The sequence below is a fragment of the Pelobates fuscus genome, chromosome 7 (assembly GCF_036172605.1).
Source record: "Pelobates fuscus isolate aPelFus1 chromosome 7, aPelFus1.pri, whole genome shotgun sequence".
Taxonomy (NCBI): domain Eukaryota; kingdom Metazoa; phylum Chordata; class Amphibia; order Anura; family Pelobatidae; genus Pelobates; species Pelobates fuscus.
This window is the reverse complement of record NC_086323.1, coordinates 101,833,122-102,409,837: the sequence shown is the minus strand read 5'-3', so window position 1 is coordinate 102,409,837 and position 576,716 is coordinate 101,833,122. Positions and strand designations below refer to the sequence as shown.

At 41.7% G+C, this 576,716-nt stretch overlaps 4 protein-coding genes across 11 annotated transcripts; 2 read left to right on the top strand and 2 right to left on the bottom strand.

The window, feature by feature from the left end:
- Positions 1-77,022: 77,022 nt before the first annotated feature.
- On the bottom strand, positions 77,023-96,968 carry CCDC174 (coiled-coil domain containing 174). The gene is made up of 11 exons (XM_063427389.1): positions 96,816-96,968; positions 95,675-95,779; positions 94,878-94,978; positions 94,576-94,634; positions 91,559-91,718; positions 87,503-87,598; positions 81,979-82,115; positions 79,432-79,526; positions 78,542-78,677; positions 78,180-78,323; positions 77,023-77,606 (listed from the first exon to the last, which is right to left on the bottom strand). Exons 1-11 carry the CDS (start codon positions 96,852-96,854, stop codon positions 77,329-77,331), a joined length of 1,350 nt encoding a protein of 449 aa, XP_063283459.1. The 5' UTR covers positions 96,855-96,968; the 3' UTR covers positions 77,023-77,328.
- Positions 96,969-112,375: 15,407 nt separating this feature from the next.
- GRIP2 (glutamate receptor interacting protein 2) lies at positions 112,376-496,192 on the top strand. 8 transcript variants are annotated; one of them, XM_063426278.1, is made up of 25 exons: positions 161,979-162,462; positions 288,506-288,562; positions 438,222-438,302; positions 443,965-444,100; positions 444,209-444,354; positions 447,366-447,452; positions 449,262-449,337; positions 454,142-454,287; positions 457,747-457,894; positions 459,765-459,934; positions 460,509-460,634; positions 461,600-461,755; positions 462,040-462,226; positions 473,976-474,121; positions 475,330-475,410; positions 478,452-478,518; positions 480,240-480,385; positions 481,993-482,137; positions 485,310-485,449; positions 485,925-486,104; positions 488,581-488,734; positions 490,619-490,739; positions 492,258-492,455; positions 494,651-494,797; positions 495,412-496,192. In XM_063426278.1, the coding sequence occupies exons 1-25, from the start codon at positions 162,408-162,410 to the stop codon at positions 495,580-495,582; spliced, it is 3,267 nt and encodes a 1,088-aa protein (XP_063282348.1). In that variant the 5' UTR covers positions 161,979-162,407; the 3' UTR covers positions 495,583-496,192. The 8 variants fall into 8 exon arrangements, with proteins under 8 accessions (XP_063282349.1, XP_063282348.1, XP_063282354.1 ...); XM_063426279.1 differs by lacking the exons at positions 161,979-162,462; positions 288,506-288,562 and adding an exon at positions 112,376-112,635; XM_063426277.1 differs by lacking the exons at positions 161,979-162,462; positions 288,506-288,562 and adding an exon at positions 337,856-338,349 and having other exon boundaries at positions 478,455-478,518.
- Positions 206,867-213,725, top strand: LOC134568604 (uncharacterized). The gene is made up of 5 exons (XM_063427251.1): positions 206,867-207,216; positions 211,337-211,521; positions 212,323-212,421; positions 213,095-213,315; positions 213,714-213,725. Exons 1-5 carry the CDS (start codon positions 206,867-206,869, stop codon positions 213,723-213,725), a joined length of 867 nt encoding a protein of 288 aa, XP_063283321.1.
- Positions 496,193-499,339: 3,147 nt separating the features above from the next.
- On the bottom strand, positions 499,340-563,674 carry SLC6A6 (solute carrier family 6 member 6). The gene is made up of 14 exons (XM_063426288.1): positions 563,383-563,674; positions 530,860-531,096; positions 524,897-525,031; positions 522,872-523,106; positions 514,973-515,105; positions 510,972-511,106; positions 509,074-509,177; positions 508,865-508,989; positions 506,152-506,264; positions 504,697-504,834; positions 503,973-504,075; positions 502,020-502,120; positions 501,083-501,253; positions 499,340-500,644 (listed from the first exon to the last, which is right to left on the bottom strand). The coding sequence occupies exons 2-14, from the start codon at positions 531,086-531,088 to the stop codon at positions 500,516-500,518; spliced, it is 1,851 nt and encodes a 616-aa protein (XP_063282358.1). The 5' UTR covers positions 531,089-531,096; positions 563,383-563,674; the 3' UTR covers positions 499,340-500,515.
- Between the last annotated feature and the right edge of the window lie 13,042 nt (positions 563,675-576,716).

Genomic DNA, 576,716 nt, shown 5'->3' with positions numbered 1-576,716 from the left:
CAAAAGAATTGAGACATATCAGTCAATCTGGTCTTTAAAGGCCCTTCATTAGCATTAAATATTGAAACAGAATTAATAAGGACAGCAAGTTTGTTCTAGGTTAAATTGTAATTTTCTTAAATGTAAATCAGGGCCAATAAGTGCAGTAATATTACAGAAAGGTACCCACTACTGATGTACAGTGCAGAATAACAATGTACTCTGCCACTTGGAATTCATAGTAAGACGCTTCACGACCATCTTTGTGGAACGTTCTATTAAGCTTGCCTGGCTTGGAAAATGTCACTGTACGGATCTGTTTAAATGGCAGATAAAGGTCTTAGTGATCTGTGATAAGACTCTAACAAAGGCTCTGAATTCACCATAAGGTACATTAACTCCTTTGTCTCTCACATCTGGCGCAGGGCTCTTGCCCAGATTTTCCAGCAGTTTATCCATTGTGTATCAAGAGAGCTGCTTAATAAATCTTGGAGAACATTGTGCTGATAAACAGAACACGGAATTAATCTTCATTCTCGGAACAGTAGCCTTTCATTACCAAACTGGCGATACAAGCGTTACAGTGTAAAGTGGCCCTTAATGTACCAAAGAATGATGGCAGATACCTTTCTAATGGGCGATAATCCCACAACACCTTCTTATCTCGTTGGTCCTTTCCTTTAAGGAGTCACGTCAAAGATAAAAGAAATGCTGCTGGGTGCATTCTTCTTTGATTGACGGACCTGACGGTCGTTGATAGCCCAAATCACATGCGTTCTCGGCTAAATATATACATCGGGCATAGAAGTATGTAACACAGTGTGAAAGTATTGACATACATTTTGTTTTTTTCTTGCAAGAGTTAATGTCAGCAGAGGAGGATATTACCTTTTAACCCATTTCTTTGTGATGGGAAAAAAAAGCAGACATAAGGATTTTTGCGACATGGCCAGCAAACTAACCCCACTCGTTATAATAACTTACATTTGGCAGATACAGTCATGCAAATGCACCCATGTGGCTTAGTAGTCATTAGTTGATGCATCATTTCTCCTCCACTAAGGAGGGCGACTTGTACAAAGTTTTTGGTACTTAGAGAAGGAGTGACTGAGTAGCCCCCTAGCATTTCATTGGCATTTTTATCTATGCCAGGACCTAATCAAATGTACGGCAAGCCCCCTGGGTACTAAAATGTTAATGTCACCAGAAAGAAATCAGCCATTCTCACGGCTAATTAGGGATTGTAAGTGCTATAAATGCTCTAAAAACAGAATCTTTGTTTTGGTGCTGTTGGACCATTTGAAATTCTTACTGTGTGACCTCGTAACATTGAAAGGTTCGTTCTGATGTGTTAAGCCAGTAAATTGGTATCTAACTGATATCACATTCTAGGGAGGTATAGAGAGGAATTATAAAGGCAGGGAGAGAAATATTGAAGAATTTAGTTAATGCAGAGCCATTAGCAGGGAATTATAGTTTAATACTGAATTATAGTGAATTGCAAAATTTAGGCAAAAATAGCTAAGCTGTGACTAAAGCAAATTTGGAAAGAAAATTGTTATTTGGCGTTTAGTTCACTACTGTTTAGCAAATATTCTCCACTGTCTTTCTGGCAGCGGCTGATTTTCGCGTTAAAGGGACATTCTAAATGCAAAAAAATTATATTTGCAAATGAAAATAATAATATTTTTTGGGACAATAGTTTTCTTTCTAGCAGTGTGATCACTGCCTGCCCCCCTTTGCTCTGTAAAATCTCCAACACCGAGACTTCTACGCTGCAGCCGCCTTCTCCTCCTTCCGCAATATCCAAACCAGTGGATTGGACTGGAGAATAACGTGCAGCTAAATGCAGTGCTTTTCCAACAGCTTTTGATTAAAGAACCAAGTTTTATTAATTCTGTGGGCTGAGCTATTAAAGCTTCACAAAGAGAATCATTAGAATCATTGTTTCTCTAGGAGAGTCATCCAATAGGTGGAGGGTGGAAACGGCTGTACATTTGACAGAGGTCTTCAATGCTTCTCTATGAGAAGCATTGGATTAGACTGAGATTATCAGCATTGAGGATCTCAGAAGAGGAGGAGCAGCTGCTGCGTGGAGACTGTTCGTGGAGACTGTTCTTGCAGGTGAGTTTAATTTTTTTACTTTTTTTAAACGTGATTTAAAATGGGGGGTGGGGAGGATCTAAAAGTGACAGAAATACGTGTAAGTTAAAAAAGTTAGAGTGTTCCTTTCAAGGACCCATAACAAATAAATTCAGGGACCTCAAAGGATTCCGGTATTCTCTAACTATGGATAATAGGGAATATGGTCTTTATATTTACAGGGTTATTCACGAAAATGAGAATTAAAAGTGAATTTCAAATTTAAAATCAAAATAGCCGAACTGGAAGAAGAGCTGTGCATTCAGTTTGGCTACTGCGACCTTATTGTTGAAATTCACTTTAAATTCTCTCCTTAGTAAATAACCCTGCCATATATTTGTATTTTAATAAGAACAAAACAAAACTACATTATTATGGTGTAACGTGATTATATGTGATTTAAAATATTATAAAATATTAAAACATCATTTAAATGTTCAATTGATTTTTTAAATTTTTTTTATTTACATGTGTTCTGTAAATTATCACATGATATTTTACAACTAAATGAAATTCTTATAAATAAAATGGTATATATATATATATATATATTCACACACACACGCATACCCCCCTCCCACACACACACACACACATAAACACAAAGGTTTGATGCTATATAGGCCGTTGGAATAAGAATAATATGCGGGGCGCAATGTTTTTTTTATCAAGCAGCCGGCCCATATGACAAGGGGTTATTGATGATTTTGCCGCACTCACTCCAATGATAATGAGATCAGGGCATGCCCTAGATAAAATGAGGGAGGCTATTTAACATTCGGTAAGGCACTCCAATCTGTATCGGACTGAGCAGGCCACTATGAAGTTTATTCACTAAACAGTAAATTGTGATTAATAGAGGGGTGGGTGGAATATCAGTAATTGCAATTGTAGTATGTGACTGCTGAAACTTCCCAAAAACCAGAGTCTCTTCTTTTCTGGTGGTACGATGGATGTAGATAGTAGGATCAGGGAACAGCGAAATTGTAAACTGTGATTATCTGCAAAATTAGACAAAAATATTCAAGTTGGAAAAACAGCTGAATAGGAGAATTATTTTCAACACAACTAGGTTTTCAATTCCCCGGAGTTCACTGTTTAGTGAATAGACCACCGTGCCTTTGTTTTATAGCGGTGTCCAAAGCAGCTCTCACAAATAACCCTCAGAAAATACGTGCCATTTACATCTCATTTCCTCATTTAGTTTGGCCACAGCGGAGGCCGTCCATGGCTCTCTAGGGCCACGATGAAACCATTGCTGCACTCATCATTAGCTGTTACTTTGTTTCAGCAGTTTTCATTCCAGGGATCTTGTGGGACGCAGTGCTGATTGCAGACAGATAGAAAAACTCGCTGACACCTCACTTGTTACTGTACCTAGAAAGCATGGATTGCACTGAGCTCCTCTTAATAACATCCAGAACTGCAAGGAAGGGGCTGTCTGGCCTGCTATAATGGAGAGGGATGGAGGCAGATAAAACAAACAGGATCGGAAAGCCAAATGATTTAACACATTAGGGATTATTCACTAAACAGTACATTTTTGGTACAGTGGCAGTTGTCTATAAAATACAGGATAAAAATCTGCAAATTATTGATTTTTTTCCAAGTCTGGTAATTTTGGACACAAATTTGCGAGTCGATAGTCTAACAATAAACCTTTTGATTGTGACACTATTAGGGTTAAATTAATGTGCAGCTGATAAATCTCTTACTGTGGGTTATAATTTCAATCATAGTTGGAGTAGTAATGCCAGAACAAGCACGGTCTGTTGCTGCTCAGATTTGACATTTTCTGAATAACACAATACTAAAAAACTACCCCCACCCCCAAAAAAACTAATAGAGATTAATTGTTAATTGACCAGAACAGTGTGGAGTGGGCAAATATACCCAATGGATCACAAATTTGACACCTTAACAAGGTGTCAAATTTGACACCTTAACAATATGACTTCAGGGCAGGATTAGCAGAGAGGCTAATGGAGCTGCAATTCCAGGCCTATGTCTATACATTTGGCCCATGACATGTCTGACATGTCATGATTCCCTTTTATTCCAGAAGTTTGGTCCTTAAGGGGTTAAAAAGAAAAAAAAACTTTTTTTTTTTTGTTTTTACTACTTTTCACATGCTCTTGCTCTGTGCAGAGGGAATTACGTATGGGAACTGAGGAGGGATGTATAGGAACAAAACCTGTGTGGACTGGCTGACCATAAATTAGCTAAGGTAAAGCTGACTTTGAACACTGTGCAAATGCTTTGCTGCTTCAGTCTCTCTAAGAGTTCTACACTCACTACATCTAGACTTTTCCATGTCTCTGCATACTGGGTACTTCTGCCTGCTAGTAAGAAGGGAAGACGAGAATAAGTGAGTGCTGACGGATAGCAGGGAACTGTCCACAGAAAGCGTAGAGTGAGCTCATCATTAGACTCGTTTGCGCCAAGTTCAGGGTGCTGAAACACTGTTATCTTCCCAGTCTGCCTTTGGGTGGTCTATGTGACTGGTAGGCATTCATGCCAGTTCTTTGGGCACAGCTGCCCCTTTCGGGTCCACCTCCTTTTACTCCACCCACTGACATCCCACGTCACAGAATGCCAATGTTGGGGGTATGGATTTGGTTGAGAGATGAAAGCAAGAGATTAGCATAAGGTATGTGTTCCCCTCCAACACCACCTCCACCAGATAGAATTGGAAGATATGAATGTCTTAGTGTTTTTGGTTAATACAATTCTGTTATTGGGCCCATCATAATTGTCAGCATCAGGCCCAATGGGCCCTTAACCCAGCCCTGCAAAGAATTTTCATGGTTCCCTTCAATCCAAACTTTCTGTTCTCTTGCTTACGCCATGATCTAATACAAGAGAAGCAGACATTCCATCTCTTACTTACTCTCTCTACAAAACAAAATTGCAAATAACATAGCAAAATGTGAGTGATTTGTAATTTCAGAAATTCCCCAATTCAATATACTGACACCAACTATCATAGAAACATAGAATGTGATGTCAGAAAAGAACCATTCGGCCCATCTAGTCTGCCCAATTTTCTAAATACTTTCATTAGTCCCTGGCCTTAGCTTAAATCTAGGATAGCCTTATGTCTATCCCATGCCTGCTTAAACTCCTTCAGTGTACTAACTTTTACCGCTTCAAGGCTATTCCATGCATCCACTACCCTCTCAGTAAAGTAATAGTTCCTGATGTTATTTTGAAACCTTTTCCCTGCTAATTTAAAGGGATCCTATAGTGCCAGGAAAACAAAGTCGTTTTCTTGGCACTATATGTTTCATAGATCCCCCCCTCCCTGGCACAGGGCTAAAGGGGTTAAAACCCTTTCAGCCACTTACCTGAATCCAGCACCGTCCCTAAGCGCTGGGTCAGGTTCCAACCACGCTCCTCCCGGGCCGACGTCATCTGGTAGGGAGACCTAATGCGAATGCATGGCAATGGCAAATTAGACCTCCCCATAGGAAATCATTATTCAATGCTTTCCTTTGTGGAAAACCTGACGCTGGAGGTCCTCATGCAGACCAAAGGTCCGTTTAAATTTTGGAAGCACCCCCCGTGGCTGTCTGTTAGACAGCCAGTGGGGGCAGAATTAGTGCTGCAATGTAAACATTGCAGTACTAGGTGCAAAAGGGACATTCCACCCAGACTACTTCAAAGAACTGAAGTGGTCTGGGTGCCTACAGTGTCCCTTTTAAGACAGTTTTTTCTTGTTGTGGTAGTTTTTATTCTTTTAAATATAGTCTCCTCCTTTACTGTGTTGATTCCCTTTATATATTTAAATGTTTCTATCATATCCCCTTTGTCTCGTCTTTCCTCCAAGCTATACATGTTAAGATCCTTTAACCTTTCCTTGTAAGTTTTATCCTGCAATCCATGAACCAGTTTAGTAGCCCTTCTCTGAACTCTCTCTAAAGTACCAATATCCTTCTGGAGATACGGTCTCCAGTACTGTGTACAATACCACACCAGCGTTCTGTATAACGGCATGAACACTTCCCTCTTTCTACTGCTATTACCTCTCCCTATCCAACCAAGCATTCTGCTAGCATTTCCTGCTGCTCTATTACATTGTCTGCCTACCTTTAGGTCATCAGAAATAATCACCCCTAAATCCCTTTCCTCAGATGTTGAGGTTAGGACTCTATCAAATATTCTGTACTCTGCCCTTGGGTTTTTTTACGTCCAAGATGCATTATTGCACTTATCCACATTAAATGTCAGTTGCCACAACCATTTTTCTAGTTTACCTAAATCATTTGGATTATCCCTTCTGGAACATCAACCCTGTTGCAAATTTTTGTATCATCACCTTACCCCTATCCCCTAACTCCCTTGCCACCCCATTCCTGTTAGCCAGTGTGTGTTTTGCCAGTGAAGAGAATAGGAGCCATTAGCGTTCCTTTGTCTAAGGTATATAATGTATACAATGTGATTTAAATCTGTCCCTGGAGAGGAGCCAAACACTCCCTAGTGAGCTCCTCAAACAATTATCACATGGCACACAGCAAAGCAAAACGCAAAGTAGGGGGGGAAAGTGAGAAAAATAAGAGATTAAACACCAGGAGGTGTTTTGGATGGTTGATGAAGTTGGGGAAAAATCCATGTGTTACAAGACAATAAATGTTTTGCGAATAATACTAATTATTAAAATCCCACCCAGTGCGGGATGCAGAATTATAGATGGCATCTGGTGGCATGCTATGCATTGTGTCGCAGAATTAGATAAATACACACATTCTCTTTAATAACAGCTCTGTAGAATACTTGTTATGCCGTCTGCAGAGATGGGTTTTTCCATTCTGTTTTCCAGTAAGCACAGGATGTTTTGTTTTATAACACATTAATGTTGGAGGCATTATTATAGAACTTCAAAACAAAAGCAAATTAAAATTATCCATCATCTATCTATTATGATTATCGTCATCATCATCTTCATCATCACTTATATAACGCCAACTTATGTGCCACAGTTTAAAATTTCACAAAGTAGATAAAACAGCAAATAAGAGACAAAGTATTACAGATACTAGCAGGGACACAAGGTCTATCTATCTATCTATCTATCTATCTATCTATCTATCTATCTATCTATCTGCCTGTCTGTCTGTCTGTCTATCTACTATCTATCTATGTATCTATCTATCTGTCTGTCTGTCTGTCTATCTACTATCTATCTATGTATCTATCTATCTGCCTGTCTGTCTGTCTATCTATCATCTATCTATCTGCCTGTCTGTCTGTCTGTCTGTCTGCCTGTCTGTCTGTCTGCCTGTTTAACTAACCATATGAAACATATGTTTTAATAGAACATATGACATAATACAAAGTTCAATAATATAGAAAACAATGAATTGCTGTTTTTATGTTATGAACCCATCTTATATTTATGTTTTTATCAACCCCTTAAGGACAGAGGTAATTGTCCAACCTCTGAACCAAAACAAAACACTAGAATTTGTTTTATGTGTTAGCGCCACTGCAATTTAAGGGTCTCTCTTTAATTGTACAGAAAGGGCTTTCTTTTAAAACCCTATCAGTATACCTAACTCTACATTAAGTATTAATAAAATGTCAAAAATCGGGGGGAAAACCCCCAAAAAGAAACACTTTTTTTCACATTTAAAGAAAAGAACCCAAAATAACATATCAGTCCTGCTTGTTAAATGCCTTGTGTGCATTGTCTAGGACAGGGGTAGGCAACCTTTTAGCAGCACTGTGCCGATATAGGATTGTGATGTCCCGTAGGGTGCCGATCCTCAGGCCCGTTGCTACCAGGCAAGCTAACCAAGCAATTGCTTGGGGCCCCGAGCTGGCCTGGGCCCCCAAGCAGGGCCGGCCATTTCTATAAGGCTGCAGCCGCCTGAGCGCTCTATAGAGAGCCTCAGGCGGCTGCAGCACTGCCTCTCTCGTCATCTCCCCTACCCTGTAGCGTGGCCGAGCTCCTCTTCCTCCTGTCAGTCCGGCTGGGTACCACGCAGTACAGGAGATTTAGTTTCCTGTTCCCGGCCAGACTGACAGGAAGTGCACCCTGAGCTCGGCCACGCTACAGGGAAGGGGAGGTGAGAAGAACATAGGGAGGGAGGGAGGGAGGGGGGGAGTAAAAAGAACATAGGCGGGGGAGTAAGAAGGACACCTGGGAGGGGAGTAAGAAGAACATGGGGAGGGGGGAGAGTAGTAAGAAGAACATATGGAGGGGGGAGGAGTAAGAAGAACACGGAGGGGGGAAGTGTAAGAAGAACACGGGGGGTGAGGAGATGAGGAGAACACAGGGAGGGGGGGAGGTGAGAAGAAGGGGAGATTAGGAGAACACAGGGAGGGGGAGGTGAGGAGAAGGGGAGATTAGGAGAACACAGGGAGGGGGATGGTGAGGAGAAGGGGAGATTAAGAGAACACATGGAGGGGGGTGAGGAGAAGGGGAGATTAGGAGAACACAGGGAGGGGGTGAGGAGAAGGGGTGATGAGGAGAACACAGGGAGGGGGTGAGGAGAAGGGGAGATGAGGAGAATACAGGGAGGGGGTGAGGAGAAGGGGAGATGAGGAGAACACAAGGAGGGGGGTGAGGAGAAGGGGAGATGAGTTGAATACAGGGAGGGGGGTGAGGAGAAGGGGAGATGAGGAGAACACAGGGAGGGAGGTGAGGAGAAGGGGAAATGAGGAGAACACAGAGAGGGGGTGGAGAAGGGGAGATGAGGAGAACACAGGGAGAGGGGGGTGAGGAGAAGGGGAGATGAGAACACAGGGAGGGGGTGAGGAGAAGGGGAGATGAGGAGAACACAGGGAGGGGGGGTGAGGAGAAGGGGAGATGAGGAGAACACAGGGAGGGGGGGTGAGGAGAAGGGGAGATGAAGAGAACACAGGGAGGGGGTGAGGAGAAGGGGAGATGAGGAGAACACAGGGAGGGGGTGAGGAGAAGGGGAGATGAGGAGAACACAGGGAGGGGGTGAGGAGAACACAGGGAGGGGGGGTGAGAAGAAGGGAAGATGAGGAGAACACAGGGAATTTTCAATTGTTGAAAATGTTCAAGTTTTATGCACATTATATGCAACAGCAGTATTTGCACTGTAAACCTTTATTTATATAAAGTGTGGGTGAACTTAAACTGTATGGCTATGCTGTGGTTCCTGTAGGCTTTGCGTGCGGGAGGGGCACCATGTCCATTTTGCTTGGGGCCCCCAAATTCCTTCAAACGGCCCTGCCGATCCTATTTTTTTAAATTGAGGTGTGTGTGCTGACGTATTCTGCTTGAGTTATTTATACTGTAATTGCTTTGTATCGTTGTATTTGTACGTATATGAGCTATTATATTGTATATGTGCATTAGTAGTTTATGGTATCGTGTATGATACATATGAATGTGGGCTGTGTATGAGGGCTGCTTGTGGAATTGTGTGTAGATGGATATGTCACATTGTGTGTTTGGTAGTGTGTGGGGGCTGTTTGGGGTTTTGCACGTGAGAGGCTGCATGTGGGATTGTGTGCATGTATGTAGATTGTTAGTGGTGTTGCGTTTGTGGGGATTGTGTGTATGTTTGTGTGTGGGCTGTTCGTATTATTTGTATGAGGGGAGGCTTATTCTGCAGGTCTGTGTATATCTAGCAGTGTGGGTGGCTTCCCTGGGTTCCAGTGGGGACCAGCCTGGGCAGGTACAGGTCAAGGACAGGAGCTGCAACATCAGCTGTGGGCTGCTCTACTACAGTGTGGATTCCCATTCACAAGTGCTGGGAGGAAGTGATCTGAGATCACTTCCTCTAAGTGCTGCAATGCATAAATTGAGGATTGTCCTTCACTACCTCTTTGTATTAGCAGATATCTGAAGTTTCACTGAGACTCCTGATAGGCCAGACCCTGTTTGGCTCTAGCAGCCTTGAGTGCCGTGGAAAGACACCTCGAGTGCCGTGCATGGCACTAGTGCCGTAGGTTGCCTACCCCTGGTCTAGGATCTAGTTTCAGTTTGGGTAATTAACAGTACTCTATATTAACCACCCCAACTCTATACCAACCCTAAGGCTATGCTTATACTAATGCTAACCGTATATCTACCTTAACATTAACCATACAATAAGACTAACCACAAAATAGCATTGACTATATCCCTTACCTTAACAATAACCCTACATTTGTCACGACAATACTACCCCTACACACATAAGTTAGGTTTGAGTGCAAGAAAATAGCATAGAACACATTAACAGACCTTGGGAGACACATTGTATGAGATATAACAAGCCGTGGTCAGTATCACAGAGATACACAAAGTCAAAGAACAAGTCAAGGTCAAATGTCAAGGAACAGAAAGAACAAGAACCAGGCCATGTCATTGGTTGTAGGGCAGAAAAGACTACATATACCCTTAAGGGCTCGCTTATTGGCCCACGTCACCCCTGCGACCCCAAAATGTGTGGGAATGAGGTTGCAAAAGGACGCAGATGATCGTAGACAGGATACAATGTAAAGTGTCTTTACATGAAATAATAAAAAAAGATGTCAGGAGTGCGCAGAGGCTACCATGCTGCTCAGAGGAACTTTAAGGGACTCATCTACACAATCGACGGGTGCATGACGCACTAGAATGGCAGAGTGGGTAGGAAACATGACAACACTACCCTAACATTACCCCTTATCCTACCTGAAACCCTAACAGATTCTCTTGCCTGATATATTTCTGAAGTAAACTGTAATAAAGTTAAAAGGGCAGTCGGTGGCAACCATTTAGTGGTCTCCCTCAGACTGGCTGCTGAAAGGGATTCACCGCCGGCTAAGGCTGAATGCTCTGATACAGTAATTTAAATGGATTTAAAAGGCTATATGCAGGGCTCACTTTGAGCACTGCATACAGCTGATATGTCAGTATGGGACCACTAAATTTGGCCCCAACTGACAGAGGGGAGACCCATGTATTGATTGATGCTTGGATCTCTTAAGCAGGGATTTAACCCTGTCCACACCAAAATGGTAGACAGCCACTAGAGGCAGTCTTAGTCTCAAACTGCCATGTTTTACATTGCAGGACTAAGGGGGACAGGGACACTGCACCCAGACATCTTTAATGAGATGAAGTGGCCTGGGTTCTGATAGTGTATCTTTAACCCCTTAAGGACCAAACTTCTGGAATTAAAGGGAATCATGACATGTCACACATGTCATGTGTCCTTAACCCCTTAAGGACCAAACTTCTGGAATAAAAGGGAGTCATGACATGTCACACATGTCATGTGTCCTTAAGGGGTTAAGGGGTTAAAGGGTTAAAGGAACACTTTAAGCACCATAACCAATACAGATAGCTGTAGTGTGGAGTACCCTGGAAGTCAAACCATATTAGAACTATTTCACTTCTAATTTGGGGTTTGCTGGGTACCACTCCCCACCTCCACTACTTTCTATGGAGAGATGGAATCTCCTCAGCAGGAGCTCCTGTTAGTTATTCTGAGGTAAGCCCTGCAATGAAAAGCGAGTTCACTGACTGAAAGCATCAGCTAATCGCTCTCAACCTGCACAATTGGCTAAACTTCCTGTTTTACACAGGAAGTAGAAGGGCGACACCCAGTGGACCACAGATAAAACATTCTAAAAGGCTTTGAAATGGTTTACAAGACGATGGAGCACCTCGGCACTCCAGAAACTGTAACCACTACACTGTGCTGCAGTTATTATCGTGCTTAGAATCTTCCTTCAAATCTTATGCATATGGAAACATTTTATATTCTATAGTACTTGAGAGGATGTTTTACAAAACATAATTCCCAGATTTTACTAGTAACATTACATGACGTAAAGTCGTGATTTTATTATAGACACGGAGGCGAGTATTATGCATAACTCTTTCTTTATTTCCTCAGCAGCAAAGATAGAGGAATATAAATATTATCAAATTGAAAGGAAAAAAACTGTATGGGTACACAGGCAACCAATAACATAACAGAGTGACTATATAAGGCCTGTGTCTCCCACAATCCCCCTCTTTCTTGCGAAAACCGAAGACCAGCTAAGACGAACGATATCCCACTTGGTCAGAACAGGAAACGGAAGCACTCCAATAACTTCAAGCTAAAAGAGAGAGAAAAATATGGTAATAACTAAACTCAAAACTGTGTGCTTACCAGTTAAAACTGTTGATCAATCACAGAACAGAACTGAAATCTGAAAAATACAAAATATGATTAGTATCAAGGTATCATAAGTGGCACACGCAATTAACCACAAAATGGACCAATATGTAACATACCTGAATAGTCCCAAAACGCATCTCATTCGCAGACCCCACACCGGGAGGGTGGGCGGGAATAATACTCGCCTCCATGTCTTTAATAAAATCATGACTTTACGTCATGTTACTAGTAAAATCTGGGAATTTTATTAAAGACATGGAGGCTCATATTATGCAAGTTCAAAGCTGTGCCACCACTTGAGATGCGATGTGTTCAATTGGTCTGAAATAGAAGTCCCTGAAGGTCGACTCCCGAGACCAGTCTGCAGCGCGCATGATGTCCTCCAGGCGGCAACCTACTGTAGATGCCTTCGAGGCCATAGCACCCTGTACAGAATGAGGCGTAAAGATAGACGTGTCTATACCTGCTAGTGATAAAAGCCCACGAATCCAACGCGCTAGCGTCGGTGTCGAAACCGGCTGATGAGGCGCCTTAAAGGATATGAAGAGCGGATGCCGATCAGGCGAACGAAACACCCGAGTAGCATCCAGGTAAGCCTTCAGACAATCCACCGGACAGAGCGCCGGGCATCCCGAGAATCTGGGATACATGAAGGATTTAGATGCCGACTTAGTCCTCCTAGATATGTTGAAAGTAACACCCTCAGGAGTAAACACAATGGCACCCCAGTCAAGGGCCCTGACATCGGAGACCCTCTTACAAGAGATCAAACAAAGCAGCATAACAAGCTTGGAGGATAACTGCTTGAGAGTCAATTCTTGGTTAGGGTACCAATCCGCCAGGAACTGTAACATAACGTTAACGTCCCAAAAGGCCGAAAAACGTGACTGAGGTGGACGGGCGAGGCGAATACCCTTGAGAAGGCGGCATACAAAAGGATGCCTGCCGATGGGCGAACCTTCCAAACCGCCGTGTCCGGCAGAGATAGCCGAGCGGAAAAGATTGCTAGTTCTGTACGCCTTGCCCGAATCGAACAGGAACATGAGGAACTCCAGGATCAAATGGAGAGGGGCAGATACGGGATACATTGCCCGTTCCATGCACCAACCAGACCAAGATTTCCATGCAGCACGGTCTGCTGATCGTTTACCCGGAGCCCAGGCGTTATCGAGGAGCAAGAGAGTTGACTGTGGAACGTCAGGGACAATCCCGCGTCCCCTGAAAGGAACCACGCTACCAGGGGCAACTGATGCCGTAATACCAATTCGTGCGAGTTCCCATCCGGATCCAGAAGGTCCTGGAAGGTCGGTAACAGACGTGGGAAGTCTATCGACAACTCCATCAGTCGAGGGAACCACGGACGGGATCTCCACAGAGGGGTGATCAGAACCAGACAACAGTCGTGACGAACCAGTTTCGAGATTGTGCGAGCAATCATGTTGAATGGAGGAAAAGCATACAGGCGGCCCGGCGGCCATTCCTGAAGAAAGGCATCCGTCGCCACTGCCGGGTCCGGCCTCCAACTGTAGAACTTCGGCAACTGAATGTTCAGGCGAGAGGCGAAGAGGTCCATCTCGAATCGCCCCCACAAACTGGCTAGGCTTCGGAAGACCGAGGCGTGCAAGCGCCAGTCTCCTGAGTCTCTTAAATGTCTGGAATTCCAATCCGCACCCGAATTGTCCAGACCCGGAATATGTTCCGCCGTCACCGAAACGTTGTTGAAAAGGCAAAACTGCCAAAAATCTTTTGCCAAGAGAGCCAACATCCTGGATTTGGTGCCACCCAGGTGATTTATGTAACGAACCGCCGATACGTTGTCCAACTTGAGGAGAACGCAACAGTTCGCCCGACCCGGGGTAAGGCTGCGAATCGCAAAAGCCCCTGCAAGGAGTTCTAGGCAGTTGATGTGCAACGACTTCTCTGTGTCGGACCATCTGCCTCCTGTGGAAACGTTGCCACAACGAGCCCCCCAGCCGTGCAAGCTGGCATCTGATTCTATGACCACGTCCGGAATGGAACCGAAAATCGCCCGACCGTTCCAGGCTTCCATGTGCGCCAACCACCATACCAGCTTGTCTCTGGATTCCTCGTCCAGACATATCCGTGATTCGTATGAGTGGCCCGAATGTAGGTGCGACCCCTTGAGCCGTTGGAGGGCCCGATAGTGCAAAGGGCCTGGGAATATTGCCTGAATGGAGGACGCCAGTAGGCCGATGATCCTCGCTAACTGCCGTACCGATAAGTCTGAAGCTCAAAGAGCTCGTCGAAGCTCCTTCTGGATGGCCTTCATCTTGGTTTCCGGCAAGTACAGGAATTGCCGTATGGAATCCACCAGGAACCCCAAGAACTCCATCGACTGGGCGGGGGCCAAGACCGACTTGTCCCAGTTGATCAGAAAACCTAGGTTCTGCAAAAGGTTGATTGTCCAATCCAAATGCAGCCTCAGACATTCCATCGATTGGGACATGATCAGGATGTCTTCCAGGTAAATGATCAGGCGGACCCCCCGGGTACGGAGGTACGCCACCACCGGCTTCATTATCTTGGTGAAACACCAAGGGGCCGAGGAGAGACCGAACGGCAGGCAGGTAAAACGCCAACGCCGTCCGTGCCAGGTGAAGTGTAAGAAGTCCCTGGACTCCACCGCTATTGGAACCGTGAAGTACACGTCCTTCAGGTCCAATTTGGCCATCCAATCTGACTGATGCAGAAGATCCCTGAGACAATGAATGCCTTCCATCTGAAAATGTTGATAGCGTAGGAACGCGTTGAGAGGGCGGAGATTTATCACCGGGCATACTCCGCCCCCTTTCTTGGGCACTAGGAAGAGATTGCTTGTAAAGCCTGGAGCGGCGAACGGCAACTCTTCGATAGCGCCTTTCGAGAACATCTCCTCGACTTCCGCGGATATCATCGCGTCCTGCTCCGGTGGGAGAGACAATTCCCTGGGGGCAGAAATTTGAACAGGCAGGGAAACAAATTCTAGTTGATAACCCTTTACACATTGCAGGACCCAAGCATCTGAGGTTATATCTGCCCACCTTAGGTAGAATAAAGCCAGCCTCCCCGCCACCCGAACATGATCGAGAGGGGAAGAAAGGGTACTCACCGTAAGGGCGTCTGCCCGAGGACCCACCACGGGGGTATCTGGAGCCCCACGATTTCCCTCTTGCCGGGAAGAAGGGATGCGTTTTTGGATCCTGGAAACCTCTGGAGGGAAAAAAGGAACCTCTGGTGGCACGGAACGAGCCTCGGAAACCACGGCCGGGTGGACGGTTCCTGTTACGCCCGGCCCAACCGAAAACCTTGGGTGCGCTTCATATTTGCCTGCGCCTTGTCAATTGCCGTAAAGGTCTTGACATAAGATCCCATGTCCTTCACGAAGGATGTGCCGAACAACATCCCCTCATCGGCTGAATCAGGCTCCGCCACGGTCATAGCGGCCAGCTTAGGGTCTATTTTCAAGAGAATAGCCTTGCGTCTCTCGGAAGACATAGCCGTGTTTGCGTTCCCTAGAAGGCAGATAGCCCGCTGGACCCACCCGATGGCTACATCGACATCTAACACAGAGTCCCCAGTTCTAGCGTTGTCAAGAAGCTCGTACAGCTTCGACAGGGGGCCCAGGGTATCAAGGATTTTGTCTTGGCACCCTTTTAGGGAGTGGTCGAGACCCTTCTTAGGCTTCCAGACAGATTTATTTAAAAATTGGGCAATTTGGGGGTCAATGTCTGGGGTCTTACAGGCAGCGCCACGGAGGGAAGGCCGTGGGCACTCGGCGCGCAACTTATTGCGGCCTTCTTTAGACAGAGGTGTGCGCATCCGTTTAGCCACATACTGGGCGATATGGTCCGGAGGGACCCATTCAGCGGACCGTGGCTGACGGAGGTCGTCCGGGTCAAACAGGGGGTTACCCTGTGGGTCTAAAAGCGCCTTACTATCATCCCTAGCGGGGCCTGGCACCTTCCCTCGGGGGTTGGCAGAGGACCCAGAAGGGGTTAGACCCGAAGGGGGTAGGTCCTCGCCCGACTCACCCTCAACATAGGAGTCGTACTCCATAATATCGGATTCATCTTCCACACTCCAGTCGGTATCCGACCCATTATCCAGGGCTCTAGCCCGTTTCCACAATCTAGCCTTTTTAGCCCGGCCAGGGGCTCTTGTGCACGTGGGAGGCGCGCTATCTGCGACCGCCAGAGGCGTGTCAGTCATGGCAGGCAAAACCTGCGTCGAGGAGTGGGAGCCGATATGTCTAGACTTTGCCTTCGCCTTACGGGCACCCGGCACAGTCTGGGCAGGGGAAGGGGACCCCACACCCAGGGGGGCAGGGGTAGCCATGGAAGGCAAAAACACAGAGTGCAGTGACTGGGTAAAGGAGGATGAAACAGCCCCCATTGCTGAGGCAATAGCCTTTTGAAGTGAGGAGGCCATAGTGGCCTCTAATAAGGTTTGGAACTCCTGAGAGGCCATAGCACCCTCAGGGTTATCAATTGGGAAGTCCCCAGAGGGATCAGTAGGCCCATCCTCCCTATCCTGCATAATGGCAGTAGTAAATAACAAAGAAGCACTAACTAAATGGGTTGATTAACCCAGTAGGGAAAATACAAATATGACCTGATCGTTGGTGTAGCAGGGGAACCCGGAGGCAAAGCAGTGACCGACCGCACGGCAGAGCGGAGAGTGATGCGAGTGATCGCACAAAATGGCCGCGGCACGTGTCAGAGTGCGCTCGCGGACAGGCACCCGGCGGGGGAAGGGGCGCGTGCACCTACCCACGCGGGCCGCCCGCGAGAAGGAAAGCGAGCACACCCAGCCGCGGTCGCAAGGGAAATGACCGGCGCGGCAGAGGTAGCGCTGGGAAGGAGACAGGGTCGGGAGGGAGGGGAAAAAAGCCCGCGGTCGCGGGCAGAGTCCCAGGCAGTGGCGTACACACAACCCATGGGGCCCCGGTGCGAAAACTGATCCGTGGGCCCACCGCGCGCGCGCTTACTCTGCGCGGGCTGGGGCCGCAACACATGACGGCGGGCACCTGGTCGCAGGGCTGCGACCCCTGCGACCACGTTATGTACGCCAGTGCATGCATAAACACATACACTTAAAGGACCACTACAGACACCCAGATCACATCAGCTCAATGAAGTGGTCTGGGTGCCAGGTCTCTCTAGTTTTAACCCTGCAGCTGAAAACATAGCAGTTTCAGAGAAACTGCTATGTTTCACTGAGGGTTAATCCAGCCTCTAGCGGCTGTCTCACTGACAGCCGCTATAGGATTTTTCTGCGATTCTCACTGTGAAAATCACAGTGAGAAGACGCTGAACGTCCATAGGAAAGCATTGAGTAATGCTTTCCTATGGGCGGTTTGAATGCGCGTGTGGCTCTTGCCACGCATGCGCATTCGGAGCTGAGAGGCGGATCGGGGCGGAGAGATCCCCAGCGCCAAGGGAGTCCGGCGCTGGAGAAAGGTAAACGCTTAAGACACACACGCACACATTAACTGACAGACACACACTCAGTGACAAACATACATACACACTCACTAACAGATGCACACAGACACACTCTAACACTAACACACACACACTCTAACACACGCTCACACACACACTAACACTAAAACACACACACACACACACTCACTAACATACACTCACTAACATACACTCACACACTAACATACACTCACACTAACACACACTCACTAACATACACTAACACACACACACACTCACTAACATACACTCACTAACATGCACTTACACTAACACACACTCACACTAACACACACTCACACTAACTCACACTCACACTAACTCACACTCACACTAACTCACACTCACACTAACTCACACTAACACACACTCACTAACATACACACTCACTAACATACACACTCACTAACATACACTCACACACTAACATACACTCACACTAACACACACTCACTAACATACACACACATACACACACACACACACTCACTAACATACACTCACACACACACACACACACTAACTAACATACACTAACACACTCACACACACACTCACTAACATACACTAACACACACACACTCACTAACACACACTCACACTAACACACACTCACTAACATACACTCACACACACACACACACACACACACACACACACACACTAACTAACATACACTAACACACTCACACACACACTCACTCTAACATACACTCACACTAACATACACTCACACACACACACACTAACACACACTCACTAACATACACTCACTAACATACACTTACACTAACACACACTCACACTAATTCACACTCACACTAACTCACACTAACACACACTCACACTAACACACACTCAAACTAACACACACTCACTAACATACACTAACACACTCACTAACACACACTCACTAACATACACTCACACACTAACACACACTCACTAACATACACTAACACACTCACACACACACTCACACACACTCACTAACACACACTCACACTAACACACACTCACTAACATACACTCACTAACATACACTAACACACACACTAACTAACATACACTAACTAACATACACTAACTAACATACACTAACTAACATACACTCACACACACTCACTAACATACACTCACACTAACATACACTCACACTAACACACACACACTCACTAACATACACTCACTAACATACACTCACTAACATACACTCACTAACATACACTCACTAACATACACTCACTAACATACACTTACACTAACACACACTTACACTAACTCCCTCACACTAACTCACACTCACACTCACTAACATACACACTCACTAACATACACACTCACTAACATACACACTCACTAACATACACTCACACACACACATGTTTTTTTTAATTTTTTTATTTAATCCCCCAACCTCCTTACCTGTGGGAGAGCTGAGGGGATTCCCTGGGGTCCAGTGGTGTCACCCGGCGGGCAGTCAGGCAGGCGGGCGCGTGAGGGAGCACTGTCCCCTGTGTGCTCCCTCTTCAGCTCCCTCGCGCGCCGCGTACTGATGCATGAGCCGGAAGATGATGTCATCTTCCGGCTCCGGTATCAGTGCGGTGCGCGAGGGAGCTGAAGAGGGAGCACACAGGGGACAGTGCTCCCTCGCGCCCCCGCCTGCCTGACTGCCCGCCGGGTGACAGTAGGGCCAGCCTCTTCTCCTGGGGGGCCCTGAGGTGGCCGGCTCCTGGGCCCCCCAGGAGAAGAGGCTGGCCCTGTGGGTACATACCTGGGTCGCAGGGCGGCCGGGCCCCCTGGTGGTCCGGGCCCGGTCGCAGCCGCGACCCCTGCGACCCCGGTATGTACGCCACTCGTCCCAGGGGAACCCCAAGTATACCAACGATGTAGTTAGCAGAAAAAAACAAGTACAGGTAAAATAGAATAATAATAACAGCAATAAGCAATAAGCAAAATAAAACCACAAGTAAATATCACATTAAAATGCAATGAGTAGGAGAGCTCAAGTAAGATACTTAGCTGTCTGAGGAAGCAGCACAGAAAGAGGGGGATTGTGGGAGACACAGGCCTTATATAGTCATTTCCTCTGTTATGTTATTGGTTGCCTGTGTACCCATACAGTTTTTTCCTTTCAATTTGATAATATTTATATTCCTCTATCTTTTCTGCTGAGGAAATAAAGAAAGAGTTATGCATAATATGAGCCTCCGTGTCTTTAATAAAATTGTATTCTTATGTGCATATTATACTCTTACTTCATATTTACTTCCCTGTTAATCACGTGGAATGAATATTGAAGGTTTCTGTTTGTGGTGAAATGTCAACAGAGCTCAGATATAGCTTTCTGTCCAACTTTGGGTGACATTATTAGACTGGGGGCAAGTTAGTCTAATGCACTTTCAGCCTATCATTGCCACCCGAAGCTTGACAGCTTAGGAGCTCTAAGTGAATTACTGCATAATCCATCCAATACTGGGAAATGATGAGAGAAAAAGCGTTCCGAAAAGTACTCTAGAGAACAAAACAGATCTCAGACAGATGGAAAAAAGTTAACATTTCACATATTCTACTAGAGTGACCATCCAAAAAAATGTTATGCATTCATGTTTTACTAAAAGGATAAACAAATATGCCACCGGGGGAGGACTTGCAGTTGTGGAGGTGTTCAGCATAGTTCAAGGTATAATAAATAGGTAAGTGCAAAAAGTACTAGGGATCCATGAACCAGGGTCCGAATGCAAGGAATCATGGGACTCAAGTGCAATAATGAGGCAGATGGGGTAAAGAGATCAAGACAAATGACAAAGTCTTAGAAGCAAGTTGAACGATGAAGTGCTTTAACCTCATTATTCACCCAGGGTTGTGATGATCCGTATTATTCCTCCTTATATAAGTCTTCAATGAATGGAATGCCTGCAGTCCCTTTGTCAGTATCTTTGTTGTATCATTCTGTTATTGATGTAATTCTATTTTTTTCATGAATAATATTCATAAAACAGACCGTACTTTCTAAGCAGAGCTCACGGCCAGCGTTTAGAAATTGCAAGCACACTCTCTCCTCCCACTTCTCTTCCTCCTATTTTATCAAGATAAATACAAGTTCTAAAGAGGCAGCGATTAATTGGGCCGCCTCCAAATGAAACAAGCCAACTTAAAATTAATCTTGTTTTCATTATGTTTTTAATGGTGATACAATTATTGGAGTGGCTTTTAAATTTATGCTCTGACATTAAAGTAATTGGCTCTCGTTCTTAATTTTCATAATGGAAATAAGCCCCTATCCGAAGTACCATTTATCTAGGAGGTGGGAGGGGAGGTAGGGTTGTACAGGGGTGCATAACATTTAAAGACAACATTCCAATATATCTCAGTGAAGCGTTCATTGGGGTGTTGAGTGCGGTGGCTTACGTATTGACCTACTCTTAAAACTCAGCATTTTTACCACAATACCCTGAACAAGCAAGTGTGCATTCTAACATTTTATTCACATAATCCGAAGTGTGAATATATGTAAGGTACATTCTTCAATTAAACCTTTGCCTGCATATACATTTTTACGGACTGCACACGTGTCTAAAGTATCTAAAAATGAGGCAAATACCATAGAAACTAGTGGAACTAGCAGGTAGATTTCATGGGTGAGGTGACTCCTCTCCTTATACATTGTCCACCACTTTTTAGAACACTTTGATTCATTTTCCCCATGGTGGCATGGGATAAGAGAAAATTTACAGGGCATGCCAGAATGCACCTTTACTTCCTCAGATGGTATACATGGTACATATAACTCTTATCTAGGGGGGGCGTGGTCTGGACGCTGCCCAAGATGGCCGCGTGAAAGAAGAGCTCCGCTCCAGCAGCCCTCTAAACAGCTAATTACAGCGCTTGCCTGAGCCAAATGGGTCGTACAAAACGCCCGGAACATCCCCAGACCCCGAGGACTACGCAACAAAGGCATCTGGACGATTACCTGCAGCCGCAATCCGGTACGAGCGGGGAACCGGGAAGCCCCAAAATGTCGCCGGTGCCGCCGGCGGAGTCCAGCAACCCGACCCTCGAACGCATAGAGGGTGAGCTACGAAACCTAGCAGCCTCAGTGGTCACAAAAGCCGACCTGCACACGCTCATAGCCTCCATCCAGGATACGATGAAAGCTGAGTTGGCGGGAATCCGTTCTGAGGTCGCCTCGCACGCAGGCCGCATCACCGCCCTGGAGGAGGCAAATACGGCCCTCACCGCGCGCCTTACATCAGCGGACACCGCGATGGCACGCCAGGGCGGAATCATACTGGCCATGAGACGGCACCTTGAAGATGTCGACAATAGGGGCAGGAGGTGCAATATTCGCATCCGCGGACTACCGGAGGCGGAGAATGCGGAAAACGTGGAGGAGACTCTGACAGAGCTCTTCCAATCCATACTTCAGTCACCTACCCCAAGGCCCATTGAATTTGAGAGGGCCCACCGAACGCTGCGACCCCGAGCTCTGGAAGACGGACCTAGGGACCTTGTCTGTTGTCTACATTCTTTTCCTGTGAAGGATGCCATAATGAGAAAAGCACGCGACAGGCCGACCTGGCCCTTCAGGGGAGCACAGGTCGCCTTATATAATGACCTATCCCCTATAACGTTGGAAGCTCGTCGAGCACTCCGCCCAGTGACTGCCGCCTTGAGAGACCGAAATGTCGCCTACAAATGGGGGTTCCCATTCGCCCTCATGGCACGACATAACAATAGCTGGCTGCCACTCAGATGGCCCGAAGAAATACCGGGTTTCTTGGCCGCTCTGGACCTTCCGCCACTGACGGTGACCAACTGGGTTTTGGGACCACCAAACATACCTCCGAGATCGCAGAGAGGGGCCAGTCGCAGGGGAGCAGGACCCCCGCCGGCCCAGACGGCCGGGAGGCGTAGAGACCCGACCTTACCAGAGGAATAGAGGCCCCTGCACACCCACGACGACGACCAATACCACACAACTACCAGAGACGCCTGATCCGCCTGAGAGACCCCACTGCTCCAACTACTACACTGGCACTTTTGGTGACTATCCGCCCCTGGTTCCCACCGGGGCACCCTGACCACCCCTGTCCGGGACAGTGTATAGCAGAAGCACACGGAACTCCGCCAGGTACGATGTTTAAACCCGATAGGGGGATTTGGGTGGGGGGCCCACGGGTCTGGGGGCGCACACCTGGGTTCCTTACACATGATTATTTCTCCAAATAACACGAAGCTCTTCTTTCCCCCCTGCGGTGCACAATCCGTCTTTCCCCGGGTGGGGCCATACCCGTTTTTGTTGGGCGGGGGATGATGGGGGACTGTGGGGACGGATGCCTGGGTTCTCGCTGCCTGACTCCTCCTTGACTCCTTGAACGCTGCACTGTGAACCTGTGAAGGCGGCCTCTAACAAATGGCTATTAATATTTAAATGCTTTCCGTTTAAGTATAGATACAAGTCCACAGTGGATTTCTCCGCAGTAAAATGAGCCCATGGGAAATAGAGGAGTGGTACCGGGCATAGGGGTAGAGGGGGACCTGACGATGCAGAGTAGCGCAAGTGTCGGCCGACTCCTATACTCTTCTCCATAGTACCTAACGTGGCCGGACAACCGGCAATCAGCTCCAACCGTTCTTGGACATTGTGTTACTTACCCGTAATTCCTATATGACTTAAAAGCTAATAGACATTAAAGTGTGGGGGGGACGGGGTGGGAGGTAATGATAAGGGGAGGGGGGGAACGGGGACCTATACTATAATTGATTAATTAATAACAGAGAGAGGAGGGGAATGAGGGGTAAATAATAATAATAATAATATAATAAAGGAAAGAAGAAGGGAAAAAAAAAAAAAACAGAGAAAAGAAAGAAAAACAGCTGGGTATATCCACCGCTGTATAAATATTAGTCATGGAACACTAAGCTCGGGAACACATTTTGTCTGGTCGACAAACAACGGGGGCGTAGTTCATACACTACTACATCCGGGGGGTGCTGTGCACCATAGATACGAATGGCCCACATACACTCACCTAGGAGCCTTTGCCCAATAGAGTACACTGACTTAGACAGGTGACCCACTGTAGGGACTGGCGGAGGGGCCGGAGGGATGGGGGTGGGGGTTGTGCACTATTGTAAGGAGAATCTAACTTCCAAGGCCTACTGGGTAGTGGGTATGAGGTGGATCGGGGTGGGGAATATATCTTGATATAAGCAAAAGATGGTCTGTCGTCTAGGGACTAGGCAGGGACAATAGGGATGATACCGGAGTTAGCAATGTTAAACGGTTTATTTACTAACAATGTTGTAATATTCAAAGTTCAAATATATATGTAAATGCTATAGGAACATGTGTTATGCACACGACCAACCGCACACGAAGCTGCTGCAAGCTTGGTAACTAGAACAGAGGGCCTGGGAAGAGCGGACAATTCTACTCTTCTTATTATACTTCTCATTAACTATCTCTCTTGGGCGGCGCCTGTACCGTGCTACCCACATTTTACACTCGTGCTCGGATTGCACGACCAGGCTGTGGGTCCCCTCGACCTCTGGGCAGGTCCCGGGTTGAATACCTACTGGTGCTGGTTGTGGCACGAGAATCCCCCCCCCCCTCTCAGGACGGGGGGTTTAGATTCGGGACATACCCGATATCTACGAGGATCTCCACCTCCCTGAGGGACTCCTCTTTTTACACAACATAGCCCTCTATTGACTCCTTCTGTTAGGGCCTCCAACCCTGGTGAAACCCCGCTCCGGCACTCCACTCACAACTCCTCCCTCCCTCCCCCTCTCTTTTTTCTTTTTCTTTTCTCTACCCCTTGTTCCCCACCCCCACTCTCCCTGTACTGATCTGTGCTGGGGATCTGAGAACCACACGACACAGGGTTAACAGATTTCCGCGACTTAGGACGTCTTGAGGTGCCCATAGGCGCTATGGCCTATCGCGATACGCCCCTGCGAGTGCTCACCCAAAATTGCAGAGGCCTGAACACTCCTGAACGCAGGACACATCTCCTTAGAGAATTGAAGAAAAAGCACATCACGGTGGCCATGCTCCAGGAAACCCACTTTAGAGAGGGTTCGGCACCGAGGCTGCGAAATAAACACTACCCGGACGCATACTTCTCCAACCACCCTTTAGCCCACAAAGCTGGAGTGGCCATTGTCCTGGCTGCCGAGCTATCATTCAGGGAACTAGAACGCAAACAGGACTCACTGGGGCGGTACCTCTTCCTAAAAGGCATCATAGCAGATAAAGTCTATACGTTAGCGACAGTGTATGCCCCCAACAGAAATCAAGCTTCCTTTCTAAGGAACACACTACGTGCCCTAGACGAATTTACAGATGGGATACTTCTGGTAGGGGGTGATTTTAATGCCCCATTGGACCCAACGCTAGACTCATCCACGGGACATAGTTGTCTCTCACAACGCACCATCGGAGCTATACGTCGAGCGCTGGAATCTTTGAGGTTAGTCGACTGCTGGAGAACACTTAATCCCTCCACTAAAGACTACACATATTACTCAGCACTCCACGACCGCTATTCTCGCATTGACTTTGTTACACAAGAAGGACTCTCTCACCTTCAAAAAGCAGACATTGACCCAGCCACATGGTCAGATCATAACTCGGTGAAGGTCGAATTGGCGTCCCCCCTATTCCGGCCTTCAATGTGGACCTGGCGTCTCAACGAGACACTCCTGATGGACCTGGATAACAAGACGCAAATAAACAACGAGCTGGAGCAGTACTTCCGGGAAAATGACACTCCAGATATATCCCCAATATCCATTTGGGAAGCCCACAAGAGTGTCATTCGCGGCACAATTATACGCATCGCCACGCAAAAGAGGAAAGCAGCAATACAGGAAATGACTGACCTATATCGCTCTATAGCACTCTTAGAACGCCAACACAAGAGATCCCAACTAAACACAATCTATGGCGAATTAATGGAACAAAGGCGTGCCCTCAAAGATCTTATTACCAAACGACACCTCAGGACGATGCAACGCTCGAAGGATTTTTACTACGTCCACGCGAACAAGGGAGGTAAGTACCTGGCGAGACTTCTGAAGGGATCTACGCCCCACAGACAAATACACAAAATACGTCTCGCTTCAGGGGAAACGACACCACTACCACAGAAAATCGCTGACGAATTCCGGTCTTTTTACCAGGCTTTATACAACCTACACCCACCAGGAGAAGATGGGGAACAGAACACGCTCCGACGCTCACAAATGCAAAAGTACTTAACCGATACGATCACGAGCACGATACCTCAGGATGCGGCCCTGACCCTTGACTTGCCGATCACTGTGGAAGAACTAGCGGCAGCACTTAAATCGTCTAAGACGGGTAGGGCGCCTGGCCCGGATGGCTTCTCGGTCGGGTACTATAAAAATTCTCGAGTACACTACTACCATGGCTGACTAAGGCAATTGCTGCGGTGGGAGACGGGGGAACCCTGGGTACGGAATCCATGACGGCGACTATAACGGTCTTACTGAAACCGGGAAAAGACCCGCTGTCATGCGGCAGCTACCGACCAATATCCTTACTTAATGTGGACACTAAACTGTTTACCAAAGTGTTGGCGACCAGGTTGAAACATCTTCTCCCGGACCTAATCCACGCAGACCAAACGGCCTTCATCCCCGGAAGAGAAGCTAGAGACAGCACCCTCCGACTCTTCTCAATCCAGCACCATGCAAGACGGACGAACACATGCCTGATGTTACTTTCCACGGACGCAGAAAAGGCGTTCGACCGTGTCAACTGGACATTTATGATGGCAACACTGAGACAAATGGGCTGCGGACAGAAACTCCTCACGTGGATCTCCGCACTATACGACAAACCACGCGCCACACTTAGGGTCAACGGGGCCACGACTACTGACTTCATGATCAATAACGGCACCCGACAGGGATGCCCGCTCTCACCTTTGCTGTTCGCAATATCCCTCGAACCACTCCTGCAGGCGATCCGACTGAACCCGGATATTCAGGGATACAACTGGCGAGGTACGGACCACAAAGTAGCCGCGTACGCGGATGATTTACTCTTCTTTATACGCAACCCCAGAATCACTATACCTTGTCTCCTATCAGAATTAGATCAATATGGGAAGATTTCCGGATTTAAACTAAACCTTTCGAAATGCGAAGCCTTGAACATCACACTAACCGCATCAGAATACTCTTCCCTGAGCTCGCAATTCGCATTTCATTGGTGTCATGACAAGATGAAGTACCTTGGCATCTGGATGCCCACGGATCCGGCCAATATATATAAATACAACCACCAGCCATTACTTAAGAAGGTTCTGGACGACCTGACTAAATGGTCATACCCACACGTCACCTGGCACGGGAGGATAGCAGTTCTAAAAATTAATATCCTCCCGAGACTCTTATACCTCATGCAGACCATACCCATCACTCTACCAGCAAGCTTCTTCTCACCTTTAAAGTCGGCAGTTATCAAATATGTCTGGCGTGGCGAACGTTCGAGACTTCGCTTTGACATCTTATGCCGGCCCGAGACGCCATGGGGGCTTGGCGCTGCCGGATTTCAAAAAGTACTACCAAGCTACGGTACTACAGCGCATCTTGGACTGGCACTCGGAGCCTCCACGGAAACAATGGGTGGAGCTCGCTAGAGGCCTTATTGGCCCTACACTGGAAGCGAAGATATGGGGCGGTGATGGAACTTGCGTCTCACAATCCCAAAAGGAGGGGACGATCTTACAGACGATACACAGTTGGACTTCAATGAGGGATCAGAACCATATATCACCCACGCCGAGTCCAATGATCCCCCTTTCACATAACAAAGCTATGGGTGGCGGAATTCCCGCTAACACATGGCCCACAACTGGTCCCGGGACTTTTGCCCCCATGCACAAGGTATTGAGTGATGGTAGGTTGCGTACTCTGGATTCGCTCCTGGAAGGTGAGCCCAGAACTCCCCTCGCCGTCTTGCGTTACCTGCAATTGAAACACTACTACGACTCAATACCCCACAAAGACCGCATGCACAGAAACCTTACGTGGTTCGAAGACCTCTGCGACCGAAGCAACCCCCTTGAACATGCAATCTCAATACTCTATCAACACCTCATAACAGCTGGCGCAAACACTGCCACTACGTTTAAACGACAATGGGAGGAGCAACTGGGGACGACTTTCACAACCTCACAATGGGATAAAGCCCTGATCTGGCAACAAAAGAGCTCTATGAGCTCGTACTACCAAGAGATGAATTATAAAGTGCTCTCTTTTTGGTACAGAACGCCGACACTGTTACACAGGATATTCCCATCAGTGCCACCCACATGCTGGAGATGCCAAGCAGACAGAGGTACCCTGGTACATATATGGTGGTCGTGCAACGCCATAACCACATTTTGGAACATGATCAAGGATGTGTTGACGATCATCCTAGGGGACATCCCGGACTGGAGCGCTGAACTGGCCCTACTCCACGTTTCATCGCAACCAATCTCACTATACAAGAAATCGATACTTCGTCATCTCTTAAATGCAGCCAAAGCTACCATACCGGTACACTGGAAGACAACGACAACTCCAACAAAGACGGAATGGATCTGCAGGGTAGAGGATATACAAGAGGCCGAAGCGACATACGCTTCCCTGACAGACCGGAGTAACAAACATGCGGAGATGTGGCTACCGTGGTTCTTATACATATCCCAATATCGGCGAGATGGAGATGCCGCTGGGAGTGCCGGGGGAGTGCCGGTGGGGACAGGATCCACATTGCACTGATCGCTATACAAATTTCAACCCTACCCTCCCATACTATCCTGTCCATTCTTGTTGCACATTGTTGGCTGAGACCCGGAGTGCAGGAGCGGGGGGAACCGGGGAGAGCTCGGGGAGACCACATTCAACACACATAGTACATCGTGACCGTACTGAATTTAACGCAAACACCAACGCCATAACCTGACGCCCGCACTCTACCTCCTGTGAGTAGTGATACCCACCGTAGATCACCCGGATCACCGGGAATACACACATAGAACTGACACGCGATACCCATAAAGTTTCATGATCCCCCACACACTGCCCTTCAACACACGAATCACCCTCCATATGGATTCCACGACGCCCGCAGTTAGGCATAGAGGAGATACGAGTCCAACTCATCCCTGACCCTCAGAACCAGGAAACAGATAACATGTAAATTAGTCATTAGGAAGACACCTCAGTCACTACAATCCCATACACACAACAGCCCACAGATACGCGAAAGAGGACGAGCGGAACCCCAGACACAATACCTTACTGTGACTCTCGGATCCGACAAGTTTAATTGAAAACGTACCCTCTGACTTACCAAGCTTGCATCCTTATTGGATCACTCCAGTAGCACAAACGACACATACGGACACTTTGCACACCACTACTCTGGGCCCGCGAGCCTAGAGGCTCACACTTAAAATCTGACACTGCTACTCGAATACACTAGATGAGGACTTGTATAATTTGACCTTGTTATTCTTCGCTCACTCACAGTGTTAAATGCGTACTGCTCCTGACTTCCTTAACTTGTTAACTTGATCGAAAACTACACAGAGGACTGGAAGATGTCCCCTGCACCAGGTGTTAGATGGGAACTAAGATATATATCCTTGTGAAGTTTAAAGTTTAAAAGCAATGCCATCGATTCTAAGGCATACTCACCCGCTGAGTAATTTTCTACATTACACATTTTACATTATGTCTGAGTATCTGAGCGATGTTATGCTTCATATTGTTACATACTGCTCTAAACTATCATTACAATGTTTGACATGTTAAGTGTAACATACTTTTGCAAAAGCTATGCATGGAGGCCTGCGCGCCTACCGTTATCGTTCTTTTTACTTCCACCCTTAATAAAAAGAGATTTATTAAAAAAAAAACTCTTATCTAGAAACTGGGTTGTGCAGAAATCCCATAGATAATTATTCCTTTAATAATACCAAATAACGTAGCGGGCTAGAGACTGCAGTAGATCCAATATCTTCAACTATAAAATCTGAAATTAGCGACAAGAGCACTTACCACATTAGAGATACTATTGTCAGGATTCGAACCTGGGACCTTGGCAGCTCTGGTGCTTTGGCTTACCTCTGAGCCATCTCTCCGCTTCTGTTTCCTGTATCTAGCCCTGTCTAGTATTTAGTATTGAAGCTGGACATTTGTTGGAACTTCTCCTGTCACTCAAGTTACACCTGAGCCTGATGTCTCGTTAGCCAGGTATATAACACTGCCTCTCCCAGAAGGCAGTGTCAGTTCCTTGACTCTGGTGATCATTCTGCTATTTCCTGTTCTCCAGTTTGTTATTGACCTCTGGCTTGGTACACCGATTATCCTGTCTTCTGGCTTCCCACGACTATTCTCCTGGTTTATTGTTCCTGTACCGCGTTTTGGATTTACCCTGCACAGCCCCCGTGCACCGACTCACAGGTCAGGTGAATTCTTGCCTGATCACCTTGGCCTGTGTTTTCTTGCAAGGGTGAGCATACTTCTCTGCCTGCCGGACTCCCACACCCAGGTAAGCCCTGACAACTATGCACCCAATCCACACCCCCGCCACATGCCATCTCACTACTATATTACATGCTGAATTCACCGCAAGGAGATCAAAACCTCCTTACTTCGTCAGGCTCTGGGAAAGGGACCTCGGCCACCCTTTGATCCCAGAAAAGTGGATCAATACCTTCACGCTGATGCATAAGTCCTCCATCAGTACAAAGTATCAAGAGTCCGGATACAAAATTACATCTCACTGGTACAAAACACCAGAGAAACTTGCCTCCATGCACAACTTGTGCGCACCAGAGTGCTGGAGATGCGGCACGGAATTGGGCACGTTGTTCCATATCTGGTGAGCTTCCAACCCTTCTGTCTCTATGCTCACGGATAACTCAGTTGAACTCTCCCCGGAGGATTGGATCAGTACAGTGGAAGACATAAGGACCATAGAGGAACTTATCATGACGGCAGGTGGGAGAAATCAGATATATCAGAAGATCTGATTTCATTGGATACGATGGCTGACGACCAGATGAGTAAAACTGGAGTCTAGACCAATAACCCCTTTTGCACGCCTCCCTGGGCTTCTTTCAACGACGTTCTGATATCCAGCCTATCCTTTTAAGTCCCTAGCGTCTCCCCATTTTATGTAAATTCTACTGTGTGTCACATTGTTCCACCTTGGGGGTATTGCATACATTTTTCACATTTTTTTCTTAAGCACTTTTACTATTTTGTTTTTCTCTTGATAATTATTCCTTTGCAAATAAACTCTTGGCAGTCTGTCACCATAGATACACATAGATAGGTTCCATATGCCTGATAGTCATCATAGTTATAGATTTTACTCTCTACAGGTGCCAGCCAGCTTTTATCATTAACTTGTGGAAATGCAACATTTTTACTATAGGGGTGCTGCTGCTGTTTGGTTGCAACATTAAAGGGACACTATAGATACCCAGACCACTTTAGCTCATTGAAGTGGTGGGTGCAGTGACACTGCCCCCTTCACCCTGCAATGTTAATTATTGCAGTTTCAGGAACTACAATATTACATTGCAGGGTTAAGTACGCCTATAGTGGCATAATCAGACAGCAACTACAGGCACTTCCTGCTTATTAGGCAACTTTTGGTTGCTTTACACACTGCCTGAGGACATCCAACATCTGTAAAATCTCCATAAGAATGCACTGCTGCAATGCTTTCCCCTTCGGGTAATATAGTAAGGGGCAGAGAACCGACCAAGGGTGATGGGTGCTGGAATCAGATAAATACAATAAGGGTTACACTGTGTGGGGGCAAAGGGCGCGAGGGGTACATATTTGTATTCCTAGCGCTATAGTATCCCTTTAAAAAAAGTTCAGACACATCTTAATGTAGGAGTCTCCATACTGTCAGCCATTTAGATCCTTCCATTAAGTTCTGAATACGTTTTAGTACCTTATATTCTGACAGGAAAAAAAGCTTTTTTTTTTAAAAAAAATGAATGAATCACAGTATATATAGTTATCACAATAAAATGTTGTATTTTCTAAAGCCCGTACACAGGGCTTACTATTTAATTTATACCAGTATGTCAAATGATATATTATCATTATTATGTTTGTAACTCTACATATATTTAATTGCTACACTTGGAAAAGCCCTCTGGACAAAATCATACATACATATGTATACATAATTCTATACATTTACTGCTCTACTGCCCAGGAGAATAATGCTCAGTGCTTATATCACAAAACGTTTAATAAAACTTTTATTGAGAGAAATTGGAGTACAAGTGTCAAAATAAACATTGGAAATATAATGAATTCATTCACTTAATACGTTAGATGTCAATACAGATTAATTGTAAGTGATCCACTTCAAACATCTGATGATATGACTTTCTCTGCCTTTAATTCACTTGAGCCCTATATTGGACTAGGGTTATGCTAAAACATGATATCAATATTTCTTAGGGAACTTCTGAAAGATTTAGGTTAATAGAGTATGTCTTTTAAATCAGTGAACAGCAGAACGAATAGGATGTAGGAACTATATAAGGTGAGGGGAGAGTAGATATACTATTGGGGCCTATGCCCCACTGGGGGATGACTGCTGTAGACAATTTAATAAAGCTTTGTTTTTTTCAAATTCAGAAAAAAAAATCACCCTTTGTTATAGAATATAATAGATTAATATAGCCCCCCAAAATTTACAGTGTCTCCCGATATGAACATTGGCAGGGCCCAGACAGAGCATGTGTCAGTTGGTAGCAGGATTCTCAGCGCTGACTGTTTGAGTGTCTGTGCCATGTTAGTACATAGGCTCTGCCTAGTGACCAGCCACCAGAGATAAGGTGTTCATGTTGGTTTGACAGGAAAAACCGACAGAAACATCATTATCTGATGCTGGAGCTTTCTATCGGACGTCCCTGTGATTGCATTGTGCGTCCTGTGTCGCATTGATCGGCTAATGCTAGTTTTTCATTTCTCAGGGGCCCTCACTCACATTTATCTGAGGAGAACAAGAGTCCTTCTCTAAACAGGTCTCATTCCTTATCTGTAAAAGAGAACAGTAGGGAGACACTGAGTGAAAGGAAAGATTTTAGCCCAGACACAAACTTCAATAGGAATCTGCAATAAATGAGGAATTAGAAGTGTCTCTGTCTGTGTCATTGTGAGGATGAGGTTATCGTAAAGGACATCCAGGGACAAAGTTATTGACAGATGTAAGGCCAGTGGCTTTCTCCTGCTGTTGGAGAAAAATAACTCTTAACATTCTGAGCCAGCTCTGTTACATCATTTGGTTTATGAACAGTAACTCAAACAATCCTGAGTCAAAATGGCTTGACGTTAAATGGGAGTAACAATTCACCAGCATCTGGAGCGACAAACGGGTTCCCAGTAAGCAATATTTGCTAGTGTTCCTTTAAATGTTTCTGTGCTGGACCCCCTCATAAGAATGTGTTAAGAGGAGACTTGACTCATTTGGATTACCGAAGCTGACATATCCAGAGCAAATGCAGCCCTATAAGAGTATTTTTGCTTCCATATACATTGTTAGATAAACATTAGAATTGATTAACACATTGATACATTACAATAAAAGTATCACTCTAGGGATTTAAAGCTGATGTCAATCAGGCTCCAATGATAGGAAAGGGGTTAAACCTATAAGGGCTCATTCCCCAGCTCACAATGTGTTACCCTTTAAAAGAAAAAAATTATAATGAAAAAATTCCAAGCACCATTTGGCGAAGAGGTCTTTTATTACCTTTACTATGAAATATGTTCCTTCCCCGTTGTGGCGAAAGCCACTTCACCACTGGGGTTTGGAGGGGACTACTTGCCAGCCTTTTACCCTGTGACTATGGCCCCTTTAATTTATTGTGGTTGGGAGACCCTATTTGTGCCTATTGGGACTTTGAACAATGGTTCTTCGAACTTTCAAAGTGGTTCTAAGTGCAACCACCGAACCACACGCAAGTGGAGTGTGCAGCCTATTTACCTCCCAGGCTGGTAGTTAACCACAGCCAAATTGACGAACGGCTGGGTGGCCGCTGTTCGTATAGTCGAATACGTGGCGGCGGCCATCTTGTTTAGTAGAACGTGTTCAGCTGTGTTTTGTCGTCGAGTTCATGGAACTCAAATCGGACACGTGATGGCACGAACACCGCTGAACAGTTACCTTCCATGGAACTTCGGCTATTCGAACAGGAGTCAAACGGCGTTCTGTGAGTCGAAGCCCACGAACAAGGGACACACACTTTATGTTCAGCAACCATTACATTCGGTAATTCGAACGGTATTTCGACGGTTTGAAATAGACCTGCCGCACAGCCTAATTCTCTGGAACTGTTTTGGGCATTAAACCATGCGTGCGGTTGGTCAAAAAGAGACTTCCAGGGATTTCTTGAACACCTGCTCTGATCTGGGTGATTTTTGGATATGTTGTTCACCCAGATCAGGGTTACCAGGGGATGTGTTGTGTTTTGGGGCACTTGCAATACTTTATAAAAATGTGTGTTTTTCTGCCTGGAGATAATTGAGTTACATACAGGACTTGACTCAATTATCTCCTAGGCTGAGGGGAGGGATTGTGTGTAATGTGTGGGAGTGTCACCTACTGTACTGGATTATCATTGGCTTGTAACAATTGTCATCCTGTTCCCCACAAGGTCCAGATGGGTGCTCCCTTGCATGGGTACTTGCATATAAGGCAAGCTGTGGCACCATTAAAAGTGAGTCCTGCTTAACCCTCAACATGTAGCTTGGTCTCGTGATTGGAGGGGAACTGCTATACTGCTATAGTCACACTGGGGATTGCTGTACTCCTTATACTTCCCTGGGTTCTAATCACTAGCTCTTATAAGAGCTGTTCCTGCTACGCTCTATGGAGTAGGAGAGGTCTTTTCCACACGGTCCTGGATTTCAGAGGTTGGTGCAGGGTGGGAGGTATTTCCCATACGGTCCTGGATATCAGAGGTTGGTGCAGGGTAGGAGGAAGACGGTGAGATACCAGCTAAGCTACGGCGGTTGTGGAGTCTGCGGTGCTTGTGGTGTCTGGTGTGGTGCTTATGGTCCTCAGCCCCAGCTAGGAAGCATCTGTTGGCGGAGGTGCCCAGTCGGGGTGCAAGGTGATCCATCACAACCGTGACGACCCCGCAAAATAAAAGCACAATCGAAATCTAAACATGTCTAAATGGGAATCTGTATTATAAATATGAAGTCATGTGTCCTTCCAATTCCCTCTTTTAGTGTAAGTCACAATACATTGTTATTAACTGTGGCACTAAAAAGGGTTAATAGGGACAATGGCTGATAAACATTTTCCTGACATATCTAATGCTAGATTTCTGAATCCATAAAATAATCTTAATCTAATTTAACACGTGAAACACATCTGACAGCAGATTCCTGTGGGACTGGTTAAGATACTCAACAATTCAGCAGGAAGATTTTTTTATTTGTTCTTTTTTTTTCTAATATTTCCAATAAATCCCAAGAGATGTGCTGGTCTTATTTGTATTTTTTAATAATGCGTGCTGCTGGTCCGAGTAAGATTGCTATCATACTTTATTTTTTCACAAGCCAACAAGGAATGTTTTATAATGGAGTATGAGGACAAAGAATATTATTTATATCCCATATTCAACTTTTTTACTCAGACATTATTTCCTCTAGACTTGTGCATTTTGTTTCAAAAGAATTGTAATTCTTTCGAATTTGGCCAATTGGCGGGTTATCTGTAAGTCTAAAATGGCATATGGATGAATCGCAAAGCAAACAGAAACGGACAATGAATGGATCATTTTGTTTGCTGCATGATTGGAATGTCTGTATATGGCTCCAAAAATACTAATGATTGATGGGAAAAAAAAGATAATTGATGGTTAGGTCCAACAGAGGGATAAACACATAATATTTTAATATTTATTTTTATTTATTTATTATTGCCATTTATATAGCGCCAACAGATTCCGTAGCGCTTTACAATATTATGAGAGGGGATTTAACTATAAATAGGACAATTACAAATAAACTTACAGGAACAATAGGTTGAAGAGGACCCTGCTCAAACGAGCTTACATTCTATAGGAGGTGGGGTGTAAAACACATTAGGACAGGAATTTACAATCAAATAAGGTGGGCTGCCCTTTAGGAGAGGGCAAGAGACAGGTATGTGAGGTAAGGGTTAGTCTTGGAGGCCATAAGCTTTCCTAAAGAGATGGGTTTTAAGGCACTTCTTAAAAGATGCAAGACTAGGGGAGAGTCTGATGGCGGTAGGCAGGCTATTCCACAGGAAGGGAGCCGCCCGTGAGAAGTCCTGCAAGCGCGAGTTGGCCGTACGAGTGCGGACAACGGACAGCAGGTGGTCATGGGCAGAACGGAGAGACCGAGAAGGGACATACCTATGGATCTGTGAGGAGATATAAGAGGGGCTAGAGTTGTTCAGTGCTTTATAGGTGTGAGTTAGTACCTTGAATTGACTCCTATAGCATACAGGAAGCCAATGTAAGGACTGGCAGAGGGGTGAGGTGTGAGAGAAACGACTAGAGAGGAAAATCAATCTAGCAGCAGCATTCATTACGGACTGTAAGGGTGCAGTACGGCTATTGGGAAGACCAATCAGGAGAGGGTTACAATAATCCATGCAGGAAATTACTAGAGCATGGACAAGCTCCTTGGTAGTATCTGGTGCAAGAAAGGGGCGGATGCGGGCTATGTTTTGAAGATGGAATCTACAGGATTTGGCAACATGCTGGATGTGAGGCTCAAAGGTGAGACCAGAGTCAAGTATGACGCCAAGACAGCGCGCTTGCAATAAATCCCAAGAGATGTGCTGGTCTTATTTGTATTTTTTAATAATGCGTGCTGCTGGTCCGAGTAAGATTGCTATCATACTTTATTTTTTCACAAGCCAACAAGGAATGTTTTATAATGGAGTATGAGGACAAAGAATATTATTTATATCCCATATTCAACTTTTTTACTCAGACATTATTTCCTCTAGACTTGTGCATTTTGTTTCAAAAGAATTGTAATTCTTTCGAATTACGTAAATAGAGATTTTTTTTTACTGCTCCTTTTTTTTGTCCCTCTATTGGTTACTTCTCAATTGATCTGAGAACCAGGTGGCAGGAAATTGTGCCTGTGACAAACTCCCCTTTTCAAGTGAGTTTGCCACGAGTTTTTGGAGGGGCCTGCTTGCCAGCCTCCTGTCCACAGACTATGGGCTCTGCAGGGAAACCTGTAAAAGACTACCGAACTTGACTGACTGTTAGCACAGATTTCCCTGGAACTGTTTTGGGCATGGGGTCATGCTTGCGGTCGGTCAAAACTATGACTTCCAGGAAATTCCTGAACCCTTGAACCGATCTGGGTGATTTTTGGATATGTTGTTAATGCAGATCGGGGCTATCAGGGGATGTGACTTTTTTATGGGGTTTTGTGTGTTTTTAAGGTACTTTTGGGGGTTTACTCCTGTGTCTGCTCTTCCAGCTTGCAGGGGATTCCATGGGGAAAGTCCTTGTAAGGACTAGAGCTAAAGAGCTAATTCCCCATTCGCCTCCAGGAGGGAGCAGTTCCAGGGCCTGAGTCAAGCCACGGCGACTGTGGGCATAAGTGCTGCTGTTTTCCCCCTGTTCCAGCTAGGAAGCGGTCCTTGATGGAGGTACCCAGAGATCTGCAGATTTTGGAGTTGTTTTTAGATAAACCCAAAATAAAAGAATGCATAACTGAATCCATTCATCATCTCATTGGGAAAATATGTATTAAATAGTGGGCAGTAAAGCGTTCCTTTAACAATTTTATTTACAAATCTTGAATTATTAACAATTATTATTAGAATTATTAGAATTATTACAAAGAACTACAATTCATACAACAGTCATAGATACTGTAGTTTACTAATAGCCGACTATGTGATTTATTTTAAAAAATGCTATTAATTATTTAAAGGTGCACTATAAGCACCATAACTGCTTTAGGAGTCATATAATTGTGGGTTTTTAAAAAAAAAAATTTTTAATCAAATCATTTTTTTGTTAGCAGTTTGACAAATACTGGAGCTCCTCCTTACACCCAAAGTTTGACCCATTTACGGCCATTTGGACAATCCATATCATCTGTATGAAGCCATCCAATATTGTATTGTAGCAACAGTCTGTGAGCACTAGGGGCATCTGCAGACACGTACTTGTCAAACCACTAAAAATGATTTGCTCCATAACCTCTAAATGAGGAAGTCATGAGGAACGCTCACAAGCTCCTAACAACAAGGGGGCACAAAATGACACCATATTTCCATGTTTGTGGAACATTGCCAGTGTTATGACTGTAAGAACATTATGGGCGATGTAATCAACAACATATAGAGTGCCAAAGGTTGTCTACCCCAGAGTTAGCCTATTCTTCATTCTCATATTTCCAAATGAATGTGGGCATGGAGAGGGCCTTTACAAACTTTTACCTACAAACATAGGCAATATATTTAGCAAATTAAATTCACAGTGGGAGTTTGGTGGCATACAAGAAGAAATAAATATGTTTTAAAGAAGGAAGAGACAGGCAAACAGAATGCAAAATTCTGGAAGTTAGCGAATGTTGTGCCCATTCACAAGAAAGGTAATAGGGAGGAGTCGGGCAACTATAGGCCAGTAAGCCTAACTTCAGTAGTGGGGAAAGTGATGGAAACCATGTTAAAGGATAGGATTGTTGAACATCTAAAAACACATGGATTTCAAGATCAGAGACAACATGGGTTTACTTCAGGGAGATCATGCCAAACTAATCTTATTGATTTTTTTGATTGGGTAACTAAAATTATAGATCAGGGTGGTGCAGTAGACATTGCTTACCTAGATTTCAGTAAGGCTTTTGACACTGTTGCACATAGAAGGCTTATCAACAAACTACAATCTTTGAGTTTGGATTCCAATATTGTTGAATGGGTAAGGCAGTGGCTGAGTGACAGGCAACAGAGGGTTGTAGTCAATGGAGTATATTCGAAGCTTGGGCTTGTCACCAGTGGGGTACCTCAGGGATCTGTACTTGGACCCATTCTCTTTAATATTTTTATTAGTGATATTGCAGAAGGTCTTGATGGTAAGGTGTGTCTTTTTGCGGATGATACTAAGATATGTAACAGGGTTGATGTTCCAGGAGGGATAAGCCAAATGGCAAATGATTTAGGTAAACTAGAAAAATGGTCAGAGTTGTGGCAACTGACATTTAATGTGGATAAGTGCAAGATAATGCATCTTGGACGTAAAAACCCAAGGGCAGAGTACAGAATATTTGATAGAGTCCTAACCTCAACATCTGAGGAAAGGGATTTAGGGGTGATTATTTCTGAGGACTTAAAGGTAGACAGACAATGTAATAGAGCAGCAGGAAATGCTAGCAGAATGCTTGGTTGTATAGGGAGAGGTATTAGTAGTAGAAAGAGGGAAGTGCTCATGCCATTGTACAGAACACTGGTGAGACCTCACTTGGAGTACTGTACACAGTACTGGAGACCATATCTTCAGAAGGATATTGATACCTTAGAGAGAGTTCAAAGAAGGGCTACTAAACTGGTTCATGGATTGCAGGATAAAACTTACCAGGAAAGGTTAAAGGATCTTAACATGTATAGCTTGGAGGAAAGACGAGACAGGGGGGATATGATAGAAACATTTAAATACATAAAGGGAATTAACACAGTAAAGGAGGAGACTATATTTAAAAGAAGAAAAACTACCACAACCAGAGGACATAGTCTAAAATTAGAAGGACAAAGGTTTAAAAATAATATCAGGAAGTATTACTTTACTGAGAGGGTAGTGGATGCATGGAATAGCCTTCCAGCTGAAGTGGTAGAGGTTAACACAGTAAAGGAGTTTAAGCATGCGTGGGATAGGCATAAGGCTATCCTAACTATAAGATAATGCCAGGGACTAATGAAAGTATTTAGAAAACTGGGCAGACTAAATGGGCCGAATGGTTCTTATCTGCCGTCACATTCTATGTTTCTATGTTTCTATGTTTCTAAAATAAAGTGCAATGGATAGAGGGGAAAAAAAGAGTTTTAGGGAAAACTGGATAATATAAATGGGACAGAAGATTAAAACCAAAAGGCCTCTATTTGGTATTAGTAGATCCATTTTCCAACTGATTTAATATTTGTGGATAAACTTTCAAAAGGATTTAATATTATGAAAAATATTCTAATTGTGTAATATATTTATATTTTTGGGGTATATTGATCTATCTTTTTATGTATGACATATATTTAATATTTTAAAATGTTGAAAAAAATAATTTTAACAGTTTATTTAAAAAAATATTAAATCGTTTGAAAAGCTTATTCAACCATATTAAATTATCAAATTCAGGCCAAAGATGGGGGGATAGGGGTTGGTCTGAAGATTAAAAAAAAAAAATTGCCAACCTGAAGTGGGGACAAAGCTTACATTTACATAAGGATTCAGAAATGTTCCTGTACAGACCCCTGTCCCACTTATTAAAGAAGGGTCTTGCTTTTCTGCTGTAACCCCTATTACTCTGCCAGTAGTGGCCGTTTCTGTGCGTCTCCCCACTTGGAGTGAGTAATGAAGACCCTGTGGCTTTTACAATGTAACAAAGTTAAAACTGTCTCCCAGCTGTCTCAGTGTTAATGTCCCCCCACCTCCAGGGGAATGGAAGCAAGTGAAGTCCAGAATAAAACATTGGATTTATTTGCTATTTTCTCGGTCCCCAGGCTCAGTCAGACGATTATTGAAGCTGCCGTGTGAGATGCACGGGAGAGCCACGCACAGTCGTAAAACTTCCATTAGATGAAGCGGTAGGAGGGGAGACAATATTTCTCCTTTGTGTGCCTGTTATTGTTGAGACGGATAGCAATAAAATGTGAAAAAAGGATATTGGTTTCATTAACTCCTTCAGTTTTGACTACACGGACAGTATTAAATGCCAATGCACCAGCACCGATAAAATAATATGAGCAAATCACATCTGCAAACGTTTCAGGCAACTGAATGAGCAACAATATGGGTTATTAGAACCGATTAAGGTGTGCGACTTTGATGAGATACGCTCTTAACATCCATAAAACAAAGTGAATGCCACAGTGGTGGGGGTACAAATAGTGAGTGTGTAGGGTTGAGTTATCCCAAGGAAATAAACCATGTGAAGCAATATATTGATAACAAGATAATAAAACATAATAGTAATAATAAAGGTAATTTAAACTGTTTTAATATTTCAACCCACATTTTAATCCCTGCATTGCAAAAAACAACAACATATTTTTGTATTTATTAGACAGTAAATTGTGATGAAGAAAACACAACAAAATAGCCACAAATCTAGTTGAATTTTAGAATGTTTCAAATTCAATTATTTGGGGCAAAACTTAAAAAAAAAAAAAAGTCACCACAACTAAATCCATGTCTGTGTTTTAATCTATAGAACTAGCTCTATATATGATAAATTACTTATATGAAACACACATGTCATATGGAATGGAATGCAATTACATGTGTCCATTTACTTAAGGCATTGAAAGAGGTTTTTCTTTAAATATTTAATATTTTCCATTATAGCCATTTCCTGATCACTGTATTAATAAAAAACGAATAACTAGAGTCTCCCTCCTTCCTATGGCAATACCGCTAGTTTGTTTGAGCCTGTGGGATTTGTAAAATATAAACATGAAAAAAAAAGAATTTAGTAAATGTTTTAGTGTGAACAAATGATAGACTTAACATCCATCATTAGTTGCAGTCAACATTTTCGAGACCTGTACAGTCCTGTGGAAATTAAAATTTTTCAATAAATATTCCTACTGGAGGTTAACCAACCTAACAAGTTAAATGGATTCAATAGTGTTAGGAATACAAAGTTGTATTTCTAACACTATAGTTCCCTCTCGCTTCCCCCTCCATTGCGCCCAGGGCCAGATTAAGAGCCCAGTGGGCCTAGTGATGATAATTATGACAGGCCTAATTACAGAATCATATCGACCAAAAACAGTAAAACACTCCCAAGCTGTAACGTCCTGCTCTGTTCTGTGGAGATGTCTGGCCTTGGCTTCTAGTATCCAGTACTCTTGTTACAATTCTTGTTTAGTTTTTCTTGGGTTTTTGGTTTTCTATTCTATGTCTGGTTTTCTTTTTGCTGGGATTTCTGGGTTCATTCCTGTAATCCATCCCTGGGATTCCCAGTCTCCAGTTTTCATTTAAATGTTTGTTTTATGTTGCCACACCCGTTTGTTTTCCATCATTCACTCTGTTTCAGTGTTCCTGCAGGCAGCTCCTCAAGGCTTCTGCCCTTTCTTGCAGGTAAGTGCTATATATGTCTTTTGGTTGTTTTAGCATACATTAGGCAGTGTAGGACCTGCCAGATATGGGGTACATTGGCGTTGTTGGCAGGCTTATGCAATGTATGATCATATAGTGTGACTAAACCCCCATGATTTCCATATGTAGTACTTAGTTATTTCTCCTCTTGTTTTGCCTTATCTTGTCTTGTTTTAGTTTGTATACCCAGCCCATGTACAGTCCTGTCTAGTCATGCCCATGTTATGTTTGTTTTCCTCATATCTTGTGTATAGGTTCTGGGTTTAGCTTACTATCCTTCTCTGGTTCTGGGTTCTATTAGTTCTGTCTTGTTTTCATGTTTGGTGCCTATCTCTAGTCTTGCCTTGTTTCTAGTACTGGATACAATCTTGCTGCAGAGCCTCCCTATTCAGCTCCTGGGAGGTCTGCTAATTTCCATGCTCCTAGTTCCTGGTATCCGCTGAAGCTGATTCAGGGTCTTGGTATGTGGCTGTACAAACGCTGGTGCTCAACACCAGGGGGCGTGCAGTTACCCTACACCAGACCCTGCTAATCCACCTCCACACTGTGACTCCTACTCTGAACATCAGGCATACTGGGTCCCGGTCCTGCTCCGCCGCCTGGACACTGTCTGGGTTCCGGACATCGGACCGCCACCCTGACACAAGCGTCATGTATCTGATGGAGAGCCAGCATGATTCAAACACAGCCCTGGCCAATCAGCATCTCCTCATAGAGATGAATTGAATCAATGAATCTCTATGAGGAAAGTTCAGTGTCTGCATGCAGAGGGAGGAGACACTGAATGTTTGGATGTATTTTAGGCAGCCATGACCCAGGAAGGGTCTCTAACAGCCATCTGAGGAGTGGCCAGTGAAGTTATCACTAGGCTGTAATGTAAACACTGCATTTTCTCTGAAAAGACAGTGATTACAGCAAAAAGCCTGACGGTAATGATTCTACTCACCAGAACAAATTCAATAAGCTGTAGTTGTTCTGGTGACTATAGTGTCCCTTTAACTATATTCATTGTCAGCCGGTCCACACAAGTTTTTTTCCCATACATCCCTCTTAAGTTTCCATACTGAAGTAAGAGTATGTGAAAAGTAGTTAGGGTTTCCACCTTTCTTGGAAAAACATACGGCCTTACTAATGTGCATAATTAAATATGTATGGGTGGAGGCGTGGCCTGGACCTGAACGCGAGCAGTCGCATGGTTTGTTAGCTCCGCGGCTTTTAGGCCCTCATATACCTTTGAAAGACCCAAATTGACGGAAAATTACAAAAATCCGGGAAATCTTATACCATGTCTCATCACAGAAGCAAAAGGGGATCAGAAAAGCAAGACAAACTGAACTTTTTCGGCAACAAACAGGGGCAACCAAAAGGGGCCCTGATACCGGAAGACTCGCAAGATGGCGCTGAGTCAGACGACGAGCAAGGAACACATGCGGAGACTGCAGGCCTCGTGCTGACAGCAGAAAGCCTGCAGGCTATGTTCGACAACATGGAGGCTAAGCTGCAAGGTACACTGCAGAGATCATTGACGGACATCCGCACAGACATCCAAAAACTGGGGTCCCGTACCTCGGAACTGGAAAACATCGTGGAAGCACAAACTGAGGCACATAATCGCCTAACTGACAGGATGGAGGAGGCATGGGACCGCCTAAACCAATACGAGGCGAAACTCGCCGATATAGAAGACCGCGCAAGAAGAAGCAATTTGAGGCTGAGGAATATTCCGGAACAAGTAGGCCCGCAAGATCTACAGGCCTTTGCAACTGGGCTGTTCCGCCTCTTAGTACCGGACATCCCGCAAGACGTCCTGCTGCTGGACCGTATACACAGAGTCGCAAAACCACAATACTTGCCTGCAGACATCCCAAGGGATGTAGTGCTCAAAATGCATTACTTTCACGCCAAGGAAGCAGTCCTCAAGGCTAGCCGCACACGCATGGACTTGCCTACAGAATACCAGAAAATCAAGATTTTCGCAGACATCTCCGCCATGACACTCAAAGCGAGAAAATCCTTCAGCATGATCACGGAAGCTCTCAGATCGAATAACATCGCATACAGGTGGGGATACCCGACCAAGCTGCTAGTTCACCGCAACGGGACTCTCACAGCTCTCACAAGCCCGGACAATGGCCTACAACTCTTAAAAGACTGGGGTATTGACATGCCTGCCTCTCAAGCAAATCAGACTCAGGACAACCGCTTGCCTTCAACATGGAAGAAGGCGAGGAAATAAATGCCACCACAATGCCAAGAACTTTCCCGAGTCCGCAAGTATCAGATGACACCGCTTAGTACATAGTTATAAGTATTGATTGTGTTTAGTGTTAACTACTTTAACAGAGGCTTTGGTTTAGCCTAACAAACCGAGTGACAAACAAATTTGGTAACATGGGGTGAGGGTGGCGGGAGAGGGGAATCACTCGACCCCAATAGCAGTAGTAGAAGTGCCAGCTCTACCAGGAGCGGGGTAGGTCGGCCCCCAGGCACACCGCCCGCGTGGCCTCACGAGACATTCCCCATGTTACGGAGACTAGTTAACTAGCGGATAAAGGTATTGAATAGATAAGTATGTATAGGGTCTATAAAATTGTTATTGAGTCAGCGAGGGCCAGCCTCGCGGTAGCACCATCAACCAGGATCGAAGCTTTTAGCTCCGACCCCCAAGGTTCCCCCTATGGGTACCTAGCCAATAAATTGGCAATACTGTTCTCTCTAGTAATTGTATGGCAAAGTTGTGTTGTTAATTGTTATGTCATTTGTTTTTTCACTGTTATGTCACCTTACCTATCCCGCACCAACCCCCGCCCGGGCCTAGTGGGTGGCCCAACCATTTTAATTGTCCTTTATGATAACAGATACGCTGCACTCCCAAACCTGGAGCTGGACTCCGGAATGGGCTACAAGACAGGTGCCCAAAGGAGAATGCAGGAGGGGATCTGCCTGGCTCGACATGGCTGGGGAAGGCAGAGCCCTCGTTTCGAACTACTTTCACTTGCAATATACAGATACTTCCCTTATATGACACCCTAAAGTTGTATAGTCATAACGTGAGGGGACTCAACCTCCCAGTGCAAAGGCATCTCCTGGAGAGGGACGTTAGGGTACAGGACGCAGACATAGTGTGTTTACAAGAGACGCACTTTAGGGGAACGACGCACCCACGCCCTCTGACCTCTTTATATCCTCACCAGTTCCACTCCACGGCAGCTACCAAATCTAGAGGGGTATCCACCTACATAAGCAGAAAAGTAGCCTTTGATTTGATTTTGGAAGACATAGACAAAGAAGGCAGATATGCCATTATAGTAGGCCGTATAAACCATGTTTTGTACACGATAGCCAATATTTATGCCCCCAACACCAACCAGAGGAATTTTCTCCATAAAATAATAGGAAGGGTAGCGAATATACAGCAAGGAATGACGATTATCTGTGGGGACCTAAACCATGTCCTGAACCCAACTCTAGACACTACACTCTCCCAGCATAGCCCTAGATATAGGCCACTAAAAAGGCAATGTGCAGCCCTGATGAAATTACTGACCTTGCACCACTATTATGATGCCTGGCGAGTAACACACGCCGAAGACAGAGAATACACCTATCATTCGTCAGTCCACAATACCTACTCCAGAATAGATGGGTTTCTGGTGGGGGGGGCGGACTTGGAGCAGATAATAGACAGCAAGGTGGGACAAATAGTATGGTCGGACCATGCCCCCGTGGAATTAACTCTGAAAGACAAATACGATTTTAAGCATAAAAGCCCCTGGCGCCTAAACGAGACCCTTCTTACCGATACCACCTTCTCAACCTCACTGAACGACTCTCTTAAAACCTATTTTAGGGAAAACGCGAGCCCCTCGCTGTCACACCACACATTATGGCAAGCTCATAAAGCGGTTGCAAGGGGAATACTCATAAAACAAGCATCACATATAAAACGCAAAACACATGCTAAAGTGCTAGGGTGGCAAAAAGAGCTCTACTCCCTGACGGCCCAAAATCAGATTAACCCGACAACACAGAGGAAAAATCAAATTTCCCAAATACGGCACGACTTGCGCCAAAATGCGCTCGACAAAGTGGGATATAATTTGAAAAGAATGAAGGCAACACAATACTCTCAGGGGAATAGAGCAGGGAAACTACTGGCATCGAGGTTAAAAAAACAACAACAGGCACAAAAAATAGCGTACTTAAACACCGGTGCAGGAGGGAAGGCTATAACCCCCTTAGACATCAGCAATGAGTTTGCAAAATATTACTCAGGCCTTTATAATCTCAAACACGATCCGACAACACACAAACCACTGGAGACAGAGATTGCTGACTACTTAGATAGCGTAGAGCTCCCTACCCTGACGGTTGTACAACAGGAAGCATTGGCGAGTCCAATCACCGCAGAGGAGGTTAGAGACACAATTAAAACCCTACCGAAAGCTAAAGCCCCGGGCCCAGACGGCTTCGCGAATTCCTACTATCACAAATTTGGGGAGGTTCTAGCACCACATTTAGCGGCAGTATTCAATGAAGCGATACACACGGGGACACTACCGGGAGAGATGCAGGTTGCCCATATCATTACTCTCCCCAAACCAGGTAAACAACCGACATGCCCACAGAACTTCAGACCAATTTCGCTCCTCAATACGGACGTCAAACTCCTAGCTAAACTATTTGCACTAAGACTGGGACCCATGCTCCCCCATATTATACATGATGACCAAGTGGGGTTTGTGAGGGGCCGACAGGGAGCAGACAACACAAGGAAAGTCCTTAGCCTCATGCACAGCCTTAAAGCGGCTGGGTCCGGGGGGGGTGTGTTGCTGTCCTTGGATGCGGAGAAGGCCTTTGACCGGCTGGGATGGGGATTCCTGGAGGCGACCCTGAGAAGGTTCGGGCTCCCGGGGGGCTTCATCTCGGCGGTCAGGGCCTTATATTCAGCACCAGCGGCCCGAGTCCTAAACTCCGGGTTTGTATCTGATAAAATCAGGATCACTAATGGGACAAGGCAGGGGTGCCCCCTTTCGCCACTGCTGTATGTGATGGCGCTGGAGCCCTTGGCAGCGGTCATAAGGGCACACCCATCCATTAATGGAGTACAAGTGGGCGACAGGGAATATACCCTAAACCTCTTTGCGGACGACATACTCCTAACATTGACGCAACCACAAATTTCTTTACCTAACTTGTTACAGTGTATACAGGACTATAATAAAGTATCCTACTATAAACTTAACCTAACGAAAACGCAGGCGTTGGGCATTGATCTACCGGGCCAACTCTTGCGTAACCTGAAGAACTCCTTTAACTTTGACTGGAGGGATGATTACCTAACCTTTCTAGGTATTAAGGTAGCTAGGTCAACACACTTAATGTTTAAGTATAATTACGTAAGGCTGTCCAGTGAACTCACACAAATACTTCACCAGTGGGAAAGTGACTTCCACTCCTGGCACGGGCGAATAGCGGCATTCAAAATGTCACTACTCCCCAAACTGCAATATCTGTTCCGTACACTACAGATTCCCATCCCCAAACAATACACACTAGCCCTACAGAAACAAGTTACTCGTTTCGTCTGGGCAAACAAAAAACCCAGGGTAGCACTCCAAGTACTCAAGAAACCAATACAACAAGGAGGAATGAACCTCCCTGACATACATTTATACTACAAGGCCGCACTCCTCTCCACAGTAGCAACCACACACAGGACAGATTCCGTACCCCAATGGGTGGCTATAGAATCCTATTGGGCGGGCAAAGTGGGGCTACACCACCTATTCTGGGTCCCGAAACGGCTACGGCCGGATACACCGTACATCTTAGAACAGACCAAGTTGTTATTAAATACATGGGATACACACCAAGTCCAACTAAGCGGCCCTCTGGCCACTTCGCTAGCCACAACGATGTATAGCATCCATTTGAGGAACCAGACATTTGATCACAACATATGGGAGAAAGCGGGATGTACACACGTATACCACCTATATAACGGAACGTCCTTAAAACAATTCCCAGACCTACAGGAGCAGTTCAATTTACCTACTAGGGCAATCTTCCCGTATTTACAGCTTAAATCTCTTTTGCAAAAGACATCAGCCAGCCTCCAGGCGCCAACAATGACCAGATTTGACGCCTGGTGCTTCAAGGGGGCACCACACAAAAAGATTTTTAGCTTAGTATACGCTACACTGTTGGAGAGTAAAAAACTCACGGTAGACAATTTTAAACACGCATGGCACGCAGATTTGGGATGCACCTTCACCGAGGACCAATGGGCTCAAGCTTTCACGGCCCACAAGGGTAACACCTCCTGTATCACACACTTCGAACAGGTACGGAAACTACAGTACCGCTGGTACTTAGTACCAACGAGACTGGCACATGTATACCCGGGCACATCCTCCAGTTGTTGGAGATGCGAGGCAGACAGGGGCTCCCTACTTCACATATGGTGGTCCTGCCCACGTATCCAACCATATTGGGCCATGGTAAGCGAAATCATTACGAACCTATTGCCTGCACCTATGAGACTCACACCAGAAATCTGCCTCCTGTACATTTGGCCAGAAGGTCTTACCAGGGTACATACAAAACTCTTATTTCATACGATAGTGGCCGCATGCCTCCTCATAGCTAGAACATGGAAAACACAAACGACCCCAAAGAAATCTGCACTACTTAGGCAAATCCAGACAAACTGGGATTATGAATCAATGGCATATCGCCAAATAGGGATAACGGGGGCAACAGCGGAGGCACGCTGCATATGGGATAGCTACTGGACACAAACGGGATGTACAATAGATGGGGAAGAGTGAACAACAGAGTGGATGGGAACACCGAGGGATAGGTGATATAAAGTGATATAAAGTGTTATAAAGTGTTATAAAGTGTTGTAAAGTGTTGTAAAGTGTTGTAAAAAGACGCAACGATACCAATTGTCGAATCATGCTAAGCGGGACTAAGGACCTATGGGCTGAGGTCGCAATTGTTCCTTCTCCTTTCACCCACAGTCATCGTGTCACACGGGGACTGGAAATGTAGCAGGTACCTGTAACACCCGTCAAATCGGGCTGATAATAACGTAGTGCAGTTTTGATTTATACCCACTTGTATATAAGTTACCCCCGACCCCTCCCCTACACATCCCCATAAGCCTCCCCCCCATACCATTCACCACGGAGGCATGAAACACATTAGTAAGTGGCACCTCCGGGTAGGCGCGGGCACCCTCCCAAGGGACGTCCTAGAGGGTAGAGAACATTCTGTGACCGACAATCATCTCCCCGGCCTCCCAGGTTGTGGATATTGTTGATGCATAAAGCACTGACTAATGCAATGTATGACTTGTTTACGTGTTCATGGAATTATGCCAAGAATGTAAAAACTTAAAAAGTTATGTCCCTCCCCTTCTTTTCTTCTGTACCCCGGAAATAATTACGCATTATGCTAAGAAAGAAAGATAAAAATTGTCAAATTGGAAACAACAAAAATGTATAACTAGGTAATGTAAATTGATAATGAACAACTGGCGAAACTGGTATTACTTTCCCCTCCTAACCTTACCCTTTCTTTTCTGTACCCCCTATGTTCTGCAAAAAAAAAAAAAAAATTGTCAAATTGGAAAAAAAAAAAAAAAAATATGTATGGGTGATGTAAATCACAAGGAGACATAAGAGAAAATGCTGTAAAATCACCAAAAAAAACGACTTAGTTTGATTCTGCTGTATAGATGGATTCCTCCCAGTGCCCCCATGTCTCCCAGTGCACTCATGACTCAGTGCCCCCATGTGTCGATTACTCCAGGTCTCAGTGTTCCTATGTATCAGTGTCTCAGTGCCTCATGTCTCCCAGTGTCCCCTAGTGTCGTGTCCCCATGTCTCCCAGTGATCCTATGTATCACAGTGTCTCAATGCCCCATGTCTCCCTGTGTCCCCATGTATCCCAGGGTCCCCATGTCACTAGGACACTAGGAAGACGGGGAGACCTGGGGACACGGGGAGACCTAGGGACACGGAGACACCAGTGACACTGGGAGACTAGGGGACTCTGGCTGGGGCACATGGGGACACTGGGAAAATAGGCACAGACACTAGAGACACTGGCTGGGAGACATGGGGGCACTGGGAGACATGGGGGCACTGGGAGACATGGGGGCACTGGGAGACATGGGGACACTGAGACACCAGGGACACAGACACTAGGGACACTAGCTTGGAGACATGGGGACATTGAGACACTTGAGGCACTGGGAGACATGGAGGCACTAGGAGACATGGGGACACTGAGACACTGGCAGACTGGGGGCACTGGGAGACTAGGGGGCACTGAGACACCAGGGAAACTGGCTGGGAGACATGGGGACACAGAGATATGGGGACACTGTGTCCCCATGTTTCTGTGTCATAATGTCTCCCAATGTCCCTTAGTGTCTCAGTGTCCCCATGTCTCCTTGCAGCCTTTCCCCCCATCCCTCACTTCCCTGAGCTGTAGGCTGTCTCTGCAGGGTGGGCTTTGCTGTCTGGACTCTCTGTAGCTGCACCCCTGCAGATCAGTGAGTATAGATAGGCAGGGAGGGATATGCTTGAACTTCCTATCCCTGCCTGTCTCCACAAACAGCGACCCCTAGTGGCCAGTGCTGTTATTGCATAGTAATCTCTTGTTTATACTGAGAAAAATACCAGCATTTGTATTGCCAGTATCACTGCAATATTGGCACCAGCCAGGCAGCCTCAAATACTGGCTGTGCCAATAAAATAAAAGCCAGGTGGAATCCCTAAGAGTCGTGTGTTTTTTTTTTGTTTCTTTTTTTAAATCAATGGGCCTATTCCATGGGCCTGGGCCTGGAGCTGCAGGTCCATCAGCCCCTATGTTAATCCAGCCCTGATTGCGCCCCACCCCTTTGTAGTACATAAAGGGGTAAAAATAATTTATTTACTCACCTGATTCCAGCACTGATCTCTTTTGGTGCTGGGTTGGTGCTCCGCCTCCTCCGACAGGGGGTGGGGAGGATGGGAGGGAGGACTAATGCAGATGACCATTAAGCTCCACAAGCGCTTTAGGCTCTCCCCATAGGAAAGCATTACCTCAATGCTGAGTGTGAGGACGTCCAGCCTCAGTTAGGTGACCTAAGGTCCTGGAAGTAAACTCCTGGAAGTGCCTCTGGTGGCTGTCTTAGTCCTGTAGTGTAAACATTGCAGGACTAAGGGGGACAGGGACACTGCACCTAGACCACTTCAATAAGTGGCAGTGGTCTGGGTGACTGTAGTGTGCCTTAAAGGACCACTCTAGTGCCAGGAAAACATACTCGTTTTCCTGGCACTAGAGTGCCCTGAGGGTGCCACCCTCAGGGTCCCCCTCCCGCCCGGCTTTGGAAAGGGGAAAAGGGGTAAAACTTACCTTTTTCCAGCGCTGGGCGGGGAGCTCTCCTCCTCCTCTCCTCCTCCTCTCCGCCTCCTCTCTGCCCCGTCGGCTGAATGCGCACGCGCGGCAAGAGCTGCGCGCGCATTCAGCCGGTCGAATAGGAAAGCATTTACAATGCTTTCCTATGGACGCTTGCGTGCTCTCACTGTGATTTTCAATGAGATTTTCTCACTGTGATTTTCAATGAGACAGCCACTAGAGAATTAGGGGGAAGGCTTAACCCATTAATAAACATAGCAGTTTCTCTGAAACTGCTATGTTTATAAAAAAAAAATGGGTTAACCCTAGCTGGACCTGGCACCCAGACCACTTCATTAAGCTGAAGTGGTCTGGGTGCCTAGAGTGGTCCTTTAAAGATTTTAGTGTGACTGAATAGAATATCTAGGGTAGGCAACCTTTGGCTCTCCGGATGTTGTAGACTACATGTCCCATAATACCCTTTCAGCCCTAAAGCTAGCAAAGCATACGTCCACCGCATCTGGAGTGCCGAAAGTAACCTACCGCTGGATCATGAAAAGTAGGGCAATATGCTAAACTTCTATATAGAACAGAAAATTATTGTTACAAAGCACAAATTTAAAGAGATATGCAGATCTGAAAAAAAACGTGTTTCATTCCATCCGTTATACTGCGTCCAAAATTCAGAAGTTATAGATTCAGAACGAAATTCTGAAAATATTGTGTTCAATTTCTGACATTTGGACACCATTACTCCTAAGAATACTAAATGAGGGCGCTTTTTAGCAGATATCTCCCCAATTTGGTATCCTTAAATATAGTAATTCCACATAAAGCTATCAAATTAGGGAGCTATCTACTAAAGACGACTGAAAGATCAAAATTAACTAAAAGGCATTTCTTAATTGTAATATTTCAGCTCTCTAGATATCATCCTACTTAGGTATCTTTAGGTATCTTTATGTGGGATTCCCATAATTAGGGTCTGTGATGGACCGCTGGCACTCCGACCGAGTACCTCCGCCAATCGATGCTCCTAGCGCTTGCCGAGGATTTCAAGCACTCCAATTGACACCATCAGCACTGCAGACCCCACTTCCAGCGATGCAGCTGTCGTCTCGCCGTCTTTCACCCACCCTGGATCCACGACCAGGATCCAGCTCCTAGTGGGTGAACCTCTCCTAAATCCAGAGAGCGTAGCAGAAACAAATCAAGCTCTTACAAGAGCTTACTCTGGGGAGTAAGTGATTATAGCAATCCCCAGAGTGTAGGTATCCCTTCCCCCAAGCATGAGCCAGGGCTTCAAGAAAGGTGCAAGTAGGTCTGGTTTATTGAGGGCTACCTGCCCAGTATTTATGCAAGTGTCCACCAGGTGGACACTCCCCTAGGGGACCTGATGGAACAATGGGACACATATTGGATATTAGCCAATCACAGACAATACAAACAAAACACTCCCACGGTGACATCACAATCCCTCCTCTCTATCCTGGAGATAATTGGGAAGTAATCAAATTATCTAACAGGACAGAGGCAAGACTCCATTAACCACATGGTTGGAAAAAGACCTAAAATTACACAATGTTACAATTACTACATAAAACATATACATGCAACATATCCCCAGATCTGAGTGCACATTATTACGGAATGGCGCTCAGATCACATACATACAGTTCAATTGCCATGGAGCCAAAGTCTTTTCCATAGTCTTTTGTTACACGAATAGGCTCCATGGCATAGCTATGTGGGGTAGCACTACTCACATACTGAAAGTCAGAAATATGCAGAAATACACAAATGAACCTTTCTGCAGGGGAAAATACAGCTATCAGCACAGGGGCCATAGTCGGAAGGCAGGAGGCTAGCCAGTAGTCCCCTCCAGGCACAAGTGGCGAAGGGTACTTTGTCACAGGGTCTTATCTACTAAGCAACTGAAAAAGCTAATTTAAGAAAACAATTTTTTCCTTTTTTTGTCCATTCAGGTTTTTAGTAGATAGCTCTCTAACTTGGTATCTTATCGTTACGTGGGATTGGCATATTTAAGGATTCCAAATAATGTAGCTATATGCCAAGTAGTACTCTAATTCCCATATCCTTAAATATGTCAATCCTACATAAGGGGACCAATTTAGAAAATTATCTGCAAAACTGCTAATAAGAGCAAACAGTCATGTCTCTCAAATATGCTCTTTCAGTTGCTTAATAGATAATTCCCTAATTTGGTATCCTTAAAATGTCATTCCCAAATAAGGGTACAAAATTATAGAGTTTGGCTATTTTGTCTAAAACTGTTTTTTTTTTGTTTGTTTTTTATGAATTCCTGGTTGCAGAGAATAAATCTAACCTTGTAACAGTAACTCACAATCCCTAATGCTAAACATTAACACTGCCAATGTTAGAGGTGCTGAAGTGACATCGAACTAAAATAATGCTGTACCTAGGAAAATGGCCATCTCCACAGTGCCATTTTGATGCTCGCTGGGCTACAATCCCCACTCAATATATATAATACATCAACAGGCAATTTTATAACATTGCACTCTAAATACTTAGTTGGTTTTCACTCTTCTGAGAAGGCTTTCCACATGATTTTGGAGTGTTTCTGTGGGAATTTTTGCCCATTCATCCATTAAAGCATTTGTGAGGCCAAGCACTAATATTTTTACTCACCTTTTGGGGCTTGGCTTGACAGGGCAGGTGAGCTTATATTCAAATGGCCATTGGAATAAAATTAAAGAGCCTCCATTTTGTTTAAATGTACATAAGGATTTAGGCCAGAGCGCAGGTAACGTTCTCTTTGTTTTGACAAGAAGGCCTGGCTCGCAATCTTCATTTCAGTTCATCCCAAAGGGGTTCGATAGGGATAAGGTCAGGGTAAGGACAGGTGTAAGCCAGTCAAGTTCTTCCACACCAAACTCAACCATCCATGTCTTTATGAACCTTACTTTGTGTACTGGGGCACAGTCATGCGCTGGAATAGAAAATGACCACCCCCAAACTGTTACACAAAGTTGGAAGCATAGAATTGTCCAAAATGTCGTGATATGCTGAAGCAGTAAAATTTCTCTTTACTTGAAGTGAGCCAGAGAAAAAACGCTCCATACCATTATTCCTCCTCCACCAAACTTTACAGTTGGCAAACTGCAGTCAAGCAGGTCTGACTCTCTGGCATCTGCCAAACCCAGACTCGCCATCAGATTTCCAAACAGAGAAGCGTAAATTGTCATTCCACATAACACATTTCCACTGCTCCAGTGGTGTCTAGTGGTGGCATGCTTTAAACCACTCGATCTGAGCATTGTACTCATTCCATGAAGCTCCGCATCGTCTTTGGGTCTGATTGAAACATCTGAATTATATAATTAAGAGCTATGTCCTAGTGTCCTAATTCTTTGGTCGATATAATGTGTGCATGTATAACACATTGCAGGAGAGATTTAGAAGTGTATACAGATGCTCAGTACTAATATGTGGTGTGGCTGCAATGTCCAGTTTCCTCGTCTGGCATACCCCGTTAGACAGTCAGCATTCTCGTCTTGTCAGTGGAGTCCAATTTCTTTATTAATTAACTCTAAGTCAATTAACGCCACAACTCCCACTGTTTCTGTGGATTTCCTGAGGGAAGGGGGGAAGGGGAGGATATCCTTCGCAGATTAATTGGTTTGTTAAACTGATTCATTATCTCAATGTTAGAAGAGCTTAATTGGAAAGAATATTTGTAGTCTCCTTAACTTGGGCTTTTGGCATGGTACAAATGTAGCATCGATACTTACAGCAGGCATAGAATTTAGCATCCATCACACCTCAGCTCTGGGTCATTGACCCTATCCCTATGCAATCTCTGTAACCCACTTTAATGCTGCAACATTAGGACCATTAACCAGTCGCATGAGCAAATTATTCATTGCAATATGCTGAAACAATGACAGAACAGAGGAAGCTTTTAATGCATTCTGGGGCTGTGAAATTCACAAGGAGGGGATGTTAATTTATTGGGAATGAATTTTCAATTCTTCAGAATTTCCAGGACCCCCCAGATACATTGAACCAGCAACGAGTGCATCATCAATATCCAAACCACGAACCCCTCTAACAACTGGCAGACAGTAGTGAGATTCAGATGGCCAAAAATAAAAGCCAGTGCTAGGCTAAAAGCCATACAAGGAGCTACTGTGTAAGGTTGTGGGGCTTATTTACTAAACAGTGAATATTAATGAATTGAAAAACAAATTGCAAAAGTGCTATGGAAACATTCTGCATTATTTTATATAGTTAATAAACAATGCATTTCTTAGAAATGTAAGCAGAGTTATCCACTAAGCATCCATCTGGACAAACTCCAGTGAAAAGAGCTGGATTCCAAACGGAGGGGCAATTCTAATATTTACTAAAGCTAATTCCATTTGGAATCAGCACCAAATGACCAAATGCATTTGGTGTGTGGTTTAAAATCAGTGCTTTTTGCGTCCGAACCCTATAAAAAGTATAGGATTTGGAAATCTACAAAGCACCGATTTTAAACTAAAGAGGGACCGAATGCATCAGGGAGGATGTAAATTCGCAAATTATCATTCACTTTCTTTTTAGCAAGCGAACAATACGTTGAAGTGCTCTTTGTCCCCTGGCACCACTAGCAGCCATCTGGCAAATAGTTAAAAAAAAAAAACCTTGCCAGAGTGAGGGTTAATCATGTGGTGGCTGACCAGTGCTTGTTAACCATTCAACCAATTAAAAAGTGAAAGAGCCTATGGGAGTCAATAGGAAACCCATATTAGTATTAGGGAGGTGTAAAACCAGAGGTTGCTCACTTTAAGAAAACCTAGTGACTGAGCAGCTAGTGTTTCCCAGTCCCTAAGGTAGGCCTGTAAATTACCAGGTGGTGTTTCCTCTGTGCCCCCTCAAATGAGCATCAGTTGGGGCAGAAATTAAATAATTAGTGATTGACCTGCCACTGCCCACCTCCCTGCCCTAAACCATGGCCAGCAAGAAGCCTGAAAGTACTGACTGTACTCACCAGAACAACTACATGAAGCTGTTCTGGTGACTATAATCTCCCTTTAAGAAAAAAAGAATACTTCTGTGAGTAAGTATGTTTTGTTTTTGTTTTAAAAAAAAAGAAAAAAATAGCTATAGATGCCAGTTATATATAACTTACTCTGTTGCTAAAAAGGGGGCACGTAGGTAATACGGGCGTAACCCAGTGAAAACGTTATGAATCAAAGACATGAAGGTGGAACCTCCCATATAAAATGGGGGGAACCCCCCTTCACTAGAATTACCACAACTTAAAGGATCATTCTTAGATAGAATATTATGTGAAACAGCTTTATTAGAAAACGGAATAAAATCACAAACAAAAAAACAAAAAAACAAAAAGGTGCGAAAGAAAAAAGTGCTATAGCTGAAAAAAGTAAAAAAAAATAAATAAAACGAAAGGGGAACCAAATGGGATCCTAAATATACAGGTCCGAATCCATCAAATTTATAAGGCACATGAGGTATCCCACTTTCCTTATATTATTACACAATATTAGACTGGATTTATAATCTAACAGTATAGCAACATACTTTGTTTCTAGTTTAGAGAAAGATAAATGTAGCAGATTGGATGGAATACTTAGAGGTCATCAAACACATGTACTCCAACCAAGAATGTTCTCTCCCTCACTATTTATAGGGTAAGGGCATTTATTTGGAGTGGCTAAGGGGTCTGGGTTGTTCCTAACTTTGGTGCCCAAGCCCCCATTTATTATTATATAGCCCCAATCTGCTGCCCATGTGTGGGGGCTGGGTGGAACAATGGTAGGTCCCCCAAGATTATTGTTTTAAGAATCCTATTTTAACTCACTGGCTGTGAAAAGTAGTCCATTAGCATCTGCAATTCCAATTTGAGCCATCGATGGACTAGATCTTCTGTCTGAGGATACTGAGAGTAGGCATTCTCCATTGCTATGTTCACCATAACCCCCCCAGTGATAACACCATCAATAGTTCAGCTAAGACATAATCTCTGCAGTCTACTTTCACCGTCAATGCCAGCAGAAATCAATTTCACTCTTCTAAATGGTTAAAAAGAATAACAGCATCACAGCTTAATTAGTGAGTATTAATTAACATCTTGAACAGAATCCACTTTTAAGATTAGATGTCTGTGATTAACAATGTTACTATGAATGCCACAGAAATTAATATTCATTAAGCATCTATCACAGACTTGTGAATGGCGGTGAATATAATATTGTATTGTTAATCAGCTGCATAGTTTGACCTTAACCTTTGCACTGCCAATGGCTTGCAACATAATGCATAGTGAAGTCCCAGGTGGACACGGAAGGAGAATGCAGAATACACTTCTGCCTGACCTGCATTCCTTCTATTGTCATTAATGAGTTTTTATGAAATCTGACCTTAAGGTTTCCATGATAAACTGCCAGGAAAGTGCTAAAGAAAGGGGAATGCAAAGCAATCAAATTCTTTATTTCATTATATTGTCAAGAATTGAAAATGGTAAAACTTAGGCACAAATAACAACAGGAAAAATTCTCATCTCAGCTTTAGTCATAGCCCGTATTTTAGTTCAGCGGTTCCCAACCGGTGTATGCATACCCCCAGGTGTAGAATCCAATTTCCCCAGGGATACTCAAAAATATTTAAATAATAGTGGTTCTACAGCTGTTGCCGCAGCACCAAAACGGTTGGGAACAGCAAGGTGAGGGTCACCCGATACACGAGTCCTCAGGGGTTCAGTTGTGCACTGCGGCACTTTAACAGTGCGACCGGGATCCTTCTAATCTGCAGGGTGTACTGGGATGAAGTGAGAGACAGTCGCTTGTGTATCACTATGTGTGTAAGTGTGTGCATAAATATGTGTGTCAGTGTGTGTATCTACATGTGTGTCAGTGTGTATATGTGTTTTTTCATGTGTTTCAATGTTTGTGTTAATATCTGTATGTGCATTTGTAATGTTTTTGTCTGTCTATCTACATGTGTGTCAGTGTGTATCAGTGTGTCTGTGCATCTGTATTTGTGTTAGTGTTTGTATCTGTGTCTGTGCATCTGCATGTGTGTCAGGGTTTGTATCTGTCTGAATGTGTGTATATGCACACACTGTGTTTATATCTGTGTATCTGTGTGTCTCTGTATGTATATCAGTGTTTGTATCTGTGTGTCTGTATCTGTATGTGTGTCAGTGTTTGTATCTGTCTGAATGTGTGTATCTGCACACACTGTATATACATACAGTTAGATCAGGAAATATTTGAACACTGACACAATTTTCATAATATTGTCTCAGTACGCTACCACAATGGATTTGAAATGAAACAACCAAGATGCATTTGAAGTGCAGACTTTCAGCTTTACGTTAGGGGGCTGAACAAAAATATTGTATGAAATGTTTAGGAATACACACAGTCAGCGGCGTAGCTAGAGCTTTTGCCGCCTGGGGCTTCCCCTGAGTTTGCTGCTCCTATCTTGACCCACGCCATGTCCGGTGCAGTCGTGGACGTCTGTGGCAGACATACCTCTTAAGTACTCAATGCCTCTATCCCAGCAAAACAACCTTTTCAAACTTTTTAAAGATATACACCCAGTGAATACATGTATGTATTCATTCATTTAATTAATTGGGGGCATATCTACTAAACAGTGATTTTATTGGGGGGGGGGGAGGGGAGGGGGGAGGAGAAGGGTGCCCAATTGGGCAGAATGTTCCTTTAAATAATTGTTACTGAAGTGCTTCAGTAACTTTTTATTGGTGTGAAAGGAAACACTTATTTAATTTAATTTTATATACACATTTTTACAACATATATACTTTTGTTTTTTGGCAGGGAGGGAGTAGGTGTGTGGACTGTGCAGGGAGGGAGAGGGACAATGCAGGGGAGGCAGGGAAGAGAGGGGATCTGTACAGGGGAGGGAGGGTGACTGTTAGGGCTGGACTGGGAATTCAAAGCAGCCCTGGTAAAAAAAAATGTATACCAGCCCCATAAGTTCTTGTGCCACGTAATTTGTGTATGTATATATAGACACACACACACACACACACAAAATACCCAATCCAGCGCACTTGCTTATTCGCTAAACAATGATTTTAAATCTTAGAGATTGTAATAGTTTTCTTTAAAAACACCTCACCTAGGCAAAAAATAATGGGGGTTTACTTACATTATATGATCATACATTGCATTAGCCTGCCACAACGTCAATGTACCCCATTCTTGGCAGGTCCTACTCTCACAGTCTAATGCTTGCCTAGGTGAGGTGTTTTTAAATAAAGCAATCTCTAAGATATGAAATCATTGTTTAGAATAAGCGAGTGCACTGGACTATGTATTTTGAACGTTGTATACATTGGCCCCAGCAACACCCTATAATGTATGCCTGTTTAGGTGAGTGCAGCCCTCTTGGTTCCATTTATATATACACACACACATATATATATATACATACAGTTTAATCTTGCCTTGCACTCCTGCTTTAATATAGTCACTGTTTTAATACCGGGTGCTAGACTGTGGTCACAAGCCCATACAAACAATGCCAAAATGCAGTCTGCACTCACGAATTTCTTTTAAAACTGAGCATCTATTTCTACATATAAGAAGAATAACACTTGCATAAAGTGCTACAAGTGCATTGATGGTCAACATTTCAGTCCCAGTTTGGGACTTTTCTCAGGACAACAGAAGCCCCAAATTGGGACTGAAATGTTGACCATTTATACACTTCTAGCACTTTATGTAATTGTTAGCATTTATTTCTACATTAAAAAAAAAAAAAACTTTTAAAATAAATCTGTGAGTTCAGACTGCATTTTGCATTTGTTTGTGTATATATATAAGGACCACTATAGGCACCCAGACCACTTCAGCTCAATGAAGTGGTTTGGGTGCCAGGTTCCTCTAGTTTTAACCCTGCAGCTGAAAACAATGCAGTTTCAAAGAAACTACTATGTTTACGCTACAGGGTTAATCCAGCCTCCGCAATTTACACTGAGTAAATCGCACTTATTTGACACTGGATGTCCTCATGGACCTCCAGAGTGAAAAAGATCCCCATAGGAAAGCATTGAGTAATGCTTTCCTATGGGCAGGTTTGAATGTGTGCACTCCTCTGGCCGCGCATGCGCATTCGGCTCCACTCGTAAACTAACATTGATGGAGGAGGAGAGATCACCTGTGCCGAGGGAGCCCGGTGCTGGATTATGTAAGCAAATAAATGGTTAATTAACCATTTATTCACAGCTGAACGGGGCCCTAGTCACCATTTAGGTGACTAGGGCTCTATAGCGTTAGGAATACATATTTGTATTCCTAACGCTATAGTGTTCCTTTGATACAATGTTAAACAAAAATCTGCACACCAGTCAAGCCATAAGACTTGCTTTTCCCACAGGAATCACAAATCTGCAGTGATGTTACTACCGCAAAGAGTTCTGGGTGGGCATATGCAAATTAGTTCAACAAAGAATCACATTTTTGCCTCATTCCTTTTTAAACATGGATTCCTTTGAGTCTGTGTTTGCTGTATACAACAGCTTTGAAACACAACTTAGGAAAAGATGCAAAGCTAGTGAACCACTCATGGACAGCTGTTTCATTGTTAATGCAAATCATCAGCATGAGGTTGGTTATTGGCTGGCTAGTGAGGCTTGGCAGTGCTTGGGAAGCAAAAACCAAAAGAGGTATGATGGGGAAAAATTGTGATTGAAAACCCCTTCCACCCGAATTCTACACTCTACGTTTATAAAGTACTAAATTAAATTACTATACATGAATCAATCAGTAACATTATCACTGAATTAAAAAAGAAACAAACATAAAAATAAATTATATATAAATAGAATGTATTATTGGTATGTTTCTTTTTTAATTCAATAAATTGGTCCCTTCAAGGAAAAAAAAATAATTATACAGTAAGTATACTCAAAAGCAGGCACAGACAGTCTCGCTGACACGAGAACACTGATACACAGGCTCACAGACAGACAAGCTCACTGACACAAAACACAAATAGTCTCACTGACACACACACAAACTTAGAACAGACATACTTTTGACACACAGGCAAGCTTACTACAGATAAACTCACTTGTATACACACACAAGCTAACTACAGACAAACTCACAGACACACACAAGCTAACTACAGACAAACTCACAGACACACACAGGGTCACTACAAGCAAGCTCAGTGACACACACACATACTCACTACAGATAAGCTCACTGATATACAAAAGCGCACTACAGACAAGCTCACTGACACACGTGATCAATATAGACAAGTTCACTGATGCACACATATGCTCACTACAAACAATTTCAGTGACACACACACAAGCGCACTGACACACACATGCTCACTACAGACAATCTTAATGACACACACACACAAGCACTACACACACAGTATTTAAACCCTACCTGGCACTGGAGGGTGGGGAGAATACATTTTCTCTGGGAAGCCATTTTTGGGCCTCTTCCCGCAGCAAGGTCCGCTGCATGAGTGTGGGAGGCAGAGCTTACATGAGGAGAGGGGGCTTCCGAGTTGGGGCGACGCTTACATGCTGGGCCGGGGCATACGTGCTCAATAAGGTGCTGGAAATCAGGAAGGGAGACTCAGTGCTTCTCCGGCCATCAGCAGCCTTGATGCGGCCACACCAGTCCCCACCACCTGTCGCCTGAATTCCCTCGGATTGACAGAAGCTGTCACAGTCCAAGGTGAAAAATATTTAAATAAAACATTAGGGCTTCCTGCCGGCCCCAGGTGCCGCGGCCCACCGGGAAAATTCCCGGTATCCCGGTAGGCCAGTTCGGCCCTGGTTACTGTCAGGGTGCTGGGGAAGCAGGAGGGAGGGGATCTGTGCAGGGGAGGGAGCGGGAGACGGGATCTGTGCAGGGAAGGGAGGGGGAGAGGGGATCTGTGCAGGGAAGGCAGGGGGAGAGGGGTATGTACAGGGTAGTGAGGGGGACGGTCAGGTCGCAGGGGAGAGGGGATCTGTGCAGGGGAGGGAGGGCAAGAGGGGATCTGTGCAGGGGAGAGAGGGGATCTGTGCAGGGGAGAGAGGGGATCTATGCAAGGGAGGCAGGGGGAGTGGGGATCTGTGCAGGAAAGGCAGGGGGAGAGGGGAACTGTGCACGGTAGGAAGGGGGAGAGGGGATGTATGCAGGTGGGTGGGGGGTCTGTGCAGGGGAGGCAGGGGGAGAGGGGATGTATGCAGGGAGAGAGGATCTGTGCAGGGGAGGAAGGGGGGCTGTCATGGAGGGAGGGGAAGAAGGGATGTATGCAGGATGGGGGACTGTCAGGTAGGCAGGAGGAGAGGGGGTCTGTGCAGGGGAGAGAGAGGGGCTGTCAGGAAGGCAGGGGGAGAGGGAATCTCTGCAGGGGCGGGGGACCTCAAGGAGGGAGGGGGATAGGGGATCTGTGCAGGAAAGGCAGGGGAGAGGGGAACTGTGCAGGGTAGGAAGTGGGACTGTTAGGGAGGGAGGATGTATGCAGGGTGAGGGACTGTCAGGGAGGCAGGGGAAGAGGGAATCTGTGCAGGTGGACTGTAAGGGAGGGGGGGGTGTCAGGGGGGAGAGTGGATCTATACAGGGAGAGGGACGGTCAGGGAGGCAGGGGGATCTGTGTGTGGGAGAGCGGATCTCTGCAGTTGCGGAAGGGAGGGGGGTGGATCTATGCAGGGAGGGGGACTGTCAGGGAGGCCTGGGGATCTGTGCAGGTGAGACAGGGGATCTGTGCAGGAGAGGCAGGGGGAGCGGGGATCTGTGCATGGAGACAGGGGGCGAGGCGGCTGTCAGGGAGACAGGAGGCGAGGGGGGCTGTGCAGTGAGGAGGGAGCTGGGAAGAGCTTACCTGATGTCTCTGCCAGGCTGCTCTTCCTCCTCGCTCGCAGGACAGGAGAACAAAGGAAATGACCTTACTTCCCTTGCCTTCTGCCTCGCCTCTTCCCCTCTTTCACTGCACCGCACGGAGGAGACCTGGCAAGCAGAGCAGGATCGCTGCCATGTCTCACTCAGAGGGTGGGAGGGAGTATGGGAGTCAGCGGGGACCTTGCCGCCCCCAAAAAGTGTTTTTTGGTGTCTACAGCTGTAGTGGTTTTGGTGTCTACAGCTTGTTCCCGCAGGCATTTTAATGTAAACACCGCCTTTTCAGAGAAAAGGCAGTGCTTACATGGCTGCCTAGGGATACATCCAATGACAGTCACTCAGACGGCCACTAGAGCTGCTTCCTGGGTTAAAACTTATGTTTAGTATCTCCACCTTCTGCATAGAGGTGCTGAACATTCCTCATAGATGCATTGATTCAACTTTAAAAAAATAGCTAAGCTGTGGCTATAACTGAGCTGGATCAGTATTCCAAATCTCTTATTTTAGCCTAACTAAGGGCCAGGCAACCTTTTAAAAGAACTGTGCCAAAAGTAAAACATTGAAGTCCTTAGAGAATCGGCTCAATCATTTTTTTTACGTAACATTTGAGGAATTCTGCTTTTATGTGTGGGTGCGGAAGCTGCTTTGTGAGATTATGTGTGTATATAAGTTGACTGTACGTTGTGTTGTGTATGTGTGGGATGCCTGTGGTGTTATGGGAGTATATATTTGGGCTGTGTGTAGTGTTGTGTATACTTTTCTATGTGTGATATTGTGTGCTGCATGTTGTGTTATATATGTGTACGGGCTGTCTGTGATTAATGTTTATATGTGGGTTGAGTGCAGTATTTGTGTGTATAGTGGGCACTGTGGTGTTCTGTTTATATGTGGGATGTTTCTGGTATTATTTGTATGGTAGGGTTTGTCTTTTGTATTGGGTGTGTGCGTTTGTGCATGTGAGCTGTTTGTATTATTGTGTTTATTTATGTAGGCTGCCTGTTGTGTTATGTATGTGTGTGAGTTTTGTGTGAGGAACGCAAGGGAGAGTTCCTTGTAGTGGTTGCACCTGCTGGATGTGCAGAGGAAAAGGCTCCTTTATGCTCTGAGTGCTGGGACCCTCTATGCTGCCTGAGGAGACCTTCTGATCTCGCCAACTGGCCCTTTTAGTTCTGGCAGCCTCATCTGCCGTGCATCGGTATAGGATTTCCGACCTCTGGCCTATATTGTAGATATCAAATTTCAATCCGTTACTGTTTGGGGTTTAGTGAATAAATAATTCCAGCTAAAGTAGCACCAATTTGGAGAATTTTTCAAATCATCTAAATTTTGCAATTCACTATTAAAGTCTTATGAATTTCGAGTCCCACATCCTTCGGCCATTTATGGTGTTAGACTTTGCAATGCACTGCACAACCCTCAGGCATTGGAAAAAAAAAGAAACGGGTAAATTGTGCTTCCATTATAATTTATCTTAATATGCCATGTGAACTAGCACTGGCTGGAGGGCATGTGAAAACCGTTTAGTCCAGGATATAAATCAATTGTGGAAATAATTGATTAAGAAATTTATAAAAGGAAAAAGAACTAAAAAAAAACCCACATTTATAACCGACTATTGTTTGAATCAACTATGCAGCCTCGACAGAGATTAGGAATGGGGATAATGAGCCCATCCAGTCCTCAGAATGTTTTCAAGAAGTTTACAAGTTCGTAGTTGTTATACTTGGTGTGTTCAGTTAATAAAACTTCAGTTTAGTCCTGCAGACTGCAGGACATGTATACGTTTATGGGATGTCCCTGGTCACAGTTCCACTTATCACATTTTACGAGTGAAACTGCTGAACAAGTCAGTAGCAGCAATACTGGTGTAGTCAAAGTAGAATGAGTGTCTTTGTCCAAATACTGACATTTTCTTGTGTATTCAGTGGTGACCAATCTCTCCTACCAACCATGGGCTAAAAGTACAGGTTTGAGGAGTGATAGTTTAGGACCAGTATAATCTGACTACCTAACAGTGGGGTCATTGCCAATTGCTCAGAATAAAAGGTCATAGCAACAGGCCATCAGAAACAAGAACAAGCAAGGTCTGAGTACAATGGATCAACTTGAAACAGGGACAGGGACTACTTATACATCATGGAAACAATAGAAAGACTAATGTCTACTCTTTTCCCATGCTAATCGTATGAAGCCTTCAGTCAGCTTGAAAACCTCCCACAATGTCACCATAGGATCAACATCGATCTACTGTGAGCAGAAAAGGTAAGGAAAAGATGACGTAGGCACAAAACCCTAGCCTTGCCCACTACCTGCAGCCATTATGGTGGAGTTGGTGGCTAATAAAGTGTTAACGGGACACTACACTGGACCTGTGACCTTACATTTTGAGCAGAATCATTAATATAACATTTCTCCCACTATCCCTAAAGGCCACCCAATTTTTCCCCTGAATGTTAGGTGATTGAAGGCGAAACGCAGTGAATAAAGTATAATATATCACATGGTCACAGTTTTCATACATGTACACAGATTAAGCTTTAAATCATTTTTATTGTATTTTAGATACAAACTATAAATGTTACACAAATAAACAGTAGGTAAATAAATACCAATAAACAGAGTCACAGTGATAATAATTATAAGAACATATCAATGAGATAAGGGTTTACAGAAGGGCAAGAGGGGTGGAAAAGAGAGGGAGAGGGAGTGTTTGACCTTTGATAGAACATAGGAGTATGGTACGATGCAAAGAATTTCTGGAGTGATGTAACATTGAATTATGATAGAACAACAATGCTTACATAAGGTCATAACAATATCAAGACTAATTAATACTTAGAGCAACACTATAGTGACAGGAATACAAACATGTATTTCTGACACTATAGTGTTAAACTAAATACAGCGGTACCTCGGTTTACAAACGTCTCGGTTAACGATTTTCAGTTTACAAATGAAAATCCATTAAAATGATGCCTTGGTTTTTTGAATGAAGTTTCCTCAGGATGCATTGCACTTGGGAGGTTTATAGCGCCACCCCTGTGCATGCTGGAATCTGTGGGTTGCACATGGCGTCGAGTGTGGAGGTGTTGGAGCGGTTTTTGCATCGAGTTTTGGAGCCATTCTGGAAATTTTTTGCAGTGGTTTTTGGACCTTTTAGAACTTTTTGGGTGCCTTTATCTAGAGCTTCGTCATTTGCATGCCTTTTACCGTGTGTTCTGCATTGTGGGTTGGTTTCCATGCCAGCTCATTTCGGTTTACACATTTTTCACAATACAAATCGTCCCGGAGAACGCATTCAATTCATAAACCGAGGTACCGTTGTCTTTAGGTGACAGGTTTTTACTCCCATTTTCTTCCACGCAGCGGCCTCTTCTCCATGGCTGAGATCATCAGTTTTGATAATCTCAACCAATCCAATGCTTTGCCGAAGGAAAGCATTGAGAGTGCATTGTGTGTGTGTGTGGCAAAACACCATGCTGCGCCAGTCAGCTTCTCCTCATAGAGATGTATTAAATCAATGCATCTCTATGGGGAGTGCTCCGCGTCTCCATGCAGAGCGTGGAGATGCTGAATGCCAATGCTGCACACAATGGAGCTCCGAAATAGTAAGCACCTCTAGTGGCAAACTGAGTGACTGTACACAGAGGTGTTATTAGGCAGCGATGTAAACACTGCCTTTTCTCTAAAAAGCTAAGACTGCAGAGGCAGGCTATACACACTGGAACCACTACATTAATCTGTAAAGGTTCTGGTGACTATAGTGTCTCTTTAAAACAGGTAAATCTTGCTCTGAGACAAAAAATTTATTAATGTGCCAAAAAACAAAAAATAGAACTGCACTTAATCCATAAATAAATCCTGGGTGATTTGTAGTCACTGAAGAAAGAAAGGGGTCCAGACACTCCAAGATCGGCATTTCATTGGACTACAGTGTCCAGCTGCAACGTTTCGACCCTTGGGTCTTTATCAAACTTAAAGTTGTAAAGTGCTGTAGAATGTGTTGGTGCAATGTAATTGCTAAGAATGATGGGTGATATATTTCAGCAACATCTTGGAGTATAAAGAGGCTACTACATAATACCTGTGGATCAGCGAAAAATTACATAAAAGAAATGAGAGTACCTTTTTTATTTTGCAATATATTTGTTTTGCTTTGCGTATTCTTCTAAATGCATTATCTATAATAATTCTTTGACATGTGCTGGTATGCTTAGCCTACACCAACCCTATAATTAAACTTCCATGATAATGTTGAGTATTGCATTGCAGTAATGAGATTGCAGCGCCATCTAGTGTTAGGATTACAGTTTGGCAGGCATTGTGAGATGTAGGTGAATGTTGGTGCCAATGGTGTTGTGCTTATAATTGGAAAGTACAACTTTTACATTTTATTATTAATAGTAGAATTCTGAATTTGTAATTTTTTTTTTTTTTTTAAGAAATAGCACAAATCCACAGCTATATAACCTCAGAATGTTTAATTCTAGTGCAGATTCACAAAACAAAAAATTGTATAGAATTAAAATCTAATTGGCAAAAATTGGGGGAAAAATAGGGAATTTCCAACAGTAAAGACAGGTTTTTAAAGTGTATACCAAGGAGAGAGGATCAGTATGACCGATCTATAACATACAAAAGAGAAAAACAGTATAGAAACATATTAAAGAAATATAAATAAGGGGAGTTCACACATGGTGTCTCACTATAACTCAAACCCAGAAAGGGAAATCACATTCCCCACTGTCACTGCTCTTTGTTTGTCTTCCGATTGGCACAAGAAAGACACGTTGCTGTAGTTTTATCACTGTGAAGCTTTGTTCTACACTATGAGCTCCCGGCAGAGACAGAAAAGAGGGACAGAGTGAATTAGAACAGAGAAGAGGAACATCTGGGAGACATGTTTCCTCTCGCTCATACAATAGACACATTCAGAAAATAAATGAATCCCCAGTGATTGATTCAACAATGAAAAGCAGAAGTTTTCAGATTCCGTATGAGCTTGGATATGGATTTGGAACGGAATGGGTTTGTCCAGGAGGATTATTTGCCTTCCCAGATATTTCAATGTAGGATCTCTCTTCTCAAATCCTGTTTGTCAGTGAACAGAAATGAGTGCCATTATGGGCACTGACCCTCTATGCTAGTGGTTCCCAATTCACTCCTTAAGGCACATTAAGGTTTTGTCAGTATAACTATTTAAGTAGTTTTAAGAAATGTCTAAGTCATGGGCTGTTGGTGAGCCTTGTTGACTGAGCAGGGACAACTCAAGGAAGTAACCCCAGGCAGCACAGCAAGAACATTACATAGTCTCGCACAAAGCTGCAGTCACATGACCATGCAGAGGGAGTTCCAGCAGTTCTCTCTGAATGATGTGCTGTGTTTGTGAGGCAAGCTTGAAGGCTGACATATCCCTTCAGTGGGCGAGCCCTTCCCCTTTCTGAGCAGGTCAGCCCATTAAAGACTTTGCCAGTAATGCAAGTTGCGAAACACCCACCCAGGGCCTGCCTACTTCGTTTGGATCCCATACCTCCCACTGTTGTTGGATATGCTCTCACATGTCACCCAACCGTCCCATGTTCCACAAATTGTACAATGTTTGAGCTCCTGTTCCGCCTTCCCAAGTTAATTCCATGATATCAGTGAGTTCGATGACATCCCACAGTCACCAATGTCCACAATCAGACACACTTGCACTATGTCATATAGATGCATTCATGCCAGGCTGACCCAACCTCTTTGCAGATGGGACCTCCCAGTTTGGCCATGCAAATGGAATCACTATATATAGTCATGTCTGCCCCATTTGTATACTCTTATTATATGTTTAATCAAAACGAACAATGGGATTTGAGGCTTCTCAGTGATAAAGAGGAGGGTGTGCAATGGCTGCAGACAGCAGTTCTGCAGCTTTTGCAAGCTGTTTTTCTTTTCCTTAAACCCTCAAAGAAACCATGCAGAACAATGGAGTATTCCTTTAATAGGGAAAAAGAGATCAAAGGAGAATATGATAAAGAGATAGTAGGACATTGAGCAGTGTTATAACAAGGTTGCATAAAATCCGATCGACAAAATTCAGGCTAAAATAGCAGAAAAAAAAGATCCAACTTAACCACAGTGTGTATATTTGACCTTTAATTATGACTTAAGGATTGTTTTTTCTGAAGTTGGGTGTTCAGTTAATAAAGCCCTGGGATAGTGGACAGGTATTTTTTTTTCGGTTTTGTTAGTAAAACCAACAGACTAAAATAAAATCTACAATCTCTTTATAATATGTTTAGCATTTTACTGTACATTTCAGCAGCAAAGGGGTAAATGTTTTTCCATTTACAAAGGCTCTAATAACAATGTGCTGACGGGATATTGTTATGACAAAAGGTATTGGTGGGATGAAGAACTATCCAATTATCATCCTGTGTTTGAGTAATTTGTAGCCCAGTCTGTTATCACAGAGGGTCTTTGGGGTAATAAAGAATTCCAATGGAGTGGCTTTCTTTTTGATAAACGTACATTGGAATATAAATATTTTGAAAAGGTATCGTTGAGTGTGGACTGGGTATTGTACGTTACAATGAAAAGGTCGATGCAACCCCAGGGACATCAGAAAGGTTTCCTCTGAAAGGAAAATTCAAGAGTAATCAGGTTTAAACATGCATGGGTGAATCTCTGGCATTTATATATCTTAAAGAAACACTCCAAACAGCATACTAACTACCATACCTACTACACAGCATACTGTTGTGATTATGGTGCCAAATCTCTCCAAATCCTTATCTTTTAAGTGAGAAAGCTGTTTGGACTGGGCTCCTGCTGCAGTATCTTCCAGAGTTATTCAATAAACTCCAAAATGAGCCAGATTCAACTACAAAATGTGCCATTCCGATTCCAGTGTGATTTAGTTTGGTGATAACCCTCTCAGAGTCATGTTCTTTTCATGGCAGGATTAAGTCAGTCTCTCCTCCTTCCAAGGTCATAAAAGTACCATTGAGATCGCTGATACTATAGAAAAGTATTGGATTGGCTGAGATCGTCAATTCTGATCATCTCAGCCAAGAAAGCAGGAGGGGGGAAGATTCCAAAGCTCCAGACTTTACACCCCTCCTTACCATAGGTGCTTTGAACTTCTGAGAGTCCCAGGTAAATGGTTCAAAATCTCCACTCACCACTAGTGAATGGCTAGTTAAAATATAGTCCTGCCAAGTAACAAAATTCAACCTTGCTTAGTAGCCCTACAGTCTAGCAGAGGTGAGTAACTTTTAAAGCCTGGTTGGTTGTGTAGGAGTTTACGTTTTAAGCCCTGAATGTGTTAAAAAAAAAAGGATTTATTTTTATATCAATTATAGTAGAGCATCACCTTTAAAAAAATCTTCTGTAGTTATTGCAAATGATTTGTTGCCCTCTACTGGACAAGTAATAGTATAACTTTCTATAATATGTTACCATGTTAAAAAGCTTTGAATCTTCGTGAACTATGTATTACAGCGCCATTTCCTCTCATTGTTTACTGGGTGACTATGGCTTCAATGTGAAGGTCAGAGATATAATTGTATCTAGTATGTTGGGGAGTAGTAGTGATAGAAGATGCAAATAATACTTCCCAATGCAACACGGTGTGTGAAACTTAGGGAATTGCTAATTGTAGGCTAAACGGTCACAGCTGGAGGTGGAGAATCTTTTCCAGTTTGTTTTGCTTGAAAATTATCAATTTCTTTTGTGAATTGTCCACAATGATCAGTTTAGTGACTAAATAAGAAGAGTGTTACGTTAAGAATAAAAGGGCGTTACTATAGTTGTGAATTCAAGACACTTCATTGTTTAGGCAACAGCAACACTATCAGGTTATTTTGTAAAATGAGAATTCAGAGCTAATTTTTAAACTTAAAAGTAGGCATTATAACGGATTAATTTTATATTATGATTATAGTTTCTGGAGATAAAGGAACAGTATAGGGTCAGGAATACAAACATGTACTTCTCACCCTATAGTGTTAAAACCACCATCTAGCCCTCCTACCTCCCCCTTACTGCCTCTGCCCCTGATCTGCCTGCTTGGCTGACATGATCAGAAGTGGCTTTCTGAGACAATCACAATGATTTACCATAGGATTGGCTGAGACTGTCAAGGAGGCAGATCAGGGCCAGAGCCAGCACAAGTCAAACACAGCCCTGGACACAGGGCCGGTGCAAGGATTTTTGACGCCCTAGGCAAAAGTAAAGTTTGCTGCCCCCCCCCCCATATGACATCACAATGCCCCACCCATATGATCTGACGTTAACTAACGCAAGTGCTGCAGTGCCGCCGTGTTTACATGAAAAGGCCTGCAGGGACAGGCTATAGACACCAGAACCACTACATTAAGCTGCAGTGGTTCTGGGGACTATAGTGTTTCTTTAATGTGAGGTAAATTAGAGATTAGTGCCACGAATAATATACTAGATTGCTTACTTACAACCAGATGAGGATGATGATGGGCTCTAGCTGTAGTCTGGCTCCACTGGTCTGGTGTAGAACAGGCTCTCTGGAGGCTGTTTGTAACTGTGGTCACAAAAATCAATGTTCTGGGAAGCAGCTCCATTTTTTTTTTTAACGCCCTTTACATAGCTCAAGGTCTGGGTCCCAGGGTCCACCTTCATGTTCCACCAATGAGTTTGTTCACAGGAGGTGGAGTAGGGCATGTCCTGATATGTGTGTAAGGAATGCATTGTGTGAATCTGTGTTTGTATGTGTAAGGGCTGCAAGGTGTGTTTCTGTGTATGTACGGGATGCAGTGTGTGCGTCTGTAAGGGGTGCATTGAGTGTGTGTAAGGAATGCATTGTGTGTAAGGGTTGCATTGCTTGTGTGTGTGTGTGTGTGTCTGTGTGTGTAATGCATTGTTTTTTTCTGTGTGCAAGGGGTGCATTGTCTTTGTGTGTAAGGGGTGCATTGTGTGTGTGTGTGATGGATGTCAATCTCTCCCCCCTCCCTTGTCACTCTCTTCTCCCCCTCTTGTCACTCTCTTCTCCCCTGCTTGTCCCTCTCTTCTCCCTCCTCCCTTGTCACCCTCTTCTCCCCTCCCCACTCTCATTCCCCCTTCCAACCCCGTCAATTCCCCTCCACCCTGTCAATTTCTTCCCCCCCTTTCAATTTATTCCCCCCACCCTCCCTGTCAATTTACCCCCCCCCCCGTCCATTTATTCCCCCTTCCTCCCTTTCAATTTATTCCCCCCACCCTCCCTGTCAATTTATTCCCCTCCCTGTCAATATATTCCCCCTCCCTCCCTGTCAATTTATTCCGCCCGTCAATTTATTACCTCCCCTCACTGTCAATTTATTCCCCTCCCCTCCATGTCAATTTATTAACCCCCCTCCCTGTCAATTTAGTGTGCACTTCCTGTTAGTCCGGCCGGGTACAGGAGACAGATGCTCCCTGTACCCGCGGACCATACAGGGCTCTGCCACGCTACAGTGAGGGAGTGACAGGAGGGAGCGCTGAGCGCTTCCCTCCTGTCAGCACCTCTCCTTATGCTGCGCCCGGGCAGTGCACCCTCATGGATGCACCAGCCCGGGCAAAGCTGCAGCCGCCTAAGGCTCTCTGCAGAGCGCTCGGGTGGCTGCATCATGAGGGGGGCCGGCGCTCCTAGCGGTGCCCCTTCCCAAGGGGCACCACCCTAGGCGGCTGCCTAGTCCGCCTTACAGGTAGCGCCGGCCCTGCCTGGACATGGCCAGTGCAAGGATTTTTGCCGCCCTAGGCAAACCAAAATTTGCAGTCCCCCATATGTCCTGCCCACCACGTGACATCACAATGCCTCACCCATATGCTCTGCCATATTGGCCAACGCCAGTTCTGCACAAAGTGTCTATCTTAAAAGGCAGTCTGTTTACATTAAAAAGCCTGCAGGCACAGGCTATAGACACTAGAACCACTACATTAAGCTGTAGTGCTTCTGGTGACTATTGTGGCCCTTTAATGTGAGGTAAATTAGAGATTAATGCCACTAATAATATATTGGATTTGCCTACTTACCACCAGATGAGGACAAGAAGGTGATGATGGGATCAGGCTGCAGTTGGGCTCCACAGGTCTGGTGTAGAAGAGGCTCTCTGGAGACTGAAACCGTCCTCACAACAATTAACGAACAGGAAGCAGCTCCATTTTTGGGGGCCCTTTACACAGCTCAAGGTCTGGGCCCCCAGGGCCTGACCATGAGTATGCCTACAAGGCCCAACCATGAGTTATCTCACAGGGAGTGGAGTGTATGTGTGTAGGGGATGTGTTATGTGTTATTGTAGAGGATGTAATGTGTGTGTGTTCTTATGGAATGTAGTGTATAAGGATACCAATTTGTATAAGGGATGTAGTGTGTGTATAGGGAATGTAGTGTGTGTTTGTGTGTAAGGAATGCATTGTATATTTCTGAGTGTGTGTGTAAGGGATGCAAGGTGTGTTTCTGTGTATGTCTGTAAGGGGTGCATGTAGTGTGTGTTAGAGATGCATTTTGTTTCTGTGTATGTAAGAGAACCAGTGTGTGTGTGTGTGTGTGTGTGTGTGTGTTGCGCGTAAGGGATGCATTGTGTATTTGGGTGTGTCTGTGTGTGAGTAGGGATGCATTGTATGTTTCTGTGTGTGTGTAGAGATGCATTGTGTATGTGTGTATTGTACAAGATAGGGTTTGTGGGGTAGAATAGGGATTGAGAGGGGAGCAGCTCTTTATTTTCTTTTCTTTATAGTGCTCTTCCCTCCTGTCAATTAGTGATCTCCCCTTCCCGCCTGTCCCTCGGTGTTCTCCCCTCCTGTCCCTTGGCCCCCTGTTCCTCTCCAGTCCCCCCCCTTGGTGATCCTCCCTCTCCCCCCTCTAGTGGTCCTCCCTTACCCCCTCTAGCAGCCATCTGAGGAGTGGCCAGTGGAGTTATCCCTAGACTATAATGTAAACACTGCATTTTCTCTGAAAAAAACTGTTTACTGAAAAGAGCCTGAAGGTAATGATTCTACTCACCAGAACAAAAACAATGAGCTGTAGTTGTACTGGAATTTATAGTGTCCCTTTAATGTTTTAACGCTATGTGAGAATACCCGGCAACCAATTACCTCTGTACTGCATGGGCTAATGAGGAAAATGTAGCCGGATCAGCAATAGCAGCTTTGATTGGCTGGGAGTCAGCTGACTGCTTTAAACCTATCATAGTGCCCAATGCTGGTATAAATTGGTATGGCTAGAAGGAGACAATATCTACCTTTGCCATACCTCCTGTGGGTCCAGTCTGTGGGTGGTGAGGCTGCCTGACAGGGAAGGTGGTTAACAGTGGGTAGGTAGGTTGGCTGGCAGGGAAGAGGTTAACAGTGGGCAGTGAGATTGGCTGACATCGAAGGGGTTAATGGAGGGTAGGAAGGTTGGCTGACAGTAGCTGGAGGAGAATTTATTACGTGCATTACAGGGAGGGAGGGAGAGGCACATATGGGGTCTAGGCTCTGCAGTGCAGTCTGTGCTGTGAACATTCCTTACACTAGATAATATATGCCTCTATTCTCATTGGCTGCAAAAGGTATGTTTCTTTCTGGGAATCAGGAACATGTTGAAATGTGACAGGGGGTGGCTAAGGAGGCTGGCTTACACTGGTGAAAACAGCAAAACATTTTACAGCACTGCAGGAAAACAACACAGAATTGAAAGAAAATCCAATAGCCACAGGTATTTTGAGCTTATTAGCTTTAGTTGAAGCTTAACTTGTTTAGCTGCCTGGAGTGTTACTTTAACCTTCTTAGTACAAAAGGATTTAAAAACTTGGGTGTCCTGTTTTTTCACTACAGTATTTTAAATAAAAAATAAAATTAAAATAAATAGTTACATATATAACTATTTTAACCCCTTAAGGACACATGACGTGTGTGACACGTCATGATTCCCTTTTATTCCAGAAGTTTGGTCCTTACGGGGTTAATGGACATCCCAGACTCCTGAGGCAGTTTAGCTGTGTGTGTGTGAAGAGTGTGATCCCTTTATCCCATCTTACAAACAGTGCAGATTTCTGTAGAAATTGGCACTTTTATAAATTAACCTTGTTACACCCCCCTGGGTGTCAGACAACAGGTCCTGTTACTTTCTGGTTTGGTTAGCTCAGTGGAGCTAAACTCTAGAGGCAGCAATTACACAGAGTACCTGCCTTGCAAAGGCTTCTCTTTGAGCTGCATTGGGAAGACTGTAATCGGACAGCCACAGAAATGCTGGGCAGGGTTAGAAGGGGAGTGATTACAAAGGCTGCAGACAAGATATCTGAAAACCAAAAAACATCTACACAAAAAGTATTGCAAAATATACAAAAATAATGATAGATCCTTTTATCAGTATGTGTAGTATTCCATTTTTGTTACTAATCGAGTTCATGGAACTATTTTCGGACACTGAAACTCCCGAACACCGCTGGACTATCATGATCGCTTGGGTTCGGTTCTACAAAACTTAGAAAGGCGCTGTTCAAAGGAAACGTTCCCAAAAACCAGGGGAACAAGCTCCAGGGTCAGAACATTGACTTTGTTCAGCTTTTAAACTACAGAACTAGACCGACCGCAAGCCCCGATTCTCTGGAACTGTTTTGGGCATGGGACCATTCGTGTGGCCGGTTAAATTGTGACTGTCAGGAAATTCCTGAACAAATCAGGGTGATATTTGGATATGTTGGAAACCCAGATCGGGGCAATCAAGGGATGTAACCTTTGTGGGGCTTTATGTACTTTTAACGTACTCTAGAGGTGTTTGTGAAATGTGTATTTTTTGTACCTGGAGATAATTGAGTTTAATACAATACTTGGCTCAATTATCTCCCGGGCACAGGGGAGGGATTATCTTATTGTGAATGGTAAGGTCCTTATAAGGACTAGAGCTCCAAGGACTGAGTGTTGTCCAGTGTCTGGAGGTGTCTAGAGCGAATGCCCCATTCGACTCCAGGAGAGCGCAGTTCCAGGGCCCCAGTCAATCCACTGCGACTGTGGGCAGAAGTGCTGCGGTTTGTCCCCTGTTCCAGCTAGGAGTGGTCCTTGGCGGAGCTACAGAGGCAGGGGTACAGGGAGCTCTGTTACATAGGGCTAGACCAGCTTGAAAGAATCGTAACTGCAGTGGCTCAAAGGCAGATAGCCGGCCCAGGACAGCAAAGTCCCAGGTTCAAATCCCCTGTTGGGCACTTATGGAGCAGCCACGTCTGACAGATAGCCCGTGAGCTTACATTCTAAGGGATACAGTGGGGATTTGAGACAAGAGGTAGCAGAGGAAATTAGGAAGTGAGGCCCAAAGAAGGCGGGGGCCTACTTTGTCTCATGTATATCTTTCGATTGAGCTGGAATGTCAATTCTAACAGTCACAAAGAACCTTCCATAAAAGGTTCTATCATTATCAAAAGCTCAAATGTTGTAGTTGATTTAAGTGGCAACATTTGCCTGACAACAAAATATCTTTTTGAGTTTGTTTTTTAGTTCTGGAGTTTCATCCATACTATAATTGTATCCATATAATGCATTAACCCCTTGTCTGACATGTCATGATTCCCCTTTATTCCAGAAGTTTGGTCCTTAAGGGGTTTAAATGCAGTGCAGACATCAGCCCAGACTGTCTAAACATTACACAAAAGTTAAAAAAAATTATAAATTACACTGTAGAAAGTGACAATATCTTTTATATTTTTTTTCTTTAATAATGTAACAAGGACTTTAGACAATGTGTTTCTTTTTAGTTTGTTCCACAGGTACATTGGAGATATTGCATTAACAGCAATCCAGGAATAAAATTCTAAAAGTGGTAAGTCAACAGGAACATTCAATTGGTTTCCATGTTTACTGTACCTGATTTATGTGAACCTTGCTCCTGAATGCATTAGATAAAATATCAATATTTTTAATACATTCATCTCCATTCCCCATTTTATAAAAATGTACTGCAAGTTCTTGGTTCACGTGTTTATACCCTGATGGATGATCAAGTCACCCGTCGATAGTAAGACAATAAGTCATCCAAACGCTTCCCGTCTGGACCCTCATTTTGGGTTCGGCTAGGCTGCTCTTCAGAAAATGTTGTCTGGCTGGATCCAGGATTGATATTATCAGTTGAAGGCCCGGGGTTTTTTTTATTCTTTTTTTTCCTAAAGCGTTGGGTTTTCCTCTTCTTTGAAGAGTAAGATGATGGTGGTGCAAACTCTGGGTCCCGCTCATCTTCAGAGTCAGGTCGAGGTTTTGACCATTGTCCAAATGTGAATTCTGAGGTTAAAAATCATGATGTCACAACACACCAACAGTGAAAAGTTACACAAAGAGAATATGCAAAGAAACCACAACAGGTCCATCCTAGCTGAACTGCCTGTGTTTTATTAAGGGGTGTTCTTTTTAATTGTGCATTTTATATATTATGGACTAATGACATTTTACATCGTGATCACAATCTGAGCCTTCAGATCTGGATGCCTAGATACAATGTCCAGCTTTTAGAGGGACAACCGGCATCACACTGATATTCAAGGCAAATAAACAGAATGCTTAGTGCTGGCATAAATGTATGGTAGTGGCTTACATATAATCTCCTTAACACATTTAACGGAATAGCAGCAATGTTTTTTTTTTTTTTTTTTTTTTGAAAATGTGTAGTTTTCAGGCTATGACTTTCAATTGATCTTATAATTATCCTGTTTGCCTCATCAAAAGCCTCAAGCAAAGATAGTATTGCATTGCGTTTCCCGATTAAACAGCTGAACTGATCTATTTCATTTGCATGCTCTGAGCTGTTCCCAAGGTCCCTGCTGTTTAGATCCTAAATATAGTAACAACAGCTCCTACCTTTGCCTCTGTCCCACTCTCTGACATGTGGTATGCCAGGCTGTGTGTCTTTCCTCTCCTGGACCACAACATCCACCTTTGGCTCAGATATTGTAGGTTCTGATTCAGGAGGTTCTGGCCCAATCAGATCACCTTCTTCCTCACCTGAAACCACAAAAAAACATTGATAAAGATATAACGACTAGATGCACCAATGACAAAAATTGAAAGGACACTCTAAAGCAACATACACAGTTTGATGTAGTGGATAGATTGTCTCAAGTCTTGGCCTCCATTCCCCAATGTTATACTAAACTGGTTAGAAGTGGGGAGCTGTGGTAATTCGGTTTTCTTATAATGCTCCTATAAATATGTGCACTCACCCTGCACTCTCTCCTCCTCTGCTCCTTCTCCTTTAATTTGCTTCATTTTTCGCTGACGTAATTTGGAGAGTCGAGCTTGTAGCATAGCGTTACGCTTTTCTTTAAGTCGCTCACGTTTCAGCCTCTGATCTTCAGTCTAAAATAGATAGAAAGCATTCTCATGAAGCAAATAAATAATAGCAAAGATAAGTCTCTGAACTAGACAAAACCAAGGAACTCCATATAAACTAGAGATATCATGCTTATTTGTATCTTTTATAAAATGGCTCAAAATTCCTACTTCTCATTAGTCAATGGCAAGTGAAATTCAGCCTCAGCAAGTGGATATACACCCCTGTTGAGTTGTGTCATGGACTCTCCAGGATTGCAGTGCCAAATATGTTTTAAGCCTGGCTATTAAAAAAGTTTGAACTAGTTTCATGACATATTTAAAAATCTTTTGAGCTTGTACATATTTAAACTTAACTATGTGTTATGAGATAAACCGTGAACATGAAAAGATATAGAATATAATGCAGGGATCCTATATTCACTATTAACGGATAACATTCCAGCGATGTAAAGATTCTATAACTATGCATTTTTGGTGAACTTAAGGTCAGATACACACAACTGTGCAATGCTTAAGAAGACGAGATTTACTAAATAAGTCTTAAAAAATGGATCCTCAGGGCTAGAGTAAAATGTAAATTTTCTGTCTTGAGCACGGACTGTCATTAACCCCTTAAGGACCAAACTTCTGGAATAAAAGGGAATCATGACATGTCACACATGTCATGTGTCCTTAAGGGGTTAAACAAACTTTGCATTGAATTATTGTAAACAAATTCTGCAGAGCCAAATACGATCATTTTAATTCTAAAAACTCCCTAATTCACATAACTCCATACCTGATCTCGCAACATATTCAAGGTGTCCATTTGCTTACGACGAGCCTCTTCATCACGATCAAAGGCAAAATAGCCAACACCAAGCTGCCTGGCCTCTGAAAGAAAAAGAGGGGATTAAAGATCCTAATGCACATTGAGTAAATTCAGCATTAAGTAACACCAAAAAAAAAAAAAATTTAGATCACAAAGGCTATGATATGCAGTATTTATAACAATCTTCTCATCTACAAAATTTGCACACTATTTACAGTGTAAGTATATTTATGAGGTGGTAGACTGACATTTGCAGTGAGAATAGAAACTTTAATAGGATGAGAAGCTTAAAATCAAAAGTATTTTTCTTTTTATTGAGGTGCTGATCACTTATGGTTGGTATTCCCATTATTGTACATACTATTACAGAGCATTAAACACAATAAAAAAAAACATAATAAGGGTAGGGCATCTCACTCAGTTGCCGCCGACCATGAGCTAAATCAGACCAAAATTCCTCACTACAGAGGCCATTCAGTTCAGACAGAACTTGCTCTCATTGCCGCAGAAGTCTCTGCATCCATTAATGCCTTTCTTCAAGGCACCGAAAGCTGTGGTGCAGGTGTGGTTCCTACAAGACACAGGCATTTCCTTACTGGGATACCCTTTTTGGCAGATCGCCCCGCTAAACCTCAGCCTCTGCTGCCAACCGTAGCCCCCATGCAGACTATGGGGTGGAAATTGCAGAAGCCCTCACCTGTGGTCATGCCTGGTTCCCAAGAGAGAGGTGCCATGGTACAGAAGAAGTCACAACCCAATATGGCGGCCGAGTAGAATGCGGCTGAGTCAGTCCTCTCTGACCCACCAGGTAACAGTGGGAAACTACCCTCTCGAGAACAAGAGATGGCAGTATCTGCTCAATGTGAAGCCCCAATGGGAACCTTGCCACAAAGCAGGACATCCAGACCTTTTTGCTCGATATATAAAAGCTATGGGCAACAGACCTAGCTGTGAAAAGAACGGAAATCTGACATGTCACGGACAGAGAGGGGGACACAGAGGAGGACTCTATGCAACTGCGTACTGATGTCTCTAATATGAAGGACTCCTTCCACAAATTCCAGTCTACCTAACAGATATACACCACCCAACTCTCTGCTCTTAGGTGCTATCATGTAAAGATAAGAGGTGGCCCAATCGCAATCACGGCGAAAGAACTGCCTCATTATCTTCATTGCCTGGTGGCAACCGTTCTACCTGCCCAAATAAGACAAGAAATTGATGCATTGATGGGGCTAATAGACTATCTAGAATAACCTAGAATTCCACAACAGCCGTGCAAGATGTCATCATGTGCTACGTGAATTCTCAATACAAGGGGCACCTTTCGATGATACTGAAGGGTCAAATGTCCTATACATTTCGAGCACTCACAACTGTACGTGTACCAAGACCTGACCAGAGCTACCCTGCAGTGGTGCAAGTCCCTCCACAAAACAACCCAGCTGCGCTCAGCAGGTATCAGCTACAAATGGGGAGCATCTAAAACCCTACTGGTGGACCATTCTGATACTATAAACAGACTTGGCATCCGAATCAGAGGCCACCGCATTCCTGGCTACAGTGGGCCTCTGTATACCATCCTCCAAGGTAAATCACTAAACCTCACCCCAAGCCTGGAATCCAGCCACCGTGGATCCCTCTGTACCTAGAGTTGGAGGGTCAACTCCTCAGACCACCTGACTACACCTGCCGATATTACTGCTACTTGCTATTGTGCAGTTTAATGTTCAGTGTTATGTTGATGTTTTTGCATTTTCTCTCACCCCAACAAGTGTCACTATGTTCTACACCAACCCTGTCTGCTTGACACATTTACACTGTCTATATAAGGATTTGACGTAGGTGATCCCTGACAGGCAAATGCCAACCAAACTATCACTATAGTACACTCGATACATTACCCCCCCTCGGTTAAGGGCAATTTAATAAGTGATACAGATTAATCCCCACTGTTAGGGTTCAAACCCTCCTGTTTTGTCTTGTCCAGGCTCAATATTGCACCCTATTTTCCCATTGAGTTGGCTTTACGTATCACCCTCTTGTACTGCCCCCCTTTCTTAGGGAGCCACCACATGATACTTACCGCCTGTACTATAACCGTCCCAAACACCACATGAACCCCTGGTAATACTAGAATATTAATTGTTCATGTGTGTTTTTTTTCATGTGTTGCTGTTTACCTATTTTATGTATGTGCTGTCCACATGACATGCTTTAGAATGCTGTGATGCTATTGTATTCAAACAACTGTGTCGTAGTGACATTATTGTTAAGATGTACCACCAGCAAAACAAACAAAAAAAATGATTAGAAAACAAACAAAACAAAATGGATAAATAAATGTTGCCTTCAATATTAGAGATTTTATCTCAGTATTGTGGCACAAAGGTATATAAAAGGTATATTTTAAAATGTGACAAAACCCATATTGTTGAGGTATACAAAGTGAAAAAATACAATTTCCAGATGCTGTTATGTATATTACTTCCAACAGATGAACATATAATGTACCATGTTGCCGAATATCTTCATAATGCATGGGACCCACAGGTCTTTTCATTGCTTCCTCCTCCTCCTGTTCCCACTGCTTTCTCTGCATCTCCCTCCTCATGTCATCTGACAGGAGAGTCTTCTCCTCTGAAGCTGGTCTACAAAAGGAGCAAAGATATCACAATGAACATCAGAAGGATGACTTTATATTCATATTGTAATGCATCCTTTCATAATAATGTAATTTACCTAAAATGTATTATGCAGGGACTTTCATTACATAAATTAGCACTTTTTGGATATTCTATACCTGTATAACAGATTTGAAAGAAATCTTTCCCTCTCCACAGTAAAAGTTTTTGAACTACTTACAGCAGTGAGAAGTGCAGTGGAGGCACTTACACAATGCCTTTCCCTCTATGATACTTCCTGGTACTGGCTCTATCACTTACCAAAACAAATTGCATGTGAACATGCAATATAAGTACCTGTGAACATGCAATATAATTACCTGTGAACATGCAATATAAGTACCTGTGAACATGCAATATAATTACCTGTGAACATGCAATATAAGTACCTGTGAACATGCAATATAACTACCTGTGAACATGCAATATAAGTACCTGTGAACATGCAATATAAGTACCTGTGAACATGCAATACAAGTACCTGTGAACAATGTCATTTTTTTAGTCATTCCAAAAATGACAAAGCTTGAATGATCAGGCACTCCGCCTACAATACTAAGTACACAAGCATCTGCATGGGCCTGTACACGTCAGTGCTCAAAATTCCTAGCCCTACCATATTAGCCAGATCTAAACGTTACTGCCACTGCCAGCCTCTTCTTGGAATACAACTGCTGGGAATGGACAAGGCAGCAGACGTTCCCAAAAATTACTTGTGTAGCATCTGATAATACATAGCATGTAGGTGCACTCTGGGAGTTACAGCATTAATGTGAAGTCTATAGTATAGGTACTTCCTGCACATTGCCTGTGTAGGATGAGAGCATTAAACTGCTGCTGGACCCTCTAATGATTAAAGACACTATGTAGTAACCAAAACCATTTCACCTCGAAGTGGTCTGGATGCCAAGCCCCTGTTTTAACTGTGCAACTGAATATATTGACATTTTACAGGAGTGCCAATGATTACATTGCAGGGTTAACATGCCTCTAGTGGATGACACTAGAGACGTTTTCACCCTAATGGAAAAGTATTGCCTTTGCATATAAAAGTATATATGGTAGTTTAAAATATATAGCCCTACAGCTATATTCTTATTTGTTCTGCATTTGTATTTGTTTTTTGTGTCTTTATTCAGGAAATCTTTTTTCAAATATTGACTTACCTTTCAGTACATGTACACATGTGTACACTTTAGTAGTATTATTTTCTTTACGTTTTGTGTATCCTTTACTTTGTGTACTCATATGCTGCCCAATAAAAACAAATCAGTTTTTAGCTATAATGTTGTTTTTATTTATTTTCTTACCCCAGACCTTATATTTCAGACAGGGCCCCTAATAACAGCATTGATTATCAACACCCAGTACTCACACGTAACCAAGCCCTGCAGAAAAGCCTAAGGAGAGGTATCATCTCCTTGACCCTTTTCAATCTGGCTTCCGCCCTCTCCACTCTACTGATACTGCTCTTATCAAAGTTACCAACGACCTAATTGCAGCTAAATCCAAAGGCCACTACTCCATACTTATTCTTCTTGACCTCTCTACTGCCTTTGACACCGCTGATCATGCTCTCCTCCTTCAAACTCTTCAATCACTCGGTCTCTGTGACTGTCCTCTCGTGGTTTTCCGCTTATCTCTCCCAACGCTCATTCAGTGTCTCCTTTTCTAATGACACCTCCTCCCCTCGTCCTGTCTCGGTTTGAACCCCCCAAGGCTCTGTCCTTGGTCCCCTTCTATTTTCTCTTCATACTGCCTCTCTTGGCAAACTGATTACCTCTTTTGGATTCCACTACCACCTGTACACTGATGATACCAAGATATATCTCTTCTCCCCGGACCTCTCCCCGGCCGTCCTGCAATGTGTCACTGATTGCCTTTCTTCCTTCTCTGACAGGATGTCCTCAAGCGTTCTGAAACTCAATCTCTCTAAAACTGAGCTCCTTTTCTTTCCTCCTCCTAATACTGATAATTCTCTTTCGCTCTCCCTTCAAGTTAATGGTATCCACACAGGTCCATCCTTGCAAGCGCGCTGTCTTGGCGTCACACTTTATTCTGGCCTTTGAGCCTCACATCCAGTATGTTGCCAAATCCTGTAGATTCCAACTTAAAAACATAGCCCGCATCCATCCCTTTTTTTTACAAAAGATGCTACCAAGGAGCTTGTCCATGCTATAGTAATTTCCTGCATGGATTATTGTAACCCTCTTCTGATTGGTTTTCCCAAAAGCCGTATTGCCCCGCTACAGTCTGTAATGAATGCCGTTGCCAGACTGATGTTCCTCTCTAGTCGGTCCTCTCACACCTCACCCCTCTGTCAGTCCTTACAGTGGCTTCCTGTATCCTATAGGAGTCAATTCAAAGTGCTAACCCATACCTATAAAGCACTGAACAATTCTAGCCCCTCTTATATCTCTTCACAGATCCATAGGTATGCTCCTTCTTGTTCCCTCTGCTCTGCCATGACCTTCTCCTTTCTGCTGCTCGCACCCGTACGGCCAACTTACACTTGCAGGACTTCTCTCGGGGGCGGCTCCCTTCCTATGGAATAGCCTGCCTACCCCAACCAGACTCTCCCCTAGTCTTCAATCATTTAAGAAATGCATTAAAACCCATCTCTTTAGGAAAACTTATGGCCTCCCAGAGTAACCTCTACCTCACATACCTGTCGCCTGCTGTCTCCTACACGGCAGCACTTTACTCTCTCTTCCAGCTCTGCTTCACTCCCAACTTATTTGATTGCTATTCCCTGTCCTAATGTGTTTATATTTATTGCTCCTGTATTTGGTCTGAGATTACTGTGGGTTATCCCCTATTCGGTGTTTAAGGCTTGAGTCACCTTTCAAGTGCACTTTTTTGCTCTGGCATACCTATTTACCCTCTCTCAATCATGCCATTTGATCATTTCAGCTTCTTAGAATAAAGTATCTCTACTCCTCATCCTTTCATTACTTGACTAGTAACTAAATAGTGCTTGGCCAGAACTCCTTATTCCTGCCACTATATACGCCCACTTCTTCTATTGAGGTTGTGGGGGAATCAAACTCCTCCCACTTTATATGTCACTATTGATCACTCATGGTGCACACTACTTTAGCATCCCCTTTAATATCCACTTTTAACATAAAATTCTTAAAAATATTGCTGGCCATAGTAATTTAATGCTATAGTTTGGAGCCGATGAGTGTTTTTCATGTATACTTAATATATTTGGTTTTGTTGTTCTCCATTGTCATTATATGATCACATGACTTACAATCCACGTATCAGCAACAGGGGCGGACTATTCAATTGCTCGATTGAGCCATTGTGTTTCTCCACCCCTGATGACCCCGGCATAGCGTGTGAAACACGCATCGAGTGTGCGGACTTTTTTGTTTATTTCTTATCATTTTTTTTGGATCAACTTTCTTTGCATGACACAAAACAAATGAAACAGCGCTAGAGAAACCAATACTATCATTTTACCTCCACTTGAGAAATCCTCTATAGGTGAAACACGTTGTGGAACTTTTAATATTGTGTTTAATAAAGGTACTTTGGCTACTTTTAACTACACAGATTTTTGCCATTTTACTTTTTTGTATCACTATTTGTTATTACTATTTTTTTTTATTTATTTTTTTTACTGTCGCTGCTTGGTATCAAGATTTTATTATTCCAGTTTAGTATTAGTCCAAAGAAATCCTAGGTGGGGATTGTACCACTCACTCCTGATTCATTGAGCAGTCCGTATGCTCAATCAAATGTGAGTACACACTGATATTTATACTCCTATTATATATTTTTATACAGTGAGCACTATTAGTTGTCTCCTCTTTTTACCCTTTAATGGTCTATGAACGTCTGCAAATTTACATCTCATCACATATCCTATAAGTGGGGATTGTACCGCCGTATGCCATTCATACTAGAGCTGGTTTATAGCTCTATTAAACGTGAGTAGGACTACATTAGATCCTGTTGCCTTAAGATTACTTTTGTATTGGACTTATTGCACCTCTCTGTGTTCCCCATACAGATCCCTCAAGTTGTTTCCATCTGACTTCTACAGATAACATTCCCCCCATAAGACTGCTGGCTAACCCCCTGGCAAGAACTGCTCTAGGACTCTTTTTGGTATTATTTGTGTTTTGAATTTGACATCAATATTGGACTCTTTTAAAGATATATTTCTAAGTACCTACTTTTGTCTTTTGCGCAACCTTTCTCTTTTGTTACTTTGTATTGTATGGCTGGCAAGAAGTAGGGACGTCCAGACATTATTTGCCTTTATCCAAGGGTTAATATAGGGAACAGCCATTACAGCACTTTGTTTACATGGTGTCTTGTTCTTTGGTATTGTCGATTTATACCAGTTTACAATTGAGGCTTAGATATTACTATAGGAACATTTAAAGGTAGCTCCTTTCTTTTAGGTTTCCATGCTTAGTTCAAATGTAATTTTACCAAAAGGAATACCTATGGAACAGAGACACCAACTAATTTAGGGTAACACAGGGTGTTAATAAGCTCAGGGATATAGTGACCCCTTTTGATTAGTACTTTAGGGAACTACAGGAAGTGATTTAGGTAATTATTATATTCAGCAGGTAACTCTCACCATTTAAGTTGATATTTATTTATAGGAATATGAGACATTCTTTCATCCAGTATGTTTATTAAGGGTGATTTGATTAATAACACATGTATTTAAGTAATAAACTTTTAAACACATTTTATTAAGGATGGAATAAAAGTTCTGTTTTATTTATAAATTTATCCAGAGTTTATTTTTGTTCAAATTTAAGGGTGTAAACCCCCGAGTTGTGTGGACAAGCAACTCTTTAAAACTCTAGGAGTTTTTCTCCTTTTATGTTTCTATTGCTAATGTTTGTAATCCTTTAAGCCTTGCAGTGGATGAAGCAGGAAGCTGGCTGCTGGGGGCGTAAAGATATAGGTCTGCTTACCTATTTTGAAAGCATGCAAATCCTGATGCCCTTTTGCACATCTGAAGGCTGCAATTTTCAGTCATTCGTCTACTTTCAAAACAAACTCCCGCTTTCAAACTGGATCCTCATAGTCTGTGATGGGTACATGACCTGCCAATGCTGCATTTCCATTATGTTTTGGTACATGTTTCATCCCTGAACATAGTATGGGATTAACACTGTATACCAGGCTCAGCTGTGCCATGTTTGCATACAATATAAGTGCACGTTTAAAATGATCTACCTTAATTAGCTATGGGACTGTACTATTTCCTTAACTTGGGAACATCCGCAAAAACAGATATGCTAAACAGATGTTTGATATGCGCTTCTACTTCTTACATATAGAGCAAAGAAAATGTGATATTGTGATATCCTCACCTCTTTCCTTTCAGATCATTATCCATTTTTAGAAGGTCTGGAAGGTCCTTCTTCATGCACCTTCTGGATCGGCCAAGTGAGTCTACATAATCCACCCTGACAAAAGAAACCTTTCATTTAATGTGTGCTACAGATAAAATACAAAGAAAGTGTTCTCAAATAACTCGAAAAGGTTGCTACAATGACAGTATACTGTGGTCTTTTTTTTTTTTTTTTTTTATAAATTCTTTATTTTTTGTGCATAGGTAGGTACAAACATATCTCATGTGCCACAACAGCACTAATCATGTAATCATCAGGGTTATCACAGTGGCTTTACTGAAAGAAGCACTTTTGTATTTAATAAGTTTGAGAGAAGCTGGTTGTAGTAGACATACTAAAATAACTGGGAACTGTCTGGTACATCGCCTTAGAAAATTTAAAGCGAGAAAGTCTCGTATTATGAAGCTATAGGGCAGCGGGTACCTCGCTGGCGTGGGGGGGTCTAGGCATTGTTGTGTCAAACTTTAGGTCTGGGGTTGGAAGGCCTACTGTGCCGGCTCTGGTGTGGTAGCTTCTATCCCCCTGGGGTTAAGCTGTTGCGGGTGGTTTAATGTGCCCGTCTGCACCCATCTATAGGACCCCAATTACCCCTGGGGGGGGGGGGGGTGATGCTCAGAAGGAGCTTCATGTAAAACGCCATAGAGTATCCATGGTTACGGTTGCTAGCGCTCTGAGTCAAAGATAAATACAAAATTTAAAGCAACATGGAAATTAGCAATTCAAAAGAAAGTGAGAAGGAGAACATAGGCAAGAACAAAAGCAAAAAACAAACTGTTAACGACATGTTATATGTCTGAGTCCATCAGATGCAGTAAGTAGTGCTGCAGAAGTATGATGGTCTGGCAACTTGGTGTTTCCGGAGACGCCTCAGGTTTTGGCTGCTGGCTTGTTTGCCGGCCCTGCTCCTCTGGGGACGAAGGGGACCACTGTCGCGGGGTTCCAGGTGGAGCCGTTGGCCGATGTAGTGCTGGACCCTGACGGGAGCTGAGGGGTCGAGGGTATACCCAGTGTTGGCAGCAGTTCATCTGCTCCTTGCAGGTCACGGATGGTGTGGGATTCAGTTCCGTGGATGATAAGCAGAGAGCGTGATCCTCTCCAGTGGTAAGTGATGTTATGCTGGCGCAGGAGAGCAGTGAGTGGTTGTAGTGTGCGTCGCCATGCCAGAGTGGACCCTGACAGATCTGCGTAGAAGGAAAGCTGCATGTTTTCGAACGGGTATGGTGAGTGGTTCCGTGTGGCTTGCATCACCGCCCGTTTGTCGCCTTGGTTCTGGAATTGGACTATGAGGTCCCGTGGGGCTTTGGTTGGGGCTTTAGCTGACCTCGGCAAGCGGAACATGTGTTCAATGGGCACCTGTCTGGCTTGTTTGGGGGGTAGGAGTGAGTGTATCAGTCTCCTCAGTGTATGAGGGAGCTCAGACTCTGGTATGTCCTCTCCTATACCTCGGATTTTGATGTTCCGATTGCGGCTCTTATCTTCCAGTGTAGCTAAACGTTGCTCATAGGTGAGGTGCTGTTGTGTGAGAGTTTGGACTGATTGCTGCAAGTGTTGGGCGTGTTGCTTAGCGCCTTGGGAGTCTGCCTCCAACGTGCTTAGTCTGCCTGTCAGGCCCTGCAGGTCTGCGCGCAGCTGGGCCATGTCGGCCTGAATCGTCGTTTGGAGCTCTGCCAGGAGGCCCCTCATGACCGGGACGGTCACCGGTGAGGAGTCGGGTCTCGGAGGTGACTGGCGGGGTGGCATCCCCGTATGTGGAGTCATCATTCCTGCTTCAGTGGTGAAGTCATCGGATATTTCCGAGCTGTAGCCGTCGTAAGCGGCCATATTTGGGCCTTGGGCGCCCAATGCGTTTTTCCACATGTCTCCGATATTTTGTTGTTGCCGTGGGTTGTCAGGCTTCGGTTTTTTAGATTTGCGACCCATGTCGTTAGTGGTATTCGGTGGGTCAGTTTAATGCTGGTTCTGCGCAGTTGGGTTCTCGGTATCAGGCCCAATGTGCTGTTTTATTGGAGAGCTCTTTCGGCGTGCGGCCATTCAGGTCCGTTGCTTGGCTCCGCCCCCATACTGTGGTCTTTAAAGAGACAATATGGGTACCAATATAACAAATGCATTTTTGCATCATAATATGCTGTGTTTGCTCAGGGGGGATTTTACAGAATGCCGCAACATAAACCTGCCTACCTAGCCATGCCCACTCACTCTATAAAAAGACTTCCTTATTAGTATACATACACAGCTGTGCCCCTTACAGCACCACTTGAGAAAAGTCTGGTTGGCCTGAAACGTTGATGTATGATTTGTGCTGAATAAAAGCATCTATACTTTCTACAGATCCCAGAGTGCATTCATCTTCATTCCTGTATTATGGCTGGAGTTAGCACCTGGGCATTCTAAAGACCAGGGAACTGGAGTGCTGGGATCATGGTTTGTGTGTGTGCGCATATATATATATATATATATATATATATATATATATATATATATATATATATATATATATATATATATGTATATATGTATATGATTTCATTATAGGTGTATTTTGAGATATATATATATATATATATATATATATATATATATATATATATATAAAATCTCAAAGTACACTTATAATGAAATCATATATTTATTTATAAAATATTTTACCAGGACGGATACATCCAGATTTCTCTAGTTTTCAAGTATGCATTATATATGTATAATATATTATAAAATGCTTTAATTATTTTATAATATATTATACATACATACACACACATATATATATATATATATTTGGGAGTCTAGCCAACTCCTTGGTTTTGCACCCCTCCCTGTCACAGGTGCCTCATCTCAGGTCCCTATTTAGCCTTGTACTGCAGAGAGCCTCAGATGGATTTTTTCCCCAAGTGGGTTAATCTCATAAGAGCAGACATTAGACTGTGAGAGTAGGACCTGCCAAAGATGGGGTACATTGACGTTGTGGCAGGCTTATGCAATGTATGATCATATAATGTAACTAAATCCCCATTATTTTTTGCCTAGATTAGGTGTTTTTAAAAAAACCTTTTAAAAACTAATACAATCTGTAAACATTGAAGTTGCTGTTTAGTAGATAGGAGAGTGCGCTGGATCTTTTGTATTGTTTATTAATTATATATATATATATATAAAAAAAAATAGAAAATGCCATGCACTCTTGCTTGAAGTTAATAAATTGTTAAATGATACTTGCCGGGTGCCAAGTCCCATGGGGTTGTAGATAGAACAAAAACAGCAGTAACTGGGCTGCACTCACGGTCTTGTGTAGAAAAAGTATAAATTTATTCCATAAGTGGTAGCAAAATTGATGTTTCGGTCCACACAGGGACCTTAATACTTTTTCTACACAAGACCGTGAGTGCAGCCCAGTTACTGCTGTTTTTGTTATATATATATATATATATATATATATATATACACACACATTTTTTTTAGCTGCCTGGGCGACTGACAGCTCAGACTGTCCCCCTGCTGGCAGCTCCATAGACTCCTATTGCGGCAAAGTGATCATGGTGATCACATGGCCCTGGAGGGCCGGGGTGGCCGGAGCTGCAGCAGGGGGACTGCAGGATTCTCCAGCAGTCCCGCCTGACTGTAATTGCCCATCCAGGTAAGTCAAGGGCTCCTATTTTCCGCGGACGTACCAACAACCATTTTTTGTCGGACGTACCTAGTATGTATAACACACACACATATATATATATATATATATATATATATATAAAATAAAATAAACGTTATTCTAAGTGTATTTGAATACCGGGTACGTCCGAGGTCAGGAAGGAGTTAAAAGTGTACATCATTGGTGGCCAAAAGGTTTTCCCCCCATCTTTAAGACTGGCAAAGCATCAAAGGTAGTGTGGTTCTACAACAGATGGGTATCTACCTTTTGACCAGCACTGGTGTACATGCTGCATAATGTGAGGAAATGTTTCTATTTTTTGTTCAAATTATGCATGCTATTTAGAGAGGAGAACACTAGTTTTAACAAACCATTCTTCTCCCGGATCTTGAGGAGCTGGAATTGGTAGACCAGGATTAATTTCATCCTCTTCTGTTGTCTTCTCCTTTTGACATAAAGCCTGCACCTCCTTCCGTTTCTCTATAATCTTCTGAGCAAAATCCACCAGGTACAGCTCTTCTGTCTCCTCATCTGTTAGGTGATGGTGTTTTCCCAACAGAGAACAGGAAATAAAAAAAACGTTTTGAGTTACATTTCCACTTCACTCAAAGAAAAAAATAATGGGCTTAAGAATCAGAGCTTTGATACTGCACTTCAAAAAAGGAGAGAGTAACTTAAAAGGAGAGTGTGTGTGAAGTGTGTGCCAAATGAGAGCTTCTCTTCGCATACATGAAAGGGACAGCTACAGTGGCAACCAAGCGTAGCAATCTCAAATCATCATGTTCAAGTAAATAAAGGAGACAGAGAATGGAAGGAACGGAACACTGACATTCAGTGACTAAGGATGGCACATAATAAATGAACTACTCTTTAACCCCTTAAGGACCAAACTTCTGTAATAAAAGGGAATCATGACATGTCACACATGTCATGTGTCCTTAAGGGGTTAAAGATCACATTAAATCAATGTGTCAGAAAATAGTAAGTGCATATCTACGTAACAGACTATACCATGACATTTAACTATCGCTTTGCCACTAAGCATTTTTCCTTCTTTTGCTTATTTAATTATGTGAATTTACATCACGTAAAACAAAAATACATTTATAAAACATAAAAAATACAGTGTCTACTATAGATTTTTCTAATAAAGTGCATTATATTCAACAATATCTGGTCTATTTTCTAAACATAATTAAGCTTAAAAGTCCATAATCAACCTATTACAACTATAGCAAAAAAATTTATATCAACAAGGACACTAAGCACATTAAATACCAACACTAAAATATCAAGATTGTAGCTCTCCTTGTACCTCTGGCAATTTGTAATCATTAAAAGAACACTCCGGACACCAATACAGCTTTAATGCATTTGACCTCATATATGCAGGTTTTTTTGACAATTTTAATTTGATTTTTTTTTTTTTTTTAGCAGTGAACACTACATCAGTACATTCAGAAACACACTGCACAACAGCTCCAATCGTTAACAGAGTGTACAGACAATTTTGTTTGTTTTTTCAAAAAGCCCGAGATCTGACTCATTTGAGTAAAGCACCAGTATCAGGTTGACAACTTGTACATCCGTTGGCTATTCATACGTTAACTCCAAATCCAAGTGCATCCACTGCTGGAGAGATGGTGCGATCAGTTTACAAGCGAGTCCCAGGAGTCGAGTATGTTGAAAACAGCGAGTTCTGTCAAAGTCTAACAATTGTGTATCTTATGCAGATCCTACCCAATCCCGTCCCCTGTCTTCGACCTTCCCCCTCGCCACCCCATGGGTTGGCATACTTGACAAATAAAAGAAAACACAATGGAGAAAAGTAAAGAAAATAAGAAAAAAAAAAAAAAAAAAAAAACATCCATATTCATTTATACATAAACTGCCCTCACTACACCCCCCCCTTCCCCACCCCCCCACAGTTAGACCCCACGGCCAGAACCAATGGTGTCCCACCTGAACTCCGACTGACCATCTAATTGGGAGTTGTTGCTTTCCTAGCCATAAAGTCCCTCCACAAGGCCCAAATCTGCTTGCAACGCTCAATTCCTGCACATTGAGCATCCACTGCTGGAGAGATGTTGCAATCGGTTTAAAAAAGATTAGAGAAATTAGGGATTTAGCTGCATTCAAAAAAATGTTTAGTTAACGATTTTTTTATACCTGGAGAAAAGCATCTTCGTGTGGTGTAGGAGCATTAGAAGAAGTTGTAGCGGGATATCTGTGTCAATCAAGTCTTGAATTGTGGCATGGATTTGCGTCCAATATGACACTATATGTGTAAGTTGGTACCGACCTCAACACCGCAACTTTTCATACATCTTGTGATGATTGCAACAAATCATCTGTCATGTACCAGCATGTTAGGAGTCTATAATTTAATTCTTGTATTTTGGAACTAGCAGAGCCCTGGTGCTTTTCCCACTGCGCTTACGTCAACACCACATTTTGCATTCCCATTTCGCGATGTAAATCTCTGGCTTTGCCAGGGTAGGAGTAAGAAGAATGGGGTAGGAGTAAGAAGCATGGAGTCAAGTATCAGGATTCCTCTCGTGTTCCCCTGCTGCACAGAACCTTCATATTGTGTAGTAGTTCTATGTACCATGGTCCTGCCAGGAAGGGATGCGTAAAAATTGTGCATTTTGTAGTACCGAAATATAGAGGGTGTTCGGTAATATGCTGCATTTGTTTGCATGCTCAACTCTTTATAGTTTTTGCACAGGAAAATAAATGTTTTGCAGAATTCTGAACCATAAGCCTGCCTCATTTGCTAAGCACTTTTTTGTGCCAGAAAAACTTCCTTATCAAAAGGTATGCACACTGTCTGTGCCCCAAGAGCACTGCTGCTTTTAATTCACAACCTGGCTGCAGACAAACAAACAAGTAGTGATATTCTTACTGTATGCCCCCTTGGGTGCTGGGTGTCCTGTCCTTCTAATGCAGGTTCTTTGTAGTTGAAACCATTCAGTACTGCCAATGGCTGAGTTGTGTGTATTCCTTTTGTAAGGAACTATTTTTCTGGAGTGAGGGAGGATGGCTAAAGTGGCAGGATTATGGTGCAGCATTCTGGAAAACATTTAGTATTTTTATGCAAAAACTTTGAAGATTTGAGCATGCAAAAAGTACAGAATGTTAATGCCAAAACATCATCAAATCAAAAGCATTAAATTTGTATTGGTGCCCGGAGTGTCCACTTAAGACTCCAAATTTGAGATGATGTTTCTGGTTGCAACCGACATCATAGCACAAAATTATTATTATAGTAAGCACTGGACACTCTATATCCTCCTAAAAAGATAAAGTCTATTAAAGTACATAAAAAAAAAAAAATTAAAAAAAAATAGAACAGCACTTCAAAATCCTAATTAATCTAATGACATACCAGGGAAATCTCCTTTGGTCATCTTTTCATAAAGAAGAGCCTTTTCCTCTAGCTTCTGCCTGGAACAGAGACATATTTCTAGTTAGAGCAAGAACCTCCAACAATATTAATTTGCACCAACCACTGACAGCCCTCCGATTTATTCTGAACCTCAACTGTGCCCTTGGAGTTAATTCACAACTCTTACCTGCAACCAACCTCATCCAAGATACATTTGGGACAGTCTTCTTCATAAATTCACTCACAACCAACCCACCCCTCCTGGTCAAGTACATAACATATTAGATGCAGAGGACATTCACCTGGATTTTTCCAAAGGATTATCCTGTTCCACCACTTCGTCAAAATCTTTTCCTGCTCGGCCTGCAACCCCTGCATTCTGCTTACTCCACACACTGGGTTTCTGGAAGAGGAAATTAATTCTTTAAGCAAAATATTAAAGTGGCTCTATAACCATCCCAAATCGTATCTGTCCCTTACATATATATTTATAAAATTAAAAATGTATTGGTATTTACCACAAAAAACAATTAGTGCTTAATAACTTAAGTGCTGAACTTATTTAGTTAACTTTAATAATATCTGAACACCTCTAAACCTGAATATGGGTTGCAATATCATGCCAGTTTGAATATGGATATATGCATTAGGGTCATATTGCATTCAATATAGGACATAGACAACCTACATATTAAATGCATATATATTGTATCCCTTCATAATATCTGCTGCACTATACTTAACTACCTTTACTGAAATGGAACAAAGAGCCAAGCACACCTGTAACCTATAAAAACTAATACAATTTATATCTACTACAAATACTGTATCCCCCTCTACAATAATGTAATCTGTGTAGTGCTAAGTATACTTGTGTTAAATATACATAGACTGTAATATGCAATACTGAACTTACTGTATCTTCCTTTAATATAACCTATAAAGAGTGTATACACACACTTTATTTATGCTGTACCATGCCTCCTCTTTAATAAAATAAATATGATATAAATGGGATCAGTACTGGATCATGCAGAAGAGATGTTAACATTAGAATAATATAAAAAAATCAACGCCAGGTTATATTTTTGTTACCCACTTTGGGGACTCCTTTTGGTTTTGAGGGTCCTCCAGCATCTTTGGAAAGCTTCTCTTGCTTGAATTCTTCTTGTTTCCTGAAAAGCTCAGCCTTGAGATCTACCAACTAAAAAACAAATATTTAAATTATTTTCTGATGAGCAAATGAAGGAGCAGTCCCTGCCGAGCAAGAGTGTGAATGGGCAGTCCCACACCGAGCGAGAGAGTGAATGGGCAGTCTCCCACCCGTGCGAGGGAACAGAGCACTATCCCACTGAGTGAACGAACAGTTTCCACAAGAGCAAGTGAGTGACTGAATGGGAAGGCCATCTCTAAGAGTAAACGAGCCGTCTCTCCCCCCTCGGTGGGTGAACAAGCAGCCTCTCCCCCCTCGGTGGGTGAACAAGCAGCCTCTCCCCCCTCGGTGGGTGAACAAGCAGCCTCTCCCCCCTCGGTGGGTGAACAAGCAGCCTCTCCCCCCTCGGTGGGTGAACAAGCAGCCTCTCCCCCCTCGGTGGGTGAACAAGCAGCCTCTCCCCCCTCGGTGGGTGAACAAGCAGCCTCTCCCCCCTCGGTGGGTGAACAAGCAGCCTCTCCCCCCTCGGTGGGTGAACAAGCAGCCTCTCCCCCCTCGGTGGGTGAACAAGCAGCCTCTCCCCCCTCGGTGGGTGAACAAGCAGCCTCTCCCCCCTCGGTGGGTGAACAAGCAGCCTCTCCCCCCTCGGTGGGTGAACAAGCAGCCTCTCCCCCCTCGGTGGGTGAACAAGCAGCCTCTCCCCCCTCGGTGGGTGAACAAGCAGCCTCTCCCCCCTCGGTGGGTGAACAAGCAGCCTCTCCCCCCTCGGTGGGTGAACAAGCAGCCTCTCCCCCCTCGGTGGGTGAACAAGCAGCCTCTCCCCCCTCGGTGGGTGAACAAGCAGCCTCTCCCCCCTCGGTGGGTGAACAAGCAGCCTCTCCCCCCTCGGTGGGTGAACAAGCAGCCTCTCCCCCCTCGGTGGGTGAACAGGCAGCCTCTCCCCCCTCGGTGGGTGAACAGGCAGCCTCTCCCCCCTCGGTGGGTGAACAAGCAGTCTCTCTCCCTCGTTGGGTGAACAGGCAGCCTCTCCCCCTCAGTAGTGAGTGCTGAGTGTATAAAGCGATATATGGGGTTTAGTTTCACTCACCGAGGTCGCTGTGACCTGTAGCGGTTTCTTCCTGTCCATCCCGCAGTCCGTCTAACACACTCAGTTGCAGTAAGTGATCCTCACCCAGAGCCGCCGACCTCCATGTTTACACCGAAACGAACAGTGCCGTAAAGCACTGTTCCTAACGTAAAACAAAAAAAGTCTTATTTTGCCGTTGTTCACCGTAACTCGCGGCCGCGTCCTGCTGCTGGCGCCATCTTAGGAAGGTCACATTTCGCAGTGCAGCATGACAGCCACTGACAGGGACTAAGTTACTAGACAGTGATTTGTTGGCATTATTGACAAGGACATTTCAACATAGTTTAGTTGTTAATATTATCAGTTTCAGTTCTTAAATTCCAGTTTGGCCCAAGTGCTGACATTAATATCCTTTTACAGTCCCTCTCATTTCCCTTTTATCAAATAACTTCCATTAGGGAATGTGGAATTAAGGACAAAATAGATTGCAGCACAAATAGCTGAGTTGGAGATCCAGTGACAGGAATGAATGATTAATGTATTATATTCCTTATAAACTTAGCAGTGTGGCTGCTTGTTTCTTTAAGGTGTTTAAATAGACTTTTTAGTGTGCATATGTGTATTTATTATGTTATACACATTTTGCATTATATTTTAGCTAGATTGTTTATTCGTCATTTTGTATAATTGTTTTATGAGGAATTGTTATATAACATTGCTTAAACTCATCATTAAGTCAGTTGAGGTGTTTGTGGTTTTAGTTTGACTTGTGGTTGCAAATTATCAGAATGGTGATGCTTTTATTGCATCTGCATCGCTACTATCTCATAAGCAGTCCTTTAACCCGTTAAGGACACAACTTTAGAAATGAAAGGCAATCATGATGGAAAGTTCCCGTCGTGTCCATAAAGGGACACTCCAGGTACCCAGACCACTTCTGCCCATTGGAGTGGTCTGGGTGCCAACTCCCATCACCCTTAACCCTGCAAGTGTAATTATTGCAGTTTTTATAAACTGCAATAATTACCTTGCAGGGTTAAAGGACCACTATAATGCCAGGAAAACATACTTGTTTTCCTGGCACTATAGTGCCCTGAGGGTGCCCCACCCTTATTGACCCCCTCCCGCCAGGCTCTGGAGAGAGGAAGGGGTTAAACACTTACCTTTCTCCAGCGCCGGACGGGGAGTTTTCCTCCTCCTCTCCTCCTTCCTTGCGACGTCATCGGCTGAATGCGCATGCGCGGCAGGAGCCGCGCACGCATTCAGCCGGTCGCATAGGAAAGCATTTACAATGCTTTCCTATGGACGCTGGCGTCTTCTTACTGTGATTTTCACAGTGAGAAGCATGCAAGCGCCTCTAGCGGCTGTCAATGAGACAGCCACTAGAGGCTCTGGAGGCTGGATTAACCCTCAGTATAAACTATGTTTATAAAAAAAAAGGGTTAATCCTAGAGGGACCAGGCACCCAGACCACTTCATTAAGCTGATGTGGTCTGGGTGCCTAGAGTGGTCCTTTAAGTCCTCCTCTAGTGGCTGTGTATCAGACAGCCACTAGAGGGACTTCTGGGTTCTTAAAACATGAAAAGTGTTTTAAACAAAGCTGGACGTCCTCACACTAAGCATGAGGACCTCCAGCGTCGCCGGAATCCCCATAGGAAAGCATTGAATAATGCTGTCTTATGGGAAGGTCTAACACGCCTGCGTGGCCATTGCCTCGCATGCGCGTTAGGTCTCCCCCGCCGGCTGACGTCGACAGGGGAGGAGCGTGGGCGTTGCCTAACCCAGCACCGAGGGACATCGGCGCTGGATTCAGGTAAGTCACTGGAGGGGTTTTAACCCCTTCAGCAACGTAGTGGTGGGGGGGCACTGCAGGATTCTGCAGTGGCAGGAAAAACTGATTTGTTTTCCTGGCACTGGAGAGTCCTTTTAAGGGGTTAAAATGTCAATACTTATTAGACACTAAGTATAAATTACAATTTGACTATCCATAGACCAGTGGTTCCCAAAACATTTATCATGCCCCACCAATAGTCCAGGATTTATGTATTTTCCCTTTTTTATTCCAATGGAGATACTGGCAAAACCTGGACTGTTGGTGGTTTGGGAACCACTGCCATGGACAATAACCGAATATAAATAGGAAAGTTACATTCTAAATTCTACTTAGTGTAGAGTGCAAGCTAGCTAATAAAAAGTCACGGATGGCATAGCTGGAGTCTTAATTAGCTTCTTATAAAGAATACGTTTAGTTATTCATTTGTAATATTCAATATAATATGAGTGATGGCAAATACTATACAAATTCCTAAAAAATAATGCAAATACACAGCCAAATGGCAATCAAAGTTGCCTGAAGTAGGAAGCGAATATGACCGCTTGAAAAACTGTATTTCTGCTGCTGCCTTCATGGTGAGTTGATACCTACTTAAATATATTATTATAACAATTGACTTTTTACACAAGTAAATTGTGTTTACAACTGAAAATGTGAAAATTCCCACAATGTGACAGGTCAACATGAAGCAGCTCTGTCACTTTCTGGGGCTTTTGCATATTTTGCAAAGATGTCTGATAGTGACATCCCACCTTGGGATGCAGTCTCCCGAGGGTGCAGTTATGGTGAGTTTTTTTTTTTTTGTCTGATGCCATACCTCGCAGGTGCCTACATCTTCTTTTTTCATAACCTGGTCCTTCCTCTGCCAGGAGCCTGTTCAGCGCTGAGGTGGGAGAGTGCAAAACTAATGTCTATGTAAGATCATTCAAATCTGTCGGAGGCTCCTGGGATATTATCTCGCAATGATCAATTTAATGCCTTATTCCCACAGTCATCTCTAGCGAAGGCTGGGAGATGTGACAAAACTTCATGGCTTTTGCTCCCTCCCTTCTCAAGTTTTGTCATGTGGAGGATTTACCATAATACTAAGTAGTTCTTGCATTAGGATTTCAATCTATTCTTTGTGAAATGACCAGCAATGCTAATAACTAACTTTATTTATACTTGTAAGAAAAATATGCTCCACTAATAGATGAATTGATGTGAATTGAAAACCATTTTGCAAAGTTTTGGTTAGAATGATGGCTAAACTGACTACTGTTGTGTTGGTGAATTTTTCAAGTGAGCTTTTTTTTTTCTCTCTAAAATTTGCCATTATTTTTTTAGTTAGGGTGAATACACCCTAAATAATTGAGCTATACTGTAATTTGTTTTTAAATGTCTTAAAGTATTGCTTATTTATTATACTCAGTACATTTGTGTTGCAATCATATTTGATTTGAGCAGATTAAGTAATTCTCTATGTTCTGCACATTTACCACATATTCAGCATTGTGTTATGGGTAATTCTCCATGCAGTGTACACACAGTTCAGCACCAGCCTTGATGGACAGCGCAGCCTCAAAGTGGAGCTATTACACCTGAGATTTTTGCACAGCCCAAGAACTTACTTATGCCTCGTTTCCACTGAGCGGATCGGTTCGGGTCGGTACAGTTTGGAAGGTTTTGAATGGTCCGGCCTATTCCGGCGAGCGTTTCCACTGCAAGTTAGAACGCCTGGAGGCTTGCGTGGGTTAACGCCAAACGCCTAGTGTGGCGTCACACTAGGGCGACAACATACGTGACGCTACAAATAACAATAATGGAGGTCATCCAGCAGCTCGTCTTTGCTCTATTTGGCTTTTGGTTCTCTGAAATCAAAGTACATGCCGCACTTTATGAGAGAAGGTTGCGAGCGGCGAAGAGAAACACAGCAGAAAAGAGAAGAAAACTTATGGCTTGGGTCTTGAGCCGGGAGGAGAAGTAAACCTTTGTGCAGCAAAGACAAAGACGGCAGCGCTATAGGGTAAGCAACTTTATGCCATTTGTCATGTAGTTCTACACGTTTTAAAAAATAAAAATAATACAGAATATGTAAAAAATCGAATATAAGATGGGAAGGATATACATTATGTATTTAACAACATACATGTTGCACACATATGTAAAAATCAAGAATTACACCTTATACATAAATACTCCTTATGTTATTTATGTTGGTCGCTTTTATACATGATGCTATCTGTCTGTGTAAAGTATTTTATGTTGTATTATTAGTGATATGGTAACATCTGTCCTTTTTTTTTTTTAGATGCTTCTTCTTTTGTCAAAACAGCGCCGCCGACCAGTCATTTGGGCTCTCCGCCGCACCAATGAGTGGTGGGATGTGACCGTCCCTGGATTCACACACACACAGTGGGTGCACAATATCAGAATGTCGGAGGAAACATTTTTATACCTTTGTGCAAAGCTACGTCCAGCGATGGAGAAGCAAACCACCAACTTCAGAGCCTGTTTGCCTGTGAGGAAAAGAGTTGCCATTGCACTGTGGAAGCTGGCTACCAACAGTGAATACAGAAGTATAGGTCATCTTTTTGGTGTCAGTAAATCATCAGTGTGCCGGTGTGTGCAGGACTTCTGTAAGGCTGTATGCACATTGCTAACTCCTGAAATTATTCATTTTCCAGACTGGCAAAAGCTTAAAGACATGGCTGACTACTTTGAGAACAGGTGGGGCCTTACACAGTGTGTTGGTGCTATTGATGGGTCACACATACCAATAATAGCACCACAAGAATACCACACTGACTACTTCAACAGAAAAGGCTGGCATTCCATCATCCTCCAAGGAGTAGTGCATGGAAAATGACTATTCTGGAGTGTGAACGTAGGAAAGCCTGGGAGCTTGCATGATGCTCGCGTTCTACGACTGTCCACATTTTGGGATTGGGTTGGCCAGGGAGGCCTGTATCCTGTTTGCACTAAGAACATTGGGGGGTGAATGTTGGCTATTATGTGCTCGGCGACTCTGCCTACCCTTTACAAAATTGGCTACTGAAACCATTTCCTGACAATGGCCGCCTGACACCAGAACAACAAACCTACAACAAGAAAACATCCAGGGCACGGGTCGTAGTTGAAAATGCATTCGGAAGCCTTAAGGGTAGGTGGCGTTGTCTTATGAAGAGGAATGACAGTGACATTGCACTTGTCAAATCCATGGTGCTTACTTGCTGTGCTCTTCACAATCTGTGAAAGACATGGAGAAGACTTCCACCAGGTTTGGAATACGTCTGCAGAAGAGCCAGGACGGGTAATTACACAGGATAGCGAAGAAGAGTGCAGTGGAATACGTCAGGCTCTCATGCGGCACCTCAACATTTAATTTCTTACCCTGGTTTTATTAACGTTTTATGACGGTTTTATTAAAGTTTTAAGAAAGTTTTAATAAAGTTTTACATTTAATCAGACACACAAAAAGTCTCTCCTGTTTTTTATTCAACTGAAAAAGTGATCTTTCCAAATATACTTACAAGTACAGAGTAAAAAAATATATTTACAAATAAACCTTTTTTACAAAAACCAAAAATAAATATATTTATCAAAAAATAAAACTAAACAAGTGTACAGGTCCTGTGCTAGCTGAAAGGCACTACTGCCTGGGCGGTGACCTGGGATCACGACTGCCTCCCAGCACTTGAACAAGCTGCCCAAGGACACCAAGGAAGGCCTGGTTGAAGGTAGCCAACTGCTCCATCTGCTGCCAGGCGATTTCTGCCTCCTGGCACCTCGCTTCCTGGGCATCCTGACGCAGTGCCTGAAAGCGCCGCTCAGAAAGGTTCTCCATCCTTTCCTGCTGCCTTTCCTCTGCTGCCCGCATATCCTCCATGACTGTGCGCAAATCCAACCGAAACCGTCTCCTATCACCTGTAATATACAAAAGACCATAATAATGGGGTTTTTTGTAGCAATTGGTACAAAAAACAGGTGGATATATATTATTTAACATAATGTAAATAAGGAAAATATGTAACACATAAGAACAGTATAAGCACAAAGTAAAATAAACACAATATACTTAAGATAAGCTCAAAATACATTGAAATTTAAATAGCAGTATATACAGACAATGTACAATTATGATTATGGATTTAATTATGCAAACAAACTACATATAGAAGCATTTTGAGTGAGTTCACAGTTTGCTGTGAATTAAAAGTTAGGAAAATGCACAATTACAATTTTCACTCTGAACATCATGTCTTACCAGTGTGCCGGGGTGCATTGGGCATACTCTGTGGTTGGGTCGGTGTTGACGTCATCGTACTGGTGCTGCTGAACGACGTTGATGGACCATAAGAAACATAAGAAAAGCTTGAGGTATCATTGGAGAGTCCTTCAACTGTATCTGAAAATGCACAGATCAATAGTTCAGTACACTGTACAAATAAAATATGTTTTTTGGTGCAAATAGTTAATGGTTTTGTGCAGTGAATTTATAAATGGTTAGCAGAGCGAAAGCCAATGCAAAGTAGGAAAACAAAAAATCTTACCAACGGGTTCTATCATGGATTCGAGAAGTACAGATGCAGAGTCCAGACCTCCCTCCCTGCCTTGGTTTGCCGGCCTATAACCGTAAATGGCATCCATGGCGTCGTACCACTTCCAAGTACTGTTTCCACTACGGCTGTTGGCATCCTTAATTTTTTTATATTGGCCTTTCAGCTTTTTAAGCTTTGCCCTACACTGACCCGATGTCCGTTCAAATCCCTCAGCTGCCATCCGCTGAGAAATATCTTTATACGCCTTTTCATTTCTCACTGATCCATCAAGTTCACTCTGAATAACGCTATCGCCAATTATAGTTAGGAAAGTGGATAGTTCCTGAGCCGACCAGACCTTGCTGTTGTTTGCAGGCATCCTTCTCCTATTATCTGGACTAAACGGCGATGTGGTGTTTGTTTCGCACTTGCCTTTGACGTGAGCATTGACATTTTTCTGTCCGCCAATCAGTGGAATGTATTGTGTGACGCCAGTAGCTCCACCCTAACCGTACCGTACCATTTCCTATGGCCCTACATCTGAAGGGGGACCATGAATGGTACGGTTTGGTTCGGTTGTATGGGCCACTTTCAGAATGGAAACACTCAAAATAGCGTACCGTACCGAACCGACCCGAATCGATCCGCTCAGTGGAAACGAGGCATTAGAGGGTCTTTCACTAAAGTGATAATTTAAAGTTAATTCAAAGTGAATAGCCAAACTGGAAACATTCTGCTATGTATGCTATATAATTCTGCAATGATTCCAGCCTTAACTTTGAAATTTACTTTGAATTCTCACTTTATTGAATAGCATTGTAAATGATCAAGAAACACTTCAAGCACTACTGCTCACTGTAGTGGTACTGTTGGTAGGAATGCACTGGCACCTTCCCGCACCTCATTGTAAAGAGTCAAACAGGTTTGTATAGTTTGACATTTTACCTGGGCCTACCTGGCACTGCACTGTGCCTCCACTACCATCACTCTCGAAAGAGAGGATCTTCTCAGCAGGAATCTCGATACACTCTCCTGAGCTAAGCCTAGGGCTTCGCTCATTGGCTGAAAGCATCCACTGGACACTTCTGCCAATGAGTTAGCCCTGCATGGCACAGCTTAGCTGAAGCGAGCTGATGTGAGATCCTGTTTAGGAACGTTCATCTCTCCAGCAACAATAATAAACATGAGAGTGGTGCCTTGCAGACTCAAGATAAGAGGTCAAACCATTCAGAAATGACTTGAATGTTTGCAATGGATAGGGGGATGCCAAGTTACATCAGGCACCATAACCACTATAGCAACATTTAAAGGTGTGTTCCTGCAAAGGGTTACTCCAGGCATCATAACTACTGTAGGTTATGTTCCAAGGAGTACCCTGATGTCATTCCCCAGTAAAGGAACACACATTTTTGCTACTGTCTGACTCATACCTGAGTCCCACTGGACGGTAATTTTTTATTGGGGCGGCATAACCGTTTGCTCATAAGACATGGAATCTATGATTGGGATTCTCATCTGCTGGTCTTTAGTGGGTGCCTTCTTCTGTCTAGTTTTGTTTTTTGTTATGCCTCATATCCTCTTGACGAGTGTACTTGTGTGGAGATAGCTGAGCAGTTAAAGAGGGATATATAGCTTAACCCCTTAAGGACCAAACTTCTGGAATAAAAGGGAATCATGACATGTCACACATGTCATGTGTCCTTAAGGGGTTAAAGAGACACTCTGCTGCCCAAATACATTATACATGAACATCAATGTTTAGTAGATATAATGCAAATTATAACTTGCATGCATTTAATTATGCATTTTTTCACTGAGGTACATCTAAAAACAGCTTTCTGTGTCTGTCCAATCACAGATTACCCTATGCAGCTCAATGAGAAATCTTTGCAAGGCAGATACTCTGAGTTATTGCTGCTTCTTGAGTTTAGTTCCACTGAGCTAACCAAACCAGGAAGTAACAGGACCTGTTATCTGCTTGAAAGCCAGGAGGGTGTAACCAGATTAATGTATAAAAGTTGAAACCTGCACTTTTTGCTAAATTAAAAAGAGGACACACTCTTCACACATAAAGCTTTTCAGCAGGCTAAAGTGCTTTAGGGGTCTGGACTGGAGTGTCCCTTTAAGTTGTCCCTCCTCAACACTGTCATCTTCATGTTGCCATACTTCTTTGACTGCAAGGGACTTCATCTGCCAGGATCTTTTCCCACGATTTTACTCTTGTCCAAGTTCGAGAATACAATGTGGGATCAATTGGGTGATCCTGCAAGTTTTCACTATCTTCCATTTGTAATTTTGCTTAAATGCAATAAGATGGTATTTTTTGCTCATCATAGCTGATAGGAAACTGCGGCAGAAACTCCACCTTTTGCCAAAGATCGGCAATTACATGAGACAAAGTCATCCCTACTTGACATGCAAAATATGCTCATAAATGTAGTCAACCTTAGGGTCTATTCACTGAATGCTGAATTTGATTTTGCAATTTTGGTTGCTTGAATTTGTCTCAATACTCCTTTATTCATTTGTTACAATTCTGCTGTATTCACTACCAACTGAATGGTAACGGAATTTAGCTGAATGGCTCCCTGCTATTTTAAAATACCGTAGTAAAGAACCAAATGGAAGCAAAATTCTTACTGAATTTCCCTGCTGCAAGAAAAAATAAATATAAATGGCTGCTAATGAAAGGTCAGGTTTGGGCGGATTTAGAGTTGGGGTATCCCTAAAGTGAATTAGTATTAGGGAGCAGGGATTTTAGTCCATATCAGGGACTTGGAACAGCCACATGAAGTCAATTCAATAGCAATTCAGCTGTTTATGATTAGACAAATAAGCCATGTCATATGCTGAGTCAACAGTTTTTTTAGCAGACAATAGAACTGCAGAATTGGTTGAAAGAACTGAATTTGCCATTTTTGTATAGCGAATGGGTTAAAACAGCTGAATTGAGAAAACCGAACAGCATTTGGCTGCTGTTCGGTGTTTCATGAACAGACCCTTTATGTTTATACTACAATAACTTTAAAATGGGATGCATTTTGAAAAATACAACAACATATAGCCACACTATGAGTGCGAAATCTACTGTGCTAAAAACAGAAACGATGACAGCTTTGCTTTAAAAATTAAGTCAAGAGCTGGCAGTCACAAAATTACATTATATTTTGCCCGTATGTGTTTTTTTTTTTTATTAAAGATATTAAGTGACCATTATATAAGCATAGAAAATGCTTTCATGGGTTAATAAAGCTCACTTGTTTGCCATTTGAACCGCACAAGTATAATTGCATCTGAAATGCCGAACTGATCTCTCTGCCCCTGCCTCTGCAACTGTATTCCCAACACAGCCCAGAATTCTTGTCCAATATCCAATGTCATTAAGTGAATCATGTTATTTGATGTCCCCAGGCGGAGCAGATCCTTGGCTATTGTTACAAACCTTCGAGTGTTATTGGGGCATTTATGATCTAAACATTCAACCAAGAATTATTATTATGATTTGCCTTTTTTTTTGCAGTATTTCCGACCAGAATATGAAGCGGGCGTGCTGCTTGACGTATCGGAAATTAAAAAGGAGCGTGCAGCAATCTAGGGAGATAGCGACCATTGTAAGAGTTCACTCTCCTCTTATTCTCTGCCAAAGAAATGTTAATATAACACAGCGCTCCTTGAATCCGGGGAATTTAAATGAAAATGTCATTGTCAGCTTGCTAAAACATTATTTTAATATTATGCTTCTTAGGCTTTTGTGGCTATAACTCATGTGTTTAACAATTCAAATGTATTGAAATGGACATTCAATATAACTGTGCTACACAACTGTACGTGGATTACAACACCTACTAAACCCACCAGCCGTAGGATGCCTGTGAGTGGTGGAAGTCGGGTCATTCACTAAAAAGTCAGCATTATTCACCAAACAGGGTTATTTTTTCTGGAATTCAAGTGGTATTTAAAGTTTTAGGCCAAAATAACTGGAAACTAAATTGTTTTGGAGAATATTTCCATTTTAGATATCGTGATATATATATATATATATATATTTTTTTTTTCATCTCTGAATTCACAACAATTCTTACTTTAATGAGCAGCCCTGCCTGAGTTATGGAGAGTAAGCAACGTAGCTGCAAAATGTTTAGAAAATATAACATTTTGAAAAAACAAATCACAGCTATTTAGGCCTACATTTTCGTCAACCACCACACATTGTTTGGTAAGTAAATTCCTTACTATAAAAACTCTTATCAATCCTGGGAGCAATTTACAAGTTCCCTCCTAAATATGAAGTCCTCTCCTACGTCAAATGCCCCCTCCTCGAACGATCCAGTGCTATATTACCAGCTCTTTAGCCATGCTAGTCTTTGAAGTCGATGTTCGTTTTAATGTGTGATAGTGAGAGTTAATTACGTTACATACACGCAGAGGGAGCCCTATGATGGCGTGCTACCATCTGCCACCGAGAAATTAGAAAAAGTCTAATTTCCATCACAAATGGATTGGATACAGAGCATCAGCCTCGAGATGCAAAGTCAGCTTAAAAAATGTGATGGAATTAGGAACGTTCTATAAAAGCTCTAAGATAAAAGACAAGATGCTAAACAATGCCAAAAAAAATAGAAATATCGAAACAACTTGAAAACATCAAACATGAAATCATTTATTTGTATCATGTTAACATTACCTGCATGCTTTTTGTTTTTTTTTAGTTTTTAGTCTTTTTATTGGACTCACTGAATTTTTGCAGGCATGTATGTATACCTGTTTACCCTGTTTAGTCTTGTCTGTGTCTATGCAGGACCCCTGTGTAGTCTATCTGTGTCTGTACAAGATCACCATGTAGTCTGTGTTTGCATAGGATATCCATGTAGTTTGTCTGTGTCTGTACAGGACCCCCCCATGTAGTCTGTATGTGTATTACAAGATCATCACGTAGTCTGTGTCTGCATAGGATGCCAATGTAGTCTGTCTGTGTCTGTACAGGACCCCTGTGTAGTCTGTCTTTGTCTGTACAAGATCACCACGTAGTCTGTGTCTGCATAGGATCCCAATGTAGTCTGTCTGTGCCTGTACAGGACCCCTGTGTAGTCTGTTTGTGTCTGTACAGGACCCCTGTGTAGTCTGTCTGTGCCTGTACAGGACCCCTCTGTAGTCTGTCTGTGCCTGTACAGGACCCCTGTGTAGTCTGTCTGTGTCTGTACAGGACCCCTGTGTAGTCTGTCTGTGTCTGTACAGGACCACTTTGTAGTCTGTCTATGTCTGTACAAGATCACCACATAGTCTGTGTCTGCATAGGATCCCAATGTAGTCTGTCTATGCATGTACAGGACCCCCGTGTAGTCTTTTTGTGTCAGTACAGGGCCCCTGTGTTGTCTGTCTGTACCTGTACAGGACCCCTGTGTAGTTTGTCTGTGTCTGTACAAGATCACCATGTAGTCTGTGTCTGTATAGGATTAATTGGTTAATCTGGTTAATTGGCTGTATCTGTATATGACCCCTGTGTAGTCTTAAAAAACAAAAACAAAAAAAAAAACCTTTCTCTGTCAGTATGTGATCTGACCTCTTTTTGCGCCAAACAGTTTTCGTGTAGTTTGAGTTTGATACGGAAAACAATATGTTAAGAAAGAAATTAGCAGAGGCTTAAATAAACAGACTTTTTATCATGGCTTGTATTGTTAGAAGTGAATCGAGTGGGAATAATTGATTCAGTTGTACAGGATTCATTAGTATGCTGCTCATTATAGCAGAAAAGATTAATTCGCATTTGCTTTTATTGAGCCGGAGAAACACAAGCCTTTCATTTTCTGCCATGTTTTTTTCTTTCTTTCTACATAAAGGGAGGTGCAGAAGATTTCAGAGTGATGGAGATGGAAAAAAAAATGTACAAAAAACCCCACCAAAAAATTTCATATACAGACTTTGCGTAACATGGTATTTAAAATGCCCAAGGATGTATTCACTGAGTTGTTATTATCCTGCAACTGACTTGCAAAATTAAATATAAAATTAGATGAAATTAGAAAAAAAACAAAAAACAGCTCTATTATTTATTTAAAAAAAACCTAAATACAGTTTGCAAAATAGAGATTTTTTTCCTGCACCTGATCATTTTGAAATACTAAGATATGTGAATATAAAATATAGGGACAGATGTTAGAAAATGTAACAACATTAGACTGCAGGAGGTAGTCTGTTTAGTTTCTAATGTTTCATTGAGTGATACACATTGGTGCACAGTACACACAAGGGCTCCATGCCTACACAACGGAGCTTCGGATCAACAGGTATGAGCATACTTGCCAGCAGTCCTGAAATTTGTGAGTGTGTCCCAATTTTGGGAGCTTGTCCTACCATCCTCTGTATAGCAATGTGAGTGAATGTTTATATGAGCTTGTATGTGGTTGAGAATTATTGGCAGCCCTAATTGGCTGATTTTCTTGATTGACTCTCATCCTCTGCTCTGTTGAATGTATTTTTCTGTAACTAACAAAAATATGTTTTGTTAAAGAAAATAATTATAATATTTACCTTCTCCATAACAAACATGGGTGCCCTTCTAATACATTTAAACACCTTGTTTTGTTATTACTTTGGGTTGTTTTATGGAGAACAGTTTATGCTGCTGATTTAATTATATCTTTTTAAGGCTGGCCTTTACACACTTATTGGTTTTTAATTTAAAGGGTTACTCCAACAACCATGAGCAATACTGCGTTTTGAAGTGGTCATAGTGGTAGAAGTTTATATGTGCAGCATTTCTACTTGAAACACATCTCTATTAGCAGATGCTGATTGGTGCAGCACAGCGTTTTGCTGCGCATGCACAATAGCCTCCCAATATTTTCCTATGTGAAATTTTGATGATCTTACCCAAGGAGGCAGAGGAGGGGCAAAGCAAGCCCCGATGGTCCCACACAGTGCTGGTAAAAAGGTAAGCTTTATACAATTTTAGCAATACATATTCTAGGTAATAGTTAAATTTTTAGTTTCTTTAGCTATCTTTTCAAAGTGACATTTAACTGGTTTAAACCTCTTTAAAGGATGCTTTAAGCACCGTAACACGGTGTGCTGTAATGTTTATACTGCAAGGCGTCCCCTGGTGCTATCTAATGGTACGCTGTCAATCCTTTTCAAGCTTACCTGGCCATTGTAAAATCATTTGATGGTTACCTGGCCATAGTAAAAAAATGTGATGTTTACCTGTCCATGGTAAAATGGTTTGGCACTTACCTAGTCATGGTAAAATGGTTTGGCACTTACCTAGCCATGGTAAAATGGTTTGGCACTTACCTAGCCATGGTAAAATGGTTTGGCACTTACCTAGCCATGGTAAAATGGTTTGGCACTTACCTAGCCATGGTAAAATGGTTTGGCACTTACCTAGCCATGGTAAAATGGTTTGGCACTTACCTAGCCATGGTAAAATGGTTTGGCACTTACCTAGCCATGGTAAAATGGTTTGGCACTTACCTAGCCATGGTAAAATGGTTTGGCACTTACCTGGCCATGGTAAAATGGTTTGGCACTTACCTGGCCATGGTAAAATGGTTTGGCACTTACCTGGCCATGGTAAAATGGTTTGGCACTTACCTGGCCATGGTAAAATGGTTTGGCACTTACCTGGCCATGGTAAAATGATTTGAAGCTTACCTGGCCATGGTAAAATGATTTGAAGCTTACCTAGCCATTGTAAAATGGTTTGAAGCTCACCTGGCCATGGTAAAATGGTTTGAAGCTTACCTGGCCAAGGTTAAATGGTTCAAAGCTTACCTGGCCATGGTGAAATGGTTCAAAGCTTACCTGTACTTGTTGATCACCTGCAGAACTTCTGGTCTACGGTTATATGATAAAGCAGAAGTTTCATACTTCTGCATTAGCATATCAATTTTGGACATTATTCATGACATAGGAGTGGCAACGTACCATGGGATGGTGCCAGGTGACTTCTTGTGTCCCTTTAACCCCTTAAGGACACATGATATGTGTGACATGTCATGATTCCCTTTTATTCCAGAAGTTTGGTCCTTATGGGGTTCATGGAAGAAGAATTAACATTTATAGTCAATGGAATGATGTAGAAGCAACTTGCAATTTAACGTATCAGCATTTTGCTGAAACATACTACTTCACAACCGATCAAATATTGACCTTTAGCAGCATTGGTCAATATTTGTCAGGGATTCAGCTTTTAGGCAGTTACTTTTTTTTTTTTAATTACACTGGTACAGAAACTATTATTAGGTGTTTTCTATTTGTTTCATATAAAAAAACAAAACCTATTTCTCTTAGGAGTAGTGAGTCAATATGTACAACTAAACCTTGGACTTACACGGAATAGTGGCATGGATTTAAAAATATTTAAATTTTATCCCCATACTAAGCACAATCATTTTGTACTTCTTCTGAATCTCTTGATCGAATGAATAGTTAAACCAAATACAAATTTGCCCAAGTTTTTGTTGAAGAGCCTTATCATGGGTTCTTACAGACTTAAAATAATTTAACTTAAAATGATTGCCAAAACCCAACAAATTCTATTTATGGCTCTTTGCACACTTATATGTAATGTGCAGTCAGCTATGTTCAATTAATAGTGGCTCAGATGGATGCAATAAAAAAATCTCAGATTGGATTTTAACACTGCAGTCATTTTGAAGACACCCTCCATCACGTCATAGTGATTACTTATAAATAATAGGACCATGGAGTACATATTAGTAAATATGGGGGAAAAAAAGGGGTAATTACAGATTATTGTTATTTTACTCTTCTCTTTTTCATATTATTAATATACCGGTAATTTACATTTTATTATTATTTTATACCTTTTAACCCTGGGTGAATTAGTACATACCTTCCATAATTCTGTAATAGACCAGATTTCAAGATTGCTCAGACAATCAGGTAAAACTTTCATAGACATCGTGGATGATACCCATATTATAAACAGTAATATAATATTACTATAATAGTAATAATGAATGGAAAATGAAAGCTGGTGACATGCCAGGGGAATAAAAACTTGTATTAATGTAAAAGGTCAGTGATTAGAAATAATAGATTTCCTTACAGGAACTCATTTTTATTTAATTCTTTTTTCCTTTGTAGGTAATCTAAATGGCGAGGCTGTCATGTAACATTAAGTCACCCTGCATGCAGGCCCTGAGCAGAGCCATCTGTCTGCTCCCCTCCATGCTCGCTTACTGCAGGGGAACATGTGGAGGGGCTGCATGCTGAGATTTGGCTTGAGATGTGAGCCTCCTGCGCTGTGCACTAGTGAGGCTGGGCTGCCTTCACATTGCAGGCACGAGATGGAGCGCTCTGTGAAATCCTAGCACCCTCCATCCACCTCTGCTGTGATTCTCTGCTCTCTTCCAGCTGCACATCAGCACGGCTTCTCAAACGCATCTTCCCCTTTCCCCTGCCGCTGCCATGCCGAGCTGGTGGAGGAGTCTGATGCTCTGTCTGCGCAGGATGGAGAATGCAGGTAAGCGATGGAATTAACTATCGAAGTGCCAGGCAATTCCAATCGGTACTGAGCAGACCATTGCAGGACAGTGGCTACTCAAAAGGCTTTTGTCGTTTTTTGCAGTTTATTATCAAAGCATAATCTCTGTTCAGATGTTAGCTACCTGTAACAGCCTGATGTTCTTGTACATGTCTGGGTGAGCTTTGGTACTCCAGCTGTTATGGACTACATTTCCCATGATGCCTTGTCATTATTATCTAGTAGGCATGTAGCTGTTTGGGGAAAAAATGGTAGACCCCCAGAACCATAGTTATATGGTTAACGCTATGGCCAAAGAATTACGTAACCTCTAAATTCTGGGTTGTTGGTAATTCTTTGGGCTGGTTTGGTAGACCCTAGTTTAAGGTATGAGATTTTTACCATTGTCCATTTAATGGAACGCAGTATTTTTTAAAATTATTTTGTTGATCTATATATTTCATTAGGAGTAATTGTTTGTTCGGTGGAGAATTTGGGAAGATCCATTTGAAATGTGGAAACGTGGCTATCTGGTGATAGTTGACTGTGACACTTTATAGGGTGTCGATGGATGTTTGTTCTCTGTTGGACATTGATGCTGTTAGATTTGGATATGTTTTTGGTCTTGGTCATTTTTTTGAAAAATAACTTTGGCTATTTGGGAAAAAAAAATTCAGGCTCATAAGCATTTTGTTAAAGTCAGGAATTAGAGGAGAACTGATATAATTGCTCAACAAGATCATTAACATGTTGAACACCCAGATTTGCAGCTGTGTAGCCAGCTACTGCTAACTCTGATTGGGTGCTTAACCTGCAATAGACCAGCATTTGAGATTGAAGTAACCCACTTAATGTCAGAATTTACATAGTAGAAAGGAGTTGTTTTTTTGGCCAGTCCTTTTTCTATGTGCCCTAAGCATTTTCTCCATCTCCTAGGGCCAAACAGTATCTGCCATATTCACTTGTTAAGAATAGCCCTCCAATAAAGAGTGATTTTCCTATCTCCCACATCTATCTCCAACCTCTGGAGAGGCTTGCAAAGACCAGACACAGCCAGTCAGAGAAACGGAGGGGTTCACTATATAGTGAACTGAACTGTGATCATATGAAAATCAAATTTAGACCAAAAATGGTCAATTTAAGGATACAGCTTTTTGGCCCGCTAGGGCTGTCTTAATTTTAAAAACCTAGCTTTCAGTTCACAGAATAGTGAATAAACTGTTTCATTAGTGATTCATTTCCTTGCACCCATGCGATTCATACTTGCAAACGCCATTATGAGCTGACAGTCTGACACCAATCATTGTTTATGATAAGTTTCTAATTTTATGATGACATTTTTTGGTAAATGAACCGAAATATGCACATTTCTTCCTGAAAGCGTTGGTGAAATGTCTCAAATGTCTGCCCCTTGAGGCTGCCAATAGAAGCCAGCTTCACTATAAGTCTGCAGTTTTGGCTATGAAAAACATCTGTATATGTTTGGACCTAACTGGCACTGAAATTCTCTGACTTGGTCTAATCTTTGCCTCTGGGTACACCCTGATGTTAGAACTTTGTTAATGTTTTGGTAAAGATTTGAGTCATATCACAGATGAACAGTATTTGGCTTATTTTAACAACCTGACATTAGCTCATCTACTATATAGATGCAAAGAGAGACTTAAATGTAGTAAAATGTATTGTAATGTAAGGGTTACCTTGTCTTACCTTAAATTTAAGCTGTTTTTGTAAAATGTGGTAACAATTATTTATCCTGGTTATTGAAAAAAATGTGTAATTATATACTGATGATTAGAACAGTATTTTCAATCAACGTTATTGATAAAATAGCAGCAAAAAACATTTGAAACGGAGTAGAGAGTTATACATAAAAGTGTTGCAAAGTTATAAAACCAGCATAATCACCATGGAAACCAAAGCAACAACCGGCAACAATCAGGATACCATCTTCCAACTTTTCAGGTACTTTTCTGATCTTAACATATTTATAACTTGTTTCTTTTGCGTAACATCAGAGACTTGAAGAAAAGTGCACTGTGTCCATTCTAACTGGCGAATATAGGTGGAACACAAAGTGAATAGGTGATTATATAGGTCCCCTACTTGAATGCCACAACACTACTCAAAATTATCTGCGTGGGATATTTGAGATATTTACATTCCAGTTGTGCATTAACGAAAGCACTTTTTTTTTAATTATAACAAAATTTGGTTGATTTAAAAAAATGTATTTCATACTGTAGCATGTTTAATTTTGTTGTCACTAGGTTATCTATAAAATACAGTTATACGTATTGTTTATTCTGTTTGTATATCCGTTTGTTCCATGTGTTCAGAAGAAAACTGTTTATTATTTGCAATCCCATTATTGTTAAACCTGTCTTATTTGGAGTTTCTTTATTCTAAAATCAGTAGCGTATTAACAACCTCAAACCTTTAAGTTACAGTTAGACGTGCTGGTGTTTGTTTTTAATTAATTTTCTTTCGTTTTCTAAAATAATACATTGTTTTTTTTTCCATCAGCCTAACTCTTCTATCTCTCCTTCCTAACATGCACTGTTTCCAAAAATTCATCTACTGATGATGTGAACAATTTCATATCAGCTTTTACAGTAGAAAGCTGATATTTTGGCTTTAATTCCTAGTAATTGTTTGCCCATGTACCATTACATATATAACCACCTCCACAGTGCAATAGAATGTTAAGTGAGCACCGGTCATTACCTGTTTTGGTTAAAGTTCACTTCAGGTGCTGCACAACATTTGTAGGAAATGCAAGAACTTCAAATGTGAGTATTTTTATGAAATTTTTTTTTGTTTTGTACATTTCATTTATTCTATGTAATGCATTAAGAAAATAATGTGGCAAATACAATCTGGAGTGTCACTATAGCAATGTAGTTCTTGACCTGCTTGTTGCCAATCACATACCACTTTTTACTTTTAGTTTTTGAGTGTTTTGTATATCAAAGGATTGGCAGAGGATTATACGTGTTTTCAGATAATAGCATTTGTTTGTGTGGTTCTACTTTGACATTCACAAAGCAAAGTTACATTCTATACCACAGTTGCTCCATGTCTATGATATAAATGTATCATATATAATACTGTCTATTTTATCTTCTAAAACCAGTCTGATGATCATTTGCCTATTCAAATGCATTTTTAGCTCTGAATCTTGAAGAAGACAGTGAATATATGCTGTCTGCTATTCAGTACATGTGACTGTGACAGACTCACAGAAAGCTTGTTAGTTTGCAATGTTCTGTGTAGAGTAGGGTAGGGCTTCCTAATAAGCAGATATTTACTGGTATTTGACTCCTGTTGTCTATATGTGAGACATGAGAGCTATGATACCCCTGACCCTAAGTCCTGCTAAACCACCCAACCCTAAACCCAAGTCACCTTAACTCTAACCCTTGTTTTCTATTTCAGAGACATTTTAGCATTGCTCAGACAATGCTCCATGTTTGCAAAATTGCAACCTTAGTTAATGCAAAGACTGCCATAACTTATTCAATCCTAAATCATGATCTTCAGATTTCGATAAATAATATGCACAAAATATCTTAATGAAGAATAAGGGAATTAAACATCCTAACATCATAACCAGGTCAGTGGCAATTAAGCCAGCAACTGGAAGTTCTCAAACATAGTCTTTCACATACCCGCTTCCTATAACCTTCAGCCAGCCACTGCCACAAATCTTGGCCAGCTTGCTAAGCACCATGGGAAATATTGTTCACAATATTATACTAAAGTTATCTATCCAATCATTAGTTATATGATTAGATCTTCAATAACATTGTCTTATTTTAAAGATAACAATTGATGTGCAAATCTATTTTTTTTTTTTTTTTGCATCATGGTCTTGATCCATATTTTCATCATTCAAGAATATATTCAAACCTCTGTTAGTAAGGTTCAAAGACTATATTTGCAAACTTTTTTATGGGTCTAATTAGCTTTGCTATCTGCATAAATAAATAAAAAATTGCCCCTAAAGGATGCATTTTCTTTTTTTCCTCGTTCTTTTTTTTCTCGTATTCTGGTTTGCTGGCCTTTCTCCAGAAAATGCTTTTTGACAGCAGATGAAATATCAGCATACACCATGCAGACTCGCAAACTCCTATACATATACATGAGTCTTTTTTATCCAGACCTGTCTTCATGCTATCTGAATGCACAGTACAATGATCAGATTAGTGAAGTTAAAAACAAAGGGAATTAGCTTTCTGTGTAACCCCAGCAAATAAGCTATGCGACAAAAAATAAATAAAATAAATATATAGGTATATATAAACAATAAACAATACGCAAGATCCAGCGCACTCTCCTATCTACTAAACAGCAACTTCAATGTTGACAGATTTTATTAGTTTTTAAAAGTTTTTTTAAAAACACCTAATCTAGGCAAAAAAATAATGGGGATTTAGTTACATTATATGATCATACATTGCATAAGCCTGCCACAACGTCAATGTACCCCATCTTTGGCAGGTCCTACTCTCACAGTCTAAGGTCTGCTCTTATGAGATTAACCCACTTACTTGGGAAAAAAATCCATCTGAGGCTCTCTGCAGTACAAGGCTAAATAGGGACCTGAGATGAGGCACCTGTAACAGGGAGGGGTGCAAAACCAAGGAGTTGGCTAGACTCCCAAATATATATATATATATATATATATATATATATATAGAAGGCGTATGCCTGAAATTGTGGGAGGGATTTTATGGCTATTTAAACCCAGCATATCCCCTTACTCACCTGTCTGCGACGATTTCGGAAATTCCCTCCCACCACACCCTCTTCATATATCATTATACCTGGGTGGGCCCTCTTTTGCAGGCCTAACCTCACGTCGGTTTCGGCACACCTCAACCGACTTTCATATATTAAAATTACACACAGTTTAATGTGCGCCCCTTCCATAATCCCGTACACAAATATATATATATATATATATGAAACATGGGGGGATAATAGCACTCACCTGAACATGCTTAAATGGGGTGCTGCTGGGGGCCATATTATACAATAAACAATACACAAGATCCAGCGCGCTCTCCTATCTACTAAACAGCAACTTCAACGTTGACAGATTTTATTAGTTTTTAAAAACAATATTTAATAATTTTTCACATGTCAATAAAAAATAACTACACCATATACAGAGTATATTATGAGTCTATTGAGGGACATTCTAAAAACTGGAAATCATGGAGAATAGGACAATTCATGTCTATTTACCTTAATTACTAGTTTCATGAATAAATGGAAATATGTCAATAGTACAGTGTTCTTTTCACGGGACAATGTCAGATCAGTTCAACTGCAATAGGAGAGACAGTCATCTCGTAGCAAATCAGTTACATTTTGCTTTGTGCTCTCTCTCAGGCGATTGCAGATGCAAGTAAGTAAGATCAGAGTGGTCGTAGTCTGGTATGAAGTACATTAAAGGAACACTCCAAGCATTATAACCACAATGGTGGAATGTAGTGCTTACGGTGCAGGAAGTGCCCTGGCAACATCTCACTGTAACCATTTGCAGACAGTTTGTAAGTTAAATATGGTTCTCTGGGTGCTTTTGCCACCTATTCTGCAGCTCAGAAGCCCCCCTGCATTGATCTAACCCTGTGGTACAGGGGCATGCTAATTGGTTTAGTGCACTCAGATTAAGCTCTAAGCCACTGAGATGGCCCAGAACAACAGTAGTGGGTTCCAGGCGACGAGACGACCCGCGTTGGCAGACTTGCGCCATAACCACTAAAGTATATTATAATGGTTATGGTGAAAGTGGTGTTCCTTTAAAATATAAATGTTGGTGGATATGCAGCTCAATATAGAAGAACAATTATTTTGTTAAAGTGTTAATCTCAAACATTTGTCCAGATCCACGTAAATAAAAAATAATAATCCTAATTTAATCAATAAGTGTCTAGATGGATATCACCTACACCTCAGTGAAATGATCAACCAGGATTACTGTATCTCTTGTGTAAAGGGAACTTGCCGGCATTTCAGATCTGCACTGCCCTTATGGGTGGGATCTGTCTGAAATGGAAATGCTATAGACCCACTCTGTAATGGCACAAGTTAACAAAAACTATTTTGCGACCCGAGCGGGGACTTAACAAAGGACAGGTTATTGAGTTTCTCTGAGCTTTGGTCCATTCTTAGAGTTCTCATATTCTCTGTTTTTTCTTTAAGCAATAATTTATCAAAATTACCAGTAGATATACAGCTTGAATATACACTGTCTTGATGCCCGCATGCTGAACTACATACTGCCATACTGGCACACAGTACTGTGGATTTGAGTCACATTATGTGTAACCACTCTGCACCAACACAACTGTCTGTTATATCTTACTGGCGATAGTGTGGATTCGTAAACGCAAATCTTCCATATTTACTGAAATTATATCTTGACCTTTGAGAGTAGTTTAGCTTAGACAAAGTATAAAAAAATATTATCTATAAACAGCCACTAACCTATTCTTGTATGATGGGGGCATTTTAGAACAATGATATTGCAGCTATTATCGGAAGATGTTGAAATAATTATCAAGTTTGTAAAAGGCTGTGATATTATAACCTATTTCAAGCTGGCTCACTTATCAAAGCCTTGGCACAGCGGCTTTCCATGTTAAAATGAACTAAGAAAACAGTGGTGTTTCATTTAGTGCGTCGGTCGTATATCTCGGTGAGAGCTGAGCTTTTAGCCAAGCAGAGGGAATTGATTTTATCAAAGAGCGAGAGGGAATGAGAAGAATTGCAGTGTTAAGAACGGATGACGGGAGGTATATTGTCAGTAAAAAAACAATATATTACAAGCAAGGCAGATATAAGAGATGGAAAAAAGATCAATAGTGAGGTATGTGAGATTAGGACGAGATATGCAGGACTCTATATCTATAGTAGTGTAAAGCGATTTATTGTTGACCCTTTCGGTGGCCTAGCCTAGGAGTCTCTCCATTAAATATTAAGTTTGTATCATTGGCAGTCAGGCTATGCCAATATAAATGGGATGAGGAAAAGTTAACTTCCCTAACTTGTAGCCTATTTTAACAGTTTGGTTATATAATGGCCTGAAGGTGGTTGTCACCTCGTCACACTGGATTGTTCAAATTGAACGGACATTACAATACAATTGTAATTATAAATATTTAAATACATACACCGTAAATGATTACACGTTGACAGTATGGTTTCATTGGACATAAAGAGTCTGGTCTCTTTAGATTTTGTTCTAGAAGAAGAGCTGATGTTTTCTTGAAGGTCATTCCACAATTGGGTGAACCGTGTGTGTGGAGCCAGTTTTATATAACTGCAGGGAGGGTACTGTTAGTGAGCCTGAGAGAGTTTATTGCTCAGGTAATGTGTGTTATTTCAGGTGTAGAGAGCTGGAGTGAGCTCACTGTCCAAGTAGTGTTTGTTATATTAGGTGTGAGGAGCTGGAGTGAGCTTATTGCTCAGGTAGTGTGGGGTATAGGAGGTTTGAGGAGGTGCAGTGAGCTCACTGCTCGGGTATCATGAATTACAGTCAGTGTGAAAAGCTTGAATGAGAAAATTGTTTGTTTTCACTATAGGGTCATTAGGTCCCCCCCACCCTCAGGACCCCCTCCCGGTTAAAACCCCTTCAGCCACTTACCTTTCTCCAATGCCGGGCTCCATTGGTGCTGGGGAACTGTCCTCTTCCTGCCGACGTCAGCGCCGAATGCGCATGCGTGGCAAGAGCCGAGCGCGCATTCAAACCGCCCATAGGAAAGCATTACTCAATGCTTTCCTATGGACGTCCAGTGTCTTCTCACTGTGAAGCGCGGAAGCGCCTCTAGGGGCTGACAGTGAGACAGCCACTAGAAGCTGGATTAACCCTCGGTGAAACATAGCAGTTTCAGCTGCAGTGTTAACACTAGAGGGAACTGGCACCCAGACCACATCATTGAGCTGAAGTGGTCTGGGTGCCTATAGTGGTCCTTTAAGTAGTGTAAATTAAAGAGTGCTGAGCTGGAGGGAGTTCACTGTCTTGTACAGTGGGTTATAGTGAGTGTAGGGAGCTGGAATTAGCTCACTTCTCAAGTAGTTTGGGTTATAAAGTGTGTTGGAAGGTGGTGTGTGCACATTGCTTAGGTAGTGTGGATAACAGGAGGGGAGGGCCACTCAAGTGAGCATAGTGAGTGCTCTATAGGAGGTATGTTTTTTGGAGAAAAAATGTTGGATGCCAAAACTGACAATGATATTCTTGGCAACAACACCAAATGGGGCTCTCGGAGATGGGGAGCCATGCTGGTAATGAGCTGTCCATCTAAATTTGGGTCTACCCAGGCTCTAGTAAATGCAGAGTCAAATTGTCCTCCCTGATCCAGCGCTGCTTCCCTCAGCCACCTCCCCTGCTCAGGTCACATGGCTCGAACGTTCCATGCGGCTGTGTGACCTGAATAAGAAATATTATATTTACCATTCAACCTGCAGAACAGCTCCCTCCACTTCCCTGTAGCATCTTAGATGCAGCCAGCTCGAATGACTCATCTATTAACTATTCAAAAAATGTAACGTCACCCATGCCCCTAAAGTTACCGCATCATCTAGGTGACCCCATATTCAATCATTTGTGAGTTGCAGAGATGGCATGGATAAAGTTAGTTTGGGTCCTTGTTCATTGCCCTCTCGTGGTTTCTGCCCTGATGCACATTAGTGCTTTTAGTCTTTAGTCTTTCTTGATATATTTTGATATTGACCTCAGCTTGTATTTGTCGTTGTGTAATACTGGTATCCTAACCTGGCTTGTTGTTTTTTTTTTTTGGTTTTTTTTTTAATTCTTTATTTTTTATGGGCATGCAGAATATAAAATTGCTTTACATCAAGTGCAATAAGTTTTTCACATTGTACAACAGATTGATAAAATTCTATGGCAACCATTACACTTTGCTAAGCTACCCATTTTTATTTATATGGTCTGATACACCTCTTGCCTAACGTTTAGCCTTGGTGCCGTTTGGTAGGAGGGTGCGTGGAGTCGGCTGGGGGGGCCCTGCTCAAAGATGTCGGGTCTGGATACCTACGAGGGCTCTCATATTTAAAGTTTAATACTCGCATGTATGTGGCCATAGGCCGCCTAAGCAACCAAGTAAAAGGTGGGGGGAGGGATTCATCTTAAACAGCATCCCTAGCTGTCTGCTTACGGAGCCAGTTAGCATGGATTAGAAATTAAAACTGACGATTAACTCTTAAATTGTAGCGCTACTTTTAAAGACATAGTGCATACTACAGCTAATCATGTGTTTAAAAATAAACAGAAATTAAAACAGAACATATGCAAAACAAAACAAAGCCGCATTTGTATCATTGGTGCATAAGCTTGTGTAGAGAGTCCAGGTCACCGTCCTGCATTGACGACCCGTTGGGGTCAAAGTGGGTAACAGGTCCGTAGGGCTTTGAGCTCAGGTCAGGGAGCTTGCTGCCTTCGGTGTCGGTTCTCTGGGTGCAAACGGGGTTATGTCCTCTACATTCCACAGCGGCCAGGCACTCGCTGACGCCGTGGGCAGTGCAAGTCCTAGTGGTCGGAGGAAGTTGGACGCCTCCGAGATATGGGAAAGTTATGCTCTGTTATGAGGCGGTTAAGCCCCCATTTATACGGAATGGAATTCTCTCGAAGCAGAGTAGTAACCTGTCGGAGGGATCTGCGCCATGTGAGGGTCTGCCTGGAGAGGTCCTTATAGAACGTTAGGGTATCTCCCTCAAAGGTCACTGTTGGGGAACCCTTAGCGGCACCCATCAGGGCCCCTCGATCTGAGTCTCGGATGAATTTGATCAGCACGTCCCTTGGTGCTTCTTCCGGAGCTTTGGCCGCTTTAGGTAGTCGGAAGCAAGAGTCCAGTCCCACTTGCTTGGCTTGCTTTGGGACTAACAGCGTAGCCACGAGCCTCCTGCAATAGTGCGGCAATTCCATGCTTGTGATCGATTCGGGCACCCCTCTGATGCGCAGGTTTCTGGCCTTCGCCTTGTCCTCCATGCCGGCCATCTGGGCCGTCAGCGTCGCACACTGTTTTTGGAGGGACCCCAGCGTTGCATCCGTGGCCGATTGTGCCACCCTGGTACTCTTGAGAGACTCCTCAGCCGTTGTCACACGGCCCGATATCACTGAGATCTCACTGCGTACTTGCGCCATGTCGGCGTCGAACATTGCTTTAATGTTGAGCATCAAGGTCTTAATGTCTGCTTTGGTGGCAGGAGCTGCGTCTCCGAGCTTGTGCGCTTGTGGGGCTTTGAGTAGTGCCCTGCCAGGAATGTAAGCAGAGTCGGACAGGCTCTCCTCATCCGAGGAGTGCATGGCGTAGGCCTCGCTCGGCGCCATCTTGGCGGGCTCTTTTTGTGGAGTCGGGCGTAGAAAATTGCCTATATCTTGGGATCCGGAGGTAGGATCAGCCCGGCTTTTCTTCGCCTTTTTCCCTATAACTTAAGGGATCTGGGGGTCCGATTATCTGGTCCCAAAATTTGTTTTTTGCGCTAAAACACGGGTTTTAACGGGTCCCGGAGTCAGAGCTGTTGTAAGCTGCGACTTTCCCGCTTAGGCGCTGGCTCCGCCCCCCTGGCTTGTTGTTTCGTTGATCGGTATTTCTATATTCCTGACCTTGGCTATTACTCACTTTATATTTCTTGTGTTAAGTCTGTCCACTCTAACGCTCGGTAATATGTCTATTTAGTACCTTTGTTTATGGGATTTGCCATTCCTGTATGTTGTAATACAGCCCTGTGACAATACGTTTGCAAGGTCACTAGCACAAAAATAATATGTTCCTTGTTTTTTTAATATAAGTGTGTACGTTTAGATGGAATTTTTCTGCATTCACATCCTATTGTAATGTGCTGCGCATGCCTACAGTAAGTTGCTATCTGAACACGATTCTCTCATTTCTTTTGCTGGTTTGGGTTTAATAGATTAAATTGGATCTGACAGACTGCTTCTGTGTCTTATCTCCAATAGTTTGAGACAGTCTCTCTTTTTAATTTACATGAATATGAGCAATCTTGCTTTTTTGATAAGCGGAATGAGTAAACTTATTGCCATTATTGTAAGGGAAATTAATTATCTCACTCTCACTGACAGAAATTAGATGGTTCACTGTCTTCTTTAATTTGCCTGTCTTTACAGGCTTTATTTGTAAAAAATCAAAAATAATTCTAAAAAAGAAAATAAAAATCCCAGCTATAGCAGCACTACATATAATAATGTGCTCTGGGTCCACAACATTGTATATGTACTGTAAGTTAATAAAATATACTGGTACTGTGTACCAATAGTGTTCTGTGATCAGGGCTAGGCATGGAATTTTTGAATCACTAGAGTGGCCCCGGTATAAAGGCAAAAGTAAAAAGCATACTATAGTTATAGAAATACTACTTAAATCAAACCAATGTAGATATATACTATAGGTCTCCATATTGACTCTGACGCCCCCGCGTCAAGATTGTACATTTCCCTCAAAATCTAGACACTTGCTTCGAAAACCAAGTACGCTCATCAAAAACATGCAGTCGTGAAAATTCAGCCACAGTCAGCTGGTGACTGCACCCATATTAACGCACCTACTGGAATTTCGTGGCCTTCCCCTAGTGCAGCTCCTGGTGATTTATTCTGTGGGCAGGGGATAATAGTTTTTGTCCGAGTTGCATCTTGAGGTCAAACATTATGGAAAGTTTTGTTTGCCTTGCGGAATTGAGACTCATTTATGGACAACAAAGAGGAATGTTAGAAGCTGTTTAAATCTATCCAAATCGGTTTTGGAAAAACTCACAGATTTACAACTGGGAAATTTCTTTAAAATAGATCAAGAGCGTTTAGAATGGCATGGTTTAGAACAATATTGTATCAACACAGCAGATTAATGAATTTAACAGTTGTCAGTTACAGTGTAAAATATTCGTGCAAATTCATTTGTTAGAAAGTGTAGGTGTTCTAAGGCTGTTAGATTGTAAGTTTGTTTTGGAAGGACCCTCTTAACCTATTGTTCTAGTATGTTAATAATGTTTTGTTTGTATTCAGTGTTTGTTTTGTTTACCTATTGTACAGTGCTATATGCATGCTGGTACATGTTGGTGCTATATACATAATTGTAATTATCACTCAGACATTGAAAGAAATGTAATTACAGCTACCACCAGAGGGCAGCAAAACATTGTGAAGCTAGTGAACCGTATCATTAACCCCTTCAGGACTAATGTCATGCCAGGACTCACAATAACAAGGGTTTGCTTAACCATGGCCCTGAAGCGGTTAACATTACCACTACAACTTCTATTCTGCAATCTATAATGGCAAACTGGCTTGGCTGCTCAGTTTGATCTATCATTCCAGCTGCATGGAATGGATTGAGTTTGGCAGCCGTTCATCACATCCACAAACAGCCACAACGGAAACATAAGTTGTCGCATTGAGTCAAGTTCAGCAGACAATTTCACTGTCGCATTACTTATTAATGTGTGCTGAACTCAGTGGGATAGGTGCCAAGTGTCTCAAAGTGGTCAGGGCAGTTATGAAATTCTAATCTAGATCTTACTGCCTTGATCAGACTGCAAATTTTGCCCATGTCCTCGGATAACAGTAGCCACATATGCGTATTTTTCATTTAGCACTGACATACAGCAAGTAGATCGAGCTTAACCCCTTAAGGACCAAACTTCTGGAATAAAAGGTCATGTGTCCTTAAGGGGTTAAAAGCACTTGCCAGGCTGACATTAAAACACATTTTTTAATTATAACATAAGCAGTGACCTAACAAAATACTCCAAGCACCATAATCACTGCATCGTTCTGCAGTGGTCATGGTCTCAAGAGAATATTTAAATTCAAAATCTGGGTTCTACTGTGCACCGCTCCCTGCCTCCACTATAGCCTCTTCCCTAGCTTCTAAGCATCTAAAACCCCTTCAGTGACTTATCTGAATCCAGCGTCGATGTCCCTCAGCGCTGGGTGAGGCTTTGCCCACAATGGCCGCACGCATTAGGATTTCCCCAAAGAAAATAATTATTCAATTCTTTCCTATGGGGAAAAATCTGTCAGAGCGTGAGGACTGGACATGTGCAATTCGTTTCGGTCTGAATATGTATTCGGACAAATTTTGGACAATTTGGACATCCGGGTACTTCCGAATTACTGAATTTCCGAAGTGTCGAAGTGTCGAAGTGTCGAAGTTCCGAAGTTCGGAAGTTCCAAAGTTGCCGAAGTTCCGAAGTGTCAAAGTGCCGAAGTTCCGAAGCACAGTATTGCCTAAGTACTAATATACATACCCAGTGAAAGAAGAAGAATGTTACATTGTAAATAATTTTAAATAAAAAGTATACAAACATAGCCAGGATTCAGTTGTAAGCATTTGAGCGGTGGGTGGGGGCCCTAATGTAAAATAATGGGGGGACCTATTGCCCCCCTGCGGGCTAAGGGGGGACCCAATTTTGGGCGTGCTCCCCAAACCCCTAGTCGCCCTCCTCCCAATAAAAAGTATTCCCCTACCCACCCCCTCACCCCTCACCAATCAGAGTGCTCTGTGTCATTTTACACAGCGTGGGAAAGTTCTTTGGAATTTTCCCACGCTGTGTAATTTGACTCATAACTCTCTGATTGGTGGATTAAGTAACCAATCAGAGAGTTATGAGTCAAATGACACAGCTGGGGAAAATTCCAAAGAACTTTCCCACGCTGTGTAAAATGACACAGAGCACTCTGATTGGTGGATTTCAAACCAACCAATCAGAGTGCTGTGACAGGTAAATGTAGAGACTTACCTGTCAGTCTCTTCATTTACCTGTCAGAGCACTCTGATTGGATGGCTTAAACCCACCAATCAGAGTGCTCTGAGCCTAATTGCAGGGCGGGGCAAGGCTTTATAAGATTCTGATTTAGGGCCCCCACCCGCTGCTCAGGGGTGGGGGCCAGGGGGTACTATTTTTTTATTTTATTTATTTTTTAAACAGTGAGCAGTCACAGGCTGCTCACTGTTTACTAGACATGCCCCTACTCGCGGTATAGGGAGTATTGGCAAAATTTACTAATACGAAGTAATTTTTTATTTTGGCTAAGTAATTACTAAATTTGGCTGAAAGACCAATTTAGGTCTTTCAGCCTTTTGGTAGATAACTCTGTAATAACGTGGGAATTAGGGAGTTATCTACCAAGCGGCTGCAAGAGAAGTCCCGAGGTGCCGAAGTCCCGAAATTCCGAAGTGTCGAAGTGCCGAGTTTCCGAAGTGTCGAAGTGCCGAAGTTGCCGAATTTCCGAAGTGTCGAAGTGCCAAAGTTCCGAAGTTGCCGAAGTTCCGAAGTCTTGAAGTGCGAAAATCCAGAATTTCGGAATGCCAAACCGAAAATTTTCTCCATGCACATGCCTAGTGAGGACGTCCACCATTAGATAATGGACCAATGGTCTGTTTTAATTCCGGAAGATTCTGGTAGACAGCCACTAGAGGAGGAGTTAACGCTCAGAGGTATTTATTGCAGTTTCTCAGAAACTGCAATAATTACCACTGTAGGGTTAATCGAAATGGGACATTGCACCCAGACCACTTCAATGAGCTGAAGTGGTCTGGGTGCCTACAGTGTCCCTTTAAAAAAAAAAAAATTGCTGCAAAGCACAGGATTTCTGAGCTCTGCTCAGATAAGGATGTAGCTTTCATTATTATTATTATGCTCTCATTATGGTAAAAGTTGAGCTTTTTTATACACTCTACCTCAGTATGGGTTTATATGATCTGTAGTTTACCACGGGTTGTAGTTTAAAGGAACACTGTGTTAAAGGACCACTATAGTGCCAGGAAAACATACTAGTTTTTCCTGGCACTATAGGGACTCTAGGTCCCCCCGACCCTTAGGGTCCCCCTCCTGCCGGGCTCTAAGGTGAGGAAGGGGTTAATCCCTTACCTTTTCTCCACTGCCAGGCTCCCTCGGCGGTGGGGACTCTCCACCTCCTTTCCCCATCATCGACTGAATGCGCATGCGCGGCACGAGCCGCGCGCGCATTCTCAATGCTTTCCTATGGACGCTGGCATCTTTTCACTGTGAAAATTACAGTGAGAAGCGCGGAAGCTCCTCTAGCGGCTGTCAATGAGACAGTCACTAGAGGCTGGATTAACCCATAGGTAAACATATGTTTACAGCAGAAAGAGTTAATCCTAGAGGGACCTGGCACCCAGACCACTTCATTGAGCTGAAGTGGTCTGGGTGCCTATAGTGGTCCTTTAAGAATGCAAACTAATAGTGTGTGTGTCCTGCTAAACTGGCAGAGAACGCCTGTCCCTGTCGGACAACAACTTTGTTAGCTATCTGTCTTTTAGCAAATCTCTTCTTTTTGTGTAGAATGGTTTTATGTTTAAATAATGCTTATTTGCATATTTTTTCCTGTAATCAGAAGAGGAAATAGCATTTGAGAAGTTAGAAATTATTGATCATTGATTTTTACAGCTTCCCATGAATCATGATTTTAATCATGGTTTTAATGTACAACGGAAATCTCACCCAATTCTGATCCTGGTGTAATTGGACTCTGTTTCCTCCTCATGGCAGGTTTTAAAGGGACTGTAGTGATTGTTTTCTCTGTACAATAACTCCGTATGGAGAGAATATATAAACAAAAAAACACTAGGTGCTATTACTCACAGGTACTCCCTCAAGTACCCAACAATCATTAAATATATCAAATATAGAATGCACACTAGAATCAATAGAAATAGTTATGCAAATACTTTAATAAATCAATAATTGGTACAATAAGCATTAAACAAAATTACAAAGTGACAATATAAAGGCATAACAAAACAAACAGTGATAATTAACACAATTCTCACAAGCATATTATGGCAGGAACACGAGCCCCCAATACTCCCAACGTTTCGGCACCTACTGGCTGTACACCCTTGAAAAAGGCAGCCAGTAGGTGCGAAATGTTGGGGGTATTGGTGAGTTTTATCTATAGTTGCTCCATATATATCATTGAGGATCTTAGTGGTATTGTTCCTTGCCTCATGGCCAGGAACAAAGCCTGCTTGATCAGGATGGATCAGTTCAGGCTTGAGCATATTTGCTATTAATTTGGCAAATATTTTTAAATCAAGATTAATAAGTGAGATTGGTCTATAACTACTACAGACCTGGAGTTAATCCATTGAGTGTCCTAAGTAAGTGAGGTCCAAGGATAGTCTGAAAGAGTTGATAATATTGTGCAGTTAGACCATCTGGGCCTGGGCTTTTGCCCTTTGGCCTTTGGCATGGTTTTAATTACTGAGGAAAGTTCCTCTGGGGTAAACTGGGCTTCTAATTGATCTGCTGTCGAACTGGGTACCTTAAGTTGGATGTTCGTGGAGAGGTAGTCCTCTAGGTCAAAAAAAGTGCGGTCAGGGAGGGGTAATTTATAAAGATTTTGATAGAAATCCCAAAAAGATGCGGCTATAGTGTTTGTGGTGTACATCTATTCCCATCTTTCAGTGCCATGGCCAACAGTTTCCCACTCTTATTTCCATATACAGGCATACCCCACTTTTAAGTACACAATGGGACCGGAGCATGTATGTTAAACGAAAATGTACTTAAAGTGAAGCAATACCTTTTTTCACTTCCCAATGCATGTACTGCATTGCAATAGTAATTTACAGGCATAACTGATACTGCAACTGCAGATTTTATTTCCAGTGATTTATTTAGTGATTTCAAGTGGGATTTTATTCAGTTAAAACAAACAGTAATAAAAATAAAAATAAAAAACCCTTTCCAGATTGTACTATTTATCTTTAATGTTTTACTCAGCTGACAACCTTAAACTGGGAAGAAAAATAAAATAAACCTGCCCACTGGGCCATTTTCTGTCAGTACAGTGCCAATTTGTATTTGTTAGCAGCTTAGCTGCACACTTTGTTTAGAAACACCTCTTCGTCACTTTAAGCATTTATGGTTTAACTTTGAATCATCAGAATTGTGGCTAATGCAGCTAAGCTAAGAAAATGGCTGGGTAAACCCTTTCACTGGATGGCAGCCGATTGCAGAATATGGACAATGTATTGACAGAAAAAATATATATGTTCAGCTAGGAGTAGGCAGTATAAATTTGAGATGATTAACCTGTGCCATGTCAGAAGGTGTGAAAAGACACCCCAAAAGACACTGAACTGAGCTGCTCCGGGCAAGAATAGAACCTTCTATTTCCTGTTCACTTGCAAACAGAAGAGGCGCGGCAATGTCTGTACTCGCGAGTGTACTTAAAGTGAGTGTATGTAAAGCGGGGTATGCCTGTATGTAAAAGGAGCTCTGTGTCATCTGGACCACTATCTGCCCCTTAAGTGCAAGAAGGGATCAGAGTTTTAATCTATTCGCCGTTAGGTATTGAAAAATTCTCTTGGGATGGGATCTGTTTATGGCTAATCTCTGCGTCATGTATTACTCTGATGGGGGAGTGTATTTTCTCTGTTCTTTCCCTTTTAATTCGAGATCCCCATTTAATTAGAATGCCCTGAATCACCCCTTTGTGAGCTTCCCATACCCAAAGGTCAATTGTGTCGGATGTAAAATTTTCTGTGAAATAGTGAGAGTGTCATGTTCAGGTCCTCATTTACCCGTGGGTCATCAAGGAAAGTCTCATTTAGATGGCAATTGGCATTCCGCCTGAGGTCTCCCTGGAGGTCTATGTTTAAAAAAAATAGGGGCATGGTCAGATCACGTGATGTTTCCAATTGAGGCTTCTTTAAGCAAATGGAGATGTCTATGACTTAGGAGAAACATATCTATCCTTGAATAGCTACCGGCTGCTGGTGAATAAAAGGTGTAGTCCCTATCCTGTGGGTGGGTGATACACCAGCAGTCAATCAATTGATGGGAATGTAATGTGTTTAAAAATAACGACCTCTGACAATTCTGTGTATCTGTGAAGAGCTATCAAATGAATGATCTAACACCATGTTCCAGTCCCCACCAATGATCAGAGTCCCCACTATAAAACCTTCTAGTTTTCTCAAACAGGAGCTTATAAAGGATAACTGGCCCGAATTAGGCGTGTTTATATTTGCTAAAGTGATGATGTGATCAAAAACCTTCCCCTTCATAAAAACAAATCTCCCTCCCGGGTCACATTTTCTATCTAACTTGATAAAATTCAAGTGGGAGGCTAAGAGGATTGCCACTCCTCTAGACTTCCCCTTTGTATAATTGCTATAATAGGTTTGGATAAAGTCTTGGTTGAAAATCACCTTTATAATGGGTTCTTGAATAAATCTAACATCCACCTTTTGCCTGTCCAACTCCTGTGCAAAGTGGGGAATTAATGCCTCAAACATTCATAGACATAAGGCTAATGTGGGCTATGTAAGGGGCAAATAATAGAACCCATAGGACACTATGTTCTAGAGGTAATATCGTTAAGAAAAGTTTTAGGCAGACTGGGGGGAGGTACTCGGTGTAATACAAAAGGAATACATATAGGGGATTCAAACTATTTACAGATGTATGAGGATAATAACTCATACTGAAGTTGGCCATATTGGCACATCTCGGAGGAGGGTAACCGGGTTGGTTGAGCCAAAGCTATCTGAGTGGCAGCCGTATATGGGTAGGGGGAGGTAAAAGTTAACTTCACATCCAAGTAATACAATAATTTTCTATACTGAACTAAAACCTGTGGCTCGAGCTATGGGAGCCTAATGCTCTCTATAAATAATGAAGAGTAGTGGAGTGTATAGACCCCAATAGCTCGACTAATCAATGCTCAATGACATAAACATAAGTATGAAGCAGTAGCAATAAAAAGAGAGAAAAAAATTATAAAAAGTACATTCACCGCCTCCTGGCAAATAATCACGTAAAAGATATATATTCACATTTATTTAAACCAGGTCAAATCTGAGTCCTCAAGGGACCTTGTCTCTCGGTGTAGTGGGTTTTTCGGTACCGGGTGGTGCGGTGGTGGCTGTTGTCTTTTATTCTTCGAGTTCCTTTGCCATCTGGGTCTTTGGAGTATCTGTGCCATGGAACAGCCAGACTGTCCAATCCTCCACCTCAATAGGCGGTAGCCCCAATGCCTGTAGAAAGTCTGGTACGTCCACCGGAATAGATATAGTAAATATCTTCCCTTGTTGCGTGACTGATAAAGCGAAAGGATATTTCCAGTGAAATTTAACTTGTTTCTCCATGAATAATTGCATAATGAGTCACAATGCCCTTCAGGCCATTAAGGTGGTGGGTGAAAGATCTTGAAATATAACAATTGGATGGCCCTCAAATTGGAGTTCACGAAGTTGTCTTGCTTTGCGGAATATTTCTTCTTTTAATTGGAAACTGTGAATACAGCACATGAAATCACGTGATTTCTCTTGTGGCAAATTTCTAGGCCTCACTGCTCTGTGAGCCCTATAAAAATCAATGCTAGTGTCTTACTAATGTTTGATTGAAGAGGGAGGTAAGTACCTTGATAGGATCTTCAGTTGCACCATCGGAAACTTCCGGCATTCCTCTTACCAGGAGGTTGTTGGGCCTCCCGCGGTTTTCGACATCATGTCATTTACGATGTAGGAAAAGGATTGCTTCGTTATGCAGGTGCTGCGTTGCATGACACTCAGACCACTGCTGCTCAGCAGCCTCCTCATCATCTTCTTCTAATGCCTGCACTCTAGCACCTAGGTGCTGCATTTCTGTAGTGACGGCTTGCAATTTTTCACCATAGTTGTCTTCCATCTTTTTAAACATGGCCACAAGGTCTGACTTTGAGGGTAGTTGGGCCAGGATAGCTATGAGATCCAATCCCTCCGTGGAGCACTCTGAGGCTGATGGGCTTGATGGCGGGCTACTTCGCTAGTTTATTAAAGGAGCCATTTTGCCACGTTGATCCTGTTCCATGAGAAACCTCCGTAATGGGGATTTTGACGGTGTTGGGTTGGAACAGAGGCAAGTACTGCAGCCTGGCGGTGCTTTTTCGGCGCCATTGCTTCCTTACTTGCCTAGTTTATTGACTCTTAGCCTGAAGCCGATGGAGCTCCGCGCTCATGCGTCTATTCACACTGAGTTCCAAATCCCCGCCCCTTAATTCGTCAAAATGTATTATTGTGAAAATTTGTCTTATATGCTTTTACTACCAATTACAATCAATCAGTTAATTTTGACTCTTTTAATTCCCCTTACCCTCCCCCTTTTTCACTTTCTCTCTTTCCTTTCCTTTCCTTTCCCCTTTTCCTCATTCCTTCTCCACTTCTCCCCTCTCTCTCACACAAAAATAACTAATATTTACAGACTTTTAAACTTTCATCCGTTTGAGACAGAGAGGAAAGGAACACAAAAGTAACACAAAACATCAGCAAGTTAATGAAGAAAGCAAACAAATATATATTACTTAGCTTGCCTTCAAACTGCACTTTTCTTAGAGTAATTTCGGCTTGCAGGCATGTTGGATGACATCTTGGTTCTTGAAAATTATTTAAGGCCTCTTTAGGAGCCACAGGAGCCAACAAATAATTCACCGCTCAAACTGTAGAAAGCGACTTTCCTTCTTTATTTGGTTGAGCCCTTAATCGGCTATATTAGTGCAGACCTCTAATATACACGCTATACCACCAGAACGCCGGGACTCCAAAGCACCAGAACGCCAAACACACACATAGCTCAATCAGCTGCAGTGCCGACCGGGTCCTTCGGAACAGTCTCGGAGCCTCAGAGAGTTCTTACTTGCTTACCTCAACCAAGCCCGCCCTCCTCCTCTCCTTCAACTCTTATCAGGGCTGTATTTATTTCTGCTCTTCTAAATAGTGACTGTGGATTAATTATTCTGAAATATACATTACCTCACTTTTATCTTTATGTATCTGCTCCTCCACTTATCCCATCCCTTCGTCTCATTTTGTAAATTAAAATGTAGACGGTTAATTATTAAACAGTAAGTTGGGACTTGTTATAAAATATAACAAAACATTGTAAAACTGGAATAAAACATCTCATATTTCACTAATAATAATAATAATAATAATAATAATAATTCTAATTTAGATATTTGCTACATTACTTTGGGTACACATTTGGTTTAGAGCACTATAGTGAGCATCTGCTCAAACACTAGTTTAGAATATAATATAGGGCATATACCAGCAAGGTTAGATGCTTGGGAATCATATGATATATGGATGGGGCAATGTGGCCAAGGCTTCAACACAATTAAATTATTCAACCACTAGCTACACAGAAAGTGGGGATACAAGAGTAGATAAATCTTCTGGTTAACCCACACCTTGCTTTATATAGGTTGTGGGAGTAAAGTGTTCATCTGAGTAGTCCAAATGACCTCAGTTCCATGTATTTGCTTATTTAGAGGGACACTATATGCACCAAAACAACTATAGCTTAATGAAGTAGTTTGATGTATAGCTTATGCCCCTGCAGTCTCACTGCTCATTTATCTGCCATTTGGGAGTTAAATCATTTTCTTTCTGTTTATGCAGACCTAGCCACACCTCCTTTAGTTGTGACTCACACAACCTGCATTAAAAAAAGGTTTTAATGTTCAATCAGATGTTGCTTTCTTTAGAAGTTTTTATCCCCTATTCTGAAAAAAATTTACTTTACTTACACACGGAAGAATCCTGCATGGTGCAGAAGACTATTAACAGAGCAGGAGATAAGACATTTTAAATTAAACAGATTGTGCAATAAAGGAAGTTTAAATATTAGATCTATCTTTACAGGATGTGTTTAGGAAGGCTGTGCAAATGACATGTGGGGTAATGTGAATAGGTCTATAAACAAAGTGATTTAAATCTTAAAAGGCAGAGCATTGAGTCGTGAGACTGCAGGGACCTGATCTACACACCAAAACTGATTCATAAAGCTAAAGTTGTTTTGGTACCTACAGTGTCCCTTTACGTGTGCCATTAGGCCTATCTCTTATTTTTTTAATTTTGATCTATTGAGCTATTCAGCCCAAACAAAAACGAATTTAGGTCAATTGTAATTTATTTGGCTTAATATTGCATGATAGTAAATTTTGTAAATTTTATCCAAGTTAAAAAATGTAAAGCGGCTCCATCACCTCAAACTTCTCCTATTGTTTCTCCTCTTCTTTTCCTCTTTTAGAATCTGTTCTATTTTTCTATTGTTCTTAATTTCTGATCTAGTTCTTGTTAAAACATAAGACAAAGCAGGCAGTACTTTGTCCTATGTATTAATCGTACACTTGATAATTGTGACAAAAGAGTGCTTCCATTGTCAAGCTAACAGTGAAGCTTGCCTTAAGTGCCACCCTTTGTCAAGATTGCCAAGTGTAAGAAAAATACATGAGACAAAATAGGGACTTTGCCTTGTGTTTTAAAGAGAACTCGATCAGAAATGAAGAACTAATCCTGAAAGAGGAAAAGAAGAGGAAACAATAGGAGGAAGGCAATTTTGAGGTGACAGAGCCTCCTTAAATCACCTTGAATTTTCAGAAAATGAATTTGGCAGAATTTGCTACAGACTCAGCCTTTGGTAAATAGCCCTCCAGGTGTGATATCATGAAGCGTCAGAAAGCTTCAGTCTGCAGGTGACAATGACCAACAGAGCTGGTTAGCAGATGGCTATCATTGCCCTGAAACATCTTAAAATGTACATATGGTCAAAATGATGACACTGAGTTTTGCAGTAAATCTGGTCCCTAGTAAATAACAGAGAGTCCGGTTTAGACTTCTATGAATGACACATTAACAGTGCCCCTGTCACTGGTAACTCAGTCTGGTGCCTGTTAGGGTTAGCATCGCTAGTGTGAATCCTGCTACAGGGGATAGAAATAGGATTCTCTGAAGTTGTATCTCCTCATTCACCACTGGATGTTGGAACATGAGGTGTACAAGCCATTGAGTAGTGTAAGTTGCCAGGCAAAGGCAAGCAAGCTGCCAAAATTACCCGAGGCAGTGACAGAATCAACGCTGTTTGGGTCAGAGCTCACTGCAGAACATTAATGTCAAAAGGGAAACTGAGGTCATAGCAACATAGACAAATATTAAGAGAGACTCGATATACAGAACATTACAGATTATGCGTGTATGTGTAAATGCACGCACACATATTAACACATACACGCACTGTGAGATGAACTGTCTGTGTCGTTAGCTTTCCTATTACTGGGACTTTTTAACTCTGCGTTTCCATGACTCAAATCCAAAGCCTCTGGTTGCTAATTATATGGTTTTTTTTTTATTATTCTTAAAGAGAATTTATCACTTAGTTGAAAATTATCTTATTTAATAAAACACTGAAAATCACATATAAAATGTTAAATGAATACTCCAAGCACCACATTCATAAATGAGTGCCCTGGTTTTCCACGGGATTTAAACACGGGATTTAAACAGATTGACTTCTTACCTGGGTTGTGCTGTGTGTCTGCATCTCGCCTCCACTACTAACACCAGAGAGCTGGAAATTCCTAATCAGTGACTTCCATTAGTTCTCCTGAGCTAAGCATTGGTTGAGAGTGATCAGCTGACATCACAGATCCAGTTCAGTCAAGGCATACAAAAATACAAGATAGTGAGTAGGCGCTTCCAAATATATAGCAAAGATAAATGTAAAACAGGGTATGATACAGCGGTGTTTCCCAGACACTAAATCAGAATACAAATAAGTAAAAGGTGTGTATCAGAGACCACATAGGGAGAAAAGATCCCCACAAACAGGTGTAATAGTAAACAATAATAATAACCATAAGATACGACCTGAGCACAAGCGAGTGGCAGAGTCTTATCTATAAAATAAGAATAAAAAACATAACATAGTGTATACTGTATACTGACAATATGGAAATAATATGAGGATGGACTACCACTCACATTCACCAGAGCCGTACCAGGCTCTGTATATCAGGCTCAAAGGTGCCAATTCAGGCTAACGAAACTCCAAAGCAGAAATATGATGAATTCCGTAGTAAAAAATAATTTATTGGATGAATAAAAATATAAAATATCAAACTCCCGGTTACAAGGGGGTGGAACCCAAACAGCAAATGGTGTAAAATAAAGGTATCCACTTACCCCAAACAAAGTAAACCGTAAGAGTAAATATAAAGAGCAAATAAAATACAATCAAATGATAAAATAACAGCAGACGCGTTTCGGCTCGGTGGCCTTCTTCCAGTGCTGATTTTCGGATCCTCGTGGCTTGTTTAAATGCGCCCGGCATTGCAGATCACCTGTGTGTGTTTTTCTTCCGTATACGTCACTTCCGGTAATTACGAGCGACGTCATTTCCGGTATCGTCAGTTGGAACGCACGGTGGAACGCATACAGCGTTCAATGGTTTCCGGTCTCGGAAAGATTTGTATTTCAAAGAGAATTGATTATATAGAGCAAGAAATATATAAATAAGACATAATATAGCAAATGGAGATCCACAAAGGTGGCTCTTAAACTGTCATCTTTATAAACTCTCAATATCAATTAACCACTTAAGTGAACAAAGCTTATAGTGGAGCAGACACATAAATGGGGTGTAGAAGCCGGCCAAAAATAGGCAAGAAGGAAATATAAAAAATAAGATAGTAGAAAAAGGGGGAATGAATAATGAAAAATAAATAAAGTAAAAATATTACAGAAAATGAGAACTCAAAATCTAAATTTAAACCCTTAGGGAATAGGCAATGAATATCAAAAATCCATTTGCTCTCTATCTTTGCCAGCTCCTTTACATTGTTTTCACCCCTCCAATTTTTTCCTTTCTTATAAATAGCCATAAATGACAGTACGGATGGATCACTTCTATGTTTTTTGGCAAAGTGTGCTGAAACACTATGTTTCATATACCCCCTCTGGATATTACCCACGTGTTCCGCAATCCTGGTTTTTAAGGTCCTGGTGGTCATCCCTATGTACTGCAGACCACATGGGCACCAGAGGAGGTATATGACATTAGTAGAGTGGCATGTCAAAACCTGACGGATAGGAAAAATATGATGATTAAAATGGGAAACAAAGGAGGTAATTTTTTGTTTTTTAAATAAAGTTTTCTTACAAGTAACACCTGTTTTGCAGGGATAGAAACCCGGCTCAATGTTAAAGAGGTTTTTATTATCTTTTTTCTCCTTAATAAAACTAGTCGTTAGATGTTGTTTTAGATTTTTTGCTCCTCTGTAAACAATAACTGGTTTTTCTCCTATGATTTTCCCAAGAGTTGGTTCTGATTTTAGAATGTGCCAATATTTATTAATAATGTGCTTAATCTGTTTAGCATTTTCATTATAATTTAAAACAATTGGGACATTTGAGAAACTTTCCTTCTTTTTTACATTATCTATTTTTTTATTTAGAATTTCCTTCCGTTCTTTTCCTTTAGTTTTATTTATAAAATTGTCTAAGGATTTTTCATCGTAATTTTTTTCAACCAGTCTAGTTTTTAAAAATTGTGCCTGTTCATCGAATAATTTTGGATCCCTACAATTTCTGTATAAACGTAGAAATTGACTGTTAGGCATATTGTGCAGCCATGGGCCATAGTGACAGCTTGAAGTATCTATATACCCATTGACGTCGACCTTCTTAAAGAAGGTCTTGGTCTGAATGGTTTGGTTTTCAATATAGATGTATAGGTCAAGAAAGCTGATACCTTCAGTGCTATGTTCACTGGTAATGTGTATATCTGAGTGATTACAGTTTAGAAAATCAATAAAAAGTCCAAGTGTGTCCACATTTCCTCGCCAAATAAAAAAAATGTCATCGATGTACCTGCGATAGAGAACCAGATTCTCCGCCCAGCGAGCCTCTGAGAGAAACGAATTCTCCCAATGGGCCATAAAAAGATTGGCGTAGCTGGGCGCGAATCTGGTTCCCATCGCGTTACCCTTAAGCTGCAAAAAAAAATTTTCATCGAACCAAAAATAATTGTTATGGAGAATAAGTTTAATACTATCCATAACAAATACAGTCTGATCCTCCTTCATATCACTTTGATGTTTTAAAAAATATTCTACCGCTTCACAACCTAGAGCATGCGATATGCAAGTATATAAACTTGTAACATCGCATGTTACTAGGAGATAGTCATTCTCCCACCGTATGTCCATCAGAAGCGTTAGTAAAGATGTAGAGTCTTTTAGGTATGATGGTTGTGATGTTACCAAGGGCTGGAGTTGTTTATCTACATACTCGGAAAGGTTGCTTAGGAGTGACCCAACTCCGGACACTATGGGTCTCCCTGGTGGATTTTTTTGATCTTTGTGTATTTTTGGGGAGTATGTACAGTACTGGAATCCTACATGTAGAGACATCAAGATATGAGAACTCAACTTATTTAGGATGTCAAGCACTTTACCCCTATCCAAAAGCTCTGAATATGCCTTTCTAATTTGACTGGTGGGATCACCCTTTAGTTCTTTGTAAGTGGTAACATCATTATGTTGCCTGTATATTTCTAGGTAATATTGGTCTTTATTGAGGATCACTATACCCCCGCCTTTGTCGGCGGGTTTAATGACTATACTTGTGTCCGATTGTAGTTCTTTCATAGCTTTCCTTTGTTGGTGATTAATATTATCATGTTTGGGTCTGTTAATTTTCTTTACCTCGCCCATGACTAGTTTTTCAAAGACTTTCATCTCACTATTGACACAATGTCGGGGGAAGAAAGTTGACTTCTTTTTTAAAGAGGTATGTGTGGACTCTTGGGGTATGGTTGCTTCTTCTGTATAGGGTGATTTTTCAAAAAAAATTTTATGCTTAAATTACGTATAAATTTAGTAATATCTATAAATGTATTAAACGGTTGATTATATTCTGAAGGCACAAACTTTAAACCTTTTTTCAAAATTTCCATTTGAGGTTTAGTGAGAGTTTTGTCGGATAAATTAAAAATTCCTAATGTTCCGCAATCTTGCCTCTTTTCTTCTCTCTCCAAAAGTCTTCCTGCTCTAATTCCTCTCTTCCTCCCTGCCAGTTTCTTTTTTGGGGAAAATTTCTCAAATCTCTCCTTAGTGGTTTCTGCCCTAAAAAAAAGTGGGGATTGTTGGGAGGGAGACTGTTTTGGGGAATTTTCTGATAGGGTTCTAAATTTAGATCTTTGGAATCTACCATAGTTATTTTCTACCTTATTATATGGCCTTCTTTGATAAGGGACTTTTTTTGGTGTATTTCTATTTTCTCTGTTTTGGGCATAAACAGATGTCTCGTTTTCTCGTGTTTGGAATTGTCTAAAGGGTTGTCTACGTTCATAGTTATTTCTGTTAATTGGAGCTTGGTAAGGATGATTACCTCTATGTAAATAGGTTTTATTCCGGGACTGTGATCTATCTCGTTGTTGAAATTTTTTTGAAAAAGAACGTACTTTATTAAAAGCATAATCGTTTTTATCTCTCAAAAACTTTTTCTTTTTAATAGCTACTGTTTCTTGTTCATTTTTTTCCACATAATCTTTAACTGTTTCTAAAGATTTTTCTACTTCTTCACAGCCTGCTAGAGGTCTTAATTTTTCTTGAATCTGGTTAATTTCAACATCTAATTTCAATAGATTTCTTTTTCTTTGTTGTATACAGATTTTCATCATTCGTATAGAGAAAGACTCAAGGGCGGCATCCCAGATCTCAATAAATTCTGAGTCATCTCTATCGAATGTCGGGGTTTTGAAAAACCGTAAGCCTCTCGGTGTAATATTATTTTCTAAATATTTGGTCATGGTGAAAATTTCCCACTTTATTTTAGTTTCCTTTGTCAAAAGTTTTTGCAAATTCTGACAGGTAAGGTCTAAATTATCATTGTCAAAATTAATGTTGTCTTTTTCACATTCAAAGCGATTGGCCAATTTATCTTGCCAATTATCTCTATTTGCAAATAGATCCATAACTTATTTTAGGGAGCAGCCCTCACTAACAAAAGGGAAAGAAACAATAATACAAAAATACAAGATAGTGAGTAGGCGCTTCCAAATATATAGCAAAGATAAATGTAAAACAGGGTATGATACAGCGGTGTTTCCCAGACACTAAATCAGAATACAAATAAGTAAAAGGTGTGTATCAGAGACCACATAGGGAGAAAAGATCCCCACAAACAGGTGTAATAGTAAACAATAATAATAACCATAAGATACGACCTGAGCACAAGCGAGTGGCAGAGTCTTATCTATAAAATAAGAATAAAAAACATAACATAGTGTATACTGTATACTGACAATATGGAAATAATATGAGGATGGACTACCACTCACATTCACCAGAGCCGTACCAGGCTCTGTATATCAGGCTCAAAGGTGCCAATTCAGGCTAACGAAACTCCAAAGCAGAAATATGATGAATTCCGTAGTAAAAAATAATTTATTGGATGAATAAAAATATAAAATATCAAACTCCCGGTTACAAGGGGGTGGAACCCAAACAGCAAATGGTGTAAAATAAAGGTATCCACTTACCCCAAACAAAGTAAACCGTAGGAGTAAATATAAAGAGCAAATAAAATACAATCAAATGATAAAATAACAGCAGACGCGTTTCGGCTCGGTGGCCTTCTTCCAGTGCTGATTTTCGGATCCTCGTGGCTTGTTTAAATGCGCCCGGCATTGCAGATCACCTGTGTGTGTTTTTCTTCCGTATACGTCACTTCCGGTAATTACGAGCGACGTCATTTCCGGTATCGTCAGTTGGAACGCACGGTGGAACGCATACAGCGTTCAATGGTTTCCGGTCTCGGAAAGATTTGTATTTCAAAGAGAATTGATTATATAGAGCAAGAAATGCCTTCAGTGCTATGTTCACTGGTAATGTGTATATCTGAGTGATTACAGTTTAGAAAATCAATAAAAAGTCCAAGTGTGTCCACATTTCCTCGCCAAATAAAAAAAATGTCATATTTAAAAAACAAAAAATTACCTCCTTTGTTTCCCATTTTAATCATCATATTTTTCCTATCCGTCAGGTTTTGACATGCCACTCTACTAATGTCATATACCTCCTCTGGTGCCCATGTGGTCTGCAGTACATAGGGATGACCACCAGGACCTTAAAAACCAGGATTGCGGAACACGTGGGTAATATCCAGAGGGGGTATATGAAACATAGTGTTTCAGTACACTTTGCCAAAAAACATAGAAGTGATCCATCCGTACTGTCATTTATGGCTATTTATAAGAAAGGAAAAAATTGGAGGGGTGAAAACAATGTAAAGGAGCTGGCAAAGATAGAGAGCAAATGGATTTTTGATATGGATTGCCTATTCCCTAAGGGTTTAAATTTAGATTTTGAGTTTTCTCATTTTCTGTAATATTTTTACTTTATTTATTTTTCATTATTCATTCCCCCTTTTTCTACTATCTTATTTTTTATATTTCCTTTTTGCCTATTTTTGGCCGGCTTCTACACCCCATTTATGTGTCTGCTCCACTATAAGCTTTGTTCACTTAAGTGGTTAATTGATATTGAGAGTTTATAAAGATGACAGTTTAAGAGCCACCTTTGTGGATCTCCATTTGCTATATTATGTCTTATTTATATATTTCTTGCTCTATATAATCAATTCTCTTTGAAATACAAATCTTTCCGAGACCGGAAACCATTGAACGCTGTATGCGTTCCACCGTGCGTTCCAACTGACGATACCGGAAATGACGTCGCTCGTAATTACCGGAAGTGACGTATACGGAAGAAAAACACACACAGGTGATCTGCAATGCCGGGCGCATTTAAACAAGCCACGAGGATCCGAAAATCAGCACTGGAAGAAGGCCACCGAGCCGAAACGCGTCTGCTGTTATTTTATCATTTGATTGTATTTTATTTGCTCTTTATATTTACTCCTACGGTTTACTTTGTTTGGGGTAAGTGGATACCTTTATTTTACACCATTTGCTGTTTGGGTTCCACCCCCTTGTAACCGGGAGTTTGATATTTTATATTTTTATTCATCCAATAAATTATTTTTTACTACGGAATTCATCATATTTCTGCTTTGGAGTTTCGTTAGCCTGAATTGGCACCTTTGAGCCTGATATACAGAGCCTGGTACGGCTCTGGTGAATGTGAGTGGTAGTCCATCCTCATATTATTTCCATATTGTCAGTATACAGTATACACTATGTTATGTTTTTTATTCTTATTTTATAGATAAGACTCTGCCACTCGCTTGTGCTCAGGTCGTATCTTATGGTTATTATTATTGTTTACTATTACACCTGTTTGTGGGGATCTTTTCTCCCTATGTGGTCTCTGATACACACCTTTTACTTATCAGTCAAGGCATAGCCAAGGCATACATTGCACTGGAGGCCATCTATGCCTCCTCTATGCTGATTGCTAGGTGCATAGGACACAGCTTATAATTATTTGGTATCAGATATTACTGTAGGTGAAAGTTTAGGATCCAGTGATCATCAGTCAGTGTGGTTTAATATAAGAACAGTGACTGAGTCACACCACACAAAAACAAAAGTTTTAGACTTTAGAAAAACAGACTTTTCTAAAATTAGAATATGTGTAAAGGAGTCATTATCAGACTGGAGCAATTTAAATGGAGTCCAAGAGAAATGGGATTGTTTAAAAGTTGCACTACTGAAGGCAACAGAAAATTGCATTAGGCTTGTCAGTAAAAGTAAAACATTCAAGAAACCACTGTGGTACTCCGCAGATGTGCCCAAAATAGTAAAAAAACAAAAAGTAATTATAAAAAAACCCAGAGTGAGGAAGACAGAATGATCTATAAGATTAGGCAGAAAGAGGCTAAGCAACTTATAAGAGCTTCCAAATCACACACAGAAGAGAAAATAGCACAGTCAGTAAAAAAGGGGGACAAAACTTTTTTTAGATACATAAATGAGAAAAGAAAAGTTAAACAATGATTAGTTAGATTCAAAACAAAAGAAGGAAGGTATGTAGAAGAGGATAAAGGTCTAGCTGACCTGATGGAATACACCCAAAGCTATTAAAAGAGCTTAGTGGTGTACTAGCAAAACCATTAACTGATTTATTTAACCAATAATTGATAACAGGAGTAGTCCCAGAAGATTGGAAGTTGGCGAATGTTGTGCCCATTCACGAGAAAGGTAATAGGGAGTAGTCGGGCAACTATAGGCCAGTAAGCCTTACTTCAGTACAGGGCCGGACTGGTGATACGAAGCAGCCCTGGAAAAAAATCTATGCCAGCCCCATAAGTCATTGTGCTATGTAGGGTGTATATATATATATATATATATATATATATATATATATATGTATATATGTATAGTCAATTGAAATAGTTGGCTGCACTCTTGGAAGATCCCCGTTTCATCCCCTCTTGTGGACTTTCATCAGGATCATGATGAAAGTCCACAAGAGGGACTGAAACATTGATCTTCTCTTAAATATTTCAATAAAAGTTACGTTTTAAGGAAATCTGAGAGCGCAGCCAACTGATTCAATTGCCTGGTTACTGGAGCCCTGGTGATGCACCCGGTCATACAACTTTGAAGCCTGAGTGCAAGGTACAACAGTTTTTATTTATTTATATATATATATATATATATATATATATATATATATAAAACATTTTTGTTGATACATTTCTTCTTCTAATTCAAAATATTAGTTCTTTCAGGGTAATTAATATACAGTAAAGCATACACACATGCAGACACAGACAATCTTACTGATGCACACAAATAGGCTCATTGACAGACAATCTCAATGACACACATAGACAAGGTTACTGGCACACACACAAATTTAGTACAGACAAACTCTGATACACACACAAGCTTACTACAGACAAGCTCACTGTCACACACACACGCTCACTACAGACAAGCTCACTGATGCGCACACACTCTCCCTACAGACAAGCCCATTGACACACACATGCTCCCTACAGAAGAGCTCACTAACACACAGATTCACTACAGACAAGCTCACTGACCCACACAAACTCACTAGCAGGCGCACACACACAGAGGCTCCCTCACTAGCAGATTCGCGCGCACACACACACACACACACACACAGATGCTCGCTCGCCGACTCACTAGCAGATGCACACACACAAAGGCAGTCCGGTGGGCCAGTCCGGCCCTGCTTCAGTAGTGGGGAAAGTGATGGAAACCATGTTAAAGGATAGGATTGTTGAACATCTAAAAACACATGGATTTCAAGATCAGAGACAACATGGGTTTACTTCAGGGAGATCATGCCAAACTAATCTTATTGATTTTTTTGATTGGGTAACTAAAATTATAGATCAGGGTGGTGCGGTAGACATTGCTTACCTAGATTTCAGTAAGGCTTTTGACACTGTTGCACATAGGCTTATCAATAAACTGCAATCTTTGAGTTTGGATTCCAATATTGTTGAATGGGTAAGGCAGTGGCTGAGTGACAGGCAACAGAGGGTTGTAGTCAATGGAGTATATTCGAAGCTTGGGCTTGTCACCTCAGGGATCTGTACTTGGACCCATTCTCTTTAATATTTATATTAGTGATATTGCAGAAGGTCTTGATGGTAAGGTATGTCTTTTTGCTGATGATACTAAGATATGTAACAGGGTTGATGTTCCAGGAGGGATAAGCCAAATGGCTAATGATTTAGGTAAACTAGATAAATGGTCAGAGTTGTGGCAACTGACATTTAATGTGGATAAGTGCAAGATAATGCATCTTGGACTTAAAACCCCAGAATATTTGATAGAGTCCTAACCTCAACATCTGAGGAAAGGGATTTAGGGGTGATTATTTCTGATGACTTAAAGGTAGGCAGACAATGTAATAGAGCAGCAGGAAATGCTAGCAGAATGCTTGGTTGTATAGGGAGAGGTATTAGCAGTAGAAAGAGGGAAGTGCTCATGACATTGTACAGAACACTGGTGAGACCTCACTTGGAGTATTGTACGCAGTACTGGAGACCGTATCTTCAGAAGGATATTGATACCTTAGAGAGAGTTCAGATAAGGGCTACTAAACTGGTTCATGGATTGCAGGATAAAACTTACCAGGAAAGGTTATAGGATCTTAACATGTATAGCTTGGAGGAAAGACTAGACAGGGGGGATATGATAGAAACATTTAAATACATAAAGGGAATTAACACAGTAAAGGAGGAGACTATATTTAAAAGAAGAAAAACTACCGCAACAAGAGGACATAGTCTTAAATTAGAGGGACAAAGTTTTAAAAATAATATCAGGAAGTATTACTTTACTGACAGGGTAGTGGATGCATGGAATAGCCTTCCAGCTGAAGTGGTAGAGGTTAACACAGTAAAGGAGTTTAAGCATGCGTGGGATAGGCATAAGGCTATCCTAACTATAAGATAAGGCCAGGGACTAATGAAAGTATTTCGAAAATTGGGCAGACTAGATGGGCCGAATGGTTCTTATCTGCCGTCACATTCTATGTTTCTATGTTATCACTGGCATGTTATCACTGGGGGTCTCCAGTTCCAGGATAGTGCTTAATAGAACCGTGCAGATTTGCAAGTTTACTTTTAATTTTAGGCCTCACAAACACACATTTGTTAAATATAGGTGATACGTTTAACTAATTTTCACGGTTGAACTTGATGGACTTTAGTCTTTCTTCATCGTAGACAACTATGTAAATACAAACATTTACTGACTCTTCCTCTTTAATCATAAGTGTATTTTCTCTCCATCTTTATCTACAGTAAATACACCAGAGCACATTTTATTACAATCATACGGGTTATATAAGAGTTGTATTTCTTCAACAGCTAGAGATCTAACTTTGGTCACCCTTGATTAAGATTTACAAGATTTATGCACTAAAGTCCGCTACTTAAAGGGAAACTGTAGGCACCCAGACCACATTAGCTCATTAAAGTGGTTTAGGTGCAGTGTCCCTATTGCACTTAGTGCTGCAATGTAAAACTTTGCAGTTCCAGAGAAATCACAATAATTACATTGCAGCACTAAGTTTGCCTCCAGTTGCTGTCTACCAAACAGCCACTGGAGGCACTTCCTGTCTGTTAACGGACTTTTGGTCCGGTAACTAAAGCTGGATGTCTTCACGCTCTGCGTGAAGACATCCAGCATCAGGTATTTCCCCGTAGGAGGCCTAATGCGCATTGGCGCCCCCTCGCTGAGAGATGTCGGGGGAGCCAGAGCAGTGACCCAGTGCCGAGGGACATCGACAATGGGATCAGGTAAGTAAATAAAGGGTTTTTAACTCTTTATTCAATGTGAAAGGAGGGGGAGGCAGAAGAAGCTATAGTGCCAGGAATACAGCTTTGTATTTTTGGCACCATAGTACCCCTTTAACAATATCTGGATTTTGAAAGTTTGCAATTCACACCCCAGCAGGCAAATAGTACTTAAAATGATCGTTTGCTTGATAAAAGCAAGTGAAGATAATTTGCACATGTGCGTCCTGCCAGGTACATTCAGTCCCTTTTCAGTTTCAAATCTGTGCTTTTTTAATCTTCCAAATCCTATACTTTCTATAGGATTTTGATGCAAAATCACTGATTTTAATCCGGACACCGAATGCATCCAGGTTATTACTGCAGATTCGCTCAGGCCGACCAAATTCTAACTGTATTTGGTTTTAGTAAATATGAGAATTCTGTTTAGTGAATAACCTCATTAATGTTAGCTTTTCGACTTGAACACTGGTTTATGTCAATTAAATCACACAGCATTTCTCAGGATTGCAGACAGGGATTTCAGGTTATTTTTTAATAAAAAAATGTGTGTATTTTTTTTCATTACACTATATTATTTTCATATATTTATATAAGCAGTACAAGGGTAAAGTTTAAATGTCTTACAAGGTTTTCACACTTACTAATTACCTTACCTTTGCTCAGAAAAAGTGTAGAGCAGTGGTTGCCAGCCTTTTTCACTTGAGCACCCTTTGGCAGCCTATTTCCATTAATTGTACCCCTCATATTAGCAAAATGTTTGTTATTAGCCCCTTAAAGGACCACTATAGTGGCAGGAAAACATACTCGTTTTCCTGGCACTATAGAGCTCTGAGGGAGCCCCCACCCTCAGGGACCCCCTCCCGCCAGGCTGGATGGAGAGGAAGGGGTTAAACTTACCTCTTTCTCCAGCGCCGGGCGGGGAGCTCTCCTCCTCCTCTCCGCCTCCTCTTCTCCTCTTCGGCAAGAGCCGCGCGCGCATTCAGCCAGTCTCATAGGAAAGCATTTACAATAGTGATGTCGCGAACATGAAATTTTCTGAACGCGAACTTCCGCAAATGTTCGCGAACTGGCGAACCCGGCGAACCGCCATAGACTTCAATAGGCAGGCGAATTTTAAAACCCACAGGGACTCTTTCTGGCCACAATAGTGATGGAAAAGTTGTTTCAAGGGGACTAACACCTGGACTGTGGCATGCCGGAGGGGGATCCATGGCAAAACTTCCATGGAAAATTACATAGTTGATGCAGAGTCTGGTTTTAATCCATAAAGGGCATAAATCACCTAACATTCCTAAATTGTTTGGAATAACGTGCTTTAAAACATAAGGTATGATGTTGTATCGATCAGGTAGTGTAAGGGTTACGCCCGCTTCACAGTGACAGACCAAACTCCCCGTTTAACGCAAACAACCGTAAATGTAAATCAAATATACATTAAGTGATTAACATGGTGCTAAAACCACCAGTGCCCAGTGCTCATATCCGTGATATGAGGAAAAAACAAATTGCGTACGTTTCGGTGCTAAAAAGGAGCACCTTCGTCAGCCCCTGACGAAGGTGCTCCTTTTTAGCACCGAAACGTACGTTGGGCAATTTGTTTTTTCCTCATATCACGGATATGAGCACTGGGCACTGGTGGTTTTAGCACCATGTTAATTACTTAATGTATATTTGATTTACTCTTTCTTTTCTATGCCTGTCTAGCTAGATTAACAGGGAGAGAGGCTTTATAAATTAAACCAGCAGTCCGAATTTGACTGTTATTATGACTGTTTACCGTCCTCAATCTCCCTTTACCTCTGTACTAGCTCCATTTGGAGCCTCTGTCTACCTTGTATCTATCATTAGTATTTTTTTGTAAGAGGTATTTATGGTTGGGATTTGGGGACCTATACTCCTTTTTGTATAGGATTTACAGGGAGAGAGGTTGTTTAAATTTAAAACTAGCAGTCCGAATTTGACTGCTATTTATACTGCATACCCTCCTCAATCTCCCTTCACCCCTGTACTAGCCTCATTTGGAGCCTCAGTTTACCCTGTATCTACTACTATCTCTATAGGAGGTATTTATGGTTGGGACTTGGGGATTTTTTCTCATCTCCTTATAGTGCACTATATTAAAGCTGATAATTAGGGGTGAGTTGCTGTTGCCATTTGGCTCATTATATCCCTACCTATACATATCCTTCTATTGACAGGCGTGGAATCCTAGTACCACTGTATATACTTTATTTATTTATTTTTTGCATTTAGCAGTATTTTTTGTATATACTTCATTTTGGTATTTAGTAGCATTTTTTCTGCTCATGGGTCTATAGTGATACCCTTAGTGGTTCACAGTTACACCTGTTACCTACAGCCAGCATTATAATCCTAGACACTGCCGCTATAGTTATTTCCAGAGATGCGGTTGGTTTCATTTGACTTCTTGAATCTGACCACATCTGTCCTTTTTGTTGTTTGATTTTGTATATATGGGGTTATGCCCCTTCTTGAGACATCTGGAGTCTCTAATTGGTACACCAGTCTCTGAGTAGACACTCGGCATTACTTCCTCGGGTTATCCGGGGTTGTCGGCACAGGTGTACACCCAGAGACACTGAACTTTTTGTTCTCTGTTTTCCTAGCTGGAGGTTATGCCTAGCTGGACTAGGCACCCAGACCACTTCATTAAGCTGAAGTGATCTGGGTGCCTATAGTGGTCCTTTAAGGACACAACTTCTCCAATAAAAGGGAGTCATGACGGAATATTTCCATCATGTGTCCTTAAGGGGTTAATTTAGTTGCTGTTATTTAAAATGTATATGTTTTTTTCTATCCCAGGTACCCCCTGCATCTCCTCTGCCTTAGGATCCCTCTGCTTCTTCTCTGCCTTTGGCTCCCACTTCTCCTCTGCTCCATGTTCTCCCTGCTTCTGCTTTGCCCCAGTCTTTCCCTGCACTTCCTCTGCCCCAGGCTCTCCCAGCTACTCCTCTTTCCGAGACTCCCCTGCTCCTCCTCTGCATTAGGCTCCCACCTCTGCTCCAGGTTCTCCCTGCTCTTCCTCTGCCCCAGGCTCTTCCTGCCACCCATCTTCCCCAGGCTCCCCTGCGTCTCCTAATTCTTGGGCTCCCACTGCTTCTCCTCTGCTCCAGGCTCCACCTGCTTCTCCTCTGGCCCAGGCTCTCTCTGCTTTTCTTCTGCCCCAGACTCTCCATGCTTTTCTTCTGCCCCTTGCTTTCTCTGCTTTTCTTTTGCCCCAGGCTCTCCATGCTTTTCTTCTGCCCCTGGCTCTCACTGCTTTTCTTCTGCCTCAGGCTCTCCCTGCTTTTCTTCTGCCTCAGGCTCTCCCTATTTTTCTTCCGCAAACACTGACATAGATACAGATGCAAACACGTAAAATCAGACAAAGACATAGACACAAAGATATAATCACTGACACAAATACAGACACACAGATACAAACACTAACACACATACAGACACGCAGATACAAACATTGACACACATGCAGATACACAGATGCACACTGACACAGATACACAGAACACACAGTGACACATACGGTTTTACAGACACACAGATACAAACATTGCCACACATGCCGACACACATACACACATGTATACAGATACAAATACTGCCACACAGGCAGATACACAGATACAAACTGACACACTCACAGATATACGTTTACACACACTAACAAACAGACACACATACACTGCCACACATGCAGATGCACAGACATACAAACATATGAACAGACACAAATGCATACAAACACTGACACACATACAGATACAGACACACAGATACAAACATGGACACATACAGATATAAACACACCGATGCAAACACTGACACACATACAGTTTCACATACACACACTGACACAAATGTAGAAACAAAGATACAAACACTGACATACATATAGATACAGACACAGATACACACATAGACACACATACAGATGTACAGACACAGAGATACAAACAGTGCCACACATACAGACATACATAAACACAATCATACAGATACACACACTGTCACACATACAGATACACACACTGACACATACAGATACAAACACTACATACGCCCACATATATACATCCAAAACAGACAATCAGATCAAACTTTTAGCCACCCTACAGTTTCTTACCTTGTAGGTGCAGAAGGATGGCTTCTGCTGACTGGGGCTGGTGGGAGTTGCGATCTTGCTCCTCTCCCAGTCCAGCACACCCCCTCAGGGCTCTCCCCTCCGACGTGGCTGTGGCTGTGTCTGTCTGAGCTGGGAGGAAGTTCCCGGCACTCTTTTACTTCCTCCCAGCAGGTTTGAAGGGGCCCAGTCGCGCTATGACCAGGCCCCTCATGGTACAAGTCCATCTGGGGCCCTAAGTGCATGGGTCACCTGATGGGCCCGCTCACAATGCGGTTCCCAACCTGTGCGACCATTACCGAATTTGTTGCACGGGTTGGGAACTGCTTGTGTAGAGAAACAGATGTCGCTAACAATGCCACATTCTGTCCATATAGATGTCTGCAAGGAGACTTAAAATGTTTGATCCTGCTTTCCATCTCCTACATAGTGGGCAAGTTTGAATTAGAAACTTTACCCATGTATTCTAACAAATTCTAAAAAAAATGATAGAGCTCATCCAGAGAGCATGCAAAAAAATACCTCCCAACTGTGCCTTTAAACTAGGGACAGTCCCTATTTTGAGACCAAATCCCTCTGTCTCTCTTTTCTACTGTTAATTTGTTTAGAAATCAGACTGTGTAAATAAGATACATCATTATTGTTCTAAATTACATTATAGTTCCACGAATAGTAAGTCATGTACAATTTATCAGAACAGCCACACACCTGACTACACCCCAATTTACAACCCTTAAATTAAAGTGTCCCTTTTTGTCCATCTGAAATATTGGTAGGTATGCAACTATCACAATATAACTAAGCATAGCAAACTCAAATCACTTTTACTATGCTAAACTATACATAAAGGAATTGTGTAAGCATATATGATACTTTTATGAATAGGATTTGAAATATGTGGTGCAGTATGCTTCATTTAAATGCTATAGGTAGAAAATCAAATCACAAATGAATGAGGATTCCTGCAGCATATGGATGCTGCATACTATAGGACAGGACGTTTCAAGTGCTGCCATTCAATAATAGGTTAGATATGTTCAGGAAAACATGGTGTATCTTGGGACCTTAATTGTATGTAACTGTGTTGACCACAACAAACTGGGTCAGCATAAAACAGCATTCTTTATTTTTTTGTAAAAATAGAAATTCTGGAATATATAAGTAAGATGGTGGAACACTGGTTCTTAAATCATTTTTTGTAGCTGAATTCGAGGCACTTGAGAGCTATGCCAACCCTTTAATAGAAGGGGCAGGGAGGTGAAATGCATTGTGGGAACTGATAAGTTCTGTATATTGTTTAAAGTAATATTAACCTCTCTATTGCCAGGTAACTATCAATTTATGTAAGAGAGAAGAATGGTTAATAAACACATTTATTTGCCTTTAGACCTTGCAGAGTTTATGACTGAGCAAGGGAGAGCTGTGGGGAAGCACTGCAACTCGTATCCCGCTGGGGCAAATGTGGTATCACTACCCACAGCTAATATGTCACAGTCGTCCTCAGCCCTCGGGGGAGATTTTAACGAGTTCAGGACATGTCTTTTCCATTCAACAGTCAGAAGGAGACAGCTTTAGCCATTAGGCTCTGTATTACCGCACACTGATTCAATCTCTGTTCAAATTAACCCAGCTTTGGCAAAACCAGAACTACAGGTTAAAGCTGCTCCGATACCTTGGACTTTAGAATAAAAGGGGCACAAAACACAAAGTATTATAAAGGAACATAAATACTGAAGGTTTCCATTGGTTTCTTACCGTAAAGCTGACTTTGTAACCTTAGGAGAAGCTGTGCTTAATAATTATAATTATAATAATTAAATTAATAATACTTACTTTGCCTAATTTTGGGGATGGGGAACAGATTGCGCATGTGTGGATGTGAGCTATAATTTTAATAGTGGGGGAGGGACCTAGTGTCTACCCCATCCCTTAACCATGGGTGGCAGGTGGGGGCTCGTAGGCATTCCACAGTTCAGCCTCCCAAAATTATGTTCACCCTCCCATTACCTGAGCCTTAGGGGCTTCCCAACTAGACATATGCATTCTATACTAAAGAAGGACAAAATGACCAGGTTTATGAAATGCCTAATAGCTAAAGTAACCTACTAATTTTAATTGTTTCTAATTCCTACACTTATTAAATATATATATATATAACGTTTTAAATCTTTTACAACACTGAAGTCAGTGTGCTGGAGGCACACTTGTTGAAAACCCATTGATCTCCATTGTGCCCAGAAGCATGAGAAAATGGCATGTACATTATTATTTATCACAAACCTCATTAATTCCACCATTATTTTATCAGCCTCACAGCATCCAAACATCCGCCAGTCAGTCAATGTCAATGAGCAGGGCTGCTTGCAAGGTTCATGTGGCAGCATAGAGGTGGCCTGTTCTTGTGAAAAAAAGGCTTCATTCTTAAAAAAACAAAAAAACAACACACAAATATCCTCATGATAAGCACAACTGATTTTTAATTTGTGGGTTTTACAAAAGAAACATAAATTAGCAACAATTGGTGCCACTTTAGACATGCTTATTGTTTTGTTTGTTTCTTTTTGATCAGTTGTAAATATTGGAGGTAAGGTGCCTGATTACAGTAGCTTTATATAGCAGTGCTGAAATCTGCAAACTCTGGCGGCCATTGCTGTAGCAAAGCGATAGTACTTTCTGGAGTCAGGTATCCCATATTTATAGTGTAACAGATACTGTAGGCCTGAGAGCCTGAGCAGGCCACTTTGCAGCTGGTTATGATTTAAACTATTTATACAGAATGGTTTCAGTGACACTAGGCAAAAGAGAGAGGAGAGCATGCTGGGTAGTCTTGTAGGTATTAAACTGTAGAGTACAGCAGGCCTATGAACAGATTGTCCTCACATTGCACTGATTCACATAGCAACCAGAAATACTGTATATACACATTCACTTATAATATACTTTACAAGGGCAATGCAGACATCTCAACATGCAAAAGCTCATTTCAGGGAGGTGGCTTCACCAGCAACTGCACACCCCACCCGCGCACTGCCACGCACGCACACGTACACACTCGCACATGCGCCTCCCAAAACGCACACAGACACCAAACATGTATGAACAAATCATGATATTTTATTATGACAGAACACAACTATTTATATATTACAACTATTTAAACACACTATTAACAGACTCACGCACACACATACACACACAGATACGGAGACAGATGCACAGATACACACTCTGACACACATACACACACACTGTCACATACATACACAGATATACACACACTGGCACATACACACACACACTCAAATACACACAGATACATAGACTGGTACACACACACACACACACACACACACACACACTTGGATACACTCACTGGCACATACACACACTTAGATATACACTGACACACACACTAGCAAGCACATACATACATACACAAGACATAACAATTTGATCTACAGCCACCCTTAGCTTACCTTGTGTCCTGGCTGAGGCTGATGGGAGTGAGCATCTAGCAACTCCAGCCTCTTCTCTGCCTCCATGCTGCCTGTGTGCTCCAGCCTCCTTCCTCCAGTGCGGCTTTCTTCTTAGCTGGGAGGACGTTACAGGCTGTGTATCACTTCCTCCCAGCTGGCAGGTACTGCAGGGGCGGTCAGGCTCTTAAAGGGCACCCGACCGGCCCCCTGCTCAGAAATAATATTTATAGGGGGGGAGGCGGGGGTTCTTAATAAATGCTTAATGCCCTTACTCTATTGAGGGCATTTAGCATATATAATAGCCTGAAAATCACTCACACACAACCTGATATATATAGTATGTCCGATTGTGTGTGATTTCCAGGGTATTGTTTAAAACTTGAGTGTGCCAGGGAGCCACACACTTATGGGAGTCTCCCGGACCTACAGGGAGACTTGGGATGTCCGGCAATGCTCCCATCATACAGTGTTGTATTTTCAGATTTCAAAAGAAAACGTGAAAGGAACAATTTTTTTTTTTTTTTTATATTCTTTATTTTTGAAGTGCAGCGAAACATACACAGCGTGACAGTGACATTTGGTTAAGATGCATTATAATTGAATACAGGCTTAGAGTTAAAACACAAAATGTCAGGAGGAACTGCACACAATATATATATATATATATATTTTTTAAACGTAAGACAAGATTTAGTTGCAGCACAAGCTTTTACATACATGCCTACCTTTCCACGTCGTATGGGCAAACGGTCAATATTACTTAGGTTGGGACAAAGACGTGGCATGGTAAAGGAAGTGCACTATTACACGCTAAAATAGTAGGTTAGTCGAACTGTAGTTAATTTCAAGCTGTGAATACCACAGGGAGACCATGCATTGAAAGGAACAATTTTAAATATCGCAGTCTGCAAATTAGTTTCACATGCTTCTCACCAAGACAGTCCAATTTACTTTTAACAGCAGCCTATGTATTCTGACAGGTCTCTGTCAGTCTAATCCGAGGCCCTCCAGTCTTGTTATGCAGAGCCCACACCAGGCTCTACCCCCAGTTGCCAACCCTTTAACCCCTTAAGGACACATGACATGTGTGACATGTCATGATTCCCTTTTATTCCAGAGGTTTGGTCCTTAAGGGGTTAAAGGAATCTTGACTTGCACTGTTGCACATAGCACAAAATGGGGGCCTATTACATCAACCAATCTTTCTGTTTAATCTTTCTGTTTAACCTCAGGTAACATTTATTTTCTTATATGGCCTCTGTGTGCACTCTGCTGTATGTATTGTGACTCTGAATACATACCATTTTCAACTACATGTTTACACACACACACACACACACTCTCTCTCTCTCTCTCTCTCTCTCCTAATTAGCCCCTTCTTCTCTCTCTCTCGCTCTCGGACTCACAGATTTATACACACAATCCCAAGTAGCATCTCTCTGCCTCACTCTCCTAACTAGCCAATCATCCCTCTATTTGTTTCTCCCTCTCTTACACATATATAGTTAATAACACTCTCTCAGTGTACCAGCACATGCATCTTTTCTGTTACATCTCATCACAGTATCTGCTGTCTGTAAAATTGTTGATGGCAAGAAGGAAGAGAAAAGAGATATTTGTTGCTACACAGCCAGCTGTCCCCTTCTAAACACAAAGAATAGAAGGAGTCAAAGGGTCTGCAGCACTCAGTTCAAATATTGATTTAACAAGTTACCTCAAGAAGTGAGAGTCTGCAGAAAGTTTTCTAGGGTGTTGGGGGCAAACTTCCAGCCAACATTGTTCTAATGAGTTAATGTAAATTCACCCCATAATCTGATATGTCATAATCAATTCAAATTTCACCCCACTGTCTGATATACTATACTTATTTGACACTACAGTACTTCAACCATGATCACCTATGCCATACCTGCAGCAGGTGATGTTTTTTCAAGTTTCATATTGTAGAGGCAATTATATCACTGACTAATGAAGAAGAAATGTTGGTGGCTTATCATACTGCCAATGTCTGCATTAAATTGGCCCAGGATCACCTCTTAATTACATGCACCCTTAATAAGGGCCAAGATGTTACAGTGAAAGTGAGGCCAATACATTACAGTGAGAAGGAGCCTGTGCCATAGTTAGTTCTAAGACAACGGGTGAGGGAACTGGTTGCCAATTACACACCCCCATGTAAATAGTGGCTCCTCAGGTAGCTTAATGGAACACTATACTGTTATGACTACAACTCTTACGCTATAGTCCCATAGTGGCAGTTTAGTATTAGCCCCCGCAACCCCTGTTTTCAGTAAAAAAGTTGAAAAAAAGCTTAGCTTTTTACTTACCTTTTCTCTTGTTGCTACACTCCCTAGCTACCGCTGCCCGCGCCTCCTCATGCTATGTCATCCGGAGGCGTAGCACGGAAACTGATGTAAATACGGGGTGTGTGCGGCGCTCGTATACAAATTCTTCTCACAGGAAAGAATTGAATTCAATCATTTACTGTGAACTCCATATTACGCTACTAGGGGTGATTTGGATTGGAACTCAACTGCAGCTTGTAAACTCCCTAATTACAATAGTGAAGAAATGGAGAATCCTTAAGTATCAATACTGTAGCTTTAAGAAAAGAGAGAATCTCTGGTAACTTGATTCAACCGAAGTTTTAATAAGTGTTAAACTTAAATTAATTGCATTTCGGCAATAATCCAATAAGAAGAAGTGCAAGTAATCAACAACACAAAGTTCATTATTAAGTATTTCTTCAGAGATCCATTAAGTAACATTCTTTAAGTTCATGAGAATAATCTTCAATAGGAACAATAATCAAGTAGCTAAGAATATTTGCAAAGCAAGAACAGTTCATAGTGAATAATCATGATGGGAGTTGTCCTTCATGTAATTAGTAGATTGAAGCACTGAATGTATTTGCAGAGCAAGAAACAGTTCATAGTGAATAAGCATGATGGGAGTTGTCCTTCATGAGATTAGTAACTTGTAGCAATGAAGGTTTGAGTAAGCAAGCATTAGTTCATTAATAAATGATTTTGTAGACAAATAGCTGAAAGATATACTTAAGGTTAATATGGGTAGTCCTCCAATAGTTCAGAGATATGGTCCACTTGTAAAGTAGCAAAGTATCCGTTCTCCAGTAACCCTTTATGGCATGCAGCAATCCTTGCATTTGCTCAAAGGCTGGAAGGGCTTGTCTGAGCTTGTGGAGAGGCAAGTCCGGTGGAAGCAGATCCCAGTAGCTGAGCCTGTGGAGCCTGTGGTCTTGCGGAGGCAGCTCACACGTTAGCTCACACAATCAATCACCAAGCACCCTACCTCTGGCCCAGTCTCCCTAAATACCGTCAGAGCTCCGTCAGAGGGGGGCGGAGTCCGGCTCCTCACAGCTGAGTGCCGAACCCGGAAGTGTTACTCCATGACACTCCAATGTCACATGATTGAGCTTTACTAAATACAACCCTCAGTAAAAACAAATAAATGTGAAGTTTGTTACGGTGATTAATAGTCCAAGCAATTTAGTTTAAAAAAAAAAAAGTTATCTTGTAAAATTATTTGCACTTTTTCACATGTGACGATAATTAGTCTAGCAACCGTCTTCAACAGAACTGTTTGCTTAGGTATTTCTTTATCAGTGCCTGCGAAAATAAATTATATTACTTAAAATTTAACATTTTTACAATATGGCCTTTGGGATTGGTATGGTACAAAACATAAACGCATTTTCTTTGGGTGACATTTTTACGAGGATTTGATTGCAAGGATATAATAAAGGTTCTTTTGAATTCAAAATGTAAAATAAAACATAAATGTACCCAAGCAAAAAAAATAAAAATAAATAAATAAATAAAAATGTGGGTATGTGTATTAATATAGTTTTTTATACTTTGATCTCTGTTGTGTAGCATTGGAGAAATTAGTTGAATTCAAAATGTCACGCCCGATTTGAACAACTCTAAAACCTAATGTAAAGAGCATGACTAATAATTATTCAGAACATAGCAATGTAAAGATCAGATACATCCGTTGTGGGATTTCATATATCTTGGACTCTATAGGATTACAGGGCAGTGGGTAGCACAGCCCCCACATCCATAGACTGGATGCACTATGACTTCCACGCATCATGGGAAACAGAGAAAAGAAAAATGAGCTATTAAAGAAGCACTAGTTAACATGACTGCTTTGTAATTATCCTCATTATTGCAGATGAGCAGTTGGCTTGTGCTGCCCTGCTTTCAATAAATTATATATAGAAATGTAAAGAGATTCACCAAACTTTCCCCATGCTCTCTCCATTAGATCTAACCTCTATCTGCCTGTCTGTCTCTTTATCTATCTATCTATCTATCTATCTATCTATCTATCTATCTATCTATCTATCTATCTATCTATCTGTCTTTAAGGGCAGAGTACAGAATATTTGAGTCCTAACCTTAAGATGTGAAGGAAGGGATTTAGGGGTAATTATTTCAGATGACTTAAAGGTAGGCAGACAATGTACCGTATATACTCGAGTGTAAGTCGACCCGAATATAAGTCGAGACCCCTAATTTTACCCCCAAAAACTGGGAAAAATGATTGACTCGAGTATAAGACTAGGGTGGGAAATGCAGCAGCTACTGGTAAATTTCTAAATAAAATTATATCCCCAAAAAATTATATTAATTGAATATTTATTTACAGTGTGTGTATATAATGAATGCAGTGTGTGTGTGTGTGTGTGTGTGTGTGTGTGTGTGTATGTGTGTATGAAGGAGGTGTGTGTGTATGAATGCAGTGGGTGTGTATGAGTGCAGTGTGTGTGTATCAATGCTGTGTGTGTATGAGTATGAATGCAGTGTGTGTATGAGTGCAGTGTGTGTGAATGCAGTGTGTGTGTGTGTGATGCAGAGTGTGTTTGTGTATGTGATGCAGAGCCTTGGTGAGGGGTGGGCATTTTTATTATTATTATTTTAATATGAATTTTTTTTTTGTTATATTATTAATATTTTTTATTTATTTATTTATTTTTTAATATTATTATTTTATTATTTATATTTATTTTCGTTCCCCCTCCCTGCTTGTTAGCTGGCCAGGGAGGGGGCCTCTCATTCCCTGGTGGTCCAGTGGATGGGCTGTGCAGGAGGGGGGCTGGCAGAGAGCTGTTACTTACCTTCACAGCAGCTCCTGTCAGCTCCCTTCTCTCTCCTCCAGTCCGATCAGCTCCCTCTTCAAGTCTCGCGGCCGCGCGGAGCATTGCCACGGTAACCCATGGCAACGCTCTGACCCCGCGGCTCTCGCGAGACTTACATTGGAGGAGAAGGGAGCTGACCGGACCGGAGGAGAGAGAAGGGAGCTGACAGGAGCTGCTGTGAAGGTAAGTAACAGCTCTCTGCCAGCCCCCAACAGGACCGCCGGGCTTGTAATGAGCCCGGCGGTCCTGGTCTGTATTATGGCAATGTAAGTTGCCATAATACAGACATTGACTCGAGTATAAGTCGAGTTGGGGTTTTTCAGCACAAAAAATGTGCTTAAAAACTCGACTATATACAGTAATAGAGTTGCAGGAAATGCTAGCAGAATGCTTGGTTGTATAGGGAGAGGTATTAGCAGTAGAAAGAGGGACATGCTCATGCCATTGTACAGAACTCTAGTGAGACCTTACATGGAGTATTGTATGCAGTACTGGAGAGAGTTTAAAGAAGGACTACAAAACTGGTTCATAGATTGCAGGATAAAACTTACCAGGAAAGGTTAAAGGATCTTAACATGTATAGCTTGGAGGAAAGACGAGTTGGGTGATGATATTGACATTTAAATACATAAAGGGAATCAACACAGTAAAGAAGGAGAGTATATTTAAAAGAAGAAAAACAACCACAACAAGAGAACATAGTCTTAAATTAGATGGGCAAAGGTTTAAAAATAATATCAGGACGTATTACTTTACTGAGAGGGTAGTGGATGCATGGAATAGCCCTTTAGCTGAAGTGGTAGAGGATAACACAGTAAGGGAGTTTAAGCATGCATGGATAGACATTATGCTATCCTAAATATAATGAAAATATTTAGAAAATTGGGCAGACTAGATATACTGATTGGCTCTTATCTGCCGTCACATTCTATGTTTCTATCTATTTGTCTGTCAAACTGTCTGTGTGTCTGTCTGTCGATCTAGCTACTCTATTTAGGAGCAGTATACATCAAATTTGAAATGTGAGAAGAAGCACACAGAAAAGAAAACTCGTTGTTAGAAAACAACACAAAGAAACGTTACAAACACATCAAAATACGATACAGTCAAACCTATGTCATCCAATTTATATTTGGCAGTCCCTGTCCTCTTTCAGATTAATAACCCACATCCACAATTCTCTTTTCAGTATATACTATTCCTGAAAATATTTGTGTGTAGTCAACAAATTTCTATATTTTACGACAACATTACAATGTTGAAAACAGTACTTCCTCTTCTCTATTTTCCAAACATTGTTATTTTGGTGTAAATACAACAAATTTACTTTTCAATTTAAATACAATGTACTATTTACTTATAAGAAACACTACTATTATAACAAACTTAATTTAAAATTCTATCAGAATCTAGGCACTATTAAACTGGGGACTACTGTTTTGGTAAAGACGTGGGTGGAAAATTGTTAGTTCAAAATTCCAGTTCATGGTCTAGGCTCAGCCCATATTGGTGCGGCTGTATATAATATCACAGAATCTGAACAAATTCTAAACATATAATCTCTGCACTACCTATAGGAGAGGAGGATTTGTTAAAGCAAAAAACAGCTTGCACACTGTTACCATATCCCTCATAGTGTGTTGTTCGCCATCTGCAAGGCAGCATTTTGAAGGGTTAATTGCCTGTATTCCTTGAAACCTATTGCACTGCTCTGCCTGTGCTCACTATGATCAGACCATTTTAGCGTACAGAACACTGGGAGCAACCTGGCTGGCTATGGAGGGGTTAATTGCCAAGCTCTGCTCCATATCTGTTTGGCGTTGGCATTCCATCTCATTAGCACAGCTGGGAATAATATGAGTTGCAGTTCACCTTACAGATGGAGTGGCCATGATTATGTGATGCGTTAAAACAAATGTAATTGGCCATGCTAGAGAATCCCATTCATCTTCCAAGCCTAAGCTAACTCCTCCTACGCCCCCTCCCTTAGGAGTACTATAGTATACATCTTATAGGTACCCTTTGATCCTAGGATTGCAGCTGAGCAGCACATCACTGGCCCCCTGCTTGATGTGCATGCAGGGGAAGCCTTATGCATACACAGCATAATTACCATAAAATAGTGAGACAGAGAGCCCCTGACACTGACTGCTCACATAATAGGCAGAAATGCTATCTGTTCCTGGGAGTCGGACTGTACTATTGCTCTGTGAAGGGCACTTAGCCCCCCTACTCATAGAAATGCCAATCCCCTCTCTCCCAAACCTTTTGTTTATAAAACAACAATCTACAGGGAACATTAATAGCTGCTGAATTAAATGTCATTCCTCAGCCCTGGGGCTATGCCAAGGGATATCTGTTAGCTGCTCTGGCTGATGGACTCCCCTCAGCTATCTGCCCATATAGTACAATCCTCAGTGTCTGGGATGTGCAGTTCAGGTACCTATTGAATAAGGGAAGGGGGAGGATGCACACAGAACCTAGGGTCCAGGGGGAACGAGGGTCTGCCAGCTTCTCATAGATCCAGTGCATGCATAGGAAGGGGCACTGCCATCTTTGCATGGTTCATTGGTGTGTGCATTGCCAATATCACTCTGTGCCACACTGAAGCTAAAGGGAAGGGGCACTACAATACCAGCCCTGCACAAAGACCCACTGATGAACTGGACTGGCATCACTTCACAGAGGCAGGATGCAGTGAGTTCCAGGGACCAGTAGAAAGAAGATGCCCCCAACCCATGGCAGCTGATACCCCATCCTGTGCGTTAATGGGGAACCGTCCATGTCAATGTTAGGGCAGCCTTTTAACCTTCTGCACAAACCTGTTCCTTCTTGCTCAGTAACAGTGACCAGGTCTTGGCTACTGACCCTCAGCACATGTGCCAAGCTGTGCAAAGATGCCAGGCTGGAGGAGAAACCTCTCTCTGTGTCTGCAGAGGATACAGGATGATGGTAAGGAAAGGGGGTGGTTTATTGGCCATTACTGCTCAGGTTAATTACTGTTTGTAAAACAAATAGGGGAAATGGTGAAGAATGTTGGGGGTTAATCACATAAGTGTTGGAGTAGCCTTGGCTTTTGCAACAACAAACCTTATTGTTGCTTCATTCATAGTACATTATTTGCTAGAAGAAAAGAAAAATACAGCTCGCTAATCCAATGATGGCTAGCCTTCATACGCCATAAATGTGGGGACTATATTTCCCATGATGTTTGGCCAACATACAAGGGCTACCCATACCTGCTCTGGTGTCTTCTCTTAAGATTTGATTTATCGGGTGTTATGGCCTATTATACCTGTGGCTTATATACCTTCTATCATACAACCATTTATTCATATTGCCCTGAAAAGATTGCTATGGGGTAATACTTTTTCTCCTGAGACCAAACTAAGGCAGACCTTACATGACCTTATTTAACTCCCAGGTTTGCTGTTCTTCCCTTCTAGAACCCAGCTTGGCTGGTCATTCTATGGCTGTATTTATCATCCATCTTCATTTGCAGCTTGCATTTTAGACTACTGCCTTAACCAAACTTCCCGGCTCACTGTAAATGAACTGGTTGTGATAAAGATAGCAAAAATACAGCTCAACTTGTTTCTCCATGAATATATATTGAACTCAGCTTGTCTTTTAATTGTTCCGCTTTCTGTACGCGCCCTCCCAGTACTGTTCCATTCTATTTAATCTTTCAAAAAACATCTTTACTAGTTTCACATCACCCAGTTTAACTTTGGCCCCCCCAAAAAAATGTTTTCCTCTTAAATCCATCTAACCTGCCTAATTTCTAGATTGCATAATATATAAACTATGTATATTTCCCACCCATTGGTCAATTGATTCCTTTAATTAGGAACTTCTCAATCGCTCTTCTTTCACCTCTTCCAATGCACATCTGTATGCAAATTATCCCATTAAACCTATCTGTTCACCTCTCACTTTGTTCATTGACATGTCGGAATGTCTGAACTCTGTGACTGCACTTTGGCCTCTGATGTGGTCTGTTTGCCAACTATCTAACTGTGCACTTCACACCCTGCTGAGCTATATTGGTTATTTCAGAAAATTTCAACCTTGCCCATTCAGTCCTGTTCACAACCCTGACCATTTCCCAAGTATTTAGCCACATGCCCCACAACTATCTCATCTACCCTGTCAACATCCCATCTCCATAACCATGCTTCTACTTTCCTGTTCACCAACCATATCCATACACAATTGTGTATCTTCCACAATGTTAATGTTTCATAACTCTAACCTGGCACTTGAAGCTCTCACCACCGACCATGTCCATTTCAAATTCAATCATTCTATCCTACCTTTCTCTTCACTTCTGCGATCTACTATCTTGGTACCCAACTCTGACTATTTCTAGACTTCTCTTTGTGAACTTCCTAACTTTCTTAGTTTTTCCCTAGTCAGTCTGTTAGAGATAGAAGGTCAATTTTACTTGTCAGGTTATTCATCAGGTCAGACAAGAAACTTATGCCGGGGTTAACTTTATGTTCTTTATTTTAAACTTTAGACATGAGTTGACAAGAAAATAATAAGAATAGCAGAGGGAAAAATGAAACAATTCAGACGAAAGGAGATTATATAGTAAAGTTATAGATAAATAAGGAATGGTAACAGAAATATTAGTTTAGGCAATATGCCCTAAACAGGTTATAAGAGATTAATAGAAACGGAACCTATAAACAAAATTATAGGTAAGTAAGAAGGCAAGCAGGTTATGAGGAGACAGGTTATAGGAGACTAATAGAAGCAGAATCTATAAATGAAATTATAGGGGAGATGGAAGGAGAACCTATAAATGAAAACATAGCTGAGTATGAAGAAGAACCTATAAATGAAATTATAGGTAAATATGAAAGAAAGGTTACAGGAAGGAGTTAGATAATATGCCCCAGACAGATAAGATAACGGAATAGCTTAGATTAGATATTATAGGAAAATAAAGAGAGGGAAAACCTATAAGAAAAATTATAGATTATTAAAAGGAGAATTATATACAACTAGTCTGAACTAAACAACAATAAAATGAATTAAGTAATATGGATAAGTTTGACGTTTGGTGGATCAGTCTCATCAGCTTGGAGGTTGTACAGTAGGGTTTTATATAGAAGAAAAAAGCTGGTAAAAAGATAACGTTTTTGTCAAGCGTATCGCAAAGGAAATAGTATTCAAGATGGTAAAAGTAGTTTTCGCTAAGTTAGGCAATTTGAAAGAACGAATTAGGATGGTTCAGAAGGTAGCAGGATCTCTGAGTAGGAGCCAGGATCAGAAGTCTTGTCCACTTCAGGGCACAAACTTCAATCAATGAAAAGGCCCACTTTGAAGTCAGGTGTGGCCTCTTATAGCATGTTTGGATAATCATGCTATTCAGGTGAGAGTGTTTTTGGTTAGACTAGTTGCTAGTGAGGCCATTAGTGTTGGAAAACAGGAATTGCTGCTGGAACTAATGGACTGAAAGGTAAAAGTTTTGAATTTAAGATTTTTGAATATGACATTACTCTTCACACTCCACCCTGTTGCGATCCAGTCCTATCTCAGACCATGTAGCCTTCCAGTTAACCTATCTATCAGTTCATACTTGTCTAGCTTTCCATTCTCTTATATTGCCCATTTAAGGTGTCAGCTTCCCAAATTTGTCAGTTTTACCACCTTGTGGTGGACTTAGCATTTTTGCCCAAACATGCTTAACTTAATCTACCCCACCTTAATTAGTTGTCACATTCCCACACTCTACACCAGTGATGGCTAACCTTGACACCATAAATTGATTCTGGACTACATTTCCCATGATGCTCAGCTAGCTTTTAGAGTCTAAAAGCTAGCTGAGCATCATGGGAAATGTAGAGTCTAAAAGCTAGCTGAGCATCATGTGAAATGTAGTCCAAAAGCAATTTATGGTGTCATGGTTAGCCATCACTGCTCTACACACTCAGCCTGTCTAGTCTCTCACCATATTAACCTAATCATTCAACCCTAGTGATGTGGTTTTAGGCCAGAGCTACGAATTATATGTTCTGCATTCTAATGTTCCAAAAATAAACCTTACGCATATTATGGAAACAATTAGATGATGCTCATCAGTCAAGATAGTGTACAGAAATAGCCCACGCATTACTCATTATATCCGGTCTACATGTGCCATATCAGAGTATTCATCCACTTCCTATACATCTATATAATGTACTCTGTAGTTCTGTATGTTGATATCTCCTCAGTGTTTCCGTATGTCCTGATATTATTCACTATAAACATGTACTGGAGTGCTGTACAGACTCCTCTCTGTCTAAAGATTCTAGTGATGCCTTGTTATATAGAGAAAGGGAAAGTAAATCTTTATAAAAATCAAGTACATTGCTCGCAAACTGTGGCTTTCCTGATTGTAGATTTCCATTATTGGAAATGGGTGGGCCAGCTCTACAGTATCAAAGACTCCAAGTTAAGGGCATGTTGTTATTTATGACGTGTGGAATATTTTTGTAAACATGAGAGATTGTCCTAAAGTCCAGAATCTCACTGATATGGATTAAAGCTCAAGGGATCACAAAGACTTTTGGCTGGTTAAGTAGTCGTAGTGGTAAGGTAAATCACATGAAAAGGTCTGCCCATGGCAACATGTAGCACCAAGTTCAGTGACCCTCACGTTCAATAAAAGTTTTTTTTTGTGTTGGTTTTAGACATGCAGAGTTTATTGTGAGTCTATGCCCACTGTAAGAATCTTTAAGTTTGCAAGGCAAGTTTTAGATGCAAAGAGCCTGGTGATACATGTTCGGACAGACCTTTACATGTGACTTACCACTACTGGAAGTATTGATTGAGCACTTCTGAATGAGTGCTCAATCAGTAGGGACTTTAAGGATGATTGTATCCATGGAAATGTTTCCTTGATGAGTTTTTATTTAAATTTCAATTGATATACTACCGATTTTATTGTGTATATTTGTCCAAGAATGATAATTTTTTTTATTTTGGTGAGAGCTTTTTCTGTGCTTCTCCATTTGCATTGAGCTGTTTGTCTCTGGGATAAGATGTGTTACAAGTGGTAACTTTGTATCTTGAAGAATAGATAGCTGATGGTGTGTACTTAGGTTGAAGTACATACTGTGTATGTGTAGATCATATTCTATATTAATATAAATAGTGGGTTGCATTGGTCAAAAAAAATAAATCATCGCTTCATCACTTGTTTTTTTTTTAATACTTGTTATTAGTTTAAAAAATAGTACTCACTTGTAAATGTACATTTATGTATTTGATATTTCTGGTATTTGTGATTCACCTGCCAGGATCTATGTATGCTTTGACTATTTCTTCTTGTGATTTTGGTATCACTTGCCCAAATAGATAATGAATTTTGGGCCTTGTTGGCCAACAGCAGTTTATTGCTGTTGTTTAATTAGTGCTGCCTTCATATGTTATAAAAGATCAGGGCTGTGCCTATAATTATTTTAGCTGTGTAGTTGATTATCTTTTGCACTAACCCGAGTTACTATGCTTCCATTCTAGAAAAACAATAAGGAGTCGCAACACCACAATAAATGTCAGAAAGCTTTATTCCACCATGTGTGGAACCAGCAACTTTCAACCCGACTTCAGGGTCTTAGTCAAGCTTTTGGAAGGAGACCGTGGAGATTTTTACCCAAATTTCTAGTGGAGTGCCGGCCCTGCCTATTTTTTTTGTACTCTTACTTCCATTCTATTCACACCCCTTTTCTGCTTGAGTTGATTGTTGTTTCTCCTACCTGAGTTATCTGTCTTGTATTGGCTTTCTGTCTTCTCTATTACTTCAAATGCACAATATTTACCCTTCTTACTTAAATTGTCCTCTCATTTTTCTCTCACACTCACTGACATTTTCTTAAATACACATCACCGAAAAATGAAGAGGTCCTCATAACTGCATTTCATTATAATGGTGAATATTTCATCTCAACTCATGAAGTCACCCAAATTATGTAAATATCATTCTAACTCTAGTTGTCTGGTATAAGAACATATAACATAAAACATGTTTGCCATCAGGGGTGACAAAAACTAGGCAGAATTCACAAATAATGTCTGATTTGTGTAGCTGATTTCATCTCTTCATTTGGCTAATAAAAAGGCTAGATCGCAAAATATTTAGAGATTTTTTTCGGGAAAAGTGTTGAAGTTTTGTGTTTTAAAAAGTTGTTTAAAGTTTTCAAAATGTGGCTATTGATACCATGGAAATAAATGGGACCATCAAATCTATTCTATTTGTGTTTTTAACGCCTTTATTTACAACTTTGTAGCACATTTTGGAACATGATACTTTGATAAATCCCTCTTTTTCTTGTTAACCTCTTTATGCTATTAAAATGCACTATACACTGTCGTCTGAACCATATTTCGTCCATTTGTTCATTTGTTTTTGGATGAAATTCAGCCATTATTTTGGTTGGGAATTTAATTCAGACAAATTAAATTCCTATCTGTGCTACGGGTCACGGCTGCATCTTGTGTGATTGCTGTATTTAAGGGTACCAAATTAGGGAGCTGCTTAATAGATAGCTCCTTTTTGGTATCCTTTTGGCAATCCCACAAGGATTAGGGACCTATCTACTAAGACCAAAATTATAGAAAGCTTTAATTAGTATTAGTAAACAAGGGAGGTTAAATCCTCCCTCCTGCCCCTACCTGCTGTGCTGCGAGTAGCCAGTGTAAGAAAAAAAGACAAGCGACAGGGCTGCTAATAACCAAGTATAGGGGTGGCACAGGTCCCCCATTCCCCCATTGTACCTTATAAAATAACTGGGGGGTGGGGGGACATAGTGTTCTGCCACTAACAGGGCACAGTGAGTGGGGGCAATTAAACTAACCAGCGTGACCTAGTGTCCCTCCAGCCCTCACATGTTGTCAATGGGTGAGGGTCCTAAATAATAAGGGATGGGTGGACCTTTTATCCCCTCCCAGCCTCCACCCATTGACTGCAAGTGGAGACTCTAAAAGTGGGGTGTGAAGTATTGGTGACGGGTTGGAGCTAATAATAAAATGAATTCCCCCTCTTTGACTAGTAGTCCAAAAGCACCTTGTCTCCCCCATAAAAATATCCTACCAACCCCCTTCACTCTCAAAATAATAGGGAGGGGGGGGGGGAGGGGTGTGGGGGAGGGGGGGGGGGTGTCAATAAACAAAATACCTGTAAAATAAATAAAATAATACCTGCCATTAGATACCTTCTTTTTTTCTCCTATCTTGTTTTTTTGGCCTGCAAAAAAGCCAAATAAAAACCCATAAGGTTGCGTTGAACTTTTAAAATACAAAATAAAGACCCAATCACAAAACAGGGTTAAGGATTGAGAGCATAGGTAAGTATTAATTCTTACCTACTAGCCTCCAAACGCCACCGTATAATTTATCATGTCACCTTGGAGGGTCCTTGCAAAAAACAAAAGTGACATTGCTGCTTTCAAAAAAAGGTATTGCTAATTTATCTGTGCTTATATCAGTAAAAATCTGCAAATGGTTGTACCATATAGTGTTATTTGTCAAAAATATAAAATGTTATGACAAAATAGCCAAGCAGTCATATTTTGGAAGAGGCCCCAATGATCGTAGTATCCCTAGAAATATCCCAGTGGGCCAGTGCAGGCCTGGAGAGCAGTAACTGAAGAACTGCTGGGCTAGCAGGGACCAGATAACATATAACCCTACTCCCTTTTCCAGCATTCGTCTTACGATTGCTGCCTCTTGAATTCTAAATTCCAGCCGTCAATCTTTCATTCTATTGCTGTCTTTCAGATCCTGTAATATGGTTGTGTTTCTTGACAATTTAAAAAAAAAATTGTTGAGGTGTGCTAACATTTCTAAAAGTGCTTTTCTGTTATCTCCGTTCTTTGTGTTTTTCAAGCATACCGTGGAAAATATTAAAAATAAATAAAAAAAATGATGCAAATAATGGTGCAGACTGTAGTCTAAATTTGTGCAAACTCTAACACAATTCACACATTCCTAATAGATATATGTACATAAACTGTTCTTTTAAACAGCTGATAAAAAGAGACCACTTGGTGCTTCTGCATATATAAAACCATATATACCAGTCTACAGCTCTAGAGTATACTTGCTATGTTACTGAGTAACAGTAGCTGAGTATAAAATCCCATATTCTCCCCTCCTTCCTGCATCATGCCGCCATTGTTTGTGAATTCTGACTCTAGATTCTGCAAACACATTTCAAAGACTAGCTAATGTGTTTACTGCATGATTCACCAATATAACAATACAGTTACATGTTCTGATAGCATTGTACTGACGCAGGTTGAAGCGATACATATTTAAAGGGACACTCCACTGCCCAAATACAAAATAAATAAAAATCACTGTTTAGTAGATATACCACAAATGAAAACTTGGATGCATTTAATTCAGGGCTCGACAAATCCCAGGCGCCAAGTTGCCATGGCGACTAAGAATTTTGCCCTAGCGCCTTGGATTTATCAGTCCATTCCCTCCTCCTGTTTCCACCCCCTTGCAGCCCTCTGTTCGCCCGTGCACCAGGAGGAAGTGAAGGGAACTCTAATTACTTCCTTACCTCGCTGAGGCTGCGCAGGGAAACCGCAAGCTGGCAGGACACTTGGTAAAATGGGCTCTGCTTGCAGCTCACCCCTATTCTGCAATCTTTATCTCAGCCAATCCAATGTTTTCCTATAGGAAAGCATTAGGAGCTATTGAGCATGTGCAGCAAAATGCTGCACCAATCAGCATCTCCTCGTAGAGATGCATTAAATCAATGCATCTCTATGAGGAACTTTCAGCGCCTCCATGCAGATAGGATACACTTTAGTGGCCGTTTGAGTGACTGCCACTAGAGGTGTTACTAGGCAGCAATGTAAACACTGCCTTTTCTATGAAAAGGCAGTGTTTACATCAAAAAGCCTACAGGGACAGGCAATAGACACCAGAGCCACTACATTAAGCTGTTGTGGTTCTGGTGACTATAGTGTTCCTTTAAGAATTGTATTTCTGTTGTTGGAGAGAAAACTGGCTCCTAACTTTCTTAGCTGGCTCCTAGATTCAAAGCAAATTTGACAAGCCTTGATTTAAGTATATATTTTTCCATTGGGGATATACCTAATAACAGCTTACAAAAACTTCAGTTCTCTTGTCTGCTGCTTTGCAAGCTCTCCCTTCTAACCCAGCCCAGACTTTCAGTGGCTGTCCAGTCACAGACATCCCAATGAGAAGTCTTTGTAAGTCAGGTGCTCTGGGTAATTGCTGCCTCTTGAGGTCAGCTGCATCGAGCTATCTGTCTGCATGAAAGCCGAGAGGTTGTATCCATGTTAATTTCTAAAGGTGTCAATTTCTATTGAAATCTGCACTTTTTGCAAAATGAAAAAAGAGGACACACTCTTTACACATTAAGCTTTTCAGCAAGCTAAAAGTATAATCTGATGACATTAGAATAAGTAGCATTAATATCCGGTGCTCTATTGCAGAAATGCACAACCCTTATAGTCCAATATGTATAATATACTACATAAGACACTTCTTCAGTAGTGATGTCCCGAACGGTTCGCTGGCGAATAGTTCCTGGCGAACATACGTGTTCGCGTTCGCCACGGACGGCGAACATATGCGATGTTCGGTCCGCCCCCTATTCGTCATCATTGAGTAAACTTTGACCCTGTACCTCACAATCAGCAGACACATTCCAGCCAATCCGCAGCAGACCCTCCCTCCCAGACCTCCTAGACAGCATACAATTTAGATTAATTCTGAAGCTGCATTCATTTTTTTTTTTTTGTGTTTATTATACATTATCCTCCATAGCCAGTAACCTGTGTTTATTATACATTATCCTCCATAGCCAGTAACCTGTGTTTATTATACATTATCTCCCCCATAGCCAGTAACCTGTGTTTATTATACATTATCCCCCCATAGCCAGTAACCTGTGTTTATTATACATTATCTCCCCCATAGCCAGTTACCTGTGTTTATTATACATTATCCTCCCATAGCCAGTAACCTGTGTTTATTATACATTATCTCCCCCATAGCCAGTTACCTGTGTTTATTATACATTATCCCCCCTCATGGAAAGGTTATCTTACACGTTTTTGCACCAAAGGAGGTGCGGATTCCTAGCAATTCATCTGAATATAGAAGACTTGTGCACACTAAGCTAGATCCAACAGGCAGAGTTTATTTCAGGAAGTGGTACTGCAACGTTAAAGACTCAGGCTCTCAGCCAAAACGTTGGTGCACCACTTCTTGAAATAAACTTTGGCTTTTGGATATTACTTCATGTGCCTAAGTCTTCTATGTACATCTGAGTGTGTGTCACTGTACTACTGAGAATGTGTGTAAATTGTTATGTGTGTCTGGCAGTGTGCATTTGTGTGATTCTATGGGTGTGTGATTCTATATGTATTTGGGGACAAGTTTATGTAGCTGAAGGTGTGTAACTGTGTACTGGGGTGAAAGGAGCCAGCGAGCTGCACCGGCCTGCTCTCCACTGGACGCCATGGATGCCTTCCTAGTGCACCCAAAAAATATGAAAACAGGATTGTTGCTGGATTATTAATGTATTCCTTTGTGTGTGTGTGTGTAATAATTTGTCAGCCTTTGTGTGTGTGTGTGTCTGTGTATTAGTATCCTTTTGTAATTGTGTATTTGAGTTGCACATGATCATGGAAAGGTTATCTTACACGTTTTTGCACCAAAGGAGGTGCGGATTCCTAGCAATTCATCTGAATATAGAAGACTTGTGCACACTAAGCTAGATCCAAAAGGCAGAGTTTATTTCAGGAAGTGGTACTGCAACGTTAAAGACTCAGGCTCTCAGCCAAAACGTTGGTGCACCACTTCTTGAAATAAACTTTGGCTTTTGGATATTACTTCATGTGCCTAAGTCTTCTATGTACATCTGAGTGTGTGTCACTGTACTACTGAGAATGTGTGTAAATTGTTATGTGTGTCTGGCAGTGTGCATTTGTGTGATTCTATGGGTGTGTGATTCTATATGTCTTTGGGGACAAGTTTATGTAGCTGAAGGTGTGTAACTGTGTTTGTGAAAGTACACCTGTTTGTGTTTATGTCTGGGAATGTGTGTCTGTATGTGAATTTCTGTCTGTGTGTATATGTCCCTGACAATGTTTTTGTAAGTGTCTCTGTAGTTTCTAATGGCAGCGCTAATGAAAATAAGGTTTTTAGTACCACTGTACCAACATTGAGGAAAAACCGTTTGTTGAGTTCTACACAAATATGTATTTAAAACCTTTTACACTTGAATTGCTTTGAAAGAAGGTCTTGTGTGGGTTTTTATTTGCTCTTGTATTACACACTATTGTTACAGCTGCATGTCTTTCATATTAGGTTTAATCATTGTGCAGGCTTTTATAAGAAACCTTTATATATCGATATATATTTGCTTATGGATTTAATATGAATCAAGATGGGTGTATAAAGGTTTAAATACACATTGAAAAAATACACAAATTATATGTTTGCCTTTATGTTGGCAGGTGAAAATTTTACAAGAAATCTCTTTTTTATTTTTTTTACATTTACAGTTTGAGAGAGCATGTAGGTAATTTTTGCTTGGCCTGTTTGTACAGCGTGCCTGAATACAATAGGCTCATACTGAAATCTAGGAACGATGAGAGTAGCTTGCAGGACTAATGTTTTTTTTGGTTTTTTTTATCTTCTCAAAGTATAAGATTATGTTAGTTATGGCTCTTTATAATAGCTACAGTCATTATGTTTTAACAATACCATAGGTAGTAATAAAACTGAGGAGTCCTTAGGGTAGATGCTGCTTCAGACATAAACATTTTAGTATGTGTAGAAATATTTATTCCGTGGCTGGTGTTTCATTGTTTGACAGTAGGTGTCATGGGCACCCTAACTGTGCCAGCCTCTCATCTCATCCAGTGCACACAGTGGAGCTATGCCCTTCTTGCAGGATGTGGGTCAGTGCCCCTGTCATTCATTCCTCCAGATACATAGATTCCATTGCTTTTTTGTTTTACATCTCATCAGGATTTTCTCCGCAGGATGCCGATGCAAAATATAAAAGTTATCCAACGTGGACCTTGGTTTAACAGAAGGAAGTTTGGCCATAAAACGTGTCTGCTGTGCAGCACAATATTTCTGTGTTTGATTTGCAAATTTGGTTAAGGGTTAGATTTACTACTTTGGTAATTCAATAAACCCAGGATTTAATAAATAATTGGAGAATTTACAACACAATTGCACTTTTTTGGCCAAAATTATCTGTCTGAGATTTACTCGACGGAAATAACATATAATTACATATAAGGAATATTATTCTACAAAGGTGTCTACGAAATTATAACAGAAAGATCTACTCATTCCTACAATAAAAAAAGGCATAATCACATTAGATTCATTTTAAGTTAAAGTTATCATCCATGGCAGTTTAAAATTTATATCCAAATAACATATGAATACATTTTGATTTAAAAATGAATCAAATTTGTATTCTGATTTATGTTTATTTTCAGAGAATGTCTACTTTTTATAACTGTTTACCTTGCTTTTTTAACAGACTTTTGTGTCCTGCTGTTAATAGGCGCTTAAGTTGGTTTAAAAACAATGGGACAGTTGTGATGTAACCCAAAAGGCTAATAGGGTTATTCACCAAAGTGAGAATTGTCAGGAAGTCAAAGAATTTAGGGTCAAAATAGCTAAATTTAAAAAATTATCCTTGTTAGCTATGCTTGCAGTTTGGCTATGTTACGAGACTATCCTAACTAAGCGGAATCGACTTATAATCACCTTGCTGTGGCTCTTACCTTCCCCTAGTAGACACTACCAGACCAAGCGTCCTGAAATCCAACCACCTGGTAACCTATTTAACCTACTCAGGCTAGCCGCATGCAGGGCCGGATTAAGAGCACACTGGGCCTGGTGCTGACAATTATGATGGGCCTAATTACGGAATCTTATCGACCAAAAACATTAAAACAATCATACCTCCCAAGCGTCATGTATCTGATGGAGTTGGTGCTGGAGGGAAACTCATAGGATGCAGCTATAAGAAAACACATACTCTATGCTAATCTCTCTCTAATTTATATCTTTCATCTTTCAATTAAATCCATAACCCTTAACTGCAGTGTCCAGTGAAGCAGGCAGTCAATGGGCGGGGTAAAAGGGTGGGCCACTAGTGCGAATCACGTGACCAGACCTGCCAAAAGGGGAGAACATGCCCAAAAAGGGGGCATGTCTGTCCAAAGAATTTGAAGGACAGCCTGGCATGAATGCATGTCAGGCTGCCCGCCAATCATGCAGGCTGTCCAACTAAGGGCATACTATGCAGGCAGCACCCTGAGCTTGACATAAATGCGTCTAATGATGCGCTCACTCAATGCTTTGTAAGGACTGTCTCCTAGCACTCGCTGGTCCACTTGTCTCCTTACCTTCTTACTAGCAGGCAGAAGTTCCTGGTATATAGACTGAGACAGATAAAAGGTGTATGTAGTGAGTGTAGATGAATGGGGACATGCCACAGTGTTAGAGAGACCAACGTCTGCATTACCTAAACTAATTTATATTGTCAGCCAGTCCACACAAGTTTTGTTCCCATACATCCCTCTTAAGCTTCCAAACTTAAAGGGACACTATAGTCACCAGAACAACTACAGCTTATTGTATTTGTTCTAGTTATTAGAATCATTCCATTCAGGCCTTTTGCAGTAAACACTGTCTTTTCAGAGAAAATAACTCCACTGGCCACTCCTTAGATGGCTGCTAGAGGTGCTTCCTAGGGCAGTACTGCCTAGTGTGCAGCACTGCCATTCAGTGTATCCACCCTCGGCATGCAGACACTGAACTTTCCTCACAGAGATGCATTGATTCAATGTATCTTTATGTGGAGATGCTGATTGGCCAGGGCTATGACTTGTGCTGGCTCTGCCCCTGATCTGCCTAGTTGACAGTCTCAGACAATCCTATAGGGAAGTATTGTAATTTGCTCAGACCACCACTTCTGATGATGTCAGCAGACAGTCAGTTCAGAGGCAGAGCCAGCAGTTGCAGACTTGAATACAAGTTATATTTTACTATACTTAGGGAGGCAAGAAGGGGGCAGGGTGGTGGTTTTAACATGACAGGGTCAGAAATACATGATTGTGTTCCTGACCCTATAGTGCTACTTTAAGCAAGAGTATGTGAAGAGTAGTTAAGGTTGCCACCTTTCTTGGAACAAAATACCAGCCTTAATCCTTTGTTTAATCACAAGGAGTGACATCAGAGAAAATTCTGTAAAATCACCAACAAACTACTCACAGTTTGATTCTGCTGTATAGATGGATTGCTCCTAGTGTCTCAGTCTCGCAAGTCACCCAGTGTCTCAGTGTCCCTATGTATCACAGTGTCAGTGTCCCCATGTCGCCCAGTCCCCTAGTCTCCCAGTGTCTCAATGTCCCCATTTCTCCCAGTGTCTCAGTGTGTCCCCATGTCACTAGGACACTATTCCATGGGCCTGGGCCTGGAGCTGCAGCTCCATCAGCCCCTATGTTAATCCGGCCCTGGCCGCATGGAATTAGTCATTGGATCGGAACTCAGCTGTAGGTGGTCAAACCTTTAACCGAGTGGTGATCATACATCATGCAGAAAATCCGGGTGCTATTTAAACTGTGTACAGCTGATGGGTTGAGCTATATGGGGATACCTGATATGTGGGGTTTACTGGTGGATAAATGTATGTTTTGGGGTATTATGTTAAGGTGCCCTGTTGCCAGCAGGTTGATTAGATTAGCAATTCTCAATCTAGTTATGTCCCAGACACAGAGGCACCTGGATGGGACCTGTACTATTTTAGTTAAAGACCCACTGACGGGGGCCTGTGTATAAATGTATGTAGTGTGACCAATCAAGGTCGTCCTATTTTCATGCTTTCATCCTTTAAACTACATAACAACCAAGGGTTCAAAGTGAATTCAGTGTATCAAAGTGTATTAAGAATTGAGGGCCATTTTATTCACTATTCAGTGAATTTTTGGAAATACACCAGGAATTTGCAAATTTGGAACAAATACAGTTGAGTTGCTCTGTTTTGAGATCAGGCACATGTACTGTGTTGTACATTGTCACACAACTTTTGGTTTCAATTAATGATAGATAGATAGATAGATAGATAGATGCCTGTAACTGTGTATGTGTGTGTGTGTGTGTGTGTGTGTAACTGTCTGCCTGTAACTGTGTGTGTGTGTGTGTAACTGTCTGCCTGTAACTGTGTGTGTGTGTAACTGTCTGCCTGTAACTGTGTGTGTGTGTGTGTGTGTTTGTAATGGTCTGCCTGTAAGTGTGTGTGTGTGTGTGTGTGTCTGTCTGCCTGTAACTGTGAATGTGTGTTTGTTTGTGTGTGTGTGTGTGTGACTGTCTGCCTGTAACTGTGTGTGTGTAACTGTCTGCCTGTAACTGTGTGTATGTGTGTGTAACTGTCTGCCTGTAACTGTGTGTGTTTGTAACTGTTTGCCTGTAATTGTGTGTGTGTGTGTGTGTGTAACTGTCTGCCTGTTACTGTGTGTATGTATGTATGTATGTGTGTGTGTGTGTGTAATGGTCTGTCTGTAAGTGTGTGTGTGTGTAACGGTCTGCCTGTAAGTGTGTGTGTGTAACTGTCTGCCTGTAACTGTGTGTGTAACTCTCTGCCTGTAACTGTGTGTGTGTGTGTCACTGTCTGCCTGTAACTGTGTGTGTGTGTAACTGTCTGCCTGTAACTGTATGTGTGTGTGTGTGTAACTGTCTGCCTGTAAGTGTGTGTGTGTGTAACTGTCTACCTGTAACGTTGTGTGTATGTGTGTGTAACTCTCTGCCTGTAACTGTGTGTGCATGTGTGTGTGTAATGGTCTGCCTGTAACTGTGTGTATGTGTGTAACTGTCTGCCTGTAACTGTGTGTATGTGTTTGTGTAACTGTCTTCCTGTAACTGTGTGTATGTGTGTAACTGTCTGCCTGTAACTGTGTGTATGTGTGTAACTGTCTGCCTGTGACTGTGTATGTGTGTGTGACTGCATGCCTGTAACTGTGTGTGTGTGTGTGTGTGTGTGTGACTGCCTGTGACTGTGTGTACCTGTCTGACTGTGACTGTGTGATGCTGCCTGTGACTGTGTGTGTGACTATCTGCATATAATTGTGTTTGTGACTGCCTGTAACTGACTGTGTCTGTGTAACTGTCTGCCTGTAACTGTGTGTATGTGTGTGTAACTGTCTACCTGTAACGTTGTGTGTATGTGTGTGTAACTCTCTGCCTGTAACTGTGTGTGCATGTGTGTGTGTAATGGTCTGCCTGTAACTGTGTGTATGTGTGTAACTGTCTGCCTGTAACTGTGTGTATGTGTTTGTGTAACTGTCTGCCTGTAACTGTGTGTATGTGTGTAACTGTCTGCCTGTGACTGTGTATGTGTGTGTGACTGCATGCCTGTAACTGTGTGTGTGTGTGTGTGTGTGTGTGACTGCCTGTGACTGTGTGTACCTGTCTGACTGTGACTGTGTGATGCTGCCTGTGACTGTGTGTGTGACTATCTGCATATACTTGTGTTTGTGACTGCCTGTAACTGACTGTGTCTGTGTAACTGTCTGCCTGTAACTGTGTGTATGTGTGTGTAACTGTCTGCCTGTAACTGTGTGTGTGTGTGTAACTGTTTGCCTGTAAGTATGTATGTGTGTGCAACTGTCTGCCTGTAATTGTGTGTGTGTGTGTGTGTGTGTGTGTAACTGCCTGCCTGTAACTGTGTGTATGTATGCATGTGTGTGTGTGTGTAACTCTCTGCCTGTAACTGTGTGTGTGTGTAACGGTCTGCCTGTGAGTGTGTGTGTGTAACTGTCTGCCTGTAACTGTGTGTGTGTGTGTGTAACTGTCTGCCTGTAACGGTGTGTGTGTGTGTGTGACTGTCTGCCTGTAACATTGTGTGTGTGTGTGTGTGTAACTGTCTACCTGTAACATTGTGTGTGTGTGTGTGTGTAACTCTCTGCCTTTAACTGTGTGTGTATGTGTGTGTGTGTAATGGTCTGCCTGTAACTGTGTGTGTGTGTGTGTGTGTGTGTGTAACTGTCTTCCTGTAACTGTGTGTATGTATGTAACTGTCTGCCTGTAACTGTGTGTATGTGTTTGTGTAAATGTCTTCCTGTAACTGTGTGTATGTGTGTAACTGTCTGCCTGTAACTGTGTGTATGTGTGTGACTGCATGCCTGTAACTGTGTGTGTGACTGCCTGTGACTGTGTGTTCCTGTCTGACTGTGACTGTGTGATGCTGCCTGTGACTGTGTATGTGACTATCTGCATGTAATTGTGTTTGTGACTGCCTGTAACTGACTGTGTCTGTGTAACTGTCTGCCTAAAACTGTGTGTATGACTGCCTGCATGTAGCTATGTGTGTGTGACTGTCTGCCTGTGACTGTGTGATGCTGCCTGTAACTGTGTGTGTGACTGTAACTATGTGTATGACTGTCTGCCTGTGACTGTGTGTGTGACTGTATATGTGACTGTCTGCCTGTAACTGTGTGCGTGACTGTCTGGCTATAACCGCGTGTTACTGCTTGTAACTGACTCTGTGTGTGTGTGTGTGTGTGTATGTGTGTAACTCTCTGCCTGTAACTGTGTGTATGACTGCCTGTGACTATATGTGTGACTGTCTGCATGTAACTGTGTGTGAATGTCTGCCTGTAACTGTGTGTGAGGGGGTGCAGGGATTTTGTAGAAGGGGGCAGGGGTTTTGCATTGGGAAAGGGGTCTCGTATAAGGGGGACTCAGCAGGGGTTTGGGGAAAGGGAGTGCAGGAGTTTTGTAGAAGGTGGGCAGGACAGGGGTTTTGTAGGAAAGGGGCAGGACAGTGGTTTTGTAGAAGGGGCTGACAGGGGTTTTAAAAAGTTTACACATTTGTGCAACACATTTATAAAAAAAGAAAAAAAAAGAACACATTTTAAAACTTGTGTAGGTTTTTTTTCAAATTTTTTTGGGAGTGGATGCCAAACACCAGACCCGGGTGCCATATGCTCTAGGTACTCCCCTGGATGGATGGATGGATAGATAGATAGATAGATAGATAGATAGATATTTTTAGTCTCCTACTCTCCCTGGGGATTTTCACATTTAGAGCCAATATATTTATGATTATTTGGATATTTTGACCTAAAATGTTAAATTCACATTGAGTTAATTTTGAATTCCCGATAATTCACAGTGAATGACCACAATCCGTTTTAACTCAATGTAAATAGAAAGAGCCTGTTCATTCTAAGTAAACCAACCAGCACATCTACCTTGAGCTGTTTATACCCCACCCCCTCAATATTTTACACGATTCTTCATTCTTTACTCCAGCTCTTTGCTGTGTCTTTGAAGTCACAATTGGTATTTGTTGCTTTTAAATGGTAGTATGTTTTGTCTTTGCAAAAAAAACTACTATGTATGAAGCTAGTATTGCACACAGGACAGAAAATAAATAGTTTCTAAATTAAATTAAAGACAGACTTTGTCTTTGATAAATAAAGAGCAAAAGCAATATAAACTTTACAAAATTATTTATGAGGATGGTGCAAACATATCATATTATAGTTTCTTTCTAAGGCATCAATTATTAAAAGTAAGCTGTAAATGCTCACTAATGCAGTTCTGCGATTTCCACAACCATAAATGGCTAATTTAGTTTAGTAATGTATTGTTACATTATGCAACAGTCTTGTCTCTGTGTATCTATATTTCCAGCGTGCTTATTTTGATACATCTTTGTTCTGCAACTTGTTAAATATGTTTCCTTTTCTGCAGTATTAGGTGTTTTGTTCATAATAAGCAGCCAGGATAATTCACTAAAGTCCAAATGGCTCTGTACCGAATGTGGCAAAAACTTCCATCTTTGTACGGGACCACGGGGAGTGCAAAACCTGGGCATTGCTCTCACTATTTAATAATGTTTGGATTTTGCAGAGCAGACTCTGAACAAGCTTGAATTTGGTCCAGATTTCAGCCGTACTGAATATCATGAACGCACCCTACTTCAAGAGTGTGCGTGACATAATTGTGGTGGTGAAAGGGTTAAAGTTCACTATTTGTCTGCACTAGATCAGAAATAATTATGAAATTCCCTCTTAACACCACCCACACTTAACCATAATAATAATAATAATATTACTGTTTTAACACTGCCACCACCAAGACAATTTATAAATGGGGTGCCTTGGTACCCCAGGTAACTTAATAATAAAAACCCACCAGATGCAACTTAGCACAAAACATATGCATTGCAAAACACTCATTAATTTGTCTCTTTAGGTAACGTGATTCTTTAACAGACAAAGGCAGAACTTAATAAAGGAATATTTATTATGAGCAAAAAATAGTCACAGTGCATACAAAAATATAGATGGCATTTAAATTAGTTACATCAACAACAGATAATAACAAAAGGCATAAAATAACAGATGTCCTAATCACTTACTCAGGTTTTCAAAGTAAAACTTCTGCCCAGGGGGTCTCTGGTAAGGTAGATGGTGACTCAGAATTGAATTCTTGCCCCCAAGCAAGTACAATACGCACTTCAGTATCATTAGATATATACCCTGTGGATTACCTCCACCAGAGGTGGTGATAAGGCGTACTTATAGTAACTATAAGTTACCACCCAATTGTGTTCCAGACCAACATCAATCCAAATGGAAACATTTGGATCTATCTCCTCTTATGTATTTGCCACAGAAATAATAATTGCATCTATGAATTTTGTTACCATTTTTCCATTCCATAAATATGTTACACTCCTTACTTGTGACCCAATATAGTGGACATCACAATCCCTTCCCCTATGTGGTTAAGTTATGCAAATCATGTTTGGGCTTGATTAGAAAATTGTGCTTGTTCCATTCTAAATACAATAAACAAGGCTTAATTATTATTCTGGAAAAAAGTGGAAGATAGGTAAGCGCTAATAATACAATAAGTAGGCAGCAACCTTACAGAGGGTCACCCTCTAACCCTCTGAAGTGAGAATGTACAAAAAAAGGAGACAAAGGCTGCGCCAAAATAAAACTAAATAAAATACAGTAAAATTAGTCCCAATGTAATAAAATATAATAAAAAGTAAATAAATAATAAAATGTCTGTATCACACGTTCCACTGGTAGGATGTTTTCTCTTTCTATGATACTTCGGATCCTCCCGTGATATGGAAAACACAAAGGGAAAAGGACCAATTGTGCAGAGTGTATGGGATACGTGGCAGAAAAAAATAAGATGTAATACACTCACATTTACATGAGCTATAACCAGCTCAAGGGTACCAGGTGTTCAGCAGTATAATCCCTGCTTGTAGGATATAACGTATTCTTGTCCACTTTGGGTCTGGTGCTGTCCAATTCTCAGGAGAAGGGAAAAATAGGGACAACAGATAGTGCTCTCTTGTGATAAAATGTGGTATAGATAAAAAGAAAAAGAAATATACTCACAAATTAAAGTGCAGATGACACTGCACTTGAGATATAGCGTGGGCGGTATAATCCCCACCTCAGGATATATAAAATGCCAGGGAAGGAGAGAAAAAATTATAATAATAAAAATAATAATAATGAATGGCACAGAAGTATAGCCAAACTTAATTTATTATTTAAAATACACAATAAAATCCATTAACGCGTTTCACCACTGGGGTTATTCCATTTTGATAAAACCCCAGTGGTGAAACGCTTTAATGGATTTTTTTTTCCGTCGAATCATTTAGTTTTTTTTATTTCCAATAGTAGCATCAGGATGTAATGGATTAGTTTTTTCTCTTTTTGGGGGGGATTTTGCAGAAAATAAGTTTTCTGTAGGTAAGTGAAATTGTTTTCTTTTACAGGTATTGGATTTATTGCCTTACTTCACTATTATCAGGGTGAAGGGGTTAGGGCAAATTCCTATTGTGGGGCTAAGAGCCTGAGGACCACTAGCCACTGGGTGGCAGGGAGTGTGTGTGTGGGGAGGGGGGGCAATTGGATCTAACTTGGGCAATGGACACTAGAATGTCCTCCCCGCCTTATCACATTTGGTACCCCATTTCACTCTGTATTTATATTAAAAAAAAGTTATTTGGATACTGTGTTATTTTACACACGTGATACTATTTTATACATATGATATTGGAACTACCTTAGCATACATGAGGACTGCTGTTACAGTGTGAAACCATGTGTATTTATTTCTATTGCTTTTGGCGCACCAATAAATGTGCTACTTTTTCATTATCTTTTTTTCATTTGTGGAGTGTTTGGATTTGCCCATGTGTCTTTTTCTGGTTATATTTTTGAATATTTGGGAAGAGTCCAGCATTGAGGCGTTAATTCTTAATCCTATTAGTCCTGATTCAGCCTCTCAGTCTTTTTCAACTCCCACTCCTGGTCTGCCCACCTTCCCTCCTACTTCTGTGCATTCCATTGTTGGGAGATAATGATTGCACCATTGCATACCCTACAGGTATAAATATAACTGAATCTGCTATACAATATCCAGTGTCTCTCTTGCGTGGGTCTTCTTTCACGTATATGAGAATGTTCTCTGTAATATCCCAAGTGACAATGGCCTGCATAACAATTGAAAGCCCCATATAGCATTGTCTGGAGTTAAACCACCTGTTTTTTTTTTACCAATATTTTAGTCTTTAAACAACATTTCACTAATCCTAAAGATATTCCTGTCGATAAAATGTTTAAGCTGTTGGTGAATGCATACTGATTAATGATGGCTGTTGATTGGGGCTGGAAATCGAGTGGGAGCAGATGGGCGCATTTGGCCTCCAATACAGGGTCTCTCTCTGCCTCCGAGAAATGCTCAATGACCCACATGTGCTCAGTATGTAAGAGCCATTTCTCATTCAGTGAGGAGAGAGGGAGAGCTCTGTCCAAAGTCTCCTCTTGAATATTCATGATGCTGATTTGCATATGATTAGTGGTGGCACAGGCTGACTTGTCTTGAAATCATCACTATAATTATTTGTCTTGCACTTGCTGCACGTGATATACGTCACAGGAAAAGAGCACAGCCAGACAGCAGCTTTATATGGCTATTTATAGCAATGATTGGGTCTCCTGAAATGTAAGGGTTTAGTGCATTACAATTCTAATATTGGAGGACTGACATATTTACAAGGTGTGAGCAGAAATCTATTTTTTAATATTTGATAGTAAAACAAAATAAATGCCCTTCTGCCCTTCTCTCTGCTGACAAAGAAAAAAGGATGGAACAGTGCTGACAAAGAAGGATGGAACAGTGCTTTCCAAACTGATCACAGCGGGGAGAGGGAGGCTGCACACCTGAGAGAAAGGGTAACCCTCAAAACCCTTCAGAGAACGGGAAAAACAGAAAACAACAAATACAGGGTGCGCCAAGAACAAAGTGAATAAAATAAATAAAAAGATACCAAGAAAACAAGCACATTTAAAGTCTCTAGTTCACAGGTATATTCTTCAGAAATTGTCAAGACGTCTTGGGTCAAATCCTCATCAGCATATATGAAAGAAAAAACACACAGAGGGGACCAATGGTGCAGTAACTTGAAGGAATATGGCCACAGACAACACTGAGGTTAAGAAATGCCAACTCACATTAGTGGGAGCTATAACCAGCTCAAGTTAAAACAGCATACAGTGGTATTTAAACTCCCCACATGTAGGATATCCCTCTGACGATATTTTCAGTGTAGGTCATATGACACAAAAACACAAGAGAAGGCCCATAGTGCTCTCTATAATTTAAAAGGTGCTGAATAAAATAGATGTACTTACAATTTACAGAGCAGACAAACCACTCTGTGTAATACGCCTGGGTGGAACAATCCCTACCAGGGATTCTTTAGATGGTGTGAAAGCTTCAGATGTTAGGATATGCCAGGTAAAAATGAAAAATAAATAAATAAATAAATATAAAAGTATTTAAAATTAGAGAGACTAACAAGATTATTAGGTAGTCAGAAACAATACTTTTATTTAGATTAAAACGCCAATAATCTGGTTAGTCTCTCTAATTTTAAATACTTTTATATTTATTTATTTTTCATTTTTACCTGGCATATGCTAACATCTGAATACCTGAGAACTAAAGACTTTAAATTTGCTTGTTTTTCTGGTATATTTTTTATTTTATTTTTTCACTTTACTCTCTGCTGAGTTTGCTTTTAACATGCATGCTGTTTCAAAAGGTTTACATAAATGTATCTCAGTTTCCAAAACCATTATATGAATTGTTACAATATTTGCACTCTGGTGTTACTGTACATTGTAGGAAGAAGGTTACTGCTGTGTTAGCATGGTTAGATTCTGGGCTTAGTGGGTCCACTGGGGACCGAAAAACTCAACAGCTTATGAAGTATGTGTCCTCAGATATATCTTCCAGTGGAGAGTCATATCTCACCCTATTGTTGTCCATCATTTTTTTCCCAAAAAAAGATTTTATTTAGAACTTTTCAGAACGAACACAAACATAAAGATAACAAAAAGTCACAATGTGGAGTGATGAGCTTGAGGTGAGATAGTGACAGACATACATTGTTTGATACATATTACAGATGTTGAGTATGAGTAAGGAACATAATTTTATAACATGACAGGAGGCTTCGTATTTGCTTAAGTCTCTCTTTACTAGAACTCCACAGCAGCACAGAAAAACAACCAATCAGAAAAAGTTAGGTACTATAAAACTCTGCTCCCCATGCATCATTTCCTCTTTCTTTGCTGCTCCGCAGACAGTACAGGTCAGAGTACCACTGCCTCCTGCTATTAGTTGGTGGCTTTGGGATTTATTATGATTTATTTAGGATATATATTTATTTAATTTGTCATGATGTTATACTTATATCTATATATTATATTTTTTATGTATATATTTTATGTTTATAGCATTTAGTTATATCTAAATTATTTATATTGTATTTAGTCATATTTATTTTTTTGATACCATATTATATTGCTTATATATATTGTTTGTATATTTTTTATGCTATGATTTTTAGTTATAGCCTTTATCTTCTTCTTATGTTTATTTGCAGATTATTTATATTATTTATTATTATTTCTGCTTCGGGATTTCTGCCCGTTTTTTGCTCGTTTCCCCTGTGTCTTTGGGGATGTTTTTCCTGACATGTGGTGGTTTTCGGGGGGTCCCTTGGGATTCCCTTCTGTTTGCTTACCCCCCCCCATACCACTTCCTGACGCCATTTTATTAGTCCCCCCCTGTGGGGCTGCGGGCGCTCCGCTCGGGGTGTCAGGAGACTAGCCGCTTAGCTGCCTCCTCTAACTCCCCGAGCTCTGGTGTGAGCCTGCCGGCGCCCGGGGTTTCTCGCGGTCAGACGCAAGCACCCTGCGACCGGGTCTACTCACGTACGTGGCCGCCTCGCCGCGGCCGGGTTTTTTCAGCCACGTGCATCCGACCGACTGGAGAAGGGGCGCCTGCTCGCGGCCCCTCCTCCTTCCACGGTCAGATCTCGGCGTTTGTTGCCCTGCTGGGATTCCCCGGCGGATCTCAGGAGGATTACCACAATTCTACAGATATGACTATAGTTTTCTGTCAGTGTATATCTCACAGCTTGCTGTGAGCTTTATGGGTGGTTGTTCTGGTGACTATAGTGTCCCTTTAAGGGAGATGTGGTCCACAACATGCAGAATGCCAAAAGTTGCCTATCCCTGTTCTATAGCTAAATTTGGAGTTAATTTTCAGCACATCTTTAACTCACTGGGCAGAACTTGGTTGAATTATTTTTGCTCTGCTCAGCAGAGTGCTGTGTTTCTGCCAAAATGAACTACCAAGTCAAGTGGCACATTCTCAAATTCACATTATAACTACCTGAGATAAAAGTAGATAGCTGTGCCTTTAGACAAACATAGGCCAACTCCGAATAGCTTAAAATGCAGACCTGGCTTTCACTGTCTGATTGATATTCTGGTATTGTGAGTCTGTTACAAAATGTCTTGTCTGGGACACAACGCTTGGATTAAACAAAACAAAGTAAAGAGGCAAGATAACCACAAGCTCATCTGTAAGGGAGGAGAACAAGTTCAAATCTCAGCCTATATCGAGATAAGCAAAACAGTGCAGGAGTTAATCCTTAGCAGCAGGAATACGATGGACACATTCTGTAAAAGGCAGCTTTAATTTTTTGTGACAAGTGGTTCCTGATTATCAGGGTATTCTGGCTTCCTACATGTCCTGCCTTTGAAGATAAATAGCCTAAGCAATCTCCTCTGTAAATCAGAATTCTGCAATAATTCAGTTACTTTCATTATGCCTGCACGATGCTGCCAGTATCGGGGGAACAGGAGGTATTAGATGACGCACAGTCCTGGCATTTTGATCACCTTTCTGCCTGGCAAATACAAAAGCTTTACAACTGCCTGCAGCCCAGCTACTTAACCTTCAAACCTTGTAACTTTTTCTGTGAGTGAGTGAAGTTAGGCTATGGCTAGTGCTTGTAGTATTTTATTACTGAGACCTTTTCTGTGTGAAGTTGCAGAAACGTAAAAGCCCCACTATTAAACATTAAGGCAGGGTTAAAAGCCCTGGGATAAAAAAAATAAAATAATTACATACATTTCATTTATCACCTTCTAATACAATGTTTCTTTAGAAATTGGATCTTTCCCTACAGTGGTTAGATCTACGTTTTGCACAATCGTGTATAAAGGGAAATAATGCACCAAGACCTAAGTGTAGGGATAAACTCTAGTTGCCTGTGACAAAATATATATTTTAGCCTGGAAAAAGTATAGAGGAAAACAAATAAAAGTACGTTCAGAGACAGATACACACAGATTACCTGCCACCAAACAAATGATGTATATGTAGAGTTAACTCCTTGGCATTTTGATAATCAGAGTGTGAAATGTGTTGGATAGTCGTTTATTGCAACAAGGTCTCTCTTACTTTCATCTAGTGAGCTCAGGGCTCCCAGTAACTTAAGTACACCTCCTTCGCTTACTAATTAAAACGTGCAGAACAACTCTGCATTAAAGGACCATTCTAGGCACCCAGACCACTTCAGCTTAATTAAGTGGTCTGGGTGCCAGGTCCAGCTAGGATTAACCCTTTTTTTTTTATAAACATAGCAGTTTCAGAGAAACTGCTATGTTTATAATAGGGTTAATCCAGCCTCCAAATCCTCTAGTGGCTGTCTCACTGACAGCCTGTCAGGGTACCTGTAGTCTCTACCTCAGAGGAGGTGAGAGACTTAGACGTTTATCCTCCCAGAGGGGTTGTTTCTTCCGTTCCTCGCGGTCCTCTCGGCCATTTACAAGCCGACCGCGAGGGATCCACTTCCTTATATGACGCGACGCTCAGTAGTCGACGTCATGACGCCAACCCGGGTCGACCTGTCAGTCAAGTCCCGAGCACTAATCAGGACTCGTCGGGGGCGTGATTACCCTCTAGAATCTAGGTATAAAGTAAGGCTTTCGGCATCTGCTCATTGCCCTGTCGTGGTTCTAGCCTGTCTAGTCACTCAGCGCTCTTGTATTCTAGTTGTCTCTTTGGTTCTGACCCGGCTTGTTTGTACTACCCTGTTTATCTCTGTTACCCTTTGACTCGGCTTGTCTCTCGCTTACCTGTCCTCTCGTTCCCTCAACCTCGGCTTGTTCCTAGACTATTCTCTACTCACTCCTTACGTTAAGTCCGGCCATTCTAAGGTCCGGTATACGTACCTACCACCTGTTTGTACTCTGCGTGTTGGATCCCTGTCCCGATCCTGACACAGCCGCTAGAGGCGCTTGCGTGATTCTCACAGTGAAAATCACAGTGAGAGCACGCAAGCGTCCATAGGAAAGCCTTGTAAATGCTTTCCTATGAGACCGGCTGAATGCGCGCGCAGCTCTTGCCGTGCATGCGCATTCAGCCGAAAGGGAGGATTGGAGGCGGAGAGCTCCCCGCCCGGCGCTGGAATAAAGGTAAGTTTTAACCCTTTACTCTCCCCAGAGCCCGGCGGGAGGGGGTCCCTGAGGGTGGGGGCACCCTCAGGGCACTATAGTGCCAGGAAAACGAGTATGTTTTCCAGGCACTATAGTGGTCCTTTAACCCCTTCCCGACCTCGGACGTACCAGGTACATCGACAAAAACTGGTGGTTAACGACCGCGGACCAACCTGGTATGTCCGATCGCAAATATGCACTTACCTGATCGCTGGCAACCCCCCTGCAAAAAAGTTAATAAAAGTTGTTAAAAGGTTTAATAAAGTAAATAAAAGTACTTAGATCATATATATATATTTTATATATGATCTAATTACTTTTATATGCACATACACAATCCATTATTCTAAGTGTATTTTAATATTAATATATATAATTATATATATATATATATATATATATATATATATATATATAAACACATGTAGAATGACATTAATTATTTATATATATATATATATATATATATAATTAGAATTTTATATATATATATATATATATATATATATATATAAAATAAATCAATTGAAAAAAATAATTCAATTAAATTAAATCTAAAAAACATTTTATATACCGGTTTAAATTTGTTCTAACTGTATTTTGATATTAATATACATATATATTTAAATCAAAATACATTTAGCATGACGTTAGAAAAACACATATATAGCTATATATAAATAAAAATAATGAAACTATATATAAAATATATATATATATATATATATACATATATATATATACATATTTAAATTCTACAAATATATTTATATAATATTTTTACATAATTAAGTCATTTTATTAATTACAATTTGAGTGACCTGCCTGACAACCCAGGCAGAAAGTCCAGAGAATTTGGTTAAAAAAGAGCGGGGGGGCTACTGTTTTACTCGGGAGACTTCGCTGGACACAAATATCAGTGTTTCAAAACAGTAAAACATATCACAACGATGATATCGTTATTGAAAGTGCCGTTTTTTGCATTTTTCATACACAAATGGCACTTTGACTGATGGTATAATTGCTGTGATACGTTTTACTGTTTTAAAACACTAATATTTGTGTTCCACAGAGTCTCGCAAGTAAAATTTAACCCCCTATGTACAGGTTCTATGGTGTTTTCAAAAGTTACAGAGTCAAATATAAGGCTTGAATTTCCTTTTTTTCCATATTGAAATTTGCCAGATTGGTAATGTTACCTTTGAGACCGTATGGTAGCCTAGGAATGAAAATTTCCCACATGATGGCATACCATTTGCAAAAGTAGACAACCCATGGTATTGCAAATGGGGTATGTCCAGTATTTTTTAGTAGCCACTTAGTCACAAACACTGGCCAAAATTAGCATTCAAATTAGTTTTTTGCATTTCTCACATTTAAACAAATGTGAACGCTAACTTTGGCCAGTGTTTGTGACTAGGTAGCTACTAAGAAAGACTGGACATACCCCTATTGAATACCCTGGGTAGTCTACTTAAAAAATATGTACATGTAAGGTGTGATTCAGAGATTTATGACAGATAACAGTGTTACAATGTCACTATTGATACATTTTAAATATATATATTTTGAAACAGCAATATCCTACTTGTACTTATAGCCCTATAACTTGCAAAAAAATAAAACCTAAGAACATGTTAACATTGTGCATTTCTAAACTCAGGACAAAATTTAGAAACCATTTAGCATGGGTGCTTTTTGGCAGTTGTAGATGAGTAACAGATTTTGGGGTCAAAGTTAGAAAAAGTGTATTTAAAATATTTTTCATCATATTTATTTTGTATAGTAAATTATATGATATGATGAAAATAATGGTATCTTTAGAAAGACCATTTAATGGCAAGAAAAACGGTATATAATATGCAGGGCCGGACTGGCCTACCGGGATACCGGGAAATTTCCCGGTAGGCCGCCGGCCCTGGGGCCGCTTTAAGATGTGGCTGCACAAGAAAAGAAAATATTTTTCTTCCTTTACTTCGCCCTTCCGCGGCCCGCCGATGCGTCTGCGGCTCATGGTTAGAAGAGCCGAGCGAGCGCAATGATTTCTCCTGCGCCAGCCGCCGGATGTGAGTGGCATATGACAACATGACGTCATATCCGGCGGCTGCGCGGCGGCGGATCTACAATGCACAGCATGGCGGCATCCCTTCCCTCCTGCACACAGACACCGGCATCACTGAGCTGAGCTGCCCTGTCTGCATCTTGTAGTTCAGGTAAGAGTAAAGGGGTTTGGGGGACCTACTGTGTATTGCATTTGAGGGGTGTATTAGATAGTGGGGAGGGGGCCAGTGTTGTATTAGAAAGTGGGGAGGGGGCCAATATTAGTGGGGAGGGGGGGCCAGTATTGTATTAGATAGTGGGGAGGGGGGCCAGTATTGTATTAGATAGTGGGGAGGGGGGCCAGTATTGTATTAGATAGTGGGGAGGGGGGGCAGTAGTGTATTAGATAGTGGGGAGGGGGGCAGTAGTGTATTAGATAGTGGGGAGGGGGGGCAGCAGTGTATTAGGTAGTGGGGGCAGCAGTGTATTAGGTAGTGGGGAGGGGGGCCAGCAGTGTTTTAGGTAGTGGGGAGGTGGGCCAGCAGTGTATTAGGTAGTGGGGAGGTGGGCCAGCAGTGTATTAGGTAGTGGGGAGGGGGGCCAGCAGTGTATTAGGTAGTGTGGAGGGGGGCCAGCAGTGTATTAGGTAGTGTGGAGGGGGGCCAGCAGTGTATTAGGTAGTGTGGAGGGGGGCCAGTAGTGTTTTAAGGCGCAGTGACTTATGGGGCTAGAAATTTGTTTTTTCCAGGGCTGCTTTGTATCCCCAGTCCGGCCCTGATAATATGTGTGGGTACAGTAAATGAGTAAGAGGAAAATTACAGCTAAACACAAACACCACAGAAATGAAAAATCTGCCCTGGTCCTTAACGGTGAGAACATTGAAAAACAGTCTGGTCACCAAGGGGTTAAATCAGTAGTTTTTATTTTTGCAAGGTAGCCAGATTATGTACATGAGATTACTTTGTCTACACATCAATTACAAAATTCCCTTAGTAATCCATTGTTAAAATGTAAAATAATATTAAACTTTTCTGGGTGTCAGTGGAGTCTACAATGTACTCAGATATGTCTACAGAAAAACTGTACTAGAATGAGGAGTGAGGGAGGGATGGGTGGGAGTGATAGTGAGAGAGAGGGGAATGGGGAGAGAGGGGAGTATTAGTGGACTGATAGTGGGAGAGGAAGAGCAGAGAGGGATTTGGTCACAAGGTGGGTTTGACATAAGAAGACGAAGAGGTTTTAGGTGGCAGCATTAAAACACAGAGCTCCACTTAAATGGAGCCTATAGGCACCCAGACCAATTCATCTCATTGATGCAGTCTGGGTGCTTAACCCTGCAGCAGAACACATTGCCGTTTTAGAGAAACAAAAATGTTACACTGCAGTATTAAGACATCCTCTAGTGACTAGAATAAGGTACGTGTTTAAAGGGCTATATAACCCTTTCATTGCCGAAGGTGCATAGGGACACTATAGTGTTATGAATACAGCTTTGTTTTCCTAACACTAAAAAATATAAGATTTAGCAACATGGAGCTCTGTGCTAGTCTTATAGTTATTTTAAAAAAAATTGCTACCTACCATTCATTGTTAGTATACCTGTCAGAGTAGATGCAATGTACACAGCACTCTCCCCACTCGAAATTCTTCGAGCAGGGCCTGATGAGGAGGGAATGTAATGTCCCATGATCTGCCCTCTACAAGCTATAAAATATTGCACAGAGAGAGCAGTGTCAGCTGGCACGCACTTCATCTGCCTTTTCTGGGCCACTTATACCACCAACTGTAGGCAGCAATGGATTTTGGACTGCTCTATGACTTTTCACATCCCGCAAAAAAAATATTACACTTGGTGCCAGTCATATGGATTGGCACCATGCTGGAAAAAATAAGTCAGCACAGGGCTGGTCAAGGAGATCTTTTGATCTCTCTGCCGGCTTGTGTAACAACCTGGCATGTAAGCTTCATTAGGATATTCCTTATTATGAGACCATGCTTTACAAATATACATGAACAGGGTATGTAACAAATTTTATAGATCAATTTGTCACAACATACAAAAATTATATTTCCAAACACCAAACCAATGCACAAATGATATTACTTCTTAAACATGAAGGGCTCCAGGACACTGCTAGCACCGTAAGCACTACACAAGTCTGTTGTAGTTATGGTGCTTGGAGTGTTCCTTTAAACACTACATAAAAAGTATTAAAATATACAATCTAAAAATAAAATAAAAATACAATAGTGTGGAACTGTGAACCAAGTGGAGTGCTAATTGTCACGATTCCGGGAACCAAACACGCTAACACACACAGAAAAGGTGCAGTACCGGACCTTAGAGTGGCCGGGCTAAGCACACAGAGAATAGTCAGGAGACAAGCCGAGTAAGGGGAACCAGAAGACAGAATAACGAGAAACAAGCCGAGGTCAAAGGGTAGGAGAAAGTCACAAAGTCAGATAAACAAGCCAGAGAGTACGTAACCAGAAACACAAGTTCAGTAGCAATACTAGCTGTAGCTTTAACGCCGGGTCACGTGAGTGACGCCGGCGTTCAGATATAAGTGCCGGCTCCCAGCGTGCAGCGTTATACATGCTGCCGCTGGGAGGAGGAGAGGAGGACGCGAGCGGCGTGTCAAGAGGAGAGAACGCCGCTCGCTGACAGGCAAGGGGAGAGGGGACGCTACTAGCAGACACACACACACAAACTCACTCACTCACTAGCAGGCGCACACAGAAGCTCCCTCACTAGCACACACACACGCTCACTCACTAGCAGGCACATACACACACAAGCCCACTCACTAGCAGGCACACACAAACATACACACACAAGCTCACTCACTAGCAGGCACACACACACAAACAAGATCACTAACTAGCAGGTACACACACACACACACACAAACACTCCCTCACTAGCAGGCATACACACACAAACTCCTTCACTAGTAGATGCACACACACACACACAAAATCTCACTCACTAGCAGATGCACACACAGAAGCTCACTCACTAGCAGATGCACACACACACACACACACACACACAGAAGATCACTCACTAGCAGATGCAAACACACACCCACACACACAGAAGCTCACTCACTAGCACACACACACACACACACACACACACACAGAAGCTCACTCACTAGCACACACACAAAACCTACCTGGCACTGGTAGGTAAAGATGTAAATGTCTGGCCTCTTCATTCCAGTGGGGTCAGCAACTTCCATCTGGGGGAGAGACTTGTGTTCGAGAAGAGTGGCTTAAGTGTGGGACGGGGCATGCGGCCGTAATTGCTGTACAATGTGCTGGGAGACTGACAGGTCTCCCTCCGGTCGCTGGCAGAGTAATTGTGGCGGCACCAGCACCCAGCTCCTCCCTCATTACTCCCCTCGGACTGACACAGGCTGGCACAGTCCAAGGGGAGAATTATTTAAATGACATGTCCCTGATGATTAGGGCTGCCAGCCCAGCCCCAGGTGCCATGACACACTGGGAAATTTTTACCCCGGTGGGCCTGTCTGGCCCTGTCTCCAAGCCCTACGCGTTTCATCCTGGATATGGACTTCCTCAGCGGCATCCGTTTAGTGTCACAATGAAAGTCTGTCTTCTTTCGGTTTAAATACCTGTTTCTCGCTGACCGCAGCCAATCGTGAGTCAAAATCAATTAAAATCCACTTGCTTTCACAATCCCTATATCTGTGTTTCAAATCGCAGCCTCGTGCGGTTCAAGCATCGTTCTCAGGTTGTTCATTTGATTTTGTTTTAACATCGTTTCTCCATCCTCTTTGGATTTATCTTTGTCCATTCTTCATATTTATCATTCCCCACTTTTTTCCATTTCTGAGTGTATTTATTGTTAAGATGTGTTTCTTCAATATTTTAATCCTCCTCTTAATTCTATCATTACTTTTGAGGAGTTTTTATCATATTTTGTATTCATATTTATAGTCTATTAAGAACGGTAATTTGCCTCTTTTGTTCTATTTTCGTTCTATGTTCTTAATATGGCTGTTCATGAACTCATTGGTGGACTTATGGTTATATCTGGATCGCCCGCTAGTACGCATTGCGCGACTATGGCGAAAATACCCGATATACGTCAAGAAGAACCTGAGAATGAGGCTTGAAACTCACAAGGCTGTGATTTGAAACACAGACGTCAGGATTGTGAACACAAGTAGATTTTAATTGTTTTCAACTTGCCGGCTGCGGTCGGCGGTAAAAAGGTATTTAAACAGAAAGAAGACTTTTATTGTGACACTAAACAGATTCTCCTTAGGAAGTCCTTATCCAGGACGAAACGCGTAGGGCTTGGAGATCGACTTAGTGACTTTTATCCAGTTTTATTTTCATTGTTTTTTTGTGTAGATTATTTATTGTAGTACTTGCTGCATTCTTCCGTGTTCCAGTTGAGAGGGATTGCTGATTGTTTTTCCCTATCCACGGAGGAGTGGAAGACTTGATGTGCTTGTTATTCTAACTTTTTCATAAGTGCAATATTAATAAAAGGAAATTTTTATTTATTTGCTGGTACACTGTTTTTGTATTTTCACCCTTTTTTCCATGCATTTATGCCTTTCAAGAGAACCCTTAGAGGCATCACCGTCTACAGATATCTTTATGAGTCTACAAGCAAGTTACATCTTGTGAGTGCAATCATATCATTAGCACTCCACTTGGTTCACAGTTCCACACTATTGTATTTTCTTTTTAGATTGTACATTTTTAATATTTATGCTGAAGATCTGAGGAGTCTTCATACAATCTTCTATCTAGGTTAATATTGTCTATATTCCCATAATTTTCCACTTTCCGTTGTGCATTTTGTTCTATATATATTCAGGGACGTATTTGCCGTGAGGCAAACAAGAAATTTGCCTTGGGTCAGCACTTTCCAGGCGGCATTTGGCTAACTAAAAATCCAGTTGGACGGATGGTGCTGGCGAGGGAGCACTGATTAGTGAGCTCTCTGCTCAGCTCCCTTTCGCGCCGCAGAGTGATGCCAGGAGCCGGACTATGACGTCATATTCCGGCTCCCGACATCACTCTGCAGCGCGCGAGGGAGTTGAGCAGAGACAGCTCACAAATCAGTGCTCCCTCGCTGGCGCCACGCGCCTGGATTAAATTAGCCGCACAAGTGCCTGCATGTCTGTCTCCCTCCCTGCAAGAAGACCCACTGGACCCCAGGTAAAAATAATCCACCCAGCACTCCCAAAGGGAAAAAGTAATCTTTATTAATTAATGGGGGCGGGGGAGAGGGGGCTGTCTGTCAGTGATTGTGTGTGTCTGGCTGGCAGTGTGTGTATGTCAGTGTGTGTCTGAGTTATTGTGTGTGTCTGGCTGTCAGTGTGTGTCTGAGTAATTGTGTGTGTCTGGCTGTCAGTGTTTGTGTGATTGTGTGTGTCTGGCTGTCAGTGTGTGTATGTCTGTCAGTTTGTAGCTGAGTGATTGTGTGTATGTCTGTCACTGTGTGGCTGTCTGTCAGTGAGTGAGTGTGTCTGTCAGTGAATGTGTTTGTTTCTGAGTGATTGTGTCAGTGAGGGCGCCTGTGTGTCTGAGTGATTGTGTGTGTGTATATGTCTGTCAGTGTGTGTCTATGAGTGAGTGTCTGTCAGTTAATGTGTGTCTGAGTCATTGTGTGTGTATGTCAGTGATTGTGTGTATGTCAGTGAGTCAGTGATTGTGTCAAATCCGTGTGTGTGTGTCAGTCAAAGTGTGTGTTAGTCGTTTAACAGGAAAATGTGTGACATTGACAGGAAGGGGTGGGGCAAATGTAATTTAGGGGTTGCCCAAGTTCCGTCATGTCTAGGGCAGCACAGATACTAAATACATCACTGTATATATTGTATTTGTAACATAAAAAGTATGCAACTTTTACTCCTGCACTGAATAATATTTTTTTTTTTGGGGTGGGGGTGATTCTGTTTAAGAAGAGAGTGATTATTTAGCTTCAAACCTGTATTTTTGAATTAACTAAACAGTACCAGATTTATTAAGGACCAACAACATTTGCTTCGATTGCTGAAGAAATTACTCCTTGTAGACGGTTTCTAGCAATATTCGGTGTTCATTGCGCCAGAGTCTAATCAGAACGCAGAAAGTACAATGTGTACATAGATTTGGCTCACAGAAAGACCAGAACCAATCACGGTCCAGTTGGTAAATACTGGTTTAATTAGCTGATCTTCATTAATTACCACGACATACTCTGCACGTTCTGCAATACTCGGCATATGTTATCAGCTCTGTTTCTCCATGACTTATCACAAAACACGCAGATTGGTTTTGTGTCTGAGTACAGCTGCCAGAAACATTGTCTCGTTTAATGTGGATAAACTGTTGGCGGTGGAGAAACAAACAATATTTAAGAAATGTTATTACAATAAAAGACGAGAGCAGAGTCAGAATGCAAAGAAAAGCTTCAGATTATGGGGAACCTATCTAGAACCTATATCAAGCCAAGTTTTTAATAAGTGTCTCAGAAAACTTGTTTTAAGTTTTTATTTTATTTTTTTAGCATTGGAATGCAAATTACAATAATTTTTTACTAAACTTTGACCTGGATGAAAAACAGATTAACCCAGAAGACCGGAAGGGGACCTGCTAAATAACTGATCTTGAGGCTGGCATCCCCAGATGCACTCCAGGCCAGCTAGGGTTACCAAATACACACTGTTTTCCTGGACACATTCTCATACTGATGAGCAGTACATGAAACATGCGGCCTCCTCAGTTTGCAGAATTCATATGCAGCATGAGAGGAATCCATTAACTAATCAAGGAAGTCCCATTGAGATTCCTCTGTGAATAATTCTATTAGTCTTTTTTTTTTTTTTTTTTTTTTAAAGCATATCAATGCTATATACTACTGGGCAGCATTTTTCAGCAGTGACTCCACCAGATGTTTTTATTTTTAATGGCTAAATTATGTCACAGAATGCACCATTTCATTCATTCGCTAAATCTAATTAAATGAATTAAGTTAGTAAGTTGTAGTTATGGTGCAGGAGGGTTTTATAACTTACCTGGTCCTGTCAGATGTTTCCTCCTGCAGCCCTTGAATCTTTATTCTCCTTGCAGGAGCACCTGGTTAGCGCCACTTAGCTAAGCAGGGCCATACTGCACTCAGGCAATGGATTCATTAGAGAGGTACTCTTTTAATCAGTTTTTCTCACTGGGAGGCTATTGATAGACCCAGAGAGACCTAAGATAGGGGTGCCAAATGGAGCACTTTGGGGTTAAGCTATTTGTAAGCAGTTTAATTTCTTAAGGTAAAATGGTGCTCAGGACCTCCCTAGGTAAAGTAGAATATGTGTGGATATTGAATTAGTAGAACCTGTGAATTGGATGGGGGCTATACAAGGGGATTTATTTTCTAAACTGGGAACTGTGGACACTTGACAAGGGAATGACAAAAATAGAGCTAAAATATCAGAAATATAAATCTTCTCTATATCAGCTATTTTTCCAACTTAGCCAGCCTAACCTGAAACTTGTAATTCCATCATTTCCACCATACCTGTCAAGTCACATGAGTGCTATATGTGACACACAATTTTCTCTCAGTCTTCCCAATTATTCTGCAGACTGACTCTATCATGCAGTGTTGCAAGGACTGAGAGAAAGTGTTATGATTATATGCAGTCATGCTGTATTTTTAATGCATTAAAAATTGCCCTACCTGCAGATTTGTTTGAGATCCCACCCCTCCCCCACTACAACTATTTCCAGTAAAACCTGTAAAAAAAAGTTTTTTACTTAAAATTGTTGAGCCTCCCTGGGTGCTTCCTTTCACTCCGCCTTCGCATACAGCAGAATTGCAAAGTGATGCAAAGTGAGGCAGATGCATGGCAGGAGCCACACACGCATCCAAATGCTGCTTTTTGGAAAACAGTAATATCAAAGCTTCCCTGTGAGTTGCAATGCCACAAAACTGAATTTTACTGGTTGTTGTAGAGGAAGTGCCTCCGGTGGCTCTCACAGCTGCTAGATGTGTGTTCTACAAAATTGGAATGTTTTATATTGCAGGGTTAATATTACAGGATTGCTGCACATAAACCACGTAATTGAATTGAAGAGGTCTGGGTGACTTTAGTGGTCCATTAAGCCTATATGTGAACTTGGCAAGTAGGCACACTGTCTTCCTGGCACACATGCATGCCTGGATGATATATACCTTACAGGCAGGTTGTCTGTAATGCTAATTATATAATGGATGTATGACTTAGCCTGCCACACATACACCTTCCTCTCCTGATAGCAGACCTAGCAAAGTTAGGATATTGGTTCCCAATATTTTCCTAGTAATTGCACCCCTACAGCTGATACTTTTGGGGGCGGGGGAAAAAATGTAATGGATTAATCAGTTCCTGCGCTCACTAAGCAGGATAAGTAGTAAAGTTCAGGTATGATGAGTCGAGTGTGGCAGTGAAACCCAGCAAAGCAGCGAACAGATTTTGTACAAAGATGAAATGGCTACAGGTTTGTCATTCTGAATAATTTACAGTGCACAGTGTGTCTCAGTTTCCCCTGTCTCTATGAGTATACCTTCTCTCCATCCTCCAAACCACAGACAAAATTCTTAACAGTAGGAGCTGAGAAGAATCGGAGCTCTGTAAGTAAAGATTCCTGCCGCGAGAGAGGATCAATAGCAAGTTCTCCCCTGTGACCACAGGCAGGCCTGCAATGAATTCACTGGCTTTTATTGGAACCAATTGCAATTCAACTACATTTGTCAATCAATAAAACAATAGACTTACATTTATTTGAACAGATTCTGCTTGCATTGAGATTTTTTTTTTTCGTTTCTCTTGACTGTTATTTAACGATGTGGTCTCTTATGACTTAGCAAATTTAACAGCTTTTGTTTTTGCACAAAGACCCTGTGATCCATATTTAGTTGAAACGTAAGTAACAGGATCAGTGGATGCAACAAGCTGCAGCATTGTGAACCTTGGGTATTCATAAACGTGTATATCAGTAAATGTGTACCCTTAATATGTATGTGCCTGTGCGTATGTATGTTGTTATAGACAAGTGCAGTTTAACAAAAACAATTTACACTTGCACAAGCTTTTTCAATACATTAGGTTTTAGAAAGTGTATGCTCAAATATTATGCATTAAATGTGTTCTATACATAACATATTCTCCTACATATAGGAGTATACGTCATTTACACCATATACGTTTTTTTTTTGTTTTTTTTAAATGCTAGATCTAATATTAACGTATGACACACATAAGCTAGTTTAATTTCATAGGATTTTACACAGTAACGTGCAGTGTGCATGTGTGCATTACTAACACTGCGTGTAACAGTAATAAAACACTCAGCATTAATACCCCAAATTCCCACCTACAAATGAAATTGTTCGTCCCTTGTGTCCAGTAAGAAAGTTTAACTCACAAAGCCTAATGTGCACAAAAGTGACATGATTAGGTTTGGAGGTGGGAATTTAGGATATTTATTTGTGAGTGATGTTTTACTGTAATTTATGCTTCACCGATCCCTCAGTGTAGATCCATCAGTTTAGAAGGACAAAAGGTATTTAAATAGCTCTTTACTTTACTTTCATTTCATGTATTATTTTGTTCACTATATTTGTTTATTTTTGCTTTGTTTGTGTTTGCATGTCGTTATGAAAATGCGTATGGATGTAAGACACTAGGATTCTCTGTGCTGTTCCTTTTGGGTGGTGACATATTTATCTCAATAGACTTGTTAGGTTATTCTCATTTAACTGGTATTACACTATTTATATATATATATATATATATATATATATATATATATATATATATATATATATATATATATGCACTGATCAGCCACAACATTGAAACCATGGAGAGGTGAAGTGAATAACGTTGATTTTATCATTACAATGACACCTGTCAAGGAGTGGGATATATTAGGCAGCATGTGAACAGTCAGTTCTTTAATTTCATGTGTTGGAAGCAAGAAAAATGGGGGGGGGGGGGGGGGGGGGGGGAGTTCTTAGTGACTTTGACAAGGACCAAATAGTGATGGCTATTGGGTCATAGTATCTCCAAATGGCTGTTCCCTGAATGCAGTGGTTAGTACCTACCAAAAGTGGTGCACAGAAGGACAACCAGCATCAGGGTCATTGGCACCCAAGGCTCTTTGATACATGTGGGAAGCGAAGGCCCGCCCATCTGGTCCGATCACACATAAGAGCTACTGTAGCTCAAATTGCTGAAAAACGTAATCCTGGCCATGATAGAAAGGTGTTAGAACACACAATACAATGCAGTTTGCTGCGTATGGTGCTGCATAGCTACAGACAGGTGACAGTGGCCATGATGACAAAGAAACACAGAATGTGACAGCAGATATGAACCATTCGGCCCATCTAGTCTACCCAATTTTCTAAATACTCTCATTAGTTCCCTGGCCTTAGCTTATAGCTAGGATAGCCTTATGTCTATCCCACGCATGCTTAAACTCCTTTATTGTGTTAAGCTCTACCACTTCAGCTGGAAGGCTATTCCATGCATCCACTACCCTCTCAGTAAAGTAATATTTCCTGCTATTATTTCTAAATCTTTTCCCCTCTCAATTAAGACTATGTCCTCTTGTTGTGGTAGTTTTTCTTCTTTTAAATATAGTCTCCTCCTTTACTGTGTAGATTCTCTTTATGTATTTAAATGTTTCTATCATATCCCCCCTGTCTCGTCTTTCCTCCAAGCTATACATGTTAAGATCCTTTAACCTTTCCTGGTAAGTTTTATCCTGCAATCCATGAACCAGTTTAGTAGCCCTTCTCTGAACTCTCTCTAAGGTATCAATATCCTTCTGAAGATACGGTCTCCAGTACTGTGTACAGTACTCCATGTGAGGTCTCACCAGTGTTCTGTACAATGGCATGAGCACTTCCCTCTTTCTACTGCTAATACCTCTCCCTATACAACCAAGCATTCTGCTAGCATTTCCTGCTGCTCTATTACCTTGTCTGCCTACCTTTAAGTCATCAGAAATAATCACCCCTCAATCCCTTTCCTCAGATGTTGAGGTTAGGACTCTATCAAATATTCTGTACTCTGCCCTTGGGTTTTTACGTACAAGATGCATTATCTTGCATTTATCCACATTAAATGTCAGTTGTCACAACTCTCACCATTTTTCTAGTTTACCTAAATCATTTGCCGTTAGGCTTATCTCTTCTGGAGCATCAACCCTGTTACATATCTTTGTATCATCAGTAAAAAGACATACCTTACCATCAAGACCTTGTCCTCCAAATTCCCCAGATTTCAATCCAATTGAGCATCTATGAGATATGCTGGAATAATAAATCCAATCCATGGAGGCCCACCTCGCAACTTGCAGGACTTAAACGATCTGCTGCCAGATACCACAGGGGGGGGGGGGGGGAAGTTCTTAGTGACTTTGACAAGGACCAAATAGTGATGGCTATTGGGTCATAGTATCTCCAAATGGCTGTTCCCTGAATGCAGTGGTTAGTACCTACCAAAAGTGGTGCACAGAAGGACAACCAGCATCAGGGTCATTGGCACCCAAGGCTCTTTGATACATGTGGGAAGCGAAGGCCCGCCCATCTGGTCCGATCACACATAAGAGCTACTGTAGCTCAAATTGCTGAAAAACGTAATCCTGGCCATGATAGAAAGGTGTTAGAACACACAATACAATGCAGTTTGCTGCGTATGGTGCTGCATAGCTACAGACAGGTGACAGTGGCCATGATGACAAAGAAACACAGAATGTGACAGCAGATATGAACCATTCGGCCCATCTAGTCTACCCAATTTTCTAAATACTCTCATTAGTTCCCTGGCCTTAGCTTATAGCTAGGATAGCCTTATGTCTATCCCACGCATGCTTAAACTCCTTTATTGTGTTAAGCTCTACCACTTCAGCTGGAAGGCTATTCCATGCATCCACTACCCTCTCAGTAAAGTAATATTTCCTGCTATTATTTCTAAATCTTTTCCCCTCTCAATTAAGACTATGTCCTCTTGTTGTGGTAGTTTTTCTTCTTTTAAATATAGTCTCCTCCTTTACTGTGTAGATTCTCTTTATGTATTTAAATGTTTCTATCATATCCCCCCTGTCTCGTCTTTCCTCCAAGCTATACATGTTAAGATCCTTTAACCTTTCCTGGTAAGTTTTATCCTGCAATCCATGAACCAGTTTAGTAGCCCTTCTCTGAACTCTCTCTAAGGTATCAATATCCTTCTGAAGATACGGTCTCCAGTACTGTGTACAGTACTCCATGTGAGGTCTCACCAGTGTTCTGTACAATGGCATGAGCACTTCCCTCTTTCTACTGCTAATACCTCTCCCTATACAACCAAGCATTCTGCTAGCATTTCCTGCTGCTCTATTACCTTGTCTGCCTACCTTTAAGTCATCAGAAATAATCACCCCTCAATCCCTTTCCTCAGATGTTGAGGTTAGGACTCTATCAAATATTCTGTACTCTGCCCTTGGGTTTTTACGTACAAGATGCATTATCTTGCATTTATCCACATTAAATGTCAGTTGTCACAACTCTCACCATTTTTCTAGTTTACCTAAATCATTTGCCGTTAGGCTTATCTCTTCTGGAGCATCAACCCTGTTACATATCTTTGTATCATCAGTAAAAAGACATACCTTACCATCAAGACCTTGTCCTCCAAATTCCCCAGATTTCAATCCAATTGAGCATCTATGAGATATGCTGGAATAATAAATCCAATCCATGGAGGCCCACCTCGCAACTTGCAGGACTTAAACGATCTGCTGCCAGATACCACAGGGCACGTTCAGAGATCTTGTGGAGTCCATGCCTCGATGCATCAAATATGTTTTAGCAGCATGAGGGGGACCCACACGATATTAGGCAGGTGGTTTTAATGTTTTAATGCTGATCAGTGTGTGTGTATATATATATATATATACAAAACTGTCCAGACTCTGGCACTCAACCTCCAATATTTACAATGCAACTTAACCCGGGTGCTTCCCAGCAATATATAGACGAGAAAGGAGACAGGAGCACTCACTTGGATTTTCAAAAAAATGTATTTCAATAAATCACCTCCACATCAACGTTTCGACCCTTTCTCGTCTATATATATATATATATATATATATATATATATATATATACAGTATCTCACAAAAGTGAGTACACCCTCACATTTCTGTAAATATTTTATTATATCTTTTCATGTGACAACACTGAAGAAATTACACTCTGCTACAATGTAAATTAGTAAGTGTACAGCCTGTATAACAGTGTAAATTTGCTTTCCCCTCAAAATAACACACAGCCATTAATGTCTAAACCGTTGGCAACAAAAGTGAGTACACCCTTAAGTGGAAATGTCCAAATTGGACCCAAGGTGTAAATCTTTTGCGTGGCCACCGTTATTTTCTAGCACTGCCTTAACCCTCATGGGCATGGAGTTCACTAGAGCTTCACAGGTTGCTACTTGAGTCCTCTTCCACGACATCACGGACCTGGTGGATATTAGAGACCTTGTTCTCCCCCAACTTCCGTTTGAGGATGCTCCACAGTTGCTCAATAGGGTTTAGGTCTAGAGATGTGCTTGGTCAGTTAATTACCTTCACCTTTAGCTTGTTTAGCAAGGCAGTGGTCGTCTTGGAGGTGTGTTTGGGGTCGTTATCATGTTGGAATACTCCCCGGCAGCCAAGTCTCCGAAGAGAGGGGATCCTGCTCTGATTCAGTATGTCACAGTACATGTTGGCATTCATGGTTCCCTCAATGAACTGTAGCTTCCCAGTGCCGGCAGCACTCATGCAGGGCCAGACCATGACACTCCAATCCACCATGCTTGACTGTAGGAGAGACACACTTGTCTTTGTACTCCTCACCTGGCTGCTGCCACACACGCTTAACACCATCGAAACTAAATAAGTTTATATTGGTCTCATCGGAACACAGGACATGGTCCAGTAATCCATGTCCTTAGTCTGCTTGTCTTCAGCAAACTGTTTGTGGGCTTTCTTGGGCATCATCTTTAGAAGAGATTTCCTTCTGGGAAGACAGCCATTCAGACCAATTTGATGCGATGTGTGGCGTATGGTCTGAGCTCTGACAGGCTGACCCCCCCACCCCTTCAACCTCTGCAGCAATGCTGGCAGCACTCATATGTCTATTTCCCAAAGACAACCACTGGATATGACAATGAGCATGTGCACTCAACTTCTTTGGTTGACCATGGCGAGGCCTGTTCTGAGTGGAACCTGTCCAGTGAAACCGCTGTATGGTCTTGCCAACCGTTCTGCAGCTCAGTTTCAGGGTCTTGGTAATCTTCTTATAGCCTAGGCCATCTTTATGTAGAGCAACAATTCCTTTTTTCAGATTCTCAGAGAATTTTTTGCCATGTGCCATGTTGAACTTCCAGTGACCAGTAGACTTGGGCATTTCAGAACTTTTCGTTTCGTACGAATGTATTCGTACGAAAAATAAAGTAGTTTAGTCAGAACCGAAATTCGTCAATTCTTTCATTCGTTTTCGTACGATATTCGTTAGTATTTTCGTTTCGGATAAACTCGTTCGTTCATTCGGCTTGTTCATTTAATTGAACCAAATGAATTCATTCATATTCATAACACTATGTTCCCTAATCCCTAAATACCGAATAGCTTCAACCGAACTCAGTAAAACCATTCGTTTCAAATGTTGAACATTTCTCTAACAACATGGCATTGAATGCTGTATTTCGTAATTTCGTTTAATTTACGCCTAAAACTCCCGAATGTTCAAATGTACGAACGCTGCCATTCGCATGAAAATGAATTGGCTCTATTAGTAAACTACCGAACACCACTTACTATAGTCATTCGCATGGCGAATGACATTGCAAATGCAATGCATTGCTTTGCTTTTGCTTAGTTTTTCTTTTCAACGTGTATTTTATTGAGATTTTCAGTAGGGGGGTACAGAAGGGAAGAAGGAGGAAAAAAGGGGAACATACATTTCTCTAACAACATGGCATTGAATGCTGTAGTGTATTTCGTAATTTCGTTTAATTTACGCCTAAAACTCCCGAATGTTCAAATGTACGAACGCTGCCATTCGCATGAAAATGAATTGGCTCTATTAGTAAACTACCGAACACCACTTACTATAGTCATTCGCATGGCGAATGACATTGCAAATGCAATGCATTGCTTTGCTTTTGCTTAGTTTTTCTTTTCAACGTGTATTTTATTGAGATTTTCAGTAGGGGGGTACAGAAGGGAAGAAGGAGGAAAAAAGGGGAACATACATTTCTCTAACAACATGGCATTGAATGCTGTAGTGTATTTCGTAATTTCGTTTAATTTACGCCTAAAACTCCCGAATGTTCAAATGTACGAACGCTGCCATTCGCATGAAAATGAATTGGCTCTATTAGTAAACTACCGAACACCACTTACTATAGTCATTCGCATGGCGAATGACATTGCAAATGCAATGCATTGCTTTGCTTTTGCTTAGTTTTTTTTTTCAACTTGTATTTTATCTAGATTTTCAGTAGGGGGGTACAGAAGGGAAGAAGGAGGAAAAAAGGGGAACATACATCAAATATATAATCCAGTACAGCATATACATCCAGTGTGATTGCGCAAGGAAACATATTCACAAAAACATAAGTTTACGGCTTTAGGTTCACAAGATCCTACCCTGTCAACTTTGTAATGGTTACAGATTATAGATTAGTTACACAACATGAGTGACTGACTACATATATATACCATGGAGGACACCATAGACATTTAGATGATCAGAGGATTATGTGGTTAGGTGGTGAGATGGGTGGACGAAGATTAGTAAAATTTTTGGAAGCGTTATGCGTTCAGGAAATAGAGACCGGTAACGGCCGGGGATGATATTCTGGTGTTTGCCGTCATCAACACTACGGCATATACTGAGTTAAGTTACTGAATTAAGCTCTACTAACTCTGTGTCGTTGGTTATATTATATTCTTTCAATATTGATTGTTAATGATTGTTAATAACCTGCATCAGTAATGCTTCATTGCTTAGCATAGGGATACCTACATCTTACTGTGTCAATAGGTCATCTAGTTCAACTATAGGGGTGTACTGTCTAGTGTCTAGGTTTTTTTTGGCTTCAGACATGAGTCATGCTTCCCTGACAGGTGGTACTGGCAACACAGTATCATTTTAGCAGAGAGTGGGAAAGTAGGAGCCAATTAAATGGGCTTTTACATACTGCCAGACAAAACTGTAAAAAATAAAAGTATCAACTTCAATGCAAAATCTATCCAGATTTTCTATAGGCCAGCCATTCAGCCATTTTGGAGCTCAGCCAGCCCACTACCCTGTGTCAGCCATTTTAGTCATTTTTATTGGGACCTTGCCAGAAGTGGTCATGTCCTCCTCCAGCTCCTCTAGTGATTCAGCTATGGATATAGTGGAGGGGGGCATTGGCCCTTCTGGCCAAGATCAAGGAGAAGCAAGTGGGAGAAGCAAGAAGAAGCAGAGAGAGCCAAGGATTTTAAAAGTAGCATGTCCTGGGAGGAAGAGTAAATATTCTGACAGCTTTGGTGCAGAGGAGAATAAAGTACTGGTAAACAAGCTTTGCCAGTACTACCAATGTATGTTTGGGGGAGCAGCCAAAAATACTTCTAGAGCAAGAAAAAACAAAATGTGGAGGAAGATTGCGGCATCGGTGAACACTGTTGGAGGGAACAACCGCACCCAGGAGGTGGTGAAGAAACGGTAAGTGCACTTATATTCCTAAAAATAATTTTCTTTATGCCATGTTTTTTAAAACTTTTTTTTCCTCCATGTGCTTTTGCTACACCCCCACCCCCACCAGTGGCAGCTATGCTTTTAAGTCTTTTAAAAGTGAGGGTTGGGTAACTTAAGCACATAGAGGGAAAAAAACATGAAAATGTTAGTACTCAGTCAGTGCAGGGATAATGGGAATGGTAGTACTTAGTCAGTGCAGGGATAATGGGAATGGTAGTACTTAAGTCAGTGCAGGGATAATGAGAATGACAGCACACAAAGTACTACCATTCTCATTATCCCTGCACTGACAGTCAGACTCAGCATACATCAAACATAAACACTTCCAAAAATCAGCCAAATCCCCCCAGTGGATCAAAAGTTAGCTGGAAGTCCTTTATGACCGACCGCAAGCACAATTTCCTGCCCAAAACAGTTCCATAGATTTGGGCTGTGCGGTCGGTCAATTTCATGCGAAAAAACGACTAAGTCCCATTTCGAACGGGACTTAGTCTCTGGAGCTGCAAGTTCCGTATGGGAGAAGGTAAGGGTCAGCGGTGTTCGGCAGAATGTGTAGCCGATTTTAGTTCCACAGAATCTTTAGCATACACCGCTGACCGCATTTGAGGAAACCAAGATGGCCGCCGCCACGTGCAATTAACCTGCAGTAACCTCACAGCCTGGGAGGTAAATTGCCTGCACACTTTAACTTCTGGGTGGTCTGCCTGTGTGGTACTTGGTTCAGTAAGCCCTATTTACTGAACCAAGTGGGGGAAAGCCAGGGGCAAGTTATTTTACAGGTCTGGGGACATAGTCTTAAAGGGACATTGTTCAGCAAAGTCACAATATGTCCCCCAGACGGTTCTTAAAGGGCCATACACACCCAATAAAAGTCCATAAGTTTTCAGGGGCACAATCTTCCAGGGGCCATAGTCATGAGGAAGGAGGCTGGCAAATAGGCTTCTACACAATCCAGGGAAGCAGGGCAATTTATCATTTAAAGGGCCAGTTACAAATAGCAATTTGTAACAGTATGACTTAGTGCAGGGATAATGAGAATGACAGCACACAAAGTACTAACATTCTCATTATCCCTGCACTGACTGAGTACTACCATCGTCAATATCCCTGCACTGACTGAGTACTACCATCCTCATTATCCCTGCACTGACAGTCAGTGCAGGAATAAATGAGAATGACAGAACGCAGTCAGTGCAGGGATAATGAGAATGACAGCACACAAAGTACTACCATTCTCATTATCTGACTGTCAGTGCAGGGATAATGAAAATGGTAGTACTCACTCAGTCAGTGCAGGGATAATGGGAATGGTAGTACTTAGTCAGTGCAGGGATAATGAGAATTACAGCACACAAAGTACTACCATTCTCATTATCCCTGCACTGACTGCGTTCTGTCATTCTCATTTATTCCTGCACTGACTGTCAGTGCAGGGATAATGAGGATGGTAGTACTCAGTCAGTGCAGGGATAATGAGGATGGTAGTACTCAGTCAGTGCAGGGATAATGAGAATGGTAGTACTCAGTCAGTGTAGGGATAATGAGAATGGTAGTACTCAGTCAGTGTAGGGATAATGAGAATGGTAGTACTTTGTGTGCTGCCATTCTCATTATCCCTGCACTGACTAAGTACTACCATTCCCATTATCCCTGCACTGACTGAGTACTACCATTTTCATTATCCATGCACTGACTGTCAGTGCAGGGATAATGAGAATGATAGTACTTTGTGTTCCTTCATTCTCATTATCCATGCACTGACTGTCAGTGCAGGGATAATGAGAATGGTAGTACTTTGTGTGCTGTCATTCTCATTATCCCTGCACTGACTTAAGTACTACCATTCTCATTATCCCTGCACTGACTGCGTTCTGTCATTCTCATTTATTCCTGCACTGACTGTCAGTGCAGGGATAATGAGGATGGTAGTACTTAGTCAGTGCAGGGATAATGAGGATGGTAGTACTTAGTCAGTGCAGGGATAATGAGAATGGTAGTACTGACAGTCAGTGCAGGGATAATGAAAATGGTAGTACTCACTCAGTCAGTGCAGGGATAATGGGAATGGTAGTACTTAGTCAGTGCAGGGATAATGGGAATGGTAGTACTTAAGTCAGTGCAGGGATAATGAGAATGACAGCACACAAAGTACTACCATTCTCATTATCCCTGCACTGACAGTCAGACTCAGCATACATCAAACATAAACACTTCCAAAAATCAGCCAAATCCCCCCAGTGGATCAAAAGTTAGCTGGAAGTCCTTTATGACCGACCGCAAGCACAATTTCCTGCCCAAAACAGTTCCATAGATTTGGGCTGTGCGGTCGGTCAATTTCATGCGAAAAAACGACTAAGTCCCATTTCGAACGGGACTTAGTCTCTGGAGCTGCAAGTTCAGTATGGGAGAAGGAAAGGGTCAGCGGTGTTCGGCAAAATGTGTAGCCGATTTCAGTTCCACAGAATCTTTAGCATACACCGCTGACTGCATTCGAGGAAACCAAGATGGCCGCCGCCACGTGCAATTAACCTGCAGTAACCTCACAGCCTGGGAGGTAAATTGCCTGCACACTTTAGCTTCTGGGTGGTCTGCCTGTGTAATACTTGGTTCAGTAAGCCATATTTACTGAACCAAGTGGGGGAAAGCCAGGGGCAAGTTATTTTACAGGTCTGGGGACATAGTCTTAAAGGGACATTGTTCAGCAAAGTCACAATATGTCCCCCAGACGGTTCTTAAAGGGCCATACACACCCAATAAAAGTCCATAAGTTTTCAGGGGCACAATCTTCCAGGGGCCATAGTCATGAGGAAGGAGGCTGGCAAATAGGCTTCTACACAATCCAGGGAAGCAGGGCAATTTATCATTTAAAGGGCCAGTTACAAATAGCAATTTGTAACAGTATGACTTAGTGCAGGGATAATGAGAATGACAGCACACAAAGTACTAACATTCTCATTATCCCTGCACTGACAGTCAGTGCAGGGATAATGAAAATGGTAGTACTCACTCAGTCAGTGCAGGGATAATGGGAATGGTAGTACTTAGTCAGTGCAGGGATAATGAGAATTACAGCACACAAAGTACTACCATTCTCATTATCCCTGCACTGACTGCGTTCTGTCATTCTCATTTATTCCTGCACTGACTGTCAGTGCAGGGATAATGAGGATGGTAGTACTCAGTCAGTGCAGGGATAATGAGGATGGTAGTACTCAGTCAGTGCAGGGATAATGAGAATGGTAGTACTCAGTCAGTGTAGGGATAATGAGAATGGTAGTACTCAGTCAGTGTAGGGATAATGAGAATGGTAGTACTTTGTGTGCTGCCATTCTCATTATCCCTGCACTGACTAAGTACTACCATTCCCATTATCCCTGCACTGACTGCGTTCTGTCATTCTCATTTATTCCTGCACTGACTGTCAGTGCAGGGATAATGAGGATGGTAGTACTTAGTCAGTGCAGGGATAATGAGGATGGTAGTACTGACAGTCAGTGCAGGGATAATGAAAATGGTAGTACTCACTCAGTCAGTGCAGGGATAATGGGAATGGTAGTACTTAGTCAGTGCAGGGATAATGGGAATGGTAGTACTTAGTCAGTGCAGGGATAATGGGAATGGTAGTACTTAGTCAGTGCAGGGATAATGAGAATTGCAGCACACAAAGTACTAACATTCTCATTATCCCTGCACTGACTAAGTACTACCATTATCATTATCCCTGCACTGACCAAGTACTACCATTCTCATTATCCCTGCACTGACAGTCAGTGCATGGATAATGAAAATGGTAGTACTCAGTCAGTGCAGGGATAATGAGAATGACAGCACACAAAGTACTACCATTCAGATATAGCAATCGGATGGGTGTACTGTGCATGCGCGCGACACATCCATCAGACATCCACAAGAGGTGGAGTTAACCCCTAAAGATAATTATTGCAGTTGCAATAATTGGGACACTGAACCCAGACCACTTCAATGTGCAGAATTGTTCTGGGTGCCTATAGTATCCCTTTAAACATGTCGGTATACATATATATAGAAACATATTAAAGTAATTAATCAATCACACATGTCATTGCAGTTACTACGACATCAGGCGGATGGTGAAGAGGAAGGTGAAGGCAGCAGCCGCCTCCAGGAAGACAGGAGGTGGTTCACAAGACAAAGAACCGAACCTGCTGCCCTATGAAGAGGAGCTCCTGCAGTTCCTGGGAAGAGACAACATCCTTGGGATTGAGGGGACAACTGGCACTGAAACATCTGAAGGTATGTTGTTAAAGGACCACTATAGTGCCAATAAAAGAAACTCGTTTTCCTGGCACTATAGGGTAATTAGGTCCCCCCCACTCTCGTGGTGCCCTTCCCACTTCAGCCACTTACCTTTCTCCAGCACCGGGCTCCCTCGGCGCTGGGGAACACTCCTCTCTCTGCCGACGTCAGCTCCGAATGCGCAGCAAGAGCCGTGCACGCATTCAAACCGCCCACAGGAAAGCATTACTCAATGCTATCCTATGGACTTCCAGCATCTTCTCACTGTAATTTTCACAGTGAGAATCGCAGAAACGCCTCTAGTGGCTGTCAGTGAGACAGGCACTAGAGGCTGGATTAACCCTCAGTGAAACAGCAGTTTCTCTAGAACTGCTATGTTTTCAGCTGCAGGCTTTAAACTAGAGGGACCTGGCATCCAGACCACTTCATTGAGCTGAAGTGGTCTGGGTGCCTATAGTGCTCCTTTAAATTCATATTTGTCAGTCAAAATGTACATATATCAGTTTTCTTGTGTTAACCCTCGAATTTGTGTTTTCTATGCCATCAGTGCAAGCCCCTCAATCCCCTGAAGAGGCACCAGGAACTGCAGGAGATGTGGTCTCCATGGAGAGCAGGGCAGCAGGTTCACCTCCTGTCTCCCTGGAAATGCGCCTGGCTTCACTTTCCTCTGGTAAGTATTTGCATAGCATTGTAAGATGAATGTTATATATGTGTGTGTGTGTGCGTGCATTTAAACATACACACACACGTATGATTTTACTGTATATGAAGTTAATTTATCACATACATGTATTTCAGACCATCCGCAACTTGTCGATGTTCCTTCACCACGTATGAGTGTGGTTTCCCTCCAACAGCCGGCCACTGGTGTCCAGGAACAGGGATCCACTGCTGAGCGTAAGTAAAAAATGCTTTAACTGTACACATTTTCTTTACATGCATACTAGTTTATGTAACAATCAGGGCCGGGTCGACCGCTAGGCAAACTAGCCGTCTACCTAGGGCGCACTGGCCAGGGGGCTCAATGTCTGGGTGACCAGCAGGGGTGGGGGGGCGCACATCGCTCCTCTCCTTCTGTTAACTTTATGTACTGTGGCTGAGTGTACCACGTGGATGATCTTCTGTACCATCTACTTGGCCTCTCAACGCATTTCTTTGTGCCCACCTCCCTTTCCTTCTAATCTCACTACATGTATCGTGTCCGAGTGTCCCCAGGTAGAGAATCTCCTGTTTCTTTTGCATGACAGGAAGCTGATTGTTGCACTCAACTTCCTGTCATGCAGAAGAAACAGGAGATTCTCTACCTGGGGACGCTCGGACACGATACATGTAGTGAGATTCGAAGGAAAGGGAGGTGGGCACAAAGAAATGCGTTGAGAGGCCACAAATAGACTGAAAAAGGGCTAGGGGGGACAAAGATGCATAACTATACATAGACATAATATTAAATTAATAGCATGACTGCATATATCTTATTTCCAAGTTTAAATAATATTGTTGTACAGATAATAGTAAGCATTGCAACATATGACACATGCTAACAATGTTCTTTCTCTGTTTTCCCTTATAGGTTCTGATGGTACTCTCCCCCTGCAAGAGGAGGGTACCATTACCCTAACAGCAGTGGATCCTGATTCAGAGACATCAGTGGGCGAAGAACAGTTGCCGCAACTTCCTCCAACGATGGCTGCGCTGTATGCGACGAGCCCGGCTCGTCAAGCTGAACCGGACACGTCCATACAGCAGGATAGGGAATATCTGCGAGAACTTTTGCAGAATGTGGTAACCGAGGTACGCTCCATGTCAAGCATTTTGAATGAGGGCGTTAGGCAATTTACATCAGCAATGGTTTGCTTGCAGCAAAATGGTCAGCGCTTCATGGAAATGAGGGAGGAAGAGTGCATTTTAATGCGCGCGCAAGCTGCCCATAATTTGGGCATAACCCTTGCTGATGTAGATAGCCTAGTTCGTGAACAACGTGCGCAGGGTCTTCCCAGAAGGGATGATGATGATGAATAGATATCTGCGGGAATAATGCACTCAGATGTTTATTTCTCATTATCATCCACAATGTGAACACAACTGACGCTGTTCATTATAGGTTGTTATATTCTCAATTTTCTCCTGGTTTTCCCTATCCTTCCCCTGAATATACATTGGTTATTCTCCTCTGCACTATATCCTCCCAGGACTGCTCCTAACAACCTGGGCTTTCTCTGCTTCGTTGCTTCTCCCACTTGCTTTTCTAATAAAAAAAAATATTAGATTACAACTTCTGACTCCTCTTTTCTTTAATGGTGTGTGTGTGTGGGTGTATATATATATATATATATATATATATATATATATATATACATATACATATACATATACATATACATATACATTACATATACACACACACAAACAAACTTGAACGAAAAATATACCGTATTTATCGGCATATAACACGCACTTTTTCTCCCTGAATATAGGTGGGAAATGATGTGTGCGTGTTATACGCCGATATACCATATTTACTTACCTGTCTTGAAGCGCGGGCCGGTGTTCAGCGCGCAACGCGGTACTGGAACTTCAATTTCAGGTTCCAGTTTCCGGCGGGACTTAAAGGAAGTGTGCACATTACAATACATACAATAAACAATACACAAGATCCAGCGCACTCTCCTATCCACTAAACAGGAACTTCAATGTTGACAGATTTTATTAGTTTGTAAAAGTTTTTTTTAAAAACACCTAATCTAGGCAAATAAAAATAATGGTGGTTTAGTTACATTATATGATCATACATTGCATAAGCCTGCCACAACGTCAATGTACCCCATCTTTGGCAGGTCCTACTCTAACAGTCTAATGTCTGCTCTAATGAGATTAACAAACTAACTTGGGAAAAAATTCCATCTGAGACTCCCTGCAGTACAAGGCTAAATAGGGACATGAGATGAGGCACCTGTAACAGGGAGGGGTGCAAAACCAAGGAGTTGGCTAGACTCCCAAATATATATATATATATATGAAACATGGGGGACGGTTGCACTCACCTGAACATGCTTAAATGGAGTGCTGCTGGGGGCCATATTATACAATAAACAATACACAAGATCCAGCGCACTCTCCTATCTACTAAACAGCAACTTCAATGTTGACAGATTTTATTAGTTTTTAAAAGTTTTTTTAAAAACACCTAATCTAGGCAAATAAAAATAATGGGGATTTAGTTACATTATATGATCATACATTGCATAAGCCTGCCACAACGTCAATGTACCCAATCTTTGGCAGGTCCTACTCTCACAGTCTAATGTCTGCTCTTATGAGATTAACCCATAGATATAAAATATTAATTGGGCCACAAATATCAATGTAAAAAATGTAATCATTGCCTCATCTCAAATTCCCAAGTCAGATCTTTCTCATCCCCCCTCCCCCTATCCAATACACTGCTGGCCCCCCTCCCCCTAATATACTGCTGTCACCCCCCTGCTCTAATATACTGCTGACCCCCCTCCCCTAATACATTGCTGACCCCCTTGTTCCCCTCCCCAATACATTACTGCCCCCCAATATATTACTGCCCTCCCTCCCCAATACATTACTGCCCCCTCCCCAATACATTACTGCACCCTCCCCAATACATTACTGCCCCTCCCCAAATACATAACTGCACCCTCCCCAATACATTACTGCCCCCTCCCCAATACATTACTGCCCCCCTCCCCAAATACATTACTCCCCTCCCCAATACATTACTGCCCCCTTCCCCAAATACATTACTGCCCCCCCTCCCCAATACATAACTGCACCCTCCCCAATACATTACTGCCCCCCTCCCCAAATACATTACTCCCCTCCCCAATACATTACTGCCCCCTTCCCCAAATACATTACTGCCCCCCCTCCCCAATACATAACTGCACCCTCCCCAATACATTACTGCCCCCCTCCCCAAATACATTACTGCCCCCCTCCCCAATACATTACTGCACCCTCCCCAATACATTACTGCCCCTCCCCAAATACATAACTGCACCCTCCCCAATACATTACTGCCCCCCTCCCCAAATACATTACTCCCCTCCCCAATACATTACTGCCCCCCTCCCCAAATACATTACTCCCCTCCCCAATACATTACTGCCCCCTTCCCCAAATACATTACTGCCCCCCCTCCCCAATACATTACTGCACCCTCCCCAATACATTACTGCACCCTCCCCAATACATTACTGCCCCTCCCCAAATACATAACTGCACCCTCCCCAATACATTACTGCCCCCCTCCCCAAATACATTACTCCCCTCCCCAATACATTACTGCCCCCTTCCCCAAATACATTACTGCCCCCCCTCCCCAATACATAACTGCACCCTCCCCAATACATTACTGCCCCCCTCCCCAAATACATTACTGCCCCCCTCCCCAATACATTACTGCACCCTCCCCAATACATTACTGCCCCTCCCCAAATACATAACTGCAACCTCCCCAATACATTACTGCCCCCCTCCCCAAATACATTACTCCCCTCCCCAATACATTACTGCACCCTCCCCAATACATTACTGCCCCTCCCCAAATACATAACTGCACCCTCCCCAATACATTACTGCCCCCCTCCCCAAATACATTACTCCCCTCCCCAATACATTACTGCACCCTCCCCAATACATTACTGCCCCTCCCCAAATACATAACTGCACCCTCCCCAATACATTGCCCCCCTCCCCAAATACATTACTCCCCTCCCCAATACATTACTGCCCCCTTCCCCAAATACATTACTGCCCCCCCTCCCCAATACATAACTGCACCCTCCCCAATACATTACTGCCCCCCTCCCCAAATACATTACTCCCCTCCCCAATACATTACTGCCCCCCTCCCCAAATACATTACTCCCCTCCCCAATACATTACTGCCCCCTTCCCCAAATACATTACTGCCCCCCCTCCCCAATACATTACTGCCCCCTCCCCAATACATTACTGCCCCCTCCCCAATACATTACTGCCCCCCTCCCCAAATACATTACTCCCCTCCCCAATACATTACTGCCCCCTTCCCCAAATACATTACTGCCCCCCCTCCCCAATACATAACTGCACCCTCCCCAATACATTACTGCCCCCCTCCCCAAATACATTACTCCCCTCCCCAATACATTACTGCCCCCTTCCCCAAATACATTACTGCCCCCCTCCCCAATACATTACTGTCCCCTCCACAATACATTACTGCCCCCCTCCCCAAAAACGTTGCTCCTAGCGCTCACCAAAGGACCATCAACACCGTAGACACCATGAGTACCGCTGACTTCATGAACCGCCGCTGCTGGGCTGGAATCACTCTGTCTGCTATCCACCCTGGACTTATGACCAGGTTCTAGTGGGTGAACCTCTTCCTTCTGTAGAGGGAAGCAGGATCAGGAACAAGAGCTCAGTAGCTAAGGGAGTACGCAGAGCATGCTGGGCTCGCATAGAGCAGTGGCTGGCAGGAGGGAGAACGTGGAGGGAGTCTGCTGGGCTCCTCTTTGCTGCCCCAACTACAGGCTACAGTTAAGAGGCAAGGAGGGGGAAATACTTTTTTTTTTTTAATTATACAAATTCTACATTAAAAAAAATAATCCCAGCAGCATTTGTCACACATCCAACACACACACACACACACACACACACACACACACATCAAACAGACAAACAGCATCCACTACACAACAACACACATCATCCACTACACAACCACACACATCATCCACTACACAACCATACACATCATCCACTAAACAACCATACACATCATCCACTACACAACCATACACATCATCCACTACACAACCACACACATCATCCACTACACAACCATACACATCATCCACTACACAACCACACACATCATCCACTACACAACCATACACATCATCCACTACACAACCACACACATCATCCACTACACAACCACACACATCATCCACTACACAACCACACACACATCATCCACTACACAACCATACACATCATCCACTACACAACCATACACATCATCCACTACACAACCATATAACTAGAAAGAAATTTGAGAAACCCTAAGCTCAATTACAGTCAAAGTGTAGAGCAGGGTACCCCAATTTAGGCAGATTAAATTTAAGAAAGGCAATCTGCTCCATGAGATGAGGTGACATTTGTGAGCGCTGTGGATTCAGTATATTACCGGTTACCGAAAACACACGCTCACTTGGGACAGTGGTTGGCGGACATGAAAGCAGCTCCTGCGCAACCAATGAGAGTGCAGGCCACACACTCTTCTTCTCATCCCAATAGCTAAGAGGGTCGACATTATGGGGCAAAGGAGGTTCAGAGAGGTACGCTCTGACCATTTCTGAGGCAGTGCTCTCCTGTCTGCTGCTAGCACTCTCAGTGGGTCCAACTATATCCTCAAGCAACTCTTCCCAAAATGCAGCTGCTCCACTCAGTTGTGTGGTGGTGGTGGTAGTGCCACTGCTTCTGCAAGAAGTGGCCGACATCTCAGCCTCCTGCTGAACTACTCCCTCATACAGCATTCCCCTCTTTTGCTGCCAGTCACACACCCTCTGGATCAGTTTCTCCCTCCAATTTGTTAAGTTATTGGATCTGAGTGCAAGCTTTCCCTTAATCCTTGGATCACACAGGCAAGCTAGCATCAGTTCAGGAGAATTATCCAATCGCTCACGTAGGCGAACTTTAAGCTGATCCTTCAGCCTCCTGACCAGAGTTACTACATCAGGATGTAAAGGATCACCTTGAACAACCTCTTGGCGTTCAAGGAAGACACCCATCTTGCTCCCTAGATGGGTGAAAACAGGGATTACCTGTCCCAGATTGGCAGTGTTCAAGCTTAAATTTTCAGTGGCATCCCTGAAGGGTTTCAGGACTGCCACTAGCTGAGCAATCACTGTCCAATCGTCTCTACCTAGTGGAGAACCAATACCAATGTACTGGTCTGATGACAGACTATGGATTGCCCTCTGCTGCTCTAAAATCCTCTCCAGCATCTCTACAGTAGAGTTCCACCGTGTACTGACATCTTGTCGTAGACAGTGTGTGGGAAGACCTGCCTTCTCTTGTTCCTGCCTCAACAGTTGGCTAGCCTTCACACTGCGGTGGAAGTGCCCAGCAATCCTCCTGCACCTTTCAATCACACTGGAAACTCTGTTATTACCTTCTGGGATTGCTGACTTTACTACTAGATGGATAATGTGCGCTGCACAGCGCACACCAACAAGGTTACCATCACGCAGAGCTTTCACCATATTTGTAGCTCCATCAGTAACCACAAAGCCCACTTCTACATTGGTGCCTGCCTCCGCTCCAACCCAAAGAGACACCATCCTCCTTACTGCCTGCAGAATGTTATCTGAAGTGTGTTTTTCATCCATCACTTCAGCATGGAGAAGGAAAGAGCGATAGCCCAGCTGATCAGATACACCTCCCTTTCTGCTAGACACTGCTGCTGAAGTTGCAGCAGCAGCTTCCTGAGACACACCAGGCTCCCACCAGTGTGCTGTCAGGGAAAGGAAGGCATGCTGGCCACTTGGTGCACTCCACAAATCTGTGGTAAAATGCACAGACTGACCAGCAGCCTTCGAAAGCTCCCTTTTAACTACTCCAACACAGGACCGGTAAAGTGAAGGGACTATCCTCCTGCTGAAAGTGGAGCGTGAGGGAAGATGATATTGTGGAGCCACAGCCTCCATCAACTGTTTGAAAGGCTGCCCTTCTATCATAGAAAATGAAGCACCCCCAACAGCAATTAACTGGCCAATAAGTCGCGTAATTTTATTGGCCTGCTGTTTAGACATAGCCCTGGAGTGGAATCCCCCAAATTGTTCCAGGGTGGGCTGGACGCATTGTGATGCTCCAACCAGTCTTGGTTGTTGGCTGGCAGCACCAGTAGCTCTTGGCTCTGCAACACCTCCCATGTCACTCCTAGCTGCCATGGTACTGGACACTGTAATAGTAGAAGCTATGCTGCCTGCCCTAGTACTTTCTGCCTCTTCCCTCAATAACACAGCCTTGTGATGGCTGCGAAGGTGATGGTTCATCCCTGCACTGGTGAGATGACCCAACACTCTCCCCCTGCTAACTTCCTTCCCACAAAGTTTGCACTTTGCAAAGCGCCCATCTCCAACACTTTCAAAGTGATCCCAAACTTTGCTGCGGCGCAAAACATTGGCACTTGCCCTTCGGGATTCTGCTGCTAATGGTGGTGTAATAATTGGTGGTGGGGGTGGTGGTGGTGGTGGTGGTGGTGGTGGTGGTGGTGGTGGTGGTGGTGGTGGTCTGCTAATGGTTGAAGTAGCAGGTGCTACTATTGGAGAAAGTGGAGAGGAAGGGGAAAAATGTGCACTTGTAGCAGGAGAAAAGGTTGGACTGCTCCCTGAAGAATTCTGACTTTCCTCTACTATCTCATCCTCATTCTCAGGCTCATAGTCAAGCTCTTCATCAGCCAGACTAAATGCAATTCCTGCAAGGTTGGGGGTAAGACTGATATCACCTCCAGGAATAATAGGACTAGGAGCACTGGGTAGCATTGGCAATGGCAACAACTCCTGTGCTGAGGTGCCGCTGTCAGTGGTAGAAGCAGGCGCAGCACTGGTGGTGGTGGAAGTGGTGGTCTTGAGAGGGGGATTAGGAAACAGCCTCCGTGTACAAGAAGGACGCTTCTTAGCAGCACGACTCACAGGCCTGCTTGTGGTATTGGAAGATGCTTGGGGAAAAACACGCTTCCTCTTACTTATTGGGCTACTCCTACTACCAGTTGTGTTTTTAGTATTAGTAGCCATAGTGCTCACCCTTAAAAGCCCTGCTGGTTTCCCTTTGCCATAGAAAAGACTTGCAATTCTGGGCCTTGCTGCACTGCTGCCTGCTATTGGTGCCACTGCCTTTCCTTGACCAGACTTTGGCCTCCTAGGTGGTGAGTCTGACATAGCAGCACTCCTTGACCGCTTAGGCTGACGCATAGGCTGCGTACTCAAACTACCACTACTTGTGGTGGTGGCGGTGGTATTGGTGGTGGTGGTGGCTGACTGACCCTCCCTCACTTTACTAGTGGATGAACGTTTAAGAGGATCCATTTAGAATTTTAAAATAGTAAGAAAAGAAAAGAAAAGAAGTTGAAGAAAAGAAAAGAAAGAGATAATGTAATGTATGTACTATGTGGTGTTTTTAAACTAACGTTTATATTTTTATTAAAAAGGATTATTTGAAGTTTGGTGCTATGCTAATATACAGATCAACACAGATAAAAAAAAAAAAAATAGAGACACTAGTACTGAGGCAGATTTCTTCACTCTAGTGCTTTCTGAGGAACTATACAAAACTGCACTGTCTGCCAACAACAAGTGCTCCCTGCTCGACTACTGCAAAAAACAGCGTATGAAAAAATTTACTAATATTAGAAAAATAAAATAATAAAAGGTTTACTACAGCTACCTTGAAGCTTAGGTTAGGACAGTCACACAGTCAATCAGAAACTAAAATGAACCAAATAAAAACAGCAACCAGTTAGCTTCACTGATTGCTGTTAAACAAACACACTAACTGAACTAATAAAAATCAGTTAATGAAAAAAGGAATTTCTTCACAACAGCAGTCAGAACAGTTAACTTCACTGCTGATGCTGATGTGAGCACAAAAAGAAAATGACACTAAAAGTGTGAAAAATGTAAAACAAAAAATAGACTGTTTGATTGACTAGTGTGTTTTCTGTTCTAACAAAGCACAAAGAGACTGTACTACAACAAATATATAGTCTAAACTGAAGATAATTCTATCAACTTAATAAAATGTTTTAATTAAAACTGAAGATAATTCTATTAACTGAATAAAAAAATATTACTTAACTTTTATACTGACTGCCTGCAAAATGACGCAGCACCTCTGTAAAATCAATTTAACAAAAATCCACTTTGCTGCTAAAAATAATTAACAGATAAACTAGATTTCTTTTCTTCTAGGCTAACAAGCTAGTCTACCCCTAGGGCAGAAGCCCTCAGGCCCACTACGCTAAAGTACTGGACTGATTCTACCTTTACTCTAAATCTAAATCAATTTAAGCTAATTAATTTTGATTAAATAAAAATAAACAGATTTAAAAAGATTTAAAAAGTAATACCTGGTTGCTGTAGGCAGTAAGCAAGCGGGGGGGAAGGCAGGCACTGGCAGTGCCAGCCAGGCACCGTGTGGCACACTGACAGCAGCACAGCTCTCAAAAAGCACTAAAATAAAATAAAAAATTCTCAGCAATAGACTCAAATTCAACAAGTGAGAACTGGTAGGCACACCAAGACTCACTCACAGAAAATCTCTAAGACAAGCAATGAGGCTAACACAGCACAGAAGCACAGTGTGTCAACAACAAAACTCAGTCAAAGAAGGGCATAGAAAGATCCACTGCCTGCTTTTATACTGCTGTTTAGTTATTTTTTAAATCCACGATAAAGCACTCACCATTGGATAAGCCCCTACAGCATCATGTCAAAGGAGTGAGCTGATTAGATAAATGAAAATCAGCTCACTCCCATACCCCTCCTCTTTGATTCATACAAGAAGGCATCCGAATGAACTAATACACGAATTGAGGCAAATCAGTTCATTCATTAGTTCATTAGTTCATTCGTTTTTCTACCATCCCCATGTAAAGCAATGAAAAAGCACGAATGGTTTGTGCGTTCGGTAGTTTGAATTCGGTAGTTTGAATTCGGTAGTTTGAATTCGGTAGTATGCTCTCGTTCGGTAGTTTGCATTGCAATACATTACACAGAGGTGCTAAAATGTAAATTCACCCAGAGTATAATTCAAAAAGCCGAATGAACGAACAAACGAAAGATTTTCGGCAAACGGCTATTCGTTTGTTCGTTCTTTAGTTTGTATAGCCTTTCGTAATTCGGTATTCGGAAGAATGACCGAAAATGCATATTTTCGTACGAAAATCCATTCGTACGAATACGAATGCCCAAGTCTAGTGACCAGTATGAGAGAGTGTGAGAGCGATAACAACAAATTTAACACACCTGTTTCCCATTCACACCTGAGACCTTGTAACATTGAGTCACATGACACCGGGGAGGGAAAATGGCTAATTGGGCCCAATTTGGACATTTCCACTTAGGGGTGTACTCCCTTTTGTTTCAAACGACTTAGACATTAATGGTTGTGTGTTGAGTTATTTTGAGGGGAAATCAAATTTACACTGTTATACAGGCTGTACACTTACTACTTTACATTGTAGCATAGTGTCATTTCTTCAGTGTTTGTCACATGAAAAGATATAAAATATTTACAAAAATGTGAGATATTGTGTATATATATATATATATATATTTTTTTTTTTTTGTGTGTGTGTGTTTTTAACAGACATGAATTGTTTTACTGTTAGCCTGTAGAATCTGGTATTTTGTCCCTACTTAGAGGTCTATTTTAGGGATAAGAGAGTATAGGACCACACTTTTCTTATATATTTTTATGTCTGTTGTTATTGAAGGCACATAGATCTTTTTATAGAGATACGGTGTATTCTGTCTTCCTTGATATACCTATAGCTTTGGAGTGCTTATACTTTATATATTCAGTTTTAATGTCTGTATATCTATCTATATATATATATATATATATATATATTTTTTTTTTATTTGTTTTATTATACTTATGGTAGTAGCCTTCTAGTCTTTCACTCTCGTGAAATTACAGAAAATGATCCCAATGTGTTGCATGGCATTTTTTTTATTATTTTTTAGAAACGTTGTGGTTTACACATTAACCCCATTGTTCAGGTATATGGTTGCATATCTTCTTTATTTTGTTTTTTTGCACACTATATAATTTTATTTACTATTGTTGACTCTGGTGTTACTATTTGGAACAGGCAATTTATATAAGTAGTTTTCATTTATGTTATTCTTTTAAGAAGCTCCACTAAACATTCAATAGTTTCTGTGAAAACAAACAAGACAAGGGTCTTGTAAGACAGAATAAGGTATGCACAGAATAGAATAAACTCAATCTCACTGAAACACAGTAGGTCACGCTATTAATTCTCACTAAAGCGAGAATTGGAAGTGAATTCAAAGTGAATTTGAATTCTCACTTTAGTGAATAGCCAAACTATGGCCTTACTTAAGCCACTTACTTACATTTGGCCATCGTACCAAGTCTGAATAAGGCAGGTGCTGAGAGTGTGGGCAGTGTTATAAGTGCTTCCAGAGGAATGTCATACAATTGGAAGCACGATGTGTGGGGGGACCTGTCATCAGTATACATGATGGAGCGTGATACCTTTCAAACTCCTCTACAGTGATCTATTGACAGTAGAATGTCAAATTTGGTTTCTACTTGTGGTTAAACATGTATTATCTAAAGACAATGGAAATCACTTGTCTATTTTCATGTTAAAATGTATTACACCTAAATAACAGATTAGTGTCTTGTTTCCAACATCCTTGACTGTTCCTTTAAGAGTGATGGGGGATAGTAAGATACATACAAGAACACACATTTAGTGATATTTTTATTCACACAGAGTTCTGTCTAAGGCTGCTTTGTTACATAGCGCACGCTGAGTCCTGAGCTACTATATATTCGATTTGGCCTGGAGAGCAAATGTCAGTTACTGATCACTCAATAGAATAATTGTTGCTCAACCCCAGTTCTGATTTATCTGCCTCTGGGTTTACACTGTCAGGACACAATTTGCAATTAGACGGTCAAATGGATTTATTTGTATGTGCATGTATATATGGGTATGTGTAATACAGCATTTCTAAAATGTATGCTAAAATATACCAATATGTTTCCTTTTGCCAAGTACTATATTTTGAAAATTATTTTTATCAATTCCAGATTACAATGATTATTAAATATGTGTCTAAAATGACAGTATTACACTGCTACCAAGCTCCCCCAGTGTTGTACGATTTTTAGATTCATTTTTATTGCCACGATAGGGTTGGGTATTTGGAAACGCACAGGGGTAACATACTTATGTGGCGAATGACTCTTGCCAAAATTGTAGACTCACTAAAGAACAGATTGTAGTCAGGGAAAAATTGGAACAAGAAGAGTACAAGACTTTCAATTTGGGTTAATTAGGGTTTTAGGGTAACAGGGTCTAGGTTGAAGAAAACCAAGATTAGAAATATTACTGATAGGGGCTTATGGCTACAAGAATTAGAGTTATGACTTTTAGAATTATGAAAATTCAAAGGGGTAGTGGTTGATGGTTAGGAGAAACAATATTAGTTTGGTTTGGAGAATTAGCACTAATGATGTTCTGAGATGCACGCTTGCCCCTATTGAATAACCATCTCTTGTGCTGACCATTTTGGCACTATCAAAACGTAAATAATAATAATTGGCAGGTTAGGGAGATGCTTTGAGGAATAAGCAATCTTCAGGAGAGTACTGTATTATTTAATTTGCTGTAGATATAAAACCCCTAAATAGATCACAGTGTATTGCCTTCATAGCACCTCAACATCCAAACTTTTCATGGGATCCAAATTCTATTTTACTATAAAAGGGTTTAAAATAACCCAAGATTATTCCTTTGTGTATAGGTCATATATCTGAATCGTAATAAAGTCAGTGAGTTTGCAAGGCTGAATTTATTATTATTTTTTTTAAATAAAAAAAATGGTATATATTATTTTTAAAAATCCAATATACCTTAACATTAAACATTGTTCATCTACGTCTGTGTTATAGAAGATACACCTGAAATCCATTCTGTCTGCTGTGTATGATACACAGAGTACTCAAGACAGGATCTTCTTCGTGGAGATAATTTAATTGCAGCCGCCGGGAGAGCTGCCTTTTTCTCTGAATTCACAGAGCAGCTGAGTGATTCAAGCCGTCGACTTTCACCTTTCGGGGGGACCCTGGGAGAATACTGTGTTACCGCGTCTGTGCGCAGCAGCAGAAGGTGCTCTGATACAGGCTGACAGGCCATGGCAGCTCAGTAAAGCTGCAAGGATGGGGGTTTTATTGCACAGAATCTGGATTCCTCTATGCTAACATCTGAGAGTGGAATCAGTTGATTTTGCAATTAAAATAGATTCATGATTTGCCAGTAGAGTTGAATGAACCATAGTCAAACTGCCTAAAATGTCCTGTTTTCTGAAATCCTACTAATGTATTTATATAAAATCTGCGCTCCGATTCTCTGTTTTTTTTTTTGCTGAGTTCCCCCATCCCCCATCATTAACATTTTTCTTTCTGTTTTTATTATAAAAACGCACATTATGCGAAAATTACTTGGTTGCGATATTAGCATTTCATATTTAGAATGTGTCTGTCAAATTGCTAGTACATGCGTAAATAATTTTGTTTGCCTGGTTAAAATATGCAGATTATTATTATTAAAGGGTTCTAATGTAGAACTCTTATCCAGAGCACTTCAGAAAGTTAGCAATAAATCGTAGGCAGGGTTCTATACAGAGAGAATATATAATTAGTGATACTGTTACAATAGTACTAAAGAACACTTCCTGTGCCCATTATTCTAACAATTGTAACACTTTATACCAAGATGGCTCATGAGTTTACAATCTAAAAAGATAATGTGTGTCAAGAATAAAGGAAGAGGGGATGAAAATGGGAGAAAATACAGGTTATGCTGATAAATAATTTAAATAAATTATAGAATTACCCAGGACATACTTGAAAACGAGAGAAATCTCAATGTATCTTTCCTGGTAAAATATTTTATCAATAAATAAATAAATTATTTGGAATTTACTTCTTAATGCATATTTTGCTCAGTGCTTTACCATGACTATATAAAATGATCAAGTATGTTATATAAAGCAAATAAGTGATATGTGTAGAGAGAACCCTGATCAAGAGAGCTTACCGTCAAAAGGCTTTAAGGTATATGTTTATAATCCATTGTATACTTTCACTTTCATGACCATGATGTTTGATTGGCGACACTATAAGAAGAGGCCAGTCACAACGAAGCATTATTGTTATTCTTTGTCTCCGTAACTATCATTAACTGCAAAACCCCCAGTATTATGTTTGTCAGTAAGGACCCTATATGCAGCTGCTAACGTAACGTTTCTACCCTTTGCAACTACAGTGGGAACATGCACGGTGCATTCCTGTTTTGCTGGCTACAGTTTGTTTCCTGTCCAACTGTATACTGGCTTTTATAACAGGAGTCTCTGACTGCACTATTAGCCCTTTTAATCATCAAGTTTTGTCAGTCCGTTCCATGTGATGCACCTCTAGTCTATTCCCCAGCCAGAATAGAATGCTGACGGGCAGCTCTGAATTGAAAGTCTTTCTATCCAGTCCCATGATGGAGGCAGTGGCGGATCCAGAGCCTGATCTCGGGAGGGGCACTTGTAGATTATTTAAATAAATAATCCAGACACAATAACCACTACAGCTCAGTTTAGTGGTTATAGTGCCAATAATGCCAAGACCCCCTCCCAGAGTAAGTAGTCAAACTGTTTAAGAACTGTTTGACAACTTACCTGAGGTCCTCTGGGGAATGGGGCTGTAGTAGGGCAGAGGAGCAGTGGTATGTGTGAGTGGTGCAATGTGTGAGGGGTGCAGTGTGTGTGTGTGTGTGTGAGGGGGACAGTGTATTAGCAGTGTGTGTGTGTGAAGGTTGCAGTGTGTACGTGAGGGCGGCAGTATATGTCAGGGGTGCAGTGTGTGTGTGTGTCAGTATGTGTGTGTGGGGCAATGTATGTGTGTGGGGGCAGTGTGTTTATGGGGGGCAGTGTGTGTATGTGGGGGCAATGTGTTTATGGGGGGCAGTGGCAATGTGTGTGTATGGGGGCAGGGGCAATGTGTGTATATGGGGGCAGGGGCAATGTGTGTGTATATGGGGGGCAGGGGCAATGTGTGTGTATATGGGGGGCAGGGGCAATGTGTGTGTGTGTGTGTGTATGGGGGGCAGAGGCAATGTGTGTGTGTGTGTGTATGGGGGCAGGGGCAATGTGTGTGTGTGTGTGTATGGGGGCAGGGGCAATGTGTGTGTGTGTGTATTGGGGGGCAGGGGCAATGTGTGTGTATGTGTGTGTATGGGGGGCAGGGGCAATGTGTGTGTGTATGGGGGGCAGGGGCAATGTGAGTGTGTATGGGGGCAGGGGCAATGTGTGTGTATATGGGGGGCAGGGGCAGTGTGTGTGTGTATGGGGGCAGGGGCAATGTGTGTGTGTGTATGGGGGCAGGGGCAATGTGTGTGTGTGTGTGTGTGTGTATGGGGGCAGAGGCAATGTGTGTGTGTGTGTGTATGGGGGGCAGGGGCAATGTGTGTATATGGGGGGCAGGGGCAATGTGTGTGTATATGGGGGCAGGGGCAATGTGTGTGTATATGGGGGGCAGGGGCAATGTGTGTGTGTGTGTATGGGGGGCAGGGGCAGTGTGTGTATGGGGGGCAGGGGCAATGTGTGTGTATGGGGTCAGGGGCAATGTGTGTGTATGGGGGGCAGGGGCAATGTGTGTGTATATCGGGGGCATGGGGCAATGTGTGTGTGTGTATGGGGGGCAGGGGCAATGTGTGTGTGTATGGGGGCAGGGGCAGTGTGTGTGTGTATGGGGGGTAGGGGTAATGTGTGTGTGTGGGGGGGGCAGGGGCAATGTGTGTGTGTATGGGGGCAGGGGCAATGTGTGTGTGTGTATGGGGGGCAGGGGCAATGTGTGTGTGTGTGTATGGGGGGCAGGGGCAATGTGTGTGTGTGTGTATGGGGGGCAGGGGCAATGTGTGTGTGTGTGTGTGTGTATGGGGGGCAGGGGCAATGTGTGTGTGTGTGTGTGTGTGTATGGGGGGCAGGGGCAATGTGTGTGTAGAAGAAGGATAGGGAGGGGGGCTTTTTTTTTATGTGTGTGTGTTTTTTTTTTTAACATTTAATTAAAATTAATATATAATTTATGTCCCCCCTCCCTTCTTACCTTTACTGGGAGGAGGGGGAACATCTTTCTTTCCCTGGTGGTCCCAGTGGGGATTCCCTGGTGGTCCCAGTGGTAGGAGTGAACTCTAGCCCGCGCTCCAGGGCTAGAGTTCACTCTCGCGAGATTTGGAGCGTTGCCGTGGTAACCGCGGCAACGCTCCAAATCTCGCGAGAGGAGGATCCGGAGGAGCTGCTGGTAACAGCTCCCGGGTCCTCTCTCCCTCCCCTGCCGGTCGGCTGTCAGTAATGTGCCTGCGGACCGGGGAGGGAGATCACTGATCACTGATCTCCCTCCCCGGTCCGCAGGCACATTGCAGGGCTGGCACTTGGGCAATGTCAGCCCTGCATTAGCCGGCTGTCTCATATAAAATGATGGAATGGCAGTTTGTCTCATATAAAATGATGGAATGGCAGTTTGCTAGAACAAGTAAGGATTATGAAGGAAAGGGACCTCAGTTAAGAAAAAGGATAAATGAGTCATTTATTACACGTGAGTTTACAGAGGAAGAGGTTCTATTTCAACTGTCAAAAGTAAAGACAAATAAGTCAATGGGACCTGATGGAATACACCCAAAGCTATTAAAAGAGCTTAGTGGTGTACTAGCAAAACCATTAACAGATTTATTTAACCAATCATTGATAACAGGAGTAGTCCAAGAAGATTGGAAGTTAGCGAATGTTGTGCCCATTCACAAGAAAGGTAATAGGGAGGAGTCGGGCAACTATAGGCCAGTAAGCCTTACTTCAGTAGTGGGGAAAGTGATGGAAACCATGTTAAAGGATAGGATTGTTGAACATCTAAAAACACATGGATTTCAAGATCAGAGACAACATGGGTTTACTTCAGGGAGATCATGCCAAACTAATCTTATTGATTTTTTTGATTGGGTAACTAAAATTATAGATCAGGGTGGTGCAGTAGACATTGCTTACCTAGATTTCAGTAAGGCTTTTGACACTGTTGCACATAGAAGGCTTATCAATAAACTGCAATCTTTGAGTTTGGATTCCAATATTGTTGAATGGGTAAGGCAGTGGCTGAGTGACAGGCAACAGAGGGTTGTAGTCAATGGAGTATATTCGAAGCTTGGGCTTGTCACCAGTGGGGTACCTCAGGGATCTGTACTTGGACCCATTCTCTTTAATATTTTTATTAGTGATATTGCAGAAGGTCTTGATGGTAAGGTGTGTCTTTTTGCGGATGATACTAAGATATGTAACAGGGTTGATGTTCCAGGAGGGATAAGCCAAATGGAAAATGATTTAGGTAAACTAGAAAAATGGTCAGAGTTGTGGCAACTGACATTTAATGTGGATAAATGCAAGATAATGCATCTTGGATGTAAAAACCCAAGGGCAGAGTACAGAATATTTGATAGAGTCCTAACCTCAACATCTGAGGAAAGGGATTTAGGGGTGATTATTTCTGATGACTTAAAGGTAGGCAGACAATGTAATAGAGCAGCAGGAAATGCTAGCAGAATGCTTGGTTGTATAGGGAGAGGTATTGGCAGTAGAAAGAGGGAAGTGCTCATGCCATTGTACAGAACACTGGTGAGACCTCACTTGGAGTACTGTACACAGTACTGGAGACCCTATCTTCAGAAGGATATTGATACCTTAGAGAGAGTTCAAAGAAGGGCTACTAAACTGGTTCATGGATTGCAGGATAAAACTTACCAGGAAAGGTTAAAGGATCTTAACATGTATAGCTTGGAGGAAAGACGAGACAGGGGGGATATGATAGAAACATTTAAATACATAAAGGGAATCAACACAGTAAAGGAGGAGACTATATTTAAAAGAAGAAAAACTACCACAACAAGAGGACATAGTCTTAAATTAGAGGGACAAAGGTTTAAAAATAATATCAGGAAGTATTACTTTACTGAGAGGGTAGTGGATGCATGGAATAGCCTTCCAGCTGAAGTGGTAGAGGTTAACACAATAAAGGAGTTTAAGCATGCGTGGGATAGGCATAAATCTATCCTAACTATAAGATAAGGCCAGGGACTAATGAAAGTATTTAGAAAACTGGGCAGACTAGATGGGCCGAATGGTTCTTATCTGCCGTCACATTCTATGTTTCTATGTTTAGGATTTGTGTTATGATTATTTTAGGTTTAGGGTTACAGTTTTGGTTTTGTGTTCTAATTGCGGAATACGTTTTGGGTTATTGTTACTGGTATGGTTTGGGTAAGTATTAGGGTTACAGATATGGTTTTGGAATATGGCAGTGGTATGAGGTAGAGTTACAATTATTGTTTTGAAATAAGACAATGGTTTGAGTTAGAGTTACAGTTATGGCTTGGGTTAGAAATATAGTTACAATTATTGTATGGGTTAGGTTATTGGCGCAGTTGTATTACAGGTATGGTTTGGGTAAGGGCTATAACTTTGTAGGATTGTGTTATGATAATGGTTTTATTAAGTTTAAGGTTACAGTGAGGGATATGATTTGGGTAAGGTTTAGGGTAAAAATCATGCTTTGGTTTATGATTATGATTTGTATTGTGGTTAAGGTTTGTATTAGGTTAGGACTACAGATTGATTTGTCTTATGACTAAATTGTAATTTTTAAAGTGAATTTGAATGTTATTAGTCCTCCATACTTGTGGGGATTTTACTCTAACCCTAGCAGCCAGTATGTGTGCACCCAAGTCTGGATGGGTCTAAGCTTTGCATATACTTTTCTTAAAGGACCACTATAGTGCCAGGAAAACAAACTCATTTCCCTGGCACTATAGTGCCCTGTGGCTGCCCCCACCCTCATGGCCCCCCTCCTGCCGGGCTGAAGTTGGAGGAAGGGGTTAAAATATTACCTTTCTCCAGCGCCGGCTCCCTCGGCGCTGAGGACTCTCCTCCTCATTCGGACATCATCGGCTGAATGCGCATGCGCGACATTCAGTCAGTGAGAAATGCTTTCCTATGGACGCTGGCGTTTTCTCACTGGGAAAATCACAGTGAGAAGCACGGAAGTGCCTCTAGCGGCTGTCAGTGAGGCAGCCACTAGAGGCTGGATTAACCCTAATCTCTGAAACTGCTATGTTTACAGCTGCAGGGTTAACCCTAGATGGACCTGGTACCCAGACCACTTAATTGAGCTGAAGTGGTCTGGATGCATATAGTGGTTCTTTAAAATAATGGGATTCTTGCAAATATTACAGGCAAAAAAAAAATCTAACTTTCTGCATATTATACAGACATATTTGAAGTAGTCTTTTCATAAGAAAGCTTCATTTTTATAAATGGTCAATTATATAACCCATTTAATACCGCAGCCAGATAATGGTATAACCTTTAATCTCCTGTCATTGCTTTTATTTGAGATGATTTTTCATGTTTTAGCAGTGACATTTAGCTTCCCTTGTACTGCTTAGGGTCACAGGGTGCATAAATAAAAATGTTCATGTAAGGATTTTGTAATATCTCTTTTAACCCCCATTCCACAGGCTTTCCAAATACTGTACTGACTATTGTGAGGAGACTGTAGGCTGTGGAGCTTTGTCTTTGACCATTAGGTGGTAGTGCTGAGCTATGTAGATTTTGCACTTATTTTACATTATTTTTTTTGGTTATGTACATATGAATTAGTATGCATTATCTATCTATCTATCTATCTATCTATCTATCTATCTATCTATCTATCTATCTATCTATCACTCTATCACTCTATCACTCTATCTATCTAATCTATCACTCCATCACTCTATCTATCTAATATATCACTCTATCTATCTATCACTCTACCTATCTATCTCTCTCTCTATCTCTCTATCTCTCTATCTATCTATATCTCTATCTCTCTATCTCTCTATCTATCACTCTATCTATCTAATATATCACTCTATCTATCTAGCGATCTCTTATCAGCAGTTGTACCCGTGCATACTGGGCAGGCATGTCTACTTTGTTACATCGATTTTGCCCTGTTTTGAAGACAGCTTGGTTAAGAAAAAAGAAAAGTTAGACAAAGATAAAGAGCATAAAAAGCATTAGAATGGAAAGGGGACATAAACATTTAGAATGTAAAATGTTCATTTTGTAAATGGTCTGGGCACCATCCTTTGTGCAACCTGTTGCCTATTCTCAGTAAGTAATCATTGAGTCTTGCCAAGTTTACCTACCCATGTGGCTCATACGAAACCTAAAGGGTAGTCCAGAAGTTGTCCTGTTTCTCACCAACTGTAACTTAGTATGATCCATTATTCAATACACAGCCTGTGATATGTCACTGTGATTGACTGGATTTGCTGTCTGTCTTATACCTAGGGGAACTTTCTGGCATTTATCTTATCCGTTACTACAATGTAATAAATGGAAATTTAAACATGTTCTCCACCAGCAGCCCATTCCTTTGGGATGTGTAAATATAACTGATCTGCAACGGTAACATTATCGTAATCCAGAACACTCACATTTGTGAACATGGGTATTCATGAAAAGTGTAATTTCCTCTGGAAGTTTGCACATAGCTGCATTCTACATTCTTCTTCTTATATTAAGGATTAATTTATAATAGCATAGGAATACATTTGGAAGGTTATGTAGGTATTTTACCAAGCTCCCATTCTCTGTTTTTGATTCAGGATATGAGATACTAAAATGCTGCAAATCTAGACTCTGTTGATTGATAAACAAGACACAGTCATTGAGAAATAGAATCCCTTCTTGGCTACCAACAGCTGCACATTAGTTTCCAGTTTAGAAGCTGATTAGCAGACACTGACTGTTCCAGTTGGCTCAGCAGAAATAACTTGCCTTACATGACGGTATGCACAATTCTGCAAGTTTAAATGAATCCTCCATCCTCAAAACATCTTCATCTCAATTAAGTTATTTTTAGAGCTGGAGTCCCTGGATGCCATCTGCAGTCATGGGCCATAAGGTGTTTTGAAAAGTTTAACACCTAAGGAGGTGCGTGGGATCCCGTACACCTTGGGCACTGGTGAGATGTTGAGAGCATAAACTGATACTCTCTGCCTGTTACCAGCGCCCCCCGATTCACTTCCTGTCCTTCGATGGTGGCTCCTCAGAGGAGGTGGTAGATAATGTGGATGAGTGCCCAGAGATGGCCAACTCTTGGAAAGTAAAGACAGTCCCTCAGATAAGACCGTGCCTAAGGGCTCCAAACTAACTTCATTGAGTTTAACTTGTTTTGGAATGAAGGGTTCCTTTAACTGATATTTAATCAATTCTTTTGATTGTTCAACATTTCTCAAACAAATTGCAGTTATACTTTAAATGCCATCCATCTTCTCAGTAAGTTCTGTGCTGGGTTCCAGTAGCTTAGGGAAGAGGGAAGGATTGCTGCCTCATTATAGAGAGGCAAATACATTTAGTGTAATACACATTATGCCTGTTTATTTCTCCATACCTCTTAAATGTCCTGGATCCAATGGAAAAGTCCAGACCCGTGTCCTGATTTTACAAGCTACTCTTTTTTGCATCCTGTTTCTCAGGTACAAAATAGAAGTTGAAATAAAATGTGCTACATATAATGAGATTGAAAATAATTGCCTACTGAATAAATCATCATAAGGCAAGATCTGTTTATACCGTGTATTCTCCGATGAGTGTGGGGACATAATTCTATCTGCTGTCTATTGATTCATCTCATCCCGGGCTCTCTCCTGGAATCCCTGTTAAATATTTAAGGATTACCTTGCTTTTTTTATTGCTGGAAAGAGAAATGGTTGCAAGAAGAGATGAGACGTCTGTCTACACAACCAAGGTCACCGCACAGTGTTAGTCTAACAATGCTGGCAGATAAAGAGTTTTAGGCGAGACATATCCCGCCATTAATCTTTTCACACCTGAATGTGTTTGGCTTCATTCGAATAGTAATCCAACTCTGCACTCTGATGGCCAGATGGGAGCCGTTAGCAGGCTCACAGGTATTCCTGGAAATTAAAAATGTGATATGTCAACGGGGTTATAAATATGATATAATTTTCCTCCAACACATGCTTGTTTTTTTTTACATTTTTTTTAAGTTTTTATTCTGTACATAATTATCTGTAGTATATTTTTTACAATGGTATGTTAATCTCTCAGTGCCTATGGGATCAGCACATTTAGTCACCATATCAAAACTCCTTCATTAAAATATCTTATATTGTGCATGTATTAAAAAGACCCCGTGCAGCAGATGCATAGTTTGTAATCATTGACAGTAAGTTTTACAATCATATTGGACAAAGGAGTGGGGCATATTGGGTGATAGTGAAAGAGATACTAACATTGCATGCCCAGTTCGGGTCAGAAAGGAAGATACCAGTGACATCAAGAGCAATTTATTTTTTATCCATAACTATTACAATTTATGTTAACTCTTCGGAGTTGATCCAGGGACTCTTTTTTCATAAATTCATTATTTTTTGTTATATTTCTTTTGCGTTTGGTGTTGGGGTTTACAGAATGAAGAGAGGGTGAAGGGGTACAACATTGATTTGTCAAGTTTACATTGCGAGACTGTTCTGTTTACAAGACTTAATGTTTGACAGTTTGTTGTTTGGGTAGGTAAGGGTAGGTTAGTCATCAGGGTGCGTTCATGGTATACAATGAGGACAGATATGTCTTGTTAGTCTAATGGATGGTTGAGCTTGTGTTGTCCCAGTCATTTGTTCCAGGGTTGTCTGTGAGTGTGGTGTCTGTTTCTTGTTAATGGTTTTTGCTGGCACAAGTCTATCTGTGGGCTCTGCGGTTTCTATAGTTTTGTCCTTTTGTCGGTGGTTTAGTTTTGTCCCTGAGCTTTGTTGGAATTTCCAGGGACTCTTACAATGTTACTTACAAAAGTGAGAATTCAAAGTGAATTTGTGTGAAGAGTGTGTCGTCTTTTTTCATTTACAACAAATGCAGATTTCAATGTAAACTGGCACTTTTATAAATTAACCTTGTTTCACTGCCTGGCTGTCAATCAAATAGCTTGTCCTGGTACTTCCTGGTTTCTTTAGCATAGTGGAGCTAAACTTGAGAGACATCCAATTCCCCAGAGCACCTGCTTTGCAAAGACTTATCATTTGAGCTGCATTTAGAAGGGCAGGGGCTTGCAGAGACTGCAAACAAGAGATCTGCATCTTTTTCAAGCTGTTTTTTCGATATAACCCCATTAAAAACTGCATATATAAACACATGCATGTTTAATTTGGGGGTATAAATATATAACAAATGCATGTATGTTTCCATTGGGTTTATAAATACTAAATAGTCAGTGTAGAGTGGCCCTGTATTGTCAAAGTAGCCAAGCTATGATTTCAGTTCAGCTAATCTGGATATAAATTTGAAATTTCGCTTTTAATTCTTACTTCAGTAAATATCTTTGTGAATATGACAGATGGTCAGGAAGGGACAGGTAACCATTTTTTGACCTGCAGGGGAAGAACCTCAGAGATTCTATATCTTTGGAATATATGCCAGTGGCCCAATACAGGCCTAGAATGGTTTGAGATTACAGTTCCCTAGCCAAAGAACAAACCCACACAGTGCTGGGCTAACAAATGCATGCACAATTCCTGTCTACTGCTTCAGTCTCAGTCAACAGACATCACAAAGAAAGAGAAGCTGGAGGTTCAAGACTGCAGCCCACATCCCCGGTATGCTTGTGGCAGACAAGCAATTGCTCTCCTGCATTCTTGCTAGCACTTCCGTCCAGATCTTGCTGTGCCTTAGGTCTCCTCTCGTGGTTTGTGGATCAACCTGCACACCACCAGGGCCGAAATGACCCCCTCTTGTCTTCCATTAATTGTAAGTGTCCCTCCTCTCCCACAACACACACATAACTCTTCCTTACTTGGAAATCACATACATGAGGACATATCTCTCCACATCCTTTTTATTCAAACAGGGTTATTTACTAAACTTAGAAATTCAAAGTAATTTTCAAATCTAAGTCCAGATCAGCAAAATCAAAGCATAGCTGACTTAGAGAATGTTTCCATTTGGCTATTTTGAATTTACGAATGCACCTTGAATTCTTACTTTAGTGAATAACCCTGAAACACATAAGGGCATCTTTAATTTATAGACATCAGGACACACTATTCATGCCATATATACTCTCATCATGCTTCATATACCGGTACTTAATATGGAAAAAGGGAAGTCTTGGCAGTACCCTAATTACATAATTAACGCAAATATAAGCACATATGACTAGTTTTTAAACAAATGTATATCAGTGCAGAAATCCCTTACTGTGAAGTATAAAGGGATTAACCCATCCAGCACCAGAATGTAGGACTAGGAAGGCTTCCATGAGAGGATAATTTGTTATCCTGCAGTATTGTTCTACGTCATTGCTCACTGGTTCGAAGCGAACGCCCGCACTGATTTATTTTATAATCTGAGGATCATCATCTCTGATAGATTGTCTTTGCTTTGTCACAATGGGTAGTTTTGCTCCCTTCAATGTGTCACAATGCATTGTTCAGCTCCCACTGCTGGTTACAAATTGCTGTGTCTTTCGCTGCTTGCCTTCACGGTTACACAATGGCTCCTCGCTGCTGCTCCGGCTAATCCCTGGCATTTCCCTGTAATGCCCTATCTCTTGTATTTATTGACATCCCTTACAAAATCAAGCTTCAGAGATTAACGCTGCAAAGCTATTTAACATGCTTTGAATTATTAAATTAAAGCTTTGACAAATGGCAGAATATGCGTTTCGACATATGAACAACTTACGACTGAAGGTGTTTTGCTAAAGTTGGGGTTTACATTTAACCATGTCACTGTAAGGTTGTCCATGACCGAAGCACGTTAGACTGCAATATCTTGGGGTTTACTAGATGCTTATTGGATGCTCTATTGAACAAGACATAAGATCAGTTAGTGCAGGGTTAATAAAATAAACACAAGATTTGGGTTTCTAGTTTCATCCATTAGTCAGGAGACCAGGCGTTGTGACGCTCTACCAGTCTGTCATTTTATAGCCAGCAATGTGTGGTTGAATGAAATGTTGCTGTTCCTGTCATTGAATTTTGCATATTTATGACACGTTCTGTGTTTGATAAATTTCTGAATATGCACGGAATTATGACATCACAAACCTAAACCTTGGAGCTATGGAGAACTGACATGATAATTGTAACTTTTAGAACACGGTGAACGAATTGGAAAAAAATGTGCAATCATTCTTCTTAGTTGACAATTTTGACATTAAAATTGCAAATTCCTTGTGAAATTTCAAACAGGTTCAGTTTTATTAAAAAAAAACAACAACAAGCATTCAAATTACTTTGTATTTGGTAGTAGAATTCCTCCAATGTGACAAATACATTTTGAGACTAATCTCTAACATGCCTACAAACTGAAAATCAATCTGTCTGTCTGTCTATATACCTTTCTGATGTCTATGATCTGCTTGTATCTCTCCTGTTCTTTCTATGTGTCCTACATATGGATGTGCAGTTTGCACTGTCTGTTTAGCAGATATGGAGATGATTAATTTAGCTGATAATTCTGCCCTGGGGACAAGCAGCAATATTTTCCTTTCATTTGGCTCCTGCAGAGTGCAGTGCAGACATGGCTGGAGCCTAGGAGATGAGGCAGGCAGTTTGTGGAGATCTCTGGCTGAGCTCCACAGGACTCTACATTGTGGGCTTCAGTATTAGATGATGAATTGCTGACTCCCAACCCCTGGCCACGGCATGATTGGAGCGAGCCTGGTTCTGCAGGTTGCACATATTGCTCTGATCCAAGACACAAAAAGCCTGTACATTCTACATGTTATCTGGCCACAGGCAGAAAGGCGAAACTGTTTTTATACTCAATAGGACAAGCTCCTTTGCATGCTTGGAAACTAGAGAGCTTTTTCTAATGCCAGTAAGCAGTACTTAAAAATAAATATATACCTAGACATAGAGATATACAGCTGTGTTTATTTATGGTTTCTGCTATTTTCAGCAAAGTCCAAGTACACTCTAGATCTGCAAATTAATGGGTACATTTGATAGGTACATTCAATTCAGAACAAAATAGGCAATTAGTTTGAAAATATATAAATTGAATCTATTTTTATTTATTTATTTTAACAAGGAGGGACACAGTGATATGGTCCCTCCTATTCTCTTGCACCATTAACAGGAGTGTTAGGGTCGATAATTTGTTTCAATGTATTGATTTATTTTTTTATCTATTCATTTTTTTTTTAAACTGTTTTCTTGGCTGCCAATTCATTTATTTAAAACTGTTTTCTTGGCTGCCAATAGCCAGTTGTTAATTTAGCAAGGTTAGGATTATTCGGGAAATAAATCCTGAGTGGTTTATATCTATATATATATATATATATATATATGAAACAAGGGGGGTGGCTGCACTCACCTGAACATGCGTAAATGGGGTGCTGCTGGGGGCCATATTATACAATACACAAGATCCAGTACACTCACCTATCCACTAAACAGCAACTTCAATGTTGGCAGATTTTATTTATATAATTTTTTTTTTAAAACACCTAATCTAGGCAAACATAATGGGGGTTTAGTTACATTATATGATCATACACTGCATAAGCCTGCCACAACGTCAATGTACCCCATCTTTGGCAGGTCCTAAACTGACAGCCTAATGTCTGCTCTTATGAGATTAACCCACTTACTTAGGGAAAAAATTCCATCTGGGGCTCTCTGCAGTACAAGGCTAAATAGGGTCCTGGGATGAGGCACCTGTGACAGGGGGAGGGGTGCAAAACCAAGGAGCTGGCTAGACCCCCAAATATGTATGTATGAAACAAAGGGGGGGGGGTGGCTGCACTCACCTGAACATGCATAAATGGGGGTGCTGCTGGGGGCCAAATGATACAATACACCAGATACAGCACACTCACCTATCCACTAAACAGCAACTTCAATGTTGACAGATTTTATTTGTTTTTAAAAAAAAACACCTAATCTAGGCAAACATAATGGGGGTTTAGTTACATTATATGATCATATATTGCATAAGCCTGCCACAACGTCAATGTACCCCATCTTTGGCAGGTCCTACTCTAACAGCCTAAAGTCTGCTCTTATGAGATTAACCCACTTACTTAGGGAAAAAAAATCATCTAGTGCTCTCTGCAGTACAAGGCTAAATATATATATTTATAACTATTTCAGACCGTTTTAGGGGCCAGTTGGCTGATTGAAACGAGTTCCGAATTGGAAGTCATCTGGATCATTTTGTAGTCACTACCACTTTGGTCAGTTACTGAGGATAGTAAATGGAGTGAGCTACCTCTCTCCCTATTATTCAGATCTGCCTTCAAATGATTTTCTCTGAATTTGGAGGTTAGTGTACTTAGCTTTATTGTCTGTTATTTTAAAGTAAAGAGGAGTAAGCTCCCCTTTACTGATAGAAACACAGGATGCATTTCAGTAGAGAGGAGAAACAGTAATAGTTGTATACAGTATCTCTATAGAGGGGAGGTACAATAAGTAGAGTTATTACACCTTTTGGTGGAGGGCAGATACAGTAACTGCAGTAGTTATATTTCATTAAAGGATATGTACAGTAAGTGCAGTAATAATATGACATCTTGTCTACCACTGTTACAGCTTAATGCTTTATGACAGAGAAAAGGCCTACCATTGGACCAAGGGGTTTGAGCCCTTAAATTAAAAAAAAATAGAACAAATATGTTGCAGATCATACTAATTAAAATGTAACTTTTATTTAAGATTCCCATTTTCTTCACCTTTTTTTGTGTGACCTAGGTGACTATACACTTTCTTTGTACACCATGTTATTTCTTTATTCAGTGGTTTATCTGCATTGATTTAAAGCAGATTACCATCATGTGATATCGGCATAAATTGTACTTTAAAAAAAATAAAATAATTTAAAATAAAAGTTATATTTTAATTAGTTGTCATCTATACCACATTTGTTCTATTCAGTAAGTGCAGTAGTTATATATCTCTAGAAGGAATATACAACAAGTACAGTAGTTATATATTTCTCAAGAAGGAATATACAGTATGCACATTACTTATATATTTCTATAGAAAGAATATACAGTAAGTACAGTAGTTATATATTTCTTGAGAAGGAATATACAGTAAGTACAGCAGTTATATTTTTTTGTAGAGGGGATGTACACTGAGTGCACTATATATATTAAAGAGGATAGTTACCATAATATATATTTTGGTAGAGGAGAAATACAGTAAGCAGTTGCTAAAAATACATATATAACTAGACATGCAGATATACAACTGTGTTTATGGTTTCAGCGATTTTTAGTAGATATATATTTTGGTAAATGGAATATACAATAAATACAGTAGTTATATATTTTGATAGAGAGGAGGTACAGTAGGTGCCATAGTTATATATTTTTTGTAGAGTGGATGTACATCAGTAATATATTTCTGTAGAGGGAATTTACAGTAAATGCAGTAGTTATATATTTTGTTAGAGGGAATATACAATAAGTACAGTAGTTATATATTTCGATAGAGGGGAGGTACAGTAGGTGCCGCTATAGTTATACAATTATGTAGAGTGGATGTACATGAAAATACTTCTGTAGAGGGGATTTACAGTATTTGCGGTATTACTATTACTATGTTTTGATAGCGGAGAGGTACAATAAGGGCAGGTTTTATTGCAGTGGAGGGAAGGTATAGTAAGTGTAAGTAGTAATATATTTCTGTAAAGTAGAGGTACAGTGCACTTTATATACAAACAGGATGTCCGTAAATTATATATACAGGTACATGTGATACATTTTGTCTTTTGAGATTGTTGTAAAGATTTGTTTATTTCTACGTGGACTATAATTTAGATTTATCAATGAAAAATGATTGCTGTTATATCTAATGAGCAGGTTATACTGGCTGATCTGGGTGTCTTTGTGTATATGTTTATGGTGCTCTGTAGTAATGATAAATAACTGACACTAATTGAATTGTTCAAGCAGTGAGGATTCTATGAGGCATTAATAGAATTGGTATATATTTTGCCTCATGCATATTTTGTCTTCCACATTCCTGCAGATCTAGATTATGTGACGGAACAGATGTGGCAATAAACAGTTTCCATACATTCGCCGTTTAACTTTATGTATAAATGCGAATCATCTCCTGAATAGTAAAGCGTTCATGAATTATTAAGCTGCTAGATGTATTTAGTAGAGATAAAAATGAATAAAGGCTGTCAGACTAATGGTATTGCAAAGCTGGGCACCAAGTGACCAGGGCCCGTGCATTGATCGCTCATGGAAATGGTTTATACGGAAGCCCATGATATAGGAAATGGGATTGCTGGAACTTAGTGCAGGAACGCTATTCTAATCCAGGACTTTAGTGCCTAGCATTGGGTAGTTACAGTTACAATAAGTGGTAGGGGGCTTATGGTAGAGTATAGTCAAGATTTAGTCTGAGTTGAAAACTTGGAGAGATTCCAGAGGTAGCTAGTAGGGGAGAAAATCAGTAACAGTTGGTGAATATGCACTACTAGGCTTGCATGGAACAGAAATGTACATCCAGGGTTAGAGCCATTAGGGACAGAAATAAGGAGATATCCTGAATGTGGATCTAGAGACAGGGAATATTGACATCTCAGAAAAGGACCAGAAGGTCTGAAAATCAAAAAAACTCTGCATACCCACCAGACCAGCTGGATCAGTTATCATAAGACTATGGCGTGGACAAGGGCATCCTAAGCAGGGATCAAGAATTATTGGGACATGATTTAAGGACAATGGGCAAGATTCACTACCAGAAGGGTCAGCACTAGAACTCCACCATGAAGCAGAGTGCAAGGAACAAGGAATTAAGTAATTTTATGATAAGGAAATGTAGAAATATTCAGTATACTTTTCTGGGAATCTAGATGTCACAGTGTATCTGTATGCTTGAACATGCGTAGTGTGATTTTTCAGATCAGCAATGTGCAGCAACACTAGAATGTCCTACCAAACGCTAAGTCCAGCTATTTGCATACACTTTAACTCAAGTAGGTGAACACTAGTTAACAAACTGCTCATTGTTTCCTATGTAGCTGTTTTTTTTATATATATTTTTTTATCTACATAGGTATGGTCTTATATGCACTTTTAATGCTTTTTCTAAGTCATTCCCCCACTGAATGTAAAAACCCAATGATTGAGGCTTGGAATAGTATATGAACAGTCTAGATATTTTATTAGAAGTAGCTCTGCATTGGCTTAAAGTAACAATGGGTTGTGATGAGTAATTATTAACCTTGTTCTGTTGACCTTTCTTCTGTTTTCACAATTTAAAAAAAAAAGTGGAAAAGAAAAAACATCAGATGTTCTTCATGCATGGTGCATGAGCTTACCCACCACTAGAATTCTTTTTGCTCCATATATCATCGAGCATGTCACTGCCACCACTATTGAATATTGAAGCTCACCCTCAAGCTATAGAAAATGGCAACCACCACTTCAGCTTGATTCATTCTGATGATATTTCTTTATTAATCTGTTTTCTTTATTGAAAAACAAACTATTTTAGAAGTTCTTCAGAGAAAATGTCTTCTTTTTTAGCTCAAGAATCACATGTAGCGTTAATATTCACATCATGTTTAGTCATCTGACAGATCTGCTCTGTGACTGATCTTCTTTAATTACTGAAAATTTGTTGCTGATCAAATTCCCTGCTTGCTTTTTATTATCCTCCCTTTGAAGCAATAAAAAAAAGAAGAAAAATTCTAAAATTTCCCTAGACTTTTAACAAACAAACTCTTGTTTTTGTAAATAAGAGAACTGATAAATAACATGGAAAAAATGCATTTAGAAATATATTAAATATATATTAAATTAAATATATTAAATAAAATGTAAGTCTGAAATATGTTTCTGAAATAAAAAAAAATAAAAAACCCACCTTGATTGGCCTTCCGGTGAAAACACTAAAGACCAACAGTAACATAGAGTTACAAGTGTAGTAGGTATCTGCAATAAACTAGTAGCGGAAGCAGCAACAGCTAACCGCAATATAAAGTAGTAGATACCTGGCAAAGCCTTTAACCCCTTAAGGACCAAATTTCTGGAATAAAAGGGAATCATGACATGTCACACATGTCATGTGTCCTTAAGGGGTTAAGTAAATACAGTGAAGTCAAACAATGATATAGAATATTTGATAGAGTCCAAACCTTAACATCCGAGGAAAGGGATAATTATTTCAGATGAGTTAAAGGTAGGCAGACAATGTAATAGAGCAGCAGGAAATGCTAGCAGAATGCTTGGTTGTATACAGTGGCGTCTCCAGGATTCATATTTGGGGGGGGGGGGAGGGAGGGGGCACATGAGGGGCCAGGGACAAAAGTAGGGTGGCAGTTATCAAAAACGTGTATATATGTGTGTGAATGTATGTGTATATATATATATATATATATATATATATATATACACACACATATATATATATATATATATATATATATATATATATATATATATATATATATATATATATATGTAAAAAAACAGATAAAATCTGTATCTTGTAATACTTTTTTTTGACTAATACAAACACACAGACTGACCCCCCACAGACTGACCCATACACACACAGACTGACCCCCCACATGGACTGACCCATACACACACAGACTGACCCCCCACATGGACTGACCCATACACACACAGACTGACCCCCCACAGACTGACCCATACACACACAGACTGACCCCCCACAGACTGACCCATACACACACAGACTGACCCCCCACATGGACTGACCCATACACACACAGACTGACCCCCCACATGGACTGACCCATACACACACAGACTGACCCCCCACATGGACTGACCCATACACACACAGACTGACCCCCCACAGACTGACCCATACACACACAGACTGACCCCCCACAGACTGACCCATACACACACAGACTGACCCCCCACATGGACTGACCCATACACACACAGACTGACCCCCCACATGGACTGACCCATACACACACATAGACTGACCTCCACAGACTGTCCCCCACAGACTGCCCCATACACACATACACACAGACTGACCAATACACACACAGACTGACTCCATACACACAGACTGCCCCCAGACACACAGACTGACCCATACACACACACACACACACACACACTGACTGACCAATACACACAGACGCCCCACCCCCACACAGACTGACCAATACACACACAGAGACTGACCAATACACACACATAGACTGACCAATACACACACAGAGACTGACCAATACACACACAGACTGACCCATACACACACAGACTGACCAATACACACACAGACTGACCCATACACACACACACACACACACACACAGACTGACCCATACACACACACACACACACACACAGACTGTCCCCCCACACACAGACTGCCCTATACACACACAGGCTGACCTCATACACACACAGACTGTCCCCACAAACAGACTGACCAACACACACACACACACACACACAAACACAGACTGCCCCCCCACACACAGACTGACCCACACACACAGACAGACAAACCCCATACACACACAGACTGCCCCCCCACAAACAGACTGACCAATACACACACAGACTGACCCCCTACACACACAGACTGACCCCCCCACAAACAGATTGATCCATACACACACAGACTGACCAATACACACACACAGACTAACCCACCCTACAGACAGACTGGCCCATACACACACAGACTGACCATTAGACACACACAGACTGACCCCCTACAGACAGACTGACCCATACACACACAGACTGAATCACCCCCCCCACACACACACAGACTGAACTACACACACACACACACACACACACACACTGACTCACACTTACCAGCAGCTGTCTGGATGCCTGATTCTCCCACACTCTTTGCAGAGCTGAGCTCCCTCTCCCTGTCTCTCCCCTGCGCTCCTCTCTGTGATTCAGCAGGAACTTCTACAGGGGTGGCATCTTCCGCGTCATATCTGCTCCTCTCGCAAAATGCTAGTGTTGCCGCAGGTTGCCATGGCATAAAGCTGCACGAGGGGACGATCAGACCTCTGACCCCCTCTCCACAGGACACAGCATACTGTGCCACTGGACCACCAGGGAAACTAATGTTCCCCTTCCTGACCCCAGGTAAGAGGCAGGGAGGGGGAATATACTTAATTATAAAAAAAAATGTAAATGCACAAAAAAATACTTTAGCACATAGATGACTTTTTCCCCAAGTTCATATGATGAACACATTTTGATATGTGATTGTTTTTCTTGTTTTTATTAAATTTGGGGAAAAACAATTAAAAATGACAAAGTTCCCAGCTAAAGAGTGGGTGTCAGTAGGGGAAGTTGGATCTGCATAAAAAGTGAGATTCTAAAATCAATGTATATTTTTTTCAGCAGAAAATGTTTACTGTAAAACAGATAATGTCATTGTTTTTTTTAAGTATGCTTCAAAATATTATTCTATGTAGTTTCCAGTATGTGTATATATTAAATTATAAATTAATTTAAAAAATGTTTACCCCTCACAGCCCCACTATACACACTGCACACACTACATGCACTACACACAGACACTGCATTTACTGCACACACTACATGCACTACACACACGCACTACATCCACTACACAAACACACATTGCATCCACTACACAAACACAGTCACTGCACCCACTACACTGCATCCACTGCATAGACACTGCACCTACTACAGTGCATCCACTTCACAAACACAGACACTGGACCCACTACACAGACACTGCACACACTATACTGCACACACTACACAGACACTGCACCCATCACACAGAGATTGCACCCACTTCAGATACTGCACCAACTACACTGCATCCACTACACAGACAGTGTGCCCACTACACAGAATCCACTACACAAACACAGACACTGCACCACTACACTGCATCTACTACATATACACTTCATCGACTACACAAATACAGACACTGCATCCACTACACACACACACACACACACACACACACTGCATCCACTTCACAAACATACACTCTGTATCCACTATACACATGCACACAATGCATTCATTATTCACAATGCATGCAATGCAGACATTGCATCTCCTACACAGACAGGGCCGGTGCCAGGATTTTGGGGTACATAGGCGAAGATGCATTTTTCCGCCCCCCTCTAAAATTAACATCTTCACCTATGTGCCTCCTAACCAGCCCCTCCCTCTTCCCCGTCCCTTAGTGTTCCTCTCCCCTCCCCCCTCCTTTCCCTGTCCCTTGGTTTTTCTCTCCCCTCCCCTCTCTGTCCCTTGGTGCACCCCCCACCCTCTTAGCGGTCACACTCCCCTTCCTGGTATGCCTCCTACCTGTCTTGTAGCGTTGCGGAGCAGACCTTCTACAGGAGCTTCAGTTTTCTGTAGCTGGCTGGACTGACAGGAAGTGCTCTCTCAGTGACCAGGTACAGGAAACAGAAGCTCCTGTACTGCGCTCCGCTCCGCCACGCTACACTCACTAACAGCCACACACACTCAATGACAAACACACAGACGTCACTGACAGACACAGACTCACTGATCTGACACACACTCATTCATTGACAGGCACACACTCAATCACAAACATAATCTCACTGATTTGACAGACACTCACAAACACACACTCATACACTGACAGACACACACATTCATACAATCATTCACAGACACACACATACACACACACTCACAGACAAACACATACACAGACACACACACAGAAACACTCACAGACAAACACACAGACACACACTCACAGACAAACACATACACACATACACACACTCACACATACACAGACACACACACTCACAGACAAACACATACAGACACACACTCACAAACAAACACATACACACACAGACACATACACACACAGACACATACACACACTCACACATACACAGACACACACTCACAGACACACATATACAGACACACATATACAGACACACACTCACAGACAAACACATACACACACAGACACATACACACACTCACACATACACAGACACACACACTCACAGACAAACACATACAGACACACACTCACAGACAAACACATACACACACAAACACATACACACACACACACTGACAAACACATACACACACACACACACACAAACACATACACACTCACAGACACATACACACACACACACTCACAGACAAACTCACACATACACTTTCAGACACACACTCACAGACACACACACTCACAGACACACACATACACAGCCACACACACACACACTCACAGACACACACATACGCAGCCACACACACTCACACATACACTTTCAGACACACACTCACAGACACACACACACAAACACAAACACATACACTCAGACAAACACACACTCACACATACACTTTCAGACACACACACATTAATAATAAATATCCACCCAGCCTCCCTACCTGGAGAGAGCTGGTGTGGATGTGTCCCTGGGGTCCAGTGGGGCTTCAGTGCAGCGAGCGGCAGCAGTTCTAATGAGAGGCGGCGAGGGAGCTCTAACCTGTCTGCTCTGCTCCCTCGCGGGCTGTCTGCTGATGCCGGGAGCCGGAATATGACGTCATATTCCGGCTCCCACAGAATCAGCAGACGGCGCGCGAGGGAGCAGAGCAGACAGGTTAGAGCTCCCTCGCCGCCTCTCATTAGAACTGCTGCCGCCCGCCGGGGGTCCAGAAGGTGACCTGGCAGGAGGGAGCACTTCCCTCCTGCCGGTCACCGAAATCTTGCGCCCCCAGAGCCGGTGCGCCCTAAGGCGGCCGCCTGTGCCGCCTTATGGACGCGCCGGCTCTGTACACAGACACTGCATTTACTAAACTGCATAACATAACGAGAGGTGGGAGGGGGCAGCATTTTAACATTCAATCCAGGCAGCACAAAGTCTTGGGCTGGCCCTGCCCCTTTGGCTGCACATGGGAATTCCATCCACCTCTGTGCACTGCTGCTGCAGCTTGTAAAGGGGGCCTCAGTGCTCCCGGCTTTAATTTAAATTGGGGAGAGGGGGTGTCACCACAGGGGCCCCGGGACCCCCCCCCATCCCCCTAGTGATACTCCTGGTTGTATAGAGATAGGTATTAGCAGTAGAAAGAGGGAAGTGCTCATTCCATTGTACAGAACACTGGTGAGACCTCACTTGGAGTATTGTACGCAGTACTGGAGACCGGATCTTCAGAAGGATATTGATACCTTAGAGAGAGTTCAGAGAAAGGCTACTAAACTGGTTCAAAGACGAGACAGGGGGGATATGATAGAAACATTTAAATAAATAAAGGGAATAAACACAGTAAAGGAGGAGACTATATTTAAAAGAAGAAAAACTACCACAACAAGAGAACACAGTATTAAATTAGAGGGGCAAAGGTTTCAAAATAATATCAGGAAGTATTACTTTACTGAGAGGGTAGTGGATACATGGAATAGCCTTCCAGCTGAAGTGGTAGAGGTAAACACAGTGAGGGAGTTTAAGCATGCGTGGGATAAGATAAGGCCAGGGACTAATGAAAGTATTTAGAAAATTGGTCAGACTAGATGTGCTGAATGGTTCTTATCTGTCGTGACATTCTATGTTTCTATGTTTCTATGCTATAGCAAGGAAAGTTCTATGCTACTATAACAGCGGTTATCATTATCTAGCAGAAATCAACCAAAAGCCAGGCATTCTGTAGCATCTGTAGGCTGTATTCCAGATGATGTGTTGAATGTTTTTCTTTGTCAGTGGTTAAAACAGAAATCACTTGTTTTCCATTGACAAATCACATTTTCAGCAGTGCAGGAGTGGAGTTAAATCATAATGATTTCAGTTCATTCATTATCTAGTTCTCTAATCCCGCTTTTCAAAACTAGTGTTCTTCTGAATTTTATAAGACTGTCTTTCAGCTTAATGGAAAGAACAAACAGTGTTTGATGGTGGTCGTGTGCCGCAGGCACTGTGAAAAAAAATAATAATGAGTAGAAGATTTATAGAGAACTATAAAAGATTGGATTCCATGTTAACAGAACCGTCTCAATTGAAAGCACATCAATAGCACTTCTGCCATTACCGTTCTCAACCTGAGGAGGAGATAAAAGTCTTTTGATTGAGAAGATAATTAGGATGTTTAGTGCAGTAATCATGAACAGATTTGGGAGCTGATTTTCGCATTGTAAACAGAACAATTCTATTCAAGCATAAAGGACTGGTTCAGCACTGCTGTGTTGGACAGCTCCCTCAACACAACATCAGCTCCAGTTAGGCCTAAAATGTGCATTTTTTTCAGCAGACATAAAAGGGTTAACTGCATTATTCACAATGTGTGAATTGCTGGGAAGTCAACATTAACTTTTTTAATTTAAGGCTAATATAGTCAAATTTCAATGTTTTAATTTCAGGGATTCTTCTTTTTTTCACATTTACTTGATATAAAATAGTTTTATGTTAGGCAGTTTAAACGCAACCCTCACACTAAGGAACACTGTTCAGAATTATGGAAAGTTTTGATTTTCGCATATTCTGTGCTTTAAAACATGAAATAAGCATGAGCATTAGCAATAATGCACAAAGGAAGCATTTTCAATGACAAAAATAATAAAATAAAAATAAAAAGATGTGGTTTGAAGGATAAAACATGAAGTTAATGTGTGAAAATACTGTGTGCAGTAAGCATAGACGTATTGCTCCAATAGAGGCAGTGAGCACCAGCATAATGAAAAGATTGAATAATGATTGAGATGTGTATAAAATAATCCTGAAAAAGAAGAAACAAATTAAGTCTGAGCTGACATAATTTTACCAAAACTGAACTGAAAAATGTAAAACGTAGAGCATGGAACAGAGAAATTGGGCCTTTGCGTATTCTGTTTAGGAATAGCCCCCAATACAGTAATTAGCCCCCCCCCCCCCCCAAAAAAAAAGCTGCTACGTGCTGCAACACCTCTAAACTATGAAGTAATTATGGGGGGGATGATATATAGTTTTCTGCGTATAAGATATCACTATATACCCATATAAAATTATAAAAACTATAAATTCAACTACAATTGTGCCATGAGTACTATCATTATCATTAGCACAGACCCGTACTCCGCCACAAAGTGGATCAGCAGGTAACAGGTTGTAAATTAAATTAAACATTTCAAATAAAATAAAGATAACAATACAGCCAAAAGAAAAGTATGTACAGTCATGTCCCTGAGATCTGTCCCTATCCAGGGATGAAAGGCACCATTCTAGTGACATCCAAGCATTGGGTAGAAGATGGTACAGAGGGACTTGGTGTGAGACCGGACAGGCCCAAGACCTTGAGAAAAGTGTCTTGTAGCCTTAAATTGCCTCCCATCTTTGTTCACTATAAGGGCTCAAGTGGCTACCAAGCGATATGTAAGGTCATCTTTTTGCAGTGACTTGGTGATAGGTTGCACGGATTGTCTTCACCCCAGTGTAGATATACTCAGATCATTGTAAAAAGTGAGAAAAATCTATTCAAACTCATAAGGAGCTTTTCCCTGCGGACATTAGGAAAATCTCATCAGTGAGTGTTTTACATTTCAGGATACCATCCCGAGGAACATTGTTGGGTGCTTGAGGGGGGATAAGAGAGTCTCTGATTTCAATGTTCCTCCGTCTACCCTTATCATCGAGGTAATCCACATGGAGTGATAGGTGATTTTAATATATTTTATATTTAAACAAAATATTAATCATAATGTATAATCATTCAAAAAATCTCAGATCTCAAAATACTGTATTGAAAGGAAATTACAAGTACATTGGCAAACTATATTGATGGAATCATGGGAATTGAAGAAACCATTTCTACATTCTATAAATAAACAAACCCGTTGATCAAGATTAACACAGGGTAATCAGACTGTCACTATTTGGGAAACCTGGACTCTACCTTACAAGGCATTTCTTTATTTTTGCAGATATTTCTCATTCCTTAAAGAGCAAGTATTAGTATTTGTGTGAAGGGAATTGTGGTTGTGAAGTGGAATTTCCACCCAACAAATGGCACTACAGGGAGATTGTAAGAATCCAGGCATATAAAATTGGCAAAAAAATTTAAATGTCATCGAATCCTCTATTACCTTAGCATTTAGAGAGTACTGCAGGTCCTTCCCACTGACTAAGGGCCCTGGCCTGGAATGGGATTCTGTTTTGGGGAGGAAGGTACACAAGGGCAGTCCGCTTTGCCTCCTGGTTTGGATATGCAAGGTTGTAATGCCCCTGTTTTAAAAGGGTATTTTCCCAAACTTGTAATTACTCTTCATTGCCCTCTTTTGTTTAAACTGGAAAATGCATTGATTTTTATTATCACAATATGCAAATTAGGAAAGTGCAAAAAAAACGACAAGTTTCATCTGTATATCTGTGTTTTTTAATAGTTGGTAAAGTTGTGATTGTATTATATATTTGATGCAGTATTATGTCGTTTAGTTATGTATGCTTGTTTATATTTTTATTGTTTTCACCACATGCTTAAGGACAAGTCGGCAAATGCTAGTCCTTGATCAAAAGAAAGCATTGTGTGATAGTTCCATCTGAAATTGCATGATCTGGTTAGTTTTTGGACCTGTTGGCTGGCTTCTTGGTTCCTGGATCACAGGACAAGTTAAAAAGAGCAAGTGCCTTTATAAAGGCAGAAGCTGGTCAAAGGCAGGGTAGGAAGCAGACCTGGTGGAGGTATTCGATCACAGTAAACACAGGCAGGCTCATTCTGAAGTATAAGGTACTAACAAAAACCAGAGAAAGATCATTGACCTGTGTTTCATGGAGACGTTCATGGACTATTTAAAAGTGTAGGCTGAGTGGACAGACATATATTACTAATGCATTAAAATAAAACCTATTTTGTTGTACTACATTTCTGCTTGAAATTGCAGGCTTAGACTCAGGCTCACAGATGAATATCATAATTGCAGATCAATGATGACAGAATGAACCTAGTTTATACTTTGCTGCAATAGAATATAATGTATGGATTTTCAGAAGAGAGGAATTACATGAACCCCCAAGGATTGTATTAAGCCAATGAACCACCAGTTGGACAGTAATCTTGTTGCAAATTAGGCACGCCTTACTCTTAATCAGTACCAGGGGGATTTTCAGGCTTAAAATTCTGCAAATTACAGATAAGAAAGCAGAAAAATGCACATGCTGTGCACATAATAACTTTTGTTAGAATAAAGGCTTAGGGATACAATGCATAAAAACTTCATTATTACACAATATGAAATCTTATTTTACCAGTCCCTGAGAAGTTATTGTCTGATCAGATCTGATGGCCAGTTCCACTACTAAGGTTTATTCACTCTGCCCTAAATGGCAAACTCCTCGTGGGTGGGTCTCTTAAAGGTTGATTGATAGCTGAATGACATTCACTTGCCTAAATGTGGTTGTTTCTATTTCTAATTCATACCATTTCAGCTATTCAGTTATTTTTTAATATGCCTTCCCAATCTTGACAGTCTGTCAGTTTTGCTTGGCAAGGCAAATATCTCTTTAATGTCAAATGTTGTTGGAATCTCATTTTTAATTAATTTTTAAAATGTTTTTTTTTGGGGGGGGCGGGGAGGGCGGCAAGAGTAAAGATGTTTTGCTGCTTGACAATGTAATATCCTACTTCCACCGTGTTTCTGCAAAACGTAATACTCATTACTTATGATGGAAGTGGAGCATTTGTTTCAGACGTCAGCCCATGAAGCATGCCAGGAACTTGTATGGTTTTTGTGACTTCTGAGTGTCATTTTTTGTTCTTTACTATACTGGTGTTTATGGACACCTGTAAATCAACCCCATTGTCACTGAGACATCTGAATGATGGAAAATGTGTTGCATCTGAGCTGTGATCAAGTGGAGCCCAAAGATATACAAGGGTCTCTATGAGGTTTAGACTTTGAAATAGTGTGTTAGGTATCAGTTGGCTGTTAGTAAATGCAAATATCTCAGCAACTATAAATGTATGCAAGTTATTTTATGTGAATTTGAAGATGATGGCATAATTTGGTAATTCAGATATTGTTAGTGAATTTGAGTAAATTGGTTGCTAATTTAAAAGTGATTGAATATGTCTCATTGTGTACCTACACTTTATTTAATGCTGTCTGGTGTGGTCTCAGTATCTCTTTCAATCTCAGTTTTCATGACATAGATTGTGTTTCAGATAGATTACTATCTAAAGTTTGTGAACATTTTTTTTTTATCACAACTCAGTCTCTTGTCTCTATTCCAGGAAATGCTGAGAAGTTCCGCTCACGGATACGCTTCATAAACTCAATAAACATCTTCTGGACTTGTATTTGTGGCTGTAGCTATAATTCAGTGGCTCAGACTTGTCGCTGATGGTCCCCTGGAGTACATGACGTGACTCACAAACAGGAGCAGAATCCCGTATTTAATCAGGGGCTATAAAGGAAACTGAGATTTGTTTGGCACAAAGCGCAGGAGGCTTTGATTCATTTAATCGAGCCGTGCTGGGCCTACATGGTTTAGCTGCAAATGTCAATTCATCACGGGAGGGAGTAAAGCATTTGTGAAGTGTGCGGGGAGTCTGGGACCTAAATTGATAGCCAAGCCTGTGATACAATGAGACAGTAAGGTTGTGCTGCTGCAGGGATGTGTAGGTGCGCCATGGCTAGGAAGGAATCATAGCACGGTGATTAAGGAACTCTGGCAGTGACATTGATAGCTTTATAGCAACAGGCGACAGAAGGACTGAAATAGTGGTACACACAGGGCCGGATTAACATAGGGGCAGATGGAGCTGCAGCTCCAGGCCCAGGCCCAAGGAATAGGCCCATTTAAAAAAAAAAAGTAAAAATGTTTTTTTACTTTTTTTTTTTAACACACTACGCTTAGGTTTGCCACGTGACTGGTATTTGAAGGCACAGCCAGTACTTGAGGCTGCCTGGCCGTGACGGTATTGCAGTAATACCGGCAATACAAATGCAAATATTTTTCTCAGTATTAACGGAGATTACTCTGCAATACCAGCACTGGCCAGTAGGGGTCACTGTGTATGGAGAGAGGCAGGGATAGGAAGTTACAGCATATCCCTTCCTCTATCTACTCACTGATCCGTGGGGGAGCAGCTACGCAGCACTGAGAGTCCAGACAGCAGCTCCCAGCTTGCAGAGACAGCCTACAGCTCAGGGAAGTGATGGATGGGGGAAAGGCAGCAGGGAGACATGGGGACACTGAGACACTAGGGGACACTGGGAGACGTGGGGGCCTGAGACACTTGGGGACACTGGGAAACATAGGGACACTGTGAGACATGGAGACACTGAGACACAAGGGGATGCTGTGAGACATAGGGAGCCATATTGGGACACGGAGACACTAGGGCCACAGTATTTTGATGTCTCCCAGTGTCTCAGTGTCTTCTAGTGTCTGTGTCCCCATGTCTTCCAGCCAGTGTCTCAGTCTCTTCCAGTGTCTGTCCCCATGTCTGTGTCCCTAGTGTCCCCATGTCTCCCAGTGTCCCCAAATGTCTGTGTCCCCATGTCTATGTCCATAAGTGCCTCATGTCTCCCAGTGTCCCCAAGTTTCTATGTCCCCATGCCTCCCAGCCAGTGTCCCTAGTGTCTGTGTCCCCATGTCTCCCAGTGTCCACGTGTCTCCCAGCCAGTGTCTCAGTGTCCCTATGTCTCCCAGCCAGTGTACCCATGTCTTCCAGTGTCTGTGTCCCCATGTCTATGTCCATAAGTGCCATGTCTCCCAGTTTCCCCAAGTGTCTGTGTCCCCATGCCTCCCAGCCAGTGTCCATAGTGTCTGTGTCCCCATGTCTCCCAGCCAGTGTCTAAGTGTCCCCATGCCTCCCAGTGTCCCTATGTCTCAGAGTGTCCCCAAATGTCTGTGTCCCCATGTCTCCCAGTGTCCACGTGTCTCCCAGCCAGTGTATCAGTGTCCCTATGTCTCCCAGCCAGTGTCCCCATGTCTTCCAGTGTCTGTGTCCCCATGTTTGTGTTCCCAGTGTCCCCAAATGTCTCAGTGTCCCCATGTCTATGTCCATAAGTGCCCCATGTCTCCCAGTGTCCCCAAGTGTATGTGTCCCCATGCCTCCCAGCCAGTGTCCCTAGTGTCTGTGTCCCCACTGGGAGCAGTGTCCACATGTCTCCCAGCCAGTGTCTCAGTGTCCCCATGTCTCTCAGTGTCCCTATGTCTCCCAGCCAGTGTCCCTAGTGTCTGTGTCCCCATGTCTCTGTGTCCCTATTGTCCCCATGTCTCCAAGTGTCCCCATGTCTATGTCCATAAGTGCCCCCATGTCTCCCAGTGACCATAAGTGTCTGTGTCCCCATGCCTCCCAGCCAGTGTCTCTAGTGTCTGTGTCCTCATGTCTCCCAGTGTCCCTTAGTCTCCCAGTGTCTCTGTTCCCATGTCTCTGTGTCCTTAGTGTCTTAGTTTTCCCAAATGTCTGTGTCCCCATGTCTCCCAGTGTCTGTGTCACATGTCTCTGTGTCTGTGTCTAGTGTCTAGGACCCCATTTCTCCCAGTGTCCCCATGTCTCTCAGTGTCTCCATGTCTGTATCCACAAGTGCCCCCATGTCTCCCAGTGTCCCCAAGTGTCTCAGGGCCCCCATGTCTCCCAGTGTCCCCAAGTGTCTCAGTGTCCCTGGGTCTCTCAGTGTCCCTGGGTCTCTCAGTGTCCCCATGTCTCTGAGTGTCTCCTAGTATCCTAGTGTCAGTGGACACACTGAGACATGGGGACATTGGGAGAAATGGGGACACAGACACTGGGAGACTAGGGGACTGAGCGACATGGGGGCACTGACACTGTGATACATAGGGACACTGATGCCAGGCTGGCCTTCCAATTCGTTGGACAGACATGCCCCTTTTTGGGCATGTTCGCCCTTTTTGCAGTTCTGGTCACGTGCTTTGCGTCAGTGGCCCACTCTTTTACCCTGCCCATTGACTTCCTGCTTCACTGGACACTGCTGTTAGGGCGTATGGATTTACTTGAAAGATTAATGCATAAATTAGATAAAGAGATTAGCATAGAGTATGTGTTTTCTTATAGCTGCATCCTTTGAGTTTCCCTCCAACACCAACTCCATCAGATACATGACGCTTGAGAGGTAGGACTGTTTTAGTGTTTTTGGTCGATAAGATTCTGTAATTAGGCCCCATCATAAGTGCCAGCACCAGGCCCAATGGGCTCTTAATCTGGCCCTGGGTACACATATGTACATATAAATATACCCATGATTTAAAAAAAAAGCTGTCACTTGGCAAATATTAAAACATCAACATTTCTGCCTAGAATATTTGTACTTATTGAGTACACACATTTAATATCTGCTACGGTTCTGAGACCTCCTCCAATATAATAACATAACTAAAATATCAGACAGTGGGACATTATTGCACCCCATGGCAAGCTTGATATAACAATGATAGAAACAATAATGTTGAAGTCTCTGAATCATTTGGTTGCCACTCATCTCAGGTTTAAATAATAATAATATTAATATATAAAATACTAGCAGGACTCTGTGCCCCCTATTCACTAGACATCCCGTTCCTTATTCTATATTTAGATTGACACTGCAGGGAACTCTATTACACAAACCTCCTATGTACTACACCTGCATCCTTGTATCAACTATGAAATGACCATGTGATGCTCAATCCAATGTTTTTCATAAACATTGAAAAATAATTTTATTACATACCCCTCCTTCACGTCTGTTTCTGATCATATTGATCATCAAATATAAATCCTGTAAAATAAAATGTATTCCCAATTATTCACAATGTGCAGTAAATTCACATAACGCATGTGAATCCAAATCTTCTGACACCTACTCTCAATGTAACTACAGAAATTCTACAAGCAAAATCTAAAACAAAATAATACAAATCTGTGGAGTCAAGCGACTGAAATGAAATAAGGCCTTTCTGTACATGAAGATGCATTTTAATACTTCCACACCATCCGTCTGGCCCTCCTATGTAGTGTGATTGGATACTCGAACAGTAGTCGCTAACCTTCGGCACTCCAGCTGTTGTAGACTCATCATACACTACTGAGCAGCATGCAAACCTCTTCATTAAGTGCATTTTCTGTTCTCCGGTTAAATTGCACAGGTTAATGATATTTATAATGAAATTTGTATTGCTTCTGAAACATGTCATGTAATGATTCTGTTTTCATTTAGTTTCAGATTGCAGAGAGATGAATGACGCAGTATTTAAAGTAATTTTGTACTAGTGACTGTCAGATCAGATCTGAGTTCCCTTGGTCCCGAGACATGCAGTTTTTTCAGTTTAATTTATAATTTTCAGGCCTTTATTATCCATTATATACAGACAGACGCATTCAACATTTTGTCAGACAACATGGTGTAGTTGGAACAAGAAGAGAAAAGGTGGGTGAGTGGGAAAGGAAATTCAATGTAAACCAAGTGCAGGCTAGCCTCTGTAGATTGGACACTCCAAATCCAATAACGAGAGATATATGTATACAGATTAACAGGGCGCCACAGTCACTAAATAGGTATATGTGGGGGAAAAGAACCATATAATAAATATACTGGTTAAAATAGTAATTTATTGATACAGAAGTAGATAAAAAAATATATATTAATAGCACAATAACAAGTGCTCAAATTATATAAGACAGGAACCCATAGGTATAGCAGCTCACTAATACATAATGCTGAACTGGGCAAATAAGGTGCAGATAGTAAAAGTGCAAAGTGCAGTGCAAGTATAAGGTACAAAATACTAGTACCAAAAATGCACCAAGTCCATAATATATAGCCCAAGAAAAAAAAAAAAGGAAAATAATCAGCATATTAGCCACGCAGGCGTCATGACGTATGACGTTGTGCGTGGTGACGTATGGACGCACGCCCAATCACGGAAGTGGACAGACGGACCGGCTGACTTAAAAGAAAGAAGATGGAGGAAGATGGAAGAAGCTCCTGAGGAAGTCTGACGACGAAACGCGTTGAGCATTGAAACATTGACGACCCTTTGGGACCCTGCATCGTGGTATCAGCGGTTTTATTGTTTTTATATGCTGATTATTTTCCTTTTTTTTTTTTTTCTTGGGCTATATATTATGGACTTGGTGCATTTTTGGTACTAGTATTTTGTACCTTATACTTGCACTGCACTTTGCACTTTTACTATCTGCACCTTATTTGCCCAGTTCTGCATTATGTATTAGTGAGCTGCTATACCTATGGGTTCCTGTCTTATATAATTTGAGCACTTGTTATTGTGCTATTAATATAGATTTTTTTATCTACTTCTGTATCAATAAATTACTATTTTAACCAGTATATTTATTATATGGTTCTTTTCCCCCACATATACCTATTTAGTGACTGTGGCGCCCTGTTAATCTGTAAACATGGTGTAGTTGGACAGCTCCAAGATGTCTATATTCCAGAGTTATCCCTTTGTTGTTTTCCAGAGTCTCTGTTATTGTGAGGTTGTATGTTAAACGTCCAAGGCTGCACAGGAATATGTGCAAAAATTTGTAAAATTAGAAAAATGCATTGTGCCGCGATCCAGAATAGTAGGAGCCACCAAATGTTTACAAAAGAATCATTTACTTTGTATCCATAGTGTGTAATTCGATTTCTGGTGCCCGTCCTATAGTTACATAACAAAGAATTGAAGAGCTATACAAAGGAAACCGCACTAGAAGCAAATCTGAAAAAACTCCAACAAAGCAAATCCTTATAAATACAGATTTAAAAATAAAGTGGAAATAATGGCAGCAAAATACAGACCCTGTACGTGTAAATAGACCAGGCAAAAAAATGAAAATAAATTGTTTAAAGCCAAGTCCATACACTTGTAAGAAGGCGGGTGAACTAAAAAAAAAAAAAAACAAAAAAAAAAAAACTAGAAGGACACTGGACAAGCATTGAATAAATGAGAATAGAAGCCCGGGGTGCAGATTGTGGTAAAAATAGGACCTGGTAGTGTTAACCTCTTTGTGACCAATTGCTGATTTGTAGAGACATAAGGTAACATATGAAATGTCTCCAGTATTTTAAGGGCACTCCACTGCCCAAATATAAAAAAAATAAATAAACGTATCTCGATTTAATAGATATACACCCAATGAATACATACATGCATTTAATTGTCATTTTTCATTGGGGGGGGATTTCTGGTCATTGTTTACAATACTTGCTTTTGCAAGTCAGAGAAGGAAGTAGGGGCTGAAGTTAACATCATGTCATATCAGTTATCTGTACACATACATGTGAACGAACGTGTGTGGGGTCAATTACCATTTAATCAACCACCCAATATTTTTGTTACTGATTGGGACACCAGAGGGAGCTAGCAACACTCAAACTCAAGTCTTGACTATCCTACTCAATGAGCGGTGGTATAGTAGCTTGCAATGGTGAAATTACATTGCAAAAAGACCCCAAAGTCCCCAATTTTTTTTGTATATAAAAAGAGATAAACACGATGCCAATACGGTTCATCCATCAGTTCACAGGTACCTACTTCTTATGAGGTCTAGTAATGAAACAAGATGGCTGCTGTTTGTAAGTTATTATTGGTTCCGGAAGACTGAGGAAGATTTCATATATGTTCATAATACAACTATGACAGGAAAGAGCCTTAAAGCTCGGTTTAATTTCTTTATTTAGGTACCATTTAGTTTCAGTATGAATTCCCTTACCTATTAGCATATTCTTGTCAAGCACTTTGCATGTAATCTAGGGGGCGGTTTGGTGTTGTCTCTAACAGTGAACAGACCTCATATCTATAGAAACGGACAACCTCGACCTAAACACATTTTCTTTTCTTATTATTAACAGTCTGCATGACATTACTCTCTCAGTTAACTGTTTGACTACCTAAAGGAATTGACACATAATTGCACAGTCTTCTATCGTATGAATAAAGACACAACGTACAAATGCATTTTTTTTCCTGAGATTGTCCTTGAACCTCAGCCATAATGTTTGGCTCATAGTAAGTATAGTTTGCTCCTACCATACGTCACTTAGTCTTTTATATCTTTTATCGTACTGTCACTCATCGGCCATGTCTTTGAATTGTGTCCCTGGGCTTTGCATACAGACGTGACCTGTACACATGGATAAAAGAAGACAGAAACAAAGCTGTTTTCGGTGGGGATATTTCACCACTTGCTGATCAGATAAAGTTTTTGGTCAATAAATACATTGAGAAGTGTCAATAGCTCTGGGATTGTAGGCGAGGGGTTGTGGGGCCTGTAGCTGTGTGAAAAAGAAAAGTATATTAATGGATGTGATGTGGAATCCAAAATGGATAATTTAAATGTAGGATTTGCAGGTGTAAAATCCTTACAATCCTTGCACCCCTGTTTCCCTTGGCAGCCATGTTGTGAAATTACACGCAGGTGTTAGATATAACCTTGTATCCGTGCCATCTGTCACTCTCACCAGGTGAAGCGACAACTGGTTTCTTCCTAAAATAGGGCTGCTGTGTCCTAAAGCCTGCCTTTTTGTCTGCAGAGATGTAGGCAAGAAGTGATAATATATCACTATTAATGCACATTTATAAAGTGCCAGTATATTCTGCAACTCTGGAGAGGGAGCAGACAAAATATAACAGTAAATGCTGACAAATTGCGGGCCTTTTGGGAATAAAAAAATACTTCTTTACCGGAAGCTGGAGAGATGCCAAGAGTAGGAAAGATTAGAGTTGTTCATAAAAGAGAGAACAATGAAAGATATGATCAAGGTATGAGGAGAAATGAATTAGGGGCCAGGATGGACAGCTACAGCTAGCAGACTGAAGAGAAGGGTCGTTTCTTCAGTACCCGGTAAGAATACGGCTTAGAAGAGTTGAGAGTAGGGTTAATGGTAAGAAATGGATATTCGATTTACTGTCCTTGTGTATCAGTCTTTTCACTCAAGTAGATTGCAAAGTAGTAAGCTGTGAATTTAGAAAGGGAAGTAGTACCGATTTAACAGAGTGAGTTGAACGTATTTGACGATCCCACCCTTTAATTCCCATCTTTTTTTATGTTTCATTTATTGTTTAACTACAGAGGAAAGCCCTCTTTTTCTGCCTGTCCATCAACCCACCTCAAATATCATTTAAAAAGCATAACATAATCTTATATTATCATCTGTCCTATTCCTTGTTCTAATATGTAATCATCATGTATTAAGGCATTTTATTCATCTAGTTTGCCGTAGTAAAAATAAGCAAAATTGCAATCAACAAAATTATATGGTACGAGGATTTAAAATATGACTACTGTAAGCGTAGAAATTACAAGAGAGAAAGCTCGATCAGCAACAAGCTGTGGAATCTCTGGGGTATCTGACCCTATAATGGAAATTTTCGTACATTGAATTGTACCTGTCTACAAAATGAGACCCACATTAATCATCGGAGTGTCTATGTGTCATGTTAACATTTCCATTTTAAAGGTCCAGCAGTTTTTAAGTAGTTTTAGTAAAAATAAAATCAAATTTACTTATAATATAACTTACTGTGTTAGGGTATATATTTAACCCTTTCTCTTATCATTTTAAAACAATAAATCTATTCCAAATTCTTTGTTACTTATTATTAGTATTTATATAGCTCCAACATATTCCAGAGCGCTTTACAATTATAGAAAGTAAATTCAGAGTGAATTACAAATCGAAGTGAATATAGTTGAACTAGAAACATTCTATTTTTTTTTTTAAATATATCTTTATTTGATTTTACATTTTTTGAATCAGTATCAAAACACATAGGTCATACAAAATACAAAAATATAGACAATTACTACAATAGTAATAAACATCAAACCATTCAAACTATATCATGTAACTTCTATCGAAGTTCATTCATAAATCATACATACATACATAGTGGGAGTAGGCCGCAACATGCAATAGGATCAGTTATACATACATAGTCAATTTTATCATTTAACATTTCAGTGTATACATCATAAAAAGTTATTGATATTGCTCATTGTTTTCTAAGAATTGTAGACATTTCTTCCCCATTTCATATTTCTGTACAATATCCTTCCTCTTAAAAAGCCCTATTTCATTTTTAATCTGAAGTATTAATTGTTTCTCCCAATGTTTAACCTCAATTGTCACAGAGTTCTTCCATCCTCTTGCTATCAAAATCTTCGCTGCCATAAAGGAATGACAGACCAAAAATTGTTGGTATATTAATAAATCAGGCCATTGAAGGTGTAAAAGGGCCATTGTTGGAGATTTTTCTATCAGAATTTTGTCCCAAACATACAGTTTTCTAAAAACCTCATCCCATAATTTCTTAATTAATCTACAACTCCACCAAATATGAATAAAACTTCCCAAGTTGCTTCCACATCTCCAACATATTTTAGATTCATTGTGATCAATTCTGTTTAATCTCATTGGCACTAAATACCAACGATAGCAAAGTTTATAATGTGTCTCAAACAATGTAACATTGTGAACATTCCTTTTTAACTGTATCAACATACTTCCCACTTCATTGGGTCTATTTTTATATTACATTCTTTTTCCCAACTTTTTATTTGTTTGGACCTTATATTTTTGGGGATCGCTCTTATCAGGGCATAGCAATTTGCCATATTTTTCCGAGAGCTATTGTTTCCAAAAATCTGTTTCATGAGCATACTACTAATTATATTATTCTTAGCAAGTGATTTATCTATAAAGGATTTTATTCTTAAATATCGAAAAGCCTCAGCCTGAGGGAGACCAAATTCATTGGACAGAGTTAAAAAATCTTTGATTTTATCTCTTCTTATTATATCATCCAAATTTTCAATTTTCATATCCTTCCAGGAATCTATTTTTAAATCTGGCATTAGGGCTTCTAGTATTTCTATCTTCATAAACCCAAAAATATTTCCCAAGATTTTTAGTTTTTTTCTAATCTTATTCCAGTCATTCAGTAGATATTTTAGAATTACACTACTGACTTCTTTCCCAATCTTCTTGGGTTGCCAGATGTACCTAATCAGTTCTTTTCCATTTAGGGCTTGAGTCTCTAAACCAAACCAGCCAGATTTTTCAGAATCTTTTTTAGTTAGTAACTGAGTATGGAATATGATAGAGGCTTCATAGTGGCCTACTATATTCGGAAAGTTCACCCCTCCATGCTCTATAGTATTTGTTAATTGGTCTAAACTAATCCGAGGTTTTTTCCCCCTCCAGATAAAGTTTTTAATAAGCCTCTGTGTTATCTCCAACCATGGCAATGGTATTTTTAGAGGAACCATTCTAAAAAAGTATGTCCATCTAGGTACCATATACGCATTTATTACGTTTATCCTTCCCAACCAACTAAGAAACAGGGGATTCCATTTTTTTAACGATACCCCAGTGGACTTCAGAAGCCTAGTGAAGTTAATCTCCACCATTTTGTCCAAATTATCCGATAATATTACCCCTAGATATTCAAAACTCCCCTTCGCATCCGTAAAGCAATATGTCTTCAAAAATTCATTTTTCCACTCTTTGCTACAGTTCTTAAATAACACAATTGTTTTATCTGAGTTTATTTTGTAGTTTGAGATAGTACTAAATATTTCTATTTCTTTTATCAAGTTGTCAATTGATTTGGTTGGGTCTATGAGGGTCAAAATGGTATCATCGGCATACATACTTATTTTTAATTCTCTATCAGAGGTTGGTACTCCCCGGATATCCAGGTTTTCCCTTATTCTAATTGCAAAGGGCTCCATTGAGAGAATATATAAAATAGGTGAGAGTGGACACCCTTGCCGTGTGCCATTTTTCAATGAAAACCAATCTGAGCATAAGTCTATGCCGACTACTCTCGCCATAGGATTTTGGTAAATAGAGCCTATTGCAGACAACATCCATCCATCTATACCCATTGCCCTTAACACCCCCATCATGTATCCCCACCCTGTCAAAAGGCCTGTCAAGGGCCTTTTCTGCATCCTGTGACAGGAGGGGAATTCGCGTTCTATCACTCCAATCCAAAACATTGATCATTCTTCTTATGTTAGTACTGGCCTGTCTAGTTGGGACAAACCCTATCTGGTCTCTATCTACCAGTTCCATAATTATCTTTTTCAACCTGTCTGCCAATATAGATGAAAATAGTTTTGAATCGACATTAATAAGTGATATCGGACGATAGTTCTTTAAATCTTGCGGATCCTTATCTTTTTTATGGATAGGGATTATATTTGCTTGTAATAATTCTTTAGGGCCTGTACCTTTCAGAGAGATTTCATTATATGTTCTAGTCAAATGCTCTGCCAAAATATCTCCATATATCTTATAGAATCTATTGGTCAGACCGTCTGGGCCAGGGGTCTTATAGTTCACAAGTTTTTTAATAGCACCTGTAAATTCCCTAATTTGTAAAGGGGCATTAAGCATTATTTTTTGATCTTCAGAAATCCTGGGGAAATTAATTTCCCTCAAGTAATCATTTATAGCCTCTTCTTTTGATTGATTTGGTAAATTATACAATTTTTCATAGTATATTTGAAACGCCTTTGCTATTGTTTCTGGTTTTCTACAGATTATTGATTCGTTTCTAATGCTACTAATCCTATTTTTACAATTTTTTGTATTCTTAAGTTTTTTTGTTAACCATTTATTAATCTTGTTGTTATCATAATAAAAATTGGATTTCATCCTCTCTAGATTTTTCTCTATTCGTTCTTTCTCCAATTTTTCTATTTTCATTTTAATCTCAGAGAGTTGTTTAGATGATTCGTTATTTAAAAATCTTTTATTTCTTCTAGCCAACAGATAGTATTCTATATATAGTTTTTCTCTAGTCGGACCTCTGTCTCTTTGGATCCTTTTTTTTAAGTTTAATCAGATACCCCCGTACCACCGCTTTAAATGCACACCATATAGTGGTTATTGGGAGTTCTTCTGAGATATTCTCTCTAAAGTACAGTTGAATCAATTCTCTAATTTGTAATTGGTCTTTACTATTCTTCAATTTACTGTCGTCTAGACGCCATGTCGTATTAGGTCTATATTTTTTGACATCATTTATGAAAAAAATAATATAACTATGGTTTGACCAGACATTCTCTTCTATATATATGGTTTTTATTTGTTCTACTAAATTAGCTTCCCCCAACACAAGGTCTATTCTGGAAAGTGAGGAATGTACCCTTGAAGTGTGTGTGTATTCTCTTTCCTCTGAGTTAAATACTCTCCATATATCCAATAAGTTATTTTCTAGAAGTATATTTCTCAAGATCCTAGCTTGATTTATCAAATGTTTAGTTATGGGTTTATTATTTTTTGTTTTTTTTTATCTAGAACTGTATCCACCACACAATTGAAGTCTCCTGAAATAAAGAACTAGAAACATTCTAGAAGTCAGCTATGCTTACAGCTCAGCTCCTTTGGTTCTAAATCTGAACTCCACTCTGAATTTACTTTGTGTTTCCCTCAATTCTCACTTTTTGTAGATAACTCTGTATACCTATCTACTTTTAAGAAAATTAGTTTCTCTTTAATATAAAAATGTGCAGTAACATCAAAATGCCATGCAACTGTTTTTGCAGTGTTTCCTGTCTGCCGGCAATAGCTGTTGTGGAATTGCAAGCGTGGCTGTAATACTATGCACAGCAAAAAAAAGAATACATTTTAAATTTTTTTTTAAAAATTATGAAAATTAGTTTTCCTCCTCATAGACCGAAGGATATACGTTGATCATCCACAACATTAAGCCACTGACAGGTGAAGTGAATAACGTTGCTTATATCATTCCGATGGCACCTGTCAAGGGGTGGGATATATCATGCAGCAATTGAACAGTCCGTGCTTGGAAAAACAAAAAGATTTAACTTTGACAAGGACCAAATAGTGATGGCTAGACAACAGGGTCAGAGCATCTCAAAATGGCAAGTCTTGTTGAGTGTTCCTGGCATGCAGTGGTTAGTACCCACCAAAAGTGGTGCAAGGAAGGACAAACAGTAAACCGCGTCAGGTTCATGGGCACTCAAGGCTCATTGATGCATGTGTAGAGTGAAGGCTAGCCTGCCTGGTCTAATCACACACAAGGGAACAAGATCCCAGTGAAGTGCAGGCATATTCATGTAAGTCTGAAAGCACTTTCTATGTGAGTTCAATGGTCTCTTAATTGTCTTAGTCTGTTGTTGGCATATTAGATAATATAAATTATGTTCAAATCAGCAACAGTTTTGGAGCGTTAGTGTTTGCATACTTGCAATATTTTCAATTCAATATTTAAAAGCTTTACCTCATAATTGAGCTCATACTTTTCAGCAAACATTTTGTATAACGTATTATTTTAATTAGGCTTGTGGAGGTTTATACATTTTAATATACTTTTTAATTTAAAATTATATATTTTTGCCAATATAGAAGAGGGCAATCACATGAATTGCTGTAGAATTAACCTTGTATTACCAACAGCATATTTCCCAATAGTGGGACAACCTGTTTTGCAAACGTTTGCCTTCTTACCTGGTTGTCAGTGGCCAGTGATGACACCAGGCTTCTGCAGAGCCGCAGAAGCTGTAAGTAGATCCATCTGGCCTTTTTTTTTGGCTGAACGTGTCAGGTATCCTGTCCCAGGCAATGAATGCAATTCTGTGCATAGGAATATGCACCAAATTGACATTAGCCATCCCAGAACTTTGGTTTGAGGCTGGCTAATGGCACCCACAATACTGCTGGAGGTGGAGTTACACCTCCAGCAGCAAATTGGTTAAACTCTGTCTGTACAGCGTTTCAAAGCGAAACTGCACATACAGACTCCAAACACAATGACCACTTTAAATCACTGAAGTAGCCATGGTGCTTTTACTAACCCTATAACGTCTACAGAAATGGTAAGAAAAGTGAACAGATCGTGATTATAATAAATTCTGTGATTGTTGTGTATTATGTACAAAAGTGGCACAGATGCAAAATTATGTGGAGGGTTTATAAACCTGTTGCCAAAAGAAAAGTAGCATAAATGGGCCCTCGCCACCCTAGTTCCGGTGCTGTAAGCAAAGGGAATAATTTGAACATGGCAGTGTAAGAGATGTACCTGGCTGAAATTGACTCACCAGACACAAGCAGGTTCGGCTTATTAAATGCCGATGGAGATAATTTGGAGTAAATTCATTTATGCTACAATAAGATTTAATATGAATTTATTTTTATGAATTTATATTTTATTATATTTACTTAGTGTAACTTTATTAACCCATTCCCGACCTCAGACATACCAGGGACGTCGACATAGAACTGTCGTTAACGACCGCGGACGTATCTAGTACATTCAATCCCAAAAATTTACTTACCTGATCGCCGGCGATCATGATGTGGGGACTTGCCTAGCATCCCGCTGTTCCGCCCCCCCAGGCCATGTGATCGTGGGGTCCTCGCGATCACATGGCCGTAATAGCAGGCTTGTGCAGTGCCTGCAGGGGGAGTGCCTGAGCTCAAATCTGCACAAAAGTTTTAAAAGTATATAAAAGTTATTAAAAAGTTTAATAAAAGTACTTAGATCATGTATATATTTATATATACGATCTAAGTACTTTTATATGCACATACACAATACAGTATTCTAAGTGTATTTTAATATTAATATATATAATTATATAAATATTAAAATACACTTAGAATGACATTAATTTTATATATATATATATATATATATATATATATATATATATATATATACGAATAAAGTCTGTATCTTGGCACTCACCCTTTCCAAATATACTGGTTTGAATGCCTGGGTGCTATCCCACGTTGTGAAGTATATATAAGGAGAGATAAGAGATGCACTCACAGGTCTTGATACGAAAAAATAAATCAATACTTTATTTTCCAGACAAGGTTTACATCATCCGATCGACGTTTCGACCCCTTAGGGTCTTCCTCAGGATCAATGTATCCCCACAAATATCACAAATATATAGAGAAAGTAAGTAATGTACTCACCAATCGTGATCCAGTTCCCTCACCTCCGTCGTGTGTACCCGGAAGTGCACTCGCGATCATGTGACCTAACGTGATTGGCCGTGATACGTGCGTGCTGACGTGTCAAGCTGTTGCTAAGTAACCAGTGAAACAATTATTTGAATAGCGAGAACATCTTTCCCCGGGCATAAGAGAGAAAAATATGAATATGTGTAGGCAGTATGTGTTGTGCACCAAATCTGTGATGGTACGAAGGGCTATACTAAGCTATATACAATGCTCTGTTGGTGATCACAGCGTGTTATACGCAACCGTGTGGAAAAGTGTGTGAAAAAAATATGAAGACAAAACCAGCACCCAGTGAGTGTGTATAAAAATGGTGTTGATCACCTATCAACAATATGTGCACAATCCCGTGTATAAAAGATACCTAATAAATTATATACTATGAAAACACATACAATATTTCTAAAAATACAATGAAAGGCAGGCATGGTTCTATCATTCTGTATGCAAAGATGATTATACATGGAGTTATTGTAAGGTAAACGGTTTTAAGGACTCTAAAAGTGATACAGTCATCCAAATCAATAAAGTTAGATCAAAATAAATCTCAATAGAAGGAGTCTAACAACCACCCTCAGCTATCAACAACTGGGTGTCCCTGTATATCTGTACCAGCTAAGTTTAAAACATAAGCTCTATGTAAATGTATTCATAGGCTATATCATCATATTCTTAAATGGATATGCTGTCCCATCCGTCAGCCGATAAGGACACATGAAAAACAGATCCAGGTCTCCATAATGAATGGACAAACCTAGGTAAAAAAATATATAGTAAACAGAAACAACCTAATGAGAAACAACCAATACCATCAGGGACACACATCCGTCCCGAACCAGAAGAGTCGAATATGAAAAATAGATCAAAAATGGAACCATGTATACTATATATATATAGGCTACGGGTTCTCAATCCCCACGGGTACTCCCTCATTAGACCACCTCAAATCTGGGTGTTGACTAAAGTAGCGTGCTATAGACCCTATACAACCTGGGGGCTAAATCTCTGTCGGTTTCAAGGTTATACACACAATTCAAAGAGCAAAAATAAACCGCTTATATACATTAAAGGCGAACCGGTGACTGTTCAAATTATAGGAACATAGAAAAGACTATGTTCTCGTTAAGTCCCTTCGGGGCCACAGTGTCCAATCGGTGTATCCATTGGGCTTCCCGTTGTAACAGCATCTTTGATCGGTCACCCTCTCTCGGCATCGGGGGTATGTGATCTATGGCCACAAATCTTAAAGTCGGGAGTCTATGTCCCATATTTAGAAAATGTTTAGCAACCGGTTTATCGCTGTGTTGATCCCTAAATGCAGTCATGATCGTGGATCTATGTCCTCGTATTCGATCCCGCAATGTCAAATCCGTTTTCCCCACGTATGACAGGCCACATGGACAAGTAATCATATATATGACATGATCAGTGGTACATGTAATGTAGTGGGGTATTTTGATCTTTATGCCACTATGGGGGTGGGCAAAGGTTGTACCACTGATCATGTGGCCACAGGTTACGCAACCAGTGCATTTGTAGCACCCTTTCTTACAGATCTGTTTGGTTTTGCGGTAGCTTGCTACTGGGTCATTCTTCACCAGTAGATCCTTCAAATTTTTATTTCTTTTGTAGCTTATGATCGGAATATCATGGAACAACTTGGGTAATGTTTTGTCCGACCGCAACATTCCCCAATGTTTATAAATGGATTCTCTGATTTTTGCGGTCCCTGTATGAAAAGTGATGGGAAGGTATATCTTCGTTTTTTTTCAATGTTTTGACAGTTCTGGCAGTAGATGTCTCCCGATTCCAGATGTCTAATGCTCTAGTGTATGCCACCTTCAATATATCCGGTTGGTATCTGAGAGATTCAGAGAGCGAGGATACCAACCGGATATATTGAAGGTGGCATACACTAGAGCATTAGACATCTGAAATCGGGAGACATCTACTGCCAGAACTGTCAAAACATTGAAAAAACCGAAGATATACCTTCCCATCACTTTTTTATACCAAAAAAAACGTGAGTGCAGCCATATATTTGAATTTTCTGGATACATTAGCCACATTTGGCTGGCACCCGGCTACTAAGGGATGATATAGCGTGAGTGCAGGAACCACCTTGCTTTTTTTATTTTATTTTTTTATATATATATACATATATATATATATATAATTATAATTATATATATATATATATAAAATAAAATAATAAATAAATTGAAAAAAAGAAAAAGAAAAAAAAATACATTTAAAGAAAATTATATATTGTTTACATTTGTTCTAACTGTATTTTGATATTAATATACATATATATATATATTTAAATCAAAATACATTTAGAATGACGTTATAAATATATATATATATATATATATATATATATGTATCTGTCTATCTATATATATAGCTATATGTAAATAAAAATAATAAAAAAAAAAACAAATACAGTGGTACCTCATTGGTTAACATCATTTTTGGTTTACAAATGAAAATCCATTGAAAATAATGCCTCGGTTTACGAATTCTTTTCGCAATACGAAGCAAGCGCTGGAAATGTAGGGAGCTGAGCTTCTTCGTTTGCATGCCTTTTGCTGTGTGTTCTGCATTGTGAGTTGGTTTCCATGCCAGCTAATTTTGACTTTTTTCTGACCTCTGGAATGGATGAATTGGTTTTCAATGCATTCCTATGGGAAACCACGTTTCGGCTTACAAATTTTTATAATTTTTAGGTGCATTATGACCAGCTGTGAAAATTCCAAGTTGGAAACCTGGAAGACGTTCCCTCCAAATAAGGTATTTTAGCCCCCAGAGAACCCGACACACCTGTACATGACTGGCATCATGTACTCAGGAGATGTTGCTGAACACCTATTGTGGTGTTCTTTGGCAGTAATACATAACAGGAGCTGGGAATCCATGCCTAAATTACAATGTGTGTGAAAATTAACACGAAGAAATGACTACTCAAAAGTTTGACAAGGACTGGTGGTAGAATTAGTGCATGGAAAGTGTTAAAATACCACCATAATAAATACCCTAGGGTGTCTAAGTTTTAAAAAATATATGGTTTGATGGGTGTAAATTACATTGGCTGGCTTCATAAATGTCCCAAATAGGACATGGGTGCATGATGACCATCTGTGAAAATTCCATGTTGGAAAACTGGAATGTGCACCCTCCAAATAAAGTATTTAAGCTCCCAGAGAACCCGATACACCTATAGATGGGGGTATCACTGTACTCAGGAGATGCTGCTAAACACATATCGGTGTGTTTTTTTGGGGGGTGTTTTTTGGCAGTAACCCTTAAAGTTCTCCATACATGTATTCTTAAATTGCTATGTGTGTAAAAAAAATCACCAATTATTTTTAGTTTTTTAATTTGGCATAGATTGGTGGTAAAATGGTTGCATGAAAATAGTCAAAATACCCCAAGTTTAATACCTTAGGTTGTGTTCTTTTAAAAAATATATTCATGTGAAGGGTTATTCAGGGATTGCTGACAGATATCAGTGTTACAATGTAACTTGCGTTATTTTGAAAAAAAAATGGTTTGGAAATAGCAAAGTGCTACTTGTACTTATAGCCCTATAACTTTCCAAAAAAAGCTAAGAACATGTTAACATTGGGCATTTCTAAACTCAGGACAAAAAATTTAGAAACTATTTAGCATGGGTGTTTTTTGACGGTTGTAGATGTATATTTTGAGGGTCAGGTTAGAAAAAGTGTTTATTTTTTCATTTTTTCATCATATTTTTTCATTTTTTTATAGTAAATTATATGATATGATGAAAATAATGGCATCTTTAGAAAGACTGGCGAGAAAAACGGTATATAATATGTATGGGTACAGTAAATGAGTAAGAGGAAAATTACAGCTAAACACAAACACCACAGAAATGTAAAAACTGCCCTGGACGTTAATGGTAAGAAAGTTGAAAATGGTCTGGTCACTAAGGGGTTCAACGGACACTACAAACACTAGACACTAGAGCACTTTAACTTGCCGAAATACTTTATGTGTGAAGTGTGCCATCTTTATTTTTATTTTACAAAACCTGCAGATTTTAGTAGAAATTGCCCCTTTTACAAATTATGCTTGTTACACCACCCCAGCTGTCAATCAGACAACCAGTCCTGTTACTTCCTGGTTGTTTAGCTCGGTGGAGCTTAACGCAAGAGGCAGCAATTGCTCAGAGCACCTGTTTGGCAAATATGTCTTTTTGAGCTGCATCGGAAATCTGTGATTGGGGAGCCACAGAAAGTCTGGGGGAAGAAGGGGAGGGATTTCAAAGACTGCAGACATTTTATCTGTAGCTTTTATAAGCCGTTTTAAATATACTCCCAATGAGAAAAATTCATAATTAAATGCATGCATGTTTTCATTGGGGCTATGTATACTAAACACTGGTGTGTTTCATATATATATATATATTTTGTATTATTATTATAATTTTTTTGGGACAAACATTCTCTTATTTTAATTGACATTATCAAGGCAAAAGACTAACCTAGATGCCCATAATTAGTTAATGTATTAGTTAATGTATACCTTCCTTACCTGAGGATGGATCCAGTGGCTACATTGGATAAACAAGGGCAGGGAGAAGGACACTAGTATTTTTGTTTTGTAAAATTACAACAGAGAATATTAAACCTTTTGACAAATGCTGCTGTCAATGTTAGACTGGTTTGTATATAACAACACATTTACTCCACTGATAGCTAATCTTGACAGTGCATATGTTTTTGAACTAGATTTCACAATGTAACATTTAGGACACAACAGTTATTATATTTCTTAAAGGCTGACAAAGCATCAAGGGAAATGTAGTCCATAAACATCTGTAATGCCATGTTTAGCCATCACTAACCTATTCAGATGTTAGGAACATTATAGGACATACATCGGGCAATGCCAGGGTGAGTCATCCCTGATCTCCTCAATCTGAACCATAATATCAATGACTGACAGAGCATTCTTCGCAGAGTCACTCACTGAGAATTGCTCCTGTCATTTGGACCCTCATTATCCTCTCAGAACCACAGCGTCTCTGGCACGGTAATGGTTGGCTGAGTCATTGATTATGTGCTAGTTGTCAGGGGCCATCAGTTCTTGCAATCTCTGCATGATGTCAATAAATGCACATTCCTATGGCATTGGTACAGAGCTTCATGAGTCCAGTAGTACACTATTTTTTTTAAGCTTGAAAGTGCTCATCTGATACATTTTGCTGCAAAGAGGTTTAGATTAGATTTAAACATAAAACTTTATTTTTAGTAATACCAGTATTATATTATACCAATATGATCAGCCACAACATTAAAATCACCTGCCTAATATTGTGTAGTTCCCCCTCATCCTGCCAAAACAGCTCTCATGCATAGAGGCATGGATTTTACAAGACATCTGAACATATCCTGTGATATCTGGCACCAAGACATTAGATTACATCATTTAAATTCTGCAAGTTGCAAGGTGGGGACTTCATGGATGGAAGTGTTGTTCCAGCACATCCCACAATCCCACAGAGGCTCATTCGAATTGAGATCTGGGGAATTTAGATGCGAAGGCTGCACCTTGAATTCTTTGTCGTATTTCTCAAACTATTCTTGAACAATTTTTGCAGTGTGGCAGGGCGCATTAGGAGAACCTAAGGTCTGCTTTGATATGTGTAAATGATGTACAACAATACATTTTGAGATTTGCCTAAATCCTTGGGGAGTTTTTAGAATGTTCACCACAACATTTTTTTTTGTCAATCTTTCTTTTATTAAAGGCATTTAATTTGGGGTACAGAAGAGAAACCGGGGGGAAACGTACGAATGAGTAACAGTATGGGTTTGATACATCAAACAACAAGAGTAGGTTACATTTCCAGAGTTGCGATGCCTCATTTTTTTGTTTTAAGAGCGAAATAAGATAATTTTTGGCAGTAAGCCTGAGTCGAAAATACAAACTATGGATCTGAAAAAGCAGATTAATCACATATTGAGTCATTAAGGCATAAAGTTAAGCGGGATACAGAGTGGGAATAGGAAGGCAACAAAGTTCCATATAAAGGAGGTAAGATACAATATACAGTACGGTATCTCTGAGTGACTGTGAGCCTCTTAGTATTTTGAGATGAGTAGTGCTATTGAGTATTTCGCAGCAATATTGTAAAGGGCAACACGTAAGAGAGATAGCTAGTAGTGTTATGCCATCTGTGGCACAAGGTAGGCTAGTCGGATAGTTATATTGTAAGCTTTGTTATCGGCAATAGGCAAGTATTAGGAGATTACAGAGGGTTAAGGTGAGAGAAAATGAGAAGCTAGGGGGCTCTCCCTCCTGCACCTTGCAAGCGAGTGATGAGGGTTAGACTTTACGCTTTGCCCAGGTTCCTTATATATAGGTGCGCTGCAGCTAAATCCTTACGTTAAGTGATAACTTAGTGTGGGATTTCCTTGCGGGTATTAGTAGGGTTGGTGAGTGCTATAGTGAATGGTTGAACCCCAATGGTGGAGCACCTATAATTCTGGGTTGTGAACATGTGTACGAACAGCATTTGTCCGAGTGCCCGGGTAATTTGCGAGCTTTCAGCCTATACCATGTGGATGCTTACATGGAGCTCACCTAGGTGGCGCCCACGAGAGGTCGCTAGTTACCAGAAGCCAACTGTCAGATGGGGACCACAGATCTAGGTGTCATGAATCATGAAGTATGTATGAGTATTCTAGGTTCCCCTAGTCACAGTCATCCTCGGGCTGTTGTGGGTGTGCCGTGTCCCCGTCATGCGTCGGTCATGGGCCTCTATAATGTTCGTGTCGCCATCATTAGGTTGTGTGGTGAGGATTAAGGGGCTTCCCTATCTTTATGCCCACCTTGCGGCACCCATCTCTCCTCAAACCCATGGTTGGGCCTTTCAGGGTTCACCGGTAATTTGATGGGAGAAGTGCAAGGTGGCACTAGTGCTGGGTACTCGGTCGGCCTGGTAGCAACCCTCGTCGTCTAAACCACACACGGCAAGTACCGGACGTGGTCGGTGCGAAAGGCATGGAGAGGTGAAGGCAGGTAGAGCAGAGCGAGCGGAGATTCAGGAAGAAAAGGAAATAGACGGGGGAGTGTGGGTGCTTGAGGACAGGAGGGAAGGGTAGATTAGGACAATATGGACCTCTCGGGACGTCCCCTTCCGGGGTGTAATCCCTCTCCGCGCCCCTCCACAGTGGCTCCTCAGGGGGCACCCAAGAACATCTGAAGCCCTCGAATGACCTAGTTAGCCTCTCTTTCCGCGATGATGGTGGCCTCGGGCATTGGTTGTGTCCTGGTATTGCGGCTGTCAGAGATAAACATGAGCCATGGAGTCGAGGTCTGTAGGTATCGTTCTGTGGTGTTCCGGAGGGAAGCCGTGAGTTGTTCCATGCCATGAATCTCCTCCACCTTGTCCATCCATTGGACAAGAGTGGGCACCTGGGGGGACCGCCATCTCACCGGAATAAGGAGTTTGGCCGCATTCAAGAGGTGTCGAGTCAGTGATTTTTTGTATCGGGAAAGGGGTAGGGGTGTGTGGTGAAGGAGCATCTGCAGCAGTTGGAAGGGGAGCTCTACATCCAAAATGTCCTTGATCTTCACGTGGACTTGCCGCCAGTACGTGGCTATCTTCCCGCACGACCACCAGATATGTAAGTCAGTACCTGCCTTCAAGCCACACCTCCAGCAGACTTCGGAGATTTCGGGCATCATCTTGTGTAGCTGTACCGGGGTCCTATACCAGCCAGTCAGTAGTTTATAGTTATGCTCTTGATGTTTGGAGCTCAAGGCACTCTGGTGGGCCAGGATGTGGATTTTCGTCCACTGGGGGGCCGAAAGTGTGATGCCCGCGGCCTCTTCCCAGCGTGTCATGTGTTTCATAGGTTCCCCAGTGGATGCAGCGAGAATCATTTTGTAGAGGGTAGAGACACTGCTAGTCATATGAGCCCGTCGCACGCACAAGTCTTCAAGTTCCGTGGTCGGTCTATGGAACAGGTGGCGTCCAGCGTGTGATTGATAGAAGGTCTTAACTTGGAAGTACCGGAACCTGTCGAGGCCCGATGGCACTGCCTCTCGAATCAGGTCCGGGAGTTGCTTTAGCGCGTCCCCTGTACACCATTGGTGCATGTACGTCCATGTAAACTGGGTGACGGCTGCCTCGACGGCTCGGAAGAAGGAGGTAGGCGGGTTTATAGGGATGGTTTGAAATAAATAAAGAAGGCGGGGCAAGAGGTTCATCTTTATGGCGTTTATTCTTACGAACCAGGAGACACAGAGGCTCGCCCAGCGTGTCAGGTCTGCTTTCAAGGTGTGGAGCATTGGTGCGAAGTTGTGGGTGTAAAGTTGGGTTAGATCCGCCGAGAGCCATATACCCAGGTATTTGATTTTGTGGCTACACCACAAAAAAAAGTTGCTTGTCGATGGTGATGGGTAGCGCTTCCGACTTATCCGTGTTTAGCTTCATGTTGGACACACTACCGTATTCCGTGAAAGCCTTCAGCGAGTTCGGCTGGGATACCAGCGGATTATCAACGAAGAACCGCATGTCATCGGCATAGGCCGCAACCTTGTGTGTCTGGCCGTAAATATTTAGTCCCCCAATTCCCCCGTCCTGCCTGACCGCCCCCAGAAATGGCTCTAGGGAGAGGGCAAACAGAAGAGGGGAAAGCGGGCAGCCTTGTCGCGTTCTGTTACGAATGTGGATAGGCTCGGATAGAGCGCCGTTGATCCGCATACGCGCTGTCGGGTCCACGTACAGGGAGGAGATCCACGCCATCATGTGCGGTCCAAAGCCCATGGCCCTCAACGTAGCCTTCATGTAGCGCCAGTCGACCCTGTCAAAAGCCTTCTCGGCATCTGTTGAGAGGAGTAGGATCTTTTGCGAGGACTGGCGTGCTGCCTGGATGACATTCAGGGCACGTATAGTGTTGTACCACAACATTTTTAATACATTTCAATACATACAAATATTTGTGTTTAACCCCTTAAGGACACATGACATGTGTGACATGTCATGATTCCCTTTTATTCCAGAAGTTTGGTCCTTAAGGGGTTAAAATAGAAAAGAAAATTAAAGTAAAAAACTAAAGGTTATTTTGTGAATATCTGGTTCAATGTGTGTTCTTTTTCTTTTAAATTTGGCTTAAATGTTTAAAATAGGGTGATGGATTGTGCTTGGTGGGGCATCAGCCACAAACTGAATTATTGTTTTGACATTTTAATGAAATAATCCTGCCCTTAATCATAATCATAATCGTGATATATGCATATTGTAGCCGTCTTTTTCCTTTGTGCAAATTTTAGGTTGCACCATTTATTTAGTTACACTAGGTGGTAATAATTAAGCAACTGATTAGGGTATCCAGCAATCCATTGGGTGCCATCCATACCTGGCAAGTTGACGAATATTGTGACCTGAATATTACTGTCCCAGGATATTTTCCTCTTAAACAGGAATATGCAGCATGTGGAAGCATGTGTGCACATTACAAAGCTAGCATACGCTTTAGGCTTTTATGACCCTTTTGTAATCCACATGACTTGCACTGCTACTACTACCATAGCTTTCCATTTCACTCCCCCACCTCGCTCAGACAGGCAAGCTAGGTGCCTGTAGGGTATGTGATGCTGTACCTATAGGTTTATTCATTTAGTTTCTACCCATTTCTTTATTTGGAATCTTCATCAGTTTTAATGAATCCAATAAACATTACAAGTCTAAGAAATGTACATTGATCATTCTGTATACATTTGGTAACGTTCGGGTTTCAGAGTGAGAGAGACAAGGAACAGATAGTCCCTCAGATGGAGATTCGTTTCATGACAGGGTAAGGGCACCCACCTAATCAGCTGTGCATTTTAAAGTTCATGCTAGCAGCATCAATTGATGCAAAGTGACTATGGAGTAACACAGCGCTTGGCTGGTGAGCCCATCCCAAATAGCAAAAAAACCCTTCAGGTAGAAGAAAATGTCAGGCGTTGAGAGGAGGGGGGGGGGAGGGGGGGTCTGGGTGTAGCTGAGATGTCACATCCATTATTCAAGAGGTCCCTGTAGGCCATGCAAAATGTCTGCTGTCCTGATACACTGGGAGTTTATGGATGGGAACCTCGCTAACACCCTCCTTGCTGGAACAATGCACACGGTAGAGCACATATCTGCCAGATGCTGTACAGCTAGAATTATGGTGACAGAGAATCATGGGAGTTGCAGTTCAGCAATAGTTGGAGAACTAAAGTTGTGTTATCCCTATCTTAGCTCCTTAAATAGCTCTTTGTTATTTTTGCTATCCCAGTCTAAACAAAAATCTAAATATGCTCAGCTTTATTTAAAAAAGAAAAAAAAAGAGCTGTAGCACTCTGAAAGTTGGACGATCACAAGGTCCATGAGTAATGACTAGCCATTGAAGAGAACTTTAATATAACTGGGTGTTACTGTTAATTACATGTGGCATAAAGTGCATTGAGGTGATTTTTTGTTGTTGTCATTAAATTGTTGCTTGTGTTGCCTATGTGTCCTAAACAGAGCTCATCTATTGAACTTTCATTTTTTTTTTTCGTGTTTCCTACCTTTAATTAGCGACTTTAGGTGAGGGGATTCCAGTACCACTCTCTGTATGAATCTAATGCTTTTCATTGGAGGCACCGTTCAATTCCTCTAAACGATATTTGCAGCTCATTCCAGGCTCAGACATTGTGTTCTGAACATTTAATTGAACGCTCTTTTCTTTCTGACGTCTTTTGTTGGATTGGCAGTGAGGAGGAAGATGGGGGAAGGAGGGGGGGAATTGTTTCCACCTCAGTCCTTTGGTTTAATGGCCTCCCATTTACTTAATGATCACAAATTGTGGAAAGTCGCAATCAGGAAACGTCAAAAGCAGAGTCGATTGTGTTTCTTTCTTTGAGCAGCTGGCGAGAAGCTTTACTAGGTTAATACGAGGTAGCAGGCAAAGAAATGATGGACATCAGCAGTAGGACATGTGCCTTCCACCCCAGTATTTTACCCTAGGTAACATCAGCTGCTATGGTGCAGCCAGAATGCAAATTGTAAACCCTGCTCCATACCATTTTTACAAGGATCCATTGCTTCATTTGAAAAATTGCCTGCTTTGCCTGGCCATGGGGGCATTTCCACACAACCTGAAACTTTACCACCCTCTACATTGTGAGCTCTTTTGTGATATCACTAAACATATTGCAGAAGGCTTTGAAAGAGCCTTGGAAAACACTTATTAGAGTAAAAGAGATGCCAAGGGCCTTCCCGGTTTGATATCAGCTCACCTGAATGCCTTAGCGTTATAATTTGGCCTAGCGGAGGCTAACATCGGTTTTCCAGTTGTTTGTAAGATGCTTTTCCCATGATGCTCAGTGACTCCATATCAATGGCATGCTAAGAGCTGGCTGAACAAAATGCCATGGTGTTGTTAATGAGCTGAAACAGGGAAGTAGCATAAAACTTATAGGGAAGGCTAGATGTGCACAACGAGGACATGTGTGGCACACTTTGCAGTAGCTTGGCACACACTGCTCTAGAGAGTATAAACTTATTTGAGCAGGGCCAAACACTAAAACCTCACCCACCACGAGTATATTTGCTCAGTTATATTTTCTATTAAACCCTTAACGCCGTTACAGCATTCTATGCCGTCCCCATTTAAATGGGCTTTAAAACCGTTGCGGCTCCACCGCGATCCTCTTTGGGAGGATTGTCTGACAGCCCAGGCAGCCCTCCTATGGAAAATCAGGCCCCCGGGGGCCATGTGATCGCTCTCAAAGAGTTGTTTGTGACTAAGTGTTTGTGACTAAGTGGCTACTACAAAAGACTGGACATACCCCACTTGCAATACCTTGGGTTGTCTACTTTTGCAAATGGTATGCCATCATGGGGGTAATTCTCATTCCTGGGCTACCACACAGTCTCAAAGGTAACATTACTAATCTGGCAAATTTCAATTTGAAAAAACTGAAAAATGGAATGTGCTATATTTGACCCTTTAACTTTCCAAAACACAGTGAAAACTGTTAATAGGGGCTACTGTTGTACTCGTGAGACTTTGCTGAATCCAAATATGTGCTTTTTTTGCAGTAAAAGCTAACAGTATTATGACATTTACAGCTAAAATGTGAGGCGGAACTACACATTTTTAATTTTCTTTTAAATTTCTCACAGTTTTTTTTTTTTTTATTCATAATAAATTATGTTTCATATATAAATATTTGATATGAAATGAAAGCCCTGTTTCTCCTGAACAAACTGAAATATAATAAGTGTGGGTGCATATAATATGAAAGAGGTGAATTACGGTTGAACAGACCTATAGCGCAAATTCCAGTTTTTGTTTACATTTTGTATTGATCAGAACGTGCACTATTGACTCCATCCTGAAGGGGTTAATGACTTACATACACTATACACATGAGCTTCTTTCTTTTCCTTATTGATTCTACTGTGTGAAAAATGATGTAAAACCGCTTTGTCCTTTGTATTTTTTGTTGCTGGATTTCTCTATTGCCAGAGGTTTATTTTATGCTTAATAGGGATTTTGCTGATATATTGCAAGCCTGGTTTTAATATCCTAATCCTATTGACTCCACTGTGTGATATTTTCCTGATTAACCTGAGCGTGGCATACATGCTATAGTATTAATTTTCATGCGTGCAACTGCCTTTTCTAATACAAAGGATGTATACTAGAGGTTCCCAGCTAGTAGCTCCCACGATCCCCTGGCTGAAAACCATGAGATGGGTAGTTATAAAACAGATTGAGAATTACCTGTTGACTAATTTAGGTTGTCTTTAAGGCACACATCTGCCATACAAGTAAAAGAGGGGGAATATAATAACTGTGACCGTTTTTACATTCGTAACACTACTGAGCATACTCCTTCCAATGAAGAAAGAAAAATCTATCCCGAAATTGATCGCTAGCACCCAGCTGATTTTTCCCTGTCGTTTTAAAGTACTTTTGATTCATCCTACATCAATAATACTTTCCGGAGAATTTTACTGCCTTTGCTTTGAATGGTAAAAGAAAATTATGCTCCATTAAATATCTCATCAATAGTTCTTTCTGGTGTGTTCTACGGAATTCACTTTGATTGTCAAATTAAACTTATACAAAGTTCACTTTTTAATCTCAAGGTTTTCAAAGAAAATGTATCTGTAGTTTCATGATGGGCTAAAGAGACATCTCTTGCAACATTTTGTATCTTTTTGACACTATCAAGTCATTCCTTAGGTTTCTCGACAAGTGCCAATGTTTTTACTTGACCACTGAGGTCTTCCTCAAAACTTTACATAGCCCTACGGGTAAAATGCGAAGTTACTTCACATACAGAGTGAACATGTGCTCTGTAACTGTCCTGTGCATAATAGTCACAGGTTCTAGACATCTACGGCACACTGTCCAGAAAGGGATTTGGATTTAAGAGCGTTTTGGTAAATTCGAAATAAATTTTAACTTTTTTATAATTTGACATGACTTTTTATAATAAATTAATATTTTTTCAGATACACGCTATGCCAGGCTGTGCTTGTTTGCAGCTGGATGGAACAGAGCACTTGAATAGCTCAGCTGTGATGAATATAAATATTATATCTTTGCGGTACAAGCGGATTCTGGCATACTTCACCAGTCACATTTCATATTCCTTCCTATTGTATCTCAATTGCTGGAAGAACCGCAACAAGGTCCATCAAGTATGCTCTGTGTGGAATTTTATATTAACTTAGTCGATTTGTTCCTTTCTACATCTTTGGTTGTTTATTTTATTATTTGATGGTAGGGTGTTGTTTCTATAATATATTCTTTAACCCATGCAAGTTCTTTGGAGTTTTAGGATGGCTCAATAATAGGGCAATTTCTCGTTCCTCCAAGGTGATTGCATTTGCACCAATTTTAGCATAGTCTATGAATAATGTTGAGTTCTTTCTTCCAGCCATAGTATTGTGCTGACCTACATCTTGCTTTAATTAGTCCTGATGTGTTATTATTGTGCTATGATTTTAATTCTTAGTATCATTTTTTAACCTTTAGCGATCACACAAGTGCAGATTTATCATGCAATATTTTTCAAGTATTATCACGTGGCTCTACATTAGACTTTGATATCACACAACTTATCTTCCAGTATGCTTCGTTGGAATACTTGTGTTAGTGTTTGGTTTCAGAATACAATGTGCCATTTTGTGTGTGTGTAAAGTTAGTGCATTTTGCGTGTGCATACCCCTTTACATGCAGCATAATTACTTTTTTTACATGCAAATAAATATTTTGTGTAGGAGCATTTGTGGGAGTTTGAACAATGGAGAAATCTATGCTGTCACTGTGATTCCTGCACACCTGTCAATCATTCCTTATAGTGACAATCTGAATAACCTGCATCAGAAGATATTACCTTAATAAATCCTAATCTACAGCAGGGAACAATCTGTCCTAATCATTCGGTATATTGATGAAAATCAATGGATTATATAGGCTTCACGGACTAAGGAGTTTAGAATTTGTTTACTGAGATCATCAAGGACAAAACACCAAACATGATTAAGGCCTGTTGGCTGAAACGTTGTATGCTATTTTGTCATTGGTATCTAAATACATCTCTTTTATACTGTTGATTTCTGAAGCCTATAGAATCCATTGATACAAAGTGATATATTGGGGTTTGGGGGTCTTTCGATATGGGACCCCAGTTTTGCTATGTTACTATGTGAGGTATCATACTATTGTTGTTATACTGATAAGAACTGATCTCTTCATCTTGCAGACGGACAATGAGTCCAGATACCCCCAACTAGGGAATTCAGAAGTCTGACTTGTGGAATATGCTGGTATATTAGAAGTAAACTAAACATTATAGATTGTATTAGATCCGTCGTCTCCACCCTCCACTTGTATACTTCATGTATACTTTTATGATGAATCTAGAAGTGTAAGAAATGGTGCCATAATATTAAACAATCCTGTGAGACCTCAGGAACCCAATGGATTATATAAAGGTAGTGGCTCCCACATTGGTCCTCATGCATCCTATAAGTCCTTGGTTTTACAAATGTCCAATGATGAAGGAACTATTCAGGAGCTTGGGAATATGCTAGTAATCCTCACTGTACTTGGCACTAGGATTATACTAGCCCTCATGTCTACCTAGTTTTCAAGCCATGTTTTTTCTCACGAGTTTTCTGCTTGGAACATATTTTAATGTCTATATCTGAACTGTCACCACCTGCAATTCCTGCCTTCCATTATACCACGATTCTTCCCTGCGACAGGCCTTGCATTCTAACATGAACAGAAAATGTGCCTGTGTGTCCCCCTAGGAAACATAATTATAATTTATCTTTAACTGAATTAGAATCCATTACATAAATAGCACTACAAAGGAGCCTACCTAAGCCAGTTCGCACTTGACACTAATAGAGATGTATATGCGCGCGGAATTTGCAACTTATAGTGCTCCTGTCCTCCGATAAGCCCTCGTACATTAATCAGCAGAGTGTAAAGCTGTCTATATTTATTTTAAAAGAGTTTATCAGGAAGAATACATAGAGATTTCTTTATAATTAACTTGTGTTAAGGACACCATTTTTCTTTTTTTGACAGTCATGGCGTGGTCTAATTTGAGTGACAGCATTTTTCAGATGCATCTCGTGTTATTTTTTTGTGGAATTTGCATTACACCGTAGGAGTGCTCACTAAGAAACACAATGTGATGTGTGACAGGAGAAAGGGCAATCGAAGCAGTTGGAGCTGTGAATAAGAGAGTAGAAGAATGGTTGCTCAGAAAGCAGTGCTTCCGCTAGCAATATCTACAGAAAATATGAAAAAAGTTATCTTTAAAACGTATCCTACTAATATGTGATAGGGATAAGCATAAAAAATATGTAAAAACACATTAGTGAATAATCCGCTTGTAAGTAATATAAATAGTCAGACAGTAGGAGAAAATAGCCTGGGTTCCTTCTTCTGGTAGGTCACTCGTAGGATTAATTTTTCCCTATTTTTCCCCAAGCGATCTCTCGTCTCCCATTTTATATATATATATATATATAAAATATGTCTTAGCTAACCATGTACTGGTAGTTTTAAGAGAACATTTGTTTAAATAAAGAGACATTTAAATACTTGTTCAGTTATACCTAATGGCTTAATTGAGTCATTTATTGAAAGCACAGAAGGAAGACATGGTGATTTCAGCAGCTTTAACTTCAAGCAGAAATTACATTTTACTGCCAGAAGTCACAGGTTACATCATTGCATATTGTACCAAAGCAGGATTTCTATTTCGGATGTGCATGGGGAAAATATTGGGTTAGGTTCGGCATTCCAAAATTCAGGATTTTGGCATTTCGGGACTTCGGATGTTCTATTGCAGCCGCTTAGTAGATAACTCCCTAATTCCCACGGTATAAATCTTGTGTTCTGCTAGTAAGATGAGATTCATGCTAAGCTGGATTCGATTTGAGTGGTTGCCCAGCTAGTAAAGCTAGTTCCACCTTATAGGACCTTGCAGACATTTAAAGGCAAGGCTGTTGTACTCAAGCTGTAACTGAACTACAAGTCCCATCATGTCGAGCAGTCCTTTTTGTCTTGCATGTTTTCAGCCTGCTTTGAGCTGCTCCAAATCCAGTCAGATCGAGTTGTGAATGAGTTAACCATGCGCTGCGTAGTCCCTTTGAAGGGCTGTGAGCAGGTGTTTTGCAGACTCTTGATGATGATGAAAAGCTAATCAGGCTGCTAATTTGTGCATTTACTTCTATTCTATCTGTTCTGCCACTTGCTAGTACCAGCAGCCTGCGCTATAACAAACTCTGCACCTGGTGCTGGGCTTTATAGAAATTCATGCATGATGCACAATACACAGGAATGCAAATCACGCAGATTTGTGCCTTGAATGGCCTTTACTTTACTGTCTTGTATGTGAAAACACTAACAGTCCACAAATTTCCGTAGGTGCTTTTTCATATGGTGGTCCGTGACCCATCCCTTTGGGGTCCATAGAGAGCCCTTGCATTATTTGTCAGCGTGCAAGCCAAGCTGTATTAAAAAGCTTAATAGCAACAATTCACATACAATATTTGTGATTACAATTGTCTAATACAGTGACACGTTGTATTTCCAAACAACCAGGTGGCATTTTGGGGAATATAGATTTCCAAAAATGCCTCTAGAAAAAAATAATAACAATACGTCTGTAGCTGGGCATAATGCCAATGGACAACAAAAATAGCTACACCAACTATCTGTACTGTAGAGAGCATTGCAGACTGGTATTGTGGTCCACAAAGAAATCCTGTAGTGGGCTCAGATCCTCAATCTGGCCGTGAGAACTGTACTGCTGACGTGGGGGCACTGTTTAAATTCAGAGCCATTTGTTTCTCTGCAGTACTATACCCAAAGCTGGAGCATACAGCAAGGTAAGTGTTTCTTTAGGAGTTAAATTTCATTTTGCACATGCAAAAGTTAGGCTGTGTATGCAAAATGATAGGAGGGAAGGGATTAATACTGTGCTCTTTCTACAATTTCATGTATTTCTTCCACCATTATGTACTTATGCTAACATTTCAATAAATGATTTAGAAAAATCAAAGTACACTCTGTTTTATCCTCAGACTAAATGCACATATACAAATGTAAAACAACGCAAATATAATAGAAAAGGTAAATTTCTGCTTTTATTGCATTAGGAATTCTGCCCTTTAAAGCAGATAGTACTGCGATTACTTTATTGTCACAGACACATTTTCTGGTCACTTATCATGATTTGAATGCAAGCTGTATTCTCATTAGGTACAATTACAAAAACACAAATAAGGTTATTCACTAATTCTAATTATTATATATAATATTAAATAGTTTTTAATAATGTCCGGAGTTTGCAGTTCAGGCACCGAACAGGCCTGAATTTGGTGCGGTTATCAGCCAGACTGAATGCCGTCAGACAGCTGCAATCTAGGCCTTAAAGGTACCCAGACCACTTCATCATCCACTTCAGATCATAAGATAAAGTGGTCTGCATGTAGTGTCCCTGTTCTCTTAATACTGCCAGATATAACGTTGCGGTTTTAGAAACAGCCAGCAGACAGCCATTAAAGGCGCTGCCTGCAGTTTCATGGAATTAGTCAATGCTTTCCTAATTGGGAGGCCTAATGTGCACTAGCAGCGCATGCACATTAGGTTCTCCCCATTGGCTGCCGGTGATGAAGGAGGCATCCAACCCAGCCAGTGCTGAGGGACATCGGTGCTGGAATCAGGTAACTGAAAGTTTTTTTTTTGTTTTTTTTAATCCTTTTATGGAAGAGGGGTACTAGGGTGTCTGGGAGGGCAGATGGACACTATGGTGTTAAGTATACATGTTTGCCTTCCTAACACTAAAGTGTTCTTTAAAGGCAATAAATCTGGGCCCAGATGCATCAAAACACGCAAACTTGCATGGAGGCTCTTATATTATATATATTATATAGGGGAGGGATAGTTGCTGTAATGGGTGCAAGGGATGGAAAGGGTCTTTAGTGGGTGCTGGAGATGTAGTGGGTGCAGGGCATAATAGGGATTGTAGTTGGTGCAGGGATACTAGGTGCTGTAGTTGGTGCAGAGGATAATAGAAGCAGTAGTGGGTGCAGGGGATATAGGAACTGTAGTGGGTGCAGGGGTTCAACGGTGCTGTGGTGGGTGCACAAGGATAGAGGCTGCTGAGGTTAGGGGTTAATAGTGGCTATGGTAAGTGCATGTGGAGAGGGCCTATAGTGGGTGCTGATAATAGGGGCTCTAGTGGATACAGAGAGTAAAGTGGCTGTAGTGGGTGCAGGGTATAATAGGGGCTGTAGTGGGTGGTGTAATAGTGGCTGTGTATCAGAGCATTACCGCAGTAATGTGCAGCAACGCTCTAATACAGTTCTCACTCCTCTGCTTGACATCTGGGCAACCTGGCTGGGGAGGGAGATCTTTGATCTCCCCATGGCCATGAAGATTGGCAGAGGGTCATTTGGGGGGTCATCTACCAGATGCATTTGGTCCCAGATTTTAGTAAAATTTAAACCAGTGCATTGTGAATCATCCAAACCCTACAGTTTGTATAGGATTTGGATTGGAAAGCACTGATTTTATATCAGATGCTAAAGTATCTGGGGAATTGCTGCAAATGTGCTCAGCCTGACCAGAACTGGCTTTCTTAAATATAAAAATTGCCATTCCAGTTAGAATGTCATCAGGACAAAATGTAGTGTTCAGTGGGTAACACTGATACAAGACAGTCAGATCACAGCTTTTATTTCACATGGGTTCATTTTTGCCCCTATTTCTCTTCACAGCTATTAACTTTTTTTTCTCCAAAGTTATACTACTAGTCACATAATTTTAGCATACATATTTCAACAGCTCACTGGGATAATTATTCTAAAAGCCAAGTACACTGAAATATTTTCTAACCCTATAAAGTCACATGGCATGTGGTACCTATTTAAATTAGTTTAATTTCTAATTTGGGAATTGAGGAAAATTGAAAAGAGAATTGCAAATTTTAGTTCAAAATGTACAAATCTTCTGTGTGGCCCTTGGAAGGTGGCTTTTGGGTAGAGCCTTCAAAATATGTTGGAAGCACATCTCTTGTCTGAATTTCTCAGTAGCAATGGGCACCAAGATAGAACATCTAGGGTCATCTTTTAAACCCCATCTTTCTACATTCCTATCTTACTTTACTGGGGAGTAGGTACAGGTCTCTTTTAGGTCTAATGGAAAGGAATGATTATAATAAACCCTTGTCCCTGTATACTCCTGTAGAAGAATTAGATATATTTCCTCTGCACCAGTCACAGTTGTTTTCCTGCTATCTAACTTCATAGTATAACAAAATAATAATTAAGTCTTCTAGACTTGCAACTGGATAACATAATGGGGAGTTTTTGAAACGCAGAGACTATATAGGCCTCTAAGGCACCAATAGGCTATCCACTTCTTTGTGATTGGAGGTGATTTGACCCAGCCAATCACAGCACATATGTTCATATGTTTGAAGAACACTGTTCTAGACCAGTTAAATATTTTTATAGGATGTAATTATTTTTTTGTTCGCACATTTTTTTGTAAAGTTGCATAAGGATTTGAATGTTTTTTTATTTTAAAGGATGCCTATATCCATGGGCAGAAGATGAAGATTCATGGGCATCGATTGACTTCGATGGTAAGTATATTTTATTTTTCAGGTTACCATCTATTCATGGGCAAAAGTTAGGTTATAGAAGACATATGTGGCCATATATATACACCATGGCAAGGGAGGGTGGAAGATACTTATATTTAGTGTGGCAATTAGGCAAGGGGCATATGGCATTTCCTCACGCTACTTACAGAGTTGGTGCCATTAGTGGCAATTAGTGGGCCTCCCTCAACCACATTGCTTGTTGGTAGGATTGCCAAACTTAGTGCCTGGGAACTGGGCATCCCTCTTGGTATCTAATTAACTTTATCAGGCCTATTGAGGTAATTGAGCAGCCTGTCTGTTTAAAATACTCCCTAAAAATGTAATATTTTTGAAAGCAGGCACTGCAAAGAGTATCATATGAACCATTTCTACCATCTTTAGGTCTAGCCTACCAAATGCATAATAACTCTGTTTCTCAGTAATTGATCACCTGCCACAACAACCCAATCTTACCAAATCCACTGTAAAGGTTCACAAAAATGTACCTTTAAAATGTTAAGCAAAGATTAGTAGTAATGTTCTAATCTAATTGAGCAGTGTTAAATACAGCGAAATCCAGTGATCGCACAAATCATGTGTCTTGAAACAATTAAAGTATTGTTCATGTTCTCTCGACTATCATGTCAAGAATTAAATATGCCATTCACCATGCCAATTTAATTTACAACGTATCGTTGCATCGTGTTTTCTCATTTGTTAAGACTTGAATGTGTTATTAATTAAGGCATCTGTATTCTGCCAGGGATTCCAGCTATACTATCTCTGAAAGAAAAAAACATGAAATGTAAGGCTCGGTTCATTGTGGGTTACAGTGGAGTCAGATCCTTGACAATCAAAGATCAGGAGAGTCGAAGTAAAACCTGGAGACTCCGTGTCAAACCCAGATGTCTCCTTAGCTATCAATGTCTCTCTAGCTCAAAGCTAGGCAACCTTCAGCACTCCAGACGTTGTGGACTAGATCTCTGATAATGCTCATAATTGAAGCATAATTGCATAATTGAAGATGTAGTCCACATCATCTGGAGTGCCGAAGGTTGCCTACCCCTGCTCTAGATCAAGGCTATTTTGGTCACACTGAGGTTAAGGGATCTGTCTGTGTGTAAAGCAGCTCTGGTTTATGTCTCTCAGTGCGAGAAGGTTGGAGAATTGAAAGTAGATTGTACAGAAGCATAAAAAAGGCTAGTGATTGGCAGAAGCTGGCTCCATACATTATGGAAATCATTAGATAGACATCTGGTCCTGGGTCTTGCTCACAGACCCTGTGTTCCGCAGTCCCACTGAGGTGTAATTATCACATAGTTATCAGCAAACGCAGCCTTTATTTCCTTAATATTTCTACCCTGTGCTCCCTCTGCCTTGGAGAACACAATGTATCACTGCTTGTATTTACAGGTTTTGCGGTGCAGTTATTGGAGCAGCTCCTTCAGAGGCTGCTAATATAGATTCTCAGGGAGCATGGTGTAGGGTGCAGGGCATGACTATAAGCCTATTGAGCCCACGGAATAGAAATGAGGAATGCTGCCTGCGATAAGAGCCTGCCGGCCGGCCGCTGCCTCACTCCTGAGCCAGCCACAGAGATAAGCTGGATTCTTGGAGCATTTGTCCCCAATGTGCTCTTATTAATCGGTACAAGAAAACTCAGCCACAGATTTATTAAATCTCTTTATCTGTGAGTCCCAGGAGGAAGAATACATGTACAATGTCTGCTTTAAATGGCTGGTATGCCAGCTAATTCCATTAACCTGGTCATTACTGGCAGAACTGAAGAATTGCTTTGCTTGGGGTAGCTATTCTTAACATAGGAGTGTGGCTTATTCACTAAACATGAAATTTTGGAGACTTGACAAGAAAATTTAACATTTTAGGCCAAAGGAAGTTAGCAGGCGACCTTTTATTCTAGTATGGCTAGCGTGGTTTAAAATTCACTTGTCAATACTCCGCAAGTCACAACTAAGTGGATCTACCTCACACTATCTTAAGGCGGATTTCACTTTATTGTCATTCTAGACCGTTCTGTAGGAGACGTGTTCAACTGATTACCCCATTACTATTTTTTTAATTTACCAAACGGTCTGTTCTCAGTAAGGGCTCAACATTTCATCAGTTAAGCAGTATGATGCTGATTTGGGACCCGCATCTCTCATTATTACTTTGCCCCTTGTGGTCTCATGGAAAATAAATTATGTTGGTAAGCAAGCCAGCAATGCAATGTCAGCTCAGCTGCAAATGTGCATCTAGACAGAATTCACCTTACAGCATTGCAAATTGCCAAAACAGGTCACTTTCATTCTACGGGGCACGATTTGATATAAAATTTAATATGAGCTATTATAAATAAGAAAGACGAGGGTTGTAATAAGGCACATGGCGTTTTCATTTATTATTTTTATTTATTTATTACTGACATTTATAAAGTGCCAAAATAATCCACTGCGCTGTAAAATTGGGGAAAATAGACAGTACAGTGTAGAAACACAAATACTTAAAGAATAAAGGACACTACCTGTGTGCTGACATCTAGCATTTACAGCATTTTCATACAAAGTACTGAGCTAAATGCATCAGAAATGGGCACTCTCACTCATCAGACTTGTCACTTGGGAGGTATGGCAATATATACTAAATGTGATCATGCCCCTTTCTCTTACAAATGACAACCCAAATGTTGGAAGGTAGGAAATAGGCTTTTGAATTCATCACAGTTTATTGAACTGCCTACACACTGTCCAAGTGTTTAAAGCTTTAGCAACATATGAGATTGTCACTTTATCGATAATTTGTCAACATAAAGGGGGAAAATACATTCAAGGAAAATATGTTTTCTAATGAAAATGGAATTTAAATTGCATTTTTAATAATATTTCACTACTCTTAAGATGCTAGGCAGGGGTGGCTGACCATTCAGGCACTCAGCAATGCCCGAGGACCCAGGCCAGTGAGGGGACCCGCAAGACCCCACACCAGGCTAGCCACCATGCAAATTTTTTTAATGATGGTCACTGCGCATCGCGGCGGAAATATTTAAACCTGGAAGGTGCCCACCGGTTTTCCAAGTGTGCCGCCGAGGCTTTCTGTAAAGCAGTGATCAGTGTGGCCTTTGCGATGGGAGGAAGTGATTCCTCCCTGCGCATTGTTAGGAAGCTGCACAGGGCAGAGAGAGTAGGCGGGTGAAGAAGAGTGTCCCAGGCTCTAATGGGCCATCAGGGACCGGAAAATAAACCACTGGGCCACCAGGGACTGGACACTGAACCACTGGGCCACCAGAAAATAGGGAAGTGTGCCCCTTACCTAAGGTAAGCTGGGAGGAGGCAAAAACCTAAATGTTTATTTCATTTATTGTAAATTGTGAGATGACACAGCCTCCCCACACCGTGCACACTCCTCTTTCTACTCACCCACTTTCCTCAATTCTACTCATATACAACCATACTCACTCACAGTTACACACACAGACAAACACTTATCAATGGTAGCCACACATATCACACACAGCTTCACACACATCACTCACAGCTATACAAACAACCTTACTCACAGCTACATACACACAGCAGCACACACCAGTCACAGCTACCCATAAAATGGTAGACATACTACTCACAGCTACACACATCGCCCACTGTAACCACGCTCAGCAACACGTCACTTACAGCTGCCACACTTACAGCCACCCTACACCTAAACACAGTTGCCCCGCACATAACATGCACACACAGACAACACACACTTTGTCACCTCACACTTAATCAGCCATACCGAGACACAACACACATCACATCACTTACTAATCACCTTTGCTACACTGCAATAGCAGTCACTCCACACACACAGCTGTACACAGCCACAACACACTCTCAGCCACCTGTACACACACATTTAAAGCCACTCTACAACTAAACTACATACACAGTCTCCCCTACACACACACAACGCACATGCAATTACCTCACACACACGCAGATTTGTATAGGAACACTCTAACACCCTAACCACTATAGCCTGCAGCTGCACTTCCAGAGTAAGTAGTTGAAGAACAGTTTGATAACTTACCTGGGTCCTGGTAAAAATACACACTCTAAAGCCCCAATACATACACACTCTACAGTCTATAAACACACACACAATCTCTACAATCCTTCAACATGCGTGCAAATAGACACTAAATAAAATAATAAATTTTACTTTAGTCAGTAGCAGGTAAGTTAGGTTGAACATTAGTTGGTCAAATATCAGTAAAATCTGATCCAATATGGCTGCTCAGCCAGATTTAAAAAAAAAAAAGTAACATATTCATCAAAATCAATAAACAAGATTTAAAAAACAATCATTAAGTGTTTTTAGATGTGATAAACCTTTAATTATTAGAAGTGAATACTAGATGATAACTGACCTTTGACTGTATTAATGCCCTAGGTTCCACAGTATTCCCTTTCTCTTTTTTACACTTCACTTACCCATACTCCCTATATGTTCAGTGGCTTTGGGTGGCATTGCTTATTGAAGTGTATTTGTCTTCCAAATAGATTATCATGCTGTACCAACACTATTTTGTGACATTTATTTTTAAATAAAGCCTGATTTTCCCAGAGCAATAAAGATGTACATTTATCATAAACTTGTGGATAAACCAAGAATTTGTTATGTACCACTCAAAGTAAATGTGTATACTGTATTCACACACACAAGAATAAATTTACAACACAAATTTAAAGTTTCAATTATTTTTATTTTGCTTTTAGATATGTTGTTTTAATTTACATTTGATCTTTATTATTTGTATGTGTCGAATACATTACTTTATGAAATTTTATATAAGTTCTGTAGATAATAAGTTTGCCAATTTTGCTTGGTTTACACATTAACAGTTTTTTTCTGTGAATGGGGCTGTCAATAAAGTGATAGCGGCCAAGAATCAACTGCTATCAGCTTAGGCAGCAGTTCTACTCATCTAACCTGATAGATGGTACTGCTGTCAAATGTTGAAGTGCAAGTGATATAAATTGTAATTATTTAAGTTTAAAAACAACAACAACAACAACAACCTAATTTGTTTATGTAACATGATAGAAACATGTAAAGACATACTAATATATACACACAGGGATAGACTGAGAATTAGTATCTGGGCACATTGAAGGCAAATATCCATTTATTAAGAATATGTTAAATATGTCCTTCATGTAATGTGTAGCTCTGGGCATGAATGCATGTTTGTGTGTAAATGCATGTTCTTGTTTGCATATGCGAGGATGAATGTATATGTGTATCTGTGCACAATGTCAGCGACCTTTAAGGATGCATTTGAGTGTAGTGAAAATGTGTGCAAATAGAAGCATGTATTTTGCGTTAGTGTAGGTTTATGAAAGTAGTGTTTGTATGTCATTTCATATCCCAGGAGGGATATATATATATGGAATGTCAATATGTGTCAATCCCAAATTGTATTTTGTGTAGTGCCAATGAGTATAAACTGTGCAGGGGTTTACACAGAGGGTGTTAGAGGGTAGAGTACATGCGTATATGCAAAGGTGTATATGTATGGAATGTTGGTATATGAGTGCAGGGATGTGTTTGTATAGATTATTCTTGTGTGAATACAGTTTGATGAATGAATGCAAGATTGATTCTGTATGTTGATTTTGAATGTATTCTTTTGGGGTCTCTTCTGTCTTCTTCTGTGTTTTCTATCTTCCCAGTGTCAGGGTGGCGGTCCAGTGCCCGGAACCCAGACACAGTGTCCAGGCGGCGCATGGACCGGGACCCAATATGCCTGATGTTAAGAGGGAGTCTTCAGCGTGGAGGTGGATTAGCAGGGTCTGGTGCAGGGTAACCGCACACCCCCTGGTGTTGAGCACCAGCGTTTGTGCAGCCACATACCAAGACCCTGAATCAGCTTCAGCGGATACCAGGAACTAGGAGCTTGGAAATTAAGCAGACCTCCCAGGAGCTTAATAGGGAGGCTCTGCAGCAAGATTGTATCCAGTACTAGAAACAAGGCAAGACTAGAGATAGACACCAATCATGAAAACAAGACAGAACTAATTGTCAGGGTACCTGAGGTCTCTACCTCCGAAAGAGGTAGAGACTTAGCCGTTCATCCATCCAGACGGTCTGATTTCCCCCTTCCTCGCGGTCTATCCGGTCATGCAAAGCCGGCCGCGAGGGAGTTACTCCCTTTTATAGCATGACGTCCATGACGTCCAACCCGGAACGACCTGTCACTCAATTGCTTCAGGACCAATCAGGACGCCTCGGAGGCGTGTTTACTTATCTGAACAGGGCATTTAACAGTGCTTCTTTCATTAGCTCATTGCCCTGTCGTGGTTCTAGCTTGTTCTAGTCACTCAGTGCTCGTGTATTCTAGTTATCCCTTTTGGTTTTGACCCGGCTTGTTTGCTCTACTCTGCTTATCTCTGTTACCCTTGATTCGGCTTGTCTCTCGCTTACCTGTCTTCTGTTACCCTCGACCTCGGCTTGTCTTTGACCATTCTCTACTGTACTACTTACGTTAGTCCGGCCATTCTAAGGTCCGGTATACGTATCTGGCTACTGTTTGTACTCTGCGTGTTGGATCCCTGTCCCGATCCTGACACTAATAGAACCCAGAACCAGAGAAGGATAGTAAGCTAAACCCAGAACATATACACAAGACATGAGGAAAACAAACATAACATAGGCATGACTAGACCGGACTGTACATGGACTGGGATACAAACTAAAACAAGACAAGATAACATAGGCAAAACAAGAGGAGAAATGACTAAGTACTACATATGGAAATCATGGGGGTTTAGTCACACTATATGATCATACACTGCATAAGCCTGCCAACAACGCCAATGTACCCCATATCTGGCAGGTCCTACACTGCCTAATGTATACTAAAACAAGCAAAAGACATATATAGCACTTACCTGCAAGAAAGGGCAGAAGCCTTGAGGAGCTGCCTGCAGGAACACTGAAACAGAGTGAATGATGGAAAACAAACGGGTGTGACAACATAAAACAAACATTTAAATGAAACCTGGAGACTAGGAATCCCAGGGATGGATTACAGGAATGAACCCAGAAATCCCAGCATAAAGAAAACCAGACATAGAATAGAAAACCAAAAACCAAGAAAAACTAAACAAGAATTGTAACAAAAGTACTGGATACCAGAAGCCATTGCCAGACATCTTCACAGAACAGAGCAGGACGTGACACCCAGCATGTATATTTCTCCCACTTCTCATCCCACTATCGCTATATGTCCCCATATGTCCACAATCACCTTACTTTTGTCTTTCCTGATCCCTTTGTGCTTCTGCTTCACATCCTCCTCTGTTCCAACTCCTACCTCTGCCCCATTCCACTCAAAATGTGCCTTTGCTCCATCCTGCCGAGTATGTGCATCTGTCCCAATCCACCACATACTGTTGTAATCACAATGATTATACCCCCATTGAAAACATTGAAAATCTGTTTTTTGGTCAACATTTACAGACTTTCAGCTGTTTACAATGAACAAATCAAACAAAAGCAATTGTGATAGCTCAACACAATTAATGTTTCAAGTGGATTCCCCAAACTCAACCTAAAATGCCACTAATAATGACTTATTCAGTCTGAAAACTATTCATTCACCTGAATAGAATATCTCACAGTAGCGCAAATATCCACATCAGGAGTTGTCTGGTTGCATCAGGTGTGCTGGAACATTTGAACTGGCTAGGGGTTTGTTGAGTGTTATGTTTGACTGCATGTTACATATATGGCTAAGTCAAAAGAATTGTCCACAAAGTTAAGAGAAGCAATTATCGCCCTTTACAAACAAGGAACGGGATACAAAAAGATAGCGAAGGCACTCAATGTTCCTAGAGACACTGTTGGCAGCATAGTTTGCAAGTTCAAAGTGAAGAAACATTAGTTACACTACATGGACAGGGCAGAAAAATGAATTTATCATTGTCTGCAACCAGATTTCTGAGAAGGCAGGTTGTGAAAAAACCTTGAGTGACTGCAAAAGACCAGCAGCAAGACTTGGTGGCAACAGACTCTGAGGTTTTGGTGAGCACAGTAATGTGCGTACTAAATGCAGGAGGTTTGCATGCCAGAACTCCAAGACATACATCACTTCTGACCCAAAAGCACAAGAAAAGTCGGCTCCAATATGCTCAAAATCATATAATTAAGCCACAGCCGTTTTGGGATTCAGTTCTGTGGAGCGATTAAACAAAACTGGAACTTTTTGCCCCAATGGATCAGTGGAAGCATACGCAGAAAAGAACACACTACCAACAGTTAAAAAGACACTGTAGTCACCAGAACAACTACAGCTTATTGTAGTATAATGTAGTATAGTTATTCCCTTCAGACATTTTGCAGTAAACACTGTTTTTTCAGAGAAAAGTCTGTGTTTTCATTACAGCGTAGGAATACCTTCACTTGCCACTACTAGAGATGCTTCGTGAAGCAGTGCTACCTACTGTGCAGCAGTGGCATTCAGTGTCTCCACCCTCTGCATGGAGACAGTGAGCTTTCCTCATAGAGATGCATTGATTCAATGCATCTCTATGATGAGATGCTGATTGGCCAGGGTTGTGCTGTCTCTGTCCCTGATCTGCCTCTTGACAGTCTCCTATGGGCAAGCATTGTGATTGGCTCTTATAACCACTTCTGATGGTGTCAGTCAAACAGGCAGATCAGGAGCAGAGCCAGCAGCAGCAGACTGGAATAAAAGTAGCATTTTACTATATTAAGGGGGTGGAGAGGGGCAGAGTGTTTTTAAAACTATAGGCCAGGAATACATGTTTGTGTTCCTGACCCTATAGTGTTCCTTTAAGCATGAGGGTGGCTCAGTGATGCTCTGGAGCTGTCTTGCATCCTATGGCACTGGAAATCTGCAGTGTGTGGAAGGCAAGGTGGATTTGTTGAAATATCATTAAATCCTAGGAGAAAACATTATACGTCTGTGAGGAAGCTGAAGCTTGGATGTCATTGGACCTTCCAACAAGACAATGATCCAAAGCATACCTCAAAATCCACCAAGGCTTGGCTGCAGAAGAAGTCCCAAAAAATTCTATGGTGGCCAGCATAGTCATCTGACTTGAAACCCATAGAAAATCTCTGGTGGGATTTGAAGACAGCTTTTGCAGCATGCAAATTCAAGAATACTACTGAACTGGAGGTCGTTGCTCATTAGCAATAGGCTAAGATTCCTCAGGAATGCTGCCATCTGCATCTCATTTGTCTTAACAGGATGTTCTACTAAGTACTAAAGATGCTTGCCATGAAGGGCTTAAATCATTTTGAGACTGGAGAAGTCATTATAAATTGCATTTTCAGTTGAATTTGGGAAAACCACTTGCAGCATTCATTGTGTTGAGCTATTTCAATAGATTTTCTTTGATTTGTTCATTGCAAACAGCTGAAAGTCTGTAAATGTTGATAATAAACCTCATTTTCAATGGGGGTTAAATAATTTAGATTACAACTGTAAGTGCCCATATTTCACCCCATAGGTGCCTCTGCCCATCTCAACCTATATGTGCTGGTTCCTTCACAGCACATAGGTATGTCCAAACTGGACAATAAGGTGGGACTGATTATTTTGTGCATGGTTGTAAATGGTGTGTATGTGTGTTAAATTGGTGTGTTTGTGTTTGTAAATAAAGTGTGACTATATGTAAACTGATGTAAACATGTGTGAGTGACATTGTGGGAATATGTCAGTAAGAGTATGTGTGTTAGTGAGAGAGTGTAAGTGACATTTTGTGTATAAGTCTGTATAATGGTGTGTGTGCATTAGTGACGTGTGTGATAAATAATGCATTCAATGTAAAATGTATGTATTTGGCAGTATGTGTGTACGAGTTGTATGTATTAGGCAGTATGTGTACGGATTGTATGTATTAGGCAGTGTGTGTACGGATTATATGCAGGCCCGGTGCAAGGATTTTTGCGTACACAGGCAAAGATGATTTGGGAGGCCCCCCGCCAAAGCACTTTCACCTGTGTGCCTCTTAATCTGCCTTTTGTTTCTTTTGTTTCTTTTTTAAATGTCTTACCCCCTCTAATGTCTTAACCCGTATTTTTTCCCTACTGTGTATCTTACTACCCCCCTTTGTGTTTTTTACTCTCCCCAACCTCTGTGTCTCCTTCTTTCCCAGACCCTTTGTGTATTTTACTCTTACCAGCTCCTTTGTGTGTTTCTCTTTCACCACCAGCCTGTCTATCTCCACCCAGCCCCTCTGTGTCTCTTTTTCCTCTTCTCCAGCCCCTCTGTGTCTCTTTCACCCCTAGCCCCTTTGTATTTCCACTCAATGGCCTTTCTGTGTGGCGATTTCATCCCCAGCCCCTCTGTGGACTTTCTCACCCCAAGGCCCATCTGTGTGTCTTTCTCCTCCCTCATGTCCCTCTGTGTGTCTTTCTCTCTACTCAGGCCCCCCTGTGTGCCATGCCACTCTCCCCTCCATGTCCCTTAGTGTTCCTCTCTCCTCCCCTCCATGTCCATTAGTGGTCCTCTCCCCTCCCTGTCCCTTAATGGTCCTCTCCCCTCCATGTCCCTTAGTGTTCCTCTCCCCTCCCTTCCCTGTTTCTTAGTGTTCCTCTCCCCTCCCTCCCCTCCCTCCCCTGTTCCTTAGTGTTCCTCTCCCCTCCCTCCCCTGTCCCTTAGTGTTCCTCTCCCCTCCCTCCCCTGTCCCTTAGTGTTCCTCTCCCCTACCTTTCTGACCCTTAGTGTTACTCACCCCTTCTTCCCCATCCCTTAGTGTTCCTCTTCCCTCTCCCTTACCTGTCTTAGTGCCCCCCATTCCCCTTAATGTTCCTCCCACCCCCCCATCTTAGTGTTCATCTCCCTTATCTTTTAGTGGCCCCTCCACTACCTCAGTGTTCATCTTCCCTCCCCCCCCCCGTACCTTAGTGCCCCCCCTTAATATTCCTCTCTCCATCTGTAGTGTTCCTCAACTCTCCCTCTTTTCTAGTGTTCTTACCTCCCTCCACCATCTCATAGCATTCTTTCCCCCCTCCCCTGTCCCATAGCATTCTTTCCCCCATCCCATAGTGTTCCTCCTCCACCTCCCATAGTGTTCCTTTCCCCCTCCCATAGTTTTCCTCCCCATAGTGTTCTTTCCCTCCTCCCATAGTTTTCCTTCCCCCCTCCCATAGATTTCCTCCCACAGATTTCCTCCCCCCTCCCATAGTTTCCCCCCCACAGTTTTCCTCCCCCCCATAGTTTTCCTAGCTTCCATAGATGTCCTCCCCCCTCCCATAGTTCCCCCCATAGTTTCCTTCCCCCTCCCATAGTTTTCCTCCCCACCTCCTATAGTTTTGTTACCCCCATAGTGTTCCTTCCTCCCTCCCTCCCATAGTTCCCCCCCACCCCTTAGTGCCTCTCTCTCTCTCTCTCTCTCTATCTCTCTCTCTCCCCTTTGTCCCTTTTCTTGTAGCGTGGCTTCAGTTTCCTGTACCCGGTCGGACTGACAGGAAGTGCTCTCTCAGTGAGCACTTCCTTTCAGTCCAGCCAGGTACAGGAAACATAAGTTCCTGTAGCGCGGTGCGCACTGCTCCACTCGGCCACGCTACACAGAGTGCCCGGCAGTAAAAGCGCTGTGCATCCACCTCCTGCCAATCACTCCAATCTAGTACCCCCCCTGGCTGGTGCGCCCTAAGGCGGCTGCCGGTGCACCCCAAGGCCCCGATTATATGTAATAGGCAGTATATGTACGGATTGTATGTATTAGGCAGTATGTGTGTACGGATTGTATGTATTGGGCAGTATGTGTGTATATAGTTGATTATATGCGTTAGGCAGTTTGTGTGTGTATGGATGCATGTACTGGATGTGCATCTATTTTCCCTAAATGTCTCTTCGGTCTGTCTTCTTTCTCAAATGTCTGTTCAGTCTGTCTTTTTTTCCCTAAATGTCTTCAATCTCACTGTTCCATCCGTGTTCCCTAGATTTCTCACAAGACTTCTCTAAATGATTTTCCAGTTTCCCAGACATTTTCCACTAAATGTCTTGGTGTTTAATGAATAGGAAGAGAAAAGAAGAGAAAATGACAAAATACATTGACAGGGTTATTCACTAATGTAAGGTCAGAGTAGCCAAATCTTGAGAATGTATCCAGTTTTTTTTTGTTTTTTTTTGCTGCAGACACTTTGAATTCCCAACAATTCACACTTTAGTGAATAAAGAGATACGGGCTGGAGAGAATCAGTGGCATAGAGTGAGCATGACCTGTGCATAGTCGCCATATGGGCAGGCGGAATCAGGACCAAAAGCCCCACATACCTAACCCAATAAAACACGGACACTAAGGTATATGGGTCAAAATTGTCCACAGCTTTTATTAAATAGTAATAATAAATTAACATAGAAAGAACAGGCCATTGCCCCACACCCCGCCATCACATCCATACCCTTCAGTTAGGTATAAAAGGCAATGACCCATATATCAATAATAAATAACAGTATTCCAACAGGAACATAGCTTAAAGTGCCAACATTTTTAATGAATTAACCATGGTAAGGGTATACCCGGATACCCCTACCCCACCAAGTTCTGAGCCACTGACAGGACTTACCAAGAACCATATTCACCATTTCCATAACCATCCTAACGGGGGAACCTATTTCCTATCCTTCAGCTCCCTATCCCACCACAAGCTCAGACCTTGAACCCTTAAGCCGTGGGAGCTCCACCACCCCAAAGAAACAGTGCTTTCTGCAGCCCTTCCTGCCAACTCAGGTTCAGGAGGTTCTACTCCACTGCGGAGAGGTGAACTCTATCCGAGTGATAGTAATTGGGCAAAACAACCTCCAACTTGCTATGCCTCACTACCACTACCCCCATTTGCCTGACACAACTGCACCTCTTTCACCAGCATTTCCCGCACCACCCCTGGAAACTCTTCCACCGACCACAGATTTCGCAACCCACGTGGTCCACCCCTGTCCTAAAAGGGAATAGAGAAACCCAACCGTAAACCCTCACGCAGCAACTCGGCATCCGCCCTATTACTGTAGCAGCTTAGCCACGGCACCATCGCATCTAACTTCACTGGGGCTAGGCCCTGCAGGCGCAGGTCCACCCCCAGCCGAGGCAGAACCCCTGGCTCCCCCCTGTCTTACCTCGCTTAAAACACCAATTTAGTCCGTGGGAGCCCCCACAACCTGAACACTTGTGCTCAAAGCGACAGGCAGCCCCTCGACTTGCAGTGGCCCTCATTGAAGAGCCAGCATAAGCCCTTTTGGAAGGCGACCGATGAAGCAGACTGCCCCCTTGCACCGGCCGTTTGCTAAAATGGCTTTGTCTCTTGCGCCATCATCAGTTTCATCCAGAGAGGCAGGTCCATCTGGTCCCACCTCATACCCGGATTAGCCGCAAGCCGTTGTCAGAACTGCTCGTCGTACATCCACCACGCTAGCGGGCCATACGTGTGGTATGCCTCCCATATTCCAAGTAGCAGAACAGCGACTTCTCGCCTAGGACACTGACCAGGACGCAGAGCACGATACCGCTTCCACTTCTCCTCCTCCTCCTTTTTTTCGTCCTTCTTGTCATCCTCCTTCAGGTCATTAAAGTCTTTCAAAGGAAGAAGCGAGAAAATTTAGCAAAACTCCCTCTTTCACAACTTCTCCCTCACATCCTGCTTCAATTGTACCCCCAACGTGTTCTGCCGTGCCGCATCCGGAACCCCCTGTCAATTCCGCCCTCTCGCTCATGACCTCCACCTGCCCTTCCGTCAACCCTGCGTCTCCACCCGTGCCGTACCTCGCTGCACCTCCCGTGCCTGACTTCGTGCTTGCTGCAACCCCTGCCCCGTGCACTCACATCTGGCCCACAGTAGACCCCTGACTACCTTTTGCTCCAATGAGCTAAGTAGGGACTGCAACGTGTTCAGCAACGTGTTGGAGTGTAGTGCAAAATCAGACTCACCTGCCAAGCCCCTAGCCCCGGACTGGCCCGGGGCTGCACTGCCAACTCCAACAGGTCCAGGATGCACAGCATCCACCGACTGCCCACTAACTGGGGAGCAGATCCGATGCCAAGAACGCCCAGAAGAAGAATGGCTCAGAGAACTGAAATGTGAAAGAAGTCCTGGGCAGGGTGTACTGTTCCAGAGCCACCCTCCCGTTCTGCCCCTGCACAACACCAAGGCCTCCTGCCGAGAGTCATCATACCTCTTACCCTGGGAGGCTCCGCCCTGGGGGCTATGGCTCCTGCCATCCTCTCCAGTGGACCTGCCACCCCACCCTCTGCCTGGGGCTCACAGAACGATCCCAGAGGCAGGCCGGTGGTGTTGTGCACGACCATGAGTGGCCCGGACTCTCCCCCCCCAGCATCATAAGAACCGCCACTCCCCGACCCTGTAGTGGCCCTACAGCTATTGGCGCCTCCCCTGCCACCATGTCCTAGGGGATGAGATGTTCCCCACCAAGGTACGACCCCCAGGGTCTACCTGCTCCCCATCCAGGCACCCGCCCGAGGCGCGATCTGACTGATCTGCCTGCCTCTCAGACTCTGCCCTGGCCGGTGGACCATCCCTAGTAGACCCCCGCCCCATCCGACGCTGGTCCCCCCTTTGGGCACCCATACCAGAATCCTCCCTTGACCTAGAAAGGGGGGCAAGCCCACCCTGCACCACCCCCTTCTTGCCAAGAGGGCTGCCCACCCCCTGCCCCTAGCCTGACTGACGTCCAGCTGCAATGTGTACCCCAGTCCCCCCAGCACCCCTATGGCCACCTGCCACCCTACCCCTGTATCCCCAGTAACCCTGTATCCCACTAGGACAGAAAGGGGTCCCTCCCAACCCAGCAACCCCTACCCACCCGTGGTGGCCACAGTAGATCCCTGGCAGCCCTGCACCCTGCCCCCTGACTGCGAGACCCAGGCCGCCCACCAGTACCACCATTCCTGCCTACGGGGCCCCCAGAGGGACCCCCTGCACTTGCTTGTCCTGTAGAGGGCCGGCTCCATGTTGCCCTGGAGCCAGCGTTGCTGCTGTTCCCGACATCCCCGCCAGGGATCGCCCTTCCGGCCAGCGGCCCAGTCCCACGTGGCAGTCCCAGAAAGCCTGCCGCAAGATGCCCCTCCGAGGCTCTTGAGACACTCTAGGAGGCGGGGCCTCAACCAGGCAGCCAACGCGCCTACGGCCCAGATCGTGGCCTGCTCCGGCCACCTGGTGAACACCAGTTCCTCCACCACAGGGGGCCGCGCTCAGGCTCAGTTGACATGGGGACCTCCTGGCCCTTGCAGGCCAACCCGCTGCCATCGTGCTCCGCTGCCAACACTGATCCCAGCTGTGCTCGGAGCCACGCAGCCCCACGGTTCCTCGCTGACATCCTGATCCTCTCCAGCAACTTCTCCACCTAGTCCATCCTGCAGAAAAGAGAAAAAAGAAACCTACCAGGCCTAATAAGTGGACATGCAAGGTGCACACAAACTCAGCCTGGCAGGCAAGTTAAAAGTGATTTTTTGAAGATGGCTGCCTATTTATATAGCCCAACCCCTAACCCTCAAAACCACCAATCCCTACATGCTTCCTATGCCCACCTCCTAGCCCTGTCAAGGCCCCTTTCCACTAAGCTGCGCTTTTGCTACATGGGGCAACAGAACAATCATAAACATAGAGACTGCAAGCTTCATGAAAAAATAAACAGAGGAGAAAGATGAGGATAACAAAAATCTGCTGAGAAAGAATACACAGATTAAGAGAGAGGAGGTACTCACTGCGGAGGTAAGAGAAAGCTGACCAGATCTAACTGGAAAGCAAATGGCAATATTTAGGCTAAATCAACTAATTTAGAAGAATTCTCAAACTCAGCTACAGTCACAATTCTACTGTTTTTGCTTAAAATTTACATTTTCAGTTTTGCAATTCAGAGCTTGCGAATAAACCTCTAAAGGAATGTAGTTGCATTCATGAGAAGCCGGTAAAATGGATCTTCACCTGGGGCAGCAGGAATCCTTGCATCGGCCTTGATTACATTTATGGGGAAGATATAAGAGTGAACTGAACTGTGGAAATAAAGAGACTCTTGGGCTTATGAGAGTTTGTTAGTAAGAAAGAGGGCTGTCTAAGAGCGTAACAGGAATTTGTAGAGGAGAAAGTATTTTATACTCAACGCAGGGGATCCCAATTAATTTTTCCTGTGGAACCCTTTGACATAGTGCATGAACATCGTGGGAACAAAAATTGCGCAGTTTTTTGTTTGTGCCGGTGTGTGTCTGTGTGTCAAGGTGTGTGTATCTGTGTTTGTATGTGCCGGTGTATGTATCTATGTTTCAATGTGTGTGTGTGTGTGTATGTATGTATCTGACACACAGATACATACACACACTGACACACAGATACACACACCTTGACACACAGTGTGTATCTGTGTGTGTGTGTGTGTATGTATGTATGTATCTATCTGTGTGTCAATGTGTGTGCATCTGTGTATCAAAGTGTGTGTATCTGTGTTTCAAAGTGTTTGTATCTGTGTTTGTATGTGTCTGTGTATCAAGGTGTGTGCATCTGTGTTTGTATGTGTCTTTGTATCAAGGTGTGTGTATCTGTGTTTGTATTTGCCAGTATGTATGAATCTGACACACACACACTTGCACATAGTGGCACACAGATACACACACTGACACAGATACACACACCTTGATACACTATGTATCTGTGTGTGTGTGAATATATCTGTGTGTCAAGGTGTGTGTATCTGTGTTTATATGTGCCGGTGTTTGTCAAGGTGTGTGTATCTTTGTTTGTATGTGCCAGTGTGTGTATCTCTGTGTCAGTGTGTATCTGTGTGTGTATGTATGTAACTGACACACAGATGCACACACACTGGCACATACTGGCACACAAATACACACTGACACACAAATATACACACTCAGATACACATACACACACTCAGATGCACACAGTGACACATACACACATCTTGACTCACAGATACACACACTCAGAAACACACAGCGTCATATACACACACTGAAACACTCAGATACACACACACTGACATACACACACATAACATAGGTACATACAAACACACTAATATACACTGGCACATACACACACACACTCAAATACGCACATTGACACATACACAAACTTTGACACACTTAGTACACACTCAGACACACGTACTCTTTGACAGACACACATACACTCTCACTGATAAACACACATACACTCTTTGACAGATACACAAAAACATACAAACTCCCTAAGAGACACACATGCAATTTCTTATTTTTTTTTTAAATTTTACTCCACCCAGCCTCCCTACCTTTGGGAGTGCTGACATGTCTCTATGTCCCTGTGGTCCAGTGGGGCTGTTGGGCCCAGCGTACGGTCCTTGGGGTCCAGTGTGGCTGCTGAGTGGCTGGCGTGCAGTCCCTGGGGTCCAGTGGGGCTGCTGAGCAGCTGGCGTGCAGTCCCTGGTGTCCAGTGGGGCTGCTGAGCAGCTGGCGTGCGGGTGGTGAGGGAGCAGTGATCTCCCTGCTCAGCTCCCTCGTGCGCCTAATAGTGATGCCAGAGTCAGAGTGTCGTCATATTCTGGCTCCGGCATCACTGCTGTGCGCGAGAGAGAGCTAAGCAGGGAGATCACTGCCCACTGCTTCCTTGCCACCCGCGGCCATTTCGTTTTCAGAAGTTTTGACGGAACCCCATTTGTGTTCTTGTGGACCCCAGGGTTCCATGGAACACCCATTGGGAAACGCTGACTCAACAAACAACCTAATTTAGTACATCAGAGGAATTTAGAGCATGTAGCACAGGCTCAATCATGAAGACCAACCATGGATGCCAAATCTCCTGGTAGGAATGAGTTTATTAAGAGTGACTACTGCACTTCCTCAATGGCCATGAAAGATTTAATTCTGTATCCACTTAGTAATTGCTAGAGAAAAAGATTGCTTTCACTTAGCAGGTATGTAGGATTTATCTTCTGGGAGTAAATAAAATCAGGAAGGAGAGCTCCCATTTATAACATAAACCTTCAGGAAAGTGAAAGATTAATATATATGGTGCAAAATAGAATAATAGGTCCAACAACTATGTTGAAAAAAATTTCACATCAGCCCGGCAGCCCTAGCAAACATTGGGGCGTATTGCAAACATGTTGTAAAGGACCAAAAGGGCTGAAATACCAGGGAAGGTATTTAAGGTCAATCAACTATGTACTTCTTTAAATGTTCTGTGCATCTCATTTGACTAGGTGTCTCTTCACTATGCTGCTTGACATAGCTCTTGCCTTTGTTAATGTCTGGCCTTTATGATGCATTTATCCCTCCTGCTGAGCTCACAGCTATGTCATAGACAGGGAGTCAGAGGAAGGGGCTAATGCATAATGGCCCTAGTATAGTGGAAATATGTGCTTGTTTCTTTAAGTGTTCTGTTCTTGTAGCAGGGTAACTTTCAGTTAGTTAGAATAGATTGGATTCCTACAAAGGTTATCACCCATATTTGATTTATCAGTTTATATTCATTTAATATGTAGGTTATTTCGTATCCTTTATTGCTACATTTAAATGAACACTTTTCCAGCACCGTAGAGTCTTTCGACTACCATGATGTGTAGTAAAATAAAAAAAATAAAAAATTTTCATGCAGCATCTGGCAAACCATTTTGAAGATGTGTGGATGATATCCCAATGTATTTAGGAAGAGTGGCATAAGTACTCAGTAATAGTGGTGTGTAAGGAATCTTGAAGGAGCTAGTATCATAAGTGAGCAGACCTGATAAATGGTTCTAGAGGAAGAAAATCGAAGTCCCTTCAGTAAAGTATGGATTAGGTAGAGATTCATGGTTTACAGAAAGTCATGCTTCATTATGAAACTAGATGTTAGAAGACAATATGAATTGTAGGTAATCCAAGAGATAATAACCCAGCAGAAGCTAATGTAAGCAGAATGTGATTTAAAGACAATCCATAGCCAGAGATCAATTGCCAAAGTTTAATGCCAATAGTTGAGTCCAAGTTTAAAAGGAAAATACAGAGACTCAATCTGAGTTAATTAAGCCAGAGATCCACAAGCATGAATTTCTGTCCAAGTAATGGGGGGTTAGCCGGAAGAGAGTGTCCGAAATCAGATCTAAGAGTCCAGTACTACTTCTCCCTCCCACCTTTTTTTTCAAAAGAGAGACGTTATACAACTAATTCCTGCTTAAACATTTGTGAATGTGTTTCCCTTTCTTGGGATTTGATGGGAATTCCTTTATTTTATAATATTGTTTTGGTTAAATTTATGATACGGTCTTCCCACTCCACTAGGCCATGCTGTTTAAAATATAAATAACTTTTCTGCTATATATTAAAACCGATTAGGTTACTCTTATTTAGTTTATTAACTGAATATGTGGTTTAAATAACTTTTATACTGTGTATGTTCTCAAAATATTGATTTAAATGGGTTTCATTACTTTACTTTTGTTTAGTCCATTAATTTTATTTAAATGAAGCCTAGGTACTTGATCCAGCGGAAGACAACAAATATTGTGTCAGAATCAAACATTCCTTCTTGACCCTGAAAAACAGCAATTTCACAACCCTGTATCAGCTACGATGGTTACCATTACATAGAACTCTTATTAGTCCAACGTAAGTTAATCGATTCATCCCACAAGTTAATCCATTCCCTACCTTGCCCAAATTATACATGTTTTAGCTACTTCTTGGGACCTAGGTGAATCACAGAAAATGTTATTGAACCCAGGGTTTGCTGCAGGAGAGATACTTTTTATAAATAAAAAAAGAATATATATATATATATAAAAACGAGAAAATATTCTTGCACTCCAACAAAACAATATGATGGTACCTGGTGCTCTGGTAGCAAAAATAATAATATATCCAAAAAATACCGGCACTCCAGGAATTCTCAATAATACAAGTTTTCTTTTATTCAGTTCAGGACGTCAACGTTTCAGCTCCTCATGGAGCTTTCATCAGGACACGTGTCCTGATGAAAGCTCCATGAGGAGCTGAAACGTTGACGTCCTGAACTGAATAAAAGAAAACTTGTATTATTGAGAATTCCTGGAGTGCCGGTATTTTTTGGATATATTATATATATATATATATATATATATGTTTTTTTAAAAAAAATTTGTTGTTAATATTATTATTTATTTATTTTTAAAGCAGTCATTTGGTATGGAAGCTTTTTTTACTCTGGATGTTGGTTTTGGCCCTTCAATCTATGCGACTATGGCTCTCCCTGGTATGATAGATGTCTGCCCCAGTCATTCGATATGGAGGGCAAAGGTCTCATTGCAACTGTTTAGTTAAAGGGACACCTTTAGTCACCAAAATAACTTTAGCTTAATGAAGCAGTTTTTGTGTATAAAGCATGCCTCTGAACTTTCACTGCTCAATTTACTGCCATTTAGGAGTTAAATCACTTTTTGTTTCTGTTAATGCAGCCTAAGCCACACCTCCCCTGGCTGTGACTGATACATCCTCAATGAAAACAGGATGGTTTCGTTTTCAATCAGAACTTACTTTAAACGTTTTTATCTCCCACTCAAATTAAACTTGAATCACATACAGGAGGCTCCTGCAAGGTCTAGCTAGTTATTAACAGGGACGGAGATAAGAAATTCTAAATTATACAGAATTTGCAATGAAGGAAGTGCAAACATTAGATGACTTTATACAGGAAGTGTTGAGGACGGCTGTAAAAGTCACATGAAGGGAGGTGTGACTGGATCTGCAAAAGCAACATGATTTAACTCCGAAATTGCAGAGAATCAAGCAGCGAGACTGCAGAGGCATGATCTATACACCAGAACTGCTACATTAAACTTAAGTTGTTTTTGTGACTATAGTGTCAATTTAAGTATCCTACCTGATAGCGTGATTAAGGTCCCTGTAGAGCAACTCCAATTCCTGAAAACCATGTCATTGTGTAATAATTGTGAAATAAATAAGACAATAAAAATAAAATATTAAATTAAGACTTACCTAACTCCATCAACATAATTGTTCCTAATAATTACTTTGTAAAGTCTTTAAAGAAAAAGACAAAAGATGCAGACTATTATTAAGCAGGTACTATCAGTTAGTAAGCAGTGTTAAATACAGGGTAAACCTGGTTAATCTCATTTGATCAGGCTTCTGTTCACTATGCTGCTTGGCATAGCTCTTGTCTCTGTTAACCTCTGGTCTTTATGATGTAGTTATCCCTCCCATTGACCTCACAGCCATGTCATAGACAGGAGTCAGAGGAAGGGGCTAATGCATAAAGACCACAGTCTAGTGAAAATATGTGCTTGTTTCTTTAAATGTTCTGTTTTTGTAGCAGGACAACTTTCAGTTAGTTAGAAGAGATTAGAATCATCCCAAGTTATCACCCATATTTGATTTTTCAGTCTATATTCATTTAATATGTAGGTTATTTCGTATCCTTCAGTGGATAGTAGTTATGGTGCCTTGAGTTCCCTGGTGCCTCCAATTCACACATATAAATTCTAATTGTTAAAGTGCCTCATATGTCTAGGGTTTCAGTTAATTTTGGACGTTAGATATAGCACAAATGTTGTAAGGAGTGAATTGTGGTTTGAAAAATAAATCTTTGCAAAATGTGGTCTGCTGAGACTATAACTTCTTTTTACAACTCTCTATGTAACTTCGACTGGATGGAGATCAAATGCAATGACAGAAGCAGAGACTATAAAACATCCAAAATGTTTTACAGGAATAAAAGAAGACAGGACAAACATAAAATTAACTATCAATTATATTACCAAGGGAGGGAGATAAAGAAAAAGGTAGGGAGGATAGAGGGAGTCTTCTATGCAATTCTATGAAGCTTTAAAATAAATGTGTGAAATTCAGAGTTTGTATCAATGTGATATACGATAGCCAACAACTTATCCTTTAATTTAATATATTTTATATACCCTTTTATAGCAAGTCATAGTGATAGAATCATTTTTCCTATCAGCTGCAATGTACTTTCTATTCACTAGGGCAGCGTTTCCCAATTGGGGATCCGCCAATATTTTTACAAATAAAATGGCCGCAGGTGGCGAGGGAGCAGTGGGCAGTGATCTCCCTGCTCAGCTCCCTTGCGCGCACAACAGTGATGCTAAGGACAGAATATGACATCACTCCGGCATCACTAAGAGGCGTACGAGGGAGCTGAGCAGGAAGATCACTGCTCCCTTGCTGCCAGCTGCTCAGCAGCCCCACTGGACCCACGATGTTCATACACTATGTCAAAGGGCTCCACAGGAAAAATTAATTGGGAACCCCTGCACTAGGGTAACATGGTAGCATGCTTTCACTTTGTGTAAGTCCTCTAAGGCACAGAATAACAAAAACTACAAGTCACTAAGAAAAGGATTGTGAAACACTTGACCGAAGTGTGGAAATTAGAGCAGGGCTGACCCTGGGCAGGTGCATGGGGGTACACCGCGCCCAGACGCCACGAGATAGGGGTGCCATGAGGAGCAGCCCGATTGCTGTCACAGGGAGCCCATGATGTGGGCACTCAATCAGATACCTGGATGGCAGGTGCCTACTCTGCCGAAATACAGTGGGTCCGGGGGGAGAAGGAGTCAGGTGAAAGCAGCAGTGAGGGATCGCAGATGCTCTTTCTGCTCCTCACAGCTTTCTTGCGTGCCCTCACTGGAGATGCACGGAGCCTGAATATGATGTCATTCCAGCCCTGCCTCACTAATCAGCAAAAAGGAACAAAGAGAAGCAGGAAGAACATCATAGCCACTGGACCCCAGGAAGAGGACCCAGATTACTCCTAAAGATAGGTATGAGCCTGAGGGGGCCTGAAATAAAATAGATCCAGAAATATTAATTTGTGAGTGTGTATGCAAGAATATGTGAGTGTGCCTGTCAGTGTGTATGTGTGTCTGTAAGTGTATGTGTGTCTGTAAGTGTGCGTGTGTGTGGAAGTGTGTGTGTCTGTCAGTGTGTGTACGTCTGTCAGTCTGTAAGTGTCTGTTCGTCATTGTATGTGTGTCTGTTGATGTGTGTGACAATTGGTGTGTGTGTGTTTGTCTGTGTGTCTGTCAGTGTGTATGTCATTCTGTCACTGTGTGTGTGTGTGTCTGTCAGTGTGTGTGTCTATGTCTGTCAGTGAGAGTGTTTGCCTGCGAGTGTTTCAAATCAGTGAGATTGTGTCTGTCATTGAAAGTGTGTCTGTCATTATGTCTGTCACTGTGTTTGGCAGTGTGTTTCAAAGCCGTGAGATTGTGTCCGTCATTGAGAGTGTGTGTCCATGTGTGTCTGCCAGTGAGAGTGTGTGACTGTCAGTGAATGTGTTTCAAACCAGTGACACACTGACACACACTCTCACTGATTTGACACACTCACTGATTTGACACACTGACAATCACTCCACTCTCAATGACAGTGAATATATGTGTGTCAGTGTGTGTCTCAGTGAGAGAGTGTGAGTGTGGTTCTGATTACAAAAACAAGTGAGGTTTGTAGATGAAGAGGGCTTACTAGAATGACTACACCCACATGGGGGCAAAATTTCTGCCCCCAGGCGTCTGTGACCCTAGGATTGGCCCTAAATTAGAGACCATATGTGTGAGATCCCTGTCCATTTTTATGTATTTCTGCATTAGATCATAAGAAGTCAGAATCAGGAGACCCTCTCTCCAAGAATTGATAAATATATCTTTAACCCCTTAGGACCAAACTTCTGGAATAAAAGGGAATCATGACATGTCACACATATCATGTGTCCTTAAGGGCTTAAGCTTAGGCACAAGTTATTCTTGAAAGGTTTTAAAGAACACATATGTGAATCTGGCAGGGGATTTGGGAAATCTGAGTTGATGTGACTATAGCTTTAATAGAAGTGACTGGATTCAAAACAGCTACACAAGAGTATATATTTGTAGAAAGTAGACCTGTCTGGGTATTTAACTAGGAGCATTTTTGCACTCTTCATGTAACCATTTTAGCACCAGCCTATTTCACATATATACTGAATTTTAATAGTACCTGTCACAGGTCTTATATTGAATGGTGTCAGTAAGACCAGGCACTACAACCAAAGTGCACATTTTCTGGCAAAAATCTTTAGGTAGGTGGTTCAAGTCAAAGTAACATCGACATGAATGCCAGGACACAAGGTTCCCCAGCAGAACATTGCCCAGAGTATAACACTGCCTCCGCCAGCCTGCCTTCTTCCCATAGTGCACCCTGCTGCCATCTCTTCACCAAGTAAATGAGTCAACGAAGCACACAAACCTGGCCGTCCACCTGATCTAAAAGAATACCAGAATTATCAGACCAGGCAACCTTCTTCCATTGCTCCATGGGCCCATTCTAATGCTCATGTCCTCATTAACCCCTTAAGGACACATGACGTGTGTGACATGTCATGATTCCCTTTTATTCCAGAACTTTGGTCCTTAAGGGGTTAAAGGTGCTTTCGGCAGTGGACAGGGGTAAAGCTTCTCAGCCCCGTATGCAGCAAACAACTATGTGTTCTGACACCTTTCTATCATGGTCAGCATTACATTTTTCAAAAATACAAGCTACAGACGGACCAGACAAGCTAGCCTTCACTCCCCACATGCATCAGTGAACCTTGGGCGTCCATGAGGGATGCCACTTCACCAGTTCTCCTTGCTTGAATGACCTTTGGTAGGTACTAACCACTGCAAACATGGAGCACCGTCTACCCATTACTATTATGTCCTTCAATGCCTCTCAGATTCGATCAATTGCCCATTTTTCCTGCTTCCAACACATGAAATTCAAAAACTGGCTGTTCACTTAATGCCTAAAATGTCCCATCCCTTGTCAGTTGCCATTGTAACAATATAGTCAATGTTATTCACTTCACCTGTCAGTGTGTATTAATCTAACACCATGTTGTATTAACCCTAAAGGTACTGGCTCAATAAGTACCCACTGCATAAAAACACTTCATCCATAGCAATACCCCAGCACTGTACCGTGCATTTGTATATAAAGTATCACTTTCATTAATGATGTAATTGGATGTGTTATTTCACTCTCTATGTTACAAATGGGCTAACGGTAAAAGTGTGTTAAAATCAGTCCCAAGGCTTTTCAAGATCCCACACTGGACTCGAGCCCAATTCTACGCCTTTAACAATACCTTGGCCTTATGTATCCTACTAGTTCAAAGATGCATCTACCATGAACAGTAATACCCCACAGGCAGGTTTTTAGGGCGCTAATAGAGTCGAATTACAAGCGGTGCTTGCTTCTCAGAGATACTATTTTGTGAAGTAATATATCTGTATTGCCACAGTAACCAGTATCAAACTTTGACGCAAACTCTAACCCTAACTAACCCTTGTTAACCCTAACCCTGACTAAGTCTGACATGCTAACTAACCATTGCTAACCCTAGACACCCTAATGCTAGCTGTCTCTAACTAACCCTTACCATTGTACCTACTAGGTAACCCTAACTCTAGCTTGCCCTAACTAACTATAATGAACACTAAACCTGACAATACGCTATTTAAGATTTTGCCCCTAATACTGTTAGATATGCTTTGTCATCTCTGTGATTGGCTCACAAGGTATTTAAACAAGCCAGGAAGTCAATTCTAAGGTAGCCACAAATAGAACAGTGAGTGCTTATCCCAACATGCACTGCTTCAGCCAGGCATCAGCTCTCAATCACAACACAGAATTGGAATAATTTGCTGTCACAGCAATCCTATCCCAGTAATAGCCTAATAAGCCATTATTGTATATTCTCTGTGTTGACTCTTCAAGTAATAGTGCGGTACATACCACAATCACAGTAGTTGCTGCATGCGTCATTCTAACCGTTGGACCTAAGACTGGCAACCACCAAATAGACTTACAATCACTGATGGCGGGACCACCAGACAGCTATTTCTGTGATGTCTCATTAGTGATCGTTAAGATCAGCGAGAATGGCTTTCTAAATCACTTTTGATTGCCAATTTACAATATACATCATTGATCACAAATTGTAAAATTGACCAAAATATATACTGTACATCATCCAAAAATGGTGAGCATGCTCCTGAGAGAGCAGTAAGATTGAAAATATTAACACCTATCAAATCGCATCACCACTGCTGTTTGCACCCACTGTGCTCCCAAAGAATATAGGCTGATTAGAGGAGATATTTTGATCTCCCTCAACTGCCCAGCGTGGACCCTTGCCCCAAGTCACCCACTGGCTGGACAGTGACATGTTCTATGCTTGAGGGTACCTGTCCTGGTACTCCTTTCCTGATGAGGTGAATAAAAAATAATGGAAGGTATTTTGAGTAATAATTCACTCTTGCTGGCATTATTCAATGAAATGTTTATGGTATGTTTATGGAAAGAAAGCAAGTTATTTGTCAGAGATTGGAGACGGCTGGCTGCAAACTCAGGGGAAAAAAAATCCTACAAAGCGGAGAGTCACAGACTGAGGATAAATCAGGTAATTTATATCTTTAATAAACTAGCTCAATTGCAGCCTTGCAGCCTGAGCCAAACATTACACAGCGGCAAGGCCACCTTATGGCCATACTCTATAAACTGCTCAGCGTCTTCAACTAGCAAAATGCACTTTACCGAGCACTTCAGATCTCTGCCAGGAAGGGGAGGGCGTAGTAAATGAAGGTGTAGGGTTTTACATCTTAATCAGAAAAGCATTCCGTTTTTTTTTTTTGTTTTTTTTTTTTATAAAATTTTATTCAAGAACCTATTTAAATTTAATCTCCTGCAGCTTACCTAAGGCAACTTAATATAATCGCAATCAACAATTTTATTCTGCTGTAGCAAACTATGCCAGTAGTTGGATTCTTACACTGATCGACTAACACGTTAGATTGGTACTTCTTATTATTTTAGACAATTTTTTATTTTGGGGTGTTTTTTTGTTTTCTTTTGGCAAGGTAATATCTGAGCATTCAATATGTTCCTCTATACAATGCAATCATATATTATGCAGATAAAACCAATCTATATGAATGTTCTGAAATCAGTTTGTGAACATGAACTGGAACTGGATAGATTGGTAGTTAATAATCATTTTTGATGGGAACCCAGATTATGGAAATGTTATTAGTGACCCATACTCCAGTTTTAAAACTAGCTTACTGAACCAGCGTTCAACACTTGCGTAAAATATAACAAAATAAACTCTGTTTAGATGTTTATTAGACTTTTTACCGTGTCAAAGGGGTCTCCATAGTATTTAGGAAGGCAATCACACCACAGTAACCAATCTATTGTGTGCAGTGGACTGGAACTGAGGGCTTAGGAACCATTGGGATAGAAAAACCTAGTGTAGATGATGTCTGACTCACTATAAAATATACATTGCTGTCCATGAAAAACACGTTTTTCTACTTCTTAGTTCATGAAATTCAGCAATTTAGCTCATATACATGTCCCTGCATCTCAACAAAATTTTATCGTATAGATATGTATGCACAATCCTTCTGATTAAGTGCATGCATACGTTTTTTTCTATGCATATGAAATAAAAGAGGAAACTGATTTTAAATCATTTGACAATATTTATTATTATTATTATTATTATTATTATTATTATTATTAACAAACTAGTATTATAATTAACAAGTGGAATTAAAACTGGGATTTATTTTTATCTATCACAGATAATAGTTTGAATTGATAAATTATGCCAATGAATGTGCAACTTTCTGCAGACCTTATTTTAAACTGCATCCCCGAAGGATTGTCATGTATCATATATAGCTATGTGCATCTAGACTGCTTTGGGGCTGGATGCATGATCCCCATTAAGGAGACGTTATCAATTCTCTCAGTATATACCCTATTGTTACTTTAAATATAAAAGCACTTTCTCGGTTATTAATGGTGCGTAAAAAGAGCAAAATTCCAGCATAAATTTATTTTAATGATTTTATTATTTCTACTAGAATTATATTTTCATTAGCTGCAGTACGGGCGTCTACAGCTAATGAAGATCCACACACTTTACACCCAGTGCATGCTGAGCATTGTCAGATCAATTGCATTGAGGAGGAATCTCTAGTCCAAAGCTGCTCATAGACATGGGTGGTTTATTGAGATTTAGGAATTTGTATTAAAAAAAATCATTCTTTAGGGCTGCATTAATCCCAATGCTGTTTTTTTTAAGTATTTAGAAAATTTTAAAAAGGTTATTTACTATAATGAAAATTTGTGGGAATTTAAAGTGAAAACAAAATTTAATTATAAGTTTAAGGCCAAAAAATCAAAGCTGGAAAAATTTTCCAAGTCTATTTTGGCCTTAAATTTTAAATTCACTTTGAAGTAACTCACTTTGAATTCCTGATAATTTCCCCTATTTGAATAGCCGTGTCAGTCATTTAGTTGTATTTCATATTATTATTATGATATTTATATAGCACCATCAAATTCCACAGCGCTTTACAATGGGTGGACGAACAGACATGTAGTTGTAACCAGACAAGTTGGACACACAGGAACAGAGGGGTTGAGGGCCCTGCTCAATGAGCTTACATACTAGAGGGAGTGGGGTAAAATGACACAAAAAGGTAAGGATAGTATTAGACTAGTGACAGTTGCAGAAGAGGACTCAACCAGGAGCTATTAACAGTTTAATTGATACGCTTTTTATGAAGAAGTGGGTTTTTAATAATTTTTTGAAGGAGTGGAGACTGGGTGAGCATCTAACGGAGGAGGGAAGCGAGTTCCACAGGAACGGTGCAGCCCTCGAGGAATTTTGAAGGCGAGCATCGGAGGTGGGAGTATGGACAGAAGATAGACATAAGTCTTCAGCAGATCGTAAGGGCCTAGACGGGACATACTTCTGTATAAGGGAGAATAGATAGGTGGGAGCAGTATTATGTAGAGATTTGAAAGCAAGAACCAGAATTTTAAATTGAGCTCTATATTTTATAGGAAGCCAATGTAGGGACTGACAGAAGGGTGAGGCATGGGAGGTGTGGGCGGACAGGAAGATGAGCCTCACCGCCGCATTCATTATGGACTGTAACGGCGCAAGTTGGACCACTGAGAAGCGGATTACAGTAGTCAAGGCAAGAAAGGACAGTGGAATGGACCAACACCTTATTCGCATCTGGCATTAAGTAGTGGCGGATGCGCGCAATGTTTTTGAGATTGAAATGACAGGATTTGGCGATAGATTGAGCATGAGGCTTGAAGGAGAGCTCGGAGTCAAAGATAACACCTAGGCTGCGAGCCTGTGTGCTGGAGCTGGTGGTAGCACAGTAGACTTGGAGGGAGACAGACACAGGAGTAACAATATTTGAGGGAGGAAAGACCAGAATTTCAGTTTTGGTCAAGTTTAGTTTAAGGAAGTGGGCAGCCATCCATTTAGAAATAGCAGAGAGGCAGTCAGATACACTAGTCGAGAGGGATGGGGAGAGATCAGGAGAGGACAGGTAGATTTGCGTATCATCTGCATAGAAATTATATTGGAAGCCAAAGGAGCTAATGAGTTTACCAAGGGAGGCAGTATAGATGGAGAACAGTAGGGGACCAAGGACTGAACCTTGGGGGACACCAACAGAGAGGAGTTGGGGAGAAGAAGCAGAGTCAGAGAAAGAAACACTGAAAGAGCACTGGGAGAGGTAGGAGGAGCACAATGAGAGAGCAATATCTTGTAGACCGATATTGCGGAGGATGAGAAGAAGCTCTTGATGATCAATAGTGTCAAAAGCCGCAGACAGGTCAAGGAGAATTAGGATAGAGTAGTGACCATGAGATTTTGCAGCGAGTAGATCATTGGATACTTGGGTCAGTGCAGTTTCCACAGAGTGCTTAGCGCGGAAATCAGAGTGAAGCGGGTCTAGCAGAGAGTTGGGCTCGAGGAAGTCTGTCAATCTCGCATACACAATTCTTTCAAAGATCTTGGATGCAAATGCAGTAGAGAGATAGGACGATAGTTGGATGGGGAGTTAGGGTCAAGACTGGGCTTCTTTAGAATTGGGGTTACAGTTGTGTGTTTGAAGGGCGATGGAAATATACCAGAGGAGAGAGAGAGATTGAGAATTTTAGTGAGAGGTGGAGAAAGAGAAGAAGACAGAGTACGGATGAGATGCGAGAGAATTGGATCTAGGGAGCAGGGGGTGGGGCGGGAGGACTGGAGCAGAGCAGAAACCTCTTCCAATGTAGTGGGTGCGAATGAACATAGAACAGCAAAGGGAATGAAGTTTGGGGAAGTATTGTAAGGGGAAGAAGAAAGATGAGATATCTCTCTTACAAATATTGAAGGAATGAAATAATTACATCATACAGGTACATACTGTAACACCACACTCCATTATTTTAGCCTAAGTTAAAACTATTACATTCTGTGAGCTTTGAAATTGCTATTTAGGGAATGAATGAGCGAGTGCGCTCATTCAATATAATGTATATTATTATATACTTTATTATAATATATATAAAATGTATAATGTATATTATAATGCATTGGTATAAAGCCACTGTGGGCAATGTGAGCAAGACAATGTACCTGTTAGAGAACAAGCTATTAATGCAGACCTGAAACCTCAACCGTATAACGATCATTCCTGTATGTATATACAAAATACAGATTGACCCCACTATTTAGTGGATAAGGGGAGAGTATTCGGTGGGTCAAAGATGAGACCACTAACTAGAGGCTCAATAAGCGGGTGTCTGATGGAAATGTACTCCAAAAAGGACACCTAAGCGGCTGAAGGTATACGTGCCCTAAGAATTACAATATAGCCCAACCCTCTGGCTTACACTCTAAATGTAATTTATTATCTTAGAGCATCTATGTAACCTCTACAAAGGTATTAGTAAAGGCCATCAGGCATTTTGTTGGCAAACAATATATGCTATTTAATGTACAATACTTATCCCATAGCACAACAAATAATGACAAAGTGACTCAACCTCTTTAACATGCATTTTCTGTATTGAATCATAAATAATGTTGAGTGCAAAACCCTGTAACATCAGCAAATCATTAAAGGGGCACTCTATTGCCAACATTCAGAAATAATTAACATAATTGTTTACTATATACACCCCAATGAAAACATTTAATTATGCATTTTTTTTCATTGTGGGTTTATCTAAAAACAGCTGACAAAAGCTGCAGATCACTTGTCTGCAGCCTTTGCAAGCAATCCCCTTCTTCCTCAGCCAAGACTTTCAGTGGCTGTCCAATCACAGACTTCCCAATGCATCTCAATGAGAAGTCTTTGTAAGGCAGGTGCTCTGAGCAATTGAGTTTATGTCCGCTAAAAAAACTAGGAAATAACAGGACATGGTGTCTAATTGACCGCCAAGGTGGGTGTAACCAGGTTAATTTAGAAAAGTGCCAATTTCTGTTGAAATTGCACTTTTTGTATAAGGAAAAAGAGGAAACACTCCATCAAGCTAAAGTGATTAAATAAAGGACATTCACCTCACTCTTATAATTGCACAACCTTAAAATGTGTTTATTTGTGGCAGATTTGTTCCAAAAAAGATTTAGAAGACATATAGCAGACAAAAGCAACATTCACACAATGCATACATCTACAATAACCACGTGACAAGTTTCAAAGATTGCATCCATCGATTAGGAACTATTCATAAAATGACATTTGATGTAAACTCCAGGAACATCCAGCTTTTGGTATGATGCCTGTCTGTGTTTTAATGTTATTTTTGCATAACATTTGATATTTTGTGTTTGAAAAATTGAAAAAGAAAAGTATTTTCTCTTGTTCTTAGTGTGCATTTATGTGTGTGGGGGTTGAAGGGATTCTGGTCAGTGCAGACCTTACAGAGCCACTCGATGTAGGACATGACTCTTATTAGATCAGAGGGGTCACTGGAAATAATTGATCCGTTAAGTTCTTCATGTAATCTAACATTTGACATCTATATCTGAAACCCTGTAAGTTGCATTGGTGATTTTATTGAGGCAGGATTTGGCAGCTCCAATGGGAAATTCAAGATTTGCACAGGGACCAGATGAAGCAGAGAGGTCAGTCCCTTAATGTTAAAGGATTTTATATAACCTTGGTTGGTAACCCATTGTTATTGTTATTACAATTACAACTGAAACCTTTTGATATTTATATATATATATATAGGTTGTCCTGATGAAAGTTTCTGAATGGAACTGAAACGTTGACTGTTACACTTTTTAGTAAAATAAGTTCCTAAGAAAGCTACCTGGGAGTACTGATTTTTTTCTTTATATATATATATATATATATATATATATATATATATATCTATATATCTATATATCTATATATATATATATAGATATATATATAGATATATATATATATATATATAATAGTTTTAACTATAATTTGTATTGGCAAGGTATATTCTATATTTAACAGAATCAAATATGAATGTATGTTAAAAGTGTCAAAAATGAGCCGAGCACCTAAACAGACGTGCTTGCAGGGAGCTCCTGCAAAAAACCTCGAAAAACAGCCCCAAAAGCCACGAAAAACATCAATTTTACCCTATAGCTGGCATATTGAGAACCCTGAACCCCCCAAGAGAGAGATGGGGCGCAAGCACCGCAAACAACTGACATTGGAGGCTTCCACACTGCCCGACATCAGACGGTCCTTTGACAGGCCGCAGCGGCCAATACAGCCTAAAATGGCCTTTGAACAAGCCTCAAAGCTCCAGCGAGTCGGAGGTGACCCCTGACGAAGAGGAACCAGGGACGACTAAAACCCCCAGCAGAGTGTACCAAAGGGAGGACTCCGACTCAGACACGTCTCCCTCTACCAAAGGGGACATTAAAAGGCTCCTGCTGGAGCTCCGGGAGGTCTGGAAGAAAGACTTGGATGGAGTGAGGGAAGAAATGGGCGGCATCGTGACACGCCTGGGAGCAGTGGAGGCCCGGGAGACGAAGAGGGAAACTAGCCTCACGGAGACCCGAGCTACTGTGGCAGATCTCTCACAACAGCTCCAGCGACTCACTTGCACCGTCACTGCCATTGAGGCCAGGCACCGCAAGAAGAATCTACGCATTAGGGGGGTGCCGGGGACGGTGGGACCTGAGGCGGTGCTGGAGTTCGCCAACAAAGTGGCCATGGTGATGGAGGTGAGGGGAGAAGGCGTACTACCGCCTATAACATCAGCATTTCGGATTCGGAAGGCCGCTACAGCCCCAGTGGACGCTCCCAGGGACATTATTGCAGTCACCAGGAGCGTGGCGGTGAAAGCGGCAGTGCTTACCGCCTCACGGAACACCCCCGTCCTCGCTGTAGACAATTGCCGTGTGCAAATCTTCGACAACCTGCCATTCGCAGTACTGTTAGAAAGACGCAGATTCCTGCCGGTCACCAGGGCCCTCAGGGACCATGGAGTAAGGTACAGATGGGGCGCCTTGGGTACCCTGGTGGTAACCCATGGGGACACAGTGATGTCGTTGTCCGCGGGGGAAGACCCAGCGGATCTTTTGGAAAAACTCCAAATACCACGGCTGCCACCCGCAGAGCACCAGACGCCACATACGAGCAACCGTCCCATCAGAGGAAGAGACAATCCTGGCACAGCAATGGCGGAACGAAGACCGACACATCAGTACCCTCCATAAGCCAGGTAACCCAGAGGGGGGACTACAACCAAGTAGATGAAAAGGACTAAACGGAGGCCCAGGCGGGACTTAAGCCCAATTGCCTCACACGAGACTGATTTCACATTTATCTTTATTTTTTACATTTCTTTTTTGTCCTTCTCGAGTTCTCTAGACTTTACCTACCCCACTGCTCTCCAAGAGGCCACACTGACTACCTTGACCCTAAAGCTGGGCAAACATGGCCTCAGAGGAGCTGAACAGTTCATCCCCACAGTGTTTGCTCCCATACTCCACCAGTGTGACCATTTTCAATACCCCTGAACCGCCACTGAGTATTAACTAAAGGCGTTTCTTACTCCCATATGAGGCGTTACTATGTGCCGTCACTCTGATTCTGACGACCCCAAAAGAATAGCTAACGCATTTTTTAAAGGTGTTTAACTTAGCATTATTAACGCTACAATGTAGTAATTTCGAGAGGCACACCTCAACCCCGCAAATTTGCTTGCGGGATTCACTAATGAATACATAGCTTACTAACAAGGGCACAATTAACGTGTTCTCTCCAGAGTACTTACTTTCACCCCGCGAATGTCATCACCATGTTCTCCCCAATATGCTTATATTAATCATACCAGAGTTGCTAAAGCGTACGATAGAGAGTATCACCTTAACTCCACATGAGTTGCTCACCTGTACGGTCAATCTGCTTAACTTAGCTACCCATGAGTATCCACCAGCTCCCACCACAGTAGTTACTCCTAACCCTCTAGAGCGATGAATAGGCGATACCAATGCGGTTACTTTAACTCTTAAGTGAGTCGACCACGAGGTCCGTCACTGAGTATCAGTTAACCCTCTAAGGGTCACTACCCAAAGCTACTTATATACTCACCTCGACCCCACATGAGCCATTAACAAGCTCTACTAAGGTCCTATGCTTTTAAATATTCCGGGACCTGACAATGCGATGTAACGAGTGATTACTGTGAGACTCACACAAGCGACCTGACCGTTTTGGCCCCACGAGAATGGCTGGAGTATTAGATCAGGTGGGGCGGAGCCTAGCAGCCGAGCTGAACGGCCGCACATCGGATGAGCTCCACACTCAAAAAGCCTGAAATACGCCTAAAAACGTACATTAAGCGATAAAACTACCTGCTTTTCCACCACCGAGAAGAGGACATACCACAGAGGCAGTGCAAAAGCAAAACTGCGGCCGAAATCAGCGGTGACATCCCGGGGATTGATCTGAGGCCTACAAGCGGCCTACTCAGACGGCACGAGGGAAGCGGCCGATCCCTCTGCAGACTGCAGCCTTCTCACAAGGAGGTCTCCCTGGCTCCCGCAGGAGCATTGCAGCAGAGGTCTCATTGGCAACAACGCCACAGGTCACCACCCCACAGCCCGCGGCTCCAGGAAGGGGCCAGGTTGCAGCATGGAAGGCTGGGAGGAGGAGGCGGGAGACAAGACTCAAGCCTCAGCGGGTCAGCAACAGACCAGCGGTGAGTCAACTAACCAAGACCCAACAAACCCCAGGTCTACCCACACAAACCCACCTCCCCAGGGTATCCACTACTCCTCCTGGGCGAAGACAGCGTGGCGGAGGCCCTCAGACTCCCAGACACGTCTCTACCCAAAAGTGATGTGGCACGATAAGGGACATCCCCATACTCACCAATCTTCCCCGGCAGAGGACCCCAGCGACCACAACCTTTCCAGTCCCCACCAGGGACAACAAGCCCACGACACAGCTGGGAATGTGAAGGGCACCGACTGGGGAGACCCCCACCGTCTGCTACCCCGGGCACCAACTCTACTGCTGATGGGGATCGGTTAGACCACACAACTAGGACTTCGTGTCCCTCACTATGGACGCTGCGCACTGGGTCCAACATAATTTGTATATTCAATTTATGCCTGCACCTGAGTCAGTTCTAATATTCGGTTAAGCATGTTTTATACCATAGTTAGTTTAGCCCACAAATGCAGGAGTCTTTAAGCTACTCTCATTATACCTCTTACTAATGCATACTCTGCAACAGCAACGCTTCAATCTCCAATGCTAACTCTGTGTAATCTTATATTATTTAATTTTGCTCACTCTAATCTTGTACCTTACCTGTCATGATAAACAAAACAGAAGAAACTCCTCGACAAAAACAAAAACATAGCTAATCTCAACCTATTGAGCATTGATTCTACTTACTAGTTTTACTTATTATTACGCTGACTGTATAAATGTTTGATTAAGCTTGATAAAACGATAAAAATGTGCGAATTCTCATGCCGCTACCTAATGTTTATTACTATTGTACTACGCTGTTGTGGCGCTTGATCATATGCTGTACCTACCCGCACAACAAAAATAAAGAATAAAAAAAAAAAAAAAAGAGTATTAGATCAGGTGGTCCCTCATAGGGCCCGTAGAGGCCCGTAGGCCCCCACAAGTTATTGGTGCACTATACTATCAGGCCCGCCTGAGCAGCCGGCACGGCAAACCAAACGTGTTAATCCCAAACCCTAACGAACCGCTGGCATGACGCACCCCACGATATACCTTAAAACCGCTATAACCGATAACACGCTGTACCAATATGTTCACAGTGAGTCCTCGCAGAAAGCTATAGCATATTCCCTTATTCCATTGCCATTTACACTGGAGATGTTAACGTGACCAAAGAAGAATGACTAATGGATAGTGTTGACTTAAGTTTTGTATAACTTTTATCCTGTATTGAATGATTGTATGTTTACCATCAAAACCAGTGGAGTGCTCCTCCACAACAAAAATAAAGAATTAAAATTAAAAAAAAAAAAAAAGTGTCAAAAATAAGAATACAACTGAGCTTTGTCATGTACATTACTTTCAATCATCACGTACACCATTTCTAAGAGGCACCATACAGAAAAATAATGAAGGAGGTGAATAAGAGGGATAGGACAAAGTGCATGTCTGAACTGAAAGAATCGTATAATCCTTCAATGATTTTATATACGATTTACAAAACAGTATACTGCTGCTTTGACTATGGTAGTTGGTAAATGCTAATACCTTGGTCACATGATCATACTGCCCTGCTGTTCTTTATATGGTAGTTGGTGAATGCTAATATCTCGGTCACATGATCTTACTGCCCTGCTGTTATGTCTATTGTAGTTGGTGAATGCTGGTAGTTGGTGAATGCTGATATCTTGGTCACATGATCTGACTGCCCTGCTGTCCTGTCTACAGGGCCGGTGCAAGGATTTTTGCCGCCCTAGGCAAAAAAAAATTCCCCCCCATATGTCCTGCCCACCATGTGACATCACAATGCCCCGCCCATATGCTCTGCCATATGGGCCAACGTCAGTCTTCACAAAGTGTCTTTTATCTGAAAAGACTGTTTACATTAAAAAGCCTACAGGCACAGGCTATAGACACCAGAACCACTACATTATGCTGTAGTGCTTCTGGTGACTATAGTGTACCTTTAATGTGAGGTAAATTAGAGATTAGTGCCACTAATAATATATTGGATTGCCTACTTACCACCAGATGAGGACAAGAGGCTGATGATGGGCTCAGTCTGGCTCTACAGGTCTGGTGTAGAAGAGGCTCTCTGGAGACAACAATTAACGAACAGGGCCCATTACACAGCTCAAGGTCTGGGCCCCCAGGGCTTGACCGTGAGTATGCCTACAATGCCCACCCATAAATACCTACATGGCCTACCCATGAGTTCTCTCACAGGAAGTGTAGTGTATGTGTGTAGGGGATGTTTTATGTGTTCTTGTAGACTGGATGCAATGTGTGTGTGTTCTAATGGAATGTAGTGTATAGGGATACCAATTTGTGTAAGGGATGTAGTGTGTTTATAGGGGATGCAGTGTGTGTTTGCGTGTAAGGAATGCATTGTATGTTTCTGTGTGTGTGTGTGTAAGGGGTGCAAGGTGTGTTTCTGTGTATGTAATTGAATGCAGTGTGTGTCTGTAAGGGGTGCATTGATTGTGTAAGAGATGCATTTTGTTTCTGTGTGCAAGAGATGCATTTTGTTTCTGTGTGTAAGAGAATGAGTGTTTGTGTGAACGTAAGGGATGCATTGTGTGTTTCGGGTGTGTCTGTGTGTGAGTTGGAATGCATTGTATGTTTCTGTGTGTGTGTGGGGGGGGGGGATGCATTATGTATGTGTGTAGTGTAAAAGAGAGGGTTTGTGGGGTAGGATAGGGACTGAGAGGGGAGCAGCTCTTTATTTTTTAAAAAAAAATTTATAGTGCTTTCCCCTCCTGTCAGTTATTGATTTCCCCTTCCCCCTGTCCCTCTGCAGTCCCCCTTGGTGCTCTTCTCATTCCCCCCTCTCCCCCTTAGTGGTCCTCCCCCTCCCAAACCCCTTAGTGGTAATTTCCCCCCCCCAGTGGTCATTACCCTCTCCCCCCCCCTTAGTGGTCCTTACCCCCCGCCCCCTTGTGGGGGGGGGTGCATTATGTATCCCCTCTCATTAGTGGTCCTTCACCCCCTTAGTGGTCCTCCCTCTCCCAAACCCTTAGTGGTCCTTACCCCCCCCCCCCTCCCCTCCCCTAGTGGTCCTTCACCCCCTCCCCTTTCCCTCCCCTCCCCTAGTGGTCCTTACTCCCCCCCTCCACTAGTGGTCCTTACTCCCCCCCCTCCCCTCTCCCCTAGTGGTCCTTACCCCCCCTCCCCTCATGGTCTTTACCCCCCCTCCCCTCTCCCCTAATGGTTCTTACCCCCCCCTCACCTCATGATCCTTACCCCGTCCCCTCATGGTCCTTACCCCCCTCCCCTCATGGTCCTTACCCCCCCCTCCCTTCATGGTCCTTACCTCCCCTCTCTTCATGGCCCTTACACCCCCTCCCTGGTCCTTACCCCCCCTCCCTTCATGGTCCTTACCCCCCCTCCCTTCATGGTCCTTACCCGCCCCCTCCCTTCATGGTCCTTACCCCCCCTTCATTGTCCTTACACCCCCCTCCCTGGTCCTTACATCCCCCTCCCTTCATGGTCCTTACCCCCCCTTCATGGTCCTTACACCCCCCTCCCTGGTCCTTACACCCCCCTCCCTTCATGGTCCTTACCCCTCCCCTAATAGTCCTTACCCTCCTATCTGCCTATGTAGCGTGGCCGGGCGGCGTGGAACGCGGGACAGGAACTTCTGTTTCCTGTACCCGGCCGCCGGCGGACTGAAGGGAAGTGCTTACTCGGTGAGCACTTCCTGTCATTCCACCGGCGGCTAGGTACAGGAAACAGAAGTTCCTGTCCTGCGTTCCGCGCCGCCCGGCCACGCTACATTAAGAGACCGGCAGGAGGGAGCGATCTGCGCCTCTCTCCTGACGGTCACTCAAACCCGGACGCCCTCCACACAGCAGTGCTGCGCCGCCTGGGGCATGCTAAAGCGCTCAGACGGGCAGCATGAGGAGCCGCAGCGGGGACTCCGGACACAGGGATCCGGCGCCCCCTGCTAAGGTGCGCCCTAGGCGGCTGCCTAGGTTGCCTTACAGGTGGCGCCGGCCCTGCCTGTCTATGGTAGTTGGTGAATGCTGATATCTCGGTCACATGATCTTACTGCCCTGCTATCCTGTCTATGGTAGTTGGTGAATGCTGCAATCTCAGTCATGATCTGACTGCCCTACTGTCCTGTCTATGGTAGTTGGTGAATGCTGATATCTCTTTCACATGATCTGACTGCCCTGCTGTCCTTACTATGGAAGTTGGTGAATGCTCATATCTCGTTCACATGATCTTACTGCCCTGCTGTTTTGTCTATGGTAGTTGGTGAATGCTGATATCTCTGTCACATGATCTTACTGCCCTGCTGTTATGTCTATGGTAGTTGGTGAATGCTAATATCTCGGTCACATGATCTTACTGCCCTGCTGTTCTTTATATGGTAGTTGGTGAATGCTAATATCTCGGTCACATGATCTTACTGCACTGATGTCTTGTCTATGGAAGTTGGTGAATTCTGCTGTGTCCTTGTGGTCTAACTGCACAGTTGTTGAATGTTGCTGTCCCTTTTGTATGAATTAAATGTCATTGAAATGTTTAACTTCTTCAAAAAGAGCATAAAACCCTGGATGGAGAACATTAAATTCAGGGTTGTTCCTTAAAGTGAGAACTTAATGTAAATTCAAAACGAATTTCAAATTCAAGGCCAGAGTAGCCAAACGGCAAACAGCTGAGTCAATTTTTCCATTTTGGCTATATTCACCTTAAATGTGAAATTCACTTTGAATTCACCTTGAATTCTCACTCTAGTGAATAAGCCTGATGGTAATAATTGACATGCTGTCACTAACCCTGGTTTTCAAAGCATCAGGAATTGAGATCTGTTTCCATTCAACCAGTATCAAGCCCTTTACAATATTATGAAAGGGGGAAATGTAACACTAAATGAGACAGGATTACAAAATGTTACAGGAACAATAGGTTGATGAAGACTCTGCTCAAACGAGTCTAGAGGAGGAAAATAACACCTATTCCCAGTCTCTGTATATCTCTTGACCTGGTTGGAATTTTAGTGAAATTCCAACCCAGTCAATATGAGTTTTATTTTATAAAGAGTCCATCTTATAAAATAAACATTTTTCAGGGGAACGGAGGAGGGAGTGAAAATGCCTCTGTAAGTAGTCTTTGGGCTTTATAGGATAGGGTTTAGCTTCTGGTGTACTCTGTGTTGTCATTCCCTAGAAGGTAAACCGTATTAACCTTCAATATTTGCACTTTGTAATCACACTTTACCTAAAATTCCAGCAATTCTGAAAAGCAAACTTGACTCTGTAACCATCTTCAATCTGTGTATTACAGACTGGTAGGTTTTGGGCAAAATGCCCAGGAAAGTCTGCAAAATGAAAGCAATTCAAAAAAAATATTCTTTACATTTCCATTTTTTATGTATCTGCTGGCTCCGAGGAGCCTTATAACTGATGAGTCCCAGAACTGCGTTTACATTGCTTGCTTGGAAAAAACAGCCCCGTAAGTGAGATCGTCAACAAATATTTTAGGTTTTATCATAAGAACTTTTAACTTATATTGTCGACATTATTGGTTTAGTCAACGTATAAAAAGTGTGATTTGAGCCCGAGGATACCTTTACATGATCATTCTACCTCTGGGATTAAAAAAGAAACAGAGAGAAACTTGCCTGAAGCATTAAAAGTAGCACTCATGCTTAGTTAAATTAGAATAATGTTAGCCCTGGGCATTAGTAAAAGGAAGCTGGCCCAGGGCTTCTGAAATCTGAATATTCAGCATGATTAATGGATTGAGATTAACCCCAACATTTAGAGACCCGCTGGTAACATTAGCGTTACAACGGATGAATTGTGAATATCTTTTTAGAGACATGTAATATTAACTATTTATAATATAAAATATTCTGAGCGCATAATCACTCTGTTGCTATGATACCCTTATTAAAAAGAAAATCACTTATAATGTAACAAAATATATATATTTTTTCTTTATTGAATATAACAAGGGGACACTGTTAGGACAAGTACTTTTTGAAAAGCTGTTAGCTTTTATGTTGTACAGGGTTATTCACTAAATTATTAATTCAAAGTGAATTTTAAATTTAAAGGGACACTACAGTCACCAGAACCACTACAGCTTAATGTAGGGGTTCTGGTGTCTAGAGCTGTCTAGTAACACCTTTAGTGGCAGTTAATCAGTCGGCCATTAGAGGTGCTTCCTTTGTCAGTGCTGCAGAATGTGCAGGACTGGCGTGTAAAGCCAGAGCATGGAGACCCTGAACGTTCCCCATAGAGATTTACTGATTCATGTGCAATGCTTCCCAAAGCTTTCTTATGGGAAAGCATTGGATTGACTGAGATGATCAATATTGCTGATCTCAGCTACGAAAGCGGAGTGAGGTGAGGCCAGCCACAGCAAGACCAGTGCCGCATGGAAAGAAAGTTGATCAAAATCCTGCCAGCATGTTTGAAAAGTAGTTTTTTAGCATAGGTTATATTATAACGAGTGTGCTACCATTCTAACACTAAATACTAGTTGTTGGAAAGGTTGTTACTGTTGGACCCAACTTATAAGGCGAAATTTGGTAAGTCATCTCTGAATAACCCCTTCCACCTAGTATGATTATAATTTTCATTTGCAAAATAAAATATCGACCGTAAAGCTTCCACCACCGTTCTCTTTACTGCAAAATTCTTTTTCACCGTTTAAAGAAACTCATTCCTCTCCCAGGCACCATAGTGCCCCTTTTAGTTCTTCACAGAAGGACTGAAAATGACATTTCCCCCCAGCACAGTGAAGATGTATTTGTTTTATCATATATGTATGTGCTAGTTAAAAATAAATTATATGCCAATAAATGTAGAACAAAAACTGTATAACTATCAGTCCATCATAGATTTTATTCAGTAGCTTGTGTTACATTGATGAGAGTTGAATTAAAGGTTTGTCTGTTGTTGGTACTTTGGATTGCCTCTTTCAGTGCATGAAGGACTCTGGAGGACTATCTGCTGGTGGTATGTGATAGGCTTTAGAGCATGGTTCAGGATATTTGCTGTTTCTCTGCTTGTCCTCTGACAATGAACATCTTGTACAGTCTGCACTTGGATACTTCGTGTTCCTGGACCCTCTAAACACTTTTTGTAACAATCCATGGAGGCACGTCACTTCTGGATTTGGAAGCACAAATTAACTGCTTTAGGTGAATGTGGTGGCATCAGTGGAGTCCGTTCTATGGTGTGTTCAGTATTTTTATTGACATGCTGTCCACTCACCATTAATTCTAACGTGCATCATTGCCGCGTTTAGCCAGGCTTCACTCTGCCTGTCCTTTTGTCCTTGGGGCTCTGATTAGCTTTACCTGCCCTGGTCTTTTACAGATTGTTTAAGGAGTCTCCTAAAGGGATGACATTCTAGTAGCTAATTCAATAGTTGCAAGACTTACATATCATGAATTAGTGTTTTAATTTGAAGGAATTTCCTTCAGATTGGGTCATTCTGACCCTGAGCATTTACCCTTTCATCCTAACAACCTGAAATTGGGAAGTTTTCACCACTTGCATCTGCATTTCACCTTTTGATTTTTTTTAAGCCACTAGTCTCTTTAGTAGATACCGTTAGCTGGGTCTTACCTCCAATTCTTATTTGAGTCATGTATGTACCGGATTGCAAAACAGCCAAGCTCAGCAAAGTGAAGCAGCTTTATGGAAAACCATTTACCTAACACATTACAAAATCTACCCCCGAGAGTTCATATTTCTATTATACTGAACAATATAGCAATCATCCAAGCTTACAATAAAAAGAAAACCTTGACACAGCCAGTGGTGAACCTAAGATACCTGTGTGGGAAGCTGGCATGCCCCAGGTGACAACAGCCTTGACTTTGCTGCAGCTAGAGATCAAACATGGGGAATAGCAGAGCCAGCAGCTCTCATTTGTAGATTGGCAAATAAATTCCGACATTTCAGAGATGGAGGAGTCACTGCGCATGCAGAGACATTCTCCAGGGAGAAATCCGATTGCTATTTTGGAGCCAAGAAGGAATGAATTTCCTTTTGTTATAGAACTGAAAAATTAGGGTTTTGTCTTTTTTTTTTTTTTTTTGCTATTTTTCTTTTAGTGTCATTTGAATCAAAAGCATCAACCGGGGCAAGTGAATGGTTCAACTTGGGCGTGAGTTTTTATTTTTTGTTACGGTATTACTTCTTTACTATGTTAGTGTGTTACTAATTAACTAGTTTATTATTTATATAAGTTAATATTACTTTAAATAGTAAGAAGTTACTGTATTAATTTGTTGCTATATTACTATTTTATCACATTATTACATTAGTATATTTAAGCGTTAGCATGTTAATCTTACAGTATCAGTTTGTTACTGTATTATGTTTTACTATCTTGCATTGAGAGTGTTACATTGTTAGTATATTACAATGCTATTATACTACTATGACAGGGTTATTTACTATGATGGGAAATTAAAGCTAATGCAAAATAAATTGAAAATGTAAGGCCAGAGTAGCTGAAATAAAAGCATTTCTGACTTAAAGATTTAATAAAGTACTGATTCAATGCATCTCTATGTGGAGATGCTGATTGGTGTAGCGTGGTGTTTTGCTGTGAATGCGCAAAACCCTCCCAATGCTTGAAAGCATTGGATTGGATGAGATCATCATAAAGATTGATGATCTCAGCCATTGAGGCGGGGCCAGCCGTGGCAAGCCAGATGCGGCGTGGGGAAAAAAGTGAGTTAGATTCACTTGTGCTGTGAACATGCACTAGGACCCTACAGAGAGTGCATTAGTAACAAGCTCTGCAAGGTCCTGTAGAGGTTGGGGCAAGCCAGATAGGCTCCTTCAGTGGGAGAACACATCCTTTTCCAAATGGGCTTAGCCAGCTAAGAGAGCTGTGTTACTGGTACTAGCTATGCTTCCCTCCCCATCCTAGCCTCATTCCTTTCAGTGTTGGGAGATATGTAGGAGACTTACTGGACTACACAATGCGAAGAAAGGTAAGTACTTTGCAACTAACCCTGCAAGCTCCACATGCCTTGAACACCCTTTTCCCTAACCCAGAATGTAGTCCTTCACAAAACTAAAACCCAAATGTAAGCCCTCACAAAACTAAAATAAACCCATTCCTTAATCCCTAAATGTAAGCACTCAAATCCTAAAACCCTCTTTACCGTAATCCTATGTTTAGCTCCTCTTGAAAACTAAACAACCCTTGTACCCCAACATTAAATTCAACCCCTTGTAACCCTAAATCCAGTAATCCTTAACACCCCTTATGTCACAGCTGTAACTACTCTCAATCTTCTAATCATCTTAACACCCTCTGTAATGGAACTCTGGAATTAACAAGGTTAGGGTTAGGCGTAGGGTAAGGGGTAGGGTTAGATTCCTGTCATATTCCCTCCCTCTCCTGTTTTGCCACTTTTCCGAAATCCGAAGCACTTCAGCACTTCCGAAACTCGACACTTCGGCAATTTGGGTCACCACTTCCGAAATTCTGCAATTTGGCACTTCGGTTCGGTTCACCACTTCCGAAATTCGGCACTTCAGAAATTTGGAAATTCGGCAATTCGGACATTCGGATTGGATATCATGAACGTACCGGAAAACGTACTTAATATTGATTTATGTAATGTATGCTCGACTGCGTAAGGACATAAAGAAGAACCAGCGTGAGGCCTTGAATATAACGTGGATGAAATGCAACATATACATATAAATGTTTGACTGGTAAACCAACGCAACTGAACACACCTAATATTAGTTTAACACTACATGACTTTTAATGCATATTAATGAACAGAAGGAACTTTTCCTCATAGTACCTGCCACAATACTGATTTAATACATTTAATTGAGCGGGCATCGCAGATTAATGTGCAAGCTCTTAAACCTGTTTATAGAGTAATAAACAACAGTTTAACGGTACATATTTATATTTGTATATATGTATATGTTGTTATTGGGTAATTTGGTTATCTAGCTGTTGGTATCATATGTTCCATTTAACTATGCTGCTGTGTTGCGAGCAATAGTCCAAATCAAATAGAAGTGAACTAGCTATATCCCCTTTGCATAAAGGTGCATTGAACGTAGCAGGAGTGCTGGGCAGGGACATGTCTTTCCAACTTTTTGACGTTGAGACATGTTTGAATAACAAGTAATTAGTGTAAACCCTTATAACGTACTGGCTTACTAGCTAATGCCAAGAAGCGAAACTATTAAACTTGGTTGATGGGTTGATGGGTGATTGGTGAGGCCCTGCTAGATGCCAAGTGGCTTGAGAGGCTCTATCTGTGCGTTGGCGCTAGGGGATTTCGTGGCCACAGAACATTGTGGCGGGGTGTCGGCCTCTCTGTGACTTTTAAAACAAAAGGTAGAATGGGAGTGACAGGTGAGGCCCTCTCTATGCCCCTATGCGAGAGGACTAACTATGAGTTGGGCCGATGGGCGTAGTACCTCCAAGTAGGAACATGGATGTTGGCCTTGCGGGACCGCTAAGCTAAGGCATAGAGGGCGTGAAACTATTAACCATTGGATTCCTGGTGCCCTGTCAGCCAGTAACAAAGTTAACTAGGGGGAGAAGGGTATGGTGCGTATAGGGACATGTAAATTGATGTACCTGAGAAAAGTAAGTCATTCATGCGATTTAACATAAGAAATGGATATAAGCAGATCTATAGGGGTTAACGATATAGTTGTATGAAATGTGGTATGTGACGTAAAATTATAGATATCCTGTATGACTATAGGATAAGTAGCACAGTTAGTTGCAACCATAAGTAGGAGGTTGCAGTAATTAGTAGATACCTAGTACCTAAAGATGCGATGATGAGACATGTTTGAATAACAAGTAATTAGTGTAAACCCTTATAACATACTGGCTTACTAGCTAATGCCAAGAGGCGAAACTATTAAACTTGGTTGATGGGTGATACAATACATGTGTGAATTGTAAGGGCCGGCTTGTGGACTCAATATTAATAGTCTGTAACGTACCTCCCTAACTAGCATAGGGGTCCTTGTGAAACAGACTGAAACAAATTTGTTCAGTAGTTAAACACGAAATGATAGAAACATGAAAAAATACACTAAAGGAATATGTGAACATTATAACTAATTGAGATAGACCTGACCTGTGATGACCACGGCGCGACGGTTTGGTCAGTATCTTACGTTTTTTGTGCGTTCCTGGATTTGTCCTCGGAGCTTCTGGCCTGGAGGGCTGAAAAGTGAATGTTTGTAAGCCGAGTGCCGCAGACCAGTGGAAGACAGCAGGAACAGGTAAACTACGTAGTGAAACAGGTAAGTTGCAAGATGGCGACCTGCATGTGACCCAGAAGTAGTCACATGCAAATCGCTAGAACAAGAACGGTGTGGAGCAAGGTAAAGAGTCCCTTTAAGTAGGGAAATCATGCCCCTCCCACAATTACAGGCAAAAGCCTTAATATATATATATATATATATATATATATATATATATATATACATATATTGTTTTTTCATGTCTGCAAAATCCAATTAATAAAAGTATTAAACTCACTTTATGTGCCTTTTTTTTACTGGAGGGAGGGGGTGTACAGAATTCTGTGCCTACAGGCTCCTGACATGTAAATCCGGCCCTGGCTATGCCCTCATTGGTTCTGTAGGCTGAACTTAGTTCGCCCCATCCTTTCCCCTGATATTCCATTAGCACAGCAGTATTTCATATCTCGCTGGTTTTGATGTATTTTCCCTCGTCTAGCAGTTCCGTACTCCAAGCTGAGAAATCCGTCCTTTTGAAGTTTCCAACCTTAAGCTAATTAGAGCATCTGGAGGATTAATGGCATACTTAGGGTATTTATACATTCTGATGACACATACTTAATGTGTTTATAAATCAAATGCATATGTTCATGAGCTTAAATAAAGGCTTTTTAGCAATTATAGCTACTCCAGTGGCATTGGCATGCTGGGTAAATAATCTTCGATAGATAGATAGATAGATAGATAGATAGATAAATAAGTAGTATGCCATAAAAAAACTCATAGAGAGAAAAGCATGGATAATCAGAGGAATATAAAAAGGACATTTATATGGATAGAGATTGATTGGCTTAATGGACATTTTATATTCACTACTGTAGATAAATGATTAAAGAGATTTATAGAAATGCAAATATATATTAATATGCATCATAGCCGTGTAACGACGATCACAGTCGAATAGTAAGGCAGACAGAGACATAGATAGACAGACAAACAGTTAGGGGAGGGAGAAAAAGAGAAGAGAAAGATTATGTATTTCCTTCCAATTTCAAGTGTAACATTCTTCAGCTTTTTTAAAGAGACACAGAATTTCAATCCTTAAAAAAGGTCAACTGATCACCACATGTGGCTCCAATTGACAAAATTCTATGACAATTCATTGCCTGACAAATCTTCCTTAACATTTTATGGAAATTCTCAACTCAATGGAAAATACACATAATGAATTATAGATATTATAGATATTATATATAAATGGCTATATATATATACACCAAAATAGAACAATCCTGCACTCCACCATAACTACTATATTGCCCGGTTCTTGTCCAGCCAAAAATACAAAAATATACAAAAGGATAGCACTCCAGGGACTTAAAATAAGACTTAACTTTTATTACCTTAAATAAAAAATGTCAACGTTTCAGCTTGATTCCCTCAAGCTTTCATCAGGACAAGTGAGGGAATCAAGCTGAAACGTTGACATTTTTTATTTAAGGTAACAAAAGTTAAGTCTTATTTTAAGTCCCTAGAGTGCACTCAGACTATTAAATATTAAATGCCGGGTGCACACTAAGCCATAGCCAAAAAATATAGAATGGTGAAGGAAGGCTTGCACTCCCGGTCTTCTGACGTTACAAAGTTTTCTTTTTTATAAGTTATTCCATAAAATCAACGTTTCAGCCCTCGGCCGGGCTTTCCTCAGGATCAACTATCAATACATAACTGATTGACATAAAATACTGATTTATATAGCCCATAAGAAAAGAAATTAACTCACCACCGGTGATTCGTGTAAACATGTTGCCATAGCAATGCGCTGTTACGGAGAGAACCATGGAAACGTAAATAAACAGAATAAAAGTGTGTAGTGCAACTAAATAGGATATCTAGAGATCAAAGTCCCCAAAAATATAATGTATAGCATATATTGCTATAAAGACAGTGAGTTTAATATACCCATATATAGTCCCATAGTGAGAAATGTGTGTGAATATGTGAAGTAAGTAACATTACTTTACTTAATGAACACACAACTTCATAGAATGTCCAGAAAGAGCAAAGAATTTCATAGACTAAAAGTGCTTAACTAGTGCAATGGTGTGATTTAAAGTGCTGGGTCTATAACTAAAGTGCATATAATCTCATCTCATTGATTGGACTCCAGTTGGCTGACTTCTCACTCCAATTAGCTCTTGGAGATGCCATTAGTCTACTGGTTCACATACTTTTTCCACCTGCACTGTGAATGTTTACATGGTGTGTTCAATAAAAACATGGCAACATTTCATTCTTTGTGTGTTATTAGTTTAAGCAGACTGTGATTGTCTATTGTTGTGACTTAGATGATGATCAGATCACATTTTATGACCAATTTGTGCAGAAATCCATATCATTCCAAAGGGTTCACATACTTTTTCTGTAACTTGCAACTGTATATGCTCTAAAGTATGAATATAGAAAAACTGTACATTAAAGTGGTACAGTGCGTATTAAAGTAAAACAGTGCTAATTAAAGTACTATCTATACTCGGTGAGACACCATAAATGCAAAATGAAATTATAAAAAATAACATATGGCTAGTTTTATATATATAAACTGCTATATAGGCACATGGTCCATTGATTATCATTTTTTTAGGTAGATTGTATGCTCAGCTCACAGGCCCTTCATTGCGTACAAAACATTACAAATGTTAGATGAAAGCCGACATACAAATCTATTTTTTCCATTTTGTACCAATATGTCTAATTATATATAATTCTGTTTGTAACACCACATTCTGATTAATTTTGAAAGGCGTTCTGGATAAGAATAAACAAATAAGGTGCTTATAGGAAATGACAGTTCAATTTGAGATCAATTAGAGCCTCTCATTTTTCTGTACAACCCCCCCCCCCCCTACCACCACCACCACCTCTCCCCCCTCTCTCTTCCTATCTGTAACAGTGAGATCTGGCTTTGGGGATATGAGCAGTGTGTGATATCCTATGTGATGTGTCTATTGCACAAGTCTCTCTCCCCATCCCTGCTCACTGTGTCAGGGCTTTGAAAGCCAAGACTGGCACAGCACAGCCTGCAGAGAGCTAATAGCAGCCTGACAAAATGTTGACTCCTCTATAAAATTACTAACACAGGAGCTGTTAGGGAACTGCCCAGCAGAGTTATTAGCTCTTTGTAAGTCAGCAGACTCTCTACAGCCCACACAGCCCTCAGGAGCAGAGCTAGCCTGGTTGCTTTAGTGCAAAGTGTTCCAGAGCCTCAGACCTGAGACACTGTTTCTCCTGGACTGGTGGGAGAAGGAGAGAACCCCATATCTGGGCAGACTACAGAGGGACAGGTGAGGTACATCATCAGCACATGAACAGAGTCAACAAAGTCCTAAGGAATGTCAGAAGACCTTCCAGGAGGAAGAGGAGGGAGAACATCAGGTCCGGAGAGGATGAGGAGGATGATGGAGATCAAGAGAGCCAAGAGGAGTCCTGTGAAGAAGGCTTGTGCAGCTTGAGTCTCTGTGTAAGCGGTAAGGGTCAATAAACCCCTCATAACACCCCTTATGAGCTCCTGCTCTGTTTTCTCGTGCCTTATTGATTTAGGACTGGTAATCAGCAGGAGGTCCACATTCTAATCCCATCCATAGTCCTACCTGCCCATATGGCTACTTCCCTGCAGAGACCATGCTGTCCAGTTTTGATTCACTTAATACTTTTCAATATTGAATATTTTATTGTATTTAAGAATTTCAGTGTATTCCAAATGCTTTAATTTATTATAAACATTCACTCTCCCTCTGTTTAGTTAGATAACACTTCTGTGATTGAATGCATGTGTACTTAATATTGTACATTGCACCTTGCAGAATGATCGTGGATTTTTATTTTTACGTTTATTTTCATTAAAAAAAAGCAAGAAAACAGGAATACTGTACTGAGGGACATAAATCTTGTGATGTACAATTATATTTACTAAATTAATTGTCTTTCGGCTGAATGTAGTCTAAATGTTTTATTATACACCTGCTATGTATTTGTGTTTAGAGTTTATGTTTATTTCCAATTCTTTCATAATGCAGTATCTAGATTTCCAATTCAATAGCTTTAAGAGATTGCTAAAAACTGTGAATGCCACAGCAGATTTCTTATATACTATGCTACGGAATTGTTTTTATTGCAGGATAATTTATATAAATTGGCTATATGCCTGTTACTTTGGAAGGTAGTAGCAATGCGTTAACCCTTTGTGTCGGATGGTTTGAGGATACATATACATTTATTACCTCCCTCGGTTCTCACACAGTTAAATATAATTCAGTTAACTATAATGTGTTAAAAATAGATCAGTTATGGAATAACTTCTAATTGTTTTATAATTATTATTATGATTATTATTATCAATAAACATATTCTCATAAAAAGGATATAGAGAGAGGATCAGTTAGCACAGACAATGTGTCCTGTAAAGGCGTAATAAAGCATGTATATAGCTATCCTGTTATTCTTTAGGAGAGATATTTGATGCTGTTGGAGACGCAAACCTTTCTTCTAGTATTTCTGTAAATAATCAGAACAGTAATATGCAATGTGTATGGGTGCATCGGAACTCCAAAGCAATACAACTCCCAGTAAGAGTGTAGTGTGAATGAGTGTGTCATTGACTTAAATCTGTGTTATAAAAACACTTTGAACTTGTTCTAAGCGATTTTAGCTACATAAGGAATGGGTATTAGAATTTAATAAAGTAAACTAAAATATGTTAGTATTCTCTACTACACAAGAATACGCTGGCATGTACCTTATGGGGAAAGGCTAACGTCTTTAATGTGGGGCTCTTTAGCCCCAAACTTATTTGGATCATTAGTGGCAGATATAGAGTTGCAGCCTCCAAGCTCCCTGCACTGTGCCTTCACTATATATTTGTCTGTACCCTAAATTCCCTGAAACAAAAACGTCCTTTGAAATCTTTGGAGATGTCAATAGTATTGTTTGACATGTAATTTTACACCTCTATGTACCCATTTGGAATAATATGTAGGGCCCAAGCTGCATGTTTGTTTCCCCTGCCCCCTAACCTCATCCCTCTTCTCTGTCTCTGGCCCTGACCTTGCATGTAAGCCTACTTATAGTCTGCCTCCCCTCTCTTTCTTTACTGTGCTGTGTGTTACCATGTTCAGTATTTGGTGAGCTGCAGGGCCCAGTAGTATAGAAAAACTATATTGAACCAATGCATGAGGCACTTGAACTTTGAACTTTCTGGGCAGTTATGTGATCATTAATGTAGTGACTTGACTGAGAGACAATGGAAGCAGTTATGTGATTAGCCCCTTTTTTGTTGTAATCTTTGGCTGTATCATGTGATCATCCATGTTTTAATGAGTATTGGCTATATACTAGTGTCACAGAGTTCAGCTACCTCGGCATCAGCATAGCAGTGATCATAGTCCTTATCCCTATACACTAGCCGAGACTTAGTGAGGGTAAACAAATATTGTTTTGTTAGCGCAACACATAGAATTATACAGAATGAAATGCGTTTTCCTCCTCCAAGGGGTGATCCAAATAACAAAAGACAGTTCCCTCCCCTGCGCCATCAAGTCTGGGCTGAAAAGAATTCATCTTATACTAAGTCCTCTCCAGGTGGAGCGCTGGTAGATCGAGACCCCAAGTTACCCACCAAGAACAGGTAACCCCCATAAGGTGTTGCCAAACAGCTCATCATCCCAGCTATCTACTGTCCAAAGAGCACCTTGAATTGATTAATGGTTTTAGATTGGGTAAGACAGGAATAAGACAGATTTCTGATCCTGCGGCCAGCATATGTTGTTCAGCACCCACTGGCTCAACCAGAGAAGATATTGCTGCCGGGTGCTAAGAATCAGGGGCGCATTACCGGGGGCTGTTTTATGAAGTGGTTGCTCACTTAGCAGGAGTTCTGGGGTTCTCTGGGAACTGTGTTATTCACATAAAATGTCTTTAACATGGGGAAACAGGAAATCCTATCACACCTAATTTTCCTATGAAGCCATTTAAGTTCACTCGTGTTGGCTATTGGGTGACTAAGTCTAATGAGTTACCATGAAATGTCTTGTGTTTTGGGATCATTGGGAGTTACGTATAAAAAGTGTCATCTTCTTAAAACTAGTGTAAAGATGTAAAAGGTGAGAAGTCACCAACGGAAAATGCATTTTGGTTCCATTAGTTTCTATGGTGACTATTGGTTTCTATGCCTTTTCCAGATTTTTAGCATGAGGCTTCTCAGGAGTGGTATATCTCTTTGTGAGACTCAGAGATACAGAACACAACTTGGTGGGGCTGTACAAACTGTACATAGGGTTTTAAACTTCTATTGATCACTTGTGGGGTTTAGTAGTGTGTGGAAAGTAGTGCTATGTCACACTCCCCTACCCTTCCCCTCTCTAGTATAATTCTTTTCATTCAAATTGCTATTTCACAGAGTACAACCTTTTCTGTTCCCTCTTTCTCTTTCCCCCAGTTGTACCCTTCTGCATCTGGAAGGAAATTAAAATATGCAGAGAAAATACTAATCGTGTCGCTAGCAATTCAGGGTCTAGAGACCGCGTTTACCCGAAAATAAGCCCTAGCTTATTTTCAGGGGATGCTCGTAATATAAGCCCTACTTGTAAAATAAGCCCTAGTCCCTAGTCACTTGTTTGCTAATCTATGTTTGGGGAACTTTCCCCCGAACATAGATTAGCTTAGTCGCGAATAGAATCCCATAAATCTATGTTCGGAGAAGTTTCCCCGAACATGGATTAGTGGCATTCTATTAGCGAGTAAGCTAATCTTTGGGAAAGTTTTGAAAGATTTACAGGATTCCATGCCCTAGTGAACTGGTCTATGTTCGGGGGAATTCCTAGCACATGTTTTTCCACAAAATAAGACCGGGTCTTAATTTTCCCCCCGAAAAACGCACTTAGGCTTATTTTCGGGGGGAAAATTAATTTAAGACCCGGTCTTACTTTCTGGGAAAGACGGTATGTGAGGACGTCAATGTACCAAAAAGTCAAAAGTAAAAGAGAATTATGATTATATGATAAAGAATAAATGATTTCATCAATGTAAAATTTAATCCAGGGCCAATTTACTTGATTTAAAGACTGCAATCATCAGGAGATAAGTTTCACTGCAGTTAGTGTTACAAATCAGTCCCATCACGCTTGACTTGAGAACCCTAGCATAAAAATACCACAGATTCTTTCCCCTACCTTTTTGTGTTTGTTTTATACTCAGTTGGCAGAAACCGGGCAAGTGTTGGTGTTCTAGTGCAAACTGGCTCCCATGCTACATGAACAAGCATGTCACACAGAGAAGGCTAATGAATAATTAATGGGTTTATTTTAGTAAATATTACAATTGAAACATGAGTCATTAGACTAATGTCGAAACTAGATAATCGGCAAGCTAATACCATGCACAGATTTGTTGTCCCTGTTAAAATGGATAAGAACCGCTGGTAGTAGTGAAGATCAGTGTATACACCAGGGCTGTCCAACCTGCGGCCCCCCAGATGTTGCTGAACTACAACTCCCATGATTCTTTCAATGAAACAGATATCCAGGGAATCATGGGAGTTGTAATTCAGAAACATCTGGGGGGCCGCAGGTTGGACAGCTCTGGTATACACGCTAATTATAAATAAATATGTAACACAAATAGATTGTCTTGAATTGGAGGGCAGGAAAACTTGTCGTTATCGAGGCGTTAAGTTCATGTCAAGACCCTGACATATCGGATAAACATAACTTTCCCGCAGTGCAAAGAACTGTGGAACAAAGACCTGTTGTTCTGGTAAAAACTTTTGCTTTCTTGGTCTGGCAGTTCTGTCACATTTACATTGATATTTCGGCTGAAAATTATTTCTTTTAAATGCACTTAGTCATGCCCTTATCAAAGTACTCTTAAAATGTTCAAAATTAATGGGTGCACTGTTAACATGGAGACAGAGGCTAACATGGAGACAGAGGCTTACATACTGTTGGACTATAAATGCCTGCTTAGTCTCTTGCTCAGTCTACAACCTTTATGACAATCTTTCTTACATATGGATGGATTTTACATATATGGGATGAAGTTATCACAGACCATACACCTTCCTGTGGAATTCCTATTGATGTCGCGAACATAAAATTTTCCGTTCGTGAACAGCGAACGCGAACTTCCGCAAATGTTCGCGAACCGGGCGAACCGCCATAGACTTCAATAGGCAGGCGAATTTTAAAACCCACAGGGACTCTTTCTGGCCACAATAGTGATGGAAAAGTTGTTTCAAGGGGACTAACACCTGGACTGTGGCATGCCGGAGGGGGATCCATGGCAAAACTCCCATGGAAAATTACATAGTTGATGCAGAGTCTGGTTTTAATCCATAAAGGGCATAAATCACCTAACATTCCTAAATTGTTTGGAATAACGTGCTTTAAAACATCAGGTATGATGTTGTATCGATCAGGTAGTGTAAGGGCTACGCCCGCTTCACAGTGACAGACCAAACTCCCCGTTTAACGCACCGCAAACAACCGCAAACAGTCCATTTGCACAACCGCAAACTCCCCATTTTTTTATGTATAAATACAGCCACAACCACTTATCCCAATCACACACCTTTCCTATCCCATTAAAAGCATATTACCGCGTATTTAATAAAACAGATAGACCCCCTACTTCAGCCAGGTTACCGATCGATGGTTCGATATTCTGAGCCCTCTCTGATTTACTGTACACGACTATTCGATATTCCCACAAATTTTATATAGCATTTTATGTTTGTTTGAGACCACCTTAAAAATATTGGATATCGCTAAAAATCATGATCACTATATACTTTCTCTACAAACCTCTAAAACGAACCAAACTACTCATCCATCCGCTATACCACTTTATCCCACCTAGAACTAGTGCCCAGTTAAAATACTTGACTCTTACTTACCCACACTCAGTCATGCCCCACACATTTCACCACTACTCTCACTGAATCCCTCTGACTACGGCTAAATTCATCTTCTACATCAGAACACTTCTCCTAAGATTGGGTTGTATCCATGACTCGGGTCTTTCATTTAGAATAGAGGCAGCTTCGGTCTACTTCAACACTGACACTCCAGTGCATATTATAAAAAGATTGGGCAGATGGAAATCCTCAGTCTACAACCGATATATTCCTCATCCCGAGAAAGAAATGAGGAAAGCTTTTAAAAGTTTGGCTTTGTAAATTTGATGCAATAAGTGTGTTTTTCTTTAATACGTTTTCACCCTCTTTGCATGAACCCGATTTACATATATTACTAATATGTTTCTGAACATATATATTATATTATTCACTCACTCACTCACTCTCTGGGCCGGCCTAAGACATCATGCTGCCTAGGTCCAACGATAAATGACTATGGGGGATAATGTATAATAAACACAGGTTACTGGCTATGGGGGGGGGGGGGGATAATGTATAATAAACACAGGTTACTGGCTATGGGAGGGATAATGTATAATAAACACAGGTTACTGGCTATGGGAGGGATAATGTATAATAAACACAGGTTACTTGCTATGGGAGGATAATGTATAATAAACACAGGTTACTGGCTATGGGGGATAATGTATAATAAACACAGGTTACTGGCTATGGTAGGATAATGTATAATAAACACAGGTTACTGGCTATGGGGGGATAATGTATAATAAACACAGGTTACTGGCTATGGGAGGGATAATGTATAATAAACACAGGTTACTGCTATGGGAGGGATAATTTATAATAAACACAGGTTACTGCTATGGGAGGGATAATTTATAATAAACACAGGTTACTGGCTATGGGGGGATAATGTATAATAAACACAGGTTACTGGCTATGGGGGGATAATGTATAATAACCACAGGTTACTGGCTATGTAGGGATAATGTATAATAAACACAGGTTACTGGCTATGGGGAGGATAATGTATAATAAACAAAGGTTACTGGCTATGGGGGGATAATGTATAATAAACACAGGTTACTGGCTATGGGAGGATAATGTATAATAAACACAGGTTACTGGTTGTGGGGGGGATACTGTATAATAAACACAGGTTACTGGTTGTGGGGGGATAATGTATAATAAACACAGGTTACTGGTTGTGGGGGGATAATGTATAATAAACACATGTCACTGGCAATGGGAGGATAATGTATAATAAAAACAGGTTACTGGCTATGGGAGGATAATGTATAATAAACACAGGTTACTGGCTATGGGGGGATAATGTATAATAAGCACCGGTTACTGGCTATGGGAGGATAATGTACAATAAACACAGGTTACTGGCTATGGGAGGGATAATGTATAATAAACACAGGTTACTGGCTATGGGGGGATAGTGTATAATAAACACAGGTTACTGGCTATGGAAGGGATAATGTATAATAAACGCAGGTTACTGGCTATGGGAGGGATAATGTATAATAAACACAGGCTACTTGCTATGGGGGGGATAATGTATAATAAACACAGGTTACTGGCTATGGGGGGATAATGTATAATAAACACAGGTTACTGGCTATGGGGAGGATAATGTATAATAAACACAGGTTACTGGCTATGGGGAGGATAATGTATAATAAACACAGGTTACTGGCTATTGGAGGATAATGTATAATAAAAACAGGTTACTGGCTATGGGAGGATAATGTATAATAAACACAGGTTACTGGCTATGGGAGGGATAATGTATAATAAACACAGGTTACTGGCTATGGAAGGGATAATGTATAATAAACGCAGGTTACTGGCTATGGGAGGGATAATGTATAATAAACACAGGTTACTTGCTATGGGGGGATAGTGTATAATAAACACAGGTTACTGGCTATGGGGGATAATGTATAATAAACACAGGTTACTGGCTATGGGAGGGATAATGTATAATAAACACAGGTTACTGGCTATGGGGGGGATAATGTATAATAAACACAGGTTACTGGCTATGGAAGGGATAATGTATAATAAACGCAGGTTACTGGCTATGGGAGGGATAATGTATAATAAACACAGGTTACTTGCTATGGGGGGGATAGTGTATAATAAACACAGGTTACTGGCTATGGGGGGATAATGTATAATAAACACAGGTTACTGGCTATGGAGGGATAATGTATAATAAACACAGGTTACTGGCTATGGGAGGATACTGTATAATAAACACAGGTTACTGGCTATGGGGGGATAATGTATAATAAACACATGTTACTGGTTGTGGGGAGGATAATGTATAATAAACACATGTTACTGACTATGGGGAGGATAATGTATAATAAACACATGTTACTGACTATGGGGAGATACTGTATAATAAACACATGTTACTGGTTGTGGGGGGATAATGTATAATAAACACAGGTTACTGGTTGTGGGGGGATAATGTATAATAAACACAGGTTACTGGTTATGGGGGAGATAATGTATGATAAGCACAGGTTACTGGCTATGTGGGGATAATGTATAATAAACACATGTTACTGGCTATGGAAGGATAATGTATAATAAACACAGGTTACTGGCTATGGGAGGATAATGTATAATAAACACAGGTTACCGGCTATGGGGAGGATAATGTATAATAAACACAGGTTACTGGCTATGGGAGGATAATGTATAATAAACACAGGTTACTGGCTAGGGGGGATAATGTATAATAAACACAGGTTACTGGCTATGGGGGATAATGTATAATAACAGGTTACTGGCTATGGAGGATAATGTATAATAAACACAAACACAAAAAAAAAAGAATAAAAAAAAACAAAGAATGCAGCTTTAGAATTAATCTAAATTGTATGCTGTCTAGGAGGTGGGAGGGTCTGGGAGGGAGGGTCTGCTGCTGATTGGCTGGAATGTGTCTGCTGACTGTGAGGTACAGGGTCAAAGTTTACTCAATGATGACGAATAGGGGGTGGAGCGAACATCGCATATGTTCGCCGGCCGTGGCGAACGCGAACAAGCTATGTTCGCCAGGAACTATTCGCCTGCGAACCGTTCGGGACATCACTATTTATAACACATTAATACATTATTGATATTGTTTCCAAAGGAATTGGCATCATCTATCTCCCATTTTACTCTAAACAACTCTACAAATTATGAATGTTAAAATCCTTCAAACAAAACCACAAATAAAAAATTGGATTTTTTTCATACACTTACAGCTAGCTCACAAGTGCTGGAAATACCGGTACGTAGAGCCTAGAGCAGAATTCCAAGTGCCAAAATATATTTGTGTACTCACTTTAAAATCAAAACTCAAGCTCTAGCTTTGTATCACGAGGGCACCTTCTACAGGTCTCACGACCATAAGGTCAAACGCTTCTGTATATGATGAAAGTCGAAATAAAGCTACAATTTACTTTTACTTTTCAATTGGTGAACATCTTTGAATCCTTGACCTAATTTAATGTATCATGAGCTACACCAATTATATTGTGCTATATGGAAAGATTTTCTTTGTCCACTACATAACCCCACAGAAGTTATCAAACATCTTCCCAGTGGTGCCTCCTAAGAGCTGGAAATACCAGACCACAGAGGGAACCATGGGTCGATATGGGGTTTATGTCTTATTTACAGCTCCACATCAAATCCAGTTTCAACTCCAAAACATTCTCAGTATCAGACAACTTCCCATAATTCATCTCTTGCTTTTGAAATGATTTGCCAACAAGCATTAACCTTCATAACCTTCCATGTGCTTACATGGCCACTACTCTATATAGCCAAGGATTTGAAATACCAAAATGTAGTCACAATGAGAGAAGTAATTCAGCTCATAAGTGGGCAACATTCACGTGTACCTCTAATTAAATAGAAACTGAAAGATATAAATTAACATGGGCCCATGGGATAACTAAGACAAAAAGTTCTTCCCAGGCTCTGACCCTGACCTGTTTATTTTACTTTGCCCTAATGCTCAGATATTGATATATATTTACTAGTTTGATAATATATCTCCTTTCTATAGCTACTGCAACTCTAACCAGCATTCCCTTATACCTTTCAGTATCCTTTCCTTTTGAAATTTGCAATGCAGTTAATTATAAAAAATCCATTCTACACATCTTTACATTTTTAATTTTTTTTTATTATTTTTACAGTCTGAAATTGTGTTCCTGATTTGTAAATGTATATATTTATCCATGAAAAAGCCTGCAAAACTTTAATAAATGAATTCTGAGCCGATTGACCGCTTGGACGCAGGAAATTACTTTTTCTTTGCAGGAAATTAATCCTCCTGTGTCCACATCTCCTGTTCCCAATATTGCGGAAATATCTGTGAAAAGTAATCACATTTCAGAAAAAATACTTCATTTTTTTTTATTCATGAGAAATTATATTTATATAAATTACTTATAATGGCTTTTATATATATATATATATATATATATATATATATATATATATATATATATATGTCTCAGGTAGTGATCAGTAGTGATGTTGCAAACATAAAATTTTCCGAACGCGAATTTCCGCAAATGTTCGCGAACGGGCGAACCGCCATAGACTTCAATAGGCAGGCGAATTTTAAAACCCACAGGGACTCTTTCTGGCCACAATAGTGATGGAAAAGTTGTTTCAAGGGGACTAACACCTGGACTGTGGCATGCCGGAGGGGGATCCATGGCAAAACTCCCATGGAAAATTACATAGTTGATGCAGAGTCTGGTTTTAATCCATAAAGGGCATAAATCACCTAACATTCCTAAATTGTTTGGAATAACGTGCTTTAAATCATCAGGTATGATATTGTATCGATCAGATAGTGTAAGGGTTACGCCCGCTTCACAGTGACAGACCAAACTCCCCGTTTAACGCACCGCAAACAACCGCAAACAGTCCATTTGCACAACCGCAAACTCCCCATTTGCACAAGGTTGGATACCAAGCTAGCCATGTCCCGTTCCTTGTCCTCACTGATGTCATTGAAGGTCTCTTCCTCCACCCAGCCACGTACAACACCAAGGGTCCCCGAAAGGTGACAACAAGCCCCCTGTATTTTTTTTTTAAATGTACACTACTGTTACACCAAATATGAGTTGCACTGGTGTGACACTGTGCCCTGGCAGGCCCTGAAACGCACATGTGTGAAGGAAACTGACTGCTATTATTTCACAGTCAAATTTCTAGTTTTTTTTTTTATGTACACTACTGTTACACCAGATATAAGTTGCACTGGTGTGACACTGTGCCCTGGCAGGCCCTGAAACGCACACGTGTGAAGGAAACTGACTGCTATTATATTACAGTCAAAAAGTTTTTTTTTTTTTTTTTTTTTTAAATGCAAGCTATTGTGACACCAGATATGAGTAGTGGCACTGGGCAAGTGGGCACAGTATACGCTGTGAGCCTGACACACACGCTGGCAGGCAGGCAACTGCAATTAGATTACACAGAAAAAAAAAAAAAAGCAGACTGATGTTCTAGCCCTAAAAAGGGCTTTTTGGTATGCTGTCCTTACAGCAGAGATCAGATGAGTCCTTCAGGACTGTAGTGGACACTGAATACACTAGCCTAGCTCTCGATTTCCCTATTAAATCAGCAGCAGCTACACTGTCCCTCCTCTCACTAAGAATGCAGCTTCCGGGGGGCGGGGCCTAGCTGTCATGGAGGAAAGACGCACTTCGTGTGAGCTCCCTCAATATCTCACTTTAAGCAGCTATCAACAAGCGAATTTCACCCCAGAAGGGGATGACCCAGCAATGTTGCTCCTACCTGACCGACCCGACATGCTTAATAGCGGTCAGCAACTCGACAGAGTCTTACTTACCTCCGCGTGGCAAGTGTGGCCTGGTGCTCACCGGGCGGGAGAGGCGGCCGATCTCCCGATCCTGGGATGCCCAGTAGCAGCTACTTCCCAGCAGGAGCTCCATTACCCCTCCCCCCTCGGACCGGTGGGGGTTATCCCGGTCCACCCCTGAGAGGCTGTCTGGAGCTAATGGACGCACAGAGCACAGCCGCCCAGGCTGACATACTCATCTGCGACTCTCACAAAATGGCGGCAGCCGCGTGTCCTCCTGGTACCAGCAAAGCATGGCAGGATATTGAGTCTAAGCTGGACAGACTCTTTAATCAATTTTGGAAGCAAATAACAAGCAGGAAGCCCCAACAAGCTCCACCACAGCCCCAACAAGCTCCACCACAGCTAAGTGAAGCAGTCCCCATTAAAATCCACCAATGCAAAAGGAGTCGAAGACAGGACCGGAGGCACAAACAGAAATGCAGAGCCTGCCCCACGTCAAGCACTCACCTCCACCTTAAGCCACCACAATCCCGCACCGGACGTGAAGCACCACCGGGACAGATCCGACCACCCAACAAAACAAGTTTCCACCACCTCAAGCCGCGAACCCGGCACTCAGCCAGAGACTTGCCTTTGTTGTTCCAGGTATCAGGGACTCCCAGGGTCTGCACCTGGCGCCCAGAAGGGATCGGATGAGCACAAGCAGTAAACAGCAGCCTGCCAAGCATGTCCCACTATAGCCGATCCTCCACACCATGCCTTTGATCACATGAACTGCTCTCTGCACATTAACTAATCATAAAGTAGCAAGTGTTTAAACATGTCATTATTTCACCTCCTATAGAGTTTATTGTCGTAGTTCCTTACATGCCTTTATCATGTATTATGTTATTCACTAGTCTCATCTCATGGGGCGACTCACACTTGATTTATAACTAGTGGTGGAGCTGCTGATATAAATACACAGTTGATAACATGCAAGCTACACCCTAAACATGACAGCCATCTTTCACAACAATGTACTGCTATATACTCATACCCTCAGTGCAACTAGCCATGATATACGCACGTTCAGCCTAGCATGCTCAAATATAACACACTTCTGTCTAAAAAAAAAGAATGCAGCTTCCGAATGATGGTCTGGGAGGGAGGGTCTGCTGCTGATTGGCTGGAATGTGTCTGCTGACTGTGAGGTAGCCCTAAAAAGGGCTTTTTGGTATGCTGTCCTTACAGCAGAGATCAGATGAGTCCTTCAGGACTGTAGTGGACACTGAATACACTAGCCTAGCTCTCGATTTCCCTATTAAATCAGCAGCAGCTACACTGTCCCTCCTCTCACTAAGAATGCAGCTTCCGGGGGGCGGGGCCTAGCTGTCATGGAGGAAAGACGCACTTCGTGTGAGCTCCCTCAATATCTCACTTTAAGCAGCTATCAACAAGCGAATTTCACCCCAGAAGGGGATGACCCAGCAATGTTGCTCCTACCTGACCGACCCGACATGCTTAATAGCGGTCAGCAACTCGACAGAGTCTTACTTACCTCCGCGTGGCAAGTGTGGCCTGGTGCTCACCGGGCGGGAGAGGCGGCCGATCTCCCGATCCTGGGATGCCCAGTAGCAGCTACTTCCCAGCAGGAGCTCCATTACCCCTCCCCCCTCGGACCGGTGGGGGTTATCCCGGTCCACCCCTGAGAGGCTGTCTGGAGCTAATGGACGCACAGAGCACAGCCGCCCAGGCTGACATACTCATCTGCGACTCTCACAAAATGGCGGCAGCCGCGTGTCCTCCTGGTACCAGCAAAGCATGGCAGGATATTGAGTCTAAGCTGGACAGACTCTTTAATCAATTTTGGAAGCAAATAACAAGCAGGAAGCCCCAACAAGCTCCACCACAGCCCCAACAAGCTCCACCACAGCTAAGTGAAGCAGTCCCCATTAAAATCCACCAATGCAAAAGGAGTCGAAGACAGGACCGGAGGCACAAACAGAAATGCAGAGCCTGCCCCACGTCAAGCACTCACCTCCACCTTAAGCCACCACAATCCCGCACCGGACGTGAAGCACCACCGGGACAGATCCGACCACCCAACAAAACAAGTTTCCACCACCTCAAGCCGCGAACCCGGCACTCAGCCAGAGACTTGCCTTTGTTGTTCCAGGTATCAGGGACTCCCAGGGTCTGCACCTGGCGCCCAGAAGGGATCGGATGAGCACAAGCAGTAAACAGCAGCCTGCCAAGCATGTCCCACTATAGCCGATCCTCCACACCATGCCTTTGATCACATGAACTGCTCTCTGCACATTAACTAATCATAAAGTAGCAAGTGTTTAAACATGTCATTATTTCACCTCCTATAGAGTTTATTGTCGTAGTTCCTTACATGCCTTTATCATGTATTATGTTATTCACTAGTCTCATCTCATGGGGCGACTCACACTTGATTTATAACTAGTGGTGGAGCTGCTGATATAAATACACAGTTGATAACATGCAAGCTACACCCTAAACATGACAGCCATCTTTCACAACAATGTACTGCTATATACTCATACCCTCAGTGCAACTAGCCATGATATACGCACGTTCAGCCTAGCATGCTCAAATATAACACACTTCTGTCTAAAAAAAAAGAATGCAGCTTCCGAATGATGGTCTGGGAGGGAGGGTCTGCTGCTGATTGGCTGGAATGTGTCTGCTGACTGTGAGGTACAGGGTCAAAGTTTACTCAATGATGATGGATAGGGGGCGGACCGAACATCGCATATGTTCGCCATCCGTGGCGAACGCAAACAAGCTATGTTCGCCAGGAACTATTCGCCAGCGAACCGTTCGGGACATCTCTAGTGATCAGCACTCACAGTCTTGTAAAGTTAAAAGTCCTAAGTTTATTATAAATCCATTAAAATTCAACCAACATTTCAGTCCCCACTGAGACTTTCATCAGGATCAAGTATCTTGATAGGCTGAAACCCCAGAAATATGGACCACCATGGGTAGAAAATTAAATCCAAAGATTGTCCTACTATATTCGAGACATTTAGCAGGTATGTGTTTTGAAAGACTGTTAGCTTGTTATTAAAATACTATCAGCATGTTCTATGAGTTACGTACCATTGTGAGTTACTTAATCCTTACACGAAAATCAATTTACGGGGTATTAAATAGTGAAAGACGCTGCCTGTAAACGGTAGCATATTTTAGCTCGGTTCTTTTAACACCACTGTAATTTTCTTTGTCTCATAAATTTTAATGAGGATCTTATCCTTTTTATTGTGCTTTTGGAATTCCTTTTCAGCAAATCCCTCCCCCTCCTGTGGCCTAAAAAAGGGGAAGATAATTGCGCAGCCTGTGTTTTGGCAGCCTGGAGTTGAATGAGCGATTTGTATAAAGTGACAAATCTTGTGGAGGAGGAATCTATGTAGGATCTGCAGTACCTTTCAAACAGTGCAGCAATAGGGGTAGAATTAACCATTTAGCTGACAGGAGAGGGTACAAATTGCATTACAGTTGTAGGAAACCTTTTATTTTTATTGTAACATGTACTTTTATATACTACATGTACACAGTACATATTCGTGGGACACTTCAGGGAAAATAACACATTTAAAAATATATTGAAAATATATTGAAAATAGATACGGCTGCCTGGACACCCCTCGTTTGTACCTTACTCCCAGACCAGGATATGGCTTTCATTTTTCAGCCATTCCTGGTTTAAACCTCAAGTTAATGGGATTTTCACAGCTATATGTAACTGTAATTTCGCATTTGTTCCACACATTGCTGTACAGAAAAAAATATGTGAGGCATGTAATTAAATTTGAATGCGGTAAAATCAATCAGAATCAAATTTTATTTAATGTTATATTTTTATGTTTCAAACATTTATTGAGTAGTTTCATGGTTGACAACCGACAAGATATGTAAAGAGTACATAATAAAATAGCAAGTATGCGGTAGAGAGGTTATGGGAATATAGCCATCGCATAACAAAATGCACACAGATCTATAGGAATAAACACATTTCAGTTTGGAAACAGATTGTCAACCCTTATTAGACCAGTAGAGTTAAATAAAATAAGAATTCAGCACATGAAAGAAATACATAATAAATAACAAGTAGCACATAGGCCATAGCCTCAGGGTGGGTGACTAAATAATAACTAAAAAGGTTTGTTGGTACTGGGAGTGCAGAATGCTAAAGCATGATGGTAGAAAACCTAGTAACCAAAGTAAAAAGGCCAGATGGTGATCTCCGAGCCTATGTACGGGAATTAAAAAGCAATAGAATGTTTATTCAGTAAAGTTTGTTGTGAATACCAATTTGTGATTTCGATATCTATTTTTAAGCTTTTGTTATATGAGGGGGTTGAGGGAAATAATGTAAGGTTTCTAAATATGGAAGATCACTTAGTTTATCTTTATAATTACAAGTTTCCAGCCAGTCCATGTGAAAGGTGAAATATAATTTGCAATGAAAGAGGGCAGGGGTCGAATGGTCGAAATAAATAATATCACATATTATTTAGAGTACTATAATGGCGTATTTGGGAACAATGCTAAATAATCCAAGGTTCCAACCCAAATGATTGATTGAACTCATCTAAAAGTCTGCTGATTGACAAGCATCTCCAATGCATCCAGGGCACTGTCCTCATGATGTTGGATTAGTCCTGGTCTTAAGAGTTTAGAGTGGCGTATGTGAAATCTATGCCAGTGTACTTAGAGTCCTTGAAGGTACAACACAAACCCTCGTCCAGCACAAAAAAATACAGCCAGGTATGGCTAAATATAGAGCCCATAGCACGGAAAACCTTCAGGTAATTAATACTGTCTTCCATGGAAATCATGTATTGCCATATATAAATATATATATATATATGTTGAGTGGTTTGTGAAAATGTTGTACAACACACTAAATGATATATACACAATTTCTAAGATTAAAGGGAAAGTCTGTTAGAAAATGCATATTTTTTTAATGAGCATGGTCAGTGCATTAAGTGAAAAAAATGCATTTGCAATTAAAAAAAAAATAATTCTGTTTGTATTGTAGTAGTATAGTTACATAACTGCCTTTAGCAGCCCAGGACTAACCTCCTTGTTAGCGATGGGCATCATCCAATCAAAAGATGGAATGTGCATGTGCTGTGAGTTGTGTGATTGGCCAATCCAGTGCTTAATGACAGTGAAGCATAGAAACAATTGATATATCTTATAGGGAAACATTTAATGTGACTGTCAGATTGACAGCCAATGAAGTAATAGCTTGTACAAATAAACAAAGTGGATTTTCAGTAAAATTGCTGCAAATTAGGATATTAACCTATTTTCGAATGTATGTTATCTCCTTTTTGTGGCAACTCAGTGATTAATTAACTATTTACATACGGTAGTTCATATAGGAATGTTTATCCTATATCCATAAATAACAAATTCTATATACCGGAAGTGTATTTACTATTAAAATGCAATTATATTAATGCCTTGAGCAGTAGGAAATGAAAGCAGTAACGCAGATTAATTTGATGAATGGATTTCATGGGATGTTAACACTAGGGATTTAACCCTGCGGATCCTACGGCCTGGCCTGTTTTCAGTGAATTGGCTATTTCAATGTGGCCTGATCACTTCTCTAAGTAAAGCAAACCACAATAATAAATGGAGAACAGAGGAGGTTTTGCAAAAATCACAACAGTAATAAAGCCTTTCTGTTTTCCACCATAATGTTCCTCTTGAGAACAATGCATTTTTAGAGTTTACTGTGACATTTATAAGTGGAAACGCTGGATATGACAGACGAGGAGCAGAAAGACTGTGTGCAGTCATAAGCATTCACAGCACACTTTTCCCAAGACGTTTTAAAGTTATTTGTAACACTGTGAAAAATATGAACATTGATTTTTATTTGTTAAACCTCAACTGAACTTTTTTTGTTAAAAAATATGGAGTGCAAGAGATTACATATCAATATTATTGCTGCAGTTATAACTAATCCTAGACGATACCTGCTTCCACCAGTAAATGATCATACACAGAGTTGTCCGGGTTTTAAGTAGGTACCTAATTGTCGGAGAACAATTGGTCCTCGTGTATACCTATTTGTGTGGGATTTCATTAGAGGGGCTTATAAGTAAGGCAGAACTGAGTATCTGTGAACTCAATGGGCAAACTCAACACCAAGTGCCAAATAGTGCTTGGTGCACAATTGGCATGCCAGTCTTCAGGTCAACGTATGGGTTTGAATGTAGTAGGATCTGGCCTGCCTGGGTATCTGGGTCTATAATACAGTTTTGACTAGACCGTCTAGGTATCGGTTTAGGTCGTGAGGTTGTAGGCATCATGGACTGCCTTTTCTGGGTCAATAAATGGGATCGTATGAAGTTTAAATTAGACTGTCTGTGTATCTGGATGAATGTGTGGAGATTTTAGTTGACCTGTATGGTTATCAGAAAATATTCTATATTTGTAAACTCTGTGCCACTCAATGAATATATTTTAGCGTTCATTGGATGGTAATAAGGTGTTGTACGAAAGTGCCATTGGAATTTTGTTCGAACTAATCTTTGTAGCTACATAAAGAAATTAAGCAGGTTTAAGGTTTGGTGATGAGAGAATGTTAAATTGAAACAATAATGGAAAACTCCTGCTGCAATAAAGTGATAATGTATTTATGGTATGTCAAAGGAAAACCTAGAATCTCTTTTATATAGATAGTCAATGTATATTTTTTAATGCGTATGACTTGGACATTTAGAAATATATATATTTAATATTGAATTTTTTTCAATTAACATTTTCTAACACCTAAAATCTCACCTTACATAAGCTGTAGATCTGGCGTCTATAGCTCCTTCCCACTGTTGATCCTCCCCATCAACAAGACATTTGTGCTGGCACGTGTCCAATAAAATGTTTCTTTGAGAAGCATTGTACATTTATTAAGCATACACTTGGTTGAGAGATGGAGAGACACTACGGGGAGGTATTATAGGTTTCAGCTATGTGTGCCAATATCATATCTCTCAACTGACAGCATTTAGCTAAAAAAAAGTCCTGGCATACCTCCGAACAAGACAGTCCTGAATTTGTTTCGCTATTCTTTGCTCTTTGTTGCCCTGCATCTGGAAACACAAGGGAAATATCCCCAATACCCCAGATCAGAATCAGGTAGTTACATTGAGTAAAGACTCTGCCAAGCTCAGCCAAGTTGAAAATAATTTACGTTTGTGACTACTCAGTCCTGCATAGTCCTGTTTGTGAACTGAAAATGATGAAAAGATGAAAACTTTGTGAAAATCTCACGCCATTGTAAGAATTTTTTTTTTTTTTGCTTGGATCAATCATGTTCATGTAAATTCTCAGACAAGTCCATATTGTAGTTGAAGTTGCTTTTGGTAAACTGGTAGATGAAAAGTAGACATGGGCACAGGAAAAAAAATTGTTTTGGGTCGTTTAATTGTTTTTGAGTTTTTGGGGTCTTCTGAAATTCATGAGCAGGTCTATTCGGTTTGTCTGAAATTCTGTAAACATTTTATATTTTTCACAAATAGCAGACAACAGTTACTCTTTATGAAAATAATAAGAGATAAAGGCAAATGCTACTTTTAATTGCCATCAAAAGTAACAATTGCTCTCCTTTTCAGTGACAATAATAAATTTAAGTTTTACTCCAACCACCACGACCACTTATACTGTTACCAGTGGTCATGGTGGTAGGTTTCGGCTTGAAATGCGGCACATACTGAGATATTTGCAAGTATTATTTTTTTAATATACAGGTATTAGATTAATTGACCCCTTACTATTATTAGGGTAAAGGTTACAATGATTTAAAGGTTACCAATAATTTGGGGGGTGGACAATAGGTAGAGCCCCACTGGTTGCCCTTGAATGGAGGCACTGGTGGCACATTATGTGTCCACAACATTAATTAGAAGGGCCTGCCCCTTCTTTCATTTAAAGCCCCCACCTGATGCCTATGGGGACACAGGGAGAACCTGTATGTTAGTAGTGACTGGGCAGAATTAGCATTTTATATTACAGCGAGTAGGCACTCGCGGCATTGCCAGAGGGCCAGTGGGGAGGTTTAAATCCTCCCTTGTTCAGCTCTATGCAAATGAAAGAATGGTGCCAAACAAAAAATTGTTTGGTAACTCATTAGTTATTTTGGTTAATTGACATTTTCTAATTATCTATTTGTTTTTGGACAAAATAAACAAAAAAACTAATTTTCATTAATTTCCATGTTCATCCGAAAACTAATGCACAAGTCTAGTGAATAGTGGATTTTTGTTTCACTACTTTTCGCCTGCTTTAAACACTTCAGGGTAATCGTGGATTTCCTGTTCCTCTCAGTCGTGGCTTGGTGCTTGCATATTTCTGTCAAGTTCACCTTCCAACACTTTGAACAAAACCTTGAACAAAATAGGACCTGTGTTATAGAGCAGAATTACCATATTAAAATGATTAATTTTAATAAACTCCACAGTTACTGATTGAAAGATTTTTATCTTCAGTTTACCTTCTTGTTTGGAAAAAGGCTCTTCAGCCGAACAGTCATCTGTGTATGCCTTAGATCAATATCTCTCAACCGCTAAGACATTTATTTACTTTCATTAAGTATGCGTTCAATAAGTAACTCATACAAACGTATAATTAAGAGTCACAATCTTTTTTGATAAATTTAAATGGCACTTGCGTACCGATTGCCCCACAATGAAGTGCTCATGGAGTATATTAACCACCAACTGATTTATGGTGTTTGTTGGTTTTGATACAGGTCCAAACTACTTATGACATTATTTAGTAATATGCATTTTTTACACCTAGGTACCAAATACTTTATTGGTTGTGTCATCTTATATTCATTTCTTCAGCATTTGAATCATGCAATACACTGATTCAGCCGTTCTTGCATATAAAGAGTTAAGATGATGCCTAAAATCTGTCTTCTAATTTCATTTGTTGACGGATGATGTATCTCTCCGCCCAGTGCGAGACCAGGGATGTGGAAGATTTCCCTGCAGAGCGCATTACTTATTGTGTCAGTCTGTGTTATTGTGTTATAATCATGTCGTCTTTTATTGGCTGTCCTTTGCCCTGATTTTTAGAATAAGTCATTATGCAATACATATACAGAATATAATCGTTCCAGCATGTTACTGGAAGCATTTTAATGTTTCTATTAACTTTGCTTCTAACTCCTTTCCCTCCTCCTTCGTCACTTACTTTTGGAGAGAGACTGCAGTGGCGATTTCTTACATTCACTACTCTTGCATAGAAATGTAAAGGGCGTTGCAGCTCGAAGTTGGACAGGCTAATGCAGAGGTTTATTTTAACATAACACCAGTGGCCTTTCAAGAGTCACGATTTTTATCAAACCTCTCAAGAACTGTTTGACATCAATCTGGCTCTTAAAGATTCTTTGATCCTTTACAGCTGTAGTGGTTAAGGTGCTTGTAATGTGCTGTTATCGAGAGATACTTTTGAATGTGCAGTGTAGCTACAAAGGGTGTCAACTAATATTAATCATAAAAAAATAGACGTGTGCACTTGAGTACTGCATAGTACAGACATGGCCAAACTGCGGCTCTTTAGACGGCCTAATGTGGTTCACAAATCTTTTCAGGGCTGACACTACCATAGGCACAAGCGTTAGCTCACACCGACCCAGGGGGGCAGAACTCGGCTGACCAGCAGGAGGGGAGCGCATTGCACAGTGTTCACCTCCTGCCAGTCATTCCTTGTAGTGTGGCCGAGTCGTAGACTGCAGTAGAGGAGCTGTTTCCCTCTACTCAGTCTGACAGGAAGTGCAAGCACAGTAAGCGTCAAACTGCTTCCTGTCATACTGCAGACATGAGACACATGAGGGGACATGGGCAATGAGACACATGGGGCGCTGGGGAAATGAGAAACATGGGGGGACTGGGTGAATGAGACACTTGGGGGGACTGGGTGAAGGAGACACATGGGGGACTGGGTGAATGAGACACATGGGGGAGCTGGATGAATCAGACACATGGGGGGGGACTGGGAAATGAGACACATGGGGTGCTGGGGCAATGAGACACATGGGGGGACTGAGGGAATGAGACTTAAGGGGGACTGGGGGAATGAGACACATGGGGGACTGGGTGAATAAGACACATGGGGGACTGGGTGAATGAGACATATGGGGGAGCTGGAGGTATGAGACATATGGGGCACTGGGGAAATGAGAAACATGGGGGGACTGGGTGAATGAGACACATGGGGGGACTGGGTGAAGGAGACACATGGGGGACTGGGTGAATGAGACACATGGGGGAGCTGGATGAATCAGACACATGGGGGGCCTGGGAAATGAGACACATGGGGTGCTGAGGCAATGAGACACATGGGGGGACTGAGGGAATGAGACTTAAGGGGGACTGGGGGAATGAGACACATGGGGGACTAGGTGAATGAGACATATGGGGGAGCTGGAGGAATGAGACACATGGGGCTGGGGAAATTAGACACATTGGGGACTGGGGGAATGAGGCACATGGGAGTGCTGGGGGAATAAGGCACATGGTGGGACTGGGGGAATGAGAAAAATGTGGGGGGGGATGAAACATGTGAATGGAGGGGCTGGGGGGTAATGAGACACATGGGGATTCTGTTGAATACTCCAATAAATTTCATTGCAGCTCTTGAATATTTCAAAATTTTAACATGAGGCTCTTACAGACATGAAGTTTGGCAATCCCTGTCATAGTTTTTGTCATAGGGAGGAAGCACTGTGCCCTATTCCTACCACTTCCTGGTTAAAGTGAACCTTAAAACCATCTTCTTTAAAAGAAGAGAGGCATTCATAGATATGCATGTTTCTTTATATTACAATTGTGAATGCATAGTCTGTAAGTAGTGCACAACCCTTAGAATATATTTTAAAAAGCAAGTGGAAAATCTGACCTAGGTAGAACACTGGGACTAAAAATAGCAATAATGCATATAGTAGAAGATATTGCAAGAATATTTTACATGATGCCAGATGCAGTTTTGTTGTTGTTTTTTTTGTTTTTTTGTTTTTTGCAATAGCCATTATGATATATAGTGATGTTATTAATAGTGAAAAATACTATATATATATATATATATTATATAAATCGTGAGCTATTTGCCAGGCTATATATAGCTACAGGATTCCCATAGCATTGCAATAGGCCTATTTAGAAAAAATTACCCTGTAACAACTTTTCATTAATTTAAAAAAAAAAAAACGAGACCCACTCATATATGGGTTTTATTACTAAACTGAGCTCACCTTTACTTCATAAATCTAGAGATCCCTTGTTACTCTAAGTTAGCCTTTAGTGATAGTGTGTAGCCAATGGGCGTAGTCTTGGAATTTTTGTTGATCCTCGCTACTCAATATTAAGTTTCGATTCTTGCCTATTTAACTACTTTTAAAACCTATCTTTGTCCAATCCCAGTTCTAACTTGTGCATATCAAACCAGGTTTGACCATTAGCTGCTCCTGTTTGATTGGCCAGTTTTACCAATAAAGGCATGGTCAAAAAACACGTTACCAAGCAGTTTGAAACCAAAAGAATTGAAAGGTAGGGAATTAGTTAACTAAAACTTGCTATCTAGAGAATAGGAAACTGTTGTCACTATCAGGCTCTATGCTGTTTGTCAAGTCTTGTAGTTTTGTAGATTGATTGTGGTTTTGCTGGCTATAAATGTGACGTCTTTCTAATGACTACAGCACTAATGTTATTGGTCTGTCTGTTCTTGTAGACGGATTTCCCATGACTGTTCTGCAGCATTAAACCGTGTGTATTTTCATCGACCTTAAAGTTCTCTAAGATCAATGAAGGATTTAGTTCGTAGGAAAAATACAAGCAGTTCTTTTCTATTTCAGACAAGTAACTTCATGTGCACAGCAATGTCTGTATAGAAACACATTGATCTTTTGAATAAACCGTGCATTGAAGCCACTAATCTGACTTAAAAAATAAAAGCTAGAATATTAGAATTTGAAATAAATCTTTGCAAAAGTTGAGAAATTATTTAACTAATCAACAATTCATAAATATGTTACCAAGTCACTAGAATGTGCTGTTTAGCGGATAAACCCAGTTGTAACTGAGGCTGAAAGATCAGCCTTTTACAAATCATTGTTTCTGCTGTTGAGAAAAAAGAAGAAGAAATATTATTTCATGACAGTTATATGACAATCGTATAACATGGGTTGGATTTACATGTCAAACGCCCTTATGCACAAAATACTCAGGCGTGCCTTGCTCCCCATGCCCAAAATAAGGCAAATAAAGTATAATAAACTTATTAACTGGGCATTGCAGGCCAAATATCATCTAACAAAAACAGATTCATATTTAACAACCGCATATGTATAAATGTATGTTTGGGCATATTAATGGGGTTTCTCCAACCACCATGACCACTTCAAGTAATTTATGGCCATGGTGGTAGGCGTTAGTATGTGAAATGTTTCCGCTTGAAACACTGCTCATACTGAGATATCTGCACTTGTGTTCAGGGGGCTGGTTGCAACCCCTATGCCATTAAGGCTCACTGGACTACAGAGGGCACTGGCCAAGGCTCCTGGTACTTATCTCCGCCACCATTTTATTTAAGCTGAAAAAGGCATGTTATAGATGCTGAAAACAGGCACCACTACTGGTCAGATGCCTTTAGGCAAGTGCCTACTCCGCCTAATAGAAATCTGTTCCTGAAGCTGAAAAGCTTGACTGCTGACCCATATTCCATCCCACCGTTGCCCCCAAATAATACACTGGACACCTTTCAAGTGGATAAGGGAAATGGCCACAGCTTTATTAAACAGTAAAAACTTAATTCTTAATTCCTGCCAGCTGTTGGGTGAGGACCCAACAGACAGTTCTCCTTCTTTGTTCTCCAAAAGCCCAACACAGCCGTCGCTAGCCATCAGCCTTGCGCCGACTGTCGTCTCCCCAAGGTGACCTTGTGTCATACTCCTTTCCTTTTCGATTCTGCTGTCCAGGAAAACCGCCAGCTGTGACAATGAGAAAACACACGAGAAACCACCAACACAACACAACACAAACCAGGGAGGGAGGGTGGGAAATTCAACCAGGGTGACTGACAATCTCCTTCTGACTGGCAAGTCTCCTCCCCTGCTCCCCCCTTATGAATTCTTCCATATTTGCAACATTGCTGCTCCCATTATTCCATCCCACTATCCTGGGCAGCAGTCATGCTCCCCCTTCCCTATTTGTCCAGGGGGACACTTGACTGCTGACCCATATTCCATCCCACCGTTGCCCCCAAATAATACACTGTACACCTTTCAAGTGGATAAGGGCAATGGCCACAGCTTTATTAAACAGTAAAAACGTAATTCTTAATTCCTGCCAGCTGTTGGGTGAGGACCCAACAGACAGTTCTCCTTCTTTGTTCTCCAAGAGCCCAACACAGCCGTCGCTAGCCATCAGCCTTGCGCCGACTGTCGTCTCCCCAAGGTGACCTTGCGTCATACTCCTTTCCTCTGCTGTCCAGGGAAAACCGTCACCGGCTTTGCGGCCCCCCCACAGACAGCGCCAATTCAATGCCTGATTGCAGCCCCACATTAAATATGTCCAGCCCAATTGGGGTCAAGTGGACCCCGTCCTGACGCATCACATCTGAATTATTCCCTTCCAACTCAAAGTGCCGTACCACTATTCCGCCCAAACTACGCACAAAGCACGAAATAGCCACATTAATCTTACGCCTACAGCGTTCAAGTGCCTTCCCATAGCCTCCCACCTTCCACACTGGGCAGGGGCACTATCTCTGACCAGATCAGCGTCAAGTCACGAAAAAGCACAAAACAGCGCGCTAGATCATGATGCATGGCGTGAATGAGATCCACCGACCTCCGTTGGCCAACATCGTTACCGCCTGCATGCAATATCAGCGTCACTGGGCCAGCGACACAGCGACTCAGCTGCTCGCACTCCCTGTACACTTGATCCCAACGTAACCCCCTCAATCCCCGCCAACATACCCTAACTTCCTGGAACGGGAATAACAAATTACGGCCATGTGATCTTTCTTCCGCCCTCCTAGCTGCCCAGTAAACATATGAATGCCCCAGGATCCACACATAACGAGGAATGTGGAACGAGGCCTACGAAACAAAGAACAACAGTTAAACTTGCACCTATGCAGAGGCATACCATGAGGCGCATAAGTGCCTCCTTCGGGAAACCCAGTTCGCTCGCCTGCATCGCTGCTCCAATTCTAAATGAATGCGTGGAATATAACCTGGGGTCCCCCCCCAACCTGCAAATGCAGCTCCGCAAGAGGCTCGCAAATTGAAAACGGCTCAGTGAAGACCCATTCAGATGGACCAGCAGCGAACCATCAGCGCCACCCCTGGCGCCTAGATATGCCCGCAACAAGTTCCCCGGACAAAATACACCCCCAGTAACCCCGATACATACCCTCGCTCCCGTACCCTCTTGGTTCCTTCTTGGACCGCAAAATCAACAGTATCACGCACTCCGGTGTCACTGAGACGTCGGAAAGCCTCAGCGCTGCCACTGAACTCGCCCTGGGGGCCACTAGCTCTCTGATCCAGAGCGCCCCCAAAAAACACAATGAGAATGCCACCCTAAATAAAAGTACCTCGTACGTAGAGCTACACACCTCCGGAAGAACTTCCAACAGCTGCAGTAGCATGGCCCCCGAGATAGGTCGCCGTTTGTCGGGGACGCGGCACTTTTTCCACTCTCTTAAAATGCGGGAAATGCAGAAAGCCTTGGTGACATCCGACCAACCTAAAAAACGAAATAGAAAGGAGAGAGCAGCCAATGATTGTTCAGTCGCTGCGGCCGACCTACCTGCGACACACAACGACTCCAGGAAAGACAGCGTAATGGTCAATCTTCCGGAGTCTGACGCCACCTCCCCGTTCCTACCCATGGCCCACCAGCGATCCCATACTGCGGTGTAAGCCTTCCATGAAGACTCCGATAAGGACCCCCGGATCAAGCGTCTCAGATGTCCAAAACCAGGTCCCACAAGTAGGGCGGGCACGGGGTTCTCGTCTGCGCCGCCTTCGGAGCCGCCTCCCGAAAACGGTCCCACTGAAACCGAGAAAGAGAGTCAGCAATGACATTGTCCACCCCCGGCACATGCCTGGCTACCAACCACAAATTACATTGAAGACAGAGTAGCACTAGACGCCTGAGCAATGCCAAGACCGGAGGGGACCCAGACGTGGAACGATTGATCACCTGGACCACACTCATGTTGTCCGTGTGAACAATCACCTTCCTGTGCGCCAAACCCGCGCCCAACAATGCAACCGCGACCACAATGAGGAACAACTCTAGAAACGCCAGATTACCCATCAGTTCCGAACCCCGCCAGGTGGCCGGCCACTCCGCAGCGCACCACTGCCCCTGGAAATAGGCCCCAAAACCTATGGACCCGACGCGTCGGTAAACAGGTCCAGCTCACCGTTAGACACCTCTGAATGCAACCAACAAGAATGACCATTATACATACCTAAGAAGGCGCTCCACACCTGCAAGTCCGACCGCAGCCTACTTGTAATCCGTATAAAGTGAAATGGCTGCTTAACCCCTACCGTGGCCAGGGACAGGCGATGACAGAATGCCCGGCCCATGGACAGAACCCGACAAGCAAAGTTCAGGTGACCCAAAAGCGATTGCATCAGCTGCAACTGTACTTTTTTTGAGCCCTTAACTCGGTCGATAAGGCAGAGTAACTGACCCAGCTTCTCTTCAGGTAATCGAAAGACCATCTCACTAGAGTCAATCTCGATCCCCAAGTAAGCCAACCTAACCACCGGCCCAAACGTCTTACTTACCGCCACCGGGACGCCAAACTCCGACGTGATCTGCCGGAAAGCCCGCAACAACAACGCACAGTCGTCGGAATCCTCCGACCGGACAAACAAAAAATCGTCCAGGTAGTGGGTCAACGAGGACAAACCCGACACCTGGGACACCACCCATTCCAAGAATGTCGCAAACATCTCGAAATAGGAGCAGGAAATGGCACAACCCATGGGCAAACACATGTCATAAAAGAACAACCCATTAAATTGACAACCCAGGAGGTGGAAACAGTCCGGGTGAACCTGAAGCAAACGAAAGGCCAACTCGATGTCCGATTTTGCGAGCAATGCCCTTGACCCTGCGTCTCTCACCAATTCCAGGGCCCTGTCAAATGAAGCATAACGCACCCTCGACACCTCTTTGTCAATATCATCATTCACCGACCCGTTGGATGGATAGTGAATGAGGCGAAAGACCCCAGGCTCTTTTTTAGGGACCAAGCCCAGGGGCGACACTCGCAGGTTAGAAAACGGGGGCTCAGAAAACGGTCCTGCCACGCGGCCCAAGGATACCTCCTTGTCCAATTTCTGTTCAAGAATATCCTCCTTACCCGAAACCGACCGTAAATTGACCGCAAACAAACGGAATCCAAAACCCAAATAAAAACCCGTCCAATAGAATACTCGCTTCCCGCCGCTTAGAATACTGGTCTAGCCACGGGCGCATCCTTTTGACGCTCACTGGCGTCCTCCTGTCTAGGAACATCATCTTTGGGGCGCACCCCTGTCTTCCCCTTTTTGAAACAGTGCACGGCGGGATGTGCTCCGCCGCAGTGCGAACACTCATGCCGGAACCTGCATGAACTGTACCACTTACAGTGGCTCTCATTAAAGACCCAACAGACTCCCCTACACTGGCCTGCCGGCGCACTAGCCAGCGCGCCGGCCCTCCCTGGAAAGGGGGATGGCCGGCAAGGCGTCATCAACAGCAGCCATAAGCTGCCATCCTGCACTCCAAAATCCATGCCCTCGCTGACCGCCATCTTCTGCCGAAATTGCTGGTCGAACCGGTACCAGCATTGCCCCCCATAAATCTTGTACGCCCCCCAAATGAGATCCAAATAACCGAACAAGGAGGGAGCCTTGTCCGGAAAACTACCCGTTAAAATGCTCGCGAAAACCGAAAAACCTTGAAGCCAATTCCCAAAAGTGCGGGGAAGCTGCTTACATCTATCACCGTCACCCATGTCACCTCGCCGTGGTCTATCCACCGACTCCCTATCTGGAGGAACCAGAGCCAGGAAGTCGACATACTCACCTCGGACTATTTTGTCTCTGACGTCTGCTGCCACATGAAAAACCCAACGGGGACAGCTCACAGCCCGGCAACCGTGGACGCAGAATGCCCATCACCCTGTCCCTGACCGGAAGCTGTGACGCAGCCCCCCGCATACCTAGCGGAGTAGAGGAGGGGACAGCACCAGGCAACCTCTCTAAAACAGACCTCAATAAAGTAACGAAATCCCCTGTGCTACCTAAATCCCCTTGTCTAACCAAATCCCCTTGTCTACCTAAATCCCCTTGTCTGCCTAAATCCCCTTGTCCCTGGGAACTCTGCCCCCTATCATCCTCAGCCAGCGTACCTCTGCGGTCCTTTCCGGGCCGTTTCGGGGTGCTCCTGCACCGCAGATGATCTTCTGGCTCCAGCCCGGGCCGTCCGCGTGCATGCGCGCCCCGGCGTTCCTTGCGTCCTGACGTCCAGCGTTCCTTGCGTCCTGACGTCCGGCGTTGCACGCACGCAGGATTGCGTGCATGATGACGACTCACCTACCCGCGCCGGAAGAGAAGCGCGCGGGCAGCGCGACCTTCCGGCCGGGTTCCCGCCATCCCGATCGCCGCCATCTTGGGACCCGGACTCAGCAATCACCTGTCCGGCCCTCCTCCGCCTCCGGCTGGCTACTCTTCGCGCTGGTAAGCGCCCGGCATCACCGCTCCCGTCCTCGGACCGCTGGGCACTCCTCCCTCCGCTCCGCCGCACAGGACTCGGGGACAAACGCGACGGAGGCCTCGACCTCCTGGCCCTCCGCCCGCTCAGCGATGACTCAGCTCCCTCGCGCCGATCTAGTCGTCCTCCTGCAGCCTGCTGAACTTGAGACATCACCTGGTCCAAGGATCCATGGGACTCCTGGTAAGCTCCATCATTTTTACCAATTCTTCAAGAGATGGGGTAGCCATATTGAAGCCTAGTCCTCAATCAGTGAAATATAGTGATTTGGTTGTTTTTTTGCAGGCCCAGGTATTCCCCAACAGACAAGGAGAAAGTACAGTCAGTGAAAGAAAAATTCAACCAGGGTGACTGACAATCTCCTTCTGACTGGTAAGTCTCCTCCCCTGCTCCCCCCTTATGAATCCTTCCATATTTGCAACATTGTTGCTCCCATTATTCCATCCCACTGTCCTGGGCAGCAGTCATGCTCCCACTTCCCCATTTGTCCAGGGGGACACTTTATGTGTGAACAGTGTGTTCTTTTTTTCATTTTGGAAAAAGTGCAGATTTCAATAGAAATTGACACTTTTATAAATTATATTGGTTATACCTCCCTGGCTTTCAATCAGACAACTGGTCCTGTTACTTCCTGGTTCTATTAGCTTATTTGCACTGAACTCAAGAGGCAGGAATTGCCCAGAGCCCCTGTCTTGCAAATACTTCTCATTAAACTGCATTGGGAAGTCTGTGATTCGACAGCCACAGATAGTCTGGGCGGGTTTGGTAGGAGAGGGTTTGCAAAGGCAGCAGACAAGACAACTGCAGTTTTTTTCAAGCTGTTTTTGGATGCAACTCCAGTGAAAAAAAATCATAATTAAATGCATGCAAGTTTTCATTTAGGGTATATATTCTAAACAGTGATTTTTTTCATTTTGTATTTGGGCAGTGGGATGTCCCTTTAACAGAGAGCTACTGGTCACATTGCTTCAAGAAATATGTTCGTTGTTTGTTTATCGTAGATTGCATTGCATTGTTTCAGTATGTTCCATAACTTGTGCAAAAAAATAAATAAATGGGGGTTTGTATAAAAGAGACATAATCTTATATAGAAATAAGCGCTTGTTTTGAGCATGTACCATTTTCTGTATGTACATAAAACTAAACTTCTTTATACATCACAAAATACCCACCAGATGTTGAAGTATTTTGCCTTTATTTCACATGAGATTACTAGCTCTTCCAAGTCTTCAAGTTTATCACCAATGTGGGAATATTTATTCTGCATTAGTACATACATAAACACACTCTTCATGTTATGCTATTTAGAAACCTTAATTGTGATAATGGTAAAAAATATCACTTTGACATATCACCACAACACCTTATGTATAACTATTTGTGAGATTATGCAGTCATATAAGAGCTCCATCAGTCTGCTATGAGCAGAGATGCAACATAAAAATATCTCAATAAATACTTTATTATGCTATTCATTGACAGGCTCCAAATCAAGAATTATAGACGAATATTTCAAATTTACAGTATGAATGAAATTTTTACACATTACAGTAACTTCACCCAATACTAAGCACTTCGAGACAATGCCAGTTTCGCAGTGTGGTAAATAGACTGTTACAGATTATCTCCGGTTTATTACTGATACACAGCGACAAAAGAAAGCAGCATATTGGGAGTGATAAATAGTTTAGCAGAGTATATAACGGTATTGTTTTATAAAAAAGCGAATTATGGTGAGCTGACAACCGACTTTGAAAACCAAATATAGCTGAGTTTGAAAAATTCTTCTAATTAGATAGAGTTTTTTTGAATCCCTCAATTTGGGCTATTTGGGCCCAAATTTTAAAAATCGCTTCTGAATTTATCCCAAATCGATTTTTAGGGAATAGAGTCTTACATATCTATATATTATGTATAGATATTAGGCAGAGGACATTGTATTGTAGAGTGGTATATACATGTATTATTTGATATAATTTAAATGATCAAATATAATGGTGTGCAGTATCTATATATCATAAGCAAATTTTACTAAATGTGCAAAAAACAGCCAGCTATAATATTGTTTCTAAAACTCTTCTAGTATACTCTGTGAAATATTCAAATTTAAAATGTGTTGGGCTCTTTTAAGACAGAAAAATTATGCCATCAAAAGTGTGAGAAGTTTTTGCAAAATGTTCTTAAATAGTAAGATTGCCATGAACCAGGACATTATATCATAAAAAAACATTAATTACGGCAGTTATTATAGAGGGATTTGGAGGACAGTTGGATTGAAGTGGAATCAGAATGTTGGACAATTGATGATGATTATACATTGGCATACCTCCTAACTCTGGCATCTAAGGAATTGGGATGCCGGTGGTAGTAAAAGGCCTGCCCAAATTACTTCCAGGTAAGCCTGGCTGACTGCCAATCAACCCGGTCAGCTCACTTAGGGCAGACCCTGCATGGAGCACTGTTTCAGGAGAAGGAGCTCAGTTCCCTCGCCACCTCTATTAAGCGCCTGCCCGCCCGCCCTAGAGTCGCAAAAATCCGCCCGTGTCTAGAGCAGCCGAAAATCCAAATCTAGGGCTGGCACTGTCCCACCATTCAGTGTTAAACCATTTTTTTTTTTTATTCTTTTTTTGTACCTAGCTCACAAGCATGAGTGGGTCGATATACAGGGAGTGCAGAATTATTAGGCAAGTTGTATTTTTGAGGATTAATTTTATTATTGAACAACAACCATGTTCTCAATGAACCCAAAAAACTCATTAATATCAAAGCTGAATATTTTTGGAAGTAGTTTTTAGTTTGTTTTTAGTTTTAGCTATTTTAGGGGGATATCTGTGTGTGCAGGTGACTATTACTGTGCATACCGTATATACTCGAGTATAAGCCGACCCGAATATAAGCCGAGGCCCCTAATTTTACCCCAAAAAACTGGGAAAACGTATTGACTCGAGTATAAGACTAGGGTGGGAAATACAGCAGCTACTGGTAAATTTCTAAATAAAATAAGATCCTAAAAAATTATATGAATTGAATATTTATTTACAGTGTGTGTATATAATGAATGCAGTGTGTGTGTATGAGTGCAGTGTGTGTATGAGTGCAGTGTGTGTATGAGTGCAGTGTGTGTGTGTGTGTATGAATGCAGTGTGTGTGTATGAATGCAGTGTGTGTGTATGAGTGCAGTGTGTGTGTATGAGTGCAGTGTGTGTAGGAATGCAGTGTGTATGAGTGCAGTGTGTATGAGTGCAGTGTGTATGAGTGCAGTGTGTATGAGTGCAGTGTGTGTGTGTGTATGAGTGCAGTGTGTGTGTGTATGAGTGCAGTGTGTGTGTGTATGAATGCAGTGTGTGTGTGTATGAATGCAGTGTGTGTGATGCAGTGTGTGTGATGCAGTGTGTGTTTGTGTATGTGATGCAGAGCCTTGGTGGGGGGTGGGCATTTTTATTATTATTTTTTGTTTTATTAGTAAAATTTTGTTTTATTATTATTATTAATATTTTATTTTATTATTTCAATTGTTATTTATTTTCGTCCCCCCTCCCTGCTTGATACATGGCAGGGAGGGGGGCTCTCACTCCCTGGTGGTCCAGTGGATGGGCTGTGTAGGAGGGGGCTGGCAGCGAGCATTTACTTACCTCTCCTGCAGCTCCCTCCTCCTCCGCACCGGTCCGGTCAGCTCCCTCTGCAAGGCCCAGTGTAAGGCTCGTGACCCCGCGGCTCTTACACTGGGACTTGCAGAGGGAGCTGACCGGCCCGGCGCGGAGGAGGAGGGAGCTGACAGGAGCTGCAGGAGAGGTAAGTAACAGCTTCCTGCCAGCCCCCAACAGCCCCTTGTCTGTATTATGGCAATGTAAGTTGCCATAATACAGACATTGACTCGAGTATAAGTCTAGTTGGGTTTTTTCAGCGCAAAAAATGTGCCAAAAAACTAGACTTATACTCGAGTATATACGGTAATTATTAGGCAACTTAACAAAAAACAAATATATACCCATTTCAATTATTTATTTTTACCAGTGAAACCAATATAACATCTCAACATTCACAAATATACATTTCTGACATTCAAAAACAAAACAAAAACAAATCAGTGACCAATTTAGCCACCTTTCTTTGCAAGGACACTCAAAAGCCTGCCATCCATGGATTCTGTCAGTGTTTTGATCTGTTCACCATCAACATTGCGTGCAGAAGCAACCACAGCCTCCCAGACACTGTTCAGAGAGGTGTACTGTTTTCCCTCCTTGTAAATCTCACATTTGATGATGGACCACAGGTTCTCAATGGGGTTCAGATCAGGTGAACAAGGAGGTCATGTCATTAGATTTTCTTCTTTTATACCCTTTCTTGCCAGCCACGCTGTGGAGTACTTGGACGCGTGTGATGGAGCATTGTCCTGCATGAAAATCATGTTTATCTTGAAGGATGCAGACTTCTTCCTGTACCACTGCTTGAAGAAGGTGTCTTCCAGAAACTGGCAGTAGGACTGGGAGTTGAGCTTGACTCCATCCTCCATCCTCATTTCATCAGTCCATAAAACCTTAGAAAAATCAGTCTTGAGATATTTCTTGGCCCAGTCTTGACGTTTCAGCTTGTGTGTCTTGTTCAGTGGTGGTCGTCTTTCAGCCTTTCTTACCTTGGCCATGTCTCTGAGTATTGCACACCTTGTGCTTTTGGGCACTCCAGTGATGTTGCAGCTCTGAAATATGGCCAAACTGGTGGCAAGTGACATTTTGGCAGCTGCATGCTTGACTTTTCTCAGTTCATGGGCAGTTATTTTGCGCCTTGGTTTTTCCACACGCTTCTTGCGACCCTGTTGACTATTTTGAATTAAACGTTTAATTGTTCGATGATCACGCTTCAGAAGCTTTGCAATTTTAAGAGTGCTGCATCCCTCTGCAAGATATCTCACTATTTTTGACTTTTCTGAGCCTGTCAAGTCCTTCTTTTGACCCATTTTGCCAAAGGAAAGGAAGTTGCCTAATAATTATGCACACCTGATATAGGGTGTTGATGTCATTAGACCACACCCCTTCTCATTACAGAGATACACATCACCTAATATGCTTAATTGGTAGAAGGCTTTCGAGCCTATACAGCTTGGAGTAAGACAACATGCATAAAGAGGATGATGTGGTCAAAATACTCATTTGCCTAATAATTCTGCACTCCCTGTAGTCATGAAAATCAAGATAAACAGACATTGCAATACATTTGTGACATATATTGTACAGTGTATTCTGTTGTGCGTGGGCTTTGCTTGAGAGTAGGGTCTTTCTTATATTTGTGTCTAGGTTGAAGTCAAGTGGTGATAGCTGGTGTCTGATTAGTGAGTGTCTTTCGTGTGGTCGTTGCTTGACGTTAAGCCCTTGTGCTACTATAGAAACTACTGGTGTGTGAGTGGCAGTCATTGTTATCCTCTTCGATGGGTCGTGTTTGTGTATTGCATCTGAGTTGGTCCCTATGTTACTGTTGTGGCTGCATAGGTAGCCTGGCGTGGTCTTGGCGCTATGTGTATTGTGGAGGCGTGGTGCACTTCCGTGTTCCCCATTTGTCCGGGGCTTGGCATAACTCGTCTTGGAAGTGGGGGCCTGAATTGTTTTGTGTGAAGTTGCAATTCAGTAAGATGAAAATAAACATAAAAAAAGAACTAGAAAAACTTTAGCAGGACATTTTTTTGTCCACTTAAGGTGGGGACTGATTGAGCTCTGAATCGCAAGGGCAGAAAGTCCCAAAATATGAGGCATTGTCTGCACCCGGTGGGTCTAGTGATTTCTGAGGTAAATGAAAGCAGGTATGAATCCAATGACTGACTGAAAATGGGAATGCTTAACAATAAGTTTAAAAGAAAAACCACTTCGGAAAGCATCTGGTTTAAAGTCCTTCTTGGATGAGAGAGTCTCGTGCGGGCGTCCGACGTTCACGTGATGGCAGCTGTGGCAATCCCCGCTCCTTGTGGGATGAAGGGCATGATCCTTACTGGTCCCATCTTGGTTTTGCTGTGGGTAGCTCTGAGGCGGCTACTGTCGGCAAGCCCTCCAGTGGCAGTCCGAGTTGGCGCAGCAGGGCATTTGCTTCTTGGAAGTCCGAGATGGAGTGGACCTGGTTGTCATGCATCACCTGCAGTGTGCACAGTGAGTGCCAGTGGTATTTAAAATGGTGGGCCCTATGCAGTGTGGTGAAAGTTTGCAGGGACCTGCGCCACTGTAGGGTGTCGCCAGATAGGTCAGAGTAAAAGGATATTTTCAAAGCTGCAGGTGGCAGACCCTTTCAGGGCCTCGAGGACCGCCATTTTGTCAGCCGAGTTCTTGAACCTTAACCCGAGGTCTCGCGGGGCCACCTCCGGGAATCCGAAAGGCCATGTCAAAGCCGATGCTTCTGGCTTGTTTGGGTGCCAGTAAGGCTACTGTGAGCTGACTTAGGAAATGTAGGATTTCCTCAGTGGGGAATATCTTCTGTGACTCTAAAGTTATTGCGCGACTCGCATCCTTTATTGCCGCAAAGTTTTGGTGTATTGCTGTTTAAGTGCCTGTATTTCTTGTCTGAGGTCTGAGCTCCGTGATGTCTTGCGATTGTTGCTTCCACCACGTCAATGCGGCCCACTAGGCCTGTGAGGTCTGCTCGCAGCTGTGTGACATTCGCTTGGAGAATCCTCTGCAAGTCACCCAGCATGGTTTTTAACATTGTCGCTGTTACTGGCCCCATTTCTCCTGGGCTCGTTACTGTTTGTGGAGATCTCGCAGAAGGTAAGCTGGCAGTGGCCTTGCGTCCGGCAGAATAAATCTCCTATGCCGACCCCTGGTTTGGGTCGGTCCATATTTTGCTTCTTTGTTTTTCTTCCCATTGTGGTTGTGGGGTTTGGGTCACTTTGATCAGTGTCTGGGTCATAGTAAAAGGCCAATTTTTGCTGTGTAGCTAAAGAGGCCATCTAGCAAGCGTCTGCCCGGTTCAGCCATCAAGCTCCGCCCCCAGTGTTAAACTATTTTCATGCAGTTTAAAACTAAATGAGGATCCATTTCCAGTCTGTCCCCTGCTGTAGGTATGGCTGAAGCAGAGATTACACCCTTCCTTAGCTTTATCAATTCATTTCAAACATTGGGCCACTGGGACAGGCCAAAAGTTGTCTGCTGACACTCTGACTGCTCATCTGGCTGATGCGTCATCATTAGCCTGAAAAACACCAAGGGGATGGACTGTTGGGGGAGACTCTTGTTTAGCATTACACCATTAAAAACAGTTTAACACTGAATAGTGCCAGGGGACTCTAGGCATTATTTTTTTTTTGTTTAATTCTTTATTTTTGTTCATATCGCATGTTCACAGCTTTTTAACGGCATTATATGGCCATATGTAGGTAACATGGCGTAAAAACATTGTACAGGTAAAATCACATTAGCCATAGATGCGTAACCGCCTAACATCAGGCTTGTATATGCAACATGAGGTTTTTGATAGGAAAAGTGTAGGTTTAAGTAAAACTAGAAGGAATGGATATCAGTAGACTCTAGGCATTATGACCACTTCAATTAGTTGGAGCAGTTACACTGTTTGCAGTTAGTATTCCTTTAAGTGTCCCTGAGTATTGCGTGGGGTGCTACTCTTAAAATATGGTAAATAATCTGTCCAAGGTAGGGATTTAATTTTCAGATTGAGGAGGTTAGCTGAGCCTATTTAATTAGTATTTGTGCAGTAGCATTTTTGGATTTGGAGTGCACATGGTGATGTCTGATCAATGCCAGATACATCCTCATCACTTTTGCATTATTGGAAAGGTGCCATGGATTGCTTTTTAAAAAGGTTACTATAAATATGGGATATTTTAATTTTCCTTGTGTCTGTAAACAGTAAGATTATTACAGAGTAGAGAATTTTCTTAGATTTTGACCATAAACTTTCTAAAATTTAAATTGCTTAAGAAGGTTGCTGTGTTTAGTATTGAACCTGCCTGAATCAAAAGGTGCACAGTTCCATGGAATATTTCTATATTGGTTGGAGTTTGGGGTCAGTTAGTCCTAAATAACGTCTGTAGAAAGATTTGTGATGAAAATTCTCATGCATTTAAAAGTTATCCATAGTCAATAACACGCTTGTTGTCTGACGACTGTCTATATCTCTAGCACCTCTGTGGAGCATGGATGAGCAAGAAAACTGACAATTCTTTTCTGACAGCATGTTTATGTATACACAATGATACACCCACACAGTCTAATTTTTATACACTATATATACTGTAAGTAGCTCTGCTCCTATGAGGAGGTCAGAGGGGCAATCAACACTTACTGTTCAGCTCAGAAAAGCGTCTGTTCTCTTTAGTCTCCCGTTAAAAGCATCCCTAACAAGATCCAAACATTGAAACCGGGGCAGATCCAAAGCCAAAACGCAGGTGGGCACTGCTGGAATTCGCAATGAATTCTAAAACGTGGACACGTTTACAGATCTACAAATATGCATACAGTGACAAATACCTACTCACGTTTAAGCATTCAGCTTCTGCACTGACACTAATGCCCTGATTCCTGTCTGACAAATTAATTAGATGTCTCCTTTCCCATGTATGGGAATTATAGGCATTGTTAGGGGGGCAGATGGGGGCCGTTGGTGTAGAAGGCGGGAGGATATAAGTGTTTTTTATGTTATTTTACATTTTATATCAGGCAGCTGCTTTTTAAAGCAATTGCCTATTAAAAAAAAAATATATCAGCAGTATAATGCTTCATCAGGATAAATAAGGGCAGGGGCGGTGCCATCCCTGATGTTAGTCAGGAGGGATGCTGGGGAAGAGAACATTGTTTTACCCTCCTCAGATTGTTACATAGTGTGGCAGGATTCCATAGAATCCCAGGTTATGCAAAATGTGCTTGCTTCTAGCTATACTTTCATTGCAATCCCAGAGAGCATCAGCAATATACTATTCGTGAGTGGACAGGAGGGGAAATAACTTAGAAAGGTGAGAATATTGCATAACACATCCCCACCTCTCTGTTAGTGTAGTGGTCATCAAGTTGTTCTTTTAAGGATAAGTCCAATGTGTTTATGGAACCTAGCAATGCCTCTGACTTTAATGCAATCATGTGGGACAGAGTAGGGTTGACCCTGACCCATTGGTTAACCCCTGTTGCCTGCTGGATATAAATTCCCCTGGCTTCTCGGTGGAAGCTTTTGCCCTGGTGGCCCACCCTGGATCCACCAGTACTAGAAACCCTGGATCTCATGCACACCATACATGTTCACATACATACATGACTCCACAAACAATGACTTGCATGAAGAATGACTGTTCTAGACTGCTTTGACTGTGACCTACAGTGGTTTATATAAACACAAGGCCTCCTGCAAGTAATGAGTTAATACATCTTTACCATCATGCAGAAACTTTCAATTCAGGAGCTAAATAAACAAAGAAACAACTTATTAATATTAATGAGAATCTCATTATCTTGTGGATGGAGTAACAGCTATCAGATACTGCTAGAAGACAGGGATTTTCTCTTCTGTAGCTTTCACATATCACGCTCCTTATCTGTCTCACTTGCTTTCTGAATCTCATGCTTTATATTGCACTTAATTTTATTACACAAATAACAATCCCCTGAGTGTTCTTTTTGGGGTGAATTCTTTTAAGGAACACATGGAATTTTCCTAGATGGAGCTTAAGTCTTCTTAAACAATGAGAAGACAATCTGTCCCAGCAAACTGGATGATGCCTATCCCCGAAAACTGGATGAGTCTGCCTTGACTATTTCATTCCTTTTTTCCTTTCTCTCTCTCTTCACCTCAGATTCTAGTTAGAACCCAAATAGTGTTGTCTTTAGCATCTTAATATTCTTTCCTGTTCAATTTCCATCTCTCTTTCCTTCTGTCCTACAATGTTTCCATGTTCTGTCGCCCACTAAGTCTGATGTTCCTGGCTTATCTAAGCAGTAAACTGTGAAGAGAAGAAACAACAGAATTGGGAATCTTCCCCATGTTCTCCGTGTCACTAAAGTGCCGTTTTGGGATTGTAAGGAGGCGAGGGAAAGGTATAGTACTGCGCACAGCTGAAATCATTCAGGCTTATATGTAATGTTCGTTAAGTACTCATTTTTGTATATTCCTTTGAGGTCAGGAACAATCGAGTACCTGGGCGCTGTCCCCTTGGGCCACCTCCTTAAGCCTTGTAGAGGGATATTTGTTGTAAACTATGTATTTAGAGATTGCTAATGTGCTGCGTGCTAAAGAATATGTACTGAGTTGCATAGAAAATGCACTGATTTTGAAGTTCTGCAGTGTGTGGATTATTTTCTATTAACCGTTTGTAGATGAGATAAAATTAATATATTTTAAATCAAATCTATGATGTGTATATTGTGGTTTTTTTTAATTAAAGGAACGCTCCAAGCAGCAAGATAAAAAATCAGTAGTATGCACATAGCTCACAAGTGCCAATCATTATGAGGTTCAGTTCTTACTTTGGATCAAAGTCCTTCCGCCCCTCTTTTCCATTAGCTTGAAATGTTTAATTTTGTATAAAAGTGTATCATGGGGACGGAGTCCTATAACTCAAGGTAACAAGTCTTTAAACTACAATAAATAGAATTAGAAATTAGTCTGTGTAAATAAGATACATTTGTTCTTCCTTTTTTAGTGAACTAAATGGTTATCCGTATTTCATGAAATCTCTATAATTTTGGTAATCTCTAACGTCCTGGAATCATCCAACCCCTGGTCACACAGCCAGCTTTAAACCCCCAAAATGAAATTGTCCTCTGTAGACCATTCGAAAGGTTGAGAGGCATGAATTTGAAAGAACTCCTTGTTAGTCAACGTCACGCCAGGTACATAATATTGGTTTATTTGTGGAAGACAGTAGCAGTTCCACTTTAATTTTATTTAAAAATAACATTGCGTAGCTGATGCAAGTCACAAGCTAAGGATGCCAGAAGTCCACTACTTCTGTAGACTTTAAAATGTATTCTCTATTATCCATTCTCTTCTCTGAAGATAGTTATCCTGTTTCCTTAGTTAATGCTCTTTATATATCTGAAAGCTTCAGTCTTCTCGACGCTCTCTCCCAGCTCTATCCCAAGGCATGCAACTGAAAATAAATTAGTATTAAAAAGAAAAAAAGCTGAGTTGTGTGAGAGGCTGTGTAGGAGAAAGGTAAGAATACTTGGTTAAAGCAGAATCAGCAGTTGGAGATTCAAGATACAGGAGAGGAATATGCTGATTCCTGAAGGGTCCCAGCTGAATTGCTGTACTGCACTATAGGCTTTTGGAATTATTCCAGCAAGGGCAATTCTCCATGGCTCACAATTCCTGGAAATGAGCAGATACACTGCTGAACACTATGATGTATAACTTTGGTTGTCCAAGTAAGATAAGAAAGAAAAAAAAAATCACAATTCTTTTATTTCTCTGAGCGTAAGTGCTAAGTAGTAATTGTGTGATTTATCTTTTAGAAAGAACCACTTTGTTTTTTTTAAGAAAGTGTCTCACAAAATTGTTTACATAAGTGTTTTCTCTTGAGCATCAAATTAACAAGCATAAATTCTTGACAATAAAAACCTTTTGATGCTTGCGTCAATATGTCAAGTACTTAATGTTGATGGTAGAAAGAGGATCCAAGCACTCCAAGTATCTTTAAATGTATTTATTGGGACAAGCGAGACACTGGTGTCTCACTTGTCCCAATAAATACATTTGAAGATACTTGGAGCGCCTGGATCCTCTTTCTACCATTGATATCAACTCTTTAGGGCTGCTGCCTGCCCTTTGTCCAGTTTAGCACGTGATTGGAGGAGGGTGTTTTTTTCTTCTTTCCTTTTTTTTCTCTTTTTGCAAGTACTTAATGTTGAGCATCAAATCATTTTGGTGATGGATTATTGAATGAGTAAAGTCTCATGGTTGGCGAAGGTCTGAGATATAAATAAAGGTATTCAGTAGCCAGCATGTGGCAAAAGCATCCCTGAAGGGCCTCTCTTACCCTGCCAATGTCATAAGAAATAGATTGGTAGTCTTTGCTGCCATCTCTATGTACTTACCATAAAGTAGGCCCTTATCAGCTCTCTAATAAGCAGATTAATGATATGCATTAATGCAACAACTTAGGGTCACTGAGGACTTCTAATGCTGCTTCTTATAAAAAGATGAACTTCGGCACTTTATTTTATTTTTTACCTGGGTAAATACATTTAGACTTTCTCTCAATGTCAAGTGTGCATTAAGGTACATGTTATTATTAGCCAGCTCACTGATGTTTACGGTATATTATTGAGGTCAGATCTTGTAAATTGATCCTGGAACCGAACCTACACTCCGAGGTCTAAAGAGGTACTTTTAGTAATTAATGCATTAATAGTGCACTCTTTAGTCAAGTAGAAATGTTTTAGGTATGGTTTATTATTAACAAAAGCATGAATTTGGAGTCTTACATAGAGAATGAGAGTCTCAGCATAGAGTACAAGTCATTTCAGGCTTAACAACTTCCTATTTACCCAGAATGAGAGTGTGGTCTAATGTTAAAAGAGTTTATTCACAAAACCATGAGTGAGTGGTCAGAAATTATCCAGGGAATCAGCTCTTATGGCCTAATATTTATAATTTACAGCTCAAGTTGTACCCATTCACAGTTTAGTCAATAAACCAATGAACATATGATGAATTTTATCTGCAAGAATGCCACTAACACATCACCCTATGTGCTGCAGACATATTGACTCCAAACAGCATGTGGGTCCATCACTATTCACTAACTTTGGCTCTACCAGTGCACGATGTAAGACTCACCCATATGGTTATTCCATACCTCCCAAGTGATCCTACTTAGGAGGGGCCGTCTCTTCCTTGTGCCCACATCCCTCTGTCCCTCCTTTCTAAGAGTTCCATATTGTTTGTACGTCTCAGGGTATAACAGAGCTCAATATAAAATTTGATTTAGAAAGGTAGGCACACTCCAATTTATCTCAGCAAATACAAATACTTAGATAGGGTGCTGACTCAAGGGTCCTATATCCCAATAAACTAAAACATTTACAAACAATGCCAAGTGAGGAGCACAACCATTAAAATAAAAATAAACTTTATTGATTAGGACGAATGTACAAGGTATCCCTGAATGGTATGAAAAACATAAACAATAATATCAAAGTAACAATCCATGCAAAAAAAAACATAGTATACATAAATCACATGTATTCATGCAAACAGAAACAGAGATGCAGCAGTGCTATACAGTACATGATATAGAGTTCACAATGATACATTAAAGGAAACCTAACCAATATCGAAATACATACCATAAGAAGAGACAACAGAAATATTAAGAATAGGGAGATAATTAAAATTGCCCCCAATGTTTCGGCAAAATATCAAGCCTTGATAAATATATATAATAGAACTCCACAGGAATAATACTCACAGTAATGTGTCTTTAAACTACAATGAATGTGTTTAGAAATCAGTCTGTGTAAACACAATACATTGTTCTTGTTCTTCATCACATTTTAATTGCATTAATTGTTTTTAGTAAGTCACCTCATATTTTTAAGGACAGCCCGTGCCACACCCCCCCTCCTACTCCCCAACAATTTAAAAGGAAACTGTCAGGCTTTACCTGGCCCACCCTCCCCCATTGTGATTTCATTAAAGAGGTGGGTGTTACACTTTTGTAAAATCCACCTCTGATCCGCCTTCGCATCCTCTGGTCTTCATTGATTTGTCCTGTTTGGGGTCACTTCATTGCCAGCATGCCGGCATCTGAACGGAGTTACGTTATATTACTCTGTTCCTGCAACTCCCTAATCAGCCCGGGCTAGGGAGTTTCCTACTGTACATGTGCTGTGGTTGCTATGGGTGGAGAGCAGAGGGACGTCCTGTGTGAGATCTTCTGTTCTCCCTGGCACTCAAACCCTCGGCATTCAATGTCTGCCGAGAGGAATTGAGAGTCAGATGGGAAAAGAAAAATAAATAGTTTAAATTGTTTTTTTTTCTCCAAATCTATACATTTGCTGGCAAAACTGCTTGCACAGTGTACAGATAGGTACAGTGTGCAGTCTGCTTTTGGTATGACTAGTCAAGTGTACAGTTAAAATATTTCACCCGATCCATGGAATAAACTGTTCAATAAATATCTCAAGGGGCACACCATAAAAGACAGCAAATTAATGTAAATTGGTCCTGCGGACAGATATTCTATAGATAATAGTGGGGTGGGGGTTAAGTGCTCTGTTCCACAGAATCTACATTCTGTTACGGAACTTAGAGATAGCTCAAGACGAGTTACTCCACATTCTGCATTTTTAATTCTCAGTCTCTCTCAGCACCCCACGCATACCTCATCATCGGTGACCAACTACAACTGTGTGTTGAACTGCAGCTCCCAAAATTCTCAGGCAGTTACCGCAGGAACAGCAGCTGGAACATGTGTTGATATTGTGAGTTCTATGCAATAAAATGTTGTTGTACTGTGCTGCAGTTTATGTTGGTGTTATATAAATAGATAATAATGAGTAAGAAAATGCAGAAGGAGCAAGTCCTCCTGCATATTTAATGCCAGGGACTCTCCTGTGTATTAATAAGGAAAAGGAACGGAATATTTAAGAATTGTTCGTGTAATGTTGCTTTGCTGTTTGCAAAATGTTAGTCCCAGAGTTCCAGCATGTTACCATGGTTACTATACCATTATGATATACATCACTTTTTTATTTTTGGTAACACATTTTCAAAGACAGGAAAACCAGTGTCAATTTGTGTGTGTTTTTTTAATCCTTGTTTAAGCTCGGTAACAGTAATGGCTTTATAGGAGCTAGCTTGAAGCACAGAATCCACAGCCAATCTGGGAGCTTCAGATAGAGCTCTGGACACATTCCAGCTCCACTAAGTGCAAATCCAGGGCATCACCAGCTATGATATACATATCCGCTTACTGAACATTAAGTGTCTGATCTGAATATTATCTATGTACACAGTGCTTACAGCCAGGCTTGGATCTACCCTCCTTGCAGCCCCAAGGCCAATTTCCCCCCTGCCCCCCCTATATGTTTATACAAAAAGTTTATGTATTTGGCAGTATGTGTGAATGTGACAAGGTGGGTGGTTGAATGATAAGTGGGGCAGGATTTGGAGAGAGTGAGTGTGTCTGTAGGCTGCTTGTTGGGTTGTGTGTGGGCAGGGGGTGGTTGCTTATGGTGGTGGTTGTTTCTGGGGATTCGGGGATGGTTGCTTGTGGGGTTGTGTTTGTGTGTGTGTGTCGGTGGCTGCTTGTGAGGTTACATGTGTGAGAGTAGGCTACTTGTGTTGTGTATTTCTGTGGAGTTAAACAAACGGAGGCTGCTTGTAGGGTTGCTTGTGTGGATGGGGCTGTTTGCAGAGTAGTATGCGTCTGTGCATATGAATAGGGGCTGTATGAGAATAGCGCTGTAGTGTGTTTAGGGGGATAAAGGCTGTAGTGTGTGGTTAGGTGACACAGACTGTGGTGTATGTTTGGAGGGATTAGGGGCTGTATGTTGTGTTTGGGGGGTAGGAGTTAGTGTGTATGTTTGGGGGATAGGGGCTATAAGGTATGTTTGGGGGGATTGTTGCTTTTGTGTGTTTGTTGTGGAGGGAATTTTGGCTATATTATGTGTTGGACAGAAATTGGGGCTGTAGTGTGTTGGAGGGAAATTGGCATTTTAGTGTGTGGTGGCAATTAGGGCTGTGGTGTTTGTGTTGGTTGGTATTGGGAATGTAGTTTATCTGTGCAACTGCTGAGTGTATGTGTGCAGGGGATATAGGCTGTTGTTGGTGTTTAAGGTTGATGGGAATATTCTCAATGACTTCACATAGAGCAGTCTTCCAATAGTTCAAATGTTTCTGCACGGGACACAGTAAACATTATGTGCCTGTTTTATACTACAAAGGTGATTTGAAAACCGACATAGAAAATACAGGAGGATACTAGAAGAAATGAATAAATCTTTCCACTCAGTTAAGCTGGGGAATGCTTTCCTGATGTGCTGTTTTAGCTTAAGCTTAATTCACAATTCATCACAATGCATTGCTTAGTACACGGGTTGGCAACCTTTTAGTAGTACTGTGCCAAAACAAGATCTTAAAGTCTTTTTTTTTTTTTTTAGGTGTGTGTTGCCATATTGTGCTTGTGTTATTTATGGGTGCTGCAGTTCACTTGTAGCATTGTATTTGTGTGTATGTGGGCTGTTAGATTGTATATGTTCCTAGTAATTTGTGGTATTGTGTATGATACCTATGGATGTTGGGTGTATATGGGGGCTGCTTGTGGAATTGTGTGTCTGAATGATATGTCACATTGTGTGTTTGGTGGTGTGTATATCTGTGGGCTGTTGTGGTTTGCATGTGAGAGGCTGCTTGTGGGGTTGTTTGCTTGTATGTGGATTGTCAGTGGTTTTGTGTTTGTGGGGACTGTGTTTGTGTGTGCTGTTTGTATTATTTGTATAAGGTGGAGGGTTATTCTGCAGCTCTATGTATATCTTGCAGTGTGGGTGGCTTCTCTGGGGTCCAGTGGGGACCTGGCTGTCCAGGTACAGGTCAAGGGCAGGAGCTGCGATAGCTGCAGTGGACTACTATACTTCAGTGTGGATTCCCATTCAACAGTGGTGGGAGGAAGAGATTACTTTCCCTAAGTGTTGCAATGCGTAAAATAAGGATTGCCTCCCTCCACTTGCAATAACCATTCGGTTGGCACTAGCAGATATTTGAAGTCCCACTGTCTCTGGCATCCTGGAGTGCCCTGCAAAGGCGCCTCAAGTGACATGTATGGCACACGTGCCATAGATTGCTGGGCCCTGGCTTAGTGAATAGGCTGCATAGACATACCCATTACTATATCTTACAGAGAGTAGAATGTATTCCTGGGAGGTATCTTTGGTTAAAACTTTACCATAGAAGCACCTAGTCACAATGAGGGCTATGCCTAGACTTCCAGTGATTTCAAGAAGATTGTCTTGTTGTTAATGTACACATAGTGTTAATGTTACTTAAAGCAATAATCCAGGTAAGAGGTGACCCTTATTTTGTTAATGCATTAAAAATGTATATGCAAAAAAATATTTAATAAAAAGCATATACACCTTCCTGCATTTGCTGCAGTTCCACTGGCTTTGCATCTTCTTCAGTGAGTTTTGACCAATCGAGTATGAAACTCCAATGATGCAATTGATGCTACCAATATTTTAAATAGGAGCTGAGGGTATCCTATAAACCTCTGCCAAGCAAGTAATTCATCAGCTTCAACAATGGACGTGCTGAAGTTCAGCTAAATACTAGGCATGGAGATTAAATTAGTCACAAACTGCAATTTATCTGAGTTTGATGGCTAGGGGACAGTTGTTAAATGTTGAGTTATTCACAGATTAAGTGAGCAGTTACCAGTAGAAAGGAAAAAAATGGAGAGCAGTAAAAAAACAAAACCAAAATCTATATTTATAAATGTTATATTAAACAAATGCATGAGAAAAATATAGATTTTTACTGTTCCTCCATTTTTTTCAATATATTACTTCTTTTCACTTGATCTGTGAACCAAATGGTAGTAAAATCTGCCTATCAGTCTACTGCAGAATATATGCATACTATTTAAATTATGTGTAGTAAATTGATTGGCCCAGTTTCACAGCCTTTTGGATCTCCTGATTCGTTTTCCTGAATCTTTTTTCCTGAATAAAATTCAGACAAGCCAAACGCCATATGGCCAAATTTTGGCCATCCCGAAAAAATAAATATTTTTGGACTAAGTGGTTCAGCCGAAACAATTGTTTCTGCTTTGCATAAGTCTAATTATTACTGAAAGTTGAGTGGTGCTGTCAGAGATGATCATAGTTTTTGGTAAGCTGTAAAGGAATCTGATAATGTATGTGGGGGATTGTGTAGAGGGTACACATCGTAAAAAGTACTTGGATAGGAATAAAAGAATATGTGTTGCTTTGTGATGTCCGTCATAGAGTGGTAGGCTTGAAGCAGTGTGATTTTTGCAAATAACTTCAGTTATAAGCATATTGAGCAGGAAGACAAGGACAGGGAGAATAAATTGTTGGATGCTTGGAATTGTTAGGTATTTAAAATGGTACTATCTTGTTTGAGTCCCATGTTATGTGTTTGAAATACTGTAGGTGTTTCTCAGACCACTTTAATCTGGATCGCCGCCTACGAACGCTCGGAGAACAGAATCAGACACAGGCGAAAACGTACAGTGAGGGAAAAAAGTATTTGATCCCCTGCTGATTTTGAACGTTTGCCCACTGACAAAGAAATTATCAGTCTATAATTTTAATGGTAGGGGTATTTTAACAGTGACAGACAGAATAACAAAAAAAAGTATTTGATCCCCTGCTGATTTTGAAAGTTTGCCCACTGACAAAGAAATGATCAGTCTATAATTTTAATGGTAGGTGTATTTTAACAGTTACAGACTGAATATAAAAAAAAATCCAGAAAAACGCATGTCAAAAAAGTTATACATTGATTTGCATGTCAATGAGTGAAATAAGTATTTGACCGATTTGACTTAGTACATGGTGTTCATTGGCAAACTTCAGAAGGGCCTGTACATGTGCTTTCTTGAGCAAGGGGCCTTGTGGAATCTTGTGCAAGATTTCAGTCCTTCACGGCGTAGTGTGTTACAAATTGTGATCTTGGAGACTATGGTCCCAGCTGCCTTGAGATCATTAACAAAATCCTCCCGTGTAGTTCTGGGCCGATTCCTCACCATTCTCATGATCACACTAGACCGAGAGAGGCTGACAGTTATTTTGTGTTTCTTCCATTTGCGAATAATCTCACCAACTGTTGTCACCTTCTCACCAAGCTGCTTGGCGATGGTCTAGTAGCCCATTCCAGCCTTGTGTAGGTCTACAATCTTGTCCTTGACATCCTTGGACAGTCTTGGCCATGGTGGAGAGTTGGGAATCGGATTGATTGATTGCTTCTGTGGACTGGTTTCTTTTATACGGGTAACGAGCTGAGATTAGGAGCACTCCCTTTAAGAGAGTGCTCCTAATCTCAGCTTGTTACCTGTGTAAAAAAAGACACCTGGGAGCAGGGCTGGTGCAAGGATTTCTGCTGCCCTAGGCAAAGATCCATTTTGCCGCCCACTCATGTTACTCTCTCACTGACAGACACACACACTGGCAGACACACACACTGACTGACAGACACACACACAGACACACACTCACTCACTGACAAACACACACTCACTCACTGACAGACACACTCACTCACTGACACAAACACAGAAACTCAATGACAGACATACACTCACTGACAGACACATAGACACTCACTGACAGACACACACAGACAGACACTAACTGACATACATACATTCACTCGCTGACTGACAGACACACTCACTCACTGACACACACACTCAGAAACTCAATGACAGACATACACTCACTCACTTACAGACACATAGACACTCACTGACACACACACACACAGACACTAACTGACATACATACACTCACTCACTGGCAGACACACACACACTGACAGTCAAACACTCACTTACTGACAGACACACACAAAGGCAGACACTGACATATATGCACTTACTCACTGACAGACACACACACTTACTGACAGACACACACACTGACAGTCAAACACTCACACACTCACTGACATACATACACTCACTCACTGACAGACACAAACACACTCACTGTCAGACACACACCCACACTGACAGTCAAACACTCACTCACTGACAGACAGACAGACACACACACACACAAGCACACTCACTGACAGACACACACACTGACAAACACTCACACACTCACTGACATACATAAACTCACTCACTGACATACACACACACACAGAAACACACTCACTGCCAGACACACACACACTGACAGTCAAATACCAACTCACTGACAGACACACACAGGCAGACACTCACTGACATACACTCACTCACTGACAGACACAAACAAACACAGGCAGACACTGGCTGGCAGACACACACCCACTGACAGTCTAACACTCACTGACAGACACACACACACACACACAGGCAGACACTCGCTGATATACATACACTCACTCACTGACAGACACACACAAACACACACACACAAACACACTCACTGACAGTCAAAGACTCACACACTCACTGAAACACAGACTCAGACATCCAGCCTCCTTACCTCCCTGGGGTCCAGTGTGGGGCAGCTCCTTACTCCTCCAGTTCCCTGTTTAGTATGCCGGGGCCGAAATGACGTCATATTCCGGCTTCCGGCACCACAGAGGGCGCTTGAAGGAGGAGTAGGAAGCTCCCTCATATGCCTGCTCTGCCATACCGATTTAAGGGCAGCGTCGGGGTGCCCAGTGACACGGCTTCTCCGGGCACCCCCATTTTCGGGCGCCTGGAGGATCGGCCCGGCGCTGAGGGGGGCAGCTCTAGAGCCGCTCGCCCAGCACTGGTGGGCACCCCCAGTAAGCCTGTGCCCTAGGTGAATGCCTAGATTGCCTAACGGTGACGCCGGCCCTGCCTGGTAGCCAGAAATCTTGCTGATTGATAGGGGATCAAATACTTATTTCACTCATTGACATGCAAATCAATTTATTACTTTTTTGACGTGCGTTTTTCTGGATTTTTTTTTTTTGTTATTCTGTCTCTCACTGTTAAAATATACCTACTATTAAAATGATAGACTGATCATTTCTTAGCAGTGTTACGAGTCCAGTTTGTTCTGTCTTTCTGTATTGTCTCTTTTTTAATATGTTATTGCATATATTCATATTTTATGAAGTCTGAACTAGTACCATTGCTACCATTGAAACTAGTGTTTCAGTGATTTTAGTGATACTGTTGCAACTATCTATCCACCAATACTGCCTACTCTGACCAGACCCATCCACTAATACTGTCCACGTTTCCTCTTCTAACACTATCTGTCCACTAATACTGCACATTCTTCCCAGACTACCACTATCCATCCACTAATACTGCACATTCTTCCCAGACGTCTACTTTATATCCATTAATACTGCCCAGTCTTACCATACTACCTCTATGTATTCACTAATACTGCCCAGTCTTACCATTCTACCGCTATGTATTCACTAAGCCTGCCCAGTCCACCTGAACTACCTCAATCCATCCATTAATACTACCCACTCTTCCTGGACTTCCACTATGCAGCCATTAATACTGCCCAGTCCTCCAGGACTACCACTAGCCATCCACTAATAATGACCACTTTATGACTCACAATATCCACCTAGTAGTATTGCCCCCAGCTCCTGAACTACCTCAATCCATCCACTAATACTGCCACTGCTCACTCTTATCCGAGTCCTTCTAACAGTCCTGCACCCTGCTTTAAATGCAGAAAACATGTCTTGATTTGACGGTTTCTTCCCCAACTCATCCATCACCAAGGAAGAGAAGCCAATAGGTTAGGCACCTTTAAATCTCTTGAGTCTATATATGTAATTGACATTTTTCTTGCACGGCTGTATGTACACATTATTTCTTTAAACACTGCATACGCCGTTTAATGTTGTATAGCCAAGGGCTCTGTGGAGAAGAAATTGCCCCATTCAGAGGCATTCAATCAGCACAACCTTATCTGCTCTTTTTTTTTATTTTACTTTTTTTTTTATTTGCAGTTGCTTCAAAGGCACAACCTAATTAGCAACATGTAACATAAATAATTATCTTGTGTTGACATTAGTAATAATAAAAAAAATCAACTCAGAGCCTTTGCGTGTGTTTTAATTGCTACTTGCGGGTCCTCTGTGGATCACGTAAAGCTTGAAAGGAAAATTTGAATTAGTGATTTCTGTACAGAGAGGTTCAAAAAGAATGGAGTTTCCGAAATACTTAAATATTTTACATCTCATTTTAAAAGGGAATATTTTTTAAAAAGGGTAACAAGGCCTATCAGACGTGCATCTCCTAAATTCAACTGTGTGACATGTATACAGTGACAAGAAATCTGCTGGTGTGCATTGTTCCCTCTAAGGACGTTTTCTTCCTTATGAGAGGGCCAAAAATTGCAACAGTTAAAGTGGCACTGTCACTTTTCAATTTTATCCTAAAGATAGACTCATTGTGAATAACTCATAACAACTGTTCTGCTATGTAATTGATATCACTAGTCTGCCCCATACAAAGGCCAATTTTGGCAAAAGGTGCATCAATTTGCTTTCAATACTAAATCTTGCCATTCGGCCAACATGCCTATAATATGGTCCTCTATAGAGAATCCTGTGGTCTTGCAGGATTTTCCACAAATAGTGATTTTGTAAACCAAGAGAACTCTGGTGATACAGGAATCTAGTAGATGAAGCTGAAAGGTAAGTATGCGCGAGAGTACAGCATTGGGGTCTAAGGAGGCTCCTGCAAGACCACGAGATCCTCCATAGACAAAGCTAATATCTCTAGGAGATTGAAGCTTCTAGATGGTGGTAGCTCCACCCATATAGTGAAACAATATAAGTAGTCCCTACTTTCGACTGGGTTGGAATTTCAGTAACATTCCAACACAGTCAGTATGAGTATTTTGAATATTCATTTTGTAGGGGCAGTGGGACAGTGCCGATTAAAAGGAGCATCATGATTGGCTTAGCCATTTCCTGGTAGTTGCAAAATCTGAGAAACTTCCAATATGAGTTTGTGCATGTACATTGTCAATCCTTTACCTGTATAATACATTAAAACAGTATGAGTCAGTTCTAGCCTGGAGGGACCTTTTAATTATGCAAGGAATTTCTCATGGGATTAATTCTTGTTTGATGACATTATTTAAATACAGAAAATGATGCGTGTGACCCCAGAGGAAACTGGAATGAAAACACAGTGGTCAGTGTGGTGGTGCCAAGTCCACCAAATAGGGCTTGGACCCAAGCATAAAAGTGAAATCAAAGAGAGAATGTTCCCCCACAGCCCAAGGAAGGAGAGGGGGAACACATTCTGCTGGCTTTAATTGAATAAATAGGGAATAATGCAAAAAGAAAAAACTGCAACCTGTTAAAATATGCCTAGATCCCAGGAAGCTAGAAGGAGGGTAACCAGCTCATGGCTGCAAAGTCTCCCATAATATCCACAACAGAACTACTTTATTAATGTATAACATAAAAAGGGGTATATCAGGAGACATTGCCAGGGCAGGACCCTAAAATACCAGCAAGTATCAGCCCAGCTATTTAAAGCGTAAGGTGAATCCACATCAGAGCAAAAAGAATAGTCAGTAGGGGCTAAAGATATGCCTCCTAAAAACCGACTGAATGGGTCTTTCACCTATGCGGTGCGCTGAGCTAATACCAAAAACAAGGTGGTCTGGGAGGTACAAAGTAGTTTGAAGATTACATTAATATAGCAACAGAGAGCTATAGCATGGTCTCTAAATGCAGATTAGGTAAAGGCTAGTAGGACAGTAAATGAGCATGAGCGGATCTCTAGCTTCTCTGAATCATAAGTCTGGCAACGTCCATGCTAATATAGTATCCCTAATGCTCCAGAAAACACCTTCTTGGGTGTTCTAATGCTGTCCCTTACTGAGCCAAAACTGAGTCCCCCCCCCCCCCCCCCCCCCCCAAGGACCCTCCTTGGTCCTAATACGGATCTAAGCTAAACAAAATCAAAGCGCTAAGCAAAACGTGCCTCCATGAGTGCAATAAAGTGAGAAAAAAAAATTTAAGAACAGCCCGACTCGCGTTTCGGTGCGGTGTCAGACGCACCTTCGTCAGGGACTCTAAGCATATTTTAACAGGTTGCAGTTTTTCTTTTTGCATTATTCCCTATTTATTCAATTAAAGACAGCAGAGTGTGTTCACCCTCTCCTTCCTTTGGCTGTGGGGGAACATTCTCTCTTTGATTCCACTTTTATGACATTATTTACTTCCTGTACTATATTAGTTCATTAAGCTGTAGGGCAGCATTTTTTATGCCCTGCCCTACAGCATAAGGAAATAATATGAGTCCAGGGAATCGTGGTAGATCTCATAAGTATTGCTTCTGGAAGTATGTAGCATTTATATGCTGGCTGAGAGAAGTCAAATAATTCATCACAGCAGTTCATTTGCAGTTCCTGCCGTAATTAATTAATTGATGTCACTTTCTGTTAGTGCTTCACGGAGAAAGAACAATACATCATTAAGGGGTGGGGGAATCTAGCTGTATTTTAGTATGAAGCATCATTCAGTGATACCCCTGGCAGAATTGTGACCCCCATGGCACTGGATTTTAACTCACGTCTCCAACAAAAAGCTGTTTAGAACAGAACAACCAGATGTCTCCTTTAACAAGGCATGGTGATGGATAACATTTATATATATATATAGGATTGCTTTAAAACTATCAAAGAGTAGTTTTATTTCAAAGAAAATATGAACACTTTACTATAGGAATTTAAGAACTATAAACAGAACTTGTGTTCTGTTTCTGTTGTTATACAAATCTCTGTAGAGCTTGCAGTCTGTTTATGATGTCATAGTCAGCTCTATAGGGCTTACAATCTCACGCCATAGATCCTCTATAAACCTTGCAATATAATATAATGTATGACGTCATAGCCAGTTCTACAGTGCTTTTATGGCTCATTTATAAAGCCATCAATGACCCTATAGAGCTTGCTGTCTGTTTCTGATATCACAGCCAGCTCTCTAACCAGATGTATAGTGTTTATGATGTCATGGACAGCTTCATAGAGCAATATATTTATGATGTCATAGCCAGCTCTGTAGAGTTTGCAATCTATGGTGTCACAGCAATTTGTTTCTGGTGCCATAAATGATTCTATAGAGCTTGCTGATCCAGATTTATAGGTTGCAGTTTGCTTATGATGTCATAGCCAGTTGTATAATGCCTATAATATGTTTATTATGCCACAGTCAACTTTATAGCCATATTGATAGGTTGCAGTCTGTTTATGTCATGTTTATGATGACCTTTCCAGGAGTCTGTAGCAGAGGCACAGCGTGCACAAGACAGTAATACCGGCGGTTCCTCTAGGATGCATGAGAGCAAATTTTCCAATGTTTGATACTCCATTAGAAGCTCTGTTACCTGAGTAGGCAGGCAGCACAGGCTTTAGGATACAGCTGTCCAGGAAAAAAAGTGACAGCTGATTGAGAATGAATGTTACAGAGGGAATAAAGCAGGGAGCCTCTAGAAAATAGATAGTCTGGAAGTTAGCAATATCAGAGATATTCCAACATAAACTTATTTTTGTACATTGTTATTTAGGACACTGCTTTATATGCAACGAAATTGCTTTAAATTTGAAGTGTTTTTTTCCAAGTTGAATCAGAATTTATTTTTAACAAATGTCAGATAAAATAACAGGTGAATTAGCCAACCATAACAGAGGGCTGGGTTGTAATCTGGCATGAGCTGCTGCTGGCAGATTCAGCTTTGATTATTCAAAATGATTCGATATTTTTTAAATTGGGAGAGATGGCTGGAAGTGAGTAGTGAATTTAAATGGATGGACAAACTAATTTTTGAAATGTAGGACAAAATATTTAGTTCAGAAAAGTAGGGAGAATTATTTGAAACCAGTTATTTTACCCTAAATTATGCAGTTTGTGTTCTTCATTCACCACAATGCAACGTTAATGGAATATATATATATATATATGCATTCCTGACCCTATAGTGTTAAAAACTCCATCTAGCCCCCCTGTTCCTCCTTGCCCCCTTAAATATAGTCAAAGCTTACCTTGACCCTAATCTGCTTGTTTGGCTGACATCACCAGAAGTTATTCTCTGAGCCAATCACAATGCTTTCCTATATGATTGGCTGAGATTGACTTGGAGATGTGGCAGGGGTGGAGCCAAATGCCACCCTAGCCAATCAGCATCTCCTCATAGAGATGAATTAAAGCAATGCATCTCTAGGAGGAACATTCAGTGTCTCCATGCAGAGGGTGGAGACACTTAATGTCAGCAGCACTGCCTAAGGAAGCTCCTCTAGTAGCCATCTGAGGAATGGCCATTGAGGGTGTCCCTAGGCTGTAATGTAAACACTGCCATATAATATTATGGAGGGCTCGTGCCCAGAGTTGTCGGGGAGGGGACGCCGGGGTGTGGGAATACGTCAGGCCTGAGGTATGTCAGATTAGATTTGCAGCTGTTTGAAGATAGTGGTTCTTGTTCTATGTAGGCCATAAGCAGTAGGACATAGTGGTCAAGTAAAAGTATACTTATATTATTTGTGAGTGGATTTTCCCCTAGGTACAGGGTATTTGTACATTTTATCTGTTCCTGAGCTGGGGTTTGTGTCCTTCACTCTTGGTTGGAAGGGGGATCCCTCCAAAAGGGAATTCTCACCCGTAGTGTATACTTTCTCAAATTTATATTCCAAGTCTTTTTCCTATTTTGTTGCTTTTTCTTTTTAAGATGACCTCAGTTGTAAAGCCCTTCTCCAGAAGGGCTTAGCTCTTTCCTCACTAAATTTGCAGGGGCTTCATGTCCTGGAAAAAGGATCAGATTGCTGAGGGACCTGTGGGCTCAAAGAGTGTTGATAGCTTTCATACAGGAGACTTACTTTAAGGAGCACTCCCACCCGGCTTAAAAAGATGCCTTATTCCCCTCAAGGCCATCTTTCCGCATAGGCACTTGCATGGGGTGCCCACCGCACTGCCCAGTGTAACCGGGCCGACATGGGAGATCCTTTAATCTCCCCTGCCCGCCCTTGGAGAGGCAGCTCTGCTCACATGCTCTGGGCCTTCTCAAGGATCTCCCTCACCGACCCAAAGGCCCTTTGTTCATGATAGGGAGGAGGGAGCTGGGAGGAAGTTCCTCCCATGAGAATGCTGCATGGAGCATTGCCGCGCGTTGCCATTGCAATGCTCCGACACAGCACTCACCTTGTGGAAGGACAGGAAACAGGATAGAGGAGCTGCAGGCTGTAGATCTACTACTCATCACCGTACCACCAGGGCTGGCAGTGTCCCCCCTCCTTCTCCTCCTTCAAGGTAACACACACTGCACCCCTCACACACACACACAGCACCACTTGCACACACATAGCACCCCTCACATACACACAGCATAGCTCACACATACACACACTGCACCCCTTATGGCTGTCTGTGTGTATTCAGCAGTCTGTGTGTTTGTGTTCTGCAATCTGTGTGTGTATGTGTGTTTGTTCAGCAGTCTCTGTGTGTGTGTATTCAGCAGTATGTGTTTGTATTCAGCAGTATGTGCATGTATTCAGTGGTCTGTGTGCCAGTGGCATACAAACAATCCATGGGGCCCCGGTGCAAAACTGATCCATGCCCCCCCCCCCAACAGGCACATGCACACACATATATACAGACACACATACATACATACAGACACACGCATACATACACAAGACACACATACATACAAAGACACATACATACAGACAGACACACACATACACATAGACACACATACATACACACAGACAGACAGACACACACACATACAAAGACACATACATACATACAAAGACACATACATACATACAGACACACACACAAGGCACACATACAAACAGACAGGCACACATACAGACAGACAGACACACACACAGATACACAGACACAGACAGACACACACATACGCATAGACACACATACATACACACACACAGACACACATACAAAGACACATACATACACATAGGCACATACATACAGACAGACATACACACAGACACATACACAGATACAGACACACACACACGACATACATACATACACACAAACAGACAGGCACATAGACAGACACACACACATACACACAGACACATACACACAGACAGACAGACACACACACACAGACACATACATACAGACACACACACAGACAGACACACATGCATACAAACAAACACACACATATACAAAATATTTTAGTCACCCTCCTGTTTCTACCTTTTAGGTGCAGGAGGGTGACATTCCCTGGGGTCCAGTGGTGGCTCAGGTTGGTGGGAATCAGAGTTCCCACTCTGATTCCCTGTCCTTCCTCCAGCGCGGGCTCTCTCTGATAGCTGGGAGGAGTGACCGGGCAGTCACTTCCTCCCAGCAGTGATGTCATCACAGGGGGCCCGGTTGAGCTGTTAAAGCGCCCAGCGCTGACTGGGCCCCCTGAAAATCCATCTCCATCGGGTGGCACTAACAGCATTATCCACCTGATGGACCCCATGAATGGCGGCCCCGTCAGTTTGCCGCGTGGGCCGGGGCCGCAAAACATGGCCCCTGGTACAGGGTCGCAGGGGTCTGCAGTGCGGCCGGGCCCCCTGGAGTGACGGGCCCGGGTGCAGCTGCGACCCCTATATGTACGCCAGTGCTGTGTGCATATATTCAGCGGTCTGTGTGCATGTATTCAGCAGTCAGTGTGCATTATTTCAGCAGTCAGTGTGTGTATATTAAGCAGTCTGTGTATGCATTTAGCAGTCTGTGGGTGTACTCAGCAGTCTGTGTACTCAGCAGTCTCTATGTATGTATTCAGCAGCCCGTGTGTGTATACAGCAGCCCGTGTGTATTCAGCAGTCTGTGTGTATTCAGCAGTCCGTGTGTGTGTATTCAGCATTCTTTGTCGGTGTATTCAGCAGTCTGTGTGTTTGTATGCTGAGAAATGTATTGTATTTGTTGGAGGTACCAATAAATATAAGCTTAATTTTATCGATACTATACATTTTTATTCCTGTGAGTGGTTGTGTAGACAGGGCCCCAGTGTACTGCTTTGCCCGGGGGCCCATACTGTTGTTAAGATGGCACTGATTCCCCTTAGGCTTCTTTTCCCATCACAGTGTTGAGGTTGCAATTTTAGTGGCTAGGGATATACCAATTAGGTACGCAACAGGCAGGGCCAGAATAACATAGGGGCTGATGGAGCTGCAGCTCCAGGCCCAGGCCCAGGCCCATGGAATAGGCCCATTGATTTAAAAAAAAAAAAAAAATAACTTTTTTATTTTCATTTTTTTACACACTACTCTTAGGGTTGCCACCTGGCCAGTATTGCTGATATTTCAGTAATACTGGCGGGTGCTGATATTTCAGTAATACCGATAATACAAATTCCGGTATTTTTCTCAGTATAAACAGAGATTACTCTGCAATACCATCACTGGCCAGTAGGGGTCGCTGTGTGTGTGGAGAGAGGCAGGGATAGGAAGTTACAGAATATACCAACATTTCTTTACTCACTGATCTGCGGGGGAGCAGCTACACAGCACAGAGAATCCAGACAGCAGTTTCCAGCCTCCAGAGACAGCCTACAGCTCAGGGAAGTGAGGGATGGGGTAAAGGCTGCAGAGAGATATGGGGACACTGTGAGACATGGGGACACAGGGACACCTATGGGAACGCTTAGACAATTGGAGACATGGGGACACAGACACACACAGGGACAATTGGGGACATTGAGACATGGTACACTGAAATGCTAGGGGACACTGTGACCTGGGAACACTGAGACACTAGGGGATGCTGGGAGACATGGACACACACACACACATGGGGACACTGAGACATGAGGAAACAGACACACATGGGGACACTGAGACACTTGAGAACACTGGGAGACATGGGGACACTGAGACACTAGGGATACAATGTCCCCAAGTGTCTCAGTGTCCCCATGTCTCCAAGTGACTCATTGTCCCTAGAGTCTCAGTGTTCCCATGTCTCCCAGTGTCCCTAGTGTCTGTGTGCACATGTCTCCCTGTGTCCCTAGTATCTCAGTGTCCCCAAGTGTCTCAGTGTCCCCTAGTGACATTACAAATACTTCTCATTGAGCTGCATTGGGAAGTCTGTGATTGGAGAGCCACAGAAAGTCTGGGTTGGGGAAGAACTGGAGGGCTTGCAAAGGCTGTAGACAAGAGAACTGCATCTTTTGCGAGCTGTTTTTATAATTTAAAAATGCTTAATTAAATGCCTGTTTTATTGGGTCTATATCTACTAAACAGTGCTTTTTTATTTGGGCAGTGGAGTATCTGTTTAATTTGATTCTCCTTATAGCAAAGCATTTTCCTGTTGCTTCACTAGAGTGAATTTGAACTTGTGTTCAGTGTAACTTAGAAAAAAAACATTTTTTTTTTAAATCAACGTTAGTCAATGGGAAGGTTTCATTAACAGCCATAAGAGGCATTTAGTTACATATTTAAACATTGCCATTTCTCAAAAACTACATTAAGATGTAGTGGTTTTGGTGCTAAGAGTGCCTCACTAGGGGTTTAAATATTTAATTCTGAATTGTAGCAAGCTGAAGTCCAAATAGCTAAATTTAGGTAAAAATAGCCTATTAATACGGTTACTTCAGGCTTAAGTTGATCAATAAAAAATAAATGACATTATAACGATACATATAAAGACTCATATTTGAAGTTCCCCCATGTAAATCAAATCTCCAATCTTTGCAGTTTGTGCAGGAGCTCAGCCTGAAAGTGACTCAACTAATCCTTAATCCTTAAATATTTCACCGGAGTTTTTCAATTCTTTGAATTTCAGCGCTTCTTTGATTTAGTAGCAGAGGTGTCTCTGAGTTGGATTTTAATAGTCAAATCATTTTCTGCAATAGGAATTTGACTGATAGCTGCATTACCACTCCCAGAACAGTCGCAACCTCAAGTACGTCAGCATTATTCTATTTTTGGAGCAAAAACAGGAAAGTGGAGGGGGGGCAATAGCAGATTTATGGAGCAAAACTATTTATTTTTTTACATTAATGAAGATAAAAAAAATAAAAATAAACACCCAGCATAACTGTCATTTAACCTACACTTTGTACCTAAATATTTTGGTGCCCCTTCAATTTACCCTAATAGGATTTTCTGGTAACTATCAATAAGCCAGTCAAAAATACAGCATTACTTTGAAATGAGCAGTTATTCTTTTAGTAGCTCTTTACATTTTATTTCTCCAAAAGCGAGAACTTCACAAAAAGGCAAATTGATCAACAATTTACACAATCTTACGTAGATTATTTATCACGTGAGAAATGTCAAATAAAAACGGTTTAATACACCTGAGCCTGTTAAGTGACATCCTAACTTTTTGATGGCTGTTAAAACGGGAACAGAATTGCTTACTGCCACAAACTAAGAGCATAAACAAATGTATTAAAAATGCACAGTAATATTATTTATACTGGTGTGACATCAAATAATCAGAGCTTTTTGAATTAAAGCAGAACTACAGAGCATTAGAAAGAAAACCAAAAATAATCAGGCAGTCATGGAAGTATAAGGGGAATTAAAATTAAAAAATTGACCATCCTTAAATATTTTGGTATTTTTTCAATAATGTTTTAATAAAATATCCAAATTGGAAAAAAAAATATTTTATTTAGCTCCATTTCCATTTTTTGGCTTAAAATCTGCTGTTCCCTTGTCAATTCTCCACAGTTTTTTGGTTTAGTAAATAAACTTGAATTGGGGAGGGTGCGTGCGGGTAATGATTGCACCTCTTAAGACGTTAAACGGATCTCTAGAAAATGATTGGGAGATATTTCAGAGCCTGGTGTTTGGTTGCAGCTGATCAGGCTGTTGAATCAGTCATGTGTAGCTGGAACAGGAGTCCAGGTGATAGTTATTACAATATGTAGGCTGAATGGGGAGAGACGGCTTTGAGGAACTGGAAACTATAGTGGAGGGGCTCTTTCATTTTGCCCTGCTGATCTAGGTCTGACACCATGCATTTCTTTACACTATTGCGGAAGAGGAAGGCTGTGCAAGGTTAGAGCGATTATGTGGGGGTCAATTGTAAAATGTATTGCACAAACTGGGACTGTCTATTTAGTTATATACTCATCAGAAATGTTCTAAAATACTCACTACCGCCTACTAGTGGTAAGAATTGAAATAACCTTACACAGTATGAAGTGCTGTTTTCTGGGGGTAACCTAATCATGTCCTCCAGCTGTTTGATAAACAATTACAGAAATGTATAAAACAATAGCTAGATTGTGGGAAAAATGCATGAAAACCCGACTTCTAGATTTTTTTTATTGATTTTTTTTTTTTTTTTTTGTGCTAGGTTTGTCTGCATTCCTGGAGACCCATTGCTACTTCAGCCTGCCACTAGTGGTGTAACTAGGAAGCAATGTAAACGCTGCCTATTTTCAGAATGGGTAGTTTTTTCTACATTAAGTTGTAGTGGTTCTGGTGACTATAGTGTCCCTTTAACTGGATTATTTTAGCCTTAATTTAGCAATTTCACATTTTAGGCCAAAGTAGCTGATATGAAAGCATGGCTGACTTAGAGAATGTTTCAAGATTGACTATATTGCCCTTAAATTTGAAATTCACTTTGACTTCTCACTTTAGTAAATAACTCAAAGTGTTTTGTTGCCTGTTCAAGATCTTGTAGCCGTGCATCCTGGCCTTTTTAATGCTGTGGTTTATTTATTAAACTGTAAATATTGGAGCACTGACAAGGGATTGGAATAAACTTGAAAAGTTCTCCAAATCTTTCCATTTCATTGTTTCATATATACTAAACAAATGAAGCAATGGCAATAAGTGACTCTTGAAAATCCATCTGCCCTTTCCTGAACTCCTATTATGCTCAGCCACAGGCTCCTGTGGGAGTTGTAGTGAAGAATGTCGACTGCTGGTCAGAAGCTTTCAATTCCTGGATCCAGGACAGAGTATTGTGCGGGGTGGACGGGGGGGGTTATTTTCCTTTTTTTTTTTCCCCTTAAAATACTGAGGGGTGTGTGTGTGTGTGTGTGTGTGTTTTTTGTTTTGTGTGTGAACTTGGTCTGTTAAAGGTCTCTGCAGCCCTGCTGTGTTTGATCGTTGTTTTGTTCATTACTAAAAGGACCAGTAAAGCTATAGGAAATGTCACAGGGTTATTCACTAAACTCTGAATTTTAACAGATTGAAATCTCAATTTTAAAATGTAGGCACACATAACCAAGCCGTGACTAGAGCTGAATTGGAGAATTTTCCAGATCAGCTATTCATAGCTTACCTTCACAATTTGAATGTAATTTAAAGAAAAAAAGTTTAATGAATGACATTCTGTGTAATAGGTCTTTGTATCACTGACAGACAGAACTATTTATTGAAGTCAGAATTTAAAGTGAATTTCAAATGGAAGGTCAAATTAGCCATACCGGAAAAATGATCTATGCTTTAAGTTTGGCTATTCCAGGCTTAACATTTCAAAATTCACTTAGAATTCTCACTTCCGTGAATAACCCCTTTAGTTTCTCTAATATCTGTAAAATGTAAAAAAGTGATATTTGTTGTGTTATTCACCTACTGCAACATACAGTAACAATCTGATTTTTTTCCCACATAATCATCAATTCTAGTTCCAAATTGGTAACATTTTCCAAACTCTATTTTGACATAAAAATTGTAATTCCCTGGTGACTTCCTAGTTTAGTGAATAAAACCCATATTATGCATTGTAAATGTAATAAAGCTAGATTTGTGATGTGATCCTGCTATTTTGGAAAATCTCTTTCAAGTCTGCAGTCTGTACCCCCTCCCTCTCCCTCTTCTCCCCCTTTTTATTTATGCCATATTTTCTAGCTCCCCTGACTAACTTCATTAAAGTAAGAGGAGAGTTCTGCCTGATGCTGACAGCCCAGGGCTGGCTAATTCACGCAATAGTTTTTGTTTGTTTTGTTTTTCTCTGATGTTCAGTGTAAATGAAGAAAAACAGACAGACAGATCTTTAGGTCAAGGAATTAAATGAAACTGACAGATGTGAGCAGAAATGTCTGCAAAACATTTCGGAACAGTGAGAATAAACACCTGCTAAAGAATCTGTTCTAGAAATAAAACCTGTACGTTCCAGTTTGTAGCGAGTCTATCGTAACTTCTACTACAGCAGAGAGAGAGAGAGAGAGAGAGAGAGAGAGAGAGAGAGTGTGTGTGTGTTATTTAAGGTAGTCAGGCAACTTTTGGAGGACATCCATCATCACATAAAACCCATTAGGAAATAATTATTCAATGCTTTCATATAGGGGAAGTTCTAATGCGAGCACAGCACTTACTGTGCATGCACATTAGGTCCCCCCTCTACGGCTGATGTTGGCGAACGAGGAGCCGAGGTGGAGCCTGAACCTGCACTGAGGGACATTGGTGCTTAAATCAGATTTTTAACCCCTTCAGCGCCATGAGGGGGGGGTAAGGAAGGGCAATATAGGTCGCTACAGTGCTAGCGAAACAACTTTGTTTTCCTAGCTCTATAGTTTCCCTTTAAATGATTGATTCTTGGGCTAAGTTTTCTTTACCAGCTAAACAAAGGGAGCAGCTGCCTCTCTGTCTTCTGAAGCTGGGTGACCTGATGTACCTCTTAAGTGGGGACATTTAAAAAATGCATTGTGCAGGGTAGCAGTGATCTTAATGCAGCCCAGCAGCAACGCCTCCAAAGTTAAATCTGGTCATTCTAAAAAAACTATCAAAAATTAGAGCATCTCTCCCTTTGAGGGATGTGGCTAGGATTGCCAGATGGCCATGTTTTTACAGGACGCTTATGAATTCCGAAATCTGTCTAGCAGAGCTTGAAAGTGCTGCCAGGGATGTGGGATTCTTGCGCTACCATTATGAAATGCATTGACAGTGACCATTAATTGATTTCACACTAGGAGTACATGCATTCCACATCATTTCTGGCAGGTTTATTTACTAAACTCCAAATTAAATCCAAATTGCAAAATTAAGGCTAAAATAACTGAACTGAAAAATATTCTTAAGCTCGGCTATTGTTGCAGTTTGGCTATGTATAGCCTAAATGTTACCATTTATTTTACTGAAATGTAATGTTCATAAAGGCACAGGATGATCTACCGGGAGTATCGCTAGGGGGTTAACAAGGGGAGTAGTCCCCAAAATCCCTGAGTCTAATTTTGGCACATTTTGTTAGCCATGAATCCTCCTTAATACAGAGAGAGCAATAACACCTACAATTTGATAATTGGTGATAGTGCTACTTTATTTATTTTTTTGACAATCTTTATTCACTTTTTCCAATTTTTCAATTTGTCAGGTAAAAGAGGGGTTTACAGAAGGGGATAAAGGGAGGGATGTTGGGCATTCGTTAGTAGTAAACCTTCACAGTCACAACGCATTGCTTATTTCTGCGTGTACAGATCCCAAGTTAGTTGAGTACTGGAGGGTATGCATAGTAGTATTTGCTATTTACATCAGACAGTATAGGTATGCATCTTGCGGCTCACATAGTGTCGTACCCCTGTCTTTTTGGGCCTTTGTGACGTTCCAGGGAGGTGGGTAAGCAAGGTGATGTGGAACCATACCTGAGTCGGGTTATCAACGGGTTGTGCGTTGTCCGTCGGTGTCAGCCCCTCCCCAGATAGCTCCGATTTGGGTTTGTCGCTGTTATAGCTAGAGCTGCCAGACCCACCTCTCCCGTGTCCAGGTGTACGCACTTTGTAGAGCGCGTCCCTGTCTGCGTTTGGTAGGGCCTGGGTGTACAACACGTCCCTTAAGTATGTATGCAAGGTCGGAGTGTGGCTTGTGTGTTGTCGGGCTGACCCTGGTACTTGAAGTGGTGTGGCCTAACGTGTGGTTGTCTTTGCAGTTGGGTCTTGTAATTTTGGGGCGTCTTATATGTACCCAGCACTTCGCTTCGATCTTCAAGGTTTTTATCAACTGGCCCTCAACATGTCTGTGTCCGGTGTAGCCCTCTCTAAGATGTACTCTCGGGTTGAATGTCTTAATCTAGTACATGGTGGGGGGTGGTCAAGTCAGGATGCGATCAAGAGGATGGGGGGGGGGTTAGGAGGCAGAGGAGGGGTATAGTCTAGTTAGAAAGAGGCGAGGCAGGGGTTGGGAGTAAAAAGGGGGGGTTTACTCATTGTGATCTGAATGTAATTTTTCATGAGGCTGAGCCTTCTGCCGCGACGTACAGAATCCATGGGGTCCAGATTAGATGACATTTCTCAGAGCGGCCTTGGAGGGCTGCTGTCATGGTCTCCATGGTGTGTATTTCTCCCACTCTGTCGACCCATTGTTGGAATGTGGGGGTGGTTGGCCTTTTCCACATGGTGGGTATCAGTGATTTAGCTGCCGTCAGTAAGTGTCTTGTGAGGGATTTTTTTTATAGGTTTTCAATGACATGGTGGTGTGGTGTAGTAGCATGGAGAGGGGCTGGAGTGGGAGCTCCGGGTCCGAAATTTCCCGTATTTTGGTGTGTACCATCTCCCAGAATGGGGTGATGGCTGGGCAAGTCCCCCATATGTGGATCATAGTGCCTCTCTCTTCACCAGACCGCCAGCATTTCTCATCGTTGTCTGGGTTCATGCGATGTAGTACGTCAGGGGTTCTGTACCAGACGGTTAGTAGTTTGTAGCTCATCTCCTGGAATTTTGAGCAGATTGAACTCTTGTGCGTGAGTAGGAAAATCTTATCCCATTCTTGGGCATCGAGCACCTCCCCCGTCTCTCTCTCCCATCTGGCGATGTATTTCGGTGGCGGACAGTTCTCTCCTTCCAGAAGCAGTGCGTATAGCGCCGAGATTCCCCTCTCCATATGTCGTCTATTGATGCATATTGTTTCAAAGTATGTGGGGTCTCGGTGGAATTGTTGTTTGGCCATTGTGGAGTTGTAGAAGGATTTGACCTGGTGGTATCGGAACCGGTCGAGCACCGTTGGGGCATTATCTGGGATTAGTTCGGGTAAGGTTTTTAGGGAGCGTTAGTGTACCATTGGCGTATGTAAGACCAGTCCTCCTCCGATTTCTGGGTTGTGGGTGAGAGGTGTGAGTGGACTGTTGTGTGTTGTCAGCTGTTGGGGGTAACGGAGTGTACACCAAGTCTTGAGGGTTGCGTCTATCAGGGGGTTGCCAGTGCTGAGAGCGTGAGGTGTAATTCCTGTCCTCCATAGTTCCGAGGGTATTTTCCCCTCTGCATGCGCTATTTCTGCTTTCACCCACAACTTCTCCGTCGGGTGGGAGTTCCAATCAGTGACCCTCAGCAAATGTGTTGCCCGTTAGTAGCCTATGATCGAGGGGAGACCCGTTCCCCCCCCCCCTGCAGTTTGGGTAGTTCCAGTTGATGCCTACTGATTCTTGGCGCTCTTCTCTTACATACAAAGTGTCTAATTGCGGTGGAAATGGCTTGGGGAAAAAGGCCCGTGGGATGGGGATCGGCACCGTCTGGGAAAGATAGAGGATGCGTGGGAGGATATTAATTTTTATTGCGTTACATCGTCCGAACCACGAGATATAGAGGTCCGTCCATTTGTTCATGTCTGCCTGTAGGGAGGTGAGGATTGGGGTAAAGTTCGCCTGGTAGAGGTGTGAAAGTTCTTTGGTCAGCCAAATGCCAAGGTATTTCAATTTGGTGCCGCAACATCTGAATCTAAAGTGGGAACGTATATGTGCCCCAAGATCGGCGGTGACCGAGATGTTTATGGCCTCCGACTTTTCAGTGTTAAGTTTCAGATTCGAGATCCTCCCGAATTGTCTGAATAGGCCTAGTGTGTTTGGAATGGAGACCAGGGGCTGTTCCAGGAAGAAGAGCAGATCTTCTGCATACGCCACCACCCTTTGTTCCGTGTTCCCCATTGTGTGTCCCGCGATTCCTCCATCCGTCCTGACCGCCTCCAGGAACGGTTCCAAAGAGAGGGCGAACAGCAGGGGGGAAAGGGGACACCCTTGTCGTGTACCATTGCGTGTTGGGAATGGCTCTGAGAGGGCGCCGTTGACTCTTATTTGTGACGTGTAAAGCGCAGCTATCTAGGCTTGGATGTTGGATCTGAGTCCCATGTGTTGTAGAGTAGCCGCTAGATAGGACCAGTCGACTCGGTCGAAGGCCTTTTCAGCGTCCGTGGAGAGGAGGACCATTCCCCGACCGTGCGTTCGAGTGGATGATGTTGAGGGCCCATATGGTGTTATCCCGGGATTCTCTGCCAGGGATAAAGCCCACCTGGTCTGGATGGACCAGGGAGGGCAGCACCCTGGCGAGGCGGAGAGCCATGGTCTTCGCGAACAACTTTTAGGTCGACGTTTAAGAGGAAGATGGGGCGGTAACTCGCGCAGCAGGCTGGATCTTTTCCATCTTTTGGCAGGACTGTTAAGACGGCCCGGTGTGTGTCTACCGGGAGTTGTCCGCCATCCAGCAGTGAATTCAGGCCTGTCAATAGGTGTGGCAGCAAGAGGTCTGTGTGTTCGGAGGTAGCTCGCTGGGAGTCCGTCTGGGCCCAGAGCCTTGTTTGATTTGGTTAGCTTAAGCGCCGCGGTTAGTTCTTCCAGGGGACAGTGCTACTTTAATGCACCATGTTTGGAGTTAATTATGTAGCACAGTGTAGGGTTAGTATTGAGGGTTTTAATTCAGAGGGTTGCCATTTTAATACACCATGGATTGAAATTAATACAGCAGATTTTTATAAATATCAGTACATAATACTTTGCATCTGATCAAAGATATTGTGTCCCAATTTAATTTAGGGAACATGTTTGGGTATGTTTAAGGATATGATGGGGTTTTGGGAAGAACCATAAACTTTACCCTTGGGCTAAAGTCCCTGGACTTTTTGTTACATAGCAACACATCTGGTGACTGATCCATCAATTGGGATAGCAAAACAAAATGTATTCTAGTTCTTTAACCCCTTAAGGACCAAACTTCTGGAATAAAAGGAAATCATGACATGTCACACATGTCATGTGTCCTTAAGGGGTTAAAGGGACACTATAGTCACCAAAACAACTTTTGTTGAATGAAGCAGTTTTGGTGTATAGATCATGCCCCTGCAGTCTCACAGCTAAATTCTCTGCCATTTAGGAGTTAAATCACTTTGTTTATTCAGACAATTTAGGAGTTAACAATTTTGCTCATTCTGATTCCCTGCATGTGACTTACACAGCCTTCCTAAACACTTCCTGTAAAGAGTAATCTAATGTTTCTACTTCCTTTATGGCAAATTCTGTTTAATGTAGAATTTATCTCATGTTAATAGCTTGCTAGGCCCTGCAGGACCTCCCTTTGTGTAATTTAAAGTTCAATATGCAGTTACATCTGATTGAATATGAAATCATTTTGTTTCATGGCATGGCATGTGTAGCATAAACCAAAACAAAACCGATTTAACTCGCAAATGGCAGTGAATTTGGTAGTGAGGCAGCAGAGACATGATCTACACCCAAACTGCTTCATTAAGCTAAAGTTGTTTTGATGGCTATAATGTCCATTTAACCTGAAATGGCTTTTTGTAAAGATGCAGTCTATGCTGAATAGCCTGTAATTTGTTAGCTTCTCCTTGACATTGATGGATGAAGAGTTTAGAATATTTTCTCATATAAGTTACCTGCTCATGACGTATATGCCTGTCTGTAGAACTACCCTGCAGTAGCTTACTTTGCATGTACTTCTTGGTAACATCGACTGTTCTGAGAAATTCACCCAGAATTTCCTGCAGAAAAGACTTGGTTAAAATGCATGTCTGCTTCTCCAATATGTAATCTGGAGCTGTAAATTGCAGATGAGAAGCCACTTCATTTGTTTTAGGTTGTTTTTTTTTTTTTTTGTGTTTTTTTTTTTTTTTAAACCTGGCCAGCTAAAGTGTTGTTTATTTCACAAATTGCACTGTTATATCAGATTGGGCAGCAAAAACGTATTTTGCTTTATGATTTGGAAGGAATGCCCATACTGCCCCCTAGTGTTCTGAAAGTAAATGCATAAATATTGTGTGTAAGTAGCTCTTACACGTAGTATACTAGGTGCTCGGAAATTATACTGCAGCTCCAGTGGCATTGATCGAATTATATACTATCCCATAACCATGCGACTATTCAAGCATAGCCAAATATTTATAATTAAGAGGTTGCTTCATCTGTATCAACATGTATTACATCCAGGACATACTCATAAGCTAAATGAGTCCTTACATGTTTTGTTTTCATTGCATATTCTTTTCTCATATGTGTTTTGTCATTGATATTACCCTGCTGCTTGTCACTTAATTTCAGTTTGTTAAACTAGTTAATAGGAATGTTCCATTTCTTCACTGGTAGATCTTTGCACCATGTTACTCTTTTTGCCACATCCATAAACCTTCCCCATTACACATACTTGAGGTTTCTAGTGGCTTCAGCTAAAACTCATGTGTTCCATTTCCTGTTTGATTTCAACATATTAAAGTAACACTATAGGGTCAGGAACACAAACCTTATAATGTTAAACCCACCATCTAGCCCCCCTGGGTCCCTCATGCCGCCATAAATATAGCAAAATCTTACTTGTATTAAAGCCTGAAGCTGTAGCTCTGCATGCTGTTTGCCTCAGAAAAACAGCTGTCTGCTGACCTCATCAGAAGTGGTGGCCTGATCCAATCACATTTCTGCTTCTCCATAGGATTGGCTGAGACTGACCAGGAGGCAGATCAGGGGCAGAGCCAGCATGATTCAAACACAGCCCTGGCCAATCACCATCTCCTCATAGAGATGAATTGAATCAATTCATCTCTATGAGGAAAGTTCAGTGTCTGCATGCAGAGGGAGGAGATACTGAATGTTTGGATGCATTTTAGGCAGCCATGACCCAGGAAGGATCTCGAACAGCTATCCGAGGAGTGGCCAGTGAAGTTACCACTAGGCTGTAATGTAAACACTGCATTTTCTCTGAAAAGACAGTGTTTACAGCAAAAAGCCTGAAGGTAATGATTCTACTCACCAGAATAAATTCAATAAGCTGTAGTTGTTCTGATGACTATAGTGTCCCTTTAACACTCTCCTCTCCTCTTCATGAACTGTACCCTCTCCTCTGTTTTTTCTTCCCTGTTATATTCTGTATGTCCCCCACCTCTGTCTCATCTGTTTTATGTTCTTCCCTCTGTCTCATCCCTTTATATTCTGCATCCCCATCGTTCTGCATCTTCTTTTTTTTTATATTATGTATGGTCCCTATGGATATGGCTCAATAGACCACACGAGACATCTCAAGGTGTACTGTAAGTGATACCCCTTAATACCTATGGATACGCACGCTATTGCAGGTACAGCAAGATCTCAAGAAATTAAAATATAACTTACTATCCAGTTAGGAGAAACTACATGTTTAATGAGCTGGTTCCTTTTAACAACACAATTAGACTCTCCCAGTCAAGGCAGGACATTGTAATATTTTTGATTTCCAGTAATGGGTTGCCTATCAAGTCTCCTAGAGGTTAGCTTCAAGGAACTCCCAGCCCTATTGAGTTTATGTAATTGTATCTTTGTAGTAAATTGTAGCATTTTATTATTTTGTAATCCTCCTTAATAGTTCCTGTCTATCTCATCCCTGTTACATTTGCAGTTATAGTCTGCATCCCATGATCCTATGCACATTCCTCCCTTTATATTCTGTGTGGCACCCACCGCTATTGTATGAACCATGTCTCTTCTGCTTATATGGTATACTCTTCCAATGTAGAATATTCAAGATATTACATCCACCAATTTCCCTTTTTCCTCTTACCTTCTGTATGCCCCCCCAATCGGTCTATTCTTCCCTTGATATGCTGTAACTTCCCTTGCCCTAGCACACTTTATTTTATTTCTATTTTATCTCGATCATCATGCCATTGACAACCATATCCTCGCGGTTTTTAACAAAAACATTTGCTTCATGACTTTCTTGGAGCTACTGATCTTTAGACCGCTTAACACAATGATAAACTCCACCAGTTCCTGGGACTGCCTGACCGTTGGCATGCAGAATGGGTTAAATCGGCACTCCTCTTCCATGATTCCTCTGTAGCTCAGGAGGAGAATGTGTCAGTGCTGTGCATTTGTAATTAAGAAATCCTTTCTGATTAATGTGACAGGCCTGTTATTAAACTTTTTTTAAATTTTATTTTGCAAGATGTATTGAGCAAGCGTTTCTAAAACAGATGCTGCAGTCCCATCCCGCATCTCTGCATACATTGCTGGACCATAATTTTGTGTGCACTCCACAGAACAAATCTTTCTCCTCCCCCCATCTATTAAAAATAGTTTTTCGGAATTTGTGTATACATAATTATTTTATTTATTTAGAATACAAGTACGGGAAGTAGAGAGTAGAAATGGGAAGACTGTTAAAAATCGTATTAAAACTGTTTTACAGTGATGTTCATAGTCCGTCCACAGACCTTAAATTCACATTGGAGCAATGACTGTAATGAATATAAATGCGCAGATATGTCCTATTGAAGAGAGATAGATAAAGGATAATGAATAATTCAGAGATGGGGAAACTGTTGGCCAAGATGTCAAACCACCAGACTTGACTCACGGGAGGCAGAGCGTGTCCACTAATAATAGCATATACATTTATATGGACACTATAAATTTAGTTCAGCTGTTCCATTGCTAACCGGTGCACAAAATGCTATGAAATCTCTATAGATAAACATTGGTGGTATAATGGATTGCCACTTTTTACACAAGTCAGACTGTGCAACAGAGGCGTAACTAGAAACCACAGGGCCCCGGTGTGACAAGTGCCCTGCCCCCCCCCTCCCCCCCCCCCCATCCCTCCATTTGTACAATACAGTTACATAAACGGACACACATGCTAATACATACACACTGACACACATACAGATACATAGACACACATGCAGATGCACATATACAGATATAAACCGTGACACACATACAGATGCATAGGGGCACACACTGACACACATGCAGATACATATACAGAGAGATACACATATAGACACGCATGTAGATACAGACACACTTAATGACAAGCATACAGTCAGTAACATACAGACACATATATATATTGATACAGTCTCTCTCATTCTCTCTCATTCCCTGGGATCCAGTGGCTGCCTCATGCTGATGGGAGTCAGAGCTCCCACTCTGACTCCCTCCTCCTGACCCGCACAGTGCTCTATTAGCTGGGAGAAGTGACGGCTTCCTCCCAGCTCTGATGTCATCATCGCCCTGTCGACCTCTGCGGCCGGGGTGCCTGGCCGCATGGAAAAAATGCTGGGGCCGCATTGAAAGGGCCCATCGAGTGGCCCATGCTCTTGGGGCCACCCGATGGCAATGGATTTCCTGGGGCCCGTTCAGCACCGCAACGCTTTAAGAGTGCGACCGGGCCCAAGGAAATTCACTGCCATTGGGTGGCCCCAAGAGCACGGGCCCCTTAAATGCGGCCCCGGCAGTTTTCCGTGTGGCCGGGCGCCCCGGTCTCAGGGGTCAATAGGCGGACGGGCCCGGTCAGAGCTGCGACCGTGGTAGTTCCGCCGCTGCTGTGAAATGTATTCCCTACTAGACATATCCTGGTAAACTGTAAATGTTCTCCTTTCCTCTGTTTCATAACTCACTATGGAGCTCCAAACTGCCTCTGGAAGCAACCTCAGCACAAGAACTGTGCAACAGGAGCTTCATGAAATGGGTTTTCTTGGCCAAGTAGCTGTGCACAAGCCTAACATCAATATGTGTTGACTGAAATTATGCAAAGCATGCTGCCACTGGACTCAAAAGCAGACTGATGTATAATGGACTGATGTATCATACTTCACTGTCTGGCAGTCGGATAGAAGAAACTGGGTGTGGTAAATGTCAGGAGAATGCTACCTACTGGAATGCATAGTGTCTACAGTTTTGCAGAGTCGGCTAGTGGACTGAGGCCATTTTTCATTGCTTGTGTCCTTTAGTTCCATTGAATGTTCATCCTAAAGCCACAGATTACAAAGTCGTTTAAGACAATTTGGTGCATCAGTTTTGGAAGGACATATCTTGTTCCACTGTGACTGTGCACAAAGTGAGGTCCATGAAGAGTAAGACATTGTTCAATGTTGAGGAACCCGAGTGGCCTGCCAAGAGCTCTGACCTTAATGCCATTGAACATTTTTGGGATGAATTTGAACCCTGATTGACAGCCAAACCTAGTCCTTCGGCTCAATGGACATGAATTTTCAGAGACGCAATCCAAAATCTTGGGGAAGGCCTTCTCAGAATAGTGGCAAGAGTTATAGTCGAAAAGGGAGGAGGGCTCAACTTTATTGCCCATGGTTTTGGGAAAAGTTTAGCCATCAAGTCCTTGTAGAAGTAATAGTCAGGTGTTCACATATTGTTGACCACGCAGTGTAGCTGTGTCCATCTATTATGCTGTTGAGCAAATTGTCTTAACTTTGTAATCTGTGGCTTTAGGATTAACATTCAATGCAATATCTGTACAAACAGTCCTGTTGGCAAACTAGATTAGGCATGCTCCCATGGCAATGAATGCTACACACTGGAGAGTCCTGACTGGGGCACAAGGATATTTGATCATCATCTGCATCCTGCCTTGGGGAGTAAAATGGTGGCCCTGAGTTGGCCTGGTATTTAGGATGCCTAGGTAATGTAGACAGAGCTACACCAGTATCATTTGGGAGGTCTGATTTTGGCACACTCATTGTAATCCTTGCGTGTAAGAACAAAATAATGACAGAGCAACTTTAAAGAAACACTACAAGCACCATAACCACAGCAGCGTTCTGTTGTGCCTATGGAGCAACGAGTGTCTTAGGGTCAGGTTCGGACTGGCCATCAGGCAATCTGAATGATTCTCTGGCTGCAATGGCCGTAGGGCCATATATACTCCAGCCCTTATCACCCACATATATTACTGCCCCTATCCCCCACACACAACAGCCGATATGCCTCCACAAATACAGTACAGATCCTTACCCTTACCCCTTCCCCGCCCCCCCCCCCCCCCCACACACACACACACACTACAGCTCCTATCGTATAATGTTCCCTTATCACACACAATCACAAACCCAACAGCCTTTCCCCACACACTGCACTGCAAATAGTCCCATTCACAGACACAAAAGTCCACAGGAAGCCTGCACACTTAGGCAACCTTTCAAGCAGCCTCCCCCTCACATGCAATCGCACAAATATAACCCCAAAACAGAATCCATACACACACACTCTCAATCCCACAAGGAGCGTCCTTGTACACAAACACAACAATACAGATAGTTTAATGCACACACTACACAGGTGGTCTATCCCACACAACACAGTAAGCCACCTCCCCACAATGCAACCTCACCAGTGGCGTTGAAACACATACAAAACCACAGGCAGCCACACACCTGCAACACACCCTCCCAACCCTGTTTCCTTTTTTTTTTTTTTTTTTTTTTTGTCCTGTGAAATATCACGTATGGGGATACTAGAGACAAGTTATCAGCAAATGCAGAACAACCATGTCATTCATTTTGTTTGCACCACACTAAACAAACAGAGGGTATTTTCCCTGTAAGAGCTCCTTAGCAGGGTTCTGTGCATTGGCTGCCCTGGTGGAACATTAAACTGACATGCCCACCTTGGGGTGTATGCGTCAGTGGGGATGACACTCTATGGCACTGCCCTGGCCAATTTCTTTGTCCTTATGGGAAGTCAAAGATCCTCATTCAGTGTTAAACTGCTCAAAAATGGTTTAACATGGAAAAGGACCATGAAGCAGGACTTCAGGCAGTATAATTAATTTAATGAGACGAAATGGTTGTAGTACACACAGTGTTTCGGTTGTGATATTCAGGCCTAAAACCTAACTTTTGTAAATTGTAAACCAATCCTGGTTAAGTAAACAAATCTCAGACTTTATGGATTACAATGTGTTTGTTTGACGATATATTGTGGATTATTTCTTTTATTTTTAAACCTGTTTTCAGAGCTATATGTAATCTTGATTCCATATTTTCCTTTCTCTATTGTGGTTGGATAATGTAACATAGGGCCACTTTTTATACTAAATTCATCCATTACACTAATGTTCCCTTTTTAAAACACCTCTATTAACCCGGCATGTCTCTGATTCTTGGTCCTGCTGGGCTAGTTCTATATTTGTTGACACTGAAACAATGCGGTCTGAAGGCTCAATTTTGAAATAAATGCCACGTATGGTCTCCGCTGTGTCCATGTTGGCAGAATACCTGCGATTAACCCCATGTATGTCACCCCAGAGCCCCTGATCTTGTCTCACATTCAATGCAATCTCTGGAGCTGTGTGAATAATCTGCAGCGTTTTACATTGCCCACATTAATTTCTCACTCTTCATTCCTTTTTTTTTTTTTTTTTTTTTTTTACCTTCACAGCTGCTTCTTGCAATTTTCTTACACAAAAGGGAACTCTGAATCCTGCAGATCTGAGCTATTTTTCACAGAAGGGTACCTTCCTTCTGAGGCAAGAGGAATAGATGGGTGTGTAATTATTGTGGGTTTTTTTTTTTTTTGGTTCTTTTCGCTTTCTTTGCTCTACGCATCAGATAATTGATGTATTGAAAATGCTTGTATACCATGTAGGTGAGAACCTCCTGCCATCTCGAAGAGTGAAAAAAAAACATTTGCACAAGGGTCCTAGTCAATGGGAGAATCCATTTAAGGTGCTCTGTCACCGTCTGGGGTCTTTGCACAATTTGCAAAAAATACCATACTGTGACTACTTCGCTGAGTGTCGCGTTGCCTCAGGGTTTGGAGAAGGTGTCTTCCAGCTGGTTTTCTTCAGCTCCTGGTGTGTGTTTGTGTGTGTGTGTCAATCAAATGGCCCATGTGTAGCTATCAGCTTGATTTTCCAATCAAACACTACTCATAAGAAGATGTTACAACTAGTGGCTGTCTCACCTCCAGTTTGGCACTGGGGGTAGGATTATCCCTGGGGAAAAAAAACAACAAATGTTTTGTTGCTTGACTGAAATTACTGTGTTTACATTACAGGGCTAAAATGACATGACCAAGTAACCAGACCACTTGAATGTCATTAAGTGGTTTGGATGTATATAGTGCCCCTTAAGTGGCATTTATTAATGTATGGACGTAGCGGGGAATGTGATGCGAATAGGAATAACAGAGCCTACCCCTTATACCCCCAATAATGACACACTGAATTTGGATGAAACAGGCCACAGCATTTATTACAACATAATTTAAACTTTAGCATTTAATTATAACCATAAATAACCCATAACTTAACATAGAATTATTAACTAGTGCCCTACAGACTTTAGCTTACATAAACATCCTTGCCAATGAAAGAGACCACGTGCCTATGCACCAACTTGCCCACAGGGTTCTCGCCTCAGCCCTCGTCCAAACCAAATTCCCTTTTCCTTCCAATGCTTATCACCAGCCAGCTTCTAGCTCGGTGGGCACGTCCAAGTCGGTAACTTAAAAGTTTACCCTACAGAGCAGGGGAGGTTGAGACCCGACCTTGTCCATATCCTGACACTCAATGTAACAGCCCCAAAACATATTGGCAAGGACATGCCTCTCCCCCTCCCCCCACTAGCTGTGGCATGAATGTACAACAAAACAGAGACTGTTTGCAGGCCCGACTCCCAAGAGGCACTGAGGTAAGTTGATCCATACACCACTCCCAAACACACAACCACTCCAATACCACTCCAATACACACATACAACCAATCACAAGCATCCATCCACACACTCATACATGTGACCTTGTCCACTTAGCTGTGCTATCTCCCCAGGGCCCTAAACTGAGATTTACCCTTCAGGATTATTTTTTATTGATGGATAATTTATTTATTGTGTGTTTATAAAACAATACATTATTTTTAAGAAAAGAAACTTGATTCTGGTACAAGCAATAATTCTGACTCAACCTGCAGATCCCCGGTGAATTCTCCAAATTTAGCACTTTACACCACGAATGCTCCTTTTTCTTCCCCCTTCAATTTAAGAATGGACTGGTACATGAATCCCTTATTGCTAGACTCTAGAGAACTGGTTATATATAACAAGTGACAGGAAAATGCTAATATGATCTGCGTGGCTGTTCATTTTGGAAAGAATTAAACCCATTGAACCCCTCCCTATGCCATGGTGGCTGTATGTTTCTACATTCCCTGTATGATTGAAATGAATGCGTGTTCTAGATTCAGTGTTGAATCGACAGAAGCATTTGCATGTTTTAGCTTTAATAGGATTCCAACATGTACAGTTAGGTAGTAAAATAGCTGTGACTATTAGCATCCCTGCTACATGGGGGATTTATAATACAAGATTATGCACACAATGCCTTAAAGGGACACTGTAGTCAACAGAAAAACTACAGCTTAATGTAGTTGTTCTGGTGAGTATAGTCAGTCACTGCAGGCCTTTTGTTGTAAACAAAAATGCAACGTTTACATTACAGCCTAGGGATACCTCCACTAGCCACTCCTCAGATGGCTGCTAGAGGTGCTTCCACCCTCTGCATGCAGACACTGACCTATTGATTCAAAGCATATCTATCAGGAGATGCTGATTGGCCATATCAGTGTTTGGCCCCGTCCCCTTGATCTTAGCAATCCAATGCTTTCCTGCACTGTGATCAATTTTGATGATGTCCGCCAAAGAGGCAGATCAGGGGCGGAGCAAGCCCCGGCGGATACACGCAGTCCTGAAAATAAGGTAAGTTTTAACCCTTTTCTAAGTGGACTAAGGAGTGGCATGCCACCTAAATGGTGGTTTTAACACTTCAGGGGTCCGTTAATCTTATGGGAGTTGTCTGTAGTGGATGGATTTCCAAAGGCTGTATTGGATTCCTGGCACGTCATTCTTCAAGTGCTTTACTTTACATATGGGTTTGAAAGGGTTACTAACACACTATTTGTGCACATTCAGTCAGGGCCAGAATGGGAATGAAAAGCAGCCCTGGGAAAAATTGTCAGCCCCATAATGCGTCGCGCCAACATAGTTTACAGATATGGAGGCAGTTAAAAAAACTAAAATTGATAACTTAAAACGATTACTCAAACGTGAAAGGCAGCACTCATAGGGTTTCAAAATAAACAAGAGTGGATTTATTTTAAGCAGATGTGCATTTGCATTTAATAACTTTTTCGATCCAACTACCGTGACATATTAAGAAAAGATTGGTAATGGAACTGAAATGGTTAATGTATGCTGTTACACAGCTGTACAAAATGACGACATATTGTTTATTTTGAAGTAATAAAAGTGTGCGCTTCACCTTGGCTGAGAACATCATGCTTGACCTCAGCCAATCCAATGCTTTCCCATATGAAAGCATTGGGAGGCTATTGCTCATGTGTGGCAAAATGCTGCACCGCACCAAGCTTAAATTTTAACCCCTGCAAGGGTGTGGGCACCTACAGATCTTAATGAACATGATAGCGTTGGGATACATGTTTATAGATAAGTCAGTTTGGCCGTATACATGGCACATTCCCTGCATTCACCTATAGGTTATTTACAATGAATTTCCCATCTCCCTAGAGCTATTTGTGAACCCCCACAATCCACTCCCCACCCTCCACTGTCAAAATGGACAACCGAACACTGCAACACCCCCTAGATGTAGCAAATGCCTTCAAGAATTATTTTGTTGGATGTGCTGAGATAACAAATTATGATTGCTAAGATAACAAATTACACTCATTTTCAGACCACAAATAAAGATCAGGCCTGCCAAATCTTCAAAATCATCATATACAGAAATTTAATTTTAGACCAGTGCCTGTTAGTGTCGTTAATAAACATCTTAATAATTTAAAAATAAAATAAAAAAACAGTGTGGACCAGATCAAATCCAGCAATGTTGCTGAAGCTCAGTGCGCCAGCAATTGCTAAACCTGTCACTAGCCTTATCAATGAATCCCTGGTGTCCGGATACATACCCAAACTTTGGAAAACTGCCAAAGTTGTACCTATTCATAAAAGTGGTGACAATACTTTGGTATCTAACTACTGCCTGATATCATTGCTTCCAGTATTCTTGGAAAAATGCGTCCACACAACCACACAGAAATCTTGGAAAAATGCGTCCACACAACTATGTGAATATTATCAACAATTAAATAATCTAACCTTATCAACAATTAAATAATCTAAAGGTAGGCAGACAATGTAATAGAGCAGCAGGAAATGCTAGCAGAATGCTTGGTTGTATAGGGAGAGGTATTAGCAGTAGAAAGAGGGAAGTGCTCATGCCATTGTACAGAATACTGGTGAGACCTCACTTGGAGTACTGTACACAGTACTGGAGACCCTATCTTCAGAAGGATATTGATACCTTAGAGAGAGTTCAAAGAAGGGCTACTAAACTGGTTCATGGATTGCAGGATAAAACTTACCAGGAAAGGTTAAAGGATCTTAACATGTATAGCTTGGAGGAAAGACGAGACAGGGGGATATGATAGAAACATTTAAATACATAAAGGGAATCAACACAGTAAAGGAGGAGACTATATTTAAAAGAAGAAAAACTACCACAACAAGAGGACATAGTCTTAAATTAGAGGGACAAAGGTTTAAAAATAATATCAGGAAGTATTACTTTACTGAGAGGGTAGTGGATGCATGGAATAGCCTTCCAGCTGAAGTGGTAGAGGTTAACACAGTAAAGGAGTTTAAGCATGTGTGGGATAGGCATAAGGCTATCCTAACTATAAGATAATGCCAGGGACTAATGAAAGTATTTAGAAAACTGGGCAGACTAGATGGGCCGAATGGTTCTTATCTGCCGTCACATTCTATGTTTCTATGTTTCTAACCTCTGATCAAGCAGGCTTTCGTCCAAATCACTCAACTTTGACTGCCCTCTTAAAAGTTTGCAATGACATCCAAATTGGCATGGAACAAGGATACTTAACTGGAGCTATTTTCCTTGATTTTGCCAAGGCCTTTGACACCGTAGACCATGGCATTCTTTTGCAAAAACTTAAAAACTCAGGCATTGGTGATTGTCCTCTAACCTGGTTTCGATCGTAAGTTTCAGACTGACTTCAATATGTGGCCATTTCTCATAGCGCTTCCCTCCCTCTTCGAGTCACGTGTGGTGTCCCTCAAGGCTCCATACTCTGACCTCTGCTTTTCACATTATTTATAAATGATCTGTCTAACGTCTGCAAATCCGCAACTGTACACATGTATGCAGACAACACTAATCTACGCTAGTAAACCCAAGCTACCGCAGCTTTAGACTGTGCTCCAAAATTAATTCAGAGGTAGAAAAGTGGATAGCGGATAACAAACTGTCACAATGATCTTTGGAACTGTACCTAAATTATGTAAACTACAAAATCAACAACTGTGTATCAGCACAAATTCAAATAGCACACTGACAGCAGTCTGCTCCATTAAATATCTAGGTATGTTGCTAGACTCCAATCTATCCTTTGGCCTTCACATTGAAAAAATCTCTTCAAAACTCTACCCGGGGGTCACGAATGCACATGCAACTTACACTCTAAATGGTAGTGAATTAAGGATAACCACACACGAGAAGGATTTGGGAGTTGTTATAGACCAGCGGTTCCCAAACTGTGTGCCGCGGCACCCCAGGGACACACAGGGGTGCCGCGAAACGGTGCCTCCCTCTCACCTGCTGGCTGTGCCGGTTACCACGGCAATGCTCCAAATCTCACGAGAGTGAACTCTAGATGCTCCTGAGGATGCTAGAGTCCACTCTCACCACTGGGACCAGCAGGGCTTCTCCGCCGAACCACCACGGATTGCAGGGAATGTCCCCCCTCCCAGGCAAATGTAAACAGGGAGGGGGGATATGAACGCTTATTTTTTTAAATTAAAAAAAACAAAAAACACTTAAATATTTATTAATCTCCCCTCCTACCCCCACAGACCCACAATAACTCTCCCCATACACACTCACACTGCCCCACCACACACACACACACACACACACACACTGGTCCCCCACACACTGCACCCCTCACTCACTACATCGTTCACGCACCCATCACACATATTGCACCTCTCTTACACATGCTCACACACACACTGCACCCCTCTCTCACACACACTACTGCCCCTATCCACTACTACAGCTCCTATCCTGGCAGATCCCAAGTAAGTTGGCAAACTATTCTTAAACAGTTTGACTACTTACTCTGGGAGGGCAACAAGACACTCCTGGCACCATAACCACTAAATAGTGCTGTAGTGGTTATTGTGCCTGGATTGTTTCTTTAAATACCAGTGCTCCTCCCAAAATTAGGTTCTGGATCTGCGCCTGAAAGGCAAGCATTTCGGCTGAACAGGGGCTCAGTATATGCTGCAGCGCTGTACATATATACAACCTAGAAAATTGTTGTGACTTGGGGCACCTTGGAAAAATATTGAAAGATTAAGGGCGCCTTGAACCTTAAGTTTGGGAACCACTGTTACAGACAACAAATTAGGCAGCAGTATGCAATGTCAATCTGCAGTTGCTAAGGCCAGTAAGGTTTTTTCATGTATAAATATGGGCATACATTCTAGGGATGAAAATATAATTTTGCCTCTATATAAATCATTGGTAAGATCACACCTTGAATATACTATGTAATTTTGGGCACCTGTTCTAAAGAAGGAAATCATGGCACTGGAAAAAGTGCAGAGACGAGCTACAAAATTAATAAAAGGAATGGCGCACTTTAGTTACGAAGAAAGGTTAAAAAATTTAAATCTCTTTAGTTTGGAAAAACGGCGCCTCAGAGGGGATATGATAACATTATACAAATATATTTGGGGTCAGCACAAAACATTATCTGGAAATCCATTCATAAACAGGGCTATACATAGGACACAAGGTCACACATTTAGACTGGAAGAAAGGAGATTTCATCTAAGGCAACAAAAAGGTTTTGTGTGGGGTTTTTTTGTTTGTTTTTTACAGTAAGAGCAATAAGGATATGGAATTATCTGCGTGAAGAGGTGATTTTGTCAGAGTCCATACAGATGTTTAAACTGCAATTGGATACATTCTTGCAAAAAAATAACATACAGGGATATAATTTCTAATTAGTGGGGTAATCGCTTCTTGATTCAAGGAGACTTCTGACTGCCATTTTGGGGTCAAGAAGGAATTTTTTCCTAGTTTGTTGCAAAATTGGAAACGCTTCAGACTAGGTTTTTTGCCTTCTTTTGGACCAACAGCAAAAACATGTGTGAGGGAGGCTGAACTTGATGGCCGCAAGTCTCTTTTAACTATGTAACTATGTAACTATGTAATTATGGAATAACCTCTGGGACACAGTCAAATCTTCATTCAATCTAAAATCTTTTTAGAGATCAATGGCAATATACATCAGCACAGAACGCACCTGTCATTGTTGAATATATTTATTGCCTGTTGTGTATTAAATCTGTGTATATGATAAATATATATATGTGTGTGTGTGTGTGTATATATGTAAGTGTGTGTGTATATATATATATATGAGAGAGAGTATTCTTATAATATTGTATCCTATAGTAACAATGCAATGTTTTGTGGACCCAGGACATACTTGAAAACGAGAGAAATCTCAATGTATCCATCCTGGTAAAATATTTTATAAATAAATCTTAAAGGAAAACACTCCAAGCACCATAACCACCAGTAACCCCCTGCCCCCCCTCCCAATGTACGTAGTCAAACTATTTTAATACGATTTGACTTGCCTAGGGCCCACTTGAGAACCGAAGCTGATGTATTTTTTTTTATTTTTTTATTTTTTTTTAATTTCTGGGGAGTTATCCAAGCTCAGCTATGACATCCAGGATGGACAGAACTGACCTTGCTTGATAAGTGTAAATTCTGCATTAACTGTTTCCATAGATGGGGTGGTCTCTGGGGGCTGGAGAAGACCTCCTGTTTTTTAGATATTTTAACTGTTTGCAACTTGAGGAAACATAATCACTCTTAATGAAATACCCCAAAAATATGCTGTGGTGGCAGAGCCAATTCATCTGTAAAATGTCCCGGCATTGAGTAATATCAACTAGCAGATCCTAAATGAGATATGATCCTCCAGCAGGGGGCAGCAGCTGCTGTCCTTTTATTGGAAAGTGAATGTTTCTTTCAATGTCTCTAATAACTATGCTATGTCTTATTATTATTATTATTATTATTATTATTATTATTATTATTATTATTACCATTTGCATAGCGCCAACATATTCTGTATCGCTTTAAAATATCTGTACATAACTATTTTGAGGAATAGTGACCGTGAAGGATCACAAGAACAAGGAAGCAAACCTGTTGGGATTATTCTATTCCACTGTAATCCTCCTCATTAGTTGTCCAGTGAACATTGAATGTAGATCTGAAAAAAAGTGTTTTGTCAGCGTGAGTAAACGGTCATATTACACACTGGGAAACTACATTCACTAAGAGGACTGTTTATCCAGTATTATTGTGAGTTCATTAGGACTTGCACAGTTTTGGTCAAAAAAGCCTAAATAGGAACATAGCAGTCTTGAATATATTTATAAATTGTAGGCCAAAATAGTGCAAATTGCAATGAGTTCCTGATCTTGGGCATGTGCATGAGGGATTGCGAACATCTCAAATGTTTGTCTTCTGTATCACAACAAGAGCAGCTCTTTATTTTGTATTTTTTTTTTATAGTGCTCTTCCCTCATGTTCCTCTGTGTCTCCCCTCCTGTCCCTTAGTGCTCTCCCTTGGCCCCCTGTCCCCCTGCAGTCCCCCCTTGGTGGTCTTCTCACTCCCCCCTCCCACCCTTTAGTGGTCATCCCTCCGTTCACCCCCCTTTAGTGGTCATCCCTCCGTTCACCCCCCTTTAGTGGTCATCCCTCCGTTCACCCCCCTTTAGTGGTCATCCCTCCGTTCACCCCCCCTTTAGTGGTCATCCCTCCGTTCACCCCCCCTTTAGTGGTCATCCCTCCGTTCACCCCCCTTTAGTGGTCATCCCTCCGTTCACCCCCCTTTAGTGGTCATCCCTCCGTTCACCCCCCTTTAGTGGTCATCCCTCCGTTCACCCCCCTTTAGTGGTCATCCCTCCGTTCACCCCCCTTTAGTGGTCATCCCTCCGTTCACCCCCCTTTAGTGGTCATCCCTCCGTTCACCCCCCTTTAGTGGTCATCCCTCCGTTCACCCCCCTTTAGTGGTCATCCCTCCCTTCCCCCCTTTAGTGGTCATCCCTCCCTTCCCCCCTTTAGTGGTCATCCCTCCTCCCTTCCCCCCTTTAGTGGTCCTTCCCCCCCTAGTGGTCCTTCCTCCCCCCTTAGTGGTCCTTCCTCTCCCCCTTAGTGGTCCTCCCCCCCCTTAGTGGTCCTTCCCCCCCCTTAGTGGTCCTTCCCCCCCCCCTTAGTGGTCCTTCCCCCCCCTTAGTGGTCCTTCCCCCCCCCCTTAGTGGTCCTTCCTCCCCCCCCTTAGTGGTCCTTCCTCCCCCCCCCCTTAGTGGTCCTTCCTCCCCCCCCCTTAGTGGTCCTTCCTCCCCCCCCCTTAGTGGTCCTTCCTCCCCCCCCCCTTAGTGGTCCTTCCTCCCCCCCCCCCTTAGTGGTCCTTCCTCCCCCCCCCCTTAGTGGTTCTTCCTCCCCCCCCCCCTTAGTGGTCCTTCCTCTCCCCCCCTTAGTGGTCCTTCCTCTCCCCCCCTTAGTGGTCCTTCCTCCCCCCCCCCCTTAGTGGTCCTTCCTCCCCCCCCCTTAGTGGTCCTTCCTCCCCCCCCCCTTAGTGGTCCTTCCTCCCCCCCCCTTAGTGGTCCTTCCTCCCCCCCCTTAGTGGTCCTTCCTCCCCCCCCTTAGTGGTCCTTCCTCCCCCCCCTTAGTGGTCCTTCCTCCCCCCCTTAGTGGTCCTTCCTTCCCCCCCTTAGTGGTCCTTCCTTCCCCCCCCTTAGTGGTCCTTCCTCCCCCCCCCCTTAGTGGTCCTTCCTCCCCCCCCCTTAGTGGTCCTTCCTCCCCCCCCTTAGTGGTCCTTCCTCCCCCCCTTAGTGGTCCTTCCTCCCCCCCCTTAGTGGTCCTTCCTCCCCCCTTAGTGGTCCTTCCTCCCCCCCCTTAGTGGTCCTTCCTCCCCCCCTTAGTGGTCCTTCCTCCCCCCCCTTAGTGGTCCTTCCTCCCCCCCCTTAGTGGTCCTTCCTCCCCCCCCCTTAGTGGTCCTTCCTCCCCCCCCCTTAGTGGTCCTTCCTCCCCCTTAGTGGTCCTTTCTCCCCCCCCTTAGTGGTCCTTTCTCCCCCCCTTAGTGGTCCTTTCTCCCCCCCCTTAGTGGTCCTTTCTCCCCCCACCTTAGTGGTCCTTTCTTCCCCCCACCTTAGTGGTCCTTTCTTCCCCCCCCTTAGTGGTCCTTTCTTCCCCCCCCCTTAGTGGTCCTTTCTTTCCCCCCCCTTAGTGGTCCTTTCTTTCCCCCCCCTTAGTGGTCCTTTCTTTCCCCCCCCTTAGTGGTCCTTTCTCCCCCCCCCCTTAGTGGTCCTTTCTCCCCCCCTTAGTGGTCCTTTCTCCCCCCCTTAGTGGTCCTTTCTCCCCCCCTTAGTGGTCCTTTCTCCCCCCCTTAGTGGTCCTTTCTCCCCCCCTTAGTGGTCCTTTCTCCCCCCCCCCCCCTTAGTGGTCCTTTCTCCCCCCCCCCTAGTGGTCCTTTCTCCCCACCCTTAGTGGTCCGTTCTCCCCACCCTTAGTGGTCCGTTCTCCCCACCCTTAGTTGTCTCCCCCCTCAATGGACATTCCCCCCCAAAATGGACATTCCCCCCTCAATGGTCTTCCCCCCCCCCCTCTCTAGTGGTCCTGCCCCTCTTCCTCCCCTTTACCCCCCCTTTTAGTGGTCCCTCCCCCTCTTCTCCCCCTTTAGTGGTCCTTCCCCCCTCTTCCCCCCCTTAGTGGACTTCCCCCTCTTCTCCCCCCCCTAGTGGACCTTACCCCTCTTCTCCCCACCCCTTCAGTGGTCCTTCTCCTCTTCTCCCCACCCCCTTTAGTGGTCCATCCAAACCCCACCAGTGGTCCTTCCCCTCTTCTCCTCCCCCCCACCCTTAGTGGTCCTACCCCTCTTCTCCCTCCCCTCCTCCCCCTTCCGGTGGTCCTTACCTTCTTCCCCCTCCTTGGTGGTCCTTACCTTCTCCCCCCCCCTTGGTGGTCCTTACCTTCCCCCCCCCTTGGTGGTCCTTACCTTCTCCCCCCCCTTGGTGATCCTTACCTTCTCCCCCCCCTTGGTGGTCCTTACCTTCTCCCCCCCTTGGTGGTCCTTACCTTCTCCCCCCCCTTGGTGGTCCTTACCTTCTCCCCCCCTTGGTGGTCCTTACCTTCTCCCCCCCCCCTTGGTGGTCCTTACCTTCTCCCCCCCCCTTTGGTGGTCCTTACCTTCTCCCCCCCCTTTGGTGGTCCTTACCTTCTCCCCCCCCTTGGTGGTCCTTATCTTCTTTCTCCCCCCTTGGTGGTCCTTATCTTCTTTCTCCCCCCCCTGGTGGTCCTTACCTTCTTTCTCCCCCCCCCCCCTTGGTGGTCCTTACCTTCTTTCTTCCCCCCCCCCTTGGTGGTCCTTACCTTCTTTCTTCCCCCCCTGGTGGTCCTTACCTTCTTTCTTCCCCCCCTTGGTGGTCCTTACCTTCTTTCTCCCCCCCCTTGGTGGTCCTTACCTTCTTTCTCTCCCCCCCCCCTTGGTGGTCCTTACCTTCTTTCTCTCCCCCCCCTTGGTGGTCCTTACCTTCTTTCTCTCCCCCCCCCTTGGTGGTCCTTACCTTCTTTCTCTCCCCCCCCCCCTTGGTGGTCCTTACCTTCTTTCTCCCCCCCCCCTTGGTGGTCCTTACCTTCTTTCTCCCCCCCCCCCCCCTTGGTGGTCCTTACCTTCTTTCTCCCCCCCCCCTTGGTGGTCCTTACCTTCTTTCTCCCCCCCTTGGTGGTCCTTACCTTCTTTCTCCCCCCCCCTTGGTGGTCCTTACCTTCTTTCTCCCCCGGTGGTCCTTACCTTCTACCCCCCCCCTCGGTGGTCCTTACCCTCTTCTCCCCCCCTTTAGTGGTTCTTCCCCTCTTCTCCCCCCCTTTAGTGGTTCTTCCCCTCTTCTCCCCCCCTTTAGTGGTTCTTCCCCTCTTCTCCCCCCCTTTAGTGGTTCTTCCCCTCTTCTCCCCCCTTTAGTGGTCCTTCCCCTCTTCCCCCCCCTTCTCCCCCCCTTTAGTGGTCCTTCCCCTCTTCCCCCCCCCTTTCTCCCCCCCTTTAGTGGTCCTTCCCCTCTTCTCCCCCCCTTTAGTGGTCCTTCCCCCTCTTCTCCCCCTCCTTTAGTGGTCCTTCCCCCTCTTCTCCCCCTCCTTTAGTGGTCCTTCCCCTCTTCTCCCCCCCCTTTAGTGGTCCTTCCCCTCTTCTCCCCCCCCTTTAGTGGTCCTTCCCCCTCTTCTCCCCCCCCCCTTAGTGGTCCTTCCCCCTCTTCTCCCCCCCCCCCTTTGTGGTCCTTCCCCCTCTTCTCTCCCCCCTTTAGTGGTCCTTCCCCCTCTTCTCTCCCCCCTTTAGTGGTCCTTCCCCCTCTTCTCTCCCCCCTTTAGTGGTCCTTCCCCCTCTTCTCTCCCCCCTTTAGTGGTCCTTCCCCCTCTTCTCTCCCCCCTTTAGTGGTCCTTCCCCCTCTTCTCCCCCCCCTTTAGTGGTCCTTCCCCCTCTTCTCTCCCTCCTTTAGTGGTCCTTCCCCCTCTTCTCCCCCTCCTTTAGTGGTCCTTCCCCCTCTTCTCCCCCTCCTTTAGTGGTCCTTCCCCCTCTTCTCCCCCCCCCTTTAGTGGTCCTTCCCCCTCTTCTCCCCCCCCTTTAGTGGTCCTTCCCCCTCTTCTCCCCCCCCCTTAGTGGTCCTTCCCCCTCTTCTCCCCCCCCCCTTTGTGGTCCTTCCCCCTCTTCTCTCCCCCCTTTAGTGGTCCTTCCCCCTCTTCTCTCCCCCCTTTAGTGGTCCTTCCCCCTCTTCTCTCCCCCCTTTAGTGGTCCTTCCCCCTCTTCTCTCCCCCCTTTAGTGGTCCTTCCCCCTCTTCTCTCCCCCCTTTAGTGGTCCTTCCCCCTCTTCTCTCCCCCCTTTAGTGGTCCTTCCCCCTCTTCTCTCCCCCCTTTAGTGGTCCTTCCCCCTCTTCTCTCCCCCCTTTAGTGGTCCTTCCCCCTCTTCTCCCCCCCTTTAGTGGTCCTTCCCCCTCTTCTCCCCCCCTTTAGTGGTCCTTCCCTCTCTTCTCCCCCCCTTTAGTGCTCCTTCCCCCTCTTCTCCCCCCCCTTTAGTGCTCCTTCCCCCTCTTCTCCCCCCCCCTTTAGTGGTCCTTCCCCCTCTTCTCCCCCCCTCTTTAGTGGTCCTTCCCCCTCTTCCCCCCCCTTTAGTGGTCCTTCCCCCTCTTCCCCCCCCCTTTAGTGGTCCTTCCCCTTCTTCTCCCCCCCTTTAGTGGTCCTTCCCCCTCTTCTCCCCCCCTTTAGTGCTCCTTCCCCCTCTTCTCCCCCCCCTTTAGTGGTCCTTCCCCCTCTTCTCCCCCCCCCCTTTAGTGGTCCTTCCCCCTCTTCTCCCCCCCTCTTTAGTGGTCCTTCCCCCTCTTCCCCCCCCTTTAGTGGTCCTTCCCCCTCTTCCCCCCCCCCTTTAGTGGTCATTCCCCCTCTTCTCCCCCCCCCCCTTTGTGGTCATTCCCCCTCTTCTCTCCCCCCTTTTGTGGTCATTCCCCCTCTTCTCTCCCCCCTTTAGTGGTCATTCCCCCTCTTCTCTCCCCCCTTTAGTGGTCATACCCCCTTTAGTGGTCCTTCCCCCTCTTCTCTCCACCCCCTTTAGTGGTCCTTCCCCCTCTTCTCTCCACCCCCTTTAGTGGTCCGTCTGTCCCCCACCAGTGGTCCTTCCCCTCTTCTCCTCTCCCCCCCCTTTTAGTGGTCCTACCTCTCTTCTCCCCCCACCCCACCCACCAGTGGTCCTTACCCTCTTCTCTTTCCTCTTCTTTTGTGCCTCCTACCTATGTGAGCACTTCCTGTCTGTCCACTGGCGGCTGGGTACAGGAAGCAGAAGTTCCTGTCCTGCGATCCGCGCTGCCCGACTGCGCTACATTGAGTGACAAGCAAGAGGGAGCGCTGTGTGCTTCCCTTTTGCTGGTCACTGAAATCTGTCCGCTGGACCGGTGCACCCTAGGCGACTGCCTAAGTTAGGCAACGTGCCGGCCCTGGAAACGGCACATAGAACTCTATAACACCAAACAGCCTCTTTCTCTGTGCCAACAATTTATGATGACTGTTTGTACTATAAAAAGGAAATTCCACAGATGGTGTGTAGAGGAGGCAGGTTGACAGTTTTCCATTGTTAATAAAAAATAAAACCACAATCTATATATTGGGGACTAAATGTCCCGCCAAAATCAGGACCGTTGGGCAGCAATCTGATGCGGTTCCCTATTAATGAGACAAACTGTTTAGCTACGGTTTGCCCCCTTACCTAGGTTCCTTTCAGGCTCCACTCCCTGGTGGTCTGGTGTTGCACTTACTGCTTTAGCAGAAGCCAGAAAACGCTGCTGTCACCATACATTGGCTGAGAGTGTCAGCTGACTGCTCTCAGTCGATGACTGACATTTTGTGCCATGAAGGTTGCACAGATTTCACCTGGTGCTTGGATGGGGATATATATATATATATATATATATATATATATATATATATATATATATATTGCTTCCCATATTTTAAAAGCGGAGCTATCGATTCCAATGATTTTTTATATGACTTTTCCCTTTAAAGTGAATGGTTTTATCCCATGAATTGCATTACTTTGTTTGTTTAAACCGTACTCCATTGGGTAATTTCACCGTTAAAGGCCTGTATATATCTGCGATTCCCCAATATATATGTGCGACACCTATATATTCTTTGTACCCATCCTCCCCTTCCCCCCAAAAAACTATCTGAAGCTCTAGACTTCTGTAGAAAGGTTCTAACTAGCGTGGTGTGATGTTTTAGGGTTATGTCTTATTCTCATACCGTGCATTGCGCAGTCTGTGTCCCAAAAATGCTTGCCAAATTTGTGTGTTTTCATGTATGTAACTACATGCTGTGAAGGTTCGTTAACGTGAAATATGAAATGTAGGTTGTCATAATTGTTAATGTTTAACACTGTGTTCATGGGAAAGTCTCCTTAATAAACAGCCTTACCATCCCCTGGAGGCCTTGATCTATTCTGGGGTATATCAGCTAGTAATGCTGGGCTCATTCCCCCCACAGTATTTAGTATCGGTGTATGGAAAGGTTGGGAGCTTCATATCACTGTGAGCACCCTCCCTTCATCTTGTCGCTTAGTAGTCTATTTTTTTTATTTATTTTTTTTACATAAAGCAGCTGTTTCCACTATTCATATCTCCGCTAACTTACACACAAACACAGCAGCTGCTCCGATCCGACATGCGACCAAGGAATTCATCTGCAAAAAGAGCTCCCTGCTACACCCATAATGCCAGCACCCGCTCTTACATGTGTAGTGCCCCTAGCAACAACCATAATGCCAGCACCAGCTTTGTACCTGTAATGTATTTTAAAGCCAGGGCTGTATGTGTAATGCAAGGAAATGTACCCTGCCAGTACCAGCTCTCTGAAGCACTGCCCAGCCTTACAGCCTACATTTATAGTGCCAGAGGGTTTAGCAGTGAGCAATACATCAGTACACATGTTTATCAGATTGCTGCAATCGCCCCCTCCCACCCCCCTCACATAACTGTATATGGATGAGATTAACATATTTCAAAATAATACACAATAATATACACATACATACCCAGGACATACTTGAAAACGAGAGAAATCTTAATGTATCCTTCCTGGTATAATATATTTTATAAATAATAATAATATATAGACTGTGTGTTTTTAGATCCCCTCTACTTAAACCGTTTATATGTTACGAGTCAGTGGTTAATGTAAAGTTCTATTGAAATGTCTAGATTCGCTCTGTGCAGTGTGTTCACCTCCCTAAAAGAGGAAGGGGGGAAAAACTTTTGTTATGCTGCGGGAACCAATCATGTGTGGGCACTGTGTGCCTGCCATGCCATGTGGGACGAGCCTCAGCTGAGCAGTGAGCAGAGCTGTAGGTGGCATTGCTGGCTGCCTAGTCTGGCTTTCCAGCAGGAATGCTGTGTGGACTGAAGAAGGATCTGCACTCGGATTTTGGTGAGTAATTTTATATTTTTTCTGGGTTCTAAGCTGTTTCGAGCAGGGCAGTCTCATATGTATGAATGAAAATCTGTTTTTGTTTTTTTTTATTATATATTATTATTATTTTTATTTTTTATAGTTAATGCCTTGATTTATTTTTTCTTAATATCCTTTCAGGTTTTATTATTGAGAATCAAATTGGCTTTCATGTTGTGTTTGTAGAAATTTTCATTTATTTATTTATATATTTTATGAATTAGCCAGCACGTCAATTAAATGACCTTCTACAGTTGTATGTATGTATAATGTTGGCTCAAACCTTTCAAAAATACATTTCAAAAAAATAAATAAATAAAAATGTTTCAGGCATGTTACACTTAAACCATATAGAAGTATTCCCCCCCCCCCCCCCCCCCCCCCAAGATTTACCAATCTCTCTAAAATATACTAAATATGCAGATTCAATTGTGAGGCTTATATTGGTCATTGATGACGTTAATAAGTGACCATCGCTTTCCACAAATGATGACAGAAATGTGACTTGAGTGATCATTGTAAAAAAATATTTTATTTGTGTGTGAGATCCGTTACATCCATAGTTTTTGTCTTTTTTTTTTTTCTTTCTATAAACACCCTTTATGTGCTGGACGGGACCTTCAAATTGCCTCTGGTGTTAGTGACCCCCTCTGAGATAAAGATACTTCCCACTGTTCAACCCTTTTATTTTATTTTTTTGCAAAAAATAAATAAAAAAATTGAAGAGGCTTTAGTCATATGTTGGGTGGTTCATTAATGTTAGGCAAATTAATTCTAAAATTGAGACAAAAAGTGAATGCTGAAAGTGAGCATATTTTTGCTTACTATTGTTACAGAATATTCTATCAATGTAGAAAGTTCATCCCATTAACCTTTATGATTATGCAACAGAACCAGTTTAATATCTTCAGCATCTGATCTGTGCCAAATTTTGATAAACCATTTCATAGTATTTATTTGTGATTATCGCTGACTTTTTGTAAAAAAAAAAAAGTTTTTTATTTTTAAGATACAATTAAGGCAAACTACGCTAGTTTATTTCATAACTTACAGCTTTTTGGCGTCTGATGTTTTGAGGCCTTACTGCTATAATGGCACATCCCTCTGGCACATTGCCATTTTATGGTTGGAATTAAATATGATGCGTTGTAAATTAACTTGCAAATTGCAAGGATGATGTCCCTAGTGTTCAGAGTTTAAGTTAATCTGGTGGCAATGAAGGTTTAACGTTTGGCATTCGCATTGGGTTTATCTGGGAGCGGTTGGAAGGGAATAAGAAACTATGTACAGTACGCTGCACTCAGAAATGTTTTATAATCATTAAATTCTGCAAAAAGTATTGTATTGGTAATGTTTGGTGCTCTAGCTATTGGCAGACTGCAGTTCCTGTCACTCTCAGATAAAGCATGGGGGTGATTTAGTTTACAAGTACTGATGTGACTAAAGTTTAAGGTTTGCGTACCTATCCCTCCCTTCTCCTCCATCTCTGGATGCTCCGTTACCCTCTAACCCCGCGCTTTGTATACATGTCTTTCTGTATGTTTAGATTATTCTCTCAGCCGTACATTCCCCATACATTCCTGGCCGGGCAAAGCTTACATTTATCTTCTTGCTGGATCATTTATTTATTCTAGTGATTTTTAACATTATTTTTTTTTATTTTTTTTAAATCTGTACATGGCATTAGTTTAGTAATTATATTGACAGACTGTTTGAGCTCTCTTGGAGCAAACTTGTCCTTCTGCGTTGCTTCTGTGATGGCCCTGTAATTGATGCTAATCTCTTATTCTGGTACATGGGAGTGCTACCACCAGTGAGGGATCCTGAGACCCAATATTAACCCCTATCCATAATGAACCTTCAATGCAATCTCCTGACTGGCATTCACATTAAAGGGTTGTAGCAAATTGAAACCTGAATGGCAAAACCGGGGCTAAAACAGCGTTTGGCACAATCTTCAACTATGGGTTCGTTACAGCCTCCATGTTGTCATTCAGATTTCAATTTCCAGTGATTTTGAAGTTCTCTAAATAAACCCCAAATAGTTTGAACTTGGTTCTCATGGAAACCTTAATAAACTGGATTGCAAGAATAAGTTACATCTTCCACAAAGTTCACTCTAGGCACCATGGCATATAAGCTTATTTTAGTAGTTATTGTCATGTTACTATAAGCTGTAGTGGCTGTGGTGCCTTATGTCCCTTTAATTTACCATGACATTCACTAGTGAAACTGCATTCTCTAATGTGTGATTATGGTACCATTGACTGGTATTGCTCATCTCTTGACCATGCTAGTGTGTCTTTTAAAGTACATTTGGGCTATTTTAGTGTGTGTTTAAAGTACAGTTGGGTAATAGCAAGTGTCCTGTTGACATGGTTAAAACATGAAATCTATATTTTTTTTATGGGTTGATTAGCAATGTGGGGATGAAAATGTAATTAGGCATAAAGATGCTATTTAAAATCGCTGAAGCCCCCCACTCCTCCCCCTCCCCCTTTTTTTTTTTTTTTTGAAGCTCTGCATCCATTCTGTTTGCATTTACCTTGGTTACATATAATAATGGATTGACGAGATGCATGGTAATGTCTGTTAATCAGACTGTTTAACCAACATTTTTTTGTCATGGCCTTTTTAACGGGGGTGCTAATATAGATCATCCCCTCCCCCCCCCCCAATAGTATAGTCTATATTTTCTGAAGAAGGGTTAAGATTTAATGGATAATTAACAGAGCAATGCTTGATGCCAGCTTTCCTGCATAACCATTGTTAAGTTTATTATCATGAAGTTTATTCAGAATGCCTTACATGATGCGTGTAGTGTGGCCTGGTTTCGCAGTCCCTCAGGGCAATTCCTAAACCTGTTCTCTCTTGGTTTTTGAGCTGATTACAAAGCTGAGCAGTTGGGCAGAGGCACCGTTATGTGTCATGATGCCAAGGGCTTGATAAAACCCCCCTTTCTCGTAGAAGTAGTGTAACCGAAAAATGTGTTTTAATTGATCCACAAATTTACTGTCTACTGTATGATGCTGAACATAAGGTAGATTGCAGATATTCTGAACACTGTTCTCGGTTCTTAACAAATGTGTGTATATATATATATATTTTTTTAAAGTACTCATGGTTTCCTAAATACTAGGCAGTTTATGGCCCTTGAGGACTTGTTGAAAACAGCTGGGCTATGGTGGGATTCACTAGAGTTCAAAACTGGGAGATCTTTTGAGTCAAACTTGATGAGTCCCATTGAGATGGCTTTTCAGTAGGCCTGATTCAGTGATGGAACCTGGGGTTTGGGCCTGCAGAATTACATGTGCTCCTCAGCCTATGGGATCATACAAGGTAGAAGACATGGCATATGATTTCATAGCTCTATGCCCTTTGGGTCACTTGGTGTTCCTTTTCCATTCTTATGCTGTATACATGTCTGACATATTTGTGCAGGAGCAAGCACAGATCTATTCTTCAGACCTGTATTTGCAGTCCATAATGGTACATAGTTTGGTATAGAATAGTAGAGGCACAGCCTTTACCATGCCATTGTATGAACTATCTGCATTAGACTCCCATCATTGTTAGGCAGTCAGAACACAAACATAATTTTATCGTAATGTGAGTTCTTTCTATGAAGGAAAATGTCACTTTCTAAAATGTTTAATATTTTATATTCCGCTTAAATATGCATTTGTGAGTTGTCAAGATTAGATTTAAAGGGACATTATAGTCATCAAAACAACTTTAGCTGAATTAAGCATTTTTGGTGTATAGATCATGCCTCTGAAGTTTCACTGCTCCATTCTCTGCTATCTAGGAGTTAAATAACTTTGTTTCTGCTTATACAGCCACACCTCTCTTGGCTGTGACTGACACTGCCTGCATGAAATAAATGGTTTTAGTTTCAATCCGATGTTAACTTGCTTTAGAAGTGTTTATCTCATGCGCTGTAAATTTTAAGTTAATTACACACAGGATGCTCCTGCAGGGTCTAGCAAGCTATTAACTGAGCAGGACTTAACCAATTCTAATTAAACAAAAAGTGCAATAAAGGAAGTGTAAATATAAGATCTTGCTCTACAGAAAGTGTTTAGGAAGGCTGCATAAGTGTGCCCAGAACTGTATAAACAAAGTGATTTAAATCTTAAATGGCAGAGAATTGAGCCTAGAGACTGCAGTGGCATAATCTATATACCAAAATTACTTATTAATATAATGTTGTTTTGGTGCCTGTAATGTCACTTTTAAATGTACATCTCAACACCACTATCCTGAAGAAAAGTCCTACAGAGAACAGGAATGAAACCATGTTTCTAGTTCTCACCATTTGCAAGGTGTGCTCCAGCTGTGCTCCAGCTGTGCCTGGACTTAAATGAATAGTGTTATTTGTAAATATTTAAGTTATGTGATGCAATGTTTTTTTGTTTTGTTTTTTAATAAATAAAACAAACACAGGTCAACACAAGTTCCACGTGTTTTTCAATTATTTATTTAGTAGTGTAATTTTCAGAGAACTGACATTTGAGTTTTCCTTTGAAGGGGGACCATCAAACCTGTATCTTAAAACAACATTAAAGTGAACTAGAGGTCACTTAGATGTCTGCCCCTCCTCGCTCCATAATACAGTGTGTGTGTGTGTGTGTGTGTGTGTGTGTGTGTGTGTGTGCATGTTGGGGAGGGGGTTAAGTAACTTACCTTCTATCCTTCAGTGGAACCATGGTTGCCACTCCTTCAGTCATTATGGACTATCTTAGCCAAACCAGTGCTTCTGTATGGCAGCATGGAGACACTGAACGTTGGTCCTGCAAAAATTGCAGGACTGCACCAGGAAGTCCCTCTAGTGACTGTCTGAGTAACAGCCCCTAGATGTGTGATTAGGCAGCAATGTGAACGCTGCATTTTCTCAGAATGAGGCTACACAATGCAATGAGCGTTTTTGCTGCGCCAATTTGAGGCATTCCTTGGTGTCCCCAAGAAATACTGGGTCAGGAGCTAGTAGGCCAAATTCAGGAAAACCCTACCAAATACAGTGTAGTTGGGAGGCTTAAGTGAAGTTGAGTGTCAAGGTTTGTGCCATATTGTTATTGTGACAAAGATGTATGGGGTCTGGTTATTCATTCCCTAATTAGGACAGCTTGGGTCTTAAGTTTCACCTCCGTTTATCTCCCCCTTGCATTTTTGTCAGTGAATTCACCTTTTTATCTAAAAGGACATAGTATTAGGCGCAGACTGACCTTCCACCTTCAAATGCAGGAAATGATTTGGAATACCATGTTTGATGAGGCTGTGGTTTGAGAGATAAAGAAGTCTAATAAGGCCGCACAAATCTTTCTTGCGTGTCTGTCTGCTCTTTATGGCATTAATTGGTTACTTGCCCGTATAAATGCACAGTACCTGATATGATGTTAATCCTGAGAGGAGAATTAAAGATTTGCATAAATGTAATCAAGGAATGACATTTATAGCTTCCATTTCTGCAAAGTGAGCTAGAACTTTTTTTTAATATCTTACGATTGGATTCTGCTGGTAGGTGGCTTTGCAATTCTGTCTGTTTTTAGTGCATTTTAGTAAGTCTGATGTGGATGTTGTGTTGGTGACAAACTGTATCAGAAGTTTCACTTGATTTGAGTACTTTCACTGAAGTGAGAAGAGCAGGTACCCCTGCTGCAGGAGGCGCCACTGGTCTTAAGGCAAGTGGCAATGCACATGATGTTCTCCATGTACCCATATGGAAGCCATAAGGGTGTAGATTTAGATACATCTGAGAGAAATATCTTCATTACAATGTAATCTGGTTATTCCAAATAATTCTGTAAGATACTGTCTCCGTCACTCTTCCCTTTGACCATGTCAAGGCTGTGGAGCTGCAATTGTTGATGTGTTTAGAAATGGTTTGATCCCACACAGAGGGCAATCTAGGAGCAAAGTCAGCTTGTAAGTTCTATTTTTAGAAATAATTCTATACTGTTTGCTTGAGGCCATCTTGGTCACACAATGAATACATGTGCCAGCGGGGGGGTACTAAACTCTAAATGGTGTAAGCATGTCCTTCATGAGACTGGTATCAACTAGTCTACCAGATCACAATGAAAGAAGGATGGGCAGATGTCAATGGAATCCTGTGGATCTAGCTTACCCTGAAGTTGGCCTCTTGTTTTCTTCTTACTGGAAGTTCTAACCTGTGTGTGTTCTTAAGCTTTACTATATAAATTACATTTTATGTTTACATTTTCATAGGGTGAATTACCATTAAAGGAAACTGATACACCTCTGGAAATTACTATTGAATAAACTATTGAAATCCCCTATAACTTGTATTAACCTTTGTTTTATTTATTTTTCTCATCCGATGCTCCATTTAGAAAACATAGCAATCTAGTTCAGTGCAGGCAAAGCCAGGGCACACATTGCAGATAAGAAGGAGAAATAGCAACATTGAGAAATTAAACAATGTTTTCCTGTCAGGTGTATAGGGCAGAGCTTATAGCAATGATTGTCAGGGAGCTAAGATGGCGGCACCCAGTTGCAGGATAAAGTGGTTAGAATTTCCACATTTAACTTTATCTTTCATGCCTCAAATACATTAATTTTTTTTAAATCTAAAGATATGTAAACATATTTTTTTTTTCATTTTGTAGGAATGAGATCCAACTGAAATACATTAAGACAAATTACATTCTAAAAAAAACAAGTTCTGAGTTTTATCCTTTACAATGTACATGCTACATTATGGGAACTAATTGACAATAAAACATATCCAGAAATAAAGATTATCATTACAGTAGCAAAAGATTACAAGTTTAACACACAAACGAAATCTAGCAGAGAACGACCTGTATAAGCACAAAAAAGGCGAGTTTAGTTAGAGAGGCACAAAGTTGCAGACTAAACAGGAGTATATATGGAATAAACGTAAGATAAAAAATTCTGCTATGTGACAATTCCCCTTGAAGGTAGAACAATGTAATTCTGTAATTTAACAGAACAGACTTTTTTTTTTATTCCATCGTCTCCATAAAATATATAAAGTAATTGCGGTCGTTTCTGTTTAAAGAATGCAACAAGTTGAAGCATTGAAATGATAATGTTTAACACTGTCTCGTGCGTGTTATGTCGCTCATGACCGAATGGACAGGACTGAAATGTGAATTGTTCGGCATAACTGCTTTGCAGTAGTGTTGTGCTACTGTGCGAAGTGTTCCATCATCCCATAATTCTTCCCAGCATGCACCAGACATCTTCCTACCCAAAGGTTAATGTTGTATAGATTGCATTTTATTTTTTGCTTTTTAAAATGTAATAAACTATTGTGTAAGAGGTCCAGAGCTCGGGGGATTAATCTGGGTGTCACGTATTCCATGAAAACTCTGTTCCATAGGAGGTAGACATTCTTGCTTACAAACGCAATCCCACGTTCAAACTGTTCTACAGGATGAGATTTTTCATTTTATTTTTATCTGTTCAGCACTTTTATTGTTCTCTATCGATTAGTGTGCTTATTTTAATTAAATGTGTAGTTGACTGGAGTACTTGAAACTACTGCTCCATATAAGCAAATTATTAACACTTACTACTTTTAACATGCTAAAAACATGAAGACCTCTAAATCGCCATTCTTTTACAAAGGGTTTTGCTGGTTTGAGTGCTAAAATAATGTATAGCTTGTCCATGGACATTTTTTTTGTAAAGTGTCCTCCACATCTTGGACAAGCTTCTGTACGTGTACAAATAATAATAAAATATATATATATCAAAATTCTGGAAAGGTACACTTCTATTGTAAATAGTCAGATCATTTTAGAACGGTTTAATTTCATAGCTGGGGACTGCTCCCACGTCCTCGTTGCAGCCAGGAGAGCTGGTGGCTCTTGCTTAGGAAAAAGTTGAACTCCATTACATTTAAAGGATTTCTAAGAGGGCTGAAGAGTGGAAGGAAGTCTAATTGACGGGATGGAACTTCCATTAGGTGCAGTGCTAGATAACTCGTGATCTTTCCTTCTCCGACACAAATTAGGTAAGGATAGATATTCCGTGTGTCTATATATTTATTTCTTGGAACATTGTGGCCATTCGCATGTAATGGTCTTTGACGAATTTCTGTCTATTAAAAGTTTCCAATAGGTGTGGGCAGGGGTTTACATTAAGGACTTGCAGGTCCCTGCATTTCGTATGCATTCTAATAGAGACTCGCAGGTGTAATAGTCTTTGTTTCTAGCGCTATGCTTGTGCTTGGTTGTTTTAGTTTTGTAGGTGTAGTCGTGTCTTTATGGCCATATTATTCCTTGGGTAGAATTGTTCTTACATGTGTTTGATTTTCATGTATGCCATCCCATACTGGTGATTTAATGGATCTAACCTTCACCAAGTTCTTTCTGTCCCAGTCCAGTGTGTCTGCCAAACGTCTGCTTGGTGATTATGTGAATGTGCACTACGCAGAGTCCTCAGTGCTTTGATAGTGTCATGTGTGAAACGGGAGACTGTGATTCATCAGGTTATTTAAAGAAGGGCAGCAGACATAGTTTGCATTGCAGAGGACACACGTGCCACTCCAAGACTAGTATACTCTATAGAGTCTGTGCATTGCTTTCCAAGAATGAAACTGGTTTTATTACTAAACCATTATGTGGAGTTAACACCCAGGCAAAAGAGTTTAAGAAGAAAGGGTGAAAAATTAAAAACTTCAATTTGGCTTGATTTGCATTTCTCCCTTCACTCCTTTCTAGTGAATAAACCTCAAAGCTTGATATTAAACTCCCCATTCAAGAGAATGGTGCTGCAATAGTTAAACCTATTCCCTGTGACTGTAAATTGAATTAATCTATTTATTGTGGAGCTTGGCTCCTTACTGATTCTCCCCAAATGTTTTGATGTATGTAATCCCTTGGGGGTACCGCAGTCGACGTCTCCTCGCCACCATGTATATATTCTAAAAAGGAGCACATTATGTAATGTAATCTGAATCCTTTTTTTGTGTAACACTGAAAATAAAATAACCACAAAATTAAACTTTTTATTTTTTAATCGTATAAGTACATTTTCTGCTTTTTTCATCATCTGTATATCCTTTTTTGTTATTCTAGATGATGGCCCTTATTCTAAGGGCAGCAAAGACTGCGCAGGGAACGACCTGGCTCTTGTCTCCAGGCGGCAAAGCATTCCAGGTTAGTCTGTGATCATTACACATGGCACACATTTAGGAGAATAAACCACTTGCGGTGAATTCCCCAAAGGGTGAGATCTCCTTGCCCTCCCAGGGGTCTCTCAGAGTGATTGTATTAGATGATACATTTCCCAAGGATCCAGTGACAGATCACATTGTGTGGTTTGTATACAGACCTGCTAACTTGCCATAATTTGGGGATGTTCCATGTATTCTGGGTATATACAGTTGTGTTTGCATACCCTGGCAGAAATTATGAAATTTTGGTATTGATTTTGAAAATATGACTATCATGCAAAAAAAGTTTTTTTTTTAAGGATAGTGATGATATGAAACCATTTATTATCACATAGTTGTTTGGCTCCTTTTTAAATCATAATAACAGAAATCACCCAAATGGCCCTGATCAAACGTTTACATACCCTTGAATGTTTGGACTTATTACAGACAGGTGACAAACAGAGGTTAAAATGACAATTAAAGGCTACATTCCAACACCTGTGGCTTTTTAAATTGCAATTAGTGTCTGTGTAGAAATATTCAATGAGTTTGTTAGCTCTCATGTGGATGCACTGAGCAGGCTAGATACCGAGCCATGGGGAGCAGAAAAGAACTTTCAAAAGACCTACGTAACAAGGTAATGGAACTTTATAAAGATGGAAAGGATATAAAAATATATCCAAAGCCTTGAAAAGGCCAGTTTGTACTGTTCATTCACTTACTTGGAAGTGGAAATTTTGGGGATCTCTTGATACGAAGCCAAGGTCAGGTAGACCAAGAAAGATTTCAGCCACAACTGCCAGGAGAATGGTTCGGAATACAAAGAAAAACCCACAGGTAACCTCAGGAGAAATACAGGCTGCTCTGGAAAAATACAGTGTAGTTGTTTCCAGGAGCACAATACAACAATACTTGAACACAAATGAGCTGCATGGTCTAGTTGCCGAAAAGAAGGTTTTAGAGCACCACAAAAAAGCCCAGTTACAATATGCCCGATAACACCTTGACACGCCTCACAGCTTCTGGCACACTGTAATTTGGAGTGACCAGATCAAAATAGAGCTTTATGGTCACAACCATAAGGGCTATGTTTGGAGAGGGGTCAACAAGGCCTATAGTGAAAAGAATACCAACCCCACTGTGAAACATGGTGGTGGCTCACTGATGTGTTGGGGTGTGGGAACTCTAAAGGCATGGGGAATTTTGTGAAATCTGATGGTGAGAGGAATGCATCATGTTAGCAGAAAATACTGGCAGACAATTTGCATTCTTCTGCACCAGGTTGCGCATGGGGATGCTTTTGGACTTTCCAACATGACAATGACCCTAAGCACAAGGCCAAGTTGACACTCCAGCAGTTACAGCAGAAAAAAGTGACGGTTCTGGAGTGGCCATCACAGTCTCCTGACCTTCATATCATTGAGCCACTCTGGGGAGATGTCAAACGTGCAGTTCATGCAAGACGACCAAAGACTTTGCATGACCTAGAGGCATTTTGCCAAGACGAATGGGCAGCCATACCACCTGCAAGAATAAGGGGCCTGGTAGACCACTGTTACAAAAGACTGCATGCTGTCATTGATGCTAAAGGGGGCAATACACAGTATTAAGAACTACGGGTATGCAGACTTTTGAGCAGGGGTCATTTGACTTTTTTCTTTGTTGATTTGTTTTGTTTTATGATTGTGTAATTCTGTTATAACCTACAGTTAAAGGACCACTATAGGCATCCAGACCACTTGAGCTCAATGAAGTAGTCTGGGTCCCAGGCCCCCTAGTTTTAACCCTGCAGCTGTAAACCTAGCAGTTTCAGAGAGGGAGTGGGGGACCTAATAACCCTGTAGTGCCAGGAAAATTAGCTGGTTTCCTGGCACTATAGTGCTCCTTTAAATGTGAATCTCAAAGGAAATGTGTTTTTCCTGCTCACTCCTGTTTTCTTTAAAAATGGTACATAGCAATTCTCCAAAGGTATACAAACTTTTGAGCACAACTGTAAATTCTGGAAATAGTAAACATTGCTACATAGATGTGGGTTATAACATAGACAGGAATACTGGATATATAGATATAGGGTATAGCCTATGTGGGTACGCTGGGTACATGTATACTGTATATAGCTTATGTTGGTACAGAGGTCCTTGGTGTAGTGTACATTGGTACATAAATACTGGGTATATTCTACAATAGACCTGTACCAAAAAAAAAAAAAAACACCTGTGCTTTGTGATTTAGTTTGACTTTGTTGACTTGGCATTTGTTTGTGCAAGGTTAAGCTGGTTGGCAGTACTTGAATAGTACTGCTCAATATTAAGTGTTCCTATTCTCCCAGATTAATCCTGAATGGAATCTTTTTTATACATGGTTTGTCTGGCTGTGCATGTTCCTTTCTGCCGGGCAGCTTTTTTCATGCAGCCCACATCCTCCTAAAGTTTCTTTGGATTCTGTTTGAAAAGAAAAAGAGTGGTTAAGTCAAAGTTTATTTCATGGGAAATCAACATGTCCAGATTCACTTTAGAAATACACTAGACCCATGCTAATTGAGTGCATCCCCATGGTACTTCTATAACTCCCTTGCTCACACAACTTACCCACTTTGTCCTTCTATCTAGCTTACGTATAGGCATACCCACTTTGAGCAGAGAAGACTGCCTGCTCCTGGATGAAGTTGCTAGTTTAGCGCTGTTTCTTTGTGTGTTCTAGAAATATGTAATGTCAACAGTACTCTATTGTGATGTTTCCTTCCAGCTTCTGTTATGTTCACTTTATTGAACCCAAGATTTTTTTTTTTTTAATTTTCCGTTAGAAGATCATAGCTAAGCTGGGCTATCCTAGCAAAGTCTATATTAAATAGATCCGCAATGCAAATGGGATGCTTGCTTGACAAGCTACTAAGCACACAGAATCTGAAAATCTCCAAATTTTCGATCTTCTAAAGGTAACTCTCCTGATGGCAGAATGAGGGGTTTATAGTCCTTCTGTTACCTACTCATTGCCGTTCATACCTGTCGGTATGCTTTCCTGTCTCGTCTGCATTCAAAGCTTGGCAATTTTTCTAAGCTCGTATGAGTAATCCTAAAGCCACATGAGTCCCCGTCTGACAGCAGGCACCAGAACGACAATTTAAATTTGTCAGTACAGAAATTAAACCTCAGTGGGGGGGAGCATTAATACCCAGTCAGGTGCCATCTGAAGCCCCTATCTAGATGTACACAGGATTGTGTGAGAAACTGGGCTGGGCAGCTGATAATTTGAGCCACAGCAGTACAAATTGATAGGACATGGCATCATGCAGAGTAGCCAGTCAGTCAAAAAAAATAAAATTCTGCAGCCATTTAACCTTCTGTGTACCAGTTACACTCACGTTAAAGCCCTATGAATTAGAATATAAAATAATAAATAAGTTAATTCTGTATTTGAACAAGCCTTTAGTACAAATGGCTGCTAAAAGGATGCCCAATAGGGACAATGCAGAATTTTAATTGGCGTATTGGGCAGAGTTGGGTTAAAAAATTGTATACCATTTTTTTTATTTAATTCTAGATGGTCAGAATGTCTTCATTGAGCTTAGAAAATAGAACTTTCTGAGTGAATTGTGGATCTTAGATAACTGAGGAACAATAAAAAGGAAGAGATATCTTGCCCACATGAGCTTGCATTCTAATTAAATGCTTGAATATGTAAACAAGTTGCATAGTTACATAGCTGAAAAGAGACTTGTGTCCATCAAGTTCAGCCTTCCTCACATATGTTTTTGCTGTTGATCCCAAAGAAGGCAAAAAACCCAGCTTGAAGCACTTCCAATTTTGCTACAAACTAGGAAAAAAATCCTTCTTGACCCCAAAATAGCAGTCAGATGTCTCCTTGGATCAAGCCGCTATTACCCCACTAATTAGAAATTATATCTGTTTTTGCAAGTATGCATCTAGTTGCTGTTTGAACATCTGTAGGGCTCTGATAAAACCACTTCTTCAGGCAGAGAATTCCACATCCTTATTGTTCTTGCAGTAAAAAAAAAACTTTTCTTTGCCTTAGACAACTAAAAGGGTACAAGTTGTTGTTTTGATCACAATGACAGTGGCCCTTTTGACAAAAGTGATTAGTGAAGGAGTGGGGAGATCTTTAGGAAATGTTCAGCTTGGCTTGAAATCATTTTTAATGTAGATTTTTTTTGTTTTCATCTAGATAGTACACATAGAGGGAAACATCTGCTATTTATTTGGGATCAGGATTGACATTCTAGTTAATATAGTAAAAGAAAGATAAAGTGTGTATTTGTTTTTGACAGGGTATGTACATAAAACCATACAAGCAGTGGGAACGATACCATGCAGGCAAACGTTAGATGTATAAGCCAAACTGTAATCTTATTTTAAATATATGAAACTTATTTGAAGGTTACATTGGCAGGAAGTAAATATGTCACTGAATTTCAGTATCTTCTACCAATCCCGAACCGATAAACCATTTCCTTCTAACATACCTAAGCTGTGCACCTACTGACCCCTCAGGTGGCTAATTAATGAAGAAATACTATGGTACAGCAGATTACAGCATAGGTCTGTAAGGAAAATGTCCACGAATTGGGAGCTGCAGCCAGGTTTGTCAGCCATTGTGGAAGAATTTACTGCACTGCACTTTCAAGGTTGAAAGCTAGTTGAGAGACGTCTGTTGTGATGGAATGAATAGCAGAGGTTTTGCCTAAAATGACGGACATTGAGAGAATGAGAACATTTTATTACAGAGTGAGTGAAAGGGGTGGTGTATGAAGGGGGGGAGGTTTAAAAGAGGCAAAATGAGAAAGCGTTTGAGGAAATGGCTGATGAAGGGGAAATATCTAGGTCCATTCTAACTTGGTCTATTATGTCTGCTCAATGATTTTGTCTAAAGTCAGATGTAAAGTCAAGATGGCAGAAGCCCTGGGGGCATTGGCATGGTGAAAGTCACCTGTGTGAACAGGTTGTCCCTACAAAGTAATAAATTAAAGTCAGGATTCACAGTGTGAAAGGAAGATTGAGGCAGTGTTGGCAGACCGTATGGACACAGCAAGAGTGAAAAAGCTTTTGGAATCCTGATAATGAGATACAATATTGACCTTTTACGTTTTTTTTTTGTAATGCTCAAACGAAAGTTTAAAAAACAAAAAAACAAAAACAAATGATTAAGAATATGCCCTTACCCTGTCTCTAGATAATTACAAAGCTTTGCTCCAAAAAACCCTGGTATGGTATAACGTGTTCAAATTTTGGTATTGTTTAAACCTGTTAGGAAGTTGAACATTTGAAGAAAAAAGGAAAAATAAAATGCAGTAAGGAATTCATGCATTGACCAGTTCCTGATTAGCTCATATTATTCACAACATAACTGAAATCCTTGCACCCAAGGATTTAGGTGCAGCATTTTATTATGAGTTGATGTCCTAGATTATTGCTTCCTCAGTGGGATACATTGATGTCTTGCCATCCTCCTGCTAGTTGTATTCTTGTAGATGGAGCTTTTGAGGTACATTAATGCCATTCTTTATACGAATACCAAAGTACAAGGGTAGCAAGGAGTTCAAGGCTCTAGGCCACTTTGGAGTCTGGATTGTTATTATCACCCATTACTAAGATGGGTCGTTTCTACATTTTTGTTTAAACTTCAAAAAGTGTTCTTCTTCTTCCCAGAGGAGTTCCGGGGTGTCACCTTTGTTGAACTGATTAAGAAGGAAGGGAGCACTCTGGGCCTGACCATTTCTGGAGGTACAGACAAGGATGGCAAACCTAGGGTATCCAACTTGAGGCCTGGAGGGCTGGCTGCCAGGTGAGTAATGACCTAAGATAATACTACCAATCTAATGATCATTGATGAAGACTCTTTTTACAGATTTAGTACTATTTTTTTTTTTAACACCCCACTTTATCATCCCAGGAGTGACCAGCTGAACATCGGTGACTACATAAAGTCAGTGAACGGCATCAATTTGACCAAACTTCGCCATGAGGAGATCATCAGCCTTCTGAAAAATGTGGGGGAGCGTGTGGTCCTGGAGGTGGAGTATGAATTGCCGCCAGCCAGTAAGTGCATTCTAAAAACAAACGTAATATCTTAAAACTTATTTTCCCTTTCTAGACTTTTCTTTTACTAAATTGCCTCTATTTAACTTGTACCTGGCCACACAGTGTATTTCTGGACACTTAGATTTAACTTCTAGTCTCAGTTGTGACAAGACCATAACAATATCAACGACACCCTGCTGACCAATAATGGCATTAAGTTGTCTGTTTTCAGCTGTTTTAATGGAGTATCTGCTGTATGCACTTTCATTCAGTAAACTAAAACCAAATCCGCTAAATCTGTGCATGTGTCTGCTACTTCTGCTATTCACAAATTGACAGATTGTCCATTAGGTGACCAAGGCCTGGTGCTCAGTCTCTGGGCAGGCCCTCCTCGAGCCAACAGGGAGATCAAAAAAATCTCTCTGCATGGCCCTGTACCCCTTCACTTCACTTAGGAAGCATTGTGGTCTGTGCCAATATCCGGTACAGACCACTTTTAAGAACATCCTAATGGTCATCCAGCGCTACTTGATGAGTTATTGATCGAATGCCGGAACTACGAAAATGCACTTAAAGTGGTCTGTACCTTATATTGGTGCAGACCATAGAGCTACTACTCCACTAGTCTACCAGCTAAGGTAAGCAGGAGGTGGGGAACACATACGCAAAAAATTGACACACGCACACACAGCCTCTCCCCATACAGCTCTCACCCTCCTACACACACAACACTCAGCTACTACACACACTCTCACACACAACACTCAGTCAACAAACACCATTTACAGATACAGAGCTAGGGCTGTAGGAGGGGCCCCAATTTGTCACCCCACTTAAAGCCCGGGGCAACCTTAAATCCTGGCTCTGTTCTGTAACACATTTTGATACAATTTGCGTAATCATAGAAATTGCACCTGTAACCTTAAATCACCCCAATTCTTCCTTTACCTTTAACTATATCCCAATACTAAAAGGATTATTAACAAGACTCTGATTTGTAGGAATTTAAAATCCTAATTTAAAAATTGAAACCAAAGTGGTGGATATGGATTTCCTATTTAACTCGGTACAGTCACAGTTTGACTAATCTAGCCTAAATGTTGACGTTTACATTTTAATTCAATACATTTTGGAGTTTGGCGAATAACCCTGACTAGGAAATCTAGCATTTAGTAAGTAGAGCCCTAAGTGGTTTGAAATCACACACGTTATATCCTAAAACATGCATCAGCAATTTAATGGCCTTCTTTATATCCTATACCATGCATCGTAGAGTTTCTGGGACAAAACGTTTAAATATTGAGCTTCGCTTGGTGCACTATTTCTTCAGATCACAAAGTTTAATAGATGTTAACCAGTGCCAAGAGGGTTAACATTTATGCAAGGTATATTTTTCTAACTGCAAAAAAAAAAAAATACATATCTCCCGTACCCATGTGGAGTTGGCACTTACGGAGACCTCACAGAGCTCCGTGTGTCTGGGGTTATCCCGGCCCACCACTGGTCTCCCCAACACTCTCTTACTTACCCTAACTTGCTGACCCGATCGGCACCCTGTACTCTCACATAATGGTGCATGCCATATGTTCACACAAAGACAGTGACGTGCTCTCTCCCTTCCTGGAAAGGCTGGACAAACTACTTCTGGATTTCTGGGCCAAACTTGACGGTTGACTGATGGCAACAGCGGGTGAGCAGCTGACACACACCTTTCCCTTGACTGTGATGCTGGGAACTCCCCACACCCAGGCAGAGGCCTCTCTAAAAGGGCCAAGTACCCAAGGCAAGCTGCAGCTCTACAAACTGCAGAAACCGTAGCAGACCTGGAGAAGGCACACCCAGCGACTGCGCAGAGGCCAGTCTCGCAGAGGAAAACCAAGGCCAACTTGGAACCAGCTGACGGAGCATTCCAGGACGGTGGCCTCGGTGACACAGCATGCAGCACCTTCCTCAAGGATATTGCTACCAGGGGATCCCCTTTGCTCTACTACCCTCACTTCACAGCCCTCACTCTTCAATGGGGTGCCCCTGAAAATGCGGGACTATGCTCTGCCATCCCAGAGAATCGGATGAGCTGGCCACAGTTTGTTGACCCCAGCTCTCCAGCCTTGAAACGAAGGTGGACACCCAACTTATGCTACTAGTTTACCTCACTCTATTGTTCATTATTATTGCCCCACTTGAATTTGAGTACCTATAACGCATAATTGCCTCCCATCAGAGCTTTACAGTATTTAGAGCACATGTCCTCCCGAGGGCTTAGCTCCAGTGGTCTCTCTCTTTAATTCTTCCAACTTGTTGATCAAATCTATTATTCAGATCAATAATGCTACTTGATTCCACCCTGTAATTATAAATCACATGCCCTTCAGTCTGCCTGTTTGCATTGATCTTATCTGGCTTCACCTTACCTGTGTGCAGAGGCAGGTTAGGGAGTGAGGACCCAGTGGTCTTTTCATCTTGACCACCTAGCTTGTTGACCAACAATTTGTGTGTGCCAGTTTTTCCTATTGTAAAACCAAGCATATAACCTCATGCACATACTAGTCTTCTACTCACCTGAATCGCACTTATGGTCAGTTTGAATCGATTGTCATGTTATCTGTGTTTCTAGACCTTGACAATATTGTTACTCATTCTTGTTACCTTTTCTACCACAAAAAAAAAAGGGCAGCATATCTGGTCTTTTAACATGTACAACATCTGTTATATCATTCATCAATATTGCTTTTTGTAATCAACTCTGCACTTTGGAATATAATAATTATTTTTTAAAAAGCCAGCTGTACTCTTTATCTGGAAATTTAAAAAAAAACATAATTAATTTCAAATTAATATTCTCTGTTCATGCTTGGCTATAGTATGTACAAAAGGATGTGCTCCAAAAGGACAATGTGATGTGTATTGACGATTATAAGTATTTTAGTCTTATTCATTTTTAACCTTGGTAAGTAGAGTCAATAACTCTAAGTAGCAGGTCCCATAATCCGCGTGTGACAGTTTCTGATTGGATGTCTCTCTGTCTGCAGTTCCTGATACCAGCTCGGCAATTATCCCAAAGACCATTGAGATCACCTTGTGTAAAGAGGGAAACAGCTTTGGGTTTGTGATGAGAGGTGCGTAGAGTGTTTTTAATCTTTGAGCATTTTTCTTTTCATTAGTAATTACTAAATTAAAGATCTTAGAGTTAATTATTAAAGAATCATGTTGCAAATATGTTGGTTATAAAACAGTTTAGAAGGGAAAAAATATTTTTTATTTTTTTGGGGGGGGGGGGGGGGGGGTTAAAGGACATTATTAAAGTTGGAATGGTAGATAAGGAAAAATCTGGGACTCAAAAATCGTATTCTCAACACTTTACCGATCCTAATACTGGAAAATAACATGGAGGATCTAAATTAAAAAACTTGGACCAAAGCAGGCATACAAACTATAGAAGATTTAATGACCGGATCAAATCTCAAATCATATGAACAAATACGTACAAAATTTGCTCTTCCGGAAAATGAAAAATATAATTATATAAGGATTAAAAGCTACTTAAATAAAGTACTAGATAAAGAAAAATCAGAAGCTAATTGTGTCTAAGTAACTTGGTAAAGGCGAAAGATATGAGAAATCTACTAAAAAAGTGCAACTCGATACTGAGACATGGGGAAGAAGATCTCACATTCCCGGCCATAGAGAAATGGGAGAAAGATTTGAAAATGAAAAAAAAGTTTGACAAAAAAGAGTGGGGAAAAAAGCATGGCTAACAGTTGCTAAACATATTAAATGTTTAAACTTAGTGGAGTTACATTTTAAGATAATAAACAGACTCTATCTGGTCCCTAGCCGTATGAATAAAATAGATCAGAACATATCAGACATATGCTGGAGGTGTGATAAAGAGGTAGGAGATTCGATAGATATTTGGTGGAGCTGTCCTCTGATAGAAGAATTTTGGAAATTGTTTCGAAGTAAAATTCAAGAAATAACTGTAACTAAATTCCCCTTCTCTCCTGAAATGCTTATACTGCACCTAAATTTTAGCCAATACAATCTGGATCTGCAATATCTCTTTACTCATGCCTTAATAGCAGCAAAGATTTCTATATCTAGAAGATGGAGAACTAGGATATTACCAAACTGGGAAACTGTAAAAAAACAGCTAATCCTAAAAATAGAAGGAGGTGTAAATAGAAATCTGAAGAAAAAGAAGATTGTTGATATAGATAAATGGCTAAATAAGCTGGCTGTAGTAACTTAAATTAGGAAATAAAGGGAGAATAAAGTAAAAGTAATAACAAAGCTAACGAAGTATTAATATAGGAATATTATAGAGGACTATTAGAAAGAAAATTTGTCACCATCTTTGTGTTTGTAGTGTATTTGCTTTTTTTTTTTTTTGATAAATCAATGTTTTATATAGTATAATAAGATATGTGGACTGATTAGGAAGGAAAAAAAGGGAGAAAAGAAGAAGAGAAAAGGGAAAACATTAAGGATGACTAATGTACCAAGGCCTGAGTTACAGGAACTGCAGTAGAAATCTACTGGCGCGTACTGTCTGGGAAAAAAAAATAAAAAAGGTGGAATGGTAGCATCCAAACTGTTTTGTCTAAACTTAATTTTGTTTATTCACTTGTTTTCAAAAGCAATTATTTGTGTTTCAATTCTTTCTTTGTATTTGTTCCTTTGTCTTTCGGACAAATGAACAAATTGCCGAAAAGGTGTTAGTCCGAAAATGAATGCCCAAGTCTGTTGCTCCTGGTGTGTAGCCTGGCCCTCTAATTCTAATTTATCTTTGAGTCTTCAGTTCAGAGTAGTGGAATTGGTGAACAGAATCTGATCTCTTTCTGAAGCAGTCCTAAACTCATAGGTGCATAGTTTAATACCTGGGTGTAATTGGTGTAACATGTATGTTTTGTCATTTCCCCATGCAGGAGGAGCACACGAAGACTGGCATAAATCCAGACCACTAGTTATAACTTATGTGAGGCCCGGAGGCCCAGCGGATCGGTATGTAAAGCGTTTTCCCTGTTGAGCTCCATTCAATGTGAAGGGCAGTCTGTGCTGGTAGATCATCCCTTTGTTATATATTTAAAATCCGTAAGGTAAGGGTTAACTGGTGCATCTGTGAGAGCGACCGTATGCTACTCAGTCTGTTGCTTCATAGCACCATCCACAATAACACTTTATTGTGTGCAATGAATGGGGAGGCATATTGCAAATGACTTAACGTCCGTTTAATTCCAGAGCAGACGGTTTATGGAAATCTGATACAAATGTCAGAGATCATTGAAAGATACTTCACGTTTACGAAGGGATTCTGAGCCTGCATGCAGGGTGGGAGCTTCTTGTTGTCTTTGTAGGAATTTTATGTCCACAATGATGAGCTTCAGTTCTCTTTCACAAAGGGAATGTGTTTGGAAACGTTAAGAAGGTAACCCTTATTAGAATGAAGGGTTCACACAATGACCAGGGCCAGTTACTGCTGCAGCCTAAACAACTCACTATTCCCAGGGGACCTTTATCCATTTTATGTTTTGTTTTTGTTTTTTATCCCACAGACAGGATTGTCTCTAAAACAAGTTGTTGATGTGCCAACTTGTAAAGAGGTCATACTAGATTAAGTGTTAACAAATGGAGATTTGGGATCAGATATTACTGTAGGTGAAAGTTTAGGATCCAGTGATAATTAATCAGTGTGGTTTAATATAAGAACAGTGACTAAGTCACACCACACAAAAACAAAAGTTTTAGACTTTAGAAAAACAGACTTTTCTAAAATTAGAATATGTGTGAAGGAGTCATTATCAGACTGGAGAAATGTAAATGGAGTCCAAGAGAAATGGGATTATTTAAAAGTTGCACTACTGAAGGCAACAGAAAATTGCATTAGGCTTGTCAGTAAAAGCACACAATTTAAGAAACCACTGTGGTACTCCGCAGATGTGGCCAAAATAGTAAAAAACTAAAAGCATTTTTGAATTTACATGTTACAATTGCCCCAGTCTCCCTTGTTTTTCTATTTCTATTGTTTTTCTGTTGCTTGCAGAAGTGCTCCTCAACCCTCTCCTCAAGGCACACCTAACAGTGCAGGATTTAGGGATAATCCAGGTTTGTCTAAGGTGTTTAGAAAAAGAAAAAAAACACCTTTTGACACACTAGGATAATCCGTAAATCCTGGACTATTAGGTGTGCCTTGAGGAGAGGGTTTAGTAGCGCTGGCTTGCATACCCTGTACCTTGTTGATAGACCCGTTTTTAGAAATGACCACTGACTTTTCTTGAGGTTACCCTTTATATGAACATATTTACCTACAGCCTGCTGGGCCCAGAATGCAACCATGTTGGATGTATAGCAGTGAATTTACATTCTTACAATAAACAGCTTTGAATGCTGCTGGAACAGAATTTTCCTTGTGTGGTCTGGACCTGCTTTATCATCCTCAGTCCATCTCGACCCACCACCACTCCCACGCCTTCTGATTTTTTTTTAGATTAAACCATTGCAAGAGTAGGACCCTTTATTGTTTTTGCACGGTTATCCATCTCACTAGCAATCTATTAAACTTTTCTTTCTTTTTGGACTCCTACAGCAACTTGTCCACACTGTGCTCTCCTTTCAAAATTATGTAACTGTGTAATCTGTCATCCGTTTCCCATTCCAGTCACCCAGTTCTCCATCTCACCAAGCTGTGCTATGAAAGCAAACTGTCTGGAATTCTCTCGTTTCCTTACAATAAACCGTTAAATACTCGGCAGCTTTCTGACAGTGACAGATTTCATTTGCTCTGATCAAAGTCAGTGGCTGTCAGACATTTGGGGTGGTTTAAGGCTTTTTGACATATTTAATAGATTTGGTGTTTAAAGTCTGACATTCTCCTCTGACGGAATCTCTTCTAATGATCTTGTATTACCCCACAAGGAACCTTTTTAAAATATTTTCCTCTGTTTTACACTATATCCTAAATATATATAGAGTTGGTTATTTATATAAGTTGGATTAAAACACATACTAGTTTTAACACTGCTTTTAATGTAGCTGTGTAACCGCGGCTGGTTCCCTTATTTACCACTATAATGTCTTAAAGCATAGAACTTAGCAGGGCTAACCAATCAAATATCTTAGCCATAATTTTATATAGCTAGTAAGAGATCCTCTATTTAACATATATAAATAATTGATAATACAATATAAAATAAGGATATAAAATATGGATTGTCTTGGAAGCAATAAAGTTTTGTCTTTTAGATATTTATCATATAAAAATATAAATATAGAGATATAAAATCCATTACAATAATTTATAGCAGAGTTTATAAGATTAAACTATATGCTTGTAAATATCAATAATAGATTAACATACCCTCCTGAACATGTCATCATGTCAGCCTCTCTGTCATTTTAAGATGGGGCAGCATCTGTCTCCAAGTCTCTCCTCTGTCCCTTAACATTTAAAAGTACACCTATTTATACCTTAGGTGTCTTCATTTTAGGGTTACCGTAGTTCATATATAAAAAAAGTAACACTTATTTTACTTTATTCATTTTAGGACCTCCCTTAACTTGGCAAAAATACAAGGCCATAAAAACTTAAGGGTGCACACGTCATGGGGAAATTCCCTGACTTGAGACAAGATGGCATCTTAAAGTCTGAACATCCTTATCTACTTAGGGTTACCACAGTATATTATGTACTGAAAGAGCTGTAGCATAGCCTTGAAGCTTGTTTATGCATTATTGTTATTGTATTCGTCTGTGACAAAATGGCATAAACATATTATGCCCTGAAGGTAAGTAAGAGGTTATTGCTTAAAGAAACAGTTAGGAAAAACAATGTTCTATTTCTAACACCTTGTAAGTTTGCAATATCTCTTAGACAGAGTACACAGTTTGAGAAATACAATATTTGCATTTGCCCATAACAGCTGTAAAACCGTACATGATTATTCACTAAAGGGAGAATTCAAGGTGAATTCAAAGAGTATTTCAAATTCAAAGGATCACTATAGGGTCAGGAACACAAACCTATATTCCTGACCCTATAGTGTTAAAACCACCATCTAGCCCCTTGGCCCCCTTACCTTCCTAAATATAGTAAACTCTTACTAGTATTCAAGTCTGCAGCTGCTGCTTCTGCCCCTGATGTGCCTGCTTACAGCTGACCTCATCAGAAGTGATTCTGTGAGCCAATCACAATGCTTTCCAATAGGATTGGGTCCGACTGTCAAGGAAGCAGATCAGGGGCAGAGACCGCACAAGTCAAACACAGCCCTGGCCAATCTGCATCTCTTCATATAGATGAACTTGGTGTTACTTTTGATTCTGGCCTCCCCTTTAAACCTCACATCTGGTCTGTTGTCAAATCATGCCAATTCCACCTCAAAAACATGGCCCGCATCCGCCCCTTTCTTACACAAGATGCTACTAAAGAGCTTGACAATGCTCTAGTAATCTCTTGCATGGACTATTGTAACTCTCTCCTAATTGGTCTTCCCAATAGCCGTATTGCCCCACTACAGTCTGTAATGAATGCTGCCGCCAGACTGATTTTCCTCTCTAGTCGGTCCTCTCACACCTCACCCTTCTGTCAGTACTTACATTGGCTTCCTGTATCCTGTAGGAGTCAATTTAAAGTGCTAACCCATACCTATAAAGCACTGAATAATCTTAGCCCCTCTTATATCTCCTCACAGATCCATAGGTATGCCCCTTCTCGGTCTCTCTGCTCTGCCCGTGACCTTCTTCTGTCCGCTGCTCGTACCCGTACAGCCAACTCGCGCTTGCAGGACTTTTCACGGGTGGCTCCCGTCCTATGGAATAGCCTGCCTACCCCCATCAGACTCTCCCCTAGTCTTCAATCATTTAAGAAGTGCCTTAAAACTAATTTCTTTAGGAAAGCCTATGGCCTCCCAGACTAACCTCTACCTCACATACGTGCCTCTTGCTCTCTCCTAAAGGGCAGCACTCTACTCTCTGCCCCACTCCCACCTAATTTGACTTATTTTCCCTGTCCTAATGTGTTTTTTACCCCACCTCCTATAGACTGTAAGATCATTTGAGCAGGGCCCTCTTCAACCCTTAGTTTCTGTAAGTTTTCTTGTAATTGTCCTATTTATAGTCAAATCCCCCCTCTAATAATATTGTAAAGCGCTACGGAATCTGTTGGCGCTATATAAATCGCCATAATAATGATAATGAACAGAATCCATGCATCTCTATGATGAAAGTTCAGTATCTGCATGCAGAGGGTGGAGACACTGAATGTCAGTACTGCACAGGAGTGGCCAGTGGAGTTATCCCTATGCTGCAATGTAAATGCTACATTTTCTCTTTAATCACAGTATTTACTGAAAAAAGCCTGAAGGGAATGATTATACTCACCAAAACAAATGCAATAAGCTTTAGTTGTTCTGGTGACTATAGTGTCCCTCTAAGGTCAAAATAGCCAAAATTATCTTCGTCAGCTGTGCTTGCAGTTTGGCTACTCTGGCTTTAAATTGTTTTTGAATTCTCACTTTAGTAAATAACCGTGTTTATCTCAAGCTTAAAAACCTCTAGTGCTACCACTCAGTTTGATAAATGTAAACACTACTTTAATAATAAATCTAGTTTTCAGTATACTAAAAGATTCATATAACATTTATTGTATAACGCTTATACATCACTTCTTATTTTACAATATTTGTGAATTTACAAAATGTACTATTGGTGATAGCTCTAAGGTAAAGGAATGTAATGGGTGTAATATCCAATTATAGCATTCGAACATTGATGCAACTGAATTACTAATATGTTTTTGTGACTCAATCTACAGGGAAGGAACTTTAAAAGTTGGTGACCGACTATTGTGTGTGGACGGGATCTCCCTCCATAATGTTGCCCATGGAGATGCACTCACCATACTCCGCCAATGCAGTCAGGAGGCTGTCTTCCAGATGGAATATGATGTTGCTCTTATGGGTGAGTAACTTGGACAGTTGGACATGGCAACTGTTTTTACTTGACCAGAGGTGTAACTACAGCAAGGCTCTATTTGTTCTACTTCTTCATCTGAAAGTGTTTTTAATTCTGTTCTGATCTGTTCCTCTATTTGGGCTCTGGTAGGTGCTCAATATATGTGTATAGGTCTATGATGTTATTTCTTAGGTCCTTTGCATATGTGTGTGGTGCTGGATAGATCTGTGCCGTCATGAAGCAGATCTGATGGCTTGGAAGACACCAGAGATTGTGTTGTAAAGCTTCGCAGTCTTACAAAGCTTAATCTAGTTGTATGCATGCTTTCTGATTCATGATTACGTAAGTCTTCAGACTTTGGAGAAATTCCTGGTCCTTTTAAAAACAGAGCTGAAGGCCCACTGAACTTTGCAGTTTAAGTCACATTTATGACGAGAAATTAGTTTGTTGGTTTTTGATACCTTGATTATTTAGGAATAAAGCAGTAGAAGAATATTCATTGCTTTCACTCATTGTTGTAAAATGGTAAATATCTTGTTTTTTATTCTGTTATTTTCTGACTTAATTAACAAGGTCATGAATATAACTCTCAGAATCTCTGTGGCCATGCATGTGCTTGCTGACCACATTTTTCATGATCCAGTGTTGGCATGAAAGTTGACTGAGTATCATCTGACATGTAGTCCTCATAGTTCTATAGTACCGGTACTGCTAAATGATACTCCCCAATGAGGTTCCTATGTGATTTTTATTTTATTTTATTTTTGACTGCTCTGCTAGAAAAAAAGAATAGAACTGGTCTCGTTAAGCTAAAAGTTTAAGTGGGACAGTGTGAGACTCCAATTCTCATCACATTTGTACTGTATGAATGTTTTCCTCAACACTACTGATTGTCCAGGTTTGGGATGCTGTTTGGGTAGTCTGTAAATTGTGGACGGTTGATTGTCCTTAAAAACCTTGTAGAATGAGTGTTCAGGCTTCTCTCTGTGCTCTCTTAGGCAAGTTTTGTGACCTGTGCAGCACTGACCGTTAAATCTTTATAGCAATCACATCCTGAAGTTGGCATGGATTACCATTTTCCTTGTATGCAAACAGCTGAGTGAATCTACAGATTCCTTTCTTACGATTCCTTTACCACTTGAACTCCTCGCCCCATATCACTAATTCTTCTCCAGAGTCCAACACATCAAAAGTAAAACTGTGTTTAAATAAGCCCTTTACAATTTTGAAATCTGCCTTTGACCCCAGAACGTGCGTCTCCCGCGTGACGTCATACGCACGCCGACGTGGGGTTATAATTAGGTGTGGGTCCACAGCGGCCGCATCCATAACCATGTTGCAGGAGTCCGTCATACAAACGCACAGCTGCTGAGCGCAAATACCGCAAGGTGAAGAGGAATATGTTACACCTACTCACATGGAATAGATTATTTTCACACTTTTTTGTCTTTTATATATACCCTGCTGTTATGATATCTGCTGATTGCACTTTCCATCGATATCCCTGAAGTGGGGGATCAAATCCACTGCAGGCGCACTATATTAGAGCTGGTTTTAGCTCTATTCCATGTGAGTAGGCCATTTGGAATTCCTTTTATACTGTTATGTTTTATTCTGAATTGCTTCCTCTCCCCTTTTTATTAAGCCCTGTTCCATTTCTCTTCTTCCAATTCTACTTATTGTATATCAATAGCCTGCTGCTCAGGGCTAAGTTACTGACATTGGTGGGGGGGAGCCAATACTTTAAAAATCAAAACATAGTTTTCCTTTTTAAAGTTTATTTAAAATTTGCTGATTTCTTTGCTAGCTTAGTTGGTAACTAAGCAATCATAGTTAGCCTCCCTTAAGAATGATGGGAGTTGCAGTCTGCCCAGTATTCTGTTCCTATTGCCAGATGGTAGATTTCTTACTGCGCATGTTCTACCAGCAGGTTGAGTCCTCTCTCCCTGCAGACACCAGGAAGGCAATGTTGCGATCAATCTCGATCGGCGTCCTTTAACAAGCTGCCACGGTCCGAGGCACAGTCACTCTGCACTTCATCTAATGCATGAAATTAATTGATTGGGCCAAATTCCACTCTCTCTATGTGGCTTTCTCTATAATATGCCTAGTTTCTTCAGGGCTCCACCACAACTTCAAATTTTAAAACCAGTGATTCTTCGCTGGAAAGGCTAGGACAATATTCTATTCAGGAATTCTATTTGATCAGACTTATAAAACCTCAGATAATCATAGTTCAAAATGTGGAAGTGAAAAAATGTACAGGTTGATGTAATTCTAACACAAGGCTGTAAGGCACCCTGAGGAGAATATTTTGGAGGGCTTATCAAACACAATTTTAGTTGTTTTATTGCAGTTTTCATTTTATTTTTTTCCATTGTATTGCATTTGCATACAAATTTAAACGGTTTCTCCAACAGTTTTTTTTTTTTTTTTTTTTTAAAGAATAACCCCAATAGAGTGCATTATACAAGCACCATGACCACTTCTAAAACAAGAAGAAAAATAAATATTGTGTATATTTACATCATTTTATAAAAGTATTCAGGAAATGGGAAGCTTTATACAGTATCTTTATCTTGCAATCTGACACACTGGGTCTGAAATGTTGGTATAAAAGCAAAAATGCTGTTTTTCTCACATACAGCAAGTGTGACAAAAAATAGATAAAATTGGGAAATTCCTTGCTTAAATGTATTTGCAAGCATCCTGGAGGCATTACTAAAAGTGCAATTTACTGAAATCGACAACAGAATGTCTACAATTTAGCTGTATTCTGCCAGTATGTATGAATGCATATTACTAGGAATCTTTACCATTTCACTGTAAGCATTGCATTAACAGACCAGAGATTGATAGTCCATCCACTCCTTCCCCGCCCTAACTGTATGAATGATATGACCCATTCAAACTTCCTGGACTGTTTGAAAGTAGGGGTGTGCTTAGATGTTCAGTACACTTGCAAGCGTTATCAGTGACTAGTGGCTTCTGGCAGATAAATTAATTTATCTGCAGGCTGATAATTATTTCTAGAGTATAGGGGTGAGGGAGGCTTTATGGATTAAATGTCATACTGCAAAATACATGAAAATAAAAATGTTTACACTATTTTAGTAGTGATGGGGTTAATAAGCCCCATTAAATACTGCGTGTGTTGTAGTTACTTTGTTGTGTACCAGAGAGGTCATATTCAATAGATCTAGAAATTTGTTTTGCCTGACCTTTGTATTCTGCTGGAGAACAAGCTACTGCCTTATAATTATGGTAGCCGAAGTCTTTTACCACATTTTAATTGCTTCAGACTAATCGATTCCTATTGCATTTGCAGATCAATAGTTCTTTTTAAATATTTTTCTTGCAGAGCTTCACAAAATGATTGTTCTGCATGTTATTGTGTGAACTGTGTCTCTCCGGGTTTGTTTTGAGTAACTGGTATGTAACCTGTCGTCGTCCTGCTCCCCGCAGACACTGTGACCAATGCTTCCGGACCTCTGCTTGTGGAAATTGCCAAACCGCCTGGCTCCACATTGGGCATTTCTCTGAGCAGTGGCACACTGCGAAATAAGCAAGTTATAATCATCGACAAAGTCAAACCTGCCAGTGTGGTAGACAGGTGGGTATGGTGCAGAACGTTCCGTCTGATCAGTTTTGTACTGTTATTTCCTTGTCTCTCGGACTGATATCCTATCCTCTAGACATAAATGTGATATATTTCATCCTTCCTAATATACTAATAAGGCTGGTGAAGTGGACCTCAACTATAAACAGAGGCAAATGTTGGCATGTATTTGGTACCCTACACAACTACTCCATTTGAGTTCAATATGCAACTGGATTCAGAGGAAAGCCACTTATAGTTATCTGCTGTTGAACTACAATCCTGAGGCCTTTCTTTCTCAGGATCTTTAGACTAGTAGTTGAACAGCTGCTCCATCCTGTCATAAAAATGTTACATGGAGAGCCTGTTTTAAATGGTAAAATATTAGTATATAGCAGTTGGTGGTTTACCTTCGAGCTGCAGATGTTGGTAAACTAGGTGTACTACATTGCAGCCAGCTTAAATGTTAATTTGGCTGCTTAGGTTCGAAATGCTTTATACAGTATAATTGCCCTTTACTCTAATAAGCAGTTTAGTGTGATTTTTTTTTTTTCTTTTTTTTTTTTTTTCTATTTTCAATTCCTCAAAGGGACACTATAGTCACCAAAATAACTTTAACTTAATGAAGCCGTTTTGGTGTATCAATCTTGCCCCTGCAGTCTCACAGTTCAATTATCTGCCATTTACAAATTAATCACTTTGTTTATGCAGCCCTAGTCATACCTCCCTGCATGTGACTTGCACAGCATTCCTAAACACCTTTTGTAAACAGTCATCTAATGTTTACACTTCCTCAATTGCACCATCTGTTTAATTTGGAATTTCATATCTCCTGCTCTGTTAATAGCTATCTAGAACCTACAGGAGCCTCTTATGGGTGATTACAGTTAAAATACATATTATCTTCTTAAGCACATTAACCCCTTAAGGACACATGACATATCATGATTCCCTTTTATTCCAGAAGTTTGGTCCTTAAGGGGTTAAAAGGACACTCCTGGCATTAAACAACTTAACCCCAAAGTTTAACCCCAAAGCATCAGCTGACTGCTCTTATCCAATCATCTCCCCGACCATCCTTCCGCGCTTTCTGAATCTGAAAATAATTAAGCCGGATGGGGGAGTAGACATCACCTCTGGAGGCAACTTTTGGGTTAAACCGTTCGAGAAAAGAGTGCCTCCAAGGTCCTCCTGGTACCATACAAACTTTATTTAGATGGAGTTGTTTTGGTGCCTGGAGTGTTCCTTTAACATCTGATTGAAAATAAAACTTTATTTTTTTTTTTTTCATGCAGGCTGTGTTGGTCACAGCCAGGGGGAGTGTGATTATGGTAACATAAAGAGAATCAAAGTGACTTAACTCCTAAATTGCAGATAATTGTGCAGTGAGACTGCAGGTACTGCTTCACTAAGCTAAAGTTGTTTTGGTGGCTAAAATGTCCCTTTAAGATCAATTGTAAAAGTTATCTTTAATGAAGAATAAGAGACTGCCTTACAGTTCTGAATATAAGTGGCTATACCCGGAGAGACAATATATAACAAGTTTTGTATTCTATGCAATTTGGATGCCAGAGGCCAAGTGCTTTATTGCCACATAAAAATAGTTAGGGAATAAGATCGGAAGGTCGGGTCTGTGGGCATGTGAGCTGGTTTTATTTGTATTATTTTTTTTAAAACACTTTTTATGTATCGCCTAACATTATTATTACATATTGCCTATTTTCACACCTGCCCTTTCTTTCCACCCTTTTTATATTTTTACTATTTCTTCTATGCATTCCATTCTCCTTGGAAAATTTTAGATTTTCTGTTTTTACTGTTAAACTAGAAAAAAAAAAAAAAGTCTACTTGACCTTTTAATGTTTTACGATTCTGCTGCCTGTAGATCTGGAGCGTTGCATCCAGGGGACCACATCCTTTCCATTGATGGAACCAGTACAGAGCATTGTTCTTTGATGGAAGCCACCCAACTTATTGCCAGCACGACAGAGAATGTGAAGCTTGAAATCCTACCAGCCCACCACAGCCGCCTTTCTCTGAGACCCCCGGAGACTGGTCAGTGAGTTTGTGAGGAAAGTGTGTTAATTCAGACACAGTGTGCCCGAGTTGTCTACATCGAGATTTGTAATAAAGAGCTGGGCTAGGTGAAGGTCAAGCTCTGCTGCCTGCAGACTGTCTGCAGAGGAAAAAATGCTCTTCATTCAGAGGATTTCAGCCGTGAAGGGTTGTTATCTGACAGGGCAAGGTTGGAGCAGTGTAAAATGTGGTAACGCTGTCTGGGATTGGAGGGGGCTTTATCCTATGTGGCTGATTTCTCCAACTGCCGGGAAGGACATCGGGATAAAAGTAGTTTGCTTAACCCTTTCAGAGTAAAACCACTTGCTTTGCAGTGTGATTGCAGTTCTATGTTTTTGTGTATGGAATTTTCAATGATGTTATAATAAAACTAAAGGGAAAAATCTTGAACTGGAATGGTCTGTCACTACATCGCTTGGACTTGACACGACCGGTGATGGCAACCTTGTCTGCCTGAGACTATTGTCAATTTAGGGTTCAGGAGACCATTATAAACCACTGGACTTGTCTCGATTTCTCTCGTCGTTGATTTTTTTTTTTTTTTTTGTATCAGTTAAGGTGCAGAAGAGCGACCACCCTCATTGCTGGGACCCTTGTGTCAACTACTGTCACACTCATCACCCCGGACACTGCAAAACTCCCACCTGGAACCCAAGCTCTAACCAGGACTACTGCAAATGTACGCAAAACAAAACTTCTTTAAACTCCATGAGCTTCTATCACGTCCTTTCCCAAACTAAACTTGGTCCACAAATCAGTCTTCTCATTGGTTCAGTTTTATGGTCAGTGAAGTCTACTACACAGCAACATCTGGAAATCCTACATATACATACATATTTTAAATAATACAGCTGATCACACAGTATCTATCTGTAGATGTATTAATTGTTCACATTAGGTTGCACAGTAAACTACACTTAAAGAAGCACTATATGGTCAGGAACACAAACATCTATTCCTGACCATATAGGGCAAAACCACCATCTAGCACTCCTGGCCCCTTCATCCCTCCCTAAATAAAGAAATCTTACTTGTATTCAAGCCTGAAGCTGTAACTCTGCATGCTTTTTGCCTCAGAAAAACAAGCTGTTTGGTGACATCATCAGAAGTGTTGGCCTGATCCAATCACAATGCTTCCCCATAGCATTGGCTGAGATTGACAAGGAGGCAGATCAGGGGCACAATTCAAACACAGCCCTGGCCAATCAGCATCTCCTCATAGAGATTAATTGAATCAATGAATCTCTATGAGGAAAGTTCAGTGTCTGCATGCAGAGGGAGGATATACTGAATGTTTGGATGCATTTTAGGCAGCCATGACCCAGGAAGGATCTCGAACAGCCATCTTAGGAGTGGCCAGTGAAGTTATCACTAGGCTGTAATGTAAACACTGCATTTTCTCTGACAGTGTTTACAGCAAAAAGCCTGAAGGTAATGATTCTACTCACCAGAAGCTGTAGTTGTTCTGGTGACTATAGTGTCCCTTTAAAATCTGCTTCCAGACTAACTTGACATTGTTACACCTCACTTGAAGAGTCTAAGAGTTTAGTTGGGTTTCAGCGGGGATGGGAGGATATTTTGGAGAATACTGTGACTTTAGATCTGTTCTAGGCATTTATTGTTCTGCTGTTTGTAACTTTTCAGCTTTGGTTGCTGCTAACTTCTCCTCCTCTTCATCCGCGGGGACTCCAGGATTCAGCAGTCAGAATTCCAACACCCTCCCACGCACTGCACATCAGATGAGCCCACGGACTACCATGACTAGGAGGCGACAGAGGAGGAAGGACCACAAAAGTTCCTGTAAGATGGGAAAGAGGCACCAATTCATGAACTATAAAGCCCACAGCATTTGTCTAGTTCTATTCTATGAGATCCAGAGTGATTTAAAAAAATGTAATGTCCAGATGAGTACTGTAGAGTTCCCAACATTGATCGTCATCCATATACGGTTTTAATTTTTGGTTTATCTCAGTCTAACTAATTTTGTCAGTGAGCCATGTAAACTGGAACCACACTCAAATGTATATAATATGAAACTATCAAGAGGGGCAAATTCAGTGTACTGATACGTTTTTTTCCCCCAGTGTCGTTGGCTTCCAGTACAGTGGGCCCTGGTGGTCAGATCATACACACAGAGAGCACAGAGATTGTCCTTCGGGGAGACCCTTTAAATGGCTTTGGGATTCAGCTGCAGGGAGGAATCTTTGCCACAGAGACCTTGTCTTCTCCTCCGTTAATAAGGTTCATTGAGCCGGATAGTCCTGCCGAGAGGTAAGAGTCTAAAGCTATATGTAGGATTCTATCTGACAGAGTCTTAACTTTATGTTGTGATATCTAATGACAGCTTGATTATGAGCCGTTATTGAGCACTTTGTAAACAAACCCATTACTCTCTGCAGTGTCCAGAAGACATGAGCAATTTAATGTGGTAGATGTACTGTTAGACTTGTTTTGCTGGTAGCCAGCTAAATTGAACCACTCTCTAAGTTCAGAGGATTCTGGGAGATGCTATGGGGGGAGGGGGTTGCAGATAGACATTTCCTAAAGCTGTAGAACTCTGGCAATTTGCAGGAATATAATGCATGCAGAGACCCTCCAGAATTTCAGCAGGAAGTTCCGACCAAGCTTGGGTTTATCAGGATGAAGGATTCTGTGCGGCGAGCGTGTAATGAAACCGTAACTATCCTTGCAAGGGAAGCACGATTTTGTCCCACAAGGGCAGTGGATTTGACTGGGTAGCTGTTGTAGGCTTTGTTCAGGGAGTTAATTGACTGCAGATTTTAATTAGCAGCTGCATTGACACCCGGTTGCTATTTGTTTCTGCAAGCATTTCCCGCCCTGGTTCTGCCTGTGTTAATTTGCGTGTCCAATCGAACAGCTTCCGGAGGACCAAATTACTGCTCTCATTCTGTTCTGAGTAATAAGGTCACCATTAAGCCCTGGGCTGAGGCGTCTGTTTCTCTTCGGGGATATCTGGTTGTTTGTTGAGAGCCATTTTTTGTTTTAACCCATATCTGCTTGCTTATGCACGACAGTAGTGATACTTAATTTCGACGTAATTTACCATAATCCTTTGCCAGCTATTGTCTGTGGCAACATAATACTTGTAAACTACATTCCCCATGATGCTCACAGAAGCTTCACCTTGTAATAGTCTGGGGTATTTTTATTACATCTCTCTGCAATTTTTAGAAATAAAATTCTTACCTCTTAACAGCAGGAGATATGGAAGGTGGGTGGGCTGGACGGGAGTGTTGGCAATGAGCAGGTCTGTCTAAAGGGGGCAGATCTGCTTATAAAATATGCACCTGCGGTGTAGTCACAGCAGGCTGCCAGCCCAACGCCGTTCTCCTGACGTTACTCGGCGCAAGTGCGTATGATCTTATACACTGATTGGGTACATGTTCTGGAGGATCCAACCACACTTGGGAGACTTGAGAATTATGGAAATGCATGACAGATAAGGGAACTTCTTGCACTATGACCAATCAGGGGCGTATTAGCCGCAAGGCAAACAAGGCATTTGCCTTGGGCGGCATTTTCCAGGGGGCGGCAAAAAACGCCGCCCCCAAATGCCCAGGGGGGCGCCTGAGTTTTGTCCTGCCTAGGGCAGCACAAAACCAGGATACACCACTGTGACCAATACCAAATGAACTTGACATGCGCACAGTCGATTATTCGGCAGGCCCCATATCCATAACTTTTTAAACTGTAGGGGTGTACCGAGACCCCCCTACACCACCTGGTTCGGAGCCACCGATGAGCTCGAACCCACAAACCATTTCACACTCCAGTTTAATCCAGCCTAACCAATTTATACTCCTCCTACCTTCCAATTACCCAAGCCCTATCCCGCCGCTGTGACCAAACGGGAACTCCAAAACAACAGGGAGGGTGGGAGGGACAATTACCAGGTAAGTGTCAGTTTAGTTAAAATGTCCCTTAGTCATAAAATGGCCGCTTAATATACTCCTATAGTCCAACCCCCATTTACCAATAACCACACCCCTTTAACTGGTTACTCCCCTGCCTACTCCTGGCTCTGTCAAGGCCCACTCCCCTGACTGCGCTGTTCCATGGGCTACATGACATGCGCACAGTCGATTATTCGGCAGGTGCGCTGTTTACCCCAAACCCCCCAATAACTTACAGACACCGTATTTCTGTTGGAATAAAAAAGTCCACAGCTTTATTTATTATTATAAACAAGGTAACAAATTGGGGTCATTGCCACAAAAGTAAATATACCTCCACCCCCCACCGTACATAAATTACCCCCGGCAATGACCCCGCCAATAACAATAAATAACATTATAAATAACCAATAACACATAACATATGGCCTACCAAAGAGGCCCCATATCCATAACTTTTTAAACTGTAGGGGTGTACCGAGACCCCCCTACACCACCTGGTTCGGAGCCACCGATGAGCTCGAACCCACAAACCATTTCACACTCCAGTTTAATCCAGCCTAACCAATTTATACTCCTCCTACCTTCCAATTACCCAAGCCCTATCCCGCCATAGCAAGAGACTTGACCCCTTAATGTCTCGAGCGACCCCCACCACACATAAATAGGGCTTTGGAAATACCCTCCTGGAATCCTAAGTTTAGTAGATCACACCCCAATTAGACAGGTGCACACCATCCCGCCTAAAATAACCGGGCAACCCGCCCTCCAATTCAAAGTGCCTCACTGGGACCCCCCCTAGTCTCCTAATAAAGACAGACATGGCCTTATTTACTTTACCACGGCAACGTGCCACAGCCGCCGGGTCCCTGGCATGCCTCCAGTTCAACCGCGGCACCATTTCAGACCAAACTATTGTAACTCCTGGGACCAGAGCCCTCACCCTGTCCAGGTCCCTCTTCATTCTCCTGACCAACACTTTCTGGGGGACCAAACCTAAGTCATTGCCCCCACCGTGAATCAACAGTATATCCGGGGCAAACCCCTTGGACAACATCCCAAAAATTTCACCACTTATACTCTGCCAGCTGAAACCCCTAAAACCAAACCACCGAAGGTCCACTGTGTCCAGAAGAAAACCCAGTTGTGTGCCTTGTCTCCGAACTGCGGCCCTCTTCTCCGCCCAGTAGACAAACGAGTGACCCACCAGCCAAGCGACCAAGCCTGAAAGGAAACAAATTCAGTTAACCGGCAGAGCACCCTTTTCCCACATCCACAACATTCCATTCACACCAACCTTTCCGGCCTTACATATGCACGGAACCTGATGGATTCCCATCTCCCAATCTGCTTTATCCGCTCCTCCCCCAGCCCGAGCCGCGCCGCCTCAGTCGCAGCCCCGATACGGAAGGAGTGCGTACCAAATTGTCCGGGCTGCAAGCCCAATCTCGTCAACCCCATGCGGAAGACTCGCAAGAACTGAAAGCGCGACAGCGCCTTCCCATCCTCGTGAATCAGGAAGCAACCACCAACCTGCGGGCGAACCCGTAAAAACACGTCCCCACACGCAACCGGGCACACCGGGGACCCTGGTAGTGAGGACAGGACAACATTCTTACCTTTTCCGAAGACATCCGTCTTCGAGCGCCGGAGCCAAATCACGACCTTGTCCTGTTCTATAGCCACATCCTCATACTGGAGGCCCGATGCCCCCGACCTATTGGCGCTCACCAATTCGCCAATACGAAAAGCCCCAAAGAAAGCCCACACGAAAGCCACAGAGAACACAGTTACTTCAAATGCCGAACTACACACTTCGTTCAACAACCCCACCAACCCTTGAAGGGTGGCAAAGGACACAGGCCTCCTCGTATCCACAGACCTCCTGCCCTTCTTGAAACCCTTCAAAGTTTGCTTTACCAAGAAATGTTTGGTCAGGTCTTCCCACCCGTTAAACTTGAACAGGAAGGCTAACGCAGACATGTAGCGCTCCACCCTAGAAGGGGATGACCCACCTGCCACCAACCTGCAAAGAAGCCACAACAGCGTGTCCAACCTACCAGCTGCAGAATCGCCTGCTCCCGCCTGGGACAACATTTCCTCCCATTCACACCAAACCTTAGTATAAGCGGTCCAAGTCCCCGGCGCCAGTGAGCTCCTTATGTATCGCCCAAGCACAACGTCCCGAGCCGCCACATCTCCTCCGGGCATGCCTGCCCTGTCGCTTGTGCGTCCGGCGCTGCTTCCCGGAACCGCACCCACTGTGAACGAGACAGAGCGTCAGCGACCACATTCAGCAGGCCCGGCACGTGCCGTGCCCGGAAGACAATGTTCCAAGACATACACAAGAGCACTAGCTGCCGCAACAACCTAACCACTGGCAGGGACGAAGCCGATAGACTGTTAATTACCTGTACCACTGCCATATTATCAGAGTGGAAGATAACTTTCTTGTCCCTGAGCTCCTCGCCCCATAGTGACACCGCTACCACAACTGGAAAAAGCTCCAAAAAGGCGAGGTTCCGAATCAAGGGGCTCTCGGACCAAGCCTCAGGCCAAACCTCGGCACACCACCTGCCCCCAAGGTAAGCCCCAAAGCCAACGCTCCCCGAGGCGTCCGTAAACAGCCCGGCTTCGCCAGATGCCTTCATCACATCCCTGAAAAACACCCGACCGTTAAACTCAGTGAGGAAGCGGTCCCATATGTCCAAGTCCTCTCTCATACCCACCGACACCCTGATGTAATGACTCGGCAGACGGACCCCACAGGTAGCCCTAGCCAGCAATCTACAAAAAACTCTTCCCATAGGGATCACCTTACAAGCGAAATTAAGGCTGCCGAGCAAGGACTGCAGTCCCCGCAGCGTAACTTTCCTAGCGCCCTTTATCGCGTGCACCTGCTGGCGGAGCACCCTCAACTTCTCCTCCGGCAGCCTACATTCCCCCACGACCGAGTCGATTTCCAGCCCCAAAAAACTCAGACACTCGGTCGGGCCCACTGTCTTGTCCTCGGCCAGAGGAATCCCAAACTGTTGGGCTAACCTCTGGAACACCCGCAGTATTTGGGCACATCTGTCGGACCCAGCCGGGCCCACACACAGAAAGTCGTCCAAGTAATGGACCACCGTACCCCCGCCCGATTCCCTGCGCACTACCCACTCCAGGAACGTGCTAAACTTTTCAAAATACGCACATGAAATGGAGCAACCCATGGGTAGGCACAGGTCCACGAAAAACTTACCCTCAAAAAGGCACCCTAACAAATGGTGACAGTCTGGGTGGATAGGAAGGAGCCGGAATGCTGCCTCCACATCCACCTTCGCCATCAAAGCCCCTCGCCCTGCTCTCCGCACCAACTCGACAGCATGGTCGAATGATGCATACGATACGGAGCACAGGGCCTCATCGATATCATCATTTACTGACGCCCCTTTCGGGAATGATAAATGATGAATCAACCTAAACTTACCCGCCTCCTTCTTGGGGACTACCCCCAGCGGGGATACCCTCAAGTCAGGCAGCGGCGGAGCCTCGAACGGCCCAGCCATCCTACCCAGTTGCACCTCCTTCAGCAACTTGTCCCTCACAACTCCCGGGTGTTCACCCACCGACTTGAGGTTACTGCATAACCTCCCCACATCCCTACTCTGAAACGGTATTGAAAAACCCTCCGTAAAGCCGTGCCATAAGAATTCAGCGTCCTGACGGTTACCGTACTGTTTTAGCCACGGCAGCATCTCTCCTACTTTCACCGGGGTTGCCCCCCGCGGCAGCGGAGGGGGCCGACGCTCCAACGGCTCCCGCTCCTGGTGCAGACTTACCTCGCTTAAAACACCGGCTGGCTCCGTGTGCACCCCCACAACCTGAGCACTCGTGCTTAAACCGGCACGACGCACCCCACTTACATTGGCCCTCGTTAAAGAGCCAACAGAAGCCTTTCTTTTGCCCGGCCGATGCAGGTCCCCCAGGTGCCGCACCGGCCGTCCCTTGAAAGGGCGCAGCCTTTTGCGCCATCATGAGCCGCATCCAGAGGGGAAGGTCCATTTGATCCCACCGCATGCTGGGATTCGCCGCTAACCTCTGGCGAAACTGCTCATCGTACCGCCACCAGGCGACCCCGCCATAGGTCCGGTACGCTTCCCCAATCCCATCTAGGTAGCAAAACAATTGGGAGCATTTATCCGGCGACTTTTCCCCTATCACGCTGGCCAGGATACAGAAGGCCCGCAGCCAGTTCCCAAACGTTTTAGGAATCTTCCGATACCTACGCTTTTTCTCCTCCTCCTCCTTCTTTGCGTCCTTCTTGTCCTCCTCCTTCATGTCTAAAAACTCCTCCAGCGGGAGCAAGGAAAAAACCTCCACAAACTCACCCTTCCAAATTTTCTCCTTGATGTCCATTTTCAGATGACAACCTAATGGGCCCGAAAAAGACACGTGCACGTTTTGCCGCGCAGCGTCGGTAATTTCGCCTCCAATACCTACCTTGTCCCCCGACTCCTTACTAGTTTCAGACACAGATAACCCCACTTCGCTATCCAGCGTTGGGCCCACGGCCCTACCTTGTAACCCCTGGCCTTTCTCACACGTCCACACTCTCCCAAACTGAGGTGAAGCCATTTCCCCACCCGCCCATGAATCTAAGAAAGATTTTAAGCAATTCAATAGTGTTCCTGCGTGTGGTGTAACAGTTGACTCACCGCCTGAGCCCGAAGCCGCAGAAGGCTGTGGGTTCGTTTCCCGTCCGTCCGCCATGCTTGGCTCCGGAGCATCCAATTGGCGCCGACTCCCGTCAGCCTGGCCCTGCCTCAGGACCGCGGGTGTAGTGCTGCGAGACCTGCAAGGAGAACGACACCTGGGTAGTGTGTCCACATGATCACATACCCGCCCAACCTCCTTATGTTCCTGCCTGTAGTTCCGCACCATATCCCGTCTCCCTGCCTGGCCCTCCCGGCCGTAAGCACTGCGCCGCTGACCTGGCGAGCTCCTGCCTGATGACCCAGACGCACTGCGCCGCTGCCTCCACCTCCGGTCCCTTGAGGCCGATCTCCTTCTGCTAAACCTGCTTGCAGACCTGCTCCTCTCTCTACCCCTCCACCCGTCAGCCTGCCTCCTGTCATGCCTGGCACTGACGCCGTGCTGCTCCCTGCTGCGATGCGGCCTAGGGCTCCGCGAGAGACCCCTCGGTCCCCGGGAGCCGCCCCTGCGGCCCTCCCGCCTTCTCCCAGCCCGTCCTGCTTCCATGCCCTGAGCTGAGTCCTGGGAGCTATCCCGACTTGCTGAACCTGGCCCCTTTTGGGCCGCCTTGCGAACTGGGGATTCCGCCTGTCTATCCTGGCGTTTCCTGTCTGCTAAAGCCGCGGGCCCTGCCGGCCCCAATGTACCTGGCTGAGCGGACCCGCCGTCTGCGTCCCTTGTGCTGAACCTGGCCCCACTAGAGGCCGCCCCCGATGTGTCCCCTTGCCCAGGGGCTCCCCCTGCCATCAGGGGGACCGCCTGATCACTAGAGGCCTCCGCTCTGCCCCCCGCCCGCTGCCCAGCCCCAGCGCCATTCCCTGACTCACCGGGCTGCAACCGCTCACTGCTTCCACCATCCGATCTGCTCTGGGTCCTGGCTCCAGCCGCAACCGTCCTGCCTGCCGCCTCCCGGCGGGGCGCACACCGCGTGGTAGGCCTCGGCCTAGCTGCTGCCCGCGCCCGGCCAGCACCGCGTCGGACCGACGGTGCCGGCCGCGGTACATCCACTCCGCTGGGGCCCGCTACCTCATCCAGGGCCCCAACAGACTCCGCTGACGGGCTCCTCCGTCTGCCGACTTCAGGCTCCATGCCCGGGCTCAGCCGCTGGGGCGGTCTCGCCCTCCTCATGGAACGCCGTGCAGCCGCCGCAGGGGTTGTAGGGGGGGGACCCTGAGCCCCCAGTTGCTCGTGAAGCCAGGCCAGTCCTCTATCCCGCACAGCAGCTCTCACTCCCTCCAGGATTTCTTCCATTGATGCCATGATCTGCAAGACAAAAGAAAAACCAACACAGACCTGCCAAAAACAATTACCAGGTAAGTGTCAGTTTAGTTAAAATGTCCCTTAGTCATAAAATGGCCGCTTAATATACTCCTATAGTCCAACCCCCATTTACCAATAACCACACCCCTTTAACTGGTTACTCCCCTGCCTACTCCTGGCTCTGTCAAGGCCCACTCCCCTGACTGCGCTGTTCCATGGGCTACAAGTTTGCCAACTCTAACCATGCCTTAATTTGAACATAAAAATGTCACAGGTTAAGGGTATGCATGGTAACATGACATGTAGAGATAATATAGTTCCTGTTCTCTTGAAATGGTTTTAGAACTCTGCATATCTCATCCAGTGCATGGTGTTTTCATTTATGCTGTAGAGGCAGGAAAAGGTTAATAAAGCAGGTAACTGCTGTAAAAATGCTTATTCTTGAAGAAAGTGATCAAAGTTTTTTTTTTTTGTTTTTTTTTTTGTTACAGCTAAATATGTGCTTACTGGTCACAGAACGTACTTTGGTATTTCTTAACAAGCACATTTGCTGCTATTAAATGTCTCCATTTCTGTTTTCTGTCACCACAATGAAAAGCTAGTAAAAAAAAAAAAAAAAAAAAAATGATTTGCCTGTTTTTCTGGACAGTGATGCAGGCTATTCAATAAACTTTGAATTGTCATGTATTTCAAGCGACATGTGATATTGTCCAAGTTAGCTGTTTGCAGTTCAGCTATTTGGGGTTTAAAAAATTTTCAATTCATTTGGAATTCCTGACAATTCACAGTTTAGCAAATAACCCTGGCAAATATGAAATGTGCTTGTGAAATTCTTCTTCTGAGGCCCTTTGGCAAATAACGATTTAGGTTCAAGGGCATTAGTGATCTTTACTGTTGAGTTATAGAAAATGTTCACCATTTATCATATTCTGTCCTTTGATTCAGGAATTTCTTTTCTATTTTGCAATGTTCCAAGTTACAGAATAATTAAAGGAATAAAATCGAGTGGGAGGTGGGGAGACTGTAAGCAGTAGGGGGGACCCAGTTTGGTATCTTGCCTCTGGCAATATAGAATTTAAATCCTACTCTGCTGGGTAGTAGAGACAACATGAATCCGCTAGGTCGATAAAGAACAGATGTTATCACTTCCATGCACCAATCCTTATCAGAATATCTATAATGCAGTAAAAGCAGAAAAAAAAAATCTAACTGAGCTAGAAGGACAGAGAGTGAGGACAGGCAGAGACAGAGACATGGAGGAAGCTTGATAGGCAAATCGGGTAATATCTAGCATAGGTGAAATAAGACCATGATAAAGCAAAAGTAAAGGATCTTCTGCAGATGACCATGAAACAAGCCAGGTAATTCACTTCAGTCCGAATGGCCCTGTACCCAATGCGACAAAATCATCTGATGCTGTACGTGGCCATACGAACTGCAAACTCCGAACATCGTTGTAACGGATCACCTGGCACACCGACTGGGTACCTCCGTTGAAGGATGCTCCTAGCGCTTCCTGAGGACTCCAAGCACTGCAGCAGACACCACAACCACCGAACCGGAGAAGCATGCGAATGCTCTCAAGCATATGAATGCTGTAAACAGCTGAACAGGAAAAGCATACAATCAGCTTACACTCCTGGCAATCAGCATACAATCCAATTCCCCCAATAACGAGACGACACTTCGTTTTGAGGTCAATCAGAACTAACTGTACTGGCACATACAGCCTCTGTTATTCCCAATCCACAAACATAGTACTGCCCACAGGGATTTACAGAACAACCAATCAATACGTACAATACACACAGACACTCCCACACAAAATCCTCCCCTCTGCCTGTGACATGATTACTGAACACAATGGGAAATATAATTATCACAGACAGAAATACAGTTTTATAAAACATATCACAGGGACCCCAAAACATGCAATAATCCCATATTAATATCCTCAGAAACGGGGGATCTGGGTGAACCACATATCCAAAATTCACCCAGATCCGTTCAGTAGTTTGGAAGATACAGTTTAATGCGGATTCCGCAGAACATATACAGATTATATAAAAAATAGTTACTGTATAATGTGTCCCCTGTTGTATAGTTTAAAACTACTGCACGATGTCTTTGTGCACCAAATACCGGCGAGATGGCACCGTGTAGAAAAGTCACAACAGTGTCTGTGATTTAAAATGGCCGCCATCCATTGTTCTCACCATGTGCCTCTGATACATGACATGGTGGCCACCCAGTAACTCCACAGTATGTCCCCAGATGGTTCTTAAAGGGCCAGTAGCAGCATAATACAATACAACATGCCCAAATCCTGTATTTAAAGGGTCAAATCTCCCAGGGGCCATAATCAGCAGGCAGGAGGCGGGCAAACAGGCTTCTCCAATGCCCAGTGGCGAGGTTGGTTCCGCCACAATTGTTCACGCGGTATAAAAGTGTACAGATTTTGCAGAGCAACCTCAAAAAAGCGTGAATATGGTCAGAATTTCAGCCAGACTGAAACACTGCTAGACAGCTGAAATGCGGACCTTAATTAAAAATCCCAACCATTTGCCCGCTGACAGCACTAGCAGTGCAAGGGTGTTTTTTAAATTCAAAAATGCAATAATAGTATAAGGTAGGTTTAAAATCGGTCATGCCGTGGGGGCATATCTCCTCACTGTATTGAAAAACTAATTACTTGAACAGCCATTGCCAAATAACAGAGAGTTGGACCTGATGAAGTGGCATTAATTAAATAATAATGGTGGGTGGACACTTTCCCCCACCCCCCTACTCCCAGTAGCTGGTGATGGCAAATAAAAGGAACTAAAAAGAAACATAAAGCTTAGTGAAGCAGATTTGGTGTATAAATCATGCCCCTGCAGTCCACTGTCCAATTCTCTGCCATTTAGGTGTTAAATCACTTTGTTTATACAGTCCTAGTCACACCTCCCTGCATGTAATGTACAGAGCCTTCCTAAACACTTCCTGTACAATTAGATCTAATATTTAAACTTCCTTTATTGTGCAGTCTGTTTAATTTAGAATGTCTTTTCTGCTGCACTGTTAATAGCTTGCGACACCTTGCAGGAGCCACCTGTGCATTTTTCTTATCTCCTGCTCTTTAAATTGAACTTTTAATCACAAAAAAAAACAAAAAAAAAACCTTTTTTAATGTAATTTGACATCTGATTGAAAGTGAAATCATCCGTTTTTTTATTTTCATGCAGGCTGGGTCAGTCACACCAGAAGAGGTGTAAATGCTTTATTAAACTAAAGTTGTTTTGGTGACTATAGTGTACCTTTAATTACAAAATAAGGGGGCACCCTAATGTCCCCTTGCTTCCTCCTGTAGAAAGCAGGTAAGGGGCTACTTATGAAGAGAAAGTTACCTGTACTCTGGCCCAAGTCCCTATGTAAATTTATACAAAATGGAGGCTCTTTAGGTTTATTCCGATGGCCATTTGAATATAAGCTCACATGCCAAGTCAAGCCTCAAAAGGTGAATCCTACACTAGCCATAAGATTAGAGTATTTTATAAACCCTTTCACATCTGCAGAGCGCAGATAACGTTCTCTTTGTTTTTACTATGTATTTTGAGCTGTACTAAGCCACTGCTGCTGTAAGCACAGTGCTTTATTTTGTTTGTAGGGGAGCTACTACTTATTACAATATTTCTCTGTATTTTATGCATTTCCCCATATTTTCATTCTTTGTCCCACCTCCTATTTCCATGAGCATGGTGGCACTGGAATATTTAGGCTGCATTTCCTGGAATCCAAATAGATACAAAAGCTAAGAGATCTGTGCATAGGGTGGAATTTGTCTCTCTCCCTTCCTGGATGTGTTCTAGACTAGTCGTGACTGTAAGAGTACATATAGGTAGAACATATCTATACTTTCCTCCATCATTCTAATTGACTGCAGACCAGCAATGGTGTAGAGATGGAACAGACTTTATGCCACAGATCTCTTTGGGGTTCTAAGCAGATCACCAGGATGAGTGATCAAGGGGATGCAAAACTGATCTTTGCGACTCTAAATTCACTCACATTGGCTGCATGCCTGATGTAATTGTAAATAGATCATTGAACTTCTGCCTTCTCCTTGTTGGTAGGTGTGGCCTTCTCCAAGTTGGTGATAGACTGCTTTCAATCAATGGAATCGTCACAGAGGACGGCACGTTAGAAGAAGCCAACCAGCTCCTTCGAGACGCAGCTCTCTCTAATAAAGTGGTGCTAGAGATTGAGTATGATGTGGCTGGTGAGTAGTAGGGGTAGTAAATCTAAAAATCCACAGCCTCTAGCTTCTAACACTCCACCCTCTGTATAATACCCGAGAGCTCCCCTGCCCTATGCTGCCAGCTTGCCAATCTGCCCTGTGTGTACATGGGCTCAACTGCATAATGCAATTCACTGTCTAAAGTAAGCAGGCTTGTTTAGTGCTACAAAAATCCTCTTATTGAGGAAACCTGTAATGATTAATTTGTGATTGACTAACACTGCATCCCATAAAGAGTTACGGTGAGACTGACTATACATTCTTTCACTGAAAGGGTTAATGTACAAGTTAGCGGTTGTACATTAACCCCTTCAGTGATGGAATGTATAGTAGTCTGTCTCAAAACCTGAATGCATTGTTTTATTCCCTCCCCCCCTCCCCCCCCCCCCCATTGAGAATATGTACTGTCTGATAACTCACAGTTCTAACCTCTGTGCTGGACATGTACCTGCTTTATGAGAAACAAGACTAACATTAACTTAATAAAAGGGAGGGTGTAGGTAAAGCAATTACACATATATGTTAGATAAACTCCTTTTCAAAAATAGCAGATTTTGTGTATGTATTTATTTTTATATGGGCGCTGGCAGTCATTAAATTTTTTTTTTTTTTTTTTTTTTATTCTGGGTCCATGTATTATTGGCCGTAAGGTGCCAGACACCGGGAACAATAGTAAATGTAATTACTTTTAAATGCGGTTTTCTACCAAATTCTCCCATATACTGTAATACCTCTTAAATCTTGTTTTCCAGCCAACTCTCTGATTTCAAGACGTTTTATGTTGCTTGCCTGTCTGATACCCCCAGCTAAGAGGGAGATAAACCATAAAAATACATTTAAGTGTGATGACCTTGTACAAATTATGCCAAGCTGACCAGCCCGAATAGCCTTCATCACTACACTCCTTGCACTTTTTAGTGATCTATCGATCCACCCCAGGACATCTGTGCGCCCTGCCCAGTTGTCACGTAAATGCAGACTGTGGCACTCAGACATCATGTTAAATTTGATGACTTAAGGGCCACAGATGTCCTGCTTCTTCTTGTGTGGCTTATTACCCTCCTGCTAGTCTTGGTACATTTGTATTTTTGTGAGGACTGAGTTGTGAAATTGGTTTTATTGTGCAGGTTCAAAGAGAACCAAAACCACGTAATCAGTATTATTAATACATTCTCTTCTGTTTTTCCAAGAGTCCGTGGTTCCGAGCAGTGGCACATTCCATGTCAAACTACCAAAGAAGAGGGGAGTGGAGCTGGGAATCACGATCAGCTGTGAGTAGTATCCTGAGCTGTGTGGTTGACTACCATGTGTATGCTTCGAGTGTGCTCCACATTAGCCGATAAAATACCTGGTGAATTGTTGGGTTCACAGCAATTGGTTAATGGCATAAACACCTGACAAGGGTGTCAGACAGCAAACTTTCACCCGTTGGCAGATTTTATTTTTAGAATTATGTGCCAGTTGCTGGCTGGCTGTGAATTATGGGAATTGTAGATTATATTCCCAGCTGCAGGTACTGGAGCTTGCATGTTCCAATGTGTGCCGAACTCCTGAACAGCAACCACTGGGAGTAAAAGCATAGAAAGGACTCTGGGTACATGTCACACATGTCACAACCTTTGGATTTCTCAGGCATTTCTGTAAATCTGTTTTTGGCATTTTTGGGGAATGCCAACACCCACAACCAATTCCTATATCACGAAAAATAAACCCAGACTTGATGAAAAGACACTGGATACAGTATTCTCCATACTTGGTGATCCAACCAATGTTTGAATTTCATAGAATTCATTGAAATCTCATTTGAGCATAGAATTTTTTTTGCTGTACTTAAGACCATATTATACTCTTCTATTGCTATTAGAAGTATATCTGTCTTTAGTGCTGTTTTAGCATAAACATAAGTGTCTTGTATTGATTAAAGTGTGCACAGAATGATCTGCATATTTAAACTATCTGCATTATTGAGTCCAGCCACTAGTTAGATTTTACTTGTTTATCTCGTATTTATGTTTATGAAATCAGCTTGATTTCTTCTTTCATCAAAGCTGCTGTAATTTAAATAATTTATTTTCCAACCATCTGCCCTACGAATTTACCACGTACAGGAGAAGCTTCTTTATTTCTGATACGTATGTGTGGCTCGCTAATGAATTGAGTGTTATAATGACAATTTCCTTAAAGAAAGTGGGTCTGATTTCCAAAACGGCTGTGTCAGGTTTCAACTCAATGTGTCCCTTTCACAGCAACTTCACTCCGTTCATCATTAATCATTTTCCCAACTGAGCTCCCAGAAAAAAATGGCTTTTATTAAACGTGCCGGTTATTATGCATTCAAACTCTTCCATCGATCTGCTGCTGTTATTTTTCTCCCTTGTGACTTTCCTGTCCCTATGGAAGGAGACTCTGTCTGACTCGAGCAATTTATTTTCCCTTTTTCCTACGGCTGGAGTCCCCACGCAGGCATCGGGGCAGTGTCTGGCATTACTGACGTAGCAGACAATTTTCTGGCCTGTATGCAATACTTTATTGATCTGCTGTCAGATAAACTGCTTCCCCAAGCTTGGCTCTGGATGGCCCTTTTGCCCTTACAAGAGATATTTGTGGGTGGCGGGGGCAGGGGAAGTATGCTTGTTTTTGATAGATAGCTATTAAAAATTTGCTTTCGTGCCCCCAACTTATCTGTCTATCTAGAAAAAAACAACAAGAAAGGGATCACATGTTAAAAATAAATCAATGTGAGCAGCATAATTCTTTGTAAATATATATATATTTTTTTATATTTTTAAAACAGTCAATCTTAGAAACCATCAATGAATAAGTCTAATCAGAGTAAACAGCATTTTTAAATTGAATACCCAATGCACCTTGGACTTGGGGTCTCTGGTGCATAACCCGTGGTATAGAAATTCATACAAAAAAAGTAATCTGTATTGCATTCAGGACTTCCATGATGAACAAGACTCCACTCTCTATTCTCTATATACAGCACTAAATGTCCGATATTGCAAGAAAAGTTACAAGTAATTTAAAGAACAATATAGGTGCCCATACCACTTTAGCTCATTGAAGAGGTGCTGTGTCCCAGGTCCCTTAACCCTGCAGTGGTGGTTATTGCAGGTTTAAATAAAATGCAATGATTACCTGCCAGGTTTAACTCCACCTTCCACTAGAGGCTCGTCAGGCGAAATTTGGTTGACTAACTGACACTGGGCGTCCTCACGCTATGCATGAGGACATCCAGCGTCACCCAAGACGCCATAGGAAAGCATTACACAATGTTTTCCTAAGGGGGGGGTCCTAATGTGAGAGCGGCGAGTCCCCCCGCCGACATCACTAAACCAGTTTTAGGTGGATCTTAAATATGCAATTCCCTGTTTATTCTCCAGTTTATTTCAGGGTTTAGAGGATAATCTTGTAAACTGGAAAGACCTGGTTTTAAAAGTCTGTCTGTTGTAGAAAACCTCCTCTCTAAAAATGTTGTAGTTTTTCCATGATGCCTGGTAGAAAATACAGACCAAAAGATCAGAGCTGCTTAACCAAACCAAATAAAGTTAGAGATCTTAGAGAGGTAGGCAGCACACCTTAAAAAGTAGGACTCCCTCTTAGCCCTACACAACAAATACAATAGTAGAAAAGGATAGAGGGAAAGGTTGCGCCAAAACAATGTCTACTATGTGTGAGCGATTACAAAAGGATAATAAAAAAAAAATTGTATATATATTGAGGACATCCAGCGTATTATCCTTTTGTAATCGCTCACACATAGTAGACATTGTTTTGGCGCAACCTTTCCCTCTATCCTTTTCTACTATTGTATTTGTTGTGTAGGGCTAAGAGTGAGTCCTAATATATATATATATATGTATATATATGTATATATATATGTGTATGTGTATATATATATAAATACAATTATTTATATTACAAAATCAGTTGGTATTATAAAAAAAGGCCAGTATAGACATATAGACTTGCCAGGAGAAATGGCTATGGGGTTCTTCAGAGAAGTATTCTTCCACCCACCAGGAGATCAAGGTCAGAAGAAATCTTGAAATTCGGATGTAAAAACAAAGCGAGACTAATAGTGTAAAATATCCCAGAATTTGATATAAAGTTTAGTCTACAAACATCTGCAATGCCAAGATCTTACGAGTAAAGTGTTCTTTTGCTAACATATTATCACTCCACCACACCCTTGAAGCCAAATAAACTTAAATTATACTTCAGAAGGTGGGGAGTCCTAATCTAGGTGTTGTTGGTAAATGTATTTATTTTTTTCATTTTACATCTTTATTTATCTTGCTTTTAGCAGCAAGCAGAAAACCAGGCGAACCTCTAATTATATCGGATATCAAGAAGGGCAGCGTGGCACACAGGTGGGCATTCTTAATGCAGGGTAGGTACTGCGTATGTTAACCTCTTGTTTGGTTTTGAATAAGAATTTTTTCAAATTTAGTGCAAATTTTTTTAATTAAATACATAAGATTACTGCCCTCCCCATTCGTACTCCAAATAAAGAGAACTTCCCCTATGTGGTAATATGCAAAAATGGCTTGGTTGAGATTTCTAACTAGACTAAAAAAGTAAATTATGCTCAAAAAGACCAAGATCTTTAGCTGTATTGAATGGATGAATTGGCTGGCTACCAGACTGAACCGCTACCTCTGGTACTACAATCTGTATTGTTGTTCAATCTCTGAAACTGAACCATCAAAGGTTTATGCAAAGTCTAATAAATCAGGAATTGGCTGCAGTGCTCCTATGGAAAATATGCACAGACTCAATTGTCACAGGGCACCTTGTCTACAGTATAAAAGACAGCGCCTATAGTACACTACACCCTCCTTATAGAAGGATAAATACATACTGCCATGGCGGTATTACAATCTACTAGCCAAAGGACTATCTTGTAGAACTTAATTCAACAACTAACATGTCTTGCTCGTCTGAAAATCGCTGCTTGTACAAAACCACAATACCTCGGTGGACATAGCCACCTACACTTCTTATTTCTTCTGCTAGGGAAGCCATATCTACTACGGTAATACACTCCACACTAGCCTTGGCTAGCTACCTATTCCTAAATGGTAAGTGTGACAGTAGGCACCATCACCAGGAGTTTGTGTAGGACCCTGGACTACTCCTATGGCTGTCACTCTGTACCCATTATAGGTTCAGATTTGTGTATATGTATTCTTAATGCTTTTATGTGCTCTCCTATCCTGCTGATGCTTGCTGCCAACTAGGTGGATTTGACTATTATTATTATTATTATTATTATTATTATTGCCATTTATATAGCGCCAACAGATTCTGTAGCGCTTTACAATATTATGAGAGGGGATTTAACTATAAATAGGACAATTAAAAATAAACTTACAGGAACAATAGGTTGAAGAGGACCCTGCTCAATCAAGCTTACATTCTATAGGAGGTGGGGTGTAAAACACATTAGGACAGGAACTATGGAGCCTGTATAGTGCCATCTGTTGGTAGCACGCATCAGGAGAACAGAAGAGCACACAAAACCATTAACAATACACAAATACATATACACAACCTGCACCTATAAAGGGCACACTGTGACTTACTAGACATAGGAGTAGTCCATGGTCCTACATAAAGTGTTTGTCTGAAACTCCTGGTGATGGTTACTACCGTCACAGCCAAGAGTGCTCCCCTAGCTATACATTGGTTGTACAAAGCAACCTGCTTTCCAAACAGTAGTAATGAGCAAGCTCCACTAAGTAAGAGTTATCCATCATAAAATATAGTACCCCCCATAATACACACTCAATTCTGGCTGAGGCCTGACGCACGTTTCAGTGATTAGTATATCATCGTTAGAGACCTTGGTGCATTGGAGTTTCACAACAAGGAGATCCTACATGTAGCTGCATCCATACCATTTCAGTGATTGTAAAGGAAGGTCATACAAGTGGCACATTTGCCTGATACCTAATGCCATCTGTTTGGTTTCTTTTCTATTAATGAGAACTAAATTGATTGTGAGGCCATCTGAGACATTGCATTTCTGCAGTCTGTTTGTGCTGTAATGTAGCTGTACATTGGTTTCATACGTTGTCTGTCTTTCCAGAACTGGCACTTTAGAACCAGGCGACAAGCTATTGGCCATTGACAACATCCGGCTAGAAAACTGTTCCATGGAGGATGCGGTGCAAATCTTGCGGCAGTGCGAGGACCTGGTCAAACTGAAAATCCGAAAGGATGAGGATAATTCTGGTAGAATTATTTATTTATTTGGCAATCTTTATAAAGTATAACTTTTGACACAGAAAGGTAATGTGAATAAAGAGAAAAAATAAGACCATGCAATAAACATTGAAAATACAAAGATCCTATTGAAAGCCAAATTTCTAGGCACATTAATTGTTTATCTTGTGTGTCCTGTTCAAGACCTCTCCTGTTGTCTCTCTGGCTCAGACTGTCCAGAACTCCTGATGCGCACTCTAACCAATGATACCAAATCTGTACGTGTTTATCACTTTGGGACACAGCACTCCCTGATTCCGCTGCTTTCATCTCTGCTATCTTTGCTTTGCATTGTTGGGATATTGTTGGGATATCTGTGGTCTTCCATTGAGAGGAATGATGGATTTGGCTGCATTCAAGATAAAACCGATATAGTATGCGTGGTAAAACCTTCATTTTGAGTACGTTGATATGTCCAAACCAAGAGAAATGTTGCACAGCCCATTTGTGGAGATCTGATTTGTAACTCGTTTAGCAGACTCAAATGCTTACTCTGGTACGTTCTTAGAAATATCAGCAGTCAGCCAGACACCCAAATATTTAATCTGCTCACTGCTCCATTTAAATGGAAATTGGGATGCTAAATCACTATTCTCCTGCGGTTGAACAGTGATATTTAAGACCTCACATTTAAGATTTGAAAACTGTTCGTACTTGGAGAGTGTAATTCGTGGTTGCGTCACGAAGTTGAGCATGCCATCAATTTTGTGTTCTGCCTGGCTGAAATTGTATCCACTTATGCTGATGTTACTTCTTCTGCTTGTAAAAGTGGCTGGATACTGGTAGGGTTCTGACATTCTTTTAATGTAGCGATGGTCTGTGATTTTTCTGTATGTTTCTGTGGTGCATATTCTCATTTCAGCACTGAAAGTGTGAGCCAAATGGGCTCCAATTTGACATGTAGGGGGAATTCTGTAGACGACATTTCAAAGAGATTTGTGTTTTTATGCATTAATATTTTTTTTTCTAACACGTTAATTAATGCCTCTAAATAAAAACGCTTCTCCCCTGTGCCAGTAGCTGATAAATACATGGTGGTAAATGAATTCCCTTCTCTGTGCCATTAGCTGCTGGGTACATGGTGGCAAAGGAGCTTCCTCCTCTGTGGTTTCAGCTGCTAATGCATGGTGCTAAAAGAGCTCCCTCCTATGTGCATGTAGCTGCTCTGTTCATGAAGGCTAAAGATAATCTTCCCCAGTGCTGTTAGGAGCTCAGTGCAAAGGGGTAAATGAGCCGTTAGCTACTCCGTGCATGTGGATAAGGGACTCCCTTCTCTGTTTTGTTAGCTGCTGAAATAGAACATTTGGTTTACACACCTGTTAATGGAGAGATGGTTCTTGCCTTGCAGTTATTTGTATTTCTCTGTGTTTCCTACTTTGTAGCGTTACAAATGTGTAAATTAATTATATTTAGAGATTTAGTTTTATTTGGGGGAATATCATTTTGGGTAAATGAAAAGATCAACGATTCATATAGTTTTTTGATTGTTTGTTTATCTTTTATTTCCTCCCACATTGAGATGAATGCCTTAACACAGTGAGACGGTGCGTTATTGCCTCTGTCCTCCTGTTTTTCAGATGAACAGGAAACCACCGGAGCCATAATTTACACAGTGGAACTTAAGCGATATGGAGGGCCCCTGGGGATCACAATATCTGGAACAGAAGAGCCATTTGATCCTATTGTGATCTCTGGGCTTACGAAGAGAGGCTTGGCCGAGAGGTAAGATCGTTTTTATGATTGCAGGTTTTAATCTCCCAATAATGACTCCAGTGCTAGTAAAAGACAATTTTTGGCGTAATTTGAAAGGGGGGTAAAATATTTATTACATTATCTAGTTGCTTTAATGGTGGCGTAAACTTTGCTAGTAATTTTTTTTATGAAAAGGTTAGGTCAATCATGATATAATCAGGTATGCCTGTCCCCTTGTCCTAAGAAACCCGATTAACTCTAAACTGGTCATTTTTAAAATCTGCTTTTTCTACTTTAAATCATGACATTCCCTGTGCAGGGTGTTGCCAGAATACAAACCAACAGTCAGTGTTTGTTATAATATATTGAGTTATGAACCGTGATTTGGTGTCTCCACCCAGATTCAGGAATGAAGTTACCTGCAATCTACAAAATCTCTAGTGAGGGATCCCTAAAATGTATCCCTAACTTATTTTGACACTGTGTTAAAGGCATTGGCGGATCCAGGGGGGGGGGCAACGGGGCAATTGCCCCCCCCGAGATTCCCCCCTGCCGGCTAGTGCAGGGCTGGCATTCCCAAGCGCCAGCCCTGCAATGTGCCTGCGGATCGGGGAGAGTGATCAGTAAGAGGGTCATTTATTAACAGAGAGAAGTCAGCTGAGACTCAGTCAACAAATGACTGGCAGGGTGCATCGGGATTCTGCAGGTTTTCAGAAGCTGGATGTCGTCACAGCCTCTCCTATTTTAGAGGGCAAACCATTGCAAAACGAATGGCTCCATTACTTGTGGCCATTGTACTCCTGCCTTCATGACCATCACAGCAGGCTTTAATCACTCCATTTTAATTTGCATTCTAAAAAAGAAAAACCTGCAATGTACATGGCAAATACATACACTGATCGACCACAACATTAAAACCACGGACTGGTGAAGTGAATAAAATTCATTGTTATGTCACCTGTCGAGGGGTGTGATTTATGGGTAGCAAGTGAACAGTCAGTTCTTTAATTTCATGTGTTAGAAGCAGGAAAAATAGGAAAGTGAAAAGATGAGTCTCTTGTCAAGGGCTAAATAGTGATGGCTAGACAACTGGGTCAGAACATCTCCAAAATGGCAAGACTTGTGGGGTGTTCCTGGTATGCAGTGGTTAGCCAAAAGTGGTGCAAGGAAGGACAATTGGTATCAGGGCCATGCCCCCCAAAATTCATTGATGCATGTAGGGAGTAAAGGGTAGCATGTCAGGTCCGATCACACAAAAGAGCTACTGTAGCTAAAATTGTTGAAAATGTAATGCTGGCCATGGTAGAAAAGTGGCAGAACAGACAGTGCATCACTGTTTGCCTTGTATGGGGCTGCGTAACTGCAGACCAGTCAGAGTGCCCATGATGTTCCCTGTCCACTGCAGAAAGAGCCGTCAATGGGAATGTGAGTGTCAGAACTGGACCATGGATTAATGGAAGAAGGTTTGCCTGTTGTGATGAATAAAGTTTTCTTTTAGAGTAGGTGTGTGTGCATTGTTTACCTGGGAAAGAGATGGCTGCAGGATGCACTACGGGAAGAAGGTAGGGATGTGGAGGCAGTGTTTTGCTGTAGACCATGTTCTGCTGGGAAACCTTGGGATTCATGAGGATGTTACTTTGAAACGTACAAACTACCTATAGAGTGTTGCAGACCATGTATACGCCTTAATTGCACTGGTGCTCCCTGTTGTCATTGGCCTCTTTCAGTAGGATAATGCACTACAAAAATTGTTCAGAAAATGATTTGAGGAACATAACAAAGTGTTCAAGTTGCAACTTGCAGGACTTAAAGGATCTGCTGCCAATATCTTGGTGCCAGATACCACAGGACACATTCCAAGGTCTTGTCCATACTTCGATGCACCATAGCTATTTTGACAGCACTAGAGGAATCTACACAATATTTGGCACGTGGTTTTAATGTTGTGGATGATCAATGTACACTGCAGTGATGTCAAGCATGATTTTTAAATTATGCTTTAAGTAAAAATAAAATTGTACCGTGAAATGGTAGCAAAAATGGACTTTATACTCACACTGGCTTTACAGAACACTACACAAACCACGCCAGAATCATGTGATAAGGAGTAGTCATTCGTTAAAGAGTAGTAACGCCACAATGTGACCTTTAGCTGTCAGAAAATCCTTACAAAAAATACACTCATTAGTAAACATGAATGAAGCTACTCCGCAAGATAATAGAAGCCGGCATTACCAACCCATTATTTTTGTACATAGCATTTGACAGAATGGGTTTGCTACATTAATGCTACCATGTGGTGTAGTAGTGCCATCTAGTGGTTAGCTTTTGACCATCCTTTGTTAGAACGGAGATTGTTAAACTAAGGACATCTTATTTGGAATATCAGACTCCTTAAACACCAGTCTATGTGGCCACACAGACCAACATGTAATATATTAGTCAGAATTCATTTAGATACTGTCTATAGTGGTGGTTTAATTGTGCAAGCTTGGTATTATTCGATTAAAAGTCACGTTCAGATAAGGGTAAAAATAGACTTTACATCATCCTAAGTACTTAAAGTCTTCCTGTTCAGAGCTTGCCATAGTAGGAGTGTTTCCGGGCTGAATCCAGAGTAATCTGAATATAATAAAACTATTTCAATGTTTGGTGTAATTTATATGATAGGCAGTAGGTAGTGAGGAAGTCTGTGTAACTATTAACTCATAGAAAAAGGATGGGAATGTAATTATCCATGATTTTATTCAGGGAAAGCATATCATGGTAAAAAGTTTTCTATTTTCTTTGATCAAACCATGGCGTAGTTAACGAACGGACAATACCCAAGCAAAAGCTGTAATATAAAAAAAAGATGAGAATTCTAGCATTAGTTAAAATGTAAAGTAAACACTACCGAGTTGCATGAACATCAAATGTCAGTTGCTCAAAGTCCAAAGTCCCTTGGGGAACAAAGACTTAAAGATGGTTGTCAATATTATTTATTCGTAAGGCTGCCATGGTTTGATCAGAAAATCTGCTTTTACACTCCAAATGTTATTTTATTTCGTTCACGATTTCCTGTTCACGTTTCTTTTCCTAAAAAAGGAGGTTAATTTCTTGGATTTTAGATTTGTAGCCGTACTTTAAACTATGCTCCTCATTTGTGTGTTTTCTGTGCTGCTTGTCTCTGTGTAATGTCTCTTAGTATTTTTTCCTGCAGGACGGGAGCTATTCACATCGGAGATCGGATTCTGGCCATTAATAATGTCAGTCTGAAGGGGAAACCCCTCAGTGAGGCCATTCACCTGCTACAAATGGCAGGAGAAACTGTGACTCTGAAGATTAAGAAGCAAGCAGAGCGTGAGTTGGACAAACTGTGACACACAGGTCCCTAAAAAGATATCTGTTCTTCACACACTATCCTGAAACTTAGTGTCTCCTTCTTTGCTCCACATCAGTTAAAGATTTGCATGGATGATAATTCTGTTTAGTTTAATTCAATTTAAATTTGATTCGGAACGAATCTGCATATGTCTTCTGCCAATCGTTCTTATAAGCTCTACGGTCAACATGAAGAGGAGATATTAAACAATGTTTTTATTTTTCCTCTTCATTTGTGCTATGTGCCATGGCTTTTCCTGAGCTGACCTGGAGATTGATGAAATTTTAAAAGAAAATTAAACCTCTTATTACTAAAAGGTTAACCTTCATTATAGAGGATTTTCAATATTGTATACATTGTCTTTAGCACTGTGTAAAATGTGACCTCTCAAAACACAAATGATTCTGGTGGGGACAAAAAATTGAAAAATTGTTTCTTTACTCACTGTTTCAGGTCCACACTCACAGAAGATGACAGACGGAGTGAATGAAGGTAGTGATCCTGAGGATGACCTTACAGATTCTCAAAAAACAAATCAACTATCTGAGATCTACTCCACCACCATCCCCAGCGTGGACAGTGCCCTGGAATCCTGGGATGGGTCTGGTATCGATACGGGATATGGAAGCCAAGGTGAGATTCCTTGGAGGGTATGAATATAATTCAGGGTTATTACACAGGCCCCATGTGGCCCACCTGCTGGTTAGTACAAATTATTTAAAGTATTAATAAAGCAACATGTTTACATAAATCAATGATTCACCCATATCCTCTCTGTACGTATTCCCAGGACCCGAAATGGCCCATATGTAATTCAGCCAGTTACAGCTTTTCTATGTTTCATATAATGGACTGACCTCAGAACACCCACAAGACCTTACTTTGCTAGGTTATGTAAATTGCTGCAAATAGCAAAACTCAGAGTTTGGATTATGGTTGGAAAGTATTATTATTACTGTATTGTACGATAATACTTTTAAGCGATACTCTGCCCAATTGCTGTACATTTTTGCATTATTCTTTGCATTTTACTTGCAAAAAACAAAAATAAATAATATAAAACAAATAATTTAATAATCCATTGATGGCTAGGTATTGGATGTAATCCTCCAAAGCAGAGTGATGACAAAATACCAATGTCTTTCAAGCTTTTGGCTCATTCTTATCTCATGTCTGCATTTTGGGACAGAGCCATGATGTGCAGAGCGAACACACGTGTCATCACCATATGTGTACTACGTGATTCTAGACGATATCTGTGCAGTTATTCCGTGGAATGGGGAATTATTCCCTGTGCACATTGGGGTCTTAATTTCGGGCAGAACCAGGACATACATGTTCCCGTCTACCCAATATTAGCCATTGGACATGTAAAGCAGCCCTGTCACCACCACCAAATTTCACTAGAATTCCAACCCAGTCAAGATATACGGAGACAAATTAGGGACTACTTTTGTCTCGGTATATTTCCTTTTTCTCCACTCCCGGACACTGGGTGGAGCTACTGCTGTTTAGAAGAGTCAAACCCAATAGTGACGGCTGCAGAGATATTGGATGTATCTGTGGAATATCCTGCGGTCTCGCAGGATTTTCCATATACCACAATGCTGTACTGTTTCGCATGTGTGAGAGTATAGCAGTAATGTTGGCAGAAGAGGACCAGCGAGAAGAACATGGCGGTGCCCTTGAGGGACAGGTTTAGGTAAGTAAATCTCAACCTTTCCCTGATCCTCAACCCCCAGACATTGGATCACCTGCAGCAAGGTCACCCTTGGGGGTCTTTGCAAATTATACAGTGACAGCCCTACACTATAGTAACATTAATACACTGTATGAATAATATGTAACCATGTTAAAGGATCACTATAGGGTCAGGAACACAAACATGTATACCTGACCCTATAGTGTTAAAACCACAATCTAGCCCCCCTGGGCCCCTCATGCCTCCATAAATATAGCAAAATCTTACTGTATTCAAGCCTGAAGCTGTAACTCTGCATGCTGTTTGCTTTAAAAAAAAAAAAAGTGGTAGCCTGATCCAATCACAGTTCTTTCCCATAGGATTGGCTGAGACTGACAAAGAGGCAGATCAGGGGCAGAGCCAGCACAAGTCAAACACAGCCCTGGCCAATCAGCATCTCGTCATAGAGATTAATTGAATCAATGAATCTCTATGAGGAAAGTTCAGTGTCTGCATGCAACGGGAGGAGATACTGAATGTTTGGATGCATTTTAGGCAGCCATGACCCAGGAAGGATCTCTAACAGCCATCTAAGGAGCGGCCAGTGAAGTTACCACTAGGCTGTAATGTAAACACTGCATTTTCTCTGAAAAGACAGTCTTTACAGCAAAAAGCCCGAAGGTAATGATTCTACTCACCAGAACAAATTCAATAAGCTGTAGTTGTTCTGGTGACTATAGTGTCCCTTTAAGTACGTGTTCCAAAATTTTTGTTTGCTTTGGGTGAGCATCTGTATAAGATAGAAATCTTAATGGAACACTCCAAACTCCTAAAGCACTTTAGCTTGCTGAAATGTTATACATGTGACAAATGTGTCATATTTCTTTCATTTTGCAAAACAGTGCAGATTTCAATAGAAACAATCAGATAACCGGTCCTGTTACTACCTGGTTTGTTTAGCTCAGTGGAGATACTCAAGAGGCATCATTTGTCTAGAGCAACGGCCTTGCAAGAATTACTCATTGAGCTTCATTGGGAAGTCTGTGATTGGACAACCACAGAGTCTGGACGAGGATAGAAGGGGAGGGCTTGCAAAGGCAGACTAAAAAAATGCAGATTTTTCCAGCAGTATTTAGATATACCCCCCATGAAAAAAATGCATAATAAATACATAATTTGGGGTATATCTACAAACTTTTTCTGCTTTGTATTTGGGCGGTGGAGTGTCCCTTTAATAGTGCAAAGCAAAGCGTATTCCCAGAGCTCTTTCCACCACTAGGATTTACTCCTATACCTTAAACACGTTTATTTTCTTCTGGGACCCTCACATTTATGAAAAACACATTTTAATATAAATCTGATCTCCACGTTTGTGAATTTAAAATCTATAAATATCGACATTTAAAGTATTGGTGTCAATGTCTTTAGGAAACTACATGCACCAGGCTGTGGGTATCTCCCTGCACCCACATGAGTGGAGAACTGCCAGGCAGAAGATGAGCACCCCACCTGCAGAGCACCGAAAGAGTTACCCCTTTTTGGATAGCGACTTCACCGAGGAGGACTGGGAAAAACCTACACGGTATGTCATCTTGCTGTCTCTGTACCTGCTGGGAGAAGGGTAGGGACGAGAGTCTACATTGTGTAATAATGATCAATTCTTCAAGATTTATGAGATTCTATTTCATGGTTTACTCATCCTGAATTGTGTCTGTGTTGAATATCGCTTTTGGTGTGACTTGTTTATTTATAATTTTGAAATCTCATCATAAAAAGCAAATTTAAGAAGAAAAAAATGATGGTTTTGATTAAAAAGTAGTTTTCAATAACCGTGTTTTAAAGAGTGACTCCTAGTTGCATGACCACTTCAAGGAGTCTGTATGGACAGTGCTTTATTTAGAAATGTCGCACATAAAGAGTTAAAGGACATTGCGGTGTATGCGTTACTTCACATCCGACAGCATAATTTAATCTTTATGAAATACTCACGTTAACTGTGTTGGAATTTCACTGAAATTCGAATGCAATCAAAAAATATCATAAAACAAAGTAGGGGCTACTTTGTCTGTCTTTTGCATTTTTCCTATAAGTGACAAAACTTGAAAAAAAGGCAGAGCTACTGCCATCAAATGTTTTCATTTCCTCCAGCCATCCCTAATGATTACTGTGAGGAAACAGGCCTGCTCAATGGAGGCATCCGTGGTTTTCACAAAATTACAACACTGATGTGGGCTCCTGGCAGAGGAAGCACCAGAATCCAAAGAAGATCCACGCAATGGATGTCACGGCAGCTGCGAGGGACAGTATCAGGCAAATCCTGCTTTGTTCTGCATTCCAGGGCCACCAAAAAGCAAGCGTCCTGGAGTACTTTGTAAATATCCCTAATGCTGGCAATGACCCCAGAAGGTGACCGACTCTTTAACTCCTTAAGGACCAAACTTCTGGAATAAAAGGGAATCATGACATGTCACACATGTCATGTGTCCTTAAGAGGTTAAATAGCAGTCCAGAAGGCCAGAAGTCTGTTGTTCAGTGTCTTCTATAAGTGGAATTCTGGATTGCTTTTGTGGGGGTAATCATTCTGATATGCTTCTGGCATAGGCACCTTCCAAATGCCATTTATGCTTAAACTTGTCAGATAATTGAGATACCCTGTTTTGACTAGTGTTCAAAATTAAATCTGGCGTTATTTAAATTTTATTTGCTTTTTGTGACTATTATTTCATATCAGGCTTTCAAAGATTACAGCCTGTAAAGTTTTTACAAAATTAGGGGTTAATGGGTACTAACTAGTTATAATGTTATGCTTCTACTGATAAATATTTTGAGAGCTTTTCACCAGCATGATCCTCTCCATCCCACTTTCTGAGGAATGTTTTGGCTGCAGTATGTTCTTTTATTTATTTAAATTTTTTTGTATGTGTGTGAGGTCTAATTTGCCCCTAGACCCCCTCCAAGCCTTCATAGATACATTTGGACTTTTCTCGTTTTCATTCGCTCACCTAGTCTGTTCTCCTCTCTGTGTTTTTTTTTCTTTCTCCAGGTGTTCTATGTCTCAGCTCTGACACGTTTTCCCATCACCCATCTTTCGCTCCAAAAAAAAAAAAAAAAATCTTCTGGGACCTCCTGTTTTTCCAATATTCCCCCCCCCCCCCCCCCCCCCATGCTCCTGCTTTTGTGTGGCCTTTTTATCGCCCTTCTTACACCCCCTTTCTTTACAAGCATGCTTTTTTAACCCCTGATTTAAAATGCTATTCCACACTTCTTCTTTTTTTTTTTTTTTTTTTTTTATCTCACCATTTTTTCTTCCCATTCATTTTGAGAATGAGTGCATGTACCTGCCACGATGAGGGGAGCCACTAACACCCCCGCTCCCTAGCTCTCTTGACTCCTGCCTTTGTACGTTCGTGTAAGAAGACAGTTTGAAGTATTGGGCAGAAGATATTCACCATGTTTGGTTCAACAGATTCCCCAGTCAGCCAAACGGCTTGGAGATTGACCATGATGATAGTTTTTGGCGCGTTTTCGGAGAAGCCTTGGAAGACCTAGAGACCTGTGGACAGTCCGAACTTTTGAGGGAGATTGAGGTAAATGTGTGTGGATGTTTAAAACCGATCTTTCCAAAGCTACAGATGTTTACCTCTTAACATTGTGGAGTAATGATTAATGGTCTAAACGCCCTGAGTTCTGTTTGTGTCTTGTGAACGCATCTTGTGATGTGCCTGCAGTATGCTTTAAGTGGACTTGTCTCTGGTTTCCCCAGATACTGCACACCAGAGAGCATATCTAAGTTAGGGCAGGACACCGAATTTGGGACTGTTCTGCAGAACACAAGACTGTTAGGTATGCAGATGACAATGTGTTCTTCATTAGAGAGTCCCTTCTACAGTGCAATGCACAATGGGTGACTTGCAAATCACAATTCTCTATTTTATTTAAAACGTTACAATATTGCTGCCTGCTCTTCTGTGTAACAGGTTACTGTAATTGAGTGGCTCTCTTATTGATTCATATTTATGACCCCTCTTACCTGGGTGCACACTCTGCGGACCTATGCCAATCTCAATTGCCAGTTGCTATTGGTTGTCAATTGGTGTTGCTCATTTTAGTTGGTCTCCTTCGTGATGTCACTTAGTTTAGTTGGCCATGCCAAATAACAATACATATACAGTCATAGGAAAAAAAGAAAGTACACCCTATTTGTTATTATGTCCTGAAATGTAAATCCATATAAGTTCTTAAAATTGGGTAAATACAACCTCCGATGAACAACAGCACATGACATATTACACAGTGTCATGATTTATTTAACAAAAATAAAGCTAAAATGGAGACGCCATGTGTGAAATACAAAGTTCACCTTATGATTCAATAGCTTGTAGAACCACCTTAGCAGCAATAAATTGAAGTAATAGTTTTCAGTATGACCTTATTAGTCTCTCACATCGTTGTGTAGAAATGTTGTCCCTTTACAACGTTGCTTCAGTCCATTGAGGTTTGCTGGCATGTACAGCTCTCTTAAGGATTCGCCACGGCATTTCAATCGGGTTTAGGTCTGGACTTTAACTGTGCCATTGCAATACATTGATTTTTTTTCTTTTTCAGGCAATCTGTTGTAGATAAGCTGGTGTGCTGGGGATCATTGTCCTCTTGCATTACCAAATTTCGACCAAGCTTATTCATCTGAAACTGCATTTACCTAATTTTAAAAAAACCTGCTAAGCAACAGATGATTGTTATAATATCCTGACCTGTAAAACCATAGAACTCAAAGAGGATGTACTTTATTTTTCCCATGATTGTATCTTTCAAATTCTGAATGCAGCAGACATCACAAATAAAGTATTTACTGAAATATTCCCTTATCCATTAAGAATGGAACCACTTTGATTAAAGTTTGGGGCGTTTAGTAGTTATAGGTGTGAATGAATCTGTTGCTATAGTGATACAGCAGCATTTTCACCTGCATGAAGTTACATTGCATTACAGTACACACTATTTTTTTTTTATTTCTTTAAATTTTTTAATGCATTCGACAAATATAGTCATCTTTCAGCTAATCGTATTTGTTGTTAAGTGCACCTCCTGTCCCATTTTCCCGGCAGGCATCCATAATGACTGGCAGTGTGCAAAGTTTGGGCCTTGATAGCAGCAAACTGCTTCTGGAAAACACAAGCCATAGAAAGAAAGGCTCCCGACGCTATAGCAATAGCCCTAAGAAAGATATCAAACCCAGCCAAGATGTAAAAAACCAGAAAGACGAGGTCTCAGAGGGATCTTCCACCACAACCGAACTGCTCAAAGTAAGGGAAGCCAAGTCTGAAACCATTACTAATAGTAGTCCCTGCGACGGACCACTGTCACGAAATACCATGCCCACTGCTTATTCATGTGTTTTCCCCTTGTATTCTGTGTTTCCCCATATATCTGTTATGTATTTCGTGTATTGTGCCGGAACCCATTCACCTCCTAAATGCGGACCGCCCCGGTACCCTATTAGAATGTTCACACCAATCAATCAGAACGTTCGCACCTGCATCATAAGTGTGAAACCGCAAGGGAAGTAATTAATGAGTGCTCCCCTGGGTGGCCACCATTCGTATAGGCAAACTCCACGCAGGGGGAGCATTCAAATCACAAAAGGAGATGCTTCCATTGCGGGATCTTCGCACAGGGACTCCACGGACAGTTTCCTGAGGTTAGTGGAGACACTGTTAGGGTACTGGCGGTTTGGATCGCCCTACTTGCTCCCAACGGAGCTATAGCCACTGCCTTCCCCTTCCGGGAGTTACGAGGCCAGGCTCGTAGCTTCTCAAGGATCACTCTTCCCCGGGGCTGCCTTAGTGGAGGCAGCCACCGGAGAGAGGGACGAGACCCTGGAGCTGTGAGTCTGCTTCACAGCCACAGAGTCCCACTGGCCGCCTGGAAGTCTGTGCCGACCAATCAGGAAAGGGAGCTCCCATTCAAACTGGGTTCGTGCCATTCTCCTGATGGGTCGGCATGAGTGAGCGCTGATTGGTTGCTGCAGGGCGCAGGTGACCAATCAGAGAAGAAGCGCCCATTCAAAAGGGGTTTTGCGCCCTTTCTCCTGATTGGGCGGCGAAACCCCTCTCCTCCTGGAGCGCTGATTGGCTATTGCTTGGTTTAGGCGCGAAGTTTGAATTCACCGGACTAAACCAAGCAACGCTGTGGAACTATTTAACTATTTTCAGGGATGTACAGAGTCCCGAGCCCAGACTTCCTATGATAGTTTCTCGGGCTCTGTACATCCTATAGCCCCGCTATGTGCAGGGGTCCTAGTTGGGACCCGGGGCTATCCAGGGATGTATGTTTCATGTGTGTACCCCATTCCCTTCCCGGGGGCACAGAGCCCCTAAGTGTTTGTATTGGTTGTGCAGTTGGTATCTCACAGAGCAGGAGATGGTTATCTGTAAACCATCCCCCTCCAGCCTGTATGGAACAGGATGGAGACCCCCTACGTTGTATCAATAAAGCATTGTCAGTGTTGTACCTTCAGAACTCTCTCGTCCAGTTACTGGGGGGAGGAAGAGATGCAGCAGGGAAAGTCCTTGTAAGGACTGGAGCTCTCAGGACTAGGTGCTGTCCAGTTCCTGGGAGTGAGCAGAGCTAGTTCCCCTACCCAGTTGCAGCTAGAAAGCAGTCCCTTTAACGGAGGTAACTGGTCGGGTGGCCAGGGGTCCGTTACAGTCTCCACTCATACCTGCTTGCATTAAGTTGCAAGTCAGTTGGAACTACATTTTCCCCCTGATGCGTAGGTAGTTGGATTGTATCAAGGGAAATATGGTTCACAAAGTGCCAGGGTTAACCATCTCTAAACATTATCATTGTCCTGAATAACATAAATTGTCCCTGAGCTTTTTTTTTTTTTTATGATGTAAGCGTTTCTGAAATATATAATGGTTATCATCAGGCCACTTATATGCTGGTGGTAAGAACAAATATGTGATTTGGTAGACTTCCTTACTGTCCTTTGGTGGGGGAGTGGGCAACAATTATTATTATTATTTTTTTATTTTAATTTTTGCTGCATTTATCTGTAGAGAACAAGTCACTAATATTTTGCTTTAAGAGCTATGGACTCTTCTAATCCCTGCCATCTGATACCAGTCAGGGTTGTTTTTTCATTACATAAAATCTGTGGTGGTCCTGTTGTGGCATAAGGATTGGAAATCCAATAGTTTGTGGCAGAGTTTTTTTTTATTTAATGTTTTTATTTATTTATATCTATGTGAACTACAGATAAAGATCTATTTCTGCATTACAGGAGATGTCTGTGCTTTTTATGCATATTGTTTGATTGGCGACTTTGCTTCTTTATCAGAGTAATTCAGGCTGACACCCAGCTGCTCCAAGACTTAATACATTCTGTTATGTTTAATTCAGTGAAGGATGACTTTGACTGATGGATTTAACCACCATCCATAATCTTCCGTAGATCTGTGGAGATGTGACTCACATGTGTCTGTGGGTTTTACAGGTAACTGTGATGAAAGACTTGGATACTGATGACTTTGGTTTCAGTGTCTCAGATGGTCTTCTGGAGAAAGGAGTTTTCGTCAACATGATCCGTCCTGGAGGTCCTGCAGATCAAAGTGGTCTGCAGCCGTATGACCGGATTCTGCAGGTAAGTTATTGTACTGTCTGTCATTGCATTTTTATATGTCCGCACTGTGGTATGATAGTAGAATAAAGCATAGAGATTTCATGTCATTGGTCCTCATTAAAGGGTCACATATAATGTGATTATTTGTAACAAGCCCACACTGAGTCAGGACTCCATTCTATGCTGTTGTCATTATGTTATCACTTGACTTCATACAGAATTCACTCCATGACATATGAAACAATATTTTTGTGGTCATCCGTGGTAGAGAGGTTAACTGTATGTCTAAAAATACAAACTAAAATGGACAAAGTTCTCACCTCTCTCTGGTCTGGAGGTAATGTGGTCTTTGAATGTATTAAAGTGATTTAAGTGTGGTTTATTTATTAAACTGAGATTTGGAAAACTGACAAGGGAAATGCATTTTTTTAGGCCAACATGTCAAAATACCTCTATATTTTTCTCTCACGGGTATTTGTAGAAAGATTTGCAATGCCTGCTTTCCAGCTTAGAGAACACCCCTATTAAATTGTTCAGTAAACCGTAATTGAAAGGGGGATAGAACAGCCATATTAATTGCCCGATTTTGTAAATGTGATGATAGATCTGTGAATATCCAAGCGTCTGTCTCATAGGTGAACCACGTTCGTACAAGGGATTTTGACTGCTGCCTAGCGGTTCCTCTTCTTTCCGATGCTGGGGACAGACTCGACCTGGTCATTAGCCGGACACCATTGGTTACTCAGGATGATTCCATTAAGCGCAATGCTGGAATGGAAGCAAAGACGAGCACAAAAACCCTCTGAAAGATTCTAAAATTAACTTTTTTAGGCACTGTTGATGCTATGTATTTTAATGTCCTCAATGTCATGGGGCCTTGTAATATTTAAATTGTCCAGTGTATTGTTGTAATAATTTATGCCTTCTTATTTTAATATTTATTTTTTAAATATCTTAAGTTTTCCATTTTATTTGGCTTTTTCACAGCTCTATCCCATGGCACATATGACCATCTTAACCACTGTGACATGTTAGCTCAATCTCTGCTCTTTCAGCTGTTGATGGATTACAACGCTTGAGATTATAATCCAGTCTTGCGTGAAAACGTGATTTGTGTATTTGAGGTCCCACCAGTACTATTGGACGCCACAGTGGGACAGGCCTGCACTATTAACCATAAACAATATGTTTGTTTTTGTCCTCTCCCCGTCCCATTTGTGGTGATCACAGATTTTTCTCTGATCTGTACTCCTGGTGCTATTTATTTGTTGCATATTTAATTTTAGTGTGATTTGTATCTAATCCTTTTATGATATATTTTTTTCTGAGAGTATGCACAGTTTTTAAAATTATAGCCAATAATTTTCTTTCTTTGGGGTGTTTGAATTGCTTAGAATTTAGATTCCTTTTTAAATCATTTAAAGTTTATGGTTCAATGTTCATTTAAAAAAAAAAAAAAACTTTTTTCTATTTTATTTTTTTGTTCAAACAGATGCACACTACGTCAGATCTTGTTCTACTTTGTTTTTCCTTTTAATTTATTTTGAGAATTATTTTTTTCATTCTCTCAATATAAATATTCAATGCACACTTGACAATCACACCTGATGAACTACGCATGTTGCAGACTCACATTCACAAATTTACAAATGGATTGTCCAAAAATAAAATGTATTTATTTTCTAATACATTATTTGTCACGGGCACCTGCAAAAAGAACCCATCTGTTTTTGACCCCCATACCTCGTGTGTTTGCCCTTTTTTTCCCCACATCACTTGTGTTTTCCTTATTGGGTGTTAAATGCACAAATGTTCCCTGACTTAAAACACTTCCATGTGTTTTTTGTTTTTTTTTTCCCCACTTTTTCCCCCCTTAATCTAAGGTTTGATTGCTGCCACTCACCCTCCACACGCACTTACTATAATAAATTCAGGATAAATCTTTAACCACACTTTGCACATAGTATCTATTTCCCAATGAAAACAAAATGGCACTTCTTTTTGTAATCTGTTGGTTTGTTGTGTTTTTCTGCCAATGTTTTACCTCTTATATACACTACTTTGGCATTGTGCCAGCCTGTCTCACTAGTGTGCTGTGTTGGTGTTTTTTTAATAAGACTGGTTTCTTTGCTTTGTCACAGCTGAAAATAACCAGCTGTAGTATGTACTAAATGTATAAACTTAGGAGTCTTAGAACCTTGTCTCCTAAATCCAGCTAGGAGTTGGGTTCTCCCTGCTTTTGCATAGGTGTCTTATCTCTCTCTAAGCAGGGATTGATTGAGTTGCTGTTTTAATACCCAACTGACAAATACCATTACTAGATCACAGTTGAGCTGTGTGTATATGATATGCACTGCCTCGTTGTGCCATGTACAATACTGTGCCATAGAAGGTACTGAGGGTATTTTTATATGCAATATTTATGGGTACAGAGCTCTCCTTTTTGGGTTTTTAATGAAGAATTTTAACTGAAGGCTTTAATAAGTATTCCTTGTACCCCTTCCTATGCATTTTCAAAGAGATTCTCCAGTAACCCATGTTATGAAATAAGTATTTTTATCCATATAGAAGATTAAAACAGTTTAACATGTAAAGTATTTTTATACAAACTCTGTTCGATTTTGTAGATCGGGAAGCACAATCCGTTAAGGTACATGTTTTGGGAGAGTATTATTTCAGTCCTGTTCTGGACCATTGTAAATAATTTATTTTTCCTGTAAATAAAATGAAGGTGTCGTGAGAATCCGTTTTCTGTTTGGTTTTTTTTTCTTTGATGAAATAAAACAATCACTTTTACTTGGGTAGTGTATTTTCTTGTCTTTTTTTTTTTTTTAACCTGTTCAATCATCTACCATGTCTCCTGAGACAGTATTTTTTTTTTCTTTCATATTTTAACTCTGTCCTTAGGGCAGAATTTTAATGCTGCATTGGTCTTTAATTGTACACATTCCATTTTTCCTCTTCCAGTCACATTCCATATGAGAGAGAACAGTTTGGAAAGTAACCACAAGGTGTCAGCACTAAATTGATGCAAACTCTGACATTACAATATATTTATTGGTTTAAAACATTTAAAAGACAATTCTGGTTCATAAAATAGATCGGTTTGGCTTAAACATGTAAAATGTTGTAAATAAAAATACATTTATCTCTGTTTCAATGCTGGTGTATTTTCACATAAAACAATACAGATTATCTGTGCCTTGCCTGATACAATAAGCTGCTGTTATTTTCATTAACTGGCCAGTGATATGTGCCAACAAACCTTTTATTTTTGTGTTGCTCTGAAGCAGGTAAGTTGTAGTTTAAAGACCAGTTAACGTTTGTTTATATTGGAACATTATGTAGAATTTACTTGCTTTCTAACCAAAGCGGATATATAAAAGCATTGTGCAGTGTGCGGTTTATATTCAGTCCACAGTTGTTGTTTTTTTGTTTTTTGTTTTTTCATTATTCCAGGCAAAGAAGCTATTGGGCTTGTTCAGAACATGTCACACTGTAATACAGATGCCATGTTGGACATTTTTTTGTCTGAAATGTTGTTGTTGTTGGGAGGTGTAAGAGTAATTTTTCCCTGAAAGATTTAGAATTCACTAGCTGCCAGTGGGAATATATTAATCATAAAGGGGCCTTATAAAAGCCACAGCCATTTAATGAAATTCACATGCAGATTGAGGATGTCCATTTCCTATACCTCAACACAGCATGGATAACTGGTAGCTATCTGAAGAAATACAGCAGAAATGGAAAATCATACAGATGTGATAAATTGGGTCATCTGAACTTTTGTAAGAGATGCAAGGGTAAGATTTCCACCAGCTACCAAACTGGTGCTATTGCTAGAGTTTGACTATATAGTTCTAAAATCCGCAGATTGATAATAATGGGAGCAGCCATCTTGGGTTTTAGAGTTGTACAGAGTTAATGAATAACCTTGTCTATAAAATGCAGCAGAAACAGATCTGTAGACTTGGAGAAATGTTTCTAATGTGGATATTTCCATCTAAATGTGCAGTTTCTGAATTCAATTTTGCACAATACTGTAGAATTACCATTTTGAATTACAAGTAATACATTAGGTTTTTGGGTTCCTGTGAAGGATTTTTTTTCTTTTCCTTTTCATTGTCCTGCTCTGCGCACTACACCTACACTGCCATTTCCTGAGGACACCTCCGTGTCTTGCCAGCACTTTTTGAAAAGCCGTTAGGGCATATTCCCTTTCACCAATAGGTTGAAATTGATGCTCTAAACAAGGTGATGAGCATTTGGGAAGGTAAGTGATGCAGAATATAGAGCTAGGATATGAATGTGATACTTAAAAAAAAAAAAAAAAAGTGTGAATTTTGCATTTATAACCATTTTTGGTTCAGTATAACATTTTAAGGCACAGTCTGAACTTTTTTCTTTGAATGCATATTCTCAAGCGCAACCAGTGTGTAGAATGAATGCCTGTTTGTACTGTGCGCGTACAATAAGTAGAGTACATGATGCTATTATCTCTACTGCTACTGTAACCTGCACCTAATGACAACATAACTAGTACAGCACACAACCTTTTTTGAAATGTACCAGTACAGACTTTGTGACGTATAAAGCAAGAAATTATGAATGTGGTCTAGATTCCACATAATGCTTATTATATCTCTAATAAAATGTCTAGTGATTCTTATCAAATCAAGCTGCCTCTGTAGCGGTCTGAAAGAAACAACAAAATGGCTGCTCCCAGCAACTCCATTTCACAAATGGTTTTTATATTGTTCATGTGATTACAAGCAAGTAAGTCGGAAGCTGGTGCTGACGATTAACAAATATTCTATAAAAAGCACAGTGCCCAAAACATAATGGGGTCTGTGTATAAAAAGTGTCTGTTCTAAAAAGGGGTGGTGGAGTCACAATGTACCTGATGGTTGCACTGGTTTCCATAGTGTCTACCAAGCTTTTAGTACTTTAGGACCATTTATCAGAACACACCTTGTACATAATCCTCCAGGTGTGTAATAGATTGACATGTAGGCAAGGAATTAGATAATGTTGATTTGTGATGCTAAATAATTTTGTGTTTATTATGAGTATAATGTGTATTAAATGAGTCCTGAATGTTTTAGCAAGTCTAAAATATATTTTAAAAATAGATTGGACTAGTCCTGTGACATTGGCATGCATGGGATCAAAGTTTCTAAAACAGGAGCAATCAGGAGGACATTCAGTTGGTTTCCATGGTGATTGACCCACTTTTAGAACAGTGCGTGTTTATACTTGACCAATGGTCAATGTCCAATAGGGATCAACAAAGTTTAGTGACTAACTTCATTTTGCATTGATGAATATCTTGAGCTGATAAAGATTGTATCAATATTGTACAGGACACTGACAAATTGTTATTGCAGTCCTATAGGAAAGACCAGGTGCCAGCTTCAAATACCATATACACCAGGGCCTGCAAGAGGTTATGGCAGGAGATGTGAAAGTTGAGAATTAAACTTGTGATGTATACCATTTAGCATTTTAAATTCTGTGATATGAGAATCTGTCTCTGCACAGAGAGATCAAAAACTCTCTCTACGATATATAGCAAAATATTATAAAATACGCAGTCGCGCACACATTTTATACAATGGTCTCTACAAGAGCTGAAGAATTAAATTCTAGTGCAAATCGAGGTCTCCATAAACTTGGATCTAAGGAGAGGGTTAGTAAACATGTAGGGCTGACTCCTCAGTGAGGAGGCACTGTGCATGGTCACATCATGGTCTCCACAATAACATGGGTTGGCTTCTGATGGCCGCCATTTGCGCAGAACGGAGTGGCACCTTCAGTATTCTCAGCCCAGCGATTTATCTCTCTGGGAGCAGTGACTGATTTAATTCTCTAAAAAAAAAGAAGAAAATTGAAAAATTAAGCAACAAAACAATGGCAAAGCTGGTAATCTGAGGGGCAACCAAAACATGACAAAAAAAAAGTTGTGTTCTTCCATTTTTTTACTAATACACCACAGATATTTAATTCAGCCTCCCTCAGTCATGTCATAGTATACACCCTTACCTCACACCTCCTTAGATGGCCAACTTGCAATGGATCCAGTAATGGCTATATTGTAAGGCATTCATAGTATATTCACTAAACGGCAAATTGTATTGTAAACCAAATAGCCAATTAGGAAAAATTCTCATAAACGGCTATTTAAGTCCAAATTTTGTAAATCAACTTTTAATTAATAGCAACCTTGTATAAATCCCAAAGCGTACTCACTATAGAAACATTGTATTCAATTTCACCACTTTTAAATTCGATTTATTCTTTACATACCTCAATGAGAGAACCCTCCGAACTCACAATACGCAACACCACGACCAGCGGTATGCAGACCATTGAAGACAGCGCCAGGAACCAGCCTAGCCCAATTGCCCAGTCCGGATATGTGTAATACTTGTTGTAGGTGAGGGGCGTGTATTTGGCCAGTGAGAATATGAAGCAGCCCTGAAAACAGACACACTGGTGAGCCTAACCCCAGTTAGCAAAATGAAAAATATGTCTTAAAATAATCTTAAGATAAAAGCTCAATTTGGTTCAAAACACTACTTTATTTAAGCAAATGAATAAACCAAGTACCCACTTTCCAGTCCTTCTCTATTACTAGAGACTTTGCAATTAGGCAAATTCTAAAACTATACAAGATCTGCTACTTTTTCGATTTACATATTTTCTCCTAAAGATTTAAAATTCAACTTTCAGTCCCTTTTAATTCTTGAAAATGATTGAGAAATTATTCTAGTTATTTATAAATCTGCTCTGTTTATGAAAACATTGCTAAAAAGCTTACACTGTTTTAGTTCTGGTATTTTGTAATTAAGTGTGTGAATCTTGTTTATCCTCAATATTGGAACTGACCATGCCTCACCACATGTGGCATAGACAAGGCTTTGACATATTCTATCAGATCTGCACTCAACTCCCATCATATCTGGGCATTGACCTGCATGGGCTACAGTATATATACTGAACAAACTGACCTGCATCCTGACCTAAACTACAGTGTACACTTTGATGAATGAGGTTTAAAACTATTGTATTGCCAATGTGAGTGTGAGCTTACCTCCCAACATCATCTGTGTAATGGTACTAAAACCCTAATTTATTTAAGTATACACTGGGATTTAAGACTGTGCAGCAGCAATTTTGTTTTGGCAACTGATTGAGTGGCAGAGATGTGATTCCCACAATGCATCAGGTTGAGTAGACGTACCACACAGAGCAATGGCGTGATCAGACACCAGCTCCACTTCATCCACGGCCCCGGTTTGTACCCAATCATATCCTCAATGTTTTCATAAAATTTATCAGCTCCTACAAACAGAGCACAGAGCGAGGTGTTACAGATGGTGTCTGCCAGAGTTTTCATCAATATCATGTAATGGCTAACGGACATAATTCTACAGGGAACTTAATGATTCTGTGATCAGTAGAAACTTGTCATTGGTTGCCATGGTGATGGCTCCAAATGTAGACTTTTGCCAATGAAATGGTAAGGGGTTGTTTGATAAATGTAGGCCACAGAGCCCTCCTTTAAATATGCAGTCAGTAAAAAATGGAGGATGTACCTGAGCTCTGATCATACAGAAATGGCCCGACACTGACCGGGATGGTCACTTAAGTCCGACTGGCCTATATCGAATGGGGTAATCATTCAACAATATCCAGACTTTGCAATTCAGGCCCAAATCGGATTGAATGATTCAAATTTGGGAACTTTTAACTATTAGCGCTAGCAACCAAGTGGCAAATAGTTAAAAACTCTCTGCAGTTAAAAGGTTAATCTTGTAGTGGCTGGCCAACACTTACTACCCAACTGCTACATTAAATAGTTACAAATAAAAACAAGTATGGGTGTCAATTAGACCCCCTATATAGCTATAGCGGAAGATTGATACCTCCCTATGCCCCCAACTGCCATGCGGTAGGTGGGGGTATATCTGCTAATTGTTTAAAACTAGCGACTGGACAGCTATTGCTGTCTAGTCTCTAGAAAGGTCCCATCCCCTATTACCTTCCATTGGTAGGCATTGGCTTGGAACATTAACATAAATAATGGGGCTGATAGTTTAGATGGGGATTTTTAATAAAAGAAAAGAGGGCACATCCTAATGTCCCCTCTGCCCCCACCAGTGGTCAGTGGATGGCGGCTAATATAAAGGGGAGGAACTAATATCCCCCTCATTGGTGGTGGGTAAGGGCCCTAATTATAATACTACATTTGGAGCACTTGGTTCCGTATTTTATTAATACAGGTGCTTTGTGAATATTCCAAGTCATATACTTTGTATAGGATTTGGATGTGAAAGCACTGATTTTAATTAGGTCACTAAATCCATCTGAGCTATTCTTGTAGATTCACTAGGGTCAACCAAATTCTGACCATATTTGGCTTTAGTAAATATGAGAATTGCCATTGAGGCTGAAATTGGGTAATTTTCACCGGATTTTGGACTCCAGTGTTTAGTCAATAATACTATAATCCTTTCCATTATGGTCTAGTGTGAAGGAGCAGTGAAAACAAATGGCCCATCAACAGGAGAAACATTTCTTGTATGTACTATTTTTTGTCTATTGGGAGGATGCCGCTTTCTACCTATCACCAGCACAACCCCTTAATAATGCGAAGGCAGAGAGGAAGGAAAATGGGGGAAAGTGTGTTGGTAACTGGAGGACCAACTTTGGGATTAAACCATTGCAAAATTCTATAACTCCCGAAGTTAAAATGACATCTGCACACTCATGTGAAAAGGGGAGAAAAACCCAGAGCTTTAGTAAAATACAGAGAAGAAATTCCAGAATACGAGAACACAAAAATACAATATTTAATCTAGGATAAAGTTAGCTTTTCAGTAAGTCCTCAGATAGATATCTTCGAATTAAATAAAAACTAAAATTTGATTTTGTGGATATAAGTGCCTGAAGGATCAAAAGATGAGCCACCTCTATGATTCCACAAGCACAGTTCTTCACAAATAAATGTCAGCAATTTATGTATTTCCGAAATTAAGGCCAAAGTAACTATGCTGGGAACCATAGGTGATTTGGAGATCTTGGTTTTCAGTTAAGCTATATTGGCCTAAAAGTTTAAATTCTCTGATCAGTCTGAAAAATCCTCGTTTATTATATAGCCTGTCCGATTGAAATCTGTGTGTTAGTTACTTACCATAGATCCAGCCTATAGCAATACATTCAAAAAATGCGACCCACAGGAGGCAAACCCCACTAGCTGCATAGTAGTCAAAGAGTTGAAACACGTACATGCCTCCCTGTGCAAACAAAGGAAAGAATAGTTCAGATAATTATGATATCAAGATTATTGACATTGGCATGAGGGGGGAGAACACCAATATCAAGGTATGGGACGTGGGATGAGGACACCAAGATCAAGGTATAGGATGTGAGATGAGGACACCAAGATCAAGTTATGGGACGTGGGATGAGGACACCAAGATCAAGCTATGGGACATGGGATTAGGACACAATGTGGGATTAGGGCACCAAGACGTGGTTTTAGGGCACCAAGACGTGGGATTAGGGCACCAAATTCAAGGTATGGGACGTGGGATTAGGAGACCAAGATCAAGGTATGGGATATGGGATTAGGATACCAAGATCAAGGTATGGGATGAGGGAAGAGCACACTAAGATCCAGATATCATGAGAGGAGAGGGGACTACGATCCAGATATGGGTGAATGAAAGAAATGTCTGGCTTCGCATCCTGGGTAATGGAACAGTAAAACATTAAGGGAATTTAATACCAGACACCAGAAATTAACATAAACATTAAACAACATTAAAGTTTTATGGTCTAAAATCTGGACTAGAGTTATGGGTGAAGGAATAGGATATAGGTCTCTTCTACTAGCTCCTGTGAAAGATACTTACTTCAGTGACCATTGTTAGCCCCAGAAGGTAGCTCAGGAAGCACACTATAGCAATAAAAATCTCTCTGCGATAACCCTTCCGTAGGAAGGACGGATACAGATCAACTAATGACGTGATCTGCCCTTCAACCTCAACAAACTGCAGAGAACAAGAAATTACAATTAACAAATAAAGAGAGACATTACCACAAATTGCAATTACAAAAAAAAAGCAATACGCATGTATGAAACAGAGAAATCAATCACCCAAAGCACATTTAGAAAGGGCAAAGTTACATTAACCACTTAATGACCAAACTTCTGGAATAAAGGGGAATCATGACATGTCACACGTCATGTGTCCTTAAGGGGTTAAACAAAAAAAGAAAAATACTTTTTTTTTTTTTTAATAATTTGAAACAAACCCTCCCAGACTTCAGATTAAAGAAAAAAAAATTACTTTAAAACATTGATTAATACATAACATTTGGAACACTCCATTGTTTACTGAGAAATAATTAATCAGAACAAACCTCACTAAAGTATGAATTGACAGAAATTCTAAGTGAATTTCAAATTTTAGGCCAAAGCAGAAAACTGGAAAATTTCCTAAAACAAAAAGTTTGTTTTCATTAATGGAGCTTCTTTTTATTATTTAGGGTTATTTACAAAAGTGCAAATTCAGAGTGAATTGCAAAATTAAGATGAAAAGAGCTGAACTGGACGAGTATCTATTCACATTGAAATACTGTCACCATTTATAATGATTTAGGCGGATCCACACTACGGTGGAGAAAGTACATGCAACCCATCACTGAAGCACTCTGAGAAGGTGGTCTCACATATCGCTGGTCAGCCCAAAGAGCCCTTAGGTAAGGAATATAATTCAGGGCCACAAGCCTGCTGAAAGAAGACACTTCCCTAAAGTCCACAGGCTTACTTGGCCTAGCATCCAGCACTACCTTCTCCTCTCTTACCCACTCTTGGAATGTTGCTTAAGTGGTGCCTTTTGTCCCTAGAGGGAGAAGGGACTCAGGAACGTAACTGTATGTACTTTGTTTGACTAATTATGCAGTTTTCTATTGTTTCTTATTAACCCACCTTGTGGTGGAGCGAGGTCCGAGCTGATTACAACAAAGCTTGCATCACTATGGTGATGTAGCTCTTGCTTTATAGCTGATTTATTCATAATTCCCCATGTTTATATGTTCTTATGCGCAGAAGGCTCGACTAAACTTAATACATAGGATCGAGCGATATATTTATGCATAAGTTGTATATGGATGTACACCGTGATCTCAGGTATTAGCTTTAGCTCCATTTATACACAAGATATAGCTATATTGTTTGATTACAAATTGGGTATGAATCTGTGATTATTGTTTAATTCATGACTGATGAAACGCTGTTATCGTCTATCCCATATGTCATGACTTGTATCACCAGCAAAAAAAAAAAAAAAGATTTCACCACTAACCTGGCTATCCAGTCCAAGCAACAGCAGCATAATAAAGAAAAGAATTGCCCAGAAGGAGGGTAGGGGCATCATGGACACAGCTTTTGGGTATGCGATAAAAGCCAGGCCAGGACCTAGAGGAAGAGAAGGAGCAGGGGTGGGATACACTGTATTTAGCACAGCTCTGTCCAGTTTAGGTAGTGCCCTGCCTGAAAAAGCAACTAGGAACATCTCTGTGATGGCTTAAGGTCCAACCCAGACTATCTTTCACCTGAACAGTCACATATCTATGCTCTGTGGACTGTGGCTGTTAAAACCAAATATCTATAAATAGTCCATTCAGAAACTCTACATAAGGTAGTGTCCTATAGAAAGAACAGAATGGGTCTGGTTTTTATTATTCTGAAATCCCTTATAGAGAGCAAAGGGCAATGCACAATTTTCTTCTCGCACAGAAGATTGCATTAAAATATGTTTAAACAGTTTGATGATTCTATGATGTTACAATCTCAAACCATCATAAACCTATTATCAATATAATTTTAACAGAAAATATGTTTCCATTGTCAATGTATATTTTGTAGTATTAGGAAAAGGTAATAGGTACGTGTCCAGATGTCTCTGTATTAGAAGGAGGTGAAAGGTACGTATGCTGATTTCTGTGTATTAGTGTGAGGAAAGAGCTGTTTTCTAATGTGTATGTGGTAGGCGAATTTGTGAGGAATATGTTCGGATATATGTGTATTAGAAGAAGGTGAGAGGTATGTACCAAGATATCTGTGCATTAGGAGGATGTAAGAGATATGTGCCCTGATGTCTGTATATGAGGAAGTAAGAAATATATGTCCTGATGTTTTTGTATGAGGAGAAGGTGACAAGTATGTGTCCTGATGTCTGTGCATTAGGAAAGGGGCTGTCTAACATCCAACCACAAATATATAAATATCAAGATACAAATGCAAAGGTACATTAATACAAATCTGACAGTAAATGGTCACATTTGCGAAATGTAATTTCATGAAGACCCTCTAGAAGTGAAGGATTTACAGTGAATTTAAATCAGTAATAAGTAAATTACAGTTTTGTGAACATGGACCTCTTTCTATAGCAAATAAGATTCCTCAGTCATATGGTATGTCTCAGCCTAATAGATACCACGTCAATTGATAATATCCACTCATGCTTATAACCTAAAACAAGTCCCTGTAGTCATTCTTCGGATGGAATATGAATTAAAAAGCAGGTTCTCTGGATCTGGATAGTCTATTCTTAAAGGTGTGCAACAGGGTCTTGGGGGAAAAATCCGCCATTAAACGCAATTACAAGAAAATAAATGTCCCAAATGCAGCATTAAACTGACAGAACCATACAAAACCTTAGGATCCAGCATATCTACACTTTCCCCAAAAGTATTTAAACATTTTCTAAACTCTTCAATATAGCATTCTATTTTATTAATGCTGTGATGCATGTGCAACTAATGCTGTAAAATTGACACCTAAGTAGATTATAACTAGAAGGTCTACCCTTTGGCACAGGCACTTAGACAACTTAATGGATAGTCAATAGCCACCAACTGATTCAACCAAGAAGCAGAGGTGAATTCATATCGAGAAGCAATTGTAGAGCAAATATCTTTCAATCCTACTAATTCATGTTCTGTTGTTGAAGTTAAGAGGTTTTACGATAGTCTACTGGAGGTTCAGCAAGCATCATCCTCCCAAGGAAGGTGGGTGCTCAACCACCAATGTCACTGCTCCTGCTTCTTTAGGAAGTTTCATTCTAAATGTCAGTGTTCATCAACAAAATATTTTCATAGCATATTATTTTTTAGATGAACTCATTAAATAATTTGTATCTACTGTGCTGGAGAAAAATTCTGCCTACTGCTCATTCCCTTTTCATCAGCAAGCCTTTGAGTTATACCAAACCACATCTCAGGAGAACCTATGGACTACAGGCTTGGTTTCCATCTTTCTGCCTTACCATAGCCTAGGTCACACGTGAGAGGTCTGTCAATGGCCATGTATACTTTCAGGGACATGCTTCAGTGCCAGATTAACAGAGCGGCTATGGGAGCAGCAGCTCTAGGCCCATGCTTGTACATAGGCCTAGAACACAATGAAAGTGTTTAGTTTTTCTTCCTTTTCTTCCACACTTTACTTGTTATGTATTGGAATTGTCTTTTTATTTATTAGCTGCTTCCTAGTTACTACATAGTACTGAGATTATATTGTACATGGTGGCCAGGTTTCTTGTTGTGTGTACAGCCTCACAAATATGTAACAGAGTAAATGCACACGAAGGAGAGTTTAGGGTTCACAAGGATTAGTTTGGGGTTTACAATATGTAAAACATATAATCCATAAAAGCAAATAGAAGAGAGGTCCAGGCACTCCAAGGAACAAAACAACCAATTTAATTGAATGTTGTGATGGAGTGGGTTAAATAAAATTGCCTGTTTTGTACCTTGGAGTGCCTGGACCTCTCTCCTATTTGCTATTCAGTATTTGGTCCCTGGTACTGGGACTGTCCCAGTTGCACCCAGCTACATACTACTTGCGATAGAGTGCAGCTCCACATTTCTACTACAAACATATAATCCATAACAGCTACCATGACAATTGATGTGTAAATTTAAATTCTCTCATTAGGCCCATCAAATCTGCCCCAGACCCATGAAGCCCTAAATCCAGCACTGAAAGGCTCACTGGGGGACGTTATCATACAGTACCTGACTCTGCCACATCTGCAATGTCCACCCCTTGCTCTTGTGCCATGAAGCCCAGGATGGAAAAAATTGCGAAGCCAGACACAAAACTGGTACCACTGTTGAGGCATCCAAGCAGCATACAGTCCCTATGTCACACACATGTCACGGAGCAGTGTTAATGGACAAAAACCAAACCCAAGCACGCCCAACCCCCTCGACCGCTAACTTGCCTATAGCAGTTGTACTTGTACTTGTTATAGCTGCCCAAGGATGTCATGGCTCCCAGACAGATGGCGTAGGAGAAGAAAATCTGGGTGCCGGCATCAATCCAGACCTTTCAGTGTAGGAGACAAGAGATAGGAGAAAGTCACACTTCATTACTTAACCTGACCACTAGAGGGCAATACTGAAAGGAAGCAAGTTACAGGAGGGTCATAAAAAGTAGAGAAACAACAGAGATGGCTCTGGAGATGTTAGGAATCAAAAAGCGTGGAATATGGTGCAAAAAACTATAAGGTACTAGTATTTTTTTTTTTACAAGGAGGTGAGGAGTTGAGGAACACTCCATTGTTATTCTAAGACAACATGCATTATTCACATTGAACAGGATCCAACTGGATGTTTCAGTCATCTTGTTGTGTGTGTTTGTTTGTGTGTGTGTGTGTGTGTGTGTGTGTAATGCTTTGCATTGGATGGGGATTTTATATATATATATATATATATATATATATATATATATATATATAATAAATACACACTCACACATACACATCAAATTCACTAGATAAGTGGTTAATCTCTGGTTAATCTCTGGCACACCAGCTGTAATGTACTATATCTCCCATGATGCTCTCTGTCAGCTATGTTAATCTGGCAAGTGGGAAATATGCAAAAACTAAAAGGATCACTTTATCACATCAAAACAATGACAAAATAGCCAAACTGAAAACAAAGGTGGCTTTTCCTATTTGGCTATTTTGGCATAAAAATGTAAATGTACTTTTCTGGCGAATCCACACTAGTGAAAAGCCCTGTAAGTATAAATTCCTGCACAGTGTATTATCCTAGCAATCCTAGATATTGGCTCTCCCAGTGACGTGCAGCATCTCATTCACTTAGATGACAGGTCTCTGTGCACTTGGAAAAAAGTTGCTGCTGGCTTCCATTCATTTGTGCCGTCAGATCTCATTTATTTTTTCGAGTGAATAAGACATGTTTTGCCTGAATTGTGCTTGATTTATTTTCATTAATTTCTATTAGGGATTCCTGTGATGATATCAGGAACTGAGAGTTCAGCCATTTCCTGGTTGTACAGGACACTCATGGGAGTGGATCATAGCTTGATAGCTTGGAGGTTTGCATCCAATGAGACCCATTCAGAGATGGGTACCTTTAAGTATATATATTTGTATTTATTTTTTATTTATTTGTATTTTACTTGCAAAGTCTTATCCAATAGAGGGTCTTTCTTGTGTGAAATACTTTCTTACTCATTTTGTTGAGATAAACTATATTTTCACAATGTTGACAGGTAGTTGTATGTCTACCTCACTTCACTCTATTCTGTATACATTTTTTTTCATATACTACACTTGCCCTCATCCCTTTCTATCCTCATAGTACTATATGGCCTTCTATTTTCCTTTGTGTGCCATTTCTTCTGTGGATCCTAGTGTCCTCCACTTAATTGTTCTAGGACAGGGACATGGATAATTAGCACAGGACAGCTAGCCTATTTTTATTTTTTCACATGTGACACATTATCTCTGCTAGCGCTATGCTGCAGTAAAAAAATCAGTGATATGGAAAGAAAATACACCATAAATGGGCAGATAACAATATACTAGGACCATTCACTCTTGGTGTGAATACCACATACCCTAGGCAGATACATTGAGCGTAGTTATGAAACCTACGAATGGAGTAATTGGCAGGATCCAGCACAATGTGGTTGGCATCATTTTGAAAAGTCATGTGTAGAAGTGCGTGAGGCTAATATGAACATATCTTCTTCTAACACGTTAAACGAGTAACTGGAGTTAACTCTGCTTATAACATAGGTCAGTTATAAGGAGGCTTGCTATACTATTCCATCACACTCTCCATGTATGCCAGGCAGCTTCCTCACCTGTGGGTCCTCCAGACGGGTTATGTTTGGGTACAAGTAGAATTTTATCCCCTCTGCAGCTCCTGGTAGTGTGACCCCCCGGATCAATAGCACAAACAGCATGATAAAGGGAAAGGTGGCTGTGAAATATACCACCTGAAATCAAAGAGAGACAGAAAATAGATATGCAAAATGATAATTCAACATATAACATACAGACAGATTTAATAAAAATAAATTAAATGCTTTGTTAAAGGTAAACTTCACTTCTCAGAGTTTTTAATATTATGATTACTTTTCCAGTATATTAACAAATATGTGTTTGAGAGGTGTGAAAATTAAATCTAAAGGATCAGGCTAATTATAAAAGCTTTACAACATAATTAAATCTAACTTTATGTCCAACTTTATTGCAGCCATCCTCCCTCAATGACACTTGGTGAATTTGGTCCAATCAAATGCTTACCATAGAAAAGCTCTGTTGACATACAGTGAAGCAAAACAGTATTTGATCCCCTGCTGATTTTGAACGTTTGTCCACTGACAAAGACATGATCAGTCTATAATTTTAATGGTAGGTGTATTTTAACAGTGAGAGACATAATTATAAAAAACAAACAAACAAAAAACAGAAAAACGCATGTCGAAAAAGTTATAAATTGATTTGCATGTCAATGAGTGAAAAAAGTATTTGATCCCCTATCTATCAGCAAGATTTCTGGCTCCCAGTTGTCTTTTATACAGGTAACGAGCTGAGATTAGGAGCACTCTTTTGAGGGGAGTGCTCCTAATCTCACCTCGTTACCTGTATAAAAGACACCTGTCCACAGAAGCAATCAATCAATCAGATTCCAAACTCTCCACCATGTCCAAGACCAAAGAGCTGTCCAAGGATGTCAGGGACAAGATTGTAGACCTACACAAGGTTGGAAAGGGCTACAAGACCATCGCCAAGCAGCTTGGTGAGAAGATGACAACAGTTGGTGTGATTATTTGCAAATGGAAGAAACTGTCATTCTCCCTCGGTCTGGTGCTCCATGCAAGATCTCACCTAGTGGAGTTTCAATGATCCTGAGAACGGTGAGAAATCAGCCCAGAACTACACGTGAGTATCTTGTTAATGATCTCAAGGCAGCTGGGACCATAGTCACCAAGGAAACAATTGTTAATACACTACGCCGTGTAGGACTGAAATCCTGTAGCGCCCGCAAGGTCCCCCTGCTCAAGAAAGCACATGTTCAGGCCAGTCTGAAGTTTGCCAATGAACATCTGAATGATTCAAAGGAGAACTGAGTGAAAGTGTTATGGTCAGATGAGACAAAATCGAGCTCTTTGGCATGTACCGTCAAATCTAGCATGAGAACCTCCTTCCCTCATGGGTTGTGGATGGGTATTCCAGCATGATAAAGGCCCAAAACACACAGCCAAGGCAACAAAGGAGTGGCTCAGGAAGAATCACATTAAGGCCCTGGAATGGCCTAGCCAGCCTCCAGACCTTAATCCCATAGAAAATCTGTGGAGGGAGCTGAAGGTATGAGTTGCCAAACGTCAGCCTCAAAACCTTAATGACTTGGAGAGGATCTGCAAAGAGGAGTGTGACAAAATCCCTCCTGAGATGTGTGCAAACCTGGTGGCCAACTATAAGAAACGTCTGACCTCTGTGATTGCCAACAAGGGTTTTGCCACCAAGTACTAAGTCGAAGGGGTCAAATACTTATTTCACTCATTGACATGCAAATCAATTTATAACTTTTTTGACATTTTTTTTGTTGTTGTTGTTATTCTGTCTCTCACTGTTAAAATACACCTACCATTAAAATGATAGACTGATTATTTCTTTGTCAGTGGGCAAACATTCAAAATCAGCAGGGGATCAAATATTTTTTTCCGTCACTGTATGCTGTTTTTACCTACAATGTAAAACAATGCTATTTTGCTGTTGCCATCTGACAGACACTGCAGGTATTTCCCTCTGTGTGAACTGAGTCAGACTTGGTTCTCAATCAAATGCTGTTCATTGAGAGCATTTGATTGGACAGGGCAGCGATTTGCGACGCATACGCACTAGCCTCCCAATGCTTCTTGATGGGGAAGCACTGAATTGGCTGAGATCATTAGTCTTGAAGATCACAGACAGGGAAGTGGGGCGGTAGCAAAAGTGCTGAAAGATAAGTAAAAAGACTATGCTTATTGCAAGACCTAAATAGTTAGTATATATTTGTTTGTATTCCTAACACTATAGCAGGGGTAGGCAGCCTTCGTCAATTTATTGATTATTCAGACAGCCACAAAGAGCATGGGAATTGAAAAATGTAAAATGTGACAATTCTTAAATTCACCTTTGCCCCCAAATTGCTTCATTATGATTAAGAAGTTTGGGTGCGTAACATGTCCCTCCTGTATTTAGCCCTATCCTGGAACTGAGTTCATGTCAATTGATGCTATAAGCTCTGCCCTTTGTACCTGTCCATCATCAGAGAGCACATAAAGAAAAAAACAGGGTTATGTTGTTTATTAAAGGGAGAATTAAAAATGAAAGCAAAGTGAATTTTAACATCAAGGTAAAATAGTTTTTTTTTTCTGTTTTGTCTCGTCCATTAAAATGGCTAAATCTGTATTATTATTATTTTATTTAAAAGAAAACAGAACATTGCAAGTTTAAACACAAATTAAAAGTGATTTACAATGTTGTATACAATTCTGCAATTTCCAGAAAAGTGTCAGTTCTCCTTTGATAACAAATGGCTTTGTTTAAGCATTAGCCACATCCAGTCTGTGTTGACCATTTTTTTTTCTCAGCAATGCCTATAATCTTTAAAACTTTATTTAAAAAAATGTTTTTGAACTGGTATAGATTTTATACCATGGATTTTTTCACTGAACTGTGACCACCAAAGGGAGAGCTGAATGTTTTATGTCCATCTTGTGACTTATGGTGTTTGATACAGGATTTACACTCCTTAAATGGGTAAATTTACACACGTCATCTTTGTTAATAAAAGGTACTTCTCCCATGACATACCTATCATACCTCTGCAATGGATCAGTGAGTCAAAAGCATATAGAAATCTAATGATAGAACTTTTAGCTCCCACTCATATTTTATATCATACCTCTGCAATGGATCAGTGAGTCAAAAGCATATATAAATCTAATGATAGAACTTTTAGCTCCCACTCATATTTTAGAATTATAACCTTCCAATCGCATACACATAATCGCATACACATAAACCATACCTTATATCAGGCTTAGGACCCCCTAAAACTACATGGGATAGCCGCCCCATTCCAAGAAATAACATGTCTGCTGGTAAGAAGCTAAGGGTGCCTTTATGAGCCATGCCAAATACAATTAAAGAAGTCAAGAGGGAATTAGAATCACTTTTGACATCTTCATACGGTAGACTTGAACAGCACTGCAGTTTATTGGGTTGTTAGATGCTTTAAAAGAACACTATTTATTTATTTTTTAACAGTTTAGTAGATTGACCTCCAAAGAAAACATGAATGTATTTTCTCTGAGGGTATATGAAAAAAACAGCTTGCAAAAGCTGTAGGCCTGGTGTTTGCAGCATTTGCAAGCCCTCTTTCCCATTTTTCCCCTTTCCGCAACAGATTTTCAGTCTTGGAATTGACCAAACAGAGGTTAGACATTGAAAAGCCCTATTAATGAAGCCATGAGCGGATAACATTTTTCTTATGTTTCTCAGTAAGCTATAGTATAGCGCATTGAGAAGGAGGGGTTGGGGGGAGGAATAGGCAAACGTGTGTTAGCATGTCATGTAAAACATCAATTAAAAACACTTTATTTTGTGGTATACTAGCAATATATCACATTGCAACATGTGCTAATATGGGACAGCTAATTGTATAAAAATGATGAACATAATTTCCTTAAGTGCTATAATAGTCAACATTACCAGAGCCACATTACCCATTAGACGAGCAAAGCTTATAATGTCCCTTGAAAGGTCTATTGTGATATTGACATTGATTGTCTGAGCAGACCATATGACTAACCTTCCCTGTGGACCGGACGCCTTTCCAGATGCAGAAGAAGCAGATGACCCATGTGAAGAGGAGACACAGAGCCAAGTCCCATTTCACGACCCCAATATCGTCAATTCCCTTTGATAAGCTAAGAACTTTGTGCCTAAAAAAAGAGATATATCAATGCAAAACTGGAAATGACACAATTCGCATTTGAGTAACGCAATAAAACTGGAGGCAGACATGCAGCCAAAAATAGCACAGGATGGACCAACCAACAAATGGACAAACAGGTAAAATAATTATTTTTAAAAATACATTTGCATACCACTCAACATTTCAAATAGACAAAGAGGGACACTTTAATTTTAGAGGCGTGAGTGGTTTTGTGGCCAGGTGTAGGGATGTTCTGAGAAATTTTAGGTGACTTACTAATAACAATGTATGATACGAAAAGGTAATTTATAACAAAAACAATGTATTTTATTTACACAGACTTATTTCGAAATACATTACAGGGAGTATTATTGCTGTGGAACAGGTATTGATTAACCCTCTCTACTGCCCCAAGGCCAGTTTCGTAATGCGCCAAAGCCCTTCATATATATGGGTGGGGATAGATGACAATTTTGGGGGCCATGTGAATGATGTGACAGTGGGTGAGTGGGTATGACTGAGAGGTTAGATGGGACTATCTGACTGGGCGGATAGGAAGTACGAACAGTTCAGAGTGTAGTTGGGTGGCTCAATGGTAATGTGTATGTAAGAGCATTTTTAGTGAAGTGTTAGTGAGTGCACTCACTCTTCCACCCTGCTTTACGCAATTGTATTCCATCACCTGTGCCCTTTAATCTCACCTTTCAATCACTTGTTCTCATATGTCCCCCTTTTCCTAGTAGTTCTCTTCTAGTCTTACCTCATTTTCCATGTCTCTCTTCTAACTCGCCCCCTTGCCCTGTGGTGTGAGGGTGTGATAAAGTGCATGGTGTTGTACGTGATAGTTTGTATATTCCCTCGAGATTTTTAGAGGGGCATATGATATTTAACCCCAGAGCGAGTATGTGTTGTGTGCAACATATTTAATAGTTAGATATGGGCACTGGGGTTGTGATTTTGGAGAGTAGGGTGGGCCAGTGCCGCACTCTGCAGTTTACAGAGAAATGGGGGAAATAAGTTCCAGACACGGAGTTCAGACTGACTCAACCCAGTGCTCTGCTGCAAGTAATCAGCAGTAAAGCAAAGAAATCCCTTTTATTTGAGGGCTGGATGCAGCATTCTGAGTGAGGACTGAAGTGCAGCAAGTTCACATTACTGAAGGTTGGTGAAAACCTATGTTTTATTTAGTTTTAACCTTGTTAGACAGGTTTATCTTTGTTAGTAAGAGCTCAGACGAGCTAGGATTTTATTTATAGGAATTTATTTTGTTATTTTTTCTATGCCTCCTGCTGAAGTGGATTGCACAATATCCTCCTGAGACCCAGCCCGTTAACTTGTGTCCTCTGTACTGGACATTTCGTTCTCATGCATCTCCTTTTATTCTTTTGAGCTACTCTATCAATCCCTGCTGCATAAAGAGGACAACCTGGGCTTTCCAGTGATATGTCATGTGATAGGCTGGGATGCTGGGAACTTCCTCGTTGTTTCCATCAAAAATGGAAAGAAATTGGAAGACCATTTTTTTCCCCTCGGATCCCTGGTGTATAAAGTGTCTGAATTTTTTTATGGTTTCTGCAGGACTGTTCCTATTTTTCCCCTAGACTAGAGGACCATGCTATATGCAAGGACATTATACACTGTGTGCTTACAGCATCACAGAGGGCTTCAGCAGGATAGGCAGGTTCAGGAGCTCATGTGAGGTTATGTTGCTAATGTAATCTTCATGCGCTGTCCTGCAGTTCCTTCGGCTACCTGCAGGTAATAGAAAATCTGCCACATCGGTTGCCAGGTGAGAAGGGGAATGAGGCATTTCCCTTCATGCTCAATGTACCAACAATACAGAGTTTCAGCAGGGACACCCCCGCTCCTGTGTGCCATCCTGAGGCAGTGGTCTAAGCCACTTAAGTATGAAATCCAGCCCTGTGTGGAGCTTTGGTACACATTTATACACACCAACAAAATGGACCTCTAAGAAAATAGGGGTATTAGAATGGAAAAGAGGGACAAGGGGATTTGGGCGGAAAATAGGGACTGTTCCTCCTAGATAGGGACACATGGGAGGTATTTATATCTGACTGCAATTTTCTGCCGAAATAAAAAGTGTTTTTCAATATTGACAAATATTGAGCAACGCAGGTTCTACACATACAGCAAAATAATGATTCATGCAGCTGCAGCTCAATATATGAAGCATGCAGTCATGACCAGGGGGTCATGCAGAAATCATTAGTTGTGTGAAGAAACAAAGACAACAACACAAAACAAACTTGTCCATGTTAGAGGCGGGAGGGAAATGACCAGAATCGATCAAATTTACAAAAGCATGAATGGCATTTAAACAGTCACGGCCTGTGAAGTTTTCTAGATGTATAATACAAGAGTCTTTGAAATGTGGGCTACAGCAGTAAAAGAGCACCCTAGGCTTCCCACCTGTGATCTGTGCACCAGAAAATTATACCACCTGTGAATGATCAAAAAAAGTTGAAAAATCTCTTCTCTGAGGAATTTGGACTTCTGCTGTAGGACGTACAGATCCAGGTCACTCTGTGCGGCATGTAATAGATTTGCTATCGTTCTGAAAATGAATGGATCTGAAACTTTTCAGCTCAAATTGCTTAGAAAACTTTAGTTTTCGGTAATTTCTTGTGCTGTCGAATTCAGAATTTTGGATGAAATTCTGTTTATCCTGATAATGAATGCACATATCTAGTTAAAATGTAGCTGTCTAGATTACGGAACATCATCATAAATGAAAATGAACAGCTTTTCATAATTAAATGGACACTATAGGCATCAAAACAAGTGTAGCTTAACAAAGCAGTTTGTGTGTATAAATCATGCCCCTGCAGCCTCACTGCTCATTTCTCTACCATTGAGGAGTAAAATCACTTTTGTTTCTGTTTATGCAGCACTAGCCACACCTCCTCTGGCTGTGACTGACACCACATGTATGAAAAACGGTTTTAGTTTTCATCAGATGTTGGCTTACGTTATAAGATTTTGTTTCCTGCTCTGTAAATTGAACTTTAATCACACACAAGACATTCCTGCAGGGTCTTGAAAGCTATTAACAGAGCAGAAGATATAAAGTTCTAAATTTAACAGACTGTGCAATAAAAGAAGTGTAAACATTAGATGTAATGAAGAGGCAAAAAAATGGTGTATCTAATAGATGATGCAAAATATGTGCATCAATAGGATGTCTAGATATCTGCTGGACAAACTAGCCAACAAGGTAAACCAACCAAAATAAAAAGAAAGAAAATAATAAAAATTTAATTAAACACGAAATAATAACTATAAAACCCAAATAAGTGCTAAGTGTGTACACCAAGAAGTAGGTGCTAAACGGACCTGTAATCATAGGTACAAATGGTCTAGGTGTTGTAAAGCCAAAGTATCAGCATAAATATAAATGGTCCGTGCAGCCCTATGTGTAAAACTGCTCCTGTCAGTAGTAGGTGGTAAGTAATAATCCAGGCTTGATAAACTTAGTCAGAACGCCGATATAATGATTAAGTAATTAATAATCTATTCAATGGTCTGTCCCAGCTAAACATTAGATGTATCTTTATTGGAAGTGTTTAGGAAGGCTGTGCAAGTCACATGCAGAGAGGTGTACCTAGGGCGGTATAAACAAAGTGATTTAACTCCTTAATTGCGGAGAATTGAGCAGTGATACTGCAGGGGCATGAGCTATATACCAAAACCACTTCATTACGCTAAATGTGTTTTGGTGACTACAGTGTCCATTTAAAACAATACTTGTATGCTTCTGAGTCATACAATGGGCTGTATGGAGGGTTAAGATTCAGGCAGGAGCGGATATAAACCAGTAAAAACGAACAATGTTGGAACTAAAACAAATCTGCTAGTTGCAAGCTGTCTTGTCTTGCCTTACACTGGGATTCTATATCAGTATATGAAGTTACCTCGCATCTGTTTTGACCTGGGTAAAAATAGTTTTAGCACTGCTTAATACATTAAAGGGAGGTCTTAATGCTTCAGAAATGCATGTAGCTTATGTGCGCTTACAATTTTTTTATTTATATTGATCTAAATAAACAAAATTTGCGTCCAATGAGAAACACAGCACAAGCAATGTCGGCTCAATGGACGTCCCTAATAAATAGAATCTCTGTAAATTGCAAGGATAAGAAGTTATGTAACACCTGGTATAATTCCGCTCTGCCTATAAACACAGATCATTTTTAGACCAAGTGCAGAAGGACAGATTCTGGGAGGCACCATAACAACAAACTATAGGGGTTATAGTGTTTGGCCTGACTCTTTAAGTGATTATATGCACAGATACTCGCACAAGGCAGCTTCTGGAGATCTATCACCACAGCAAGGAAACAACTGTGCTAAAGGTATTCAATAACATGCTCCCATCTTTAGAGGAGGTGGTCCAAATTTACATGGAAAGCACTGTTTTAGAAGGTGGTGGTGATGTGAGAAAAAGAAAGGGGCAGATTTGTTGTAAAGGCTTATAGGGTTATTCACTAAAGGGAAAATTCTAAATGAATTTTACATTTAAAGGGACAGAACAACTACAGCTTATTGTATTTATTCTGGTGAGTAGAATCATTCATTCCCTTTAGGCTTTTTGCAGTAAACACTGTTTTATTTCAGAGAAAACGCAGTGTTTGCATTACAGCCTATGTATACCTCCACTGGCAACTCCTCAGATGGCTGCTAAAGGTACTTCCTGGCTCTGTGTGCAGTACTGACATTCAGTGTCTCCACCCTCTGCATGGAGACACTGAACTTCCCTCATTGAGGTGCACTGATTCAATGTATCTCTAGGAGGAGATGCTGCTTGGCTTGTGCTGGTTCTGCACCTGTTCTGCCTACTTTACAATTCTGGCCAATCCAATGGGAAACCATTACGATTGGCTCAGATCCCCACTTCAGATTATGTTAGCCAAGGAGGCAGATCAGGGTCAGAGCCAGCACCAGCAGACTGGAATAAAGGTAAGATTTTATCCCATTGTACAGCGTTACAGAATTTGCTGGCGCTATATAAATAATAAAATAATAATTAAATTTAGGGAGGCAAAAAAGGGCCAGGCGGCTAGATGGTGATTTTGACACTACAGGGTCAGGAATACATGTTTGTGTTCCTGACCCTATAGTGTTCCTTTAAGTCTAAAGTAGATAAGATTTTTTTTTTAGTTTTACTGTTTTGGCCCTATTTGTGAAATTCACTTTAAATTCACTTAGAATTGCCACTTTAGTGAATAACTTTTCTACTAGAAACAGAAAACTTGGCCACATCTCCTGACATGATCCATGGCCTACCTAGTAAACAAGTAATGTCAACTAATAATATTATAAGCCAATAAAGTTATGGGCGGGGGGAAAGTGTTTGAAAACCCATTCCACCTGAAGTTAGTGGATAGTCAATACATTGTTAAACACAGACCTGCACACACCAGTCAAGCCATAAGACTTACTTTTCCCACAGAAATCACACATATGCAGCACTGTTCCAAAGCTGTTGTATACAGCAGGCATTCGCTAAGAAATCCATGTATAACGTGTCATTTATGAGGCAAAAAAGATGGTTCTCTTTTAAACTAAATTGCATATGCCTACCCAGAATCCTTTGCACTAATAACAGCCCTGCAAATGTGAGATTTCTGCGGGGGAAAACAGGTCTTACAGCTTGACTGGTGTGTGCAGATGTATGTTTAACAATTATTCACTGATAATACTATGAGAGTCCAGGGAAGTGAGCACAAAATAAATAATGATTTTGGCTATTCTAATAACATATTGTTTTTTTTTTAAACAGACTGCATGCATTGTAGGGTTAAGGGTTACATATTGTCATCTTTAAGACATCAAAAAATACATTGGTATTCTATAAAATATTGACCCTCTTACAGCAATAAGAATTTTTAAACACATATTTTAAGCTGCTTATGTCTAAAGATATGTATTTATTAGCCCCTAGTTCCCATCAGCATTGCAGGAGTTAAGAATGAATGAATGCCTCCCTGAACCCTGCTAAGCTTTATTTAGACATTTCTATTTACACATGTAACTAACTTTCTGACCACAAATATAATGGGAGGGAGGGAGGGAGGATAGGCTATGCCCCTCTACTAGATTTTTGCAGCTGTCCCAGAGCTTCCTGTTTTTTCTCTCTTTATCTTGTTGCCAGGTTATGGAGAAGAAGCTTATCAAACTGTTTATTGCTCCATATCCAGCTCCACATGATATTTTTACATCATACTAATGGCTGCTACAGAGTTTACAATATACAATGTTTTAATTTATATTAGTTATTTGATTAAAAAAATAAGTATTTTATGTAAATCAGATTAAAACCAAATTACTTTGGTGAAGATGTATAAATAATGGAGCTCTTTCTGATAATATGCATGGTCTATGATATATATATTTTTAAAGGGACACTGTAGTCACCAAAACAACTTTAGCTCAATGGAGCTGTTTTTGGCGTATAGATCATGCCCCTGCAGTCTCACTGCTCAATTCTCATACATTTAGGAGTTAAATCACTTTGTTAATGAACCCTAGTCACTCCTCCGTGCATGTGACTTATACAGCCTTCCTAAACACTTCCTGTAAAGAGTCATCTAATGTTTATCTTTGCTTTATTGCAAGTTCTGTTTAATTTAGATGTTCTTATTCCATGCTATGTTAATAGCTTGCTAGACCCTGCAAGAGCCTCCTGTGTGTGTAAAGTTCCATTTACAGAGCAAGAGATAACATTGTTTAAGGTAAATTACATCTGATTGAAAGTGAAACCAGTTTTTTTTTTCATGCAGGCTCTGTCAATCACAGCCAGGGGAGATGTGGCAAAGGCTGCATAAACAGAAACAAAGTGATTTATCTCCTAAATGGCAGAATATTGAGCAGTGAAACCTAAAAGGCATGATCTATACACTAAAACTGCTTCATTAAGCTAAAGTTGTTTAGGTGACAATAGTGTTCCTTTAACTATCAGGCTTATTTACTGAAGTGAATTTCAAATTTTAGTGTTAAACCATACAAGCTGGAAATTCTCTAATTTAAATATGATTTCTGTTTGGCTACTCTGGTCTTAAATTTGAAATTCTATTTAAAGTCTCACTTTGGTAAATAACCTTGTCTGTTTGAAGAATATCCGGCACAACCAGCACTGTGTCCATCAGGAGACTAACAAGGCATTGCCTTAGGTGGCACTTTACAGGGGGTGGCAACAAAATAACAATATTAACAATATATGGTCAGGAATACATGTTAGTGAATGAGATAGGAAAGGGTGGCACACAAGAAGAGGTGGGTCTTGAACAGTAAGTTGTCTGGCCTTCACTAGATTAGTGGGGTGCCTGAGTTTAGTCATGCCTATGGCAAAACAAAAAATCAAAAAACTAGCACGACACAGAGTTTTGAGTGCAACAATTAATAATAATTTTCCCTATTTTGAAAGTCATATAGACATTCAGACAAAAATACACAGACCTATAGATAGAGACAGAGACAGACAAACCCACAGATCGGTGGTCAGACACACAGAGATGGAGACAGACCCTGACAGATTTATTCAAGAAAATGTGACTTTTTCAGAAATGCAAAGTGAATTCAAAGTAAATTTCAAATTTCAGGCCAAAACAGCTGCATAAAAAAAACAGTTAACTGGAAACAAATATAGTTTGTCTATTTTGGTCTACAGTTTGAATTTCATCTTGAATTCACTTATAATCCCCGACAATTCACACTTTAGAGAAATCCTTGACCAAAGAGTGGAACATTTCTTACTCCCAGAATTCTGTCACGGGGGAGGTGAAGTTGGTGTTGTTGAGGGCCAGCCACATGGTCCTGTTTTTCCTGAATGTGTCCTCCACGCAATTCTCTGTGTTCCAGATCTGGTGGCATACTGCCCATGGCAGCTGGCTCTGGAATGACTGGAGCAGGTAGTACACTCCCCATGCCAGAATAACGATGTAGTAAACATTCAGGAGGGACACAATGACAATAGAAGCATAGCCAATCCCTAGTAAAAAGAAACATGTCACCTTTGGGAACTGAGAACAACATCACATTGAATTCTTTGCAGTGAACATGTACATCAAATTCATGTGCCTTTTTAAACAAAAAATATTTTGAAATGTGAATAAAACTCATTATTGTAAATAAAGGTCATTATTGTAAAAATGGTCACCATTTAAAACCGCAATCGCTAACCCCAAATGGCAGTGGACTACATTTCCCATGATGCTCGGCTAGCTCTGTGGATGCATAAACATCTGTAATGCCAAAGTTGGCTATCACTGGTTTACACAGTTAGGCTAAAAGAAGTTGTGTTTAAGGAGTCTATCATTGTTAGCAACTCTGTACACAAAATTAAGTGGTTTGTTTATGAATTGTTGTATCTGAGGCTGCATGATCTCATTAGACTGAAATGACTCTACTGATCCCAAGTGTCAAATTTGCCTAAATCGAAACTTCCTTTTATTTTTGACAGCAACAGTTATTCAGATTTTTTTTTTTTTTTTTCAAAAAAATGTATTGTAGAGGAAAGAATTCTACTCATCATATAATGTGCAGGATACGTTTGTGCTATTCACATTAGCAATAGGTTCACCTTACGTTCAATCTATTCCTGTTTCTAGGCTGGTTCACTTCAATATCCTTGGCTCATTTTGGAAAAAGGGGGGGGGGGGGGGGGAGACTACTTTATTTCTCTTGTGTGCCTCAGATATTCATTGATTTTTTTTTTACTCCCCTCCAGGATGGAGAGTGTGTTATTTCAACACCAGCTGATAGGAGGCAGCTGCAGATATGTGAGACCCTAGAATAAGTACCACGTTGGCACAGAATGATACTGCCACATCACAGCGTACGTCACAGGTAATAGAATAATATCAGTACTTTCCCCAGCTGAACGTTTAACACTTTAAATTGTCATGTGTTCACATTGCACTTACAAGGGCAGTAAAGCTATATGGCAAAGTACTCTTTATTCCAGTGTGTTCATTTAGAAGACAAAATTAATTTACCTGCAAAGCTGGTAATTGAGGGTACAGAACATCTTATGCTTAAGTAGGTGAACTGGAAACACTCTCCAACTTGGCTATTTACGCCTACAATTTGCCATTGTCTTCTGAATTCTCTACAATTCCTGGTTTAATGAGTTAGGCCCCTGGTCTTGTATCTTAAAGGGACATTATTGGCACTACAGCTGCTTCATTTAATTGAAGTAGTTGTGGTGTCTAGAGTCCCCTGTCAACCTTCCATTTAGCATTAATCCATTTTTATTTATTTAATGCTAAACAAAAGTCCCCAGCAACCCATTCCCTCTGTGCTGCTAATGTTAATGAAGGAGCATTAGCGGTAGCAGCAGTGGGTGATTATGATTGGCTGACTTTCTTCAGCGCTCAAGGGGGGTATACATTGGTATAAATCTACAACTTTGCTGAATATTTGAGTTCTCAAAAGTTTTTGTTTAGTGTACATATTCACAGATCTCTTTTTTATTACATTCAAGAAATTTATATTAAAATTATCTGCCTGAATTGCTATCAGCAATACGGGACTGCACTGGTTATAGTACCAGGAGTGCCCTAGTTTTTTTCCTACCTTAAGTACTCAAACAATTTTAGAACAGTTTGACTACTCACCTAGGGGCCACGAGGCGCCTGTTCAACAGAAAGTCACAAGCTCTCTGTCTCTCCTGTATCTGTAGAGCCTAGTTTCTCCACCCATTTTACCAAAGGCTTGGGAGTGTGCCAATAGGTGACTGACTGGCCAAAAAAAAAAAAGAATTATTGTGAGTGACTTTACCTGTAAAGATGGGACATATCTTCTCCCAGCAGGTGATTCCCCCTTCAGAGGTAAATTGTCCCAAAGCAACTTCTAAAAAGAACACTGGCAAGCCTCCTCCGAATAGGAAGATAAAGTATGGAATAAGGAAAGCACCTTAGAGGGGGGGGGAAAAAAAGAGAGAAAAAGATTAGAAGAAAAAAACGGAATAATGGATATTACATGCACAGGCTCCAGTTTTGTTTTTATGAGGTGGTTAACCTGAAAAAAAACATAAACTAATTCTAAAAGGTCACATTCTAAAAGATGACAAATCGACACATAATAAAATAAATATGCATTCGTAGTCCATACTTTGTCTTATGTTTTAAAGAAAACTAGAGCAGATATGATGAACAGATCAACTAGAGCAGATGCTATAAAGATCGATTTACTTAATCCATAAATATATAATTAGGTACAGAGTAGGAAACATAGTCACAAGTGTCTCACTGACAGCTGGCTTACCTCAGCGGATGAAGAGCTTTTCAGGGTCTGCTGAATTTACGCTGATGCATTACTGTCTCTAAAGTGTTTCCATTTCTGAACAAATAGTTTATTTGCTCACATTTGGAGAGCCAGCTTTAGGATGATGCAAGGAAAAGTTTAAAGGACCACTTATAGGCACCCAGACCACTTCAGCTTTATGAAGTGGTCTGGGTGCCAGGTCCATCTAGGATTAACCCTGCCTGCTCTAAACCTAGCAGTTTCAGAGAAACTGCTATGTTTACAAATGGGTTAATCCAGCCTCTAGTGGCTGTCTCATTGACAGCCGCTAGAGGCGCTTCCGCGCTTCTCACTGTGATTTTCACAGTCAAAAGACACCAGCGTCCAGAGGAAAGCATTGAGAATGCTTTCCTATGAGACTGGCTGAATGCACGCGCGGCTCTTTTGCCGCGCATGCGCATTCAGCCAATGACGGCAGAAGAAGGAGGAGATTCCCCAGCGCCGATGGTAGAAAAGGTAGGAATTTAACCCCTTCCTCACCCTGGAGCCCGGCGGGAGGGGGACCCAGAGGGTGAGGGGGACCAAAGGACCCTATAGAGCCAGGAAAGCTAGTATGTTTTCCTGGCACTATAGTGGTCCTTTAACCCCTTAAGGACACATGACATGTCTGACATGTCATGATTCCCTTTTATTCCAGAAGTTTGGTCCTTAAGGGGTTAATAAAACATTTCAGGTAAGTAACATGCCAAAGCAGCATGCAAAATGCTGACCTCAAAGAATTCTGAAGCTCTACTTGGATAAAGGATTTAGTCCCAAAATTTTCAGTAGGACAAGTTGTGGGAGATGAGGCAAGGCTAAACTGAGTTGATGTGTTTCCCAGAAGTGGGAAAGAGTTTTTAAAGATTTTTTGTTTTTTTATCCACAAGAATTCAAAATATCTCGAAAGCGTCATAAAAGGAAAGGTCACTCTGTAAGAATAGGCATCCCTGGACAAATCCAGTAGGTGATATTTGAAGGCAGAGCTATGTTTCCAGAGATTTGTAGCTCACAATGAATGTATTTTGAAAAGGCCCTAGGATTGAAGACTTCATACCCCAGCAGTTAGGGGTAAATGAAGGAGGAGTGTGCAGGGGAGCAGTGAGACACAGATATCATAACTGTGCTTCAATCAGGCTGCGTCACCCACCCCAGTGCCAGCACAATAAGATCATGAAGAACTAAAACTTGCACTGTCATTGCACAGGTTTTATTTTAATTAATAATTAATTTTTTTCTATTTTTCTTTCTTTTCTTTTATTTATTTATTTATTTTCATTTATCTTTATTATTATTTTTTTTATACATTAGAAAAACTAGGAACTTTCTCTTAAGGAAGTACGGTCCCTGGCAGTCTTTAGCAATGGAAGGAGTATGAGCAAAGTTCCATTTTAGTTGCTAAGCTAATTTACCCACAATCCATCTGCAGATATCATGGACAGAGGAGAACAAAATGTCGGCACTTTCATGTGCATAACTGGTGCAATATATAAATATAAATAGTAGTAAGGGGAGTATAGGCATTTAGACACAAGAGACATGAGTAAAGAAACACTGAAAGAAATACAATGCATTAAAGAGCTGCTTTAAAGTCTACCGTGTGTGTCAGTGAGGGGGGAGTGTGAGCGTGAGTGTGTTCTTTGTATTTCCCCAAACTTTGCTTCTTCCATACATAGACGAAATGAAGAAGAAACCGTTCACTCAAAACTGAAAACACACATATGGTTAAATAGTTCCATGCTAATTCCACCCAATTTTGGGATGTATGCAGTGGACATGAGACTGGCATGACCCGTCTGTGACAAACATTGCTTAACTTTTGATGCCCAAAATGGCCTTCCCACAAAAGACACACCTCCCAACATTTCTAACTGACAAAGAAGGACACTATAGTAATTTCATTTAACTGAATTAGTTATATTTCCTGGAGTCTTCTGGTGCAGCCCCTCTATTCGGTGATACACCCTTTTCAAGCAGTTTTAACTCTAAATAGGAGACCCTGGCTACCCACAGCCTGGCCCCCCGATGGAAGTATGGCTAAAGCACACTTTCTTCTAGCCAAACCAATTCACACCAGTGATGGGCACTGTGATAGGCTGAAATCTGTCAGCTGACACTCTCTCCACCAATCACAGCTTGCTGCTCAGGTTAATGCATCCTCATTAGGTCAAGTAGCACAGAGTTGGATGGGCTGCTGGGATCTCTCGTTTAGCATTAAAACATTAAAAATAGTTTAGCACTGAATGGAAGGATAGCACTAGGGGATTCCAGTCACTAATTGCTTAATTGCATTGAACTGGCTATACAGTGCCTACAGGGCCGGATTAACATAGGGGCTGATGGAGCTGCAGCTCCAGGCCCAGGCCCATGGAATAGGCCCATTTAAAAAAAAAAAAAAAAAATTTTTTTTTTTTTTTTTTTTTTTTTACACACACTACTCTTAGGTTTGCCACCCGACTGGTATTTTACTGGCACAGCCAGTATTTGAGGCTGCCTGGCCATGCCAGTATTGTAGTAATATCGGCAATACAAATGCAGGTATTTTTCTCAGAATAAATGGAGATTACTCTGCAATACCAGCACCGGCCAGTAGGAGTCACTGTGTGTGGAGCGAGGCAGGGATAGGAAATTACAGCATATCTCTGCCTCTCTCTACTACTCACTGATCCGTGGGGGAGCAGCAACACAGCACAGAGTCCAGACAGCAGCTCTACAGCTCAGGTAAGTGAGGGATGGGGGGAAAGGCAGCAGGGACACATGGGGACACTGAGACACTAGGGGACACATGTGGACACTGAGACACTAGGGGACATATGGGGACACTGAGACACTAGGGGACACAGACACTAGGGGACACATGGGGACACAGACACTAGGACACACTGAGACACTAGGACACATGGGGACACAGACACTGGGAGACCTGGAAACACTGAGACACTTGGGGACACTGGAAAACATGGGGGCACTGAGACACTAGGGGACACTGGGACACATGGGGATGCTGAGACATATGGGGACGCTGTGAGACATAGCGACATTGGGAGACACTGAGACATTGGGACACGGAGACACTATGTCCCCATTTCTCCCAGTGTCCCCATGTCCCCCATCCAGTGTCGCTAGTGTCTCGGTGTCCCCATGTCTCTGTGTGCCTAGTGTCCCCATGTTTCCCAGTGTCCCTATATGTCCCAGTGTCCCCATGTCTATGTCCACAACTGTCCTAACGTCTCCCAGTGTCCCCAAGTGTCTGTCTCCCAGCCAGTGTCCCCTAGTCTCCCAGTGTCCCCTAGTCTCCCAGTGTCTGTGTTCCCATGTCTCTGTCCCTAGTGTCTAAGTGTCCCCAAATGTTTCAGTTTCCCCATGTCTCCCAGTGTCTGTGTTCCTAGTGTCTCAGTGTGCCAAGTGTCCCCATGTCTCCCAGTGTCCCTATATGTCCCAGTGTCCCTATGTATATGTCCAATACTGCCCCCATGTCTCCCAGTATCCCCAAGTGTCTGTCTCCCAGCCAGTGTCCCCTAGTCTCCCAGTGTCCCCTAGTCTCCCAGTGTCTGTGTTCCCATGTCGCTGTGTCCCTAGTGTCTTAGTGTCCCCATGTCTCCCAGTGTCTGTGTCCCTAGGGTCTTAGTGTCCCCATGTCTCCCAGTGTCTGTGTCCCTAGTGTCTCAGTGTCCCCATTTCTCCCAGTTTCCCTAAATGTCTCTGTGTCCCCATGTCTCTGTGTCCCCATGTCTCTCAGTGTCCCTGCGTCTCTCAGTGTCCCCGCGTCTCTCAGTGTCCCCAGTATCCTAGTGACATGGGGACACACTGAGACATGGGGACACTGGGAGACTGGGTGACATGGGGACACTGACACTGTGATACACTGGGTGACTTGCGAGACTGAGACACTGGGAGCAATCCATCTATACAGCAGAATCAAACTGTGAGTAGTTTGTTGGTGATTTTACAGAATTTTCTCTGATGTCACTCCTTGTGATTATACAAATGATTAAGGCTGGTATTTTTTTTCAAGAAAGGTGGCAACCCTAACTACTCTTCACATACTCTTGCTTAAAGGAGCACTATATGGTCAGGAACACAATCATGTATTTCTGACCCTATTATGTTAAAATCACCACCCTGGCCCCTTCTTGGCTCCCTAAGTATAGTAAAATATGCTGCTGGGTCTGCATCTTAACTGACTGTCTGCTGACATTATCAGAAGTGGTGGTCTGAGCAAATTACAATACTTCCCCATAGGATTGGCTGATACTGGGCAGATCAGTGGCAGAGCCAGCACAAGCTCAACATAGCCCTGGCCAATCAGCATCTCCTCATAAAGATAAATTTAATCAATGCATCTCTATGAGGAAAGTTCAGTGTCTGCATGCAGAGGGTGGAGACACTGAATGGCAGTACTGCACACTAGGCAGTACTGTCACAGGAAGCACCTCTAGCAGCCATCTAAGGAGTGGCCAGTGGAGTTATTTTCTCTGAAAAGACAGTGTTTATTGCAAAAGGCCTGAATGGAATGATTCTACTTACCAGAACAAATACAATAAGCTGTAGTTGTTCTGGTGACTATAGTGTCCCTTTAAGTTTGGAAGCTTAAGAGGGATGTATGGGAACAAAACTTGTGTGGACTGGCTGACAATAAAATTAGTTTAGGTAATGCAGACGTTGGTCTCTCTAACACTGTGGCATGTCCCCTTTCTTTTACACTTACTACATACACCTTTTCTCTGTCCCAGACTATATACCAGGAACTTCTGCCTGCTAGTAAGAAGGTAATGAGAGAAGTGGACCAGCGAGTGCTAGGGGACAGTCCTTAGAAAGCATGGAGTGAGCGCATCATTAGACGCATTTATGTCAAGCTCAGGGTGCTGCCTGCATAGTATGCCCTTAGTTGGACAGCCTGCAGGATTGGCGGGCAGCCAGACATGTATTCATGCCAGGCTGTCATTCAAATTCTTTGGACAGACATGCCCCCTTTTTGGGCATGTTCTCCCCTTTTGGCAGGTCTGGTCACGTGATTCGCACCAGTGGCCCACCCTTTTACCCCGCCCATTGACTTCCTGCTTCACTGGACTCTACAATTATCCGTACTATAAATCAACTTTTAACTAACCAACTATATCACATTCTAGTAATCTCATCTTTACAGTCAGTGGTTTATGGATTTACTTGAAAGATGAAAGCATAAATTAGAGAGAGATTAGCATAGAGTATGTGTTTTCTTATAGCTGCATCCTATGAGTTTCCCTCTAGCACCATCTCCATCAGATACATGACGCTTGGGAGGTATGACTGATTTAGTGTTTTTGGTTGATAAAATTCCGTAATTAGGCCCATCATAATTGTCAGCACCAGGCCCAGTGTGCTCTTAATCCGGCCCTGAGTGCCTACAGTGTCCCTTTTAATCATGATTTACATTTTATTTATTTTTTTGCTTCCTTTTACATTGAGAAGTACATACTCACCTCCGCCGTTCTTATAGCAGAGGTACGGGAATCTCCAAACGTTCCCAAGGCCAATAAAGCCTCCAGCCACAGATAATAAAAAGTCGATTTTACTGGCCCATTTTTCCCTTTGAGGGGGCTTGCCATCAGCTTCATCTTCAGGCCTAGTCCCAGGGCTCTTTCCTGGGGAAGGTTTCAATATGTCCTTGTGGAAATCCTTCAAACACTGCAGTTTTTCTTTGTTGGACATCTTTAGAACTACAACACAATGATTAAAACACAAAAATCCAAGTTTTAGATAGCATAAGTAAGATAACATAAGACACAAGCACATAAACAGTGAAGTAGAAAATACTATGACAGAGGAAAACCAAATTCAAAAAGAAAGATGAAGAGAATCCTTCCATCCCCCCCCCCCCCCCCTTCCCCCACCCCCTCCTCCCGACTGACTTACAGGAGAAACAAAAAGAGTAAAAAGAGACACACTTATGATATGCTGTAAACATGACAAGTGAGATAAATAGGACAAAAGGACACCATCAGGTAATACTATGTCAGTGGCAGACAGGGGCAGAGCCAGCAGCTGTAGACTTGAATACAAGTAAGATTTTACTATATTTAGGGAGGCAAGGGGTGCCAGATGGTGGTTTCAACACTATAGGGTCAGGAATGCATGTTTGTGCTCCTGGCCCTATAGTGTACCTTTAAGGGAACAGCCAAGAAGATGCACTTAAAAAATGCTGTCAACATCTGAACAATATTTGTATGGATCTTTTCAAGTGAGCAACCTACATGGCCCCCATGTCTGCCATGCACAGTCAATGAGGAGAATAGTTGTGGCTGGTTATTTCTGCCTGTCCTACCGGACAGTTTTGGTATGAAAACTATTTCAGTGTAGTTTTGATATTCCATATTTTACCAGACAGCTTTGGTATGCAGGTATGCAGGCTTGGTTACAGGTTGTTTCCTTTACTGCCCTTCGCTATGCAATGGGATATGGATAAAAGGTATTGTTTTTTCCGACTACAGGGATTTAACGTTGAGGATGTTTATATTGCCTATAACTGATTTAAACCACTAATGGCTAAGAAAACACATTTCAAATGCATGGATTTAACAAGTCATGGATTCACAAACATTCATAACAGTCAGAGGATTAGTGCAGAGTAAATAACACATGCCTTTGTAATCCACTATTAAGATATAGAATTGCAAACAGATCATTAAAAATTTCATGCAAAAACATTAGCTTCCCATGAACATCATATTATCATGCTGATGATATCTTTACAATCATCAACATTCGGCATCTGTAGGGAAAGAATTAATCTCACTTGTTAAATATGACAATGTGAAACATTTGGAAAATAAATTGTGTGTTTTGGTTTCAGAAACACATTTAGAAATCCTGTCTACACATACACCCAGGGTTTGCACTGCTAGATAAGATCAACTGTGGGTTTTGCAAATGCATTCGCCCATAAGTTGCTTACATAGAGAAACTTGAGTGTGTTAGTTTGTGTGTCAGTGTGTAATTTGTTACTGTGTGTGTCTGTTACTGAGTGTTAGTTGTGTGTGTTTGTCAGTAAGTGTATGTTTTGTAAGTGCGTGTGTGTCTGTCAGTAAATGTGTCTGTTAGCTAGTGTGTATGCGTCTGTTCGTGAGAGTGTGTGTGTTTGTCAGTGAGTGTTTATGTGGGTCTGTCACTATGATTGTGTGTATGTGTATGTATGTGTATATCTGTGTGTGTCTGCATGTTTGTGTGTGGGTCTGTATGAGTATCTCTTGGTCTGCATGGGTATCTGTTTGTCTGTATGTGTATCTGAATGTTTGTCATTAAAGGACCACTATAGTGCATTGTCATTAAAGGAACACTTGTGTGTCAGTGTGTATGTGTTACTGTGTGTGTGTGTCTGTTACTGAGTGTTAGTTGTGTGTGTTTGTCAGTGAGTGTATATTTTGTAAGTGTGTGTGTGTGTCTGTCAGTAAATGTGTCTGTTAGCTAGTGTGTATGCGTCTGTTCGTGAGAGTGTGTGTGTTTGTCAGTGAGTGTGTATGTGGGTCTGTCACTATGAGTGTGTGTGTGTGTCTGTGTGTGCATGTATGTGTATATCTGTGTGTGTCTGCATGTGTGTGTGTATCTGAATGTTTGTCATTAAAGGACCACTATAGTGCCAGGAAAACAAACTTGTTTTCCTAGCTCTATATAGTCCTTAGCTCCCCCCCACCCTTGTGGCCCCCCTCCCGCTGGGCTGAAGGGGTTAAAACCCCTTCAGCACTTGCCTTTCTCCAGCGCCGGGCTCCCTTGGCACTGGGGATCTCTCCGCCCCTCAGCTCCGAATGCGCGCATTCAAACCGCCTATAGGAAAGCATTACTCAATGCGTTCCTATGGACGTCCAGCGTCTTCTCACTGTGATTTTCACAGTGAGAATCGCAGAAGCATCTCTAGCGGCTGTCAATGAGACAGTCCCATGTATCGTGTGTACGCCACTGTTAAGGTATATAGTTTATACTTGGTATAGAGCATCTTGTCCTGGTTTGCAAGATGGCGGCAGTCCGACCTCACCAGCCTTAGACACACCGCCTTGGGCTAAAGCCATCGCAGCAGGGGAGTCTTCCCAGCCTGACAGAGCTCTAGCTGACGTCTAAACTTACCTGGTAGGCGAGATTGAGCGGTCCACCAGTGTCCTGAGAGCGGAGATCCACGCTCTGGGAATACGGATGGCTAGAGTGAAGAAACAGCTAGAGACCACGACTGAGACGCACAACGCAGCTATTACCCGGATAAATGATCTGTTGGCCCGAGTTCACGCTGCTGACTTGGCGCTGGAGGATATGGGCAACTGCACCAGGCGCAACAACATGCACATCTGACCTCATGGTGAGCATATTTCAGCCAGTAGTCCCGGGAATCCCGCAAGACGTGTGGTATGTGGAGAGGGAACACCGAGCGCTCCGAGCCAGGAGCAGAATACCCAAGGGATGTTATCGTGAGGTTCCTGCATTTCCCAACAAGAGAAGCGGTGATGCAGAGGGCGCAGGAGGGCCCCATCTTTCATTAGGGTGCAGCTCTTTCGCTATACCAAGACCTGGCGCCCCTCACGTTGCAGCAACGGTGGGAATAGAAGTTGATCAGAGGTTCTTCAGTATGCCTGGGGCTATCCATTTAAGTTGATGGTTTTTTATCCCGCAGCCTTTCTCAGTTCCTTGGGGCTCCAAGTGCCGAGCACCCTTCCATCCATGGGAGCTGAAACCACTGATTTATCACTGCTGCCAAGAGAGTGGTTCCAGGACAGAGAATGATTGGAGAAGCCGTGATGGAGCCTGGTGAAGGTAGAGGGGCTTGGCAGGGACTCTCTCTTTATGGGGTGGCGACTTAAGAGGCCTTGGGGGGGGGGGATTGATGGAGGCCAAGTTTTTTTTTTTTTTTCTGACCGGCTCTCACGGTTGGTGCAGGAGCATAATATATTCAGCTAGGATTGTATGCCCTTTTCCCCCTGGGACGCTTATTTGGCGTTAATGTCCCCCATTTCTGAGGTCGTATTGGCTGTTCTCTCACAATAGGCCCTTGTTTAGGCTAATACCTGACAGGCCTTGGCCTACTGGAGCCCCTCCCGAGAGCGAGATATTCCCGCGGACCCAAGAAGGGGACTCCTAGCACCGAGGGGGGGGTTCCGCTTGATTGTTGTGGGAGCGGGGCGGGGCGGGCCGGGCCTGCCACCGTATATGAATATAATTGTTTTTGAGTTTTGAAGTTTATGATTCACATTGCTCATGTTATAGTAGCTGGCGGTATGGTTGATCCCACAGTGTGCATTCTGCTTTGAAGAGAGGGGAGTTTTGGGTCGGGTGGGAGGTATATCGCGGAAGCAACTATATTAGCAACTATATAAGCAACTATATAAGGGAAAAGAGAAATTATAAATATTGTACACAAAAATCAAACACACAAAAAAGAATTGCAAAATTGCACTGTTCATGCAAGGGGAAACAGGAATCTGGATAATTACTTAATGTCACAAATGAGTCGCTGTAAATAATTAATGCAAAGGGTTCAAAGCAATTATCAATGTTTTTCTTAGTCGATTTACTACTTTCAGGCAGTACATTTTGAAATGGGTGAAATGCCTTTTAGTTCCTGTTAGACCAGAAATGTAAGTCTGGAAATGTAATGCAGATATTGGTAATAAGTCAGTTGGATCTGATCCATGCTTACGGTTTTCTGGGAGGCCCTACGCTCTAGTACTTTTGCAGGTGGAATAGCTAGTGCCGGGCTGAGGACGGGAATTTCTCCTTCAGTCCTTATTAGCATAATTGCTCCCCCCCCGGGATGGGATCATGTAGGTATAGGGACAGGTGTTTCCCTGGTACCCCCGCAAAAATGTGTTATACAATTGGTATTGATTGTTATGGTGGAATAGGTGGTTCTGTCTCTGTCAATGGATTAGCATCTCCCGCACGATACTTCGAGGCTGGAGGTGCTGACTCATGCACCCCATAGAGGTCTGGCAATTGGCAAGTCCAGACGACTGGCATGACTGCTTTGTGCTACCTCTCTTCTGTTTCTTTGCACTTCCTCTACTTTCTCTTTTTCTGGTTGCTGAGGGGCGTGGGGGTCAGGGGGTGGTGGGGGGGGGGGCACCCAGATGCAGGGAGACAGGGGGGAATTTGAAAGCCCTTACATTTTTTATTCCTCCATTGGAAGCCGACGTTAGCTTTTTGACTTATTGACTATAATGACATTACAGGTTATATTATTGTACTATCACTGAGACTCTAACTATCACAGGGCAGGGGGAGCCAAACAAATTGGTCCATAAGTTTCTACAGCACACCGTCTGGAGGGCACATCACCCCACAGATGTTGACTATAGTTTCTACTCACACATAGATTATTTTCTAGCTAACAATCACTATTTGGCCGTGTTGTCGGTTCTGAAATTGGATCAATCGCTTGGTCGGACAATGCTGATATATCCATCAAGTTAAGCAATCTGTGCACGGCCTCGCCATGGTCCTGGAAGCCGAACGCATCTTTGCTGCGTGACCCTACGATCGTGTCGGCGACATAAAAGACCGTGCCACGGATGTCCTACCCAACTGAAAGCGGTACGATTATCTATTAGAGACCTCCTGGTGAAAGATAAACCCAGGAATATCTTCTGGTCCAAGAGGACTTTCTACGAGAAGGCCAATAAAATGAATACAATCCTAGCGAGATCTCTGCGGCCAAAACCAAGACAGACACACATAACGAGTATTAGACATAGAGACGGGACATTACAAACCAATCTGAGGGACATTGCGGCAGTATTTACAGAGTTCTATAAAAAATTTTACAATCACACCCCAAAGGGCCTTCACGAAGACGACAGGCACATTGGCACTTCTTTCCAAATTAAAATTACCTAAACTACATCCAGAAGCCGTAGAGATACTTAGCAATAGGATCACTAGTGAGGAGATCGATATTGCGATTTGGAACTTACAAGGGAACAAGGCCCCGGGTCCGGATGGATTTGATGGCGGCTACTATAAAATGTTTCGTGAAGATCTGACCCCTAGGCTCGAACTGCTTTTTAACGATTTTAGGGAGGGCGGGACCCCCGATAGGGAAATGTTCTTTGCTACGATAGTCTTGATACCAAAGCCAGACAAAGATTCTTTATTGCCGGAGAACTACTGCCCCATTCCACTTATCAATCATGACTCGAAGATATTGGCTAAGGTTCTAGCAAACAGGCTGAACCTCTTCTTAACCAAATTAATCAATGCCGACCAAGTGGGTTTCAACCTGGGTGCCAATTATTTGAGAACACACTCAGAAATATAGACAAGATTTGGAGACAAGTTACCGTCAAGACTCCTTCCTTCCTGGTCTCCCTTGATGCCGAAAAAGCGATTGATGGGGTCAAATGGTCCTGTCTCTCTGGTCTCCTTACTGTTCTGGGCTTCCCCCATCTTATCGCGCCATGATTCGAGCAATGTACAGTAATGTGACATCACAGGTTCGAATCGCAGGAGCCCCGGCAGTACCCTTCAGGTTGGGAAAAGGTACGCTGCAGGGATGCCCGCTCTCCCCTCTGCTATTTGTATTATCTCTTGAACCCCTCCTACAAGCTATCCACGAACACCCAGACATTCACGGAGGGGATATATGTATAATAGCTGGGTTATGAGCATTTTTGGAAATCTTTCCTTAGCACGGAATTTTTTTTTTGTACCAGAGTCGAGGTAATTTTCAGGCCTATCTTTTCTTTCCTCTATTTTCAACTAAATAAAAAAAAAAAAAATAACACCTAATGTATTTACTAAGAGTACAGTTAACAGAGTGAGTGAAAAAGTTTATGGCACGGATTATAGACATACTGTTACTTAATTTGGCTGAAACGCCGCACAATATGTCTTGTACCATTACCTTCTCATTGTTTGTACCATTTGAACAGTGAACACATGTAACCTGTATCACTTTGTTATTTCTTGACCAAAAATAAAGAAATGAGAAAAAAAAAAAACTATCAGTGAACATAAGACAGGACTTTAAAGTATAGTGAACAATGAGGAACAGGAACCAGAGTATGATAGCCTGAATGACCGCAGCATTGCTAGGTTCTTGAAACACCTGGGGCTGCTTGATCCCAAAGTAAAATTTGAGAGATGGGGATATGTCATTTTATACCCCTGGCTTTCTATTTGATGTCCCCTCTCTACTCATGAACAGCATGCAGCTGATGCTCACCACATCTCAATGAATGCATAGCCTGGAACAAGCACATACTGCATAGCCCAGGTATTCAATGTGATCCCATAGCGCTACCTAAATAAAGAAATGTAGAAGGGCATGCAGCAAAATTCTGTTACCCAGCTCCCCACAATCATCTAGGGGGCACCACCCTCTTACACTAAGGGCCTGATGGAACATCACACATATTACCTTTCTTTGAGAAGCAGCTGACTAATGTAAAAGTAAAAATAAAAAAAAAAACACTAATATCCTCCTGACCTTCTCAAGTGTAGAGATCCAGAGCTTAGGACCCCAAAGCCCCCCTCTTAGCAACCTCTTTGCTGAATTACACTAACAATGAAGATAAAGTGTAAGAAAGAGAGACATATGTAAACTATTAGTCACACATTAAATACATTAACAGAGTAAGTATATTGTGTGGATACGTAGTAGGTGGAAAGGACAGAAAGAAAATAGTTTTTTATTGTTGTTTTTTTTTCATTGCAAGACTTGGACACAAGCGGTCGGGCAATTTCGGGAGTCCCAAACCGAACAAACCCATGAATGGTGCCCCTGGCTCATAGGTAGCGTTTGTTCCCTGGGTTTGTGAGAACAAACCTACCAAACGGCGCTCTCCTAGCTAGTCGGGGAAAAGAAGCAGGCGTTCTCGAAGTTGATCGGCGTTCGGGAAGTCAGGTGTCCGATTTGGAGTTCCAGACACTGGACAACCAAGTCCTGCTGCCTCTGTTCGTGTGCCAAAGTTGCCACATGGGAAGAGCGCTAATTCCTGTGGTGTTCTTTGAACTTAATGAGCCAGGGGGGTGGTTGGTGTTCGGTAGGTTTATCTACCGAACCAAAAAATAACGAATAAGAAACAAAGTATGTAGTTTTCTTCACAAGAGAGTTGGTGACACTAAATGAAGATGGTTTGGAAATTAAATGTTTCAAGGGAATATTTGAGACTGAATGGGGAGAGTTTTCATGTGTGTTTTTTTTATTTATTTTTTTAATAAACTTAATCAGCTGATGCCAGAAAATTGAGAAAGGATAAATGAACATTTACAATCATCCCTGCACCTAATACACTAAGAGTTCTGGCACTTCTTGAGACTAGTGTTACCTACCCGACTGTGAGCCTTTTCAAAGGGACACTATAAGCATCAAAACAGTGTTTTTTGATGTATAGACATCCCCCTCCAATAGAACTCCTTGAATCTGTCATTTAGTTGTTAAGTCACTTTGTTTATGCAGCTGTAGCCTCACCTCTCCTGGGAAAAACTCACACCGCATTCTTACACAGTTCCTGAAAAAGATACATTTTCTGGCCTCCTTTATTACACTGCGTGTTTAATATATAAGTTCTTATATCCTTCTCTGTTAGTTGCTTTCTAGAGCATGCAACAGTCCCCTGTGTGTGTTTAAAGTTTAGTTAACAGATAAGCATATAATAACATCTAAAGTAAACACACTGTGCTGTAAGATGTTACCACATTGTAACCTTTTTTCTTTTCATGGAGCCTGTGTGAATCACAGCCGGGGAGGTGTGACTAGGACTGCACAAACTGTTAATTAACTCCTAACTGGCAGATAACTGAGTAGTGAACACTTGACTAAAGTCATTTTAATGCTTACAATGTCCCTTTTTTTTTTTTATTCTTTTTTTTTGTTGTACAGGAGGGTACAAGATATCAACAGACGCCACAACAGCGTATTGCAGGGTTAACTTACATTAGGTAGTGGCATGAGAATTTGCACATTTTTATAATTTTAACCAGCTTAAGTAGACGGTTATACTTGCAGCGTAAAAGTAATTAAAACAAGTGAGAACGATTAATGCTTAACAATTTTGTATTAACTACGTTAGTGTCAGTATGGTGTGCAATCATGTTTTTGTGTTTCAGGGCTATGGTATGTGTTGACCAGGTATGATACAGGCTGCTATGTAGTATCCTGCTCGACTGTCCCATGGCATGAGTGTCTGCATGTTGTGTAAAGTTAAGGTAAATAACGCCATTGGGACTGCACAATGCTCATCTCTATTCATATTCTGGCATGTAAAGGTATATAAGGCATTAGAATATATGCTACAATAGACAGCTAGTCACTGATTAAGCTTGCTAAGTGTATCTACTAGCAGGTAGGTTGGCGCAACGCAAGGTATTGTATGTTGGTCACAGTTCAGCAGGGACACATGTTGCGAGGTAGGTATCTGGGCTGTAGGTTGTTGTCAGCGGTAATAACGTCCCTGAGGGTGCCTAACGTATAGGCTGGAGCCCAGCACCGTAAGCCGTTTAATTCATCCCCCTCAGCCTATGCCCACCGGTTGTACAGACCTGTCCATCTTGGGGGTGACCTGCCCGGGGACATCATTGGCCCGATGTCGGGGCTGAGTGTGGAGCTTTGTGTGTGCTTGGTCATGAGGCCTCCATGGTGCCCCTAGAGGTAAGCCCTTTTGCGGGTGTGAGGCATGGGAGTGTGGCTGACCCCTCTTGAGCTGTGGTGCCGATCGCTCCCGGTTTCCAGCTGGGTCCAGTCTTCGAGAGCGGTGTTGCTGGGGAGATTCCTGCTTTTGCTGTGAGGCTGGGATGGGCTTTGGCACTCGGAGAGGTGTTCTTGAGTGTCGTCGGGGTCGGGCTCCGGTTAGCCAGGGGCTTCTCTGGGCTTGTGGGCGTTGGGCTGACTTCCGCGTGGAGCAAGCCTTGCGTCTGTATGGCAGTACCGCAGCTTTCTTTGCCAGTTGTTCGTGTTTCGCATGAGTGGGTAGCCGGTGTGCCCGGAGTTTCAGGCGGAGCCAGAATGCTTGCCAGAACTTTTCAAAGGAGGCCTCGATGGGCTCAATCTCCCGATCACTCCTTGGATTTGTATGAGCTCGTGAGGGGTGCTTGTCATCCGCCTTCTTTGGAGGCCATGCGGCTCCAGGGTTTTTGCTCCAACTTGTTGGCCCTGCTGAGGTGAGGTCACACCCTGTAGGGACCGGGATATCACCTGCCGGTCCAAGGGGGGGGGGGGGACCGGTTCCTGTGGCCGCTTGGAGCCCGGGATCAGGAGATTGGCCGCCTCCCCCAACACCCAGGTCGTCGACCGTAATAGGCCGCAAGCTGTAACGCTGTGTGCTTCCATCGGGTTACCCAGATTCAAGCTTAGGGAGTAGTCGAGGGTGTTTAGGGTGACCCTCTGGTTGCCTAGGGTCGGTTTTCTCCAAGTTTGCCTTAGTTTTTCAGGCAGTTTAGTTTAGTTTAGCAGGAGCTTGTGACAAACGCGTCTAGCCATCTTGGCTGTCAGGCCCTGCCCCTACAGTGTCCATTTTATCTTTTTTTATTTTTTTATTGTAAATATTCCTTACATAATACAATAAAATTGAGTGTCCAACTTGGAGTCCGCTTTTTAAGGGAAACCTTACTGCCTGAATAATAAAATGAATAAATAGAAATCACTGTTTTGTAGATATACCCCAAATGAAAAGATGCATGCATTTAATTGTGCATCTTTTCAGTGGGGGTATATCGAAAACAGCTCCCCCATTCTGACCCAGCCCAAACTTTCTATAGCTGTCCAATTTCAGACTTACCAATGCAGCACAATGTAAAGATTGTGTAAGGCAGGTGCTCTGGGCAATTGATGCCTCTTGAGTTTATCTTCACTGAACAACCAGGAAGTAACAGGACCTGTTGTCTGCAACAAGGTTAACTTTTATAAAAGTGCCAATTTCTAATCATAACTGTACATTTTGTAAAATGAAAAAAAAAAAGAGGACACACTCTTCACACAGAAAGTACTTCAGAAAGCTGACGTGCTTTAGGAGTCTAAAGTGTCTCTTTGAGTCTAAATTTTATTCAGAACATAATTCTAAAATTGTTTCATACATAGGCAGTGTTTTATAAATATTTTCTTTTTAACTACACATTTCACAATTGACGGATCTGATTTCATACTTTGAAATTCATCAGAAAAAAATCTTGACACTCATGTTGCATGTTTAGCTAAAACCAAGTTGAAACATCATATCTCTTGCAGGATGTGGTACACAGCACATAAAAAAGGAAGTTTAAATATAACGCTTTAGTTACAGCCACATGTAGCTTAAAATTCTAAAATGTTTGTTCATGTTTACACTACATAAGCACTGGTTTACCCAGGAAACCGATCGATCGATCGATCGAAGAAAGAGTTACAAAGGTCTGTCTTTGCTAACAACATGTACATACAGAGGTTCCGTTGTTCTACTAACAGAATGTAATAATATACTTGTAGTTTGAGAAGCAATATTAAAATTCAAGCAAACCTTCTGGAGCCTGACAGAAGGTGGAAAGTTTTGACGTGCCCCCAGTTGCACAAAGTTGTCTATGTCTGAACTAAGATGAGGGAGGTAGGAGAGTAAAACCAAATATACCTGGTTTTTACTTTTGTATTTAGTTCTGTATCACAGATTCTGTAGTTACAACGATGTGTGCTTCCTGACTTCAAGTCATAATAAGAGTCACTAGAGAGAGACATAATATGGATATTTAGCACATACATGCAGCTATTTTGCAGACAAAGGCCACTTTGCACATGTTCCTGTCTGGTAGCTTATTAAGATGAAGGGGGCTCCCTGATAGCAGCAATGAGCTCCACAGCAAAAAGCTTCTCTGTCCCCTGAGCACCCCACGCACATTGCACTCTGTGTCTCATACTTTCATCCATAATTGTCATCAATGAAGAGAGTGTAAGCCCCTGTCCTATACTTGTTCTCTTCTTGCAACAAGATAACCAGTCTTGGCCCAACAATGACTCACGCCTGCTGAATTCCTAATTCTAGCTTTATAGTTTTATGTTTGTTTTGTTTTTTGTTTGTTTTTTATCTCTGTTTCATTCCTATGATTTTTAATGGAAATTACACATGCTAGAATTGATATATATATATTATTATTTTTTTGTATTTTTTTTTATATCGATAAACTGTTTCTCAAAGGACCACTATAGGCACCCAGACCACTTCAGCTTAATGAAGTGGTCTGGGTGCCAGGTCCATCTAGGGTTAATCCAGCATCTAGTGGCTGTCTCATTGACAGCCGCTAGAGGCGCTTCTGCGCTTCTCACTGTGATTTTCACAGTAAGAAGACGCCAGCGTCCATAGGAAAGCATTGAGAATGAGGGAGCCTGGCGCTGGAGAAAGGTAAGATTTGAACCCCTTCCTCCCACTTCAGCCCGGCGGGAGGGGTTAAGGCCATGAGGGTGGGGGGGGACCTATTAACACTATTGTGCAGGAAAACTAGTTTGTTTTCCTGGCACTATAGTGGACCTTTAAGTGAGTCCTAATTCATAATTTGTGCCTTAACGTAATGTGGTACGGTAATATATCTTACCTTAAAAGTCAATATTACAAAAGGTACTGGTTATAGACATCAGAGACTGGTTGATGCATATCAAGGTCTTCCGTCTTTGTAATGAGAAATAATTTTACCACGCAAAAAGTCTCAGACATTTTTCAAAAAAATATATGATTTATGTGATCTTCTATTTAACATGACCTCCTGCACTGAAAACAGTGTATCAAGCGGATATCAACAGATTCATCGTACGCAGGTTTCAGTATCCTAATATTTTCTATAAGTGTCCACTCTTCCTAACTGATGTTTTCACTCTTAACCGATTTGTGTATTAAATGGGCTAGAAAGTTTCCCTAATCTCCTCTATATGGACATCTCCATACAACATTTTGAGACCAATATACCCTTTTTAAAGATCAGCTAATGGATACAGAGAGTTTTAACTGAAGAGGGGATTTATTCAATTTAAACATTTTGACTAAACTCTAAATTGCAGTTAATGAAAACCAAATTGCAACATTTAGGCTAAATAAACTGTGATTATAGCTGTGATTTACTTTCTAGTTCGTTACAATTTGGTATTTAGTGAATGTATTTTGTATTGTTTCCACACTTACAACAAAAATGTAATTTCTCATTACATGACCATTCAAATCTTTGGAAATTTGATATTTGTTATCAAAGGAATTAGAGAGATTGGGGAACAACTTCCTTATTGTCATCTCTCTGTTACATTAGATATTTCAGTACTTTATCAACATATTCCCCCTCTCAGGAGACTCTCTTTTTATGGTACATGGGAAATGAGAACTAAAGAGAACACTTTTGTTGGAAAATTGGAAATAAACTTATGGGGCCTGTCAGGAAAGTATCCAGCCATGTATTATGAAAAATAGACATTTATTAAAGAAGATACAAGCAACATTGTACAAAGGACAACTACACCTCAGTCCCCTTCAAAGTAGCATCTTGGGACCTCACACAGTTCTCCCAGCTTCTCCTCCACTGTTAAAAATACTGAAAAATCCTTTGTTGGAATCTCCATCAGCTGCTTCGTCGTATCTACCTGAATCTCATTGACGGTCTGAAATCTCTTCCCTTTAAACAGATTCTCGACCATCTTTGAAGCATTTGTGCCACACTCGTATTTGCGGCGGACTCATTGCATCATCCCCGAAAAGCTTCTGAATCATCCAAATAGTTTCTGCGTAGGAATATTCAAGTTTAATGCAGATGCAGATTTGTTGCTCTACCCGCTCAGCCGCTTTGAATGCGCGCAGCCATACAGTACACATGCTCACTCAATGGTGTCTAGCACTCCCGCTGATTAGTACAGTGTAGTAGTCGTTCACACATGCGCACACATGAGACCGTATAAGCTTTGAGACCTCTTCATCTCCGTAAAGTGGTCTTTATGCAGTGACCATGCCATTTCTCTCCTGCAATGTAAAACATTGCTATCTTGGTGTTTCAGTAATAATTGCATTATGGGGCAAAACAAACCTCCAGTGGCTATCACCTTAACAGCCACTAGATTGTGCTTCCTTATTCAAAACCGAGTCAAATTTGTTTCTTGATGTTCAATGTCCTCACGAATGGCACGAAGACATTGAATGTACTTTCAGTACAAGGCAGCTTAGATGCTTCTCACAGAGAAGTATTGGATTTAGTTCTTCTCTATGGCAAGCACTTGACTGGTAGAGTGCAGCGCTTGCTGCGCCTGTGCTTTTCATGATAAGTCATCAAGCATGATAACGAAACAGGAGGCCGGTGGTGCTGCTGGAAAGACTGTGTCTCAGCACTGGAAATAAAGATGAGAAAGGCTAAGTAATTTTTTTTTTTAAATGAAAAGGGTGGGGGGCTATGGTAACAATGAAGCAGGTAACATATTAAATAAAACCAAAAGTTGGCCCCATATTTTCCTTTCAATTTAATTTTGGTAAAGAACATATGACAACTTTTGTGGTCTTTCAAAATGTGCCGAATGTATATTGAATTACTTGCAAAGCCAGAATTATCCTGGTACTTGTTAACTGTATGAATAGCAGACTTTTTTATTTTTATCTCAAAGCCCGCTTTATGTTTAAGACAAAGGGAAGGTAAAAGAAGTCCATAAAAAAAGTGTGTAAGGAATAAGTTTGCGCAATAGGGAATCTACTACTGATAAAGTAGTATTATAAAAATGCAGCAACCTAGCAGGAGTTCGGATGTAAATAACCTCCAAGTAATCAAAATAAAGGGATAATAGGGATATCAGGAGAAAATATATGCAACAAAGTCACCTTGAAGATTAGAAAGACGGTACCTCCCGTGGTTATGGACTTCTTTTTAAAAAAACAATTGTGAGTTTTATACTTCTACACATACTTTACAAAGGACTTTTTTACAATATTGCACTAGGTTCTTGCTTTTATGTATTCTAGATGAAGCTGTTCCTGTATACAAGTACAAGTTTGCTGATTACAATATATTTTGCTTGACCACCTGGTGTTTTATGCATGCTCTAGCTGCTCACTGGTCTTATTTGCATTTCTTCATATACTTTTGTGTACATATTGGTATACTTCACATATTATCTGTTTAAGTAGATTTCTCTGGTTGCTACTTTCTAAACGGCTTTGCGCACCTACATTTTTTTTTTTATTTTTTTTTTAAAGAAGTCCATAACCAGGTACAGTCTCTCTAATCTTCAAGGTGACTTTGTTGCATATAATTTCTCCTGATATCCCTACATACAAACACATTGTTATGCTACCTAGGAATGATTCAGCAAGCCTCAACATTAGTCATAACCTGTGTGTCTGATAAAAATTTACAAGGACAAGCAACATTGAAATGTAACGATAACTCTAAAAGCATATGATAAGGTGTGGACAGATTGGGAAAAGTACTAAGCTAACAAGCATCCTATTGCTTAAGCTTTTCCCCATCTGTCTTTGAGTACTGAGTACTGATACAGCTCAGCATAGGTGGACCTCTATGGGTGGAACGTTAAAGATAATTCTTTAGTTAATTAGTTGGTTCTGACTTGTCTGTCAGGACCAAAAACATCTTTACTCTTAAGTTTGCTGAGCTGATATTTGCAGTTTGTTATGTTTATGTTCTATTTGCTTTGTTTTTACCTCTTTACCTTTTTCTTAGTTTAAAGTGTAGGATATATTGCTTAAAGGGACACTGTAGGCAACCAGACCACTTCAGCTAATTGGAGTTGTCTGGGTGCAGTGTCCCTTTTGCACTTAGTGCTGCAATGTTAAACATTGCAGTTGCAGAGAAACTGCAATGTTTACATTGCAGCTCGAAGTCTGCCCACAGTGGCTGTCTGCCAGACAGTCACTAGAGGGCTTCTGCGAATTGGAACGGATCTATGGTCCGGCATCTGATGCTGGATGTCCTCATGCTTTGCATGAGGACCTCCTGTCTCAGATTTTTTCCCCCATAGGAAAGCATTGATTCCATGGTTTCCTATGGGGAGGTCTAATGCATACACAGCATTTGCAGCGCATGTGCATTAGCACCTGCTTGTCGGAGGGGGCAGAGTGTCAGCCCAGTGCCGAGGGACGTCAGTGCTGAAGTAAGTAAACACCAATAACAACTCTTTAATTACCGGGAGGGGGGCGCAAGGGAGGGCTAAGGCAGAGGGAGCTATAGTGCCAGGAATAACAGCTTTGTATTATTGGCACCATAGTATCCCTTTAATAAATATATATTTTCATTTTTTACTTTTCTGTACTTTTTATTTGTTTTAATTTTTTTCAACCTACAGGAACAAATATTAATAAAGATCCAAATTGTAAAAAGTAAAGAAAATACAGAAAAACACAACATACAGACCGTATTTAAATTAATTTTATTGGCTGGGGATGGCGCGCGGGGGCGGGCCCCCGCTGCCCGGGCGGGCACCTGGGAGGGGGTCTTACCCTGCCCTACACACACCCCTAGTCCCCTGCTCCCTGCTCTTTCCCAGCCCGTTAGACTGCCCACCACAATGGCCCTAGTACCGAAGCACACTCAGTACACCCCCGGCTCGGACACTAACCTTACACCACCCAGAACGAATCTCGACCCCTAGCAACTGCACCTGCGCGGACGAGGGGACCATAGGACCTTAGATGGATCCGAATTAGAGGCTAAGCCACAACTGGGAGCCCATCAAGCATAAAGGGGAGCCACAGATGGCACACACCCTGAGATTGAATGGGGATATAGGAGGCACAAGGGGTCCCGTAGCCAGCCCGACGGACGCTCGATCGACAGATGACCTAGACGGGATGCACCGTGGATAGTGGGGGGGGGAAGGAGGGTGACGGATACGCCAACCTGTACGCGACAATCACTGAGACAGGGCCGTAACACACAGACACTATCGGAGAAATGACCACTAGTGGCCCCGGACATATAGTGACCCACTCGGAACAAGGCCGTTACCCCTTGGGATTATTTGACCGGATGCAGGGGCACCCCTGAACATATGCCATAAGTGCTTAACCGGGCACTAGGCAGACAAAGGAAGACACTCAACGAGTAATGCAGTCACACGCTACGCGACCTATAGTAGAACACCGAACCACCGGTGCCACTGTCAGCGAAGCTTGTTCAGACGCTAGCGGTAAACGATGAGGTCTTGCATAATGTTAAGACTCTCGGAAATATGAAGTTCCGTCTATTGTATTGTCACACGTACGCTACCCTAGGACAAAATGCTGATCAGCCGTAAAATACAGATTGTCCAGCATTGAGTCACATGCTCCCAGATCTGGGAAACACCTGGATAGCGTACTGGTCCACTGACATACTCTCACCCTCCTACCCCCTCACTTACCCTGGTCCCCATTTACCTGCCATTGGATCGGATCCCTTACTGGCAGTCACCACACCCGACCTGTTGTGATCTGCATTTATATATAGCAGACAGCATTCTAGTAAGACCGCTATAGACTACTTGACTTTTCTTAACCTGCTTTCTGGCCAACACAGTTGTTTAGTTATGGTTTAATTTGTAAGGAACTGCGATTAGCCTTACTACTGTTCCTCATTTTCTGATCTCTGGTCCATTGACTTGGTAAACACTGGCCATGGTTTAGCTTATTGTTACTGACTACATGTCTCTCCACTTTGACGCATACGCTGATACTGTACGAAGGACGTGAAGCTTGATTAGTATTTGTTTACCCATGTACTATGGTTTTGCAACAATGTCTCTGTTCAAATGTCATGTAACTTTCTGCAACGATGGCAAATAAACAGAAATTAAATATAAAAATTAATTTTATTTACAAAAAACAAAACGTGCAAACACTGTGTTCCCGTCTACTATAAAAAAAATGCAAATCTAGTACTGATAAAAAGATAAAAGGACTGATATAAATACAACACAGCTGATGCTGTTGAGAACAATTCTAAGCCTACTTTTTAATTTGTTTATCAACAAAGTGTGACCCATGGACACAGTATTTCCATAGTTGCAAATTTAGAATTTGCAGAATTAGAACCCATGTGCTTCCAATGCAGTTTAAAGAGCCACTAAATAGTTATATTTATTGGTTAGACCGCTAACTATTTCACTTACTATGGAGATAAAATTAACCTAACCAAAGCAGGGTGCTGCCAGATTGGATTGTGAATATGTCATTCCAATATGGAAAGATATGGAATAGACAGTTCAAAGTGTTTTGTAACCAATGTGGCGTGGGGAGCATTAATTTCCACTCTCTCACCTGAAGAATTTAGCAGTGCCCCAGAGGCCAAGCAATCAGCTTTCAATTGCCTCTAGGGCAAATTGTGCAGGTTCACAGATCTATAAAAACAACTCGCAAGGGGAGGTCATACCTTCTAGGCAGTCAGGCTGACAAAGAATACACGCTACTTAAGGAACATATATATCCTCTTATCCGGCATCATAAAAAAGTGGGAATCTGTGAAACTGGACTACTGCATATCTGTAATGGTAGACAGACCAGCCAGACATAATTCTATAACAGTAAATTATCTTCAGAGTGAGAATTATAAGGAAACTGAAGTTTATAGATGACTGCTGGCTTCAAGTAGCACTTCTAACATGACTCTAGCAGAAGATTCTATGTAAGCTAATTTTACACCTGCATCCATCATCAAAGCCCCTGAGGCTCAATTAAGACATCAATGATGTTTCTACAACACACAAATAATCTGACACCAGCTACAGAAACAACTGTTTATTACAGTCATAAATCTGTGTAGATAAGGATCTCATTAAGACCTGCTGCGGAATAGTGTGTAGCCTCTCCCAGGCAGAGTGTGGTGAGGGTTTCAGTATAACTACTTAAAGGTGCGTGTGTAAGACATAGTGAAAATAAGATGTGTCTCTCAATGACTCTCGGGTTTTTTGAAGAAAATGAAGACTGGAAGCTGTGGACAAAGCGTCTTTTGTAGATGTGAAACGCGTTCTGATTCACTTGGCGTGAACTATGTCTCTCTCTTCCCCTCTCATGCACGGCTTGTAATATTTGCAGTTGATCTGCCGATATTGCAACATGTTTAACGCCAATACAGACATCAAATAAAGAGGATTGATTTAATATAACTCCCTTTTCCAGAAGTATTTTTTCTCTCGGTTGAGTGCAACATTTTGTTTTTTAATTATGGAAATAGTATGTCAGTGCTTCTCAAAACACTTACAGAAGATTTAGAGGATTTAGAACTCCTCTGAGGGTCAATTAAAGTATTGAGTATTGAATCGTAGTCAGTTGAGAAGTAGTAGGTCAATTCTCCTCAAACTTTTTCATTGATTTGTAGCTCTTTCTCAACACCGCTCTAAATATTGTAAAAAAAAAAATTATATCAAGTATTTATGGTATTTTACCATTAAAATAAAAACAGAATACATCTGAAACCTTTCATGGCAGGATGCTGCAATGACAGTGTTAATTTTGGCACCAAATTTCAGTTTAGTTTTAGTCGTATTTTAGACATATGAATTGTTTTAGTTGACTAAATCTCAAAAAATGTAATCCACAGAATTAACACTGTGCAATGAGCTACTCCTATTGCCAGGTATAATAGGGTGAGGTAGAGGCAAAAAATGCCTACAAAATTCAAAATATAAACAAAGAAAAAAATTAGACCTGTGCTGCAGATACTCCACACTGAAGTCCCCACAGTGTATATCTAACCAAAAAACAAACACGAGTCCTGCGCATCCCTTTTAGGTATGCACACAGTGCTACCACAGTTTATTTGAGGACAAAGTTAAAGCCTAACTTTAACCCCTTAACGCCGTTACGGTGTTCTATGCCGTCCCCATTCAAATGGGCTTTAAAGCCGTTGCGGCGGCATAGAACGCCGTAACGGCTTGCAGCCCCAGGAGGTCAGATTTACTTACCTCCGCCGGGAGGGAGGATATATATATGTATATATAGTAAAATTCTACGTGTATATTTAAGTAATCTTTTAGCATAATTACGTGATTTTACTAATTAAAATTTGATTGACATGCCTGACAACCCAGGCTGTTTTCCTTGGGAGACTTCACTGACAAATATTAGTGTTTCAAAATGATAAATTGTATTACAACAATGATATTTTCAGTAAAAGTGACGTTTTTTGCATTTTTCGTACGCGAACGGCACTTTTACTGACGATATTGTTGCAATATGTTTTACTGTTTTTAAACATTTATGTTTGTGTTCATTGAAGTCTCCCAAGTATAACAGTACCCCCTATGTACAGGTTTTATGGTGTTTTGGAAAGTTAGAGAGTCAAATATAAGGCTTGCATTTCATTTTTTTCACATTGAAATTTGCCATATTGGTTATGTTGCCTATGAGAGCGTATGGTAACCCGGGAATGAGAATTACCCCCCATGATTGCATTCCATTTGCAAAAGTAGACAATCCAAGGTATTGCAAATGAGGTATGTCCAGTCATTTTAGTAGCCACTTAGTCACAAACACTGGCCAAATATTAGTGTTTTGCTTTTTTCACACAAAAACAAATATGAACGCTAACTTTGGCCAGTGTTTGTGACTAAGTGGCTAGTAAAAAAGACTGGACATACCCCACTTGCAATACCTTGGGTTGTGTACTTTTGCAAATGGTAGCCATCATGAGGGTAATTCTCATTCCTGGGCTACCACACGGTCTCAAAGGTAACATTAATAATCTGGCAAATTTGAATGTGAAAAAAATAAAAAATGGAATGTGCTATATTTGACCCTGTAACTTTCCAAAACACCGTAAAATTTGTTAACGGGGGGTACGGTTTTACTCGTGAGACATTGCTGAATACAAATATGGGCATTTTATTGCAGTGAAAGTGAACAGTATCATGACATTTACCGCAAAAATTTCAATGTACAATTTTTTTTTAAAATCATTTCTCACAGTTTTTTATTTTTTATTTTATTCATAATAAGTTATGTTTCATATATGAATAGTTCATGAGAAGTTAAAGCCCTATTTCTCCTGAACAAAATGATATATAAGTGCGGGTGCACTTAATATGAAAGAGGTGAACTACAGATGAACAGACATATAGCGCAGATTCCAGTTTTTGTTTACATTTTGTTTTGATCAGCACGTGTACTATTGACTCCGTCCTGAAGGGGTTAACTTTGTCCTCAAACTGTGGTAGCACCTGCGTGTGCACACCTATACTGGATGAGCAGGACTTGTGTTTGTTTTTTGCCAGGTATAGTTTAATGTATATCCTAGGCAATGCAGCAAATTATCAGTGAAACAGCTCATGTATGAAGAGATCTCCCAAAGAGACTATGTTTCTACCTACACGGGAAAATAAATCTTCTCCCAGCAGATATCCACAAATAAACACCTTTTCCACTAGGATAAGAATTCAATAGGCGGAAAGTTTACAAACATTTTATGGCCGAGCAGCTTTCACTTGTAAAAACTGCAGCAATGTCACTGAGTGCAATGAGGATAACCAGGGACAAGGTGTGTTTTACCAAGAACAAACAAAATGTATTTTTATTGAAGTGTATTTAGTTTATGCACACAGTTTACTCATTGTTTTATTGCTGTTGCAAGTATGCAAAGAATACACTCTGCTCTAAGAGGCGAGTAAAAGTTATCTGGCACAAAGAGCATTATGAGGGTTACAATTTACAAATAAAAGGGCATGATGCAGAGCATGTAGCGTGTAATACCGCCTAAGGCTGTGAACAGAATAAATATAATATTATCAATGCTTTTTTTATTTTTGTACATCTTTATTTGGTCAGCAAGTTTACATTAGAGACGCCTCAACAATAGAGAAGTTAGTAATCACAATCCACAGTACGTTGCGGGTCATAAATTGTATCTCAAAGCAACTTGCATGTTTGCAATTGTCTTAGTATGGTGCAATTCAACAGATACCATTGTGATACATGTTTCTGGCTTGTCTGTAAATGAGAGATTGAAAGATGTGAAGCATCAAATATTTTATCTGCCAATAGGGTTTGATTATTGGGCAATCGCACCACATGTGTCAGAGTGATCCCAGCTCCTCCCTGCATCTCCAACATGTCAAGGGAGCAGTCAAGAAAATCTTATGTAAAACCTTGGCAATAAAGAACCACTGAGATATGAGCTTATAGTAAACTTCATGATATTGTCAGTTAATAGAACTCTTGTGGTTCAGGATAAGAACTTTAGCCCACTGGCCATCTGAAAAGGTGTGTTCAACATTGTCTCCCATTCTCTTTTAACCCCTTAAGGACACATGACATGTGTGACATGTCATAATTCCCTTTTATTCCAGAGGTTTGGTCCTTAAGGGGTTAAATTTTCTGTATAGGCCTGATATGGCACTCTCCATATCCTTGCTTCCCACGCACAGTGCCACGAACCAGGTTTGGTCTCCGTGGACAGCTAGCCAGTATGCTTTGGTAGAAATGTTTGATTTGTTTGTATCAGTATGTTTCCATGATATAAGGATCCCTGCCCTTCTACAGCTCAATCAAGCTTTGTATGCCTCCCACATTCAGTACATGGCTGATGGGCACATGTGGTATCTGTCTAAGATATTGTATATCTCTTGCCGATAGACTGCCATCGGACCCAGAGTGGGGGATTTTTGTGTGGATCTTCAGAGAAAGAGCCATACTTTGAGAGTTTTTGAGATCGGCGCATTGGTGGATATTCCATTTGGTGAGGTCATCGTGGTGGTCTTTCACACCAAGGAAGGAAATGGGGCACTGGTACCCACTGTGTCCAGCGCCAGACAAAGTTTTGTGGTCAGTATTGTATGCCACTCCAAGACCAGCTGCAGGACAGTGGCTAAGTAATACCTGCACACATCTGGTAAAGGCAAGTCTCCATTTGCTCTTGATAAGCATAAAATGTCGTATCTGAGCCAAGACTTTTCCCCCTGCCATATGTATGCAATTACCGTGGATTGCAATCTCTTTAAAAAAAATAAAAAAAATAAAAAATTGAAACTTCACTAACGATTGTTTGACACAGTCAAAGAAGTCTGGGCAAGACACTCATTTTCAAGACCGATACCCTCTCGAGCCAAGATGTGTGGGTACGTCTATCGTTTAAGGTCTTAATGAATCGAGCGAAGAAGCAAAATATGTTTTCTTTAAAATAACTTTTCTGTTTCGGATGTGATCCAGACCCCCAGATATTTCAACTGGGCTCTGCGCCAGTGCAAAGGAAACTGGGAGCGTAACGCCTCCGATTCCTGATTGGGGATTGTGATGTTGAGCACCTCACACTTGGGTCTAATTTTAGATTGAACTGGCTGTCGTAATCCTCGAACGCCGACGTGAGATTCAGGAGTGAATTTATCGGGGATTCAATGAAAAAAAGCAAGTCTGCGACATATGCTGCCACTTTGTGCTCTAATTAGTCAAAGCTTTTTTTTAAAGCCGGTCTAAAATGTATAGTTCAGAATGCACCCAGAAGGCAACATGAACACTTCTTTTCTTTACTGTAAATAAATACTCCCTATGAGCTATTTGTTTAAATTCCACAAGAAATTCAGTATTTAGATTTAGTAGAATTGTTACATGCCACAGATAACCAGACCCTGGGCGCTTAGGAGAGAATAATAGCTAGTGTTGACTATATTGTCACAGACCTCACATCCATCTCACCAGCTATCTCTCATAAGGCTTTTTACAGTGAATGGAATTTATTCAATAAACTGTGAGCTGGGGCAGATTCATCCATCCTCCTATTTTAGTATCAAAGTTTGCAGTTCACTACAAAATCCTGTTTTAGTGAATACATTTTATATTTAATTACATTTAAAATGTATGCCATGGGGCTAACAATTTGAAATTAAATTTTGAAACCATGTGGAATTCCCAACAATTTCCATTTTGTGAATACCTCTGTCAGTGTCAGCTCTGTTTCCACCATTTCTCATAAAATACATTTTGTCGGAACAGGATTAACCATAAAGCAACTCTAGGCGGCCATTAAGCACCCAGGGGTTAGACAAGGGCCCCCAAACCATGAATTTGCTCCATTAACTATCCATATGCTAATAGTGAAGCGAAGGGTGTGGGGCGTGGAGGACAGCCTAGGATCACATGGAATCTTAATCCTTCTCTGTATTTAGTACAAGTTCACTGTATCTTACACGCTCCATTTTGTCTAGTCAAGGGGTAGATCCCAGATGTTGTAGAACTACAACTACCTTGATGCTTTGCATGCCATTAGAATGACAAAGCATCATGGAAGCTGTAGTTTTAGAACATCTGGGGATCTACCTTTTGGGCACTGCTGGTCTAGACTATTTCTGGCATGTTATCTATTTAGTTTATTTATATTGTATAGACTGTGAATACTGGAGTTGAGTCATGGTATATTGTCTCTATGCTGCATGCTTCCAGTACTTTGCATGCCAGAGTATCTGAGAGGATGCAAAGTGTATTTCCTTCAGTAGAGCTATGAAAGGAACTACATGTCATATTTTATCCTACCTTATCATCAACAAATTAAAAAAACCTTTCAAGATTATTCATAAAGTTACCAACTGCAGCAAATTAAAATCTGAATTACAAAATCTAGACCGAAATAGCTGTCCTTGAAGAATTTTTCACATGGTCAAAGAGGGACCCTTTAATTTTAGGGGTGGGGCTGTTCTGAGAAATTTTAGGTGACTTACTAGTAACAATTTATGCAACTAAAATGTAATTTACTAGAATTTACACCCACGATGGCATAGCACAGTAAAAGAAGACACCTGAAGCTTTCTAATGTTGTCTTCAAGGGTGGATGTCACATTACTTGCAGTTCTACTACTTAAAATACCCCAGATTTGACCTCCTCTCCTGAGTACAGCAATACTACACAGGTATATGATTTAGGTAAACTAGAAAAATGGTCAGAGTTGTGGCAACTGACATTTAATATGTATAAGTGCAAGATAATGCATCTTGGACGTAAAAACCCAAGGGCAGAGTATAGGATATTTGATACCCTACTAACCTCAACATCTGAGGAAAGGGATTTAGGGGTGATTATTTCTGATGACTTAAAGGTAGGCAGACAATGTAATAGAGCAGCAGGAAATGCTAGCAGAATGCTTGGTTGTATAGGGAGAGGTATTAGCAGTAGAAAGAGGGAAGTGCTCATGCCATTGTATAGAACACTGGTGAGACCTCACTTGGAGTATTGTACGCAATATTGGAGACCGTATCTTCAGAAGGATATTGATACTTTAGAGAGAGTTCAGAGAAGGGCTACTAAACTAGTTCATGGATTGCAGTATAAAACTTACCAGGAAAGTTTAAAGGATCTTAACATGTATAGCTTGGAGGAAAGACGAGACAAGGGGGATATGAGAGAAACATTTAAATACATAAAGGGAATCAACACAGTAAAGGAGGAGACTATATTTAAAAGAAGAAAAACTACCACAACAAGAGGACATAGTCTTAAATTAGAGGGACAAAGATTTAAAAATAATATCAGGAAGTATTACTTTACTGAGAGGGTAGTGGATGCATGGAATAGCCTTATAGCTGAAGTGGTAGAGGTTAACACAGTGGAGTTTAAGCATGGGTGGAATAGGCATAAGGCTATCCTAGACTTGAGATAAGGCCAGGAACTAATTCAAAGTATTTCGAAATACTGGGCAGACTAGATGGGCCAAATGGTTCTTCTCTGCCGTCACATTCTATGTTTCTATGTATATCTTTGCCAGATTTATGTAGAACTTAGGATCAAATTGGAAAAATGCTCTAATTTTGACATGCCTCTTTGCTTGCTTCCCAGAGACGCTGTTTATTGAAGTTACTCTTTGTGTCACAATAAGGAGCAGTATCACGCTATTTCTTTTTTTTTTTAATCAGGCTTTTTTTCAACATTAGCTAACCCTACCTCTATCTAAGGTTATCTAATCATAACCTTCTCTAACAATAACCCAGTACCTCTATGTAACTCTATCCCTAATAACCCTAGCCTAAACTAACCTTTACCCTATATAATTGTAATGCAAGCTAAAACTAACTGACCCTATCACTAACCCTAGTTGACCCTAACCCAACTAACAAGATTGGGTCCTTACCTGAGGAAGAGATGGCAGCAGGATGCAGTATGGGAAGAAGGCAGTCTTATGCTCAGGGCAATGTTCTGCTGGGAATCCTTGGGTTTGTCATTCATGTGGATGATATTTTGACACGTACCACCTACCTAGAGATTGTTGCACACCATGTGTACCCCTTCATGGCAATGGTGTTCTCTGATGGCCGTGGCCTCTTTCAGTAGGATAATGCACCCTGCCACACGGCAAACATTTTCAGCAATACTTTCAGAAACATGACCGAGTTCACAGTATTGCTTTGGCCTCCATATTCCCCAGATCTTAATCCGTGGGATGTGCTGGAACAATAAATCTGATCCATGGAGGCACCACCTTGCAACTTGCAGTACTTAAAGTATCTGCTGCTAATGTCTTGGTACCAGATACAACAGGACACGTTCAGAGGTCTTGTGGAGTCCATGACTCGATGCATCAGAGCTCTTTGGCAGGACGAGTGAGACCTACATGTGGTGGTTTTAATGTTTGGCTGATGTGTGTGTGTGTATTACAAAATCCAGTTCACTCACTAAACCAACTAAAAGAGCTGAGCTATGAATCAAGCATGCAAAGACTGGGCTATATGTGAAATGATAGCAGTTACTGTATGGCTGCTATATGTGTGCATAGCAGTTTCACTTATCCTAAATGAGTAAATAGTCCTCCATTTTAGAAAGATTTGACGTGTTACCTGAGGTCTCCTGGGATTTTCTCCCTACATCTCTGCAGTCTCCAGGAAATCTGGAAGCTCCTAGCAGGCTGATCACTCTCAGCCAAAGCGTTAGGAGATGCACCGCTAGGCTTAGCTCAGGCAGAAAGCTTCTGGCTCTCCTGGAGGCTGCAGAGAGGCGGTGACCAGAATCTTTGCAGCCTCTCTGCAACCTCCAGCACAGTAATGATTATGGTGCTTAGAGTGCACCACAGGAAAAGTGAGGTAAGTTTGGTTTTGTTTTTTGTCTTTTCAAAGGTTACATTTTTTTTCCCTACAACACTATATAAACCCACGCTTTTCTTCTACATCACTCTGCACAGCAGACAATTATCCTACTTTTAATTATCTGCTTAATCCTTTTCAATCTTCCTTACAACTGTTTCCTTAGGTGAACTTTCTTTTAGATTCACACACATAGTTGTGGCACGCCACTGCCAATGTTCTTACATATTCAACATTCAAAATACCCCACTTAATGCCCCCAACCATAAATCTTTTTTTAGAGCAGGCAAGGAAATTACAAATACAGGTTTTTGTAAGATTTGTGAACATTTATACACTTGTTACAAAAACACACACACAACCTCTGCTATATATGTATAAACATGACCTATGATGTTTTATAAACACACGCAACCACCATTGTAAATGCATATAAAAATGCTCTGGTATAAATATACACACCTTTTGAAAGATATGAATGTGGGATTGAAGGAGTGTGTAAAAATTGGGGACTTACCCATGACACAATATAAATTTCCTGTTGCTATAAGCAACATAAATTGCCTGTTGCTATAAGCTGGGAACACATATGAGTTGTGAAAGAAAGACAGGGGTGATCTACCGCGCCAAAACAACCACACAGATAAAGATATTATTTAAAGTGTCCTTATAGTGCAAAAAACCTGGGACTGTTGGGTTTTACTTTCATATTAAAAAGACAAATCTGTTGTTGGTTAGCAAAGTATAGTAGTCACGTGACTGATATTAAACAAAAAGGAGTTTATTCACTAAACACTGAAATGTAGTGAATTGAAAACTAACAGGGCTTATAACTAAAGTGAGAATTTCAAATTTAAGGCCAAAGTAGTTGCACTGGAAGCATAAATTACTTTTTTGACTATTATGACCTTAAGTTTGGAATTCACTTTGAATTCTCTATTTAGTGAATAACCCTGATAATTGCCAAATATATTCTAAAAGAGTTGAAGAACTTTACCAAATCACAACTTTTTGCCTACTTTTTGCAATTTGTTGCAAAACAAAATGTTATTTTAAGCTGTGTATGTTGATGCTTTGGTGTGTATTTAGTGAATACATCCCAAAGTATCAACATACACAGCTTAAAATAACCATTTTTTATGCTTCCTGTTATGGTTTTAGTTTAATATTACTCTACAGATAAAGAAGAAAAAAATATTTGCAGTTGTAAAACAAACAGTGATAAAGTTTCCGTGGCGTAGAAGTTTAACCCTATTAGCATATTTTGGAGAATCAGAATTAGATGTTTCACATCCAGAGGGCCTGCGAGTGGCAGTATGGCTACACTGAATCATTGAGGATAAGTGCAAACCATGCCACTCATCAGAGCATGGCAATAGACATCTTATCGGTTACATACAAATTGCTGGCAACCTGCTGGTGATAAACAGTTAATCCCATTGCTGTGGACTACAACACTCATTACCCTCTGCCAAACACTCTAAAGAAAGACTCCACTGTGTTTTCCTTTGTGCATGAATGTATAGACTGCTAAACAGTTCCACAGTTTGATTAATAAAACATTGCAAATGTGATAAAGTAAACAAAACAAACAAAACCTTTGATGGTTAACTCAGTAGCTGCAGTCATCAAACAAATGTATAACAACAACAACATCAATATAAAACGTGCCAGAAGAAAAATGCCTACTAGATATTACCCACCATTCAGTATTGTGCAACCTCAAGGAGCTCTTAAATACCATAACACATGCAGAGTACATTCTGTACATTCTGATACAAATGCATATTATTAGTTTGAATTAGCTTTCTCCTAGGAAAGCAGAATGACTGGAATGCATCCCAGCGTGGGATAGACCACAGGATCTAGGACCGTTTCAGCTATGCTCGTCAGAGTGTAAGCTCACAAGACCAGTTACAGAGCAGATGTTTACACATAGTTACCAGCAAAGCTTTACAAATCCCTGTAGCAGCCTGAGCAACAACAAAAAACACATTACAGGATTCTACAGGTAATGGCAAAGATTTACAGTATATATATATATATATACGGTATATATATACCGGTGTATATATAGAAATTTAATTTGCACCACAGTAAACCAGCTAAAGAACTTAAAGTCACAATGTCTCTAATCGGGTTTAGTTATATAAATGACCATACCATGGCATGCTTGTCATACTGCCAATGTACCTAATTTTTACAGGGTCCTTGCTACTGTCTCAGCCACTTTTCTTGGCATTGCTTTAATGTACCCAAGCCTCCCAACTATGTCAGATTCTGATTAAGCAGGATAGCGACAATTTGAGGCCCCTGTCTTGTCCTCTGGGACACTAGACAAAGGTCCCCATAAAAACGAGTGAGTTACTAAAAAAAGGAACACTCTAAGTGTTAAAGTGTCATACTAACTACTTAGATTCAGGACCACCCAAGAAATATAATTTAATCAATGTTAGTTTGGATTATTTAACAGTTTCGCCTCAGTCACTGCTCCGATCCTGAATGAGATCATCATTACTGATGAATCTCGGCCAATCCAGTTCTTCCGCCGAGGTGCAGCAATGGCGTGGCTATTGTGCATGCACGGCAAACTCCATGCTGCGTTAATTATCATTTCATCATATACATGCATTGGCTCAATGTATCTCTATGGGGAGTGTTCAGTGTCTCATGAAGAGGACAATATTAGGTGGTATATGTACCCAATTTCTCATTAATGGGGTCCACAGGGAGCCTTGGTTTGTAGATGGTCTCAGCCCTCCATGTGTTACTTTGTCAACAGCACTCTATAACTTATGCTTGCTCCTGTCGCTACTTAAAAAGCCCTTGGATGACTTCTGAATTATGAAAGTAGTTTTTAACCCACGGCTAACTAACCAGGTTTTAGACAGCCATTTTCAGGTTCCTTTGACTAGAAGAAGAAGAAAAAAAAATTGGTAGAGGTGTATTGAAACCGTAGTATTTGAGCAACATTAATGGCTGGGCAGAGGAGAAAAAGCATCCGATAGATTGTGATAATGTGTATTTTTCCTCAAATTCACGAAGTGCGTTAGCATCATCTATCTGATGCTCTCCCAGCCAAATGTTTTAATGAAGAAATAAAGGTATTTTTACAATGTTTCCTTATTTGTTGGTTTGGTTTATTTTGTTTATTTTTTTTTGCTTGTATGCACTGGAAGTCCTTTGACTAGGACCCTTCTACCAAACAAACAGACTATACAGTAGCTGTCTACAGGAATAGGACACATTATTCATTTTATTTTTCCAGCTGTTCTTTGTGATCCCTTTGATCATTCTGGAGTATAACTTGGAGCAGTGTATTTGTACAGTCTATGTGTCTTTGGCAGACGTATGTCTCTTCGTTGAGAGTTGAAAACCTGCCCAAAGTGTATTCCAGTAAATAGTTATGTCCTACTATGATATAACAAGCGGAGTCTCAGTACATGCCAGGACCACCAGCACAATCCGTTATGATTACTTAGCTGTGATTGTTGGAACTTCAAAGTAAAAAAAACAAAATCTAGCCAAAATTGAAAACCAGACAATTTGTAGATTTTTCATATTGGCTAATTTAGCCTAAAATATACTATTCCTTTGTCAATTCTACACATTTCCTGGAGGAATAAACCTCCTTGGGGAATGAATGTTAAAACACAGAGTTGTTACATTAAAATTTGTCTCTAAAATACGTTTTAAAAAAAAATCTCATTGTCTGAGAGATAAAGAAGAACAGCCCAAATTAGCTACTGACCCTTGAATCTTCATTTTAACATTTCTGTGTCAAAAAATATGTGATAATATTAAGACCAAAATACAGTGAGACATCCACAATTGTTCTAGAACATTCTGTTTTTTATTTTAATTTAAACATCTGCTATATATTGAAAACATCACACTGTGACATACTGAAGTCACAAAACAGAATTTTAGTCAACTGGGAACCAAACTTTAAAATGTAGGCAGCAATAGCTGATTTGTAAAAATGTTCCACGTGATCTATATAGTGGTTCGATATTTTAGTCTAATTTGATTTTCAAAGTACTACAATTCAATGTTTAATGAATAAATCCTACACTATTGGACTGAATATAATAGCCTATTTGTTAGATCAGTTTGACAGCATAGGGGCACAGCTTAAAGACCCAGGAATGATGCTTTATAGCTAGCAGTGACAGTATTTGAACTGTAAGTGAATGATTCACAAAATGTTTGCTTTGGGGCCATGTCTCACAAGCATTGAAACTGAAACCTCATGCTTTTCTATGTCAGTTGTAATCATCATTACAAACAATGCGCAGAAATATAGGAAACATTGCAAACACAGTCACAAGCTAGTGACATAGCTTCAGGTATTTCAGGTTTGTTCAAAATACTCTGCTCACATGCATGAATTTACAAAGCGTAAGTTCTCCCAAAAAATTTTTAAATGATATAAATCGTACCATGGTTTGCTGCTTTTTCATAACCAGTACAGAGCCTCTGCTCAATAAGTATAATTGATAGTGTATTTTAAGTTACAGGGAGGAATTAAAATACTGTTCAAACAGTATGGGTGCAGGATGTGTCTACAGGTAGAGGTACAGTATACCATTATAACTTTTTAAACAAGAGATCACAAGTTACAGCCTACAGTATAACTATAGTTATGGTGTCTATGCTTGACCCTTTTACTAAGGACACTGACTAATCACCAAGAATTTAAATCCCCGCAATCCTGCAGAATGCATCTTTAAAAAGCATCCTTTTAGGGGATTGTATGATCAACCTATACATAGGTAGCTGGCCGTGACATTAAGGTGTCGGAAGCACTCTTACAAGTGGAGGTACAGTGACCACCAGTGATATCTCTTTAGGTATAATGGAATGTTTGTTGTTTTTTTACCTATAGGTATATCCACTAGTGACAGTTTCTCTTTTAGAGAGAAACAGCAGCATTACCGCATGTAATAATCTCAATAAATTACCAACATGCTCTCTAAAGGTAGGCATCACAGTATATCACCAGCAGTCTCTTTGCAGGTATAGGTGTCAGTATATCATAATCACCAACAGTCTCTTGATAGGTAGAAGTCTCCGTATATCACAAACCGTGTCTCTAATAGGTAGACATCTCAGTATATCACAAAAAATCTCTTTACAGGTATAGGGGTCAGTATATCACCAGCAGTCTCTCTATAGGTAGAGGTGTCAGTATATCACCAGCAGTCTCTCTATAGGTAGAGGTGTCAGTATATCACCAGCAGTCTCTCTATAGGTAGAAGTCTCAGTACATCACCAGCAGTCTCTCTATAGGTAGAGTTGTCAGTATATCGCCAGCAGTCTCTCTATAGGTAGAGGTGTCAGTATATCACCAGCAGTCTCTCTATAGGTAGAAGTCTCAGTATATCACCAGCAGTCTCTCTATAGGTAGAGGTGTCAGTATATCGCCAGCAGTCTCTCTATAGGTAGAGGTGTCAGTATATCGCCAGCAGTCTCTCTATAGGTAGAAGTCTCAGTATATCGCCAGCAGTCTCTCTATAGGTAGAGTTGTCAGTATATTGCCAGCAGTCTCTCTATAGGTAGAGGTGTCAGTATATCGCCAGCAGTCTCTCTATAGGTAGAAGTCTCAGTATATCACCAGCAGTCTCTCTATAGGTAGAGTTGTCAGTATATTGCCAGCAGTCTCTCTATAGGTAGAAGTCTCAGTATATCACCAGCAGTCTCTCTATAGGTAGAGTTGTCAGTATATTGCCAGCAGTCTCTCTATAGGTAGAGGTGTCAGTATATCGCCAGCAGTCTTTCTATAGGTAGAAGTGTCACTGTATCCCCAGCAGTCTCTTTATATGTATAGGTGTCAATATGTCACCAATATTTTTTTATGACAGTATATCAACAGTTGCCTCTCTATAAGTGGATGTATATGAGCAGTATGTTCTCTATGAGAAGTAACCATATATAAGTATGGGTAAAATATGCAGTATATGACCAGCAATATCACAGAAGTATTAATGACAGTAAATAGAATGTAAAGTATCTCAGCAGGTAGAGGTGGTAACATACCTATAAAGCATTAATGTATCCTACCTAGTGCTGGTCTGTGTACCCCAGTCTGTCTAGCTCAGCTCCCTGGATACTGGGTATTGATGTTGCCAGGATCTGGTCACTGATGGCTCCTTGATGCCAGGCTCTCTATGCTCCCTGTGTACATGAGCTTCCAGCTCAGACTGAGCGCATGCAGGCTCCCAGTGTCTGTATAATGAGCTCAGCGCAGGGCAGCAGCCTCCCAGTGTCTGTATAATGGGCTCAGCGCAAGTCAGCAGCTTCTCAATGGAAAATCACAGGCTCCATCCTCACACACACACAAGGAGCAAGCATGAGGGGGGCGTGGCCTGTGTGAATGGGGCGGGGTTTGCGGTGAGCTTTAAAATAAGTGGGCGGGGTTGGGGGAAAAGAAGATTCTTCTAACCCAGCACGTGCTCAGTATTACAGTCTGATATAGTTGCATTGCTGTATAGGACTTTATATAGATCTGCATGGTAAGGCAGATTAATACATTATGTAACATTGCATGTTATATACCATGATATGACCTTATATCACGTTTAATTATATTAATTTACATTCTATGATTAGCTGAACGGCTATTACAGGACATGAATGGTAGTTATCATGTAATCCTATGGCCAGGTCACCTATGCTTTTGTATACAAAATTGTCTGATTCTTGCACCACATTTTGGTCCCAAATCCCTCTTTTATATCCGAATGTTCCCCTTCTCTAGGAGTTCGGATTATTGGTGTGTCTGATATAACAGAAGTTTAAAGACACATTACTTACTGTATTATTGCTGTGGTACTCTGTGTTTTGTTGTGGTTCTAAATTTGATTTTAGTTACATAAATTTTTAGTAAGTAATCTAAAACTTCAGCCCCACCCCTGGTCACACACGCACTCACACCCCTAAAACTAAACTGCCCCTCATTGTCCATTTATTGGGAAGTAAGTCCCCCATAAAAGTAAAAAAAAAAAACAGCAGGCTTGGCCTTTTTAGAAGTTTAAAAATATATTTAAAAATGTCAAAATAACAGAGTGAAATGGCCGGTAAATATATAAGCTTGTTTGAACTGGGCATTCTTTACTGCTAGTGTTTGCCAACAGGAGCTGCCATCAGAAATTTTGGGGCATCTCACACAGCTCAAGGTCTGGGTCCCTGGATCCCACCGAGAGTCTGCCCACATGGATGCCATGTGTGTAGTGCATGCAGTGTGTTCATAGTTGATGTAGAATGTGTGTGTGTGTAGTGCATGCAGAGTGTGTATATAGTGGATTCAAAGCATGTGTGTAGTAGATGCAGTGTTTGTGTAGTGGAGTGGCCTGCCATCAAAAATGTTGGGGCTTCTTACACAACTCAATGTCTGGCCCCCCAGGGTTCATCCCGGAGTCTGCCCACATGCAGTGTGTGTGTACTGTGGATACACAGTGTGTGTGTTGTGGATGATGTGTGTTTAAAGTTGATGTAGATAGAGTGTGTGTGTACAGGGCCGGTGCGTCCATAAGGCACCAGAGCAGGGTGGCGCAAAAATCAGAATCCCCTGCCTCTGGCTGGGGACTCAGATTTTTCAAATTACCTCACTCTCCCAGCAGCCTGCAGCTGGGAATCCAGGGAAGTCGGCTGGCCTCTCCTGATGATGTCAGGAGGAGGGGGCATGGTTTCCACTGCTCTTCTCCCAGATCTGCTGGGGAGTCTGGGATAAGAGTAGTGGAAGTCACGCCCCCTCCTCCTGACATCATCAGGAGAGGCTGGCCGACTTCCCTTCCCTCATGCTGATCAAATATGCATTTCTCAAGTTTACAATAAAGTCCATTATCAAGCAATGCTTGTAATACTTCTTTAACATGTTCATGATGAGTCTGGAGGTCTGGGGAATAAATAAGGATATCATCCAGATAAACTAGAACAAATGAATAGATATAATCCCTGAGTACATTGTTAATAAAATCCTGAAACACGGCCAGAGCATTGCATAATCCGAAGGGCATGACAAGGTATTCATAGTGCCCACTCCCAGTACACCTAAGGTCAAGTTTGGTAAAGATCTTAGCACCCTGGAGTCTATCAAACAATTTGGATATAAAGGGAATGGGATAGGCATTCTTTATAGTAATTTTGTTTAATGCCCTGTAGTCAATGCAAGGACGTAACTCTCCATCTTATTTAGCTACAAAAAAGAATCCTGCTCCAGCAGGCGAGGATGATTTACGTATATGGCCTTTTCTTAACGATTCTTTGATGTACTCATCCATGATCTTACTTTCTTGTGGGGATAGGGCATATACTGCCCTCTTAGGAGGCATAGCCCCGGGCAACAGATCAATGGAGCAATCATATGACCTGTGTGGGAGAAGAACATCAGTCTGGCTTTTACTAAACGCCTCCCTAACCTCCCAATACTGTATGGGAATTTCGAGGGTCAGACACGTAGCAGCGGGTAAAGCAACAATTAACCCCTAACTGCATAGGTTAAGACAACAGGTTTGGAGAATCAAGGTGCTAGTGACATAGTCAAACGTCTAGTTCTGTTTCTAGCAATTTCCGTGGTCCTGATTCTATTATCGATCTGCATCACCTAAGTAATAAAGTAATTTAACCCCTTAGGTAGGTCTTTGGCAGCAATTTCGTCAAGAATATTATTGTATAATCCTTTTTTAAAAGCGGCAATTAATCTGTTATTAATCCAGTCTACCTCAGAAGCCAAAGTACAAAATTCTTTGGCATAATCTGAGATAGACCGGTTCCCTTGTTTGATATGCATTAAGGCAGTGGAGGCGTCTTCCTCCCTGCCTAATGGTTCAAACGTCAGTTTGAGTTCCGCAAGGAATTCCTGGTAACAATGAGCGATACTCTTCTTACTTTCCCATAATGGATTAGCCCAAGTTAGGGCCTTACCTTTAAGTTGGTTCATCAGATACCCAATCTTAGCCCTATCTGAAGGAAATGAACCAGGTGAGGCCTCAAAGTGGTACTCAATCTGATTGAGAATCCACTACATTCCTGGATATTACCAGAAAAATGCAATGGAGGAGATAAGGAGATTGTGGATGCCTTATATACTATAGGTGAAGATACATTAGGCAGCGGTGACATAATCGGAGAAGCCTGGGCAAATTGATCCATACGGTGATCATTCTCCTCCAGCTTTCTCTCACAAGCTGCTATATGCTGACACAATTCTGCAGGATCTATGGCCACGTCGTAATGTCAGGATTACAAATTGATCCAGCATGCAGAACTGGGTCACACCTAGGACTAAGGATAACGTATAACCGGACCTTAGAATGGCCGGACTTAACGTATCCAAGAATAGTCAAAATACTAGCCAAGGTCAGGAACACAGAATCAGACACAATGATGAGGGAAAGCCAAAAGTCAAAACAAATTCAAAGTCAAATACCAGAAATGCACTCTCGTATTACCATCAGCATGAAACCACAATGAGCAAAAGGAGAATTGGGTTTAAATACCCCTCCTGTGGGTCTGATTGGCTGTAACCGGCCCTTGAACCCATAAGCAATTACTAGGTTTCCATGTGCATGATTGCTGCTCAGCACAAACCCTCCTGTGGATCTGATTGTCGATGACCGGCCTTTGACCCCAAAAGCAATTACCAGGTTTCCATGTGCATGATTGCTGCTCGGCACAACTTTTACTGTCAGGACGGTAAATGCCATTAACTAGATTTTTTATGTGACACCTATGACATATACACCATATTTTTAAGTAAGTTTTTCTAATTATTCCCCACAGGTCTGCACCTCCATTCCACCATCCAATAGACATTTGCGATTCGTTTTGTTCCAAATTTACATTCGTAAAAATTTCATGTCATTCGGATGCTTACGAATGTCCGAAGTTCGGTAGTTCAGAAGTGCCGAAGTAATTTGGATTTATGAAAAGTGGCAAAACAAGAGAGAGGGAGGGAAAATTACATGAATGATGACAGGAACCTTGGCTAATAAGCTAATTCCTTTTGTACAATGACGTCATATCCTGTACGCGTCACATCGTGGCTTCCAGCGGACCCTGAAGGACGTGCGAGTAAGTACTTTGCTCCCTCGCCGCCTGGAATGGGATGCATCATACTGTCATACTGCACATGACTGCATCGGAAAAACATCCTTAGTCAATTATCAGGGCCGGCGCGTCCATAAGGCGGCACAGGCGGCCGCCTTAGGGCGCACGGGCTCTGGGGGCGCAAAATTTCAGTGACCGGCAGGAGGGAAGCTCTCCCTCCTGCCAGCCACCATCTCGGCCCCCGGCGCGGCTGTGCTGTGCGGAGATCAGACGCGGCGAGGGAGCTCTAATCTCACCGCTCTGCTCCCTCGCGCGCTGTCTGCTGATACCGCGGGAGCCGGAATATGACGTCATATTACGGCTCCCGCGGTATCAGCAGACAGCGTGCAAGGGAGCAGAGCGGTGAGATTAGAGCTCCCTCGCCGCGTCTGATCTCCGCACAGCACAGCCGCACGCCGCTCAGCAGGACCCCAGGGAAGGATGCATCATCCACACCAGCTCTCCAGGTAAGGAGGCTGGGTGGGAAATGTATATTTATTAAAATAAATAGTGAATGTATGTGATGTGTGTCTGTGAGTGTCTGTGTGTGTATCTGTGATTGACAGTGTGTGTGTCTGTGAGTGTCTGTGAGTGTCTGTGAGTGACAGTGTGTGTGTCTGTGAGTGTCTGTGTGTCTGTGTGAGTGTCTGTGTGTGTGTCTGTGAGTGACAGTGTGTGTGTCTGTGAGTGACAGTGTGTGTGTCTGTGAGTGACAGTGTGTGTGTCTGTGAGTGTGTCTGTGAGTGACAGTGTGTGTGTCTGTGAGTGTATTTGTGTGTGTCTGTGTGTGTGTCTGTGAGTGTCTGTGTCTGTGAGTGACAGTGTGTGTGTCTGTGAGTGTCTGTGTGTGTGTATGTGAGTGACCGTGTGTGTGTCTGTGTGTGTGTGTGTGTGTCTGTGAGTGACAGTGTGTGTGTCTGTGAGTGACAGTGTGTGTGTCTGTGAGTGTCTGTGTGTGTGTCTGTGAGTGACAGCGTGTGTGTCTGTGAGTGACAGCGTGTGTGTCTGTGAGTGACAGCGTGTGCGTCTGTGAGTGACAGCGTGTGCGTCTGTGAGTGACAGCGTGTGCGTCTGTGAGTGACAGCGTGTGCGTCTGTGAGTGACAGCGTGTGCGTCTGTGAGTGACAGTGTGTGCGTCTGTGAGTGACAGTGTGTGCGTCTGTGAGTGACAGAGTGTGCGTCTGTGAGTGACAGCGTGCGTCTATGAGTGACAGCGTGTGTGAGTGAGTGCGTCTGTGTGTGTGCATGTGAGTTTAGGAGTGTGTCTGTCAGTGTATGATGAGTGTGTTTGTCAGTGTATGAGTGTGTGTCTGTCAAGTCAGTGAGAGTATGTTTGTCATTGAGTATGTGTGTGACTATCCGTGTGTCTGTCAATGAGTGTCAATGAGTCTGTGTCTGTCAGTGACGTCTGTGTGTTTGTCATTGAGTGTGTGACTGTCAGTGTGTACAGAGTGTAGCGGAGCAGAGCGCAGTACAGGAGCTTCTGTTTCCTGTACCTGGCCAGACTGACAGGAGGTGCTCACAGAGAGAGCACTCCCTGTCAGTTCGGCCGGGTACAGAAAACTGAAGCTCCTTTAGGGGATCTGCTCCGCTAGGCAATGCAACAATAGAGGTAGAAGGCACACCAGGAAGGGGAGTGTAACCACTAATGGTTAAGAGGCACATAGGTGAAGATGTTTTTTTTGGGGGGGCGGAAAAATGCATCTTCGCCTATGTACCTAAAAATCCAAGCACCGGCCCTGTCAATTATTATATAGGATATATAAAGTAGACGTGCAATTCGTTTACGAATTTCATGCCATTCGGATGCTTACAAATGACAACGTTCGGCAGTTCCAACGTGCTGAACCGAACCAAATGCCATTGGTACGAATTGCCGAAGCAAACACATTTTTTTGATAACCCGAATTTCTGAACCAAATTTTTTGCCCATGCACACCCCTTCCATCCAAGTCCCAGTTGATCCTAACCATAGCCTCCAAATGTCTCTGCCCTTGTCAGCCACTCATCTGAGTTGGGCATTGCACCGCCTCCTACTATCAGTCTGTACGAGACCTCACTCTGATCCAGCAGGTCTTGCAGCAAATGGGACACTGTCCAGGCCCCCCCTCCAAATCTCGGTTGAAAATGTTGTTGCAGGTTCAGTAATGCCAGAAAGGGTCAGTGAGTGATGAAAGCAGTTGCAATTAAGCAGGATGTCTGCAAATTGTCGGGGTCAAGACCGGAGCAGGAAGAGATATATGGTACTGTCCTGCCCCCTCTACAAAGTTTTTAACCTAACAGGCTGCATTTATCTTCTTTCCCACCTTCCTTAATTGAAGCTTTTCCACCTCTTTATCCCCCCCTTTTTTTTTTTAAATGTTCCCTTCCTCCCCTGAGCTGATGAAACAGTCCAATCAAATGCTTGTCTATTAGAAGAATTTGATTGGACCTTGCTGTGATGATGTCAGACAGGTGTTTCACCCAGCGCTAGATTTCAAGTAAGTTTTATACCCTTTTTTAGCAGTTTACGGGGGTAACCCTTTATCGACACTTCATACAAGTCAGTAGAAATAAAAACCATGTTGCAGTGGATGTGATCTACATGTCATATATTAAGACAGTTGATACAGTTAAATTAAAAGGTGAAATAAATTGGTTTAGATGAAAATTCTTGTTTGTTGGGTCAACTTATGTTTAATCTGTTCATTACAGGGGATCTATTACTTCTCTGGAAATTACATTAAGTAAAACATTGATAACGTTGCCTATAAGTTGTGTTGATTGTGTTTTTCAGGGAAAACATTGTTTTCTTTTACATTTTATATTTATATTACAGAATTGGCAAATTACAACATAATTTCATCCAGGCCCAATCAGGGCACACATTGTAAACAAAGAGAAGAAATAGTTACATAGGCTGAAACGAGACATGTGTCCATCATGGTCAGACTTCCTCGCATTTGTTTTTTTCTGTTGATCCAAAAGAAGGCAAAAAAAACCCAGTTTGAAGCACTTCCAATTTTGCAACAAACTAGGAGAAAAAAAAATCCTTCTTGACCCCAGAAGGGCAGTCAGATTTATCCTTTGATCAAGAAGCTATTACCCTACAGTTGAAAAATGATATCATTGAATATTCTGTTTTTGCAAGTATACAAATAGAAATAAAGTTTAGAACAACGATGGACAGTAGGCTTGGAGGGGGTCTGGAGTTGTGGTCTTAGCATTATCCCTAATGTCTAGGTGGAGAGCAGGAGTGCTGTATGCAGTGATGCACAGGCACCTCAATTGCACCCTAGTGCAATTTAGTGCAATTCACATTGACTGTCTGGGAGGGCCTGCTAGATCCTGGAGCCCACTGCCTGCTAACTACTATTGCAGTCGGCAGGATTACAGTACAGTAATCCTGTGAACCCAACTGCAGTTAACTATTTACTGCTCAACACCTGTTTACACTGCCAAAACAGGCTAGTGATGGGTTGTAATTGCATCTCCCCTAGCGCAGGGTCAATGTTATTATCATCATGTCTGCTATTATAATAATAACCAAGTGAAGTTCAAAAAAAAAAAAAAAACAATGAATTGTAATGAATTAAAAACTGAATTGCAATAATTTAGGCAAAAGTAGATGACTAGGAAATAATCTCTTTTTCAGATATAGTTGTAGCCTAGCTACTTCAGCCTTAAAAGGGTACCATCACTTCTATGGAAATAACACAATTTTATAGCAGAGATGTCCAAAAGATTGATCCCAAGATGCTGTAGTACTAAAATTCCCATGATGCTTTGACAGGCTTTAGAATAGCAAATCATAATGAAAATTTGACCTCTCTATGCGGACTGACAGGTACAGAAGTATTTTTTTTTTAAAGGGCAGAGCTTATAACAATGGGAGCCAAGATGGAGGTACTCAGTTCTAGGCTTGTGGGTACATAGAGCAGTGTGGGTATCTATGTAAAAGAATTTTCAGAACTCATACATTTATTTCTTAAATATAGGGGATAAGTGGACACAATATTAAAATACATTTTCTCTTTAAATTTACAATTCTGTTTTCAGTTCACTACATTTCATTATTAGAGAATAAACCCTTTAGTGTGGAATGAATATTTTGAGTTGCATTGCACAGTCTTTTTGCATTGCAATGGCCTACTCTGTAGGCTTATGTGTTGTTTTTTCCCGCTACTATAACTTCCTTATCCAAGACAATAAATATATGAATGTTCTTATAATACATGCAGTGATAGACAAATCCTCTGGCTTATTAATTACACAATCCCTGTTCTATATTTATCTATTTTTGGGTTTCTACCTTAAAGCTTCCCCTTTAACCAGTATCTAGCAAAATATATATATATTAGAACACAACAGAATATCCAAGAATCCACAACATTCCAGAATATCATAATGAAATCAGTTTACTAAAACAATCCGGAATTCAAACAATACACATTACAATACAATATTCCCCAAAAATAAAACATAAACTTATAATATATCTATACATCTATTTACAAATAGAACTATCATATATAACTACCTTTCCTTGAGATCTCCAGGGTGGGTGATGGTACCTCCCTTCTATCTGCTCTCCTTCTTCCTTCTTAACTACTGACTGAACAGTTCCCTAGATATACTATTGACTTCCATTTCATTACATGGGACCCATATGATTGGTTGGTGCTGTGTTTGCTTTTTCCCTCCTGGACTTTGGCTACACAAGACCCACCTAACATGCCGCTGGGGTCTTTCTCATGTGTACCTGAACATAGTTAGAGATTGCTATCCTTATACAACCCTCTGGAAACATTACTATCATCAAACATTCCCATTGTCCCTTGGCTTGTGTGGTCAACACTTCAAATAAAACCTGCTTATCTTGACATACCATTGTTTGTCTGACCATCCCATACACAAAAAACTATATCTCAAAGAATACACATTCCACCCTAGAGCCATCATGCATCCTAACATTCTCACACATTTTGATATTATAGTAATTTCCACTTATAAAACATAAAGTCAAGAGTTTATAGAATTAGCCTATAGTGAAACAGCCTGCAAATGGAAGTAGGGAGGAGGGGGAGGCTGTCTGTGAGAGCAGCAGCAGCACAACTGAGAGAAACAGACAGAATGGTTTATTGCAGCAGCTTTGAACAGGCAATATTGGAATTAAGAGAGAGAACACATACATTGTATTTACACAAAGCCAAAATAAAATGTTGGAGACTTTTCATCTGTTACGGGACGCAAGGTGTGCTTCACAAACAAGGGTGTGTAGGAGAGGTGTTTCACACACACTGAAAACATGAGACGGGGTAATGGCAATAAATATAAATATAAGCATATTCTAGTATTAAGGGAATAAACACTTAATTGTGTAAGATGAGTCAAGCTCTATGGTTACAAAACTGCAAATCTATATCTGTCATGGCAGGTTCACTTTAAATTTGAAATCTTACTTTAGTAAATACACACAAATACACATGGAGGATTCATAGCAGGGTTACTGACTATATTTACTAAACTGTGCATTGGCCCTAATTCAAAGCGAAGTTTAAATTTTTTGCCACAATAGCCAAACTGAGAAAAGTCTCCAAGTCTGCTACGTTTTCTATTTAGCTATTTTGGACTAAAATTTTAAATGCATGTTGAATTTATTTGATCAATTTACACTTTACTGAATGACCATGTTACGTATGGATATCACTTTAATACGTTAATATGAGGAATGAACAAAACAGTGCCCCATGTAGTTGGTAGAGATTCTTTTTTTTTTTTTTTTTTTTTGTTGTGCACATTAGAACAGATGAGCTTGTATAGCCACAACAGCCAGAACAAGCCTATTAACATAATACATTATAATACTTCAGTGTGGCATTGCAATGTGCTGCACATTTTTAGTAATAATGATTTTAGAGTAGTTAGTGGTATAAGTGTCAAAGCATTGTACATAATGCTAGCACTCAAAAAGTATGCCTGTGACACAGAGAAGGCAGACATGGGAACACCCAAGTAGCCCCAGTTAAGGTTGTCAGGTCACATGCGCAACAAGAACAACATTGCTATCTACTGGCAGTAAGGTAGGCAAGCTTAATAAATGTTATGCAATATCTATGCAACATTAAGTGGGAAACTGGAGGAGGATAAACAAAAATCAAGCCTTTTGGTGTTGTAGGAGAGAGTCCAGTCTCTGGTCATCCAATGCCACTTTGGGGTATAACAGAGTGTCGATGCAGCAGGAAAGTCAGCAGGCACAAAGGCTATATTTAAGCTGCGGTAGCTCCTTAGTGGAGTGTGAAGGTGCAACCAGCTGGGGCCCCAGAAGCCTCCCATATAAGCCAGTTGCTCAGGGTAGAGTGGGTTTGAGCTGAGCTGTTGGGTATTTGCACCCAGCTTCTGTTGTGGTGTGACAGCCCAGGTGTCTCCACCATTTTCAGGTTCGTCTTGATCTTGGAACATGTTTCCACCGCCTGGGGTGCCCTGGGAGTCTCCGAGTTGCCTGGATGTGTGCTTTTTGAGTATTACACCAATGATGGTGTCCTCTGGCACTGCATTTCAGCTGCTTCCAGAAATGGGCAAAGATGCTGTTGAGACTAGCCTCCCAGTCGGGTAGTGCAGTGCTGGGACTCATGGTGTCCACAGTTAACGCCATTTTAAGAAGGCTTGAAATTTGTCGGTTTTGTGCACCTCCAACTCAGGAGAGCGACCGCCTCTCCTCCTGGTGTGAACTAGGCCTCATCCGCCACAGTGGGGTTAAGAAGCTCCCTTCAAGGTTTGCGCAGCTGCACAGCATATCAGGTAGGTCGGAGGGGCAAATTCTACTCTCAACTGTATTTTGGCGAGTCAAGTAAGGTCACAGAAATGCTTTTTTAAACCAGATGGTGGAGGAGCTCGCTCACGATGCGTCTCTCCACCATGGCAGTCAGGCCCCTCCCCTCTTTTACTTGTTTTTTTATGCACCATTTTTATTTAGTGTACACTCCGGTTTGGGACAATGTGCAGGGAACTATCTGATTTGCTTTGTTTATACATAGCCGCTAACAGGGTATGTTCTACATTGGACCTGAATACTTCAATTGGTTCAGCTGCCTAGAAATGGTAGGAGTTTGAGCACAGGTCTAATATGTGTACTTATCCATGAATTGTTCTGACCAAATTACTAACTTCTTATAAAAAGGGTTTTCATATTGAAGATTAAAACTAAATTCTCATATTATTGGTCATTGCCCGGGAGGTAAAAAGTGCAGCAATGCAGATCATGTGAGTGTGATGTGAGTGCACTTTTAGAATGCTTCTTTCTCAGTCCATATATGCTAAGTGAAAATTTCATTTTTAATACTGTCTTGATTTGGGGCCAGCATTCTCTCACTCTTTTTAGGTAGATCCATCTTTGTTCCTCTGGCCAGAGAACATGGTGCTACGTACGTTCAAAATATTGTGCATGCTGAGTGTTCACTGCCTAATCTGTGCATTTGGCAAAGAGATGGGGGTCAGATGTTTAAGCCTCACATGCATGCTGAGTCCTTGTTATAGGATTAAATTCTCAGATCACGTACAAGCAGAGAACTGCAGCACAAGCCTGTCCCTATCCCCAGGCGCACCTCTCCAGGATATTTTACGGAGGACACAGCAGTACACAGGCCAAAACAGCACTCCAACAAATGTAAACACAACATGTACCGTAACATACCAGAGGAATATATGGCTGCATTGGATTCTAACTATACCCAACATTGTCCATGGTCTGAAGGGACCATATAAAATAATAATGCAAAATTGAAATTGGGTTCTATATACCTTAATAATATATATTCCACTGAGCGTCTTTAAAGGAACACTATAATCACCTAAATTACTTTAGCTAAATAAAGCAGTTTTAGTGTATAGATCATTCCCCTGCAATTTCACTGCTCAATTCACTGTCATTTAGGAGTTAAATCACTTTGTTTCTGTTTATGCAGCCCTAGCCACACCTCCCCTGGCTATGATTGACAGAGCCTGCATGAAAAAAACTGGTTTAACCCCTTAAGGACACATGACATGTGTGACATGTCATGATTCCATTTTATTCCAGAAGTTTGGTCCTTAAGGGGTTAAAGGACCACTCTAGGCACCCAGACCACTTCAGCTTAATGAAGTGGTCTGGGTGCCAGGTCCAGCTAGGGTTAACTAATTGTTTTACAAACATAGCAGTTTCAGAGAAACTGCTATGTTTATCAATTAGTTAAGCCTTCCCCTATTTCCTCTAGTGGCTGTCTCACTGACAGCCGCTAGAGGCGCTTGCGTGATTCTCACTGTGAAAATCACAGTGAGAGCACGCAAGCGTCCATAGGAAAGCATTATGAATGCTTTCCTATGTGACCGGCTGAATGCGCGTGCAGCTCTTGCCGCGCGTGCGCATTCAGCTGACGGGGAGGAACGGAGGCGGAGAGGAGGAGGAGAGCTCCCTGCCCAGCGCTGGAAAAAGGTACGTTTTACCCCTTTTCCTCTTTCCAGAGCCGGGCGGGAGGGGGTCCCTGAGGGTGGGGGCACCCTCAGGGCACTCTAGTGCCAGGAAAACGAGTATGCTTTCCTGGCACTAGAGTGGTCCTTTAACTTTCAAACAGATGTAATTTACCTTAAATAATTGTATCTCAATCTCTAAATTGAACTTTAATCACATACAGGAGGCTCTTGCAGGGTCTAGCAAGCTATTAACATAGCAGGGGATAAGAAAATCTTAAAGGACCACTCTAGTGCCAGGAAAGCATACTCGTTTTCCTGGCACTAGAGTGCCCTGAGGGTGCCCCCACCCTCAGGGACCCCCTCCCGCCCGGCTCTGGAAAGGGGAAAGGGGTAAAAACTTACCTTTTTCCAGCGCTGGGCGGAGAGATCTCCTCCTGCTCTCCTCCTCCGATCCTCCTCTTCTCCTCCCCGTCGGCTGAATGCGCACGCGCGGCAAGAGCTGCGCGCGCATTCAGCCGGTCACATAGGAAGGCATTCATAATGCTTTCCTATGGACGCTTGCGTGCTCTCACTGTGAAAATCACAGTGAGAATCACGCAAGCGCCTCTAGTGGCTGTCAATGAGACAGCCACTAGAGGACATAGGGGGAAGGCTTAACCCATTCATAAACATAGCAGTTTCTCTGAAACTGCTATGTTTATGAAAAAATGGGTTAACCCTAGAAGGACCTGGCACCCAGACCACTTCATTAAGCTGAAGTGGTCTGGGTGCCTAGAGTGGTCCTTTAATTAAACAGAACAGAAGCAATAAAGAAAGCCTAAATAGGGCTCTCTTTACAGGAAGTGTTTATGGAAGGCTGTGCAAGTCACATGCAGGGAGGT

What these genes read in the sequence shown, in the direction of transcription:
- CCDC174 (XM_063427389.1), bottom strand. Translation starts at nt 96,854, where the DNA reads ATGGACAGGAAGAAACCGCTACAGGTCACAGCGACCTCG. An exon ending in AATGATCTGAAAGGAAAGAG is followed by an intron (nt 82,116 to 87,502) that starts GTGAGGATATCA and finishes CTCCTTTTGTAG; the next exon opens with ACCAGCTTCAGAGGAGAAGA. An exon ending in TGAAGATATTCGGCAACATG is followed by an intron (nt 79,527 to 81,978) that starts GTACATTATATG and finishes TTTTTCTTTCAG; the next exon opens with AGGCCAGGCAGCTTGGTGTT.
- LOC134568604 (XM_063427251.1), top strand. Translation starts at nt 206,867, where the DNA reads ATGTCCTCCTCCAGCTCCTCTAGTGATTCAGCTATGGATATAGTGGAG. An exon ending in CAGGAGGTGGTGAAGAAACG is followed by an intron (nt 207,217 to 211,336) that starts GTAAGTGCACTT and finishes ATGTCATTGCAG; the next exon opens with TTACTACGACATCAGGCGGA. An exon ending in TGGCACTGAAACATCTGAAG is followed by an intron (nt 211,522 to 212,322) that starts GTATGTTGTTAA and finishes CATGTATTTCAG; the next exon opens with ACCATCCGCAACTTGTCGAT.
- GRIP2 (XM_063426276.1), top strand. Translation starts at nt 338,187, where the DNA reads ATGAACAGAGTCAACAAAGTCCTAAGGAATGTCAGAAGACCTTCCAGG. An exon ending in GCTGGGAATCACGATCAGCT is followed by an intron (nt 475,411 to 478,451) that starts GTGAGTAGTATC and finishes TCTTGCTTTTAG; the next exon opens with CAGCAAGCAGAAAACCAGGC. An exon ending in GACTGGGAAAAACCTACACG is followed by an intron (nt 488,735 to 490,618) that starts GTATGTCATCTT and finishes TTGGTTCAACAG; the next exon opens with ATTCCCCAGTCAGCCAAACG.
- SLC6A6 (XM_063426288.1), bottom strand. Translation starts at nt 531,088, where the DNA reads ATGTCCAACAAAGAAAAACTGCAGTGTTTGAAGGATTTCCACAAGGAC. An exon ending in CTGCTATAAGAACGGCGGAG is followed by an intron (nt 525,032 to 530,859) that starts GTGAGTATGTAC and finishes CCCCCCTCTAAG; the next exon opens with GTGCTTTCCTTATTCCATAC. An exon ending in TCACGCCATTGCTCTGTGTG is followed by an intron (nt 501,254 to 502,019) that starts GTACGTCTACTC and finishes GTCTGTTTTCAG; the next exon opens with GGCTGCTTCATATTCTCACT.